The sequence below is a fragment of the Eurosta solidaginis genome, chromosome 4 (genome assembly GCF_040869045.1).
Source record: "Eurosta solidaginis isolate ZX-2024a chromosome 4, ASM4086904v1, whole genome shotgun sequence".
NCBI classification, from domain to species: domain Eukaryota; kingdom Metazoa; phylum Arthropoda; class Insecta; order Diptera; family Tephritidae; genus Eurosta; species Eurosta solidaginis.
This window is the reverse complement of record NC_090322.1, coordinates 223,675,603-224,252,318: the sequence shown is the minus strand read 5'-3', so window position 1 is coordinate 224,252,318 and position 576,716 is coordinate 223,675,603. Positions and strand designations below refer to the sequence as shown.

The 576,716-nt window shown below is 38.9% G+C and overlaps 4 protein-coding genes across 5 annotated transcripts in view; 3 read left to right on the top strand and 1 right to left on the bottom strand.

The window, feature by feature from the left end:
- Zdhhc8 (zinc finger DHHC-type containing 8) overlaps positions 1–182,421 on the top strand; it is a 218,518-nt gene extending 36,097 nt beyond the window's left edge. The window contains exons 2-10 of the mRNA XM_067784855.1: positions 106,768–106,886; positions 106,973–107,130; positions 108,688–108,860; positions 110,142–110,336; positions 110,572–110,833; positions 132,946–133,226; positions 135,279–135,461; positions 172,918–173,132; positions 175,395–182,421. Coding sequence (XP_067640956.1) covers positions 106,768–106,886; positions 106,973–107,130; positions 108,688–108,860; positions 110,142–110,336; positions 110,572–110,833; positions 132,946–133,226; positions 135,279–135,461; positions 172,918–173,132; positions 175,395–176,401 — 2,593 coding nt within the window. The 3' untranslated portion in view covers positions 176,402–182,421. The remainder of the gene's footprint in view (positions 1–106,767; positions 106,887–106,972; positions 107,131–108,687; positions 108,861–110,141; positions 110,337–110,571; positions 110,834–132,945; positions 133,227–135,278; positions 135,462–172,917; positions 173,133–175,394) is intronic.
- Positions 182,422–186,149: 3,728 nt separating this feature from the next.
- Positions 186,150–189,162, top strand: LOC137251019 (uncharacterized). The gene is made up of 3 exons (XM_067784865.1): positions 186,150–186,861; positions 188,341–188,722; positions 188,808–189,162. Exons 2-3 carry the CDS (start codon positions 188,560–188,562, stop codon positions 189,098–189,100), a joined length of 456 nt encoding a protein of 151 aa, XP_067640966.1. The 5' UTR covers positions 186,150–186,861; positions 188,341–188,559; the 3' UTR covers positions 189,101–189,162.
- Positions 189,163–203,194: 14,032 nt separating this feature from the next.
- Positions 203,195–213,100, top strand: Cyp318a1 (Cytochrome P450 318a1). Of its 2 annotated transcripts, none has more exons than XM_067784863.1 (8): positions 203,195–204,272; positions 207,353–207,544; positions 207,612–207,806; positions 207,869–207,938; positions 208,026–208,158; positions 212,104–212,322; positions 212,395–212,854; positions 212,926–213,100. In XM_067784863.1, exons 1-8 carry the CDS (start codon positions 204,113–204,115, stop codon positions 213,096–213,098), a joined length of 1,602 nt encoding a protein of 533 aa, XP_067640964.1. In that variant the 5' UTR covers positions 203,195–204,112; the 3' UTR covers positions 213,099–213,100. The 2 variants fall into 2 exon arrangements, with proteins under 2 accessions (XP_067640964.1, XP_067640965.1); XM_067784864.1 differs by having other exon boundaries at positions 203,248–203,998.
- Positions 213,101–215,569: 2,469 nt separating this feature from the next.
- Positions 215,570–554,347, bottom strand: Npc1b (Niemann-Pick type C-1b). Its single transcript, XM_067784866.1, has 10 exons — positions 554,195–554,347; positions 478,648–478,896; positions 477,620–478,578; positions 474,522–474,823; positions 224,956–225,638; positions 224,620–224,872; positions 224,254–224,553; positions 220,221–220,330; positions 219,994–220,148; positions 215,570–219,572 (listed from the first exon to the last, which is right to left on the bottom strand). The coding sequence occupies exons 1-10, from the start codon at positions 554,232–554,234 to the stop codon at positions 218,835–218,837; spliced, it is 3,789 nt and encodes a 1,262-aa protein (XP_067640967.1). The 5' UTR covers positions 554,235–554,347; the 3' UTR covers positions 215,570–218,834.
- Positions 554,348–576,716: the final 22,369 nt, after the last annotated feature.

Genomic DNA, 576,716 nt, shown 5'->3' with positions numbered 1-576,716 from the left:
ATTGGCAATTTAGTACCGCAAAAAAAATTTAAAGCTGCGTCCGGTTCCGCGAAACGGGAGTGTCTGCTAGCTTAAGACTCAAGCCAGCAGACACTTCGTGAAAACACGACCTACGACTTCCGAACGACTTGGATAATTGATATTACATTTATTGGCAATTTAGTACCGCAAAAAAAATTTAAAGCTGCGTCCGGTTCCGCGAAACGGGAGTGTCTGCTAGCTTAAGACTCAAGCCAGCAGACACTTCGTGAAAACACGACCTACGACTTCCGAACGACTTGGATAATTGATATTACATTTATTGGCAATTTAGTACCGCAAAAAAAAATTTAAAGCTGCGTCCGGTTCCGAGAAACGGGAGTGTCTGCTAGCTTAAGACTCAAGCCAGCAGACACTTCGTGAAAACACGACCTACGACTTCCGAACGACTTGGATAATTGATATTACATTTATTGGCAATTTAGTACCGCAAAAAAAATTTAAAGCTGCGTCCGGTTCCGAGAAACGGGAGTGTCTGCTAGCTTAAGACTCAAGCCAGCAGACACTTCGTGAAAACACGACCTACGACTTCCGAACGACTTGGATAATTGATATTACATTTATTGGCAATTTAGTACCGCAAAAAAAATTTAAATCTGCGTCCGGTTCCGAGAAACGGGAGTGTCTGCTAGCTTAAGACTCAAGCCAGCAGACACTTCGTGAAAACACGACCTACGACTTCCGAACGACTTGGATAATTGATATTACATTTATTGGCAATTTAGTACCGCAAAAAAAAATTTAAAGCTGCATCCGGTTCCGAGAAACGGGAGTGTCTGCTAGCTTAAGACTCAAGCCAGCAGACACTTCGTGAAAACACGACCTACGACTTCCGAACGACTTGGATAATTGATATTACATTTATTGGCAATTTAGTACCGCAAAAAAAATTTAAAGCTGCGTCCGGTTCCGCGAAACGGGAGTGTCTGCTAGCTTAAGACTCAAGCCAGCAGACACTTCGTGAAAACACGACCTACGACTTCCGAACGACTTGGATAATTGATATTACATTTATTGGCAATTTAGTACCGCAAAAAAAAATTTAAAGCTGCGTCCGGTTCCGAGAAACGGGAGTGTCTGCTAGCTTAAGACTCAAGCCAGCAGACACTTCGTGAAAACACGACCTACGACTTCCGAACGACTTGGATAATTGATATTACATTTATTGGCAATTTAGTACCGCAAAAAAAATTTAAATCTGCGTCCGGTTCCGAGAAACGGGAGTGTCTGCTAGCTTAAGACTCAAGCCAGCAGACACTTCGTGAAAACACGACCTACGACTTCCGAACGACTTGGATAATTGATATTACATTTATTGGCAATTTAGTACCGCAAAAAAAATTTAAAGCTGCGTCCGGTTCCGCGAAACGGGAGTGTCTGCTAGCTTAAGACTCAAGCCAGCAGACACTTCGTGAAAACACGACCTACGACTTCCGAACGACTTGGATAATTGATATTACATTTATTGGCAATTTAGTACTGCAAAAAAAATTTAAAGCTGCGTCCGGTTCCGCGAAACGGGAGTGTCTGCTAGCTTAAGACTCAAGCCAGCAGACACTTCGTGAAAACACGACCTACGACTTCCGAACGACTTGGATAATTGATATTACATTTATTGGCAATTTAGTACCGCAAAAAAAAAAATTTAAAGCTGCGTCCGGTTCCGAGAAACGGGAGTGTCTGCTAGCTTAAGACTCAAGCCAGCAGACACTTCGTGAAAACACGACCTACGACTTCCGAACGACTTGGATAATTGATATTACATTTATTGGCAATTTAGTACCGTAAAAAAAATTTAAAGCTGCGTCCGGTTCCGAGAAACGGGAGTGTCTGCTAGCTTAAGACTCAAGCCAGCAGACACTTCGTGAAAACACGACCTACGACTTCCGAACGACTTGGATAATTGATATTACATTTATTGGCAATTTAGTACCGCAAAAAAAAAAATTTAAAGCTGCGTCCGGTTCCGAGAAACGGGAGTGTCTGCTAGCTTAAGACTCAAGCCAGCAGACACTTCGTGAAAACACGACCTACGACTTCCGAACGACTTGGATAATTGATATTACATTTATTGGCAATTTAGTACCGTAAAAAAAATTTAAAGCTGCGTCCGGTTCCGAGAAACGGGAGTGTCTGCTAGCTTAAGACTCAAGCCAGCAGACACTTCTTGACAACACGACGTACAGCCCCCTAACGACTACAATAATTTATACCTTATTGATTGCCTAAATGTTTCGTTGAAAAATTTTTCACTATACCAAAAGGAAAAATTAAATTTTATATTTTGCCGACCCTAATAAATATAAATTATAACTTTCGAAAATCAGTGAGTTGCATGTTACTGATTACTGAAAACTTAGCAACACTTAACTTGACTTAGAAGTCTGTTGAATTTTGATTTTCTATGTAAGTTCTAAGTGACGTTTACATTTTGAGATGCCATTTATTTGTTTCCATTTCATTTTGACATACAGATTGACACTTATTGATTATGATGCCAGAGTGTATGCGCTAAGTGGAGTATAATCGGTGCTAAATTGCCAAGTTTACGCCAAGTCAAGTCTATGCTAAGTATCAGTAATGGGCCCTTAAGTCTGAAGCCAGCAGACGCTTCGCGAAAACACGTATGAACATACATGCATACATACATATGTACACATGTACAATATACATGTTACCGCGCATACAATGATTTAAGTAATGCGTAAATTTAGTTGCATCAATATGTTGATTGTTTTTGTGTTGGTGATGGTCGCAACTATAACGGTTTATGAAATACATGTCGGTCTTCTTTCTTTCGAAAATCAGAGAAAAGTTTGTGCATATTTCGTATTTGTATTTTCCCGCTTGCGCGCAGGATTTCTGATAACATATGTATGTATATATGTGCTTTAGGGTGTGCCGAGAAAAACAACTTTTCAATTTCCATCCTCTCAAATATTTCTGTTTTATTAAAAAAAAAACCCTCACCAAAGATGGGTCCTATAACTCCACTCTACAGGGTACGATATTTTTATTTTATTTTCCCATTTCGTTAACATGGTAACAACTATTTTTTGTCCAAACTTGAATTTACTCAACTTTTTACGAAAATCTTTTATGTGCCGTTTTGCCTAGTTTTGAGGTCTTGTACAGGTTACAAAAAGTTTTTATGATTTTTTTCTAATCATATCATTTGAAAACACTCTTAATGTATTGCGACCTTAATTACGAATTTATGTTATTATTATATTGTTTTAGTTATGGCTATGTGAATTTATGCTTTATCATTTCAATACACTTTTTAAGTGTGAAATAACTGTTTACACAATTTCGTCAAAGAACACAACTTCAAATGGCCACGACTTTTGGACAAAAATCGTAATTAAGATCTCAATATATTAAAGAGTGTTTATAAATGATATGATTAGAGAAAAAAATCATACAAATTGTTTGAAGCCTGTACAAGACCTTAAAACCCGGCGGGAAATCCGTTTTTCGGGTACCACTTAGGGTGGAGTAATAGGACCAAACTTTGGTGAGGGTTTTATTTTTACATCAAATTGAAACATTTCAGAGGATAGAATTTGGACAAAATTTTTTTTCGAACCACCCTAATATGAACTTTTTCATATGTACCCATTAGCGCAGAAATCCTGCGCGCATGCCATTTGAAACATATCGAAATACAAACTTTTCTCTGATTTTCGAAAAATAGTAGAGCGAGATGTATTTTAGAAACCGTTATAGTAGCAAACATATTAGTTTGTGCTAACACATACACAATCAACATATTCATGCAACTAAATTTACTCATTACTCAAATCATTTGTAGTAAGTATGCTCGCTACCTTGAATGTATGTTCCAGCGTTACCACTCGCGCAATTTTTTTTGTTCCTAAAGTGTATCATTCCTGAAAAAATGTATCAATTCGTTTTAATAGATTGATACATAGTTTTTGAGTCATTTCGTCTGAATTTTATATAATGTGTGAAACAAAATTCTGAAATTAATAATATTTAAAACAAAACATCACCGCACTATTTTGGCTAAACGGATCACACAACTGAATTTTATAAAATTTTACCAACGCTCAGTTTTAAATAAATGTCGCTGTTATAAAGGTTTTTCTATTTAACATATCGAAACGCGTTTATTTAAACGGAATTATTGTTTATACGTTTTTTAACAAACACTACTTATTTTAAACAAAACTAATACCAACAAAATAATTATGTAGAAGAAATACGGTTTATCTATATATATAATATAGATATAAAGGAAAAAATAAATATCATTCTAAAATTTGATTTACTCTAAAACTGCATATTCAAACATTTTTTAGAAATCTTACTGATAATTTGTAGTTCCCATGACAGGGACAGAGCTTCAATCTTCCAAAATAAAATGTATTCATTTTAGATTTTATGTATATTTGTATCCACTCATTAAAAATGTATTCAAATGTATGCAATTGTATCCAAATGGCAACCCTGGCATGCACATTGTACATATCTGTTTTCATATGTACGCACTAGGGTAGATCTCCTGCGATCTCATGCTATTAGAAAATATTGTTTAGGACAACGAAAAATTTAGCCTGTCAAAATTGCAGGTTTTAATTTTAATGTTAAGAGGTGCATCATGCGAATCTAGTTTTCTCTTACAAATTACATGGGGAATTTTTATTCTATGTGTACCTACGCTTTAATGACGTTTACTTAATGATCCGGTCTTATAGCGTTTTCTTTTCTGGCAAAAGTGTTATGATTTTTGTACGCGGCGCAAGAGTTGTAAATATATTTTGTTCTATTCTAAAAAGCAGGTAACGCCTTCACGGGGTATTTCGTTCTTTTGTGTAATTGTTGCAGGCTCACAACGCAAAAGCGTTACACTTTTACCCTGCAAAAAATGGCGGTGTGGCAGAACAACCCTGCTAAACCACCTGATCGTGTCAATTTATTTTCATAACTTCACAAATTTTTAGCGACGAAAATTTAAATGAAGGAAATAATTCTGTGTGCGTTTTTGAAAATCGGCTAATACACGGGGTAGCCATTTATGTTCTTTGCATGCACTATAAATGTTGCAAATTTTCTGGGGTAGGAGTAACTCTATTAAGGCTTTACCATTTACTTAGGAAAACTTTTATTTCAGAAAAGAAAACTCTATTATTCTCCTGGAATATATAGCAAAAGTGCGTAAGTTAGTCTTAACATTTTTTTTTTTTAAATCAACACGGCTTCTCAGCTGCTTGAAACTCACACTTTTTTATACGAATGGGTATTGCTCATCATTAAAGACCCAGCGCAGGTACACTTCAAATAAAAAATCAAAACCTTCCCATATAATTTTGTATGGAGAAACTAAAATCGCGATGAGGCACTTCTTAACATAAAAATTAAAAGCTGCAATTTTTAAGGACCATCTTTTTCGTTGTTCTCAACAACATTTTTACTATACCAAAAGAAAAAATTTTACTTTTTATATCTGGCCCATCCTAAAGAACATAAATTATGAAATACATCTTGCTCTTCTTTACTCTTCATATACATCTACATTTGTGGTTAAAAAAACGCTTAGATAATGTTTAGGAGGTCTATCTAGCGGCAATTATTGAAGACTCGCAGCAGTGGTAAATAACTTGCTACCAAACGGGTTGTTCTGAATAGCGGAGGCACGCACCTCTGTTGGTCATAGAGTATAACCTATAGCTGAATCGGTTACAATTAATAGTGGACATACACCCTTTTTCGGTCATAGAAGTGGAGAATGACGCAGAGATAAAACGGAGAGACATATTTCAGTTGCCAATGAATATAATGCATACCGCAATTTAGCAGGACTAATTTTAGGCGCAAAAATTTCATAATAGATAAAATTACACCTAAAGCAGTCCATATAATGTTTGAGTGCATATGTATGTATAAAAACACAGCTATAATGTGAAAATCATACCATTTAGAATTTCACTGCTATTTTCGTGTTCACAACTGTACATACATACATGTTAGCGCGCATAGATGCTAGACTACTGTTGCCAATTTGGTCCGTTGGTTCCTTTTTTAAATTTTGGTCCTTTTTAGAAAGTAGCCACGATTTTGGTACTTTCCTTTCCTTTTCACTGAGGGAAAAATTCAAAATACTGCTCACAAAATTTGCCACACACTCGTTAACTCACATATAATTTTCAATTTACTTCAATGTAATTCTTAATATAAAAATTGCTCAGTCAACAAAATGTAACAGAACAATGACATTTCACCAACGAGATAATTTAGGCGAGGCATTAAAAAGAGATGTGTTGGATCCTTGGGCAAGCACATTGTCATTAAATTTGGTGAAAGACATAGGCTTATCCTAGAAATGTGGAAATGTTATACCTAAATAATTAACGTAGTATTTGTATACTTTTAATATTTCTTTTCTATTTATTAATTTAAACTCAGCTGATGGTATCTATTTTTTGTAGGAAACCAAGGAAAAATCTTAAATTTTTTATATTTCACAACGAAACGACACTCTAGTAAATTGACGAATTGTTTGTATAACAATAAACTAAAAGAAAAATTTGACCCTTTTTTGAGATTTGGTCCTTTTTCGATGAATTTTGAAACATGATGTGGCAACCGTGCTTACTACAAATGATTTAAGTAATGCGTAAATTTAGTTGCATAAATATGTTGATTGTATATACCTATGTTAACAAAAAAGGAAACGTTTGCTACTATAACGGTTTATAAAATGCATCTCGCTCTTCTTTCTTTCGAAAATCAGAGGACTCCTGCGCTAACGGGTACACGTGGGGTATGCATATTTTTGTATGTAATTATCATTTAGTAAAATTTTTTGATGGTTTCAACTTCTTTGTTACCGAATTCGATGTTTTATTGTTTCGCGATTTGTTAACTAAAGAGGTTGCTCTGAGGAATTTCTTCAGTTGCAAATAAGAAATAGATTCAAAAAGTTGTGCGTCCTAAATAAATGTGATAAAATATTCAGCCCAATTCTAAACGAAAATTCCGTGCGAGTTTTTTCCCTTCTCCCATTCCTCGTATTCTAAATAAAAATTCCTTGAGAGTTTTTTCACTTCTCCCTTTCCTCCTATTCTGACCAATGTTCGAAAAAGAGGAAACCGGTTATGGGAGAAAAGTAGGTATTATGAATGTGAGGGAGAGGGAGATTTCTTTGCCATTTCATAGGAGTTTTTTCACTAGTTAAATTGAAGGGAATGCATCAAAATAGTTAAAGGAAATTGGTTCTTTTAAGAAAGAACACTTATTTGTACAAATTTGCGCTAAAATATGTATTTACATTCTACCACAATATTCTCACTGTTAATACAACAACAACAGCAACAATATTCTTTGTTTTAAGTCGAAAAGTATATCATAAGCAACGGAAGAGCTCTTTGTATATTTGATGCATCCATCCAGAAATTGCGCAAGGATTTTTAAAGAATGCTTAATTAGATTTTGGCATATGGCGAAAGGCGAACTCAACTCGACGTGGCCGCCAGAAAATTGCTTTGCAGAATGAAAGCAGGTAACTCCGGCGGATTTGTGTTAACCCACCGTCTTCTTCTTATGCTCCTCTGTTGATGTCGCTGTGGCACCAATTCATTACTCATTTCAGTGAATACCACATGAAATGCAATAATGTGCATTGTTTATTCCTTATTTCTTAATTTCAAACAAATTCGCAACAATAATTAAGCTTTTCAATTTTTTAAACAAAATAAGAAATGCGCAACGAAATTTCAATTGACAAAACAGCTGACTTCGAAAATTCGAAATTCCTATTCCCCAATTTTTCTTCTCCCTAGGAGAAAAGAATTGGAGGAATTTTTCCGCGGGAATAAAAAAATCCGCGAGAACAAAATTCCGCGAGAATATTTAGAATTGGTCTGATTATTTATTAATAGAGTGAATTTTGTGTTATTTTTATACGAATTTAGTCGACATTTCTTTAAATCGCGAGCGTGAAAAAGTGTATCAAGAAGTAAGTATTTTTTTAATTCATATCGCAACATTTAATTAGAGCACAATGCACTAAACTTTTGTTTTCATCAACATTTTAAGTTGGGTGGTAGTGGTAATAATTTCCAATTTTACAAAAATTTATTGAAAACTATGAAAAAGATTATTATCTTCCTTCCGCTTACACACATGTTCCTTGCTTGATGTATAACTAGGAATTTTTCACACGCTGCATGTTGTCGTAGGCAGGAACAATGCAAATGCATTTACTTTAAATTCAATCATTACCTTACCATTTAATAATGTATGTACATAACTGTCGCATTGACATTTCAATATTAGAGCATGAACTCATAATACAAACAGACATGTGTGTACCCACATAATTAATAGCTGTGTTTTTTTTAGTTCTATATATGTATGTACGTTTACGCGAAATTGCTGCGCATAAAATTTGTCCTATTAAATTTCAATACGCATTATACTCAGATGTAACTGAAATATGTGTTTTTGTTTCACCCTCTAGACTAATTCTATGTAACCCTCTAGACTAATTCTAACAAACGCATGTATGTATACCTACATATGCAGCTACACTGAAACAATAGCCGTGTTTTTTTATACTCGCGTATACGTTTCGTTTGCGCGTGAAAAAACGCCTATCTTTTCTTAGATAATGCTTAGGAGACCCATCTAGCGGCAGTGGTTAAATAACTAACATAACATCACAGGGTGTACCGAAAAGCGGAGACACAACCCTCTGATGGCCATAGGGTATATATAGCTGAATCGGTTGCGATGAATTGTGGACACATATAGAATACATAGAATTAGTGTAGAGGGTGAAACAAAGACACATATTTCAGTTACATTTGAGTATAATGCGTATTGCAATTTAGTAGGACAAATTTTATGCGCATCAATTTCAGAGGTGTATTTAAAGTTTGTCGCTTAGCAGTCCATATAAAGTTTAAGCGTAAACGTATATAGAAGTAAAAAAAACACAGCTATTGTTATATAACTAGAACTAAACTACATTTCTCTTTATATTGAATAAACTAGTCTACAATGAACCACCAAGAGGCGTAGTTTTATCGTGCTATTTTTCTTTTAATTTAGAGCACAGCTCAGACCCTGTTTCGAATTTTTTCCGCGGTAAGAAAAAAGCTTCTTCACCCTACAGTAACAGTTAGAACATACTATAATAGCATGTTCCAAACAAATCTTCAACCTGGCTGTCATTTTCATCCTTATATTCAGAACTCGAAATTTCTTCCTCCAAAAGTAGTTTGATTTGCTCTTGATTCATTTTGATAATTACAGGTACCTTCAAAATAATAAAAAAAGGACGTGTGGCACTCGGGGACTGCCACGGTAAAGCTATTGCATATTATCACTTATGCAATTATAATATTTATGCAACATTTTGTTTTCTTTGATATTAATTCAAGTTTTGTCTTTGATATTAATTCAAGTTACACTTTTTAAGCGTGGTGACCGATAAGAAAACAAATTTTTTACTTTTATTGATTAAATCTAGCGTGCAGGTCATCTGGCATCTGGCGGTTACCAGTGCCATCTACGGCGCAGTATTGAAGATAGATGTACACCAAAGACAACAACCAATATTCGCATAAATAGATCCAATTTTATGTAATCATCTTGTTGCTAACACCGAAACTTTTTCGAAACTTTTCGAACCTTTTTTGACAAATATCCGTTACGGTTTTTTTTTGATTTAGTCGCCAAGCCCACGATAAAATCTAGGCAATAGCTTAAAATTCACAGCAATGAAGAAAAAACATAAAAAAATTTTACCTGCACAAAAAGTTACACATATACCCGTGCCGGTCTCACAGACCAATTATTATCAAATACACCAGTATGCCCGTCTCGCACAAACACTAAAACAAAGCCTGTAAAAAAGCGGCAGCTAACAGAAAATTCAAATTTCTAGGGTTGCTGGAAAAAAGAGTATTTACGTAAAAGCGTTTTGTTGGTCTCACAGACCAACGCGCGGGTATAGGCAGGTTAAAAGATACCAGATTTCCTGGAATCTTTTCACAATTTAAGTCAATACCTAAATACATATGTATGTATATCAAGACTTCCTTCAAAAAAAGTTTATTTCAAAGATCTGCATGTGTTCAGATTCCATGGTTAAGCAAACTTGCCCACATTCAAAATTCTATATATTTGGTTCCACTCGTCGTTTTTGTTTTATTTTGAAGGTAATGACATTTACTTTATAACTGCGTTAAAGAAAGTTTTATTTTATAAAATCGAAATAGTAAATAAATAATAAAATTATTATTTTATAAAATCGAAATAGTACATAAAAGTTATACTTTTTAAACAAATATTACATACTTTATTCCCCTTTTTATTTTATTTTGTTAGTTCAAAAAATATTAACTAATTTCTCACGTTACTACGACCAACTTGCCTACATTTACTTACAGCAAGCAATAGGTGGCATTAATTGTATACAGCTAACGCGTGCCTACATATGTATGTATATACATATGTACGTATGTATGCATGGTCAACTTAACAACAACAACATACACACACACACACACACACATATATATATATATATATGCAATCATTAGCCGTGTTTTTTAACACGCGTATATCCGTTTACGCTTAAACTTTATATTGACTGCTAAGAGACAAACTATAAATACACCTCTGAAATTGCTGCGCATAAATTTTGTCCTACTAAATTTCAATACGCATTATACTCAGATGTAACTGAAATATGTGTCTTTGTTTCACCCTGTACACTAATTCTATGTATTATATGTGTGTCCACAATTCATCGCAACTGATTCAGCTATATGTTATGCCCTATGGCCATCAGAGCGTTGCGTCTCCGCTTTTCGCTACACCCTGTTGCTGTAGCTAGTTGTTTTACCACAGCCGCTAGATGGGTCTCCTAAGCATTATCTAAGCGAAGATAGGCGTTTTTTAACACGCGCAAACGAAACGTATACGCGCGTGTTAAAAAACACGGCTATTATTGTAGTACAAAGGACAATAGGATACAAATAAAAAAATAATTTCTACTCCTTTAGTTATTTTATAAATTTTATTTTCATCCACAACGCACATTTCAAAACCTTCGTAAGAAAATATATGTGTACACTAGGGTGGGTCGAGTTGTATGGACGAAAGTTAACCGATATCGGGCCATCGATTTTTCGATAGTATTTGGGCTCAGGAAAAAAAGTTCCACTACGCATACCCAAAGAAATAATTTTCGAGCCCGTGAAATGTCATTTTTTTGACTTTTTTCGATTTTGATTTTTAAGGTTTTTTTTCATGACCTACTAAAAAAATTTTCATATGTATACCCTGTCCTACCCAAAAATATCCGCTAAACGTTGTCGATAACAGTTTTTGAAAAAAAAAGAATATTTTTTTTTAGCGGACATTTTTTGGTCGGACAGGGTATACATGAAAATTTTACAATCAGATGAAGATTTTTTAGTAGGTCATGAAAAAAAACTTAAAAATCAAAGTCGAAAAAAAGTAAAAAAAAATTATAATTTTCACAGGCTCGAAAATTATTTTTTTTGGGCATGTGTAGTGGAACTTTGTTTTCCTGAGCCCAAATCCTATCGAAAAACGATGTCTCGCTATCGGTTAATAAATCGACCCAGTATAGTGTACACGTTTAGATACCTCATGTAATAATATAAAAAATTTCCTTTTCGAAAATAGAATTTAATAATTTCTAATAATAAATTATAATTTATATTAATTATTTTTGTAAAATTAATATTTTACAAGTTATTATTAAATTTTGTTATTTTATTGTGTTTTTGGTATGGTTGTATATTTGATACTTTGTTCCGCCCTTTGAACTCATTGAGCTGGGTTAGAAATATTTAAATATCGATGTTCCAAACAATAACTATTGCTTTCAAAATTTTTGCATAGAATTTTTTTGTCAAAAATTTTTAAGGTGTTACTTTTGTTTGGCACGTTGTCCTTTTCAAACTCTCAATATCTCTCGGTATGCTTGGCCATGAATTAGGTAAGTGGCAATAATATAAAATAACCTAGTTTCCCCATGCAATTTTAACAGGCTAAATTTTTCGTTGTCCTAAACAATATTTTCTAATATATGAGATCGCAGGAGATCTACCCTAGTGCGTACATATGAAAACAGATATGTACAATGTGCATGCCAGGGTTGACATTTGGATACAATTGTATACATTTGAATACATTTTTAATGAGTGGATACAAATATACAAAAAATCTAAAATGAATACATTTTATTTTGGAAGATTGAAGCTCTGTCCCTGTCATGGGAACTACAAATTATCAGTAAGATTTCTAAAAAATGTTTGAATATGCAGTTTTAGAGTAAATCAAATTTTAGAATGATATTTATTTTTTCCTTTATATCTATATTATATATATAGATAAACCGTATTTCTTCTACATAATTATTTTGTTGGTATTAGTTTTGTTTAAAATAAGTAGTGTTTGTTAAAAAACGTATAAACAATAATTCCGTTTAAATAAACGCGTTTCGATATGTTAAATAGAAAAACCTTTATAACAGCGACATTTATTTAAAACTGAGCGTTGGTAAAATTTTATAAAATTCAGTTGTGTGATCCGTTTAGCCAAAATAGTGCGGTGATGTTTTGTTTTAAATATTATTAATTTCAGAATTTTGTTTCACACATTACTACATACTACAAATGATTTGAGTAATGAGTAAATTTAGTTGCATGAATATGTTGATTGTGTATGTGTTAGCACAAACTAATATGTTTGCTACTATAACGGTTTCTAAAATACATCTCGCTCTACTATTTTTCGAAAATCAGAGAAAAGTTTGTATTTCGATATGTTTCAAATGGCATGCGCGCAGGATTTCTGCGCTAATGGGTACATATGAAAAAGTTCATATTAGGGTGGTTCGAAAAAAAATTTTGTCCAAATTCTATCCTCTGAAATGTTTCAATTTGATGTAAAAATAAAACCCTCACCAAAGTTTGGTCCTATTACTCCACCCTAAGTGGTACCCGAAAAACGGATTTCCCGCCGGGTTTTAAGGTCTTGTACAGGCTTCAAACAATTTGTATGATTTTTTTCTCTAATCATATCATTTATAAACACTCTTTAATATATTGAGATCTTAATTACGATTTTTGTCCAAAAGTCGTGGCCATTTGAAGTTGTGTTCTTTGACGAAATTGTGTAAACAGTTATTTCACACTTAAAAAGTGTATTGAAATGATAAAGCATAAATTCACATAGCCATAACTAAAACAATATAATAATAACATAAATTCGTAATTAAGGTCGCAATACATTAAGAGTGTTTTCAAATGATATGATTAGAAAAAAATCATAAAAACTTTTTGTAACCTGTACAAGACCTCAAAACTAGGCAAAACGGCACATAAAAGATTTTCGTAAAAAGTTGAGTAAATTCAAGTTTGGACAAAAAATAGTTGTCACCATGTTAACGAAATGGGAAAATAAAATAAAAATATCGTACCCTGTAGAGTGGAGTTATAGGACCCATCTTTGGTGAGGGTTTTTTTTTAATAAAATAGAAATATTTGAGAGGATGGAAATTGAAAAGTTGTTTTTCTCGGCACACCCTAAAGCACATATATACATACATATGTACCCGTTATCAGAAATCCTGCGCGCAAGCGGGAAAATACAAATACGAAATATGCACAAACTTTTCTCTGATTTTCGAAAGAAAGAAGACCGACATGTATTTCATAAACCGTTATAGTTGCGACCATCACCAACACAAAAACAATCAACATATTGATGCAACTAAATTTACGCATTACTTAAATCATTGTATGCGCGGTAACATGTATATTGTACATGTGTACATATGTATGTATGCATGTATGTTCATACGTGTTTTCGCGAAGCGTCTGCTGGCTTCAGACTTAAGGGCCCATTACTGATACTTAGCATAGACTTGACTTGGCGTAAACTAGGCAATTTAGCACCGATTATACTCCACTTAGCGCATACACTCTGGCATCATAATCAATAAGTGTCAATCTGTATGTCAAAATGAAATGGAAACAAATAAATGGCATCTCAAAATGTAAACGTCACTTAGAACTTACATAGAAAATCAAAATTCAACAGACTTCTAAGTCAAGTGTTGCTAAGTTTTCAGTAATCAGTAACATGCAACTCACTGATTTTCGAAAGTTATAATTTATATTTATTAGGGTCGGCAAAATATAAAATTTAATTTTTCCTTTTGGTATAGTGAAAATATTTTTCAGGACAACGAAACATTTAGGCAATCAATAAGGTATAAATTATTGTAGTCGTTAGGGAGCTGTACGTCGTGTTGTCAAGAAGTGTCTGCTGGCTTGAGTCTTAAGCTAGCAGACACTCCCGTTTCTCGGAACCGGACGCAGCTTTAAATTTTTTTTACGGTACTAAATTGCCAATAAATGTAATATCAATTATCCAAGTCGTTCGGAAGTCGTAGGTCGTGTTGTCAAGAAGTGTCTGCTGGCTTGAGTCTTAAGCTAGCAGACACTCCCGTTTCTCGGAACCGGACGCAGCTTTAAATTTTTTTTGCGGTATTAAATTGCCAATAAATGTAATATAAATTATGCAAGTCGTTCGGAAGTCGTAGGTCGTGTTTTCACGAAGTGTCTGCTGGCTTGAGTCTTAAGCTAGCAGACACTCCCGTTTCTCGGAACCGGACGCAGCTTTAAATTTTTTTTGCGGTACTAAATTGCCAATAAATGTAATATCAATTATCCAAGTCGTTCGGAAGTCGTAGGTCGTGTTGTCAAGAAGTGTCTGCTGGCTTGAGTCTTAAGCTAGCAGACACTCCCGTTTCTCGGAACCGGACGCAGCTTTAAATTTTTTTTGCGGTATTAAATTGCCAATAAATGTAATATAAATTATGCAAGTCGTTCGGAAGTCGTAGGTCGTGTTTTCACGAAGTGTCTGCTGGCTTGAGTCTTAAGCTAGCAGACACTCCCGTTTCTCGGAACCGGACGCAGCTTTAAATTTTTTTTTGCGGTACTAAATTGCCAAAAAATGTAATATAAATTATGCAAGTCGTTCGGAAGTCGTAGGTCGTGTTTTCACGAAGTGTCTGCTGGCTTGAGTCTTAAGCTAGCAGACACTCCCGTTTCTCGGAACCGGACGCAGCTTTAAATTTTTTTTTGCGGTACTAAATTGCCAATAAATGTAATATCAATTATCCAAGTCGTTCGGAAGTGGTAGGTCGTGTTTTCACGAAGTGTCTGCTGGCTTGAGTCTTAAGCTAGCAGACACTCCCGTTTCTCGGAACCGGACGCAGCTTTAAATTTTTTTTGCGGTACTAAATTGCCAATAAATGTAATATCAATTATCCAAGTCGTTCGGAAGTCGTAGGTCGTGTTTTCACGAAATGTCTGCTGGCTTGAGTCTTAAGCTAGCAGACACTCCCGCTTCGCGGAACCGGACGCAGTTTTAATTTTTTTTTTTGCGGTACTAAATTGCCAATAAATGTAATATCAATTATCCAAGTCGTTCGGAAGTCGTAGGTCGTGTTTTCACGAAGTGTCTGCTGGCTTGAGTCTTAAGCTAGCAGACACTCCCGTTTCTGGGAACCGGACGCAGCTTTAAATTTTTTTTTGCGGTACTAAATTGCCAATAAATGTAATATCAATTATCCAAGTCGTTCGGAAGTGGTAGGTCGTGTTTTCACGAAGTGTCTGCTGGCTTGAGTCTTAAGCTACCAGACACTCCCGTTTCTCGGAACCGGACGCAGCTTTAAATTTTTTTTTGCGGTACTAAATTGCCAATAAATGTAATATCAATTATCCAGGTCGTTCGGAAGTCGTAGGTCGTGTTTTCACGAAGTGTCTGCTGGCTTGAGTCTTAAGCTAGCAAACACTCCCGTTTCTCAGAACCGGACGCAGCTTTAAATTTTTTTTTGCGGTACTAAATTGCCAATAAATGTAATATCAATTATCCAAGTCGTTCGGAAGTCGTAGGTCGTGTTTTCACGAAGTGTCTGCTGGCTTGAGTCTTAAGTTAACAGACACTCCCGTTTCTCGGAACCGGACGCAGCTTTAAATTTTTTTTACGGTACTAAATTGCCAATAAATGTAATATCAATTATCCAAGTCGTTCGGAAGTCGTAGGTCGTGTTTTCACGAAGTGTCTGCTGGCTTGAGTCTTAAGCTAGCAGACACTCCCGTTTCTCGGAACCGGACGCAGCTTTAAATTTTTTTTTGCGGTACTAAATTGCCAATAAATGTAATATCAATTATCCAAGTCGTTCGGAAGTCGTAGGTCGTGTTTTCACGAAGTGTCTGCTGGCTTGAGTCTTAAGCTAGCAGACACTCCCGTTTCTCGGAACCGGACGCAGCTTTAAATTTTTTTTTGCGGTACTAAATTGCCAATAAATGTAATATCAATTATCCAAGTCGTTCGGAAGTCGTAGGTCGTGTTTTCACGAAATGTCTGCTGGCTTGAGTCTTAAGCTAGCAGACACTCCCGTTTCGCTGCTGCTGGCTTGAGTCTTAACACTCCCGTTTCTCGGAACCGGACGCAGCTTTAAATTTTTTTTTGCGGTACTAAATTGCCAAAAAATGTAATATAAATTATGCAAGTCGTTCGGAAGTCGTAGGTCGTGTTTTCACGAAGTGTCTGCTGGCTTGAGTCTTAAGCTAGCAGACACTCCCGTTTCTCGGAACCGGACGCAGCTTTAAATTTTTTTTTGCGGTACTAAATTGCCAATAAATGTAATATCAATTATCCAAGTCGTTCGGAAGTGGTAGGTCGTGTTTTCACGAAGTGTCTGCTGGCTTGAGTCTTAAGCTAGCAGACACTCCCGTTTCTCGGAACCGGACGCAGCTTTAAATTTTTTTTGCGGTACTAAATTGCCAATAAATGTAATATCAATTATCCAAGTCGTTCGGAAGTCGTAGGTCGTGTTTTCACGAAATGTCTGCTGGCTTGAGTCTTAAGCTAGCAGACACTCCCGTTTCGCGGAACCGGACGCAGTTTTAATTTTTTTTTTGCGGTACTAAATTGCCAATAAATGTAATATCAATTATCCAAGTCGTTCGGAAGTCGTAGGTCGTGTTTTCACGAAGTGTCTGCTGGCTTGAGTCTTAAGCTAGCAGACACTCCCGTTTCTGGGAACCGGACGCAGCTTTAAATTTTTTTTTGCGGTACTAAATTGCCAATAAATGTAATATCAATTATCCAAGTCGTTCGGAAGTGGTAGGTCGTGTTTTCACGAAGTGTCTGCTGGCTTGAGTCTTAAGCTACCAGACACTCCCGTTTCTCGGAACCGGACGCAGCTTTAAATTTTTTTTTGCGGTACTAAATTGCCAATAAATGTAATATCAATTATCCAAGTCGTTCGGAAGTCGTAGGTCGTGTTTTCACGAAGTGTCTGCTGGCTTGAGTCTTAAGCTAGCAAACACTGCCGTTTCTCAGAACCGGACGCAGCTTTAAATTTTTTTTTGCGGTACTAAATTGCCAATAAATGTAATATCAATTATCCAAGTCGTTCGGAAGTCGTAGGTCGTGTTTTCACGAAGTGTCTGCTGGCTTGAGTCTTAAGCTAGCAGACACTCCCGTTTCTCGGAACCGGACGCAGCTTTAAATTTTTTTTACGGTACTAAATTGCCAATAAATGTAATATCAATTATCCAAGTCGTTCGGAAGTCGTAGGTCGTGTTTTCACGAAGTGTCTGCTGGCTTGAGTCTTAAGCTAGCAGACACTCCCGTTTCTCGGAACCGGACGCAGCTTTAAATTTTTTTTTGCCGTACTAAATTGCCAATAAATGTAATATCAATTATCCAAGTCGTTCGGAAGTCGTAGGTCGTGTTTTCACGAAGTGTCTGCTGGCTTGAGTCTTAAGCTAGCAGACACTCCCGTTTCTGGGAACCGGACGCAGCTTTAAATTTTTTTTGCGGTACTAAATTGCCAATAAATGTAATATCAATTATCCAAGTCGTTCGGAAGTCGTAGGTCGTGTTTTCACGAAAAGTCTGCTGGCTTGAGTCTTAAGCTAGCAGACACTCCCGTTTCGCGGAACCGGACGCAGTTTTAAATTTTTTTTTTGCGGTACTAAATTGCCAATAAATGTAATATCAATTATCCAAGTCGTTCGGAAGTCGTAGGTCGTGTTTTCACGAAGTGTCTGCTGGCTTGAGTCTTAAGCTAGCAGACACTCCCGTTTCTCGGAACCGGACGCAGCTTTAAATTTTTTTTTGCGGTACTAAATTGCCAATAAATGTAATATCAATTATCCAAGTCGTTCGGAAGTCCTAGGTCGTGTTTTCACGAAGTGTCTGCTGGCTTGAGTCTTAAGCTAGCAGACACTCCCGTTTCTCGGAACCGGACGCAGCTTTAAATTTTTTTTTGCGGTACTAAATTGCCAATAAATGCAATATCGATTATCCAAGTCGTTCGGAAGTCGTAGGTCGTGTTTTCACGAAGTGTCTGCTGGCTTGAGTCTTAAGCTAGCAGACACTCCCGTTTCTCGGAACCGGACGCAGCTTTAAATTTTTTTTTGCGGTACTAAATTGCCAATAAATGTAATATCAATTATCCAAGTCGTTCGGAAGTCGTAGGTCGTGTTTTCACGAAGTGTCTGCTGGCTTGAGTCTTAAGCTAGCAGACACTCCCGTTTCTCGGAACCGGACGCAGCTTTAAATTTTTTTTGCGGTACTAAATTGCCAATAAATGTAATATCAATTATCCAAGTCGTTCGGAAGTCGTAGGTCGTGTTTTCACGAAGTGTCTGCTGGCTTGAGTCTTAAGCTAGCAGACACTCCCGTTTCTCGGAACCGGACGCAGCTTTAAATTTTTTTTTGCGGTATTAAATTGCCAATAAATGAGGTATAAATTATTTAATATATAATATTGTTGTTTGCTATAGTGTGTCTGCCACCTTAATAGGACCATTGAAGTTCAGCTAGAGTGACGCGCGTTTCCCCAGGGAGAATGCGTTCCTCTTCTGCTAGTTCTCGGTATTTTTCTTTAAGTACTGGATTCGCAGGGAAATTCCTGGCATAGAGGGCCGACGCCTGTTTGTGGATATCACTGAGGATCTGCTTGTGCTTTTTTGCTTCATACGGCTGTGTTCTCAGGTGCCGTATTTTCTCCTAATGCTTACGGAGATGACCCCTTAAGCCCCTGGGAGGTGTAGCCTCATCAATCAGATGTCTGTTGGGATGCCCAGGTTTCTGGGTATTCAACAGAAACTGTTTGTTTAGCATTTCGTTTCTCTCCCTAATGGGGAGTACTCTCGCCTCATTGTGTAGGTGGTGTTCTGGGGACATAAGAAGGCATCCCGTAGCGGTTCTGAGGACAGTATTTTGGCAGGTCTGCATTTTCTTCCAGTATATGACTACGTCGCACCTTCCAGTTCATCTCACCCTCTGCCCTTTTTCTTCCCTATGGCACTTGTTTGGATCGCCTCATCGCCGCCTGCTAAATATGCCAGTATTAATATTTGTAGCATGATTCGCGTCATGTAGTTGACATTTACATTTGGATTGGAGAAGTTTTTTCAGTTAACTTGGGCCGAAACTCCAAATTTAGGAGGTTGCAAAAAAAGGTCATCTGACGAAGCAACGGACAATCAAATGCACCAAATTTAGCGAGTTTTCGAATTAATTTAATTATTAATTAACTCGTTCAGTGTCCAAACAATTGCAGCTAAAACAGCAACAGCAACAGGGAATTCTCATAAGTCCGGGTAGAACAAAGTAAATGAAGCAAAATTCATTTGGATTAGTCATGAAAATTGTTGCCGCTGCCCGAGAGTTGCTGTGTTCATCGAAATAATTTCTTGCAGGCAACAGTACATAAAGAGTAATGTAATATAAGTAATATTGCGTATACAAGAGCTTGTGCAGAAGGATTGGAGACACGTCCTTTCCGATAGGAAGGCTGGGTAGAATATAACCCAATTTTGGCTGCCAGTCCGAAAGCGCCTTATCTCGTAATATTTTTCAAAAATGCCCTGTCACAGTATTTGTTTCAAAACATTCTATCTCAGAATCCGGTTAAAGAACACCCTATCTCTGTAACTTTTTCATTTTCTGAGATACGGCGTTTTGGAAACCGCAGCCGAGATAGAGCGATATTCCACTCAGCAGTCGATATATAGTATATCAATAAGGAAGTCTAAGTTCGGGTGAAATTGAACCCCAGCAGTACACTTGAAATGCTGTTGTTGTTTTTTTGTGTACTTAATAGTGTTACAAGGCTGCGCTATAATACCTAAACATATTCTATTCTAAACTAATTTTTCTTCGAGTTATGGCTCCCGAAACATAGAAAATTGCTTAGTCAAAAAAGGGGCGGTGCCACTCCCCTTTTTTTAAATTTGAAGTTCCTATTTATTGTTATAAATCCACTTGGAAAATGAAATACCATTTATATAAAGCTCTTTTTTGCAAAGATATATGTAGCTTATTTTATTCGTCCACGACCCTTTTAAAAATCTTTTATATAAAAGTGGGCGTGGTCCTTAGGCGATTTCGTTGATTTTTCTTCAAAGCATTCCCTATAGTAAAGGCAACCTGTGTGCCGAATATTGTTATGATAGGTTTAACGATTTTTGATATATGATTAATAATATTTGAAAAATTGATTTTATCACAAGTGGGCGGTGCCAGGCCCATTTAAATTTTTTTTTTTAATTTTTATCAAGAGTCTGAATGTCAGTCCACACGTCAAATTTCAACATTCTAGGTATATTATTTCCTAAATAATCCGGTTTTTTTGTGTTTTCCAAAATGTTATATTGTGACGAATATTATGATCACTAAGCGATACTACGATCACTAAGCCGATATTAAGCAGCCTGTACGTAAACAAATCAATCCTCATGTACACACATACCTACAAGGTAGCAGAGAGATACTCACAAACGCATGTCATCATCAGCCGAAGTAGTACTCACATATACACACGCATATGGATACAAACTACAAATATACATGTATATAGATGGTAAACAAGCATAAAGTTCATGAAATTACTAGACCTTAGGAGAAATTGGTGAACGAGGCAACAGAGAGTATAAAAGCAGGGAAAGCTGAGTAGTCAGTAATCAGTTTGATGTAAGCACACTATTGGTTGCGAAGTATAAGTGTTATTGTGAAGTACTTTCAAAGTAGTCTAATAAAGACCATTTTGCATTATTGAATATTGGAGTTATTTATTCAACAATTTAGCGATACGAACGTTAGTAGAAGGTGTAAAATAAGTGGAGTTTCCCAAAATTCGTTCCAATAAATATAAAAAGTGGGCGTGGTTATCATCCGATTTCGCTCATTTTCAATACCAATATCATGGACCACTCTGGCTCCAGATAAGCTCGTCTACCAAATTTGGCGAAGATATCTCAATATTTACTCAAGTTATCGTGTTAACAGACAGGCGGACGGACGGAACGGTGGACGGACATGGCTCAATCAAATTTTTTTTCGATACCGATGATTTTAATATATGTGTATATATATCTATCTCGATTCCTTTCTGCCTGTACAACCAACCGTTATCCAATAAAAGTTATAATACCCTGTGTACAAGTACAGCTGGGTATAAAAATTTAAACTTGTAATGGATTGGAGTTAAATACCCTCTTGATATTATTCTATTATATGACATCTGAAAACAGTTTCTATTTTGTGAATAATCCTAACAATAAAATTCTATACTTAGAAAACGTAAATTCAGATTTTCTTCATTGATCGCCGGGTTTGGCAGTTTTTAAAGTTGGCAGCCCTATGTTTAAATATGGAAATGCTTTTGCTGCATTATAGGTGTATGTGAGTAGTTGCAACGGTTTTGGCAGCTGTTGAAGTTGCGGTCGTTGTAATGGTGGACTGTAAGTAGTAATCAGAATGCCGCCATATCCACTGCAACAATTTTAACATTGAACTGCATGCAAATGGATTCATCAGACTATTTTTGTGCGCACAAATATCAAAAAAAAAAATAAATAAAAATAATAAATAAAAATAATAAATAAATCTTTAGTTAATTTTATTGTGTCTCCTGTGTGTGCAAACGCAGCTAAACTCACCTATAGATTCCCAAACATTAACCCATAAAATAACAAATCTATATATGGTTTTGGTACAATATTTGCTTGAGCGTGACTTCCAATTAAAGGCTAATGCGTAAGAAATATATAAATTTAATAACTTACGGCGGCCTCCGTGGTGTGATGGTAACGTGCTCCGCCTATCACACCGTATGCCCTGGGTTCAACTCCCGGGCAAAGCAACATCAAAATTTTAGAAATAAGATTTTTCAATTAGAAGAAAATTTTTCTAAGCGGGGTCGCCCCTCGGCAGTGTCTGGCAAGCGCTCCGATTGTATTTCTGCCATGAAAAGCTCTCAGTGAAAACTCATCTGCCTTGCAGATGCCGTTCGGAGTCGGCATAAAACATGTAGGTCCCGTCCGGCCAATTTGTAGGGAAAAATCAAGAGGAGCACGACGCAAATTGGAAGAGAAGCTCGGCCTTAGATCTCTTCGGAGGTTATCGCGCCTTACATTTATTTTTTATTTTTTTATAGAGTATTTTGTACTTTTTGTACATTTCGCGTAGTATAGCTTTCTCTATTGAAATACAGCAGCGAACAGAAAAATAGCAGTGAAATTTTTTTTATCAATAATCCTCAATTAAATTCTTTTTTCTTTATTTTCGATATTTTAAGAAAACAGTTGTATGAATATTGTTAATGTAACTAAGCAAACCATACTCAAAAATGTTTTCCAAAAAATTTCGAAAGTTGGAGAACACTTTAAAAAACATGAAACGTTTTATTTGGAGATCTCCGAATTTTTTTGAGCATGTAGTTTTGTAGCCAAATAAATTTTAGTCTAGCAAAATACAAGTTATAGGTCCCTCAAAATTCGCATTGCTTTTTGACAACTTTTTTTCCGAATATGTTATAAAGGCATCTCACAAAGTCTACCATACGCCGTATGTATGCTTTAAATCAAATTATATATTGGAAACCACGGAAAAAACTCAAATCCTAAAATTTTACATGAATATGACACTTGTGAATTGTCCAATAGATTTTCCTCCATACAAAGTGTGAACTATTTATTTTTTATTAGGAAAGAATCTGAAACACCCTTCGAAAATAAAATTTTCAAAAATCAATGCGAGTTTTAATAGGCCTATAACTTGTACTTGTCAGACTTAAATTGATTGCGCTACAAAACTGCATACTAAAAAATTCAGAGAACTTGGAATAAAAATTTTGACATTTTCGTAAAATTTTCACAATTTTTCGAACTTTTTCGAAAACGATTTTGAGATTTGTTTGCATAGTTTTAGTTAAAAAAGTCATAGAAGTTTTTTCTTAAAATATGGAAAATAAAAAAAATTAATGGACGAAATTTGAAAAAAAAAAAATGTCCACTGCTATTTTTCTGTTCGCTGCTGTATTAAAAAATAAAATTTTATAATGAGGTAAAAAATGGCAAACACACGCCTCCGGTTGTATATTTTCTTTTCCTTTACGAGCCTAGCTAGATATATTTAATATTCACTTGCGTTTCGCTTGTATGAGGTATGCTAGATAAATCCTGCCAAACTTCAATATCGATTTGAAGATGTCAAATCTAACTTTGTTTGAAGATTTTTTGTGTGTTACTTATAAATACTGTAAGCTTCAATTTTAATAAAAATATGTCTAACTAAATCCCTTAACAGTATAGTTTTGATATTGCTACTCAACTCTATAATTTTGAGTTTGAAGCTGTCAGGATATTCCATGTTTTCACAGCAGGAGACAAATATGTTGCGCTATGTACTATGAAAGAAGCTATTATTAAATACATACATCGACATTTGAGTGGAAGCTCACTTTACTTCGGCCCCTCGTTGAAAACATCATATCTCATATTATTTTTGAAGAACTCTCTAACTCAGAATTTGGTTTAAAATGCCCTAATCTCAACATAGTTTAAGTTTTTTGAAATTACTAGATATATTTTTATTAACGATTATCTCAATCAGAGTGAAGAAAGTGGAGGAAGTTATAAGGTCAGCGGTATAATGTTAATTGACCCTATGACCACTGCAAAACGGCCACAAAGTCAATTGAAGTTATGACCATTTGAAATAGGCACCATGTTAAATTTCAAATGGTTACAATGTTAACTATATTGACTTGATAACCATTCTATTTTTCCAAAACGCTCATAAAGTCAACTCTTTCTTTCTCAAAAAGCTACAAGTTCGGTTATTTTGTTTCTCTCCTCCATGTATCCAAATGCTAACAAGTATTTTTACAGTCATAAGGCGAATTGATCTTATGGCCATTTGAAGTATTCACAATGTCAATTGACCTTGTGTCCTTTGACCATATGTCACCCCACCGGAAAAGCACCATTACAAATATTTGTTGATACTGGAGTATGCCAAAGCTTAATTGGCAACCCTCGTAGTAGCAGTTTTCATTCCAATTTTGTCCCCGTTAGCCACTGGGCAATGAATACGGAAGAGTTGTGTTATTCATGGCACACGTGCAGGCCACTTTGTTACCTTTACCATACAAGCATATACCTAGTATGTACACATGTGCGTACGGTGATTACTGTAAATAAAAAACTTGATGGGCGTATGTGTAATTTAAAACACTGTTGGATCTTCCATTAAATATTTCCCAAATTGGATGTAGTATGTATGTATATATGTATGTACATATATATACACTTGCCAAATAACGAATTTCTCTTGTGGCATAAAATATGAACTTGCTGCTCTTGAATAGCGCTCTGTTCCTCAATCGGCGCCTCCCAACACCCACACCTCCACTGTCCTCGTGTACATTTTTCTTTTTTTTCAATGGTCAGTGACGCGTATATACTGCTAGTCTGTGTCGAAATAAAAAAATTCAATTTCTGGAAATATTCCAAAATCAAGAGAACCATTAAATTGCGAAAATGTAAAAATAAAAAGCATAAATTGTTAGCAAGAAAATAGAACGCCAGTGAAATAGTAAACAAATGTACATTCGTACATCTGTGAGTGAAAAAACAGAGAAAATAATTGTATAACGTATAGTAACTGAAAGAAAGAAAACACGCTTTGGTGGAGACTGCAAAGTTAAAATTCCAAATAAAGCTTAAGAACTCTGTAAATTTTTTCAAAATCGTTTTCCTTCTTTTTTTTACATTGCATTATTACATCTGCTCATTTGAAAATCACCCTATCCCGGCTGCCGCTCCGAAAACGTCGTATCTGAGGAAACTTTTGAATAACACATTATTTCGAAATTGGTTTCAAAAACACCCTATCTAAGAGTTCCGTTGAAGAATACCATATCTTTCAAAAGGTTCTATCTGAGCTTGAATTCAAAACATTTGGCCATTAGCTGGGGAGTTTATGAAAGAATTCGGAGATAGTGCGTTTTTAAACGGTTTTATTTTAGGTTGACTTGACAGGCTGGCTGGTTGGATGGCTGGCACGAATTTTGTAATTGAAATTTAAGTAATTTCCCGATAAGCTACAAGTTTGAAACTTGGAATATAGTTCAGAACCCGATGACAATGCAATAATAAGAAAAAAATGCCGCTAGGTGGCGCAAGGATCGAGATATTCACAAAAATCGTATTTGTGGTCCGATTTGGCTCATATTTGGAACACATAATACATACAAGAATAGAAAGCGACCTATGGAAAAAATCACCGATAGGTGGTGCAAGGATCGAGATATTCACAAAAATCGTATTTGTGGCCCGATTTGGCTCATATTTGGAACACATAATACATACGAGAATAGAAAGCGACCTATGAAAAAAAATTAAATTGTAACAAATTGTCAGGAAAGTCCTTGCAGTAATGAGTCACTAAATGAACTAAATAGATTGAGAAATAATAGGCATTATTTAAATGTTTTTAAAAACTTGAAAATAAAATAATTAAAAAAAATTTTTAGTTGAACGGTTTTTTGATAACAATACTTACATGAAGTAGTAATAATACTAGAAGCTAGAAAATAATTAGGTAGGTCCTAGGTACTAGTCATCACACTCCTCATCAATCTAGGGCGTTGATCAGACAATTAAATAAAAGCGTTTGACGCGTCAAATTTCTATTGATAGTCATATATAAGACCAAGTGAACCTTAATCAGGTTATGCTACGCCTCACAATTTTAGAAATTTCACGTACCCAACGCTTTTATTTAATTGTGTGTTCAACGCCCTATATTGACGAGGAGTGTGATGACTAGTACCTAGGACCTACCTAATTATTTTCTAGCTCTAAGTATTATTACTACTTCATGTAAGTATTGTTTTCAATAAAACCGTTTAACTTAAAAATTGTTTTTAAATTATTTTATTTAAACAAAAGTTGAAAACGGGCGTCATTCAAAAGTTTTCTGAGATAGGGTGTTTTCGAAGCGGCAGCCGCGATAGGGTGATGTTTTTCACTCTGCCGTCGATAAACAATTCATTATAATTTTATTTTAATTAACGAAAAGTTAATAAAGCTAGCAAATAATTTCTACTACTATTTTTTGACTCGTAGGTGTTTGTTTGTATGTAATAAACCCAACTGCGTGCGTTAGCTATTTTTATTTATAGTTCACAATAGAGTCAGCCGATAAAAGTAAAACCAGACAACAAGACAACAATTCTCGAACAACCAAATAAGCTAACCGACCAAGAGCAAGAGCGAAATAGCATCGTTTATGTAACCGCTCTATAAGCAGTTCAGTGACAGACGTTGCCAGACTGTTGGTTTTTTTTTCAAAATTTTGCCGAATAATATAAAAATTTGTAGAAGTAATAATTAGCTTTTGCTCGAACTCCAAAATTCAGTTCACAGTTACATCATGTGCACAAACGAAGGGCGGTTACGCTCGCTTTAAAGTTGGTTTTTAACTAGTCATGCTCTAGAGCCTTTATTATTGCAAACATTTACATTAGGAAAAGTGCCCTTAATTTTAGGCACATTTTAGTTACAAAAAAACACACCTACTTCGACATTAATTGGCGCTTAAGTGATGTGGACGTTTCGTAACAAGTCACGCCAGCTATCCCTGTTTCGCCAGTTAGGAGCCCCGAAGGAGGCCAAGTATTCTTCCACCTGCTTGTCCCAACGCAGTGGAGGTCTTCCTCTTCCTCGGCTTCCAAACTGCAGCGTAGCCGTGCTGCATCTTCGTACGGCAGATGTCCATAGAATACATATTCATCTAAAAAATCACATATATCGGACAACTAGATTGAAGTTAAGATAATAAAAAGTTGTTTGTTGTTGTTGCTGTTTGGCCTAAAAAAATTAAAATTTAAAACTCTGGTTCGAAATGTTTTGGAATTCTTGCGTTTTGATTTGGAAGTGATTAGAATTTGTGCACTTTGGGGTGCAAAATATTAGCTATTTGTAGAATAGAGGAATTGGTACCTTTATTTTAGCGACGCTAAACCCACTTGTGGATCATGTATACCATTTTTGACATATTAGTACTTTAATGTGAAGTACGTGGCCCAGCTCCAATTTTGTTTAGGAGTGGTCCATTAAGCACTTTTTTGGGATTGTTTGGAAAGTTCTCGCCCTTAGGCGTTCTGTGTAGGTGATACTGACCTAGGACATCGCAATGTAAATTGGACCACATATTTTCTACGTAGGAGGGCTCCTTAAATACTACTATAGTACTTCTAAATCATCCGTAAAAATTATATGAATGACTGTATTTTGCCATGAAATGTATTTTTGGAATGCTATAGAATGGCCAAATTTCCTGCTTTTCTCTCCTGTTAAAAATTATTATATAGATTTTAGAAAGTGAAGTTAAATCTTATTCATATCTCAAAAAAAAAAAAAAATGATGGGTGCACTTATTGCGTTTTAGTTTGGAACTCATAAATTATTCGTTTACACCTTCACACGTCCTTCGGCTTAGTTACACAATATGTTTTCATGTTGGGTGTTAAAGACCGAGGCTTATTTTGCGCACATCTTCCCCCTGGCGGGTGCAAGACGTTGAATGTGCTCAACCGCTTAAACAGCCTCGACCAATCCACGCCTTCTTCACATTTATTTATACTTTGTACAGTACATAGTTTGTTTCCTTTTACCAAAGCTACGTTTTTTCGTTTTTGGCAATAATTAACCCATGAATGGGGACTGTCCGTCTTGGCTTACGTATAAATACATTTTTAAATGATTTAAAAAAAATGAAAATTACATTCTTATAATATTCTGTTCGGAAGGAAACGATAGCATAAGGATTGGGTCTGAGTCTTCGAATGTTGACGAACATTTTTCATCTCCTTTAATATCTAATACATTATACTCTCCGTGTACCATCAATCAAACTTTAAACCTGTTTAAGCCGATAGCCCTGGTAGCTAGTGCAGCTAATTAGGTTAATTGGTAATTTTAACTATATTTTTACAATAAATAATAATAATAATAAATGATTTTTTCCCAAAATTTAGAGACTTCTTACTATTGAAGAAAATTTGCTTATTTTTGAATAAATTTTAGGTCACTTTTGAGGTAAACAGGTTTCGAAAGGAAAAACCTATAGTTTTTTGCCGCAATCCAACATAATATATGTGACCCGGTCTATGAAAAGGCGGCTTATGACTCAAAAAAGAAATTGCGAGAAACAGCTGTTAACAGCTGTTTTTTTTTAGTCATAAGCCACCTTTTCATAGACCGGGTCACATATATTTTCAAATTTAGATGTTTTTCCTCGGTTCTGGAAGGCGCTCTTTACGAAAAAGATAGTTGAAAAAGTTTAATTGTGTAAATATGTTTTAAAAAATTTTCTATACCAAGAGAAAAGAAAAGGCGGCCAAAAAAATTATGAAATAGTCATTAAAGTTAAACAAAATTAATAAGTTCTTCTTAACAAATGGGGTCATTTAAACTGCTACAAAAGGTGTAAGATTTCTCATGTGGCAGAACTAGAGGGCTTTTGCAGTCAATTTCTGCATTTTCTGAGTGATAGTAAACTCAGTTGAGAGAAAAAAAAAAATTTGTTTATTGGAAGTTTTCTATACTCCACTCGAATGAGTGAAACAAATTTTTGTCTACAAGCTGAAGCTGAAAATATATTCACTACCAGGACCCGAATTATGTTTTACGATCAGTGACTGAAAACCAGTTGCAACCATACGATAACTAAGCAACTGTCAAACTATTTCTAAAAACTATAAAAAGACTAGCAGACCCGGCAGACGTTGTTCTGCCCTAAATTTGGCCTATCTGCATACATTTTAATAAGCTTTTTCGGTCTAACTCTGCCCTTCCCCTCTACACTTTTCCCTAATCTTTTTATTCACTCCTCCCTCCGTCTTTTTCGCTTCATCTCCATCTTCGTCTCATTCTATCTCTTTCTCAGTCTCCTTCGCTCTTTTCTCTTCTCTCAAGTTTTTCTCCTTCTTCTTCTCTTATTGCTAGTCCCAGAGGGTGGTATGTATTTTGTTCCGGTCCCATCCCGAGTCTCAGTCCCAGTCCCACTCCGAGTCTCAGTCTCAGTACCAGTCCTAGTCCTAATCCCAGTCCCAGTCCGTATCTGATATACTTCCCGGAAAAAAGCATCGTAAATACTAATATAGGCAAATTTATATACGAAATTTCAGGCAAATCGAATAGGACGTATGTAAATAGGTATTTGGGTATTATTAATTCTTGCCTTTATTTCGGCTTCGCATGCATATTTATCAGTTTTCCAGGTTGCGGCGACTAAATCGAATATCACAATGAACTTTAGAGCTCTCAGCAACAGCTTTCATTCGATATCCATAATACACACACATTTTGGGGTATCCGGGTCCATGTTTTGGCCTATATCTCGAGACCCTAGTCACTCAGCGGTGTAAAACTTACTCTGTTTTATAGCACACATCGAAAGCTTCAATGTGATACCCATAATGTAAAAACACATTCTAGGTGTATCCGGGTCCACGTTTCGGGCTATATCTCGAAACCCTAGCCTCCCAGTTGTATGAAAATTATCCTGTACTATAGCACTCATCAACAGCTTTCATTTGATATCCATATTGTATAAACACATTCTAGGGGTACCCGGGTCCACGTTTTGATCTCAAGACCCTAGGCACGTTGCAAAAAAAAGGTAGACGTTGGCCGATTCTCAGACCTACCCAATATGCTCACAAAATTTCATTAGAATCGGTTCAGCCGATTCGGAGGAGTTAAACCTCTAAAACCGTCACAGAAGAATTTTATATATTAGATATAGATATAAGAATTCCTATTTGTCACTAGTTTACGTATGTCATTGATCCGATCTACCATTTCAGAGCTATTCTGATTTAAAAAATGAGTTTCAATAACGTATCCTAATACGGGCCCTGCTTTTGAATTTTAGTGAAACATTGTTCAGCCTCACTACCGTTATAGCACTGATTGAGGCTGCTATACTCTGAATGAAGGCTGGTGCATTAATGCACTACCCCTAGCTCTGGCTTCTAGCAAACACATTTTTTATTCGCTTGACATTTCATCCTTCATACTAATCGAGCAGTTACATCTGTGTGAAAGCAAAAAATGTATGATTTCATTAGAAGGTGAAATGAGATCATTAAGTTTCTGTGTGAAAACAGTATAAGTTTCTTACGAATCCCAAAAATGTAAGTCCTTAAATGAGAAGAGAGCGACCCACCAATAAGTATACCGAAATGATCAGGAAGACGAGATCAGTTGATTTAGCCATGTCCGTCCGTCCGTCTGTCTGTCTATTTGAATGCTTTTTTGAGATATCTTGATGAAATTTGGTGAGGTGGTATATTTAGATATCCGATTAATCACTTGTCGTCGGAACCGGCCGAATTGGACCACTTTAGCATATATCCCTATACAACCGTTTTTTCGAAAAAGATATTTTTTGTCATTTAACTCCTAGAAGCTTGAAATTTCACAGGATGTTTACATATAAGGATACATTTTTGGCTGAAAAACTTATTCAACTGATTGTTCAGATTTTATGTGTTTTTGAAAATCCAACACATTATTTTTCAGCTTCATCCATGAAATGTATGAGGTCTTTGGCAAAGTCGAAGATAGTCCCGTCCATACTTGTTTTAAGTAAGCATTTTTATTTTCAGTGTAACAATAACACAAAAGGCTTTGTACAAACCGCAAAAATTAACTACAAAGTAAACATCAAACAAGAAAAGAAAAATGATTCTTCATTATTTGCTTTGTTCCATTATTTGTAAGTACTTCTTATTTGTCGCATTCACACGAGATTAACACATTTTGAGTGCTTTTAATTTCAACATAAAATGCACGTTGATCCCTCACCACTTGCATGAAAGGGAATTTAGATAAGCTGCTGCCACCAAAAACCTAACCGAACTACGCGTTCCAGCCAAACGTTAGCTGTCAAAGGGTTTTGCAACGTTTGTTTTTGTTGTTTATTTACTTTTTACCTTTCAACTGCTTACATACATACATACGTTACTCATTATTTATTTTGTGCATTTTTTCTTTACTTTATTTGCCAGACGTATATATTTCGTAGTATTTGCGACCCCTCTGAAAGTTTTCAAGCAGACGCCACTGGCAACAAAGATACCTTTCGTCGCGTATCCAACGGTACTTCTAATGCTCTTGGAAAAGATTACATAAATACCTTTTAGCGTAAAGCAAATGCGGTAACCGACTGTGCCGCCAATAAGGAAAACAACAGCAACGAAAAAAACCGCCAATGCCAGCAGACATGGAAACGAATGAGACGGCGCCCCACCTCCGTTTTTATACTCAGCTGAGCAGAGCTCACAGAGTATATTAACTTTGTTCGCATAACGGTACCCCGTAATGGCATAAACTAATCGAGATAGATATAGACTTCTATATATCAAAATGATCTGTGCGAAAAAAGGAATTCATTTAGCCGTGTCCGTCCGTCCTTCCGCCCGTCCGTCTGTCTCCATGAACACGATAACTTGAGTAAATTTTGAGGTATCTTAATGAAATTTGGTATGTAGATTCCTAGGCACGCATCACAGATCGCTATTTAAAATCAACGAAATCGGACTATAACCACGCCCACTTTTTCGATATCGAAAATTTCGAAAAACCGAAAAAGTGCGATAATTCATTGCCAAAGACGGATAAAGCGATGCAACTTGGTAGGTGGGCTTACCTTATGACGCAGAATAGAAAATTGGTAAAATTTTGGACAGTGGGCGTGGCACCGCCCACTTTTAAAAGAAGGAAATTTAAAAGTTTTGCAAGCTGTAATTTGGCAGTCGTTGAGGCTATCATGATGAAATTTGGCAGGAACGTTACTCCTATTACTATATGCGTGCTAAATAAAAATTTGCAAAATCGGATGACGAACGCCCACTTAAAAAAAAATTTAAAAGTCAAATTTTAACAAAAAATTTTATATCTTTACAGTAAATTATGTCAACATTCATCTCCAGTAAATATATGGTGCAACAAAATAGAAAAATAAAAGGAAATTTCAAAATGGGCGTGGCTCCGCCCTTTTGCATTTAATTTGTCTAGAATACTTTGAATGCCAAAAGTCGAACAAAAATTTATCAATCGTTGTGAAATTTGGTAGGAGCTTAGATTATAGGACGATAACTGTTTTCTGTGAAAATGGGCGAGACCAGTTGAAGCCACACCCAGTTTTTATACACAGTCGACCGTCTGTCCTTCCGCTCGGCCGTTAACACGATAACTTGAGCAAAAATCGATATATCTTTACTAAACTTAGTTCACGTACTTATCTGAACTCACTCTATCTTGGTAATTAAAATGGGCGAAATCCGACTATGACCACGCCCACTTTTTCGATATCGAAAATTTCGAAAAATGAAAAAATGCCATAATTCTATACCAAATACGAAAAAAAGGATGAAACATGGTGATCGGATTGGTTTTTTGACGCAAAATATAACTTTAGAAAAAATTTTGTAAAATGGGTGTGACTACCATATTAAGTAGAAGAAAATGAAAAAGTTCTGCAGGGCGAAATCAGAAGCCCTTGGAATCATGGCTGGAATACTGTTCGTAAATAAATTAGCGGTACCCGACAGATTATGTTCTGGGTCACCCTGGTCCACATTTTGGTCTATATCTCGGAAACGCCTTCACATATACAATTAAGGGCTACTCCCTTTTAAAATATTCATTAACACCTTTCATTTGATACCCATATCGTACAAGCACATTATAGAGTCACCCCTGGTCCACCTTTATGGCGATTTCTCGAAAAAGCGTCCACCAATAGAACTATGTCCCACTCCCTTTAAAAATACTCATTAATACCTTTCATTTGATACCCATATCGTACAAACACATTCCAGGGTTACCCTAAGTTCGTTTTCCTACATGGTTATTTTGCCTTCAAAGCTTTCAGCTGAGTATGCAATGTTCGGTTACACCCGAACTTAGCCTTCCTTACTTGTCTTGTTTGTTATTTAAACTCAGGGCACTTGGATTTAGTGTATACGGACGTTAGAACTTAATGCATTATTTGGTGTTGCTATTTTTAAGGGCTCAGGACATGTTATAACTTGAAATTAATTCAGTTGTGACTTTGACTGATATTGATTACGATACTCAGATTGGGGACAATAAACCAAAATTTTCTTTACTTATTTTCTTTATTTATTTTTCATAAGCCGGTTGCTAATTTCAGTGAAATAAACGAAAGAAGAGCTTTCATGGCTAAAGTCGGAGGAGTGACATAATATCTAAGACCATAATATCAATTAACTTTATGATCACTTTAAATCACCATATGGAACGGTCAAAACATCAAATTTCAAATGAGCAATAATACTTTGCGACAAAATCAACTTTTTTTCTGGGTATTGGACCAAACCAACTTTTTGGAGGAGATTGAGGCTTAAGTATAAAGTACTATCTCCGTTTTTCGAAGTTAGCCTCCAAAAAATAGATATCGGCTTTCGAAATTCTAAATCCTACATTTCGAAATTTAATTTTTTTGTTAACGCGTTCAGCAAATGAAAAAAGTAAAAATGTGGTCTGCTCTTTTCCCTTATTTGAAGGGTTGAATTCTTAAGTTGAGAAATTTTGTATAACAGCTGTTGTTTAAGTAACTTAAACTATGAGCATTTTTCTTTCGATTGTTTCATTAGCCATTGAGTGCGCTTGTAATTCTCAACTGTTTAGTGAAATATTCTAAAGATATAGTTTAAAATTTATATCCTAAAGGGGGGTTTTTCAATGCAAAACAAGGTGGCTCAACCCGCAGCCAATACCTTGGAGCCCCCTGTGCTCGCCCCCAATAAAACATACAAGGAGCAACAGGCGCATAGCGACCTCTCGCTAAACAATAAAATAATATACAGTCCACTTAAATAACAAATAATATAATAACAAAAAAACTATTTGCCCGTCGAATCACCAAAGCTTAATCAGCTGTTATACGAGGTGAAAAGTCAGATAGTCCCATGATAGTGGCTACTACTTTCATGGCTGCACATACTCTGCACTGGAATTGCTCGTACTATAATTTTCCAAAAAAAGAGCTCAGCAATTCAAATAAACTAAACAGGCGGCCTACGACCACATTTTTACATTTTTAATTTGCTGAAGGCGTTAAAAAAAATAAAATTTCGAAGTGTATAATTTCGAACTTCGAAAGCCGATATCTATTTTCTGGAGGCTAACTTCGAAAAACGGAGATAGTACTTTGTCTACATAAGCCTCAATCTCTACAAAAAGGTGGGTTTGGTCCAATACCCAGCCGGCTGTTGCACAGTGTAATCGAAGGGGTGACAAAAGACCAAAAGCCATTATGTCATTTAACCTTACAAACACTTATATTTGATGGGCAGTTGAAGTAATGGTGATCAAGTAAAATGGTGACAGCATCAAACTCGAAACGGTAAGTGTCGTAGGGGTGACATAAGTGCAACGGCCATAACGTCAATTGACCGTATGACCACTTTATCTGATTGCAAAGTCAAAGTATGACAATATGAAATGGTCAATACGTCAAATTTAAAACGGTTACAGTGCCCACAATATAGACATTATGGCCGAACTGCCTTTTCGGAATGGTCACAACGGCAACTCATATATAGTCAAGTTTCGGACCTACGTATTCAATATTAAAAACTTGTGAACTTACTATGCTGCATCTTATTAATTGTTTTGTGTTTTATTGTGTGTAATTTTGCTCAATAATGAAAATACCAATCAGTTCAGTCCGGCAAAAGTGGTCACCCCACCGATTGTGCTAACAATGTTGAGATTATGTCCATTCATTTTTTTGAAATTGTCATAAAATCAACTCATATTTTATCAAGGGGACACAAGGTCAATTATTTTCCTTTGCATCTCCATACTAACTAGCTTTCGATTTATTTTTGTTCAGTCGAATTCAACTAGCAACTCTTGCGGACCGTTAAAATTGTTCGGAAATATTCAGGAAAATTTGGAATTCAAAACTGGAATTTGAAATACAATTTTGTATTCCAAATTTTCGCCAGAGCGCTTCTTTTCCTTTATTGTGGTTTTCGAACTAGCAGCCTTGTTAGGGAGATATTCCATCTATCTGCCGATATGGCAGGGACCATGGATTTACTAAATCATTTTCAAAAATTGCTCAAATAATTTCAAGCACAGGAGGGTTGCAGATTATGACTCCAGATTTTTCCAAGAGGCTCCCTTGCACTCTTTTTCTGTAAAATTGGATGGGCTCCTTCTCAGAAAAAATATATAAAAAATGGGTTAGAGTATGGGACATTTTAGGACTTTCTTTTTCCGAAGATTCCGATTCTGCTCCTACACCGTTGAGTTTAGTTCCCATACTGCCGAAGCTTAAAGGCTCCCATATCCGATATTTAAGTAAATTTTTGGCCTCGAATAATAATAAACTTGGTGCGAACGTACGGACATGGCTGAGTTGACTAAACATAGTATTTGCAGAAAAAATAACCGTCGTTTTTTTCAAAAACTCCAGTTTGACCAATTGCTCGCTTTTTATACATGACGCTCAGTAGCTCCACTGTACATCTCGGTCATTCTTCCAACGAGCAGCCAATATATGGTAATTTTCCAAACACGCTCGATGGTCAGTTTCAAGGCGGCCTAATAAACATGTCTGTATATATGTAGATATGTATTGTCTATTTTGTAACTCACCATCTTAAAATTTCTTTTCGTAAATTGGCGTCAATGTTGTGCAAATGTCTGAGAAAATGTCTACCTTGTCTGTTTGTCCATATACATAATTTTGGCAACTGCCATTATATTTTCTTAATATTAAGACTTAAATAACAATATCAATAGAAATCCTAATTTATTCAGCCCTATTCTGCATTTCGACTTGGATTGAATTTTTTCGATTTGGCAATTTTGGTATTCTGTGTTCCAATCTCTTTCGATCCAACTTCGAATTTGTGTATTCTGCATTTCGATCGTAGTTCCGTTTTTCTAAGTTGCAAATTAGTTGGCGGAAAAATATTTTCTTTTTATTTTTTTTATTAATTTATAACAGAATTTTAACAAAAACGTAAGTAAAACTCGTTAATAAACGTAGAAGGCATGATGATGATTGTTTTTTATATGTTTCCAGGTCAAAAACAACATGTCGATGTCGAAGTCCTTGAACGTATTTGCCCCGCAAAAGTATCTTACACATACTTGAAAGCATCCTTATTAAGTGGAAAGTTTTTTTTGAACCTAAATAGGAAAATAAGTCATTAAACTTTACCACTTTTAACTTCAATTTCTTACAATTCGTCACTCATCTCAAATGGATTACACAAATCTCGCAATATTTACCTTTCCATTCTCGCCTGGCCATTTTCGTATGCGTTGCTTTCCAACTCCACAAATAATGCTACGGCTATTGATTCCATTATAATAGACAGCTATAATTTGTGTCTGTTCGTTGGGTCCAGTTATATGCCAAAGTAAGCTGCCGGAGTAGAGGAAGGTGAAGCGAAAACGTAAACAATCCTTGCGGAAAGAATAAATAAATATTTATAAAGTATTTTAGGCCAGTGCAATGAAATTAGCATCCATAAAATTCAGAAAATGTCAACTATATTCGTGTAGGAATCCGTTTAACAAAACTTGGTGGCCACGGCAGGGAATTGGCCAAAAGAACGACAAAAACACACAAAAAGCACTTCACTCAAAAAAATATAACACTGCTGCAATATATTCTATTGCTACATAAACGTTTTTCAGTGTTTTTTACAAATTTTCTTTAATTTATTTTTCCAATGTTCACACATTCCGTACAAACAGCTGATTTCTAAAAATCATTTGCTCTTCCTCTTCTCGTTACGATTCCGTCGTAATGCAGAATACCCAACTTCGATTAAAGCGGAGCGTAGAACGGGAACGTAATCGAAATGCAAATAGGGGTGATTGTTTAAGTTATTTTTATCGATCGGTGGGGGACGACATAATGGTAGCTATTGGGCGTTATGCACAATAAAAAATGAACATTTTCTCGAACTCCGTTTTCTTAGGAAAATGTGGATAATTTTTTTTCTGGAGCAAAACTGAACAAGAAACCGTTTGCTTATAAAATTTAGTCTAAAGAAGTGCTCGGTTTACATATGTATGTAAGTAAAAAATAAATAAATACATAGCGTGATAACCTCCGAAGATATTTAGGCCGAGGTTCTCCTCCAATTCGCGTCATTCTCCTTTAAATTTTTTCTACAACTACTTTTTAAATTTTTGGTGTTGCTTTAACCGGTAATTGAACCCATGATATGCGGTGTGGTAGGCAGAGCACGATACCATCACACCACGACGGCTGCCATATGTACATATATAATATAATATTGGATAATTAAGATTTTTTCTCAAAACATAGACAAATTTCCGAACAACCAATGAAATCCTTCGAAACGGCCCTACCGATTGTCATAAAATTTTGTGAGCATATTGAGTGGGTTTGAGAATCGGATTCTATCTATTTTTCATACCCCTAAAGGGTAAGTGTGTATAGATACAAGTTTTTGTTTTAATTTTGTTATGAAACAACATTCAAAAGCACATACAATCCTCGGAAACTGGGACTGGGACTGGAAGGAAGCAAGGGAGAAGAATAACAAGAACTAGAAAGAAGAAAAACCAGCGAAGGAGAAAGAGACTGAGAAAGAGATAGAGTTAGACGTAGATAGAGATATAGGGATAGATGGAGCGCGGAAGAGCGCAGGAGAGGGTAAAGGGATGGAGAGAAACGAAGGGAAGACGGAGAGGGTGAAAGAGACGTAGAGAGAGGTGTGAATAAAAGGCTGAGAGAGGGGGAGGGAGAGTAAGACGTAAAATCTTCATAAAATTTATGCAGATGAACCTAAGTTAGGGCAGAACAATGTCTGCCGGGTCTGCTGGTAATACAATAAAAAACTCATACATGGATTTTTTATTATTTCCTGATATTAATAAGTATTTGAAGAAGTTTTCACTGCAAAAGCTTGTTATGTCGGTTTGCGTTATCGCATAACATTTGTATAATGAATAGTTAATCAGTAATTTACTTTGTTAATTTCAATAAACCTTGTATCGCAATGCTGATTTTACCAGCACACGATGTTTACATAGTCTGGCATTATCACACGAGCTCACCTTACCGCTAAACTAATTAGTCCAGTTAAAAGTGACAGTAAATACGAGGGTGTTCGATAATTCGACTTTATTCAAAATCCGGTTTTCCGATTATTCGAAAAATGTTAATTAGAAAAAAACCGGTTTTAAGTTCTCAAACTTGGGGAAATCCGGATTTACCGGGTTTTTAGTACTTGCCCAAAATAATAAAATTTCCGTTCAGCTAAAAATAAAAGGTTAACATACCAATAGGTAAATCGATTATTAAACACAAAACATATTCAATGCGTATTTAATACAGTTAGAAACAAAAGAAAATGAATATTACTTTAGAAAATCTACCATTATTATTTTTTATTTTCATTACTTTTTCTCTTAGTTTCGATAGCTTGGAAATATAAAACCTATCGATATGCTTCCATATTGTCGACTGTGGTGGTAGTGTAGTTTTTTTATTGCAAATATGCCAATACCGCTCGTGATTTTCTCAACGCTTTTACGGATATAGGTTCTTTTTTTACCCAGAAACTTTACAAGAGGACCGGTGGAGATGTTTCCTGAGGTGGCTGGTACTCATTCAATGTCTTTCTGCTGAGCATCATCTTTTCCTACATCAATTTTGTGAATACACTTTATAAGGTTGAGCAGCGTTGAAGTTGAGGAACCTTTGAAGCTTAAAATTTTGTGGCAATTCAGGCATTTGGCCTTCTCCTTTTCTTTGCGCCTAAAACATCGCCACACTCTTGAAGACATCTGCTAAAAATTAATATTACGTATTTCAAATGTTTAAAGCAGCTGTTCTTGGTACTACCATACAAACACATAAGCTCATACATATGTGTATTGTGGTTGCCGGTTCAATAAAACCAATATGATAATACAATTACCCGCGTTCCAATGGACAGTGATCCAGATCTCGATAAAAACTTAACATGTTGCCGTACTTCGATTAACTTTCAAAGGCCTTTATAGTCCTTCTGAAAACCGGTTAACCGAGGAAAAAACCGGGTTATTCGATATTCGAAATTTTAGGATAAAAAACAACCGACCAAAAAATTAAGAAAAAACCGGTTCGAATAAACCGGGTCGATCACCCTAGTAAATACCGACAAGTGGTATCTTTAAAAATGTATGCAACCAACCGCCTGCTACAACTGAATGAACTGTGCTTCAATTTGTCAACGTTATCTATCTCTAGGGTTAGGTAATTGTGGTGTAACCAAATTCATACCGTGATATTGCCAACTATATCAAATTGGTCCAAATGTCTGTCATCTGTTTATACTGCTTACATGCCTGCAAGAGGCATTTGCATTCATATTTTATAGAATGTATAGAATATTTTTAAAAAAAGTAGCCATTCTGAGTCAAGAAAACTAAAAAAAACATATTTCACACCTTTTGCGTGCGATTTCGTCACAACGATAGCTTCGAGTAAGCCTCTGTGACTGACTGACGGTGAAGGCATCTACTTGTCCGTCTTGTTTGCTCCTGCATTACCAATAATGAAAGTTACAGATCCAGTCACAGCTCACGTCATAGGAGCAATTAGCTGTTATGTTATGTGTTAAAATATGAATAAATTAATCCGTGATTTGGGCTGCAAAGGAGAGCTATGGCATAGCTGCCTACCTATTCTCAGCAAAATCTCGTATTAATTGATTAGTTTTGTCGCAGATAATCGTTGTGGCGAATGCTGTGATTGGGCCTGGATTGCGATTATTAGTGAGCGTGCGCTTTATATTACATTGCTCTTATATTACTGTTCAGTCACAGTCGCGTATAATTATCACTGCGACTGAGAAAACATAGTCACAGATCAAGTTGTGAAGATTCCTAGCAAATTATGTCAATTATTTTCCTCCTTTGCTGATTCGTTATTTTAGAAAAACTTCAATGCATTGTGTAACTGACACTATTCAAACTAATCTCAAAAAAAGTCTTCGAAAAAATTCTATAGTTCGAAATTTTTTAAAAAATCTGGATGCAAAGTACAAGCTATAAATATCTAGAAATTCGCATTGATTTTTGGAAATAATTTTTTCGAAGTGTTTTGTGCTTGTAATTTTATTTATTAGATGTGTCTATTCGTTCGAAAAAAATATTTTTTATTGTCCCGAAATGAAGAAAACCAGCAAAAACAGAAATTAAAAAAAAAAAAATAAACAAAATTAAAAACTTTTGAAATTTGGGACGGAATCTGAATCACATTTTGGAAAAAATGTGTAAAAAGCGGATTTTCCCAGTTTTTCGAGCTTTTTCGAAAATGTTTTTAAAGTGGTTTTTCTTAGTTTCAGTTACACAACCCATTGACCTTTTTCTATAATTAGCGAAAGTAAAGAAAATAATAAAATTAATTATAGAATTTGTTAAACATATTCACTGCTATTTTCGCATTTGCAACTTTACATACATATAAATGTAAATAAACCCACCTACGAGCAAATTTATCTACCATTTAATTATGTTAATAGATGTACATTAGACTGATACTTAAAAATTGTTTTCAGAACACAAGTCCAACAATTACACTATGTGACACCAATAAAGCATCTGGGAAGTGATACCATTTTTCTAGTAGGTCGTGAAGATCTAAGAATGACTGAATACAAAATTTTCCCCGGACACCTCCAAAATAGTGGTAAAAAACCGGGTTTTCGCACCTTTGCATACTTACGAGCCTATAATTTTGTTGATTATAAACCTATTCTCAACGATATATACGTACACTCGGAAAATTTAACATAACAGTAAAACTTTTCGCAATGAACAAAATTTGTTTCACCTTTTTTAGGGTTGTGTCAACTTTGGACCTGGCACCAACCCTAACTTGCATAGAAAAAAAAAATAATTAAAAAACATTTTTTAAGTTAAACGGTTTTATTGAAAACCATACTTACATGAAATAATAATAATACTAAAAGCTAGAAAATAATTAGGTAGGTCCTAGGTACTAGTCATCACACTCCTCATCAATCTAGGGCGTTGATCAGACAATTAAATAAAAGCGTTGTATGTAATATTTGTTCCAAATATGAGCCAAATCCGACATCATAGGTCGCTTTCTATTCATGTATATATTATGTGTTCCAAATATGGACCATATCGGACCATAAATACGTTTTTGTGAATATCTCGATCCTTGCGCCACCTAGCGGCGATTTTTTTCATAGGTCGCCTTCTATTCTTGTATGTACTGTGTGTTCCAAATATTAGCCAAATCGGATCACAAATACGATTTTTGTGAATATCTCGCACCTTGCGCCCCCTAGCGGCGATTTTTTTCATAGGTCGCTTTCTATTTTTGTATGTAATATTTGTTCCAAATATGAGCCAAATCCGACATCATAGGTCGCTTTCTATTCATGTATGTATTATGTGTTCCAAATATGGACCATATCGGACCACAAATACGATTTTTGTGAATATCTCGATCCTTGCGCCACCTAGCGACGATTTTTTTCTTATTGTTACATTGTCATCTGGTTCTGAACTATATTCCAAGTTTCAAGCTTGTAGCTTATCGGGAAGTTACTTAAATTTTAATTACAACATTCGTTCACAACGGCCGTGCAGCCTGTCAAGTCAACCCAACTAAAACCGTTTAAAAAATAGGTTCGTTGGAAAAATTTTAACAGTTGTGTTATGCTTTCCTATTTAATATATATCGTTAGAAAGGTCTAAATCTCTTCTAATAAGATCCTGAGAATCGAATTATAGACATCAAAGTTATATGCTCATAAGGATCCGAAGATACGAAAAACCAGTTTTTTAACCATAACTCGCAATTTTGGAAGTGTCACGGGAAAATCGTATATGCAATCATCCTAAGATTTTCAAGTTCTACAAGAAAAAGAGCATCAATTCCCAGGTATTTTAACTTTTTTTGCAACACTGTTTTATTGTTGGAATAAATATATCTAATTTGGAATTGGGCACGATTTAATAATATTTCGTTGGTGCACCTTACCAAATATCAGTGAAAATACTTGAAATAAAAAAATCAAATAGTTAGCTGTTCAAAATACTACTTTGGGGGTTTATAGGAATATAAGTAGCAGTCTAATGTATACATACTTATGTACTTACATAATTTTACAAATATAGATATTAGATATTTAACGAAATCCACATCATCAACTGCACATTCAAACGCCCCTGCAAAAATACACAGCGTATGTAAACGTGTATGTTCAGAAGTTTTTTTCATACCATTTTCCATATGATTTTCAACAGTTTTGACATAAAAGGGTGCACAGTGGGAAATTTTGAAGATATTTGCCTTAAAATCAAATGAATGGGCAGCAAGTAAAAGTTTAATAGTATATATGTATGTATGCGAAAAATTTAATATTATGGTCCTTTCTTGAAATCATGTGGAACCTTTATAAGATAATTAAATTACCCTGCAGCAAGTCGCACTCTTTTCGAAGTAGCGCAGAACTATCGATTTAGGGCCCCCAGTGTGTTAGGGGATCAGAATATGTCCTTATCGCTACAACAGCAACAACATCGCATTGACGGGGCGGGACTTGTTCTAATCAACGGATATTGCACCTGTTTGTAGACCTTTTGAACGCCCTTGATTCAGTCGTAAGTATGTCGCTATCACCGGATAGAACCAGTTCAGATGTGGTCATTACACATGCAGTGCGAAACTGTCGCTTTGCGTTACTTTCTTCCATTTTTTCTGCGGGGTACTTATACAACGAATGATGTGACGTTAACTGTAGATGCGATGTGACATCACAATATCAATAATCCATCAAGTGGTGATGGCGGAAAGAACATGTACACTTGTCTGGGCATTTAAGGATTAAAATATTGTTGGAAAAAGAAATTCTATAAGTAAAATATCCAAAGAGTTGACAGTCTTGTTTCACTATACATACTCCCATAATATGCTTCAAAGCTTTCCATAATTTGTAGAAAATTGTCCAGTTTGCTAGGCTCGTGCGATTATAGAAGTGCAAGTAAAATTTACATTATTATTGGTCTCCTAACCAAATTTGACAAGGTGGGCGGAAAGTCATGCCAATAAACATAATTCAGTTAGCGAGTAAATGCTGGTTACTTTTTCAATTTGTCTTAGATAACAAAAATTGTAATTTAATAACAATTATTACAAAATGTCTTTACTTAATAAAAATTTAACTATCGTGATTCAGTTATGAGGACTCATAAAATTATTCAAAAAATAACCAAAATTTATTAAAAAAGTGAGTTTCGACTTTTAACAATAGGGGTATTTTCGCTGTCTAGAATCCATAGAAAACGTAGAAAGATGGAAATTATCTGCGCGCGGCAGTTTTTTAAATATTTTGAATGCATAAAATTATAAATTTTATAATTATCTTTTGGCGCTAAATGAAATGCAGGATAAGAGCGATAGAAAACGCGGAATATTTTCTACGTTTACTACGTTTCCTAGACTGATAGAATTGCCCTAATAAGTTAAAAATTTATTATGTTTCTTCTTATTATTTATTATATTTTTGCTGTTTATGTACTAAGGTTCGGTTTTTCTTATATGCACTATACATAAAGCAATATTTGATTTGATTTATATACTTTCTTGCAGAAGGACTTCATTTTGTTAAAAATTTGTTTACAATGCCTCACTTTAAGGCGTATGAGTGCAAGTGTATTGGTTTATATTATTATAATATTTTTGGTTTTTTTTTATGCATTAGCAATGAATCTATCGTAATCTACTTAAGCACATGTTTCCATTATATGTTGATTTTGTTGTTTTTTACTGCTATGTTTCAGGTTAGTTTGTTTGTGCACGTTTCTGTCGCATTATGCCATATAGCACTCATGAGTAGTGTGTTGCTCCGATACAACTAACTATGAGTACATACTCGAATACCTTGCTCAAGTAGCGAGTATATTTTGTAGTTGATTACCATGTACAAACAAGTAAGGCCTTGGCTATCGAGTAGGTGGACACGGCTTTTACTAGGGTGCTTCGCTAACTTATATGCAATAAGGGGTGGAAGCTGGATTTTATACAATGATTTACATGATAAGGACCAAAAGTTAAAATAAACAACAATCATTAAATTAAATTGTTATTTAATGTGAAAGCAAACTAAAATCATGAAATATACCGCTTAGCAACACGGCGGCCACCTTGGTGTGATGGTAGCATGCTCCGCCTACCACACCAAAGATACTGGGTTCACGGTCCGGGCAAGGCAACATCAAAATTGTAGAAACAAATAACAAAATTCATAGGTTTCTCTTAAAATAATGAAAATGAAAAATTGAGGAAAATTTATAAAAACTGCAACTGTTCGCTGGTGGTTAATAACTAATTAATTTGCATAAGTTTTACTGATTTTTGTTAGTTGTACTCACTAGGAGCAGGTATCGAAATCCCTCGATACTTATTTTAATTTCGATTACTTTCCATTATCCATTTTAATTACTGCAGTTATCGAGTACATGGTTTTATCGGAACTACTCTACTCATATCCATGTTGCTTGTATGCTGTATGTAGGTATGTATATACACATTAGGGCGGGTCAAATCGTATGGGGAAAAATGGAGGAAGAAAACTTCAGGTACGCATCCAGTTTCTGAATCTATGGGTTATACTGAGTAATATTGTCCATGGGACCATAGGTCTGAAATTAATTTCGAGCCTCCCTAATTTTGTTAGAAAATTTTATATTTTATATCCCTTTCCGAATCCGAATTTGACATTTATTTTCATGTATTCTATATGTGAGAGCCGCTATTCGGATTGGGATATAAAATTTTCTAACAAAATTAGAGAGGCTCGAAATTCATTTCAGACCTTTGGTCCCATGGACAATATTACTCAGTATAACTCATAGATTCAGAAACTGGATTTGCCTTTTCAACAATAAATTTGACCCACCCTAGTACACATGCATATTTTACATATTTATCTACTTAATGTTCACAACATTTCATTATAACCTTGTTCGACGGCAAGCGACCTTTAGTTAGCCACTTCTCAACCATCCATCAAAACCGCAACAACCGATAACATCAAAAGACTGCTGAATTATTATAGATTGGCAAACATTTACACATACATACATACGAAAACGATTTGTGAATTAAATTTAGTTTGTTGTCATCTAAACAAAGCCTAAAGAGAGTTTCTGTGACTGCGTCTATGCACATCCTATGTTTATACGATTCCAATAAGTGCATCTTTCTATACTCGTTTTAGAATGCTGAATATGCCCACACAACTTTTTCAGGCAAGAACCTCATACAGACAAAAAGCACTGACAGCCATCTGATAAAGCCAAAGTGGTTGCTTTAGATAATCAACCCCAGCGTTTCCTTAAGCCTTCGCCGATTGACTATTTTACCACTTTGATAAAAACCTTTTACGAAATCTTTAATAGATTAACTGTCTATGTCTCATTCACAGGTTAGAATTGACTTGAAAACAAGTAAGGAAGGCTAAGTTCGGGTGTAACCGAACATTACATACTCAGCTGAGAGCTATGGAGACAAAGGGAAAATCACCATGTAGGAAAATGAACCTAGGGTAACCCTGGAATGTGTTTGTATGACATGTGTATCAAATGGAAGGTATTAAAGAGTATTTTAAGAGGGAGTGGGCGATAGTTCTATACGTGCACGCCATTTATGGATATCGCCATAAAGGTGGACCAGGGCTGACTCTAGAATTTGTTTGTACGATATGGGTATCAAATGAAATATGTTAATGAGTATTTTAAAAGGGAGTGGGCCTTAGTTCTATAGGTGGAAACCTTCTCGAGATATCGCCATAAAGGTGGACCAGGGGTGATTCTATAATTTGTTTGTACGCTATGGGTATCAAATTAAAAGTATTAATGAGGGTTTTAAAAGGGAGTGGTTGTAGTTGTATATGTGAAGGCGTTTTCGAGATATCGACCAAAATGTGGACCAGGGTGACCCAGAACATCATCTGTCGGATACCGCTAATTTATTTATATATATAATAGCACGAACAGTATTCCTGCCATGATTCCAAGGTCTTTTGATTTCGCCCTGCAGAACTTTTTCATTTTCTTCTACTTAATATGGTAGGTGTCACACCCATTTTACAAAGTTTTTTTCTAAAGTTATATTTTGCGTCAATAAACCAATCCAATTACCAGCTTTCACCCATTTTTTCGTATTTGGTATAGAATTATGGCATTTTTTCATTTTTCGTAATTTTCGATATCGAAAAAGTGGGCGTGGTCGTAGTCGGATTTCGGCTCTTTTTTATACCAATACAAAGTGAGTTCAGGTAAGTACGTGAACTGAGTTTAGTAAAGATATAACGATTTTTGCTCAAGTTATCGTGTTAACGGCCGAGCGGAAGGACAGACGGTCGACTGTGTATAAAAACTGGGCGTGGCTTCAACCGATTTCACAGATAACAGGTATCGTCCTAGAATTTAAGCCCCTACCAAATTTCACAACGATTGGTAAATTTAGGTTCGACTTATGGCATTAAAAGTATCCTAGACAAATTAAATGAAAAAGGGCGGAGCCACGCCAATTTTGAAATTTTCATTTATTTTTGTATTTTGTTGCACAATATCATCACTGGAGTTGAATGTTGACATAATTTACTTATATACTGTAAAGATATTAAATTTTTTGTTAAAATTTGACTTTAAAATTTTTTTTTTTAAGTGGGCGTGGTTGTTCTCCGATTTTGATAATTTTTATTAAGCATACATATAGTAATAGAAGTAACGTTCCTGCCAAATTTCATCATGATATCTTCAACGACTGCCAAATAACAGCTTGCAAAACTTTTAAATTACTTTCTTTTAAAAGTGAGCGCTGCCACGCCCATTGTCCACAATTTTACTAATTTTCTATTCTGCGTCATAAGGTCAACCCACCTACCAAGTTTCATCGCTTTATCCGTCTTTGGCAATGAATTATCGCATTTTTTCGGTTTTTCGAAATTTTCGATATCGAAAAAGTGGGCGTGGTTATAGTCCGATATCGTTCATTTTAAATAGCGATCTGAGATGAGTGCCCAGGACCTACATACCAAATTTCATCATGATACCTCAAAATTTACTCTCAAGTTATCGTGTTAACGGACGGACATGGCTCAATCAAATTTTTTTTCGATACTGATGATTTTGATATATGAAGGTCTATATCTATCTAAATTCCTTTATACCTATACAACCAACCGTTATTCAATCAAAGTTAATATACTCTATGAGCCCTGCTCAACTGAGTATAAAAACCACTTCGGTTTTGCCCGCTTCGGTCAAGATTTGCAAACAGAGTTTACGACAGTAGAATATTTTTATAATATTACAACAGCTGTAATATCTTCCTTGCAAGCACATCTTAGTTTGAGAATGGAATTTTATTCTAACAATAATTCAAAACTTATATTTTTGATTGAAATATTTCTGCTTTTACTCGAAATACTGGCGAATTGATTTCATTAGCATCAAAATAGTTATTCATACGCAGCGTTGTACCTGCTTTCTGAACGACTTTCATTAGTAGGCGCTGTTTTCTTAGACGCCTTAATCTCATTTCAAATTGAAAACTTTAGACCATAGTACAGGTCTACAAGTAGGATATGTAGCAGAACGCACATACACAGCCACGCTCACCTGATAAAATGCTTGTTCTCGTTCGTTTTTTTGTGGAAGCTATTTAGTACTGTTGTACTTCTTAGGTCGAAGAAAAGTGTAGTATCAGCTAACGAAAACTGCGTAAAATTTTTATTGTAAAATTACAAAGAAATATCCTTATTTACTTTCAAACGAGCACTTAATTACATCTCTCTTTAAAATCCATATGTTTTGGACAATTTTAATTAACAAATTGTGATACTTTATTACCGGGGACCATTGTTAAAACATGACTAAAACCGTTGGGGAAAGTATTAATAGACGCGTTTTTGCCTCGCTTCCAATAATTCGAATACTTGTTCGCCTTTGAACTATTGATAACAGGACAAAACGCGTCTTTTCATTTCTCTTTCTACATTTTTTGACGGGTTATTGCAGTCGACCTCGGTTTCAAACTGTTTTGCGCGGAGAACTTTTGAACGGGCAGAAAAACTTAGCATCCGTGTTTGTATTCTTAATACTTGAATAACTACCCGTCCTCAGATATCCCAATTCAAGACTTTTGTTTAATTTTCTGTAGGACCCATATAGGCGCACTAGATTTTCATACTAAATATTTTCCAAAAAATTTACCATCACAGGAACCCATATCTGATATTCTGCTCCCTTTTTTGTTTCCCTTCGTCGCTTTCCACGACAGCAACCCCGGTAATTTTGACACTTCGTTCAGTGTCAAACGCAGGTTCCACTGAGCTCCACAATAGTTTGACACTGACCGAAGTGTCAAACGGCAGTGTGTTAGAAAGAGAAAGGAATTGTTTCCCTCTCATACATATCATACTTGTAAACCTGTACTATGCTTTAGACGTTTTACAAACTTTGGCATTTATGTAGTGCTGGACGTGGTTTGACGTAAGAATAATAGTAACGCAGACTGGATAATACGTGTGTATCCTAACCTTTACACTTAACGAATACAAATGACAAAACACAACGAATAACAGGCGTCGACAATTTCAAACGAGAGACGAACGGACAGTATGACTCGGACTTCAAATAAGATAAGATCGCTCTAAAAGGTGTAAACTAAGTTCATATCTATATGTACAAAAATTAACCTAAACCTAAAATTATCTACTTATTACTATCAATTAAATACATTAAAGCTAAAAGAAGAGTGTTTAATTAACTGTGGAAAAGTAAAGGTGAGAATTCCTACAAAATTGGGGACTCAACCAAAATTGTTACTTATTGAGCCAAATGAATAAGCAACGCTGGCAGTGAAAAGAAAAAGTTGCATATCGTCTAAGACAAAGAAAAGGCAGCAGAAGTGCAAAAGAATATTCGAGTGACTTGAAAGCAGGCAAAAAAATTAAGAAAATTGGGTGCAATTAGTTAAAATACACCCAAGTTTGGATTGCATAAAAGAAGTTAGTACTTCGTTTCCGCGAAATTGAAATAGACGCCAAAAAGCAGCGCAGTCAACGCCTTAGAGCAGAGAAATCCGAGAAAAGGTAGCAACAAGTCAGCGATTCAAACTTGGAAACAGCTTTAAAGCAAAGTACCAAGCCGAAAAGCATATTGCAAGCTAACAAGCAGAACGTCATACAGAGCATTACCGAGTTGTAGCAGCAGAAGCAGAGAACTTTTGATTTGAATACCAACCGACCGTTCGCATCGGCAATATACGAAAGCAAGCGTCGGTAAAAAAGGCGAGACCAGAAAGAAAGAATCCGAAGAGAACAAGAAGTGAGAGGGAGAGGAAAATAGTTCGTGTGCTAAGAAGAGAGGCAAGAAGTGTTTAATAAGGTGTCGAAAGAAATTGAGTATGAAGTTGTTTAGAAAAAAGAAGAAGATTTAAAGAAGTTTAATAAAGTTGTATGAAATAAAGAAGGAAGTTGTTTAACACAGAAAATTTTAAGAAGTGTACTACTTAAACAAAGGTTTAGTAGGAAATGGAAAATATGTTGTAAATCAAAAATAAAAGAAGTTATAGCTTTTGCATTGGCAAGATAAGTTGTTACAAGAAATATCTAATATGATCGCCATGTCAAAACATATGGAAACAAAACCACAATTTATGTGTATGTAAGAAGAAAAATGTGAGAAAGTGAAATAAGAAGAAGCAATAATTATAGAGCGTCGAAGTACAGTGAAAAATAATAGAATAGAGATTAAGAAGGAAAAGATATCAAAGTGTCTGTTAAAATATGAAATTAAAATATATTGATGGTTGTGAAATTTCAAAACCAAAAGGAATGAAGTAAGTAAATTAAAAATAGAAGAAGGTAACATAAATAAAATCTCAAATGTGCAACAAATATGTATGCATGTTTGTGAGCAAAAAGAAGTAAAAGGTATTGTAAAGTACAAGATTTAGAGAAAAACTATGCATTAATTTGAGAAAGCTGCCAGAATTTGAGAGAATTATAAGAATAAAGAGTTCCAATGATAATAATTTTATATTGTAAGAGAAATCTAATTAGAAAATATTTATAAGAATCTAAGAGGTAACATTTAATACGTATATATGCATAGAACTTAAACCAGAAAAACAAACAGTATCTCTGACGAAAAGTAAATTTATAAATAAGTTGACATATACTAAAAGTCTAGTAATATACTGTCGTGAACAAGTGCACATTAAATATTTTAAAATGAACGTTGACGAAGCAGTTTCCTTGACAGTTAACGGCTTAAAAGATAAGTTACGGACTTTGGGACTACAGACTACAGGACAAAAGAAAGAGCTCCAGGATAGATTACTCCAGCACTACGGTTTGTCGCGCAACGTGTCCAGTGACAACGAGTCGGTGTATGGCGATGTTGAAAACAACAATATGCTTCCCCGGTCCTTCGTAGTAAACCAACAACAATTCACTTTAAAAGACTTAGGCGATTGTATAGCTCCCTTCTCCGGAGAGGGGTCAGTAGACATTCGATTTTGGATAAATGAGTTTGAAATGAACTCGGATATCGTTAAATGGAATGAGTTACAAAAATTTGTGTATGGCAAGCAACTTCTGCGTGGGGCTGCTAAGTTATTTGTTAGGAGTCAGACCGATATAAAAAATTGGGAAGATGTAAAAAAGGCCTTGATCAGTGAATTTGGTCAAACCCTATCGTCATCTGAGGTCCATAATATGCTTAAAAATCGGCGTAAATATACCAGTGAAACACTTCGTGAATACCTGTATAATCTGATGGAAATTGGTAAACAAATTCACTTAGACGAAGCTAGTATTATATATTATTTTATCGAAGGCATCCCAGATTCGAAATTTAATAAAAGTGTGTTATATCATGCACGTAACATTGCCAGTTTAAAAGAACAGATTAAGGTTTACGAAAAGATAAGCAAACCTAACACGAATTATGGTAGAGCTCTGACAAATAATGCAGCGAAAGATAACAAATCGGGTGAAGGTAAATCCAAAGAAGAGATAGGTAAAAGATGCTTCAAATGTGGCGATAAAGCTCATTTAGCTGCACAATGTACAAAAAAGGAGTTTAAATGCTTCAAGTGCAATGAATCAGGCCACCGTTCGTTTGAGTGTAAGGGTAAGGGATCCAAACCGATCAAGAAAGAGCCTAGTTCAGTCAATACACTAGGTGACGAGATTTTTCAACCCTTCGTGAGTAGTGTTAGGGACGAGTTGCATTTCAAAACCATACAAGTGGATGAATTTAAATTTGAAGCATTGATTGATTCTGGGTGTTCGCTTAATTTGATGCGCTACGATACCTTATTAATGAGTGGATGCAAAACAAAGTTGAACAATGACAAGAGAAGGCTTTACACTGCCTGTGCTAATGTAATAGAGACAATTGGTAGCTTTGATACATTTATTAAAGTAGACGATTTAGTGATTGATGTCACGTTTCACGTAGTAAGAGAGCAAGATATTCAGTTCGCAGGCATGATAGGCAAGGCTATTTTAAAAAGGGTAGACATTGTCTTAACTGAAAATGAAGTGGTCTTTAAAAACAAGGATACGGCCGGTAAGCCGGTACCAGAGGAAAAGCAGGGAGAAAGAAGGGAGGGAAACGTAGAATCCGACATCAATGACACATCAAATAAATGGATCAAAGAGTTTGATGTCATGAATTTGACAGAAATAAAAAGAACACGCAAGTTGGATTTGGAACATTTAAACAAGAGTATGGCAGGAAAAGTAGAGAGTTTAGCTAGTGATTATAACCCAGTAGGGAAATGCATAGCACCTGTTAAAATGGATATTATCCTTTCAGACGAAATACCAGTGTATCAACGACCTCGTCGATTGACTTTCGAAGATAGAGCGTTCGTTGAGAAGCAAGTCGAAGATTGGTTGCGCGAAGGAATTATTCAACCAAGCAATTCCAACTATGCTTCACCAGTCGTAGTAGTTCCAAAAAAAGACGGTAAAAAACGGCTATGCTGTGATTACCGAAAATTAAACCAAAAGATTGTTAGGGATAATTTTCCCATGGTGTTAATGGATGACGTACTTGATAGACTTCAAGAAGGTAAAGTTTTCACTACCTTAGATCTCTCCAATGGATTCTTCCATGTTCCAGTGGACCCGCAGTCCAGGAAGTTTACTGCATTTGTAACCAGCAACGGGCAATATGAGTTCTGTTTCGTACCATTCGGTATCTCGAACTCGCCTGCAGTATTTTGCAGATATGTAAATGCTATCTTTCGAACATTAATTCAAAAGGGCACAGTTATAACATATATGGACGATTTGATAATACCGGCGAAAGATGAAAACGAGGGCTTAGAGAAGCTAAAAGAAGTTTTAAAGAAGTGTTTTGAATACGGACTAAAAATCAAATGGTCTAAATGTCAATTCCTTAAGAAAAAGGTGGAGTTCTTAGGCTATATAATTGAGAATGGGACCATGAAAATATCAGAAGAAAAAACTTCTGCAGTACAGAACTTCCCCTTACCTTCAGATAGGAAAGGCGTACAGAGATTTCTAGGGCTGACGTCCTATTTCAGACGCTTTATTGCTAATTTTGCATTAATAGCCAGACCTTTGTCGAATTTATTGCGGAAAGACGTCGTTTTTAAGTTAGGTGAGGAACAGTTAGCAGCATTTATGCAGTTGAAGGCGCAATTACAAAAAGCCCCTGTATTGCGTCTATTTTCACAAAACGCAGTTACAGAGATCCATACCGATGCCAGCAAGTACGGCTATGGGGCCATGTTATTGCAAAAGGACCCAGACGATCAACAACTACACCCAGTTCAATATATGAGCCGTAAAACAAAACCAGCTGAAGAAAACTACCCATCATATGAGCTGGAAGTTTTAGCCATAATCGAGGCTTTGAAAAAATGGAGAATATATTTGTTAGGCATTAAATTTAAAATTGTGACGGACTGCAATGCCTTTACGATGACACTTAAGAGAGATGATGTGCCACCCAAGATTGCGAGATGGGCGTTGTTCTTGCAGGAATTCAATTATGAAATTGAGCACCGAGCTGGATCTAAAATGGCCCATGTGGACGCGTTGAGTAGGGTGTATTGTTTAATGCTCGAGGACTCGTTAAAGTATCGACTTAAACAAGCACAGCTTAACGATGATTGGACAAAGGCAATACGTACAATTTTGGAAAAAGGCAGCTACGAAGATTTCTTCATAAAATATGATATCCTTTTCAAAGATCCGGAGAAAGAATTGATAGTAGTACCAGTAGTTATGGAGGATGAAATTATAAAGATGGCACATAGGCAGGGTCATTTTTCAGTAAAGAAAACTCAGGATGTGCTAGATAAATCTTTTTATATCCCTCAAATCAATTCTAAAGTTACTCAAGTAGTCCGAAGTTGCATAGAATGCATTGTTACTGAAGCAAAAGCAGGTAAGAAGGAAGGATTCCTTAAGTCCATTGATAAAGAAGACGTGCCGTTAAGTACGTACCACATCGACCACGTTGGGCCACTAGAAGCCACCAGTAAGGCATATAACTATATTTTAGTAGTAGTGGATGCATTCAGTAAATTTGTGTGGCTATATCCCACAAAAAACACGGGTGCAGAAGCGGTGGTGGAAAGGCTAAAGAAGCAAGCTGCAGTATTTGGTAACCCGAAGCGCATTATCACGGACAGGGGGACTGCCTTTATATCGAATCTGTTTACACAGTACTGCGAGGGGGAACGAATTCAACACTTGACTATAACTACAGGTGTCCCGAGGGGAAATGGCCAGGTAGAAAGGATGCATAGGATCATTATACCCATGTTATCTAAACTATGTGCTGAAACACCCACGAACTGGTATAAGCATACAGATCGAGTTCAACAATTCATTAATAACTCACCACCAAGAAGCACGAAAGTGTCACCCTTTAAGGTATTAACGGGACTCGAAATGCGTCTAGCAAATGAGCCTGAACTTAAGGACATTTTGGAAGGTGAAGCTATTGAGGAGTTGAACACGAATCGAGACATAATACGCGAAAGGGCTAAGGAAAGTATTGGGGAAATTCAGCAGGAAAATCGCAAATCGCATAACCTCCGTCGTAAAAAAGAAAGCAACTATAAAGTTAATGATTTAATCGCTATTAAAAGAACACAATTTGGGTCTGGTTTGAAGTTGAAACCGAAATTCCTAGGTCCTTATAAAATCGTTAAAAAGCTTAACCACGGTCGATACGAAGTTGAAAAGGTTGGGGATCACGAGGGACCGCAGAAAACTTCCACAGTTGCGGAGTACATCAAAAAATGGGCCGACTCGTTCGAGGGCGAACGAGTGCAGGACGGCCGAATGTAGTGCTGGACGTGGTTTGACGTAAGAATAATAGTAACGCAGACTGGATAATACGTGTGTATCCTAACCTTTACACTTAACGAATACAAATGACAAAACACAACGAATAACAGGCGTCGACAATTTCAAACGAGAGACGAACGGACAGTATGACTCGGACTTCAAATAAGATAAGATCGCTCTAAAAGGTGTAAACTAAGTTCATATCTATATGTACAAAAATTAACCTAAACCTAAAATTATCTACTTATTACTATCAATTAAATACATTAAAGCTAAAAGAAGAGTGTTTAATTAACTGTGGAAAAGTAAAGGTGAGAATTCCCACATTTATGTATGTACGTACGCCGCATATGTGTACATTTGCCTGTCTAGAAATATGGTTCAAGTGTCTAACAATTGGAGTGTTCGAAACACCACATTGAACAAGAAACCTAAAAAAATATTTATTCGTATAATCTGATAGAAATGTGAATACGTCAATTTTCGTGCTTAAATTAAGTATGCAAACATCTGTATGTGCGTCGATATATAAATGCAATTGGAAGTGAATATTAAGAGCATTGATGTTCAGCGAAATAGCTTTATAATGCCTTTTTGTACAATGGGGTGACAAAAAAATGCACCTTAATTTGAAGTGTTATTGGTTGAAAATAAAAATTTATTTGTTTTTAATCATTTTCATTCAAAAAATTGTTCGATCTATAACTAAAAGCACGTATAGTATCTCGATGGATGATACACGGATATCACATCTTTAACCGCCCTCTATCAATATCCTGTTTTTTTCCGCCTTTCCGTTAAGTGACACTGTTAACTTCAAACAACGGTACGACGGTATCACAGAAATAGTCCCCTCTGTTGTCGAAGTATATATCCAGAAAGGCCTACAAAAACTCCAGCACCCTTCGGGATGAGTAATCATATAGATTAATATTCGACTCAGCTGTCGCTATTATTTGTATGAACAAAATACTCACTCTACACTAATATATATCCCAGTGTCTACTGTGAACAGAACTCTTTGAGAAACAGAGAACCTTATACTGAATCTCACTTAGAGATTTGGTTCACGGATGGATCAAAACTTGATAATAATGGGATGCTATTTTTCCGGTAGAATCCGTGAAATATAAGTATTCGGTAGATAATGTCTACGGAGAGACCTAACCTCGAAGAGTAGCTTTATTATGTCACACAATCAGGCAGCCTTGCTTTATTTGCAGTCTTATACAACGAATTTAAAGCTAGTGGATGAATGCATTGGAGTCCTAAGCACGGTTTTTTTAGCATGGGTTTCTGGGCAATACGAAAATTAAGGTATTGAATAGGAAGACCACCCAGCCAAGCGGGTGCTACAGCAGCATTCATATGGTCAAGAGGTGGACTCGCTAAGACGCAAACTAGGGAAACTATAAGTAACTGGGTAGTAAAGCAGCTCAGGCAACACAAAATTGAATGCTCAGGCCAAAGAGAGCTCAAATTTTTATTCTCCCAGCAACGAGAGTATTAATTAAACTCATTAATCTAGGCAGAGAGGACCTACGAAGTCTCACTAGGCTCAATATGGGGCGCTACAGTATACGATATCACCTAAGTAAGTAAAATCTATCGAATACACAAATATGTCGCTTTTGTGCGTTGGAGGATTCCCTGCAGATACTCCCATCCAGGTCACTTCGTGATATGGACTAAAAAGCCTGTAGACGGCTGAAAGGTCAAGCACAATAGATTTAAATAAAGACAGCAGCGTATTTAGGCAAAAAAATGTATATATCTATTTTGATATATGGGAGATTTCGATCAAAATTTTAAACAGGCTAACCACAATACGATGTGGGTATCAACTGAAAAAATTGCACAGTACAATTTTGCACCAAAGTGCTTTCTGAAAAGTTGCATCGGACATATTAGCATTTAAAGGTTCAGCCGGACCATGGTTACAGAAGCCTAAAGTGATGTAGCTTTGGTCCCCATGAAGGTATATTAAACGACTAACATTTCATACTCACACCTTTAATCTTGTACCACTTTTTATAGTTTTTCCAAAGGCATATAAAGTTACTACATGTTTCAAGGGTTTGCTTAGCATTTTTACTTCTCGGATAAACACATTTCTTCCTCCACGCTATGAATGTGAGGGTGAGGGTGAGGATTAGGGTTAGGGTGTGGGTGAGGGCGACAGTGATGGTGCAGCTGAGGTTGATGGTGAGCGTGTACAGAATTTATCAACTATTTTATCACTAAGAGGAGCTGTTTACCGCTTATTATTTTCGCGATGTAACTCAGAAACGGTTAGGGTAAGTTTGGTTGGGTTTAATGAGGACCTCACCTCACGTCCATAGTGTTATCACACTCAAAAAAAAGTTATCATCAAGGCGATGCCATCTAGGCATCAATGTGCAATTTTTGCTAATGATCTTATGTTATTGACATTTTCGAAATATTAGTTTGATACTTGTATTTGTCAAGTTAATAGACTACATACAAATGTAATGCGTTTTATAATCAATCTAGTATTAAATGTTATCATAATGAAACTATCATTATCATTTTGATACTTTTTAAGGGCGAAACAAATATTTTCCATGGGCAAATCAATAGTCAAGATACAAAATTGATACTTTTAATTATACTTTTTATAATATTTATCGTTGCATTGATACCAAAAAAAAATGATACCGTTTATAGTTTCATTTTTGCAAATCGTGTTTTAAATTAATAGTGATACTTTATTTTTTGAGTGCAGCACATGACGACCAAACTGGAAAAAGCCAACAAAATCAGTGCCTGCGTTATAATATAACTCCGTCATCTCAGCAAATACTAAAAGTTTTCTAGGACCTAAACTCAGATACGGTGTATCACTAAAATTTACTTTGGATAGGCATTATGTTTTATCTAAAAGGAATAAAAAATAAAAGTATGCTATTTGTGTGAGCGACATTGTATGTATGTAAGTATATATGTATGTACGCATGTACGCTTATCGGATTACATAAATGCTTTCAAAGATTTTAAATGACACTTTAATGCCTTTAATTCCAATATGTTCTAATAACAAATCAATGAAATATTGTGTCAGCAACAACAATTCATTAAATTAATTTTCTTTATGTTATCTATTTATGTATTATTCGATTTCTTTTATTATTATTGCATCAATAGAACTTTTCTGATAATTATACTCAGTTGAGCAGAGCTCACAGAGTATATTAAGTTTGATTGGATAACGGTTGGTTGTACATATATAAAGGAATCGAGATAGATATAGGCTTCCATATATCAAAATAATCAGGATCGAAAAAAAATTTGATTGAGCCATGTCCGTCCGTCCGTCCGTTAACACGATAACTTGAGTAACTTTTGAGGTATCTTGATGAAATTTGGTATGTAGGTTCCTGAGCACTCATCTCAGATTGCTATTTAAAATGAACGATATCGGACTATAACCACGCCCACTTTTTCGATATCGAAAATTTCAAAAAAACCGAAAAAGTTCGATAATTCATTACAAAAGACAGATAAAGCGACGAAACTTGGTAGATGAGTTGAACTTATGACGCAGAATAGAAAATTAGTAAAATTTTGGACAATGGGCGTGGCACCGCCCACTTTTAAAAGAAGGTAATTTAAAACTTTTGCAAGCTGTAATTTGGCAGTCGTTGAAGATATCATGATGAAATTTGGCAGGAACGTTACTCCTATTACTATATGTACGCTTAATAAAAATTAGCAAAATCGGAGAAGGACCACGCCCACTTTAAAAAAATTTTTTTTTTAAAGTAAAATTTTAACAAAAAATTTAATATCTTTACAGTATATAAGTAAATTATGTCAACATTCAACTCCAGTAATGATGTGGTGCAACAAAATACAAAAATAAAAGAAAATTTCAAAATGGGCGTGGCTCCACCCTTTTTCATTTAATTTGTCTAGGATACTTTTAACGCCATAAGTCGAACAAAATTAACCAATCCTTTTGAAATTTGGTAGGGGCATAGATTTTATGACGTTAACTGTTTTCTATGAAAATGGGCGGAATCGGTTGATGCCACGCCCAGTTTTTATACACAGTCGTCCGTCTGTCCTTCCGTATGGCCGTTAACACGATAACTTGAGCAAAAATCGACATATCTTTAATGAACTTAGTTCACGTGCTTACTTGAACTGACTTTATCTTGGTATGAAAAATGAACGAAATCCGACTATGACCACGCCCACTTTTTCGATATCGAAAATTACGAAAAATGAAAAAAATGCCATAATTCTATATCAAATACGAAAAAAGGGATGAAACATGGTAAGGTAATTGGATTGTTTTATTGACGCGAAATATAACTTTAGAAAAAACTTTATAAAATGGTTGTGACACCTACCATATTATGTAGAAGAAAATGAAAAAGTTCTGCAGGGCGAAATAAAAAACCCTTAAAATCTTGGCAGGTATTACATATATAAATAAATTAGCGGTATCCAACAGATAATGTTCTGGGTCACCCTGGTCCACATTTTGGTCGATATCTGGAAAACGCCTTCACATATACAACTACCACCACTCCCTTTTAAAACTCTCATTTATGCCTTTAATTTGATACCCATATCATACAAACTCATTCTAGAGTCACCCCTGGCCCACTTTTATGGCGATATCTCGAAAAGGCGTCCACCTATTGAACTAAGCCCCACGCCCTTTTAAAATACTCATTAACACCTTTCATTTGATACCCATATCGTACAAACATATTCTAAAGTCACTCCTTACTTACTTACTTAATTGGCGCTTAACCGTCTAAACGGTTATGGCCGTCCAACAAGGCGCGCCAGTCGCTCCTTCGCTCCGCCAACCGGCGCCAATTGGTCACACCAAGGGAGTTTAAATCGTTTTCCACCTGGCCCTTCCAACGGAGTGGGGGCCGCCCTCTACCTCTGCTTCCATAGGCGGGTTCCGATAGAAACACTTTCTTGGCCGGAGCATCATCTTTCATTCGCATAACATCGCCTAGCCAGCGCAGCCGCTGCGTTTTAATTCGCTGGACTATGTTGATGTCTGCGTATAGCTCGTACAGCTCATCATTAAATCTTCTTCGGTACTCGCCATCGCCAACGCGTAGAGGTCCATAAATCTTTCGAAGAACTTTTCTCTCGAACACTCCCAAAGCCGCTTCATCTGCTGTTGTCATGGTCCATGCTTCTGCCCCATATAGCAGGACGGGTACGATAAGTGACTTGTAGAGTATGATTTTCGTTCGCCGAGAGAGGACTTTACTTTTCAATTGCCTACCTAGTCCAAAGTAGCATTTATTGGCAAGATTGATTCTTCGCTGGATTTCAGTGCTGATGTTGTTGCTAGTGTTGATGCTGGTTCCCAAATAAACGAAGTCTTTTACTATTTCGAAATTATGGCTGCCAACTGTAGCGTGGTTGCCAAGGCGCATATGCGCTGACTCTTTGCTCGATGACAGCAGGTACTTCGTTTTGTCCTCATTCACCATCAAACCCATATTTACCGCTTCTTTTTCCAGCTTGGAGTAAGCAGAACTAACAGCGCGGGTGTTTAGGCCGATGATATCAATGTCATCAGCATATGCCAGTAATTGCACGCTTTTATAGTATATTGTTCCAGTGCGGTTAAGTTCTGCAGCTAGTATAATTTTCTCCAGCATCAAATTAAAGAAATCGCACGATAGGGGGTCACCCTGTCTGAAACCTCGTTTAGTTTCGAACGGCTCGGAGAGGTCCTTCTCAATTCTGACTGAGCTGATGGTGTTGCTCAACGTCATTTTGCACAGCCGTATAAGTTTTGCGGGGAAACCAAATTCAGACATAGCGGCATATAGGCAGCTCCTTTTCGTGCTGTCAAAGACGGCTTTAAAGTCGACGAAGAGGTGATGTGTGTCGATTCTCTTTTCACGGGTTTTTTCCAAGATTTGGCGCATTGTGAAAATCTGGTCGATGGTAGATTTACCAGGTCTGAAGCCGCACTGATAAGGTCCAATCAGCCGGTTCACGGTGGGCTTCAATCTTTCGCACAATACACTTGAAAGGACCTTATATGGACTCCTGGTCCACCTTTATGGCGATATTTCGAAAAGGCGAACACCTACAGAACGAAGGCCCACTCCCTTTTAAAAATACTCATTAACACCTTTCATTTGATACCCATATCGCACAAACAAAGTCTAGAGTCACCCCTGGTCCACCTTTATTGCGATACCTCGAAAAGGCGTCCACCTATAGAACTAAGGCCCACTTCCTTTTAAAATACTCATTAACTCCTTTCGTTTGATACCCATATTGCACAAACGAATTCTACAGTCATCCCTGGCCCACCTTTATGGCGATATTTCGAAACGGCGTCCACCTATGGAACTAAGGATTACTCCCTTTTAAAAAACTCATTAACATCTTTCTTTTGATAACCATATTGTACAAACAAATTCTAGGGTCACCCCTGCTCCACCTTTATGGCGACATCTCGAAACGGCGTCCACCTATGGAACTAAGGATTACTCCCTTTTAAAATACTCATTAACACTTTTCTTTTGATACCCATATTGTACAAACAAATTCTAAGGTCACCCCTGGTCCACCTTTATGGCGATATCTCGAAAATGCGACCACCTATACAACAACCACCACTCCCTTTTAAAACTCTCATTAATACCTTTAATTTGTTACCCATATCGTACAAACACATTCTAGAGTCACCCCTGGTCCACCTTTGTGGCGATATTTCGAAACGGCGTCCACCTATAGAACTAAGGCCCACTCCCTTTTAAAATACTCATTAACACCTTTCGTTTGATGCCCATATTGTACAAACAAATTCTAGGGTCACCCCTGGTCCACCTTTATGGCGATATCTCGAAACGGCGTCCACCTATGGAACTAAGGATTACTCCCTTTTAAAATACTCATTAACACCTTTTAATACCCATATTGTACAAACAAATTCTAGGGTCACCCCTGGTCCACCTTTATGGCGATATCTCGAAACGGCGTCCACCTATGGAACTAAGGATTACTCCCTTTTAAAATACTCATTAACACCTTTCATTTGATACCCATATCGTACAAACGCATTCTAGAGTCAACCCTGATCCACCTTTATGGCTATATCCCTAAATGGCGTCCACCTATAGAAATATGGTCCACTCCCTCATAAAATACTCTTTAATGCCTTTCATTTGATACGCATGTCATACAAACACATTCCAGGGTTTCCCTCGGTTCATTTTCCTACATGGTTATTTTCCCTTATGTTGTCACCATAGCTCTCAACTGAGTATGTAATGTTCGGTTACACCCGAACTTAACCTTCCTTACTTGTTTTTGTTTACATTTTTTGTGCCATATGTCTGTATCCATGTATGTTTTTGTATACACATGAATATAATCGCTGAAAATAACAGCAACATTAGTCATCAAGCGCCACCAACACTGACAATGGATTGGGTATTGACTAGTGGAGCAAACATTTCGTAGTAAAATATTGGTGCTTCGATGTATCGATGCTTTTGAAAACGTGGTTTATGCAGGACTGAAATTGATAAGATGACTCAAGCTAATAATTGGCGTTAACGAGCAATATGATGAAGAATGACTTGCCATCAGTTGCAACTTTGGACTGAGTGGGAATTTTAATAGTAAAGTCCACTCTGGCGGGAGAAAAATCACGTTCTCTATAAGTCGCTCATCATGCTATTCCTTATGCATGGCTTGTAATTATAGACGGTGTCGAAAAAATATTTCTACTGGAACCAATTGCTGCTGTTTCTATTAAGTCTAGTCGTTGCTCCGTTCAATCCATTTGGTTCAATCAATGAACGTTCTGACATCTTGTAAGGAACATTTTGGAACTTTCTTTGCAACCCTGCTCGCCGTAGATCCCGTAAATGCTGTAAAAGGAATCAGTCTTATGTCAGCATGCAGGACAAGCCGCCAGTTTCCCCATGATTATGGCAGTTATTCTAAATATTAATATTTTGTTAACCTATTTAGCAGACCATTGTTCGTCTATTATCGTAAGTTAGCCAAGTTTGTTTGTCAATCAATCCTTCGTTTGGTTTAATTTATAGTTTCAGTAAAAATGTTGGCTGTATTTTTTCCGAGAGGGTTTTCAGCAAAACGCTTTTGATCTGGATGCTGTGAAAAGACGTACAAACCATATTATTTCTCGTTCATGATAGAGCTTTCGAACAACAAAAAAAAATATGCTTAGTTCTTGACACACCGTTGGAATCCGCGTAGCAGAGAGTTCACTGATAACTTTTTTTCTTTCAGAAAATTGGACAGGCCCCTTACTTTGCTTAAATGGAACTTTCTAACCAGGCAGCATCTAAAATAATCTATTATGGCCACTGGGAAAATTTAGACAGGACCCATACGATACTAAAACAAAATTTTTTATAACACATTGACGTGTATTTATCTTCTCAGCAGTTTCTTTAAAAATTCTATAACAGCTATGGATTAAAGACGGTTCTATGTAATCTGTTTGCCCCAAAATGGATAACTAAAGAACTTGGAGCCGAATCTGCTCATCTCAGCTGAAATTAATACAGAAAATGCTATATAATGCATATAAAAACACTTCATTAAAAATTTATATTGACTATAATGCCAATGTATAGCCACATATTAATTTACGAGCAGATCGCGTATGCGCCATAAACATAAGCTTTGCTAAGCCACACCGCATTTTAATACCTAACAGCCATCAAATAATAATTGCACGTCATTTAACGTACAACCAAATAAACGTTATTCAAGCACAAACTCGCAGATCTTGCATTTATTGAATATGGATAGGCATTAGAGCTCGTGATATTCGATTAATCAAATATCCGAATTTTTCGAATGCTCTAATATTCGATTTTCAGAATTCGATTAGCTAAAATCGAATAGTCGCATAGTGGCGATTGTTGAATAATCGCTCGTTGTAGATTAATCGAATAATCGTTACTTAAAACCAATGTTCGTGATTTCTCTACAGATCATCAATAGTTAGCAGAAAAAAGATTATATATCGTAATTTGGGCTATTCCGAGATCATTTAAAGACTACTTCCTGGCTTTGTTGGGCATTTCGACGACATTTCCTGATGATCTTGGAACCTGGAAAACTCTTCTGGGGTCATTAATTAAAGGAATACTTCGGGGTAATATCAGGATGCTTTTGCAGACTATTTTGGGGCCTCCCTTAGTGATTTCGGCATCAATTTGCTGTTATTTCGTGATAATATTGTGGACTATTTCAGGTTACTTTCAGCTCATTTCAAGATCATTCGGGCGTAATTTGGAAATCACTTCGTAGCCTGTTTTTGGCACCCCTTCGAATGATCTATTGGTTTAATTTAATTTTAGGTAATTTAACGATGACTGTGGCGACTATTTTGGACCCTCAAATTATTAACTACCCCCCAAAAATCACCACGAAATTTCCACGCAATAGACCACAATATAGATCATAGTAGAGTTATTTGGGGCTTCTTTGATCAAAATATATATGAGGTTGCAATTGTGTTGTCTCCTACAAAACACTGTCGCTATAATGTTGTATAAATGGCTTATGCACTCAAGTGCCCGACTTATCTTATCACTAATATGTTATACCGAAAACCCCCAAAAATGTTTCGTAATATTCCCCAAATTATCGACATACACTTTGAAAGTAAAACTGGCGTATGACATATCTCTTCTAGATTTCTCCCCATGTTTATATTCTTGTCACTCAAGTAAGTATTCGTAAAAACCGTCTGCATTTTTGCGATTAATATGGCGTATTTAAATGTAATCCTTTGTTCTACATACAAAGTGGTCCAAAATTGCATTTAAATATTTTACTCACGTATTCCTGGAGCCAAGATGAACAAAAATATGAGATACATATTTTTGAGTTTCATACAATTATTTCGAGAAATCGGTGTTCAAAGCTCTCATGCCAGCCGATTGTCGCTCCTGACAACTCGGTCGATTTCGAGCGTATTTTTCATGGTATAAAGATCAGGAAGACACGATGAAAAAGTGGGAACGTCCACTTGATTTTTGAAGCAAAATATATTTGCGGTGAATTCAAATAGGTTTCCAAATACTGGTAACAACGTATATATTTGATCACGTTTTGAAATTTTTACCAAAAGATTGATTTTCCGACAAGTTTTGTAGGCTTACTTACGTTTTTCTCACCAGAATCGGAAAGTTCGGAAAATTTTACTTCGGGACACCATATTTGAGATATACCATTCTTAGAGTTCAATATCTACTAATCGATCAAATTAATAAAGATAAAACAAAGAAATATGTGGTAGATACATGGCGTATACGTGATTTTTTTTAACACCATACAAAATCGAACTTTGATTTTAAAACTCGAATAATCGTAGAGTTGCGATTATTCGAATAATCGAAAAATATTGAAACATTTGAATACTGAAGTTCGAATAATAATCGTACAAAAAAATAAAATGAGTAATCGAATACTCGATTAGTCGAAGTATTCGAATATATTTAGGAGCCCTAATAGGCATTTTCATTACCCACTTAACAACGCACTTTTAATTGATTTAATTTGATGTTAACCAAAAGTGAATTAGTCAACTGATAAATTTTCACGTTCAATTTACACATTAACTGAAGCAAACAGTAGGGTTGTGGGAGACTAACAACATAATAATTCTCTGGATTATTTGAGCAACTCAGCGTTGATTTGGTCGCGCTATATATTTTGACTAATCGCCGTTTTAGGCACGGTGTGCTTGACCCAATTTTAACTCAAAGTTTGAAGGTTGAATTACCCGACATTTTTTGTTGTGTTTCTAAAATTTGGGATAAACACATAAAAAGTAATAAACTTTTGTTTGTGCTGGGTAGATACTCACACATATAAAAACTTTCCTTACTGTTATATATAACATTGGAAAGGCCTATATTTCTTCTTTATAAAACTGTAAACGAATTTCAAACCAATTTATAGCCAACTGAGTTATGGGCCTATGAGAGAGCGCTTAGGTATGAAAACCGATTTTTACAGAGACAGTCATCTGCTTGCCTGAGCAACGAATCATATTCGGCATTTTTTCATTGGATTGTAATAAAAGTTTGTTTGGAGAATAGGGTTAGTAAATTTATGTTTACATATGGGGCTTAATACATCCTATTCAAAAGACATTTTTAATTTACCTTATTTTAGGAATCATTTTTGACTACTCCGAAAGCAGTAAATCGTTTTGCTTGAAAGTTGCAACAAATGTCCTCTTTACAGGAAAGCGACCCGGGACTGATTTCAAAAACAATGTATTTAAGCTGTGATTTGCTTAAAATTTGTTACAAAAGTGGGAAAAGCGGGACAGAGAACAGAGAAAAGGAGAGATAAATAGAAATGGGAATAAACAGGAGTGAGAGAGAGACAAGAGGCGCGAAAATGGAAAGCGACAAAGCGACAATAGAGGAAGTAGGATAGCGACAAAGCGGGGAAGAGGGATAGGGAAAGGCGGCGTGAAATATGGACAGGGATAGGTAGGGAAAGAGAAATATGGATAGCTTGGAGGAGGTGGATATGAATAGGTAGGAAAAACTAGTATGAATAGGATTAAGGATAGGGTCGGGGATAGAGATAGGGATAGGAATAGGGCCACGGATATGGATAGCGATAGTGATAGAAGGGAAAGCTATAGGGATAGAGGCAGAGCTGGATAGGGAGATATACGGGATAATCGAGAGGTAGAGAGAGTCCGCAAGTTATAAGTATACAAAAGTGGGTTTCCAAATGCGCCGGATAATAGATATAATAAATACGTCAGGATTCGACTAAGGATTTCCTCATTATGTGACCCTAATACAGCAGCGAACAGAAAAATAGAAATATAAATTTTTCTAAACTTTCGCCACTTGAATTCTTAGTCGATATTTCAAAAATAAAAACGTCTATGAAACTATGTAAATCAATCTCAAAAACGTGTTCTAGAAAATTCGGTAAAATTTTACGAAAAGTTGGAACTTTTTTTGGGGTTCTCTGCATTTTTCTGAGTATACAGTTTTGTAGCTCAATGAATTTTAGTCTAACAAAGTACAAGTCGTAGATCTCCCGAAATTCGCTCTGTGTTTTGTAATTTTTTTTTCCGAAGGGTACTATACCGTATGAATTATGGTTATAAAATCTAGATATTTACATTCGCTTTTCTAAAGTGAAAGGAGGGAAGGTGCGGAGAAAACTTTGAACTAGATATGTAATATTAAGTATAGTGCAGAGGTGGAAAACATTCGTGTAGCTGTGATTTTGTCGTAGCAACTGAAAAAAGAAGAAATCCTTTCGACTATGGCAACATCTGAGTCTCATTCACCGTCATAGACTCAATAACTGCTCTGGTCACAGGAACAATTAGCGGTGTCAGGGGGAATCAATAAATCTGTGATTTATGCTGCGATTATGTAGTGGAGGATGGCGCAGTCGCACTTTAAAAATTGCGATTTAGATATGTGATAAATCATTTTGCAGTTTAACTTCTTCACACTGTATAACCACAGTTGTTTGCTTGTTGTTGAAATCAGTTTTGCTGTTTAGATGTTTTTTGTGGCATTGCTCCCACATATCCCTTAAACAAGTCAACATCATGACATAACAACCCAACAACACGTGGATATATGTTTATATTTTTTTTTCTTGAATAATTTAATTATTCCATTGTTCATTTACTGGCTGCAGCATGATCTTGCTTCCGTTTATTGCTATGGTTCTGTCTTAGTTGGGAGTGTGGTGGTGCAATTGATTTGTCTTTTTAGGGTGATGTGGATATTCCTTTTACATACACACTTACATGATTTATGATGTACGACTGGGTGTTAATGTGTTAATTAGTAAGCGTTCTCTGACGCATGATGGCTTTACTTCGGCGTATGGATGTAAAATGTAATCGTCGTATGGGAAATTTTAGGGAAACTTTTCAGGTTTGGTGATTTTTCTTGAAATTTAAGGTCAGAAGAGCTAACCTGTTTGAAAAATATTGTGTAAATTAGTTGGAAGTTACTTACATATTTCGAGACTGTGATCTTTCTATATGGTAGGCCAGCTCACCATTTTGAAAAATATTGTGTAAATTAGTTGGAAGTTACTTACATATTTCGAGACTGTGATCTTTCTGTATGATAGGCCAGCTCACCATTTTCACATCACGGGCACTTATGGAACATATTAGCTAAAGATCACTTTATTTTCTTACAGGGCATTTTAATTTATCTATATGCTCTTCATTGTACATCGCTCTATGTCGCTTTTTATGGGGCATTGCTCTTGAAAGCTTTACGCTCCATATCGCTCGAGAACGTGATGTATGAAGATGCAATGACATTTTATTTGGCTCACAATAAGCAAGCAAATGTTACTAAAGTGCTAGTTTTGTTAATCTGTAGTTTGCAAAATTAACTTAAGAGAAATAGTAACTAAGTAGTTAATTTTAATCTATTTCTTGTACTCTATGAATGAATTTTAAATATCAAAGTCAACATATTTCATGATTGATTTTTTTATTTTGCGTTGAAGTGCGTACTGTAGGTGAAAAGCATAAATTGCAAGAAATTATGAATTGTTTTATTAAATAAGACTTGAATCGATTTATATATGTAATATTTTTCGCGTATCGGCGGGTTCCAAAAAAATAATTTCTTAGCCGGAGCGCCTTCTTTCATTCGTATAACATCGCGTATCCGCTGTGTTTTAATTCGCTGGACTATGTTGATGTATGCGTAAAGCTCGTACAGCTCATCATTAAATCTCCTTCGGTACTCGCCATAGCCAACGCGTAGAGGTTCGTAAATCTTTCGAAGAACTTTTCTCTCGAACACTCACAGAGCCGTTTCATCTGATGTTGTCATGGTCCATGCTTCTGCACCATATAGCAGGACGGGAAAGATAAGTGACTTGTAGAGTATGATTTTCGTTTGCCGGGAGAGGACTTTACTTTTCAATTAACTAGCATATATTGTCAAGAATGGCTCTTACCTGGGTTTCAGAGCTGATGTTGTTGTTTGTGTTAATGCTGGTTCCCAAATAAACGAAGTCTTTTACTATTTCGAAATTATGGCTGCCAAGGCGCAAATGCACTGACTCTTTGTTCATTGACAACAGGTACTTCATTTTATCCTCATTCACCCAATCAAACCCATCTTCCGCTACTTCTTCCAGTTTGGAGAAGGCAGAACTTACGGCGCGGGTTTTCAGGCCGATATATTGTAATTCAGCGCTTTTACAGAACATTGTTCCAGAGTAGTTTGGTTCCGCAGCTAGTATAATTTTCACCAGCATCAAATTAAAGAAATCGCACGATAGGTGGTCACCCTGCCTGAGACTTCTTATATTTGAAGCTCTTCTGGTTTTGTGCATCATTGTTCTAATGACTTTGGTATCTTATTTATGTGTATTTTAGTACTTACAATATTCGGGTGAGGAAAGAAACTAAATATACCATCTCATGTTCATGAAAGCTATAACAAACTCTGCGAACCCTTCTAAGACTTGCTACTAAATAAATGTTTATTAATAAAAACTGCTGAACATAGCTGATGTAATAAAGATTTTTATCCTTCTCCAACTTACTTCGCAACCAAAACACAAGTTTTAGTAAGTCATCCAGCTGTTTTATGACTGATAATGCTTAAAAAGTTAAAGGCCAAACTGGCTCATATATGTATATAATGTTGTTTTTGCTTTATTTCTCATAGCTATGTAGTGTACATAGCATAAATGTTTAAATTGAGTTTATTGTTCATTATAACATCATAATGTGATATTATGGCAGAAACTATAGTAGTTCTTTCAATATCAAGTTTTTGAGCACATCATAAAAGTGTCGAAATGTTTAGTTCAAGCGACAAATGGCTCCAGGGATTTCGTAGATACTTTCGCTGGTGGATGGCTGCGTACATGAGTATATACGCAAGTGTTTGAAATAATTTAATGGGGTGGAAAACTATCGTTTTGCCCAAAATACTCAAAAAGGCTTTTCGAACAAAAATGATACTTAAAATTCTACTGTTCTGAATTTAACTATCAAAATTTGTATTTCGTCGACGACGCGATTAAAGCAGCTAACTCCCCTTTTGAGTCAAAACGACTTTTTGATACTAATAGAATAAGGAGATGTGCATTGTACATCGTGGGGAAAGAAGAGTGCTTGTTTAATAAAACTTACTAAAAACAAGTAAGGAAGGCTAAGTTCGGGTCTAACCGAATATTACATACTCAGCTGAGACCTTTGGAGACAAAATAAGGGAAAATCACCATGTAGGAAAATGAACCTAGGGTAACCCTGGAATGTGTTTGTATGACATGTGTATGAAAGGTGTTAATGACTATTTTAAAAGGGAGTGGGACGCCTTTTCGAGATATCGCTATAAAGGTGGACCAGGGGTTACTCTAGAATTTGAATGTACGATATGGGTATCAAATGAAAGGTGTTAACGAGTATTTTAAAAGGGAGTGGCTCTTAGTTTTATATGTGAAGGCGTTTTCGAGATATCGACCAAAATGTGGACCAGGGTGACCCAGAACATCATCTGTCGGGTACCGCTAATCTATTTATATATGTAATACCACCAACAGTATTCCTGCCATGATTCCAAGGACTTTTGATTTCGCCTTGATTACCTTCTTTTAAAAGTAGGCGGTACCACGCCCATTGTCCAAGATTTTACTAATTTTCTATTCTGCGTCATAAAGTCAACCCACCTACCAAGTTTCATCGCTTTATCCGTCCTTGGTAATGAATTATAGCAGTTTTTCGGTTTTTCGAAATTTTCGATATCGAAAAAGTGGGCTTGGTTATAGTCCGATTTCTTTCATTTTAAATAGCGATCTGAGATGAGTGCCCAAGAACATACATACCAAATTTCATCAAGATACCTCAAAATTTACTCAAGTTATCGTGTTTACGGACCGACGGACATGGCTTATTGAATTTCTTTTTTCGCCCAGACCATTTTGATATATAGAAGTCTATATCCATCTCGATTAGTTGATGCCGTTACGGATTACCGTTATGCGAACAAAATTAATATGCTCTGCTCAGCTGAGTATAATAAAACCTGCTTACTCGAACAAAATGTTCAATGAATTTTGAAAAGTATAATGTTTTCATTCAATTGAGTTTTTTCCAGAGGACGCAATGACCAATCTCTAATCAATAGAAAAACTATCGATTTGTTATTGATCACAATAACACATCGATTACAAATAGATAACAAATCGAGACTTTTTGGCAGTAAGTCGATAAATGTTGAATAAAAACTCGAAAGCTGTTCGATAAAATATCAATATTTTTTTGATAACTTTTCGATAATAAAATGATAGTACGTCGATTTCTCGCCGAAAATAAATCGATAAAAAACTAAAAACAACAACATGCCCATAACAACTTTTCGTATTCATAAACTAATTTTGAAAAATCCCTCCAAAATGATTCCAGAATAGTCCCGAAAGAATCCTGAAAGGGTCTCAAAATAGTTCCGATATAATCCCGTAATAGTTCCTAAGTAGTCATGCAAGTATCTCCGAAATTTTCCCTAACACATTCTAAAATGATTACGTAATAGTGTCTAGGCTAGGTTAGGTTGAACTGGCCTGTCAATAGAGGCGTTTTAATTTGACGACCAAATTAAAAACTCTCGATGAGGTACCACGACTTATGCTATAAAATTATTCCGTCCTCTTGGCAAATAAAATAGGTTTTCTCGGACCTAGCTTAATTTCTGCCTCGAGATCTGGCCACGCTGCCGTCCCTAATAGATGTAGCCGTGACCTAGCAAGCGTAGGACGTGAACACAGAACTGCATCTGCCGTTACTGACGAAGCTTAATTTATACGCACGTCACGCCAAAAGGCAGTTTCCAGTTAGTGTGCAAATCGTGACTTACTTAATTGGCACTTAGCTGTTTAAACGGTTGTGTCCGGCCAACAAGTCGCGCGAGTCGCTTTTTTTCTAAGCGGGGTCGCACCTCGGCAGGGATTTGGCAAATACACCGAGTGAATTTCTGCCATGAAAAGCTTTTCAGTGAAAACTCATCTGCCTTCCAGATGCCGAAACAAGCACGACGAAAATTGGAAGAGAAGCTCGGTTTAAATCTCTTCGGATGTATATCGCGCTTTATGTTTTTTTATTATGTTGATGTCTGTGTAAAGCTCGTACATCTCATCATTAAATCTTCTCCGTCACCAACGCGTTGAGGTCCGCAAATCTTTCGAAGAACTTTTCTCTCGAACAGAGCCGCTGCAGCAGATGTTGTCAGTGCCCAATAGAATTTGTGTCAGTGGAGGATTTACATGATCTTCGAAATTTTACAAACCCTCTCTTGTTTCTACGCCTTTTCTGCTTGCATAATTCTTAATGCTGCGCGGTATAATTAGAGGGTTCTCTCGAACTCCTTGCCCTTTCCTTCTCATCGTTTCTAAGTTTTGAAGCTTTTGACTTCATCTTGGTCGTACGACTACCTGCCCGAAAAGGCAGGCTCAGCGGTCTAAAGTTTAATGCTGTGGTAAGGCTATCACTACTTCCCGAGGTGGCCCGGTATGGGAGGCCAATAGGAACAGTCCGCATAACACCCTCGAGTAAGAGGTTGGTAGTTCTTGGCCACCTTGCACAAACTAGTTGCTCGCACTTCCTTGTACTTGCACTTCTCACTCCTTTAATTCCAAATTGCAAACTATGTTATCTGTTAGGGACACAATCACTAATCAACGGAGTTTAGGTGAGAATTTGCTGCTATCTTTTAATTTCATGCTGAGCACTGAAAGGAAGACAAAAGCACATTCCACTTAGTATATTCCTGCAAGATATATTTGCGGATTGCTTAATAATCTCTCCGTGCAGAGTATTACCTCTTGATGACAATGTCTGAAGTACAACGAGTAATCATATACAAGTTGGAACTCAATGCCAATACTAATATCAGAAACTTCATACGACAATAACAACAGTGAAAGCGGAACTGGAAACCACTAGCAATAAGTGTAATGTTAACTGCGTATTACCTTTGAAAATGCCCGGCAGGAAAAAAATCAAATTTAGCGAAGTACAAGTCTCTCAAAATTCTCATTGAGTTTTTACACATTTTTTCCGAAGGGTGTTTCAGTGTTTCTGCCATTTAAAAAAATGTTCATACCTTGAGTGGAGGACAATCTAATACAAGCTTCGTACAAAATTATTTTTTCAAAAATCATACTTTAAAAATTTAGAGTACTCAAAAAATTTTTCTCGAATTTTTCCGAAAACATTTTAAAATATTTAAGAAATTTATTGACAAAATTTAATAAAAATTGCAACTTATCTATATTTTTCTGTTCGCTGTTGTATGTTCTCCGAACCATAATAAAGCGTCTCTTATCTTAATGAAATTACAAAAACCAGACCAAAAGTGGTTTATCGTAATTTTTATTTTCCATTTATCATTGCTATTCCTGTTTTCCCATTACCTCCTGCTCCCCTCCGTCTTACTCTCCAGATCCCACGCTGACTTGCTCTTCCACCGCCACTCCCAATCTCAATTCCACTTAATCTAACTCTCGAATCCGCTTCAACGCCTGCTCTCACTCCCACACCTCCTTCCACTCGCACACAATCCCAGTCCTGTTCTCAAACACACGCTTACTGCTTCCCACACAGCTGAGTAGAAAATGTTTGACTGCACCCGAACTTTTACTCACTCCCGTACTTGTTATTTAAATCTATATATATTGATGTCGAAAAGTAAATCGCTGTGCGTTAGTCTCGCTAAAACTCAGAAACGCCTTGACCGATTTCGATTTTTTCGTTCGTTATGGTTCAAGGATGACTTTGCAAAGTTTTTGTTAGAAAAGTGGGCGGCGTTAAGCCCCGAATAAAAAATGTATTATAGAGATTCCATTTATGAATGGGAGTGGAAGTGAGATTTGACGTGAGAGGGGGAGTGAGAGTAGGAGGTCGAGTTGGAGGGAGTGGAGCGAGAGTTAGAGTAGGAGTGGAAGTGGTAGTAAAAGCGGAGGTGGGGGTGAGGGTTGCAGTGGGACTGACAGTGGAAATGGTGGAGGGGTGCTAGTGGGACTGGGAGTGAAAAATGGAGTGCGAGGGAGATAACTAATTCACATACATATATAAAAGTGAAAATTCGATTATTTTTCACAAAGTCTCTGTTTTCTTAATTCTTTTACGAAACTTGTGAATTTTTCATTTTGTACTCTTACGTATTATAGCGCGCAACTAAACAACGACATCGTATTGCATGAAATGATTTTCCCTAGCCGCCGTTCAATCCAAACGTTTATTGTGTAAAAAGTAGGTCGCCGCGAAATAGGATAACAACATAAAGCAGCTGAGTACCAAAGTAAACTCGCTGAATCAGTGTACACACCATTGAAGCAATAGTGCTTGCAGCTTCAATAAATTGTCTTTTTGTATATAGCGCTCTGCAAGTTTCCCCATTTGGTGCAGTGGAATCTTATGGCTGTTTTTGCAAAAGCGTCAGCACCACCCGGAGCTATCTGTCTTCTCATGCATTTTCAGGCGAATAGCTTAGTACGTTGCCTGGCAGTGTACGTTTTGTAAAAGTTAATAAATGTGTGTGGGTGTGTTTAAATTTATTTGATCATATACTATATGTGCATATGTATGTACTTATTTTCAGACATTCCATAAGTGGTACTTTTGATTCCTCCTCCTCTGGGCTAAACAACGAGTTATTTGAAATTCCCGAGTTAATACATTTACAACATTATTTGAGTACATGTGCAGTTGGTTTTTCTTAGAGACTCCACCTACGAAGTTGGGCGACAGACAACCTACATGCTTAGCACTCAAGTGTATTTAAAAGCTTACAATGAAGCTTAAAAGAAATTGTTTCGTTTTAATTTATAATCTTTCTTTCTTTTTTTTTTTTTTTTTTTTGTTTTGTTTTGTTTTTTTTTTAGGTGAAATTTCTTAGATAGTTTTATGTACTAACAATATTTATACTTTAAAACTGTTAATATAAATTGTTTGTTACTGTATATTCACGCTCTTACAGCCAACAATTATGTTTATTTTAGGAATTATAGTATTACTATCGTACCCTCGTCCGCTTCGCTAGCGGATAAATTCAATGATTTGCTGAAAGAGAATTAAATTAATACGAAACAAACCAAATTATTTGATACAATTTCAATCGAACTTTATTGTAAGACTTTTTGGTAGGCAACGTTTTTGGTTTTTCCATCTTTCGCATAAATGAATAATCACGATGGTTTGCCTATTCGTGAGCAAGCTACATACAATTGTCCATGAGAAAAAATTGGGTATTCTAAATTAATACCGCACATTTGTAGAGACTTTCCTTGCGCCTTGTTAATTGTCATAGCGAATTCAAAGCGAATAGGGAACTGCAAACGTTTGAAATCGAATGGTAAATCCGTCGTAATCAGTGGAATTCTGGGTATCAAAACATCTTCTTCTTTGTACTTCCCTTTCAAAATTGTTACTTCGATAACGTTACCCATTAGCTTCTTCACAGCGAGTCTGGTACCGTTGCAAAGTCGTGGCACATTAATGTTGCGCAGCATAATAATCTGTGCTCCAATTTTTAATCGTAAATTATGAGGTGGTAGGCCTGGCAAATCGAGTGAGTTTAAGAATTCAGTTGGATAATTTACGACATCATGTTGATCAGTAATAGTGACCATTGACTTATATGCAACTATGCCACCAGGTATTTGATCCAGAATAGCTGCATTTATATCATTAATGTCCTAATTTTTCCCAGCTAAAATTGCTCTTTCGCAGAGCCAACCATAGTTTTTGTAATGTTGAACTATGTTTGGAAATACACTCTGTATCAATGCCTCTTTAGACTGTGCAAAAGTGCAGAAATTGTTAGGCAATGTAATCATTCCTGTTGGATCGACAGACATTTGGCCATTTCCGATATTCAGTAATTGCTGTGAAAATTCAGCTGCTGACGGATCGTTTTGTAGTTGAACACGTACGTTTTGTAGTAAGTGTAAGCGTGTTTACATGTCTCCATAAATACGATGATTTTAAACATGCATTGATTTCATCTGCAGCCGTGGATTTTGGGATCACAGGTAATGTTTGCCTGAAATCTCCAGCCAATAAAATTATGGCACCTCCAAAAACTGTTTGGCTTCCTCGTAGATCTCTCAAAGTTCTATCAAGTGCTTCCAATGATTTCTTGTGTGCCATAGTACACTCGTCCCATACGATGAGCTTACATACTTTAAGAACTTTTGCTATTCCAGATGTTTTCCAAATGGGTATCGTTATCAGTGTCCGGACTTGAAAATTTTGATTAGTGGTAGATTTTCCAAAAAATAGTGGTAGATTTGAGAAAAAAGTGATAGATTTCGGTTATATTTTAAATATCTTGATATAATGAATAATAACCACTCTTTTTCATATATATAGATAGGTTTACGTTGCAGTTTTGTACTAAAAATCTAAATGAAAAGAGGTAATATGGTGATCGGAGCTGAGCTAGACGTTATTTTAAGTTTTATAAAACCGTTCAACTGCATTGATTTTCTTCCCGAATAATTGTGGAAAAAATAAAGTTTTTTCAGAAAACTTCTATAAAAATCTACCACCTATTTTTTAGCTTGCGTGGTAGAAGTGGTAGAACTTATATTTCAGGGAAAAGGTGGTAGATCTACCACTTTAGTGATAGAAGTCCGAACACTGCTCACAGTTGAACTGCATACTAATTAACGGAACATAAGCGTCGTTTGTATAACAAATACAAAGCAGTAGAAATGTTCAGCCAGCAACGAAATGTGACATACGTTTGTGTATATGTGCTGAAGCATCTCTCATAAACAGAGTGTACAAACCTCGGTGTTTATGTTTACACGCTCGTTACCCAGGGAAAAATTACCACTCATCAGCACAGCTTCCAATTGTTACGCGTAATGTAAAAACACATCCTAAGGTTATTCTGATCCACGTTATGGGCAATATCTCGAGACCCTAGTCACCCATATGTATGAAAATCACCCTCTGCTAAAGAATTCATCAACAGCTTTCATTTGATATCCATATTGTATAAACACATTCTTGGGGTACCCGGGTCCACACTTTGGCCTATATCTCGAAACTTTAGCCACCTAGGAGTACGAAAAGTACCCTATATTAAAATACTCACCAGAAGTTTCCATTTGATACCCATATTATACAAACACATCGTAGGGTTATCCGGGTCCACGTTTTGACCTATATCTCAAGACCTTAGAAATTACAAAAAATTGTTTTTTGCTAAAAACCTTCCCCAATTTGATCCCTATAATATGAAAAAAGAACGAATAAAATTGGCCTCGTATCGGCACCAAAACATGGACAGGAACGAACATCATTTCATTTTGATATATATAGATAAGTAGAACAGCAACGTTATAGCCGACCTTTTTCCCACCGAAATTCGTTTTTAATCAGGATTTATTATATATATTAGAGCATTTCCTGTATTGATGTATATTGGAACGATTTTCCGTAATCCCCTGTCAAATTTGGTTTGGAGACAACCCGGTTTCTGGGTTATGCCACCTTCAGTTTAATTTTTCGCTCTCGAAATGAACACATTAAATTTCAGTAGTCACTGAAATTGTACAGTTAAAATTGCGTTAGAAATCAATACACGTGGAAGGCATGAATGTGATCGGGCCTGACGAAGTCCTCCTCAGTGAATATAAAAAGAAGTAATCTTTCATTACTCAGTTATAACTTATGATTAATAATTACTCACTCTCATTTCTTCAACTCTCTTTCTAGCTTTTCCTTTCTGTTACGTTCATATAAACTTACGTTCTCTTTACAACCTCTACTCTCCGCTTTCCCAATGTACAAAGTTTCAAGCAAATCACAAAACAAATATGTCTTCAGTACAGGTGCGTCAATGATCCACTTCCCGGAAAATGGTTATACAAATATAAGCCTGTTCGAAAAGTAATTGCCAGGTTTCAAGTGAATCGCTGCCAGATTCAGATTTATCTCCTTTTGGCAAATTATTAAGCTTTAAAACCTGCTCTTGATATAACCGTTTCGATGATATATGATTTTAAGGCAAGTTTTTTCAAAATACGCCATAGTGCGAACTAAAACATCATCAAGAAATTGAACCGATTCAAACTCACGCACCGGTTTTGTGCTTAAATTTATTTCGGTTTCGATCTCGTTCACGCAATAAAAATTATTATATTGGTGAAAATATTATAACACTTCCGTTTTACTTATCAAACCTTCCCATTATTTAGAAAATTTTCTCAGAGTAAAAAAAAATCTTTATTGTTAAAAAGCAACCAATTTAAATTTATTCATAAATTATGCACCTTCTAAATATGTGACCTGTCCCAAGCATCACAGCTAAAACGAACTTATGTTTTTATACTCAGCGTGCTTTGCACACAGAGTAGTTATATTAACTTTGATTGGATAACGGTTGGTTGTACAGGTATAAAGGAATCGAGATAGATATAGACTTCCATATATCAAAATCATCAGTATCGAAAAAAAATTTGATTGAGCCATGTCCGTCCGTCCGTCCGCTCGTCTGTCCGTTAACACGATAACTTGAGTAAATATTGAGAGATCTTCACCAAATTTGGTACACGTGCTACACGTGAACCCAGAATAGATTGGTATAGAAAATGAGCGAAATCGGATGATAACAACGCCCACTTTTTATATATATGTATAACATTTTGGAAAACACAAAAACCCTGATTATTTAGTAAATAATACACCTAGAATGTTGAAATTTGACGTGTGGACTGATATTGAGAGGCGTGGCATCGCCCAATTGGGATAAACTCAATTTTACAAATATTATTAATCATAAATCAAAAATCGTTAAACCTACCGTAACAAAATTCGGCAGAGAGGTTGCCTTTACTATAAGGAATGCTTCGAAGAAAAATTAACGAAATCGGTTAAGGACCACGCCCACTTTTATATAAAGATTTTTTAAAGGACGAATAAAATAAGCTATATCTTTACAAAAAAGAGCTTTATATCAATGGTATTTCATTTCCCCAAATTGATTTATAACAATAAATAGGAAAAACTTCAAATTTTAAAAAATGGGCGTGGCCCCGCCCCTTTTATGACTAAGCAATTTTCTATTTTTCTGGAGCCATAACTTGAAGAAAAATTAACGGATCATAATAAAATTGGTTACACATATTTTCCTTATAGCAGGAAAAATTTCTAGAAAAAATGGACGAGATCGGTTAAAGATCACGCCCACTTTTATATAAAAAATTTTTAAAATGGTCGTGGACGAAAATAATAAGCTATATCTTAGCAAAAAAGAGCTTTGTATCAATAGAATTTTACTTTCTAAATTGAATTATAACATTAAATTGGAAAACACTAAAATTTTTGAAAATGGGGTGGCACCGCCCCTTTTATGACTAAGCAATTTTCTATGTTTCGGGAACCATAGCTCGAAGAAAAATTAACATATCGTAACGAAATTGTGTACACATATTTTCTTTATAGCAAAATATATTTCTAGTAAAAATGGACGGGATCGGTTAAAGACCACTGCAACTTAGATATAAAACAAGTTTAAAAGGGACGTAGACTAGAAAATAGTTTTGAATCAATGATATTTCACTTATCAAGTTTTATTGTAAGAGGAAATGGGGAGACATTTTTTTAAACAGACGGTGCCACGTGTTATGTAGAAAAGTAATTTATCTGAAATGAAATGTACAATTGAAGCTCACGCTGAGTATATAATGTTCGGTTACACTCGAACTTAGACAACTTTACTTGTTTGTTGTAAAATGCATTAGTTAGTTGTAAATACACTTCAACACTTCTTAAATCACTGCCTAAATAAAATTTAGTTTAAATTTAAAGTAATAACTACACAAAATGTCCACCCGTCACATTAGATTTCCCGTATTCTAAATCATCTCTGTGTAAGTAGTTTTGGTCATATTTGTTTTTTTTTATAAATCCATTACATTCCCCTATTCATTATCAAGTATCGGCATATTTTTCCATACTCGGCAAGAGATTTCTTGTCACTCATCCAGCCTGCAAGCTAAAATAAGAAGTTGATGACCCACTTTTATTTTTAAGGCTATATTATGAATGTACAGGTTTTTGTAGTGAGCGTACTTCCAACGTCTGATGGTTAGCCTGTTCTTAACGCTGCCAGTCAGTTTGTCAACCCATCAATTGACTCTTAACATCAGCAAAAGCAATTAGATGCATACCTATGTATATGGTTATGTTTTTTTCTAACAGATGTGCATGTACAGTGCAATAAAATAAATATGCACAAAAATGTTACATAATGGCTATAATAAATTTTTTTTCATATTCAGTTTTACCTGATTTCTAATATGAAAATATCCTTCTCATTGTGTTTATGTAATCTCACCTGTCTTTTTGTCTATTGCTTTCATGTATACATCTAACATCTAAGATAATTTTCATATTTCATATTCAACAATACTGAGTTGGTGCTTTACGGGCGGTAGTTATAAGAAAAAATTTTAATTTTCCTTAACTAGACTCCCTGAAGAAGAAGATGCGAAACCACCGAAACACGTAGGAGGCAAAAGGAAAATCAAAATTTCCTAACTTCATTATAATGCTGAACTAACTCGATATTATTGAAGATATTTCCTTGCACAACTTCTATTTTTGACGACATTCCCAATATGCCTTTTGCTATTGCTCCGTAGTTTTCTAATTTGTTCAAATTTTGAAAACACTTGTGAAGGGATATCTCTTTCCAGTTGTGAAAAAGTCCAGAGTATTCAAAATTGTTTGAACAGTGTCCACCGTTGAGTTGATATGAGCGCAATCAGACACCAAATTAAGGAGAAAGGAACAAGTAGAAAGAAAATTAGTATAAAGAAAATGAGAGGAGGGGAGGGGAAAAGAGAGGAGAGGTCAGGAGAGGAGAGCAGAGGAGAAGAGAGCAGAGGAGAGGAGAAGAGTGGTGAGCAGAGGAGAGGAGAGGAGAGGAGAGGAGAGGAGAGGAGCGGAGAGGAGAGGAGAGGAAGCGGAACTGAAAGTGAACAAAACCCGAAACCGTAACAAAAAGTGGAACCGAAAACGTGGTACTGAACCGGAACCGAGTCCGGACTGAAACCGGAACCAAACGTAAGCAGAAACCGGCACTCAGAACCAAAATCGGAACGAGCACCGACGTTGGAACCGAACGCGGGCCTGCAACGGGTACCGAAACTGCAGCCTGAACTGTAGCCGGAGTCTAAACGTACGCGGAAGGGCCGATGAATTTTCACTGAGAAGCTTACAATGGAAGAAATACACCCTGAGTGTTTGCAAAACTTTTTTCCGCGACGTTACCGGAAACTAAAATCAGACTGAAACAGGCACCAAAACTAAATCCAATACCGAAACCGATTTGAACTGAAGAAAGGAATATCATTTAATCATAAATACAATTTTCAAAATTTGTATGAAGATTTTTAAATACTTCTCCAATTTTCGAATTTTTTCGAGAGGGTGTTTGCTTGACGTAGGTTTCGTTTTACAATTCAATTCAAGTTGTTTCTTTAATCAATGTAACTAAGAAGAAAAAAAAAATTGTTATAGAATTTGTAAATAAATTTTACTACTATTTTCTTACTCGCAAGTGTATAATGTCATTCACAGTATACACATGTTTTGTGGCATTTTGCTGCTACGTCTGATGTCAGTAATTTTTTAACGCTATTGTTTTTGCTATGTTAATTTTACTTGCAGTGACTGCTACTGCGTCTGCTACAATTTCTGTGTGGCATTTTGTCTTTAATTGACGATGTTTTTGCCAGCAAAATGAAATTGTTTGCCCGAACAAACTGCTAGACATGGTGTCAACAATCTTTAAAGCGCATGCTACGCCCACCCAACAATCAGACAAACTTGCAAGCATCTGAGCTAAGAAGAAGGTGATGTAGTTTGTGCTTGTGCCACTTCTCAGCTTATTGCTAACGGCATTGTTAAGGCGAACTTTCTGAAGAGCTGTAATAAAAAGCAGCTCTGCCACTCACTTTCGTTATATAGGCACTGTGTTCGTCGAAGGGGGTGGTGCATTGGAATTGATATTTTATTTGACCTGCCTTTTTTGATCACTCCATGCTATGTAGTGCGATATGATAAAAAATTGTATCTTGCAAACTCTTTATTTAACCCTTGCATTCATGAAACATCACTACTCGATATATACCAATAGGGGAACTTGACTGTCCACCCAGGGTTGAAATATTTTGCTATTACTACCCGAAAGCCATGGATACATAATAACTCAATCTGGTTATAATGATGTCTAGTAAGTAATATGGGCCGTTAAAGTTTAGGAGAAAGTTAAGTTAAGTTTTTAGGTATCTCCAGTGAGCTAAATCTAAATCATTTTCTTTCGCAAATTTTCAGGAAATGTTATTTTGGTCACTCCTATAGAAAATAACTGTAATAAGTATATTAGTTTTATTAATCTTAGCATAGATCGATACCCATCAGTGCATTTCTGCCTTAGCATATCGATGACTGAGTGGAATATCATCCTATCTCGGCTGTCCGTTCGAAAACGCCCTATTTGAGAATATTTTTCATAAACACCCTAAGGGAGTTTAGGATTTTGTGCAAATGGTCTAGTATCATTGCATTGCAAACTTGAGTGGCATATCTTTTACAACATACGTCTATGCATGTGCTACGTAATGGCAAATACGCAACAACAAAAACCATAATTTTATTGTTTAACCTTGAATAGCAAATCAACAACTGTCACAACAAAACAAAATAAACGAAAAAAGTGGTTCACGGTACGTAGCTTTTATTTGCTATAGCAATGTTTCCAACGGCTACCCCTGTGGTGTAATGGTAGCGTGCTCCACCATTAAATCCGAATATCCTGGATTCCGCCCCGAAAAAAGCTACCTCCAAAACTTTAGAAAAAAACTTGTTCAATTGGAGAAAAATTCTTCTAATCGGGGTCGCAGTGTTTGGCAAGCAGTCCGAGTGTATTTCTATCATGAAAAGACCTCTCTGAAGTTGGCAAGACAACTTTTACATTGAAAACAAGTACCTATTGGGGAAATTGCCGTAATTTATCCGTGAAACAAAAAAATTTGCCGCGGTCAAATTTTAGAAAATATCGGGTGACGTTACGGTTAAAAAAATGTGCTTATCTTTGGATGGTAAAATTGAACTTCCGCCAATAAAAACATACCGATATACTTCCGAAGAGATTTAGCCGAGCTTCTCTTCCAATTTGCGTCGTGTTTCTTTGTAATTTTTTCTACAAATTTTCGGCCAAACCACTGCCGAGCAGCTACCCCGCTTATAAAATCTTTGTTCTGATTGAAAAATTGTCTTCTAAAGATTTTGTTGTTGCTTTTATCGGGCCTAAAACCCAGGATCTTTGCTGTGGTAAATATCTAAATCCATGCGCTCCTTGCGAATCTTTTTGTGATTGGAATTACAGCCCCTTTGGCCTTTGAGTTCAGTTTGAAATTTCAATCCCCTAGCTTTCCTGGAAGTTATAAAAAATCGATGGAAAGATTCCAAATGTCATATCAATATACTCAGTTGAGCAGAGCTCACATAGTATATTAACTTTGATTGGATAACGGTTGGTTGTACAGGTATAAAGGAATCGAGATAGATATATATATCAAAATCATCAGTATCGAAAAAAAATTTGATTGAGTCATGTCCGTCCGTCCGCCCGTTAACACGATAACTTGAGTCAATTTTGAGGTATCTTGACGAAATTTGGTATGTTGGTTCTTGGGCACTCATCTCAGATCGCTATTTAAAATGAACGATATCGGATTATAACCACGCCCACTTTTTCGATATCGAAAATTTCGAAAAATCGAAAATCGATAATTCATTACCAAAGACGGATAAAGCGATGAAACTTGGTAGGTGAGTTGAACTTGTGACGCAGAATAGAAAATAAGTAAAATTTTGGACAATGGGCGTGGCACCGTCCAATTTTAAAAGAAGGTAATTTCGAAGTTTTGCAAGCTGTAATTTGGCAGTCGTTGAAGATATCATGATGAAATTTGGCAGGAACGTTACTCCTATAACTATATGTATGCTTAATAAAAATTAGCAAAATAGGAGAAAGACCACACCCAATTTAAAAAATTTTTTTTTTAAGTGAAATTTTTACAAAAAATTTAATATCTTTACAGTATATAAGTAAATTATGTCAACATTCAACTCCAGTAATGATATGGTGCAACAAAATACAAAAATAAAAGAAAATTTCAAAATGGGTGTGGCTCCGCCCTTTTTCATTTGATTTGTCTAGGATACATTTAATGCCATAAGTCGAACAAAAATTTACCAATCCTTGTGAAATTTGGTAGGGGCTTACATCCTAGGACGATAACTGTTTTCTGTAAAAAAGGGCGAAATCGGTTAAAGCCACGCCCAGTTTTTATACAGGGTCGACCGTCTGTCCTTCCGCTCGGCCGTTAACACGATAACTTGAGCAAAAATCGATATATCTTTACTAAACTCAGTTCACATAATTATCTGAACGCACTTTGTTTTGGTATAAAAAATGGCCGAAATCCGACTATGACCACGCCCAATTTTTCGATATCGAAAATTATGAAAAATGAAAAGAATGCCATAATTCTATACCAAATACGAAAAAAGGGATGAAACATGGTAATTGGATTGGTTTATTGACGCAAAATATAACTTTAGAAAAAAACTTTGTAAAATGGGTGTGACAACTACCATATTAAGTAGAATAAAATGAAAAAGTTCTGCAGGGCGAAATCAAAAGCCCTTGGAATCATGGCAGGAATACTGTTCGTGGTATTACATATATAAATAAATTAGCGGTACCCGACAGATAATGTTCTGGGTCACCCTGGTTCACATTTTGGTCGATATCTCGAAAACGCCTTCACATATACAACTCCCACCACTCCCTTTTAAAATTCGTATTAATATCTTTAATTTGACACCCATATTGTACAAACACATTATAGGGTCACCCCTGGTCCACCTTTATGGCGATATCTCGAAAAGGCGTCCACCTATAGAACTAAGGCCCACTCCCTTTTAAAATGCTCATTATCACCTTTCGTTTGATACCCATATCGTACAAACAAATTCTAGAGTCACCTCTGGTCCACCTTTATATCGATATCTCGAAAAGGCGTCCACCCATGGAACTAAGGCCCACTCCCTTTTAAAATGCTCATTAACACCTTTCATTTGATACTCATATCGTACAAACAAATTCTAGAGTCACCCCTGGTCCACCTTTATGGCGATATCTCGAAAAGGTGTCCACCTATAGATCTATGGCCACTCCCTCTTAAAATACTCTTTAATACCTTCCATTTGATACACATGTCATACAAACACATTCCAGGGTTACCCTAGGTTCATTTTCCTACATGGTGATTTTCCCTTATTTTGTCTCCATAGCTCTCAACTGAGTATGTAATATTCGGTTACACCCGAACTTAGTCTTCCTTACTTGTTTTCTTATTATCTTGGCCCATGAGCTACGTAGGAGAATTTCTCATCTTGTGTTACAATGTCAGAGTTCTCAGAATCCGATCCGTACGATTTTCCGCAATATTTAGATACATGCGACTCCTAACTAAACTGTACGAACTGACAACTTCAATGATTTTTGTAATTGAAACAATGCAAACCAATCTCAAAAACATTTGAAAAAATATCAAAAATTCGGGAAAATTTGGAACTTTTTATTTGAAGCTCTCTGAATTTTTTTGAGTATGCAGTTTTGTAGCCCAATCAATTTTAGGCTAACAAAATATAACTTATTTTTTTCCAAAGGGCGTTTCACATTTTTTTCCATACAAAGTGGAATATCTTTTGTTTTTTTTTATATGGAACAAAATCTGAAACACCCTTCGGAAATTTTTTTTTTTTAAATCTATTCGAATTTTGAGAGACCTATAACTTAGATAATTTAGAGAACTACAAATAAAATCTTCGAAGTTTTCATTAAAACTTCTCGACTTTTCCAATTTCTTCGAAAAAGTTTTTAAAATTGTTTTGCATTGTTTCAGTCAAGATAAAAACACTTACAAGGTATAGCCTTGTCGGTCATAATTATTTTTTTTTTTAAGTTTTTGGGCAATATAAAAGCAAACTTAGGACAAATGGAAATCAAAAATAAAAATAAAGTAAAATATTCAAATTCGTTTTTGTTTTAAAAAAAAATAAATGTGTATGCAATTGTGAAATTGAGAAACTTGAATAAAATTTTCATTGAAATTTTTTCTTAAAGTATCGAAAAAAGAGTTATTTGGCGAAATATTATCACTGCTACTTTTCTGCTCGCTGCTGCACATGGATTTAGGGTATAGTCCATATATCTCTTAATTTGGGCTACAAAACGTTTGGTGCCAAAGTGCTAAGCGTGCGCGAATTATCTTTAAAATTTACGAGCGCCCAAACGTTGCTTGTTTTTTTTGAACTTGAACTCAAGAATGTGTTTGTAGTTGGCATAAAATTTGAATAATTCACTTTTCATCTGATTTTTGTTGTGTGTGAATTGGTGGTAATATATTTGCATATGTACATAATAACTTTTGCTAGTAATTGTTATTGTATTGTCACCTTTTCAATTAGCAGCTGATAATGAAATTTGTTAGCATATTTTCTGCGCTGTTAGAATAGCGGTGAAAAGCTACATGTTTCCTTTAAAACTTAAATAAATAAATGTAAGGCGCGATAACCTCCGAAGAGGTCTAAGGCCGAGCTTTTGTTCCAATTTGCGTCGTGCTCCTCTTGATTTTCCCTACAAATTGGCCGGACTGGACCTACATGTTTTATGCCGACTCCAAACGGCATCTGCGGAGCAGATGAGTTTCCACTGAGAGCTTTTCATGGCAGAAATACACCCGGAGCGCTTGCCAAACACTGTCGAGGGGCGACCCCGCTTAGACAAATTTTCTTCTAATTGAAAAACCTTATTCCTAAAATGTTGATGTTGCTTTGCCCGGGGTGTGAACCCAGGGCATACGGTGTGGTAGGCGGAGCACGCTACCATCACACCACGAAGGCCGCCTTTAAAACTTAATTAACACAAATTCAAGTTGATTTTCATATATTTATATTCGTTTTAGGAATTTTTAAATAATTTTATGTGACAATAGCTCATCAAATTGACGCTGTCAATATTTATCATGTATTCCTTCCGTTTGATGATTTCGTTTATGTGCGTGTGTAGTTATTTAAAATTCCAAAAGCATTCAAAAACGATGCAAGAATTTATAGTAAATACAAAACAAGTAAGGACGGGACTGTCTTCGGCAGTGCCGAAGTTTTCATACCTTTCATGAATGGGGCTGAGCAATAATTTTATCCCATTCGTAATATCCAAATAATCGGCTGTATAAGATAAGAAATATATAGTGAACAGATGTACCAAAGCGATTTTTAAGATAAATATAAAACAAAAAATGGGTAGGTACTTTATGAGAGGATACAAAGTTTCATGTTTTTTGTGGTCTGCATGAAAAAACTATAACCATGAATCACTTATTTCAACAATATATGACGTAACCGTAAGTATTTGATGAAATTTTAAGCTTCTAGCCGTTAAAAAGGGGCTAGAAATGACAGTTGATTTGGGGAATATAATATATATACCACCCATCTCTATGATTCTTTCAGACAACAATATATGTTATATACGTAAGCATTTAGTGAAACTGGAAGCTCATACCTGTTAAAATGGTGTAGAAATTGCGAAAAGTTTCTTATCTGAACGATCGGCTGTAGGGGGCATATCCTATATATACAACCGATCTCTTCGAATTTTTCATACAACAATATTTGCTATATACGAAAGCATTTAGTGAAATTTGAAGCTTCTAGCTGTTAAAATGGGGCAGAAGTTACGAAAATTTTCTTATCTGAACAATCGGTTGTATTGGATATAAGCTATATATAAGACTGGTCTTATTTATTTTTTCAGACAACAATATGTACAATATACGAAAGCATATGGTGAAGTTTGAAGCTTCAATTTGATAAATTGAGGAATATATGTTACAAAACGCCTATTTTCTGAAAAATCGGTTGTATGGAGGACTCAGCATTACATTAGAATTCTAATGTAGTTCTCTAATGCATTTCGAATCGAAAACTAGGTGAGAGAACTAGGTTAGACTTCGACGGTGAAACGATTCGAATAACACTAGAAATGCGATGTTATGATTATTGTCACAGTTATCGATTATTTGCACGACATGATCACTCATCCTTAGTGTTATACAAACAAAATAAAAATAGTGAAAAGTTGTGTGGAAATATTATAAGTTGCGAAATAAGCCTTTTTATTTATAACAATAAATACTAGTAAGTGAAAATGAATCAAAAAAAAAGTTAAAAAAGGAAAGCGAGCAGATTACTGAAGTGCTATTTGAATGGCATGAAGAAAGCGCTTTCTTATTCATACCTAAAACCAACGCTGAGCTCAATCTTTAAGTACGTTTTAATTTATTATAACAGAAAAAGCCTTTGAAATATGTTCATTCTTAATACATAAGCTTATAATCAAATAAAAGTATTCGGTATAATGAAACAATGAACATTTCGCTGATTTGAAATAATTGAACTTAATTACGCATCCCTTCACAATTCTGATTAGAAACTCATTAGAAATTCGATAAGAATTCTAACCCTTTTCTCGATATCGAGAACGAAGTCCCCTATTTGTCAAGAACGCTATAATTCGCGACAGTTTCGCAAATCGTCCTCTAACCTTCTACCTTAGAGAAATACATTAGAATTCGATAAGTCTTCTAATCGTTTTCTAACCTAAATGTTTGTTGGGATATATCATATCATATAGAGGTCCGATCCGGCCGCTTCCGACAAATGTATAATCGGACACCTAAATATACCCACTCACCAAATTTTATTAAGATATCTGAAAAATTAAGGGACTAGTTTGCATAAAATAGACAGACGGACAGCCAGATCATTTCGGTATACTTATTGGTGGGTCTATCTCATTTCCTTCAAGGGCTTACAATTTTGAGATTCGTGATAAAATTAATATACCATTTCATTTTCATGAAAGGTATAAATGTGTTGAAATTTTACGTGAAATGATTTTGCTCTAATTTGACCTGCGTTCTATGCGTTCCCAAATGGTGAAGTATTCGAATGCGGTTAAAGTATAGCAGATATAAGTACCAATGAATTTAGTCGAACTTGCCTCCCATGTATAAGACACATTTTTGTCTAGCTCCGCTTTATTATTAATTTAATTCCATCAATTCATCTGAAGCCTTTGTCGTATTTAATTACACTATGCTAATTAAATACGGGCTAGTTAAATTTATTACACTTGTTATACTCAGTTGAGCAGAGCTCACAGAGTATATTAACTTTGATTGGATAACGGTTGGTTGTACAGGTATAAAGGAATCGAGATAGATATAGACTTCCATATATCAAAATCATCAGTATCGAAAAAAAATTTGATTGAGCCATGACCGTCCGTCCGTCCGTTAACACGATAACTTGAGTAAATTTTGAGGTATCTTGATGAAATTTGGTATGTAGATTCCTGGGCACTCATCTCAGATCGTTATTTAAAATGAACGATATCGGACTATAACCACGCCCATTTTTTCGATATCGAAAATTTCGAAAAACCGAAAAAATGCGATAATTCATTGCCAAAGGCGGATAAAGCGATGAAACTTGGTAGATGGGTTGACGTTATGACGCAGAATAGGAAATTAGTAAGATTTTGGACAATGGGCGTGGCACCGCCCATTGTTACAAGAAGGTAATTTAAAAGTTTTGCAAGCTGTAATTTGGCAGTCGTTGAAGATATCTTGATGAAATTTGGCAGGAACGTTACTACTATTACTATATATGTGCTAAATAAAAATTAGCAAAATTGGATGAAGAACACGCCCACTTTTTAAAATTTTTTTTTTTAAATTCAAATTTTAACAAAAAATGTAACATCTTTACTGTATATAAGTAAATTAAGTCAAAATTCAACTCCAGTAATGATATGATGCAACAAAATACAAAAATAAAAGAAAATTTCAAAGTGGGCGTGGCTCCGCCCATTTTCATTTAGTTTGTCTAGAATACTTTTAATGCCATAAGTCGACCAAAAATTTACCAATCCTTCTTAAATTTGGTAGGGGCATAGATTCTATGACGGTAACTGTTTTCTGTGAAAATGGGCGAAATCGGTGGAAGCCACGCCCAGTTTTTATACACAGTCCACCGTCTGGCCTTCCTCTCGGCCGTTAACACAATAACTCGAGCAAAAACCGATATATCTTTACTAAACTTAGTCCACGTACTTATCTGAACTCACTTTATCTTGGTATAAAAAATGGCCGAAATCCGACCATAACCACGCCCACTTTATCGATATCGAAAATTACGAAAAATGAAAAAAATGCCATAATTCTATACCAAATACGAAAAAAGGGATGAAACATGGTAATTGGATTAGTTTATTGACGCAAAATATAACTTTGGAAAAAACTTTGTAAAATGGGTGTGACACCTACCATATTAAGTAGAAGAAAATGAAAAAGTTCTACAAGGCGAAATCAACAGCGTTTGGAATCTTGGCAGGAATACTGTTAGTGGTATTGCATATATAAATAAATTAGCAGTACCCGACAGATGATTTTCTGGATCACCTGGTCCACATTTTGGTCGATATCGCGAAAACGCCTTCACATATACATCTAAGGGCCACTCGCTTTTAAAACCCTCATTAATACCTTTAATTTGATATCCATATCGTACAAACACATTCTAGAGTCACCCCTGGCCCACCCTAATGGCGATATCTCGAAAAGGCGTCCACCTATAGACCTAATGCCCACTCCCTCTTAAAATGCTCAGTAACACCTTTCGTTATTTACCCATATCGTACAAACATTCTAGAGTCACCCCTGGCCCACCCTAATGGCGATATCTCAAAAAGGCGTCCACCTATAGACCTAATGCCCACTCCCTCTTAAAATGCTCAGTAACACCTTTCGTTTGATACCCATATCGTACAAACATTCTAGAGTCACCCCTGGCCCACCCTAATGGCGATATCTCGAAAAGGCGTCCACCTATAGACCTAATGCCCACTCCCTCCTAAAATGCTCAGTAACACCTTTCGTTTGATACCCATATCGTACAAACATTCTAGAGTCACCCCTGGCCCACCCTAATGGCGATATCTCGAAAAGGTGTCCACCTATAGACCTAATGCCTACTCCCACTTAAAATGCTCAGTAACACCTTTCGTTTGATACCCATATCGTACAAACATTCTAGAGTCACCCCTGGCCCACCCTAATGGCGATATCTCGAAAAGGCGTCCACCTATAGACCTAATGCCCACTCCCTCTTAGAATGCTCAGTAACACCTTTCGTTTGATACCCATATCGTACAAACATTCTAGAGTCACCCCTGGCCCACCCTAATGGCGATATCTCGAAAAGGCGTCCACCAATAGACCTAATGCCCACTCCATCTTAAAATGCTCAGTAACACCTTTCGTTTGATACCCATATCGTACAAACACATTCTAGAGTCACCCCTGGCCCACCCTAATGGCGATATCTCGAACAGGCGTCCACCCATAGACCTAATGCCCACTCCCTCTTAAAATGCTCAGTAACACCTTTCGTTTGATACCCATATTGTACAAACATTCTAGAGTCACCCCTGGTCCACCTTTATGGCGATATCTCGAAAAGGCTTCCACCTATAGAACTAAGGATTACTCCCTTTTAAAATACTCATTACCACCTTTCATTTGATACCCATATCGTAAAAACACATTCTAGAGTCACCCCTGGCCCACCCTAATGGCGATATTTCGAAAAGGCGTCCACCTATAGACCTAATGCCCACTCCCTTTTAAAATGCTCAGTAACACCTTTCGTTTGATACTCATAACGTACAAACATTCTAGAGTCACCCCTGGCCCACCCTAATGGCGACATCTCGAAAAGGCGTCCACCTATAGACCTAATGCCCACTCCCTCTTAAAATGCTAAGTAACACCTTTCATTTGATTCCCATATCGTACAAACACACTCTGGAGTCACCCCTGGTCCACCTTTATGGCGATATCTCGAAACGGCGTCCACCTATGGAACTAAGGACCACTCCCTTTGAAAATACTTATTAACACCTTTCATTTGATACCCATATCGTACAAACATATTCTAGAGTCACCCCTGGTCCACTTTTATGGCGATTTCTCGAAAAGGCGTTCACCTATAGAACTAAAGCCCATTCCCTTTTAAAATACTCATTACCACCTTTCATTTGATACCCATATCGTACAAACACATTCTAGAGTCACCCCTGGCCCACCTTAATGGCGATATCTCGAAAAGGCGTCCACCGATAGACCTAAGGCCCGCTCCCTCTTAAAATGCCCAGTAACACCTTTCATTTGATACCCATATCTTACAAACAAATTCTAGAGTCAGCCCTGGTCCACCTTTATGGCGATATCCCTAAATGGCGTCCATCCATAGAACTATGGCCTACTCTCTCTTAAAATACTCTTTAATACCTTCCATTTGATACACATGTCATACAACCACATTCCAGGGTTACCCTAGGTTCATTTTCGTACATGGTGATTTTCCTTATTTTGTCTCCATAGCTCTCAACTGAGTATGTAATGTTCGGTTACACCCGAACTTAGCCTTCCTTACTTGTTTTTACTTAATTTAGCCCAACTCTCTCTATGTAAAAAAAAAACAAGTGTAATGTAAGTGTAAAATTTGACTAATCCATATTAAATTAGCATTAAATTAGGCCATCTAAAGATACCTAAATGAAAGCACCCTACCACTACATGCTTTTATACGTGAATACCTGCAATATACAAAAAATGTTAGACTGAAATCCAGCCTTTTCTTTCGAAACTTTAGTCTGAACAAGAAAAAATATTCTATATGTAGTTTGTATTGATATAAAAACAAGTAAAGGTGTCTAAGCTCGGGTGTAACCAAACATTATATACTCAGCGTGAGCTTCAATTGCACATTTCATTTCAGAATCAGGTTTATCGTCGCTATTCAGTCACACCTTACGCATTCACTGATTTATATTGCGCGCTGTTTAAACTTGGCAGCAAATAGACTGCCCCGAGTTGTAGCAGAGGAGACAGTGAGACAGGGGTCGTACTGTGTCAAAAAGTGGAGAAACGTTTATGAAAGTGTCGACATGGTGCCTCTGTCTGACTTTTCTTCCGCATCGCTTAATATGAGCATACCAATTTTACTAGAGAAATTAATTCAAAAAGATTTTGCAGACTATGCCGATAGTTCTTTTCAGTCCTCACATGATCTTTACTCCGACTTGCTTCCTATGTACTCTACCTATTTTAACGATGAGTATTCTGCGTACGCCATAAGTCTGATTTTCCGAACAAAGGGTGGCTTGCTAAATCTTAATGCTCGATGTTTTTAAAACGTTTTTTTCCAAAAACTGTTCTATGTGCAATTTATGTGTAGCTGAAGACACCCATCACTTCATTGGGATATGCCCTATATATAAAGACATATGGTTTAATTGTTTTGGTGAGAAAGTTTTAGATCTGCAGAAGGTGGTAAATATCCTTAAGGGTTATAACTATAACTCACTCTTTGTTTATATAAGAAATTACCTTAAGTGTAGAAACTTATTGTCAACGAATTTTCCTAAATGAGTTGTTTAGTTATAAGTGATACGAAGACACACAACATTTATTGTTATTGTTTGGAATCTTTATTTATTTTTATATATTTATAGTTTTAATTCATTTTGCTTTACTTTTGTAATTACTAGTTGAGAGAAAATGAATAAATCACTACTACTACTACTACTACTTTCAGATAAATTACTTTTCTACATAACACGTGGCACCGCCCGTTAAAAAAAAAATGTCTCCCCATTTCCTCTCACAATAAAACTTGATAAGTGAAATATCATTGATTCAAAACTATTTTTTGCTAAGTTATAGCTTATTATTCTAGTTTACGACCCTTTTAACTTGTTTTATACCTAAGTTGCCGTGGTCTTTAACCGATCCCGTCCATTTTTACTAGAAATGTTTTGTATTTATATAAAATAATTAAATTTCAACAACCTAGATATCTTTATGAGAAACTAAAATTTGTACAATCTTCGCAAACTCACAACATCGTAGTCCCCAGGCATAACACAGTAGAGGCTTCTAGATTATTCTTTGTTAGTGCTGTGAAATTGTGGAATTCTCTACATATTCCAATAAAATGCATTAAGTCATATGGATGCTTCAAAACGGCAGTAACAGATCTCTTCAAACACTACCTACCTACCACGCCTGTGTCGTATTGTCTAAAACAAATGTTAGCTTAAGCTTAAATTTAAGAAGAAAAATTGTAATTACCCTGCAAAAATTGTTGGATCATGTGGTCCATTGGAGTACTTACCATTATACTCCACTGTAATGCAGCAATGGACCAACTCATGTTTCTACACGAACATATTGTAAGCCGATCATTGCTCGTTTTTAACGATTGTAATCACTACACGATGTTTATTGGACTGTGGGTACTCCATGGATTACGTAATGCGGAGCTGGAGTATATGGTCCATTCCTAGGACATCGCAATGTTAATTGCATGCATGAAGTACTCGCAATTTTTGCAGGGTAACATCGTGAATATGTGCAATGGAAAGACTCCAAGTCTTAATGTACTTTTAGATAAATAAATAATAATAATAATAATATTTTCTACTGTAGGGAAAATCTGTGTACCCAATTTTATTACGGTCCGTTAATTTTTCTTCGAGTTATGGCTCTCGAAACATAGAAAATTGCTTAGTCATAAAAGGGGCGGTGCCACGCCCATTTTCAAAAATTTGAGTGTTTTCCAATTTAATGTTATAATTCAATTTAGAAAGTAAAATTCTATTGATACAAATCTCTCTTTAACCGATCTCGTCCATTTTTTCTAGAAATATTTCCAGCTATAGGGAAAATCTGTGTACCCAATTTTATTATGATCCGTTAATTTTTCCCGAAACATAGAAAATTGCTTAGTCATAAAAGGGGCGGTGCCACGCCCATTTTATAAATTTGGAGTTTTTCCTATTTATTGTTAAAAATCCACTTGTGAAATGAAATACCATTGATATAAAGCTCTTTTTTGCAACGATATAGCTTATTTGATTCGTCCGCGACCCTTTTAAAAATCTTTTATATTAAAGTGGGGGTGGTCCTTAACCGATTTCGTTAATTTTTCTTCAAATCATTCCTTATAGCAAGTGCAACCTCTGCCGAATTTTGTTACAATAGGTTTAACGGTTTTTGGTTTATGATTAATAATATTTGTAAAATTGATTTTATCACAAGTGGGCGGTGCAACGCCCATTTAAAAATTTTTTTTCAATTTTTATCAAGAGTCTCAATATCAGTCCACACGTCAAATTTCAACATTCTAGGTGTATTATGTACTAAATAATAATTTTTTGTGTTTCCAAAATGTTATATATATATAAAGTGGGAGTGGTTATCATCCGATTTCGCTCATTTTCAATACCAATCTATTCTGGGTCCAGATAAGCTCGTGTACCAAATTTGGTGAACATATCTCAATATTTACTCAAATTATCATGCTAATGAACAGGCGGACGGATGCAAAGCACACTGAGTATAATTATCAAACCTAACCGTCTTGTATGCGCTATGTATTAATGCAACATAAAGGCCCTTATGCCGATATGTTGTAAAGTGAACCTACTATCACCTAGTTATATAAAATGCACTTGCGTGAACTTAATTATAAACAAGGTAGCACATAATTGTATCTTTCATGAAAATGAAATAGCATATTAAGTTTGTCACGAAGCTCAAAATTGTAAGTCCTTATAAAGACGAGATAGATCCACCAATAAGTACACCAAAATGTTCGGGATGACGAGCTGAAATGATTTATCCATGCCGGTCTGTTTGAACGCAAACAATCCCTAAATTTTTGAGATGCGTTGTCCTGCCCTAAATTTCTCCTTTCTGCATACATTTTAATAAGCTTTTTCCGTCTGACTCTGCCCTCCCCCCCTCTTCACTTTTTCCTAATTATTTTATTCACTCCTCCCTCCGTCTTTTTCGCTTCATCTATCTCCATCTTCGTCTCATTCTATCTCTTTCTTTAGAAAGCCTTCTCGGCGGGCCTGGTGATGTGCTATACTTGATATTTTTTATTGATAAGCAGGGTGTTTAATTAAACACCAAGCAATTACACGGAAGTATATCCGCACCACATGAAAATATGAGTGCCTCTGCGTATACGTAAGATTTTATTATTACGTATAAACAAATAAAAAAAATTGCAATAAAATAATATTGCGACTATAAACTTAGATATAACCTATCCTATCTCTCAAGTTAGATCAAACTACACACGGGGTGCAAAACAAATTCAAAATCGGTTCAGTAGTTTAGGAGTCCATCGCGGCCAAAAATGTTGTGACACTTGTTTTTTTATATATTAAGATTAGAAAAATATATTGTATGTACTCACTTTTGTCGGTATTCGGTGCTAAGAGATATCTAAATTTTGCTAGCAAACCTGTCATATCAATTAAAACTGCAAGTAAACGCAAGTTGCTCACTGGTATGGTAAATTTGACATCAAAACTTTATTTGCCAACATTTGTTGGCATTCTTCGATATCTCTATTTTTGTACTACATAACTACATATATGACCAAACCAAATTTGATTTGAAATATAGATTATACCGGTCCTCCTTCCGAGCCGCGACTCGAGCACCTCCATACCACGATTGTTGTTTATATTGATTTATTAAATGTAGAAAATTTCGTTTCTCATTAACTTTACACAACTGTACATACGAGTAGGCACTTTTCATCCATTATCGACTAAAATTATATGGGACAATTTTCCTTTCGAATGTTTTGGCTTGTATTTCTATAAGGAAATAGAAATCAAAAGCACATACACGATACGCTTGATGTATGTATGTATGTATGGCTATGCCTGAGTTCATATTCATTTAAAATAAAGTACAATTTTGCCCCTTTTTGTACATTTGACAGTCGATAGTGAGTTCACCTACCGAGCGTTTGTAACTATGAACGGATGACGAGCAGTATGAACAGTCGCTTGGCGAAGTTCAAATACTAAACAAGGAAGTACGTTATGTTGACAAGTTTTCAATGTTCACTTTCTAAACTTTTTTTTGTATTTCTATTACCTGCATTTGCTCAGAAAAATGTCTTCAAAATTTAATGACCTGTAAGATTAAATAAGGTCAGTTGAATTGGACCAGAAACAGAAACCTCTAACCATTCGACTGGAAATGGGGGTTTCTCAAGTAGAACCCAAAAATCTGTTAATAAATTAGATATATTTGCAAATTCTGGAGGACATGATTTATCCATACGAATTTGATTGGAATCACTTCAAGATTGTTGGGTTCCGAAAACTTTCAAAATTACATGCAAAACAACGAATTCCTTTTCGAACAAAATAATTTATTTAGTAAGAGAATATAGTGTGAGTTCAACCACTTATTGCTTCGATAAGCTTATTTTCTTACTAGAGTGCTCGTCAGACTTTGTTCTGCCAGAAAAATGGTTGGCCTACATTTAACAAGTGAGACTAATTTCCCCTTGATACTCTCAATTCCATTCTCTTTTACGCTATCTTCCATTTTTCGTCTTATTCTTATCCATCCCTTTTTAAATTTAGCTCTATCTCACTACCAAACCCATTCCCACTCCCACTGCCACAACCTCTCCCAGTCCTACTTTTCAACTTTCACTCGTATTCACACTCACTCATCCCACTCCCACTTCGACTCCCTCTATATCTCTTACCCCACCTTTTCTATACTTTTAATCTGTCCTTAAAGATAAGATACCAGATTTAACTTTTATTTTCGGACTTACGAATTTTATTATAATAGGAAAAGCTGCTTGGGTCCCTGATTGAAAGGAATTTTTTTTCTAACCTGCTTTGATGTTCGCATTGTTGAAGCCCCGGAAAAATCTCGACTTAATATGCACATTCAATAGTCTCTCAAGTGCGGATATATGGCAGGCTAATGACCCTGGATTCTTCAGGGTACCCTTTGGTAGGAACGCGACATTAGCCGTCCTAAAGTGAAGCACATGATACAGTCTTGTCTTCAGTCATTCTACGTTTTTTCTCCGCGACATTTGTAGCATGACAGGAAATATATTTTTTAGACCCGGCGGGAAGAAATGTTTTTACTGCTAACTCGGACCTGACAATATGCCTTCCGAATTAGCGTATTATACGCCGAAACGATGCGCGATTGATCCAGAAACCTCCGCCCGAATAGAGCCATGGCTCTTAGATTAGGGTCTCATCAAATGAACCGTGCTCATTGCTTAAGTTCGCTCGGCGACACTTTAACGGTTTACAAATTTATTTTTAGAACCCGCAACCCTCCAACACCTTCAGCGTAAAATCTACGTCGCCCTGTACAATTGATTTAAGGCCCGCGAGGTGTGTTTACTACTTTCATAATGTGACATATGTATTTCTATGCACGTTGACGCGCTCAATCCGCTCAAGATTCTGCTATCATAATTGGCCGAACGGGTCGGTATTCGGCCCTAACCTCAAAAAAGCAGAAAAAATTACTTGCAATCGAGCGTTTTTGATGCTAGAATCAATCCGGTACCTGTTAGGCCAACTCTATTAGCGGTGCATTGGAATACCCGGCCCTGGCAGTATGCCTTCCGAATTCGCGTATTAGACGGAATACATTCCAATCCGCTCTCAGAATTAGACTGACAGTCGCGCTTCGGCCCTGACTTCAAAAAACGAAAAAAATTGCTTTATATCGAGCTTTTGTTTGAGGTTAGGTCCTTAAATTGTGGATTTTAGTAAAGCGAATCTAAATGAAATTTCTTAAACGGTTCTATTTAGTTGACGCTGTTTAGCGAACAGAATTTTTCAATTGAAATTGAAGTAACTTCGTGATGAGCTACAAGCTTGAAACTGGGAATGTAGTTCAGAACCCGATGACAATGCAATAATGAAAAAAAAACTCCGATAGGTGGCGCATCAATCGAAATATTTCAAAAAATCGTATTTGTGGTCCGATTTGGCTCATATTTGAAACACATAATACTGTTACGAATATTAGCAAAACTAAGGAGTGCTGCCATCTCCAGGCCGATGCTAAGCAGTGACGTGAATTCACATCAATAATTCAATCATTATGTATCTACATAAACGAATCAATAATTGCGTCTACACATATGTACACATTCCGACGAGCTACATTTACATACAAGGCAGCGAGAGATGAGATGTCACACACAGATGAATTTACTTATACGCTTATGTGTGTGCGGGAGACTGTAAACTACAAACTCACATATGTACATCTGAGAAGCGCTAAAAAATAGACAATTGTAAACAAGTAGGAACTATATGAGAACTATACACGCACGAATATAGTTGGTAAGTTCTGGAAATGGAAGAGCCTAGAAGTATGCAGCGTAAACTATAAAAGCGGGGCAGGCGAGTAAGAAGGGATTCAGTTTGAGTTGAGCAATCAATGAGTTATTGATTAAGCACGCGATCTGGCGGCCAATAGTAGAGTTTAATTTGAGTTATCAATCAGTTCGGTTATTAAGCCAGCGAGTAGCAAAGTATAAGTGTTATTGTGAAGTACTTTAATAAAGGCCATTTTTCCAGTATTCAATATTGGAGTTATTTATTCAACAGTTTAGCGATACGAACTTAGCAGAAGGTTGCAAATAACAGGATTTGCAGCAAATTCGTTACAATACATACATGAATAGAAACCGACCTATGAAAAAAATCGCCGCTAGGTGACGCAAGGATAGATATATTCAAAAAAATCGATATTTTCATATAGGTATAAGTAAGACTGAACAACTGAACCTTCCCACCAGCGGGTTAGGGCGTCAGAATATACCCGCGTTAGGTATGCCTGTCGTAAGAGGCGACTAAAATACCAGATTCAAGGGGTTGTGTAGCACAACCCTTTCAGGTTGCCAGCGCAATATATAGCTTCTCTAAACCCAATTGTCAACCTCACCTATCCGTGGCGAATCCTGTTCCAATAACAGTCGAGGCTCTGGCGACCCGAACTCCTCATGGATATAGGGGGTGTGAGGGCGTTACGGCCAAGAAGGTCTCATGTGGTCATAACAAATCGTTCCCGAGATGGTCGAGCTTGGTACCGGAACTTACCGGATCTGCATCCGGTCATCAACATCGATAACACTCCCCAAGACCTTCGGGGAGTGTCCTTATCGCTACAACAACAACCAACTGAACCTTGATCAGGCTATGCTACGCCTCACGTTTTTAGAAATTTCACGCGCCCAACGCTTTTATTTATTTTTCTGATCAACGCCCTAGATTGATGAGGAGTGTGATGATTAGCACCTAGAACCTACCTAGCTTTTAGTAATATTATTACCTAATGTAAGTATTATTTTCAATAAAACCGTTTAACTTGAAAATTTTTTTTAAATTATTTTATAATATATATAGCTCCGATCAAAGTGTTTTTTTCAGGAATTCTCATTGATATCTTCTTCTTCTTAATATATAAAAAACACGTGTCACACAATTGAGGCCAATGGACTCCTAAACTACTGAACCGATTTTGAATTTGTTTTGCACCCCGTGTGTAGTTTGATCTAACTTGAAATATAGGATAGGTGACTAGGGTCTCGAGATACAGGCCAAAACGTGGACCCCGGTACCCCTAGAGTGTGATTATAGAATATGGATATCAAATGAAAGCTTTTGATAAGTGCTTTAGTAGAGGGTAATTTTCATACCCCTGGGTGACTAGGGTCTCGAGATATAGGCCAAAACGTGGACCCGGGTACCCCTAGAGTGTGTTTATAGAATATGGATATCAAATGAAAGCTGTTGATGAGTGCTTTAGTAGAGGGTAATTTTCATACCCCTGGGTGACTAGGGTCTCGAGATATAAGCCAAAACGTGGTCCCGGGTACCCCTAGAATGTGTGTATAGAATATGGATATCAAATGAAAGCTGTTGATGAGTGCTTTAGTAGAGGGTAATTTTCATACCCCTGGGTGACTAGGGTCTCGAGATATAGGCCAAAACGTGGACCCGGGTACCCCTAGAATGTGTTTATAGAATGTGGATATCAAATGAAAGCTGTTGATGAGTGCATTATTAGAGGGTAATTTTCATACCCCTGGGTGACTAGGGTCTCGAGATATAGGCCAAAACGTGGACTCGGGTACCCCTAGAATGTGTTTATACAATATGGATATCAAATGAAAGCTGTTGATGAGTGCTTTAGTACAGAGTAATATATTATCCAGAGACGGACTGGGACTGGGATTAGGACTATGACTGGGACTGAGACTCGGAATGGGACTGGGACTGGAATAAAATACATACCACCTTCTGGGACACGCAATAAGGGATGCAGAAGAATGAGAAGAAATTGAGTGAAGAGAAAAGAGAGAAGGATATTGAGAAAGAGATAGAATGAGACGAAGATGGAGATAGATGAAGCGAAAAAGACGGAGGGAGTAGTGAATAAAAGGATTAGGAAGAAGTGAAGAGGGGGGGGGGGCAGATTTAGACGGAAAAAGCTTATTAAAATGTATGCAGATTGGCCAAATTTAGGGCAGGACAACGTCTGCCGGGTCTTCTAGTATTAGAATAAATATCACCAAGTTTAACGTTTTTATATTGGAAATTAAGGGAGAAATTGCCAAAAATCTTTCTATCTGAACTATCTGTGGTATGGGATATATACTATGTATACCACCGATCTCAATGATTTTTTCAGACAACAATATATGCTATACACGTAAGCATTTGGTGAAATTTGAAGCTTCTAGCTATTAAAATATATATCACCGAGTTTCACGTTTATACTTTCCAAGTTAAGGGAGAAATTGCCAAAAATCTTTCTATCTGAACGATCGGTTGTATGGGATATATGCTATATATACCTCCGATCCAAGTGATTTTTTCAGGATATCTTCTATGATATATTAAAATATATATCACCGAGTTTCACGTTTATACTTTCTAAATTGCGGCAGGAATGACCAAAATCGTCTTATCTGAACGATCGGTTGTATGGGAGATATATGTTATAGTGGTCTGATCCTATCGGATCCGACAAATGTCTAATATAATACAAAAATACATCCTTGTGCCAAATTTCATTGAGATATCTCAAAATTTGAGGGACTAGTTCGCGTTCAAACAGACAGACGGACAGACGAACAGACGGACATGGCTATATCAACCCAGTTCGTCGCCCTGATCAATTCGGTATACTTAACGGTGAGTCTATCTTCTATATTTCTCAACGTTACAAACATCGGGCCAAAGTTAATATACCGTTTCATGTTCATGAAAGGTATAATAAAGAAAATATATTATGAAGGGCCCATTTTTTGAACTTTGAAAGCCAATATCTACTATGTTTTGGAGGTTAGCTCCGAAAAATGAGGAAACTCCTTTTATGCTTGTACGATATCTCTGAAATCGAAATTATTAAAATTGAATTCCAGTGCTATTTTCCAAATCGGTACTGTATATACAAATATACATGGATAATAAATTTTAGTTATGTACTATATCATACTTTAAATTTTCTTCAACAAAATTTATGCGCCACATAAAGTGTATCATTGAAAGGATTTCCTTATTCTGCCTTTTACTTCTTCCCCATCACATTTCCTTTTTATACTCAGTTGAGCAGAGCTCACAGAGTATATTAAGTTTGATTGGATAACGGTTGGTTGTACATATATAAAGGAATCGAGATAGATATAGACTTCCATATATCAAAATAATCAGGATCGAAAAAAAATTTGATTGAGCCATGTCCGTCCGTCCGTCCGTCCGTCCGTCCGTTAACACGATAACTTGAGTAAATTTTGAGGTATCTTGATGAAATTTGGTATGTAGGTTCCTGAGCACTCATCTCAGATCGCTATTTAAAATGAACGATATCGGACTATAACCACGCCCACTTTTTCGATATCGAAAATTTCGAAAAACCGAAAAAATGCGATAATTCATTGCCAAAGGCGGTTAAAGCGATGAAACTTGGTAGATGGGTTGACGTTATGACGCAGAATAGAAAATTAGTAAGATTTTGGACAATGGGCGTGGCACCGCCTACTACTATTACTATATATGTGCTAAATAAAAATTAGCAAAATTGGATGAAGAACACGCCCACTTTTTAAAAAAAATTTTTTTTAATTCAAATTTTAACAAAAAATTTAATATCTTTACTGTATATAAGTAAATTAAGTCAAAATTCAACTCCAGTAATGATATGGTGAGACAAAATACAAAAATAAAAGAAAATTTCAAAATGGGCGTGGCTCCGCCCATTTTCATTTAGTTTGTCTAGAATACTTTTAATGCCATAAGTCGAACAGAAATTTACCAATCCTTCTCAAATTCGGTAGGGGCATAGACTCTATGACGGTAACTGTTCTCTGTAAAAATGCGGGAAATCGGTGGAAGCCACGCCCAGTTTTTATACACAATCCACCGTCTGTCCTTCCGCTCGGCCGTTAACACAATAACTTGAGCAAAAACCGATATATCTTTACTAAACTTAGCCCACGTACTTATCTGAACTCACTTTATCTTGGTATAAAAAATGACCTAAATCCGACCATAACCACGCCCACTTTATCGATATCGAAAATTATGAAAAATGAAAAAAATGCCATAATTCTATACCAAATACGAAAAAAGGGATGAAACATGGTAACTGGATTGGTTTTTTGACGCAAAATATAACTTTGGAAAAAACTTTGTAAAATGGGTGTGACACCTACCACATTAAGTAGAAGAAAATGAAAAAGTTCTACAAGGCGAAATCAACAGCCCTTGGAATCTTGGCAGGAATATTGTTAGTGGTATTGCATATATAAATAAATTAGCAGTACCCGACAGATGATTTTCTGGATCACCTGGTCCACATTTTGGTCGATATCGCGAGAACGCCTTCACATATACATCTAAGGGCCACTCGCTTTTAAAACCCTCGTTAATACCTTTAATTTGATATCCATATCGTACAAACACATTCTAGAGTCACCCCTGGGCCACCCTAATGGCGATATCTCGAAAAGGCGTGCACCTATAGACCTAATGCCCACTCCCTCTTAAAATGCTCAGTAACACCTTTCGTTTGATACCCATATCGTACAAACATTCTAGAGTCACCCCTGGCCCACCCTAATGGCGATATCTCGAAAAGGCGTTCACCTATAGACCTAATGTCCACTCCCTCTTAAAATGCTCAGTAACACCTTTCGTTTGATACCCATATCGTACAAAGATTCTAGAGTCACCCCTGGCCCACCCTAATGGCGATATCTCGAAAAGGCGTCCACCTATAGACCTAATGGCCACTCCCTCTTAAAATGCTCAGTAACACCTTTGGTTTGATACCCATATCGTACAAACATTCTAGAGTCACCCCTGGCCCACCCTAATGGCGATATCTCGAAAAGGCGTCCACCTATAGACCTAATGCCCACTCCCTCTTAAAATGCTCAGTAACACCTTTCGTTTGATACCCATATCGTACAAACATTCTAGAGTCACCCTTGGTCGACCTTTATGGCGATATCTCGAAAAGGCGTCCACCTGTAGAACTAAGGATTACTCCCTTTTAAAATAATCATTACCACCTTTCATTTGATACCCATATCCTACAAACACATTCTAGACTCACCCTGGCCCACCCTAATGGCGATATCTCGAAAAGGCGTCCACCTATAGACCTAATGCACACTCCCTCTTAAAATGCTCAGTAACACCTTTCGTTTGATACCCATATCGTACAAACACTCTAGAGTCATCCCTGGCCCACCCTAATGGCGATATCTCGAAAAGGCGTCCACCTATAGACCTAATACCCACTCCCTCTTAAAATGCTCAGTAACACCTTTCGTTTGATACCCATATCGTACAAACATTCTAGAGTCACCCTTGGTCCACCTTTATGGCGATATCTCGAAAAGGCGTCAACCTATAAAACTAAGGATTACTCCCTATTAAAATACTCATTACCACCTTTCATTTGATACCCATATCGTACAAACACTTTCCAGAGTCACCCCTGGCCCCCCCTAATGGCGATATCTCGAAAAGGCGTCCACCTATAGACCTAATGCCCACTCCCTCTTAAAATGCTCAGTAACACCTTTCGTTTGATACCCATATCGTATAAATATTCTAGAGTCACCCCTGGCCCACCCTAATGGCGATATCTCGAAAAGGCGTCCACCTATAGACCTAATAACCACTCCCTCTTAAAATGCTCAGTAACACCTTTCGTTTGATACCCATATCGTACAAACACATTCTAGAGTCACCCCTGGCCTACCCTAATGACGATATTTCGAAAAGGCGTCCACCTATTAACCTCATGCCCACTCCCTCTTAAAATGCTCAGTAACACCTTTCGTTTGATACCCATATCGTACAAACATTATAGAGTCACCCTTGGTCCACCTTTATGGCGAGATCTCGAAAAGGAGTCCACCTATAGAACTAAGGATCACTCCTTTTCAAAATACTCATTAACAGCTTTCATTTGATACCCATATCGTACAACTAGAGACACCCCTGGTCCACCTTTATGGCGATATCTCGAAACGGCGTCCACCTAGGGAACTAAGGATCACTCCTTTTCAAAATACTCATTAACAGCTTTCATTTGATACCCATATCGTACAAACACATTCTAGAGTCACCCCTGGCCCACCCTAATGGCGACATTTCGAAAAGGCGTCCACCTATAGACCTAATGCCCACTCCCTCTTAAAATGCTCAGTAACACCTTTCATTTGATTCCCATATCGTACAACTAGAGACACCCCTGGTCCACCTTTATGGCGATATCTCGAAACGGCGTCCACCTAGGGAACTAAGGATCACTCCTTTTCAAAATACTCATTAACAGCTTTCATTTGATACCCATATCGTACAAACATATTCTAGAGTCACCCCTGGTCCACCTTTATGGCGATTTCTCGAAAAGGCGTTCACCTATAGAACTAAAGCCCATTCCCTTTTAAAATACTCATTAAATAAAAATAAAAAATAAATGTAAGGCGCGATAACCTCCGAAGAGATCTAAGGCCGAGCTTCTCTTCCAATTTGCGTCGTGCTCCTCTTGATTTTTCCCTACAAATTGGCCGGACGGGACCTACATGTTTTATGCCGACTCCGAACGGCATCTGCAAGGCAGATGAGTTTTCACTGAGAGCTTTTCATGGCAGAAATACAATCGGAGCGCTTGCCAGACACTGCCGAGGGGCGACCCCGCTTAGAAAAATTTTCTTCTAATTGAAAAATCTTATTTCTAAAATTTTGATGTTGCTTTGCCCGGGAGTTGAACCCAGGGCATACGGTGTGATAGGCGGAGCACGTTACCATCACACCACGGAGGCCACTCCTTTTCAAAATACTCATTATCACCTTTCATTTGATACCCAGATTCTAGAGTCAGCCCTGGTCCACCTTTATGGCGATATCCCTAAACGGCGTCCATCCATAGAACTATGGCCTACTCTCTCTTAAAATACTCTTTAATACCTTCCATTTGATACACATGTCATACAACCACATTCCAGGGTTACAGGTTCATTTTCCTACATGGTGATTTTCCTTATTTTGTCTCCATAGCTCTCAACTGAGTATGTAATGTTCGGTTACACCCGAACTTAGCCTTCCTTACTTGTTATTTAGATAATTTGATGTGATAGTATTTATTGGTTAAATTTAAACTAATGTCTGTTTATCTTTCTTGCTTCATTTCAGCTGCCAATACTATTTGAAAAGCCATCCATGGGTACCGGCATATCAGGGTGTTATCACATTTTTCGTTTTGGCCAATTTCTCGTTAGCGACATTTATGGATCCCGGTGTCATACCAAAAGGTTTTTTATAGCTCCTAATAACATTAAAATTCCATTAACTCGTCAGTCCTTTATTTGATAACATTTTTTTATTTATTACAAAACAGCTTCACCAGATGAAGACCGCGAGGAAGAGTTTCGTGCGCCACTTTATAAAAATGCCGAAATCAATGGTATTACCGTTAAAATGAAATGGTGTGTAACTTGTAAATTTTATCGACCGCCACGTTGTTCACATTGTTCTGTATGCAATCATTGCATAGAAGTGAGTATACAATTTTCTACTTCATTTTGTAAATAAATCTATAATAAATGTTTGTGAAAATTTCGTTCGCAGTAAATTTTCGCAGCGCTTGATTTGTGTTGTGATTTGTTTGCAGCACACATTTTTTTGCAGGGACCCGTTTCAATAGTTTTCTTTTTTAAGTTGACAAATACCGGATCAAAAAATTTTCCCAGGTGAAAGTTTATGGTATCCTCGTGATACTCATAGCATTTTCATGACTAATCATGCATCCTGTTTAAAGGTAAAATGCGGACTTTTATTTTATAAGTCCGAAAATAAAAGTTAAATCCGGTGTTTTATTTTTAAAGACAAATAAAAGTCCGGTCTTATAACTATGGAACTGCTCATCCAACTGAAGTGAATTTTCCACCAATAGATTTTTCTCAATGTCTAGATTTGAAACCTTTATGTTCATTTGCAAGTTCTTGCTAGTAATACCCGAAAAACTACATACCTACATATAGATACCTTTCCATAGTAAACTCGCACCTATTTTTTCGCCATAAAGCTTGATCCCATTGAGATATGCCCTTTATACACCGGTTTCTGTTGAAACAAGAGAAGTTCTGTATGAAACTCGTCTCATTTGGATGAGCCGTTGCATAGTTATAGGGCCGGACTTTTATTCTGTCCTTAAAAAATATATGTCCGGATTTAACTTTTATTTTTAGATTCATGAAACAAAAGTCCGTATTTTCGGATATAAAAATTAAAAGTCCAAAAATAATTTATTCTGAAGGACAGTTATTATAAAAGAAATAACAGTTTGGGTCCCTGTTTTTTTTTTTTTTTTGTTGGTTTCTACTATACAGTCAATAGCAAATTGTGAAATCAGACAATAAAGTGCAAATATGCATTTCTGTAGCAATTTGACAAAACAACCTATTTCGTGTTAGGATAAATGTGATATTTTGCCTGCTTAACAGAAATCCGTTACAGATCTGCCAATCATTATATATATTATTTCTAATTGCTGTTTTTATGTACGGGTCCCTTTTTCGCTCTTATATGGAATCCAAATCTATAAATAAAGTTTTGGTTGTAAAGATGGAGATTTCGGGCTATTAGCGAGCTTTCGGCAATTTTGGTCGTAGTGCTTTTGTTTAGGTATATTTTATTAAAATAGTTTGTTAAAAATAAACGATTGTGAGCACACAAAGAAATCTATTTGTACTATGGCACTATTGTGAATATTTGCACTGCATTACCGACAGTTGCTACCATACGCCAGATGGCAGCAATTGATTGAGGGAACAGTTGATTTCTGTTGATATTTGAGAAGAGACTTTTATATTGGTTGCGCAAGATGCGCATGGGTCCGGCTCGTATTATTTATTCAAAACGCTAGCGCGTAATGGCTGCTACAAAATATAGGACGTCACAATGATGAATTTCGTATAGCTTGTAGTTCTAGCTCAATATATTCCCATTACCTTAACTCAAAGAGGCTGTTTTGTCAAATTGCTACAAATTTGTATTGAAAGTTGTACATTTCATTTCTTTTTTATTTCGAATATATTTATTTTTTTCTTTCAGACATTCGATCATCATTGTCCGTGGGTGAACAATTGCATAGGTCGGCGAAACTATCGCTTCTTCTTCTTCTTCCTGGTTTCATTGTCCATACACATGTTGAGCATATTTTCATTATGCTTATTTTATATATTAAAGATGACACCACACATAAGGCAGACGTCACCTATCGTAGCGTATCCTTTTTAATTGAAAAAAAAAAAATATTTACTTATGTGTATAATTAATTTCTATGAAGTAGTGTGCGTATGTAGCAAAATTAGAGGTGCGGCGAATGACGGAACTTTCACAGGTATGCCTGTCGTAAGAGGCGACTAAAATAACCAAATGATTCAAGGGGTTGTGTAGCGCAACCTCTACATGGGGTAGCCAGCGCAATGCATATGTAGTTCCTCCAATCCAATTGTCACCCTCACCTACTCGTGGCGAATCCTGTTTCCTTAGCAGCAGAGGCTCTGGCGATCCCAAGTTCCTCATGGAACTAGGTGTGCGGGCACGATGGTCTAGAAGGTTCAATGTGGTTATATTAAATCTATCTCGAGATGGTCGGGCTTATATCTTAGTGGTGCTTTTTACCAGATCTATATCCGGCAAAGGACAATCAACATCACTCCCCAAAATCTTCGGGGAGTGTTTTATCGCAAAAACAACAAGAACAACGGAATCTTCATTGAGGGGTTGTCCTAGCTTTTATTTACATTAATATTTTGTTAGAATAGTTTGACGAATAATGAAATGTCGGCATACCGCATCACTGACCATTCGAACATGCCCTATCTTAAAATTTGTCTGGTGAAAACCCAACCTCAATTTTTTTTTTCAAACAAGCCTTATCTGAAAATCGAAGTATGCCATATCTCAGAATATGCTTCTCTCAGAGAGGGCGCTTCTCAACCCAATTTTTATAAAGCGCGTTTTCGAAATCAGCAATCCATATACATATATATAATGCAGACACTGGCTAAAGGGCGAATTAAACTTCCTTAACCGTAACTGAATAGTCGTTACCATACCCATATCCATAACCATCTCCAATATGATCGATTAATGGTGCCTTAACCTAAAAATCGTGAAAATTTCATAAGAATGAAGAAAACGCAAAAAATGACAAACATATTCCACAAAAAAAAAGTCTCTAAGTCATAACGTATCCAAAACAATGAATAAAATCTACAAAAAGTTATTAAATTCACCAACTCAAAAATTTTAAGGTTATGGATATGGAGAGAAACCAAAAACCAATTGGTTGGCTATGGTATGGTTATAGCGTTAGCGTTATGGTATGGCACCAGTAATCGATTACATTGATTTCCATAAGGTAGGTTCTATCAGCTGTTTTATCTGGTTATGGTTTTACGGTTATTAGTCACCATTAATTGGCCCTTAATAACCGTTTTTGTGCAAAGTATTTTCGGGTGTACTGGTTTTCCTTAAATAAAACTTGTTTACTACCACAGTATGGTGCTTATGGCCATTGTTATAATCCTAGCTATTCCGATTTTCGGTTTAACCGGATTTCATATGGTGCTTGTATCACGGGGCCGCACAACAAACGAACAAGTCACTGGCAAATTCAAAGGTGGCTACAATCCATTCTCGCGTGGCTGTTGGCACAATTGTTGTTATACACAATGTGGTCCGCAATATCCGAGGTAAATGATAAATAAATACACATACATACATTATTATAAGATATATATATATATTAACTGACTTTTTATTAATTGAATTAAATTTTATTGCCTCTCTACACGCCTACAACACAATGATGTTGTTTTTGTTATTGCTGTCGCATTGATGCTAATGTTAATGCCGTTACTTGACACCGTGATGCTGATGATGATGATGATGATGTTTGTTTGACACTTGTCTTTTAACAACAAATAGTCTTCTTAAGCCAGAGAAATATGCAGCTCGTCGTTCACACAAGGATGGTCAGGGTATTAGTGTCATCACCACTGAACGTCGCACCAATCAACATGGCAGCAGTATGCGAGGCAACAATACACCTGGCAATGCGTCACGTTCACCACGTGAAACGCTGAAAAACTATTACGATAGGGACAATCGACATACTCAGGTAAAGACTTATACGGACCAGGGCAATGGTTATAATCAACGGTCGGGCAGCACAACGCTTTATAGTAAGGTGGGTAAATTGATTATTGCCCGTTATTGTTGCAAAAATTGTTGAGAGCAAAACTACCTATTATATTAAACTTGCTTCTTCTTCTTCTATTTCTATGTATTTTTAAATATTGTATGGTACGAGTATTTGTTGTATTGTTGCTTGTTTGTACAAAATACTTCTGTAGACAAATCCAAATATTTTCCATTATTTTGTTTAGTTAGTTATTTCGGTATCATATTTGGGTGTTTGTATTTGTACTTTTCTATAAACACACATTTGCATATACAATTTAACAACCCATGTAAACACATTGGTGGTCAGTTCTTGTAAACATTTACATATAGTACATACAAACATATATCTATATATATTCATATACACAAAAATTAACACTTGTAAATGCACATCAGTTTTTTTCTTTCATTGTTTGCATTTTGCAATTGAATGACGTGACTCCCATTTACGTTCGATTGACTTAGGACGCTGTTACGCGGACGATCAGATGACACCTGGCAAAGCAAATGGACATTTTTGTTGAATTTCGACTTTTTGAATTATGACTGGCGAACGTTCAGCGAATTCAGTAAATATAGCCGACAAGTGTCGAAAATCAGCATATTCGTTTTAGTATCATACAAGGCGAATTCAGTACAAGGTGGTATTATCCCATCAGCTGATTGCTTCTTGATACTTTCCAAGCAACACCTTAGCTCGGCGAGACTTCAGTTATCCCTGTTTCTCGATAACTGATGCCAAATGAAAGCACCAACGGAGGTCAAGTCTTCCTCCATCTGCTTCTCCCAAGTCAGTGGAGTTTTCCCCCCTCCTCTGCTTCCAAACTGCGGTGCCAACGCGAATACTTTCTTGGCCGAAGTGTTTTTCAGTTCAAAATAGTACTTGTAGGCATTTATGTCTAAGCTGACATTGTTTTCGCTGTTAATGCTGGTTCCCAGATAGATAAAGTCCCTCAGGGCTTCGAATTTATATCCGTCGACATTAACATGGCTGCCAAATGACGTTGAGCTAAAGAAAACACTAAGAAGAATATGAAGACGAAAGGCAAAAGAAGAGGGCAAAGGCTAAGGAAACAAGGAAGGGAAACGAAAGACGAAGACAAATACAAAGACTATGATGAAGGCGAAAGGAAGAAAGATAAATACGATGAAAATCCCCCGACCACCTCATGGATCTAGGTGGTGGGAGGGCGGGATGGCCTAGAAGGTCGCATGTTGTCATAACAAATGGTTCCCGAGATGGTCGGACTTGTTATCGAAACGTACCGGATCTGCATCCGGCAAAGAACCATCAACATCGATAACATTCCCCAAGGCTTTCGGGAAGTATCCTTATCGCTACAACAACAACGGACACAACAAGAACAACAACAACAACAACAACAACGATGAAAAATCAAAAGATGATGATGAAAACGAAGGCTAAGGGTGAAGGCAAATATAAAGACAATGATGAAAAAGAAGGAAGAACAAAGGCAAGTAGGATGATGAATTCGAAGGCCAAGAAGTATAAATATAAAGATAAATGCATATAAGCATGAAAATAAAGGCGCGAAGACTAAGACGAAAAGTAAGGTAAAAATAAATACGACGCATAAGGGAAATGTAGATGCAAATGTGGCGACAAAGGATAAGAAAACGAAGACGAAAATAAGAAGGGGTGTACGAGACGAAGAAGACAAATATTAAGACTAGGTTAAATTAATCTATGTTGAGTGGTAGCCAACCCGGCACGGGAAGCTGACTTGGACAACATAAAGGTCCCTAGTGATACCATATAAGATAACAGTAACGTAAGCTATAGCTACTTAGACAATCGTAGATAATCGTTGCGTAGTTACGATTCAGTTTCGAATAAGATCGATTCTGATCAAGGATACGTCTTTTTAAGATCCTAGTGAGCCGAGAGCGAAATACTTTCGCCTGGTACTGGCAAAAGCTGGACAGTCAAACACCGAGAAAAGTATCGGTGATTCCGCCACAGCTGCAGCAAGATAGGTTTTGATGTACTTTGAGACGTATCGCATTGGCTCGCATTGGACCCAAAGCTCAAACATTATTGTTAGATGAGTCTTGATCAACCCAATAATTTTAGCAGCGAAAATGAAATCAAAGAAAAAAAGAGGGAAACAAAGAATACCACTACTACAAATTGGTACAGGGTGGCTCACCTGAGAAAAAAGGAATCATGTCGATGCGGTGCAGGTCAGAAACCGCCAGGTCGAAAGCTTTCCTACACAGGTAGGCTGGTAGAGCGCCTTCTACAAAGAACAAAGCTGGAATAAAGTTATCGCAGTATCACGAGGACTCCAAGAATTTACTCGAGCCTTTTTGCACGAAAGGCCTACAAGCGACGATAGAGCAATGGCTCCCGATGAAACGTGGACAAGTAACATTGAAACATATTTAACATCCAAAGAGTCAAAGGACTCACTACATACCTTTCACATTAACAGTGTCTAAGGATAAGTAGTCAGAAAAACGCTTTTCGGCCACGAATAGTAAAAAAAACTACCCGTATGCTCTCACTGACGGAGGCCTGAATCAGAATCAAATGATGTGGCTGCAAGACGTCATCATAGCCAATTTCGCTAACGTTTGGGAATACTTAATATTTTCCTCACCGGGAGTGGGATTCAAGCCCGCACTCCATACAAGTTGAGATACATTGAAATCCTAAAATGGATTGACTCATGAATATATTCTGTTAAGTATTTGCTTCTTTTATTACAGACTCGTAGATTAATGCATTCTATTTCCTCCTCGTAGCTGCTTAATGCCAGACTTTTGCTTTAGCTGTAGTGTTTTGCGGAATAAACTAATTGCTAACAACCCATTTGTGATGCCAGATAAACTGTGTGAAATTACCCACAGATATTAAACAAAGTTCTCTAAGTTTCCACCCTGTAAATAAAAAAATTCCCACAGGGTTAAAAGCATGATACAAAAAATGCCGGTAGTTCCATTTAGTGTGACGTTAGCCACTTGAATTTTGCGGGGACAATGACAATTTCACCAAAAACGAGCTACCAGGTTGAAAAATGTTACGAATTTTTCTAATTTTGATGGATTTCATATTAACGGAAACGACCAAATTACCTTCATAGTTATTAAAAAAAAAAAAAAAAAAAAAATGACCCGCGTAACTCCCGAAAATTGCTTTGGTGGAAGAAACATTGATCGAAGTATAAAAAGCAAGGGAATATAGCCTTATTAAGTGTCCGTACATATGCTCAGAACAGGTTGACAAAATATTATGACGAATATAAGCAACGCTAAGGGATACTATCATCTCTAAGCCAATACTAAGCAGTGACTTGTATGCACATAACCAATAATAATAAACCCAACGGATTAATACCCTCCAAAGCCCGCCCAACCGACACGAGGGGCGCATCCGCATGACGCACGGATTTGTTTTTGTTTTTGCCGAGTTGTTGATAGGCGGAGGTTTGTTAAGCGTCGAGATCTAAAACTGCTCAGCTACAGAATAAAAATCATCAGCTGAGTATTATATACATAACAGTAGAAAATTATACATATAGTAAATTGTTAAATAAGTTAAGGATTTAGCATATAAAGATTTTTATTTTTATTTTTATTTTGTTACGAGTTAAGATAGGATAGGACAGTTTTCCTTATAGTAAAAAGTGAATCCGTTATATCAAATGAATTCGAGTGAGAGTTAAAATCATAACACAAACACCGGAAAGGTTCATTTAATTCGAAGTTAGTTCTACACTGCCTCAAAAGAAGAGGTTTGTAATGTCTTGACGCTCGTGATGGGATATTGAAGTTTACTTCGTTCAAAAGAAAGGGGCTAGAAATTAGTCCATTCAGTAGTTTAGCCATAAATAATACTCCTAGCATTTCTCTACGGCTAGCGAGAGTTGGAAGATTGATAAGCCTTAACCGACTAGTATAAGGTGGAAGATTATATGCAGAGTCCCAATGAAAATTCCTTAAAGAAAAAAGTAAAAATTGCTTCTGTATTGACTCAAGCCTATCTGCATGAACTTGATATCGCGGATTCCAGACTACTGATCCGTATTCTAGTATCGGCCTAACCAATGTGGTAAAAAGGGCTTTGGTTACATAAGGGTCACTAAATTCTTTAGACCATCTCTTCACGAATGATAGAACACCTCTAGCCTTATTGGCAGTAGTCATAATATGAAGGTTGAAACTAAGTTTAGCATCCATCGTAACTCCCAAGTCAACAAAATAATTTACTGATGCAAGACAAAAATTATCAATTACGTAAGAGGCTGCTGGCAAAGATCTCCGAGAGAAGCACATGAACTTACATTTATTGATGTTCAGCGGCATTGAATTCGCGTTGCACCAAGCAACTAAGCAGTTTAAATCCGCTTGAAGCAATGGACGTTCTTCAATAGACTCATAAGACCTAAAAAGTTTTACATCATCAGCATACATTAAAATTTTGGAATATTTTATTATGGTACAAATATCATTAATAAATAGCAAGAACAGAATTGGACCGAGATGACTGCCCTGTGGGACGCCAGAAGGAACTTTAATGACCTCTGAAAGAGTATTTTTAAAAATTACTTGTTGCGTTCTACCGCAGAGATAAGAAGATATCCACTGAGTGAGACCTGGTTGGAAACCAAGTCGATCTAGCTTGTGGATAAGCAATGAATGGGAAACTTTGTCAAATGCTTTACTGAAATCAGTGTAAATAACATCGGTGTGAAGATTTTCTCTAAATCCATTAGAAACATGCGTTGTGAATTCAAGTAGGTTGGTAATGGTAGATTTGCCTCTACAGAATCCATGTTGAGAGTTTGCAATCAATGCAGAAATGGAAAATGTTAGCTGATTAGTAACAATGGCTTCAAACACCTTTGGGATGGCAGACAATTTTGCAATTCCTCGATAATTTTCTACACATGACCTACTGCCGTTTTTGTGGAGGGGTATTAGAAAAGATTCCTTCCAAGCAAAAGGAAAAACTCCATGTTTTAGGGACATGTTGAATAAATCAGTTAGGGGCAGATAAATGTGTTCAGCACATCTTTTGAGAAAACATGTGGGAATTAGATCAGGACCGTATTTATAAGATTCCTTCAAAGAAGTTAAATATGTAAGAACCTCTTCTGGATATATTGATGGAATATTAATTGCGTTAAGTGAGTCAAGTTCATACGGGTATTCACTAGACAAAGAAATTAATTCAGCGGAATAGTTAGATTTGAAAAATTGTGCAAATAAATTAGCAATAACTTGATCGTCGCTAGAGAAATCATCACGGTATTTCATACCAGAAGGAAAGCCTTTAACCCTACGTTTAGAGTTCACGAAATTATAGAAAGCTTTCGGATTGCAAGTTATTTTCTTTTTCATGGCACAGAGATAGGTATTGTAACACTTTTTATTTAATTCAAAATATTTATGACGCAATATAGAGTACTTCAAGTAGTCGGAGTGTGACCCCGTCTTCTTGTACAGCTTGAAGGAACGCGTTTTTTTGTTTTTTAAAGATTTCAGTTCTTTGGTGTACCATATTTGGACTAGTTCAGTGAAAACACGTTTACGCTTAGGTACATGTCTGTCCAGAATAGCGTGAATGACGGCGTTGAAGTCAGAAACGTTTTTGTCAATATCTGCACCGTATTTAGGCCAAACTATTGTAGATAAAATTTGGTTGAGTTTATTAAAATTAGCCTTCGCGAATTCGAATCTAAAACTAGAGTCGGTTTCTGTGGTAGTGCAACTCCGAGAACTTTCTTCCAATTCGTAAACTATTTCCAGCGAAGGATGGTAAGGATCCTCAGGTACAGTAAGAGGTTCACCCCTCCTAAGAATGGATTTTGAAGTATCATCAACAAATACCAGATCAAGTACCCTCCCGTACATGTTTGGAACTATATTTATCTGTCTTAGGCAAAGTTCAGTTATTTCTGCTAAAAAGTCGATGCTGGAGAATTTTGAAGAAACCGGTACAATACCATGGTCGGATGTGGTCCATGATACGTGCGGAAGATTAAAATCACCCAAGACAATTATCGAGTCAATAGGCTTCAACAATGAACTGATATCTTTCAGTAACGAAATATGGTTCATATACACCGAGGGATCTGAAGATGGTGGGATATAGCAAATGGCAATATAGGTAAAACCTATTCCCAGCTGGGTTCTAATGCACTTAAATTCCGTAGCTTCAATAACAGGTAAATCTACCTCAGCGGAAGGTATAGAAGAATGTACCGCGAGCAAAACTCCACCTCCAACTCTGTTCAAGCGGTCATTTCTATATATTTGGTAATCATTGCAAAGAATCTCCGAATTAAAAATATGAGGCTTTAACCAAGTTTCAGTAAAAGCGATGATATTGTAATTACAGTTAAATGATCTCAAGTATAGATCAGTTAGTTTTGTGTTTAGGCCTCTTACATTTTGATAAAATATATTAAGGACAGGTTTAATATTTAGTTTTTTGCAGCATTATTGGTTTGAGGAACGGTAGCAAGATTACGAATATTAACGTTGCGTCTATGCTCGAATTCACGTACAAAGGCTCCGGGTGGCCAAAATGAATTATTCAAAATTGTTTCAAAATGTTGCGCTGATACGTCAATCCTAAATGACGAAATGTCTCTAGGATAATTAAAATTAAATTTACGAATAGACACATTTTCAGATTTAAGTTTACTTATGATGTACGACTTCAGGTCCTCTTCTGTAGTGTCTCTCTCGAATCTGGAGACGAAAATCGACTTTTTAATCGGGACAGTAATCAATCTACCAGCCGGCGGTTCAGATTCCGCAGAGGGGTTTTGGGGAACCTGGTTCCTTTTTGTGGAGGGTACAGTAGATACAGCTGAATGAGCATTCGATGTCGATGGTTGAACTGCCAAGGGACTCGGAGAGGACAGATTTATCAATTCAATAGTTGGGGGTGGAAGATCTGGAGGTGAAGGAACTTTGGGATCAGCAAATTAATCATTATGTCTACACATATGTCCATACAAGCAGCGGAGAGCAACGCACATACACATGCATATATCTGAGATACTCCCAAATGTGGGCAATTATTTGTGCAAGTATCACTCACATATACACGCACATATGAGAAGCTATACACGTGTATCTGTAGCTATAATTTTATAACTGGTAACTAAGTAAATTCTGGAAACACCTAGAAGTATGGAACGAGGAAATCGAAAAGTATAAAAGAGCGCAATCTGAGCAATCATGGATTCAGTTTGATTTAAGCACGCTATTTGTCGAGAAGTAGTAGTGTTATTGTGAAGTACTTGAATAAAGGCCATTTTGCATTATTGAATAGTGGAGTTATTTATTCAACAGTTTAGTGATTCGAACGTTAGTAGAAGGTTGCAAATAAGAGGAATTTCAGTAAATTCGTTACAATATACACGTTTGTCAATTGATTGTCCAAAGGAGGTCCTTATAAACTGAAACCGCAATTTCTAAAGAGTTTAGCATACGTAAACGCAATTTTTATGAAATTGAAATTGAATAAATTGGCTACAAGTCCACATGCCCTGTAGCTCTGCAGGTTACCACTAGTTATGAGAGTTCTTTTGCCCGTTGTACCAGGGGTCACCTTGGGGCAAGCCCCGCCTATACACACTATGTGCCCTTTTATCATTGACATGGATGTGGAGTCCAACGAACGTAACAAATTAAACACCTACCACTCCCTGCAGACTTTGGAGGTACACTTTTTCTCAACATGCCTTACGAAATATCTACTGTAGAGGTATGATAATAGAGCCATGCTAGAACAACAGGATTTTTCGTGTATTTTTTTCTGTCTAGCGGTCAAGCAGCCATAAAGATATGAGTCATTATCCACAATTTTTCAATAAAATTGCATATTTTACTGATTCTCAATAGATATGTATGCACATAAATCGTGCTAAAGCATATTATTATTATCTTAGATGACCATTGCGTTTTCATCCTGAAGGAAATTTCTATCCCGAAAAACCACAATTTCGCCCTAAACAGTAACGGTATGGCTACCCTTCTAGCAAAACAACAAACATTATGAAACTTCAAAAATCACCAAATACGCCAAAAAATTTTGAGTGGAACTACCTTCTTTTTGATACCATGGTTAAAAGTATTAATTTCTTCTCTGGGACGTTGAAGTAGTACACTACGCTCAAGTGTCCCATTAAAATTAGGCAAAACTTGTAATTTTTTTTTTTGCCGAGTTGTTCATGGGCAGCGGTTTGCAAAGCGTGAAGATCTAAAGCTGTGTAATACTTAAATTAATAGAAATAAATGAAATAAAAACACCCATATATTACATTAAATATAAAGAGAGGTGGGCACAGTCTTTTTTTTTAAATATATAACAAGTAAAGGGGTCTAAGTTCGGGCGTAACCGAACATTATATACCCAGCGTGAGCTTCAATTGTACATTTCATTTCAGATAAATTACTTTTCTACATAAAAGGTGGCACCGCCCGTTTAAAAAAAAAATGTCTCCCCATTTCCTCTTACAGTAAAACTTGATAAGTGAAATATCATTGATTGAAAACTATTTTTTGCTAAGTTATAAGCTTATTATTCTAGAATACGACCCTTTTAAACTTGTTTTATATCTAAGTTGCCGTGGTCTTTAACCGATCCCATCCATTTTTACTAGAAATATTTTCAGCTATAAGGAAAATATGTGTACACAATTTCATTACGATCCGTTAATTTGGCTCCCGAAATATAGAAAATAGCTTAGTCATAGAAGGGGCGGTGCCACGGCCATCTTTAAAATTTGAAGTTTTTCCTATTTATTGTTATAAAATCCACTTGGGAAATGATATACCATTGATATAAAGCTCTTTTTTTTGCATAGATTTAGCTTATGTTATTCGTCCACGACCCTTTTAAAAATCTTTTATATACGATTTCATTAATTTTTCTTCAAAGCATTCCTTGTAGTCAAGGCAACCTCTCTGCCGAATTTTGTTACAATAGGTTTAACGATTTTTGATTAATGATTAATAATATTTGTAAAATTTTTTTCAAATTTTTATCAAGAGTCTCAATATCAGTCCACATGTCAAATTTCAACATTCCAGGTGTATTATTTACTAAATAATCAGGTTTTTTGTGTTTTCCAAAATGTTATATATGTATATAAAAAGTGGGCGTGGTTATCATCCGATTTCGCTCAATAACAATCTATTCTGGGTCCAGATAAGCACGTGTACCAAATTTGGTGAAGATATCTCAATATTTACTCAAGTGTTAACGGACGGACGGACCGACATGGCTCAATCAAGTTCTTTTTCGATACTGATGATTTTGATATATGGAAGTCTATATCTATCTCGATTCCTTTATACTTGTACAACCAACCGTTATCCAATCAAAGTTAATATACTCTGTGTGCAAAGCATGCTGAGTATAAAAAGGCATCGTAGCTATCAAATGTGTTTCGAGTAGCTTTGCTACAAGAATTTCCTTTTTATGCATGGAAGACAAAAAAATGCCCCTCATTCCCCTTTTATCAAATTTTATAGTGAAATATTCCTCAAAGAGGGTAATTTCACAAAATCTGGCGTCACTGGATGTTTGTAGTGTTGAAAATTGTTTGCGTGAGTATATCATGACTAGTTAATGCTTCATAGTCCGCATAACATCGCCCTTACTTTACCTCCAATCAATTTCAATTCTAATAGTTTAAAATTATATTGTTATACATATCTATATATTCCGTTAATTGAATATTTGCGCTTGTATTTTTTTTTTATTATTTTTTCTACATTCGCTTTACACTAATTGGTGATTGCATTTAATTCAGTTTAATAGTGTATAGTGTTGTCACTGCCTGCCCGCCTGACTACGAAACAAAAAGTGTTTTTTTTTTTTAATATTAATTTAAATATTTTTATATATGTAAATATATATGTATGCTAAATATTAAATCAGTTTGGTTTAAGTTCTTATTTAAGTCAGCACTAACTTAAATAATTTCAACATTGTTTTAGTTATTTTCCACAAACGGGAAATACTTAATTTCTAGGTAATTTGGGTTCACTGAATTCCAAATTTTTTAAATACAAATTATGAATGAAAAATATACATCTACTCATACGTAAGTCGTGCAATTTTAGCATAGGGTAAAAGAGAAAGATATTAGGAGTAATTACATATGTACATGATACATTCTTATTTAAAGCGGTTATTGGTCGTACTTCTTGTAGGGGTTGTGAGCCCCATTAGCTTACCCCAATTATCTGGTGGTTGTTTTGAAGCATAACAGTGTAACTGCTTACACATATATGTACATAGTTTGAACAGCATTTGAAAACCAATTCTCTTTTTAAAACCTTTTATCGGTTCATGAACACCACCAGTGACCCAATTATTAAAAAGCGAATGATGCTAGTAAAAAAAATAGGGACACAAATTGTTTGTAATTTTTATCACTTATTTTCTCTGTTTTATTTTCTTTAATGTAAAGACCAAAATACATGTGCAGCAGTTTTGCATGCAGCGCTGCTGGTTTTGCTGCTGTTGGGACATTTTGTAAACATATATGCAGTTAGTTATATTTACCTGGCAGCTCCATACAGCCACTTATGTCAAATTTTGAACGTTTTTTTTTTCAAACTAACTTAGTATTGATTCTTTTAATCCAAAATCAAATTTAAAATCCAATAACATTGTTATGAATATACATTTTCGATTTTATATTAATAAAGAAATTGATATGATGGAAAAATAGGCCTGATTACATTCACCACGGCGGCTACAAAGCGACATCTGTCAAATTACTTTTACCCATGTTCTGATGAGGGTCGTTATTTGCGGCGCGATAGCGCAGCACGGCAATCAATTACTTTTTTGTCAGATTAAATCTAATTATATTTCTGGCAAGCGACAGAGAGTGGCGCCCTTTTTTATTTTTTTCAATAAAAACTAAAATAGAAATAAATAACAGAACATATGGAGTTGTTCTTTGGCACCTTTTTTCAACATATCTAACTTTTTTTTAATTTTTGCTACCGTTTGCTATAATTCATATGTTTATGTGAGTGCCGCGTTGTTGTTGTTGTAGTGATAACGTTACTCCCCAAAGGCTTTGGGGAGCGTTATCGGTGTGATGGTCCTTTGCCGGATACGGATCCGGTACGCTCCGGTAACACAGCACCATTAAGGTACTCGCCCGACCATCTCGGGAACGATTTATATGGCCACATTAAACCGCCAGGCCTTCCCTCCCTCTCCACCTCCAAGTTCCATGTTATGAAACAGGATTCTCCACGGATGAGGTGAGGTTGACAATTGGGTTTAGAGAAGCTATATAGTGCGCTGGCACCCTGAAAGGGTTGCGCTACACAACCCCTTGAATCTGGTATTTTAGTCGCCTCTTACGACAGGCTTACCTACCGCGGGTATATTCTGACCCCCTAACCCGCTGGGCACTGCCGCGTTCAAATTGATGATGCAGCCATTTCTTGGCTACTATAGTCACCAAGCTTTGCATTTTTGTGGTTGTCGCCTGTAGATGCCGCGCTCAATGTAATTAGACCTAGTGTGTTTAAAACCTAGCTGTGCAGCGATTCTGCACTTGTATTGGACATAAAACCAAAACGTGTAAAATTATGCAGCAAAAACAATGCTAATCAACTTTGAAACCTTTTCGAAAAACCCGATATTTTTGTTTTCAAATACGGTTTTATATATTTTTCCGTATAAAAAAATTCAAACTTTTTGAAACTTCAAACATGTACTTTGTCATATTAAAATTAATGTAACTACAAGACTGCATACTAAAAAAAGTTATACAATTTAGGAATTATTCCTGAAACTTTTTAAAACCTAATTTTCCAATTTTATTCGAAAACGGCTTCGAAATTGGTTGGGTTTCGTTATACAATTACTTAAAGATCAAGAGCCGTTTTCGCGTGTGAATTTTAAAATCAGTCTGCCCTTTAAACACAAATTCTGTTCAGAAAAAAGTCCTAATACTGATAAAATTTCCTAATATAATTTCTTCGCAAGTGTATATATTTTGTTACTAGCTTGTTTTTACGTACACTTACTTGTTTTTATGTACGATTTTCAACCTCCGTCGAAAGCATTACTCTTTGAAACTGGTTCATTATTGTGCTTTTTATAAGATGTTTTTGAAAGTGATATAAGTTCCTATTTGTTAATCTTTTTCAAGTTGTGTTTTAATTGTAACTATAGAGCCAACCAGCTTACTAAACTAAGCATTAACCAATATATTTCGTAAAATTTTTTATCTATACCTCTTTCAAAAATTATCCACCATTGTTTTTTTATATACTAATTTAAAGAATTGTTGCAGATATTAGCTTAAGTTAGATGTTTAAGTGTATTCATTTTATGGTGGACAGAAAAATTTCTCACAATAAAAAAAGTTGTGCCGCATAAATGAAAGCGTGGCAGTGAAACGCAGGCATATATTTGAGCTGAGAAAAGAACTGAATCGGAATAAGGCGTACCTAAAAACATAATAATAATAATAATAGACCGAACGGATTACCCACCAAAGTCCGACAAACCGAAATGTGGAGCGCAACTGCACGTCGCACGGATTTTGTTATTGTCGAGTCGTTGATGGGCGGAGGTTTGTTAAACGTAGAGATCTAAAACTGCTCAGCTACAGAATAAAAATCATCACCTGTGTTTTATATATGTAGACAGTTAGAAATTATACATATATATATGTATCTAGTTCACTGTTAAATAAGTGAACAATCTTATTAGTTTTTTTTTTTAAATCTTTATTTTTATTTTGTTAGGAGTTAAGATAGGATCGAACAGTTTTCTTTATAGTAAAAACTTAAGCCGTTATATGAATGAGAGTTAAAGTCATGACACAAACACCGAAAAAGTTCATTAAATTCCAAATTACATAGTTTACACTGCCTTAAAAGAAAAGGTTTGTAATGCCTTGACGCTCGTGATGCAACGTTAAATTTTACTTTAGGATTCAAGTATAATAGTAATGGTAGATTTTACAAGATCCTTGTTGGGAATCAAAGTAGAAATGGAAAATGTTAGCTCATTGGTTAGAATAGCTTCAAATGAGATGGCCATTAACTTTGCGCAATTCATCGATAGTTTTCTACCCACTTGTTAAGGGGTATGAGAATAGACTCGTTCAATGTTTTAGGGACAGATTGAATAAAACAGTTAGAGGCTGATAAATATGTTCAGCGCATTTTTTAAGAAAACCCGGAAATTACGCCAGAATTGTATTTGTAAGATTTCTTCAAAATGCGTTAAATGTGAATAAACTTAATATGAATTTGGAGCTTTTGGGCCGATTTAATTAAATAAAACGGGTTTATTTTTTTATTTCCGACGCGTTTCGACACATTTTCGGGAATCTATTTATTAAATACGAAAAACATATATGTTACAAATACAATAATTGGTATTAATGTTCAATAAACATTTACATATATGTTTTTCGTATTTAATAAATAGATTCCTGAGGAAGACACGAAAATGTGTCGAAACGCGTCGGAAATAAAAATGTAAACTTTTTTTATTTAATTAATTCGGCCTAAAACTGCAAATTCATATTATATAACTAAGCAAATATTTGGCCCAACTCAATCATATAGTGAATAAACTTAATCTGGCGATATGCTGGAATATTAGTCGTGTTGAGAGACTTAAGTTGAAACAAATATTCATTAGACATTGAATTGAGTCCAGCGGAATAGTAAGATATGAAAAATTTTGCAAAGAAGTTGGCAGTATCTTAATATCTATCGATTTCCAGGAAAGTGTGGTAAGGGTCTTCAGGTACAGTAAGATGTTCAACCCGTCTAAGAATAACTTTGATGTATCATTAACAAATACCAAATAAAGAACCCTCCCGAAAATATTAGAAATTATATTTACCTCTTTAAGACAAAGTTCAGTTATTTCGGTTAAAAAGGCTTTGCTGCACAATTTGGAAGAAACACGTACAATATTGTGGTTAGATTTGCCCATGATATACATATGTATGTGGAAGATTAAAGTCGTCCAAGACCAAAATGGAATCAATGGATTTCAACATTGATCTGACATTTTTCAATATGATCCATATATACCGAAGGATCAGAAGATGGTGGAATGTAGATTTAACCCATTTCCAGCTTGATTCTAATGCACTCGTATTCCGTAGTACAAAGCAGACAATTTACGATTCAGTTCATTGCTCACGACTCAAAAAAAATGTACATTAGAGTAAAGCGCCAAAATATGTTGAAAATGTTCCCCCCAGGGGTATACATTTTCGGTGGGTGTTTTGTTCGTTTTGTACTACTTTAGTCAGGTAATAAAATAAGTTTAATTAAAATGAAATAAAAAATAAAATAAAGTTAAACTAATTTCAATATAATACATACAATAAAATAAAAACAAATACAATACAATACATACAATAAAATAAAAAAAAAAAATACAATACAATACATACAATAAAATAAAAAAAAATATACAATACAATACATACAATAAAATAAAAAATAAAAAATAAGAATAAAATAAATAAAAATAAAAGAATAAATAAAAATGAAGTAAATAAGAAAATGTAAATAAGCTCAAATAAACTCAAATAAAATAAAATAAAATAGAGTAAAATAAAATATAATAAAATGAAATAGAGTAAAATAAAATAAAATAAAACAAAATAAAGTAAAGTAAAGTAAAATAAAATATAATAACATGAAATAAATATAAATAAAATAAATGAAAATAAAATTCAATTCAATTCAATTCAATTCAATTTTATTTCTAAAATATTAGTACAGTAAGATTTACATCTCTTTTTGCACAACAGAAAAATAACACTCAGATCCAAAAATAAGTTAAAAATAGTTTACGATAAATTAACGATAAATTAAATTAAATCAATCAATAAGTATATTTATTCAATTTGTGAAAAAGTATTTATATAGGACATCCGTGAAGTTACTTCCGTTCAATTTGCTTTTTATGCCAGCATGTATTGAATTCAAAATTCTAACAGCATTGATGAAAAACATTCTAGTAGAGTTCTTAAGGTTAAAATATGGCAACATGAGGTTAAGACAGCGCTCTGACTGTGGAAGGATAAGTTTTTCATAAAGATAATTTGGAGTCTTCGTACACATTAAACGAAATAGAAATATACAGTTTCTGGCTTTTAAATAGGCAGCGATGTCACATCCCAGTAGCGATGTTCTCCATGCAGACATGTGGTCAAACCTACGTATTCCATATACATAACGCGTAATTTCATTAAATACAATATCAACTTTATGCGCCGACTGAGAGTCAAGCTTGCTATATACTAGTTCAGAGTAGGTTAGGGTAGGCAAAGCCTCTTTCGAATATGAATTGGAGTAAATGGTGCTGACTGCCTCAGGTTACGTAGAGTACTATACACTTTGCCTACAGCTGAACTTATGTTGTTTACACAACTTAAATTTGTGTTAATAATGAAGCCCAAGTTGGTGATTTTTTCAACTATTTCAAGAGAGCTGTTGTTTAAATTAATATTACGAATACTAGTAAGATTTATTTTATTTTTGAAAACTGGTAAGACATACGACTTATTTGAGTTAAGTTGAAGGCCATTTCGTGTAGAACATTGTGATATAGCTAGTAAATCCTCATTCAGCTTTACCGCTATTGCATTAATATTATCAAAACGACCAGATAGGTACAGCTGAACGTCATCAGCATATGCATGCATACTTACATGCCGACCTAGAATGGACCCTTGAGGAACGCCACAAGTTATGGTTTTGATCGTTGATGACACTTCGCCAATCTTGACTCTTTGACACCTATCCGTTAAGTAACTCCTCATTAGACAAATAGCAACCTTACCAAATCCATAATAATACGTGAGCTTAGAGCAAAGTAATAAATGATCAACAGAGTCGAACGCTTTAGAGAAGTCAAGTAAACATAGGAGGGATATTTCACCTTTGTCATAAGCCATACGCAAGACGTCCATAATTTTAACCATAACTGTTGAACAACCATGACCCGCCCTAAACCCAGATTGATAAGGGGAAAGTAGACTTTTTGCTGTAATGTGAAACGTAATTTGTTCAGCCATTGTTGACTCAAAAACTTTCGACAAGACGGGAAGAACACTAATTGGACGAAAGTCATCCGGAGAACAGGCGCGCTTATTTTTTGCAATGGGGCGTACGTAGGCAATTTTCCACGAATTAGGGAAGCAAGATGTCGTAATACAATGATTAATAATGTGCGTCAGCGTGCTGACGATAAAGGGCATAATCAACTTCAAAAATCTAATAGGTAAGCCATCTTCGTCAACAGCGTTAGATTTTATATTATTGAGGCATTTAGCGACATGGAGCTCCGATACAGTTGAGAATTCGAAAGGGACGTCAGAGTATTTGCTAGAAGGATATGGAACAAACTGCGGTGTGGAACTATTATTCGAAGCACTAGATAGAAAGACCTCATTCAAACTATCAGCATTTAACGTACATTCTTTTGTATCCTTACATCTTATTCGAATACTCTTAATATAAATAAATAAATAAATAAAAATAAAATAAGTATAAATAAATAAAATAAACTAAAATAAAATAACGTAAAATAAAATAAAGGAAGATGGAATAAAATAAAATTAAGTTAAATAAAAATAAATAAATAAAACAGACGAAATGATATGACACGAAAAATTTAATGAATGAAATAAAATAAAATAGTAAGGACCGAAAGAAAACTTTGGAAAGAAAATAAAATGAATGGCTGATTTGCAATCACTGGGCATCCGCCTTCTTCAATTTAAGTTCAGAAAGTAGCCATTGAAGTTCATAAAGTTACAACTGAAGTTCAGAAAATTAAAATAGAAGTTCAGCATTTCTATTTGTAGTTCAGAAAATTACAATGAAATCTAAAGTTAGCGTTGAACAAAGTCTGCTAGATACACAAGTAATTTTTAATTACTACACCTTTTCTCTCCTCCCACTATTCATCGGCCATTCCGTGTCACACCTTACAGATTTCTAAAATGTATGCTGAAATAAAAGTTGAATCTACAAAGAGGATGAAAGCCACTCGCTTATTCTGATTAAATTTCTTTTCGCATGTACGGTTTAGTGCTATTTGTTATCTCTCCTCGGCAACTGTGTTTTGTATTATTATATTACGATTTACAAAAATTATAAATTATGATTTTTTGAATGAATTTTTGCACTATATTGTAATGGTAGTTAGAAAAGCTCTGAATTAAAATTGGTCAAAAGCAAAACAAAACTCTACACTAAATGCAAGCACCGAAAAAGGTAAACAAAAAATTCTATTCTAATCATTTTTTTTTTTAATACATTTTGCGAAAAAACATTCTATTACCGTTCATATACATAATACTTATTTTTTATACGTATTTGTATTTAATAAATAACTTTTTCGAAACGTTTTCGTTTTTGTTAAAATTATTATAATCTACTCTTCATGTCATTCGTTTCTAATTAATTAAAGAAAATTTCAATTGCAGTTTTGCAAACTATAGTGCATACTATTTGTTTTGTTGGTAATTTTGAGTGATTTGTAATCGTATTTTATACGTAAAAATTTACAATTTCAATATTTCACTTAATTCAATTACTACTTATTAACTACTTATTACAAATGTTTGAAAACTGCAGTTATTTAGGCATCACAAAGCGTTTAATCATCATCATTGTATTGATTTGTTTTTGTAGCACAGCATTTTTATCGTCATTCATTCATACATGTACTGATTTGACAATATGATTTTTACACTATATTCCCGCGGTTGTGCAAGGCTTCGTCACTCATCCGAATCAAAAGGACACATATATTAAAAATGAAATATTTTGCTGCGTTCAAAATTTATGCTATACTTTATATATTTATTCATTAATTGCGAAGGTCTCCCCCTTACTCTTCTTCCAAATTGCGGTGTCGACTGAAATACTTTCTTGATCAGAGCGTCTTGGTCCATTCGCATAACATAACATAGCCAGCGAAGCCTTTGGGGTTATATTCACTGCATGATCTTCATATCTGCGTAAAGCTCATACAGCTCATCATTATACCTGCTTCGATACTCGCCGTGGGCATCACGCACAGGCCCATAAATCTTCTGGAGACCTTTTCTGACGAACACTCCAAGAACCATCTCAGCTTCTCTCGACACTGTCCATAACTCCGAGCCATACAACACGACAGGTATGATGAACGACTTGTGGAGCGTGATTGTGGTTCGTCGAGAGAGTAAAGTAGTGCTTTGTTGGCAAGAGTTATTCACCGTTGTACGTGCAAGATGACATTGTTTTTGCTGTTAATTCTGGAAATAGAAGAAATTCCTCAGATTCTCGCATTTATATTCGTAAACAGTGACGTGGCTGCCAAGGCGCGAATGTGTCGATTATTTATTGGATGACAGCAGGTATTTTGTCTTGTCCTCGTTAACCGTAAAACCCACTTGTTTGTCGCTTTATGTAATCCAGAGAAAACAGAACTTACGGCGCCATTGTTCCGGCCAATAATATTAATATCATAGCATATGCCAGTAACTGTACGCTATTGTATCATCACGGTTTAGTTCTGCTGATAGAATTATCTTCTCTAGCACTATTTTAAGGAAATCGCAATTCTGCTTGGCCATCAGCTACTGCTTACTCGTTTAAGAGTCTCGCCTTGACTTCCTTATATTAAAGAACCTACCATACCCAAGCAGCGCATGTGCTCATGCTTTCGGACGATCATCGCCACTCTAGACAAAGATATCGCGCCTTCTGTAAAAAGTGAAAGTGTGAGCCTCTTGCAAGTACAATTAACGCTTTCACAGTATTCAATACATACTTTCTCGTCAACACCAGATTATTCTCATTTATATATGATGAATTCGCATTATCATTTGTTGATTTTTCATATACAATTGACTGTTTTCATATTAAAGAAACGCTTTCTCATATCCAAGTGAATACTCTCAAATGTAGACAGGCAGCTCTTTCCCGTTTTCATTTGACGATCTCTAATTTACAGATGACTCTTCTCCTATTATTCTTATTTACCATTGACTATTCTCTTTTCCATATGACGCTTTCGAATTTACATTTGACGCTTTCTAATTAACAAGGTACTATTCTCATTTCCATATTACGGTTTCTCATACACGATTTCCTCTTCTTATATTCAACTGACGCTTTCTCATTTACAAGTGGAAATGGCGTAGATCTCTGCCAAGACATCGGTTATGTCGGTATTAAATTTTCTGCAGTAGTTTATGAGAGATGTGGGTGCAAACATTCAGACCCAAATAAGCCCTCATACACATTTTTATTAAATATATATTTGTATTTTGTACATATTGGAATTGAGTCTGTCGAGTTCCATACCCAGTTCACTCGAGCATTCTTACCGCTTCCGATATATAACCTTGTCTTAATCTAACGGCGGCCGCCGTGGTATAGTAGGCAGCTCGCTTGCCAACATACGGAATCTCCCTGATTATGTCCCCTGGTAGATACAATCATTATGCTTCTGAAAAAAATTATGTACCCTTGGTAGCCATCGGCTGGCCGTCCTAATGTCCATCACCCGTTTGGAGTTAGTATAAAAAAGGTCTTCTCATCTGTTATCGTTATCGTTGTAACACTTCTTTAAAAAGGCAGCCATTTGTCATCGCAATGATCTAACGGTAACACAAGAAGCAGCATCATCAGGGATGTATCGTAAAAAAATTGCTGATATACATATATGATTTGCTTTTATATCTCAATTAAATAATGGCTTGTGTCAAGTGGGAGCACAAGCGTCAAGCAGAACATACATCGTGAAAGTCAGGCTTGAATCTGAATAAGTAAGATTTTAGACTTTAACACCAGGTAGATTTTCCAAATTCTCTAGTATTTTGGATAGCATAGCCGCTTTTGGATCGACACAAGGTTATTATTATTATTAACGAAAAGTTCAAGAGTTGCTTTACAAATGTACTAATTTGGTCCCTAAAGACTCTTGACAGAACTGGTGATGTTTCTCAACGCTTCCTGCCATAGCTAAATGAGTTCCTATAGCCACCAAAAAACCGAAGGTTTGGGGAGTGCATCGTCCTATGTAGAACATGAATCCGGCTCGCAGGGGTTCTAGCACGTTTGGGTACCAGCCCTATTCTCTTCTGAACAATGCCATTTGATTACTTTGACGATGTTATCATTGCGGCTCCGGCAACCGGGTTAATCTTGATATTGAAATTATCCGATAGGAGAAGCTATTGCTCTGGGAAATTTTGTTACGCGGCTGATTGTTTGAATGTGAGTTATAATCTCAGAGTAATTTTTTCAAGCCCAACGTTGGGCGCCATTCATAGGTGACTGATTTTTGGATAGCGTGAAGCGGGAACGAGCTGGTATTAGAACGGGTTAGTTCTTAAGAATCGATGGTTTTAGAAACTAAATTTCTCTTTAAAGAATGTTGGCTCGAAGTCGATTTCAAACTCATAGTGCCTTAAAAAATATCCTCAGAATGGTCACTAGAGCATTTTCCCCTTATGGGACTGTGTCCGTCGTACAACCATCCATATTCATGAAAGCAAAATACCCAATTTCAATCATTGTGAGTAACAGTGATTTGCCAATCTTTGTGAAAAAGTCGCTGATAGCAATTTTTTGCTCAACACTAGTTCTTACCTGCATGTCAGTTGAAAAAAGAAAGAAATGATGACGTCGCGCATCCTCAGCCAATGTTTGAAACATTCCCATGCAAATGAAATTTCCTTTCTTGATACCTCACCAGTTCACAGTTCGGATGGCCCGTTTAGTGATTTATAGTTTGGGCTTCACTGGCTAGGGGCCGTCATATCATAACCAAATTTATAAACAGAGAATTGGCGCATTTACTTACTTACTTACTTACTTACTTACTTAATTGGCGCTTAACCGTCTAAACGGTTATGGCCGTCCAACAAGGCGCGCCAGTCGCTCCTTCGCTCCGCCAACCGGCGCCAATTGGTCACACCAAGGGAGTTTAAATCGTTTTCCACCTGGTCCTTCCAACGGAGTGGGGGCCGCCCTCTACCTCTGCTTCCATAGGCGGGTTCCGATAGAAACACTTTCTTGGCCGGAGCATCATCTTTCATTCGCATATCATGGCCTAGCCAGCGCAGCCGCTGCGTTTTAATTCGCTGGACTATGTTGATGTCTGCGTATAGCTCGTACAGCTCATCATTAAATCTTCTTCGGTACTCGCCATCGCCAACGCGTAGAGGTCCATAAATCTTTCGAAGAACTTTTCTGTCGAACACTCCCAAAGCCGCTTCATCTGCTGTTGTCATGGTCCATGCTTCTGCCTCATATAAGGACGGGTACGATAAGTGACTTGTAGAGTATGATTTTCGTTCGCCGAGAGAGGACTTTACTTTTCAATTGTCTACCTAGTCCAAAGTAGCATTTATTGGCAAGACTGATTCTTCGCTGGATTTCAGTGCTGATGTTGTTGCTAGTGTTGATGCTGGTTCCCAAATAAACGAAGTCTTTTACTATTTCGAAATTATGGCTGCCAGCAGTAGCCTGGTTGCCAAGGCGCATATGCGCTGACTCTTTGCTCGATGACAGCAGGTACTTCGTTTTGTCCTCATTCACCATCAAACCCATCTTTACCGCTTCTTTTTCCAGTTTGGAGTAAGCAGAGCTAACAGCGCGGGTGTTTAGGCCGATGATATCAATGTCATCAGCATATGCCAGTAATTGCACGCTTTTATAGTATATTGTTCCAGTGCGGTTAAGTTCTGCAGCTAGTATAATTTTCTCCAGCATCAAATTAAAGAAATCGCACGATAGGGGGTCACCCTGTCTGAAACCTCGTTTAGTTTCGAACGGCTCGGAGAGGTCCTCCCCAATTCTGACCGAGCTGATGGTGTTGCTCAACGTCATTTGGCGCATTTACACTTTCAGCTAATGCATACTGCATAAACATCATATTTTATGTTAAATATTTAACCTCAACATGGCGCTTTCATATATTATGGTTTTCATGCAATTTCGATTTACATAAATTAGTGTTATTTATTATAAACCTTTGATGTATTTTACTAAATTTTCGAACTTTAACTAACAACATTTTTTTTTACGTTTCCTCCTATCATTTAGTTGTCACCTGGACGTGAATGCTCCGACACTGATATGGAGCCCCAAGCATCGCAAAGTCAGGATTGTGAACCAACTCCACCACTGCAACGACACAATTCAACAAACTTCTATCTGCCTCAAGTGGAGGCAGGCATGAGCAATTTAAATAATGGTGGCATAGCAACTGGTGCCGGCATGATGCCCAACTCAGGTGGTGGTGGGGGAGCAGGTGGTGGTGGTGGAGATTCACCACGTCATATGCGAATGTATCACCCGCGACATAGTCCATTGGCACGCCAACGGTGAGTTTATTAGAAATATGTACAGCTGCGAACAGGAAAACAGCAGTGGTATTTTCTATCAAGTTTTGACAGTTACATTCTTCTATTTTTAGTTTCGATAATTTAAGAAAAAAATATGCATTTTTAAAAGAAACTATGCAAACCAAACTCGAAAACGTTTTCGAAAAGGTTCGAAAACTCCAGAAAATTTTACGAAAACTTTATAATTTTAAATTTTCTGAATTTAGGCGTTTTTTAACCTAACGCTTTTGGTGCCCAATCAATTTTAGTGCTAGTTAAAAGAAAAAAAATTCAAAAATGAATGCCAATTCAAAACTGCACACTGAAAAGAATCAAGAAAACTCGAAATAAAAAGTTCGATATTTTCGTAAATTTTTTCCCAACTTTTTCGAAAACGTTTTCGAGATCAGTTGAAACCTTCATAGAAAGTTAAACTATCCATAATAAAATTAGACAAATTTAATGGTCCAAATTTGATGAAAATTGCCTCTGCTACGCAGGAAAAAATTTAGTTTGTTGTGTTGCTCTATATAAAAAGTATGTACACCAAAATTTGTTTTGATATTATCCGAAAAACGGAAAAACCTCAATTAGGTACCATGATTTACGTTATAAAATAACTCTGTCCTCTTGGCACATACTAGACGTTTTCTAGGACCTAGCTTAATAGTTGCCTCTGTCAACTCTAGTAGCTGGTGCCCTGACCTAGCGAGCGTAGGACGCAAACACAGGACATGGTCAATCGTTTCTTCCTGCAGCGCGCATTTCCTACATCAGTTGTTACTGACGAGGCGTAACTTATAAGAATGTGACGCCAGAAGGCAATGTCCAGTTAGCCAGCCAATCGTGAGCCTTAAGTCTTCTCTCTTTAGAGATATGAGCAACTTTGTGAGTATAGTGTCATAGGATTTCAATATTATCTTAGAAATTTTGCAGTACATGTTTTTGTCCATACATTTCCTGCTTGATGGATTAAATGCAATTCGTGCCTCCTTTTGATATAACAAAAGGGGAATTCGCGTATATCGTTGATATCCGTCCCCTCCATATACGCTGTGATGGACGCTCGCATCCGCACCTATCACAAGTCGTCTGCACCTTTCTTGATCCACCAGCCTTTTGAACTCAACTGGTGGGACCTTCACGCTATGGGCCATGTAACACGATGGTAGGATAAAGAACCTTTATTTTTTCCATTATATTACGGTCACCGCTAAGTTTTATGGGTGTTTTCTCACCATGACTGCAGCTCTAATTCTGCTTTCCGTAATAAACGTTCAGAAACCTTTTCTCTATATGGAAGCCATGGCTCCTGTATTAGCGCCACATTAAACGAACCCTCCTCAAGAGCCAGGAGGAGCTCGCTTGACGCCACTTTACAGTGTTGGAGGTTTATCTGTAAGACCCGCAGCGCCGTTGAGCTTGTATATCGTCTAGTGCGTGGATCGGTTGACAGTTCGAAAATGCGTTCTATCTGTAAACAGTTAAGAAACGGAAATTTTAAAATTTATTTATGAGCTGTATACCTCAAAGCTTGGTTCAAATGGCCTGTGTTTGAATGTATGGAACGTAGGAATTAAGGCGTTTTTTAACCTAACGCTGCGATTGGACGCGAATGGTGCCACATAGAGTGGTACCGTGGAACTAAATTGCTGATTCTACCCGACCAGGGCGAACCGGATTGAGGTAGCGCGTTTTTCCAACAAATTCAAAAATACAAATTATTTCCTCTCAACATATGATATCTAAATATATATATACATACATATTCCACACATAGGTCTAAAAGGAGTTAAGTCAATAACATAAAATGCTGAGCGTTACCCAACTCAATCCGCACCGACCTATATGTAAGGTTAAATCAGGTTTTTTTTTATTAATTTGCATTCCACTGGCGCATATGGGAAGGAAGTTTGTTTCCATTTTTTTTTTTAAATAGGATTTTTTGAGTTGATCTGTGTTTAGATCGAGGTATGCGATATGTGCTAAATAAAAAGAACAGTCTTCATTATTCTTGTATTTATACATATTTTTTTACAATTCTATTTAAAGCGGCTTGGAGCCACAGCGCGGCTACAATCCTAACGATCCACTTTCGCCCGATCATCCAGCTCATCCGAGCAATCAAGTCGCACAGCAGCAGCGTAGTGGGACAACAGCAACGCCCACACTGCAGCAACGAATAAAACCATTGGGTGTGGCAACACCGTTAGTGATGGCAAGCCCCGTTAGAAGGTGAGTATTTAGCCAATGAATTCGTCCAATGCATGATTGCGCGCGCTACAAATGTGGTGGAAATTAGGGAAAAAGTTGTAAATGCAAATATGCAAATATTAGGGCTTACGATTTCTTTTTGCATCTTCTGAGTAATTCGATATTTCAACCTTCACATAACGTATAACCCCAACTCAATGCGGTCGAGTTGAGACGGAATATGTAAGGCAGCAAAAAAAGTTGTTCGCAGCTAGGAAGCGTACGCAAACAGAGTGTTATGTCTATATTTTATGCAAATCTTTATGACCAAAAAATAAGATCTAGTTTATTCATTGAGTCACGATTGCGATGTTAACAGTTTTTCGTTGTTGTATTTACAAAAATCAAACTCTAGATCACTAAAAGTAAGACCATCTCTATACGCTATACGCTACCGTGCGTGTTAAAAAACTTTAAGATACCTATGAAAAAAATTGCAATATTCTTACCAGGTGAGACCTAAACTCAGTAAGAGCAGTTTGCACCATCTTGAATTAGTCACTTTTCTTTTCCATGCTAACTGAATCATTCATCATCAGTGTGCAAGCCAAAAGTGTGGAAAAAGTCAGCTGTTTTGCTAGCTTTCCTGTATTCTGAGTGAGTTTTTGCGAATCGTTCTACAAAATATTCACAACTATCGATTTTACCAGCAATGTTAGTTAAATCGAAAATGTTAAAGGAAGCTATCTGAAGAAATTGCTCCTCGTATCAAACTTAAGCAGAGATGATGAAAACGTCCCTTAGTGGGATATTTCAATGCACTGCCTATCTCTTCCCTTAACAGCACCACTTCGCTGTCAGCCTACCAGCTCGCTTACAAAGAACGGCCTGTCGTAGAATATTTTAACTTTTTCAACGACATTCGCCATCGCTATATAAGCGAATAGATAACTTTTCAGCAATAATTTTTTATCGATACTCGTTAATCTGTGATCCGCTATTGTCGGTAAATAATAAAACTATACTTTAAAAGCCGTTTCCTCAAGTAAACTTTAAGGTTTAACTGTTCGATAAAAACATTTTTGTGAACCAAATTTGTGTTTCTTTCTTTGTTTCTTCTTAGACGATCGGTTCAAAAGTTATTATAATTTGTCTGATCAAATTTTTTTCTCAAATTTTACACTCTACGTTTCGCTAATGTTCATTAGCATCTTCAGGGGTTTTGGCAAATTACAAATTAATAAACTTATTTTGAACAAACAATATTTTTAACTGCGTTAGTGGATAGCACAATCAGTTTGACAAGCGAAAAATCGTTTGTAAAATCTCGGCGAATCGCGTCTTTGAAAGTTAGTGAATTCCACTATCGATGTCAGATCAGAGTCGGGTTGAGCCACTTCAAAGGATTTCGGTTTTGTAAGATCATAATGCATGCCGTAGCAAATCAGGTGGGTACTAAAGTACTACTGAGTCGTGGCCAAAATGGAATTCTCCACAAAATGTTTGCGAATGGATTTTTAAGTAATTAAGTCATATTTTTATACTCAGCGTGCTTTGCACACAGAAATCATCAGTGTCGAAAAAAAATTTGATTGAGGCATGTCCGTCCGTCCGTCCGTCTGTGTGTCCGTTAACACGATAACTTGAGTAAATATTGAGATATGTTCACCAAATTTGGTACACGAGCTTATCTGGACCCAGAATAGATCGGTATTGAAAATGAGCGAAATCAGATGATAACCACGCCCACTTTTTATATATTGATACGAATGTTAGCAACACTAAGGGTACTGCCATCTCTATGCCAATGCTAAGCAGTGACGTGAATGCACATCAATAATTTAATCATTTTGTCTACACCTATGTACGTACACGCAGCGGAGAAGAGATGCACAAACACATGCAGATATCTTATCTGAGATGCTCCTAAAGGTATGCAATTGTGATTGTGGAAGTGTCGCTCACACATACAAGCGCATGGGGTATGAGAGTAGCTATAAAATTTATACATCTGTAGTTGTAGCTGAGAAATTTATAACTAACTAGTAAGTTCTGGAATTAGAAAAGCCTAGAAATATGCAACGAGGAGGTCGGACAGTATAAAAGGGCGACAACAGTGGAGGCGAGAGATCAGTTTCATTTGAGCTATCAATCAATTTGGTTTAAGCAAGCTACAGTTGCGAATTGTAAGTGCTATTGTGAAGTATTTTAATAAAGGCCATTTTTCCATTATTCAATAGTGGAGCTATTTATTCAACAGTTTAGTGATTCGAACCTTGGTAGAGGATTGCAAATAAGGGAAATTGCAAGTAAATTCGTTACAATATATAACATTTTGTAAAACACAAACCTGATTATTTAGTAAATAATACACCTAGAATGTTGAAATTTGACATGTGGCCTGATATTGAGACTCTGGACAAAAATTTGACAAAAAAAAAATTTTAAATGGGCGTGGCACCGCCCACTTGTGATAAAATCAATTTTACAAATATTAATCATAAATCAAAAATCGTTAAACCTATCGTACCAAAATTCGGCCTTTACTATAAGGAATGCTTTGAAGAAAAATTTACGAAATCGGTTAAGGACCACGCCCCCTTTTATATAAAAGATTTTTTAAAGGGTCGTGTACGAATAAAATGAGCTACAAGTTTGCAAAAAAGAGCTTTATATCAATGGTATTTCATTTCCTAAGTGGATTTAAAACAATTAATAGGAAAAACTTCAAATTTTAAAAAATGAGCGTGGCGCGGCCCCTTTTATGACTAAGCAATTTTCTATGTTTTGGGATCCATAACTCGAAGAAAAATTAACGGATAGTAAAAAATTGGGTCCAGAGATTTTCCCTATAGCAGGAAATATTTCTAGAAAAAATGGACGAAATTGGTTAAAGACCACGCCCACTTTTATATAAAAGATTTTTAAAAGAGTCGTAGACGAAAATAATAAGCTATATCTTAGCAAAAAAGAGCTTTGTATCAATAGAATTTTACTTTTTAAATTGAATTATAACATTAAATTGTAAAACACTAAAATTTTTGAAAATGGGTGTGGCACCGCCCCTTTTATGGCTAAGCAATTTTCTATGTTTCGGGAGCCATAACTCGAAGAAAAATTAACGGATCGTTATCAAATTGGGTCCACAGATTTTCCCTATAGCAAGAAATATTTCTAGTAGAAACTTAGATATAAAACAAGTTTAAAAGGGTCGTAGACTAGAATAATAAGCTATAACTTAGCAAAAAATAGTTTTAAATCAATGATATTTCACTTATCAAGTTTTATTGTGAGAGGAAATGGGGAGACATTTTTTTTAAACGGGCGGTGCCACGTGTTATGCAGAAAAGTAATTTATCTGAAATGAAATGTGCAATTGAAGCTCACGCTGAGTATATAATGTTCGGTTACACCCGAACTTAGACACCTTTACTTGTTTTATTACTGTTCAATACAGTATTCTTGATTGAAAAAATTTAAGGAATTTCATTCAAATTAATGAGAAGTTGTATACAAAAATTAGAGGGTCTTACTCATTCGAGATAGGGCATTTTTGAAACGAGTCCCAAAGTAGCTCCTTTTCGAAGAGCTTTTTGAGATAGGACGTTTTAGAAACCGCATCCGAAATAGGGTGATATTCCACTCTGCAGTCGGGTTTTAAGAATATTTTTGCCCTGCTCTGAATTATTTTGCCGAACGCAAATCGAAAATATTCGGGATTTTAGAAATACGGTTTTATAGTCCAAAAGCTATCTCCGGCTAGATAGCATTGTGTATTCACTGCTGAAACCACCTAATATAGTTTGTTCTGCAATAACCCTGCAAAAATCGCGAGTACTCCATGCATGCATGTACGGAGTACTCGCTATGGACCAAGCGACTGCTACAAAATTAACCAGAATTCATACAAAAAATATCGTCCAATTAAAATTGCGATGTTCTAGGACTGGGTCATATACTCCAGCTCAGCATTACATCAGAGTAATCCATGGAGTACCCACAGTCCAATAAACATCGTGCAGTGATTACAACCGTTAAAAACTATCAATGATCGGCTAACAATATGCTCGTGTAGAAACATGAGTTGGTCGTTGCTGCATTACAGTGGAGTAGAATGGTAGGTAAGTACTCCAGTATGACATAAGTGGACCACATGATCCAACAATTTTTGCGGGGAAAAGGAGTACCCTTCAGTTTAGTTACAACTTATTTAAAACGCTTACTTGATCTTACTGAAGGCGGAATAGTCTCCGTTGTCGAAAGGTCTGTTACGTACAACATTTCTTTGCCAACTACGCGGTAAATCATAGCCTCACCAGTTCTTTAATACACGACTATGTCTTTAGCAAGCCACTGCCGCAAGGAGCTTCTACTCGATCAAGTCTTAAAAAATCGAAAGCCCTAGTAAAAATAACTCAGAACTATAGTTTAGAAAAGAATTTGCATTGCAACTATTTCGAAACGTCGCCACTGCTGGCTATAGTTTTTTTTCAAGTATGTGTTATAGTTGCAAAAAGTAAAAAAAGCAAAACAGGCGCAATTTTTTTAAATTTACATAATGGCCATATGCATAGAACAAATGAACACTTTCTTCAATGTCAGACGCTTAAAATTTTTAAGTAATTTTGAGGTTTCTTGTTTTGCCTCTAGTAATAAATGCTGAACAACACCAACAGCAAAGCAAGCAGATTAAATAGAAAACAACAACATATACATCTAAACAGAAACTAAGAGCGCAGGCGGCGTTACACGCACATGCACACCTCAATAAAGTGGGGTTGTTATCTTTCATAAACTACAGATATACAGGTATACAACAAATGTGAATTGCAGCATGTGAGAGAAGTAAATAAAAAACTAGTCATAAAGGCTATTGTGAAAAGTCTAGACCCTGCGAGGAATATGTGAACTTGGCAACTGCGAGTATAAAAGCGGCGCAGTCCAAGTGATAGTGAATCAGTTTGATTTAAAAACGCTATAAGTGAAGTACGCGAATGTATTAAAATGTGAAGATCTACTACAATAGTAGTGCTGTTAGTAAAGTGTATCGAACGATAATAGCAGGCGCAGATTATCGATAATTCATAGGACTCGCAAACCTTATTGACATTAGCTGAAGCGTTTGGGAAAAAATGCTGATGTAAGGCGTCCTTCAACCGAATTTTGAGATAGTGCGTTTTTGAAACAAATTCGAAAGTAGGGTCTTATCAAAAAATATTCTCAAATAGGGCGTTTTCGAACTGGCAGCTAAGATTGAGTTATATTCCATATTTGATATTGGACGATTTTCGTCATTCCATGTCAAATTCGGTTTGACGTTGAGTAATTTCTCGCCTCCCTTCGAATACACGTTAGTTTTGAAATAACTTTAATAAAAAATATTGTTCGAAATTTTTATGCATATGGCTCATTACATACATATTTATGTTTCTGTCTTTTATAATTTTGATTTGAGAAATGCTGTTTCTGTTTTATACCGCAAAAGACACCACACAATTATTTGCGCCAAAATAATATAAAACCTACCCTGTCCCCTTTTACTAAGTTTACCCTCATATGTATGCTTCTTTATTTTCTGTGTCAAAATTGTTATAATATGTTTCGAAAATAGCTTGCTTTCGATTTTGTGTATTTATTTTTTTATTTTTTCCTTTATGCATTGAAGATGGACATAGCTGGATTTAGCAACTGTTAATTTATGCATATGCGAATTACAAAATCGGTAAATAACAAAATGTTGCTTAGAAAAAATTGTAATTCCAATGTTAAACACATACGCTTGATAACCGTTTTAATATGCTTACATTTTGGGAAATTGCATTTAATTAAAACAAAAATATGGAATATATACTAGACGTATGTGAGGAATATCGACTTGTTCGCTTTATCTCAGAAAACATTCGAAGAATGACATATTTTTGAATTGGTATGAAGAACGCTCTATCACAGATTTTTTGTTTGAAAACAATCTCAATTATTTTTTTTCTGCCAGACAATAAAAGGCAGCGTACAAGCAATGTATGACAATGAGTTTGATTTAAAGAGCCATAGAGTGAACTTATGCCCCTATTACCATTTACAACTCAACTCTCTATCAGTTGAAATTTAGCAATTTGGTATTACAGATTACAACTCAGCCTGTCAAACAAATGTCGGTTGAAGTTGCCTAGTCGAACTACTTTTTGAGGCATTACCGTATACAACCTTGTGTTCGTGTATTTGTCAAAGACGAGTACTAGCAGTTTTCCCAGAAAATTTTAGAGTTGTTTTGAAAAAGGCAACGTTTCGCGTTTCGACCTCCGTTTTTAGAATCCGAAAGCGAATCAAGATGTCTCAAAAATTGAGGGAGTAGTATGCATACAAACAGACAGACGGACATGGCTAAATCAACTCAGCTTTTCATGCTGATCATTTCGGTATAATTATTAGTTGGTCTATCTATTTTCCTAGCGGCCACCGTGGTGTGATGGTAGCGTGCTCCGCCTACCACACCGGATGCCCTGGGTTCAAACCCCGGGCAAAGCAACATCAAAAATTTTAGAAATAAGGTTTTTCAATTAGAAGAAAATTTTTCTAAGCGGGGTCGCCCCTCGGCAGTGTTTGGCAAGCGCTCCGGGTATATTTCTGCCATGAAAAGCTCTCAGTGAAAACTCATCTGCCTTGCAGATGCCGTTCGGAGTCGGCATAAAATCATGTAGGTCCTGTCCAGCCAATTTGTAGGGAAAATCAAGAGGAGCACGACGCAAATTGGAAGAGAAGCTCGGCCTTAGATCTCTTCGGAGGTTATCGCGCCTTACATTTTTTTTTATTTATATCTATTTTCCTTTAAGGACTTACAATTTTGAGATTCGTGAAAAAGTTAATATACCATTTCATTTTCATGAAAAGTATAACAATTTTGGATGTTGCTTCGCCCGGGACTTGGACCGAAGACTTTCGGTTTGAAAAGCAGATGACGCCACTACCATACCATCGCGGCTTGCTGTTCACATCTGTTTTTATATCGCTTCGAAAAGTGTAATACTGTACAATTAAACCAAACTTTTTTCCATTACACTATTTTTGGTGCTAAATTTTAATGTACACCAAAATTAGTTTGATATTACTCCGCAAAGTGTTAACACTGCACTTATTATTTTTTCATGTGGAGAAATCAATTCATATTTTGGAACTTAAAACTTCCAGTTTGGTAGGTTGAAATAAATTGAACTACAAACTGCCTATTCAATGCATTTTCTTAAATTCTAAACAAAAGTTTGGAAATTTTCTTGAATACTTTTAAAGATTTCCTTGAATATTTTTCGAATACATTTTCGTAATTGGTGCACTTAGTTCTTAATGAAAGATGCATTGCAGTGTTTTTTTTAAATTACCTAACAAAAAAAAAAAAAAAAACAACAGATAAACTTTGCTATGCATTCTTGCTGCAATATTTTGCACGCAGGTGTATATATTGTCTATTTATATATTTTTCTTTACATAACTTTTTACCGAGGAATTTGTTTTCTTTTAAGAAAATGTTGAGAAAAAAATCCAAATTTAAACAAAATATTAATTTCCACTTTTTTGTTGTTTTTGTAGAAAACCGTTTATTTAATTAAATGCAATTTCCCACAATTAGGTCGGCTTTTATATGATCGCAATTTTAAATATTTTAGTCCATCATGCAGCTTTAAAGTAAACAAAAATGTAAAAAAGAAAGACAGCATAGCAGGGGCGGGCCCAGGCTGCTTTTTGAGGGGGGGGGGGGGGGGGGGGCGATTTCAGTCAGTAATTGTCTCTCCCAATAATGTGTTTTGAACAAAGTTCACATCAAGATACTTTATACGTGAAAATGCAAGACAAAACAACAAGGGAAACGTATAACAGACCGTTATTTTTTAGCGGTAAATTTATTAGTATTTTTTACATAGTTCATATTCACACAGTAAATTTAATTCTATGCTTCCCTTTTTTTACATATCTTTCAATTATATGATCAATATCAATCTCAATATCGAAATGGGTATTTAAAAGTACAAGACCAGTGAGTCTGTTCTGGGACATTGTGGACCGTAACCAGGTTTTCAACCGGCGAAGTGTCGAAAAACTCCTTTCAGCACAAGCATTGCTAGCTGGAGGCGTGGCCAGAATTTTGATAAGAGCATTTATTGATGGAAACGCATATTCATTGCAATCATTTAAAACTTTTTCAGCTGATAGTGGAATTGATTTTTTGTGTTGCTTATCAGACCAGTGTTCTGACCACACTTCATGCTCTGCATCTAGATTAATTTTATTTCCTCCAATAAGAGATGCGTATCGTTTACCAAGATCATGGACAGGCTCTTTAGACAAATTCTTTTTTTGCAGTGTATTATCTTTGATGATTCTTGATGGAAGTAGCAAATTAAGATTAAAAGCTTGCAATGTATCTTCAGGTAATCTACCTTGTAAATCAAGAATAATATGATCAAGAAGAGGTATATAAATTGCTTTTCGATAATACTCTTCAGCGTCTGATGAAGTGTAATTCGCTTGATGTATTTGCTTTTTAGCAATTCGTGGGTGGACAATATCAAACTTCAACTCATCTGCTAAAGCGACTATTTTTTTGTAAAGTCCCGAGAAACGACTTCCTGCTTCAAGTCTATGGTTTTTTAATGTTCGCAAAGTGTCACTCAATGCTTCAGAAGCTTGATTCAAATCTACTGACGGTGTTTACAAAAGTAAGCTTAGTGGTCATGTAACAGAAATTACATTGCTCAAACAAATCATTGAAATCACGAACTCTGTCTCGCAAATAGATTTCAACATAGAACGGGCCTCACAACTTGTTGTTGAATCTTGCCAAGTAGAAATTCCTTGAAACAAAGCAACAATTTTTGTGACGTTTTCTTCAAACTGCATTATACCATCATGTTTTTTAGACCAGCGCGTTTCACATAGTCCACTTAATGATTCCTGCAGATGGTACGTTTCGGATACTGATTTGGAAAACTGATAATTTTTTTCATGAACGCAATACAATACTTTGTTTGAAGAACTTTCGACGTTTTCGCAAGCGAGTTATTAAGACAATGGTTGAAACACGGACACTGATTAGCATTGGTACATATTTTAAGAACTTCCTGCACAGCTCCCTTAACTTCTGATGTCATTACAGAACATCCTTCCGTTCCAATTCCAACGCAATCTTCGAAGGGTAGTCCTATATTATTAAAAATATCGATCACTATGTGTGCCAAGTCAATGTTTTTTCTCCATTTATAACATCTTCTTCTCGGATCGAATCGTACGCATCAAGGAAAGTTACAAAATCTTCTCTTATAATGCCATCATATAAATACCGCAAGCAAAGGCTGAGTTGCTCAGTATGACTACAATCAGTAGTTTCATCGAAAATAATTGCAAAAATTCAAGCTTTTTTAACCCTCTCTATCAAAATAGATTGAATTTCATCTTTGCAGCATTGAATAAGATCGTTTTCAGTCGTGTTGCTTATATAAGTAGCTCTTGGATGTGTAGAATTTAAAAGTTCTTCAAGCTCTTTATGACATGCAGCGACTAAAAATTTCAAAATTGCCCTAAAATTACCCTCGTTTGTTGCTGATTCAGAAAACTTTAGTTTACCGTCATCTCTGTGGCCTCTTAATGCTAAACTCTGTCGCCCACAAAGAATAATAGTTTTTATAATAATCTCCAACAATCTTCTATTTTTCTCAACTTGTTCTATATGCGATGAGAAGAAAGCAAATTAGTGATTTCCTTTCCTGAATTTTTATAAGTATTTATGAAATCTTGACTAAAATATAGTGATATTTGTTAATAGTGATATTTGTTAATAGCATGGTTATTTAGTACACCTTCTTTACCGGGCAATCGCCCCTTTTCTTTTGACTTGACTTTCTTCTACATGGCGAATTGGTTGAATTCGCTTTGCCACCAACTGGTATGGATTCGCCTTGCAAGGTGCCCTATTCGCCGTATGTGATATGCCCTAAACAAATGTTATATTAGAAACCATGGAAACAACTCAAATTTAAATGTTTACATAATGTGAAAACCTCTGAATTGCACAATTATTATTCAAAAAACAAGTAAGGAAGGCTAAGTTCGGGTGTAACCGAACATTACATACTCAGTTGAGAGCTGTGGAGACAAAGTAAGGGAAAATCACCATGTTGTAAAAAGAACATAGGGTAACCCTGAAATGTGTTTGTATGACATGTGTATCAAATAGAAGGTATTAAAGAGTATTTTAAGAGGAAGTGGGCCATAGTTCTATAGTTGGACGCCATTTAGGGATATCGCCATAAAGGTGGACCAGGTCTGAATCTAGAATTTGTTTGTACGATATGGATATCAAATGTTAATGAGTATTTTAAAAGGGAGTGCCTTAGTTCTATAGGTGGACGCCTTTTCGGAATATCGTTATAAAAGTGGACAAGGGTTGACTCTAGAATGCGTTTGTACAATATGGGTATCAACCGAAAGGTGTTAATAAGTGTTTTAAAAGGGAGTGGACCTTAGTTCTATGGGTGGACGCCTTTTCGGGATATCGCCATAAAGGTGGACCAGGGGTGACTCTAGAATTTGTTTGTACGATATGGGTGTCAAATGAAAGGTGTTAATGAGTATTTTAAAAGGGCGTGGGCCTTAGTTCTATAGGTGTACGCCTTTTCAAGATATCGCCATAAATGTGGACCAGGGGTGACTCTAGAATTTGTTTGTACTGTCACGGATATTAGCATCACTAAATTATCCCATCACTAAGGCGATGCTAAGGCCATGCCAAGCAGTATTTACGTTAATAATTAAATCAAGTATACACATATATAAGGCAGCCCAGAGAGATGTCACACCACAGATGCATTTACTTATATGCCTATGTGCGTGCGAGAGACTGTAAACTACAAACATTCACATCAATAATTCAATCTTTATGTATCTACATAAACGAATAAATAATTGCGTCTACACATATGTACGTATACGAGCAGCGGAGCGGCAATGCACAAACACATGCATATATCTTATCTGAGTTGTCACAAGAGAGAGCAATAATTTGTGCACGTAGTTGTGGCTGGCGATTATGTAGCCGAAACAACTAGTAAGTTCTGGAAATCGAAGAGCCTAGAAGTATGCAGCGTAAACTATAAAAGCGGGGCAAGCGAGTAAGAAGTAATTCAGTTTGATTTAAGTTGTCAAGCAGTTTGATTAAGACGATATCTAGCGAGCAATAGCAGTGTTATTTTGAATAGTAGAGTTTCGTTGAGCTATCAATCAGTGTGGTTATTAAGCAAGCTATTCGTTGCACAGTTTGTTATTGTGAAGTACTTTAATAAAGGCCATTTTGCATTATTACAAATTGGAGTTATTTATTCAACAGTTTAGTGATTCGAACTTGGCAGAGGATTGCAAATAAGAGGATTTGCAAGCAAATTCGTGACAATTGGTGTCAGAAGAGGAATTGTTGAATAAATTCTAGAGGACAACAAGGACATGGCAAAGTTAAGTGAATTGAAGATCCCGCAACTGAAGAAGGAGTTGGAGAGCCGTGGATTGAATACAAGCGGCGTTAAACTCGAACTTCAGGCACGGCTACGAGAAGCAATGGAAGCAGAAGGAATTGATGTGGAAGAGCATGTCTTTCATCTTGATGGCGAGGAGACAACAAAAATTGAAGAGAAAAATGAAACACCGCAGACAATGGCGAACACAGACCTGAACATGATATTGGCTGCAATATCGGCACAAATGTCCGAAATGTCATCACAAATATCCACAAATATGTCATCACAGCTGGAAGAACAAAAGACATATATGGCAACCCAACTGAAAGAACAAGAGACACGCATAACAGTACAACTAGAAGCACAAGAGGCGCGTATATCATCAAAAATCGAAGCGCGCATGGACGAAAAAATAATGCAGTTTGAAGAAAAATTTGAGGCAGAGGTGGATGCGTTGAGAGGTCGTATACAGGAATTGCAACTTAATCGGCCGGCTGCTTCAGCGAGTAATACAAAGGTAAAAACTCCATCTTTTGACGGTTCTGTTCCTTTCCAGGTCTTCAAGCTTCAGTTTGAGAAGACCGCAGCAGTGAACAACTGGAATGCGGAAGATAAAGTTGCTGCATTGTTCGTGGCATTGAAGGGGCCAGCAGCGGAAATCCTACAGACGATTCCCGAAGGAGAGCGGAACAATTATGAAGCATTGATGGCTGCTGTAGAACGACGTTATGGAAGCGAGCATAGAAAACAGATATTCCAAATTGAGTTGCAAAACCGCTACCAAAAAGCAAATGAGCAGATGTTGAAAGGTTGGCTCATCTCGCAAATGCGGACGCACCCGTGAAATACACCGAGAGGGTAAAAATCCAGAGTTTTATAAATGGCATACGAGACGTGGAAACGAAGCGAGCTACATACGCGAACCCAAAACTGACATTTGCTGAAACGGTATCACATGCATTGACCCAGGAAACTGCCTCCCTATTAAGTAAACCAGCATATAAGGCTCATCGTGTAGAAGTAGAAAGGCCAGAATGGGTAGACACAATTTTGGAAGCACTGAAGGGATCACAACAGAAAAATGCCGGAGTTATTAAATGTTTCAAGTGCGGCAACCCAGGTCATATTGCACGACATTGCAGCACCGGTCCCAATAGCTCCAACAATGTGGGTGGCCGTAAACGCAGAGCTGAAGGAGATGAGCAAATCTCCAAGTCCACTCAATCGTTAAACTAAAGCGAGTCAGCCGCAAGGGGCGACAGCTGGCTCCCTCAATTGAATGCCCCATAATCTCTATCTCACAAATTGGAAGAAGGTCAAACAATCTTACTGTCGGAGGACATGTGGATGGAAAGGAACGTTTACTGACTGTAGATACGGGTGCATCTCATTCCATCATTCGAGCGGATTTAGTCAACAAGAAGATAACACCATTGCATGGAGCAAGATTGCGTACAGCCACTGGAGAAGACAGCACGGTTCTAGGAGAAGTATCATGTGAAGTCGCAATTGGGAACGTCACGGTAGTACACAATTTTATTGTGGCAGAGATTGTTGATGAAATCATAATTGGAGTGGACTTCTTAATCGACCAGGGCATCAAGATCGACATGCAAAGCAAGACGATGCGATATAAGAACATGGATGTACCACTTAATTTCGGCTACGAGAGAGGCTACAGCAGTAAACGAGTGCTGGTGGAAGAGAGTCAGCGAATACCACCAAAATCCGAAGCAGTCATCTGGGCAAAGGTTGATGGAGATTGTGGGACAAACAAATTGTGGGTTGTCGAAGCAGCAAACAAATCAGCACTGAACATACTTGTAGGAAAAACCCTGGCTATGACAAAACAAGATGGACGTGTTCCGGTAAGAGTACTCAATGAGTTCAATTCACCACTTAAACTGACTAAAGGAGCTATTTTGGGAAGATGCCAAGAGGCTGAAGTAGTTATTAACTGTGAACAGCTCCAGGAACACGTTTCAGCTAGTAATACTAATATTTCAAATGACATCACGGCATGGACGCAGGGGCTAGAGGAAGCATATCAGAGTAAGGCAAAACAACTGCTCCTAAAGTACGCGAACATATTTGACCAGGATGGTTCTAAACCAGGCCGCACCAACGTTGTGAAACATCAAATTGACACTGGAGATGCGAGGCCGATCCGTCAAGCTCCACGTAGTGTTCCACTGGCGAAGCGGCAAGTTGTGAGTCAAATTATACAAGAAATGAGCGACAGCGGCGTCATAGAACCATCAGCTAGTCCCTGGAGCTCACCGGTAGTACTTGTAAAGAAGAAGGATGGAAAAATGAGGTTTTGCGTGGACTACCGGAAGTTGAATGACGTTACGAAAAAGGATAGCTACCCATTGCCAAGAATTGACGACACTCTGGACTCGCTCTCTGGTACGAAATGGTTTTCCACACTGGACTTGAAAAGCGGCTACTGGCAAGTGGAGGTAAAGGAGGAAGACAAAGAGAAAACAGCCTTCAGCGTCGGATATGGTCTTTGGCAATTTACAGTAATGCCCTTTGGACTATGTAATGCACCAGCTACTTTCGAGAGACTCATGGATCAGGTATTGAAAGGACTACATTGGAAAACATGCTTGGTGTACCTGGACGACATCATCGTATTGGGCAAGAATTTCGATGAACATCTTAAGAACTTGGAGGAAGTTTTCCAAAGAATAGCTGGCGCTGGTCTGAAGTTAAGTCCCAAAAAGTGTGCGCTGTTTAAAAAGGAAGTAAATTATTTGGGTCACAAGGTAACGACAGAGGGCATCTGCACTGCGAACGAAAAGATAGAGGCTGTAAAGGGTTGGCCAAGACCACAGAACCTACATGAATTAAGAAGTTTCCTTGGGCTGTGCACATATTACCGCCGATTTGTACAAAATTTTTCCAGCGTAGCCCATAGCCTCCATGAGCTTACAAGAAAAAATAAAGCTTTTGAATGGAAGAAGGAGCAAGGAGTGGCTTTCCAAACATTGAAGGAGCGTTTGTGCACTGCCCCAATGTTAGCATATCCGATTCCAGGAGCAACATTTATTCTAGATACAGATGCGAGTGGATATGCTATAGGAGGCGTTTTATCACAACTGGTCGATGGACAGGAGAAGGTAGTTGCATATTACAGCCGTTCGATTGGCAAACCAGAGAGGAACTACTGCGTTACGCGGAGAGAGCTGTTGGCATTGGTAGAGTGCGTTAAACATTTTCACAAATACCTCTACGGCCAGCGATTCCGTGTCAGGACAGATCACGCAGCTTTAAAATGGCTACTGCAGTTCCGTAATCCGGAAGGACAATTGGCACGGTGGATCGAGCGGCTACAAAGCTATGACTTTTCCATTGAGCATCGAAAAGGTAGTACCCATGGAAATGCCGATGCAATGTCACGAAGACCATGTAGTTTGGAATGCAAGCACTGTTCAAAAGCCGAGGCTAAAGAAGACATTATAGATGTCCGGCTAATGACTATAACATGTACAGATGAATGGGACAAGGAACAGCTAAGAAAGTGCCAGCTAGAAGATGCAGATCTGTCACGTGTTATGCAAGGGCTCGAACGAAATGAAAGACCAAACAGAGAAGAGATGTCAGCAGAGAGTCCCATTGCGAAGTCATATTGGGCACAGTGGAACAGTTTAGAATTGATATCCGGTTGCCTTCATCGAGTATGGGAGAGTGAGGATGGTAAATACAAGAATAAACTGATAGTTGTTCCCAGAAAGAGGATTCCTGATGTGCTCAGCGAGCTCCATAATGGTCCAAGCGGAGGTCATCTTGGAATCACGAAGACGCTCGAGAAGATTAAACAGAGATTCTATTGGCTTGGTTGCCGTCAGTCGGTCACTGAGTGGATTGCGAACTGCGAGGTTTGCAGCAGAGCGAAAGGGCCCAGAACACGAAGTCATGGCCAGATGAAGCAATATAACTCAGGTGCGCCATTTGAAAGGATCGCTATGGATGTCGCCGGTCCATTTCCTACTAGCAACGGCGGAAACAAATATGTACTGGTAGTTATGGATTATTTCAGCAAATGGCCAGAGGTATACCCAATCCCAAATCAAGAAGCGGAAACGGTAGCAGAAGTGTTTATAAACAATTGGGTTGCAAGGTATGGTGTACCAATGGAGTTACATTCTGACCAAGGCAGGAATTTCGAATCAGCTGTGTTCCAGGAAATGTGTAAGTCATTGGGCATTCGAAAAACACGGACAACTGCATTGCATCCTCAATCCGATGGTATGGTAGAACGATTCAATAGAACATTGGAGGAGCACTTAAGGAAAGTAGTGGACAAGTACCATAAAGAATGGGATACCCGCATACCATTATTCTTGATAGCTTACCGATCAGCAGTGCATGAGACAACGGGCCAAACCCCTGCAAAAGTAATTTTTGGCAATGACCTTAGACTGCCAGCTGATTTGAAGTTTGGGATAGATGCCAATGCGGAGAGAAATGTCAGGAAATCCACTAGTGATTTGGAAGAAGAGCTAAGAGAAATACATGATCTGATAAGGCAACGAACAAAGATTATGAGTGACAAGATGAAAGCCAGATATGATAAAGCAATTAATTCAGAAGGTTTTCAGGAAGGAGATTTGGTGCTGTTATACAACCCACAACGTAAAAAAGGTTTGTCCCCGAAATTGCAGTGTAATTGGGAAGGCCCATACAAAGTTGTAAAACGGATCAACGATGTAGTGTACCGCATACAGACCATCGGTAAACCACGAACCAAAATGAAGGTGGTCCATTTGGAAAGGCTAGCAACGTTTAGATCGAGAGATTTGTCTGATCGGGACGATCAGACTTAGGTGGAGGGCAGTGTCACGGATATTAGCATCACTAAATTATCCCATCACTAAGGCGATGCTAAGGCCATGCCAAGCAGTATTTACGTTAATAACTAAATCAAGTATACACATATATAAGGCAGCCCAGAGAGATGTCACACCACAGATGCATTTACTTATATGCCTATGTGCGCGCGAGAGACTGTAAACTACAAACATTCACATCAATAATTCAATCTTTATGTATCTACATAAACGAATAAATAATTGCGTCTACACATATGTACGTATACGAGCAGCGGAGCGGCAATGCACAAACACATGCATATATCTTATCTGAGTTGTCACAAGAGAGAGCAATAATTTGTGCACGTAGTTGTGGCTGGCGATTTTGTAGCCGAAACAACTAGTAAGTTCTGGAAATCGAAGAGCCTAGAAGTATGCAGCGTAAACTATAAAAGCGGGGCAAGCGAGTAAGAAGTAATTCAGTTTGATTTGAGTTGTCAAGCAGTTTGATTAAGACGATATCTAGCGAGCAATAGCAGTGTTATTTTGAATAGTAGAGTTTCATTGAGCTATCAATCAGTGTGGTTATTAAGCAAGCTATTCGTTGCACAGTTTGTTATTGTGAAGTACTTTAATAAAGGCCATTTTGCATTATTACAAATTGGAGTTATTTATTCAACAGTTTAGTGATTCGAACTTAGCAGAGGATTGCAAATAAGAGGATTTGCAAGCAAATTCGTTACAGTACTATATGGGTATCAAATGAAAGGTGTTAATGAATATTTTAAAAGGGAGTGGGCCTTAGTTGTATAGGTGGATGCCTTTTCGAGATATCGCCATAAAGGTGGGCCAGGGGTGACTCTAGAATTTTTTTGTACGATATGGGTATCAAATTAAAGGTGTTAATGAGTGTTTTAAAAAGGAGTGGGCCTTAGTTCTATATGTGGACGCCTTTTCGAGATATTGCCATAAACGTGGACCAGGGGTGACTCTTGAATTTGTTTGTACGATATAGGTATCAAATTAAAGGTATTAATGAGGGTTTTAAAAGGGAGTGGTTGTAGTTGTATATGTGAAGGCGTTTTCGAGATATCGACCAAAATGTGGACCAGGGTGATCCAGAACGTCATCTGTCGGGTACCGCTAATTTATTTATATATGTAATACCACGAACAGTATTCCTTCCAAGATTCCAAGGGCTTTTGATTTCGCCCTGCAAAACTTTTTCATTTTCTTCTACTTAATATGTTAGGTGTCACACCCATTTTACCAAGTTTTTTTCTAAAGTAATATTTTGCGTCAATAGACCAATACAATTAGCATGTTTCATCCCTTTTTTCGTATTTGGTATATAATTATGGCATTTTTTTCATGACGTGGTCATAGTCGGATTTCGGCCATTTTTTACACCAATACAAAGTGAGTTCAGATAAGTACGTGAACTGAGTTTAGTAAAGATATATCGATTTTTGCCAAGTTATCGTGTTAACGGCCGAGCGGAAGGACAGACGGTCGACTGTGTATAAAAACTGGGCGTGGCTTCAACCGATTTCGCCCTTTTTCACAGAAAACAGTTATCGTCCTCTACCAAATTTCACAAGGATTGGTAAATTTTTGTTCGACTTATGGCATTAAAAGTATCCTAGACAAATTAAATGAAAAAGGGCGGAGCCACGCCCATTTTGAAATTTTCTTTTATTTTGTATTTTGTTGCAACATATCGTTACTGGAGTTGAATGTTGACATAATTTACTTATATACTGTAAAGATATTAACTTTTCCTTTAAAATTTGAATTAAAAAAAAAATTTTTTTAAAAAGTGGGCGTGGTCGTTCTCTGATTTTGCTAATTTTTATTAAGCAGACATATAGTAATAAGGGTAACGTTCCTGCCAAATTTCATCATGATATCTTCAACGACTGCCAAATTACAGCTTGCAAAACTACTAAATTACATTCTTTTAAAAGTGGGCGGTGCCACGCCCATTGTCACAAAATTGTACTAATTTTCTATTCTGCGTCATAACTTCAACTCACCTACCAAGTTTCATCGCTTAATCCGTATTTGGTAATGAATTATCGTACTTTTTCGATTTTTCGAAATTTTCGATATCGAAAAAGTGGGCGTGGTTATTGTCCGATATCGTTCATTTTAAATAGCGATCTGAGGTGAGTGCCCAGGAACCTACATACCAAATTTTATCAAGATACCTCAAAATTTACTCAAGTTATCGTGTTAACGGACAGACGGACGGACTGACGGACATGCCTCAATCGAATTTTTTTTCGATACTGATGATTTTGATATATGGAAGTCTATATCTATCTCGATTCCTTTATACCTGTACAACCAACCGTTATCCAATCAAAGTTAATATACTCTGTGAGCTCTGCTCAACTGAGTATAAAAAAATAATAATAATAGTGATAATTTATAAAACAATTCAAAATCAGCAGCTTTAGTAGTAATATAAATTTCATTATAATTGCTTTAGCTTTAAGTAAAAAATATGATTTTTATTATTATTTAATTCAAGTTTTATCAAACTTTTCAAACATATATTCTTTTCTCTCTAATTTTTTTCGTCAGCCAATACTCAAAAATTGATACAAATTTTAATTGCTAAGCTTATGCCTCAGTACTGCTACTCTGCTAAATGCATACTACTACCAAATGAAATGAATTTTAGTACTGAAATTTTAACAAATGAATCAATCTGTTAACAGTGAAAATATGACAGTTTTGTAGAATCAAATTTTAATGTACATATGTATGCATGAACTATTTATGAATTTCTCATTCGTAATATATACACGTGTACTTCGACTACTAATACAACTACAACGGCCACAACCACCACCAACATCTCCAAATTCAATAAATCTTCGATTTGAACTTCAACTACAATTTTAATTTCTTCTTTCTAACTGTGACACGTCTGTACCTACATGCCTTCATTACAACAAGCTCCAATTTAGCTAAAAGTCCAAACTGTGCTTAAACGACAATTTTAGGACTTCGCCAAAGCTCAATTGAAGATTTGACCGTTTGTACATACAGTTTTCGTCCAATTTTTCTATCGTCGCCACTAGCTCCACAACAACAACTACTACATACTTCTACTACTACCTTATTATTTGTGGGAGGTGAGTCTTAAGTTTAATTATTTTCGTTTTGTCACGAATTGCATTCTTTTTTTTTTTTTTCAAATAATTCTAATGTATACTCCGTGGCTCTAATAACTGTCGCACTTACTTGGGACTCCGTTAGTAAGAGTATTAACATCGTAGTGTTAGGGGTTAAGTCATTCATTAACGAGCAACGAAGCAAGACAAATACACGCATTGTTTGCTCTAAAATTAAGAAAAAACAATATTTGGTTAATGTGCTAAGAAAGCAATATTTTATTACATGGGAGTACCATAGAATTTAAATAGAATATAATGCTAACATTAAAAAAGCTGAGAATTGTTTGCAAAATATGTTATTTTGAAATGCGTAAAACAAGCAAAAATCTCCTGCGATTCAATAAAGGAAATAGCAATCTGTGTGAAACGAGTCTGCACAGTTGTGCTATGAAATGACGACCAATTTCTCACCGAAAGCTTATGAAATAATTAGTTAAGTTTTATATATGAAAGAGCTTATTGAACTCATTACTTCATACAAAATAAAAGTTCTTCATTATATAATTTTTTTTTTGATATATTTAATGGCTGATGAATACTACGGCTTTTTATCGGCACACATTTGGTTGGGTGCAACGTCTGCGATATCGTCTCAAAAGATAGGGAGGAAACTGCTGCTGATCATTTTAAAGTTTCTTTGAAAAACCGCCGTACTAAGCATAGCTTTAACACATAATTGCATACGAAGTATGCAGTGCGTAAAAGATTAAAATATGCAAAAAGAAGGCAATTGGGAAAAACTTTACAACAACTAAGGCATGACGTAGCTGAATACGTTTATAACCATTTCAACTATCGTAGGGGTGCGAGTTCGACTCCCACTCCCGGGAGAAAAGGCTTTGAAGAGATTTACAAGGTATAATCAAAACAGCTGTCGCCTTGTCCGTCCTGATGTCACGTTGTTTAAATTTTTCCCAAATTATTAAATAAATTATAAAATTAAAAAAATTGCTTCAAATAAATGTTTTCATACATTTAAAAAAGCAATCCCCGATTAAATCATAAAAACATTTTAAATATCTTTTACAAAAAGCGTAACATTTCTTTGGGACTGCTGACGGATGTTCGTTAATGAGGCAAGTGGCTCTGTGTGAAAAGGAAAAAATAATTATTTCATCGAACAAAATTGGGATTTAATTCAATTTCGTGTGAAGCTACTATTATGTTTCCTTCAATAAGTTCCTGTCCCGATTCATAAAGTACGAATAAGTCAGCAATTGTCCAAAGACAATTTTTCTTATTTTATCTCTATAGATAAATGCTATGTCTCTTCTACCAATCTCAACCTTTTGGATTTTTGTATATAGAAATACATATATGGTGGGCAAATTATCAAATGTTATAAACTTAAAAGTGGATTAGTTTCTGAAAAAGTCTGTGCGAGTTTCAAAACCGGATTAGTTAAGGCGAATTTACAGCAACAAACAATATTTTTTAAATTTCGAATTAAATTATTATTATTATTTTCGATATTTCAAGGAAAAACTTCTGAATTTTCTAACTGGAACTATGCAAACCCATCTCAAAAACGTTTTCGAAAAAGCTTGAGAAAATATTTCGAAAATTTCGAAATACATATTTAAAGTTTCCTGAATTTTTTTTGTAGCCCAATCAAATATAGTCTAGGAAAGTACAAGTCAAGGCGAATTCAATATCAGGTCAGTACCAGGTCCCATGAGCGGATTACTTCTTCTTGATATTTTCCATATAACGCTTTCGTACAACAATATGTCAGTTAATCGAAATCAATACAAATTTTCTTTTGCATTAGCATTCTTCTGAACAGCGAATTGGATTAATTCGTTTTGCCATTACCTTGTATTGACTCGCCTTGGTACAAGTTGTAGGTCCTTCGAATTTCGCCTTGATTTTTGAAAATTTTTTCCCGATTTTTTTCTTCAGACTTTCTTCCATATAAAAAAATGTTTTGCAGTTTGTATTGAGGAAAATCTGAAAAATTATTGAAAAATTATCGAAAGTCTATGCGAATTTAGAGCGACCTATAACGTGTACTTTATTGGACTAAAATTGATTGGGCTACAAAACTGCATACCCAAAAGAATTCAGAGAACTCCAAATAAAAAGTTCGGAATTTTCATAAAATTTTCCCCAATATTAGAAAACATTTTTAAAGTTGGTTTAACTTCTTTCAGTTACAAAATTCATAGACATTTTTTCTTCAAACATCAAATATAAAAAACAAGAATTTAAGTGACGAAATTCGATCAAACTTTTCTTTGCTATTTTTCTGTTCGCTGCTGTACAGGTTTATGCCGACTCCGAACAAAGGCAAAGGAATTTTTCGAAGAATCTTTTCAATGCAGAAATGCAGGGGCGTATTCGAGGGGCAATTCGGTTTTAGAAAAAATGCCTGACGTATTTTTGATGTGAATTGTCAACAACAATTTTTTCGACGATTTTTGGTTAGTTCGCCCAGCACGCTACCAAATCAATAATAAAGTTTTTAAATAAAATCACTGTCTACATTGTTTTTTTTTTGTTCTTTGCGGTGAATTAAGTGCGACTGTTAGTAGGGCCCAATCGAGTGTCATAATAATTTCGTTAAAATATTTTATGTTTGCTCTATTTTCATATTATCATTAGCTTGCTAAAATCGTCTTCAGTATTCGTCCGTTCCTCATTTAGTTATATTTTATAATTTCTAATATTGCTCATAATATTTTGACCGACATTAAATTGTTTGAATCATACATTTTCTGTATGGTAGTCATTTAGTAATAATGCGACCCTTTTCAGCCATTCAGATCTCAGGATATTGATTAAAAAGAACAAGTCACGCCAATTATTTCTGTTCCGGGATAGCTGACGCTAAGTGGAAGCACCAAGGGTGATCAAGTTTACCTCCACCTGTTTCGCCCAACTCATTGGAGGTCGCCCCTTCCTCTGCTGCTAAATCCCGGACACGTTTGGAATTCATCCTGTGTCAGAGCTTCTGTACTCATAACCATAACGTGAACTAAACAGCGATGATTTTGGACGTACAGTTTATTTTTAAATTTCTTTCGATACACGCCGTTGCCATCACGGGAAGGACCATAAATCTTCCATAGAACTTTTCTATATAGGCCATTGCATCAGGGCAGGTATTATGAGAGACTTTGATTTTTACTCGTCCTTTTACTTTTCAAACCAAACTAGCACTTGTGAGCAATAGTTCACTGGTCTTCTAAGCTGGCATTAGTTTTGGTTTCTGGATAGATGAAGTTCTTCACAGTCTCGAATTTATACCAAACAACACTGACATGGTTGCCGATTCTTTCTTGGATGTTACAAGTACTTCGTGTTTTCCTAATTTAGCGCAAGATGCAATATTTTTGCCTTCCAACAATCAGCTTTTGAAGGATCGTGCGCTTTGGTATATATATACATGACATATAACGTCGGGTTGAAGACCAACGCGGAGAAAGCGGATATGGCATTGTTTACTTAAGCTGTCGTGGAAGTTGAGCGTGGAGAAGATAGGGAAGAAAAATGGGGGTGTACGTGGGGTCTATCACACTCTCTCTCATTGGATACTTACAGCGATTGTGAAGCTTACACTACACTGCCCAGCCCTTGTTTGGTGGACGGCCACTCAAAAAAGAACGTACCTCAAAAAAATGAAAAGTATAACTGGAGCCCCGATAACGACCCCGCCGGCTCCACGGTATACTATTCTACACATGCCACCTATAGACCTGGTGCGAAGAACATAGCGACAGCAACGAGAATCAATGCCTCGGGGCACTTTAGCGCAGACCATACGGCCATAGTCGTTTAGCGTCATCAAGTATAGGACGGACATACTACCAAGTTTCCTACCTGCGCTTCGATGGATCGCTTAGAGCTACGATAGAGGTGGAAGGTTGGCGCAAGGGCGCTCAAATTGCAGACGAGGCGATACACGTGTATACCGCTGGTTATAAAGTTATAGAAGGAATAGGGTCTGCTGTATACTGCGCAGATTTGGTAATAAAAAAAATCCTTCAAGCTGCAAGATCACTTTGGTTTTGTTCAGCGAAAGTATTCGCCGTGACTATAGCAATAGAAATACTGGAAGAAAATTAGATTGCAGTCGCGTAAATTTTTACATTGAGAGCCAAACAGCAATAAAGTCAATAATCCCTTCATAGCACAACATCTAAAAGTGTGTTCGGAGTGTAAGCAATCCATGAAAAAAATCGGGATAGGAAGAAATATACATTTACATATAATGGGTCCCCGAGCCAATGAGAAAAGATGGAAAAGAAAAAGCGGATGAGATAACTAAACAGATCGCAGCGCTCGAAGCTCGTAACATAGACTGTTGCAATCAGACAAGCAAGGCGTGGATCTAGGAAGTGCACGCGCAGATCTAGGAAGTGCACGCGCTAGGCTAAGCCTCCAGCTATTAGGAGTGGCACAACTATAAGATCTAGAAGCAGCAAGTAGCATAAGTCCTACAGAGCTTTCAGTATTTTCGAGAAGGACGGAGTTATTTTATAAAATAGGCCCTCGTTTCTGTTAGGTGTTTCCAGTTCGGTCGTTGAGCAAACTTCTGGTAACACTATGCACTCATTCAGTCTATATGAGGTCCGCACGGACCAGGTACTTCAACCTTACCTAACCTGTGCCTTTTACATGACTTTATTTTGTATGTCGGCTGATTTCTACTTTGCTTTGAAAATTCTATAAAAAAAAATCTTTTGCAATGTTTACTTTTGGATAAATTTCATAATTTTTGATAAAACAAAAAAAAAAAATTGCCGAAAAGTTTCTAAAAACAAGTTAAAAATTTCAAGCTTGCATATTTGTTAATTATGCATCGCTCAAATGATGTTTATCGCCATAATATCAACACTGATGCATACGATGAGCGAACATTAAAAACTTGTGATGAAATTGAATTGCAACAGCAACCAAAACATTTCAGTTCGGACAGTCTAAATTTAAAATTAAAATATGGCAAATTACATTTAAATAATGCCAATCGTGAAACCACTGGAGATGTTCACCAGCTTTATCAATCAGTATATGGGGAGAAATTTAAAAATCGTATGCAATCGGATAATCGAAATGACAAACCCGATTTAAATGCATTAATGAACGGCGTCATGAATATGGCTGCAAAAAAGAACAACAACTCCATTATTAGCAATAGCACAAATGGAGTAAGCCCAATTGGTGGAACTGCCGATACAACAAATGTTGGTAGTAAGCATTGGAAAAATCTCAGCAAACGAATGTCGCTGCACGCAACGCGTCCAGCAATAATAACACCGGATGAAAGTGATAGCAACGATACTGACGCACTCAATTCGGAACGCAACCAGACCGTGCATTATAAGGCTTCACCACGCACCGATTCTACATCGAAAGCTTCATCACGTTCATTTAATGATGATATATACAATGAATCAATGTCATCAGCATTTGGCCAGCTGGCTAAGAGGAGTTCTACCATGCTATTGGATAGTAAGGCGAGCAATCAAACTCAACAAACTGTGAAGGAAACACGTTTTCGAAGTAGTGGAAATTCGGCTAACAGCTGGCCTCAAGGAATCAATTTGATCATGATGCTAGGACTTCTGCTTGGCCTATTTATCTCCAAGATGTTGCAATATCTGCTAACATATTTTGGTTGGTTCCAAAGTCAGGTGTTACATTTGCGAAATCTATTTTTGGGACATAATGGCAGTTTATGGGAATTTTGTAACTTCGAGGATAAGTCACGTTATGGCGTTCGTACTAAAATTTTGCTGCTGCCTTTGGTGGGTACCTGTTCGTTGCTGTATGGTTTGAGTTCGGTACTGCACGTCACCATACGTTGTTTGCTTACACAAGCCCCGAGCAGCATGATTATATTTCTACAAAAGCTTTATTTGGAGAGTTAAGCTGAGTAGATAATACAACTAAAACAAATTAGCATGGGCACATTTTTTTACTTTCAAATAAATTTTTTTTTATTTAACATACATTTCACATAATGAATAAACGGATACTTGCTCTTAAAACACTAGACTGACCTGTTCATTTTGCATCGTTGAGGATTTCTTGGGTACGCTTTTGAACTATACTAGAGGTTGGGTGAAATTGAACTGGTACGTCACTACATTGAATGTTATAAATTTAATGTGTCCATAGAGGTTACGAGAATAATTATATAACAGGTTCCATGAGAAAGCTGATATGGAATTATTCAACAATGAAGCTTTATGCCCCACCAGTGACAAATACGCAGAAACAGTGGTTCGAAATGAGCAGGTATTGCTATTGTGACGAATATTAGCAGCACTAAGGGATACTATCATCTCTAAGCCAACACTAAGCAGTGACTTGTATACACATCAATAAATCAATCATTATGTCTATACATATGTCCATACAAGCAGTGGTGAGCAACGCACAAACACATGCATATATCACATATACACGCGCATATGAGAGGCTATAGGTGTGCATCTGTAGTTATAGCTGATCAGTTTATAGCTAATAAATAAGTAGTAGATTCCAGAAATAGAAACGCCTAGAAGTATGCGAGCGACACAGCATAGAGTATAAAAGCAGCAACAGTTGAGGCACGAATATCACTTTAATTTAAGCAAGCTATAAGTTGCGAAGTATAAGTGTTATTTATTGTGAATTACTTTAATAAAGGCTATTTTGCATTATTAAATAGAAGAGTTATCTATTTAACAGTTTAGTGATTCGAACGTTAGTAGAAGGTTGCAAATAAGAGGAATTGCACACAAATTCGTTACAATTGGTGTCAGAAGAGAAATTGTTGAATAAATTCCGAAGATTTTGAATACAACTTGGACATGGCAAAGTTGAGTGAATTAAAGATCCAGCAACCGACAATAAGATCGAACTTCAAGCACGGCTACGAGAGGTAATGGTGTCGCAAGGAATTGATGTAGACGAGTATGTCTTTTATCCTGATGTGGAAGAGCCAGCGACTAAAATGGAGGAGAAGATAGAGACTCCGAATCCGTTGGCAATTGTTGACAATAACGCGAACTAGCAGTGTTGAACCAAATGTCACAAATGTCATCACAATTGGAATCCCAGGAGAACCGTATAACATCCAAGATTGAAGCCCAGGAAAGACAAATGTGATCCCAACTGGAAGAACAGAATACATACATGGCATCCCAGATGGAAACACAGGAGACACGTATATCCGAAATGTCGGCGCAAATTTCAGCACAGATATCATCGCAGATCTCTGCTCAACTGGAAGAGCAAGAAGGACGTATTTCCTCGAAGTTAGAGGCGCAAGCTACAAAAATTTTACGGTTTGAAGAAAAAATCGAGGCCGAGGTGGATGCTTTGAGAGGACGTATCGAGTAGTTGTAACTAAGTCGCCCAGCAGTTTCAACGAGCAATCCAAAGGTAAAAACACCATCCTTTGACGGTTCTGTTCCTTTCCAGGTCTTTAAGCTACAATCTGAGAAGACCGCAACAGTGAATAACTGGAATGCTGAAGATAAGGTTGCTGCACTCTTCGTAGCATTGAAAGGACCATGTGCCGAAATCTTACAGACTATTCCAGAGTACAAACAGAACAATTATGACGCATTGATGGCTGCTGTAGAACGGAGGTACGGAAGCGAACACAGGAAACAGATATATCAAATAGAATTGCAAAACCGTTCCCAAAAAGCTAATGAGACTTTGCAAGAGTTTGCTTCGGATGTTGAAATGTTGGCATATTTGGCAAATGCGGACGCACCCGTGGAGTACACTGAGAGGGTAAAAATTCAGAGTTTTATAAATGGCATACGGGACGTAGAAACGAAGCGAGCGACATATACAAACCCAAAACCCGCATTCGCAGAAACGGTATCCCATGCACTGACTCAAGAAACAGCGTCGCTTTTGAGTAAGCATACAAAGCTCATCGCTTGGCAGTGGAAAGGCCAGACTGGGTAGACACAATTTTGGAAACATTAAAAGAAACGCAGCAGAAAAATGATGGTGCCGTCAAATGCTTTAAATGTGGAAACCAGGGCACATTGCACGTTATTGCAGTACAAATCCTAACAGTTCCAGCAATGTGGTTGGCGGTAAACGCAGAGCTGAAGGAGATGAGCAAATCTCCAAATACACTCAATCGTTAAACTAAAGCGAGTCAGCCACAAGGGGCGACAGCTGGCTCCCTCAATTGAATGCCCCATAATGTCTATGACACAAATTGGAAGAAGGTCAAGCTTACTGTCGGAGGACATGTAGATGGAAAGGAACGTTTACTGACTGTAGATACGGGTGCATCCTATTCCATCATTCGATCAGATTTAGTCAACAAGAATATAAGACCATTGCTTGGAGCAAGATTACGTACAGCCACGGGAGAGGACACCCAGGTAATTGGAGAAGTAGCATGTGAAATAGCAATTGGGAACGTCACGGTACTACACAATTTTATAGTGACAGAGATTGTTGATGAAATTATAATTGGAGTGGACTTCTTAATCGACCAAGGCATCAAGATCGATATGCAAAGCAAGACGATGCGATATAAGAACATGGATGTGCCACTTAATTTCGGCTACGAGAGAGGCTATAGCAGTAAACGAGTGCTGGTGGAAGAGAGTCAGCAAATACCACCAGAATCTGAAGCCGTCATCTGGGCAAAGGTTGATGGAGATTGTGACAAACAAATTGTGGGTTGTCGAATCAGCAAACAAAACACCGAACGAACTTGTAGGAAAAACCCTGGCTATAACAAAACAAGATGGACGTATCCCGGTAAGAGTACTCAATGAGTTCAAGTCACCAATCAAACTAACCAGAGGAGCTATTTTGGGAAGAAGCCAAGAGGCTGAAGTAATAATCAATTGTGAACAGCTCCAGGAGGAGGTTTCAACTTTTCTTTCAGATGACATCATGGCATGAACGGAGGGACTAGAGGAAGACTATCAGAGTAAGGCAAAACAACTGCTCCTAAAATATGCGAACATATTTAGCCAAGATGGCTCCAAACCAGGGCGCACCAACGTTGTGAAACATCAAATTGACACTCGATATGCGAGGCCGATCAAGCTCCACGTAGTGTTCCACTGGAGAAGCGGGAAGTTGTGAGTCAATTCATACAAGAAATGAGCGACAGCGGCGTCATCGAACCAGTACTTGTAAAGAATAAGGATGGAAAAATGAGGTTTTGCTTGGACTACCGGAAGTTGAATGACGTTACGAAAAAGGATAGCTAACCATTGTCAAGAATTGACACTCTGGACTCGGTCTCTGGTACGAAATGGTTTTCCACACTGGACTTGAAAAGCGGCTACTGGAGAGTGGAAGTGAAGGAGGAAGACAAAGAGAAAACAGTCTTCAGTGTCGGTGATGATCTTTAGCAATTTACAGTGATGCCTTTTGGACTATGTAATGCACCAGCTACTTTTGAAAGACTCATGGATCAGTTACTGAAAGGACTACATTGGAAAACATGCTTAGTGTACCTAGACGACATCTTCGTATTGGGAAAGAACTTCGAAGAACATCTGAAGAACGTGGAGGAGGTTTTCCAAAGAATGGTGCTGGTCTGAAACTAAGTCCCAAAAAGTGTTCGCTGTTTAAAAAGGAAGTAAATTATTTGGGTCACAAGGTAACGACAGAAGGCATCTGTACAGCGAATGAAAAGATTGAGGGAGTATAGGATTGGCCAAGACCACAGAACTTGCATGAGTTAAGAAGTTTCCTTGGGCTGTGCACATATTACCGCCGATTTGTACCAAACTTCTCCAGCGTGGCCCATACCCTCCATAAAGCTTTTGAATGGGAGAAGGAGCAAGAAGTGGCTTTCCAAACATTGAAGGAGCGTTTGTGCACTGCCCCAATGTTGGCATATCCGATTCCAGGAGCAACATTTATTCTAGATACAGATGCGAGTGGATATGATATAGGAGGCGTTTTATCACAACTGGTCGATGGACAGGAGAAGGTAGTTGCATATTACAGTCGTTCGATTGGAAAACCAGAGAGGAACTATTGCGTTACACGGAGAGAGCTGTTGGCATTGGTAGAATGCATTAAACATTTTCACAAATACTTCTACGGCCAGCGATTCCGCGTCAGGACAGATCACGCAGCGTTGAAATGGCTTCTGCAGTTCCGTAATCCGGAAGGACAATTGGCACGGCGGATCGAGCGACTACAAAGCTATGACTTTTCCATTGAGCATCGAAGAGGTGGTACCCATGGAAATGGTGATGCAATGTCACGAAGACCATGTAGTTTGGAATGCAAGCACTGTTCAAAGGCCGAGGCTAAAGAAGACATTATATATGTCCGGCTAATGACTATAACGTGTACGGATGAATGGGACAAGGAACAACTAAGAAAGTGTCAGCTAGAGGACACAGATCTGTCACATGTTATGCAAGGGCTCGAACGAAACGAAATACCAAACAGAGAGATGTCAGCAGAGAGTCCCACTGCGAAGTCATATTGGGCACAGTGGAACAGTTTAGAATTCATATCCGGTTGCTTGCATCGAGTATGGGAGAGTGAGGATGGTCAATGCAAGAACAAACTGATAGTTGTTCCCAGAAAGAGGATTCCTGACGTGCTCAGCGAGTTGCATAATGGTCCAAGTGGAGGTCATCTTGGAATAACGAAGACGCTCGAGAAAATACAGCAGAGATTCTATTGGGTTGGTTGCTGTCAGTCGTTCACCGAGTGGATTGCCAACTGCGAGGTTTGCAACAGAGCGAAAGGGCCCAAAACACAAAGTCATGGCCAGATGAAGCAGTATATTTCAGGTGCACCATTTGAAAGGATCGCCATGGATGTCGCAGGTCCATTTCCTACTAGCAACCGCGGAAACAAATACGTACTGGTGGTTATGGATTATTTCAGTAAATGGCCAGAGGTATACCCAATCCCAAGTCAAGAAACCGAAACAGTAGCAGAAGTGGTTACAAACGATTGGGTTGCAAGGTATGGTGTACCAGTGGAGTTACATTCTGACCAAGGCAGGAATTTTGAATCAGCTGTGTTCCAAGAAATGTGTAAGAAGTTAGGCATACGGAAAACAGGGACAACTGCATTGCATTCTCAGTCCGAAGGTATGGTGGAACTTTTTAATAGAACATTGGACGAGCATTTAAGGAAAGTAGTAGACAAGTACCATAAGGAGTGGGATACACACACATATCATTATTTTTGATGGCTTACCGATCGGCAGTGCATGAGATAAAGGGCCAAACTCCCGCAAAGGTATTTTTTGGCAATGTCCTTCGACTTCCAGCTGATTTGAAGTTTGGGATAGATGCCGATGTGGAGAGAAATGTCAAGAAATCCACTGGTGTCTTGGAAGAAGAGCTGAGAGATACACGATCTGGTAAGGCAACGAGCAAAGATTATGAGTGACAAGATTAAAGCCATATACGATAAAGCAATTAATTCGGAAGGGTTTCAGGTAGGAGATTTGGTGCTGTTACACAACCCACAACGAAAAAAAGCTTTGTCCCCGAAATTGTAGTGTAATTGGGAAGGCCCATACAAAGTTGTAAAACGGATCAACGATGTGGTGTACCGCATACAAACCTTTGGCTAACCACGAAACAAAATGTAAGTGATTCATTTGGAAAGGCTGGCAGCGTTTAGACCGAGAGATTTGGTGGAGGGCAGTGTGACGAATATTAGCAACACTAAGGGATACTATCATCTCTAAGCCAACACTAAGCAGTGACTTGTATGCGCATCAATAAATCAATCATTATGTCTATACATATGTCTATACAAGCAGCGGTGAGCAACGCACAAACACATGCATATATCTGAGATACTCCCAAAAGTAGGCAATAATTTGTGCAAGTATCACTCACATATACACGCGCATATGAGAGGCTATATGCATGCATCTGTAGTTATAGCTGATAAGTTTATAGCTGATAAATAAGTAGTAGATTCTAGAAATAGAAACGCCTAGAAGTATGCGAACGACACAGCACAGAGTATAAAAGCAGCAACAGTTGAGGCACGAAGATCAGTTTCATTTAAGCAAGCTATCAGTTGCGAATTATAAGTGTTATTTATTGTGAAGTACTTTAATAAAGGCCATTTTGCATTATTAAATAGGGGAGTTGTTTATTCAACAGTTTAGTGATTCGAACGTTAGTAGAAGGTTGCAAATAAGAGGAATTGCACAAAAATTCGTTACACTATAATAGAGATATCAACTAAATACGTCCAGTAAAATTTTTTATCAAAATACGACATCTATGAAGTAGGGCTTTTACATGACCCTTGAATATGAGTCAACGGCTTGAGAGAGTGAACATTTTTATAACTTTCCGTAACTAAAATTTATTTTGCCCATGAAGTGATTCTATGACGTGAACCATATTTTGAACAGTTGGAAAATTTTATTTATTATTAATGAGTTCATCAAAGGCTTTTAATTTTAACATGTCCCATACCATGATTCAATTACTAGAGGTTTGTTCTTCAATGATGACAGAGCTTTGACACTCCCAAATTTTAAAATCTGGAGGGGTTGCATTTACGAAGTAAGGAAAGCCGGGACTAATTCAATCCTCTTAAGCGAAAATTGTAATTGAAAAGTACCTTTAGTAGTATATTAGGAGTGATAATAAATTTGTAAATGTGAACAGATTTTGGGGGAAATAACTCATTTTCTACTAAATACTTCGAGAATTGATAAAGGGCGGTCATTCTTTAAGAATTTGTTTGAAGAAACCTATCGAAAAATCGATCATTCTGAGATAATGCGTTTTTGTGACGAATCCTGAAATGGAAGTTTTTGAAAAATATTTTGAGATAGGAATTTCAAACTGGCAGTCGCAATGAACCAACAAAAAACAAATGAAAGAAAATGGCTTATTATATTGGAACTTTATATTCCGGCCTTGCCAGAAGAGTTAAGCTTTTGTGCGGCCTTGCTACACAGGGAGTATTTACCTTTTTATTCGGAAATTTCGGAAAGCTCTTTTTCGTTTAAGTATTAATGGAAGTGTTCCGAACAAACCGCGAATTTAGAATATTCGGAACACGTTCTGGGAGTGTTCAAGAGAAAAGTTCTTCGACAGATTTTTGGACCTCTTTGCGTCGGCGATGGCAAATACCGAAGAAGATTTAATGATAAGCTGAATGAGCATTACGCAGACATCAACATAGTCCAACGATTTAAAACGCAGCGGTTACGCTGCCTAGGCCATATTATGCGAATGAAAGATAACGCTTCGGCCAAGAAAGTTTTTTTTTATCGGAACCCGTCTGTGAAAGCAGAGGAAGAAGGCGTCCCCGAATCTACTTTAAGGAGTAGGTGGAAACCGATTTAAACTCCCTTGATGTGACCAATTGGCGCCAGTTGGTAGAGCGAACCGTTTAAACGGTTAAGCGCCAAATAAATGAAATAAAATATACATTATATTCCAAATAAATAAAACATAATATTCCAAATATAAAACGATTCCACGAATTCCTAAATGGAGACGAATGTTCCGAACATACGGAATGAATAAGTTAACATGCTCAATGAGTAATTTCGTTATGGCATCTCCAGTATTTACTAATGACATTATTACGTCAATCCAGTTACTAGTCAATTTTTTGACGTTGAACGATGAATTTTAAATTGGTTTAGGTTTCGTATGTTCATAGATTTACGAAAGAGCACGATTCCTTGGTGGTGTCCGTACTTTTCATAAAATAACTTATCTTCAGCCACACTAACAGATCATGGCATAGTTAATAAATTCATCATAAAATTAAAAAAAAAAAAAAACTTTTCTAACGAATTATGCAGTTCGGTACATAAGGATATTTGTAAACTGATTGCTTCCTATTTCTATTATTTGAAGCAATTTTTTAATTTTATAATTTATTTAATAATTTGGGAAAAATTTAAACAACGTGACATCAGGACGGACAAGGCGACAGCTGTTTGGATTATACGAAGTTGAAATGGTTATAAACGCATTCAGCTACGTCATGCCTTAGTTGTTGGTGTTTTAATTTCTGTAAAGAATTTTTCCCGCATGTCGTACTCTTGAATTCTACACGGTTGAAAATTTTGGTTTAACTTTTAAACCATTCGGTCTACATATATGAGCCAACATTTTTTTGTCTTAAATGTAGACCTTGCAAAGTTTAAAACGAAACGAGGTCATATGACTGGTTTTGAATTGAAACATTTTGGTTTAAATTTTAGTCCAGAAAATTTCTATTTTTAAGCTTCTAGACTAAAATTTAAATCCCAACAACATTGAAAATTGGGTTTATTCCCTCATTCCCACTCTAGTGGGCGGTGGCCTGGTTTCGAACCTTCGTGCCATGGATTACTGAGCTATCACATCACATATATAACAAAATAAGGGAGTTGAGAACTTTGTGTATTTGGTGTTGGAAACGTTACTATAGCAAATAAAAGCTACGGATCGTGGACAATTTTTTTCGCTTTTAATTTTTTCTTTGCATATTTCGTTTTGTTTTGACGGTTGTTAATTTGCTATTCAGAATTGAAAAAATAAACTACGGTTTTGGTGTTGCGTTTTTGCAATGACGTAGCAAATGCATAGCCGTATAATTTTTCGCGTTTTGTGTAAAAGCCAGCCTAAACCAGTTTGCAAATACAATGATGCTAGACCATTTGCACATAATCCTGAACTCCCCTAATGTTTTAAAAAAGAATCTATGACTTGCAGGACTTTCCAAAAATGAAATTTTTTATTTTTAAATTTTCAGTACCAAGTTTGGGGTTTGTTCTTAAACCAGACGTGTATACAAGTTTCTATTTATAGATTTTTTAAACCTTTTGGGTTTGTTTTAAAACCATCTTAAAATTTTAGACTTACCTTCTTATTCAGTAAAGTAAAATATGTTTAAACAACGCTTATCATTCGAAATTGTATTGAAAAGACATTTTAAATAGCTTAACAGGTTAGTTTTAACTGGCCGGTCAAACAAAGATCTCACATAGACTGAGTGCGTCCGTAGTGCTACCAGAATTTGTTTGACGATCAAACACAAGAACCCCAATCAGGTACCAGGACTTATGTGATCCTATGTTATCCTACACCTGCTGTTACCAAAGAGGATAAATATAATAAGAGCCACCAGTCTGCTACGAGTTGGGAGTAACTCGCTGGAAATCAAAAAATTATTCGGCATATTCTTAGTTTTGAATTGTCTCGCATTTATCCATGCGGTGTAGGCATGTTGTGTAACTGTGATTTTGGAAAGAGTATTAATTAATTAAATACAGTCGGAAAAATAAACACAAATACCCCACGAAAATCTATAGAAGACATTTTATGCACATCTTAGAAAACATCGAGCAATGGCTGCGAGTAACGAGTGACGTCTCTTATAATAATTTATCCCCTTTGCTGTTTTAGACGAGACCTACATAACTTATAAGCATGTTCCCATCGTGAGCTTTAAGTCTTCTCTCTTCAGAGATATGTGCCACTTTGTGAGTCTTATATCGTAGGCTTGACTGAGTTATAAAAAAAATATTTTTTCCTTTGGTTTAGCATCCCCACAAAAGCTTACATGACTTAAGACTTTCCAACGAATACGAAACTCGTGGGAATTTCCTAATCGTACTTAGTACCTAGTTTACATATAACGAGATTACGTTCATTTTCGTACTGAACTCCTAATCGTTAATTTCACCTCGGTAATCGGTAATTATGAATGAATTTTATAGAGTGTAATCTCTAATTGGAAGCAAAAAATAAATGACAAACGTGAAAATTTTACAGAAAATAATCTAGTTTCCAAGGATGGAACATATGTAAATTAGTAGATTATCTTTTGACGATTTATTGTAGATTAAGGTACGTGTAAACGTGGTCTAAGCTACAGACGATAGGAATTTTGATATTTTTCTTAATAATTTTTGTTTTTTGGGAGTTGGAAGTCATGGCTCAATTATATGGGTGGCTTATCTCATCAGTTGATTTAATTTTTTTCATTGCATGGTCGATGGGATTGTCAAAAGGAGATTGCAAACTCAAAATGAAACCAACACATTGACAACATTATCTTACTACACACAAAAGCTGCTAAGTTTTATGTTTTCATTCCATTCCATTCGCATAACACCAACACGCAGATTTTGACAATCTGAACTAACATATTTTGTTGTTGTACAGATGAGCCATCCATATAGTTGAACCATGGTTTGAAGTACAGTACAATCGCGAAAAAGTTAACCAAAATGTCCCAAGGGTAGTTTATTTTTCCCAAATATTAACTCTTCCAAGCGGTTTTCAAATTAAAAAAAATTCAGTAATAAACATAGTTTTTGGGGTATAATACATTGAATTTATTTAAATGACTAAGTTTTAATCATTACAGAGCATAAACTTAGATTTAATTTGTACTGGCTGATTTCAAGTTCACACATATTAATTTATTCACATTGTAAATATCGACGTGCCATACGAAAAGTAACACTTTCAAATTTTTTTACAAAGAAATCCTGTGAAAAAAATTTTGTAAGTGTTACTTTTCGTATGGCACGTCGATATGTATGTACTTATTAATTTGTATGAGCTGGTTTAAAGACACAGTCGAGACTTGTTTGTTTTTTTTTTCTTTTGTGTAATAGATTTTGACAATTTTTGACCGCATATTAATAAGATCTGATACCTGATTGGTATCATTATTGTACTCATACCACTATATCATTGATGCATTTAACTGCTGCTTCCGAAAAACTCACTTTATGTTGTTGCATATCTTGCTCGAAAGCTGATTCTTCGTTATCATTATCGGACACTTTGCAATATTCGTCATCTTCCGTAATTTGAACGTAGTTTCAATTTTCAATATCGTCAATGCTGACGTCAACACTACCCATCTTTGACAATAACATAGGGGAATACCCGCACTTGTTTTTATTGCCAAGCAAACGGTTGAATTCGAAAAAAGCTCAGAAAAGTCAACCAATAGTTATACAAAGTAATAACTTTTTTTTTTTTCTGAAATTGAGTATAATTAAGTTCCTAAACTAATGCTTACTACCCAGGTCTATTAAAGCGCCAAATACACGACACGAACATTTCCGCGAACATTCCGCAATCTTGTTCGCAGCTTTGGCCATACACCATACGAACTTTTGGCCGAACATTAGTTCTCTTTCACACAGCGATGAATACGGAAAACAACTGTGCTGCAGCAATATTGCTCGCTGTGGCAATTAAGCGTAAAAAAAAAGAGAGACGATCGCAAAAAATTTTTTGATTCACGCCGGTATTGCGCCCGCAAACTACTTATTTTTTTTATAACTGTATCCTTTGAGGCATCAGGATCTACTTCTTTTAATTTTTCGATTAAAGTCGCATAATCATTATTCTTTTTAATTCTATTACAATAATCTTTGCTTTTTACTTGCCACAATTATGGCAACGATTTATACATTTCAATAAATTCACTCAGAAATTTTTTATTGTCCATTTTACTTTTCCGCGCACGTCTGTTCCGTTCAGAAATTACTACGATTATGAGCTATTTCGCCATACACGCACGAACAGTTCGCGCAAATGTTCGCCAAAAATTAAAATATTTTGATTTTTGGCGAACATTTGCGCGAACTGGCAAACACCACCATACACGACAGAAAAGGTCGCAGAAACATGACATAACGGGAATGTTCGCGGAAATGTTGTATAAATATAATATATTTTCTTATCCATTATAACATTATATGCTTTATACATAATCTATATTTAACTGTGCTGCAAGATTAATATTCATTTAATTAATTTGGTAAAAACATAAATTCGAGCTTTCTATGTTTTATAAAAGAGTGCGTGTTTCAACCGACTTTAACTAAACAAATACATAAGTAAATACATTTCATTCAAACTGTAAAGTTTGTGTATTAATTTCAATCAAAACTAATTATTCATTAACTCATTTCGAACTACATGAAATTTAATGCTTGTTGTTGTTGTAAATCATCGCTACAAAAAAGTATATGCAATTAACTTTTATATTAAGCCGCAAAAATAATTTGAATTTCTTCTCTATTTTGATTAAGATCCAATCCTGGTACGCCCACCCAACCGAGACGACCCGATTTTATTGGTATAAATACGCAACAACAACAACCATCACAAACATATTACGAGTATACATCAGGCTTGCCACCACAACATCCACAACCGCCAACTATACAACAACAGCAACAGATTATGTTGCAACAACAACAACGTGCCATGATGCAACAGCAGCATCAACAACAACAACAACAAGGTGAGAAACATAATGAACGCAAATTTAGTAAGCGTCCACTTCATGAAAGTCGTAAGAAACGCAAAAAATTGCTAGCCATGATCAGTGCATTTAAAACTTCAAAATCGAAATCTAAGCCATCCAAGAGTCAGAAAAGGCAAAGCCACAAACGAACGGATTAAATTTTCTAACTCAAAATCAATGTTCAAGACAAATTTAACTACTAAGTAATTATTAAATCGTATGTAATGTTAATTGTAGTTATTGATGTTTTACCAGTTTTTGTTTTTAGAAAAAAAAAAAATTTGCCAAGCCAACATTCTGGGGATCATTCCCGCAAACTTTCTTCAGCTTTACATGGAGTCGATCAAAATTTTTTAAGGCCGAATGTACTTTAATCGAGTTGAGACTGTCGATTTTAATCGCTACTTTTAATCGGTCCCTGGGCTGTATCTTCCTTATATAGGAAACTTGTCCCACGTAAAAATTTGTGAAATTCAACCAGTTCGTTACCCTAGATTTCTTAAATGCTTGCCTGATGTATCATGTTCAGAGTTCAATGTGGTATGAGATTTCTCAGAAAATTTGTTACTCTGTTTACGTATAGCAGCTGCCGCGCCATTGTAGCGTCTTTCAGGTCAAACTGACACCCATAGAGCAGGTCGCTCGATAGCTGCTATCTAAGAATCCGAAATTCGTGGCAAATTTACTCTTAACAGTGATCAAGGCTATTTAGGACAGTAAGGTAGTAATATGCTGTGGACCGTCCTTAAATCAACGGGCCTTTGGAGTGTTAGAACGATAATATGGGCCCCAAGTTCAGTAGTGTACCTGGGAGCTGTGCTGGCGACGAACAAGCAAATGAAGGTCACTAAACATGCCTAGTTAAGCTAGCTAAGTGACATTACTCCATTTCAAATACTGACTTGTGTCTATTTTAACCATAAAATCCAATGAAATATGGTCACTGTAGCACAGACAATCTAGGGGGGCATAAATGAGAACCCACCTAGGTTCCTTGTTAATCTTAATCGTCTCTCCTTAGGTCCACTAACTGCGGTATTAACATTAACGGGCCACCACGCTTGATGGGAAAACACGCCGAAATCATCAAACAAATGATTTTTGTCGTAGCTGTAGGAAGAAAGGAAGATGCACGGTGTGGATTACGTATAGAATTTCTGAACAGGCATTTCATTAAATGTTTCTCGGAGCTTAAAACAAATACAAGGCTCGACAACCTCCGACAAATTTTAGGTCAAGCTTCTCTTCCAATTTGCCTCGTGTTCTTTTCAATATTTCCTACAAATTGGAGGGACGGGACTTACATGTTTTACGCCGACTCCAAACGGCATCTACAAGGCAGATGAGCTTTCACTGAGAAGCTTTTCATGGCAGAAATACACTGCCAAATCACTTCCTAGGGGCGACGCCACTTAGAAAACTTTCTACTTGAGAAAATTTCTTTATAAATTTTTGATGTTGCTTTGCCGGGGCTCGAACCCAGGATCTTCGGTGATAAGCGGAGCACATACCACCCAGTCTGCCTGTTCATTACCTTCATGTCCCTGATGTCCGTGAACTCTTGCCAACACAACCTTGGTTTTGCCTCCCGGATAATTTAGGACTCCAATGCATTTATCTACTAGCTTGGAATTAATGGTGTAAGACTTCAAGGCATGTAAGGCTGTCTGACATAATGAGGATACTCCTCGAGGAAAAGCCTCTTCGTAGATATTCTTTACCGCATACATCTATAGCATGGATTTCTGCCTGAAAAATTGTGGGGTAGCATACCATTGGTATCGATTTCTTGAAGTTGGGCCATGCCAGCTACTGTTCTTTCATAACGAAATTTTGATTCAGAACCAGAATTCTAACTCAGGGGCAGTATATGGATTCCTTGTGACCCAAAGAGCACTGTCCACAATGGACGCCTCAAAGTTCCATGAGATTCTGGGCGTAGGGGCCATTGCATTACGTAGTTGCCATGTCATGTTTTCGCTCGATAGCTCAGAGCTATTTGGAAATCTTAGTGTAGCAAATCATGACTCGCTCTCTAAGATGAGGAAATACCTCGCCACTAAGGTACTAAGTGCTTCAGCAGGGGTGAGTGTGTGTAACTCTACATATCATGCTTTTAAATAGTTCCTAGTAAAATTTCGCATTTTCGTCTTTCACGTTAAAGTAGCTCGATTTATGTAAATAACTTGTATATACAAATATCTTATACATTTTTATATTTTAACATAAGTTATCTAATCTCCTATTTTTAATTCACAGCTCCGCTAACACATCATCAACAACAAGTGTTGGCTTCACAGGCCTATGGCGGTAGCCCTCAACGGCGTTTTCTCTCCGAAGGTGAGCTGGTACGTCAGGGCGGCAATGAGCTCACGTATGCACGCTCCAACAACACTGTGGATAATATACGCGAATTAGCGGGTAGTCCACAGCGCGGTGTTTACATGTGGAAGGATACCTCACCAGGTTTTAGTAGCAGCAGTGGCAGTGCCAGCGGTGGTGGCGGCGGTGGTTTACCACCATCTTCATTGGGTATTTGCAGTAGTGGTGGTGGTGGTACAATGGGTAATAGCATACATCACGCGCAATACATCACAGTGGGCGGTGGCAGTGGACAATCACATCCATTGATAATGACACATTCACGCATGCATCAACCAGGTGAATATATTCCGGCGTCACAACATCAGCAGCAACAACAACAGCAATATCGTTCCAATCCGACCAGCCCAACCACGATGCCACCTACCTCGTCGACATCAGCGCCAACATATATGATGCGCGCATATGGTGTTGGTAATCCAAATGCCTCACAATCAAACAGTTATGTACATACGTCACAAAGTGGTATGATAAATTCGAATTCTGGTGGTGGTGGTGGCTATCAACCGCAATTACGTGGTGGTGTGCCTGTTTTTCCACCAAATCCATGTGGGCCTGGTGGTGGCGGTGGCATAGGTGGCAGTGGCGCTGGCATCGTCACTCAAATGCAAACACAACCGTCACCTCAGGTGAAGCGAAAGCAAACTCCAACACGTCCCATGTCATTTGTGCGTGCACTCGAAATGACAGACTCCATGGAAATGCAAACTTTGGAACAGCAACAATTGCAACAGCAACAACAAGGACGTGGTGGTGGTGGCAATATGACATCATCAGCCATTGGCGGTCCAGGCGCACAACATTTGGTTGGTGGTGCACGCACCACAACACCCACACCAGAACGTGCAAGCGTTTACGATATGAATTATGAAATTTCTGTATAACCCGTGGTTGTGCCGGTTGTTGTACCACCCGCCTCTGTGACCATTTCGGCAACAGCTACAGCATATGCGCGTAGCAAAAAAGGTGTCGCAAATGCTGCAGCTGCAGCAGCAAATAAAACTGAACCATCGGCATATGCATCAGTGCCAGTTATGACGGCAAATACGCCAAATAGGCGCAAATTCTCTACTTTCTTCTAGATAGAGAGTGAGAGAGAGGAAGGATAAAGAAAGCCGTGCCAGTCGAAGAATATAAAATATATAGGTATACATTTGTATATATTATTGAATGTATATATGTATTTATGTGAATACATATGTATGTATATAAAAGCAGCAGTGAAGTCTTCTTAATCATGTTTTTTTTATTTGCCTATATATGATATTTATATTAACGACTCATCTATTAATGTATGTACATTTGTGTATTATATAGCTACTCACTCTCCCTTACCAAAATGCAACTAAACGCTAACACAGCTCCATATCGCCAAATGTAAATATGTAATTACACAACCTAAGATACACCTCCTATGCATATTGTATACATTTACACATACTTACCTTCTATACTTTATGCTAATAAGTAAACAAAATATAGATTTTAATGTTTATTTATGCGATATTAACAAAATTTGAATGTAAAAAAAGAAACAATTAATATACATATTTAAAAAAAATTGCTATGTAAGTTAGCACTCTACGTTTAATGTAAAAGTTTTATAACTATGTATATGTATGAATGTATGAATTGTTAAAATGGTTTTATTAATATGCATCTGTACACACATATGCATATACAGCTGATACAGCGTCAAATAGACTTCAGAACAGTCAATTGCATTTCAGTTGACGATCTTGTACACGTCGTCCGTGGATTTTGAGTATGAACAATTGTATACGCTCAATGTATCCTAGGAATCCTGGCCAACTTTTGTTATCATTTTTTTTTCCTCTTTTATGGCTGATTTGCATAGAACTTCAAAAGCGGGGGTCAATTAAGTGGTTACTACGTTTTTTATTTATAACTTTTTCTAAAATATGTAACGTATATTCTCAGCATGCCATAATACGTCACATTGTGATCTCACAAATTTTTAACGGTATGAACTGTATGACACTGACAATACAACGTGTTATAATATTTTGTGAATTATATCGAGTTCAATTGAGTACTCTTAAATAAATTTTACGCCTTTCCAATTACAGTTGGTTATTTTTTGAAGTACTTTTAATGGATTCTTAAGTAAATTGGACGTTTTCAGAAATACTTAAATTCTTGAAAAAGGTATAGTCCGTGTTTTTGGGGGAATTAACAAATCTAGCAAGCTAACTTACTTTTTGTTACTTTACTAAAAACTTTTTAGTAAAAACGTGTTACATACCGACTGCTGAGTGGAATATCATTCGTTTCGAAAACGTCTTATCTCAGAAAAGTTTTGAATAACGCCATATTTCAGAATTCGCTCTATCTCAGAATTCGTTTGAAGAACGCCGCATTTCTAAATCGGTTTCAAAAACGCCCTATCAGAGCTTAAATTCAATACATTCTGACATTACCTGTGATGTTTATGCTAATAATGTTGAGAAAGGGCGTTCTTCAATCGAAACAAATTCCGAAAACATTCTCAAAGTGGCAGCTGAAATAGGGTGATATTCTAGTCAGTTGTCGATGCATCGATTTTTAAACGTCTCCAAAACAGTAATTTCGTATTTTAATGGGATTCCGCTCTTAGTTTGTCAAAAGTGCATGCAACACTGTGCAACATAATTTTATTAATTTATATAAAAACGCGAATTCTATAATAGTGCTTAGAGTTTTAAAATGTTCAACAAAAAAAAAAAAAAAAAAAAAAAAAAAAAAAACCCCGAGAGAGAAAGCTTAGTCATTTTATAATACATTCATCCTAAAGCTCTAATTTATTTTTAAATTTTTCAAATATACTTAACAGTTCTGTATTTGTCATGGAACTCATGTTTTCTCATAGTGAGTCAGAGTCAGGAGTCAGTTTCGATGTGTTAGTGCAAATAAATTAGTATTGGTCAGCTACATACGTATTTTATAAATTTTTTCACAGTGTATTTGAGCGAAAAACTTTCATATTTTCACATGGTTCAACTATATGGTTGGCTCATCTGTACAATAACAAAATATGTCTGTTCAAATTGTCAAAATCTGTGTATTGATGTTGGTGCGAATGGTATGGAATGGAAACATAAAACTTAGCAGTTTTTGTATGTGTAAGAAAATGTTGCCAATATGTTGGTTTCATTTTGAGTTTGCCATATCCTTTTGACAATCCCATCGAAAAAAATTTTTTTTTTATAATTGGATACGTGATTTTTTAAATATTTTATTTCAACTGCACATAAAACTGCGATCCGAATCAATTACAAAAAAAAAAATAAAAAATGCCGCTCAAATACAGCAGCGAATAGAAAAATAACAGCGGTAATATTTATAAAATTTCCTCAGTTAAATAATTTTTTTTTATTTTCGATATTTAAAAAAATACTCCTCTCAATTTTCTAATCGCAAATAAGCAAACCAATCTCAGCAACATTTTCGGAAAAATTCTTTAGCTCGATTTTTGCTAAATTTAAATTTTTTTAATTAAACAGGTCAAAGAAGTTTAGACACAAGAAACACACGATTTTGGGTGTTGTTTGAAAAAAAAAAAAAACAATTTGCGTAACATTTATTAAATATGGATTTTAATGATCGAATACAAAGAAATCAAATCTGAAACTTATTGATTACTAGTACTTCTGGATTTTTTCCACTTTGAAATTTATCATAAGCATCTTAAAACAATCACATTAGCTTTGCTGGAACACTTAACTCCACTGCGGATCTTTATGTTAACCCTTGGCAAGATATTGACGATTGTTTCACTCTCTGCATCACAGATGGCGTCTTTGGTTTTTGTCTACTTCTTTCGAAAGATTTTTTCACATATGTATGTATGAATCTTCTTTGTGTTACTTTCTCAATACAAAAATTTTATCTTCCTCAACACTTCTCGCCATATCGCTTTAGTAACTTCCAGTGATATCGAAATAGTTCCTAGATCCTGAATCGCTTTGATATCTAAATGACGTTACGCTTTAGAGGAGAAATGTTTCCCGAAAGCTGATATGAATTAAGAATAACGGTGATTTCTTCAGAAATGCCGTATCGAATTAGTAACTCGCGTGATAAACATTCTGCCAGGGTTTATATAAAAAAAAATCGCATGGTACTCGCTCGCTTCCTATTCTGTCACAATAAATAGGCAAAATGGATCGGTGATTTTGAAGTGGAAACGCATTTTCGTTTTCTCTCCTTGTTTTGTTGGCTGTTGCACCTTCATCACAGACTGCTTATTTGTTTGTTGTTTCCAAAAAAATAAAGGTTTCCTTTCAGCGGAAGGTGCAAGAGCACCGTAAGGAATTTGCATTTTTGCTTTTAAGTCACCAACGAAGAAGCTCTATAAAAAATACGAATATACCATTTTTGTGTGTCCCCACCAGCTGTGTTGGGGTTTCTGGTCTTACCTCCTATAAATACATAAATCAATTGCAGTGCAAAATATTTTTCATTGGCCTTTTAAGCAGTTCATATGAAGAGATCTCAAACATCATTTTAAGATCCTGTATATTCAAATCTTCCCAGTGAGCTTCAAATTGGCGGTAAGGGATTTCGGTCACTCTAGCAAGGTATAGCAGTCAAGTTTTGCTAAATCGGATCCATTTTCTAAAATTATTGGTACAGGTTTCACACTACTTTAGATGCTTTGGTGTGGTGGGCCCTTTCACGATTCGTTTAACAATTTTAGACGTTTTTTAACAGGCGCTGACTTCGCACATCTACTCTACGGCAATGGTCCACCAGACGCTGTTGATTTTTTGCAACCGCAAAAGCTTGAGCCGACTTATAGGGTAGCGTTACGGATATGGACCGTACTTTACGCTTTTGAGATTGGTTTGCTACATGGCGGAACGATACAAAATGGCAGCATGGGACAGCTGATTATAAACTTTTTTTATTTGATTTGACACATCAACTTCCGGCGCAGTGCGATTTTGACATTGGTTCATCGAATTTACAAAAACAAAGTACATGGAATTTTTATTTATGTTTGTAGGTATGTCATAATGCTGCCACCTTGTATCGTTCCACCATGGTTTGCTATATTTCCGCTACAAAATTCATAGAAGTTTTATTTTTAAATATCGAAAATTAAAAAAATTAAAAAAGCAGTATTTCATGCTACTTTTCTGTTCGCTGCTATATATGAAAACTACATTTGGTTGGTAATGTGTATGGTTCAACTATATGGTTGGCTCATCTCTACAGCAACAAATTACCTTTGTTCAGATTGTCTAAATCTGCGTGTTGGTAATAGGCGAATGGAATGGAGAGAAAACATAAAACTTTGCAAATTCTTGTGTGTTGTGGGAAAATAATATGCTAAATTAGATGCATCATCAAAATTTTAGAAATAAGGGTTTTCAATTAGAAGAAAATTTTTCTAAGCGGGGTCGCCCCTCGGCAGTGTTTGGCAATGTGTTGGATATATTTTGCGTTTGTCATCTCCTTTTGGCAATCCCTATGCCAGTTAAAAGATAAAAATAAAATCAAGCGATGACATGAGCCAATCATACCATTGAGACATGGTAATGTGTTATCGAAAATATTTTAGTATTAGCTATACCTGCATGGCTCTGGCTGCCTCATGAAAATCAAAACGAGTTTGATTTTGACCGTAAAGCAACACAGATGATTCGCGAGCCAGACTAGCCGTGCGGATAAAAATTAACTAAGATGTGCTGGACTAAAAGTTTTTAAGCACGATGTCCGCATTTGTAAAGTTTGTATCCAAATATATTTTCTTTAATATTCATAAATTTCAATTTAAATACAATTTTTATGAAAAACATTTGATTATAACCAATAGTTCGAGTCTAATAAAACACAACATGAGGAGTTGCATATCAAAACGCAACAAGTATACATAAATTTTTTTTTTCGAATTTTTATACATATAACCACATTTTATTTTACATTATCTTCCAGACTGTTCATAAAAGTTATAGGAATAATTGGTCTTACTTAAAAGTCGGATTAAAAATTTCGATTTGTGGATTGAGACCTTCCTTACATTTTTTGATTACGTTTTCTCTATTTTCTCGAAAGTATTCGATTGTATGTAATTTTTGCGTTCTGATTTGGAGCTCCTCATATGTGAAACTGTTTTTTCGAAAAATTCACGAATTAAACTACTTGATGATCGAAATCAAGTTTTTAAGTCCAAATAGTTTTAAAATGGTGAAATGGTGTTAGACCCACAGTTTATTGTCATTGTTATAAATAGTTGGGCAGTTCAATATTTAACGTTTGAGTGAAAATGGTTTTCAATACTTAACCGTATAATACGGAACGTGCCCAGTTACATTAAAAGGAGTTTATGCTGCTGTGTCAAAATAATTTGATTGTGAAAAACGGAAAAATCAAATACAAATTGAGCTTTTTGCCATTTATCGTTAGTATTACGAATTTCATTACTAAAAATATTGAATGTAAAAAAAGTGAATGAACTAAAAATACAAAAAAAAAGAAGTTGCAATAAAATTTGTAAAAAAACGTACTTTTTAACATTCTTTATCTTCACATCTTAAAAATTAGTCGTATTTAAATTATAGGAAAACAAGTAAATTTTAGCAAAGTAAACGAAAGAAAAACTTGAAGCACCTTAAAGGTAAAGTTATCATAATAAATTGAAACTAGAATATATTATAGTTAAAATAAAAATAAAATAAAAACATAGCAAAGTACTGTAAGAACTAATAGAATTGTAATTATGAAGTGTAAGGAATTATATTCTTGTATGTATAATTATAAAATTCCAAAAAACAAAAAAAATTGAAATCAAAAAATATATTGTACGCCCATATGCATAATTAGCGAAAAAAACAAAACAAAATAATGTGAAAATAAATATGCGAAAAAATGTTTGAAGTGAAATTTTAAAAGAAAACAATTGGTGTTTATCATGATGAAATTTATATTCAGGTGTTACCATCTCGTTGACGTTTCTCTGCATCAGAAATGATAAATTCCATACAAAAACAAGTAAAGAGGGCTAAGTTCGGATATTACATAATCACCTGAGAGCTTTGGAGACAAAATTGTCTTTTTCATGGATACATACAAATGGTAATACTAAAAAGTGGAGCAACTTGCCTTTGCTATCTTTCTTCAGCTATCAATTCGTTTTATTTGAGTATTTTTTTTTTAATATGAAAATTTTCTTAAATTTGAACGCATTTCTTTATAATTTCTTTTTAAAAATCACCCCTGAAATATTTTCGAAACGCTCTTAATCATGAACCCGATAAGAGTCAGAAAGTGTAGACCAAGGGTGGCGTTTTTGGAACGATTTTCCTTCATCCTTTGTCAAATAAGAGAAAATCACCATGCTGGAAAATGAACCTAGGGTAACCCTGGAATGTGTTTGTATGACATGGGTATCAAACGAAATGTATTAAAGAGTATTTTAAAAGGGAGTGGGCCTTAGTTTTAAAGGTGGACCAGGGGTAAGTATAGAATGTGTTTGTACGATATGAGTATCAAATGAAAGGTGTTAATGAGTATTTTAAAGGGGAGTGGTCCTTAGTTCTAAAGGTGGACGCCTTTTCGAGATATTGCCATAAAGGTGGACCAGGGGTGACTCTATAATGTGTTTATAAGATATGGGTATCAAATGAAAGGTATTAATGAGGGTTTGAAAAGGGAGTGGCCCATAGTTGTATATGTGAAGGCGTTTTCGAGAATATCATCTGACGGGTACCGCTAATTTATTTATATATGTAATACCACGAACAGTATTCCTGCCATGATTCCAAGGGCTTTTGATTTCGCCCTGCAGAACTTTTTCATTTTATTCTACTTAATAATGGCAGGTGTCACACCCATTTACAAAAAGTAATATTTTGCGTCAAAAAGCGAATCAAATCACCATGTTTCATCCCTTTTTTCGTATTTGCTATAGAATTATGAAAATTTTTTAGTTTATCGAAGTTTTCGATATCGAGTCGGATTTCGCCCATTTTGTATACCAAGATAAAGTGAGTTCAGATAAGTACGTGAACTAAATTTAGTAAAGATATATCGATTTTTGCTCAAGTTATCGTGTTAACGGTCGAGCGAAAGGACAGACGGTCGACTGTGTACAAAAACTGTGCGTGGCTTCAACCGATTTCGCCCTTTTTCACAGGAAACAGTTATCGTCCGAGAATTTAAGCCCCTACCAAATTTCACAAGGATTGGCAGATTTTTGTTTACCTTATGCCATTAAAAGTAACCTAGAGACATTAAATGAAAAAGGGCGGAGCCACGCCCGTTTTGAAATTTTCTTTTATTTTTGTATTTTATTGCACCATATCATTACTGGAGTCGAATGTTGACATAATTTACTTATATACTGTAAAGATATTAAATTTTTTGTTAAAATTTGACTTAAAAAAAAATATAGTAATAAGAGTAACGTTCCTGCCAAATTTCATCATGATATCTTCAACGACTGCCAAAATACAGCTTGCAAAACTTTTAAATTACCTTCTTTTAAAAGTGGGCGGTGCCACGCCCATTATCCAACATTTTACTCATTTTCTATTCTGCGTCATAAGTTCAACTCACCTACCAAGTTTCATCGCTTTATTCGTCTTTGGTAATGAATTATCGCACTTTTTCGGTTTTTCGAAATTTTCGATATCGAAAAAGTGGGCGTGGTTATGGTCCGATATCGTTCATTTTAAACAGTGATCTGAGATGAGTACTCAGGAACCTACATACCAAATTTCATCAAGATACCTCAAAATTTACTCAAGTTATCGTGTTAACGGACGGACGGACGGACATGGCTCAATCAAATTTTTTTTCGATCCTAATGATTTTGATATATGGAAGTCTATATCTATCTCGATTCCTTTATACCTGTACAACTAACTGTTATCCAATCAAAGTTAATATACTCTGTGAGCTCTGCTCAACTGAGTATAAAAAGGGGCGGGTCTTGTGGTAAATGAGGACAAGAGGAAGTACTTGATGGTATTCAAGAAAGAGTCGGCGCATTCGCACTTTGACAGCCACGTCACTGTTGTTAGATATAAATTCGAGGCTGGGAAAGACTTCGCTTAGCGGTGAAAACAACGTCAGTTTATAAATCAAGCAGAGAATAAAATCTAGTCAACTCCAACTGGATTTCAAACTCGCACTGAAAAACCGGACCTTAATAAATGCTTTGAGATCATCATCCACTGGCACCAGCCAAACACCTTCGTTTGGCCATGCTCCATATCCGATTTAAAAGGGCTAAAGGATGCGAAAAAAAAAAATTGGGTCCACTTAATCTTATATATCTCAAGAACGAATTGAGCAATTCCAAAGCGGTTTGAAGCTTTTAAAAGGTAATAAAATTTACTATAAACTGTGCATACAACACTTTTTGCTAGGCCCTGCAGATTCAAAGATAACGAACAATCATTACGGTAAAAATATAAAAAAATTGTACTTTGCGAGGAAGGAAGGATCTCGAAAACTTTTTAGTTTTTTGCAGATTTGTTTTTTTCTCCCTAAGCTTTGTTTTATTACAAAAAAAAAAAAGCTTTCATTCAACAAAATCGATGGACTAATACAAAAGTAATAAGCATTCAGGTAAATATATACATTTAATACTTAAGTACCCTACTCATACATATGTGTTTATACCTTTTAAAAGCTTCAAACCGCTTTGGAATTGCTCAATTCGTTCTTGAGATATATAAGATTAAGTGGGCCCAATTTTTTTTTTTTTGGAAAAAACCGTTATTCGTAAATATCTCAAAAACGTTACCATAGAATTAAAAATAACCTTGATTTTCGAAATCAGGGGGTGATTTTACATCGGAATTTCATAATATCGCCTCTGGTTCATTTTGGCTGTAAACCAGTGTTATTACTTATTATTGTCAGTGGTAAGTTATGTATCGATACATTGATGCCAAATCGCATCCTTTAGCCCTTTTAAATCGGATATGGAGCATGGCCAAACGAAGGTGTTTGGCTGGTGCCAGTGGACGATGATCTCAAAGCATTTATTAAGGTCCCGTTTTTCAGTGCGAGTTTGAAATCCAGTTGGAGTTGACTAGATTTTATTCTCTGCTTGATTTATAAACTGACGTTTTCACCGCTAAGCGAACTCTTTCACAGCCTCGAATTTATATCTAACAACAGTGACGTGCCTGCCAAAGTGCGAATGCGCCGACTCTTTCTTGAATGCCATCATGTACTTCCTCTTGTCCTCATTTACCACAAGACCCGCCCCTTTTGTCTCTTTATCTTATATTCTTTCTTTATTTTTCTTATTGTTAATTTTTTTCTCTTAATTGCTGCTTTCATTTTCTTTTAATTTTTTCTTTTCTTTTAATATTATTATTATCTTTTTCCCTCTCTACTTTCTTTATTCTTCTGTTTCATAAAATTTTTCAGTTTCTATTTCTCTTTTCAATTTTCAGTCGGGTAGATCGGGTAGCTAAAACGGATTATTCGTTAGATGGACGACGCAGTGAAGCGCATTTTTCCGTGACTTTAAAGAAGCAGTGTATGGAGTCTATCTCCTGATGTTCAAACTAAACCGCCTTTCAAGGAATTTCCATCGAAGTTACACTAGTCTAAATAAGTCGTAAGTTTTTATGGTAAAGATCTATATAGCAGAGATCGTTCACCCAGCAGCTGCTATACAAATATGATAGGTCAAGCCAGCAAGTGATACTTTTATCTGAGTATGATATTGAAAAGTAAAGTTGTTCCTCGACGAACGGGGATCTATATCTACACGTCCTAGCATACATGTTTGGTGTAAGGCTCGGAATAATTGCCGATATTAATGTTCAATAATTATTGGATTAATAAGATCCGGTCCATAAAGAAGTTAAGGGATGACTACTCTCACTTGGAACAAGTAAGGAAGGCGAAGTTCGGGTGTAACCGAACATTACATACTCAGCTGAGAGCTTTTGAGACAAAATAAGGGAAAATCACCATGTAGCAAAATGAACCTAGGGCAACCCTGGATTGTGTTTGTATGACATGGGTATCAAATGGAAGGTATTAAAGAGTATCTTAAAATGGAGTGGGCCATAGTTCTATAGGTGGACGCCTTTTCGAGATATCGCCATAAAGGTGGACCAGTGGCGACTCTACAATGTGTTTGTATGATATGGGTATCAAATGAAAGGTGTTGATGAGTATTTTAAAAGGGAGTGGGCCCTAGTCGTATATATGAAGGCGTTTTCGAGATATCGACCAAAATGTGGACCAGGGTGTGCCAGAACATCATCTGTCGGGTACCGCTAATTTATTTATATATGTAATAACACGAACAGCATTGCTGCAATGATTCCGCCCTGCAGAACTTTTTTATTTTCTTCTACTTAATATGGTAGGTGTCACACCAATTTTACAAATTATTTTCTAAAGTTATGTATATTTTGCGTCAAAAAACCAATCCAATCACCATTTTTCATCCCTTTTTTCGTATTTGGTATAGAATTATGGCATTTTATTAATTTTACGAAATTTTCGATATCGACAAAGTGGGCGTGGTCAGAGTCGGACTTCACCCATTTTTAATACCAAGATAAAGTGAGTTCAGATAAGTACGTGAACTAAGTTTAGTAAAGATATATCGATTTTTGCTCAAGTTATCGTGTTAACGGCCGAGCGGAAGGATAGAAGGCCGACTGTGTATAAAAACTGGGCGTGGCTTCAACCGATTTCGCCCATTTTCACAGAAAACAGTTATCATCATAGAAGCTATGTTCTTACCAAATTTGACATGGGTTGGTAAATTTTTGTTCGACTTATGGCATTAAAAGTATTCTATACAAATTAAATGACAAAGGGCGTACCCACGCCCATTTTGAAATTTTTTTTATTTTTGTATTTTGTTACACCATATCATTACTGGAGTTGAATGTTGACATAATTTACTTATGTATATACTGTAAAGATATTACATTTTTTATATAAAAGTGACTTAAATTTTTTTATTTAAAGTGGGCGTGTTCGTGATCCGATTTTGCTAATTTTTATCTAGAACATATATAGTAAAAGGAGTAACGTTCGTGCCAAATTTCATCATGATATCTTCAACGACTGCCAAATTACAGCTTGCCAAAAATTTTAAATTAGCTTCTTTTAAAAGTGGGCGGTGCCACGCTGTCCAAAATTTTACAAATTTTTTTTTTCCGCGTCATAAGGTCAACAAACCTACCAAATTTCATCGCTTTATCCGTCTTTGCTAATGAATTATCGTATTTCTCGGTTTTTCGAAATTTTCGATATCGAAAAAGTGGGCGTCGTTATAGTCCAATTTCGTTCATTTTAAATAGCGATCTGGGATGAGTGCCCAGGAGCTTACATTCCAAATTTCATCAAGATATCTCAAAAGTTACTCAAGTTATCGTGTTAACGGACAGACGGACAGAAGGACGGACGGACGGACATGGCTGAATGAATTTCTTTTTTCGCCCAGATCATTTTGATATACAGAAGTCTACATCTCTCTATATTAGTTTATGCCCTTACGGGGTACCGTTATGCGAACAAAATTAATATACTCTGTGAGCTCTGCTCAGCTGAGTATAAAAAGCACGTGAAGAAAGACTTTTTAATCTCTAGTTGACCCTCATTTGGTATCAATTATCACTAAGAAGAAAATAATGGCTTGCTTTACTACAAAACGACCAAAATTTGCCGAATTGGAGATTAGGCGCCCATTAATTCTGATGACATATCTTATGTCAGAGCATTACTTAGCAAGTTGAATGTATGCCGCATTAAGCCACACATCACTAACCCGCCCAAAAATCCATTAAATATGTTACCTGTATACAAATGCATTCTTTGCCTTTTACAGTTAGTGTCATTTGCAAGTTCCCGAGTTTTGTGGCATGTGAAAAGTTTGAAAACAACAAAAGAAAATACGAACAAAAGATACTAGCATTTCCAATATTAACAAAACACGAAATCCCCATAGCACAAGACCAAGCATAGTGTGTTAGCGAACGCCTTCGAGGGCACAACATAGAGCTCGCACAGCAACATTAACCGCGCGTGGCATGCCACCAGAACCACCATGAGCGAACCCACAACTCTACCAATTTTAATAAAAAAAGCTGACAATGTAGAGGAGGAGCAACCGCAAAGGAAGGAATTGCCTTATAATTTTGAAAAGGAGCTCATCGAAAATCAAAATCGTCATTATCGCGGTCATCACACATTTGTACCATCTGGAAGAGGTATGACTTCATTCAGTGATGAAGGGGAAAATTTCAAATTTCGACAGTATAAAGATTTATTTGAACTCATTTTGAAATTTTCTAGTTCATCCACTTGCCGCTAAATTGCATGCCAAACATGAGCAAAATAAATTGGATTATGATAAGTTTTTAGAGTTCGTGATGCAGCGCGGCAAAAGACGTAGCAGAGGCGCTTTACCACACCTTTCCAGTGAGTTTTACGGTTGGATGCCAATAGATTTGAGTGAAAGCGTCAAGGAATTGAATTTCATTTGTGCACCAAAAATACGCACCGACATGACAATACACGCTGAAAAAATGGCTAATGAACGTGTGACTGAACGGCCGCCATTTAATGGTTTACGCTTTGTTTTGTAAATATTAATTAGTCGAAATCTTTTGACACTGAGTTGTAAACATAATTGGAGTGAATAAAACGTTTTGAGCCATCTCGATTACAAAGCATTTTTAGCTGAATTCATGAGACTTGTTGCTCATTTCGAACAGTAAGGGTAGCAACATCAACCAAGTTGTTTGAGGACTACATTATACCCCCAGCGGGTTAGGGGGTCAGAATATACCCGCGGTAGGTATGCCTGTCGTAAGAGGCGACTAAAATGCCAGATTCAAGGGGCTGTGTAGCGCAACCCTTCAGGTTGCCAGCGCAATATATAGCTTCTCCAAACCCAATTGTCAACCTCACCTATCCGCGGCGAATCCTGTTTCACTAACAGACGAGGCTCTGGCGACCCCAAGCTCCTCAAGGAACATGGGGTGGGGAGGGAGGGATGGCCTGAAGGTTTAACGTGGCCACATAAATCGTTCCCAAGATGGTCGGGCTAGCACTTTAATGATGCTGTGTTACCGGAGCGTACCGGATCTCTATCCGGCAAAGGACCATCACATCGATAACACTCCCCAAAGCCTTCGGGGAGCAACCTTATCGCTACAACAACAACAACAACAACAGGACTACATTATTCTGCTGAAAATTCCTCCCCATATTTTATAGGTACCCAAACGAAATATGTTGCCGCCCTTCTAGATTCATGTGCAATAAATTCCCCGCCTATTGGTTTATTTGGCAGATTAAATACTGTCCCTAGCATGGCTGAGAAACGTCAAGTACGCGAAATCCTTGGTCGAAATATTTGGGTTCAGACACTCAAGAAAATTACGGCATTATCCGAATTCACAAAGTATGGCACACATTCCTTCAAGGTATTACATTTGGTATCGCAGAAATCTGCAATCTATCAATCACTAAACCGTGTGCTTGGTCTTGCCTTTGCAGGTTTGGAACCACCGATCTCAAGGTTTTAAGCCCGTTGTACCACCTCGAGGAATCGAAGTATGCCAGCGGCATACTCGGTTTGTCTCGGAACATCCTGATCATGGAGGTAAGGAACTTCCTTTTTACAAATTTGCTCCTTTCTGTCCTACGGTTACCTTTCATTTGGCCTATCACCTACTTCAGCAGTCCTCTCCTTTGTTGGCATATCACCCCTATTATTGTCTTCATTCAGACTTGCACGTTTCGACATAGTTGCTTCTGCTGTTGGGCCTTGGGACATGTCCTTTACCGCGTCAAGTTTCTATCTCAAATCGGTTGCAGTATCAAAGATTTTTCGTGGCAAAATTTTACGAACGAGCTACCTCGGGAATTCATACCAAGCGCTTGCTACGCTAGTCGGTTTCGTCGGCCACGGCTCCCCAGCAGCAGCTTCGTTATTCGCTTTTGACTTATCACTTGTAGCGATATCATCTTCCACTTTTTATTGATTTACACTGGTCGTACGACTATGTGCCCTACATGGCGCAATGAGCTATCCATTGCTAAATATGTAGAAGTAAGTCCGCTCACTGCAAATAATTTGCTTTGGTAAGGTTGCCGTTACTTTTCAAGACACACTGAAATCGAGAATGCACTGCTCAAATGCAGCCGAATATTCTTTTAAGTTTAAAGGCACGATTCGCTCGACGATTGGCAGTACTTGGCCACCAATCTACCACCACCTTTGTATGTAACGGAAAAGTGTATTGAGTACGATCACTAAGACTTCGGGCGCCCTCTGTTGGTTGGAGATATTACAACAAGCTCCTCAACAATAAGTACTTTCCTCTGTTGAAGTAATTTGTTTACGAGTCACGTTATTGTTTGGCGACCTAATTACAAAAGATAACAACTATTGCGTGTGTATGAAAATCTATATCAAATAAAATTGATTGAAATGTTAAATAAAACATTTTTGTAAATAATCAACTTAGCTGGATTACTTTTAGCAAGTTATTAATACACTAAATATAAATCATAAATATAAAGAATACCCATCAAAACACTCCTCCAATTTTTTAGCTATAAGTCGTGCGAACGATTCAACCCTACGTCATCTCACTTTGCGCATTTGCGCCACCTAATATTAGGGAAAAGCCAGAAATTGGTAATGAGAGGTGAAAAGCGTCATATCCGTGGATCAGCCGCTTACTTGCGCTTGTGTTCCGTTTGGGGCATCCCATTTTTGATTGCTTTAGACACGCAATCATAAGACGAAACGCTGGCTATATGAATTCTTAGTCAAAGGATATCCTTTGAATATATGTACACATCTACATACATATATGCATCTATATACATATTTACATATACAAAGATATATTTAGCAAAGAAAGTTTTATTTAGTTTGCGTTTTTTTACAATCATATCTATAGGCGCGCAAACATACAAAATTGTGAGCTCGCATCAAAGTTATGCAGGTCAGTAATAAATTTAATATATTTTATATATGTATTTAAATTGAATATAGGAATTATATATACCTTTATATTAGGGTGGCTCTTAAAAAATAAAATAAAATTTTATCCGGTAAATTGAATACAAGAATTATATATACCTTTATATTAGGGTGGCTCTTAAAAAATAAAATCAAAATTTTTTTCGGTCTCATCCTCTGAAACGATACTACTAGTCAAAAATAAACTTTTGGTATCACGCCACACAAGCGGCAAAGCTCAGATTATACAGGTCAACGAAATTTGATATAGTACAGATGAGGGTGATTCATTTCCGTAATTTGTTTTCTTATTTTCGAAGCTTACATAGAGAAAAAATTCTCACCAATTTTGAGCTCTGAATAATAATTTAAACTAAAAGTTCTACCCATGATTAATTGTATATTCAGGTGTTCTCATCCCGTTGACGTTTTCCCTTATTATGACAATTTCGGCATGCATATTTTAGATGGTTGTCTATCATACAGAACTGCCTTTGAGTTCTACTACGATCTGAGTAGATTTCACTATATGTTTAGAAATATTATAACTATATAAGCCGCTACTAAAATTGTTAAGCCAAAAATATTAACGTAACTTTGTGTTTCGCTAGAGAATATAGAAAAAAAAATTTGCAGAAAACAAATTTATTGGAGAAAACGAAAAATTAAGCAATCAAAATTTAATACTTTTGTAATACAAGTAAATACTGGAAAATAGAGCTACCGAAAAAGTGAGGTTATGTTGTTGACATGGCCTTTATTATTACATCATGAGTTCTACCATTCAAAATGGATGTAAGCAAAAAACATTTTTTTTTTTTCAAATTACTAATGCTTAGTCACCTTCTAAGAAAATCAGCTTGATGGATCTTGTGGGGAATTTCACGCTATTCAAAATTGCCTCAGATTTTGTTTGTATAACTCGTGCTGGTTCACCAGTAGGAGTTCTTTCAAAATGCGAAAAGAAGAAATCTAAGAGGACTGACTCATAAAAACAAAGTTTTCCGACCAATATTTCATAAATTTACAGCCATTTTTATACCTTAAAATGTAAGCATAACTTACAAAGGGAGTTCAGAATTGTATGTATGTGGGTTTGGAAACGTTGCTGTGACAAATGGAAGAAAGGATCGTGAACAATTTTTTTTTCGTTTTAAATTTTTTCTTTGCATATTTCCTTTTGTCTTAACAGTTGTTAATTTGCTATTCAAAATCGAAAAAATAAACTAGGGGTTTTTATGTTGTCTATTTGCCGTGACGTAGCAAATGCAGGGCCGTGTATTTTGTTAGTGTATTGTAAAAATATGCTACACAAGTTTGCAATGCAATGATGCTAGACCATTTGCACAAAATCCTAAACTCCCTTCATAATGTTATTTAGATTCATTTTTTCTATGGGTTAATTTTGCTGAAATGAATCAACATATATTCATGGTCGACTTTTTGTTTTTTTAATAATTTTTTGGTTGTCATAAATAAAAAAAATGCCATATTTGAAAGTTTTTTGAAACTCGAGTTTTTTCCGAAGCTATAGCTCTTTTGGTTTTGTTGAATGAGTTAACCTTTTCTTTATAACTTGTAAATAGCCTCGACCAAATGTTCTCAATTTCTAATTCAGTTGATCAACATTAATTTTAGTTATTTATTTATTTATCACGGCTTAAAGCCTAATAATTTCATTTCACCAATATTGTCCCCGAAGAAGTATTGCTTTTTGCATTTTGCAGCAGTAATTTTAGTATTTTTTTCACATTAGCTATTTGGTGAATATCAATGGACCTTTAATGGATTAAATTACAGAAATTCATCAAATTGGTATCTTTGGTGTTGCCTAAACTAATACGTCCAGATTGTAGATATCATATCTTATTTGGAATCCAAATCTATAAATAAAGTTTTGGTTGTAAAGATGCAAATTCGGGCTATTAGCAAGCTTTGGCAATTTTGGTCGTAGATCTTTTGCCTAGCTATATTTTATTAAAATAATTTGTTAAAAATAAACGATTGTGAGCATACAAAGAAATCTATTTGTACTATGGCACTATTGTGAATATTTGCACTGCATTACTGGCAGTTGCTATTATACGCTAGGTGGCAGCGCAAGCTGTTTTCATTTATTGATAGAACAGCTGATTTTAGTTGATATTTGATGAGAGAATTTTATATTGGTTACGCAAGATGCACACGGGTCCGGCTCGTTTCCATTGTTATCTATTTCAAAAAAAATGTAAACAGGTCTTTGTTAAAATAAACAATTTGCATTCAAGTCACATTCAACCAAGGATCTTCCACTGAACAGTGCCAATGAAGACTTTTGAAGAATGTTTTTCTCATTCCTACAAGAACACCAAAATTGTCGTGTTAAACCTTATTTATAAAAATACTCCGCGAATACAATGGTATTCTAAATATAAAAAACATTGTAACTCACTGTTGCTATTTTCCCCTAAAAATCGATCACTAAGATGAGAGGAATGTTAAAATTAAGGATTGTAGTTTAGAATATATGAATGCGGCTCGCTTCAGATCAGCATCTTCTGGTTCTTCTATTCCCTATCTGGCTAGTCTATCCACTGACATATTTTGGTATATAATATACATAATGAATTCAACTGCCAAGAGTTTTTGGGGGATCCTATGATAAATTTGTATTTTATACTAGAAGACCCGGCAGACGTTGTCCTGCCCTAAATTTGGCCTATCTGCATACATTTTAATAAGCTTTTTCCGTCTGACTCTGCCCTCCCTACTCTTCACTTTTTCCTAATCCTTTTATTCACTCCTCCCTCCGTTTTTCGCTTCATCTATCTCCATCCCTGTCTCATTCTATCTCTTTCTCAATCTCCTTCTCTCTTTTCTCTTTTCTTTTCTCTCAATTCCTTTTCATTCTTCTGCATCCCTTATTGCCTGTCCCAGAGGGTGGTATGTATTTTATTTCAGTCCCAGTCCCAGTCCCACTCCGAGTCAGTTTAATATATATAGATTTTTATTTTTCACACTTCACTATAATATTAAAACGAAATGCAGATATTCGTTGCTTTTGAAATTCGGCTTAAAAATTGCACATAGAACAACTAAAGACTCTCCTGAATTAAAAAAATGTCTTACTACCTCAAATAGCGGGCCCCCTCAGAAACCCCGCGCCCCGTCTCGCCGGCCCTGGTGATGTGCTATATATATATATATTATATGTATGTAAAGTTAAATAAGCACGTGCACAAATATATCCATACCAACTGAAAAGAGGTGTACCACTGCGTATACGTAACATTTTATTATTACGTATAAACAAATAAAAAATTTGCAATAAAATAATATTGCGACTATAAACTGAGATATAACCTATCCTATATCTCAAGTTAGATCAAACTACACACGGGGAACAAAACAAATTCAAAATCGGTTCAGTAGTTTAGGAGTCCATTGGCCTCAAAGGTGTGACACGTGTTTTTTATATATTAAGATTAGAAGGGCAGATATTATATTATTATTATTATTATATATTTAGGAAATATTAGTTCAATAAGACCTGACTGTAGTCTTTTTTAGTAAAACTTTTATCACATAACTCTTACTCTCTCTAACTCAATAATATTTATGTTAACAAATTCAATTTAGTTTAAATTTTAAAATTATATCAAAACTAAACATCCAGTTAGTAGTGTATAACATTATACTATTCATAGAAATCATTATACATAAAACGGATACAGAAAAGTAAATTAATAAAAGATAATACAATCTAAGATAAGTAAGTAATTAATAGTTTTCTAGGTGGCCAATTTAAGCAAATTATGTTGAAAAATATTGATAGATAATTTGTCTATAGTTCCTTTGGTTTATACGGTTCTTTGTGGCAGCCGGTATGGAATTCCAAGTGCGTATAGTATTTACAAAAAAGAGTCTTGTTGAAGCCACAAAGTTGAAACTCGGCACGATTAAATCATTCATACGACTAGACCTAGGAAATCAAGCTTTTCATATAGATAAGAGGGCGTTTTTGTGGCAATCAGTTGAACGAGAAAAATACAACTTCTCGCTTTCAAATAAGCATGGATTTCACAACCAAGAAGCTTAGTTCTCCAAGCAGAAATATGGTCAAACTTACATAGGCCATACACATATCGCGTTATGTGGTTGAGCGCAACATCAATTTTATGAGCGGAACGGGAATCTAATTTATTGTGTACCAACTCTGAATAGGTTATTATCGGCAACAATAGTTGATCTGCAAGTTTTTTACGTATGGAAACTGGCGTAAATATTGGCGACTGTCTTAGATTTCGGAGTGTGCAGTATACCCTCCCTACCATGAAATTAATATGATCAACGCAAATAAGACTAGAGTTTACAACAAATCCCAGGTTTTTAACCTTGTTAACAATTTTAATCAAGTTGTTATCAATATGTGTGATAGGTAGATTACCAATAACGATCTTTTTCCTTGATATCGGTAATACAGAAGACTTACTTGCGTTGAGGCAGAGACCATTCAACAAGAGGACACTTTCAACAAATCTCCATTTAATTTAGCGCAAAGCTCATTGGTGTTAATAATACTATCAGATATGTACATTTGGACATCATCAGCATAGGCATGCATTCTAACGTGACTGCACTCTAGGAAAATGTCATTTAGAAACAGGCTAAATAATAAGGGTCCAAGGATGGAGCCTTGTGGAACTGCCAGAGTTAAAAATTTTGACTGCGATATTTCGTAGCCCTTGCTTACTTGCTGGCATCTACCGGTCAGATAGCTATCCATAATATTCACTGCATTTCCACTGAATCCAAAATATTTTCTGAGTTTGTTACAAAGCAACTGTAGGAAGTGCGGGTTGGAGGAGGAAACGATCGAGCACGTTCTGTGCTCGTGCCCTGCACTTGCCAGGCTAAGACTCCAGCTATTAGGAGTGATACAGCTGTCATATCTAGAAGCAGCAAGTGGCTTAAGTCCTAGGAAGCTTCTAGTATTTGCCAAGAGGACGGAGTTATTTTATAACATAGGTCCTGGTTTTTGATAGGGTTTTTCAGTTTGGTCGTTAAAACAAACTTCTGGCAACACTACGGACTCAATCAGTCTATGTGAGGTCCTCATGGACCGGCCAGTTCAACCTACCTACCTACAAAGCAACTGGTGATTGACAGAGTCAAAAGCTTTCTAAAAATCTAATAGACAGAGCAACGTGAGCTGATTTTTATCAAAAGGCACCCCGTTATCGTCCAATATTTTCAACAACGCAGTTGAGCAGATGTGCTTGGCTCTAAAACCCGATTGAAAGGGTGAAAGTAGTTTATTATTTTGGATATGAAGGGTAATTTGCTCCGCCAGAAGTCTTTCAAAAACTTTCGATAACGCAGGTAAAATACTGATAGGGCGAAAATCATTTGGTGAGCTTGCAAGTCTATTTTTGGGCACAGGCTTAACTATGGCATCTTTCTACAGATCAGGGAAGCATGATGTTGTGATACAATGATTAATAACATGGGTAAGGCAACTCAATATATATGGTAATATATATACATAATAATAATAATAATAATAATAATAATAATAATAATAATAATAATAATAATAATAATAAATTATCACGAATTTTAGCGAAATCCCATCTCCACCCATTGCGTTGGATTTTATTTTGAAAACGCATTTCGCGACATTAGTTTCAGACACAGCTGAAAATTCAAACGATGTGCGCGAGTAGTACGCGTTTGAACAAGCTGGAAAATGGTCAATGGGTACACTGACTTGTGGACTTCTGACGAAAGCATCATTAAGGTCATCAGCACTTAGTTTGCAATCGACATTTTCCTTGCCATATACACGTAAATTCTTCAAGTTACACCACAATGTATTGCATGGAAGTGATCGATCAAGCTTACACCTAAAATATTCACGCTTTTGAGCTCGAATAATTTTTGTCGCCGTATTTCTGGCAACTTTAAATAAGTTCTAACAAGGTTCAGTCCGATGTTTTTTCCATTCCCGGTATGCCTTGTTGCGTTTCATTATTGCCACAATAATTGCACTGTTTTACCATGCACAGGATAAGGACTTTGACTTGGACTTTACCACACGTTCAGGAACATGATTATTAAAAGCTTCTTGTATTTCGCTATTCAGGAAACTAAGATTTTCATTAGCTGTAATAAGATTCCAACATTGACCCCAATTTACATTAGACATATCAGAAAATAATGCGTAATGATCCAAGATCCGACTCTCAACGACAACTCAACAAAGCAGATGAACATTTCAATGAATTTTTAGGGATGGAAACACATTTAAGAGTATAACGATCACTCACAAGTGTGACTGTAAAACTTTTCATCGAACCCGAAACCCATTCAAGTTCCACAAAAGGCATATCGGTTCAACTAAATAATTGACGTACATACGCAATATATATGAATAATTTTTCTTTTATGTCCGAAACTACAGTTGAAGTTGAGATTAGTTTACTTTGGCCGCATCCATTGAATTTTACTGCTCGTTACAGTTTAAGAGGCAAAATTGAATATTTTTTTATTATTCGATCCTATAAGTAATGTAAGCTCGAACTGGTCCTTTATATTCCCTTTCGCATTGGCTTTAGGTGGCACTGATATGTTGAAAGAACAATTTTCTGTAATGGCTTTCGTAGCAGGGTATTTATTTTTCTACTCCAATTCCCAGACGACCGATTACGGTCTCTGGAAAGAAGTTTTCAGGTAGCATATAGGGTTGCCTGTCCAATTTCCAGGAGCAAGAAGACCTCCCCTCCTTGGTGGAACAAGAACCTTAGCGATCTTAGGTCGAATCTCAGGAAGGTATTCAATGTATGCCATTCAACAGGTGACTTTCAGCAGTATAGGACCTCCATGAGGGAATGCAAGAAAGCCATGCGCATTGCAAGAGCAAAATCCTGGCGGGAACATTGCCAGCCCATCGAGTCCATGAAGGACTCAGCAAGACTAGGAAAGATACTTGCCAGGTGTTATTCAAATAAGACCTTTGTCAAGCGCGCTGATGTGGCATGGGCAGGATCAGCGGCTGAGACACTAGACATTCTCATAGATGCTCACTTTCCGGATGGCCCCGGAGAGGTAGGTCAAGTAGAAGTAGTGGAAGAGCAGGAGTCTACTGACCAACTTATAGCTAAGCTCAGCAGAAGATAAAATAGCCTGAGCGATAAACAGCTTTTCGTCATACAAATCACCAAGGGGTTGAAGGTATTCTCCCCATCATGCTGCAGAAGACACAAAAATATTTGGTTAAGGAGCTAAAAGATATTTTCTCTGCATGTCTACGCTATAGCCACGTTCCTTTCCCGTGGAGGAAAACTGGGGTGGTATTCATACCTAAGGCAGGAAGAAGGGAACACGAAATGGCCAAGGATTTTAGGCCTATAAGTCTTACATCTTTTGTGCTAAAAACTCTGGAGAGATTGCTTGATGTTCATATAAGAGAACTTGTGGTTAAGAGTCCTCTTTCCATGGAACAACACGCTTACCTGAGGGGAAAATCTACAGAGACTCCGCTACACGAGGTGGTGCGGACGGTGGAGAAATCCCTCATGCATAAACAATTCACTTTAGCCGCGCCGATATTTTTGACATTCCGCGGCGGTGTGCAAAAAAGGACGAAAATCGGCGGCGGCGTATATCTCTAGTAAGGACATAGATGAAAAAGAGACTGTCGAGCATTTTCTGTGTAAATGCCCGGCTATGGCTAGAACCACTTTGAGTGTGGATTTCGTTGCGAACGGTCGTGTTTTGAAGTAGCGGACAGTGGTGTAAAGAAATTAGTTAAGTGCGTTGAGTGAGTTTTAGTAGCATAAACAAAGGGGCGGAAAAAACCTTTGTTTGTGTAATTTAGTGCAAAGTGTTAGACATTTGAAGCCCCAATTTAGCGGTCAGTCGAAGGTCAATCTCCGGCGGATCCCTAATTTTATGCGCGTGATTTTGGTTGCTACCAATTTTCGTCCTAACCTCAAAGTGCTTGCACGTGGAGGTAGACTTGTGTGTGCGCGCATTCAATCGGCTGTGAGTGAGTACCCAGTTGAAAACTTGTGTGTGACTACACACTGTTCCGCTTGGGAACAGTGTTGGACTACTTGCTCAGTGAGCAATTGTGGACTGCCTGCGTGAGGGGGCATAACCCCGTACTTGAATTAGTGGCAGTATCAGCTGTAGTGTTTATAGTCTGCCCGTTCAGCTCGGCGTAGCTTTCGTGCCGGTCGTCTCGTCCCCGATACGGGGAACAGTGTTCCGTCCGTCGGGGCGGTGGTAGTGACCACGTCAGCACTTTGCTAACAAACAGCGTACGAGCTACGTCACCGCGCTATTGCTATAGCTGACGCGTTGGGTTTCTACTGCTCCTGACCACTGGTTCTGAGTGGTTATAGCCCTCTTACTTAGGGCAGCCTACATTCGCCCAGTGGGCATCGGTTTTCTCCTGGTGTATACCTCCACAGCCGTGTCGTATAAGTGTGACCAAGTTTGTCTCTGGCGACAGGCGCTTTGTGGAAATGGTGGGCGGTGCAAAGAAGCGCCCGGGGCTGCGTTCTGTCGGAGGTCGTTCTTCGACGGCCGCTGATGGGCCTACCTCGGGAGAGGATAAAGGGGTAAGTGCGCGACAGTTCTTAAAGGTGAACACCGGGAAGGCTACCGCTGTGCAAACCGGAGGACGCAAAGCAGATAAAAAAGCGGGTAAGTCGGGGATACCGGTGGCGTCGGGGAAGGCGACCACCTCGAAAAGTGCAGAGCAGGAGGGTAAGGGTGGGCCGAGTAAGTCCGCGAAGTCAGAGGATGAGGAGAGTATTCTCCCGAAATCCGACGACGACGCGGAGTTACGCAGTCTGCCGGAATCCGGGCTATCCGGGGTAAGTCCCTTTTGTTGGGACAAATTTGATGTTGCTGGGGGGTACCGGTTTCGCTGCTGAGTCCGTGGTGCCAACTGTCGCCGTTGGCTCCTCAACCGACGGTAAAGCAGCCGATAGCGTGCCAGAGACTGCTGCTGACGGTGAGGATAATTGACGGCAGTATAACTGCGGGCAAGGACGCAAACGAGCCGGTGAAGTCTTTAGAGTGGAGGAAATTGGGAGAAAACTGTGGAGGAATCGGGGGAGAAGGGCGCTGGCGCTGTTGACAGCTGTGGTCCCCCTGTGGACTGCGAGTGGGGGATCCCCTGCAGCTGGCGGGAGCACTAGTGCTTCTAGGGCTACCTCTGGAGTGGATGGCTCCTGGGTTGTTGCCCTAAAGAGGCGCAGGATGTACCTGTACCTCCACTAGAAGTTGAAGAGCTGGAATATGCATTTGGCCTGGTTAGGTCTAAACGGTCTCCGGGTTTGAATGGGATAAACGGAGAAATGTGCAAGTGTTTGTGGAAGTTTATTCCGGAATACTTGGAAGCCGTTTATGATAAATGCATATGGGAGGGTTACTTCCCACGTGAGTGGAAAGCTGCTAGGGTTGTTGTTCTCTTGAAGTAGCCCGACAAAATAAGGTCTGATCCTCGGTCATACCGAGGTGTCGGCCTTCTCCCAGTGCTTGGCAAAGTGCTGGAGAGGATTATGGTTGAGCGTCTTCAGGAGCTAGTTGGGGGTAATCAGTCGGATAGACAGTTTGGGTTCAGGAAAGCACGCAGCATTGAAGACGCCTGGATGCGTGTCCAAGACTGTGTTGAGAGAAGCACCAATAAATATGTCATTGGCATATTTATTGACTTCAAGGGGGGTTTGACTACCTGCGCTGGGACAGGGTTATCGAGCGGTTAGTGGAGATCGGCTGCCCAGAAATTGCTTTGTGGCAGAGCTATTTCTCGGGCAGACGAGCTAGTATCGTTGGTGCCTGTGAAAGTGTGGAAAGGGAGGTGGCTCGAGGTTGTCCGCAGGGATCCATCTGTGGTCCATATATATGGAACATGATGATGGACTCCTTGTTAAGGCAACTCGAGCATCTTTGCAAACTCTGCGCCTATGCGGATGACCTCCTCTTATTAGTGGAGGGGGATTCTCGCGCCAGCATTGAACGTACCAGCGAGTCCCTATGCTAAATAGTGGCTGGCTGGGGCGCCCATGTTGGCGTAGAGATTTCGGTGGACAAAACGGTGATGATGCTGCTTAAGGGCGGATTGTCACAGAATCGCCCACCGGTTGTCCGCATCGGCGGGGTCAGCATCAGATATGCGATGAAAGTCAAATACCTGGGGCTGACAATGGGTGAGCGAATGAACTTCCTGCCACACTTAGATGCTGTCAAGGACAAGATGCAGAATATTTCGGGGCAGTTACGACGTATCATTCGGAGTGAATGGGCCTGAGTCGCCGTGCCGTTCGTACAATATATCGTGGCCTATTCGTAGCATGCGCTACCTTTGGTGCCGCCATATGGTACCGAACGGTCATGACTGCTCATGGTCAGAGGCGCGTGCTGAGCATACAGAGGTGCATGATGCTCCCATGTTTGCCCTTGTGTCGTACCGTATCTACGGATGCGATGCAGGTGCTTCTTGGTTCACCCCCTCTCGACCTTGTTATACAGCTCGCTGTTTCCTTCAGGCTGAGAAGGAGGGCAAGTTTGCCGCTGTTGGAGGATGAATGGGCCGCCGACGATAATGTGGAGAGTGGATGGTTAGAAAATAGGCGTCGATTAGAAGGGGTGGTTAGAGGGGAGTGGCAGGAGCGCTGGGACAATAGTCCTAACGGCAGGGTAACGTACGGGTACATCCGGGACGTTTCATTTGTGGCGGAAAATCCAGACTTCAGATTTAATCTGAGCCTGGGTTTTCTGCTTACGGGTCATGGTCCTCTTAATGCATTCTTGCATAAGAGGAGCTTGAGCGAAATGGAGGGGTGTGTATGTGGGGCTGTATGTGAGGATTGGGTGCATGTGTTGTGCGAGTGCCCGGAGTACTTGGACATAAGGGATTTGGGTAGTTGTGGAGTTAATGTTGAAGAAGGGAGGGTTGATGTGAGTGGAGCGCTCTCCACTAGTCGGACTATTGATTTGCTCAATAGGTATGCTTTGGTGGTGTTTAGACGGAGGAGACGTGGTGGTGATCGTGGTGGTTAATTCGTGTGTGTGTGCGTGGATGTGGGGGGGGGGGGTGGTTCTAACCCCACCTCACCCCTAGGCGGCCGGTCCGGAGTAGGTGGATACTCAACCGGAAGTGGCTTCGGCTGCGAAAGTCATACCAAGACTTTAAAGTGGTACCACGGGGAACAGATAGCCCGCGGAGCTGGCTCCGTTTCTGTTCGGTTGCGGTTGGCCCCTTTGGGAGCATCGTGGTGGCTGTGGTTGATATCCGAATGCGGTAAAAGTTGGTCAGTTCGAATGTGGAGTTGCATTGCAACCGGGTGCCATGACCCATAGAATGGAAGAGGTGTTAGATAGGCCTCCAACCCCACCAAGGTGATGATGTGTCCACTCACATTATCGATTGGTACCAAGGTAAGCGAGCCTTGGGGGCTGGTCAGACCTGCTTTGACCCGTGTACTTGGTGCATACGTGAGGTTAGGTCTTCGAAGACAGGTACTCACGGTAAACCTACACTCGCTGGGTAGAACCCGTTTAAGATCATTCGGGAGCCCTTTTTGGAAGATCTAGGAAGATTAGCGGAAATAGGGCTGGCAAACATTCTTGATTCTATAAACAACTCAGGTTGGTTGTAAAACATATCCATGTAGTACTCTGTAGGTTAAGATGAGTTTTATGGCATCAAAACGGCTTTTCATTAGCTAATTGGGCGACCATGGTCGCAGCCATTATACCTACTTACCTACCTACTCCAATTTTTAAAAGAGGGTAAAAATTTTACCTTCTTCTGATCATCGAAAATACATCCCTACCATTTCAGAGAGCGTGCATCTTCTGTCTTTTTTCATTTACTTCACCAGGTTATTCCATTGTGGATAAAACAAGTGGGATATCTCATCTATCAACTGCCTGACATGATGTTCAAGATGGCTACTTTTTAGCGTTTTGGCAGCGTTTTGACAGGATGTTCGATATGGCGGCGCATAGGGCCGGCTATCTTCAGCAGGGGGATAGAAAAATATACAGAATGAGACCACGTTAGTGAACTAAAAATCAGGTGATCGGTTCTATTTGTAATTTTGACGTCTATGCAAAAGTTATCACACTTGTCTTATCCAGAATGGGTGATTCCACCGTGCTCGCAACTAAATAGGACGAAATTTGATTTGTTAACACTTAAATTTTCAATTATTAAACTTAAGCTGTTTATGCATAGGTAATATTTAATGAATATTAAACATCGGAAAACTCAGACACAAAAGCTGCACTCTCCACATTCATATAAAAGGTTTTTAATAACATTATTTAATTTCAGTTTACGCGGAATGCTCACCCAAACAACTTACCTTTAATCGATAGCTTCGATATTAAATTTACTATTTACAATTAATTTTGAGCGCAAATATTTCAAATGGGCTTTCTAAATTAAAATTGTAATAAAAATATGCGCACGCCCGCCCAAATGCCATAAACGTGTCCAAAAACGGTTGAGTGCTCGTTCATACGACAGCGTTGTTTGCCTACAAAGTGTTGTTAATTAATTCAACAAAATCTAAATTAATACCAAACATTTTTTATTTTATTTAAATTGTGTTACACGATGTTACAATTGGTGGCTATAATATCCTTATTAACGTTGTGCTTAATAGTTTGGTGCCAGAGAAATGCATGGTTGCTGGTCTGGCATCTGAATGGTTGGCGTGGTTTGCTACAGCAACCTTATTTATGGTTTCTTTTGGTTTTCTACCTGGAGCCAAAAAGTTAAGTTGTAAAATATAAATAAAATCGCAGTCAGGGTTAAACAAGTTTTAAGTTTTAAGTTAAAAAAGTGTTGTTTTAATCTTGTCACTTCTTAATTGGAGTTTAGCGCAGTGGGGGTTTCTTCCTTTCTCTGCTGCCAGCGACGTAATACGGTTCATTTAAAAAAACTTGCCTTCAAATAAAATATTTAGGCTGAGGCACGACGAAATAAAACCAGACAGGTGAAGTCGGTAGTACAACAACAAAAATTTGACGGCCCTCATAAACGGTCATTAATTTTTAAATAGTAGGGAGAGAACATTTTTGGTGCAATTTTGTTACTTTTTGTACTGCCTTAGTAAGGTAATGTGCGGAAGAGAGCCAAACTCGAAGTCGGAAAAGTTAAGAGCGCGAAGATTAAAAGGAAAAGCGGGGAGAGGAAATAAGAAAAGAAAAGGTTAAGCCAGAGGATAGGCAGGTCGAAAGATAGAGAAAGTCAGAACAATGTCTGTCTGATTTGATCATACGGATGAGTTAACAATAAAGCATACTTAACGAAGCTATGCAGACTATTCTGCGCTGAAGTTGGCAATAAAGCATTTTCTTCGGAGTAATGCGTTATTCTTCGTTGGGAAATTGGCAATACAGTTTTTCATTGTTCCGCCCACAAGGGTAAACTGCCTCTTTACTTATTCTAACCAAAGCATAAATATTTCAAAGATTCTTTTGCGATGTATCCTGGATGGTGATAGCAGATGCTTATCGTTTGTGGATAACAGTTGACAACAGTTGATAATTGTAAAAGTGGATTTGTGGTGCTATCACTCTTCTTTGAAATATTTTGAAGCTGTATTAGGCTATGTCTGTATGGTTGCTATAGGGCCAATTAATGGTGACTTATAACCATAAAACCATAACCAGATAAAACAGCTAATCAATGTAATCGATTAATGGTGCCATACCATAACGCTAACGCTATAACTATATTATAGTCAACCAATTGGTGTTTGGTTTCTCGCCATATCCATAACCTAAAAATATTTGAGTTGGTGAATTTAATAACTTTTTGTAGATTTTAATTATTGTTTGGATACGTTAAGACTAAAAGACTTATTTTTTGTTGAAAATGTCTGTAATTTTTTGCGTTTTCTTCATTTTTATGAAATTTTCACGATTTTTAGGTTAAGGCCCCACTAATCGATCACATTGGAGATGGTCATCGATATGGGTATGGTTACGACTATGGCGTTAGGGTTAAGGAAGTTTAATTGGCCCTTATATCCGATATGGATTAAATGTGATTAGTTTCTTGGAAGCCCCTCAATCTACAGCGAGCGGACATTTTAATCTGATTCGAAAGGTTATAACCACTCCCCTTAATTGTAATGCAGGATATTCTGGTGCTCAGAAAAGGTTGTTCACATTCCTTAATACGTTAAAATTGTGGAATTGTATCATGTATCTGGCGGTGTCCCAAGTGCCTAAACTGATGCAGCGTATTATTTATGCTTGGAATATAATTGTAAGGAAACTCAAGGTGCAGTTTCCTTGCAAACGGATGCCACTACTCTTAAAATGGTAAGGAGATTTGATAAGCTCCGTATCTTATCAAGGTAAGACCTTGTGATTTTACACCCGAATTCAAGCTACTTTAGTACCAATGATTCGGCTTCAAAATGTTTGGGCATTTAACATGGAGATGATAGGGCGACCACTGATCATGCAATTAGATCCATTGAGTTTTGACTCCGTGATGTTGAGACATAAGGCAGGTACTCACGTTAAAAGTATGTTACTAGTTGCTCAAGGTCATAGTATAAGTAGACTCATGGATTTTAATTTTTTAATTAATGAAAAACTCCAAAAGCGGTACGAACCGTTTACTTGAAATGGCCCGGATTTTTATCAGATTACACAGAATAGAAAACAGCCTAGAAATATGGATTAAGCAACGTAAAGCTAGGACCCATGAGTCTGAGTAGACGCACTGGACACCGTTTGCATTCGTAGCAAGTTGTCTCGGCTTCGGGGTTAGGGATATACATTTGCGAACTCCTTTAGGATCTTTACAACGTTTTTATCCATTCCAGTCTGATCGCTGGGAAGTTCCTGCAACGAAGCGAACTATTAAGTTCCAAACCAGCTCAGAACTATCGCCATAAAGGACGGCCCAAGTTCTAATTCGGTCCTCAGGCAGTGCCGCCAATTTACTTTTTTAACGTTGTGATGTCCTACGGAATTGCCATTTGACTATTTTGCAAACCTCTTGGACACGTTCCTAATTGGTTCAGTTGTAGGTGCATTTGACTGATTAATTTAAATATATATGGCTCAGACTTCAGCGCTGATGATAAAAATGTGGATGTCAACTGTCCCGCTTTGCATCCGATTTGCATCAGCTCGAAGATAGTCATTAAACCTGTAGCACGGAACTGTTACTATGCGTGAATGTCTGTCATATTTGCTGCAGGGTCTTAAACACGGAGACTTGTGTGAATGTGATACCATCCAGTAGTCTCACAAATAGAGACATCATTGTTCAAAGCGACAATGACTGAGGACAATCGAAACTCTATATATTTCTCCGAGTCAAAGTGTGGGATATTCTTATGGAAGCCCTTTCAATTCAATCTAACCTAAAGCTCTGGGCTAAGTAAAGTGCAGTAAGAGGTGGCCTGCGAATGCCTTATATGGTATATACAAAACGGCCGAACGGTAGTGTTTTCTTGTACAGATCTCTGCATTGACATCACCACTTGCAACTAAGCGAGATCTATGCAACCAGATAGTATAGCAATATAGCACCAGCTGTATGAAGGATGGAGTTGGAGGGGGACAAGCAGCCACTTCTTTTTTTCCTAGTGCATTCAAGGATAAAGGATAGAAGTACCATAAACATAACCGGAACTACTTACATTGTTGCAACGCAGCTATTCCTTAGGAACTTAATTGGCGCAGGAGTCATTCTTAAAAAATGAGCTCCACAACGGCGTTTTTCGGTGTTCAAATGAACCGTTTCTTATCAGGGGCCGCTATAAGCCAACCTAAACGAATCTGGCATTTGTAGACTAAACTATTTTTTTAATTTTTTATTTTTTAGAGCTGCTACAAGCCATTTCGCGCATACGACACTTTTTTCAAAGCCCACTGGGCATCGTATTCGGCAATAAAACCGTAATTTACGTTGACGATCCGGAAACGATGGAACAGCTGTTTAATGCACCTGAGTGTATAAATAAATCCTTCTTCCAAGACGGATTTTGCTTGAAGCGTGGTATATTACATGCAAAGGGTAGATATTGAATAACTTGAGACTGCAGTAATGGTAAAAATTCATATAAGTATTTACAACTCTCAAGGCTCAGCATGGAAATCGCGCCGACGTCAATTGGATCCAGCTTTCAGGTCAAAAGTATTATTGAGTTTCATTGATACTTTTAATTGTGTCGGAAATCAATTGATGCATAAGTTCGAAACGGAGTTACTGGGTGATGATATAAAATTCGATACGCTTGATGAAATGTTCTGTAGAGCAGTGCTTGAGGTTTCATGTCGTAAGTAGGCTTAGTAGTCAAAATATATATGGTATCTTATTTACGTGATTTATGTCCAACAGAAACAACCATGGGCACTGAGACCAATTTCACAGCTGCAGATACACAGGGCATTGCTAAAACTTATAGCGAGTAAGTATATATTTTAGTTTCGTAAATGCTTAAGTATTCATCTAAGTGTTTTTTTCTCAATAATTTGATTATTTCAATTCTTAATAGACTTATGCATATATCAGCATTGAGAGGCACTAAGCCTTGGTTGCAAGTAGATTTGCTATTTCGTTTATTGGATGCCAAGAACTACAAAAGAAGCCAGGAACTTATGAAACATTTAGAGGAGTTTGTTATGATTGTAAGTCTGTTTGTTCTAATTTGGTTAATTATCCACTTAAGCTAGAGGTGTACAAAGGCAAATACAAACGCAATTTTTTTTTAGTAGTTGTGTGTACAAGGAGTACATGTGCTTGCTTTGCTGAGCCCTCATAGCTGCACTCACACGATATCACATATGACTTAGTATAAGTTGAACTGGTAGGGCAATAAAGACCTTACATAGACTGAATTTGTTGAGAAAAACCCAATTTAGTATCAGCATCACTATCACTACATAGTATAAATCAAAGTCGCTTTTTCTGTCCCTATGTCCTTTTGAATGCTTAAACCTTTAAAACTACGCAACGGATTTTGATGCGGTTTTTTTTAAATAGATAGAGTGATTGAAGAGGGAGGTTCATAAGTATAATAACATCTATTAAATGGTATAGAAATACTGTTATTTTTGAAGTTTCTAATGTGATGTATATATATAAAAGAAAGTTGTGTTAGTTACACTATTTATAACTCAAGAACGGATGAACCAATTTGGCTGAAAATTGGTGGAAACGTAGCTTAGAACTAGGAGGCGTATATAGGATACTTCTTATCCCGTTCTGGCTAGGGTCTTGGGATCAAAAGGTGCACCTGAGTAACCCTGGTATGTGTTTGTACAATATGGGTATCAAAAGGAAGCTGTTTATAAGTACTTTGATACGGTGTACTTTTCGTACCCCTGGGTGACTAGGGTTTCGAGATAAAGCCGAACATGGACCCGGGTACCCCTAGAATGTGGTTATAGAATATGGATAACAAATGAAAGCTGTTGATGAGTGCTTTAGTACAGGGTAATTTTCATACCTATTTGTGACTATGGTCTCGAGACATAGGCCAAATCGTGGATCAGGGTAACATTAGGATGTGGTTTTACATTGTGGGTATGAAATTGAAGGTATTGATGTGTGCTTTTGTACAGATTTTTATACCGCTGTGTGACTAGAGTCTCGAGATATAGGCTAAAACGTGGACCCGGACACCCCTAGAATGTGTGTGTAAGATGGATATCAAATGAAAGCTGTTGCTGAGAGCTTTAAAGTAATTTTCATTGTGCTATTCCATTTAGTCGCATTAACCTGGCGAAACTGATAAATATGCATGCAAAGCCGAAATAAAGACATGAATTAATAATACCCACATAGGTACCTATTTACATACGTCCTATTCGATTTGCCTGAAATTTGATATATAAATTTGCCTATATAAGTACTTACGATCCTTTTTTCCGGGAAGTAGACCAGAGACTTATTGGGACTGGGATTAGGACTAGGTCTGGGACTGAGACTTGGAGTGGCACGGGGACTCGGAATGCGACTGGAACAAAATACATACCACTCTCTGGGACTGGCAATAAGGGATGAAGAAGAATGAGAATAACTTGAGAGAAGAGAAAAGAGGAAAGGAGAAAGATATTGAGAAAGATATGGAGTGAGACGAAGATAGAGATAGATTAAGCGGAAAAGACGGAGGGGGGGGGGGGGGGGGGGAGTGAATAACAGGATTGAGAAAAACTGAAGAAGGGAGGGCAGAGTTAGACGGAAAAAGCTTATTAAAATGTATGCAGATAGACCAAATTTGGGGCAGAGCAACGCTGGCAGGTCTGTTAGTTATTAAATAAAACAAATCCGCCATCTTAGCAAACACTATGCAGAAGTTTTCTAATTATCAGGGATATGGATACACCGCCGTCCTTCGGAGACTGAGCCTTTAACTTTTGAGTGCACGATACAAACGTAGAACTCAATCGTTTCTCCCGGCATTCTGCATGGGCCTCAAGTTTTCTCTCTTTAGAAATATGAGCAATATTGGTAGTGTTCCGCTCCATTTCAGGTTTAGGCTACAGATTCCGCTCGACCCTTTCTGTTGATTTTTCCGAGAGGATAAAAGTTTGCATTATTTTTTTTATGATTTTGTTAATTTTGGTTTGATTTCGATTTTTTTCCATCTTCAGTGTTCAATTTTGTTGCCTAACTTCATTTTCTCATAGCAGTCGTAACTGTTATCTTTGTGCCACTAAGCTGAAGTTTCGCCAACTGGTATTTTGTCAACATAGAGTTTGTATAAGTCTAGTGTAACTGGCACTTCTGGGGGCACTTCTGTGCCATCGTATTACGAAATATTATATCAGCACCGGTGGCACCAGCCTCGGTATCAACGCAAAAGCTTATACAAGTGGTGAAATGGAAAGGAAAAAGAAAGGAGGAGGGAGTAAAACGAAGAGAAATTCGAAGACGAATACAAAAATGGAAGTCATCTTCCGGCAAAACTGACATAACGTCCGAAAACTTTTGACCTTAGCTGTCAGCTATATTGGGCGGAAGCCTGAACGCTTAGATATCCACTTAAGCGATTTTGAGAATATTCGAGAGAAATCTTTTTCCATTTATGTTACTTTGAGCGCCGGCCACATGCCCTTATATAAGAATACTTACGAAGATTTAACGGGGAGCTTAACCGCCTAAGCGATTTTGGCCGTTTCGCAACAAGTCACGCCAACTATCCTCTTTCATTCGCAGAACATGAACTACAAGCAAAGCCTTTAGGTTTTTATTCGTTGCACTATCGTAATATCTGTATAAAGCTCATACAGCTAATTATTATACCTACTTCGATACTCGCCATCGGCATCGGGGACAGCACCATGAATCTTCCGGAGAACAACTATTCTACTATAGAAATAAAAAATAAAAAAAATAAATAAATATCTCAAATTCCCTCAAGACCGTCCATGATCCCGAGCCATACATCAGGACAGAATGTGAATAGCCTAATCAGTCTAAATTAGTACTTATTGGCAAAACTTATTCTCCGTTTGATATCTAGGCTGTTCCCAAATAGACGAAATCCTTCACAGTCTCAAATTTATGTCTGTCAACAGTACTTGGTCGCCAAGGCACTAATGTGCTGATTCTTCCTTGGAAGACAGCAAGTACTTCGCTGGGCATCAAACAACGCATTTCAGCGAGGTATGATCCAGTGTGTACACTGGCTAGACCAAGTTTTGTTTATAAGTCTAGTTGGTATTCTTTTCGGCACCCACCAGTGGAAGCAGAGCAAGGGCCCAAGTGAAGCGCTACATAAGTAAATAAGTAAGCCAAGCCGGAAAGCGGCCTGTCTTTGTTTGCTGAATCCATTTGAAGTGTATTGCAATACTACTAGTTGCTAGTGTTAGTATGGTAAACGCAAAAACACTCACCGAAGTTTTTGGAGTGTGTTGCGGATATTGAAAATTCGCCGAAAAATTCCGATGGTATCACGTTCTGGTACAAGTCTAACTGTCGCGGAAACAATTTCTCTGACAACTTAACCTTCCAGTCTGCGCGTTTTTGCTTAATCAGTTTTCTAAAACATGTTTATAGTTCATAGTGCCACCCAATATGAAGCACTGCAGGTCATTGATACTGAGAAGATAGAAGCGACTTTTTCGTAGACTTTCGCTTCCGTACCCTTTCCGACTCCCACGCATTTGCGGCACTCAATAGCTTTGTATAAACGGCAGGCGTAAAATTTTGCATGCTAAATAAATTGAGAATTGGTAGAGTATTAAGTTCAAAGGCTTTGAAGCCGACGTTGTCGCTACAGTAATTTTTGATTATTTGATGAACTTTATTTTTAAGGCGAAAAAAGTGGTGGGTTGCTACCATCGCCTTTATTCCTTAGTTAACTTCCAATTCTTTCTACAAGTCACATTAGAAGCTGCATTTCCGCGTATTTGGACCCCAAGTCTTTCCAGTCATTACAGATAGATAGAGTAAATGCTCTTCTGTATACTTTCTTAGCCTGTTAGGTCTAGTTTAGTGCAGTTTGGACAGATGGGCAGGTTAATATTTTACCCCATGACTCTTTTCTTCAGACTGAGCTAGTCGTGTTATACTTCGACTACATTAGAACGAAGCCTCTTTGTATATACATATATATTGAAATTTAGATGGTACAAAAAAAGCACGCTGAGTGGAGGAAGAAGTATCAGAACACTCCTGCCGAAGCGCAGGAAAATACCGAAGCGTACAACAATAATGATATAAAAATGCCAGAAGACAATAAAAATGGTAGAAGAATTTTTATTGAGCAAATATTTCACATGGTGGACACTGGAGAACTGCGCATGGAGGATGTTATAGATGAGGCACTATCCATGCTTATGGTGGTAAGTAGCACTCTTTGTTGTATGCAATTTTTTTGAAGTTTTTAACTTACTTACTCTTACCCCCTATACAAGTCCTTCGAGACGATTTCCACAAGCGTTTTAGTTACTGTGCTCCTATTAGGTATGCACAAGGACATTCAGCGCAAATTACGTGAGGAAATTATGGTTACATTTCCCTTAAAATCTCAAATAATCAATATTGAACCAACAAAGTTGCTGCAAATGAAATATCTGGATGCCATCATTCTTGAAGCGCTCCGCCTACTCACCACTGTACCGTTTAATATGCGCTCCGTTAGTAAAGACTTCTATTTGCAACTAAAAACATCTTGCAACATCAAGCGGCGTGTTAAAGTACCAAAGGATACCGCAATTGTACTCGATGTTTTCAATATGCAACGTGATCCAAAGATTTGGGGTGAGCATGCGCAAGAATTTCATCCTGAACATTTTGCAGCTGGAACCACCGGTTCGTTTGAACGGCATCCATATGCATTTGTGCCATTTGCAAAGGGATTGCGTTATTGTATTGGTAAGTATAATACGCTTGCTTGCTGGGTTGCACCAATTTTTTTCTTCTAACTTTTTCATTTTATATTATAGGAAGCCGCTATTCAATGTATTTGGCAAAAATATTTTTAGTAAAACTTATTTATAACTTTGAATTTTCTACACCCACCAAACTTAGTGATTTGATTTTTGTGAATGGTATATCATTGAAATTTGATAATAGCGAAAATATTGTCTTGGAAATAAAGAAAAACAATAACGCTTAAATTATTATTATAGAATCGTTTTATTAGTTAAGGAATATTTGTTCATTGTTAGATAGGAGGATATTGAGACGAACCGTATGGACTTCTATTAGGCAATGGCCTTTCAGTACCCACATAACAAAGGATAACTGAGCCGTTGTGATTCTAACGATTTCACCAGACTGCCTAACAGACTAACTCCTCACCACAAGGGTCTCACTAACCTGCAAGATGTAAAAGAGCAGACTACAAGTGGCCAACGGTACTACGGATTTTGTGCAGCTCTCGACGTCTGGCTCAAGTGAACCTATTCTGACGAAGACTTCCGCATGACTATGCCCCAGCACGCAAATTATTCTAATTTGAAATTAGAGTAATTGTAACCGAGATAAAGTACTTTCACACCAGCTGTTATTGCACCACAGACGAACTCAAGGCATTAATTGCCGCTTGGTTATCCGATGGAAGTTAGATTTTTAACCGTACTAACACTGCATCCTTAATCGCAGTGACCCCCACTTGGAAGAAGCTACAGTTATCGGGTAGCTTGAATCTGCAGCTTAAATTTCTGGGGAAATTCTTGATTTGACTTCTAAAGTCAGGAACTTGTGCGTTAATTTTGATGAGGAACAGAGTTTTCAATTTATACCAACAGCATTATTTCGAAATCTTATGATATGTTAGAATATATTGCTCTTTTTCGATTACGTATATTCTAATATGACTCTAACTTTCTCTGGTAAGAGCCAGGCTCGACTTTGCCTCTTTCATTTCGATACCATTCTATTAAAAAGTAGTAGTAGCTCTACAACCGATCTTCGTTACCAAATTCGAACCGTCTGCAAACCAGTTAACTGGTCCCCTGCCCCATTTGATTCCCACCCCTCAATTGCTTCTCTCGAAGGAATGAAGGCGTCGAAGCCCACATTTGGGGCAGTTGTCGGCTGTTGTCCTTCTTGAGAAAAATTCGAGATTTTTATATATGGCCCAACTCAGAAGACCCATATTCCATATGAAGAAGCCTGATCAACGCCTTGCCGCATATGACTTGTCAGAGGTAAGTATCGGCTTGACTACCATATCTTTTCTCCCTTACAATACTGTAAATCCAAATTTCTGTCATATGGATAGCACTATCACCATCCTTCATATTTAGACGCGGTGAAACTCACACGAGGAAGATGTTCGGGACACTCGTACTGTCGACATCCTTTGGCACGGTCACCAAGCAATGCTAAAAACATCGGCGTCATTTATTAAGAAGGACTTCAACTTAAAATACTATATCAAAACTCAGCTGGACCATTTGGAATTCTGAACTGCACCGCGCTTTCTGATTTGGCTACAATTGTGATGTTACTGTCCCGAGTTCCAGTCGTCTATTTTCTTGCCCAACAGGTATGAGTATAGGAAGATGCAATTGATGTACACGTCAACAGAAACGATCTTATGGCGTTCCCTTTTCTAAGAATATTACTCTCATGCTGCACCCTTATATTCTAACTTTTGAACTAAATCACCTGGTGATCGCGCCCCTTTCCTTATTCAGCGGAAAATATTTTGTCAAAGGAGTAAACAATCTCACGTGAGAGCTGAGAAGAACCAATAGGGCGACATTATTTTCAGAAAAGAAAACGCCATTAGTGATTCTGTCACCTATTCGAATATTGCTCGCTGTACCTTCTCTATTTCCATTTCGGGATTATCTTTGACTTATTTTCAGGATAGTTTCACGATAGTATTTGCGGAATCATTGCTGATATATTTCGAAATAATTATCGGAACTCCCTCGAGAATATGTTGGTATCATTTCGAGTCTACTGCGGAACAGTTGGGGCATAATTTTGGCATTAATTCGTGACTACTTTGGGAAAATTTGGAAACCGGATCGAGATTATTTTAAAGATCATTTCGAAGACGTTTCACAATGCGTTTGCCTTAACTGTCGGACTATCTCTTGGCTGCTTTCAGGACTCTTTCTAGTCTATTTCGCAAACATTTTGAAATAACTTCGTGATTATTTCGGAATTGTTTTAAAGATAATTTCGGGTTAACACGGCGATAACATCACCTTAATGCTGGGATCATTTCTGGACTATCCTCGGATCATTAACGTTTGTTTTTAGAAAAATTTGTAACAGTTTCGCGATCATTTAGTAACTATCAAGTGATCATTGTAGTATAATTTTTGCGATAATTTCAGGGTTGTGTTCGGCTTAATTTTGGGACTATTTCGTTCTTTCAGGACTATTTCGCAGATGTCTCGAAATAACTTTGGGACTATTTCAATATTTGTTTAAAGATCATTTCGGGGCAACATCAGGACAATATCGGTAAAGTGTTTGGCTCATCTCGCGTTTTTTGTGGAAAATTTTGTTACTGTTTCGGGGTCTTTTCGGAACTATCACAGGATCATTGAAGCACTATTTTCGAGATAATTTTTTCGGTTTTTTCCAGCATTATTTTTAGATCTCTCAAGGACAACTTCGGGATTGTGTTTTTTTTTTAAATAAACTACGTAATTTTTTGTGAATTATATTTGTTGTACTAAGAAAACCCCTACAAGCTAAAACTTAAATCTGAGTTTAAAACATAAACGTTTAAAATATTAAAAATCATAAAAATAATAAATACGTACATAAGGGTGGTCTTTATAAATCAAATTAAATACTTGTGTATGTCTTATCCATACAAATGGTAACACCAAGAACAAAAATATCACGTAAAAATGTTGGTAACGATTGGAGGCAGTTAAGGGGTGTCACATAGGGGTCGAAATTGTAGTGCCTCTATAATATATTTCTCTGATAATACCATTTCTTGTTTTCTAATACCCAAAGTAAGTGTTGTTATTATATTATAGTAGATGATATCTAATATATAAAATTCTTCTGTCACGGTTTTAGAGGCTGAACTCCTCCGAAACGGCTGAACCGATTCTCATGAAATTTCGTGAGCATATTGGGTAGGTCTGGGAATCGGCTAACGTCTACCTTTTTTTTCGCTAAGTGTCTAGGGTCTTGAGATCAAAACGTGGACCCGGGTACCCCTAGAATATGCTTATACAATATGGATATCAAATGAAATCTGTTGATGAGTGCTATAGTACAGGATAATTTTCATACCCCTGGGTGACTAAAAAAAAAAATAAATGTAAGGCGCGATAACCTCCGAAGAGATCTAAGGCCGAGCTTCTCTTCCAATTTGCGTCGTGCTCCTCTTGATTTTTCCCTACAAATTGGCCGGACGGGACCTACATGTTTTATGCCGACTCCGAACGGCATCTGCAAGGCAGATGAGTTTTCACTGAGAGCTTTTCATGGCAGAAATACAATCAGAGCGCTTGCCAGACACTGCCGAGGGGCGACCCCGCTTAGAAAAATTTTCTTCTAATTGAAAAATCTTATTTCTAAAATTTTGATGTTGCTTTGCCCGGGAGTTGAACGCAGGGCATACGATGTGATAGGCGGAGCACGCTACCATCACACCACGGTGGCCGCCCCTGGGTGACTAGGGTCCCGAGATATAGGCCAAAACGTGGACCCGGATACCTCTAGAATGTGTTTATACAATATGGATATCAAATCAAATCTGTTGATGAGTGCTATAGTACAGGATAATTTTCATACAACTGGGAGGCTAGGGTCTCGAGATATAGCCCAAAACGTGAACCCGGGTACCCCTAGAATGTGTTTGCATAATATGGATTTCAAATGAAAGCTGTTGATGGGTGCTATAGTACAGGATAATTTTCATACAACTGGAGGCTAGGGTCTCGAGATATAGCCCAAAACGTGGACCCCGCTACCCCTAGAATGTGTTATACAATATGGATATCAAATGAAATCTGTTGATGAGTGCTATAGTACAGGATAATTTTCATACAACTGGGAGGCTAGGGTCTCGATATATAGCCCAAAACGTAGACCCGGGTACCCCTAGAATGTGTTTATACAATATGGATATCAAATGAAATCTGTTGATGAGTGTTATAGTACAGGATAATTTTCATATAACGTGGACCCGGGTACCCCTAGAATGTGTTTGCATAATATGGATTTCAAATGAAAGCTGTTGATGAGTGCTATAGTACAGGATAATTTTCATACAACTGGGAGGCAAGGGTCTCGAGATATAGCCCAAAACGTGGACCCGGGTATCCCTAGAATGTGTTTGCATAATATGGATTTCAAATGAAAGCTGTTGATGAGTGCTATAGTACAGGATGATTGCCATACAACTGGGAGGCTAGGGTCTCGACATATAGCCCAAAACGTGGACCCGGGTACCCATAGAATGTGTTTGCATAATATGGATTTCAAATGAAAGCTGTTGATGAGTGCTATAGTACAGGATGATTTTCATACAACTGGGTGGCTAGGGTCTCGAGAAATAGCCCAAAACATGGACCCGGATACACGTAGAATGTGTTTTTACATTATGGGTATCAAATTGAAGCTGTTGGTGTATGGTTGAGTACAGAGTAAGTTTTACACCGCTGGGTGACTACGGTCTGGGCCAAAAAATGGACCCGGATACACCTAGAATGTGTTTTTACATTATGGGTATCAAATTGAAGCTGTTGATGTGTGCTATAATACAGAGTAAGTTTTACACCGCTGAGTGACTAGGGCCTCGAGATATAGGCCAAAACATGGACCCGGATACTCCTAAAATGTGTGTGTATTATGGATATCAAATGAAAGCTGTTGCTGAGAGCTCTAAAGTTCATTGTGATATTCGATTTAGTCGCATCAACCTGGCAAAACTGATAAATATGCATGCCAAGCCGAAATAAAGACAAGAATTAATGATACCCACATACCTATTTATATACGTCCTATTCGATTTGCCTGAAATTTCGTATATAAATTTGCCTATATTAGTATTTACGATGCTTTTTTCCGGGAAGTATACCAGAGACGGACTGGGACTGGGATTAGGACTGGGACTGAGACTGAGACTCGGAGTGGGACTGGGACTGAGACTCGGAATGGGACTGGAACAAAATACATACCACCCTCTGGGACTGGCAATAAGAGATGAAGAAGAAGGAGACAAACTTGAGAGAAGAGAAAATAGAGAAGGAGACTGAGAAAGAGATAGAATGAGACGAAGATGCAGATGAAGCGAAAAAGACGGAGGGAGGAGTGAATAAAAAGATTAGGAAAAAGTGTAGAGGGGTAGGGCAGAGTTAGACGAAAAAAGCTTATTAAAATGTATGCAGATAGGCCAAATTTAGGGCCGAACAACGTCTGCCTGGTCTGCTAGTATTTTATAAAATTTAATCTTCAAAACGTAACTTGAGCTTGAACCCTGTGCAACACGTCTTAGCTAAAACCATTCGAAACTAAATTTTATGGGACTCACTCTCTATTAGGAAACGAACGTTCGTTTCTCCTCAGAGACGAATTGTTCGTGTATTTGCATTATGCGTAACCGCCGAACAAAAATTATAGAGAATAACAGACTAAATTGTTAAGATACGATTCGTTCGTTTGGGATAATGTCCGCAATGCAGATGTGATATTGCCAACTATAATTTGACCAATTTTTAATTTAATATCTTTTGGATCTCCGTATAGAATTCTTGACTTTGATCCATGTTTGACAACATTTTATTGTCTTGAATCGGGATACAATTTTTTAGGTGATATATTTGACCTCGTTATTACTGTGAGGTGAACTGGAAACAATTGTTTATTTAATGTATAAGGACGACCATTATGTTCATACTTGCAACTCCAAACTTCCAATCTAAATTATACCCAAATTATTGTAATACTTCTCATTCGATGGCCCAAAATAGCTAAGCAAAATGGGCAACAAAATAAGACCATGTGCAGCTCCTATCAGTACAATACCGAGATACATTCGAAAATAGAACACTTGAAATATTTGTGATTTTGAAAAGGCCAAAACAATGATGCCAGCAAATTTAGTTAGCGTTATACCTGATAAAACGCTACTACCCGTAACTATGAGCGCTTCCCTTGCACGCTCTTCCTTATTACCTACACCTTCCTTATATGAACGAATAATGTGAGCAACAAACTCAACACCGATGCCAATGCACACCACCAAATTTACCAATGAAATTGCATTCAATGTTATATTCCACGCCCACATCATGCCGAGCATATTGATTAGAATTATTATAACCATAAATGTGACCATAAATGCAGACATAATATCCAAACCGCTTATCAGTAAGGTAACCAGAAAAATGGTCAATATTGTTATGGCTAGCGATAATAGAGCATCGTCCCATATGGTAAGATATTGCTCATAGAAAATATAGAAAACCGAATATGGAAAAATAGTAATATCGAGTTCGTGTTCGGAAAACATTGAATTAATATCGTCAGCTATACGACGCGCCTGATAGAGAGCAGAATAAAATTGCTTCGAGGTAGTCGATGTTGTTGCGAATTGCATAAAATATGTATCCCAAATGTCAGCATCACCTTGTGTGTCCAATGTGTAAACGACGCCCTGAAAAAAAGTGATACAGAAAAAAAGAAAGAAAGAGATATAGAAAATGTTAGACAGATCTACGTTCGCATTGGAAGTTTTCTTGTCGGCAACATATTTGTGTGTGACTCAGTGACGCCGAGAGAGTGTCGGGTTTGAAACGTTTAAGGGACCCGAATTTAATTGGCTTACAGAAAGGTGATTATTGTCAAAGCTAAATCCTGTCATATCACAGCCCGTTACTGATACCCGCTTCTATGTACCGGAGCGACTCGGGATTTTCCCTGTCATTTCAGTAGCCCCATTTGTTTTGTTGATGAGTAGTATCGACGACTTTCTTTCCGATACAAAGCTGTTGCACGTCCACTAAGACCACATACATATATGAACAGTGTATTTCTAGCAGCCGATTGAAGCAAACTTCGTTAATTCCAAAACTTACATCAGCATATGAAGCTCGTCCTGCTTTTGCACACTCACTATTCGGCAGATCAAATAAAAAGTATTTAATATATTTCTTAAAAGTTTCCGACGTTGGACGCAAGCCGTCTTCATTAAACTCACGATGGCATGGTAGGCATTCTTCAGCTTTTGAATCTGTTGAAGAAACAGTAAGCAACAAAGTTCTTATCTAGGAATCGTATACTCAGGGTTTGGTCAAAAACTTACTGCTGGGACAGAAGGTATTATCTGTAGAGTTAATCTTACAACAGTCACTTATAGCTAGCCATTCAATATAATCGTCGATCCAAGATGATGCTGAGCGCGCCAGGTAGGTTCTGTATAAAAAATATTGAATTTAATACTATGGAATCAAAAAAGAGTGACTTTGCAGAAGTTCGCCGGAGCAAGATTAAATATTCTTCTAACACAACAAGCTACACGCGACTGTCTTTATATTTCAGTTAATTTTTCGGGCTCGCTGAAAACCTATTGTGTCCGTACCGCGTTATGTACTGAATGAGAAATGTGATTACAAGCACGGGTTTATCGTCAGGTCGAAGATTTCTGTCAGTGATAAAGGAGCTGAGTGTGGTAATCATAAGCTAATTTGCGAGCAACAGCTCGACAGTAACTCTATCTTGGGCAACTGCGTGTATCTTCCAGGGTTGTAAACCGCCTCGAACATCGAAGCGGTTCGGTTCAGTGGTTCGAACCACTCAGGTAAAACATGAACCGGTTCGTGAACCGGTTCGCGGCTAACACCGAACCGCCGAACCGGTTCGGTTCAAGTGGTTCAAACGTTTAATACTAAGATTTGATAGTCTACAAAATTTGAAATTCGTCACTTGGGATCTGTGTGCAACCAACCATCGATATGTACCTACTAAGCATACAAATAAAATACAGTTATTGAGATCAAATCGATGTATGTATTTATTTATAAAATTTATCAAAACGGTTTGTTGATTATTATAAAATGTAAGCAACGAAAATGGTAGAATGCATGACTGTACCTATATGGAGTATTTACAACGCTTATATTCTGCACATAAGAAAGTAGTCGTAGTTTTAAGAGAAGAAAAACTATTCAATTAGCTGCTTTCAATATACATATAAAACATACCGACTAAATTTAAGATGCGAGATTACTGCACAAACTAAAAGATATTCTTGGAAATGTAAATGTCTTCTTAGCTTTTCTTAGGCATTAAGCTTATAAATGTTGATATACGGTTATGTGAAAAATAATATGGTCTCCCTTTAAAACGGTATTGTTCCCAAATTATGTTTATTTATTATTTTTGAATAATTCCAATTTAAAATATCGTTTCAAATATAACATAAACTATATATATACATTTCAAAGCTTACACAAAGCTCCCAACAATTAATCAAATTTTCATCAGAGGGTGTCGCATTTTTTCCATACACCGCATGAACAAAATTTGTTTTTATATGGAAGATATGGGCAAAACCCTCGGGGAAAAAAATTAAAAAAAAATTAACGGTAATTTTCATCTACTTGAAACTTGCACACTATTACACTACAATTGAATGAGCTTCAAGACTGCACATTAGGGCGGGTCGATTTAAAAATCGCTCATTGCTCTGTGAAAATAAGTAACTTTGCCGAACGAACCGTACCTCCAAAACGAATTCTGATGTCCCCCTTTGGGTCAAACTTTTGGGTAGGGGAAATTTCAATTCTACCTGCTGTGTCTTATGGTGGCTTAAAAAAAACAACACAAGCAATTTTACGATCTGCAATTGTGTCACAGTGATACCTTCATTTTTTAAAACGGTTGAATAAAAAACCCACACAACTACGTTTACGACATGCAAATGCATCACAGTGATGCCTTGGTTTTAAAAGGGGGTTGTAAAAACGCTAATTTCTAATAATTTTTTTTAATTTCTTTTCTATTACTAAGATAAATTCATTTTTTCATTTACATATGTTCTGACTAAATAAATTTCTAAAGAGAAAAATAAACTCCAAAAAGAAAAAAACATAGGCATTTCAAAGTGGGATTTTTCAAAATTTGCCCCTGCGACTCAAAGGGGGGGGGGACATCAGAATTCGTTTTAGAGGTATGGTTCCTTCGGCAAAGTTTGTTATTTTGATCCCTAGAATATGATTTTCAAAGAGCAATGGGCGATTTTTTTGCCTCCCCACAAATCGACCCGGCCTACTGCACATTCAGAAAATTTCTAAAAACTGTTAATAAAAAGTTTCGAAAATTGATACAAATTTGATTAATTTAACTTAAAATTTTTTATAATTATACATATGGGGAATTCTTTATTAAATCAGCAAAACCCTGCCCATTTCAATATTGGGAAACAAATTTTTTTGAGCACACGAAAAAATTCGTCAAGAAGTGTAGTTTTTTATGCCGTTTGGTGTTTTGTAAAAATAAAGTTTTCTGAAAAAAAAAAAAACTGTCTAAAGTGGGGCGTCTCGCAAAAAAGTGCCATTTTTTAGTCAAAAATGATCGAAAAAAATATAATTCCCCAATAATAATGACCACATTACATATTAGAAATATTATGGGGGTCGTTAAACAAGAATCCGATGTCAAATTTCAAATTCGCTATTTTTTTTTTTGGGCGAATGTCTTCTATACATTTACATGGTGTATTTGTGTTTATTTTTCCGACTGTCTTTAATTAATTATTTAATTCTCTTTCCAAAAATCACGTTTGCATAAAGTGTCAACCCCGCATGGATAAATGGAAGGCTATCCAAAAATGTCTCTCATAGAAAATATTCGGCATGATTTTTTTGATTTCCAGCGAGTTACTCGCCACAAAATAACGAGTGACGGCTCTTATTATCAAAGAGGATAGATATAATAAGAGCCGTCATTCGTTATTTTTTTTAGGTATTTACTCGATATAAACTGTGAGGTAGTTGCTACTTTTATTTTGTGAGTGACATTTTTGAATTGCCTCCCATTTATCCATGCGGGGTTGACACTTTATGCAAACGTGATTTTTGGAAAGAGAATTAAATAATTAATTAAATACAGTCGGAAAAATAAACACAAATACACCATGAAAATGTATAGAAGACATTTATAAACATCTCGCTAAAAAAAAGTAGCGACTATCTCACAGTTTACATTGAGCAAATGCCTAAATATAACGAGTGACGGCTCTTATTATATCTATCCTCTTTGCTTATTATATCTATCCTCTTTTGTATTTTCAAGCAATGTGGTGAATTAAATAAGTAAAGTGATTTTTGTTGAATCTTTATTTTGAACAGAACCGAACCATTTTTGTGGGGTGGTTTTCGGTTCGGTTTATGGAGTTAGGAAAAAAAAGACAGTTCGGTTCGTGGTTCGGTTCAAAACCCCAAAAAGCGGGTGGTTCGGTTCATGAACTGGTTCGGTTCGAACCGGTTTTCAGCCCTGGTACTTTCTTCGAGGCCAGAGACTTATGCGTATCTTGGCTGCGATAAAATAATGATCAATATTTGAAGTGGAGTGGAGTGCGCACTCAGCCCAATTCTGTTGATCATGACGTGATCGAATTGGTTTCATGATTTTTGATTAGGTGACCGCTAAGTAGCTTAATGTGTCTTTTTATGCTATGGTCCTGCTCACAATCATATTCTGATCCGCGGCAAATTAAGTCAACCTCAACTCTTTGAGAGATGTTACATCGGTCAGGTTTGTCGGTCAATTTGTCGACTGCAAGAGCAAATACCCTTCCTTTCCTTATAAATTATAGCTTTTCACATAAAGAACTGTTATCCACATTGGTCACATCATCTATATTGAAAAACCTACATTTGATGCGAATCGCAGCGAGAATGTCATTCACAGCCGTGATCGACATGCGACGGAGTATTTTGCCCAACCGTGGCATCGTTTTGCGCTTACCTTATCCTATGCCTACTATGATTGGTCGCACAAGGCCCTATTGTCCTTCCACCTTGCTTCATCTTTCACGTTCGCCTTTCGAAAGACATCAACAAGTCTGAAATCTGTACCTCCTCTTAAAATCATATTTTTAAGTTTTGGAACTAGGCTCTTAGAGTCGTAATAAATAAATAAATAAAAACGTCCGTATATTCCAGGTATATACACTGAAATCATAGTGTTTAAAAAGTGTGACGTGCTCGTTATCAGGGGCCTACTATTTCGCAAGCCCAGCCCACAGCTTGGGTACGAGATAAGCACTACTCAGGTACAACCTTATAGTATACACCTAAAAATTGAAACAGGTCTGGTACAAACGATGTACTTACATATCTGGATAGCGTGACTGCTGATAGAGCTTAACCGCCAAAGAATCATTATTGCACTCAACACCACCGCAAATAACATTTTGATGCTCTCGTAATGTAAAATTCAAACCAGGCTTGAGAACCCAATATACTGGCGCGCCCATCGAAAGAAGTTCAGTCATATAACGAAAATATTTAACGACATGAGAATCGGTGGGCATAGATAATTCTTGATCCAAGCCAATCTCTATGGAAGGTGCCACCATTAGCGATAAACAGGTGATTATCGTGAATGCAATCAGAACAACAACTTTGACTGGTCTGTAAAGAGTTTTAACGGCAAAACAACGTTTTTATTTGGCTGAGCAAAGTTATATTCAAACTTACTTGTGGAGTAAAAATGGTGCATAAACGCCTTTGAATACTTTTTCCAATAAACTCAAATCTTGGCCATCATTTAATTCAATTTTTTGCGATGTTTTAAAGCAAACAAAAAGATCGTAACGTCCAGACTCTGCACGACGTTCGTCCAAAGCCATTAAAGCGACAAAAGCTGTGAGTTGGAAGAAGAAGTTAAAAAGAATTGCTGCAGCAGCATACATAGCGAATGTCTTCACAGCTGGCATATCCGAGATGGAACCTGTACACAAATGGAATATTGACATAAAAAATAAGAAAGACGTTTGTTCAGCAACCCAAATGACCTAAATATGATAATCTTACCAATAGCAAAGCAGGCGAATTCTGAACTTGCAGTTTGTAAAATCGACGGTCCAACACGTCCCAATGCCACACCAATTGCCTCAGCTACATTTTTATGCTTTTTACGATCTAAACGATTGTAGGCATGTACGGTGATAAAAATATTATCTACACCAACTGCCAATATTAGAAAAGGAATCACTTCAACAGCTAACATTGTGGTCGTCACTCTCAAGTAACTCCAAAAGCCTAAACTACAAACAACCGATGCCATTACAATAATAATGCCAGCAATGCCAAGCACAATCTTTGATTGACGCAAGAAACCAGCACAGCTGCGTATTTTTCCTAACGCTATAGTGACATAGACAAACATGACGGCATAACTGACTATAACGGTAACTGCTTCACCTTCTGAAAGTTCAACAATTGCATCTTGTATGGATCTCTCAGCCGAATATGCGATTTCCATTTTATCGCTCGTATAATTTTTTAGCAAATTTATGAAGACTTTTTCCCATTCCATATTAGGTTTGAGTAGCTCTTGAGTACGCTGATTTTTGCCCAGAAATGTTAATACTAAACCAGTGGCAAGTAGATAGTCAGGTTCTTCACCTGCTGATACTTTTGGCATACCGCCTACAGCTATGCCTGGTTCAATGGGACCAGCAAACGGTGCTAAACATGATTCCGATAATGGTACTCTGTGGAGAAAAAGAGTGGTAATGGGCATATAAATAGCTGAATATCGCGACTTTAATGAAAGTGATTATTTGTCTTTACGGCTTTATTATTAATCATAACAATTTAGCGCTGAATCCAAGCTAAAGGGATTTGAGGATGCTTTAGATTAAGGGGCTGACCTATTCTAAACAAAATTATTATGGTGAGAATCTTTTCTTTTCTGAACAAAAACTAGGGACAGACCTATTACAAAAGATCTCATTTATGGCTCGATTTGCTTTAGATTTGGTACAGGCGTTCCTCTTAGAAAAGTTTAATATATGGGACACTTTCTTTCCACAAAGTGGTCCAGAATGGTGACATTTGTTTAAAATTGATTACTAAGGCGATATTTTGGTAACTTTATCACTCAAAATGGGACGAACTAATTTGAAAATTCATAGCTGCGTTAGTTTCGTTAGGTTTCGTAAATGGTTAATAAGTGGCTTTATTTCCAAACGTTGACCCATTTCTGAGATATAGACCAAATGTGCATGAAATGTGTTAATCGGGGTTAAACATCGGGAGGTGGTTAAGATGAAGAGCGAAAGGGAAAAGGCGATGGGCTGAAAAAAAAGGAAAGAGAGAGTTTGGAGATGCAATTGTAGACCGAGAGAAAAAATTTTCGAAAATTGGAAGGGGGAGGTCCCATTACCCCTTCGAACAATTACTTTTTAACAATTTTTAAGCCTTATATCTTTAAGTATACTAACCTTCACCAATATTACAAACTCAATAGGTCAAATAAATCGAGGGCTTACAAAGTGAATAGCGACTCCCTTCGGAAAATCAGAAGATCAGCATACTTTTTCTTATTTTTGTGTAGGTCAATTATGATTTACATTTTGAAAACTTTTCTGCAAGCAACCAATTTCAAAACCGGTAGTTCAACACACATGTCTTTTTAAATTATATATTTTTATACAAGGAACCAATTTCGAAACCGGTAATTCGCCGCTTTTTCGTACAAATTTTCACGTTTTTTACTATGCCCCGAAGGCTTTGGGGAGTGTTATCGATGTGATGGTCCTTTGCCGGATACAGATCTGGTACGCTCGGGTAACACAGCACCATTAAGGTGCTAGCCCGATAATCTCGGGAACGATTTATATGGCCACATTAAACTTTCAGGCCATCCCTCCATGTGGAGCTTGGGTCGCCGTAGCCTCGTCTGTTAGTGAAACAGGGTTCGCCACGGATAGGTGAGGTTGACAATTGGGTTTGGAGAAGCTATATATTGCGCTGGCAACCACTTGAGAGAGTTGCGCTACACAAAAAACCACGCATCAGTAAACATCAATTAAATGGATGCAACGTTGATACTGAGAGCGTCGAAGATTATTATAAAATAAATAAATGTAAGGCGTGGTAACCTCCGGAGAGATCTAAGGCCGAGCTTCTCTTCCAATTTGCATCGTGCTCCTCTTGATTTTCCCTACAAATTGGCCGGACGGGACCTACATGTTGTATGCCGACTCCGAACGGCATCTGCAAGGCAGATGAGTTTTCACTGAGAGCTTTTAATGGAAGAAATACACCCGGAGCGCTTACCAAACACTGCCGAGGGGCGACCCACCTTAGACAAAATTTCTTCTTATTGAAAAACCCTATTTCTAAAATTTTTGATGTTGCTTTGCCCGAGGTGTGAACCCAGGGCATACGGTGTGGTAGGCGGAGCACTACGGTGGCCGCCATTATTATAGAATCGCATTCCTTGATGCATTCATAACTCATATCCAGAGCCGTTACATGAAACACCAATCAATTTTTCAAAATTTCCGTGTTTTGTTTCCCGAAAGTGAATACAACGCTGAAAAGTGCAATAAACTGCATGAATTTTATGAAAGTGTTATGAATTGTTCCAAAACTGAGTTTGCAATGGAAGTCAAAATTTGGAGGATCGAGACGATGGTCAGAATTTTAAAAGCGTGTTGATGCACTTGAAGTGGGTAAAATTTTGTTGATTACCTACAAAATTTTTATGCTATATTTCTTATTTATTTTATTTTTTCAGATGAGGAATCCAAATGCTTTCGAACATGTAAATAAGATATTGCGCATATTAGCCGTTCTACCAGTTTCGACAGCAAAACCAGAACGCATATTTTCTGCCTTCAAAAGGTTTAAATCATATTTGCGGAGTACAATCAGTCAAGAACGTTTGAATGGACTCGCTTCATTGAATATCCATATTGATATACCACTCTCTGTAAACGAAGTACTAGAAGAGTTTTTCAAAAAAACCTAGGCGATTGTTGGGAAATAGTTATGGGAAAAGTTAGTTTCTTAATGCTGTATGTGTTTAAATCTTGAATATACAGCCATATTTTACTGACCGTTTTTGGCTACGACCCAATTTTCATGTCGTAAAAAAGGTACGAAAAATACCTCACATCTACACCATCTTCTTCAATTTTGTAATTATCAACCTTGAGATGCCCATTTTACAAGCTGAAGCAAATTTAAAGTATTTTTCGTACCTTTTTTACGACATGAAAATTGGTTAGTACCCAAAATCGGCCAGTGCTGATATTCTTAATAAAAGTGCATATGTTAATTTATTTAAGTTTTACCGGTAACACCGTCATTTTAACTTTGAAACTTTCTATCAACATCTTCCGTAAATACGCCACTGCTTCGGAGGTTATCGCGCCTTACATTTATTTATATACTTAATTCCCGTATTTTCTTCACCCCTGAGATATCTCTTAATTTAACTTAAAAATTTAATGATTTTTTCTTTAAATTCGAAAAGAACTATTATACTATTCTCGCAAGCGTGCTTATCAGGTTACCAGTTCATTTAGTTCAGAAATTATTTATGTAACTTGATAGGCAGGCTAACGTGAATAGCCCATATATTATATTTTCTTCCAGCGGACGGGGACGGATAAGTAATAATATAAATAACATAATTAAATAACCAAAACCTTGTAACGTAGGAAGATTGAGTGCACATATTTTCCATAGCAGGAAATATTTCTATTTATAATCTTAATCGTATCAATAAATAGTTATAACTCAATATAAATTTTCTCCTAAATCAATAATTTTTGGTATCTGGCTCATACCGATCGAGATCTAAACAATTTTGGAAAAACGAGCAGTGGTGCTCTCCTTCTCCTCCCGCCATCTGCACTCCTTCACGTTTTTATTAGCACGCTTTGATTAGCTTTACCTGTATGATTGTGTGTAACTCTTCATTCGCTTCAAAGTGCTTATTAACTTGCTTTTATAATTAACTTCAACTTATTTGTGATCCCGTCAGTGTCATATCTAGATCCTTCCGGGATCATTTCTGGATGGTTTTTGGGATCCGTCCGGGATCGCGTCGGGGTCATTTCGTGACTTTTTCGGGCATATTTCGGGATCATTTCTGCATAGTTTTCGGGATCCTTCCGGGATTATTCCGGGATAATTTCTGAATGTTTTTCGGAATCCCGTGTGGGTCATTCCGGGACTATCTCGGGATCATTTCGAGATCCGTCCGTCATCCCGCCGATGTAATTTCGGGAATTTTTCTGGATTATTTCGGGATAATTTGCGTACCCTTCAGATCACTGGATGGTTTTCGCGATCCGTCCGGCATCCCATTGAGATCATTTCGGGACTATTTCGATTCCTGGATCATTTGGGGATCCTTCCGGTATCATTTCTGTATGACTTCCGGGATCTCGTCAGGGTCATTTCGGGATTATTTGTGGTTCCTTCTGGGATCATTTCTGGATGGGTTTTGGGAGTTTGTTAGGGTCATTTCGGTACTTTTTCGATACTATTTCGGGATGATTTTGGGACCCTTCCGGCATATTTTCTGGATGATTTTCGCGATCCGTCCAGGATCCCGCCAGGGCCATTTCGTGACTTTTTCTGGACTATTTCAAGATCATATAAGGACCCTTCTGATATCATTTCCGGATCCGTCCGAAATCCCATCAGGGTCATTCCAAATAATTTTTGGAACTATTCCGGGATCATTTGGAGATCCTTCCGGTGGCATTTCTGAATGGCTTTAGGGATCGCGTCGGGATTATTTCGGCACTTTTTCGGGATGATTTGGGGTTCTTCCGCCATCATTTCTGGATGGTTTTCGGAATCCGGCATGGATCCCGTCGGGGTTATTTAGTGACTTTTTCAAAATTTTAGAAACAAGTTTTTCAATTAGAAGAAAATTTTTCTAAGCGGGGTTGCCCCTCGGTAGTGTTTGGCAAGCACTCCGAGTGTATTTCTGCCATGAAAAGCTGTCAGTGAAAACTCATCTGCCTTGCAGATGCCTTTCGGAGTCGGCATAAAACAAGTAGGTCCTCTCCGCCAATTTGTAGGAAAAATTAAAAGAAGCACTACGCAAATCGCAAGAGAAGCTCGGCTCAAAATATCTTCTGACGTTATCACGCCTTACATTTATTTATTTAATTCTCGTATTTTCATTTAAAATTTTTTAGCTAATTGATGTTTTGCTCCTTTTTTTTCTATGAATAGTAATTTCTTCACCCCTATGATATCACTTAATCTAATATATAAAATTCTTATGTCACGGTGTTAGAGGCTTAACTCCTCCGAAACGGCTGAACCGATTCTCATGAAATTTTGTGAGCATATTGGGTATGTCTGAGAATCGGCCAACGTCTACCCTTTTTTCGCTACGTGCCTAGGGTCTTGAGACCAAAACGTGGACCCGAGTACCCTTACAATGTGTTTATATAATATGGATATCAACTGAAAGCTGTTGATGAGTGCTATAGTACAGGATAATTTTCATACAACTGCGAGGCTAGGGTCTCGAGATATAGCCCAAAACGTCGAACCGGGTACCCCTAAAATATGTTTATACAATATGGATGTCAAATGAAAGCTGTTGATGAGTCCTATAGTACAGGATAATTTTAATACCCCTGGGTGACTAGGGTCTCGAGATATAGCCCAAAACGTGGACCTGGGTACCCCTAGAATGTGTTTGTACAATAGGATATCAAATGAAAGATGTTGATGAGTGCTATAGTACAGGATAATTTTCATACAACTGGGAGGCTATGGTCTCGAGATATAGCCCAAAACGTCGACCCGGGTACCCCTAGAATTTGTTTATACAATATGGATATCAAATGAAAGCTGTTGGTGAGTGCTATAGTGCAGGATAATTTTAATAGCCCTGGGTGACTAGGGTCTCGATATATAGGCCAAAACGTGGACCTGGGTACCCCTAGAATGTGTTTATACAATATGGATATCAAATGAAAGCTGTTGATGGGTGCTATAGTACAGGATAATTTTCATACAACTGGGAGGCTAGGGTCTCGAGATATAGCCGAAAACGTCTACCCGGGTACCCCTAGAATGTGTTTATACAATATGGACATCAAATGAAAGCTGTTAATGAGTGCTATATTACAGGATACTTTTCATACAACTGGGAGGCTAGGGCCTCGAGATATAGCCCAAAACGTGGGCCCAGGCACCCCTAGAATGTGTTTATACAATATGGATATCAACTGAAAGCTGTTGATGAGTGCTATAGTACAGGATAATTTTCATACAACTGGGAGGCAAGGGTCTCGAGATATAGCTAAAACGTGGACCCGGGTACCCCTAGACTGTGTTTATACAATATGGATGTCAAATGACAGCTGTTGATGAGTGCTATAGTACAGGATAATTTTCATGCAACTGGGAGGCTAGGGCCCGAGATATAGCCCCAAACGTGGACCCGGGTACCCCTAGAATGTGTTCATACAATACGGATATCAAATGAAAGCTGTTGATGAGGGCTATAGTACAGGATAATTTTCATACAACTGGGAGGCTAGGGTCTCGAGATATAGCCCAAAACGTGTACCCGGGTACCCCTAGAATGTGTTTATACAATATGGATATCAAATGAAAGCTGTTGATGAGTGCTTTAGTGCAGAGTAAGTTTTACACTGCTTGGTGACTACGGTCTCGAGTTATAGACCAAAACATGGACCCGGATATCCTTAGAATGTGTGTGTATTATGGATATCAAATAAAAGCTGTTGATGAGAGCTCTAAAGTTCATTGTGATATTCGATTTAGTCGCATCAACCTGGCATGCGAAGCCGAAATAAAGACAAGAATTAATAATACCCACATACCTATTTACATACGTCCTCATCGATTTGCTTAAATTTCGTATATAAATTTGCCTATATTAGTATTTACGATGCTTTTTTCCGGGAAGTATACCAGAGACGGACTGAGACTGGGATTAGGACTAGAACTGGGACTGAGACTGAGACTCGGAATGGGACTGGAACAAAATACTTACCACCGTGTGGGGCTGGCAATAAGAGATGAAGAAGGAAGAGAAAAACTTGAGAGAAGAGAAAAGAGAGAAGGAGACTGAGAAAGAGATAGAATGAAACGAATACGAATGTATGTAGGTATAGATCGAGTTGCGCCCTAATATAAAAAGAGTTGGGTTTGGCGGTTATTCCTTTAGTATTATTTTATGTTATCGTTAGGGTTTGTATTTTTGGATACGTCTGGGGGAACCGGAAAAAGCTTATTAAAATGTATGCAGATAAGCCAAATTTAGGGCAGAACAACATCTGCCGGGTCTGCTAGTCTATATATATAAAATTCAAATTATGTATGTACATATGTAGGTAGGTGTAGATCGAGTTGCGTCCTAAACGGATCGACCGATCACAACCAAATTTGCGCAACCCACTAGAAACTTTCCAAAGACGGTCATAGGCCATAAATAATATCGATATATAGAAGGGCCGTGGCACCTCCCATGCAAAATGAATATTTGGTACTACATAGCTCTGAAGGTATTCATACTAGCACATTGAAATTCAGTAAGGAGGTATATGAGGTCAATCCCTAACGCCCGCAAGAAAATGTGGGGTGGGGGATAAGGGGGCGTGACACCTCCCATATAAATGAAATTTATCATACTGCATATCTCTAGATGTAGTGATAATAGGATAATGAAAATTGGTAAGGAGCTATACGAGGTTAAGTCCTAACACCTCCAGTAAAATGTGGAATTGGGAAAAGGGGGCGTGACACCTTCCCTATAAATGGGATTTTTCAGAACTATGGCTGCCGTACAAACTTGGTTCATTATAACAGCTAAAGTTTGACTACAGAGTTCTTTGGCTGTTATTCCTTTTGGATGTTTAGTAATCTTCCGCCGTTAAAATTTTTTTGTTAACTTCAGCCTATCCGAGTCTTCTATCTTCTATATATATAAAATTCAAATTATGTATGTAGGTATAGATCGAGTTGCGCCCTAATATAAAAAGAGTTGGGTTTGGCGGTTATTCCTTTAGTATTATTTTGTGTTATCGTTAGGGTTGGTATTTTTGGATACGTCTGGGGGAACCGGAAAATAATCATTTCTGTTTAATTTGATATTAATTGATGTAAGACCAAAAATAGAAATCACTATGGCAGTTGCTTTCTCAGATACCGCGGATACCCTTTTTGTGGTGGACGTACAAATCCGCATTTAAATGACCACTGTCTGCAAATATATGATACACCGATGTGCAACATAGGCAAACGGTCAGGCCAAAGTGAGGGTGTGCGATGTGTGCACCATGACTCATAAACAGTCGCTGCAAGTTTTAGACCGAACCCTTAAGAATTTAAGGTACAATGATCATCCCAAAGGTGGTGCTTTCCTGTTACTTGCTGGAACAGCCGCAGTTGAAGTAAATGCGTGCTTTTTCGTCTATAGACAGCTTCACGTACAAAAATTTACTCTTTTTAGAAATATGAGAGGGCATTTTGGCGAAAACACTTCAGCGGCAGCTTTTGCTAAACAACTTATTGAAATTAATTATGGCAAAATTCCCATTTCTTCACTAACAGATTTGATTTCTTTTCCCGCAAGTTTTTGAGAAATTAGGACATCACCTGAAGCCTGAAGCTTTAATAGCTAATTTTTCTTCCAAATATTGAATATCTTTACAAACTATAAATGGTTTTGAGAAAAGGCATTTTAGGCACGCTAAAATGAGGAAGATAACTTATCACTCTATTAACACATTCGTGGAAGAGTCCCAAGCTGTGCATATCCGATTGAGTTTATTTGCTCTTTTGAGCCATCAGAAATTTCTCCTCATCGATTGATCCTTAAAAAATGGCCCATAATATCATAATATTTATGCTTCGTTATTTCGATTCTCAGCGCTTCACAAAACTTTTACGAATGTCATTGAAGCAATCCATTTTATCGGAAAAAAGCAAAAAAGTTTAACCAAGGATTCTATTGATACCGATAGATTTGTCTTTTCAATTTTAAATGCCTCAAATTTCCTATTAGGTTAGCTTTCGCATTGTCTATGAATAAAGCTCAAGGACAGTCGTTAGCTATAGTAGGAGTCAATCTTGCCAATTCATGTTTCACCCATGGCCAATTATACGTAGCCTACTCCAGAGTTGGCTCATCGAAAAATCTTTTTATTTATACTCCAAAAAATATTGTATATCCTATGGTTTTCAGCAGTACCTAAATTCACCTTAAAATTTGTGTTATTTATTTTACATATTTTTATAGAAACGTGGGGTTAAACCCACGGGGATAAGCTAGTTTAACTTAAAAGTTAAATGTTTTTTTCTTTAAATTCGAAAAAAACTGTATTGTACTATTCATGTAATCGTTCTTATCAGATTATCAGCTCATTTAGTTCAGGAATTATTTTTAAACATATAACTTGATAATCAGGCCAACGTGAATAGCCTATATATCATATTTTATCCTAGCGGACGGGTACGGGTAAAGGTTAGTATTTAATAATATAAATAACATAACTGAATATCGAAAACCTTGTAAAAAAAAAAATAAGAAACTCAGCGTTCGTATTAGTTTTCGTCAGCCATAAATAAAAACTGCTACTTTTTGTCAGACCTTAAAAATTCAGTGCTAGTTTTCGTATAGCACGTCAGTGTGACTACACAGTAGCAAAAAAACAAATTTTTTCGCTGAAAAGGTTTTATTTTCCTTTAGACAAAAGATAACTAGAAGAATGAAATTCTCTTGAAATTTTTTCTTTTAACTACAAACAAGGAGAAGTTGAATTGGCAAACAACACCTTAAATCAACTTAAAACACCAATACTTTCTTCTAATTAGAACTTTTTATTGCTAACAATGATAACAATGATATTTTAATTGAAGTACGAAAAAGCAGCTCATTAAATTTAAGCATATTTACACGTAAGAATAACACCTTTATAAAAATGATTTTGTATCCTTGCTGTGTTTCTATACTCTAATTAAAATATCATTGTCAACAATAATACGTTCTAATTCGAAGAACATAATGATTTCTTCAGTTGGTTTAAGATATTGGTTGCCAATTCAACTTCCATGTTTGTAGATATAAAAAAAATTTTTAACAAAATTTATTTCTTTTAGTTATCTTTTGTCTACAGAAAAACCTATTCCGTGAAAAGTAGGGTTGTTTTCCTAAGGCTCTCGCTATTAGGAGTGACATATCTCCCAGATATAGAAGCAGCAAATGGCAGGGGTTTTAGTAAACTTCCATTATTTGCCAAGAAGATGGATTTATTTTATAACGTAGGTCTTAGTTGTTGATAGAGGGTTTTTATTTTGGTCGTTAAACAATCTTCTGGTACCAATACGGACTTATTCAATCTATTTGAGGTTTTCAAGGACCGGCCAGTTCAACCTAACCTAGCTAAACTTTCCTATACCCCGCCTCTTAACTTTCTTTTTTAGACCCCTGCTGTATATAGGAGCTAATTCACTGAAACCGATTATTAGTCAGCTGAATCCATCTGTGCGTCCATCTGGTTGAAACATATTTCCAATTTCCTGCATATATCTTGGCATAATAATTTAAATCATCAGTATCGAAAAACAAAAATTAAGCAAATATTGCGATATCTTCAACAAATAATCCCGGTACACGGGATCATCTGGACCCAGAATTTATAAGGTATTTAAAATGAGCGACATCGGACGATTATCACGCCAGCTTTAACGGTTTTTCATTTCCTAAATGGAATTATAACAAGAAAAAGCAAAAAATTAAAATTTTTGCATATGGCCTTGGCACCGCCCCTTTTTAAACAAGCAATTTTCTATTTTTTGGGAGCCATAACTCGGAAGAAAAATTAATGAATCGTAGTAAGATTGAGTGCACATATTTTCCATAACAGGAAATATTTCTATTTATAATCTTAATCTTATCTAAAAATTGTTATAACTCAATATAAATTTTCTCCTAAATCAATAATTTTTGGTATCTGGCTCATACCGATCGAGATCTAAACAATTTTGGAAAAACGAGCAGTAGTGCTCTCCTTCTCCTCCCGCCATCTGCACTCCTTCAATTGTTTCTATTAGCTTCACCTCTATGTTTGTAACCCTTCATTCGCTTCAACGTGCCTGCTGCCTTATTAACATGATTTGATAATTAACTTCAACTTACTTGTTATCCCGTCACGGTCATATCGAGTTCCTCCGGGATCATTTGTGGATGGTTTTTGGGACCCGTCCGGGATCCAGTCGGGGTCATTTCGCGGCTTTTTATGGATTATTTCGGGATCATTTTAGGATCCTTCCGAGATCATTTCTGGATGGTTTCCGGGATTTTTCCGGGATCCCGGCGGGGTATTTTCGGAACTATTTTGGTATCATTTTGGGACCCTTCCGGGATCTTTTAAGCACCCTTCGAATCCGGTAGTTCAGCAAACATGCCTTTTTAAATTATGTGCTTTTATGGCCATAGATTTGCTACAAATTGTTTGTAATTAAAATTCGGTATGTTTTATCTTTAATATCCAACACAGCTTTTTCATTCTATTTTTTGATTTTTTTAAATGAATCCTGTAACGAACTATTATAAGTATAATTACACTTTTTGAAATATTTTAACCAACTAAATACCCAAAAAAATCTGCAATAGTTTCATATAAAAAATTTGCTTTGGTTTTAGCTAATTGTAATTTCCCACTCCTTTGTTCACCTCTCTGAAGTTGGCAAGACAACTTTTACGTGGAAAAAAAATTACCTATTGGGAAAATTGCCGTGAGTTAGCGTGCTACCCTCAGAAAACCACTTTAGAGACCAGTTAGGAAAATAGTCCTTGCACGTGAATTTGCCGTAAATTTTCCGTAGATAAGTGGCCAAAGTGAATCCATACTAGGTGGTGGCAAAGCGATTTCAACCAATTCGCCGTGCAGAAGAATGTCAAGTCAAAAGAAAATTTTCATTGATTTCGATTAACTGACATGTTGTAGTACAAGGCGTTGTATAGAAAATAATCAGGAAAAAGCTATCAGCTGTTGGGATAACAACACCTGGTACTAAATTCGCCTTGTAAGTGGCATATATCTTTATACTCAGTTGAGCAGAGCTCACAGAGTATATTAAGTTTGATTGGATAACGGTTGGTTGTACAGGTGTAAAGGAATCGAGATAGATATAGACTTCCATATATAAAAATCATCAGGATCGAAAAAAAATTTGATTGAGCCATGTCCGTCCGTCCCTTAACACGATAACTTGAGTAAATTTTGAGGTATCTTGCTAAAATTTGGTACGTAGGTTCCTGAGCACTCATCTCAGATCGCTATTTAAAATGAACGATATCGGACTATAACCACGCCCACTTTTTCGATATCGAAAATTTCGAAAAACCGAAAAAGTGCAATAATTCATTACCAAAGACAGATAAAGCGATGAAACTTGGTAGGTTTGTTGACACTTTTAAAAGAAGGTAATTTAAAATTTTTGGCAAGCTGTAATTTGGCAGTCGTTGAAGATATCATGATGAAATTTGGCAGGAACGATACTCCTATTACTATATGTACGCTCAATAAAAATTAGCAAAACGGAGAAGGACCACGCTTACTTTAAAAAAATTTTTTTTTAATGTAAAATTTTAACAAAAAATTTAATATCTTTACAGCATATAAGTAAATTATATCAACATTCGACTCCAGTAATGATATAGTGCAACAAAATACAAAAATAAAAGAAAATTTCAAAATGGGCGTGGCTCCGCCCTTTTTCATTTAATTTGTCTAGGATACTTTTAATGCCATAAGTCGAACAAAAATTTACCAATCCTTTTGAAATTTGGTAGGGGCATAGATTTTATGACGTTTTCGGTTGAAGCCACGCCCAGTTTTTATACACAGTCGTCCGTCTGTCCTTCCGCATGGCCGTTAACACGGTAACTAGAGCAAAAATCGACATATCTTTACTGAACTTAGTTCACGTACTTATCTGAACGCACTTTATCTTGGTATAAAAAATGAACGAAATCCGACTATGACCACGCCCACTTTTTCGATATCGAAAATTACGAAAAATTAAAAAATGCCATAATTCTATACCAAATACGAAAAAAAGGGATGAAACATGGTAATTGGATTGGTTTATTGACGCGAAATATAACTTTAGAAAAAACTTTGTAAAATGGTTGTGACACCTACCAAATTAAGTAGAAGAAAATGAAAAAGTTCTGTAGGGCGAAATAAAAAACCCTTGAAATCTTGGCAGAAATCCAACAGGTGATGTTCTGGGTCACCCTGGCCCACATTATGGTCGATATCTGGAAAACGCCTTCACATATACAACTACCACCACTCCCTTTTAAAACTCTCATTAATACCTTTAATTTGATACCAATATCGTACAAACACATTCTAGAGTCACCCCTGGTCCACCTTTATGGCGATATCTCGAAAAGGCGACCACCTATAGAACGAAGGCCCACTCCCTTTTAAAAATACTCATTAACATCTTTCATTTGATACCCATATCGTACAAACAAAGTCTAGAGTCACCCCTGGTCCACCTTTATTGCGATACCTCGAAAAGGCGTCCACCTATAGAACTAAGGCCCACTCCCTTTTAAAATACTCACTAACACCTTCCGTTTGATACCCATATTGTACAAACGTATTCTAGAGTCACCCCTGGTCCACCTTTATGGCGATATCTCGAAAAGGCGACCACGTATAGAACGAAGGCCCACTCCTTTTTAAAAATACTCATTAACACCTTTCATTTGATACCCATATCGTACAAAGTCTAGAGTTACCCCTGGTCCATCTTTATTGCGATACCTCGAAAAGGCGTCCACCTATAGAACTAAGGCCCACTCCCTTTTAAAATACTCACTAGCACCTTTCGTTTGATACCCATATTGTACAAACGTATTCTAGAGTCACCCCTGGTCCACCTTTATGGCGAAATTTCGAAACGGCGTCCACCTATAGAACTAAGGCCCACTCCCTTTTAAAATACTCATTAACACCTTTCGTTTGATGCCCATATTGTACAAACGCATTCTAGAGTCACCCCTGGTCCACCTTTATGGCGATATCTCGAAAAAGCGACCACTTATACAACTACCACCACTCTCTTTTAAAACCCTCATTAATACCTTTAATTTGATACCTATATCGTACAATCAAATTCTAGGGTCACCCCTGGTCCACCTTTATGGCGATATCTCGAAACGGCGTCCACCTAATGGAACTAAGGATTACTCCCTTTAAAAATACTCATTAACACCTCTCATTTGATACGCATATCGTACAAACATATTCTAGAGTCACCCCTGGTCCACCTTTATAGCTATATCTCGAGAAGGCGTCGACCTATAGAACTAAGGCCCACTCCCTTTTAAAATACTCACTAGCACCTTTCGTTTGATACCCATATTGTACAAACGTATTCTAGAGTCACCCCTGGTCCACCTTTATGGCGATATTTCGAAACGGCGTCCACCTATAGAACTAAGGCCCACTCCCTTTTAAAATACTCATTAACACCTTTCGTTTGATGCCCATATTGTACAAACGCATTCTAGAGTCACCCCTGGTCCACCTTTATGGCGATATCTCGAAAAAGCGACCACTTATACAACTACCACCACTCCCTTTTAAAACCCTCATTAATACCTTTAATTTGATACCTATATCGTACAATCAAATTCTAGGGTCACCCCTGGTCCACCTTTATGGCGATATCTCGAAACGGCGTCCACCTAATGGAACTAAGGATTACTCCCTTTTAAAATACTCATTAACACCTTTCATTTGATACGCATATCGTACAAACGCATTCTAGAGTCACCCCTGGTCCACCTTTATGGCGATATCTCGAAAAAGCGACCACTTATACAACTACCACCACTCCCTTTTAAAACCCTCATTAATACCTTTAATTTGATACCTATATCGTACAATCAAATTCTAGGGTCACCCCTGGTCCACCTTTATGGCGATATCTCGAAACGGCGTCCACCTAATGGAACTAAGGATTACTCCCTTTTAAAATACTCATTAATACCTTTCGTTTGATACCCATATCGTACAAACAAATTCTAGATTCCGCCCTGGTCCACCTTTAAGGCGATATCCCTAAATGGCGTCCGCCCATAGAACTATGGCCTACTCCCTCTTAAAATACTCTTTGATACCTTCCATTTGATACACATGTCATACAAACACATTCCAGGGTTACCCTAGGTTCATTTTCCTACATGGTGATTTTCCCTTATTTTGTGTCCATAGCTCTCAACTGAGTATGTAATGTTCGGTTACACCCGAACTTAGCCTTCCTTACTTGTTTTATACTCAGTTGAGCAGAGCTCACAGAGTATATTAACTTTGATTGGATAACGGTTGGTTGTACAGGTATAAAGGAATCGAGATAGATATAGACTTCCATATATCAAAATCATCAGTATCCAAAAAAAATTCGATTGAGCCATGTCCGTCCGTCCGTCTGACCGTTAACACGATAACTTGAGTTAATTTTGAGGTATCTTGATGAAATTTTGTATATAGGTTCCTGGGCACACATTTCAGATCGCTATTTAAAATGAACGATATCGGACAATAACCACGCCCACTTTTTCGATATCGAAAATTTCGAAAAATCGAAAAAGTGCGATAATTCATTACCAAATACAGATTAAGCGACAAAACTTGGTAGGTGATTTGAACTTATGACGCAGAATAGAAAACTAGTAAAATTTTGGACAATGGGCGTAGCACCGCCCACTTTTAAAAGAAGGTAATTTAGAAGTTTTGCAAGCTGTAATTTGGCAGTCGTTGAAGACATCATGATGAAATTTGGCAGGAACGTTACTCTTATTACTATATGTCTGCTTAATAAAAATTAGCAAAATCGGAGAACGACCACGCCCACTTTTTAAAAAAAATTTTTTTAAATTCAAATTTTAAAAGAAAAGTTAATATCTTTACAGTATATAAGTAAATTATGTCAACATTCAACTCCAGTAATGATATGTTGCAACAAAATACAAAAATAAAAGGAAATTTCAAAATGGGCGCGTCTCCGCCCTTTTTCATTTAATTTGTCTAGGATACTTTTAATGCCATAAGTCGAACAAAAATTGACCAATCATTGTGAAATTTGGTAGAGGCTTAGATTCTAGGACGGTAACTGTTTTCTGTGAAATGTGGCGAAACCGGTTGAAGCCACGCACAGTTTTTATACACAGTCGACCGTCTGTCCTTCCGCTCGGCCGTTAACACGATAACTTGAGCAAAAATCGATATATCTTTACTAAACTCAGTTCACGTACTTATCTGAACTCACTTTGTATTGGTGTAAGAAATGGCCGAAATCCGACTATGACCACGCCCACTTTTTCGATATCGAAAATTACGAAAAATGAAAAAAATGCCATAATTATATACCAAATACGAAAAAAGGGATGAAACATGGTAATTGTATTGGTCTATTGACGCAAAATATAACTTTAGAAAAAAACATGGTAAAATGGGTGTAACACCTACCATATTAAGTAGAAGAAAATGAAAAAGTTTTGCAGGACGAAATCAAAAGCCCTTGGAATTTTGGAAGGAATACTGTTCGTGGTATTACATATATAAATAAATTAGCCGTACCCGACAGATGATGTTCTGGATCACCCTGGTCCATATTTTGGTCGATATCTCGAAAACGCCTTCACATATACAACTAAGGGCCACTCCCTTTTAAAATCATCATTAATACTTTTAATTTGATACCCATATCGTACAAACAAATTCTAGAGTCACCCCTGGCCCACCTTTATGGCGAAATTTTGAAAAGGCGTCCACCTATAGAACTAAGGCCCACGCCCTTTTAGAATAATCATTAACACCTTTCATTTGATACCCATATTGTACAAACGCATTCTAGAGTCACCCCTGGTCCATCTTTATGGCAATATCTCGAAAAGGCATCCATCTATAGAACTTAGGCCCACGCCCTTTTAAAATACTCATTAATACCTTTCATTTGATACCCATATCGTACAAAATAAATTCTGGAGTCACCCCTGGTCCACCTTTATGGCGATATCTCGAAAAGGCGTCCACCTATAGAACTTAGGCCCACTCCCTTTTAAAATTATCATTAACATATTTCATTTGATACCCATATCGTACAAACAAATTCTAGAGTCAGGCCTGGTCCACCTTTATGGCGATATCCCTAAATGGCGTCCAGCTATAGAACTATGGCTCATTTCCTCTTAAAATACTCTTTAATACCTTCCATTTGACACACATGTCATACAAACACATTCCATGGTTACCCTAGGTCCTTTTTACAACATGGTGATTTTCCCTTACTTTGTTTCCACAGCTCTCAACTGAGTATTTAATGTTCGGTTACACCCGGACTTAGCCTTCCTTACTTGTTATTTATAATTTCGATGCCATATGAAAATGAATTATGAAAATTTTTTTTTCGAATTTAATAAAATATACCACTTAAAAAAAAATAAATGTAAGGCGCGATAACCTCCGAAAAGATCTAAGGCCGAGCTTCTCTTCCAATTTGCGTCGTGCTCCTCTTGATTTTTCCCTACAAATTGGCCGGACGGGACCTACATGTTTTATGCCGACTCCGAACGGCATCTGCAAGGCAGATGAGTTTCCACTGAGAGCTTTTCATGGCAGAAATACAATCGGAGCGCTTGCCAGACACTGCCGAGGGGCGACCCCGCTTAGAAAAATTTTCTTCTAATTGAAAAATCTTATTTCTAAAATTTTGATGTTGCTTTGCCCGGGAGTTGAACCCAGGGCATACGGAGTGATAGGCGGAGCACGCTACCATCACACCACGGTGGCCGCCAGTATACCCACTTATCTACGGTAAATTTACAGCAAATTCACGTGCAATAATTATTTTCCTAACTGGTCTCTAAGGTGGTTTTCTGATATTTTGGCCGCGGCAAATTTTTTCGCTTCACGGATAAAATACGGCAAAATCACGGCAATTAAGTATTTTTTTTTTTTCACGCAAAAGTTGTCTTGCCAGCTTGAGGGAGATCTTTTGTTCCATGAATATTAATTCCTTCACCCCTGTCATATCAATTAATTTAACTTAAAAACAAAATCAAATCAATTTAGTTATTTAGTTATTTTTTTCCTCTATTACAAAAATAAAATACATTAGACAAAAATAATTTTTAAACAGATAAGCAAGCTAATGTGCATAGCCCATATATTTTATTTTCTCCTTGCGTAGGGGCCGCGGGTAAAGGCTAGTATAAATATAGTTTGAAAACACAAGAACGAACACAAATATGGTGCCGTTTTAGTATCCACTTATATATTTGATATTGATAGCAGCGCAGCACAGATTTTCGTGTCTTCGCTATTAAGCACAACTCTTTTTGTACCGAGTTATTTAGCCACTTGAATAATTGCCGCTAGATGGGTCTAACTCTCCTTTGCGCGCCTAGCTAGACAGTTACAAACAAGCATACATACATATGTACAAGTGAATCTAATATAGGCGTGTTAAAATTTATTTATATATAAAGGATCTCTACGACTTTAAGACTAGAATAATAAACTATATCTTAGCAAAAAATAGTTTTGTGTCAACAATGATATTTCACTTAGCAAGTTTTATTGTAACAGGAAAATGGGAGACATTTTATTTTAATGGGCGGTGCCACACCCCTATTCCGATCATGCATTACACAGCATTTCTCAAAAAAAAATAAAATAAATCCTTCGCAACAAAATTCGAAAAAGTAACTTATCTTATAACTTTAAACGAGCAATTCTTGTATATTTGTATAGCCGAACGATCTCGGGAACGGCTCAACCGATTTAAATGAAATTTGGCACAGAGATAATGTATCACCTTCTGAGACTTTCTACCTGGGTGTTGCCACTCAGAATGTTTCACAAGGTTGTCACCTATCCGAAATTAAAAAAAAATTACATTAGATATTCCGATATGGGTATCAAACGAAAGATATTTGACTCCGCATTACAATAAGAATATTTTTGACTAGGGTTGCCATTTAGGGTTGCCACATATTCGAAATAAAAAAAAACACAAGCTACCAGATTGAAAAATGTTAAAAATTTTTCTAATTTTGATGGATTTCACATTAACGAATACGACTAAATTACTTTCATAGTTATTTTATATAAAAAAGAAAAAAAAAATGCCTTGGAAATATGTTAATACGAAATATCAGCCTAGAAATGACGTTTTTCGAGCTCCCGAAAATTGTTTTGGTGGAAGAAACATGGATCGAAGTATGCAAAGCAAGGGAATATAGCCTTCTTAAGTGTCCGTACGTTTGCTCAGAACATTTTGACAAAACATACACGTTTGTCAATTGCTTGCTCCAAGGCGGTCCTTAGAAACCGACACCGCAATTTCTTGATAGATAAAATTTTAAAATTTTTTTATTTATTGTATAAGTCAAGCGTTGCGCTTTAGGAGGGAATTGTTAAACCATTTTTTAGGGAGAACAATACCCTGTAGCTCTGTAGGTTATCCACTAGTTATGAGAGTATTTTTGCCCGTTGTACCAGCGGTCACATTGGGGCAGCCCCGCCTATACACATTCTGTGCCCTTTTAGCATTGAAATAGATGTGCAGTCTGTGGAGGTACACTTTTTATCAACATGCTTTGAGAAATATCTACTGCAGGGACCTGATAATAGGGCCATGCTATAATAACAGGATTTTTCGTGTATTTTTTTCTGTCTAGGGGTCAAGCTGCCATAAATTTATGCGTCATTAACCAATGTATAAGTCATTATCCACTATTTTTCAAAAAAATTGCATGTTTTACTGTATTCTCAATCGATATGTATGCACATAAATCGTGCTAAAGAATATCATTATTGTCTCAGATGACCATTGCGTTTTCATCCTAAAGAAAATTTTCATCCTAAAAAACCACAATTTCGCCTTAAATAGTAACGGTATGCCAACGCTTCTGGCAAAACAACAAACATTATGAAACTTCAAAAATCCCCAAATACGTCAAAAAATTTTGAGTGGAATTACCTTCTTGTTTGTATCATGATCGCATGTACCTAAATTAAAATTTTTTTGTCACACTTATGCTGCTACAATCAGAAAAATTGTATAGGCTGTCTTGTTTTGATTCAATATAGGAATACTACATATATGCTTATACTGTAGGCTGGAACTACCCATTTCAAATTTTTCTTTCCAGTTCATTTTGCGGTTAGGGTTTGATATGTTTTTGAAATCTATTTTTAAAGAAATCAAATATTGGTAAGTAAAAATTTATAATATACGTACATATAAAAAAAGTAGAGTTTGATTACAGATGACATGTAGAACAGAGAATGTATGTCACTCGAAGATTGCCGAGCAAAGCTTGGTCGCCCAGGTACTCTGAAATAAACTGTACAATTGAAACTTACGCTGAGTATATAATGTTCGATTACACCCGACTTAGACACCCTTACTTGGTCTAGATTTATATATTATATATGGAATAACAGTTGTATTAATTTCGAAGCTACCGAAAATTTCACTCTTTCAGATATATTGCAACTGGACCAAAGGCAACTAAACATACGTTTGTTGATGAGGCCATTTGAGGTATCTGGAGGATTTCATCAGCAGCACCTGATCACCACAAGGTGCGACTGCAAACGAGCGTCTATCTTGGATCTTGGAACCGCCACGTAAAACCATATTCGTGAAAAGCCAACATCACTGCCATCCAAGAAATGCGATGGACGAAGAAAAGGCGGAAGAATATCAAAAGTTGTGACATTTGCCCCTTGATACTAGTTGGAAGGGTATATCTTTCCAAGTCTTGTAGTAGCGCGACGTGATTGACCATGTCAACGGCTTTGATAGGTCTAGCGCCACAATGGTCACAACGAAATCTTGGCAGGGTAGGTACTAAATAGCATATATCAGGAAAGTTGTAAAAAACCTGCACCTAAGCAAGAAATCCGCTAAACAATACAAAGTTCTTTATAAAAAACATTCTTTTTGAAATGACTTCAAAACAAAAGGTGGGAAAACTGAAATATTTTCCTGGAAAAACATGGACAAGCGAACGGGATATAAAAAAAAAAAAAATAAATGTAAGGCGCGATAACCTCCGAAGAGATCTAAGGCCGAGCTTCTCTTCCAATTTGCGTCGTGCTCCTCTTGATTTTTCCATACAAATTGGCCGGACGGGACCTACATGTTTTATGCCGACTCCGAACGGCATCTGCAAGGCAGATGAGTTTTCACTGAGAGCTTTTCATGGCAGAAATACAATCGGAGCGCTTGCCAGACACTGCCGAGGGGCGACCCCGCTTAGAAAAATTTTCTTCTAATTGAAAAATCTTATTTCTAAAATTTTGATGTTGCTTTGCCCGGGAGTTGAACCCAGGGCATACGGTGTGATAGGCGGAGCACGCTACCATCACACCACGGTGGCCGCCACGGGATATAGTTTTTTAAATTATTCGTATATGTAGGTGTCAACTACACAAAGCTAGCGTATGGGAAGAGGACTATGCATATATCTCCTGCATCCCCCAAATAGATGTAGCAGGAAAACTAGGGAAACCTTAGGAGGTTACCACCGTAGAGGAGTTGGAGCAGTGCAACAACTTCTTACGAAAAGCACTGAAAACTGCGTACAGCTGACTTTGTATTCGAAGAATATTCAAGGGTAAAGAAAATCCACCATGTTGGAAAAAAGAGTTGGGCCTTCATAGGGCGCCTGTAAAGGACATCTTTACTTTTCAAAAGTTGCGGAAAGTGCGGAGTGCTGGGAGGCATATAGGGAGTTGTTGAGTCTCGAGTGCTCGTCATACCGAAAGCGGGAAAAACAAATCATCTGCACCAAAAACGACTACAGCCCTACTGGTTTGACATCTTTTCTATACATGAAGTCCTATATGAGTGAAGCATTATTTTCTTAAGCACACCATGCCTACGCCAAAGGCAAGGCAAAGAAAGGTCATGATTATAGCGAAAGCTCTAGAACACCAGCACTATGCTTTAGGTATTTTTGCTGACATTGCCGGGGTTTTCAACATTGTCCAAAGACGAGCATTCATCGTTAATCTCCACTCGATGGTAGCACATATGGTCTTAACAAATTGGATCGCCCCTATGTTAAGCTGCAGACTGATCACTTCCCATTGGGGCCTATGCGGAGCTACAAAAGCGATAAACAGATGAACGCCACAAAGTGGTTTATCTTCATCAGCGCTGTGGACCAACCAATTGCGCAGGCGTTTCGATGGAGAATCAGCCAAACTCACAGCGCATCTCCCTAAATGTTCAGGCGCTTCGGGATGACCACGCTTGGGAATCTGGAGTCAGGTAAGCCGTAAACGAGGGAAAACCCGATTTAGTATTATTTGCTAAGCAAAATGACATCCCTATTTGTAGGGAGACTCTACAGAAAAAAATACAGCACAAAATATATAAGAAATGACTACCTATCTTTAATAACTGCTATCTAGTTGCCGTCGAAGCTTTATGTGGGAGATCGAGCGAAGTAATCCTTTGTGGCACTATATGGCATGGGGACGCAAGGATGTACGTAGGGTGTATCGCCCAAAGTCTCCCAATGGGTATTTACGGCGATTGTCAAGTCCATACTATAAGGGCCTTGTTTGTGGGACAACCACACAAAAAAGTACGTTTACCAAAAAACTTGGGGGGGGGGGGGGTATGCAAATTATCAATCAATAGGAAAACGAGAGCCCTGAAAACTACTACCCGACAGCATAGTCAAACAATAAAAGTAATAATCCCAAAACAGTACTTCATCACACCAGCCAAAACCTTAAGTTTCTTGCTACAATATCTTATGGAAATAATAAAAAGTTTATTCGCATCCTCTCGAACCGACACCTTCATTAGTATGTACATTTAATGGGGGGCAGAAAGGAATATCGGAACCAAATAATCAAACCGAATAAAGTGAGATACAAATTAATAATTTAAAACACAAAATACAAATTTTATATTCATTGCTCATTTATTACTATGTATATGAAATCTAGTTTAAGTTTATTAAGCGTCGCCGTCAGCGCCGGCATCGGGGCCACCGGCGTTATCGCCGGCATCAGCGCCATCGGCGCCACCAGCGTCATCGGCGCCACCAGCGTCATCGGCGCCACCGGCAGCATCGGGGCCATCGCCGGCATCGGCGCCAGCCCCGGCATCGCCACTATCGCCGGCATCAGGGCCATCTGCCTTACCTCCCATATCTTCGCTGTTTCCATCCGATCCGCCGCTGCCACCTGATCCGTTATCTTTGCCTTTTTTGTTCATATACTTCTGCTTATACTTCTTCTTCAACTTCTTCTTCATCTTCTTCTTCATCTTCTTCTTCATCTTCTTCTTCATCATCTTCTTCTTTATCTTCTTCTTCATCTTCTTCTTCTCCTTATTCGATTCAAGGAGACTCCTGCCGGTTATGGTTGCTATCTTATCTGAAGGTGATTCTAAGCCAGAGTCAACTTGTATGTTGATCTCCTTGACTTTGTTTGAAGTATCATCAACAAGCTGTTCGAGTCCTGAGGAAGTTTTTTCATCATCTACTGCGCGCAGCTCTGATAAAGATACAACCTCGGCATTTGTCTGGTAGGCCACCAGGCAAACGATGAGTAAGCCGAAAACGGCTAAATTTTTCATTTTCTTGGATTTTAAATTCCAGTTGAAAACGAAAACTGTTGCAGTAACGGAAATGTTGAGGCTTTATATAGTGAGGTTCTCTATAGCGACATATGCGGACAATGCTTCGACTCGCCATATGAAAACTAATATTAACAAAATTTCTTACGAAAACTAATACTCTGAAAATCTCGTACGAAGTCTACCACTTTAGGCTAATGGCTGGCGGGAACTAGCAACCCCTGACGAAAAGTAGCAATTTCGTTTTCTGATGGACGAAAAATAACAATTTATTTTTGTTTTCCTGATTAAGTACATGGTCTAGATGGTTGAGGATGTTTTAGATTAAGTTAATTTTTCCGGAAAGTGCTCCAGCTGGCGCCTTATTCTACAAAATTATTATGGTGAGAATCTTTTCTTTTCTGGACAAGAACTAGGGACAGACTTATTACAAAAAACCTCATTTATGACTCGATTTGCTTTAGATTTGGTGCAGGCGTTCCTCTTAGAAAAGTTTAATATATGGGACTCTCTTTCCACAAAGGGGCCCAGGATGGTGCCATTTGTTTAAAATTGATAACTAAGACGATATTTTGGTAACTTTATCGCTCAAAATCTGGCGAAATCATTTGAAAATTCATAGCTGCGGTCGTTTCGTTAGGTTTCGTAAATGGTTAATAAGTGGTTTTATTTCCAAACGTTGATCCATTTCTGAGATATAGACCAAATGTTTATCAACTGGTTTAATGAGAGTTAAACAGCGGGTGTTGGTTATGAAGAAGGGCGAAAGGGAAAAGGAGATGAGAAAGAAAAAGGAAAGCGAGAGATAGGAGTTGTAATTGTAGACCGAGAGGAAAATTGTTTGAAAAAGGAAAGGAGGAGGTCCCATGACCCCTTCGAACAATTAGTTTTTAAAAATTTTTACCCATTGTAACTTTAAGTCTACTGAGCTTCGCCAATATTACCCTATCAAAGTGTCAAGTAAGTCGAGGGCTAAGAACGTGAGCAGTGACACCCTTCGTCCCGATCATTTCTAGACTTTTCGGGATCATTTTGGATCAGATCAGCATACTTTTTATATCTTTCATGAAAATGAAATGGTATATTAACTTTGGCACGAATCTCAAAATTTTTAGTCCTTAAAGGAAAATAGATAGACCCACCACTAAGTATACGAAATAATCTGGATGAAGAGCTGAGTTGATATAGCCATGTCCGTCTGCCCGTCTGTCCGTCTGTCTGTTTGTATGCAAACTAGTCCTTAAATTTTTGAGATATCTGAATGTTTTTAGCGACCTTTTTATATGTAAATATGTTGATAAAATTTGGTGAGCGGGTGTATTTAGGTGACCGATTTTTCAGAAAAATCGGATTTTTGTCATATCTTCCTCAATTTATCAGATTGGAGCTTTAAACATCACCATATGCTTTCGTATATTGCACATATTGTTGTCTGAAAAAATGGATGAGATCGGTCTATATATAGTACTAGCAGACCCGGCCTAAATTTGGTCTATCTGCATATATTTTGATAAGCTTTTTCCGCCTAACTCTGCCCTCCCCCTCTACACTTTTTCCTAATCTTTGTATTCACTCCTACCCCCGTATTTTTCGCTTCATCTATCTCCATCATCGTCTCATTCTATCTCTTTCTCAGTATCTTTCTCTTACTCTCTTTCTCTTCTCTCAAGTTTTTCTCTTCTCTCAAGTTTTTCTCATTCTTCATCTCTTATTGTCATTCCCGGAGGGTGGTATGTATTTTGTGCGAGTCCCATTCAGAGTCTTAGTCTCAGTGTCAGTCCCAGTCCCAGCTCGTCTCTGGTCGACTTCCCGGAAAAAAAAAACATCGTAAATACTAATACAGGCAAATTTATATACCAAATTTGGATTGGATTAGATTGGATCATATCTTTCCAATAGAATCTCGTTTGTAGAAATTGAGAGTGTTAAGTCATATTCATTTGTAGCCATGTCCGGAGTACCTCAGGGAAGTATACTTGGACCAATTTTATTTCTTCTCTTTATCAATGATATAGGAAACTGCTTTAAAAATGAATAATATTTGCGCTATGCAGATGACTTAAAGTTTTAAGAACGATCGCGAGCATGTCAGATGTATCTCTCTTATAGGATGATTTAAACAGTTTAACTAATTGGAGCGCTATAAACAACTTACGCCTTAATATCAAAAAATGCTTTCATATAACGCCTTCGAAAAACGTCAACACGTTTAATTCTACGTATACCCTTTTTGACCATAACCTTTCTACTGTCAGTGAATTTGTTGATCTTGGGGAAATGTTTGACTCTAGTTTCTCTTTCACAAATCATATCAGCTTCTTTATTCCCAAGGCCTATTCCAATCTCGCTTTTTTGCGGCGATCTGGCAGAGACTTCAAAGATCCATACACAAGAAAAGGCGTAAATAATTCCTTAGTACGTTCAAATTGGATTAAAATAAAAAAATAAATAAAAATGTAAGGCGCGATAACCTCCGAAGAGATCTAAGGCCGAGCTTCTCTTCCAATTGGATTATGCATCTATAATTTGGAATCCGATTTACTCTGTCCACTCTCATAGACTGGAAAGAGTACAAAAGAGTTTCATTCGATTTGCTCTCCAACCGCTTCACTTCGCTGAAACGCTGCCATCATATGGTGCAGGGTGTGCCCTCATAAGCATTAAGACGCTTTCGTCTAGACGTTGGATTCAATCTTTGATGTTTGTATATGATTTAATATGTGGCTTAGTTGACTGCCCGGAACTGCTGACACAAGTAGATTTCTGTGTACCAATTAGAACTCTCCGTGCGCAATATCCGTTTCACGTTAATCTACTTAGAGCTAATTACCATAATTATGATCCTATTTCTAGGGCCCTCGGTGAATTTAACACAATTTTTCGTAGTCTTGATCTTGATTTGGTGCTCCCGAGATCGTGTTTTAGTGCTAAGTTAGATTCATATTATGTATAATTTCAATTTTAATATGTATCTACACTTAAGATTCTGATTTGTCCTTGCTAGTCTGGAAGATTATTGCAATCATAGACTTAATAAACTGTTTTGAATTCAATTGAATTGAACTGAATTGAAATTTCAGGCAAATCGAATAGGACGTATGTAAATATGTATTTGTTTATTATTAATTCATGTCTTTATTTCGGCTTCGCATGTATATTTATCAGTTTTGCCAGGTTGATGCGACTAAATCGAACATCACAATGGAAATTACTTTAAAGCTCTCAGCAACAGCCTTCATTTGATATCCATAATACACACACATTCTAAGGGTATTCGGGTCCATGTCTTGGCCTATATCTCGGGACCCTAGTCACCCAGCGGTGTAAAACTTACTCTGTACTAAAGCACACATCAACAGCTTCAGTTTGATACCCATAATGTAAAAAACACATTCTAGGTGTATCCGGGTCCATGTTTTGGCCTATATCTCGAGACCCTAGTCACCCAGCGGTGCAAAACTTACTCTGTACTAAAGCTTACAGCAACAGCTTCAATTTGGTACCCATAATGTAAAAAACAGATTCTAGGAGTACCAGGGTCCACGTTTTGGCCTATATCTCGAGAACCTTTGCGTCGATCGCAACCAAACCTATTTGGAAACCACCGCGTGAGGTATACGCGACTTATGTGAAAGTTTGAACAAAATCGACCGGATAGTTTTTGATTCTATAAGCCTCACACAAACGGACATTCATTTTTATATATATAGATATATCCCCCACAACCAATTGTTCATATAAGAAACTTTTCGTAATTACTGTCCCATTTTAACAGCTAGAAGCTTCAAATTTCAACAAATGAATACGTATATAGCATATATTGTTGTCGGAAAAAAGCACAGAGATCGGTGGTATATATATTATATTCCCATTTTTTACGGCTAGAAGCTTCAAATTTCATCAATGACTTACGTTTCGTCATATATTATTGAGATACGTGATTCGTATTCATAGTTTTTACGTGCAGACCACAAAAAACGTGAAACTTTGCATCCTCACACAAAGTACATACCTATTTTTATACTCAGTTGAGCAGCCTCACAGAGTATATTAACTTTGATTGGATAACGATTGGTTGTACAGGTATAAAGGAATCGAGATAGATATAGATTTCCATATATCAAAATCATAAGTATCGAAAAAAAAACTTTATTGAGCCATGTCCGTCCGTCCGCCCGTAAACACGATAACTTGACTAAATTTTGAGGTATATTTATGAAATTTGGTACGTAGGTTCCTGGGCACTCATCTCAGATTGCTATTTAAAATGAACGATATCGGACTATAACCACGCCCACTTTTTCGATATTGAAAATTTAGAAAAACCGAAAAAGTGCGATAATTCATTACCAAAGACGGATAAAGCGATGAAACTTGGTAGGTGAGATGAACTTATGACGCAGAATAGAAAATTGGTAAAATTTTGGGCAATGGCCGTGACACCGCCCACTTTTAAAAGAAGTTAATTTAAAACTTTTGCAAACGGTAATTTGGCAGTCGTTGAAGATATCATGATGAAATTTGGCAGGGACGTTACTCCTATTACTATTGTATGCTTAATAAAAATTATCAAAATAGGAGAACAACACAGCCCACTTAAAAAATTTTTTATAAGTCAAATTTTAACAAAAAATTAAATATCTTTACAGAATATAAGTAAGTTATGTCAACATTCAACACCAGTAATGATATGGTGCAACAAAATACAAAAGTAATAAAAATAAGAAACTCAGTGTGCGTATTAGTTTTCGTCAGCCATAACGTAGAACTACTAGTTTTTGTCAGACCTTAAAATTCCAGTGCTAGTTTTCGTACAGCACGTCAATTTGAATACGCAGTAGCAAAAAAGGGTTTTTTCTGTAGACAAAAGATAACTGAAAGAATGAAAGTCTATTGAAATTTTTTCTTTTAAATACAAATAAGGAGAAGTTGAATTGGCAAACAACACCTTAAATCAGCTTAAAAAACCAATACTTTCTTCTATATAGAACTTTTTATTGCTAACAATGATAACAATGATATTTCAATTGAAGTACGAAACAGCAGCTCATTAAATTTAAGCATATTTACACGTAAGAATAACACTTTTATAAAAATGATTTTGTATCCATGCAGTGTTTCTATACTCTAATTAAAATATCATTGTCAACAATAATAGGTTCTAATTCGAAGAACATAATGATTTGTTCAGTTGGTTTAAGATATTGTTTGCCAATTCAACTTCCATGTTTGTAGATATAAACAAAATTTAACAGAATTTATTTCTTTTAGTTATCTTTTGTCTATAGAAAAACCTATTCCGTGAAAAGTAGGGTTGTTTTCCTAAGGCTCCTGCTATTAGGAGTGATATAGCTGCCAGATCTAGAAGCAGCAAATGGCAGGGGTCCTAGCAAACTTCAATTATTTGCCAAGAAGGGGGATATATTTTAAAACGTAGGTCTTGGTTCGTGGTAGTGGTTTTTGGTTTGTCGTTAAAAAATCTTCTGGTATCAATACGGACTTAGTCAGTCTATGTGAGGTTTTCAAGGGTCGGCCAGCTCAACCTAACCTAGCTAAACTTTCCTATACCCCGACTCTTAACTTTCTTTTTTAGACCCCTGCCGTGTATAGGAGCTAATTCACTGAATCTGATTATTAGTCAGTTGAATCCTTCTGTGCGTCCATATGGTTGAAATATATTTGTGTATCGTCAACAGTTTCTGCGATTCTTTACACAGCTACTTTCCAATTTCCTGCATACATCTTGGCATAATAATTTAAATCATTAGTATCGAAAAAAAATGTTACTAAGCCATTACTAAGATATTGATATATCTTCAAAAAATATATCCCGGTACACGGGCTTATCTGGACCCAGAATAAATTGGTATTTAAAATTAGCGACACCGGACGATTATCACGCCCACTTGTTCAATATCGAAACTTTAGGAAAATGGAAAAATGAGATAATTCAAGAATGAATACCGCTAAGCTAATGAAATTTGGTAAGTGAATTGGTTTTATGACGCAAAACATAAAGTCCAAAAAATTTCGGGCGCACCCACATTTAAAAGAAGAAAATTTGAAAGTTTAACAAGCCGTAAATCAAAAGCCGTTAAAGATATTACATTAAAATTTGGCAGAGACGACTATTGCCAAATTGTAATAAGGACGCTGATAAGAGGAGGACTGAGTCGTAAGCCAAGGACGACAAATACGTATTAAGCGATGCGTCGGACTCGGGTAGCGGGAGTAGTGCTGATTCAATGAACTCCGTGTTGGAAAAGCACACAAATGAAAACGGAGTAGAAGAGTGGAGAAGGATACGGAGCAGAGGAAGTAATGGTGTGAAGATGATAGCGTGCAACAACATCGCGCGCTTGCGGTGGCTGGAGGTAGTGGTTCCAAACCTGCAAAATCAAGGCGCGCATGCGCGTTTGATGTGGTTAATAAAGCGCAAATCCCCACGGTATCAAAAGTTAAGGTATGAATACCATACGTGATGAAGTCGGAGGATACACTGCGACTTCTGCAAATTCAGAATCCGAACATACCGACACAGGATTGGAAGGTACTTACTGTATCTCGGTCTACGGAGGAAGGTCAGTTATAGTCGAAAAGGGCCTCAAAATCCCAAGAGAGGTAGCCGACGTAGTCGACGTCACGATGAAGGTGTTAGAAGAGGACGAACAGCCAAATGGTGCTGCGAGTCACACAGAGGTACACCCGGCAAAATATTTATGAGAGGTTGAAGGGGGCCTCGAATACTGTAAACCAAAAGGGCAAGGGAGGACGACGGCGTTACGACGAAGATGCTGGAAGGGGACAAACAGCTCAAAGGTGCTGCGGGTCCTACCGATAAACCTCCAACACAGTAAAGTGGCGTCGAGCTAACTCCTCCTAGCCCTTGAGGAGGGTTCGTTTGATGTGGTGCTGATATAGGAGCCGTGACCCTCATCGGGAGGAAAGGTTTCTGGATTTAGCGGGCGCGGATTTGGTGTTTACTACGCGCTAACGGAAGGGTGGGTGCGAGTTGTAGGAATGGCAAGGAAACAGCGCATTCATACATGCTGCCTAATTACACTACTGAGGACCTCGTAGTGGTGGCCGTTGAGCAAAGGATCAAGCAGGCATTTATCCTGGCATCCTGCTACATGGCCCATGCTGCGGAGGTTCCACCGATGGAGTGCAAGAGGCTAGAACAGGCCGAAGTGCCCAAAGGGCGGTTGGTCATAGGCGCGGATGCAAATGCGCACCACAATGTGTGGGGAGGAGCAGATACGAACGAGAGAGGCGAATCTCTATTTTGTTAGATCCTGCAAACCAATTTGCAGATAGCCCACAGGGGAAATGTCCCTACATACATTGGTCCGACATCGAGCAATGTTTTGGATATTAAATTGAGCTCCGAACGTGATATATCAACGTGATATATCCTCCAGCTCTTGACAGACCATCCTTCTCCGACCATGCGTATCTATATTAGTTTCAGCATCCCCCTAAAGAGGGTAGAGAAGGGAAGAACCTTTAGAATCCCTAGGTCAACGAACTGGACTAAATTCCAGAAGCAGGTAGAAACAAAACTGGTACAACCCAAAGTGCTTGCCAATGTGGAGGAACTGGAGGAATCTAATGAATTCCTAACAAGGACGCATATGACGGTGTGTAACAAAGCTTGCCCTCTAAAAAGATTCAGAGGAAAAGCAAATCCGCCATGGTGGAGCAATGAGCTAAGGCTCCTAGGAAGACAGGTAAAAAAATGTTTAAGTTAGCAAAGACCGCGGAAATCGAAGCATCTCGGGACGAGTACAGGGATCTACTGAGGATCTATAAGCGTGAAATTTCCAGGGCGAAGAAAATCTCATGGAAAAGTTTCTGTACGGACATAGAGTGCTCCGGCGTAACAGCACGGTTGAGAAAAGTCCCAGCAAGGGGAAACATAGTCCAGGGAATAACAAAGAAAGAGGACGGGGAATGGTCATGTAATAGTGAGGAATCCCTTGAGGTGCTTCTCGATACACACTTCCCATCGGGAGATGGCTTAGAAGAGCAGACAGCACTCAAACCTCGATCACAGAGCGGGTAGTGCCGGGCTTGGTGACCGATACTAAGATCGAATGGGCAGTGAAGACGTTTTCTAAGTTTAAATCACCGGGCCCAGATGGTATATTCCCGGCCATGCTACAAGTTTCAAGTAGAGCGGTCGTGCAATGGCTTAAAATAATATTCGATGGGTGCATAAGGCTGAATCATGTACCGCACTCTTAGAGAAGTGCTCGTGTAGCTTTCCTACCAAAGGCGGGGAAGATCGGTCACGTGCATCCCAATGACTATATACCCATTAGCTTAACATCTTTTCTGCACCAAACCTTTGAGAGGCTGGTAGATGTGTACATAAATTGCAACTTCGATAAAAAGCTGCTCTCTACAACACAACATGCGTACACCAAAGGCAGGTCGGTAGACACCGCATTGCATGGGGTGGTAATAAGCATAGAGAAAGCGCTGGAATAAAAGGAATATGCTCTAGGGATCTTCTTAGACATTGCCGGGGCTTTCAATAATGTTTCTAAGTGGGCGATTATGGATGGTCTTAATTACATTAAAGTACATCCAGCCTTAAAGAGATGGATCGGCTTCATGTTAAATTGCAGGAAGATTACATCACAATGGGGACTGTACGAGGCCACAAAATTAGTGGACAGGGGAAAGTCGCAGGGAGGGATGTTATCACTTCTGCTGTGGACGCTGGTCATCAACCAACTGCTCAGGCGATTCGATGAGGGACCCGTAAAACTTAGGGCTTACACAGATGACGTTGCAATTATCATAAGTGGAAAGTGCCTTTCAACGATTAGCTCTTTGATGGATCGGGCACTTCGGGATATTCATACCTGGGAATCAAATGTCCGGTTTAAAGCCAACGAGGAGCAGACGGATATGGTCTTGTTTACAAAGGGGTACAAGGTCCCAAATTGGATCAGACCTAAGTGAGAGGGGTGACCCTACAGGAGAAACTTTGCATAAAATATCTAGAAATCATCCTAGACAGTAAGCTGTCATAGAAGCTCAACATGGAGGAGAGGGTGAATACGGCTTCAACGGCACTTTATGCATGTAGAAGAATGCTGGGGTGTACGTGGCGCTTATGGCCCTCTCTTTCCCATTGGCCTTTTACAACGATTGTAAGCCCTATTCTATACTGTGGAGTTCTTGTTTGGTGGAAAGCCACACAAAAAACAACCTACCTCAAAATATTAGAGGGGGTATGCAGACTATCAATGCTTAGAATTACGGCATCCTTGAAAACAACCCCGACGGCTGCACTGTATACCATTCTACACATTTCACCTGTAGACCTGGTAGCAAAGAACATAGCGTTAACAACTGCAACCAAGCTCGGTGCTTCGAGGCAGCTTGAGGCCGATCATACGGCCATAGTAGTATAGTGTAATCAATCCCAACACGAACATACTACCTGATTCCCTATTTGTTCTTCGAGAGCGATCTTAAGGCCACAATAGAGGTGGACGGTTGGAGCAAGGCTGCTCAAATGGCGGACGAGGCGATAGATGTGTACACTGATGGTGCAAAAGTAATGGAAGGAGTAAGGCCTGCGGTATATTGTAGCGTTTTCCAAGCGGGAATATTAGCCGTAACCAAAGCAGTAGAATCCCTGGAAGAGAATATCTTAAGCTGCAACTATGTTAACTTTTATATTGACAGTCAAGCAGAAATTAAGGCAATAATCTCGCATGGCACAGCATCTAAATGCGTGCTAGAGTGTAAGCAGTCCGTGGGGAGAATCGGGACAGGGCATATGGCAATAGATGGGAATGAAAAAGCGGATGAACTAGTTAAAAAGGGCGCATCCCTTGAAGCTTGCTCCGTAGACGTCCCAATTAGACTGGGCGAGATTAAGCGAAGGCGACCAAGCAGGAAAGGCGTTGGCTCAAGCGCGGGGCTGAAAAGATTAGGTGTAGGTATTACAACCTTAGACTAAAAAAGTTGTTTCTATCATTAAAGAAAGAGGACTGTAGACTCATGACTGGTATTCTGACTGGGCACTGCCTTCAGGTGTCACATGCCTTTAAATTAGGCTTGACCAGTGATAGCAGGTGGAGGAAGTGCGGGCTGGAGGAGGAAACGATCGAGCACGTTCTGTGCTCGTGCCCTGCGCTTGCCAGGCTAATACTCCAGCTATTAGGAGTGATACAGCTGTCAGAGCTAGAAGCAGCAAGGGGCTTAAGTCCTAGGAAGCTTTTAGTATTTGCCAAAAGGACGGAGTTATTTTATAACATAGGTCCTGATTTTTCATAGGGATTTTCAGTTTGGTCGTTAAAACAAACTTCTGGTAACACTAATGACTCATTCAGTCTATGTGAGATCGTCATGGACCGGCCAGTTCAACCTAACCTAACCTGGTAGAGACACTAATTTGCCAAATTATATAGACTGAGTGAAGATAATCCAAATCGGTTATATAAAATATTTTTAAAAGGGTCGTGAATAAAAAATATGCTATATCTTTGCAAAAAGGAGCTTTAAGAGTTTTTTATTTCCTAAGTGGAATTACAAGAAAAGGCAAAAATTCATATTTTTGAAAATAGTCTTGGCACTGCCCCTTTTTGACCAAGGAATTTTCTATTTTTTGGGAGCCATAACTCGGAAGAAAAATTAACGAATCGTAATAAGATTGGGTGCACACATTTTCCATAGCAGGAAATATTTCTATTTATAATCTTAATCTTATTTATAAATTGTTATAACTCAATATAAATGTTCTCCTAAATCAATAATTTTTGGTATCTGGTTCATACAGATCGAGATCTAAACAATTTTGAAAAAAACGATCAGTGGCGCTCTCCTTCTCGTCCCGCCATCAGCACTCCTTCAATTTTTTGTATTAGCACGCTTTTATTAGCTTTACCTCTATGTAACTCCTCATTCGCTTCAACACGACTGCTGCCTCATTAACTTGCTTTTATAATTAGCTTCACCTTATTTGTAATCCCGTCAGGGTCATATCGATACCCTTCCGGTATCATTTCTGAATGGTTTTCGGGATCCCGTTAGGGTCATTCCGGGACTATATCTCGGGATCATTTGGGGACCCTTCCGGCATCATTTCTGGATGAGTTTCGGGATCCGTCCGGCATTCCGCCGGGGCAATTTCGGGAATTTTTCTGGATTATTTCGGGATCATTTGCGTACACTTCAGAGATCAATTCTGGATGGTTTTCGGCATCCGTCCGGCAGCCCGTCGGGATCATTTCGGGACTATTTCGGGATCATTTTGGAGCCTTCCGGGATAATTTCTGAATGATTTTCGTGATACGTACTCGATCACGTCGGAGTTATTTCGGAAATTTTCCGGGATGATTTGGGATCCTTCCGGTATCATTTTTGGATGACTTTCGGAATCCCGTCAGGGCAATTTCGGGTTCATTTGTGGATGGGTTTAGGGATCCCGTTAGGGTAATTTCGGAACCTTTTCGGGATGATTTTGGGACTCTTCCGGGCTCATTTCTGGATAATTTTCGCGATCCATCCGGATTCCCGCCATGGTCATTTCGTGACTTTTTTTGGACTCTTTCAAGACTATATGGGGACCCTTCTGAGATCATTTCAGGATCCGTCCGAAATACCATCAGAGTCATTCCGAATCATTTTTGGGACTATTCCGCCATAATTTCTGGTTGGCTTTGGGGATCGCGTCAGGGTCATTTCTGGACAGTTTTCGGGATCATTGGGGGTTCTTCCGGCATCATTTCTGTATGGTTTTCGGGATCAGTCCGGGATTCCGTCAGGGTAATGTCTGGATCTTTTCGGGACCCACCTGGGATCATTACTGTATGGTTTCTGGGACGCAGCCAGGGTAATTACGGGACTTTTTCGGGATCATTTGGGGCACTTCCGGCATCATTTCTGGATGGTTTTCGGGATTTGTCCGGGATCCCGTCAGGATAATTTCGGAACTATTTTGGTATAATGTTAGAACCCTTCTGGAATCTTTTAAGGACCCTTCGAATCCGCACACATGCCTTTTTATACTCAGCGTGGTTTGCACACAGAGTGTGTTAAGTTTGATTGGATAACGGTTGGTTGTACATGTGTAAAGGAATAGTGATAGATGTAGACTTCCATATATCAAAATATCAGTATAGAAAAAAAATTTGATGAGTCATGCCCGTCCGTCCTTCCGTCCGTCTGTCCGTTAACATGATAATTTGAATACATTTTGAGGTATCTTGATGAAATTAGGTATGTAGGTTCCTGGGCACTCATCTCAGATCGCTATTTAAAATAGACGATATCGGACTATAACCACGCCCACTTTTTCGATATCGAAAATTTCGAAAAACCGAAAAAGTGCGATAACTCATTACAAAAGACAGATAAAGCGACGAAACTTGGTAGATGGGTTGACGTTATGACGCAGAATAGAAAATTAGTAAGATTTTGGACAATGGGCGTGGCACCGCCCACTTTTACAAGAAGGTAATTTAAAAGTTTTGCAATCTGTAATTTGGAAGTCGTTGAAGATATCATTATGAAATTTGGCAGGAACGTTACTACTATTACTCTATATGTGCTAAATAAAAATTAGCAAAATTGGATGAAGAACACGCCCACTTTTTAAAAAAAAAATTTTTTAAATTCAAATTTTATCAAAAAATTTAATATCTTTACTGTATATAAGTAAATTAAGTCAAAATTCAACTCCAGTAATGATATGATGCAACAAAATACAAAAATAAAAGAAAATTTCAAAATGGGCGTGGCTCCGCCCATTTTCATTTAGTTTGTCTAGAATACTTTTATTGCCATAAGTCGAACAAAAATTTACCAATCCTTCTCAAATTTGGTAGGAGCATAGATTCTATGACGGTAACTGTTCTCTGTGAAAATGGGCGAAATCGGTGGAAGCCACGCCCAGTTTTTATACACAGTCCACCGTCTGTCCTTCCGCTCGGCCATTAACACAATAACTTGAGCAAAATCCGATATATCTTTACTAAACTTAGCCCACGTACTTACCTGAGCTCACTTTTTCTTGGTATAAAAAATGGGCGAAATCTGACCATAACCACGCCCACTTTATCGATATCAAAAATTACGAAAAATGAAAAAAATGCCATAATTCTATACCAAATACGAAAAAAGTGATGAAACATGGTAACTGGATTGGTTTATTGACGCAAAATATAACTTTGGAAAAAACTTTGTAAAATGGGTGTGACACCTACCATATTAAGTAGAAGAAAATGAAAAAGTTCTACAAGGCGAAATCAACAGCCCTTGGAATCTTGGCAGGAATACTGTTAGTGGTATTGCATATATAAATAAATTAGCAGTACCCGACAGATGATTTTCTGGATCACCTGGTCCACATTTTGGTCGATATCGCGAGAACGACTTCACATATACATCTAAGGGCCACTCGCTTTTAAAACCCTCATTAATACCTTTAATTTGATATCCATATCGTACAAAAACATACCAGAGTCACCCCTGTCCCACCCTAATGGCGATATCTCGAAAAGGCGTTCACCTATAGACCTAATGCCCCCTCCCTCTTAAAATGCTCAGTAACACCTTTCGTTTGATACCCATATCGTACAAACATTCTAGAGTCACCCCTGGCCCACCCTAATGGCGATATCTCGAAAAGGCGTCCACCTATAGACCTAGTGTCCACTCCCTCTTAAAATGCTCAGTAACACCTTTCGTTTGATACCCATATCGTACAAACATTCTAGAGTCACCCCTGGCCCACCCTAATGGCGATATCTCGAAAAGGCGTCCACCTATAGACCTAACGCCCACTCCCTCTTAAAATGCTCAGTAACAGCTTTCGTTTGATACCCATATCGTACAAACATTCTAGAGTCACACCTGGCCCACCCTAATGGCGATATTTCGAAAAGGCGTCCACCTATAGAACTAAGGATTACTCCCTTTTAAAATACTCATTACCACCTTTCATTTGATACCCATATCGTACAAACACATTCTAGAGTCACCCTGGCCCACCCTAATGGCGATATCTCGAAAAGGCGTCCACCTATAGACCTAATGTCCACTCCCTCTTAAAATGCTCAGTAACACCTTTCGTTTGATACCCATATCGTACAAACATTCTAGAGTCACCCCTGGCCCACCCTAATGGCGATATCTCGAAAAGGCGTCCACCTATAGACCTAATGTCCACTCCCTCTTAAAATGCTCAGTAACACCTTTCGTTTGATACCCATATCGTACAAACATTCTAGAGTCACCCCTGTCCCACCCTAATGGCGATATCTCGAAAAGGCGTCCACCTATAGACCTAATGCCCACTTCCTCTTAAAATGCTCAGCAACACCTTTCGTTTGATACCCATATCGTACAAACATTCTAGAGTCACCCCTGGCCCACCATAATGGCGATATCTCGAAAAGGCGTCCACCTATAGACCTAATGCCCACTCCCTCTTAAAATGCTCAGTAACACCTTTCGTTTGATACCCATATCGTACAAACATTCTAGAGTCACCCCTGGCCCACCCTAATGGCGATATCTCGAAAAGGCGTCCACCTATAGACCTAATGCCCACTCCCTCTTAAAATGCTCAGTAACACCTTTCGTTTGATATCCATATCGTACAAACATGCTAGAGTCACCCTTGGTCCACCTTTATGGCGATATCTCGAAAAGGCGTCCACCTATAGACCTAATGCCTACACCCTCTTAAAATGCTCAGTAACACCTTTCGTTTGATACCCATATCGTACAAACACATTCTAGAGTCACCCCTGGCTCACCCTAATGACGATATCTCGAAAAGGCGTCCACCTATAGACCTCATGCCCACTCCCTCTTAAAATGCTCAGTAACACCTTTCGTTTGATACCCATATCGTACAAACATTCTAGAGTCACCCTTGGTCCACCTTTATGGCGATATCTCGAAAAGGCGTCCACCTATAGAACTAAGGTTTACTCCCTTTTGAAATACTCATTACCATCTTTCATTTGATACCCATATCGTACAAACACATTCTAGAGTCACCCTTGGTCCACCTTAATGGCGATATCTCGAAAAGGCGTCCACCGATAGACCTAAGGCCCACTCCCTCTTAAAATGCTCAGTAACACCTTTCATTTGATACCCATATCGTACAAACAAATTCTAGAGTCAGCCCTGGTCCACCTTTATGGCGATATCCCTAAATGGCGTCCATCCATAGAACTATGACCTACTCTCTCTTAAAATACTCTTTAATACCTTCCATTTGATACACATGTCGTACAACCACATTCCAGGGTTACCCTAGGTTCATTTTCCTACGAGGTGATTTTCCTTATTTTGTCTCCATAGCTCTCAACTGAGTATGTAATGTTCGGTTACACCCGAACTTAGCCTTCCTTACTTGTTTTTATATATTAAGGATATCTACGACTTTAAGACTAGAATAATAAACTATATCTTAGTAAAACATAGTTTTGTATCAACAGTGATATTTCACTTACCAAGTTTTATTGTAACAGGAAAATGCGAGACATTTTATTTTAATGGGCGGTGCCAGGCCCCTATTACGATCAAGCATTACTCAAAAAAAAAATAATAAATAAATAAATAAATAAATCTCTTGCACCAAAATTCGAAAAAGTAACTTATCTGAAATAAACTGTACAATTGAAACTTACGCTGAGTATATAATGTTCGGTTACACCCGACTTAGACACCCTTCTGTTATATATATTATATATGATGTATATATTACACTACTCAACAAATTTTGATCAACTTTAGTCTTCATGAATAAAATAGGCCTTTCTCCTGACTCCGAATATGATTTCCATTTTCCTGTGGCAGATCTAGTTTCCGAGATATCGGCGAAAATATGAAAATTCCCATTTTTGCATAACACTACTTCATATAGGTACGGCAAAAATTTGTATTTTTCATTGTTTCCCTTTAAACTGTTCAATTATACATTATAATAATTCCCGTGAACATTTCTTGCCTTTACCTCCTTTCAGTATCTTCAGTAGTTTGGCCACTTTGCCAAAAAACGTTGAACAAATTTTGAGAAAAAAAGGAAATTTTTTACAAAATTTCAGATTTAACCACTTTAAAATCGGTAAAATTCTATGGAAGAAAAAAATCTAGCCCTCCTATGTTGTAGCTAATTTAACTGCGAAAATTTTAAGCATACCAGCACAACAATCGGACATGCCGTTGAGACTATAGCCCCGTTAACTTGCAAGCGTCTATCCTACAATTTTAGTATTACTTTATTAAATTGGCGACACATTTCATTTGGTCACTCTACCTTAGAGTCTAATAAATATAAAAAGACATCAAGTATTTAATAGTCACTACTGTTTGTTGTAAATTTTGTTTTGCAAATTGTAGTGTAAATTTATGCATACTATATCGGTAGATGTGTTTACGAAATTGCTTGTTGCAAAGGAGATTTTAAATGTAAAAAATAATCCGGATCATTTTTGCTTTACTTGCGGACGTTATATTTTCGGAAACTCAGCTCGGAAAATAACTAATTCTGTCAAAAATGCTTCCTTTCATTATTTCCGTTTCCATGTAAAAAACCTCGATAAATCTTGGAAACCTCATTTTATTTGCGCCTCCTGTAGATTAACTTTAATGAGATTGGTATCGGGTAAGGGTCATAACATGAAGTTTGGTTTTCCAATGATGTGGACTGAACCCTTTAACCACGGCCAGTGCTATTTTTGCGTGATAGACCTTAAAGGTAAAACGAGAAAAAAGAGGAAATTAATAAGTTATCCAAATGTGGCATGAGCTAAAAAACCAAAACAACATGACCATACTTTACCCATACCTAGGCCGCCTATAAGTTTTGAAGCCTCAAGCGAAAGTGACTCCGAAGCAGATAATTTAGACAGTGAACAAGAAGGAAAGGTCCCACATCGAGTCTCACAAGCCGAACTTAATGACTTGGCCAGAGATTTGAAATTATCGAAATTTAATAGCGAAGTTCTTGGATCTCGTTTGCAGCAATGGGGTAGCCTGGGCCATTCGACAAGTACTTCCAAATTTCGAAATAGACACAAGACTTTCTCTTCTTTTTTTACTAAAAGTGAAAATATTTGCTACTGCAATGATGTTCAAGGTTTATTTGAAGCACTAAAATTAAAAAATAAAGTGGATGATTGGCGCTTGTTTATAGACAGTTCAAAGCATAGTTTAAAAGCAGCATTACTCCATAAAGGAAATTCGTTACCGTCAATACCAGTGGCACATTCTGAGAATACTAAAGAAACTTATTTAAGCATATCCAATTTAATTGAGCTCATTCAATATAAACAATTTAATTGGAAGGTTTGTGCGGACTTAAAGGTAAGCAGTTTCAGTGGTACAATTTAAAATAAATATTATATGAAATACATCCAAGGTTGTAGCTATAATTCTCGGACTTCAAGGAGGTTTCACTAAATATTGCTGTTTTCTCTGTCTTTGGGACAGCAGTGCTAGAGAAACCCATTATATTCAGGAAAACTGGCCACCAAGAGCTGAGTACGAACCAGGTGCCTTCAATATCGCAAACCCTTACTTACTTACTTAAATTGGCGCTTAACCGTCTAAACGGTTATGGCCGTCCAACAAGGAGCGCCAGTCGCTCCTTCGCTCCGCCAACAGGCGCCAATTGGTCACACCAAGGGAGTTTAAATCGTTTTCCACCTGGTCCTTCCAACGGAGTGGGGGCCGCCCTCTACCTCTGCTTCCATAGGCTGTTTCCGATAGAAACACGTTATTGGCCGGAGCATCATCATTCATTCACATATCATGGCCTAGCCAGCGCAGCCGCTGCGTTTTAATTCGCTGGACTATGTTGATGTCTGCGTATAGCTCGTACAGCTCATCATTAAATCTTCTTCGGTACTCGCCATCGCCAACGCGTAGAGGTTCATAAATCTTTCGAAGAATTTTTCTCTCGAACACTCCCAAAGCCGCTTCATCTGCTGTTGTCATGGTCCATGCTTCTGCCCCATATAGCAGGACGGGTACAATAAGTGACTTGTAGAGTATGATTTTCGTTCGCCGAGAGAGGACTTTACTTTTAATTGCCTAGGTAAGTCCAAAGTAGCATTTATTGGCAAGATTGCTTCTTTGCTGGATTTCAGTGCTGATGTTGTTGCTAGTGGTGATGCTGGTTCCCAAATAAACGAAGTCTTTTACTATTTCGAAATTATGGCTGCCAACAGTAGCGTGGTTGCCAAGGCGCGTATGCTCTGACTCTTTGCTGGATGACAGCAGGTACTTCGTTTTGTCCTCATTTACCATCAAACCCATCTTTATCGCTTCTTTTTCCAGTTTGGAGTAAGCAGAACTAACAGCGCGGATGTTTAGGCCGATGATATCAATGTCATCAGCATATTCCAGTAATTGCACGCTTTTATAGTATATTGTTCCAGTGCTGTTAAGTTCTGCAGCTAGTATAATTTTCTCCAGCATCAAATTAAAGAAATCGCACGATAGGGGTCACCCTGTCTGAACGGCTCGGAGAGGTCCTTCCCAATTCTGACTGAGCTGATGGTGTTGCTCAACGTAATTTTGCACAGCCGTATAAGTTTTGCGGGGAAACCAAATTCAGACATAGCGGCATATAGGCAGCTCCTTTTCGTGCTGTCGAAGGCGGCTTTAAAGTCGACGAAGAGGTGATGTGTGTCGATTCTCTTCTCACGGGCTTTTTCCAAGATTTGGCGCATTGTGAAAATCTGGTCGATGGTAGATTTACCAGGTCTGAAGCCGCACTGATAAGGTCCAATCAGCCGGTTCACGGTGGGCTTCAATCTTTCGCACAATACACTTGAAAGGACCTTATATGCGATATAAGGAAGGCTGATTCCACGATGGTTGGTGCATTTTGCATTATCCCCCTTCTTGAGGACTGGGCAAAGAACAATTAGATTCCAACCGTCGGGCATGCACTCGTCCGCCCATATTTTGCTAAGAAGTTGCTGCATGCGCCTTACCAACTCCTCGCCGCCGTACTTGAATAGCTCCGCAGACAATCCATCAGCGCCCACGGCCTTGTTGTTTTTCAATCTGGTTATTGCTATTCTAACTTCGTCATAATCGGGCGGGGGACATATATTCCATCATCATCGATTGCGGGATCGGGTTCTTCATCTCTGCGCGGTCAATTGCTGCTTCCATTTAGGAGAGCACAGAAGTATTCCCTCCATAATCTAAGCACTCTCTGGACATCAGTTACAAGGTCGCCGTTTTCGTTCCTACAGGAGTTTGCCCCGGTCTTAAAGCCTTCCGTCTGTCGCCGTATTTTTTGGTAAAATTTTCTGGCGTTATTCCTGGTGGCTAGCAGTTCAAGCTCCTCGCACTCACGCCTTTCTGCTTCTGCTTTTTTCTTCCTGAAAAGGCGTCCTGCTTCCCTTTTCAACTCACGATAGCGTTCACACACTCCTCTTGTCGTGCTCGCTTTTAACGTAGCCCTGTAGGCAGCGTCTATTCTTTCGGTTGCAACGCGGCATTCTTCATCATACCAGTTGTTTTTTCGTGGCCGCCTGTAACCAATTTTCTCCTCGGCGGCAGTACGAAGTGCTTTGGAAATATGCTCCCACTGCTCCTGTATTCCTTCAGGATGAGTTGTGCTTTCAGAGAGCAGGTGTGAGAGTCGAGTTGCGAAATCATTGGCAGTCTTTTGTGATTGAAGCTTTCCGACGTCTAGCTTTCCTTGTGTTTTTTGTTCCTTGGTTTTAGTCGCGTTGAGGCGGGTGCGTATTTTGGCTGCAACGAGATAATGGTCCGAGTCGATGTTAGGTCCTCGGATCGTGCGCACATCTAAAACACTGGAGGCATGCCGTTCGTCTATCACAACGTGGTCGATCTGATTGCGAGTATTTCGATCAGGAGACAGCCATGTAGCTTGATGTATCTTTTATGCATGAACCTAGTGCTGGATACGACCATGTTTCGAGCACCGGCAAAGTCAATCAGCCTCAGTCCGTTAGGAGAAGTTTCATTGTGTAGGCTGAACTTTCCGACCGTAGGGCCAAAAACACCTTCTTTGCCCACCCTGGCGTTAAGGTCGCCAAGCACGACTTTTATATCATGACGGGGACAGAGCTCGTATGTGCGTTCTAATTGTTCATAAAACGTGTCTTTCACCTCAACGTCTTTCTCTCTGTCGGCGCATGGGCGCAGATGAATGATACATTAAAAAATTTTGCTTTTATTCGGATAGCGGCGAGACGCTCGTCCACAGGCGTGAACGCCAGCACTTGGCGACAAAGTCTCTCTCCCACCACGAACCCGACGCCGAAACTGCGCTTATTCGTATGGCCACAATAGATGTCACAATTTTTGATCTTCTTTCTTCCTTGCTTCGTCCAACGCATTTCTTGGATGGCGGTGATGTCAGATTTTGCTTTGACGAGGACATCAACCAGCCGGGCATCTGCTCCAATCCCATTCAGAGAGCGGACGTTCCAGGTGCATGCCCTCAATTCATTTTCCTTCAAACGTTTGCCATGGTCGTCATTAATAGAGATTGTATTTATCCAAGGCTTGTTGTGGCCACCGTGGTGTGATGGTAGCGTGCTCCGCCTACCGCACCGTATGCAAAAAAACTCATCTACCTTGCAGATGCCGTTCGGAGTCGGCATAAAACATGTAGGTCCCGTCCGGCCAATTTGTAGGGAAGCCTCAGCCTTAGATCTCTTCGGAGGTTATCGCGCCTTACATTTTATTTATTTATTTTTTTTTTTTGTTGTTATATTTCATTGGAGTATGGTTTTACGTGGCGGGTCCCAAGCCCAGCGCACAACCCGCTCAGCGGGGGTGAAAATATTACTTGCACGTTTATATAGCGAGCCGCTTGCTCCAAGACAGACGCCCGCTTGCAGCCGCAGGTGGTGTACAGACGCTGCCGATGAGATCTCCCCCGCCTAGCCCTTAAACCGATTATGCCAGAGTGGCCTAGCCAGGTTGTCGCCTTCTCACATTAGCTCACCGCTAAATGGATGTTTAGCGGCTACCCAGAGGATACTTGGCCGCAAGCGACCGGCAGTAGTGAGCTGTTTGAACCGCTTGCAAAAGAATCGCTCTGGCCATTCCCAGGTGAATGGCGGTCAGAAGCTTTCCCCACTTTCGTGGACTTCTACACACGGCTCCAGCCTCCTATATCGCAAACCCGCCTTTAGTAAATCCCGAACGAGTTATTTTGCCAGCACCTCACATCAAATTAGGACTAATGAAAAAATTTGTAAAGGCTTTAGATAAGGACCCGCCATCCTTCCAGTACCTAACGAAAATTTTCCCTAAAATAACTCAAGCCAAATTAAAAGAAGGTATATTTTTTGGTCCGCAAATTAGAAAGTTGCTGAAAGACGAAAATTTTGCGAATCATTTATCATCAGTAGAAGCAGCGGCTTAGGACAGCTTTAAGCAAGTCGTTAGTGGATTTCTTGGCAACAACAAAGATCCCAACTATAGAGAGATGGCCAAAGCCTTGTTGAAGAACTACAGTGCTATGAAATGCAACATGCCCCTCAAAATGAATTTTTTGCATTCACATTTGGATAATTTTCCCGCAAACCTAGGTGCTGAAAGTGATGAACAGGGTGAAAGGTTTCACCAAGACGTCATGACTTTTGAAAAGCGTTACCAAGGTTTTTGGAATGAAGAAATGATGGGAGATTATTGTTGGACAATAATACGGGAGACAAACCAAGAAAACTATAAACGGGTAGTTAAAAGTACCCACATCCCTCACTATTGACCACCACCGTAAAATCGCTCAATTTGAGTTTTTTTAGATCTCGATATGTATGTATTTAATGTTGTTGTCATTGTTTTTTTTTACCGAATTATTGATTTATACTCATATTATTCAATTGAATACAGTTTAACGAGCAAACATATGTCTATAATAAAACGTTATAAAAAAATAAAAACGTAGTTTGAATAGAAACTGTCTCTATAAAATATTGTAGGATAGACGCTTGCAAGTTAACGGGGCTATAGTCTCAACGGCACGTCCGATTGTTGTACTGGTATGCTTAAAATTTTCGTATTTAAATTACCTACAACACAGGAGGGCTAACTTTTTTTCGTTCATAGAATTTTCCGATTTTAAAGTGGTTAAATCTGAAATTTTAAAAAAAAATTCTTTTTTTGTCTCAAAATTTTTTCAACGTTTTTTGGCATAGTGGCCAAACTACTGAAGATACTGAAAGGAGGTGAAGGTAAGAAATGTTTATGCGAATTAGCATAATGTATAATTCAACAGTTTAAAACGAAAAAAAGGACGTGTGGCACTCGGGGACTGTCGCGGTAAAGCTATTGCATATTATCAGCTTATGCAATTATAATATTTATGCAACATTTTGTTTTCTTTGATATTAATTCAAGTTTTGTCTCTGATATTAACTCAAGTTAACCTTTTTAAGCGTGGTGACCGATAAGAAAACAATTTTTTTACTTTTATTGAATAAATGACAAGTTAATATTTAACTTTCACTTTAACTTTAACTTTATTTTTAACTTTAACTTTCACTTTAACTTTAACATTGACTTTAACTTTAACTTTATTTTTAACATTCACTTTAACTTTAACTTTATTTTTAACTTTAACTTTAACATTCACTTTAAGTTTAACTTTAATTTTAACTTTAACTTTAACTTTAACTTTAAATTTAACTTTAACTCTAACTTTAACTTTAACTTTAATTTTAACTTTAACTTTAACTTCAACTTTAGCTTTAACCTTAACTTTAACTTTGACTTTAACTTTAACTTTAACTTTAACCTTAACTTTAACTTTAACTTTCACTTTAACTTTAATTTTAACTTTAACTTTAACTTTAACTTTAACTTTAACTTTAACTATATTTTTAACTTTAACTTTAACTTTCACTTTAACTTTAACATTCACTTTAACTTTAACTTTAACCTTAACTTTAACTTTAACTTTGACTTTAACTTTAACTTTAACTTTAACTTTAACTTTAACTTTAACTTTAAATTTAACTTTAACTTTAACTTTAACTTTAACTTTAACTCTAACTTTAACTTTAACTTTGACTTTAACTTTAACTTTAACTTTCACTTTAACTTTAACTTTAACTTTAACTTTAACTTTAACTTTAACTTTGACTTTAACTTTAACTTTAACTTTAACTTTAACTTTGACTTTAACTTTAACTTTAATTTTAACCTTAACTTTAACTTTAACTCTAACTTTAACTTTGACTTTATCTTTAACTTTAACTCTAACTTTAACTTTAATTTTAACTTTAACTTTCACTTTAACTTTAACTTTAACTTTATTTTTAACTTTAACTTTAACTTTCTCTTTAACTTTAACATTCACTTTAACTATAATTTTAACTTTAACTTTAACTTTAACCTTAACCTTAACTTTAACTTTAACTTTAACTTTAACTTTAACTTTATCTTTAACTTTAACTTTAACTTTAATCTTAACTTTAACTTTAACTTTAACTTCAACTTTAACTTTAACTTTAATTTTAACTTTAACTTTCACTTTAACTTTAACTTTAACTTTATTTTTAACTTTAACTTTAACTTTCTCTTTAACTTTAACATTCACTTTAACTTTAATTTTAACTTTAACTTTAACCTTAACCTTAACTTTACCCGCGGGGGTATCGGTCCCCTACCGGGCGCCTCCTCAGGTGGTGGATAGAGGAACGCTTCCCACAAGACGGGAGGTACTGAGTGAATTAAGTACTCAGGGCGAACCAAAACGAGCAATCCAGTGGAAAAATGGGAATGTGTTGCTCTAAGGGCAACACATCCCAAAGTTCCGGTGGAAGGGCGATAGGATGCCGCCCTAAAATACCCCATCAAGCATCCACAGGATCGAGACCAGTAAGATCCTGTTGACCAAAACTGGAAATATGATTATGAACTGATTGCTACGGGCTGGCGATGACGATAGGCTACTACCTTAGTAAGCAAGGGTGACACCTTGCCGAAACGGCTGGTAGGTTAATATCGGCATCGTCTCCGTCTCGTTAAAACCTTGGCAGGTCTTCAAGTACGTTCGAAGCACGTCGCCATTAAGTTGGTGGTGCAGGCTCAGTTGAGACGACTCCTGACTAACGCTGTATTCTGGCTCTGAACACAGACTCCCATAAGGACCTGTGTCAACCCACGCGTGGCCTCCCTGCTTCTGCAAAGATAACCACGGGAATTGAAGACGGCGACTGCACATCGTGCGGAGATAGCGGCTTGAAGCGGAGACCCAATAGAACAAATGAGCAACAAAATAAAAACAACAAAGGAAGATAAAAGTAGAGAAAGCGAGAAAGAAAGGGGCGATGAAGCGGTGTTCAAGAAGAGCACTAAAGTGCTGAGATCGCCGGTTTTAACAACCCCCGCTAAAGCGACCTTGTCGGTAATGCCCACACAAGGCACCGAATCGGCGGAAAAGACAAAGGCAGCGAAAGCACAGCTGCGCAATAACCCCAGCCAGTCAACACCTGCTACTGCAAGGGAAAAAGCGTCGGTCAGCTCACCCAATGTCGTTGCACAGCGCGCTGTTGGGAAGGAGAAACGTGCGACTCCGCCAAGAGGCTCACTCTCATACACAAGCCTCGAAGGGAAGAGCCAAGACGAACTGCTGGAGTACGCGGTATCAGTGCTGCGCGAGATGCAGGAAACCGCTCTCAAGCAGAAGACCGTGTCCAAGGACATAAAAACCGGTATGGCTCTTCTCGAGGAAGCGTTAAGCTGCATGGGATCGTTAAGGGCCCAAAAGGTAGATGAGAGCAGAGAATCGGGCCGAAAAAGCAAGAGGGCACGAACGAGCTCAGATTCCCACTCGGAGGACTTGGAAGCCAAAAAGAAACGAAATGAAAGAACAAATACGCTTTCACAAGGTGAGTCTTGGTCCAATGTAGCGCGCCGGAGGCTGAAACAGCGGGCCCAGCCAGCCAAGCAGGCAACCCCCGTCCAAGCTCCTAAAGCTCAAAAACGGGCGAGAAAGAGGAGACAAGCAGCAACTTTTGTGGTAAAACCTGTGGAAGGCAAAAGCTATGCCCAGGTACTAGGGGCCATACGCGGCCAGCTCCGCCCTAATGACACAGGTACGGTGGTACGGTCAGTACGAAAAACCAAATCTGGTAACGTACTGATTGAAACGGCGCGCTGCAGTGACCAGACGGCCTTCAGAGCAGCTATAGGTAGTGCAGTAGGAGAGGTCGGTGAAGCACAACAGCTCTCCAAGCGGATGAAGTTGGAAGTACTTGGCATGGACTGTCTCACAACTGAAACAGAAATCCAAGACGCAATAAGGAGGGAGGTCGGAAAAGAAGAAATGACTAGACCTCTCCGTGTCTCTGTGTTCGCAGCAAACCAAAGAAAACAGAAAATGGCGGTCGTCGAAGTGGACGAGAATATTGGCAACGCCCTACTCAAAAAAGGTAAAATTCCGATCGGATGGATACAGTGCCGAATCAGACAGCGAGCAGAAGTACAACGCTGCTTTAGGTGTCTCGGCTACGGACACCGGAAGGCAGAATGCAAGGGTCCAGACAGGAGTAACGCCTGCTGGAAGTGTGGGCAAAGCGGCCACAAAGCTTCGGCCTGTACCGCAGCTCCAAAATGTTACCTGTGTAATACACAGAAGCTCGATCATGTCCCTGGATCTGGAGCATGCAGCATTTTCAGAGCGGCACTCGCTGTTGCAAAGGCCAAAGTCTCAATTCAGTAGTGATTAGTTTTATCCAAGGCAACCTAAACCGGAGCAGACTTGCTGATGAGCTACTACAACAGTTGGTCTTAGACCATAAAGCTAACAGCGTTATCATCAGCGAACCCTATAGAGCCCGAAATGATTGGCATATAGACAACACCGGCACCGCCGCAATCTGGATGACAGATGCAAACGCCAATATTGTGAACCGTGTTGCCGGACAAGGCTACGTCCGCCTAACTACGAATAATACCACAATAGTAAGCTGCTACTTGTCCCCGAATGATCCCATTCAAACGTTCAGGGAGAAGCTTGAACTTATTGAAGACGACCTGAGGGACTTAACTAGTAACCTGGTTGTGGCGGGAGACTTTAACGCAAGAGCCGTCGAATGGGGAATGCCGCAGACTAACACCCGTGGAAGGTTAGTCCTTGAGATGGCAGCCAGGCTCGGTTTGAACGTGCTTAACACTGGTACGACCCCTACATACCGACGGCCAGGCCTTGGATACTCGATCCCCGATGTAACACTAGTGTCAGAAAGCCTGCTGCTGACCGCTGCTGGATGGAGAGTCATAGAGGATCTGACTGGCAGCGATCACAACTACATCACTTTCCACCTAAACGATCCCGGTCAGAGGCAGATTCCGAACGGGCCACGCAGAACAAAAGCATGGGACGCATCCAAGGTCGACTCTGCCACGTTCTCCGCATCAGTACTGGGGGATGCCCGACGGATAATCAACAACTCCAGTCCGACGGAAGAGACGGTTGAAAAGACAATGAGCTGTCTTCGCCACGCTTGCAACCTCTCTATGCCACGGAGGGGAGTGTGGAGGGGTAAAAAGCAGGTATACTGGTGGAATAGCGAAATCGCGGAGCTGCGGAAAATATGCCACAGGATGCGAAGGCTAGCAACTCGCGCGCGCGGCAGGCCTGAGGCTCTAGAAAAGTCGGAAGCGTACAAAGGAGCGAAGAAAGCTCTTAGTGCTGCCATTAAGCAAAGCAAGCTTAAGTGCTGGAAAGCGCTTTGCGAGGAAGTGGATCGAGACCCATGGGGGCAGGGATATAAGATAGTAATGAAGAAGTTCCGTCCGCCAAACCAGCTGATGGACGAGAACCAAATAAGGAACATTGTGGATGGCCTGTTTCCCACCCAACTGCCTAGGGAGGGCGGGTACGTTACCCATGAAGATCGCAACGTGGAACCATTCCAAGAAGAAGAGCTTAAAACTGCCGTGCGAACTATGAAACCTAGGAAAGCATCTGGGCCCGACGGAATACCCGCGGAGGCAATAAGACTAGCTGCAAACGACTGCCCAGAACTTATGTTGCACATGTACAACAAATGTCTCGAAGAAAGAATTTTCCCCACCATATGGAAGACAGCACGACTGGTTCTCATTCCAAAAGGGAAAGGAGATCCCAACTCTCCATCATCCTACCGTCCCCTATGTATGTTGGACACAGCAGGGAAATTGATGGAGAGTCTCCTGAAGCAACGCCTCACCAGAGCGTTACAGGACGCCGGAGGACTGTCGCCCAGACAGCATGGTTTTCGGAGGGGGCACTCTACAATGGATGCCATAGCAGAAGTTATAGACGCAGTCAAGAAAGCCGAGACAGCGTGCCACAGAGCAAGACCTATAGTGTTGCTGGTCACGCTGGACGTCAAAAACGCTTTTAACTCAGCTAGGTGGGAGGACATGCTTGAGGCACTAGAAAGCACTTTCAAAGTACCGCAATATTTGTTAGAAATTTTAAGGGACTACCTAAGAGAGAGGTATCTAATATATGAAAGTACTCACGGTCAAAAAAAGGTAAAAATAACAGGTGGAGCAGCCCAGGGTTCGGTACTAGGTCCCGATCTCTGGAATATAACTTACGACAGTCTTCTTCGGTTAGACATGCCAGAAAGCACCTTCCTCGTTGCATTTGCAGACGACGTGGCAGCTGTGATAACAGCACCAAGCTGCGAGCTGGCACAGCTAAAATTAAACCAGGTCATGCGTAATGTAAATAGGTGGATGGCTGAGCACGGTCTCCAGTTAGCAACAGCCAAAACGGAGATCGTCATCCTCACAAAGAGACGTATTCCCACTACCAGGAACATGATGGTTGGGGACCAGCGAATAGAAACACTCGCTTCAGCGAAATATCTGGGAGTGAGGTTAGACAGCAAACTCAACTTCTCGGATCACATACGAGGGACCTGCGAAAGAGCTGCGCGCATAATAGCGCAGTTGAGTAGATTAATGGCAAACACAGGTGGCCCAAAACCATGCACAAGGAAGTTGCTTGCATCAGCCTCGGATTCTATACTCTTATATGGTGCAGAAATCTGGGCGGACGCAATGAAATACCGGAAGAACCGAGTCGCCCTCACCTCGGTCCAACGCAGAGGGGCGCTGCGAATATCTTCGGCTTACCGCACGGTCTCAGCTGAAGCTGTCCTGGTCGTTGCGGGAACCATACCGATATATCTTCTCGTTGAGGAAAGAAAAACAATATATGACAACGGATCGCAAGCAAGTAGAGCTGCTGTTGCCATGCAGGCGCGAGAAGAATCGATCCGACGTTGGCAAGATCAGTGGAGCAACAGCATCGTAGGAAAGTGGACTAGGGAACTAATCCCTGAACTTGATCCATGGTTGAAGCGACCGCACGGAGAGGTAGACTTTTACCTGACCCAGTTTCTAACGGGACATGGTTACTTCCGCAAATACCTACACAGAATGGGTAAGGTTGATAGCCCGAGCTGTCTGTACTGTGGGGAAATAGACGATGTACGCCACACCTTCTTCGAATGCAGGCACTTCTCCCATCAGCGAAGGAGGGTAGAAGAGGTACTTGGCGACCTATCCCCGGGCAGTGTCATTAATAACATGACCTGTCGAAGAGACAGATGGGATACGGTCAGCACATATGTGAGGCATATACTTACCAGTAAACGAGAAGACGGATGCCTAGCCCATTAGCGTGAGAGTAGCCATAGAGCTCACGTAGCGCGCACCCGTACCCGAAGTAATGCTAAACGCGGTCCCAGGTACGGGGATTTGCGCGGGCCGTGGGAGGTTAGGTTTTAGTGGGTAGGCCTTCATGGCAGAAGGGAGTCCTACACTCGGAGAGTCTCGCAGTGAGGCTTAAATATCCCGGTCAGTGCATAAAGCATTTCCTCCTTCCACGAAACACAAAAAAAAAAAAAAAAAAAAAAAAAAAAAAAAATCTTAACTTTAACTTTAACTTTAACTTTAACTTTAACTTTAACTTTATCTTTAACTTTAACTTTAACTTTAATCTTAACTTTAACTTTAACTTTAACTTCAACTTTAACTTTAACTTTATTTTTAACTTCAACTTTAACTTTAACTTTGACTTTAACTTTAACTTTAACTTTAACTTTAACTTTAACCTTAACTTTAACTTTAACTTTGACTTTAACTTTAACTTTAACTTTAACTTTAACTTTAACTTTAACTTTAACTTTAACTTTAACTTTAACTTTAACCTTAACTTTAACTTTAACTCTAACTTTAACTTTAATTTTAACTTTAACTTTCACTTTAATTTTAACTTTATTTTTAACTTTAACTTTAACTTTCTCTTTAACTTTAACATTCACTTTAACTTTAATTTTAACTTTAACTTTAACTTTAACTTTAACTTTAACCTTAACTTTAACTTTAACTTTAACGTTAACTTTAACTTTAACTTTAACTTTAACTTTGACTTTAACTTTAACTCTAACTTTAACTTTAACTTTAACCTTAACTTTAACTTTAACTTTAACTTTGACTTTAACTTTAACTTTAACTCTAACTTTAACTTTAACTTTGACTTTGACTTTAACTTTAACTTTCACTTTAACTTTAACTTTAACTTTGACTTTAACTTTAACTTTAACTTTAACTTTAACTTTAACTTTAACCTTAACTTTAACTTTAACTTTGACTTTAACTTTAACTTTAACTTTAATCTTAACTTTAACTTTAACTTTGACTTTAACTTTAACTTTAACTTTAACTCTAACTTTAATTTTAATTTTAACTTTAACTTTAACTTTCACTTTAACTTTAACTTTAACTTTATTTTTAACTTTAACTTTAACTTTCTCTTTAACTTTAACATTCACTTTAACTTTAATTTTAACTTTAACTTTAACTTTAACTTTAACTTTAACTTTAACTTTACCTTTAACTTTAACTTTAACTTCAACTTCAACTTTAACTTTAACTTTATCTTTAACTTCAACTTTAACTTTAACTTTAACTTTAACTTTGACTTTAACTTTAACTTTATCTTTAACCTTAACTTTAACTTTGACTTTAACTTTAACTTTAACTTTAACTTTAACCTTAACTTTAACTTTGACTTTAACTTTAACTTTAACTCTAACTTTAACTTTAATTTTAACTCTAATTTTAACTTTAATTTTAACTTTAACTTCAACTTTCACTTTAACTTTAACTTTATTTTTAACTTTAACTTTATCTTTAACTTCAACTTTAACTTTAACTTTAACTTTAACTTTGACTTTAGCTTTAACTTTAACTTTAATTTTAACTTTAACTTTAACTTTAACTTTGACTTTAACTTTAACTTTAACTTTAACCTTAACTTTAACTTTATCTTTATCTTTAACTTTAACTTTAACTTTAACTTTAACTTTAACTTTAACTTTAACCTTAACTTTACCTTTAACTTTAACTTCAACTTTAACTTTAACTTTATCTTTAACTTCAACTTTAACTTTAACTTTAACTTTAACTTTAACTTTGACTTTAACTTTAACTTTAACTTTAACTTTAACTTTAACCTTAACTTTAACTTTAAATTTGACTTTAACTTTAACTTTAACCTTAACTTTAACTTTAACTTTGACTTTAACTTTAACTTTAACTCTAACTTTAATTTTAACTTTAACTTTAACTTTCACTTTAACTTTAACTTTATTTTTAACTTTAACTTTCTCTTTAACTTTAACATTCACTTTAACTTTAATTTTAACTTTAACTTTAACTTTAACTTTAACCTTAACTTTAAATTTAACTTTAAATTTAACTTTAACTTTAAATTTAACTTTAACTCTAACTTTAATTTTAACTTTAATTTTAACTTTAACTTCAACTTTAACTTTAACTTTCACTTTAACTTTAACTTTATTTTTAACTTTAACTTTCGCTTTAACTTTAACTTTGACTTTAACTTTAATTTTAACTTTAACCTTAACTTTAGCTTTAACTTTCACTTTAACTTTAACTTTAACTTTAAATTTAACTTTAACTTTAACTTTAGCCTTAACCTTAACTTTAAATTTAACTTTAACTTTAAATTTAACTTTAACTCTAACTTTAACTTTAACTTTAATTTTAACTCTAATTTTAACTTTAACTTTAACTTTAACTTTATTTTTAACTTTAACTTTCGCTTTAACTTTAACTTTGACTTTAACTTTAATTTTAACTTTAACCTTAACTTTAACTTTAACTTTCACTTTAACTTTAACTTTAAATTTAACTTTAACTTTAACTTTAGCCTTAACTTTAACTTTAGCTTTGACTTTAACTTTAACTTTAACCTTAACTTTAACTTTAACTTTATGATCCGGGGTGGGCGTGAGCTTAGCACCTGCTAACAAGCCAACCTAATATAAACGCATGCAAGCCATTTTCTGTCAAAAATGTCTCATGCACATACAACTTGTATGAGAGCAACTCAAATTGAATTTGCTGCGTGAAAACCTAACTCGATTACCAATTTTTGTTCTGCGTGACATTTAAATTTGATGTTTGCACACATGCTTTACATTGTCGCAACGCATGCTTATTTGGGTTAGGGCAAGAAACGCCGGTTGTTTGCGTGCGCTAAAGAAACGCAGTGCGGTTTTATTGGTTGGCTTTTAAGCGACCATATATGTATACGATAAGCGATAGCACAATGGCTACTTCGTGAAAATCAACGACAGCTCTTTTAGTTTGATTTCGATGGTCGTACGGTAAGTAAGTGTCGCACGCGCGCTTAAAAGAGTGTACCAAAGAGTGCGTGTGACACATGTTCACCGTTCAAGCATTGAAATCATAGATGAATGAAATCAAACTAAATAAATAATTGATTTTGCTTTCCTGCTCGCTACGCGTTCATGTTTACTAACACATTCTCAATTTGGTAACCGTGTAAATGTAGTGGTGCCCACCGCTGTTTATGATAGAGATCCAATTTTATGTATTTTTCCTGTTGCTAACACCGAACCTTTACGAACCTTTTCGAAACTACCGAAGTTACCGAAAGTTCCACTCTTCCAGATATATTGCAACTGGATAAAGGGCAACTAAACATAAGTTTGGTGATGAGGCCATTCGAGGTATCTGGAGGATTTTATCTGCAGCACCTGATCAAAACAAGGTGCTGCTGCAAACGAGCATCTATCTTGGATCAAGAGGCACGCTATATAAACGTGCAGTTAATATTTTTATCCCTGCTGAGCGGGCTGCGCGCTGCGTACAGCTGACTTTGTATTCGGATAATATTCAAGGGTAAAGAAAATTAACCATGGTGGAAAAAAAGAGTTGGGTCTTCATAGAGCGCCGGTAAAGGACATCTTTACGTTTTCAAAAGTTGCGGAAAGTGAGGAGTGCTGGAAGGCGTATAGAGAGCTGTTGAGTCTCGAGTGGTCGTCATACCGAAAGCGGGAAAAACAAGTCATCTGCACCAAAAACGACTACAGCCCTATTGGTTTGACATCTTTTTTAAACGGTTTTATTTAGCTTGAGTTGACAGGCCGCATGGCCGCATGCACGGCTGCACGGCCGATGTGAACGAATCTTGTAATTGAAATTTAAGTATCTTCCCGATAAGCTACAAGCATGACACTTGGAGTATAGTTCAGAACCCGATGACAATGCAATAATAACAAAAAAATCGCCGCTAGGTGGCGCATGGATCGAGATATTCGCAAAACTCGTATTTGTGGACCGATTTGGCTCATATTTGGAACACTTAATACATACAAGAATATAAATCGACCTGTGAAAGATAATCGCCGCTAGGTGGCGCATGGATCGAGATATTCGCAAAAATCTTATTTGTGGACCGATTTGGCTCATATTTGGAACACTTAATACATACCAGAATTGAAAGCGACCTATCAAAAAAAAAATCGCCGCTAGGTGGCGGAAGGATCGAGATATTCACAAAAATCATACTTGTGGTCCGATTTTGCCCATATTTGGAACACATAATACATAGATACATGAATAGAAAGCGACCTATGATGCCCGATTTGGCTCATATTTGGAACAAATATTGCATAAAGTCCGGTAGAAGTGACATCAAAATATTTTGGAGTTAGAGGAGGGACAAGCATACGTGGCGCAGAGTCGAGTAAAGTCTTTCGAAGGATTATGTATTGAGAACTTAGGTTGTAACAAATTGTTAGGAAAGAGTCCTTGTAATAATGAGTCACTAAATGAACTAAATAGAATGAGAAATAATAGGCAATTAAATAAAGACTAAAAACTTGAAAATAAAATAATTAAAAAAATTTGTTTAAGTTAAACGGTTTTATTGAAAACAATACTTACATGAAGTAATAATAATACGAAAAGCTAGAAAACAATTAGGTAGGTCCTAGGTACTAGTCATCACACTTCTTATCAATCTATGGCGTTGATCAGACAATTAAATAGAAGCGTTGGACGCGTCATATTTCTACTGATAGTCATAAGTAAAACTAACTGAACCTTAATCAGTCACATTTTTAGAAATTTCACGCGCCCAACGCTTTTATTTAATTGTCTGATCAACGCCATAGATTGATAAGGAGTGTGATGACTAGTACCTAGGACCTACCTAATTATTTTCTAGCTTTTCGTATTATTATTACTTCATGTAAGTATTGTTTTCAATAAAACCGTTTAACTTAAAAAATTTTTTTTAATTATTTTATTATACATGAAGTCCTATATGAATGAAGCATTATTTTCTTAAGCGCAACATGCCTATGCCATGGGCAAGGCAAAGAATGGCCCTGATTATAGCGAAAGCTCTAGAACACCAGAACTATGCTTTAGATATTTTTGCTGACATTGCCAGGGTTTTCAACATTGTCCCAAGACGAGCAGTCATCGTTAATCTCCACTCGATGGTAGCAATTATGGTCTTAACAAATTGGATCGTCCCTATGTTAAGCTGCAGACTGATCACTTCCCATTGGGGCTTATGCGGAGGTACAAAAACGGTAAACAGAGGAACGCCACAAAGTGGTTTATCTTCGTCAGCGCTGTGGACCCTGGCCACCATCCAATTGCGTAAGCGTTTCGACGGAGAATCAGCCAAACTCACAGCGCATCTCTCTAAAGGTTCAGGCGCTTCGGGATGAACACGCCTGGGAATCTGGAGTCAGGTGAGCCGTAAACGAGGGAAATCCCGATTTAGTATTATTTGCTAGGCAAAATAACATCCCTATTTGTAGGCAGACTATAAAAAAAAAAATAATAAATACAGCACTAAATATATAAGAAATAACTACCTATCTTTAATAACTGCTATCTAGTTGCCGTCGAAGCTTTATGTGGGAGATCGAGCGAAGGAATCCTTTGTGGCACTATATGCCGGCATGGGGACGCAAGGATGTACGTAGGGTTTATCGCCCAAAGTCTCCCAATGGGTATTTACGGCGATCGTCAAGTCCATACTATAAGGTCCTTGTTTGTGGGACAGCCACACAAAAAAATAAATTATCAATCAATAGAAAAACGAGAGCCCTGAAAACTACTACCCGAGCATAGTCAAGCAATAAAAGTAATAATCCCAAACAGTACTTCATCACGAAGTGTCCTGAAATGCAAAGGGGCTAACCTAGAGGTATGCACTCGTAGACTATATTACGCAACCAACCAACGGTACGTCTTCAGATACTGGCACTCTCACTTCATCATAGTCGGGTGGTGCAACCTACTGCATAACCACAATTACTAGGGTATCGAATTCGCTGACTCTTTCGCTATTTTGTAATAAGGGGAAGCGATCACTTCCAACGCCATTACCGTTCCTGCGAAAGTAGGTGCGATTTCGAAATTTTTTTATATCTAATCTTTTATTCTCACCAGCCAAAACCTTAAGTTCCTTGCTACAATATCTTATGGAAATAATAAAAAGTTTATTCGCATCCTCTCGAACCGACACCTTCATTAGTATGTACATTTAATGGCGGGCAGAAAGGAATATCGGAACCAATTAATCAAACCGAATAAAGTGAGATACAAATTAATAATTTAAAACACAAAATACAAATTTTATATTCATTGCTCATTTATTACTATGTATATGAAATCTAGTTTAAGTTTATTAAGCATCGCCGTCAGCGCCGGCATCGGGGCCACCGGCGTTATCGCCGGCATCAGCGCCACCAGCGTCATCGGCACCACCAGCGTCATCGGCGCCACCGGCAGCATCGGGGCCATCGCCGGCATCGGCGCCAGCCCCGGCATCGCCACTATCGCCGGCATCAGGGCCATCTGCCTTACCTCCCATATCTTCGCTGTTTCCATCCGATCCGCCGCTGCCACCTGATCCGTTATCTTTGCCTTTTTTGTTCATATACTTCTGCTTATACTTCTTCTTCAACTTCTTCTTCATCTTCTTCTTCATCTTCTTCTTCATCTTCTTCTTCATCATCTTCTTCTTTATCTTCTTCTTCATATTCTTCTTCTCCTTCGATTCAAAGAGACTCCTGCCGGTTATGGTTGCTATCTTATCTGAAGGTGATTCTAAACCAGAGTCAACTTGTATGTTGATCTCCTTGACTTTGCTTGGAGTATCATCAACAAACTGTTCGAGTCCTGAGGAAGTTTTTTCATCATCTACTGCGCGCAGCTCTGATAAAGATACAACCTCGGCATTTGTCTGGTAGGCCACCAGGCAAACGATGAGTAAGCCGAAAACGGCTAAATTTTTCATTTTCTTGGATTTTAAATTCCAGTTGAAAACGAAAACTGTTGCAGTAACGGAAATGTTGAGGCTTTTTATAGTGAGGTTCTCTATAGCGACATATGCGGACAATGCTTCGACTCGCCATATGAAAACTAATATTAACAAAATTTCTTACGAAAACTAATACTCTGAAAATCTCGTACGAAGTCTACCACTTTAGGCTAATGGCTGGCGGGAACTAGCAACCCCTGACGAAAAGTAGCAATTTCGTTTTCTGATCGACGAAAACTAACAATTTATTTTTGTTTTCCTGATTAACTACATGGTCTAGATGGTTAAGGATGTTTTAGATTAAGTTAATTTTTCCGGGAAGTGCTCCAGCTGGCGCCTTATTCTACAAAATTATTATGGTGAGAATATTTTCTTTTCTGGACAAGAACTAGGGACAGACTTATTACAAAAAATCTCATTTATGGATCGATTTGCTTTAGGTTTGGTACAGGCGTTCCTCTTAGAAAAGTTTAATATATGGGACAATCTTTCCACAAAGTGGCCCAGGATGGTGCCGTTTATTTAAAATTGATAACTAGGGCGATATTTTGGTAACTTTATCACTCAAAATCGGACGAACTTATTTCAAAATTCATAGCTGCGTTAGTTTCGTTAGGTTTCTTAAATGGTTAATAAGTGGCTTTATTTCCAAACGTTGACCCATTTCTGAGATATAGACCAAATGTGTATGAAATGGTTTAATGAGAGTTAAACAGCGGGTGGGGGTTAAGAAGAAGGGCGAAAGGGAACGGGCGATGGGCTGAAAAAAAGAAAAAGGAAAGTGAGAGATAGGAGTTGTGATTGTAGAACAAGAGGAAAATTTTATGAAAATGGAAAGGAGGAGGTCCCACTACCCCTTCGAACAATTAGTTTTTAAAAATTTTTACCCATTGTAACTTTAAGTCTACTGAGCCTCACCAATATTACCCTCTCAAAGGGTAAAATTAGTCGAGGGCTAAGAACGTGAGCAGTGACACCCTTCGTCCCGATCATTTCTAGACTTTTCGGGATCATTTTGGATCAGATCAGCATACTTTTTATATCTTTCATGAAAATGAAATGGTATATTAACTTTGGCACGAATCTCAAAATTTTTAGTCCTTAAAGGAAAATAGATAGACCCACCACTAAGTATACGAAATAATCTGGATGAAGAGCTGAGTTGATATAGCCATGTCCGTCTGCCCGTCTGTCCGTCTGTCTGTTTGTATGCAAACTAGTCCTTAAATTTTTGAGATATCTGAATGTTTTTAGCGACCTTTTTATATGTAAATATGTTGATAAAATTTGGTGAGCGGGTGTATTTAGGTGACTGATTTTTCAGAAAAATCGGATTTTTGTCATATCTTCCTCAATTTATCAGATTGGAGCTTTAAACATCACCATATGCTTTCGTATATTGCACATATTGTTGTCTGAAAAAATGGATGAGATCGGTCTATATATAGTACTAGCAGACCCGGCCTAAATTTGGTCTATCTGCATATATTTTGATAAGCTTTTTCCGCCTAACTCTGCCCTCCCCCTCTACACTTTTTCCTAATCTTTGTATTCACTCCTACCCCCGTATTTTTCGCTTCATCTATCTCCATCTTCGTCTCATTCTATCTCTTTCTCAGTATCTTTCTCTTACTCTCTTTTCTCTTCTCTCAAGTTTTTCTCATTCTTCATCTCTTATTGTCAGTCCCGGAGGGTGGTATGTATTTTGTGCGAGTCCCATTCGGAGTCTTAGTCTCAGTGTCAGTCCCAGTCCCAGCTCGTCTCTGGTCGACTTCCCGGAAAAAAAAACATCGTAAATACTAATACAGGCAAATTTATATACCAAATTTGGATTGGATTGGATTGGATCATATCTTTCCAATAGAATCTCGTTTGTAGAAATTGAGAGTGTTAAGTCATATTCATTTGTAGCCATGTCCGGAGTACCTCAGGGAAGTATACTTGGACCAATTTTATTTCTTCTCTTTATCAATGATATAGGAAACTGCTTTAAAAATGCATAATATTTGCGCTATGCAGATGACTTAAAGTTTTAAGAACGATCGCGAGCATGTCAGATGTATCTCTCTTATAGGATGATTTAAACAGTTTAACTAATTGGAGCGCTATAAACAACTTACGCCTTAATATCAAAAAATGCTTTCATATGGCGCTTTCGAAAAACGTCAACACGCTTAGTTCTACGTATACCCTTTTTGACCATAACCTTTCTACTGTCAGTGAATTTGTTGATCTTGGGGTAATGTTTGACTCTAGTTTCTCTTTCACAAATCATATCAGCTTCATTATTCCGAAGGCCTATTCCAATCTCGCTTTTTTGCGGCGATATGGCAGAGACTTCAATGATCCATACACAAGGAAAAGCTTATATAATTCCTTAGTACGTTTAAAATTGGATTATGCATCTATAATTTTGAATCCGATTTACTCTGTCCACTCTCATAGACTGGAAAGAGTACAAAAGAGTTTCATTCGATTTGCTCTCCAACCGCTTCACTTCGCTGAACCGCTGCCATCATATGGTGCACGGTGCGCCCTCATAAACATTAAGACGCTTTCGTCTAGACGTTGCATTCAATCTTTGATGTTTGTATATGATTTAATATGTGGCTTAGTTGACTGCCCGGAACTGCTGACACAAGTAGATTTCTATGTACCAATTAGAACTCTCCGTGCGCAATATCCGTTTCACGTTAATCTACTTAGAGCTAATTACCATAATTATGATCCTATTTCTAGGGCTCTCGGTGAATTTAACAAAATTTTTGTAGTCTTGATCTTGATTTCGCACTCCCGAAATCGTGTTTTAGTGCTAAATTAGATTCATATTATGTATAATTTCAATTTTAATATGTATCAACACTTAAGATTCTGATTTGTACATGCTAGTCTGTAAGATTATTGCAATCATATACTTAATAAACTGAATTTAATTCAATTGAATTGAATTGAAATTTTGCTTATTATTAATTCATGTCTTTATTCCAGCTTCGCATGCATATTAATCAGTTTTGCCAGGTTGATGCGACTAAATCGAATATCACAATGAAAATTACTTTAAAGCTCTCAGCAACAGCCTTCATTTGATATCCATAATGCACACACATTCTAGGTGTATCCGGGTCCACGTTTTGGCCTATATCTCGAGAACCTGTGCGTCGATCGCAACCAAACTTATGTGGAAACCACCGCTTGAGGTATACGCAACTTATGTGAAAGTTTGAACAAAATCGACCGGATAGTTTTTGATTCTATATGCCTCACACAAACGGACATTCATTTTTATATATATAGATATATCCCCCACAACCGATTGTTCAGATAAGAAACTTTTCGTAATTATTGCCCCATTTTAACATCTAGAAGCTTCAAATTTCACCAAATGCATACGTATATAGCATATATTGTTGTCGGAAAAAAGCATAGAGATCGGTGGTATATATATTATATTCCCATTTTTTACGGCTAGAAGCTTCAAATTTCATCAAATAATTACGTGTACGTCATATATTGTTGAAATACGTGATTCGTATTCATAGTTTTTACATGCAGACCACAAAAAACGTGAAACTTTGCATCCTTACACAAAGTACATACCTATTTTTATACTCAGTTGAGCAGCCTCACAGAGTATATTAACTTTGATTGGATAACGGTTGGTTGTACAGGTATAAAGGAATCGAGATATATATAGACTTCCATATATCAAAATCATAAGTATCGAAAAAAATTTGATTGAGCCATTCCGTCCGATCGTCCGTCTGTTAACACGATAACTTGAGTAAATTTTGAGTTATCTTTATGAAATTTGGTACGTAGGTTCCTGGGCACTCATCTCAGATTGCTATTTAAAATGAACGATATCGGACTATAACCACGCCCACTTTTTCGATATTGAAAATTTAGAAAAACCGAAAAAGTGCGATAATTCATTACCAAAGACGGATAAAGCGATGAAACTTGGTAGGTGAGATGAACTTATGACGCAGAATAGAAAATTGGTAAAATTTTGGGCAATGGCCGTGACACCGCCCACTTTTAAAAGAAGTTAATTTAAAACTTTTGCAAACGGTAATTTGGCAGTCGTTGAAGATATCATGATGAAATTTGGCAGGGACGTTACTCCTATTACTATATGTATGCTTAATAAACATTATCAAAATAGGAGAACAAAAACGCCCACTTAAAAAAATTAAATATCTTTACAGTATATAAGTAAATTATGTCAACTTTCAACTCCAGTAATGATATGGTGCAAACAAAATACAAAAATAATAAAAATATGAAACTCAGTGTGCGTATTAGTTTTCGTCAGCATAAAGTAGAACTACTAGTTTTTGTCAGAGCTTAAAATTCCAGTGCTAGTTTTCGTACAGCACGTCAATTTGAATACGCAGTAGCAAAAAAATAAATTTTTTTCACGGGAAAGGGTTTTTTTTTATTTAGACAAAAGATAACTAGAAGAATGAAATTCTCTTGAAATTTTTTCTTTTAAATACAAATAAGGAGAAGTTGAATTGGCAAACAACACCTTAAATCAGCTTAAAAAATCAATACTTTCTTCTAATTAGAACTTTTTATTGCTAACAATGATAACAATGATATTTTAATTAAAGTACGAAACAGCAGCTTATTAAATTTAAGCATATTTACACGTAAGAATATCACCTATATAAAAATGATTTTGTATCCATGCAGTGTTTCTATACTCTAATTAAAATATCATTGTCAACAATAATAGGTTCTAATTCGAAGAACATAATGATTTGTTCAGTTGGTTTAAGATATTGTTTGCCAATTCAACTTCCATGTTTGTAGATAGAAACAAAATTTAACAGGATTTTTTTCCTTTAGTTATCTTTTGTCTACACAAAAACACCTATTCCGTGAAAATTAATGTTGTTTTCCTAAGGCTCCTGTTATTAGGAGTGATATAGCTGCCAGATCTAGAAGCAGCAAATGGCAGGGGTCTTAGTAAACTTCCATTATTTGCCAAGAAGAAGGATTTATTTTAAAACGTAGGTCTTGGTTCGTGGTAGTGGTTTTTGGTTTGGTCGTTAAACAATCTTCTGGTACCAATACGGACTTATTCAGTCTATGCGAGGTTTTCAAGGACCGGCCAGCTCAACCTAACCTAGCTAAACTTTCCTATACCCCGCCTCTTAACTTTCTTTTTTAGACCCCTGCTGTGTATAGAAGCTAATTCACTGAATCTGATTATTAGTCAGTTGAATCCTTCTGTGCGTCCCTCTGGTTGAAATATATTTGTGTATCGTCAACAGTTTCTGCGATTCTTTACACAGCTACTTTCAAATTTCCTGCATACATCTTGGCATAATAATTTAAATCATCAGTATCGAAAAAAAAAATTTTTACTAAGCCATCTCCGTCCGTCCGTCCATCTGTCTGGAACAAATATTGATATATCTTCAATAAATATATTCCGGTACACGGGCTTATCTGGACCCAGAATAAATTGGTATTTAAAATGAGCGACACCGGACGATTATCACGCCCACTTGTTCATATCGAAAATTTAGAAAAATGGCAAAAATGAGACAATTCAAGAAAGAATACCGCTAAGCTAATGAAATTTGGTAAGTGAATTGGTTTTATGGCGCAAAACATAAAATCCAAAAAATTTCGGAATATGGGCGCACCCACATTTAAAAGAAGAAAATTTGGAAGTTTAACAAGCCGTAAATCAAAAGCATATTACATTGAAATATGGCAGAGACGACCATTACCAAATTGTAATAAGGACGCTGATAAGAGGATGATTGAGTCGCAAGCCAAGGACGACAAATACGCATTAAGCGATGCGTCGGACTCGGGGAGCGAGAGTAGTGCTGATTCAATGAACTCCGTGTTGGAAAAGCACACAAATGGAAATTGAGTAGAAGATTGGAGAAGGGTACGGAGCATAGGAAGTAGAAGAGCACTCTCGCAGTACCGTGCAGCACTAAGAATTGTCCAATACCTGGGAGCAATGGTCGACCCAACAGAAGTGGAGATCGAGCGCTTGGAATGGGCTCATGAGGTGGTAGAAATAGGTCGAAGGCAGTTCAAACGGCTTACTGCGAGAAACCCGCGGTTCTGCAACCGGTACAAGGAGGAAGAAGTGTTGAATGGCAGAATGAAAAGGCAACGTACGGCGGAGGGCGACAAGGCTGCTTTCAAGAGGCAGAAAGGACGCAGTCCCAGAGCAGCGAGGCATGGCTGTCGCATAGACAAGACAAGTAGGCCAAAGCGAAAGAGAGATGGGCCCCAATAGCGAGGTAGCTACTACCTCGAAAGCTGCTAGGCAGAGGGAAGTTCCAACTACGGAAGTAGGAGATAAGCCGAAGGGAGATAACGCTAAGACTCCGGCTTTCTCGGAGGTGCTAAAGGGAGTTAAAGCTAAGACTCCGGCTTTCTCGGCTTTTCCCGAGAGGATGAGTGATGTGGCAAGGCAGTAGCGCTTGTTGATCGTAGCAGTCCTTTCGGACAGATGACTACTCAAAAGTGGAGATCTGTAGAAATGGAACTTATTAGCTTAATGCTTAAGATGATACGGGAACAACCAAGTAAGCCCCTTCCAACCTTTGATTCGGGGAGGGGTGGTATAATGGTGTGAAGATGATAGCGTGCGACAACATCGCGAGCTTGCGGTGGCTGGAGGAAGTGGTTCCAAACCTGAAAAGGCAAGGCACACACGCGCGATTTGAGGTGGTTGATAAAGCGCAAATCCCCACGGTACCAAAAGTTAAGGTATGGATACCATGCGTGATGAAGTCGGAGGATACACTGCGACTTCTGCAGAATCAGAATCCGAACATACCGACAGAGGATTGGTAGGTACTTACTGTATCTCGCGATACAGAGACGGCACATCAGGAAGTACCTGTTGGCCTCATAGACAACCTTTTAACGGAGAAGAAAATTGCCTGGGCAATAGATAGCTTCTCTCCATATAAATCACGGGGCGTGGAAGACTCAGAAATCTTTGGTTAAGGAACTAAAGGAGATCTTCAAGGCATGCATTCGTCTCAACCACATTTCGGTCTCGTGGGCGGAAACAAGGGTGGTTTTCATCCCTAAGGCCGGCAGAAGGGGGTATGAAGTAGCCAAAGACTTTCGGCCAATAAGTCTCACGTCCTTTGTTCTGAAAACGTTCGAAAGACTACTAGATATACATATACGGGAGCTTCTAGGCGAGTCTCCACTTTCCACGGCACAGCACGCGTACCTGAGAGGGAAATCCACAGAAACCGCGCTACATGAGGTAGTTCCAACGGTGGAGAATTCCCTTCAGTTCGCTCTGGCTGCGTTTGTTGATGTGGAAGGCGCGTTTAAAAGTGTAAGAGCCGAAGCGATTGAGGCTGCCCTCGGTAGGGAAGGGGTTGAAGAGCCACTACGGCTTTGGATTTCAACCCTGCTTCGGAACCGCGAAATAACAGCAGAGCTAGGCGGAGCTAGTATTGGCAAGCAGGTATGCAGAGGCGGACCACAGGGGGGGGGGCTTTCGTGCTGTCACCTCTGCTTTGGTTGATCACCATAAATGAAATCCTGGGAAAACTTAACGCAGGGGCGTTCAGATCGCGGCGTAAGCCGACGACGTGGCGATCTTGGTTTCTGGTCCCCTCCATAATGGGCGAAATCATGGAAATGGCCTTGGCTAAACTCAGCAGGTGGACACGGGGATGTGGCCTTAGGTTAAATCCCGACAAGACGGACCTGCTTCTCTTCACGAGGAAGTACAAGCCATCTGCCTTCAAACTACCATTCTTAAACGGCCAGCAACTAAACCTGTCATCGAGTATCAAGTATCTGGGACTAACAATTGACTGCAAGTTGAATTGGAAAGTATGCATTGAAGAGCGGATACGGAAGGCCTGCATCGCCTTCTATGCCTGCAAATCAATGGTTGGTAAGAAATGGGGACTCAAGCCAAGCATGGTACTTTGGATGTACGAGGCGGTAGTGCTACCGGTGCTTACCTATGGTTCCATAGTCTGGTGGGAAGCTCTAAGTAAGAGCTACAATCTCACCAGCCTGCAAAAAGTCCAGCGCTGCCGCCCTAAGAAGACAGGTAAAAGAAATGTTTAAGCTAGCAAAGAGGGCGGAAATCGGAGCGTGTCGGGATGAGTAAAGGGGTCTACTGAGGATCTACTGAGAATCTGCAAGCGTGAAATTTCCAGGGCGAAGAGAATCTCATGGAAAAGTTTCTTTACGGACATAGAGTGCTCCAGCGAAAAAGCACGGTTGAGAAAAGTCCCAGCAAGGGGAAACATAATCCAGGGACTAATAAAGAAAGAGAACGGGGAATGATCACTTAATAGTGAGGAATCCCTTGAGGTGCCGATACACATTTCCCATCGAGAGATGGTTTAGAAGAGCAGACAGCACTCAAACCTCGATCACAGAGCGGGTAGTGCCGGGCTTGGTGACCATTTAAATCGCCGGGCCCAGATGGTATATTCCCGGCCATGCTACAAGTTTCAAGTAGAGCGTTCGTGGAATGGCTTAAATAATATTCGATGGGTGCATAATACTGAATCATGTACGTCACTCTTGGAGAACTGCTCGTGTAGCTTTCCTACCAAAGGCGGGGAAGATCGGTCATGTGTATCCCAAAGACTATAGACCCACTAGCTTAACATCATTTCTGCTCAAAACCTTTGAGAGGCGGATAGATGTGTACATAAAGTGCAACGTCGATGAAAAGCTGATCACCACAACACAACGTGCATACAACAAAAGTAGGTCGGTAGACACCACATTGCATAGGGTGGTAATAAGCATAGAGAAATCGCTGGAATGTAAGGAATACGCTCTAGGAGTGTTCTTAGATATTGCCGGGGCTTTCAATAATGTTTCTAAATGGGCGATTATGGATGGCCCTAATTACATTAAAGTACATCCAGACTTAACGAGATGGATTGGCTGCATGTTAAATTGCAGGAAGATGTCATCACAATCGGTACTGTACGAGGCCTCGAAATTAGTGGACAGGGGGAAGCCGCAGGGAGGGGTGCTATCACCTCTGCTGTGGACGCTAGTCATCAACCAACTGCTCAGGCGATTCGATGAGGGACCCGCAAAACTTACGGCTTACGCAGATGACGTTGCAATTATCATAAGTTGAAAGTGCCTTTCAACGATTAGCTCTTTGATGGATCGGGCGCTTCGTGATATTCATACCTGGCCATCAAATGTCCGGTTGAAAACCAACAAGGAGAAGACGGATATGGTCTTGTTTACAAAGGGGTACAAGGTCCCAAATTGGATCAGGCCTAGGTTAGGAGGGGTGACCCTACAGGAGAAAGCTTGCACAAAATATCTAGAAATCATCCTTGACAGTAAGCTCAACGTGGAGGAGAGGGTGTAGAAGGCTTCAACGGCACTTTATGCTTGTAGAAGAATGCTGGGATGCATGTGGCGCTTATCGCCTCCCTCTTTCTCATTGCCTTTTTACAGCGATTGTGAGCCCTATTCTATATTATGGAGTTATTTTTTGGTGGAAAGGCACACAAAAAACAACATACCTCAAAAAATTAGAGGGGTATGCAGACTATCAATGCTTAGAATTACGGCAGCCCTGAAAACTGTATACCATTCTGCACATTTCACCTGTAGACCTGGTAGCAAAGAACATAGCGTTAACAACTGCAACCAAGCTCGGCGCTTCGAGGCAGCTTGACGCCGACCATACGGCCATAGTAGTATAGTGTAATCAATCCCAACACGAACATACTACCTGATTCCCTATTTGTGCTTCGAGAGCGACCTTAAGGCCACAATAGAGATGAACGGTTGGAGCAAGGGTGCTCAAATGGCGGACGAGGCGATAGATGTGTACACTGATGGTGCCAAAGTAGTGGAAGGAGTAAGGCCTGCGGTATACTGTAGCGTTTTCCAAGCGGGAATATTAGCCGTAACCAAAGCAGTAGAATCTCTGGAAGAGAATAGCTTAAGCTGCAACAATTTTAAACTTTATATTGACAGTCAAGCAGAAATTAAGGCAATAATCTCTCATGGCACAGCATCTAAATGCGTGCTAGAGTGTAAGCAGTCCGTGGGGAGAATCGGGACAGGGAGAAGCATACATTTATATTGGGTCCCAGGGCATATGGCATATGGGGATGGAAAAGCGGATGAACTAACTAAATAGGGCGCATCCCTTGAAGCTTGCTCCGTATACGTCCAAATTAGACTGGGCGAGATTAAGCGAAGGCGAGAAGGGCACTTTCTCGACCAAGCAGGAAAGACGTTGGCTCAAGCGCGGGGCTGTAAAGTGTCGAAGATTATGTGTAGGTCTTACAACCTTAGACTAAAAAAGTTGCTTCTATCATTAAAGAAAGAGGACTGAAGACTCGTGACGGGTATTCTGACTGGACACTGCCTTCTGGCGTCACAAGCCTTTGAACTAGGCTTGGCCAGTGATAGCAGATGGAGGAAGTGCGAGCTGGAGGAGGAAACGATCGAGCACGTTCTGTGCTCGTGCCCTGCGCTTGCCAGGCTAAGACAGCTATTAGAAGTTATACAGCTGTAAGATTTAGAAGTAGCAAATGGCTTAAGTCCTAGGAAGCTTTTAGTATTTGCCAAGGGGACGGAGTTATTTTATAACATAGGTCCTGGTTTTCATAGGGTTTTTTAGTTTGGTCGTTAAAACAAACTTCTGGTAACATTACGGACTCATTCAGTCTATGTGAGATCCTCATGGACCGGCCAGTTCAGCCTAACCTAACCTGGCAGAGACACTAATTTGCCAAATTATATAGACTGAGTGAAGATAATCAAAATCGGATATATAAAATATTTTTAAAAGGGTCGTGGATAATAAATATGCTATATCCTTGCAAAAAGAGCTTTAATGGTTTTTCATTTCCTAAGTGGAATTATAACAAGAAAAAGCAAAAAATCCAAATTTTTGAAAATGGCCTTGGCACGGCCCCTGTTTGACCAAGAAATGTTCAATTTTTTGGGAGCCATAACTAGAAGAAAAATTAACGGATCGTAATAAGATTGGGTGCACATATTTTCCTTAGCCGGAAATATTTCTATTTAATCTTATCTATAAATTGTTATAACTCAATATAAATTTTCTCCTAAATCAATAATTTTTGGTATCTGGTTCATACAGATCGAGATCTAAACAATTTTGAAAAAACGATCAGTCGTGCTCTCCTTCTCCTCCCGCCATCAGCACTCCTTCAATTGTTTTTATTAGCACGCTTTTATTAGCTTTACCTCTATGTTTGTAACTCTTCATTCGCTTCAACGCGACTGCTGCCTCATTAACTTGCTTTAGCTTCACCTTATTTGTAATCCCGTCAGGGTCATATCGATACCCTTCCGGTATCATATCTGAATGGTTTTCGGGATCCCGTTAGGGTAATTCCGGGACTATCTCGGGATGATTTGGGACCCTTCCGACATCATTTCTGGATGGGTTTCGGGATCCGTCCGGCATTCCTCCGGGGTAATTTTGGGAATTTTTCTGGATTATTTCGGAATTATTTGCGTACCCTTCTGAGATCAATTCTGGATGGTTTTCGGCATCCGTCCGGTATCCCGTCGGGATCATTTCGGGACTAATTCGGGATCATTTTGGGTGCCTTCCGGGATAATTTCTGAATGATTTCGGGATACGTAAATTGAAAAAACGATCAGTCGTGCTCTCCTTCTCCTCCCGCCATCAGCACTCCTTCAATTGTTTTTATTAGCACGCTTTTATTAGCTTTACCTCTATGTTTGTAACTCTTCATTCGCTTCAACGCGACTGCTGCCTCATTAACTTGATTTAGCTTCACCTTATTGGTAATCCCGTCAGGGTCATATCGATACCCTTCCGGTATCATATCTGAATGGTTTCGGGATCCCGTCAGGGTAATTCCGGAATTATCTCGGGATGATTTGGGACCCTTCCGACATCATTTCTGGATGGGTTTTGGGATCCGTCCGGCATTCCTCCGGGCTAATTTTGGGAATTTTTCTGGATTATTTTGGAATTATTTGCGTACCCTTCTGAGATCAATTCTGGATGGTTTTCGGCATCCGTCCGGTATCCCGTCGGGATCATTTCGGGACTAATTCGGTATCATTTTGGGTGCCTTCCGGGATAATTTCTGAATGGGGATCCTTCTGGGATCATGTCTGGATGGGTTTCGGAATCCCGTTAGGGTAATTACGGGACTTTTCGGGACTATTTCGGGATGATTTTCGAACTCTTCTGGCATCATTTCTGGATAATTTTCGCGATCCTTCCGGGGTCCCCTCAGGGCCATTTCGTGACTTTTTCTGGACTCTTTCAAGACTATATGGGGACCCTTCTGAGATCATTTCAGGATCCGTCCGAAATCCCATCAGGGTCATTTCGAATCATTTTTGGGACTCTTCCGGGATCATTTGGGGATCCTTTCGGTATAATTTCTGGATGGCTTTGGGGATCGCGTCAGGGTTATTTCTGCACCTTTTCGGGATGTTTTGGGGTTCTTCTGGCATCATTTCTGTATTGTTTTCGGGATCGTGTCAGGATCATTTCTGAATAATTTTGGGGATCCATCTTGGATCCCGTCTGGATTATTTCGGTATCTTTCCGGGATCATTTCTGGATCCCGTCAAGGCCATTTCGGGATTATTTCTGGATAATTTGGGGATCCTTTCGGGGATCACTTCTGGATGGATTTCGGAGTCCGTCCTGGACCACTTCAGGGTCATTTCGCGACTTTTTCTGGACTATTTCTAGATCATACAGGGACCCTTCTAAGATCATTTCAGGATCCTTCCGAAATCCCGTCAGGATCATTCCGAAACATTTTTAGGACTATTCCCGGGTCATTTGGGGATCCTTCCGGTATCATTTCTGGATGGCTTTAGGGACAGCGTCAGGGTCATTTCTGAATAGTTTTCGGGATCATTGGGGGTTCTTCAGGCATCATTTCTGTATGGTTTTCGGGATCAGTCCGGGATCCCGTCAGGGTCATTTCGAGACTATTGCGGGATATTTTGGGGACCCTTCCGGGATCATTACTGTATGGTTTTCCAGAAGCCGTCAGGGTAATTTCGGGATTTTTTCGGGGTCATTTGGGGACCTTTCGGGCATCATTTCTGGATGGTTTTCGGGATCCGCCAGGGTTATTTCGGGATCACTCGGAGACCTTTCGGAGATCAATTGTGGATGGTTTTTGGCGTCCGTCCGGGACCCAGTCGGGGTTTTTCGGCACTTTTTCGGCATCATTCGGGGTTCTTCCGGCATCATTTCTCGTTGGCTTTCTTGATCCATCCGGGATTATTTCCGGGAGTAATTTCGGGAATTTTTCGAGACTATTTCCGGATCATTTGGGATCTGGGATCCCGTCGGGGTTATTTTGTGACTATTTCTGAACTATATCGGGATCATTCGGAGACCGTTCCGAGACCATTTGTGTATGGTTTTTAGGACCCATCCGCGATCCAGCCGGGGTAAATTCGTGACTTTTAATGGATTATTTCGGGATCATATGAGGACCCTTCCCTAAGTGTATGATTTCAATTCTGGAAACTTTTCTACAAGCAACCAATTTCAAAACCAGTAGTCCAACACACATGTCTTTATACTCAGCGTGCTTTGCACACAGAGTATATTAACTTTGTTTGGATAATGGTTGGTTGTACAGGTATAAAGGAATCGTGATAGATAAAGACTTCCATATATCAAAATCATCAGTATCGAAAAAAAAATTTATTGAGTTTGGAAAACACGAAAAACCTGATAATTTAGTAAATAATACACCTAGAATGTTGAAATTTGACAGGTGGGCTGATATTGAGACTCTTGATAAAAATTTGGGAACATTTTTTAAAACGGGCGTGGCACCGCTCACTTCTGATAAAATCAATTTTACAAATATTATTAATCAAAAATCGTTAAACCTATCGTAACAAAATTCGGCAGAGAGGTTGGTTTTACTATAGGGAATGCTTTGAAGAAAAATTAACGAAATCTGTTAAGGACCATGCCCACTTTTATATAAAAGATTTTTAAAAGGGTCGTGGACAAAAAAAATAAGGTATAACTAAGCGAAAAAGAGCTTTGTGTCAATAGCCTTTTACTTTCTAAATTAAATTATAACACTAAATTGGAAAACACTAAAATTTTTGAAAATGGGTGTGACTAAGCAATTTTCTGTTTCGTTTTATGACTAAGCAATTTTCTATGTTTCGGTAGCCATAACTCGAAGAAAAATTAACATATCGTAATGAAATTGTATACACGTATTTTCCTTATAGCATATAATATTTCTAGTAAAAATGGACGGGATGAGTTGAAGATCAGGGCAACTTTTATATAAAAGATTTTTAAAAGGGATCGTAGACTAGAATAATAAGCTATAAATTAGCAAAAAATAGTTTTGAATCAATGATATTTCACTTATCAAGCTTTTTTGTAAGAGGAAATGGGGAGACATTGTTTTTTTGTACAAATTTTCACGTTTTTTACTATGTTTTGGTGAATATTTCTCTTCCATGACTTATTGCCGAGGGCTGTGATTCAACATACAATAAAATGAATCCTGTTATGAACTAGTACAACTACAACTACACAATTTGTATTATTTTAACCAATTACATTCCTGTATGGCGGCCACCGTGGTGTGTTGGTAGTGTGCTCCGCCTACCATTCCGAAATTCCTGGGCTCATGCCCCGGGCAAAGCAACATCAAAATTTTAGGAACAAGTTTTTCAATTAGAAGACAATTTTTCTAAGCGGGGTCGCCCCTCGGTAGTGTTTGGCAAGCACTCAGAGTGTATTTTTGAAATGAAAAGCTTTCAGTGGAAACGCATCTGCCTAGCAGGTGTCGTTCGGAGTCGGCATAAAATATGTAGTCCCGTCCCGCCAATTTGTAGGAAAAATTAAAATAGGCACGACTCAAATTGGAAGAGAAGCTCGTCCTAAAATCTCATCGGAGGTTATCGAGCCTTACATTTATTTATATACTTAATTCCCGTATTTTCTTCACTCCTGTGAAATCTCTTAATTTAACTTAAAAATTAAATGCTTTTTTTTTAAATTCGAAAAGAACTGTATTATACTATTCACGCAAGCGTGCTTATCAGGTTACCAGTACATTTAGTTCAGAAATTATTTATGTACATAGCAAGGCGAATCTATACTAGGTGGTGGCAAAGCGAATTCAACCAATTCGCTGTGCGGAAGAATGTCAAGTCAAAAGAAAATTTTCATTGATTTCGATTAACTGACATGTTGCAGTACAAGGCGTTGTATGGAAAATTATCAAGAAGAAGCAATCAGCTGATGGGATAACACCACCTGTAATGAATTCGCCTTGGTACATAGATTGATAAGCAGGCTAACGTGAATAGCCCATATATTATATTTTCTCCTAGCGGACGGGGACGGGTAAAGGCTAGTAATAATATAAGTAACATAATTGAATATCGAAAACCTTGTAAAAAAATCAAGAAACTCTGTGTGCGTATTAGTTTTCGTCAGCCATAAAGTAGAACTGCTAGTTTTTGTCAGACCCTAGAATTCAGTGCTAGTTTTCGCATACCACGTCAATTTTACTACGCAGTAGCAACAAAATACATTTTTTTCACGGGAAAGTTTTTTTCTGTAGACAAAAGATAGAGAAAAAAATGAAATTCTATTGAAATTTTTTCTTTTAAAATACAAATAAGGAGAAGTTAAATTGGCAAACCATACCTTAAATGAACTTAAAAAACCAATACTTTCTTGTAATTAGAACTTTTTATTGCTAACATTGGCAACAATGATATTTTAATTGAAGTACGAAAAAGCAGCTCATTAAATTTAGACATATTTACACATAAGAATAACACTTTTATAAAAATGATTTTGTATCCATGCTGTGTTTCTATACTCTAATTAAAATGTCATTGTTAACAATAATACGTTCTAAGTCGAAGAACATAATGATTTGTTCAGTTGGTTTAAGATATTGTTTGCCAATTCTACTTCCTTGTTTGTAAATAGAAAAAAAAATTTAACAGAATTTATTTCTTTTAGTTATCTTTTGTCTTTAGAAAAAAACCTATTCCGTGAAAAGTAGGGTTGTTTTCGTAAGGCTCCTGCTATTAGGAGTGATACAGCTGTCAGATCTAGAAGCAGCAAGTAGCAGGGGTCCTAGTAAACTTCCATTATTTGCCAAGAACACGGATTTATTTTATAACGTAGTTCGTGGTTCGTGATAGGGGTTTTAATTTGCTCGTTAAAAAATCTTCTGGTACCAATACGGACTTATTCAGTCTATGTGAGGTTTTCAAGGACCGGCCAGTTCAACCTAACCTAGCTAAGCTTTCTTATACCCCGCCTCTTAACTTTCTTTTTTAGACCCCTGCTGTATATAGGAGCGAATTCACTGAATCTGATTATTAGTCAGCTGAATCCTTCTGTGCGTCCATCTGGTTGAAAAGTAATTACCGGGGTAACTTCCGAAGAAGCTACCAAAATAATAATTATCGAGGTAATCAAAGCCGAAGATATTATAATAACTCAAACCGGTATAATAATAATAACAATAGACAAAATAATAATTTCCCAAGACGCAATTTTGGAGGTCAGTCAAGATAATCTAGTCAAAGTAACACGCGAAATCTCCGTAATATAAACCAACAGGAAAACCAGCAAATTCCATTCCAACAGTAAACTCCAAGGGTAATAAAAGATGTACATTCAACTTGCAGCTGAACAACTACATATCTTCCAATAGCACTCTAAATAAGTCAACATCAACGTTTCTGATAGATACAGGAGCGGATATCTCAATTATAAAGAAGGGTCAAATTGAGAGTAATGTCACAATAAATAACTCACAGATCACAGATTTAAAAGGTATTGGTCGAGGCATAACAAGCACACTTTGAACAGTAAAAGCAGATCTAACAGATGATAGTCTTTTAATACGGCACAAATTTCACTTGTAGAAAATGATTTCCCAATCCCATATGATGGCATTTTGGGACTCGATTTCATTAAAAAATATAATTGCATTTTCGATTATAATAAAAATGGGGACAACCTAATACTACGACCATATGATTACCCAGAAGATATAGTTATACAAATGACGAATAAACCAACAATCAATAGCATTACAATACCCCCAAGACCTGGGGTAAAGTCGACTTACCGCCTGTGTGCACTACGCGTCTGTAGCGCCTTTAAAACTGTCTCTGACGACGCAGCACTAATCATCGCAGGAATATGTCCTATAGACATATTAGCAAAAGAAGCAGCGACGATTTATCGGGATCAAAGCTCACGTGACGGAGCACAAGAGCTAAGCGTGCAGAACTGGCAGCTCAGGTGGAATGCCTCAACAAATGAACGCTGGACACACCGATGTATCCCAGATATTAATATATGGATACCTAGAAAGCACGGCGAAGTAGATTTCTACCTCACACAGTTTCTGAGTGGTCACGGATGCTTTAAGGAATACTTGCACCGATTCAATCACGAGCCTGACAACATATGCGATCAATGTGGCGGCGATACCGTAGAAGATGTTTACCATGTATTTTTCGAGTGTCCTAGGTTCTACAGCTCGAGATGCAAAGTGTGCAGAATATTTGGAGAGGATTACACTCCTGAAACAATTGTTGGATGCATGCTACAAAGCAAGGTAAAATGGTTGGCGGCATGCGATGTAATAGCGGAAATAATGAAGTGTCTACGAAGTCTTGAAAGGCTACGGCGCAGCAGCGAACATTGAACAGTCGAGTTGTGTTGGTGGAGAACAAACTGCAAAGATGGAGGGGGTCGAGCTGAGCACGTATTGGATGCAAGGCCTCCGTACAATTATCGGCGTGAGAATGATAAAATAAGAAAAGACCGTAATATATGTAGGTAATGTAATAGTAAACCAGGTGACGGATTGGGGAGAAGGCCTCTTCAACCGTTCGAATACTGCCTCAGGTGAAGGAATAAAGCACGGATTGGAAACACGGCCTCTTCAACCGTGCGACTAAAAGCAGTCAACATACACGCAACGACAAACCTACGGATTGGAGACAAGGCCTCTCCAACTGTAGAAACAACGAGTATGAGTGTAAACGTCTCACATGTAATCAGGGTTTATACACGGATTGGAGACAAGGCCTCTCCAACCGGTGGAATTACGAGACAAGCCCCGTAACGTATTGTGGGAAAAAAAAAACAAAAAAAAAAAAAACCTATCAAAATTAAATGAAAACAGAAAAAACCTATTGAAATTAATAACACAAAAAAAAAAATTTTTATTTACATAAAAAAAAAAACCCTACAATACAAGTAGTCGAACGCATAAGCATGCCATTAGCACTATATGCACAGTGTTTAAGGTACGCTTGGAAATCTTCGTAGAAGTGGTATGTGTCAAGCACATTCAGGTAGTAAACAGGGCGTGCCAGTCCCAGCGTTAACTATACCGCGGGACTATCTAAGTACAGCAACGTGCCCTGACAGACGTAGAACTTAGTGCTCAACCTACCTCCCGACGGAATACTTGACGGTAGTACCGTCCGGGGGGTAAATGGTACTCAGACGGTAGGAGTTTTAGTGCGGTTAAAGTCCCACACTGACTATGAGGCTTTCGAAAAAACCCCAAGATCTGAAGTAATTAGACAAGTTCATATCAACAGTAACAATAATGAACTATTAGTACTTCATCAAGAATTGGCTGATGGCATTTTTGTAGCCAACACGATAGTAAATTCAAGCTTTAATAAGAATAGTAAATACAACAGATAAATATGCAATCATTCAAGATTATGACATCAAAACAGAAAATTTTGAGGACTATGTAATGATTTAAAATACATCTCACAATAAAGCTAATAATAAAGACAAATTAGAAAGATTGAATAAAAATTCCCCGCAATTCGCTAGTATGCTCAGAATTCGTTGATATATTTTCATTAGAAACAGAACCAATCACGACCAACAATTTTTACAAACAAAAGTTGCATATGAAAGATAATACTCCTGTCTATATTAAAAATTATAGACTACCTCAAGCACATAAGAGTGAGATAAACAAACAAGTAAACAAATTAATTCAAGATGATATTGTGGAGCCATCAACTTCAGAATATAACAGCCCTATTTTATTGGTACCTAAAAAATTCCATCTCGGTAAACAAGAAAAAAGGTGGAGATCAGTTGTTGATTTCAGACAAATAAATAAAACATTAACAGCTGATAAATTCCCTTTGCCTAGAGTAGATGATATTCTGGATCAATTAGGAAGAGCGAAATATTTCTCATGCCAGGATTTCACCAAATAGAACTCAGCCCAGAGTCAAGGGATATCACATCCTTTACAGCGGATAACGGTATCCCGATTTTGATAGAGAGTTCTGTATTACAACTGGCGCAATTGGTTATGCTTGCGGTGCTGTGCTAAGCCAAGAGTATGAAGGAAAACAACTACCAATTGTCTATGCCTCGACATCATTTACAAAAGGCGAAATAAATAAAGCTTAACATATTTATTTTCAATGAAAACCCTTCACCAAAATTAACTAGAATCAGGTTAGATTTGGAAGAGTATGACGCTCTGTCACGAATAGATATCAATGATTAGAAAGAAATGTCAGTACAGGCATGTAAAATAATGAAAGTTACGACAAGATCGGAAACTAAAAAAATTCCAGTAATAACAGTAATAAAAATGAAGAGAAAAAAGAAAACACAAAGAGAACTCTGTAGTATATGAAGCGCTTAATAAATGTGAAGTAAAAAGACTAGTCCAGCTCATTTTCGATTCTCCGAAATTATATTTCAAAAAAGGAAAGAAAATTTGTAATGAAATAAATATAAATAATCAAATTGTTGATGCTAAGATTGACCTAGATGAATTCTTTACCAGGCTTATGAAAGAAGTCGGCAATTTAAAAATAAATAAAATGCAGTTGACCTTAGGACACAAATTGTTTAAGTATACTCCAGTAAACACATTTAAAGAGATTGGTATCAAAGTTCTCAGAAATTTAATTACTGCATTAACTCCGGAGGTTGTGCATGTGACGGAAAATGATAAAATTACAAAAATTCTTCAAAAATATCACGACGATCCTGTTAATGGTGGCCACCCAGGAGTCAATCGTACAACTAATAAAAATAGAACAAATACTACTGGAAAAATATGAAAAATGATAAGAATGATAAGAAAATATATAAAGAAATGCGTAAATTGTAATAAGAATAAGATTAATAAAATTTTAAAAGAACCAATGATTTTGACTGAAACACCACCGAAGGCGTTCGATATAGTACAAATAGATACAATTGGACCTTTACCGAGATCATTAAATGGAAATGAATACGCTGTTACTCTGATATGTAGTTTGACTAAATACCTATTTGCAATTGCTATAGAGAGCAAATATGCAAAAACAGTGGCCAGAGCCATATTCGAAAATTTCATCTTAATTTATGGAAGTATGAAAACAATAATAACGGATATGGGATCTGAATATAAAAATAGCTTGTTTGAGGAACTATGTAAGCTTGTCAATATTGAGCAAAAAACATCTACGCCGTATCACCACCAAACTTTAGGGACTGTTGAACGTAGCCATAGAACTTTCAATGAATATGTGCGTTCTTACATATCCATTAACAAAGATGATTGGGACGAGTATCTTAAATATTTTGCATATTGTTACAATAAAACCCCATATACAATTCATTGTTATTGCCCCTTCGAACTAGGTTTTGGTAAAAAACCCCAGAATTACAAATTTCTACAAGAAAATGCGGTAAGCCTATTATACAATTATGAGAAGAATATTAAATATAGGTTACAAATAGCACAGGATAGAGTGCTATTTGTAACCTATATTTAATATTCTTCTCACAGGATAGAGTGCTATTTTTAACCTATATTTAATATTCTTCTCATTCCTTTAAATTAGTAAAAGAAGCTAAAGAAAAATAAAATTATTAGTTATGATAAAAGTATTCATTATAAGGAAATAAATATAGGAGATTCAGTGTTAGTTAAAACTGAAACAGGCCATAAGTTAGAGAGCAGATATAAGGAACACTATACCCTATAAGGTAGAAATCATAGATAGGAATAATAATAATTAAGTTTTAAGAAATGAAAATAAGAAAATTGTAATATACAACAAGTAAGGAAGGTTAAGTTCGGGTGTAACCGAACATTACATACTCAGTTGAGAGCTATGGTAACAACATAAGGGAAAATAACCATGTAGGAAAATGAACCGAGGGAAACCCTGGAATGTGTTTATATGACATGTGTATCAAATGAAAGGCATTAAAGAGTATTTTATGAGAGAGTGGGCCATAGTTCTATAGGTGGACGCCATTTAGGGATATAGCCATAAAGGTGGATCAGGGTTGACTCTAGAATGCGTTTGTATGATATGGGTATCAAATGAAAGGTGTTAATGAGTATTTTAAAAGGGAGTAATCCTTAGTTCCATAGGTGGACGCCGTTTCGAGATATTGCCACAAAGGTGGACCAGGGGTGACCCTAGAATTTGTTTGTACAATATGGGCATCAAACGAATGGTGTTAATGAGTATTTTAAAAGGGAGTGGGCCTTAGTTCTATAGGTAGATGCCGTTTCGAAATATCGCCATAAAGGTGGACCAGGGGTGACTCTAGAATGTGTTTGTACCATATGGGTATCAAATTAAAGGTATTAATGAGGGTTTTAAAAGGGAGTGGTGGTTGTTGTATAGGTGGTCGCCTTTTCGAGATATCGCCTTAAAGGTGGACCAGGGGTGACTCTAGAATGCGTTTGTACGATATGGGTTTCAAATGAAAGGTGTTAATGAGTATTCTAAAAGGGAGTAATCACTAGTTCCATAGGTGGACGCCGTTTCGAGATATCGCCATAAAGGTGGACCAGGGGTGACCCTAGAATTCGTTTGTGCAATATGGGTATCAAACGAAAGGAGTTAATGAGTATTTTAAAATGGAGTGGGCCTTAGTTCTATAGGTGGACGCCTTTTCGAGGTATCGCAATAAAGGTGGAGCAGGGGTGACTCTAGATTTTGTTTGTACGATATGGGTATCAAATGAAAGGTGCTAATGAGTATTTTTAAAAGGGAATGGGCCTTCATTATATAGGTGTTCGCCTTTTCGAGATATCGGCATAAAGGTGGACCAGGGGTGACTTTAGAATATGTTTGTACGATATGGGTATCAAATGAAAGGTGTTAATGAGTATTTTAAAAGGGCGTGGGGCTTAGTTCTATAGGTGGACGCCTTTTCGAGATATCGCCATAAATGTGGATCAGGGGTGACTCTAGAATGTGTTTGTACGATATGGGTATAAAATTTAAGGTATTAATGAGAGTTTTAAAAGGGAGTGGTGGTAGTTGTATATGTGAAGGCGTTTTCCAGATATCGACCAAAATGTGGACCAGGGTGACCCAGAACATCATCTGTTGGATACTGCTAATTTATTTATATATGTAATATCTGCCAAGATTTTAAGGGTTTTTTATTTCGTCCTGCAGAACTTTTTCATTTTCTTCTGCTTAATATGGTAGGTGTTGCAACCATTTTATAAAGTTTTTTCTAAAGTTATATTTCGCGTCAATAAAACAATCCAGTTACCTTACCATGTTTCATCCTTTTTTTCGTATTTGGTATAGAATTATGGCATTTTTTTCATTTTTCGTAATTTTCGATATCGAAAAATGGGCGTGGTCATAGTCGGATTTCGTTCGTTTTTCATACCAAGATAAAGTGAGTTCAAGTAAGCACGTGAACTTAGTTCATTAAAGATATGTCCATTTTTGCTCAAGTTATCGTGTTAACGGCCATGCGGAAGGACAGACGGAAAACTGTGTATAAAAAATGGGCGTGGCATCAACCGATTTCGCCCATTTTCACAGAAAACAGTTATAGTCATAAAATCTATGCCCCCACCAAATTTCAAAAGAATTGGTTAATTTTTGTCCGACTTATGGCGTTAAAAGTTTCCTAGACAAATTAAATGAAAAAGGGCGGAGCCACGCCCATTTTGAAATTTTCTTTTACTTTTGTATTTTGTTGCACCATATCATTACTGGAGTTGAATGTTGACACAATTTACTTATATACTGTAAAGATATTAAATTTTTTGTAAAAATTTTACTTAAAAAAAATTTTTTTTTTTTAAGTGGCCGTGGCCCTTCTCCGATTTTGCTAATTTTTATTATGCGTACATATAGTAATAGGAGTAACGTTCCTGCCAAATTTCATCATGATATCTTCAACGACTGCCAAATTACAGCTTGCAAAAGTTTTAAATTACCTTCTTTTAAAAGTGGGCGGTGCCACGCCCATTGTCCAAATTTTTACTAATTTTCTATTCTGCGTCATAAGTCCATCCAAGTCCATCTACCAAGTTTCGTCGCTTTATCTGTCTTTTGTAATGAATTATCGCACTTTTTCGGTTTTTCGAAATTTTCGATATCGAAAAAGTGGGCGTGGTTATAGTCCGATATCGTTCATTTTAAATAGCGATCTGAGATGGGTGCTCAGGGACCTACATACCAAATTTCATCAAGATACCTCAAAATTTACTCAAGTTATCGTGTTAACGGACGGACGGACGGACGGACGGACATGGCTCAATCAAATTTTTTTTCGATCCTGATTATTTTGATATATGGAAGTCTATATCTATCTCGATTCCTTTATATATGTACAACCAACCGTTATCCAATCAAACTTAATATACTCTGTGAGCTCTGCTCAACTGAGTATAAAAATAGACTTAAATTACTTAAATAAAAACATCTTATCTCGACTGAAATGTTCACTTTACTCACTCATAAATTTCTACTAAACATGTACAAACAAATATATAAATCAAGAAAATTATTGTACGCAAGATAGGCACAAATCATTAAAAATACAATCATTTCATTATACTCAGTTGAGCAGAGCTCACAGAGTATATTAAGTTTGATTGGATAACGGTTGGTTGTACATATATAAAGGAATCGAGATAGATATAGACTTCCATATATCAAAATAATCAGGATCGAAAAAAATTTGATTGAGCCATGTCCGTCCGTCCGTCCGTCCGTCCGCCCGTTAACACGATAACTTGAGTAAATTTTGAGGTATCTTCATGAAATTTGGTATGTTGGTTCCTGAGCACTCATCTCAGATCGCTAGTTAAAATGAACGATATCGGGCTATAACCACGCCCACTTTTTCGATATCGAAAATTTCGAAAAACCGAAAAAGTGCGATAATTCATTACAAAAGACAGATAAAGCGACGAAACTTGGTAGATGGGTTGAACTTATGACGCAGAATAGAAAATTAGTAAAATTTTGGACAATGGGCGTGGCACCGCCCACTTTTAAAAGAAGGTTATTTGAAATTTTGCAAGCTGTAATTTGCCAGTCGTTGAAGATATCATGATGAAATTTGGCAGGAACGTTACTCCTATTACTATATATACGCATAATAAAAATTAGCAAAATCGGAGAAGGACCACGCCCACTTTAAAAAAAAAAAATTTTTAAGTAAAATTTTAACAAAAAATTTAATATCTTTACAGTATATAAGTAAATTATGTCAACATTCAACTCCAGTAATGATATGGTGCAACAAAATACAAAAATAAAAGAAAATTTCAAAATGGGCGTGGCTCCGCCCTTTTTCATTTAATTTGTCTAGGAAACTTTTAACGCCATAAGTCGAACAAAAATTAACCAATCCTTTTGAAATTTGGTGGGGGCATAGATTTTATGACGCTAACTGTTTTCTGTGAAAATGGGCGAAATCGGTTGATGCCAGGCCCAGTTTTTATACACAGTCGTCCGACTGTCCTTCCGCATGGCCGTTAACACGATAACTTGAGCAAAAATCGACATATCTTTAATGAACTAAGTTCACGTGCTTACTTGAACTCACTTTATCTTGGTATGAAAAACGAACGAAATCCGACTATGACCACGCCCACTTTTTCGATATCGAAAATTACGAAAAATGAAAAAAAATGCCATAATTCTATACCAAATACGAAAAAAAGGATGAAACATGGTAAGGTAGTTGGATTGTTTTATTGACGCGAAATATAACTTTAGAAAAAACTTTATAAAATGGTTGTAACACCTACCATATTAAGTAGAAGAAAATGAAAAAGTTCTGCAGGGCGAAATAAAAAACCCGTAAAATCTTGGCAGATGTTACATATATAAATAAATTAGCAGTATCCAACAGATGATGTTCTGGGTCCCCCTGGTCCACATTTTGGTCGATATTTGGAAAACGCCTTCACATATACAACTACCACCACTCCCTTTTAAAACTCTCATTAATACCTTTAATTTTTTACCCATATCGTACAAACTCATTCTAGAGTCACCCCTGATCCACCTTTATGGCGATATCTCGAAAAGGCGTCCACCTATAGAACTAAGCCCCATGCCCTTTTAAAATACTCATTAACACCTTTCATTTGATACCCATATCGTACAAACATATTCTAAAGTCACCCCTGGTCCACCTCTATGCCGATATCTCGAAAAGGCGAACACCTATAGAACGAAGGCCCACTCCCTTTTAAAAATACGCATTAGCACCTTTAATTTGATACCCATATCGTGCAAACAAAGTCTAGTCACCCCTGGTCCACCTTTATTGCGATACCTCGAAAAGGCGTCCACCTATAGAACTAATGATTACTCCCTTTTAGAATACTCATTAACACCTTTCATTTGATGTCCATATCGTACAAACGCATTCTAGAGTCACCCCTGCTCCACCTTTAAGGCGATATCTCGAAAAGGCGACCACCTATACAACAACCACCACTCCCTTTTAAAACCCTCATTAATACCTTTAATTTGATACCCATATCGTACAAACACATTCTAGAGTCACCCCTGGTCCACCTTTATGGCGATATTTCGAAACGGCATCCACCTATAGAACTAAGGCCCACTCCCTTTTAAAATACTCATTAACACCATTCCTTTGATGCCCATATTGTACAAACAAATTCTAGGGTCACCCCTGGTCCACCTTTGTGGCAATATCTCGAAACGGCGTCCACCTATGGAACTAAGGATTACTCCCTTTTAAAATACCCATTAACACCTTTCATTTGATACCCATATCGTACAAACGCATTCTAGAGTGAACCCTGATCCACCTTTATGGCTATATCCCTAAATGGCGTCCACCTATAGAACTATGGCCCACTCCCTCATAAAATACTCTTTAATGCCTTTCATTTGATACACATGTCATATAAACACATTCCAGGGTTTCCCTCGGTTCATTTTCCTACATGGTTATTTTCCCTTATGTTGTCACCATAGCTCTCAACTGAGTATTTAATGTTCGGTTACACCCGAACTTAACCTTCCTTACTTGTTTTTTACTATCATAAACATAACCCTATGCTTAAGCAAAATGTTCAAAAGAAAAAAAAGCAAACATACAAAGTAACAACAACAAAGTAAGAAAAATGTACCGCATGAATATATATATAAACAAATAAAAATCTGAAATAAATAAAAATTATCAAAAGCCATTAAATGAAATAGAATCGCCATCTATTTTTGAAAAGGGAGGTCTAATGTATCTAAAGTGAATGCATACATATCTACACATAACACGCGCGGTGTTTAAGTACTTTAGTTTGTAACTAAAAATTTTTCTGACACCGCGTATTCCTCTACTCCAACATTTTCACACGCTTTCATCAAGTGCATTGAAGCAACTTATGAATGTGTGTACGAATGTGTATGCATACGTTTAGCTACTTGACTTTTGTTATTTTGTTAGACTTAGTATGTATGTAAGAATTAGAGTAAATATGTATATGTTTATGTAGTAACTAATTGGCGCATAACAATTACGTATAAATACGCTGAAGTTTTTGTGAATAAAGAATGTGAATAAAGATTCGGTATTCGCCACTCAAGGGTGCCACCTCCTTAAATAATCTTGTTTCAATATTTAGGGGTATTCGGCACTTACTTAATAGTGTCCCCGCCCAAATAAATAAATTAATTTATTTTATATTGGTTCGTGATAGGGGTTTGTTAGTTTAGTCGTTAACCAATCTTCTGGTACCAGTACGGACTTATTCAGTCTATGTGAGGTTTTCAAGGACCGATCGGTTCAACCTAACCTAGCTAAACTTTCCTATACCCCGCCTCTTAATTTTCTTTTTTAGAACCCCTGCTGTATATAGGAGCTAATTCACTGAGCCTGATTATGAGTCAAATGCATACCTTCTGTGCAAATATATTTGTGTATCATCAACAGTTTCTGCGATTATTTCCGCACCTACTTTCCAATTTCCTGCATACATCTTGTCATAATAATTTAAATCATCAGTATCGAAAAAAGAAATTAAGCAAATATTGCGATATCTTCAACAAATATATCCCGGTATACGGGCTCATCTGGACCCAGAATAAATTGGTATTTAAAATGAGCGACATCGGACGATTATCACGCCCACTTGTTCAATATCGAAGATTTAGAAAAATGGAAAAAATGAGATAATTCAAGGACGAATACCGCTAAGCTAATGAAATTTGGTAAGTGAATTGGAAGTTTAACAAGCCGTAAATCAAAATTCCGTTAAAGATATTCCATTGCAATTTGGCAGAGACACTAATTTGCCAAATTATATAGACTGAGTGAAGATAATCAAAGTCGATTAAGAACGACACCCACTTTTATATAAAATATTTTTAAAAGGGTCGTGGATAAAAAGATATGCTATATCTTTGCAAAAAGAGCCTTAATGTTTTTTCATTTCCTAAGTGGAATTATAACAAGAAAAAGCAAAAAATCCAACTTTTTGAAAATGGCCTTGGCACCGCCCCTTTTGACCAAGCAATTTTCAATTTTTTGGGAGCCATAACTAGAAGAAAAATTAACGGATCGTAATAAGATTGGGTGTACATATTTTCCTTAGCCGGAAATATTTCTATTTATAATCTTAATCTTATCTATAAATTGTTATAACTCAATATAAATTTTCTCCTAAATCAATAATTTTTGGTATCTGGTTCATACAGATCGAGATCTAAACAATTTTGAAAAAACGATCAGTGGCGCTCTCCTTCTCGTCCCGCCATCAGCACTCCTTCAATTGTTTTTATTAGCACGCTTTTATTAGCTTTACCTCTATGTAACTCTTCATTCGCTTCAACGCGACTGCTGCCTCATTAACTTGCTTTATAATTAGCTTCACCTTATTTGTAATCCCGTCAGGGTCATATCGATACCCTTCCGGTATCATTTCTGAATGATTTTCGCTATCCCGTTAGGGTCATTCCGCGACTATCTCGGCATCATTTGGACCCTTCCGGCATCATTTCTGGATGGGTTTCGGGATCCGTCCGGCATTCCGCCGGGGTAATTTCGGGAATTTTTCTGGATTATTCCGGAATCATTTGCGTACCCTTCTGAGATCAATTCTGAATGGTTTTTGGCATCCGTCCGGCATCCCGTCGGGATCATTTCGGGACTATTTCGGGATCACTTTGGGTGCCTTCCGGGATACGTACTCGATCACGTCGGAGTTATTTCGACAATATTCCGGGATCATTTGGGGAACCTTCCGGTATCATTTCTGGAAGGCCTTACGGATCGCGTCAGGGTCATTTCTGGATAGTCCTCGGGACTTTTTCGGGATCATCTGGGGATCTCTCCGCTGCATTTCTGTAAGGTTTTCGGGATCAGTTCGGGATCCCGTCAGGGTAATTTCGGGACTTTTTCAAGATCGTTTGGGGACCCTTCCGGCATCATTTCTGGATGGTTTTCGGGATCCGTCTGAGAACCCGCCAGGGTCATTTCGAGATTTTTTCGGGACCATTTCGGGATAACTCGGAGACCTTTCGGTGATCATTTGTAAATGGTTTTTGGCGTCCGTCCGGGATCCAGTCGGGGCAACATCAAAATTTTAGAAACAAGTTTTTCAATTAGAAGAAAATTTTTCTAAGCGGGGTTGCCCCTCGGTAGTGTTTGGCAAGCACTCCGATGTTTCTGCCATGTAAAGCTGTCAGTGAAAACTCAAAAAAATCTCTTCTGACGTTATCGCGCCTTACATTTATTTATTTAATTCTCGTATTTTCATTTAAAATTTTTTAGCTAATTGATGTTTTGCCCTTTTTTTCTATGAATAGTAATTTCTTCACCCCTATGATATCACTTAATCTAATATAAAAAATTCTTCTGTCACGGTGTTAGAGGCTTACGTTGATGAGTGCTATAGTACAGGATAATTGTCATACAACTGGGAGGCTAGGGTCTCGAGATATAGCCCAAAACGTGGACCCGGATACACCTAGAATGTGTTTTTACATTATGGGTATCAAATTGAAGCTGTTGATATATGCTTTAGTACAGAGTAAGTCTTACACCACTGAGTGACTAGGGTCTCGAGATATAGGCCAAAACATGGACCCGGATACCCCTAGAATGTGCGTGTATTATGTATATCAAATGAAGGCTGTTGCTGAGAGCTCTAAATTTCATTGTGATATTCGATTTAGTCGCATAAACCTGGCATGCGAAGCCGAAATAAAGACAAGAATTAATAATACCCACATACTTATTTACATACGTTCTATTCGATTTGCCTGAAATTTGGTATATAAATTTGCCTATATTAGTATTTACGATGCTTTTTTCCGGGAAGTATACCAGAGACGGACTGAGACTGGGATTAGGACTAGAACTGGGACTGAGACTGAGACTCGGAATGGGACTGGAACAAAATACATACCACCCTCTGGGACTGGCAATAAGAGATGAAGAAGGAGGAGAAAAACTTGAGAGAAGAGAAAAGGGAAAAGGAGACTGAAAAAGAGATAGAATGAGACGAAGATGGAGATGAAGCGGAAAAGACGGAGGGAGGAGTGAATAAAAAGATTAGGAAAAAGTGTAGAGGGGTAGGGCAGAGTTAGACCGAAAAAGCTTATTAAAATGTATGCAGATAGGCCAAATTTAGGCCAGAACAAAGTCTGCCGGGTCTGCTAGTCTATATATATAAAATTCAAAAAATATATGTATGTATGTAGGTAGGTGTAGATGTTGTTGTTGTTGTTGTTGTAGCAATGCTCGCCCCACCTAATAGCCGCGACCGATCACAAATTGTCATCAATATCCTCTAACGGGAGTCCAAGGAAACTTGCCGTTTCAACAGGGGTGGACCATAAGGAAAGGGGTGTTAGAGGCGTTGGTTCCACATTACAATTAAAGAGATGGTTGGTGTCATGTGGGGACACATTGCAAGCGGGGCATACATTTTGTATGTCGGGGTTGATTCTGGATAGGTAAGAGTTTAACCTGTTACAGTATCCAGAACGAAGTTGAGCAAGAGTGACACGCCTTTCCCTGTGGAGTATGCGTTCCTCTTCCGCGAGTTTTGGATACTTTTCTTTAAGTACTGGATTCACCGGGCGATTCCCGGCATAAAGGTCCGACGCCTGTTTATGGAGTTCACCAAGAACCTGCTTGTGTTTTTTCACTTCATACGGCTGGGTTCTCAGGTGCCTTATTTCCTCAAAATGCTTACGGAGATGACTCCTTAAGCCCCTAGGCGGTGCTGGTTCATCAATCAGATGCCTGTTGGGATGCCCAGGTTTCTGGGTATTCAACAGGAACTGTTTGGTCAGCATCTCATTTCTCTCCCTGATGGGGAGTATTCTCGCCTCATTATGCAGATGGTGTTCTGGGGACATAAGAAGACAGCCCGTGGCGATTCTGAGAGCAGTATTTTGGCAGGCCTGTAGTTTCTTCCAGTGGGTAATTTTTAGGCTTGGCGACCATATGGGTGACGCGTAGCACGTAATCGGCTGGCTAATTGCTTTGTATGTAGTCATGAACATTTCTTTATCTTTTCCCCAAGTACTGCCAGCGAGGGATTTGAGGATTTAGTTACGGCTCTGAATTTTCGGAACAATTGCGGCTGCGTGCTCACCAAAATGTAGATCCTGATAAACGTCACACCCAAGATTTTGGGGTGTAGGACAGTCGGTGGCGTAGTGCCATCGACGTGGATGTTTAAAATGGTCGACATTTGGGACGTCCATGTTGTAAATAAGGTCGCGGAAGATTTAGTTGGTAATAATGCCAGGTTTCGCGAGGCGAAAAAACTGGAGAGATCAGGGAGGTAGTCGTTTATTTTATTGCATAGCGCATCGATCTTTGGGCCTGGGCCTGTTGCCATTATTGTGCAGTCATCGGCGTAGGAAACGATTGTGACTCCTTCCGGCGGTGAAGGTAGCTTAGATATGTAGAAGTTAAACAAAAGTGGGGATAGGACACCACCCTGTGGCACCCCTTGTTTAATTCTCCTTGGTTCTGATGTTTCTATTTTCTAAATTGCACCGTTGCCTGCCGACCACCCAGATAATTTGCGGTCCACCTTTTAAGACACGGGGGAAGGGTAGATCCTTCCAGGTCTTGTAGTAACGAGCCATGGTTGACCGTATCAAAAGCTTTTGATAGGTCTAGCGCTACGAGTACTGTTCTATGGTGGGGGTATTGATTTAAACCGTAATTTATCTGGGTCCTAATGGCATTTAGCACGGTGGAAGTGCTATGGAGTTTTCTGAAGCCATGCTGATGAGGGGCTAGCGGCAAATTTGCTTGGAAATAAGGGAGCAAAATGGCTTCAAGCGTCTTTGCCACTGGCGATAGGAGAGATTTCGGACGATACGACTCACCTCTGTTAGCTGGTTTCCCAGGCTTTAGTATCGGGACCACCTTGGCCATTTTCCCTTTCTCAGGTATGACAAAGGTGGAAAGAGACAGGTTGAAGACATGTGCTAAATATTTCAAACCCTCTTTCCCTAGGCTTTTAAGCATCGGCATGGCTATGCCGTCTGGGCCCACTGCCCACTGGATGGGTTAGCACGACCAATGGCGTCCTCAACCTCTTTAGCGGTGATGGTGATTGGTGACGCGCTGAATTTGTGTTTATGTGCGTGTCTATTGGCTTTCCGTCTATCTTTGTCGACCGTAGGATGCACTATATATTGTCGGCAGAAAGCGCTCGCGCATTTTTCGCCTCCGACAGCACTTTGTGGCCAAAGGCGATGGAAACTTTTTCTTTGTGCTTAGTCGGATTCGATGGGGACTTTACGGTGGACCAAAGTTTACCCACACCGGTAGAGAGGTTACAACCTCTTAGGTGCTCCTCCCATTTCGCCCGCTTGTGTTCATCCACAAGCAATCTGATGCGTTGATTTATATCCCTTATTTGGGGGTCGCCTGGATCAAGTTGTCTTATAAGGTCACGTTCTCTCGCTAAGTTTGCGGCCTCCGCCGGGAAGTGGGGCCGGATTTCGGGAATTCTGCCGGCGGGAATGAAACGTGCCGAGGCGGATTCAATGACCTTACGGAAGGCACGCTCCCCTTGGCGGGCATCAGTCGGGATAGGGAGGGCAGCAAAGCGGTTGTCTGTAAAGGATTTATATTCTTCCCACTTTCCTTTTTTGAAGTTTATGAAAGTGCGTTTTTCAGTGACGATGAAGTCGGCGGTACGCTCGAGCGAAATAAGTATGGGCAGGTAGTCGGATGCCAATGTTACCATCGGCTGCCAGTTGACGCAGTTTACGAGTTCTGCGCTCACGATTGAGATATCTGGCGAGCTGTGACAGCTTCCTACCATACGTGTGGGGGCGTCTGCGTTTATTGTGCAGAACGTCGTTTCTTCTATTTGATCCGCCAACATCTAACCCCTACTGTCCACCCGTAAGTTTGAATGCCATAGATCATGATGGGCATTGAAATCGCCTAAGATAATGCGATTGTTGCCAGTGAGTAAGGCCCTGATATTAGGGTGGTATCCACTGGGGCAACAGGTGGCAGGAGGGATGTAGATGTTGATGATTTCTAGGTTTGCATCGCCTGACCGGACAGATAGGCCTTGACGTTCTAAGACATTGTCCCTGCGGTCGATGCCAGGATCAAATATATAATATTGCACAGAGTGGTGTATGATAAACGCGAGGCCGCCTCCATTTCCGCTCTCACGATCTTTTCTATGGACATTATACCCAGAGCAGGTCTACAGTGCAGATCTTGCTGTGAGTTTAGTCTCTTGAATCGTAGCAATGCGGATGTTTTGCCGCTTCATGAAATCGACTATCTCCGTAATCTTCCCAGTTAGTCCATTACAGTTTAACTGCAGAATTCCGAAGTACATAGGGAGAGACGTCACCACTCTGGGGGTAAGTGACGGGTGACTACGCCTGGGTTGAGGAAGGCCAGGAGGCAATTGCTGTTGTGGCCCTGGGACTGGGCGTCCTAGGGCAAGCATTGGGTTACCGGGATGATTTGGGTTTGCGACCTGGCAACATGGCGCGATGAAAACCGTAGGGGGGTTGCCGTCGCGGAGACCAGAACATCTAGGAAAGTGGCACCACCCAAGGCAGGAGCTGCATTGGGTGGATGTCGCAAACCTATATATTCTGTGCTGGCAGACGGTGCAAACGGAGGCAGTGACTAAGAGTCTGTTTCCCTGACCTGCACTATTGCTGCCGGAAAAGAGGGGGGAGAAGACGGGGGCAGGGGCTGATGCTCAGCATTGCTACCAACTCTACTACGAAGGTAGTAGTTATGAGTGGTATCAGCTGTTTGAGTTGTTGGCGCCGTGGGGCGCGAGCAGCAGCGGGTACTTGTTGTGGCTTGCTGAGCAACGGGGCTGCTGGAAGGAGTGGGGGCGCTTAGGCGTAGACTACGGGACGCCCTTGGGCGTGAACAGCAAGGAGCCACAAAAGATTTAAAAAAGTTACGTGGACGTCGGGTTTTGGGATCAAGCCCAGAACAACCTCTCCGATGCAACCATCCCTTGCACGAGACACACTGAACAGAGTATGACCGTCCTAAAAAGATTCTTTTCCGGCAGATGGAGCAAAACCATTTCTCAGGACCGGGGTCAGGAGGCGAACCCGGATTGGATTCGATGCCTTCCCGGAGTAAGAGGGTATGGAGCAGTCCTGCTGCAAGGAGCTGCTGGGAGGATGACAATTTGTGGGAGGGACGAAACAAATTAAATGGGGTCACACTGAAATGACAGTCCCTGGTCGGGAAAAATCCTGAGTCGCTCCGGTACATAGAACCGACTGCCTTGGGAAGCGTGTAGGTGTAGATCGAGTTGCGTGCTAAATGCAAAATGAATATTTGGTACTACATAGCTCTGAAGGTATTCATACTAGAACATTGAAATTCAGCAAGGAGGTATATGAGGTCAATCCCTAACACCCCCAGGAAAATGGGGGGTGGGGGATAAGGGGGCGTGGCACCTCCCATATAAATGGAATTTATCATACTGCATATCTCTGGATGTAGTAATAGTAGGATAATGAAAATTGGTAAGGAGCTATATGGGGTTAAGTCCTAACACCTCCAGTAAAATGTGGAATTGGGGAAAAGGGGCGTGGCACCTTCCCTACAAATGGCATTTTTCAGAACTATGGCTGCCGTACAAACTTGGTTCATTATAACAGCTAAAGTTTGACTACAGGGTTGTTTGGCTGTTATTCCTTTTGGATGTTTAGTAATCTTCCGCCATTAAAATTTTTTGTTAACTTCAGCCTATCCGAGTCTTCTATCTTCTATATATATAAAATTCAAATTACGTATGTATGTATGTAGGTATAGATCAAGTTGCGCCCTAAATGGATCGACCGATCACAACCAAATTTGCACAACCCACTAGAAACCTTCCAAGGATGGTCATAGGCTAAACATAATTTCAATACAAAAAGTGGGTGGCACCTCCATACAAATGGAATGTTTGAAACAGCATAACTCTCTAAGTATTCATGCAAGAACATTGAAATCCTGTAAAGAGTTAAATTGGATCCTTCCTTAAGAAAATAAGGGGTGAGTAAGAAGGGGCGTGGCACCTCCCATACAAATGTAATAATGAAAATTGGTAAGGAGCTATAGGACCTTACTCCGAACAGCACCAGTAATATATGGAATTGCAGAAAAAAAAAAAAGACAAGTGGGACTTTCAGAACTATGGCTGCCTTAAAAACTTAGGTTATTCCAACTCGTAAAGTTTGATTACAGAGTTGGGTTTGGCTGTTATTCCTATAGTATTATTTTATGTTATCGTTAGGGTTGGTATATTTGGATACGTCTGGGGGAACCGGAAAAAAAACATTTCTGTTTAATTTGATATTAATGGATGTTAAAGCAAAAAGAGAAATCACTATGGCAGTTGCTTTCTCAGATACCTTTTTGTGGTGGACGTACAACTCCGCATTTAAATGACCACTGTCTGCAAATATCTGATACACCGATGTGCAACATAGGCAAACGCTCAGGCCAAAGTGAGGTGTGCGATGTATGCACCATGACTCATAAGCAGTCGCTGCAAATTTTAGACCGAACCCTTAAGAATTTAGGGTATAATGATCATCCCAAAGGTGGTGAATTCCTGTTACTTGCTGGAACAGCCGCAGTTGAAGTAAATGCGTGCTTTTTCGTCTATAGACAGCTTCACGTACAAAAATTTACTCTTTTTAGAAATATGAGAAGGCATTTTGGCGAAAACACTTCAGCAGCTTTTGCTAAACAACTTCTTGAAATTAATTATGGCAAAATTCCCATTTCTTCACTAACAGATTTGATTTCTTTTCCTGCAAGTTTTTGAGAAATTATGACATCACCTGAAGCTTTAATAGCTAAAGGTTCTTTAAAATCTTTACAAACTATAAATGGCTTTGAGAAAAAGGCATTTTAGGCACGCTAAAATGAGGAAGATAACTTATCACTCTATTAACACGGTCGTGGAAGAGTCCCAAGCTGTGCATATTCGATTGAGTTTATTTGCTCTTTCGAGCCATCAGAAATTTCTCCTCATCGATTGGTCCTTAAAAAATGGCCCACAATATCATAATATTTATGCTTCGTTATTTCGGTTCTCCACGCTTATGTAGTGGGACAAGGCTTTTCATCACAAAACTTTTACGAATGTCATTGAAGCAATTAATTTTATCTGACAATTTCGAAAGCAAAAAAGTTTAACTAAGGATTCCATTGATACCGATAGATTTGTCTTTTCAATTTTAAATGCCTCAAATTTCCTATTAGGTTAGCTTTCGCATTGTCTATGAATAAAGCTCAAGGACAGTCGTTAGCTATAGTATTTACTTATTTATTTATTTCTTACAGCTTATGCTAAGCCTAGCTTATACTATATATAGTAATTAATATATAATCTAATCAAATTAATTTATCTGCACCTATTGACTGCACAAATGGAGTGAGAGATGGGTAGCAGACGAATGACACAAATGCAAGGATTTTGCCAGTTGTATCTGACGCTGTTAACGTATTTAAAGTGCGAAGGCAACGTCTGAACGGCGATGCACTTACTAGGATGAGTGATGCGTTACAGTATGAACTTCGGCTGCTTTTTCATACGTGGGAAAGCTTCCTAGTGCCAGCGTAGAGTAATCGGGATGTATGCAATGCTATTGATGATACGAAAGTTTGCCCATCTTGCACTAGAATGGCAGTATTCTACAGTAATTTTACAATTTGTGTTTAAATTTCCTTATGTTACTAGATTTAACATCATTTGGTAATTCATTGTAGAATTTTAATCTTTATAGTACAAAATAAATTTGTCTGCTTCTGTCCTATAAACAGGTAGAGTAAAATCATTTCTTCTTCTTGTATTTATGGAATGAACATTTCTTACATATTTTATGTTACTTTTCAAATATTCAGGCAAGTTGCCTTCTATTATGTTTCTAATAAAATTCGTCGTATGATAAAACAGTACCTGTTTAATGCTTAGCCAATTTAGAGTGGCGAGCATTTCTCTGATTGGTGTGTCATAGCGTTTCCTAAGAATAAATCGCATAGCTCGGTTTTGTTGCTTTTGCAATTTGTAAATTTGGTTATCCCTCATAATGAAGAATAATGTTGGGCAATATATTAAGTGAGGTTCGGTTATCGATCTGCAAACCATTACCTTGTACCGTCTACTTAAGTACTTGCAGGTTCTTTGCATGAAATATATCTTTTTGGCTATTTTCCCAACCGTGTAATCGATGTGCTCAATAAAGTTGAGTTTATCATCGATTTTGATTCCTAAGTACTTGATAGTACTGACTTTGTCAATAGCTTCGTTGTTTATATTTAGAAGTGGTAACTCATTGTTTTGAAAATTCCTTCGTGAAATAACCATAAATTTTGTTTTGCTTATATTGAGTCTCAATCTATTCGAGCATAACCAATCATATACTCTATTTAAGTCTTCTTGTAATTTTTATATATATTTCAGTGATATTATCCCACTTAGCATCAACAATGTATCGTCAGCAAAAAGTTTAATATCACTGTACTTTAGAGAATTGGGTATATCATTAATATAGATATTAAACAATATAGATGCCAGGACAGACCCTTGCGGAAGTCCAACAGGCACCTCTCTTTTTTCAGACAGGAATGATCCAATTACAGTTCTTTGACTTCTCTTCATGATAAAGTCTTTGAACCATTTTAGCTCCGTTTCAGTAATCAATAGTCTCAAAAGCACGTTCTAAGTCTAGGAATACAGCTATTATATGTTTATTTCTGCTCAGATCTTCTTTACAGTTAGCTAAAAAAAGGTTCAAGGCACTTTCACAAGAATGCTTTTTCCGAAAGCCTGATTGCTGCGGTATAATAACTTTATTATCATCTAGGTACTTCACTAGCTGGTTTTTAACTACAGTTTCCAGTATCTTTTCCTCACACGCTAACGTGTTAATAGGTCTTATCTCATCAGCTCTTATAGTATTCTTAACTTTCTCTATTGGTACCACAATTGAAGTTTTCCATAGGTTAGGAACTACCCCTTTGTCTAGACTTTCAGGAGTCAATCTTACCAACTCATGTTTCACCCATGGCCAATTATACGTAGCCTACTCCAAAGTTGACTCATCGAAAAATCTTTTTATTTATACTCCAAAAAATATTGTATATCCTATGGTTTTCAGCAGTACCTAAATTCACCTTAAAATCTGTGTTATTTATTTTGCATATTTTTATAGAAACGTGGGGTGAAACCCACGGGGATAAGCTAGTTTAACTTAGAAGTTAAATGTTTTTAAATTCGAAAAAAACTGTATTGTACTATTCATGTAATCGTGCTTATCATTTAGTTGAGGAATTATTTTTAAACATATAACTTGATAATCAGGCCAACGTGAATATCCCATATATCACATTTTCTCCTAGCGGACGGGGACGGGTAAAGGCTAGTAGTAATATATGTAAGTAACTTAATTGAATATCGAAAACCTTGTAAAAAAAATAAGAAACTCAGTGTGCGTATTAGTTTTCGTTAGCCATAAAGTAGAGCTACTAGTTTTTGTCAGACCTTAAAATTCCAGTGCTAGTTTTCATACAGCACGTCAATTTGAATACGCAGTAGCAAAAAAATAATTTTTTTTCGCGGAAAAGGTTTTATTTTCCTTTAGACAAAAGATAACTAGAAGAATGAAATTCTCTTGAAATTTTTTCTTTTAACTGCAAATAAGGAGAATTTGAATTGGCAAACAACACCTTAAATCAACTTAAAAAACCAATACTTTATTCTAATTAGAACTTTTTATTGCTAACAATGATAACAATGATATTTTAATTGAAGTACGAAAAAGCAGCTCATTAAATTTAAGCATATTTACACATAAGAATAACACCTTTATAAAAATGATTTTGTATTCATACTGTGTTTCTATACTTTAATTAAAATATCATTGTCAACAATAATACTGTAACGAATTTATAGCAAATCCTCTTATTTGCCCTTTTGCTAAGTTCGTATCGCTAAACTGTTGAATAAATAACTCCAATTTTGAATAATGGAAAAATGGCCTTTATTAAAGTACTTCACAATAACACTTATACTTTGCAACTAGCTGGCTTAATAACCAAACTGACTGATAGCTTAAATGAAACTGATCTATTGCCCGACAGATAGCGTGCTTAACTGAAACTGCCCGTATCGCCTCAACCGCTGATACTTTTATACTCTGTGATTTCCTCGTGGCATCTTCTAGGCGCTTCCAGAATTTACTTAGTTATAAATTTCTCAGATACAACTACAGATGTATAATTTGTATAGCTTCTCTCATACCCCATGCGCTTGTATGTGTAAGCGACACTTCCACAATCACAATTGCATACCTTTAGGAGCATTTCAGATAAGAACCTACCTACATATGTGTAGATATAAAAGCCTTCCGCGATTTACAACCAGATTGACTGAATTTTGTGTGTTTTAGTTCAGTCGGGTGGCTTCGTGACACACGTATTTGTTGTCCGCACACGTTGATGAAAATCAAAAATTTTTGATTTTTTCATTTGACGCTAGCTTATTTGATAGTCGCGGGGTGTGATTGACAAAACGCAGTGTTGTATTTAGTTTGTGTCGACATTCAAAATGAACAAGTGCGCGGAAGCACAGAAATTCATATTAAAATTTATTGAAAATTATCAATGTTTAGCAGCTTTATGGAATGTAAAGCTTTTATTATTATTTAATAAAATTTTTATTAATTTTTTTATTATTTAATAAAACTGCTGTAGTTGCAAGTACAAAAAAGTCATCATCCGATGACGGCATATTCACGTCCGAACGCTACGGTTTCTCAATGCAAATGTTGATTGATGGCTTTTTATTTGATAGTCGCGGGGCAAGCGTCAAATACCCGACACGCACAAAATTCAGTCAATCTGGTTGTAAATCGCGGAAGGCTTTAATGATTGATTCCTTTATGTATATACATAATGATTGATCTATGGATGTGCATGCAAGGCGCTGCTTAGCATCGGCTTAGAGATGGAAGCACCCCTTAGTTTTGATAATATTCGTAACACCGCTCTCCACCTAAGTCTGATCGTCCCGATCAGACAAATCTCTCAATCTAAACGCTGCTAGCTTTTCCAAATGTACCACTCTTCTACTCCGTGGTTTCCCAGTGGTTTGTATGCGGTAGATGGTATCACTGATCTTCTTCACAACTTTGTACGGGCCTTCCCAACTGCACCGAATCTTGGATGGAACACCTTTCCGCCGGTGAGGGTGGTAAAGCAGTACCAAATCTCCCTCCCGGAAACCTTCCGAATTATTTTCCTTGTCGTACCTGTGTTTTATTTTACTACTCATTATCCTTTCCCTCGCACTCTGTTGTTTGGCCAATGAACTACTTCGTAGAGCTTGCGCTTGGCGGATTGGCTTCGCATAATCAGTATCGTTCCCACGTTTCACAAGAGTAGTGCGCCCGGCTTGAAACTACCCTCGCATTCTTTCTGGGAAATTTTTTCCTTCGTTTTTGTGCGTCCATTAAAGTTTGTCAATACCAGTGTTTCTCTCGCAGGTAATTTTGATTTCGCTTTATTTGGCCTATTCTATTCATTAACCTTTACCTTTGACTTTCGTGGCCTTCCTCGAGTCTTCTCCACCAGTACCCTATTACTGCTGAACCCTTTCTCCAAACTATAGTTAAGTGGTATATCCTGGTTCTTAAAGCGCATAGTCTTTCTCCGCATATCGATCCTGATGTCATGTTCAACTAAGAAGTCCACTCCCAATATGACTTCATCAACAATCTCCTGTTGACCAAGTCAGATCGACTTAAGGAATGAGATGCGCCCGTATCTACAGTCAGTACACGCTCCTTGCCATCCAGCTTTCCTTCGACGGCAAGACTGCTCGATTTTCTTCCAATTTGCGACACAGATATCACAGGACATTCAGTAGCTGGGGCAAGTTTTCGTTCTTTATATCTGACACGCTCTTGCTCATCTCCTCCAGCTTTGCGTTTACGGCCACCCACATTGTTGGAACTACTAGGATCAAGATCGCAATGACGTGCAATGTGACCGGACTTCCCGCATTTGAAGCATTTGATAACTTTTTCACTCCGCTTTTGCGATCCATTCAGCGCCTCCAATATTGCGTCTACCCACTCTGGCCTTTCTACTTTCACACGGCGCGCTTTGAAAACTGGCTTACACAGAAGCGACGCTGTTCCCTGAATCAGAGCTTGCGACACCGTTTCTGCGAATGTTGGCTTTGGGTTTGCGTGTATAGTTCGCTTTGTTTCGACGTCCCGTATGCCATTTATAAAGCTCTGAATCTTTACCCTTTCAGTGTATTCCACGGGTGCGTCCGAATTCGCTAAATGTGCTAGCCTTTCAATATCCGACGCAAACTATTGCAATGTTTCACCAGGCCTCTGGAAGCGGTTCAGCAACTCTATTTGGTATATTTGCCTCCTATGCTCAGTTCCGTATCGTCTCTCTAGAGCGCCCATCAATGCTTCATAAGAGTTCCGTTTGCCCTCTGGAATGGTTTGTTAAAATCTCAGCTGCGTGCCCTTTCAACGCCATGAACAGTGCAGCAACTTTACCTTCAGCATTCCAGTTGTTCACAGCTGCGGTCTTCTCAAACTGTAGCTTAAAGACCTGGAAAGGAACAGGACCGTTAAAGGATGGTGTTTTTAGCTTTGGATTACTCGTTGAAACTGCTGTGCGATTTAGTTGCAACTGCTCGATACGTCCTCTCAAAGCATCCACCTCGGCCGCGATTTTTTCCTCAAACTGTAAAATTTTTGTATCTTGCGCCTCCAACTTCGAGGAAATACGTTCTTCTTGCTCTTCCAGTCCAGCAGAGAGCTGCGATGATATCTGTGCTGAAATTTGCGCCGACGTTTCGGATATTCGTGCCTCTTGTGCTTCAATCTTCGCTGTTATTTCAGATGACATTTCTGCAATACGTGTCTCCTGTGATTCCATCTTGGATACCATATATGCCTTCTGCTCTTCCATCTTGGATGTTAAACGTGTCTCCTGCGATTCCAGTTGGGATGCCATATTTGTGGATATTTGTGATGACATTTCTGTTATGCGTGTTTCCTGGGTTTCCATTTTTGCCGATATCTGTGATAACAAAACCAATATCGCATTATTCTCGCCACTTGCGACTGGACTCGGACTTCCGTTCTTCTCTTCAATTTTTGTTGTTGTCTCGTCCCCATCAGGATAAAAGACATACTCGTCCACGTTAATTCCTTCTGCTTCCATTGCCTCTCGTAGTCTTGCCTGAAGTTCGAGTTTATTGCCGGTTGTATTCAATCCACGTGCTTCCAACTCCTTTTTTAGTTGCTGGATCCTTAATTCACTTAACTTCGTCATGTCCTTGTTGTGCTCTGCAATTCTGGAATTTATTCAACAATTCCTCTTCTGACACCAATTGTAACGAATCTAGTGCAAATCCTCTTATTTGCCCTTTTGCTAAGTTCGTATCGCTAAACTGTTGAATAAATAACTCCAATATTGAATAATGGAAAAATGGCCTTTATTAAAGTACTTCACAATAACACTTATACTTTGCAACTAGCTGGCTTAATAACCAAACTGACTGATAGCTTAAATGAAACTGGTCTATTGCCCGACAGATAGCGTGCTTAACTGAAACTGCCCATAGCGCCTCTACCGCTGATGATTTTATACTCTGTGATTTCCTCGTGGCATCTTCTAGGCGCTTCCAGAATTTACTTAGTTATAACTTTCTCATCTGCAACTACAGATGTATAATTTTTATAGCTTTTCTCGTACCCCATGCGCTTGTATGTGTGAGCGACACTTCCCCAATCACAATTGCATACCTTTAGGAGCATTTCAGATAAGAACCTACCTACATATGTGTACACATAATGATTGATTCGTTTATGTAGATACATAATGATTGATCTATGGATGTGCATGCAAGGCGCTGCTTAGCATCGGCTTAGAGATGGCAGCACCCCTTAGTTTTGCTAATATTCGTAACAATACGTTCTAATTCGAAGAACATAATAATTTGTTCAGGTGGTTTAAGATATTGTTTGCCAATTCAACTTCCTTGTTTTTATATATAAAAAAAATTTTAATAAAATTTATTTCTTTTAGTTATCTTTTGTCTACAGAAAGACCTATTCCGTGAAAAGTAGGGTTGTTTTCCTAAGGCTCTTGTTATTAGGAGTGACATATCTCCCAGATATAGAAGCAGAAAATGGCAGGGGTCTTAGTAAACTTCCATTATTTACCAAGAAGACGGATTTATTTTATAACGTAGGTGTATATTGGTTCGTGATAAGGGTTTGTTAGTTTAGTCGTTAACAAATGTTCTGGTACCAGTACGGACTTATTCAGTCTATGTGAGGTTTTCAAGGACCGATCGGTTCAACCTAACCTAGCTAAACTTTCCTATACCCCGCCTCTTAATTTTCTTTTTTAGAACCCCTGCTGTATATAGGAGCTAATTTACTGAACCTGATTATTAGTCAAATACATACCTTCTGTGCAAATATATTTGTGTATCATCAACAGTTTCTGCGATTCTTTCCGCCCCTACTTTCCAATTTCCTGCATATATCTTGGCATAATAATTTAAATCATCAGTATCGAAAAAAAAATAAGCAAATATTGCGATATCTTCAAGAAATATATCCCGGTATATGGGTTCATCTGGACCCAGAATAAATTGGTATTTAAAATGAGCGACATCGGACCTTTTTGACCAAGCAATTTTCAATTTTTTGAGAGCCATAACTAGAAGAAAAATTAACGGATCGTAATAGGATTGGGTGTACATATTTTCCTTAGCAGGAAATATTTCTATTTATAATCTTAATCTTATCTATAAATTGTTATAACTCAATATAAATTTTTTCCTAAATCAATAATTTTTGGTATCTGGTTCATACAGTTCGAGATCTAAACAATTTTGAAAAAACGATCAGTGGCGCTTTCCTTCTCGTCCCGCCATCAGCACTCCTTCAATAGTTTTTATTAGCACGCTTTTATTAGCTTTACCTCTATGTAACTCTTCATTCGCTTCAACGCGACTGCTGCCTCATTAACTTGCTTTTATAATTAGCTTCACCTTATTTGTAATCCCATCAGGGTCATATCGATACCCTTCCGGTATCATTTCTAAATGGCTTTCGGGATCCCGTTAGGATCATTCCGGGACTATCTCGGGATCATTTGGGGACCCTTCCGGCATCATTTCTAGATGGGTTTCGGGATCCGTCCGGCATTCCGCCGGGGTAATTTCCGGAATTTTTCTGGATTATTCCGGAATCATTTGCGTACCCTTCTGAGATCAATTCTGGATGGTTTTCGGCATCCGACCGGCATCCCGTCGGGATCATTTCGGGACTATGTCGGGATCATTTTGAGTGCCTTCCGGGATAATTTCTGAATGATTTTCGGGATACGTACTCGATCACGTCGGAGTTATTTCGGCAATATTCCGGGATCATTTGGGGATCCTTCCGGTATCATTTCTGGAAGGCCTTACGGATCGCGTCAGGGCCATTTCTGGATAGTCTTCGGGACTTTTTCGAGATCATCTGGGGATCTCCTCGCTGCATTTCTGTATGATTTTCGGAATCAGTTCGGGATCCCGTCAGGGTAATTTCGGGACTTTTTCGGGATCGTTTGGGGACCCTTCCGGCATCATTTCTGGATGGTTTTCGGGATCCGTCTGAGAATCCGCCAGGGTCATTTCGAGATTTTTTCGGGACTATTTCGGGATCACTCGGAGACCTCTCGGAGATCATTTGTGAATGGTTTTTGGCGTCCGTTCGGGATCCAGTCGGGGTAACATCAAAATTTTAGAAACAAGTTTTTCAATTAGAAGAAAATTTATCTAAGCGGGGTTGGCCCTCGGTAGTGTTTGGCAAGCATTCCGAGTGTATTTCTGCCATGTAAAGATATCAGTGAAAACTCATCTGCCTTGCAGATGCCGTTCGGAGTCGGCATAAAACAAGTAGGTCCCCTCCCGCCAATTTGTAGGAAAAATTAAAAGAATCACTACGCAAATAGGAAGAGCAGCTCGGCTCAAAATCTCTTCTGACGTTATCGCGTCTTACATTTATTTATTTAATTCACGTATTTTCATTTAAAATTTTTTTAGCTAATTGATGTTTTGCTCTTTTTTTCTATGAATAGTAATTTCTTCACCCCTATGATATCACTTAATCTAATATAAAAAATTCTTCTGTCACGGTGTTAGAGGCTTATGTTGATGAGTGCTATAGTACAGGATAATTTTCATACAACTAGGAGGCTAGGGTCTCGAGATATAGCCCAAAACGTGGACCCGGATACACCTAGAATATGTTTTTACATTATGGGTATCAAATTTAAGCTGTTGATGTATGCTTTAGTACAGAGTAAGTTGTACACCACTGAATGACTAGGGTCTCGAGATATAGGCCAAAACATGGACCCGGATACTCCTAGAATGTGTGTGTATTATGGATATCAAATGAAAGCTGTTACTGAGAGGTCTAAAGTTCATTGTGATATTCGATTTAGTCGCATCAACCTGGCATGCGAAGCCGAAATAAAGACATGAATTAATAATACCCACACACCTATTTACATACGTCCTATTCGACTTGCTTGAAATTTGGTATATAAATTTGACTATATTAGTATTTACGATGCTTTTTTCCGGGAAGTATACCAGAGACGGACTGAGACTGGGATTAGGACTAGAACTGGGACTGAGACTGAGACTCGGAATGGGAATGGAACAAAATACATACCACCCTCTGGGACTGGCAATAAGAGAGGAAGAAGGAGGAGAAAAACTTGAGAGAAGACAAAAGAGAGAAGGAGACTGAAAAGGAGATAGAATGAGACGAAGATGGAGATGAAGCGAAAAAGGCGGAGGGAGGAGTGAATAAAAAGATAAGGAAAAAGTGTAGAGGGGTTGGGCAGAGTTAGACCGAAAAAGCTTACCAAAATGTATGCAGATAGGCCAAATTTAGGGCAGAACAACGTCTGCCGGGTCTGCTAGTCTATATATATAAAATTCAAAATATGTATGTATGTATGTAGGTAGGTGTAGATCGAGTTGCGTCCTAAATGCAAAATTAATATTTGGTACTACATAGCTTTGAAGGTATTCATACTAGAACATTGAAATACAGTAAGGAGGTATATGAGGTTAATCCCTAACACCCACAAGAAAATGTGGGGTGGGGGATAAGGGGGCGTGGCACCTGCCATATAAATGGAATTTATCATATTGCATATCTCTGGATGTAGTAATACAAATGGGATTTTTCAAAACTATGGCTGCCGTACAAACTTGTTTCATTATAACAGCTAAAGTTTGACTACAGAGTTGTTTGGCTGTTATTCCTTTTGGATGTTTAGTAATATTTCGCCATTAAAATTTTGTGTTAACTTCATCCTATCCGAGTCTTCTATCTTCTATATATATAAAATTCAAATTATGTATGTATGTATGTAGGTATAGATCGAGATGTGCCCTAAACGGATCGACCAATCACAACCAAATATGCACAACCCACTAGAAACCTTCCAAGGATGGTCAAAGGTTAAACATAACTTCAATATCCATACAAATGGAATATTTGAAACAGCATAGCTCTCGAAGTATTCATGCAAGAACATTGAAATCCTCTAAAGAGTTAAATTGGATCCTTCCTTAAGAGAATAAGGAGTGAGTAAGAAGGGGCGTGGCACCTCCCATACAAATGGAATAATGAAAATTGGTAAGGAGCTATAGGACCTTACTCCGAACAGCACCAGTAATATATGGAATTGCAGAAAAAAAAAAAAGACAAGTGGGACTTTCAGAACTATGGCTGCCTTAAAAACTTAGGTTATTCCAACTCGTAAAGTTTGATTACAGAGTTGGGTTTGGCTGTTATTCCTATAGTATTATTTTATGTTATCGTTAGGGTTGGTATATTTGGATACGTCTGGGGGAACCGGAAAAAAAACATTTCTGTTTAATTTGATATTAATTGATGTAAGACCAAAAATAGAAATCACTATAGCAGTTGCTTTCTCAGATACCGCGGATACCCTTTTTGTGGTGGATGTACAACTCCGCATTTAAATGACCACTGTCTGCAAATATCTGATACACCGATGTGCAACATAGGCAAACGCTCAGGCCAAAGTGAGGTGTGCGATGTATGCACCATGACTCATAAGCAGTCGCTGCAAGTTTTAGACCGAACCCTTAGGAATTTAAGGTATAATGATCATCCCAAAGGTGGTGCTTTCCTGTTACTTGCTGTAACAGCCGCAGTTGGAGTAAATGCGTGGTTTTTCGTCTATAGACAGCTTTACGTACAAAAATTTACTCTTTTTAGAAACATGAGAGGGCATTTTGGCGAAAACACTTCAGCAGCTTTTGCTAAACAACTTCTTGAAATTAATTATGGCAAAATTCCCATTTCTTCACTAACAGATTTGATTTCTTTTCCTGCAAGTTTTTGAGAAATTATGACATCACCTGAAGATTTAATATCTAATGTTTCTTCCAGATATTTAATCTATCTTTACAAACTATAAATGGCTTTGAGAAAGGGCATTTTAGGCACGCTAAAATGAGGAAGATAACTTATCACTCTATTGTGGAAGAGTCTGTGCATATTCGATTGAGTTTATTTGCTCTTTTGAGCCATCAGAAATTTCTCCTCATCGATTGGTCCTTAAAAAATGGCCCACAATATCATAATATTTATGCTTCGTTATTTCGATTCTCCACGCTAATGTAGTGGGACAAGGCTTTTCATCACAAAACTTTTACGAATGTCATTGAAGCAATTCATTTTATCGGAAAATTTTGAAAGCAAAAAAGTTTAACCAAGGATTCCATTGATACCGATAGATTTGTCTTTTCAATTTTAACTGATTCAAATTTCCTATTAGGTTAGCTTTCGCATTGTCTATGAATAAAGCTCAAGGACAGTCGTTAGCTATAGTATTTACTTATTTATTTATTTCTTACAGCTTATGCTAAGCTTAGCTTATACCTATATATAGTAATTAAAATATAATCTAATTAAATTAATTTATCTGCATCTATTGACTGCACAAATGGAGTGAGAGATGGGTAGCAGACGAATGACACAAATGCAAGGATTTTGCCAGTTGTATCTGACGCTGTTAACGTATTTAAAGTGCGAAGGCAACATCTGAACGGCGATGCACTTACTAGGATGAGTGATGCGTTACAGTATGAACTTCGGCTGCTTTTTCATACGTGGGAAAGCTTCCTAGTGCCAGCGTAGAGTAATCGGGATGTATGCAATGCTATTGATGATACGAAAGTTTGCCCATCTTGCACTAGAATGGCAGTATTCTACAGTAATTTTACAATTTGTGTTTAAATTTCCTTATGTTACTAGATTTAACATCATTTGGTAATTCATTGTAGAATTTTAATCTTTATAGTACAAAATAAATTTGTCTGCTTCTGTCCTATAAACAGGTAGAGTAAAATCATTTCTTCTTCTTGTATTTATGGAATGAACATTTCTTACATATTTTATGTTACTTTTCAAATATTCAGGCAAGTTGCCTTCTATTATGTTTCTAATAAAATTCGTCGTATGATAAAACAGTACCTGTTTAATGCTTAGCCAATTTAGAGTGGCGAGCATTTCTCTGATTGGTGTGTCATAGCGTTTCCTAAGAATAAATCGCATAGCTCGGTTTTGTTGCTTTTGCAATTTGTAAATTTGGTTATCCCTCATAATGAAGAATAATGTTGGGCAATATATTAAGTGAGGTTCGGTTATCGATCTGCAAACCATTACCTTGTACCGTCTACTTAAGTACTTGCAGGTTCTTTGCATGAAATATATCTTTTTGGCTATTTTCCCAACCGTGTAATCGATGTGCTCAATAAAGTTGAGTTTATCATCGATTTTGATTCCTAAGTACTTGATAGTACTGACTTTGTCAATAGCTTCGTTGTTTATATTTAGAAGTGGTAACTCATTGTTTTGAAAATTCCTTCGTGAAATAACCATAAATTTTGTTTTGCTTATATTGAGTCTCAATCTATTCGAGCATAACCAATCATATACTCTATTTAAGTCTTCTTGTAATTTTTATATATATTTCAGTGATATTATCCCACTTAGCATCAACAATGTATCGTCAGCAAAAAGTTTAATATCACTGTACTTTAGAGAATTGGGTATATCATTAATATAGATATTAAACAATATAGATGCCAGGACAGACCCTTGCGGAAGTCCAACAGGCACCTCTCTTTTTTCAGACAGGAATGATCCAATTACAGTTCTTTGACTTCTCTTCATGATAAAGTCTTTGAACCATTTTAGCTCCGTTTCAGTAATCAATAGTCTCAAAAGCACGTTCTAAGTCTAGGAATACAGCTATTATATGTTTATTTCTGCTCAGATCTTCTTTACAGTTAGCTAAAAAAAGGTTCAAGGCACTTTCACAAGAATGCTTTTTCCGAAAGCCTGATTGCTGCGGTATAATAACTTTATTATCATCTAGGTACTTCACTAGCTGGTTTTTAACTACAGTTTCCAGTATCTTTTCCTCACACGCTAACGTGTTAATAGGTCTTATCTCATCAGCTCTTATAGTATTCTTAACTTTCTCTATTGGTACCACAATTGAAGTTTTCCATAGGTTAGGAACTACCCCTTTGTCTAGACTTTCAGGAGTCAATCTTACCAACTCATGTTTCACCCATGGCCAATTATACGTAGCCTACTCCAGAGTTGGCTCATCGAAAAATCTTTTTATTTATACTCCAAAAAATATTGTATATCCTATGGTTTTCAGCAGTACCTAAATTCATCTTAAAATCTGTGTTATTTATTTTGCATATTTTTATAGAAACGTGGGGTGAAACCCACGGGGATAAGCTAGTTTAACTTAGAAGTTAAATGTTTTTAAATTCGAAAAAAACTGTATTGTACTATTCATGTAATCGTGCTTATCATTTAGTTGAGGAATTATTTTTAAACATATAACTTGATAATCAGGCCAACGTGAATATCCCATATATCACATTTTCTCCTAGCGGACGGGGACGGGTAAAGGCTAGTAATAATATATGTAAGTAACTTAATTGAATATCGAAAACCTTGTAAAAAAAATAAGAAACTCAGTGTGCGTATTAGTTTTCGTTAGCCATAAAGTAGAACTACTAGTTTTTGTCAGACCTTAAAATTCCAGTGCTAGTTTTCATACAGCACGTCAATTTGAATACGCAGTAGCAAAAAAATAATTTTTTTTCGCGGAAAAGGTTTTATTTTCCTTTAGACAAAAGATAACTAGAAGAATGAAATTCTCTTGAAATTTTTTCTTTTAACTACAAATAAGGAGAATTTGAATTGGCAAACAACACCTTAAATCAACTTAAAAAACCAATACTTTATTCTAATTAGAACTTTTTATTGCTAACAATGATAACAATGATATTTTAATTGAAGTACGAAAAAGCAGCTCATTAAATTTAAGCATATTTACACATAAGAATAACACCTTTATAAAAATGATTTTGTATTCATACTGTGTTTCTATACTTTAATTAAAATATCATTGTCAACAATAATACTGTAACTAATTTATAGCAAATCCTCTTATTTGCCCTTTTGCTAAGTTCGTATCGCTAAACTGTTGAATAAATAACTCCAATTTCGAATAATAGAAAAATGGCCTTTATTAAAGTACTTCACAATAACACTTATACTTTGCAACTAGCTGGCTTAATAACCAAACTGACTGATAGCTTAAATGAAACTGATCTATTGCCCGACAGATAGCGTGCTTAACTGAAACTGCCCGTATCGCCTCAACCGCTGATACTTTTATACTCTGTGATTTCCTCGTGGCATCTTCTAGGCGCTTCCAGAATTTACTTAGTTATAAATTTCTCAGATACAACTACAGATGTATAATTTGTATAGCTTCTCTCATACCCCATGCGCTTGTATGTGTAAGCGACACTTCCACAATCACAATTGCATACCTTTAGGAGCATTTCAGATAAGAACCTACCTAAATATGTGTAGATATAAAAGCCTTCCGCGATTTACAACCAGATTGACTGAATTTTGTGTGTTTTAGTTCAGTCGGGTGGCTTCGTGACACACGTATTTGTTGTCCGCTACACGTTGATGAAAATCAAAAATTTTTGATTTTTTCATTTGACGCTAGCTTATTTGATAGTCGCGGGGTGTGATTGACAAAACGCAGTGTTGTATTTAGTTTGTGTCGACATTCAAAATGAACAAGTGCGCGGAAGAACAGAAATTCATATTAAAATTTATTGAAAATTATCAATGTTTAGCAGCTTTATGGAATGTAAAGCTTTTATTATTATTTAATAAAATTTTTATTAATTTTTTTATTATTTAATAAAACTGCTGTAGTTGCAAGTACAAAAAAGTCATCATCCGATGACGGCATATTCACGTCCGAACGCTACGGTTTCTCAATGCAAATGTTGATTGATGGCTTTTTATTTGATAGTCGCGGGGCAAGCGTCAAATACCCGACACGCACAAAATTCAGTCAATCTGGTTGTAAATCGCGGAAGGCTTTAATGATTGATTCGTTTATGTATATACATAATGATTGATCTATGGAGGTGCATGCAAGGCGCTGCTTAGCATCGGCTTAGAGAAGGAAGCACCCCTTAGTTTTGATAATATTCGTAACACCGCCCTCCACCTAAGTCTGATCGTCCCGATCAGACAAATCTCTCGATCTAAACGCTGCTAGCTTTTCCAAATGTACCACTGTTCTACTCCGTGGTTTCCCAGTGGTTTGTATGCGGTAGATGGTATCACTGATCTTCTTCACAACTTTGTACGGGCCTTCCCAACTGCACCGAATCTTGGATGGAACACCTTTCCGCCGGTGAGGGTGGTAAAGCAGTACCAAATCTCCCTCCCGGAAACCTTCCGAATTATTTTCCTTGTCGTACCTGTGTTTTATTTTACTACTCATTATCCTTTCCCTCGCACTCTGTTGTTTGGCCAATGAACTACTTCGTAGAGCTTGCGCTTGACGGATTGGCTTCGCATAATCAGTATCGTTCCCACGTTTCACAACAGTAGTGCGCCCGGCTTGAAACTACCCTCGCATTCTTTCTGGGAAATTTTTTCCTTCGTTTTTGTGCGTCCATTAAAGTTTGTCAATACCAGTGTTTCTCTCGCAGGTAATTTTGATTTCGCTTTATTTGGCCTATTCTATTCATTAACCTTTACCTTTGACTTTCGTGGTCTTCGTCGAGTCTTCTCCACCAGTACCCTATTACTGCTGAACCCTTTCTCCAAACTAAAGTTAAGTGGTATATCCTGGTTCTTATAGCGCATAGTCTTTCTCCGCATATCGATCCTGATGTCATGTTCAACTAAGAAGTCCACTCCCAATATGACTTCATCAACAATCTCCTGTTGACCAAGTCAGATCGCATTAAGGAATGAGATGCGCCCGTATCTACAGTCTGTACACGCTCCTTGCCATCCAGCTTTCCTTCGACGGCAATACTACTCGATTTTCTTCCAATTTGCGACATAGATATCACAGGACATTCAGTAGCTGGGGCAAGTTTTCGTTCTTTATATCTGACACGCTCTTGCTCATCTCCTCCAGCTTTGCGTTTACGGCCACCCACATTGTTGTAACTACTAGGATAAAGATCGCAATGACGTGCAATGTGACCGGACTTCCCGCATTTGAAGCATTTGATAACTTTTTCACTCCGCTTTTGCGATCCATTCAGCGCCTCCAATATTGCGTCTACCCACTCTGGCCTTTCTACTTTCACACGGCGTGCTTACACAGCTTGTGACACCGTTTCTGCGAATGTTGGCTTTGGGTTTGCGTGTGTAGTTCGCTTTGTTTCGACGTCCCGTATGCCATTTATAAAGCTCTGAATCTTTACCCTTTCAGTGTATTCCACGGGTGCGTCCGAATTCGCTAAATGTGCTAGCCTTTCAATATCCGACGCAAACTCTTGCAATGTTTCACCAGGCCTCTGGAAGCGGTTCAGCAACTCTATTTGGTATATCTGTCTCCTATGCTCAGTTCCGTATCGTCTCTCTAGAGCGCCCATCAATGCTTCATAACAGTTCCGTTCGCCCTCTGGAATGGTTTGTTAAAATCTCAGCTGCAGGCCCTTTCAACGCCGTGAACAGTGCAGCAACTTTACCTTCAGCATTCCAGTTGTTCACAGCTGCGGTCTTCTCAAACTGTAGCTTAAAGGCCTGGAAAGGAACAGAACCGTTAAAGGATGGTGTTTTTAGCTTTTGGTTACTCGTTGAAACTGCTGGCCGATTTAGTTGCAACTGCCCGATACGTAAACTGTAAAATTTTTGTATCTTGCGCCTCCAACTTCGAGGAAATACGTTCTTCTTGCTCTTCCAGTCCAGCAGAGATCTGCGATGATATCTGTGCTGAAATTTGCGCCGACGTTTCGGATATTCGTGCCTCTTGTGCTTCAATCTTCGCTGTTATTTCAGATGACATTTCTGCAATACGTGTCTCCTGTGATTCCATCTTGGATGCCATATATGTCTTCTGCTCTTCCATCTTGGATGTTAAACGTGTCTCCTGCGATTCCAGTTGGGATGCCATATTTGTGGATATTTGTGATGACATTTCTGTTATGCGTGTTTCCTGGGTTTCCATTTTTGCCGATATCTGTGATAACAAAACCAATATCGCATTATTCTCGCCACTTGCGACTGGACTCGGACTTCCGTTCTTCTCTTCAATTTTTGTTGTTGTCTCGTCCCCATCAGGATAAAAGACATACTCGGTTGTACTCAATCCACGGGCTTCCAACTCCTTTTTTAGTTGCTGGATCCTTAATTCACTTAACTTCGTCATGTCCTTGTTGTGCTCTGCAATTCTGGAATTTATTCAACAATTCCTCTTCTGACACCAATTGTAACGAATTTACTGCAAATCCTCTTATTTGCCCTTTTGCTAAGTTCGTATCGCTAAACTGTTGAATAAATAACTCCAATATTGAATAATGGAAAAATGGCCTTTATTAAAGTACTTCACAATAACACTTATACTTTGCAACTAGCTGGCTTAATAACCAAACTGACTGATAGCTTAAATGAAACTGGTCTATTGCCCGACAGATAGCGTGCTTAACTGAAGCTGCCCATAGCGCCTCTACCGCTGATGCTTTTATACACTGTGATTTCCTCGTGGCATCTTCTAGGCGCTTCCAGAATTTACTTAGTTATAACTTTCTCATCTGCAGCTACAGATGTATAATTTTTATAGCTTTCCTCGTACCCCATGCGCTTGTATGTGTGAGCGACACTTCCCCAATCACAATTGCATACCTTTAGGAGCATTTCAGATAAGAACCTACCTACATATGTGTACACATAATGATTGATTCGTTTATGTAGATACATAATGATTGATCTATGGATGTGCATGCAAGGCGCTGCTTAGCATCGGCTTAGAGATGGCAGCACCCCTTAGTTTTGCTAATATTCGTAACAATACGTTCTAATTCGAAGAACATAATAATTTGTTCAGGTGGTTTAAGATATTGTTTGCCAATTCAACTTCCTTGTTTTTATATATAAAAAAAATTTTAATAAAATTTATTTCTTTTAGTTATCTTTTGTCTACAGAAAAACTTATTCCGTGAAAAGTAGGGTTGTTTTCCTAAGGCTCTTGTTACTAGGAGTGACATATCTCCCAGATATAGAAGCAGAAAATAGCAGGGGTCTTAGTAAACTTCCATTATTTACCAAGAAGACGGAGTTATTTTATAACGTAGGTGTATATTGGTTCGTGATAAGGGTTTGTTAGTTTAGTCGTTAACAAATGTTCTGGTACCAGTACGGACTTATTCAGTCTATGTGAGGTTTTCAAGGACCGATCGGTTCAACCTAACCTAGCTAAACTTTCCTATACCCCGCCTCTTAATTTTCTTTTTTAGAACCCCTGCTGTATATAGGAGCTAATTTACTGAACCTGATTATTAGTCAAATACATACCTTCTGTGCAAATATATTTGTGTATCATCAACAGTTTCTGCGATTCTTTCCGCACCTACTTTCCAATTTCCTGCATACATCTTGGCATAATAATTTAAATCATCAGTATCGAAAAAAAAAAATAAGCAAATATTGCGATATCTTCAAGAAATATATCCCGGTATATGGGTTCATCTGGACCCAAAATAAATTGGTATTTAAAATGAGCGACATCGGACCTTTTTGACCAAGCAATTTTCAATTTTTTGGGAGCCATAACTAGAAGAAAAATTAACGGATCGTAATAAGATTGGGTGTACATATTTTCCTTAGCCGGAAATATTTCTATTTATAATCTTAATCTTATCTATAAATTGTTATAACTCAATATAAATTTTTTCCTAAATCAATAATTTTTGGTATCTGGTTCATACAGTTAGAGATCTAAACAATTTTGAAAAAACGATCAGTGGCGCTTTCCTTCTCGTCCCGCCATCAGCACTCCTTCAATTGTTTTTATTAGCACGCTTTTATTAGCTTTACCTCTATGTAACTCTTCATTCGCTTCAACGCGACTGCTGCCTCATTAACTTGCTTTTATAATTAGCTTCACCTTATTTGTAATCCCATCAGGGTCATATCGATACCCTTCCGGTATCATTTCTGAATGATTTTCGCGATCCCGTTAGGGTCAACCCGCGAATATCTCGGCATCATTTGGACCCTTCCGGCATAATTTCTGGATGGGTTTCGGGATCCGTCCGGCATTCCGCCGGGGTAATTTCGGGAATTTTTCTGGATTATTCCGGAATCATTTGCGTACCCTTCTGAGATCTATTCTGGATGGTTTTCGGCATCCGACCGGCATCCCGTCGGGATCATTTCGGGACTATGTCGGGATCATTTTGAGTGCCTTCCGGGATAATTTCTGAATGATTTTCGGGATACGTACTCGATCACGTCGGAGTTATTTCGGCAATATTCCGGGATCATTTGGGGATCCTTCCGGTATCATTTCTGGAAGGCCTTACGGATCGCGTCAGGGCCATTTCTGGATAGTCTTCGGGACTTTTTCGAGATCATCTGGGGATCTCCCCGCTGCATTTCTGTATGATTTTCGGGATCAGTTCGGGATCCCGTCAGGGTAATTTCGGGACTTTTTCGGGATCGTTTGGGGACCCTTCCCGCATCATTTCTGGATGGTTTTCGGGATCCGTCTGAGAACCCGCCAGGGTCATTTCGAGATTTTTTCGGGACTATTTCGGGATCACTCGGAGACCTTTCGGAGATCATTTGTGGATGATTTTTGGCGTCCGTTCGGGATCCAGTCGGGGCAACATCAAAATTTTAGAAACAAGTTTTTCAATTAGAAGAAAATTTATCTAAGCGGGGTTGCCCCTCGGTAGTGTTTGGCAAGCATTCCGAGTGTATTTCTGCCATGTAAAGCTATCAGTGAAAACTCATCTGCCTTGCAGATGCCGTTCGGAGTCGGCATAAAACAAGTAGGTCCCCTCCCGTCAATTTGTAGGAAAAATTAAAAGAAGCACTACGCAAATAGGAAGAGCAGCTCGGCTCAAAATCTCTTCTGACGTTATCGCGTCTTACACTTATTTATTTAATTCACGTATTTTCATTTAAAATTTTTTAGCTAATTGATGTTTTGCTCTTTTTTTCTATGAATAGTAATTTCTTCACCCCTATGATATCACTTAATCTAATATAAAAAATTCTTCTGTCACGGTGTTAGAGGCTTATGTTGATGAGTGCTATAGTACAGGATAATTTTCATACAACTAGGAGGCTAGGGTCTCGAGATATAGCCCAAAACGTGGACTTGGATACACCTAGAATGTGTTTTTACATTATGGGTATCAAATTGAAGCTGTTGATGTATGCTTTAGTACAGAGTAAGTTGTACACCACTGAATGACTAGGGTCTCGAGATATAGGCCAAAACATGGACCCGGATACCCCTAGAATGTGTGTGTATTATGGATATCAAATGAAAGCTGTTACTGAGAGCTCTAAAGTTCATTGTGATATTCGATTTAGTCGCATCAACCTGGCATGCGAAGCCGAAATAAAGACATGAATTAATAATACCCACACACCTATTTACATACGTCCTATTCGACTTGCTTGAAATTTGGTATATAAATTTGCCTATATTAGTATTTACGATGCTTTTTTCCGGGAAGTATACCAGAGACGGACTGAGACTGGGATTAGGACTAGAACTGGGACTGAGACTGAGACTCGGAATGGGAATGGAACAAAATACATACCACACTCTGGGACTGGCAATAAGAGAGGAAGAAGGAGGAGAAAAACTTGAGAGAAGAGAAAAGAGAGAAGGAGACTGAAAAGGAGATAGAATGAGACGAAGATGGAGATGAAGCGAAAAAGGCGGAGGGAGGAGTGAATAAAAAGATAAGGAAAAAGTGTAGAGGGGTTGGGCAGAGTTAGACCGAAAAAGCTTACTAAAATGTATGCAGATAGGCCAAATTTAGGGCAGAACAACGTCTGCCGGGTCTGCTAGTCTATATATATAAAATTCAAAATATGTATGTATGTATGTAGGTAGGTGTAGATCGAGTTGCGTCCTAAATGCAAAATTAATATTTGGTACTACATAGCTTTGAAGGTATTCATACTAGAACATTGAAATACAGTAAGGAGGTATATGAGGTTAATCCCTAACACCCACAAGAAAATGTGGGGTGGGGGATAAGGGGGCGTGGCACCTGCCATATAAATGGAATTTATCATATTGCATATCTCTGGATGTAGTAATACAAATGGGATTTTTCAAAACTATGGCTGCCGTACAAACTTGTTTCATTATAACAGCTAAAGTTTGACTACAGAGTTGTTTGGCTGTTATTCCTTTTGGATGTTTAGTAATCTTCCGCCATTAAAATTTTTTGTTAACTTCATCCTATCCGAGTCTTCTATCTTCTATATATATAAAATTCAAATTATGTATGTATGTATGTAGGTATAGATCGAGATGTGCCCTAAACGGATCGACCAATCACAACCAAATTTGCACAACCCACTAGAAACCTTCCAAGGATGGGCAAAGGATAAACATAACTTCAATATCCATACAAATGGAATATTTGAAACAGTATAGCTCTCGAAGTATTCACGCAAGAACATTGAAATCCTCTAAAGAGTTAAATTGGATCCTTCCTTAAGAAAATAAGTGGTGAGTAAGAAACGGCGTGGCACCTCCCATACAAATGGAATAATGAAAATTGGTAAGGAGCTATAGGACCTTACTCCGAACAGCACCAGTAATATATGGAATTGCAGAAAAAAAAAAAAAACAAGACAAATGGGACTTTCAGAACTATGGCTGCCTTAAAAACTTAGGTTATTCCAACTCGTAAAGATTGATTACAGAGTTGGGTTTGGCTGTTATTCCTTTAGTATTATTTTATGTTATCGTTAGGGTTGGTATATTTGGATACGTCTGGAAGAACCGGAAAAAAACATTTCTGTTTAATTTGATATTAATTGATGTAAGACCAAAAATAGAAATCACTATAGCAGTTGCTTTCTCAGATACCGCGGATACCCATTTTGTGGTGGATGTACAACTCCGCATTTAAATGACCACTGTCTGCAAATATCTGATACACCGATGTGCAACATAGGCAAACGCTCAGGCCAAAGTGAGGTGTGCGATGTATGCACCATGACTCATAAGCAGTCGCTGCAAGTTTTAGACCGAACCCTTAAGAATTTAAGGTATAATGATCATCCCAAAGGTGGTGCTTTCCTGTTACTTGCTGTAACAGCCGCAGTTGAAGTAAATGCGTGCTTTTTCGTCTATAGACAGCTTTACATACAAAAATTTACTCTTTTTAGAAACATGAGAGGGCATTTTGGCGAAAACACTTCAGCAGCTTTTGCTAAACAACTTCTTGAAATTAATTATGGCAAAATTCCCATTTCTTCACTAACAGATTTGATTTCTTTTCCTGCAAGTTTTTGAGAAATTATGACATCACCTGAAGCTTTAGTAGCTAATGTTTCTTCCAAATATTGAATCTATCTTTACAAACTATAAATGGCTTTGAGAAAAAGGCATTTTAGGCACGCTAAAATGAGGAAGATAACTTATCACTCTATTAGCACAGTCGTGGAAGAGTCCCAAGCTGTGCATATTCGATTGAGTTTATTTGCTCTTTTGAGCAATCAGAAATTTCTCCTCATCGATTGGTCCTTAAAAAATGGCCCTCAATATCATAATATTTATGCTTCGTTATTTCGGTTCTCCACGCTTATGTAGTGGGACAAGGATTTTCGTCACAAAACTTTTACGAATGTCATTGAAGCAATTAATTTTATCTGACAATTTCGAAAGCAAAAAAGTTTAACCAAGGATTCCATTGATACCGATAGATTTGTCTTTTCAATTTTAAATGCCTCAAATTTCCTATTAGGTTAGCTTTCGCATTGTCTATAAATAAAGCTCAAGGACAGTCGTTAGCTATAGTATTTATTTATTTATTTATTTCATACAGCTTATACTAAGCCTAGCTTATACTATATATAGTAATTAATATATAATCTAATTAAATTAATTTATCTGCATCTATTGACTGCACAAATGGAGTGAGAGATGGGTAGCAGACGAATAACACCAATGCAAGGATTTTGCCAGTTGTATCTGACGCTGTTAACGTATTTAAAGTGCGAAGGCAACATCTGAACGGCGATGCACTTACTAGGATGAGTGATGCGTTACAGTATGAACTTCGGCTGCTTTTTCATACGTGGGAAAGCTTCCTAGTGCCAGCGTAGAGTAATCGGGATGTATGCAATGCTATTGATGATTCGAAAGTTTGCCCATCTTGCACTGGAATGGCAGTGTTCTACAGTAATTTTACAATTTGTGTTTAAATTTCCTTATGTTACTAGATTTAACATCATTTGGTAATTCATTGTAGAATTTAATCTTTATAGTACAAATTAAATTTGTCTGCTTCTGTCCTATAAACAGGTAGAGTAAAATCATTTCTTCTTCTTGTATTTATGGAATGAACATTTCTTACATATTTTATGTTACTTTTCAAATATTCAGGCAAGTTGCCTTCTATTATGTTTCTAATAAAATTCATCGTACGATAAAACAGTACCTGTTTAATGCTTAGCTAATTTAGAGTGGCGAGCATTTCTCTGATAGGTGTGTCATAGCGTTTCCTAAGAATAAATCGCATAGCTCGGTTTTGTTGCTTTTGCAATTTGTAAATTTGGTTATCTCTCATAATGAAGAATAATGTTGGGCAATATATGAAGTGAGGTTCGGTTATCGATCTGTAAACCATTACCTCGTACCGTCTACTAAAGTACTTGCAGGTTCTTTGCATGAAATATATCTTTTTGGCTATTTTCCCAACCGTGTAATCGATGTGCTCAATAAAGTTGAGTTTATCATCGATTTTGATTCCTAAGTACTTGATAGTACTGACTTTGTCAATAGCTTCGTTGTTTATATTTAGATGTGGTAACTCATTGTTTTGAAAATTCCTTCTTGAAATAACCATAAATTTTGTTTTGCTTATATTGAGTCTCAATCTATTCGAGCATAACCAATCATATACTCTATTTAAGTCTTCTTGTAATTTTTATATATATTTCAGTGATATTATCCCACTAAGCATCAACAATGTATCGTCAGCAAAAAGTTTAATATCACAGTACTTTAGAGAATTGGGTATATCATTAATATAGATATTAAACAATATAGGTGCCAGGACAGACCCTTGCGGAAGTCCAACAAGCACCTCTCTTTTTTCAGACAGGAATGATCCAATTACAGTTCTTTGACTTCTCTTCATGATAAAGTCTTGGAACCATTTTAGCTCCGTTTCAGTAATCAATATTCTCAAAAGCACGTTCTAAGTCTAGGAATACAGCTATTATATGTTTATTTCTGCTCAGATCTTCTTTCCAGTTAGCTAAAACAAGGTTCGAGGCACTTTCACAAGAATGCTTTTTCCGAAAGCCTGATTGCTGCGGTATAATAACTTTATTATCATCTAGGTACTTCACTAGCTGGTTTTTAACTACAGTTTCCAGTATCTTTTCCTCACACGCTAACGTGTTAATAGGTCTTATCTCACCAGCTCTTATAGTATTCTTAACTTTCTCTATTGGTACCACAATTGAAGTTTTCCATAGGTTAGGAACTACCCCTTTGTCTAGACTTTCAGGAGTCAATCTTACCAACTCATGTTTCACCCATGGCCAATTATACGTAGCCTACTCCAGAGTTGGCTCATCGAAAAATCTTTTTATTTATACTCCAAAAAATATTGTATATCCTATGGTTTTCAGCAGTACCTAAATTCATCTTAAAATCTGTGTTATTTATTTTGCATATTTTTATAGAAACGTGGGGTGAAACCCACGGGGATATGCTAGTTTAACTTAAAATTTAAATGTTTTTAAATTCGAAAAAAACTGTATTGTACTATTCATGTAATCGTGCTTATCATTTAGTTGAGGAATTATTTTTAAACATATAACTTGTTAATCAGGCCAACGTGAATATCCCATATATCACATTTTCTCCTAGCGGACGGGGACGGGTAAAGGCTAGTAGTAATATATGTAAGTAACTTAATTGAATATCGAAAACCTTGTAAAAAAAATAAGAAACTCAGTGTGCGTATTAGTTTTCGTTAGCCATAAAGTAGAACTACTAGTTTTTGTCAGACCTTAAAATTCCAGTGCTAATTTTCGTACAGCACGTCAATTTGAATACGCAGTAGCAAAAAAATAAATTTTTTATTCGGAAAGGTTTTATTTTCCTTTAGACAAAAGATAACTAGAAGAATGAAATTCTCTTGAAATTTTTTCTTTTAACTACAAATAAGGAGAATTTGAATTGGCAAACAACACCTTAAATCAACTTAAAAAACCAATACTTTCTTCTAATTAGAACTTTTTATTGCTAACAATGGTAACAATGATATTTTAATTGAAGCACGAAAAAGCAGCTCATTAAATTTAAGCATATTTACACATAAGAATAACACCTTTATAAAAATGATTTTGTATCCATGCAGTGTTTCTATACTCTAATTAAAATATCATTGTCAACAAAAATACGTTCTAATTCGAAGAACATAATAACTTGTTCAGGTGGTTTAAGATATTGTTTGCCAATTCAACTTCCTTGTTTATATATATAAAAAAATTTTTTATAAAATGTATTTCTTTTAGTTATCTTTTGTCTACAGAAAAACCTATTCCGTGAAAAGTAGGGTTGTTTTCCTAAGGCTCTTGCTATTAGGAGTGACATATCTCCCAGATATAGAAGCAGCAAATGGCAGGGGTCTTAGTAAACTTCCATTATTTACCAAGAAGACGGATTTATTTTATAACGTAGGTCTTGGTTGTTGACAGAGGGTTTTTAGTTTGGTCGTTAAACAATCTTCTGGTACCAATACGGACTTATTCAGTCTATTTGAGGTTTTCAACGCCGGCCAGTTCAACCTAACCTAGCTAAACTTTCCTATACCCCGCCTCTTAACTTTCTTTTTTATACCCCTGCTGTATAAAGGAGCTAATTCACTGAATCTGATTATTAGTCAGCTGAATCCATCTGTGCGTCCATCTGGTTGAAATATATATGTGTATCATCAACAGTTTCTGCGATTCTTTCCTCAGCTGCTTTCCAATTTCCTGCATACATCTTGGCATAATAATTTAAATCACCAGTATCGAAAAAAAAATTTACTAAGCCACGTTCGTCCGTCCGTCCGTCTGCCTTGAGCAAATATTGAGATATCTTCAACAAATATATCCCGGTACACGGGCTTATCTGGATCCAGAATAAATTGGCACTTAAAATGAGCGACATCGGACGATTATCACGCCCACTTGTTCAATATCAAAAATTTAGAGAAATTGAAAAAATGAGATAATTCAAGAACGAATACCGCTAAGCTAATGAAATGTGGTAAGTGAATTGGTTTTATGACGCAAAACATGAAGTCCAAAAAATTTCGGAATATGGGCGCGGCACAACCCACATTTAAAGAAGAAAATTTGGAAGTTTAACAAGCCGTAAATGAAAAGCCGTTAAAGATATTACATTGAAATTTGGCAGAGACACTAATTTGCTAAATTATATAGACTGAGTGAAGATAATCAAAGTCGATTAAGAACGACAGCCACTTTTATATGAAATATTTTGAAAAGGGTTGTGGATAAAAAATATGCTATATCTTTGCAAAAAAGAGCTTTAATGGTTTTTCATTTCCTAAGTGGAATTATAACAAGAAAAAGTAAAAAATTCAAATTTTTGAAAATGGCCTTGGCACCGCCCCCTTTTGACCAAGAAATTTTCTATTTTTTGTGAGCCATAACTTGAAGAAAAATTAACCGATCGCAATAAGATTGGGTGCACATATTATCCTTAGCCGGAAATATTTCTATTTAATCTTATCTATAAGTTGTTATAACTCAATATAGATTTTCTCCCAAATCAATAATTTTTGGTATCTGGTTTATACAGATGGAGATCTAAACAATTTTGCAAAAACGATCAGTGGTGCTCTCCTTCTCCTCCCGCCATCTGCTCTCCTTCAATTGTTTTATTAGAACGCTTTTATTAGCATTACCTGTATGTTTGTGTGTAACTCTTCATTCGCTGCAACGCGCCTGCTGGCTTATTAACATGCTTTTATAATTAGCTTCACCTTATTTGTAATCCCGTCAGGGTCATATCGATACCCTTCCGGGATCATTTCTGGATGGTTTTCGGGATCCCGTCAGGGTCATTCCCGGACTATCTCGGTATCATCTGGGGACCCTTCCGGCATCATTTCTGAATGATTTTCGCGATCCGTCCGGGATCCCGTCAGGGACATTTCGTGACTTTTTCTGAACTATTTCAAGATCGTATGTGGACCCTTCTGCGATCATTTCGGGATCCGTCCGAAATCCTATCAGGGTCATTCCGAATCATTTTTGGGACTATTCCGGGATCATTTGGGGAGTCTTCCGTTATAATTTCGGGTTGGCTTTAGGGATCGCGTCAGGGCTATGTACGGGAGTACATACATAGCCAATTCCAAATGCCTTACGGCTTTCGTTTTTAAAAAGGCGTCAATTCTTGTTTGCCGGATTAACCCTGTGTTATGTGATTTTGGTGCGAAATTAACACAGCTAATAAATTTCCCTCTATACCTTGAAAATCAGCTGTTCACCAGAAGATGGGGAAAATTTTCCTGTCACCGGTTTGCTGGATGTCGACAAAGCTAGCTTCCTTCCTTTTTGAATTCAGCGACGTACCAGAACACATCGCAGTAAAGTAAAAATTTTAATTCGTGGTTTTCTTTTAGTAGAAGTAGTCTGTATGCAAAAAAATTAAGTGTATTAATTGACTCGACCGGCAGCTTATGGCTCCGGAACGCCTAATAAATCAATAGTCCATCAAAGAAAAATTGGAGTATATCCATAATCTCCCGGAAACTCCGTATGACCAGCAATATTTTTGTGAAACCGAGAACCAAATCCAGCACCCACATTCCACGAATATCGATGACTGCAAGTCATATACAGCGATCCATTCAGCGGTGTCTTGAGATTACAGCAGATGCTATTGGGAATATCAGCTATATTTCGTTCTATCGCCAGTTTTAACATGAAGAAGATCGTAAGATATTATATTCTATGCCCTATTAGAGGAATATCACGGTCACCTACATATAGCTTTAATTGATCTAAAACGTTGTTCGTCTAAAGTTAATACAAATTTATAATTTTCATATGTCAACCTCCAGCAAGGTTAGTTGGAAACAGAGCACATGGAAATAGGTACATACGTATATCTGATGATTGGGCATTTCCTCAGGTTCGATTTAGCAAAGAAAGAAACAAAGCTTTGTTAAGTAACCAAAAGTTGTTAATAAATTACAGAATTTACACTATAAATAACTTAATGAAGTACGAAATGTTTAATAGGTTAATACTAATTTCACACAGACGGCTTATTGAATAATAAAGGCAATTTTCTACATTAAGACGCTTATTGAGCTCAATCTTCCCTACAAAATTCGAATCTATTATTATTTCATTAGTAGCTAATCGAATGCCTAATGAAGTCAAAAGCACAATGCAACTCTGTTGGCAGCGTTCCGCTTCCGTTTCCGTTTCTTAGTTTTCAAAGCAAATGTCATTGTCTGCATGGCGGAACGATACAAGGTGGCCGCATCGAACAGCTGATTATAACCTTTTTTATTTGATTTGATACATCAACTACCGGCACAGTACGATTTTGACATTTGTCCATCGAATTTACAAGTACATGGAATTTTTTTTGTTTGTAGGTATGTCACCATGCTCCCACCTTGTATCGTTCCGCCATGATTGTCTGTCTCATCCTTCATACTAATTGAGCAGTTACTTCTGTGTGAAAGCAAAAAATTTACGATTTCATTAGCAGGTGAAATGAGATCATTAAGTGAAAACAGTATCAGGTTATCTTAATACAAAAGCAAGATCACGTGCAAGTTGACGCAAAACAAAAAAAAAAATTATTTGAGGTTTGACCTTATAAAAAAAAAAAAATAATAATAATAAAAAAAAAAAGAAGAAGAAGATTTTACTAAATTATGTTTGAAGGGAAATGCCCGCGCACATTTTTTTCTATAATTTAAGAAGGGGGTATACGCATATACTTATGTACATTTCTAATCTTCCTCAGTTGCGAATCGATTTTTTTTTCTAGTGGTAGGACCATGCTGTCAGCATACACATTTTAATGTACATACGTACATATGCCGTAGCACCAAAACTAAAGAGTAACATTTTCCGTTGTTTTCCCTTTCATTGATTTGCTCCATACATAATTTAGCTATAATTCCTGTTGAGCTTGCTAGTCTCAAATGACTCACTACCACCTAAAAGGGTGCCTTCTAAGATTTGTAGATTTGGTAGGTAACTAAGAAAAAAAAAACACGAGGTCTTCATTAGTTGAGATGTAGGTGATCGCTTATCCATAATAATTTAAACTTTAAATAATACCAAAAGGACACGAAATCATACGACCTGCGGAGGAGGCCTTCTACGCTGCGTGGGATCCTGAATTATCAAAAACAACATGTAAGTGACAAAATATACAACAATGAGTATGAATTATTATAAACGAAACTGGTACTCACGTTTGCTTCCTACCACTAATGGTAGTAGTTTTGGTTGTTTTTGGGTGATTTTTTTTTTTGATTTGCTATTTTTATTTTTGACCGTCTAAAGTCTGCGATTTACCTTTCGAGTTGCACATTTTGAAACTGGTTTTTTTTTTCCTTAATGTTACCTCTCTCTCAATGATTAAGGTTCTCTTTTAGTATACCAAACTCTCTCTCTTGTTATACTCAGTTGAGCAGAGCTCACAGAGTATATTAAGTTTGATTGGATAACGGTTGGTTGTACATATATAAAGGAATCGAGATAGATATAGACTTCCATATATCAAAATAATCAGGATCGAAAAAAAATTTGATTGAGCCATGTCCGTCCGTCCGTCCGCCCGTTAACACGATAACTTGAGTAAATTTTGAGGTATCTTGATGAAATTTGGTATGTAGGTTCCTGAGCACTCATCTCAGATCGCTATTTAAAATGAACGATATCGGACTATAACCACGTCCACTTTTTCGATATCGAAAATTTCGAAAAACGGAAAAAGTGCGATAATTCATTACAAAAGACCGATAAAGCGACGAAACTTGGTAGATGAGTTGAGCTTATGACGCAAAATAGAAAATTAGTAAAATTTTGGAAAATGGGCGTGGCACCGCCCACTTTTAAAAGAAGGTAATTTAAAATTTTTGCATGCTGTAATTTGGCAGTCGTTGAAGATATCATGATGAAATTTAGCAGCAACGTTACTCTTATTACTATATGTACGCTTAATAAAAATTAGCAAAATCGGAGAAGGACCACGCCCACTTTAAAAAAAAAAATTTTTTTTAATTGAAATTTTAACAAAAAATGTACTACCTTTACAGTATATAAGTAAATTATGTCAAGATTCAACTCCAGTAATGATATGGTGCAACAAAATACAAAAATAAAAGAAAATTTAAAAATGGGCGTGGCTCCGCCCTTTTTCATTTAATTTGTCTAGGATACTTTTAACGCCATAAGTCGAATAAAAATTAACCAATCCTTTTGAAATTTGGTAGGGGCATAGATTTTATGGCGTTAACTGTTTTCTGTGAAAATGGGCGAAATCGGTTGATGCCACGCCCAGTTTTTATACACAGTCGTCCGTCTGTCCTTCCGCATGGCCGTTAACACGATAACTTGAGCAAAAATCGATATATCTTTACTAAACTCAGTTCACGTACTTATCTGAACCCACTTTATCTTGGTATGAAAAATGGACGAAATCCGACTATAACCACGCCCACTTTTTCGATATCGAAAATTACGAAAAATGAAAAAAATGCCATAATTCTATACCGAATACGAAAAAAGGGATGAAACATGGTAAGGTAAGGATTGCTTTATTGACGCGAAATATAACTTTAGAAAAAACTTTATAAAATGTTTGTGATACCTACCATATTAAGTAAAAGAAAATGAAAAAGTTCTGCAGGGCGAAATAAAAAACCCTTAAAATCTTGGCAGGTATTACATATATAAATAAATTAGCGGTATCCAACAGATGATGTTCTGGGTCACCTTGGTCCACATTTTGGTCGATATCTGGAAAACGCCTTCACATATACAACTACCACCACTCCCTTTTAAAACTCTCATTAATACCTTTAATTTGATACCCATATCGTACAAACTCATTCTAGAGTCATCCCTGGTCCACCTTTATGGCGATATTTCGAAAAGGCGAACACCTATAGAACGAAGGCCCACTCCCTTTTAAAAATACTCATTAACACCTTTCATTTGATATCCATATCATACAAACAAATTCTAAAGTCACCCCTGGTCCACCTTTATGGCGATATCTCGAAAAGGCGAACACCTATAAAACGAAGGCCCACTCCCTTTTAAAAATACTCATTAACACCTTTCATTTGATACCCATATCGTACAAACAAAGTCTAGAGTCACCCCTGGTCCATCTTTATTGCGATACCTCGAAAATGCGTCCACCTATAGAACTAAGGCCCACTCCCTCTTAAAATACTCATTAGCTCCTTTCGTTTGATACCCATATTGCACAAACGAATTCTAGAGTCACCCCTGGCCCACCTTTATGGCGATATCTCGAAACGGCGTCCACCTATAGAACTAAGGCCCACTCCCTTTTAAAATACTCATTAACACCTTTCGTTTGATGCCCATATTGTGCAAACAAATTCTAGGGTCACCCCTGGGCCACCTTTATGGCGATATCTCGAAACGGCGTCCACCTATCGAACTAAGGATTACTCCCTTTTCATTAACACCTTTCATTTGATACCCATATCGTACAAACGCATTCTAGAGTCACCCCTGGTCTATCTTTGCGGCGATATCTCGAAAAGGCGTCCATCTATAGAACTTAGGTCCACGCCCTTTTAAAATACTCATTAATACCTTTCATTTGATACCCATATCGTACAAACGCATTCTGGAGTAAACCCTGATCCACCTTTATGGCTATATCCCTAAATGGCGTCCACCTATAGAACTATAGCCCACTCGCTCATAAAATACTCTTTAATGCCTTTCATTTGATACACATGTCATACAAGCACATTCCAGGGTTTCCCTCGGTTCATTTTCCTACATGGTTATTTTCCCTTATGTTGTCACCTTAGCTCTCAACTGAGTATGTAATGTTCGGTTACACTCGAACTTAAACTTCCTTACTTGTTTTTTTTTCTATTAGTGAGATGATTATGATATATATAAATAATAACAAGCTTAGTCGCATTGATCGCGAGAATTGACGCTTGTCCCGATTCTTGTTCATTCCAAATAATTGCTCAGATCTCCACCTACATTTATGTGCACGTACATATATACCTATGTATAAACAAAAATTATGTACAAACTAAAAGTCTATGACCAAATGATATTCGGAATTGAGGTAGGTCAGGAATAATAGTTTTGGCTACCCGCCAGGAAAAGTAGTTAGTAATAAACAAACTCTTTTTTTTGCTTATTTCTTTATAAGTACATTATATTCCGTACTTTAAAGAGCATATATTTTTGGAATTAATTAGTATTTTTAAGAACAATGTTTAGATTTAAAGTTTGAGAATTGTACTGAAATAAATAATATGGATCCTTAAATTATTTTTGAGTTGGTCTAATTTCGAAGGTCGTGTGGTGGTATAAAGGGGCTTCGGTACCATCAATGAAGCCAAGGTTGGGTGGGTTTAGGACAGCCCAAAAATATTTTCTAGGCGCTGCAGGGCAAGTGGTTTCGGTATTGTGTGGATGGATTGGTGCGCAAGATGGTGGTTGTTAATTTGTTTCTTTCCCTAGTGTGCAAAATTAAATTTATCTTGTTAGATGATGGACTGGGGAGAAGGTGACCTGTCTTGCATTTGTGTATTTTGAATCCACGCTGACTGAAGCTGCGGGATAGGCATACTAGTGCACACGCCGCAAATGCAGGACATAAACAGGCCCTTCTCACCGGCATGGTAGCCGGTCACAAAACTCAGTTCCACCGTTCCATAACAGTTATTTCTGCACTTTTTCGGTATGATTTGGGGTTCTTCCGGCATCATTTCTGTATGATTTTAGGGATCGTGTCAGGGTCATTTCTATATAGTTTTCGGGATCCCACTGCGATCATTTCAGGATCCGTCCGCAATCACGTCAGGGTCATTCCGAAATATTTTTGGGGCTATTCCGGAATCATTTGGGGATCCTTACGGTATCATTTCTGGATGGTTGTAGGGGTTGCGTCAGGGTCATTTCTGGATAGTTTTCGGGATCATTTGGGGTTCTTCCGGCATCATTTCTGTATGTTGTTCGGGATCAGTCCGGGATCCCCTCAGGGTCATTTCGAGACTATTGCGGGCCCTTCCGGGATCATTAATGTATGGATTTCGGGACGCCGTCAGGGCGGGGTCATTTGGGGACCTTTCCGGCATCATTTCTGGATGGATTTCAGGATCCGCCAGGGTTATTTCGGGATCGCTCGGAGACCTCTCGGCGATCAATTGTGGATGGTTTTTGGCGTCCGTCCGGGATCCAGTCGGGGTTATTTCGGCATCATTTGGGGTTCTTCCGGCTTCATTTCTCGTTGGTTTTCGGGATCCGTCCGGGATCATTTCCGGGATTAATTTCGGGAATTTTTCGAGACTATTTCGGGATCATTTGGGGACCCTTTCGGCATCATTTCAGTCCGGAATCCCGTCGGGGTTATTTTACTGTTTCTGAACTATGTCGTGATCATTCGGAGACCCTTCCGGCATCATTTCTGGACGGATTTCGGAATTTGTCCGGGATCCCGTCGGGATAGTTTCGGAACTATTTTGTTATCAACTTGGAACCCTTCCGGGATCTTTTAAGGACCCTGCGAATCCGGTAATTCAGCACACAGGCCTTTTTATACTCAGTTGAACAGAGCTCACAGAGTATAGTAACTTTGATTGGATAACGGTTGGTTGTTCAGGTATAAAGGAATCGAGATGGATATAGACTTCCATACATCAAAATCATCAGTATCGAAAAAAAATTTGATTGAGCCATGTCCGTCCGTCCCTTCGGGGGGAGCCTGAAATCCCTAGAGGCGCGTCCCCAGGTGGCGGATAGGGGAATGCCTCCCAGATATGGGTGGTAGGAGAGAAATCAAATATCTCCCGCGGACCACACAGGCCGAAGAAGGACACTTCGTTAATAAACCAAAGTACAAAAAAAAAAAAAAAAATCCTGTCGCCTCTTTGGGAGCCGAGTAGCCGGCAGGTGGGCGTCTGTTCTCCATGTAAGGAGCGGCCTGCTTCGAGCAATCTGTGAACTCATCACTCGCTGATTGAAATTTAAATAATATTCTAGCATGGATCAAAACGATAACGGAAACTATTCTCCACGGGGTAACCAGCATTTGCGACACAATCCCTCTGCTTCGGCAGCTGGCACATCGGATGTGGAGGTTCCAAATTCACGCTTTAATATTGGGATGAATGAAACTGAAACGGCCGACCAAGATCATATTCCTGAAAGTAACCAACATCACAGAATCGGCATGAAGCATAAAACACAAATATGTATATGGAATGTACGAACTCTCTATGAGAGTGGGAAGCTTGAACAGCTACGGAGGGAAATGCAGCGATACAAAATAAACATATTAGCCATACAAGAGTGCAGATGGGCAGGATATGGCCGAATAAATGACCAAGGAACAACGTTCCTATACTCGGGCCGAAATGAAGGAGAGAGTCACACCAGCGGCGTAGGTTTTTTAATAACATGTACAATAGCGAAAAGTATCATTGAATGGGTGCCGATAAGCCCCAGAATTATTATACTTAAACTCCGCACTAGAGCAAGGAAACTAGTCATCATCAATGTTTATGGACCAACAGAAAGCCAAAATGACGAAATCAAACACGAATTTTTCGATACGCTCAACAGCTGCGTAAATTCACACGTTAATCAAGGGGACATATGTGTTATTCTGGGCGACTTTAATGCTAAAGTTGGATCTGACAATGATGGTCTAGATATATACATCGGTAAACACAGCCCTGGTACCCGGAATGACAATGGTAGTAGGCTTATAGAATTTTGTTGTGAAAACGGTCTGGTGATCGGTGGAAGCTTATTCCCACATAAATTAGTCCACAAAACAACATGGACGTCTCCGGATCAACGCACTAATAACCAAATTGATCACGTACTAATAAACAGCAGATGGAGGTCATCCTTGCTAGATGTGCGCGTCAGAAGAGGAGCAGATATTGGTAGCGATCACTACCTTGTAGCTGGTAGTTTCAGATTTAAGGTAGCCGCAGTACAGAAAAACCTTCAAAAAATGAGCAAGAAAATTGATATTGAGAAACAAAAGCATGAAGAATATCAAAATGCCTTTAATGCCGCAGTACGCGAACGTGTTGAACAGGTAAACATGAGTGGTAGTACAGGTGACAGGCTAGACTCCGTTAATAATATCTACCAAGAACTTGGTAGCAGTATCCTTGGACACAAAAACAAAGCAAAGAAAGTATGGCTAACAAATAATACGTGGACACTTATTGAACAGCGGCGGAAAATTAAAGAATCGCTTCTCAGACGGACGAACAACAATGACACGGAGGAAGCAAGGCAGTTATCCGCAAGGTATAAAGAAAAATGCAAGCTAATTAAGAAGTCTGCTAGAAAAGACAAGAGGGAATGGGCTGACACATTAGCAAGTCGAGCTGAAACGGCAGCCAGATTAAATAATATGAGGGAACTCTATGAGATTAGTAGGGAACTCACCGGAAAATACAGGAGTGGTCAAAAACCAGTAAAAGACTTAAACGGAAATCTTATTATTGAAAGCGAACAACAAATGAATGTATGGGTGGAACACTTCAAGAAAGTATTAAATAATCCTGTAGGTGAAGCGACCTTAAATTCCAACACTATTGCTGCAAACTACAACAACCAACCCCACTTCAATGGGGTAAACAGCGCGCCCCCTACGAAAAATGAAATAATTTCAGCAATCAAGCCCCAGGAACTGACGACATATATGCTGAATACCTCATAGCAGATCCAGATACCGCAGCTAAAACCTTACTTCCAATCTTCCGTCAGGTATGGGAAGAAGAATCCTACCTTCGTCAGTGGAATGAAGGCATACTTGTAAAAGTCGCAAAAAAGGGAGATAACTCTGATTGTAACAACTACAGAGGTAGATTCCTAGCAAAGTGTTCTCCACGATCTTATTGTCCCGAATTCAAGAGGCGGTGCACGGGGCTCTAAGAGAAAATCAGCTTGGCTTTGGACAAAACCGATCCTGTGTTGATCTAATAAATACCGTCCGAATCATTGTTGAACAAGGCTGTGAATACAGAACATCAGCTTATTTACATTTTATCGACTTTAAAAATGCTTTTGATAGTCGCGACAGGAAATATATTTGGGAAATACTAAGAAAACGAGGGATGCCCAATAAAATAATCAACATTATAAAGGCAATGTATGCCGAATTTAAGTGCCGGGTCAGTCACGATGGGTGCCTCTCAGAACCCTTCGAAATTAAAAGCGGGGTGCGACAGGGATGCATACTCTCGCCGCTCTTATCTTGGCATTAGACGAGATTATGAGGAACACAGAAAATGGTGGACACGGTGTACAGTGGACGCCTTTCACTCAGCTAGAGGATTTAGAATATGCAGACGATGTCTGTCTGCTAAGCCACAGAAGTACTGACCTTCAACACAATTTAGAAGCTGTCAACACACATGCAAAGGAGGCCGGACTAAGCATCAATACAGCGAAAACCAAAGTCATAAGATGCGGCTATATTATTTCATCAAGGCCATTGATGCTTACGGTTGACGAAAATGAAATCGAAGGTGTAGAGTTCGTTGTTTATCTCGGTAGTATTGTCTCAAATAAGAGCGGTGCAGATGAGGACATTCAGTCTCGCATAAACAAAGCAAGAATGGTTTTTGGGCAACTGGCAAACGTGTGGAGGTCCAGCCAAATATCTTTAAAAACGAAGCTTCGACTGTTTAATTCGAATGTTAAATCAGTAGTGTTTTATGCTTGCGAGACGTGGAAAAGCTCAACTTCAATTCAAAAACGTCTACAAGTTTTTATTAATAAATGTCTGCGCCGAATCCTGAATATTCGATGGCCGGAAAGAATTTCAAATGACGATTTATGGTCTAGAACAAATCAACCTAAGGCTGCCACAGAAATAACCAAGCGTAAATGGTCGTGGATTGGTCACACTCTCAGAAGACCTCCATTAAATATAGCCAGACAAGCATTGCGATGGAATCCACAAGGAAGCCGACGACCTGGTGCACCTGCGAAAACTTGGCGCAGAACTGTGGATAAAGAACTCGAAGACGCAGGATATACGTGGAATGACATCAAAAGAACAGCACCTAATAGAATAAAAATTAAGTCGGTGGTCGAGGCCCTATGCTCCGTTAACACGATAACTTGAGTAAATTATGATGAAATTTGGTATGTAGGTTCCTGGGCACCCATCTCAGATCGCTATTTAAAATGAACGATATCGGACTATAACCACGCCCACTTTTTCGATATCGAAAATTTCGAAAAATCGAAAAAGTGCGATAATTCATTACCAAAGACAGATAAAGCGATGAAACTTGGTAGGTAAGTTGAACATATGACAAAGAATAGAAAATTAGTAAAATTTTGGACAATGGGTGGGGCACCACCTACTTTTTAAAGAAGGTAATTTAAAAGTTTTGCAAGCTGTAATTTGGCAGTCGTTGAAGATATCATGATGAAATGTGGCAGGAACGTTACCCCTATTACTATATGTATGCTTAATAAAAATTAGCAAAATCGGAGAACGACCACGCCTACTTTACAAAAACCCAATCTTTGTGAAATTTGGTAGGGGCTTAGATTCTAGGACAATAACTGTTTCCTGGGAAAAAGGGCGAAATCGGTTGAAGCCACGTCCAGTTTTTATACCTTTATCAAACCTTTACCAAACTTAGTTCACGTACTTATCTGAACTCACTTTATCATGGCATTAAAAATGGGCGAAATCCGACTATGACCAAGCCCACTTTTTCGATATCGAAAATTTTGAAAAATGAAAAAAATGCCATAATTCTATACCAAATACGAAAAGAGGGTTGAAACATGGTAATTGGATAGGTTTATTGACGCAAAATATAAATTAAGAAAAAAACTTTCTAAAACGGGTGTGACACCTATCATATTAAGTGGAAGAAAATGAAAAAGTTCTGCAGGGCGAAGTCAAAAGCCCTTGGAATCTTGGCATGAATACTGTTCGCGGTATTACATATAAAAATAAATTAGCGGTACCCGGCAGATGATGTTCTGGGTCACCCTGGTCCACATTTTGGTCAATATCTCGAAAACGCCTTCACATATACAACTAAGGGCCACTCCCTTTAAAAACACTCATTAATACCCTTAATTTGATACCCATATCGTAAAAACACATTCTAGAGTCACCCCTAGTCCCCCTTTATGGCGATATCTCGAAAAGGCGTTCACCTATAGAACTAAGGCCCACTCCCTTTTAAAATACTCGTTATCACCTTTCGTTTGATACCCATATTGTACAAACAAATTCGAGGGTCACCCTGGTCCACCTTTATGGCGATATCTCGAAAAGGCGTCCACCTATAGAACTAAGGCCCATTCCCTTTTAAAATACTCGTTATCGCATTTCGTTTGCTACCCTTATCGTACAAACAAATTCTAGAGTCACCCCTGGCCCACCTTTATGGCGGTATCTCCAAAAGGCGTCCACCTATAGAACTAAGGCCCACTCCCTTTTAAAGTACTCATTATCACCTTTCGTTTGATACCCATATCGAACAAAGAAATCCTAGAGTTACCCCTGGCCCACCTTTATGGCGATATCTCGAAAAGGCGTCCACCTATAGAACTAAGGCCCACTCCGTTTTAAAATACTTATTAACACCTTTCATTTGCTACCCATATCGTACAAACAAATTCTAGAGTCATCCCTGGCCCACCTTTATGGCGATATCTCGAAAAGGCGTCCACCCATAGAACTAAGGCCCACTCCCTTTTAAAATAATCGTTATCACCTTTCGTTTGATACCCATATCGTACAAACAAATTCTAGAGTCACCCCTGGCCCACCTTTATGGCGATATCTCGAAAAGGCGTCCACCTATAGAACTAAGGCCCACTCCGTTTTAAAATACTTATTAACACCTTTCATTTGCTACCCATATCGTACAAACAAATTCTAGAGTCATCCCTGGCCCACCTTTATGGCGATATCTCGAAAAGGCGTCAACCCATAGAATTAAGGCCCACTCCCTTTTAAAATAATCGTTATCACCTTTCGTTTGATACCCATATCGTACAAACAAATTCTAGAGTCACCCCTGGTCCACCTTTATGGCGATATTTCGAAAAGGCGTCCACCTATAGAACTAAGGCCCACTCCCTTTTAAAATACTCATTGACACCTTTCATTTGCTACCCATATCGTACAAACAAATTCTAGAGTCACCCCTGACCCACCTTAATGGCGATATCTCGAAAAGGCGTCCACCCATAGAACTAAGGCCCACTCCGTTTTAAAATGCTAATTAACACCTTTCTACCCATATCGTACAAACAAATTCTATAGTCACCCCTGGTCCACCTTTATGGTAATATCTCGAAAAGGCGTCCACCTATAGAACTAAGGCCCACTCCGTTTTAAAATACTCATTATCACCTTTCGTTTGATGCCCATATCGTACAAACAAATTCTAGAGTCACCCTGGCTCACCTTTATGGCGATATCTCAAAAGGCGTCCACCCATAGAACTAAGGCCCACTCCCTTTTAAAATACTCGTTATCACCTTTCGTTTGATGCCCATATCGTACAAACAAATTCTAGAGTCACCCCTGGCCCACCTTTATGGCGATATCTCGAAAAGGCGTCCACCTATAGAACTAAGGCCCACTCTCTTTTAAAATACTCATTAACACCTTTCATTTGCTACCCATATCGTACAAACAAATTCTAGAGTCACCCCTGGCCCACCTTTATGGCGATATCTCGAAAAGGCGTCCACCTATAGAACTAAGGCCCATTCCGTTTTAAAATACTCATTAACACCTTTCATTTGCTACCCAAATCGTACAAACAAATTCTAGAGTCATCCCTGGCCCACCTTTATGGCGATATCTCGAAAAGGCGTCCACCCATAGAACTAAGGCCCACTCCCTTTTTAAATACTCGTTATCACATTTCGTTTGATACCCATATCGTACAAACAAATTCTAGAGTCACCCCTGGCCCACCTTTATGGCAATATCTCGAAAAGGCGTCCACCTATAGAACTAAGGCCCACTCTCTTTTAAAATACTCATTAACACCTTTCACTTGCTACCCATATCGTACAAACAAATTCTAGAGTCACCCCTGGCCCACCTTTATGGCGATATCTCGAAAAGGCGTCCACCTATAGAACTAAGGCCCATTCCGTTTTAAAATACTCATTAACACCTTTCATTTGCTACCCAAATCGTACAAACAAATTCTAGAGTCACCCCTGGCCCACCTTTATGGCGATATCTCGAAAAGGCGTCCACCCATAGAACTAAGGCCCACTCCGTTTTAAAATACTCATTAACACCTTTCATTTGCTACCCAAATCGTACAAACAAATTCTAGAGTCACCCCTGGCCCACCTTTATGGCGATATCTCGAAAAGACGTCCACCTATAGAACTAAGGCCCACTCCCTTTTAAAATACTCATTGACACCTTTCATTTGCTACCCATATCGTACAAACAAATTCTAGAGTCACCCCTGGCCCACCTTCATGGCGATATCTCGAAAAGGCGTCCACCTATAGAACTAAGGCCCATTCCGTTTTAAAATACTCATTAACACCTTTCATTTGCTACCCAAATCGTACAAACAAATTCTAGAGTCACCCCTGGCCCACCTTTATGGCGATATCTCGAAAAGGCGTCCTCCCATAGAACTAAGGCCCACTCCCTTTTTAAATACTCGTTATCACCTTTCGTTTGATACCCATATCGTACAAACAATTTCTAGAGTCACCCTGGCCCACCTTTATGGCGATATCTCGAAAAGGCGTCCACCCATAGAACTAAGGCCCACTCCGTTTTAAAATACTCATTAACACCTTTCATTTGCTACCCAAATCGTACAAACAAATTCTAGAGTCACCCCTGGCCCACCTTTATGGCGATATCTCGAAAAGGCGTCCACCTATAGAACTAAGGCCCACTCCCTTTTAAAATACTCATTAACACCTTTCATTTGCTACCCATATCGTACAAACAAATTCTAGAGTCACCCCTGGCTCACCTTTATGGCGATATCTCGAAAAGGCGTCCACCCATAGAACTAAGGCCCACTCGGTTTTAAAATACTCATTAACACCTTTCATTTGCTACCCATATCGTACAAACAAATTCTAGAGTCACCCCTGGCCCACCTTTATGGCGATGTCTCGAAAAGGCCTCCACCCATAGAACTAAGGCCCGCTCCCTTTTAAAATACTCGTTATCACCTTTAATTTGATACCCATATCGTACAAACAAATTCTAGAGTCAGCCCTGGCCCACCTTTATGGCGGTATCTCGAAAAGGCGTCCACCTATAGAACTAAGGCCCACTCGTTTTAAAATACTCATTAACACCTTTCATTTGCTACCCATATCGTACAAACAAATTCTAGAGTCACCCCTGGCCCACCTTTATGGCGATATCTCGAAAAGGCCTCCGCCCATAGAACTAAGGCCCACTCCCTTTTAAAATACTCGTTATCACCTTTCATTTGATACCCATATCGTACAAACAAATTCTAGAGTCACCCCTGGCTCACCTTTATGGCGATATCTCGAAAAGGCGTCAACCCATAGAACTAAGGCCCACTCCCTTTTAAAATAATCGTTATCACCTTTCGTTTGATACCCATATCGTACAAACAAATTCTAGAGTCACCCCTGGTCCACCTTTATGGCGATATCTCGAAAAGGCGTCCACCTATAGAACTAAGGCCCACTCCCTTTTAAAATACTCATTAACACCTTTCATTTGCTACCCATATCGTACAAACAAATTCTAGAGTCACCCCTGGCTCACCTTTATGGCGATATCTCGAAAAGGCCTCCATCCATAGAACTAAGGCCCGCTCCCTTTTAAAATACTCGTTATCACCTTTCATTTGATACCCATATCGTACAAACAAATTCTAGAGTCACCCCTGGCTCACCTTTATGGCGATATCTCGAAAAGGCGTCAACCCATAGAACTAAGGCCCACTCCCTTTTAAAATAATCGTTATCACCTTTCGTTTGATACCCATATCGTACAAACAAATTCTAGAGTCACCCCTGGTCCACCTTTATGGCGATATCTCGAAAAGGCGTCCACCTATAGAACTAAGGCCCACTCCCTTTTAAAATACTCATTAACACCTTTCATTTGCTACCCATATCGTACAAACAAATTCTAGAGTCACCCCTGGCTCACCTTTATGGCGATATCTCGAAAAGGCGTCCACCCATAGAACTAAGGCCCACTCGGTTTTAAAATACTCATTAACACCTTTCATTTGCTACCCATATCGTACAAACAAATTTTAGAGTCACCCCTGGCGCACCTTTATGGCGATATCTCGAAAAGGCCTCCACCCAAAGAACTAAGGCCCGCTCCCTTTTAAAATACTCGTTATCACCTTTAATTTGATACCCATATCGTACAAACAAATTCTAGAGTCAGCCCTGGCCCACCTTTATGGCGGTATCTCGAAAAGGCGTCCACCTATAGAACTAAGGCCCACTCCCTTTTAAAATACTCATTAACACCTTTCATTTGCTACCCATATCGTACAAACAAATTCTAGAGTCACCCCTGGCTCACCTTTATGGCGATATCTCGAAAAGGCGTCCACCCATAGAACTAAGGCCCACTCGGTTTTAAAATACTCATTAGCACCTTTCATTTGCTACCCATATCGTACAAACAAATTTTAGAGTCACCCCTGGCGCACCTTTATGGCGATATCTCGAAAAGGCCTCCACCCATAGAACTAAGGCCCGCTCCCTTTTAAAATACTCGTTATCACCTTTAATTTGATACCCATATCGTACAAACAAATTCTAGAGTCAGCCCTGGCCCACCTTTATGGCGGTATCTCGAAAAGGCGTCCACCTATAGAACTAAGGCCCACTCCGTTTTAAAATACTCATTAACACCTTTCATTTGCTACCCATATCGTACAAACAAATTCTAGAGTCACCCCTGGCCCACCTTTATGGCGATATCTCGAAAAGGCCTCCGCCCATAGAACTAAGGCCCACTCCCTTTTAAAATACTCGTTATCACCTTTCATTTGATACCCATATCGTACAAACAAATTCTAGAGTCACCCCTGGCTCACCTTTATGGCGATATCTCGAAAAGGCCTCCACCCATAGAACTAAGGCCCGCTCCCTTTTAAAATACTCGTTATCACCTTTCATTTGATACCCATATCGTACAAACAAATTCTAGAGTCACCCCTGGCTCACCTTTATGGCGATATCTCGAAAAGGCGTCAACCCATAGAACTAAGGCCCACTCCCTTTTAAAATAATCGTTATCACCTTTCGTTTGATACCCATATCGTACAAACAAATTCTAGAGTCACCCCTGGCCCACCTTTATGGCGATATCTCGAAAAGGCGTCCACCTATAGAACTAAGGCCCACTCCCTTTTAAAATACTCATTAACACCTTTCATTTGCTACCCATATCGTACAAACAAATTCTAGAGTCACCCCTGGCTCACCTTTATGGCGATATCTCGAAAAGGCGTCCACCCATAGAACTAAGGCCCACTCGGTTTTAAAATACTCATTAACACCTTTCATTTGCTACCCATATCGTACAAACAAATTTTAGAGTCACCCCTGGCGCACCTTTATGGCGATATCTCGAAAAGGCCTCCACCCATAGAACTAAGGCCCGCTCCCTTTTAAAATACTCGTTATCACCTTTAATTTGATACCCATATCGTACAAACAAATTCTAGAGTCAGCCCTGGCCCACCTTTATGGCGGTATCTCGAAAAGGCGTCCACCTATAGAACTAAGGCCCACTCCGTTTTAAAATACTCATTAACACCTTTCATTTGCTACCCATATCGTACAAACAAATTCTAGAGTCAGCCCTGGCCCACCTTTATGGCGGTATCTCGAAAAGGCGTCCACCTATAGAACTAAGGCCCACTCCCTTTTAAAATACTCGTTATCACCTTTCATTTGATACCCATATCGTACAAACAAATTCTAGAGTCACCCCTGGCTCACCTTTATGGCGATATCTCGAAAAGGCCTCCACCCATAGAACTAAGGCCCGCTCCCTTTTAAAATACTCGTTATCACCTTTCATTTGATACCCATATCGTACAAACAAATTCTAGAGTCACCCCTGGCTCACCTTTATGGCGATATCTCGAAAAGGCGTCAACCCATAGAACTAAGGCCCACTCCCTTTTAAAATAATCGTTATCACCTTTCGTTTGATACCCATATCGTACAAACAAATTCTAGAGTCACCCCTGGTCCACCTTTATGGCGATATTTCGAAAAGGCGTCCACCTATAGAACTAAGGCCCACTCCCTTTTAAAATACTCATTGACACCTTTCATTTGCTACCCATATCGTACAAACAAATTCTAGAGTCACCCCTGACCCACCTTAATGGCGATATCTCGAAAAGGCGTCCACCCATAGAACTAAGGCCCACTCCGTTTTAAAATACTCATTAACACCTTTCTACCCATATCGTACAAACAAATTCTATAGTCACCCCTGGTCCACCTTTATGGTAATATCTCGAAAAGGCGTCCACCTATAGAACTAAGGCCCACTCCGTTTTAAAATACTCATTATCACCTTTCGTTTGATGCCCATATCGTACAAACAAATTCTAGAGTCACCCTGGCTCACCTTTATGGCGATATCTCAAAAAGGCGTCCACCCATAGAACTAAGGCCCACTCCCTTTTAAAATACTCGTTATCACCTTTCGTTTGATGCCCATATCGTACAAACAAATTCTAGAGTCACCCCTGGCCCACCTTTATGGCGATATCTCGAAAAGGCGTCCACCTATAGAACTAAGGCCCACTCTCTTTTAAAATACTCATTAACACCTTTCATTTGCTACCCATATCGTACAAACAAATTCTAGAGTCACCCCTGGCCCACCTTTATGGCGATATCTCGAAAAGGCGTCCACCCATAGAACTAAGGCCCACTCCCTTTTTAAATACTCGTTATCACCTTTCGTTTGATACCCATATCGTACAAACAAATTCTAGAGTCACCCCTGGCCCACCTTTATGGCGATATCTCGAAAAGGCGTCCACCTATAGAACTAAGGCCCACTCCCTTTTAAAATACTCATTGACACCTTTCATTTCCTACCCATATCGTACAAACAATTTCTAGAGTCACCCCTGGCCCACCTTTATGGCGATATCTCGAAAAGGCGTCCACCCATAGAACTAAGGCCCACTCCGTTTTAAAATACTCATTAACACCTATCATTTGCTACCCAAATCGTACAAACAAATTCTAAAGTCACCCCTGGCCCACCTTTATGGCGATATCTCGAAAAGGCGTCCACCTATAGAACTAAGGCCCACTCCCTTTTAAAATACTCATTAACACCTTTCATTTGCTACCCATATCGTACAAACAAATTCCAGAGTCACCCCTGGCTCACCTTTATGGCGATATCTCGAAAAGGCGTCCACCCATAGAACTAAGGCCCACTCGGTTTTAAAATACTCATTAACACCTTTCATTTGCTACCCATATCGTACAAACAAATTTTAGAGTCACCCCTGGCGCACCTTTATGGCGATATCTCGAAAAGACCTCCACCCATAGAACTAAGGCCCGCTCCCTTTTAAAATACTCGTTATCACCTTTAATTTGATACCCATATCGTACAAACAAATTCTAGAGTCAGCCTGGACCACCTTTATGGCGGTATCTCGAAAAGGCGTCCACCTATAGAACTAAGGCCCACTCCGTTTTAAAATACTCATTAACACCTTTCATTTGCTACCCATATCGTACAAACAAATTCTAGAGTCACCCCTGGCCCACCTTTATGGCGATATCTCGAAAAGGCCTCCACCCATAGAACTAAGGCCCGCTCCCTTTTAAAATACTCATTAACACCTTTCATTTGCTACCCATATCGTACAAACAAATTCTAGAGTCACCCCTGGCTCACCTTTATGGCGATATCTCGAAAAGGCGTCCACCCATAGAACTAAGGCCCACTCGGTTTTAAAATACTCATTAACACCTTTCATTTGCTACACATATCGTACAAACAAATTTTAGAGTCACCCCTGGCTCACCTTTATGGCGATATCTCGAAAAGGCGTCCACCCATAGAACTAAGGCCCACTCGGTTTTAAAATACTCGTTAACACCTTTCATTTGCTACCCATATCGTACAAACAAATTTTAGAGTCACCCCTGGCGCACCTTTATGGCGATATCTCGAAAAGGCCTCCACCCATAGAACTAAGGCCCGCTCCCTTTTAAAATACTCGTTATCACCTTTAATTTGATACCCATATCGTACAAACAAATTCTAGAGTCAGCCCTGGCCCACCTTTATGGCGGTATCTCGAAAAGGCGTCCACCTATAGAACTAAGGCCCACTCCGTTTTAAAATACTCATTAACACCTTTCATTTGCTACCCATATCGTACAAACAAATTCTAGAGTCACCCCTGGCCCACCTTTATGGCGATATCTCGAAAAGGCCTCCACCCATAGTACTAAGGCCCACTCCCTTTTAAAATACTCGTTATCACCTTTCTTTGATACCCATATCGTACAAACAAATTCTAGAGTCAGCCCTGGCCCACCTTTATGGCGGTATCTCGAAAAGGCGTCCACCTATAGAACTAAGGCCCATTCCGTTTTAAAATACTCATTAACACCTTTCATTTGCTACCCAAATCGTACAAACAAATTCTAGAGTCACCCCTGGCCCACCTTTATGGCGATATCTCGAAAAGGCGTCCTCCCATAGAACTAAGGCCCACTCCCTTTTTAAATACTCGTTATCACCTTTCGTTTGATACCCATATCGTACAAACAATTTCTAGAGTCACCCCTGGCCCACCTTTATGGCGATATCTCGAAAAGGCGTCCACCCATAGAACTAAGGCCCACTCCGTTTTAAAATACTCATTAACACCTTTCATTTGCTACCCAAATCGTACAAACAAATTCTAGAGTCACCCCTGGCCCACCTTTATGGCGATATCTCGAAAAGGCGTCCACCTATAGAACTAAGGCCCACTCCCTTTTAAAATACTCATTAACACCTTTCATTTGCTACCCATATCGTACAAACAAATTCTAGAGTCACCCCTGGCTCACCTTTATGGCGATATCTCGAAAAGGCGTCCACCCATAGAACTAAGGCCCACTCGGTTTTAAAATACTCATTAACACCTTTCATTTGCTACCCATATCGTACAAACAAATTTTAGAGTCACCCCTGGCGCACCTTTATGGCGATATCTCGAAAAGGCCTCCACCCATAGAACTAAGGCCCGCTCCCTTTTAAAATACTCGTTATCACCTTTAATTTGATACCCATATCGTACAAACAAATTCTAGAGTCAGCCCTGGCCCACCTTTATGGCGGTATCTCGAAAAGGCGTCCACCTATAGAACTAAGGCCCACTCCGTTTTAAAATACTCATTAACACCTTTCATTTGCTACCCATATCGTACAAACAAATTCTAGAGTCACCCCTGGCCCACCTTTATGGCGATATCTCGAAAAGGCCTCCACCCATAGAACTAAGGCCCGCTCCCTTTTAAAATACTCATTAACACCTTTCATTTGCTACCCATATCGTACAAACAAATTCTAGAGTCACCCCTGGCTCACCTTTATGGCGATATCTCGAAAAGGCGTCCACCCATAGAACTAAGGCCCACTCGGTTTTAAAATACTCATTAACACCTTTCATTTGCTACACATATCGTACAAACAAATTTTAGAGTCACCCCTGGCTCACCTTTATGGCGATATCTCGAAAAGGCGTCCACCCATAGAACTAAGGCCCACTCGGTTTTAAAATACTCATTAACACCTTTCATTTGCTACCCATATCGTACAAACAAATTTTAGAGTCACCCCTGGCGCACCTTTATGGCGATATCTCGGAAAGGCCTCCACCCATAGAACTAAGGCCCGCTCCCTTTTAAAATACTCGTTATCACCTTTAATTTGATACCCATATCGTACAAACAAATTCTAGAGTCAGCCCTGGCCCACCTTTATGGCGGTATCTCGAAAAGGCGTCCACCTATAGAACTACGGCCCACTCCATTTTAAAATACTCATTAACACCTTTCATTTGCTACCCATATCGTACAAACAAATTCTAGAGTCACCCCTGGCCCACCTTTATGGCGATATCTCGAAAAGGCCTCCACCCATAGTACTAAGGCCCACTCCCTTTTAAAATACTCGTTATCACCTTTCTTTGATACCCATATCGTACAAACAAATTCTAGAGTCAGCCCTGGCCCACCTTTATGGCGGTATCTCGAAAAGGCGTCCACCTATAGAACTAAGGCCCACTCCGGTTTAAAATACTCATTAACACCTTTCGTTTGATACCCATATCGTACAAACAAATTCTAGAATCACCCCTGGCCCACCTTTATGGCGATATCTCGAAAAGGCGTCCACCTATAGAACTAAGGCCCACTCCCTTTTAAAATACTCGTTATCACCTTTCTTTTCATACCCATATCGTACAAACAAATTCTAGAGTCACCCCTGGCCCACCTTTATGACGATATCTCGAAAAGGCCTCCGCCCATAGAACTAACGCCCACTCCCTTTTAAAATACTCGTTATCACCTTTCATTTGATACCCATATCGTACAAACAAATTCTAGAGTCAGCCCTGGCCCACCTTTATGGCGGTATCTCGAAAAGGCGTCCACCTATAGAACTAAGGCCCACTCCCTTTTAAAATACTCGTTATCACCTTTCATTTGCTACCCATATCGTACAAACAAATTCTAGAGTCACCCCTGGCCCACCTTTATGGCGATATCTCGAAAAGGCCTCCACCCATAGTACTAAGGCCCACTCCCTTTTAAAATACTCGTTATCACCTTTCTTTGATACCCATATCGTACAAACAAATTCTAGAGTCAGCCCTGGCCCACCTTTATGGCGGTATCTCGAAAAGGCGTCCACCTATAGAACTAAGGCCCACTCCGGTTTAAAATACTCATTAACACCTTTCGTTTGATACCCATATCGTACAAACAAATTCTAGAGTCACCCCTGGCCCACCTTTATGGCGATATCTCGAAAAGGCGTCCACCTATAGAACTAAGGCCCACTCCCTTTTAAAATACTCGTTATCACCTTTCTTTTCATACCCATATCGTACAAACAAATTCTAGAGTCACCCCTGGCCCACCTTTATGGCGATATCTCGAAAAGGCCTCCACCCATAGAACTAAGGCCCACTCCCTTTTAAAATACTCGTTATCACCTTTCTTTTGATACCCATATCGTACAAACAAATTCTAGAGTCACCCAGGCCCACCTTTATGGCGATATCTCGAAAAAGCCTCCGCCCATAGAACTAAGGCCCACTCCCTTTTAAAATACTCGTTATCACCTTTCGTTTGATACCCATATCGTACAAACAAATTCTAAAGTCACCCCTGGCCCTTCTTTATGGCGATATCTCGAAAAGGCGTCCACCTATAGAACTAAGGCCCACTCCCTTTTAAAATACTCGTTATCACCTTTCTTTTCATACCCATATCGTACAAACAAATTCTAGAGTCACCCCTGGCCCACCTTTATGGCGATATCTCGAAAAGGCGTCCACCTATAGAACTAAGGCCCACTCCCTTTTAAAATACTCGTTATCACCTTTCGTTTGATACCCATATCGTACAAACAAATTCTAGAGTCACCCCTGGCCCACCTTTATGGCGATATCTCGAAAAGGCGTCCACCTATAGAACTAAGGCCCACTCCCTTTTAAAATACTCGTTATCACCTTTCTTTTCATACCCATATCGTACAAACAAATTCTAGAGTCACCCCTGGCCCACCTTTATGGCGATATCTCGAAAAGGCGTCCACCTATAGAACTAAGGCCCACTCCCTTTTAAAATACTCGTTATCACCTTTCGTTTGATACCCATATCGTACAAACAAATTCTAGAGTCACCTCTGGCCCACCTTTATGGCGATATCTCGAAAAGGCGTCCACCTATAGAACTAAGGCCCACTCACTTTTAAAATACTCATTATCACCTTTCGTTTGATGCCCATATCGTACAAACAAATTCTAAAGTCACCCCTGGCCCTTCTTTATGGCGATATCTCGAAAAGGCGTCCACCTATAGAACTAAGGCCCACTCCGTTTTAAAATACTCATTAACACCTTTCATTTGCTACTCAAATCGTACAAACAAATTCTAGAGTCACCCCTGGCCCACCTTTATCGCGATATCTCGAAAAGGCGTCCACCCATAGAACTAAGGCCCACTCCCTTTTTAAAATACTCATTAACACCTTTCATTTGCTACCCATATCGTATAAACAAATTCTAGAGTCACCCCTGGCCCACCTTTATGGCGATTTCTCGAAAAGGCGTCCACCTATAGAACTAAGGCCCACTCCCTTTTAAAATACTCGTTATCACCTTTCTTTTCATACCCATATCGTACAAACAAATTCTAGAGTCACCCCTGGCCCACCTTTATGGCGATATCTCGAAAAGGCCTCCGCCCATAGAACTAAGGCCCACTCCCTTTTAAAATACTCGTTATCACCTTTCATTTGCTACCCATATCGTACAAACAAATTCTAGAGTCACCCCTGGCCCACCTTTATGGCGATATCTCGAAAAGGCCTCCACCCATAGAACTAAGGCCCACTCCCTTTTAAAATACTCGTTATCACTTTTCTTTTGATACCCATATCGTACAAACAAATTCTAGAGTCACCCCTGGCCCACCTTTATGGCGATATCTCGAAAAGGCCTCCACCCATAGAACTAAGGCCCACTCCCTTTTAAAATACTCGTTATCACCTTTCTTTTGATACCCATATCGTACAAACAAATTCTAGAGTCACCCCTGGCCCACCTTTATGGCGGTATCTCGAAAAGGCGTCCACCTATAGAACTAAGGCCCACTCCGTTTTAAAATACTCATTAACACCGTTCATTTGCTACCCATATCGTACAAACAAATTCTAGAGTCACCCCTGGCCCACCTTTATGGCGATATCTCGAAAAGGCCTCCACCCATAGAACTAAGGCCCACTCCCTTTTAAAATACTCGTTATCACCTTTCTTTTGATACCCATATCGTACAAACAAATTCTAGAGTCACCCCTGGCCCACCTTTATGGCGATATCTCGAAAAGGCCTCCGCCCATAGAACTAAGGCCCACTCCCTTTTAAAATACTCGTTATCACCTTTCATTTGATACCCATATCGTACAAACAAATTCTAGAGTCAGCCCTGGCCCACCTTTATGGCGGTATCTCGAAAAGGCGTCCACCTATAGAACTAAGGCCCACTCCGTTTTAAAATACTCATTAACACCTTTCATTTGCTAGCCAAATCGTACAAACAAATTCTAGAGTCACCCCTGGCCCACCTTTATGGCGATATCCCGAAAAGGCGTCCACCCATAGAACTAAGGCCCACTCCCTTTTCAAAATACTCATTAACACCTTTCATTTGCTACCCATATCGTACAAACAAATTCTAGAGTCACCCCTGGCCCACCTTTATGGCGATATCTCGAAAAGGCGTCCACCCATAGAACTAAGGCCCACTCCCTTTTAAAATACTCATTATGACCTTTCATTTGCTACCCATATCGTACAAACAAATTCTAGAGTCACCCCTGGCCCACCTTTATGGCGATATCTCGAAAAGGCCTCCACCCATAGAACTAAGGCCCACTCCCTTTTAAAATACTCGTTATCACCTTTCTTTTGATACCCATATCGTACAAACAAATTCTAGAGTCACCCCTGGCCCACCTTTATGGCGATATCTCGAAAAGGCGTCCACCCATAGAACTAAGGCCCACTCCCTTTTAAAATACTCGTTATCACCTTCCGTTTGATACCCATACCGTACAAACAAATTCTAGAGTCACCCCTGGTCCACCTTTATCGCGATATCTCGAAAAGGCGTCCACCTATAGAACTAAGGCCCACTCCGTTTTAAAATACTCATTATCACCTTTCATTTGCTACCCATACCGTACAAACAAATTCTAGAGTCACCCCTGGTCCACCTTTATCGCGATATCTCGAAAAGGCGTCCACCTATAGAACTAAGGCCCACTCCCTTTTAAAATACTCATTATCACCTTTCGTTTGATGCCCATATCGTACAAACAAATTCTAGAGTCACCCCTGGCCCATCTTTATGGCGATATCTCGAAAAGGCGTCCACCTATAGAACTACGGCCCACTCCGTTTTAAAATACTCATTAACACCTTTCATTTGCTACTCAAATCGTACAAACAAATTCTAGAGTCACCCCTGGCCCACCTTTATGGCGATATCTCGAAAAGGCGTCCACCCATAGAACTAAGGCCCACTCCCTTTTTAAAATACTCATTAACACCTTTCATTTGCTACCCATATCGTACAAACAAATTCTAGAGTCACCCCTGGCCCACCTTTATGGCGATATCTCGAAAAGGCGTCCACCCATAGAACTAAGGCCCACTCCCTTTTAAAATACTCGTTATCACCTTCCGTTTGATACCCATACCGTACAAACAAATTCTAGAGTCACCCCTGGTCCACCTTTATCGCGATATCTCGAAAAGGCGTCCACCTATAGAACTAAGGCCCACTCCGTTTTAAAATACTCATTATCACCTTTCATTTGCTACCCATATCGTACAAACAAATTCTAGAGTCACCCCTGGTCAACCTTTATGGCGATATCTCGAAAAGGCGTCCACCCATAGAACAAAGGCCCACTCCGTTTTAAAATACTCATTATCACCTTTCATTTGCTACCCATATCGTACAAACAAATTCTAGAGTCACCCCTGGCCCACCTTTATGGCGATATCTCGAAAAGGCGTCCACCCATAGAACTAAGGCCCACTCCCTTTTAAAATACTCGTTATTACCTTTCGTTTGATACACATATCGTACAAACAAATTCTAGAGTCACCCCTGGTCCACCTTTATGGCGATATCTCGAAAAGGCGTCCACCTATAGAACGAAGGCCCACTCCATTTTAAAATACTCATTATCACTTTTCATTTGCTACCCATATCGTACAAACAAATTCTAGAGTCACCCCTGGTCCACCTTTATGGCGATATCTCGAAAAGGCGTCCACCCATAGAACAAAGGCCCACTCCGTTTTAAAATACTCATTATGACCTTTCATTTGCTAGCCATATCGTACAAACAAATTCTAGAGTCACCCCTGGTCCACCTGTATGGCGATATCTCGAAAAGGCGTCCACCTATAGAACTAAGGCCCACTCCGATTTAAAATACTCATTATCACCTTTCGTTTGATGCCCATATCGTACAAACAAATTCTAGAGTCACCCCTGGCCCACTTTTATGGCGATATCTCGAAAAGGCGTCCACCTATAGAACTAAGGCCCACTCCGTTTTAAAATACTCATTAACACCTTTCATTTGCTACCCAAATCGTACAAACAAATTCTAGAGTCACCCCTGGCCCACCTTTATGGCGATATCTCGAAAAGGCGTAACACCTTTCATTTGCTACTCAAATCGTACAAACAAATTCTAGAGTCACCCCTGGCCCACCTTTATGGCGATATCTCGAAAAGGCGTCCACCCATAGAACTAAGGCCCACTCCCTTTTTAAAATACTCATTAACACCTTTCATTTGCTACCCATATCGTACAAACAAATTCTAGAGTCACCCCTGGCCCACCTTTATGGCGATATCTCGAAAAGGCGTCCACCCATAGAACTAAGGCCCACTCCCTTTTTAAACACTCGTTATCACCTTTCGTTTGATACCCATATCGTACAAACAAATTCTAGAGTCACCCCTGGCCCACCTTTATGGCGATATCTCGAAAAGGCGTCCACCTATAGAACTAAGGCCCACTCCCTTTTAAAATACTCCTTAACACCTTTCATTTGCTACCCATATCGTACAAACAAATTCTAGAGTCACCCCTGGCTCACCTTTATGGCGATATCTCGAAAAGGCGTCCACCCATAGAACTAAGGCCCACTCCCTTTTAAAATACTCGTTATCACCTTTCGTTTGATACCCATATCGTAAAAACAAATTCTAGAGTCACCTCTGGCCCACCTCTATGGCGATATCTCGAAAAGGCGTCCACCTATAGAACTAAGGCCCACTCCCTTTTAAAATACTCATTATCACCTTTCGTTTGATACCCATACCGTACAAACAAATTCTAGAGTCACCCCTGGCCCACCTTTATGGCGATATCTCGAAAAGACGTCCACCTATAGAACTAAGGCCCACTCCGTTTTAAAATACTCATTAACACCTTTCATTTGCTCCCCATATCGTACAAACAAATTTTAGAGTCACCCCTGGCCCACCTTTATGGCGATATCTCGAAAAGGCCTCCACCCATAGAACTAAGGCACGCTCCCTTTTAAAATACTCGTTATCACCTTTCATTTGATACCCATGTCGTACAAACAAATTCTAGAGTCAGCCCTGGTCCACCTTTATGGCGGTATCTCGAAAAGGCGTCCACCTATAGAACTAAGGCCCACTCCCTTTTAAAATACTCATTATCACCTTTCGTTTGATACCCATATCGTACAAACAAATTCTAGAGTCACCCCCCGTGCACCTTTATGGCGATATCTCGAAAAGGCGTCCACCTATAGAACTAAGGCCCACTCCGTTTTAAAATACTCATTAACACCTTTCGTTTGCTACCCAAATCGTACAAACAAATTCTAGAGTCACCCCTGGCCCACCTTTATGGCGATATCTCGAAAAGGCGTAACACCTTTCATTTGCTACTCAAATCGTACAAACAAATTCTAGAGTCACCCCTGGCCCACCTTTATGGCGATATCTCGAAAAGGCGTCCACCCATAGAACTAAGGCCCACTCCCTTTTTAAAATACTCATTATCACCTTTCGTTTGATACCCATATCGTACAAACAAATTCTAGAGTCACCCCTGGTCCACCTTTATGGCGATATCTCGAAAAGGCGTCCACCTATAGAACTAAGGCCCACTGCCTTTTAAAATACTCATTGACACCTTTGATTTGCTACCCATATCGTACAAACAAATTCTAGAGTCACCCCTGGTCCACCTTTATAGCGATATCTCGAAAAGGCGTCCACCCATAGAACAAAGGCCCACTCCGTTTTAAAATACTCACTATCACCTCTCATTTGCTACCCATATCGTACAAACAAATTCTAGAGTCACCCCTGGCCCACCTTTATGGCCATATCTCGAAAAGGCGTCCACCCATAGAACTGAGGCCCACTCCCTTTTAAAATACTCGTTATTACCTCTCGTTTGATACCCATATCGTACAAACAAATTCTAGAGTCACCCCTGGTCCACCTTTATGGCGATATCTCGAAAAGGCGTCCACCCATAGAACAAAGGCCCACTCCCTTTTAAAATACTCGTTATCACATTTCGTTTGATACCCATATCATACAAACAAATTCTAGAGTCACCGCTGGTCCACCTTTATGGCGATATCTCGAAAAGGCCTCCACCTATAGAGCTAAGGCCCACTCCGTTTTAAAATACTCATTAACACCTTGCATTTGCTACCCATATCGTACAAACAAATTCTAGAGTCACCCCTGGCCCACATTTATGGCGGTATCTCGAAAAGGCGTCCACCCATAGAACTAAGGCCCACTACCTTTTAAAATAATCGTTATCACCTTTCGTTTGATACCCATATCGTACAAACAAATTCTAGACTCACCCCTGGTCCACCTTTATGGCGATATCTCGAAAAGGCGTCCACCTATAGAACTAAGGCCCACTCCCTTTTAAAATACTCGTTATCACCTTTCGTTTGATATCCATATCGTACAAACAAATTCTAGAGCCACCCCTGGTCCACCTTTAAGGCGATATCTCGAAAAGGCGTCCACCTATAGAACTAAGGCCCACTCCCTTTTAAAATACTCATTATCACCTTTCGTTTGATACCCATATCGTACAAACAAATTCTAGAGTCACCCCTGGCCCACCTTTATGGCGGTATCTCGAAAAGGCGTCCACCCATAGAACTAAGGCCCAATCCCTTTTAAAATAATCGTTTTCACCTTTCGTTTGATACCCATATCGTACAAACAAATTCTAGAGTCAGCCCTGGCCCACCTTTATGGCGGTATCTCGAAAAGGCGTCCACCTATAGAACTAAGGCCCACTCCGTTTTAAAATACTCATTAACACCTTGCATTTGCTACCCATATCGTACAAACAAATTCTAGAGTCACCCCTGGCCCACATTTATGGCGGTATCTCGAAAAGGCGTCCACCCATAGAACTAAGGCCCACTCCCTTTTAAAATAATCGTTATCACCTTTCGTTTGATACCCATATCGTACAAACAAATTCTAGACTCACCCCTGGTCCACCTTTATGGCGATATCTCGAAAAGGCGTCCACCTATAGAACTAAGGCCCACTCCCTTTTAAAATACTCGTTATCACCTTTCGTTTGATATCCATATCGTACAAACAAATTCTAGAGCCACCCCTGGCCCACCTTTATGGCGGTATCTCGAAAAGGCGTCCACCCATAGAACTAAGGCCCACTCCCTTTTAAAATAATCGTTATCACCTTTCATTTGCTAGCCAAATCGTACAAACAAATTCTAGAGTCACCCCTGGCCCACCTTTATGGCGGTATCTCGAAAAGGCGTCCACCTATAGAACTAAGGCCCACTCCGTTTTAAAATACTCATTAACACCTTGCATTTGCTACCCATATCGTACAAACAAATTCTAGAGTCACCCCTGGCCCACCTTTATGGCGGTATCTCGAAAAGGCGTCCACCTATAGAACTAAGGCCCACTCCGTTTTAAAATACTCATTAACACCTTTCATTTGCTAGCCAAATCGTACAAACAAATTCTAGAGTTACCCCTGGCCCACCTTTATGGCGGTATCTCGAAAAGGCGTCCACCCATAGAACTTAGGCCCACTCCCTTTTAAAATAATCGTTATCACCTTTCATTTGATACCCATATCGTACAAACAAATTCTAGAGTCAGCCCTGGCCCACCTTTATGGCGGTATCTCGAAAAGGCGTCCACCTATAGAACTAAGGCCCACTCCGTTTTAAAATACTCATTAACACCTTTCATTTGCTAGCCAAATCGTACAAACAAATTCTAGAGTCACCCCTGGCCCACCTTTATGGCGATATCCCGAAAAGGCGTCCACTCATAGAACTAAGGCCCACTCCCTTTTAAAATACTCGTTATCACCTTTCGTTTGATACCCATATCGTACAAACAAATTCTAGAGTCACCTCTGGCCCACCTTTATGGCGATATCTCGAAAAGGCGTCCACCTATAGAACTAAGGCCCACTCCCTTTTAAAATACTCATTATCACCTTTCGTTTGATGCCCATATCGTACAAACAAATTCTAGAGTCACCCCTGGCCCATCTTTATGGCGATATCTCGAAAAGGCGTCCACCTATAGAACTAAGGCCCACTCCGTTTTAAAATACCCATTAACACCTTTCATTTGCTACTCAAATCGTACAAACAAATTCTAGAGTCACCCCTGGCCCACCTTTATGGCGATATCTCGAAAAGGCGTCCACCTAAAGAACTAAGGCCCACTCCCTTTTTAAAATACTCATTAACACCTTTCATTTGCTACCCATATCGTACAAACAAATTCTAGAGTCACCCCTGGCCCACCTTTATGGCGATATCTCGAAAAGGCGTCCACCCATAGAACTAAGGCCCACTCCCTTTTAAAATACTCGTTATCACCTTCCGTTTGATACCCATACCGTACAAACAAATTCTAGAGTCACCCCTGGTCCACCTTTATGGCGATATCTCGAAAAGGCGTCCACCTATAGAACTAAGGCCCACTCCGTTTTAAAATACTCATTATCACCTTTCATTTGCTACCCATATCGTACAAACAAATTCTAGAGTCACCCCTGGCCCACCTTTATGGCGATATCTCGAAAAGGCGTCCACCTAAAGAACTAAGGCCCACTCCCTTTTTAAAATACTCATTAACACCTTTCATTTGCTACCCATATCGTACAAACAAATTCTAGAGTCACCCCTGGCCCACCTTTATGGCGATATCTCGAAAAGGCGTCCACCTAAAGAACTAAGGCCCACTCCCTTTTTAAAATACTCATTAACACCTTTCATTTGCTACCCATATCGTACAAACAAATTCTAGAGTCACCCCTGGCCCACCTTTATGGCGATATCTCGAAAAGGCGTCCACCCATAGAACTAAGGCCCACTCCCTTTTAAAATACTCGTTATCACCTTCCGTTTGATACCCATACCGTACAAACAAATTCTAGAGTCACCTCTGGCCCACCTTTATGGCGATATCTCGAAAAGGCGTCCACCTAAAGAACTAAGGTCCACTCCCTTTTTAAAATACTCATTAACACCTTTCATTTGCTACCCATATCGTACAAACAAATTCTAGAGTCACCCCTGGCCCACCTTTATGGCGATATCTCGAAAAGGCGTCCACCTATAGAACTAAGGCCCACTGCCTTTTAAAATACTCATTGACACCTTTGATTTGCTACCCATATCGTACAAACAAATTCTAGAGTCACCCCTGGTCCACCTTTATAGCGATATCTCGAAAAGGCGTCCACCCATAGAACAAAGGCCCACTCCGTTTTAAAATACTCACTATCACCTCTCATTTGCTACCCATATCGTACAAACAAATTCTAGAGTCACCCCTGGCCCACCTTTATGGCCATATCTCGAAAAGGCGTCCACCCATAGAACTGAGGCCCACTCCCTTTTAAAATACTCGTTATTACCTTTCGTTTGATACCCATATCGTACAAACAAATTCTAGAGTCACCCCTGGTCCACCTTTATGGCGATATCTCGAAAAGGCGTCCACCCATAGAACAAAGGCCCACTCCCTTTTAAAATACTCGTTATCACATTTCGTTTGATACCCATATCATACAAACAAATTCTAGAGTCACCGCTGGTCCACCTTTATGGCGATATCTCGAAAAGGCCTCCACCTATAGAGCTAAGGCCCACTCCGTTTTAAAATACTCATTAACACCTTGCATTTGCTACCCATATCGTACAAACAAATTCTAGAGTCACCCCTGGCCCACATTTATGGCGGTATCTCGAAAAGGCGTCCACCCATAGAACTAAGGCCCACTACCTTTTAAAATAATCGTTATCACCTTTCGTTTGATACCCATATCGTACAAACAAATTCTAGACTCACCCCTGGTCCACCTTTATGGCGATATCTCGAAAAGGCGTCCACCTATAGAACTAAGGCCCACTCCCTTTTAAAATACTCGTTATCACCTTTCGTTTGATATCCATATCGTACAAACAAATTCTAGAGCCACCCCTGGTCCACCTTTAAGGCGATATCTCGAAAAGGCGTCCACCTATAGAACTAAGGCCCACTCCCTTTTAAAATACTCATTATCACCTTTCGTTTGATACCCATATCGTACAAACAAATTCTAGAGTCACCCCTGGCCCACCTTTATGGCGGTATCTCGAAAAGGCGTCCACCCATAGAACTAAGGCCCAATCCCTTTTAAAATAATCGTTTTCACCTTTCGTTTGATACCCATATCGTACAAACAAATTCTAGAGTCAGCCCTGGCCCACCTTTATGGCGGTATCTCGAAAAGGCGTCCACCTATAGAACTAAGGCCCACTCCGTTTTAAAATACTCATTAACACCTTGCATTTGCTACCCATATCGTACAAACAAATTCTAGAGTCACCCCTGGCCCACATTTATGGCGGTATCTCGAAAAGGCGTCCACCCATAGAACTAAGGCCCACTCCCTTTTAAAATAATCGTTATCACCTTTCGTTTGATACCCATATCGTACAAACAAATTCTAGACTCACCCCTGGTCCACCTTTATGGCGATATCTCGAAAAGGCGTCCACCTATAGAACTAAGGCCCACTCCCTTTTAAAATACTCGTTATCACCTTTCGTTTGATATCCATATCGTACAAACAAATTCTAGAGCCACCCCTGGCCCACCTTTATGGCGGTATCTCGAAAAGGCGTCCACCCATAGAACTAAGGCCCACTCCCTTTTAAAATAATCGTTATCACCTTTCATTTGCTAGCCAAATCGTACAAACAAATTCTAGAGTCACCCCTGGCCCACCTTTATGGCGGTATCTCGAAAAGGCGTCCACCTATAGAACTAAGGCCCACTCCGTTTTAAAATACTCATTAACACCTTGCATTTGCTACCCATATCGTACAAACAAATTCTAGAGTCACCCCTGGCCCACCTTTATGGCGGTATCTCGAAAAGGCGTCCACCCATAGAACTAAGGCCCACTCCCTTTTAAAATAATCGTTATCACCTTTCATTTGATACCCATATCGTACAAACAAATTCTAGAGTCAGCCCTGGCCCACCTTTATGGGGGTATCTCGAAAAGGCGTCCACCTATAGAACTAAGGCCCACTCCGTTTTAAAATACTCATTAACACCTTTCATTTGCTAGCCAAATCGTACAAACAAATTCTAGAGTCACCCCTGGCCCATCTTTATGGCGGTATCTCGAAAAGGCGTCCACCCATAGAACTAAGGCCCACTCCCTTTTAAAATAATCGTTATCACCTTTCATTTGATACCCATATCGTACAAACAAATTCTAGAGTCTGCCCTGGCCCACCTTTATGGCGGTATCTCGAAAAGGCGTCCACCTATAGAACTAAGGCCCACTCCGTTTTAAAATACTCATTAACACCTTTCATTTGCTAGCCAAATCGTACAAACAAATTCTAGAGTTACCCCTGGCCCACCTTTATGGCGGTATCTCGAAAAGGCGTCCACCCATAGAACTTAGGCCCACTCCCTTTTAAAATAATCGTTATCACCTTTCATTTGATACCCATATCGTACAAACAAATTCTAGAGTCAGCCCTGGCCCACCTTTATGGCGGTATCTCGAAAAGGCGTCCACCTATAGAACTAAGGCCCACTCCGTTTTAAAATACTCATTAACACCTTTCATTTGCTAGCCAAATCGTACAAACAAATTCTAGAGTCACCCCTGGCCCACCTTTATGGCGATATCCCGAAAAGGCGTCCACTCATAGAACTAAGGCCCACTCCCTTTTAAAATACTCATTATCACCTTTCGTTTGATGCCCATATCGTACAAACAAATTCTAGAGTCACCCCTGGCCCATCTTTATGGCGATATCTCGAAAAGGCGTCCACCTATAGAACTAAGGCCCACTCCGTTTTAAAATACCCATTAACACCTTTCATTTGCTACTCAAATCGTACAAACAAATTCTAGAGTCACCCCTGGCCCACCTTTATGGCGATATCTCGAAAAGGCGTCCACCTATAGAACTAAGGCCCACTCCCTTTTTAAAATACTCATTAACACCTTTCATTTGCTACCCATATCGTACAAACAAATTCTAGAGTCACCCCTGGCCCACCTTTATGGCGATATCTCGAAAAGGCGTCCACCCATAGAACTAAGGCCCACTCCCTTTTAAAATACTCGTTATCACCTTCCGTTTGATACCCATACCGTACAAACAAATTCTAGAGTCACCCCTGGTCCACCTTTATGGCGATATCTCGAAAAGGCGTCCACCTATAGAACTAAGGCCCACTCCGTTTTAAAATACTCATTATCACCTTTCATTTGCTACCCATATCGTACAAACAAATTCTAGAGTCACCCCTGGTCAACCTTTATGGCGATATCTCCAAAAGGCGTCCACCCATAGAACAAAGGCCCACTCCGTTTTAAAATACTCATTATCACCTTTCATTTGCTACCCATATCGTACAAACAAATTCTAGAGTCACCCCTGGCCCACCTTTATGGCGATATCTCGAAAAGGCGTCCACCCATAGAACTAAGGCCCACTCCCTTTTAAAATACTCGTTATTACCTTTCGTTTGATACACATATCGTACAAACAAATTCTAGAGTCACCCCTGGTCCACCTTTATGGCGATATCTCGAAAAGGCTTCCACCTATAGAACGAAGGCCCACTCCATTTTAAAATACTCATTATCACTTTTCATTTGCTACCCATATCGTACAAACAAATTCTAGAGTCACCCCTGGTCCACCTTTATGGCGATATCTCGAAAAGGCGTCCACCCATAGAACAAAGGCCCACTCCGTTTTAAAATACTCATTATGACCTTTCATTTGCTACCCATATCGTACAAACAAATTCTAGAGTCACCCCTGGTCCACCTGTATGGCGATATCTCGAAAAGGCGTCCACCTATAGAACTAAGGCCCACTCCGATTTAAAATACTCATTATCACCTTTCGTTTGATGCCCATATCGTACAAACAAATTCTAGAGTCACCCCTGGCCCACCTTTATGGCGATATCTCGAAAAGGCGTCCACCTATAGAACTAAGGCCCACTCCGTTTTAAAATACTCATTAACACCTTTCATTTGCTACCCAAATCGTACAAACAAATTCTAGAGTCACCCCTGGCCCACCTTTATGGCGATATCTCGAAAAGGCGTAACACCTTTCATTTGCTACTCAAATCGTACAAACAAATTCTAGAGTCACCCCTGGCCCACCTTTATGGCGATATCTCGAAAAGGCGTCCACCCATAGAACTAAGGCCCACTCCCTTTTTAAAATACTCATTAACACCTTTCATTTGCTACCCATATCGTACAAACAAATTCTAGAGTCACCCCTGGCCCACCTTTATGGCGATATCTCGAAAAGGCGTCCACCCATAGAACTAAGGCCCACTCCCTTTTTAAATACTCGTTATCACCTTTCGTTTGATACCCATATCGTACAAACAAATTCTAGAGTCACTCCTGGCCCACCTTTATGGCGATATCTCGAAAAGGCGTCCACCTATAGAACTAAGGCCCACTCCCTTTTAAAATACTCCTTAACATCTTTCATTTGCTACCCATATCGTACAAACAAATTCTAGAGTCACCCCTGGCTCACCTTTATGGCGATATCTCGAAAAGGCGTCCACCCATAGAACTAAGGCCCACTCCCTTTTAAAATACTCGTTATCACCTTTCGTTTGATACCCATATCGTAAAAACAAATTCTAGAGTCACCTCTGGCCCACCTTTATGGCGATATCTCGAAAAGGCGTCCACCTATAGAACTAAGGCCCACTCCCTTTTAAAATACTCATTATCACCTTTCGTTTGATACCCATATCGTACAAACAAATTCTAGAGTCACCCGTGGCCCACCTTTATGGCGATATCTCGAAAAGACGTCCACCTATAGAACTAAGGCCCACTCCGTTTTAAAATACTCATTAACACCTTTCATTTGCTACCCATATCGTACAAACAAATTTTAGAGTCACCCCTGGCCCACCTTTATGGCGATATCTCGAAAAGGCCTCCACCCATAGAACTAAGGCACACTCCCTTTTAAAATACTCGTTATCACCTTTCATTTGATACCCATATCGTACAAACAAATTCTAGAGTCAGCCCTGGTCCACCTTTATGGCGGTATCTCGAAAAGGCGTCCACCTATAGAACTAAGGCCCACTCCCTTTTAAAATACTCATTATCACCTTTCGTTTGATACCCATATCGTACAAACAAATTCTAGAGTCACCCCCCGTGCACCTTTATGGCGATATCTCGAAAAGGCGTCCACCTATAGAACTAAGGCCCACTCCGTTTTAAAATACTCATTAACACCTTTCGTTTGCTACCCATATCGTACAAACAAATTCTAGAGTCACCCCTGGCCCACCTTTATGGCGATATCTCGAAAAGGCGTCCACCCATAGAACTAAGGCCCATTCCCTTTTAAAATACTCGTTATCACCTTTCGTTTGATACCCATATCGTACAAACAAATTCTAGAGTCACCCCTGGTCCACCTTTATGGCGATATCTCGAAAAGGCGTCCACCTATAGAACTAAGGCCCACTCCCTTTTAAAATACTCATTGATACCTTTGATTTGCTACCCATATCGTACAAACAAATTCTAGAGTCACCCCTGGTCCACCTTTATAGCGATATCTCGAAAAGGCGTCCACCCATAGAACAAAGGCCCACTCCGTTTTAAAATACTCATTATCACCTCTCATTTGCTACCCATATCGTACAAACAAATTCTAGAGTCACCCCTGGCCCACCTTTATGGCCATATCTCGAAAAGGCGTCCACCCATAGAACTGAGGCCCACTCCCTTTTAAAATACTCGTTATTACCTTTCGTTTGATACCCATATCGTACAAACAAATTCTAGAGTCACCCCTGGTCCACCTTTATGGCGATATCTCGAAAAGGCGTCCACCCATAGAACAAAGGCCCACTCCCTTTTAAAATACTCGTTATCACATTTCGTTTGATACCCATATCATACAAACAAATTCTAGAGTCACCGCTGGTCCACCTTTATGGCGATATCTCGAAAAGGCCTCCACCTATAGAGCTAAGGCCCACTCCGTTTTAAAATACTCATTAACACCTTGCATTTGCTACCCATATCGTACAAACAAATTCTAGAGTCACCCCTGGCCCACATTTATGGCGGTATCTCGAAAAGGCGTCCACCCATAGAACTAAGGCCCACTCCCTTTTAAAATAATCGTTATCACCTTTCGTTTGATACCCATATCGTACAAACAAATTCTAGACTCACCCCTGGTCCACCTTTATGGCGATATCTCGAAAAGGCGTCCACCTATAGAACAGGCCCACTCCCTTTTAAAATACTCGTTATCACCTTTCGTTTGATATCCATATCGTACAAACAAATTCTAGAGCCACCCCTGGTCCACCTTTAAGGCGATATCTCGAAAAGGCGTCCACCTATAGAACTAAGGCCCACTCCCTTTTAAAATACTCATTATCACCTTTCGTTTGATACCCATATCGTACAAACAAATTCTAGTTCACCCCTGGTCAACCTTTATGGCGATATCTCAAAAAGGCGTCCACCTATAGAACTAAGGCCCACTCCGTTTTAAAATACTCATTAACACCTTGCATTTGCTACCCATATCGTACAAACAAATTCTAGAGTCACCCCTGGCCCACCTTTATGGCGGTATCTCGAAAAGGCGTCCACCCATAGAACTAAGGCCCACTCCCTTTTAAAATAATCGTTATCACCTTTCGTTTGATACCCATATCGTACAAACAAATTCTAGAGCCACCCCTGGTCCACCTTTGTGGCGATATCTCGAAAAGGCGTCCACCTATAGAACTAAGGCCCACTCCCTTTTAAAATACTCGTTATCACCTTTCGTTTGATACCCATATCGAACAAACAAATTCTAGTTCACCCCTGGTCCACCTTTATGGCGATATCTCGAAAAGGCATCCACATATAGAACTAAGGCCCACTCCCTTTTAAAATACTCGTTATCACCTTTCGTTTGATACCCATATCGTACAAACAAATTCTAGTTCACCCCTGGTCCACCTTTATGGCGATATCTCGAAAAGGCATCCACATATAGAACTAAGGCCCACTCCCTTTTAAAATACTCGTTATCACCTTTCGTTTGATACCCATATCGTACAAACAAATTCTAGTTCACCCCTGGCCCACCTTTATGGCGATATCTCAAAAAGGCGTCCACCTATAGAACTAAGGCCCACTCCGTTTTAAAATACTCATTAACACCTTGTATTTGCTACCCATATCGTACAAACAAATTCCAGAGTCACCCCTGGTCCACCTTTATGGCGATATCTCGAAAAGGCGTCCACCTATAGAACTAAGGCCCACTCCCTTTTAAAATACTCATTAAAACTTTTCATTTGATACCCAGATCGTACAAACAAATTCTAGAGTCACCCCTGGTCCACCTTTATGGCGATATATCGAAAAGGCGTCCACCTATAGAACTAAGGCCCAATCGCTTTTAACTCATTAAAACTTTTCATTTGATACCCATATCGTACAAACAATTTCTGGAGTCAGCCCTGGTCCACCTGTATGGCGATATCCCTAAATGGCGTCCACCTATAGAACTATGGCCCACTCCCTCTTAAAATACTCTTTAATACCTTCCATTTGATACATTTGTCATACAAACACATTCCAGGGTTAGCCTAGGTTCAATATCCTACATGGTGATTTTCCCTTATTTTGTCTGTATGTAATTTCGGTTACACCCGAATTTAGCCTTACTTACTTGTTTTTAAATAACTTTTGAATTGGTGGAAAGAGTTTACTTTCGCAATGTGATTCTTATAATAAATGGCCTAGGTAGTGTTTAATGAGTGCAAATATAGTAACGCGCCGAACGCCGCCGGCGCGTCGATATTTTTGATATTCGGCGGCGGCGTGCGAAAAATAACGAAAATCGACGCCCTCGGCGGCGTCTATCTCTAGTGGACAGCCACACAAAATGTACGTTTACCAAAAATTTTGACGCGGTATGCAAATTATCAATGATTCGAATAACGGGAGCCCTGGAAACTACTACCCGACAGCATAGTCAAGCGGCGATAAAGGTAATAATCTCAAACAGTACTTCATCATGAAGTGTCCTGAAATGCTGATCGCGGCGGCATGCGGTCGTATGTTTATATTACGCAAAATGGTTTATGTACGATTTAACCAATAGTTCGTCATCTGATATTGAGATTCTCACTTCGTCATAGTCGGGTGGTGGAACCAACTACATAGCCACAGGTACTAGGGTATCGAATTCGCCGCCTATTTCGCTATTTTGTAATAAGGGGAAGCGATTACTTCCAACGCCATTACCGTTCCTGCGAAATTTTATATATCTACTCTTTTGCTCACACCAGCCAAAACCTTAAGTTGCTTGCTCCAATATCTTATGGAAATAATACAAAGTTTGTTCGCATCCTCTCGAACCGACACACAGTGTAACTTTTTTCACTTTTAGGATGACAAAAGTCCAAAAAACAATGTTCTCCAATCTCAAAAATGTTTTGACATGCAACAGACTAATAACCAACTGTTAAGAAAATGTATACACGGCAAAGTAAAAAGCCCACGATCACCATGATAAGTATTATGAAACTTGGATAATTGAAACAAGTACAAAAATCATTTCACAGTCAAAAATTTTTGACCAACTTTGCGGCCACGTGGTGGATTTTTCGATAATTGTTTTGATTTCAAATTATTTTATTTAACATACTTGGGTAGTGTTTGTAACACCATTTATAAGTTCCAGCCACGTAGGCATTTAAAAAATTTTTTGTTTGTTTTAGACAGCCAATAAAAGTTTGGTAAGCTTAGAAAATTTTCCGTTTTAAATAGAATAAAACTTGCCTGATTCCGCCCAATTCCATTGAACGAATACATATACATTAAAGGGAATTTCAACCGCACTGGAACAATATTCTATAAAAGCGGGCAATTACTGGCATATTCTGATGGCATTGATATCATCGGCCTAAACACCCGCGCTGTTAGTTCTGCTTACCCAAAACTGGAAAAAGAAGCGGTAAAGATGGGTTTGATGGTGAATGAGGACAAAACGAAATACCTGCTGTCATCGAGTAAAGAGTCAGCGCATACGCGCCTTGGCAACCACGCTACTGTTGGCAGCCATAATTTGGAAATAGTAAAAGACTTCGTTAATTTGGGAACCACCATCAACACTAGCAACAACATCAGCACTGAAATCCAGCGAAGAATCAATCTTGTCAATAAATGCTACTCTTGACTAGGTAGGCAATTGAAAAGCAAAGTCCTCGCTCGGCGAACGAAAATCATACTCTACAAGTTACTTATCGTACCCGTCCTGCTATATGGGGTAGAAGCATGGACCATGAAAACAGCAGATGAAGCGGCTTTCGGAGTGTCCGAGAGAAAAGTTCTTCGAAAGATTTATGGACCTCTACGCGTTGGTGATGGCGAGTACCGAAGAAGATTTAATGATGAGCTGGACGAGCTATACGCTGACATCAACATAGTCCAGCGAATTAAAACGCAGCGGCTGCGCTGGCTAGACCATGTTATGCGAATGAAAGATGATGCTCCGGCCAAGAAAGTGTTTCTATCGGAACCCGCCTATGGAAGCAGAAGTAGAGGGCGGCCCCCACCCCGTTGGAAGGACCAGGTGGAAAACGATTTATACTCCCTTGGTGTGACCAATTGGCGCCGGTTGGCGGAGCGACTGACGTGCCTTGTTGGACGGCAATAACCGTTTAGACGGTCAAGCGCCTATTAAGTAAGTAAGTAAGTAAAGGGAATTTCATATACATAGTTTCAGATAAAAAAAACGCATCGCAAAATTTTGCGTTTTTCTTTGTAATCGCCAACTTAAGGTCTCTATGCCCTCGCTCCCGTTTGAAGCGCAGTGACCTAACAATGGAATGTCCCCAATTCAAGTCTACAATACTAGATCCCAAAAAAAAAAACAGTTATACCTGAAATGGTAAAAACCCAGAAAAAGGAAACTTGTGCACTGAATAGCCTTCAGTGTTTGTCATATGAGTTTTCTCATTGTTAATGAGTTGTGCACTTATCCCATCAACTTATGTTATGTATGCACGCCTACCTCCGGGTCGTCTATTATGGGTGATACTTCTAAGCAATTGAGTGCTTCGGGAATATACATATGTATGCATCACATAAATCTACCTAAATCTCGCTCGGAGTTTGAGATCTTAGGTAGATCTTTAAAACAAAGAAATGGGTAAGTATATTTTTGCTAAGCATTAGCAGGTATTATTTTCCCGTAAACACCCAGTTTCTTATTCTATGACAAGTGATATAATAAAACGCTTGGGCTAAGGCAATATAAATAGAGAACAAAGCTAAAAATAAAGCATATCAAAGACGGACTGCATTGAAGTAAAACCAGCTGCACTGTACCAAATTTTCCTATATCATAAACTAGTTATGGCTATTTCACGAAACGCACTCTTTGAAGTTTGGCTAAAAAGCAAAGATGGAGAAACGGACAAAGCCACACTAAACCATATTTTGATTATAATTGGAAGAGATGTGTATAATTCAAAACTAAAACAATACATCATCAAGCTAACTTACAATATTCGTAAGAGATGGGCATGTTGTTTTCGATCTGCAAGTAGATTTATTGAGCAAAAATCTGAACGGTTATCAGAAAATCTGGGTTTTACAGATTATATGCTTGATGTTGAGCCATGCACTTCTCGTGATATTCCTAAGCCTGGGGTTAGGTTAGCCGGGGAGGCCAACAAAAAACTTCTCTGAGTCATCTATGCGCACAAAAAAACGAAAAGCTAAGGAACTAATGAACAATGTCGACAATGATCAAATGATAATGGCAGCGGAATTGAAATTACGATCATCAGGGAAAAGAAATTCTGCAAAAATAATTGAGAAGTTGTCCACGGCATTACCATCAAGAGGCACTGCAATCAAAAAGTTCCGACTATCGGCAGAAAATAAGTGTGTCACCAGACCAAGCAATTGTGATGATAGTTGACTCAAATCTTCCAACATATGAATACTCCCTGATCCGGCAGCACACTTCAGAAGTTAACAGAAAAATATATCCTTCATATAACTGTTTAAAAGAATCAAAGAATTTATGCTATCCTGAAAAAATAACCGTAACGGAAACCTATGCTGAAATTGAATTGCAATCCCTAATTGATCACAGCTTACGAAGACTGTGCCTTGTACAAGAAGAGGTATTGCTTTCTATTCCTGAGGTTAAAGAACTAAATGCAATTATAAAAAGGGGATGTGATGGAGCTGAGCATAGCTGTTACAAACAACAATTTTCGGAAGAAAACAAATCGGACACTAGTATGTTTGTCATTTCACTAGTACTCCTTCAAATGTATAGAATGGTTGACAAACGAAAAGTTATAGTTTGGAGTAATCCTGCTCCATCTTCCACGAGATACTGCCGCCCGATAAAATTTGTTTTTACAAAAGAAACAAGATATGTTATTTCAAAAGAGGTGCAATCTGTCAAAGACCAAATTTCCAGTCTTCGTCCTACAACAATTCAAACAGATAACCTAAACTTACTGGTGAAATCAACGTTTGTGTTGTGCATGATTGATGGCAAAGTTTGCAACACTCTGTCGGCATATACATCATCGCAAAAGTGCTATATATGTGGGGCTTCTCCAAAACATATGAACAATATGCGAGCGCTGTCAGAGCGAAATGTTGACAAAAGCATGATTGCTTTCAGAATTTCCCCTTAACATTCTTGGATACGATGCATGGAATGTATGCTACACATCGCTTATCGAATGGAAATGAAGACCTGGTCTGTGCGGGGCGAAGAAAATAAGGAAAAGATGAAAAAGAAGAAAGAACATATCCAAAATAGATTCAGGAAAGAAGTTGGTCTTTTGATTGATATGCCACTAAAAAGTCAAGAATTTGTAGTAACTTGGATTTGCTGCACAGATTGCTGATATCGTCAGACCCGTTCATAAACAGTTTGCGGAAAACTCCTAGGTCAAAGTAGCGAGCATTAGCGAGTGCAGTTATTGGCTTATTATCTGAACCAGAGCATGTCGACGATATTGACTAAGACTAACTTTATACCAGTTAAAATATCACTTTTTATTTAAGTATGTATTTCGATTCAGTTTTTACAAATATATGTACTTATGTTGTGTTTGACTTTGAAAATAAAATTTTTTAAATATTAATCAAAAGCCTCTAAGCTAAAGTTAAGAAATCTAAACCATTTTTTTTATATTCGCACTGGAAAATGCTTTTAAAGTAGAAAATATGATTATGTGAAATTTCATCTTATATGAGGGCAAGGAGAAAAAGTGGGCGGATCACGCCCATTTTGATTCTCAAATCAGTTATAGGTATCTGCAACCACACTGCAAAATTTCAAATGAATTGCTCCATTGGTTGGCTGTTATTAATTTTGGCATCCTAAAAGTGAAAAAGTTACACTGTTCGGCGTCATCGGCGCCACCAGCGTCACCGGCGCCACTCGCAACATCGGAGCCATAGGTGTTACCTCCCATATCTTCGCTGTTTCCGTCCGATCCGCGGCTTCCACCTAATCCGTTATTTTTGCCTAGTTGTTCTTATACTTCTTCTTCAACTTCTTCCTCATCTTCTTCTTCATCTTCTTCTTCATCATCTTCTTCTTCTCGGCCTTATCCGAAGTAAAGAGAGTCCTGCCGCTTATGGCTTCTATCTCATCTGAAGGTGATTCGAAGCCAGAGTCAACTTGTATGTTGATCTGCTTGACCTTGGTAGGAGTATCATCAACAAATTGTTCGAGTCCTGAGGAAGTTTTTTCATAATCTACTGCGCGCAGCTCTGATACAGATAGAACCTCGACATTTGCCTGGTAGGCCACCAGCAAACGATAAGTAAGCCAAAAACGGCTAAATTTTTCATTTTCTTATTTTCAATTACGGTTGAAAACGAAAACTGTTGCATTAACGGAAATTTTAAGGCTTTTTATAGTGAAGTTGTCTATAGCGACATATGGCGGACAATATTTCGACTCGCCATATGAAAACTAACACATTTTTTGAAAATTTTGATCAAAACATATTTAAATACACTGTTTTACAGCCAAAATGCGCAAGAGACGCCATTATGAAATTCCTATGTAAAATCACCCCCTGACCCTGAAAATCAAAGTTATTTTTAATTCTAGGTAACATTTTTGAGTTATTTACGAATAACCGTTTTATATTAAAAAAAAAAAAAAACAAAAAAAAAAAATTGGGTCCACTTAATCATATATATCTCAAGATTGAGCAATTCCCAAACGGTTTGAAGCTTTTAAAAGGTAATAAAGTTTGCTATAAACTGTGCATTCAACACTTTACAAAAGTTATAAACATTTAAGTAAATATATCCATATAGTAAAACTTAAGTACCCTATAAATAATAGCATATGTATATATTATTCTGTCTTAGCTCTATGATCTTATTTTATAATTGAAAAATTATGTGTCTTGTTTTGACGCTTAGTTTGATTAGGATCGGTTTCTCTTATGAGAAACCAACAGTATTCACCCATCATAGCGACATCCCAGAATCCTTGATACCGACTTTCAATCATTTTCATTTGCTGGTGAAACCCTTCGCCCTGTTCGTCACTTTCGTCGCCAAGATTTTGCGGGAAAAAATTTAAATGTGAGTGTAGAAAATGAATTTTTAAAGGCATATTTACTCCTGAAAGAAAATAAAAAAGTCTATTAGATAAATACATAAGTGACACATTAGTATATAATTTTCTTAGGCTGGATTTATCTTTCAATTCAGAACAAATTTTTTGTTTACATTTTTCTCGTTCTTGTTTGTTCGGAACAGGACGATGAATTCAGATTTAGGGCTATATATTCTCTAGTAAATTTAAAAATGTTCATACAAATTTTTTGTTTATCGGGCAGATAGGTTTTAAAGCTAACTGAGAAAACGGTCTTAAATATGTTTCTTTATTTACCTAATAGCCTTTACCCGCGGCCCCGTCCGCAAGGAGAAATTTAAATATATGGGCTATTCGCGTTAGCCTGCTTATCAAGTTATCTGTTTAAAATTTTTTAATTTTGTTTTCTGTCTAATGCATTTTATTTTTGTAATTGAGTAAAAAAAAGAACTAAATGAGCTGATAACCTGATAGGATCCCAAATGATCCCGAAATTATCCAGAAAAAGCTACGAAATGACCCCACGCTATCGCGGACGGATCCCGAAAACCATCCAGAAATGCCCCGGAAGGGTCTCCAAAATTTCCCGGAATAGTCCCAAAAAAACCCGAAATGACAACGACACGATTCTAGACGTATCCAGAGAACCACACAGAAATGATCCCTGAAGGTGTTCCAAAATGATCCCGAAAAGGTTCCGAAATGACCCTGACGGGCTCCCGGGCGGATCTCAAAAACCATCCAGAAAAAATCCAGGAAGGGTCCCCAAATTATCCCGACATACTCCAGAAAAAGTTCCGAAATGGCTCCGAGGGGATCCACGACGGATCGCGAAAACCATACAGAAATTACTCCGGAAAAGTAACAAAAAATCCCGAAATGGCTCCTACGGCATCCCGGATGGATCCAGAAATGATCTCGGAAGGGTCCCCAAATGATCCCAAAATGGTCCCGAAATGACCCTGATGGATCAGGCAAACCAGCAAGAAATTATGCCGGAAGGGTCTCCAAATGATCCCGAAATAATACAGAAAAAGTCACGAAACGACCCCTAGAGGATCCCCAAATGATCCCGCATTAGCCCCGAAAAGGTCCCGAAATAACCCCGACGGGATCCCAGACAAATCCCGAAAACAATCCAGAAATGATGCCGGAAGGGATCCCAAATGATTCCGAAAGAGTCCCGCAATGATTCCGACGGGATCCCGAACGGATACCGAAAATCTTCCACAAGTGATGCCGGAAAGGTCCTCAAATGATCACCTAATAGTCCCGAAATGACACTTAAAGAGTCCTGGACGGATCCCGTAAACCATCCAGAAATGATCCCGATATAGTCCCGAAGAAGTCCCGAAATGACGCTGACGGGATCTTGAACGCATCCCTAAATGACCCTGACGGGATCCCGGACAGATCCCGAAATCCATCCAGAAATGATCTTGATTGGGACCCCAAATGATCCCGAAAAAGTCCCACAATGATTCCGACGGGATCCTGAACGGATACAGAAAACAATGCAGAAGTGATGCCTGAAAGGTGCTCAAATGATCACCTAATACCAAAATAACCCTAACGGCATCCCGGACTGATCCCGAAATCCATCCAGAAATGATCTTGGGAAGGTCCCAAAATGATCCCGAAATAGTCTCGGAAAAGTCCAGAAATTACCCTGACGGGTTCCCGGACGAATGCTGAAAGCCATCCTTAAATGATCCCGAAAAAGTCCCGAAATGACCCTGACGGGACACCGAAAAGATCCCGAAAACTATGACCCCCTAATAGTCCCGAAATTACCCTGATGGTATCCCGGACGTATCCCGAAAACCATCCAGAAATGATGCCGAAAGGGTTTCCAAATGATCCCGTATTAGTCGCGAAAAAGTCCCGAAATGACCCCGACGGGATTACGGGCGGATCCCGAAAACCATTCAGAAATGATGCCGGAAGAGCCCCAAATGATTCCGAAAAGGCCCCCAATTGACCCCGACGATATCCCGTGTGGATACCGAAAACCATCCAGAAATGATGCCGGTAGGTACCCCAAATGATCCCGAAATAGTCCCGAAATGACCCCGTCCGGATCCCGGACGGATTCCGAAAACTATACAGAAATGATACCGAAAGGGTCCCCAAATGATCCCGTATTAGTCGAGATAAAGTCCCGAAATGACCCCGACGGGATCCCGGACGGATCCCGAAAACCATCCAGAAATGATGCCGGAAGAGCCCCCAAATGATCCCGAAAAAGTTCCCAAATGGCCCCGACATACTCCATAAAAAGTTCCGAAATGGCTCCGAGGGGATCCACGACGGATCGCGAAAACCATACAGAAATGATTCCGGAAGGATCCCAAATGATTCCGAAAAAGTCCCACAATGATTCCGACGGGATCCCGAACGGATACCGAAAATCATCCAGTAGTGATGCCGGAAAGGTCCTCAAATGATCACCTAATAGTTCCGAAATGACCCTTAAGGGGTCATGGACGGATCCCATAAACCATCCAGAAATGATCCCGATATAGTCCCGAAGAAGCCCCGAAATGACCCTGACGGGATCTCGAACGCACCCCTAAATGACCCTGACGGGATCCCGGACAGATCCCGAAATCCATCCAGAAATGATCTTGGGAGGGACCCCAAATGATCCCGAAAAAGTCCCGCAATGATTCCGAGGGGATCCTGATCGGATACCGAAAACCATCCAGAAGTGATGCCGGAAAAGTCCTCAAATGATCACCTAATACCAAAATGACCCTGACGGCATCCCGGACTGATCCCAAAATCCATCCAGAAATGTTCTTGGGAAGGTCCCAAAATTATCCCGAAATAGTCTCGGAAAAGTCCAGAAATTACCCTGACGGATCCCGGACGAATCCTGAAAACCAATCTTAAATGATGCCGAAAAAGTCCCGAAATGACCCTAATGGGACCCGGAAAGGATCCCGAAAACTAACCAGAAATGATGCCGGAAAGGTCCTCAAATGATCTCCCAATAGTTCCGAAAAGATCCTGACGGGATCCCGAACGGATCCCGATAACTATCCAGAAATGATACCGAAAGGGCCCGTAAATGATCCCGTATTAGTCGAGAAAAAGTCCGAAATGACCCCGACGGGATGCCGGACGAATCCCAAAAACCATCCAGAAATGATGTCGGAAGGGACCCCAATGATCCCGAAAAAGTCCCGCAATTATTCCGACGGGAATCTGAACGGATACCGAAAACCATCCAGAAGTGATGCCGGAACGGTCCTCAAATGCTCACCTAATAGTCCCAAAATGACCCTGAGGGCATCCCGGATAAAACCCGAAATCGATCCAGAAATGATCTTGGGAAGGTCCCAAAATGATCCCGAAATAGTCTCGGAAAAGTCCAGAAATTACCCTGACGGGTTCCCGGACGAATCCTGAAAGCCATCCTTAAATGATCCCGAAGAATCCCCGAAATGACCCTGACGGGATCCCGAAAGGATTCCAAAAACTATCCAGAAATGATGCCGGAAAGGTCCTCAAATGATCCCCTAATAGTTCCGAAATGACCGTGACGGGATCCCGAACGGATCCCGACAACTATCCAGAAATTATGCCGAAAGGGTCCGCAAATGATCCCGTATTAGTCGAGAAAAAGTCCCGAACGAATCCCAAAAACCATCCAGAAATGAAGCCGGTAGGTATCCCAAATGATCCCGAAATAATCCCGAAATGACCTCGTCGGCATCCCGGACGGATACCGAAAATTAGCCAGAAATGATGCCGGAAAGGCCCACAAATGATCCCGTAATAGTCTCGAAATTACCCTGATGGGATCCCGGACGGATCCCGAAAACCATCCAGAAATGATGCCGGAAGAGCCCCCAAATGATCCCGAAAAAGTTCCCAAATGACCCCGACGATATCCCGGACGGATCCCGAAAACCATCCAGAAATGATGTCGGAAGAGCCCCCAAATGATCCAGAAAAAGTCCCCAAATGACCCCGACGAGATCCCGCACGGATCCCGAAAACCATCCAGAAATGATGCCGGAAAAGCCCCAAATGATCCCGAAAAAGTCCCCAAATGACCCCGACATACTCCAGAAAAGGTTCCGAAATGGCTCCGAGGGAATCAACGACGGATCGCGAAAACCATACAGAAATGATTCCGGAAGCATCCCAAAATGATCCCGAAATAGTCCGGAAATGACCCAGATGGGATCCCGCACAGATCCAGAAATGATCCCGGAAGGGTCCAAAAACTATCCCGGAAAAGTAACAAAAAATCCCGAAATGGCTCCTATGGCATCCCGGACGGATCCAGAAATGATCTCGGAAGGGTCCCCAAATGATCCCAAAATGGTCCCGAAATGACCCTGATGGATCCGACAAACCATCAAGAAATTATGCCGGAAGGGTCCCCAAATGATCGCGAAATAAAACAGAAAAAGTCACGAAACGACCCCCAGAGGATCCCCAAATGATCCCGTATTAGCCCCGAAAAAGTCCCAAAATGACCCTGACGGGATCCCGACAACTATCCAGAAATGATGCCGAAAGGGTCCGAAAATGATCCCGTATTAGTCGAAAAAAAGTCCCGAAAGGACCACGACGGGATCCCGGACGAATCCCAAAAACCATCCAGAAATGATGCCGGTAGGTATCCCAAATGATCCCGAAATAGTCCCGAAATTACCTCGTCGGCATCCCGGACAGATCCCGAAAATTATCCAGAAATGATGCCGGAAAGGTTCCCAAATGATCCCCTAATAGTCCCGAAATGACCCCGACGGGATCCCGGACGGATCCCGAAAACCATCCAGAAATGATGCCGAAAGGGTTCCCAAATGATCCCGTATTAGTCGCGAAAAAGTACCGAAATGACCCCGACGGGATCCCGGACGGATCCCGAAAACCATCCAGAAATGATGCCGGATGAGCCCCAAAATGATCCCGAAAAAGTCCTCAAATGACCCCGACGAGATCCCGGACGGATCCCGAAAACCATCCAGAAATGATGCCGGAAGAGCCCCCAAATGATCCCGAAAAAGTCCCCAAATGACCCCGACGTTATCCCGGACGGATCCCGAAAACCATCCAGAAATGATGCCGGAAGAGCCCCCAAATGATCCCGAAAAAGTCCCCATATGACCCCGACGAGATCCCGCACGGGTCCCGAAAACCATCCAGAAATGATGCCGGAAGGGTCCCCAAATGATCGCGAAATAGTCCCGAAATGATTCCGGAATAGTCCCGAAAATGTTCCAAAATAACCCCGACGGGATCCCGGACGGATCCCGTAAACTATACAGAAATGATCCCGGAAGGGTCCCAAAATGATCCCGAAATAGTCCCGAAAAAGTCCCGAAATTACCCCGGCGTAATCCCGGACCGATCCCGAAAACCATCCAGAAATGATCCCGGAAGGGCCTCGATATGACCCAAACGGGATTACAAATAGGGTGAAGATAATTATAAAACCATGTTAATAAGGCAACAGGCGCGTTGGAGCGAATGAAGAGTTACAAAGAAACATACAGGTAAAGCTAATAAAAGCGGGCTAATAAAAACAATTGAAGGATGGCGAATGGCGGGAGGAGGAGAGTACCACTGATCGTTTTTCCAAAAATGTTTAGATCTCGATCTGTATGAGCCAGATACCAAAAATTATTGATTTTAGGACAAAATTTACATTGAGTTATAACAATTTATAGATTTTGCACGAGAGGGGAAAGTAGGGGGGGGGGGATGTATCACTGCTCACTTTGTAAGCCCTCGACTTATTTCACCCATTGAGTTTGTAATATTGGTGAAGGTCAGTATACGTAAAGTTATAATGTGTAAAAATTGTTAAAAAGTAATTATTCGAAGGGGTCGTGGGACCCCCTTCCCCCTCTCCATGTTCGAAAAAAATTTCGCCAGTAGCCTATTATCTCTGTCCCAAATTTCATCAAAATCCGTGAAGCCGTTCTGGCGTGATTCAGTCGCAAAGACAAAAAAATATAATAATTAAATTATAACTGTTCCTAGGGGGCGGAGACCACGCCCCTTTTGAAAAATATATAGCTAGTAGATCCTTCTAGACTTTTGGCTATATGCATGCCAAATTTCATACAAATCCGTCCAGCCGTTCTTGCGTGATTGAGTCACAAAGACAAACGTCTGGACAAACATCCAAACATCCAAACATCTTCACATCCAAACTTTGCTATTTATAATATACTAGCCTTTACCCGCGGCCCAGTCCGCAAGGAGAAATTTAAATATATGGGCTATTCGCGTTAGCCTGCTTATTATCTGTTTAAAATTTTGTTTTCTGTCTAATGCATTTTATTTTTGTAATTGAGTAAAAAAAGAACTAAATGTGCTGATAACCTGATAGGATCCCAAATGATCCCGAAATTATCCAGAAAAAGCTATGAAATTACCCCCACGCTATCGCGGACGGATCCCGAAAACCATCCAGAAATGCCCCGAAAGGGTCTCCAAAAGTTCCCCGAATAGTCCCAAAAAAACCCGAAATGACAACGACACGATTCTAGACGTATCCAGAGAACCACACAGAAATGATCCCTGAAGGTGTTCCAAAATGATCCCGAAAAGGTTCCGAAATGACCCTGACGGGCTCCCGGGCGGATCTCAAAAACCATCCACAAAATATTCAGGAAGGGTCCCTAAATTATCCCGACATACTCCAGAAAAAGTTCCGAAATGGCTCCCAGGGGATCCACGACGGATCGCGAAAACCATACAGAAATGATTCCGCAAGGATCCCAAAATGGTCCCGAAATAGTCCGGAAATGACCCAGATGGGATCCCGCACAGATCCAGAAATGATCCCGGAAGGGTGCAGAAACTATCCCGGAAAAGTAACAAAAAATCCGGAAATGGCTCCTACGGCATCCCGGACGGATCCAGAAATGATCTCGAAAGTTCCCCAAATGTTCCCAAAATGGTCCCGAAATGACCCTGATGGATCCGTCAAACCATCAAGAAATTATGCCGAAAGGGTCCCAAAATGATCCCGAAATAATACAGAAAAAGTCACGAAACGACCCCTACAGGATCACCAAATGATCCCGTATTAGCCCCGAAAAGGTCCCGAAATAACCCCGACGGGATCCCGGACAAATCCCGAAAACCATCCAGAAATGATGCCGGAAGAAATCCCAAATGATTCCGAAAAAGTCCCGCATTGATTCCGACGGGATCCCGAACGGATTCCGAAAATCATCCAGAAGTGATGCCAGAAAGGTCCTCAAATGATCACCTAATAGTCCCGAAAAACCCTTAAGGGGTCATGGACGGATCCCATAAACCATCCAGAAATGATCCCGATATAGTCCCGAAGAAGTCCCGAAATGACCCTGACGGGATCTCGATCGCACCCCTAAATGACCCCGACCGGATCCTGAAAGCCATCTCTAAATTATCCCGAAAAAGTCCCGAAATGACCCTGACTGGACCCCGAAAGGATCTCGAGAACTTTCCAGAAATGATGCCGGAAAGGTCCTCAAATGATCTCCTAATAGTTCCGAAAAGACCCTGACGGGATCCCGAACGGATCCCGACAACTATCTAGAAATGATGTCGAAAGGGCCCGCAAATGATCCCGTATTAGTCGAGAAAAAGTCCCGAAATGACCCCGACGGGATGCCGAACGAATCCCAAAAACCATCCAGAAATGATGCCGGAAGGGACACCAAATGATCCCGAAAAAGTCCCGCAATTACTCCGACGGGATCCTGAACGGATACCGAAAACCATCCAGAAGTGATGCCGGAATGGTCCTCAAATGATCACCTAATAGTCCCAAAATGACCCTGACGGCATCCCGGACGAATCCTGAAAACCAATCTTAAATGATGCCGAAAAAGTCCCGAAATGACCCTGATGGGACACGGAAAGGATCCCGAAAACTAACCAGAAATGATGCCGGAAAGGTCCTCAAATGATCTCCCAATAATTCCGAAAAGACCCTGACGGGATCCCGAACAGATCCCGACAACTATCCAGAAATTATACCGAAAGGGCCCGCAAATGATCCCGTATTAGTCGAGAAAAAGTCCCGAAATGACCCCGACGGGATGCCGGACGAATCCCAAAAACCATCCTGAAATGATGTTGGAAGGGACCCCAATGATCCCGAAAAAGTCCCGCAATTATTCCGACGGGATCCTGAACGGATACCGAAAACCATCCAGAAGTGATGCCGGAAAGGTCCTCAAATGCAAACCTAATATCCCCAAAATTACCCTGACGGCATCCCGGACAAATCCCGAAATCCATCCAGAAATGATCTTGGGAAGGTCCCAAAATGATCCCGAAATAGTCTCGGAAAAGTCCAGAAATTACCCTGACGGGTTCCCGGACGAATCCTGAAAGACATCCTTAAATGATCCCGAAAAAACCCCGAAATGACCCTGACGGGATCCCGAAAGGATTCCGAAAACTATCCAGAAATGATGCCGGAAAGGTTCTCAAATGACCCCCTAATAGTCCCGAAATGATCGTGACGGGATCCCGAACGGATGCCGGCAACTATCCAGAAATGATGCCGAAAGGGTCCGCAAATGATCCCGTATTAGTCGAGAAAAAGTCCCGAAATAACCCCGACGGGATCCCGGACGAATCCCAAAAACCATCCAGAAATGATGCCGGTAAGTATCCCAAATGATCCCGAAATAATCCCGAAACGACCTCGTCGGCATCCCGGACGGATACCGAAAGTTATCCAGAAATGATGCCGGAAAGGTCCACAAATGAGCCCTAATATATCCGAAATTACCCTGATGGGATCCCGGACGGATCCCGAAAACCATCCAGAAATGAGGCCGAAGGGGTTCCCAAATGATCCCGTTTTAGTCGCGAAAAAGTCCCGAAATGACCCCGACGGCATCCCGGACGGATCCCGAAAACCATCCAGAAATGATGCCGGAAGAGCCCCAAATGATCCCGAAAAGGTCCCCAAATGACCCCGACGAGATCCCGGACGGATACCGAAAACCATCCAGAAATGATGCCGGTAGGTATCCCAAATGATCCCGAAATAGTCCCGAAATGACCCCGTCCGGATCCCGGACGGATCCCGAAAACTATCCAGAAATGATATCGAAAAGGTCCCCAAATGATCCCGCATTAGTCGAGAAAAAGTCCCGAAATTACCCCGACGGGATCCCGGACGGATCCCGAAAACCATACAGAAATGATGCCGGAAGAGCCCCCAAATGATCCCGAAAAAGTCCCCAAATGACCCCGACATACTCCAGAAAAAGTTCCGAAATGGCTCCGAGGGAATCAACGACGGATCGCGAAAACCATACAGAAATGATTCCGGAAGGATTCCAAAATGATCCCGAAATAGTCGGGAAATGACCCAGATGGGATCCCGCACAGATCCAGAAATGATCCCGGAAGGATCCCCAAATGATCCCAAAATGGTCCCGAAATGACCCTGATGGATCCGGCAAACCATCAAGAAATTATGCCGGAAGGGTCCCCAAATGATCCCGAAATAAAACAGAAAAAGGCACGAAACGGCCCCTAGAGGATCCCCAAATGATCCCGTATTAGCCCCGAAATAGTCCCAAAATGACCCTGACGGGATCCCGAAAGGATTCCGAAAACAATCCAGAAATGATGCCGGAAAGGTCCTCAAATGATCCCCTAATAGTCCCGAAATGACCGTGACGGGATCCCGACAACTATCCAGAAATGATGCCGAAAGGGTTCGCATATGATCCCGTATTAGTCGAGAAAAAGTCCCGAAATGACCACGACGAGATCCCGGACGAATCCCAAAAACCATCCAGAAATGATGCCGGTAGGTATCCCAAATGATCCCGAAATGGTCCCAAATGACCTCGTCGGCATCCCGGACGGATCCCGAAAATTATCCAGAAATGATGAAGGAAAGGTTACCAAATGATCCCCTAATAGTCCCGAAATTACCCTGATGGGATACCGGACGGATCCCGAAAACCATCCAGAAATGATGCCGAAAGGGTTCCAAAATGATCCCGTATTAGTCGCGAAAAAGTCCCGAAATGACCACGACGGGATCCCGGACGGATCCCGAAAACTATCCAGAAATGATGCCGGAAGAGCCCCAAAATGATCCCGAAAAAGTCCCGAAATTACCCCGACGGGATCCCAGACGGATCCCGAAAACCATCCAGAAATGATGCCGGAAGAGCCCCAAATGATCCCGAAAAAGTCCCCAAATGACCCCGACGAGATCCCGGACGGATCCCGAAAACCATCCAGAAATGATGCCGAATGATCCCGAAAAAGTCCCCAAATGACCCCGACGAGATCCCGGACGGATCCCGAAAACCATCCAGAAATGATGCCGGAAGAGCCCCAAAATGACCCCGAAAAAGTCCCCAAATGACCCCGACGAGATCCCGGACGGATCCCGAAAACCATCCAGAAATGATGCTGGAAGAGCCCCCAAATGATCCTGAAAAAGTCCCCAAATGACCCCGACGAGATCCCGGACGGATCCCGCAAACCATCCAGAAATGATGCCGGAAGAGCCCCTAAATGATCCCGAAAAAGTCCCGAAATGACCCCGACGGGATGCCGGACGAATCCCGAGGACCATCCAGAAATGATGTCTAAAGGGACCCAAAATAACCCCGAAAAAGTCCCGTAATGATCCCGGAAACCATCAAGAATTTATCTCTCGAAGTTACGCAAATGATCCCGAAAGTACCCCGACGGGATCCCGGACGGATCCCGAAAACCATCCAGAAATGATGCCGGAAGGGTCCCCAAATGATCGCGAAATAGTCCCGAAATGATTTCGGAATAGTCCCGAAAATGTCCCAAAATAACCCCGACGGGATCCCGGACGGATCCCGAAAACTATACAGAAATGATCCCGGAAGGGTCCCAAAATGATCCCGAAATAGTCCTGAAAAATTCCCGAAATTACCCCGGCGTAATCCCGGACCGATTCCGAAAACCATCCAGAAATGATCCCGGAAGGGTCTCGATATGACCCTTACGGGATTACAAATAAGGTGAAGCTAATTATAAAACCATGTTAATAAGGCAGCAGGCGCATTGAAGCGAATAAAAAGTTACATAGAAACATACAGGTAAAGCTAATAAAAGCGTGCTAATAAAAATAAATTGATGGAGGGCGGATGGCGGGAATAGAGGAGAGGACCCCTGATCGTTCCTCCAAAATTGTCTAGATCTCGTTCTGTATGTACCAGATACCAAAAACTATTGATTTAGAAGAAAATTTATGTTGAGTTATAACAATTTATAGATTTTACACCAGAGGGGGTGATAAAGGGGGCGGGCGGAGGGTGTCACTGCTTACTTTGTAAGCCCTCGGCTTATTTGACCCCTTAAGTCTGTGATATTGGTGAAGGCCAGTATATGTAAAGTTATAATGTGTAAAAATTATTGAAAAATTATTTCTCGAAGGGGTCGTGGGACCCCCACCCCTCTTTCCATGTTCGAAAAAAATTTCGCTAGTAGAACACTGTCTGTGTCCCAAATTTCATCAAAATCCGTGTAGCCATTCTGGCGTGATTCAGTCGCAAAGACGAAAAAATATAATAATTAAATTATAACTGTTCCTAGGGGGCGGAGACCACGCCCCTTTTGAAAAATATATAGCTAGTATATCCTTCTAGAATGTTGGCTATATGCGTGCAAAATTTCATCCAAATCGGTCCAGCCGTTCTTGCGTTATTGAGTCTCAAAGACAAACGTCTGGACAAACATCCAAACATCCAAACATCTTCACATCCAAACTTTGCCATTTATAATATATATTAGACTAGCCTTTACCCGCGGCCCCGTCCGCAAGGAGAAAATAAAATATATGTGCTATTCACGTTAGCCTGCTTATCAACTTATCTGTTTAAAAATTATTTTTGTCTAATGTATTTTATTTTTGTAATTTAGTAAAAAAAAGAACAAAGTGAGAAGATAAGCTGAAAGGCACGCTTTCATCAGTAGTACAATAAAGTTTTTTTCGAATTAAAGAAAAAATACATTTTGTTTTTAAATTAAATTAACTGATATGGGAGGGGTGAAAGAATTACTACTCATAGAACAAAGGAGTGAACCTACAATTAGCTAAAACCAAAGAGAATTTTTTAGATGAAAATAGTGTTGCTTTTTCGGGTATTTAGTTGGTTAAAATATTACAAAAAGTGTAATTATAGTTATAACAGTTCGTTACACGATTCATTTAAAAAACTCAAAAATAGAACGAAAAAGCTGTATTAGATTGAAGATAAAACATACGGAATTTTAATTACGAATAATTAGCAGCAAATCTACGGCCATAACTGCTCATAATTTAAAAAAGCATGTGTGCTGAACTACCGGTTGCGAAGAGACCTAAAATGATCCCGGAAGGGTCCCAAGATGATACTAAAATTCCCGGACAGATCCCGAAAATCATCCAGATATTAACCAAGTAGGGTCCCAAAATGATTCCGAAATAGTCCCGAAAAGTCGTGAAATAACCCTGATGGGATCCCGAACTGATCCCAAAACCCATCCCGAAATGATGCCCATATGATCCCGTAATAATACAGAAAAAGTCACGAAGTGACCCCTGAAAGGTCCCCAAATGGTCGCTAAACGATACCGTATTAGTACCGAAACGACCCCAACGGGTTCCCAAACGGATCCCGGAAACCATCCAGAAATGATACCGAAAGGCTCCCCAAATGATCCCGTATAAGTCCCGAAAAAGTACAGGAATAGCCCCGACGGGATTCCTGACGGATCCCGAAACCCATCCAGAAATGATGGCGAAAGGGTCTCCAAATGATCCCGTATTAGTCCCGAAAAAGTCCCGAAAAGACCACGACGGGATCCCGGACGGGTCCCCAAATCCATCTTGAAATGATGCCGGAAGGTACCCCAAATGATACCGAAAAAGTCCTGAAATGACCCCGACGGGATCCCGGACGGATCCCGAAAACCAACCAGAAATGATGCCGGAAGGGACACCAAATGATCCCGAAAAAGTCACGAAATGATCCCGACGGGATCCCGGATGGATCCCCGAAAACCACACAGAAATGATGCCGAAAGGGTCTCCAAATGATCCTGAAAAAGTCCCGAAATGACCCCGACGGTATCCCGAAAACAAACCAGAAATGATGCCGGTAACCCCAAATGATCCCGAAATAGTCCCGAAATGACCCATGATGGTGAAAGTGTCCCCAAATGATCCCGTATTAGTCGGGGAAAAGTCTCGAAATGACCCCGACGGGATCCCGGACGGATCCCGAAAACCAACCAGAAATGATGCCGAAAGGGTCTCCAAATGATCCCGTATTAGTCGCGAAAAGTCCCGAAATGACCCGGACGGCTCCCCAAAACCATCTTGAAATGATGCCGGAGGGTACCACAAATGATCCCGAAAAAGTCCTGAAATTACCCCGACGGCATCCCGGACGGATCCCGAAAACCATCCAGAAATGATGCCAGAAGGGACCCCAAATGATCCCGAAAAATTCCCGAAATGACCCCGACGGGATCCCGAAAGGATCGCGAAAACTATCCAGAAATGATGGCGAAAGGGTCTCCAAATGATCCCGTATTAGTCCCGAAAAAGTCCCGAAATGACTACGACGGGATCCCGAAAGGATCGCGAAAACTATCCAGAAATGAAGCCGGAAAGGTCCCCAAATGATCCCCTAATAGTCCCGAAATTACCCTGCTGGGATCCCAAACGGATCCCGGAAACCATCCAGAAATGATACCGAAAGGCTCCCCAAATGATCCCGTATTAGTCCCGAAAAAGTACAGGAATAGCCCCGACGGGATTCCTGACGGATCCCGGAAACCATCCAGAAATGATGGCGAAAGGGTCTCCAAATGATCCCGTATTAGTCCCGAAAAAGTCCCGAAATGACCACGACGGGATCCCGGACGGGTCCCCAAAACCATCTTGAAATGATACCGGAAGGGACCCCAAAGGATCCCAAAAAATTCCCGAAATGACCCCGATGGGATCCCGGACGGATCCCGAAAACCATCCAGAAATGATGCCAGAAGGGACCCCAAATGATCCCGAAAAATTCCCGAAATGACCCCGATGGGATCCCGGACGGATCCCGAAAACCATCCAGAAATGATGGCGAAAGGGTCTCCAAATTATCCCGTATTAGTCCCGAAAAAGTCCCGAAATGACCCCGACGGGATCCCGAAAGGATCGCGAAAACTATCCAGAAATGAAGCCGGAAAGGTCCCCAAATGATCCCCTAATAGTCCCGAAATTACCCTGCTGGGATCCCGAACGGATCCCGAAAACCATCCAGAAATGATGCCGAAAAGCTCCCCAAATGATCCCGTATTAGTCCCGAAAAAGTACAGGAATGTCCCCGAAGGGTTCCCAAACGAATACCGGAAACCATCCAGAAATGATACCGAAAGGCTCCCCAAATGATCCCTTATTAATCCCGAAAAAGTACAGGAATAACCCCGACGGGATTGCTGACAGATCCGGAAAACCATCCAGAAATTATGCCGGAATGGACACCAAATGATCTCGAAAAAGTCTTGAAATGGCCCCGATGGGATCCCGAACGGATCCCGAAAACCATCCAGAAATGATGCCGAAAGGCTCCCCAAATGATCCCGTGTTAGTCCCGAAAAAGTGCAGGAATAGCCCCGACGGGATTCCTGACGGATCCGGAAAACCATCCAGAAATAATGCCCGAAGGGACACCAAAAGATCCCGAAAAAGTCCCGGAATTACCCCGACGGGATCCCAGACGGATCCCAAAAACCATCCAGAAATGATGGCGAAAGGCTCCCCAAATGATCCCGTATTAGTCCCGAAAAAGTGCAGGAATGGCCCCGACGGGTTCCCAAACGGACACCGGAAACCATCCAGAAATGATGGCGAAAGGGTCTCCAAATGATCCCGTATTAGTCCCGAAATGACCCCGATGGGATCCCGAACGGATCCCGAAAACTATCCAGAAATGATGCCGGAAAGTTCATCAAAGGATCCCTTAATAGTCCCGAAATTACCCTGACGGGATCCCGGACGAATCCCGAAAACCATCCAGAAATGATGCCGAAAGGGCACCCAAATGATCCAGTATTAGACGAGAAAAATTCCCGAAATGACCCCGGCGGGATCCCGGACGGATCTCGAAAACCACACAGAAATTATGGCGGAAGATACCCCAAATGATCCCTAAATAGCCCCGAAATGGCCGTGACGGGATACCGGACGTATCTCGAAAACCATCCAGAAATGATGCCGCAAGGGACCAACAATAACCCCGAAAAAGTCCCGTAATGATCCCGGAAACCATCAAGAATTTATCTCTCAAAGTTACGCAAATGATCCCGAAAATACCCCGACGGGATGCCGGACGGATTCCGAAACCCATCCAGAAATGATGAGGGAAGGGTCCCCTAATGATCGCAAAATAGTCCCCAAATGACCTCGACGGGATCCCGGACTGATCCCGAAAACCACCCAGAAATGATCCCGGAAGGGCTCGATATGACCCTAATGGGATTACAAATAAGGTGAAGGTAATTATAAAACCATGTTAAAAAGGCAGCAGGCGCGTTGGAGCGAATGAAAAGTTACAAAGAAACATACAGGTAAAGCTAATAAAAGCGTGCTAATGAAAACAATTGAAGGAGGGCGGATGGCGGGAGAAGACGGAGAGCACCACCGGTCGTTTTTCCAAATTGTTTAGATCTCGATCTGTATGAGCCAGATACCAAAAATTATACATTTAGAAGAACATTTATATTGAGTTATAACAATTTATAGACTTTACACCAGAGTGGGTGATAAAGGGTGGGGGGGGGGGGGGGGGCGGCGGAGGGTGTCACTGCCCTCGACTTATTTGACCCCTTGAGTCGGTGATATTGGTGAAGGCCAGTATACGTAAAGTTATAATGTGTAAAAATTATTAAAAAGTAATTGCTCGAAGAGGTCGTGGGACCCCCACCCCTCTTTCCATGTGCGAATAAAATTTCACTAGTAGACTACTGCCTGTGTCCCATATTTCATCAAAATCCGTGTAGCCATTCTGGCGTGATTCAGTCGCAAAGACGAAAAAATATAATAATTAAATTATAACTGTTCCTAGGGGGCGGCGACCACGCCCCTTTTCAAAAATATATAGCTAGTAGATCCTTCTAGACTATTGGCTATATGTGTGCAAAATTTCATCCAAATCGGTCCAGCCGTTCTTGCGTGATTGAGTCACAAAGACAAACGTCTGGGCAAACATCCAAACATCCAAACATCTTCACATCCAAACTTTCCCATTTATAATATACTAGCCTTTACCCGCGGCCCCGTCCGCAAGGAGAAAATAAAATATATGTGCTATTCACGTTAGCCTGCTTATCAAGTTGTCTGTTTAAAAATTTTTTCTGTCAATGTATTTTATTTTTTAATACAGTAAAAAAAAAGAACTAACTGAGCTGATGGGCACGCTTACATGAATAGTACAATACACTTTTTTCGAATTAAAAAAAATACATTTTGTTTCTAAGTTAAATTAATTGATATGACAGGGGTGAAAGAATTACTACTCATAGAACAAAGGAGTGAAACTACAATTAGCTAAAACCAAAAATAAGTTTTTAAATGAAAGCAGTGTTGCTTTTTCGGGTATTTAGTTGGTTAAAATATTACAAAAATTTTAATTATAGTTGTAATAGTTCGTTACAGGATTCATTTAAAAATAGAACGAAAAAGCTGTGATATATTAAAGATAAAACATACCGAATTTTAATTACGAATAATTTGCCGTAAATCCACGGCCATGTGTGCTGAATTACCGGTTTCGAAGAGACCTAAAATGATCCCGGAAGTGTCCCTAAATGACACCAAATAGTCACGAAATGATGCCGACGGGATCCTGGACAAATCTCGAAAACTATCCAGAAATGATGCAGGAAGGGTCCCAAAATAATCCCGAAGTAGTCACGAAAAGTCCCGAAATGACCCTGACGGGATCCCGGACGGATCCCGAAAACCATACAGATTTGATTCCTGAACGGTCCGCAAATGATCCCGATATAGTCCGAAAAAACTCTGACGGGATCCCGGACAAATCCCGAAAATCGCCCAGAAATTATCCCGGAGGAGTCCCAAAATGATTCCGAAATAGTAGTCACGAAAAAGGCCCGAAATAACCCTGACGGGATCCCGAAAACCATCCAGAAATGACTCTGGAGGGATCCCAAATGATCCCGGAAAAGTCCACAAACCATCCAGAATTGATCTCTGAAGGTTCCGCAAATGATCCCGAAATAGTCACGAAAAACTCAGACCCATCCCGAAAATCATGAAGAAATTATCCTGGAAGGGTCCCAAAATTACCTCGAAATAACTCCGACGGGATCCCGGACAGATCCCGAAAATCATCCAGAACTGAGCTCTGAAACATCCGCAAATAATCCAGAAATAGTCCGGAAAAAGTCCCGAAAAAACTCCGTCGGGATCCCGGACAGATCCCGAAAATCACCCAGAAATTATGCCGGAGGGGTCCCAAAATGATTCCGAAATAGTCCCGAAAAAGTCCCGAAATGACCTTGAGGGGATCCCAGACCGATACCGAAAACCATCCAGAATTGATCTCTAAAGGGTCCGCAATTTATCCCAGATAAAGTCGCGAAAAAACTACGAAGGGATCCCGAACAGATCCCGAAAATCATAGAGAAATTATCCCGGAAGGGTCCCAAAATAGTCCCGAAAAGGCGCGAAATAACCCTGACGGGATCCCGGACGGACCCCGAAAACCACCCAGAAATGATCTTTAAGGGCAACTGACCCCGAAATAGTCGTGAAAAAGTCCCGAAATTATCCCTGAAGGATCCCCAAATGATCCAAGAACAGTCTCGAAATTCCCTGACATTTTCCCGAAAAAGTAAAAAAATAAACCCGACGGGATCTCGGACGGATCCCGAAAACGATCCAGAAATGATGCCGGAAGGGACCCCAAATGATCCCGAAAAATTCCCGAAATTCCCCCGATGGGATCCCGGACGGATCCCGGACCATCCAGAAATGATGCCGGTTGGTACCCCACATTGATCCCGAAATAGGCCAGAAATGACCCCGTCGGGATCCCGGGCGGATCCAAAAAGTATACAGAAATGATGCTGGAAGGTGAAATGATCACCTTAAAGAAAGATGAAAAATGAAATGACCCCCTTATAGTTCCGAAATGATCCTGACGGGATTCCCGACGGATCCCGGAAACTATCCAGAAATGATGCCGGAAAGGTTCCCAAGTTATCCCCAAATAGTCCCGAAATTACCCTGACGGTATCCCGGACGGATCACGAAAACCATCCGGAAATGATGGCGAAAGGGTCCAGAAATGATCCCGCATTAGTCGCGGGTTCCGAAATGACCCTGACGGGATCCCCGAAGGATCCCGGAAGCTATCCAGAAATTATGCCGGAAAGGTTCCCAAGTTATCCCCAAATAGTCCCGAAATTACCCTGACGGTATCCCGGACGGATACCGAAAACCATCTAGAAAAGTGGCCGGAAGATACCCCAAATGATCCCGAAAAAGTCCTGAAATGATCCAGACGGGATCCCGGACGAATCCCGAAAACTATCCATCTAGGTAACCCAAATGATCCCGAAATAGTCCCGAAATAACCCCGCCGGGATCACGAGCGGATCCCGAAAAAGTCCTGAAATGACCCCGACGGGATCCCGTACGGATCCCGAAAATCATCCAGAAATGATGAAGGTAGGTACCCAAATGATCCCGAAATAGTCCCGAAATGATCCCGACGGGATCCCGGACGGATCCCGAAAACCAACCAGAAATGATGCCGGTAGGTACCCCAAATGGTCCCGATATGACCCCGTCGGGATCCCGCACGGATCCCTAAAACTATCCAGAAATGATGGCGAAAGGGTCTCCAAATTATCCCGTATTAGTCCCGAAAAAGTCCCGAAATGACTACGACGGGATCCCGAAAGGATCGCGAAAACTATCCAGAAATGAAGCCGGAAAGGTCCCCAAATGATCCCCTAATAGTCCCGAAATTACCCTGCTGGGATCCCAAACGGATCCCGGAAACCATCCAGAAATGATACCGAAAGGCTCCCCAAATGATCCCGTATTAGTCCCGAAAAAGTACAGGAATAGCCCCGACGGGATTCCTGACGGATCCCGGAAACCATCCAGAAATGATGGCGAAAGGGTCTCCAAATGATCCCGTATTAGTCCCGAAAAAGTCCCGAAATGACCACGACGGGATCCCGGACGGGTCCCCAAAACCATCTTGAAATGATACCGGAAGGGACCCCAAAGGATCCCAAAAAATTCCCGAAATGACCCCGATGGGATCCCGGACGGATCCCGAAAACCATCCAGAAATGATGCCAGAAGGGACCCCAAATGATCCCGAAAAATTCCCGAAATGACCCCGATGGGATCCCGGACGGATCCCGAAAACCATCCAGAAATGATGGCGAAAGGGTCTCCAAATTATCCCGTATTAGTCCCGAAAAAGTCCCGAAATGACCCCGACGGGATCCCGAAAGGATCGCGAAAACTATACAGAAATGAAGCCGGAAAGGTCCCCAAATGATCCCCTAATAGTCCCGAAATTACCCTGCTGGGATCCCGAACGGATCCCGAAAACCATCCAGAAATGATGCCGAAAAGCTCCCCAAATGATCCCGTATTAGTCCCGAAAAAGTACAGGAATGTCCCCGAAGAGTTCCCAAACGAATACCGGAAACCATCCAGAAATGATACCGAAAGGCTCCCCAAATGATCCCTTATTAATCCCGAAAAAGTACAGGAATAGCCCCGACGGGATTGCTGACAGATCCGGAAAACCATCCAGAAATTATGCCGGAATGGACACCAAATGATCCCGAAAAAGTCTTGAAATGGCCCCGATGGGATCCCGAACGGATCCCGAAAACCATCCAGAAATGATGCCGAAAGGCTCCCCAAATGATCCCGTGTTAGTCCCGAAAAAGTGCAGGAATAGCCCCGACGGGATTCCTGACGGATCCGGAAAACCATCCAGAAATAATGCCCGAAGGGACACCAAAAGATCCCGAAAAAGTCCCGGAATTACCCCGACGGGATCCCAGACGGATCCCAAAAACCATCCAGAAATGATGGCGAAAGGCTCCCCAAATGATCCCGTATTAGTCCCGAAAAAGTGCAGGAATGGCCCCGACGGGTTCCCAAACGGACACCGGAAACCATCCAGAAATGATGGCGAAAGGGTCTCCAAATGATCCCGTATTAGTCCCGAAATGACCCCGATGGGATCCCTAACGGATCCCGAAAACTATCCAGAAATGATGCCGGAAAGTTCATCAAAGGATCCCCTAATAGTCCCGAAATGACCCTGACGGGATCCCGGACGGATCCCGAAAACCATCCAGAAATGATGCCGAAAGGGCACCCAAATGATCCAGTATTAGACGAGAAAAATTCCCGAAATGACCCCGGCGGGATCCCGGACGGATCTCGAAAACCACACAGAAATTATGGCGGAAGATACCCCAAATGATCCCTAAATAGCCCCGAAATGGCCGTGACGGGATCCCGGACGTATCCCGAAAACCATCCAGAAATGATGCCGCAAGGGACCAACAATAACCCCGAAAAAGTCCCGTAATGATCCCGGAAACCATCAAGAATTTATCTCTCAAAGTTACGCAAATGATCCCGAAAATACCCCGACGGGATGCCGGACGGACTCCGAAACCCATCCAGAAATGATGAGGGAAGGGTCCCCTAATGATCGCAAAATAGTCGCGAAAATATCCCGGAATAGTCCCGAAAATGTCCCAAAATAACCCCGACGGGATCCCGGACGGAGCCTGAAAAGTATACAGAAATTATCCCGGAAGGGTCCCAAAATGATCCTGAAATAGTCCCCAAATGACCTCGACGGGATCCCGGACTGATCCCGAAAACCACCCAGAAATGATCCCGGAAGGGCTCGATATGACCCTAATGGGATTACAAATAAGGTGAAGGTAATTATAAAACCATGTTAAAAAGGCAGCAGGCGCGTTGGAGCGAATGAAAAGTTACAAAGAAACATACAGGTAAAGCTAATAAAAGCGTGCTAATGAAAACAATTGAAGGAGGGCGGATGGCGGGAGGAGACGGAGAGCACCACCGGTCGTTTTTCCAAATTGTTTAGATCTCGATCTGTATGAGCCAGATACCAAAAATTATACATTTAGAAGAACATTTATATTGAGTTATAACAATTTATAGACTTTACACCAGAGTGGGTGATAAAGGGTGGAGGGGGGGCGGCGGAGGGTGTCACTGCTTACTTTGTAAGCCCTCGACTTATTTGACCCCTTGAGTCGGTGATATTGGTGAAGGTCAGTATACGTAAAGTTATAATGTGTAAAAATTATTAAAAAGTAATTGCTCGAAGAGGTCGTGGGACCCCCACCCCTCTTTCCATGTGCGAATAAAATTTCGCTAGTAGACTACTGCCTGTGTCCCATATTTCATCAAAATCCGTGTAGCCATTCTGGCGTGATTCAGTCGCAAAGACGAAAAAATATAATAATTAAATTATAACTGTTCCTAGGGGGCGGCGACCACACCCCTTTTCAAAAATATATAGCTAGTAGATCCTTCTAGACTATTGGCTATATGTGTGCAAAATTTCATCCAAATCGGTCCAGCCGTTCTTGCGTGATTGAGTCACAAAGACAAACGTCTGGGCAAACATCCAAACATCCAAACATCTTCACATCCAAACTTTCCCATTTATAATATATATTAGATTAGATTAGATATTAGATTAGATATTAGATTTCCGCATAGTTTTTAATTAAGTCGTTCACTATCATCTCGTAGTTAGGACTTTTGTGTTTGCCTAAAAAAGAAGTAACGACCTTTTCAAAAGAATCCCACTGCCTCCACTGGGGACAATAGTTCTTTGAAATGGTTATTGGCCATCATTTTCCTTATTTGCGGTCGCACACAAATTCCTTCCTTTATTTGTGCTTCTGAAATCTCTGGAAAGATTATCTTCAAATGATGAAAAGCTACGCCTTTTTTGTCCAAAGCCTTGACAAAGTTTTTGATAAGGCCGAGCTTGATGTGGAGCGGAGGTAGAATTATGTTTTCCTTCTTTACAAGTGGGGAGTATTTTATGTTATCCACCCCAACTTGAAACTCGATTCGTTCTGGCCAATCCTTTATGATGTAGTGGTATTGACGAGCTCGGCTATCCCATTTGCATAGAAAGCAACAGTATTTTGTGTATCCACTTTGTAGACCTCATACTATTCCAACGGCTTTAAGATCGGCACATATTTTTAAGTAAATGACGGTTTATAAACTGCAATTATAAACTGAATAGTATCCGGCGAGCTTTGCAGATATTATGAAGGAACAAAGCGCATGTACTCTTATTTATACTTAAAAATAAAAAAAAAAATAAATGTAAGGCGCGATAACCTCCGAAGAGATCTAAGGCCGAGCTTCTCTTCCAATTTGCGTCGTGCTCCTCTTGATTTTTCCCTACAAATTGGCCGGACGGGACCTACATGTTTTATGCCGACTCCGAACGGCATCTGCAAGGCAGATGAGTTTTCACTGAGAGCTTTTCATGGCAGAAATACAATCGGAGCGCTTGCCAGACACTGCCGAGGGGCGACCCCGCTTAGAAAAATTTTCTTCTAATTGAAAAATCTTATTTCTAAAATTTTGATGTTGTTTTGCCCGGGAGTTGAACCCAGGGCATACGGTGTGATGGGCGGAGCACGCTACCATCACACCACGGTGGCCGCCAAGTAAAAATTCAATATTTTTACAAAAAAAAATTAAAAAATCCGTAATGATTGTTCGTTGTCTTTGAACCTGCAGGGCCTAGCAAAAAGTGTTGTATGCACAGTTTATAGCAAATTTTATCACCGTTTAAAGCTTCAAACCGTTTTGGGATTTCTCAATTCGTTCTTCAGATAAATATGATTAAGTGGACCCAATTTTTATACTCAGTTGAGCAGAGCTCACAGAGTATATTAAGTTTGATTGGATAACGGTTGGTTGTACATATATAAAGGAATCGAGATAGATATAGACTTCCATATATCAAAATAATCAGGATCGAAAAAAAATTTGATTGAGCCATGTCCGTCCGTCCGTCCGTCCGTTAACACGATAACTTGAGTAAATTTTGAGGTATCTTGATGAAATTTGGTATGTAGGTTGCTGAGCACTCATATCAGATCGCTATTTAAAATGAACGAAATCGGACTATAACCACGCCCACTTTTTCGATATCGAATATTTCGAAAAACGGAAAAAGTGCGATAATTCATTACAAAAGACAGATAAAGCGACGAAACTTGGTAGATGAGTTGAACCTATGACGCAAAATAGAAAATTAGTAAAATTTTGGACAATGGGCGTGGCACCGCCCACTTTTAAAATAAGGTAATTTAAAATTTTGCAAGCTGTAATTTGGCAGTCGTTGAAGATATCATAATGAAATTTGGCAGGAACGTTATTCCTATTACTATATGTACGCTTAATAAAAATTAGCAAAATCGGAGAAGGACCACGCCCACTTTTAAAAAAAAATTTTTTTAAAGTAAAATTTTAACAAAAAATTTAATATCTTTACAGTATATAAGTAAATTATGTCAAAATTCAACTCCAGTAATGATGTGGTGCAACAAAATACAAAAATAAAAGAAAATTTCAAAATGGGCGTGGCTCCGCCCTTTTTCATTTAATTTGTCTAGGACACTTTTAACGCCATAAGTCTAACAAAAATTAACCAATCCTTTTGAAATTTGGTAGGGGCATATATTTTATGACGTTATTTTCTGTGAAAACGGGCGGAATCGGTTGATGCCACGCCCAGTTTTTATAAACAGTCGTCCGTCTGTACTTCCGCATGGCCGTTAACACGATAACTTCAGCGAAAATCGACATATCTTTAATGAACTTAGTTCACGTGCTTACTTGAACTCACTTTATCTTGGTATGAAAAATGAACGACTATGACCACGCCCACTTTTTCGATATCGAAAATTACGAAAAATGAAAAAAATTCCATAATTCTATACCAAATACGAAAAAAGGGATGAAACATGGTAAGGTAATTGGATTGTTTTATTGACGCGAAATATAACTTTAGAAAAAACTTTATAAAATGGTTGTGACACCTACCATATTAAGTAGAAGAAAATGAAAAAGTTCTGCAGGGCGAAATAAAAAACCCTTAAAATCTTGGCAGGTATTACATATATAAATAAATTAGCGGTATCCAACAGATAATGTTCTGGGTCACCCTGGTCCACATTTTGGTCGATATCTGGAAAACGCCTTCACATATACAACTACCACCACCCCTTTTAAAACTCTCATTAATACCTTTAATTTGATACCCATATCGTACAAACTCATTCTAGAGTCACCCCTGGTCCACCTTTATGGCGATATCTCGAAAAGGCGTCCACCTATAGAACTAAGCCCCACGCCCTTTTAAAATACTCATTAACACCTTTCATTTGATACCCATATCGCACAAACAAAGTCTAGAGTCACCCCTGGTCCACCTTTATTGCGATACCTCGAAAAGGCATCCACCTATAGAACTAAGGCCCACTCCCTTTTAAAATTCTCATTAACTCCTTTCGTTTGATACCCATATTGCACAAGCGAATTCTAGAGTCACCCCTGGCCCACCTTTATGGCGATATCTCGAAACGACGTCCACCTATGGAACTAAGGATTACTCCCTTTTAAAAAACTCATTAACACCTTTCTTTTGATACCCATATTGTACAAACAAATTCTAAGGTCACCCCTGGTCCACCTTTATGGCTATATCTCGAAACGGCGTCCACCTATGGAACTAAGGATTACTCCCTCTTAAAATACTCATTAACACCTTTCATTTGATACCCATATCGTACAAATGCATTCTATAGTCACCCCTGGTCCACTTTTATGGCGATATTTCGAAACGGCATCCACCTATAGAACTAAGGCCCACTCCCTTTTAATACTCATTAACACCACTCGTTTGATGCCCATATTGTACAAACAAATTCTAGGGTCACCCCTGGCCCACCTTTATGGCGATATCTCGAAACGGCGTCCACCTATGGAACTAAGAATTACTCCCTTTTAAAATACTCATTAACATCTTTCATTTGATACCCATATCGTACAAACGCATTCTAGAGTCAACCCTGATCCACCTTTATGGTTATATCCCTAAATGGCGTCCACCTGTAGAACTATGGCCCACTCCCTCATAAAATACTCTTTAATGCCTTTCATTTGATACGCATGTCATACAAACACATTCCAGGGTTTCCCTCGGTTCATTTTCCTAAATGGTTATTTTCCCTTATGTTGTCACCATAGCTCTCAACTGAGTATTTAATGTTCGGTTACACCCGAACTTAACCTTCCTTACTTGTTTTTTTTTTGTTTGTTTTGAAAAAACAGTAATTTGTAAATATCTCAAAAACGTTACCATAGAATTAAAAATAACCTTGATTTTACATAGGAATTTCGTAATGGCGTACGTAAATGTGATTATTCTTGAACAATCATTTATGATTCTTATTTCGAAACGCTTTTTATTCATATTTGATATCATTGTATAATTGAGCTTTAATTGTTTTAGAGAAATATTTGACTGCTTTTCACAGTCATTTTCTGATCATATTCGTGAACATATTTCAATCGTTTTGGTTGAGATTTTTGAATCATTTTTGAATGCGATTATGATGCATTTATTCTTCATATCTCATTCAAAATAGGATACTACATAATAATCTTATTTCAACAAGGGAAGAAAGCATGCGGAAGTGAGCTACAAACTTGACCGATCTACATCTGTGACTACAACATCCAACATCAGCTATTATCGTCAATATCTTAAAATACGATACGGTACGGGATGTTGAAGACATATCCAGGTACATACAAGGGAGTTTCACTTACCTGGGGTTCAAATAGCTCACAACCTTTGTACTTCCAACGCCATTACCGTTCCTGCGAAATTTTATATATCTACTCTTTTGCTCACACCAGCCAAAACCTTAAGTTGCTTGCTCCAATATCTTATGGAAATAATACAAAGTTTGTTCGCATCCTCTCGAACCGACACACAGTGTAACTTTTTTCACTTTTAGGATGGCAAAAGTCCAAAAAACAATGTTCTCCAATCTCAAAAATGTTTTGACATGCAACAGACTAATAACCAACTGTTAAGAAAATGTATACACGGCAAAGTAAAAAGCCCGCGATCACCATGATAAGTATTATGAAACTTGGATAATTGAAACAAGTACAAAAATCATTTCACAGTCAAAAATGTTTGACCAACTTTGCGGCCACGTGGTGGATTTTTCGATAATTGTTTTGATTTCAAATTATTTTATTTAACATACTTGGGTAGTGTTTTGTAACACCATTTATAAGTTCCAGCCACGTAGGCATTTAAAAAATTTTTTGTTTGTTTTAGACAGCCAATAAAAGTTTGGTAAGCTTAGAAAATTTTCCGTTTTAAATAGAATAAAACTTGCCTGATTCCGCCCAATTCCATTGAACGAATACACACACATTAAAGGGAATTTCAACCGCACTGGAACAATATTCTATAAAAGCGGGCAATTACTGGCATATGCTGATGGCATTGATATCATCGGCCTAAACACCCGCGCTGTTAGTTCTGCTTACCCAAAACTGGAAAAAGAAGCGGTAAAGATGGGTTTGATGGTGAATGAGGACAAAACGAAATACCTTCTGTCATCGAGTAAAGAGTCAGCGCATACGCGCCTTGGCAACCACGCTACTGTTGGCAGCCATAATTTGGAAATAGTAAAAGACTTTGTTAATTTGGGAACCACCATCAACACTAGCAACAACATCAGCACTGAAATCCAGCGAAGAATCAATCTTGTCAATAAATGCTACTTTTGACTAGGTAGGCAATTGAAAAGTAAAGAGTCCTCTCTCGGCGAACGAAAATCATACTCTACAAGTTACTTATCGTACCCGTCCTGCTATATGGGGTAGAAGCATGGACCATGAAAACAGCAGATGAAGCGGCTTTCGGAGTGTCCGAGAGAAAAGTTCTTCGAAAGATTTATGGACCTCTACGCGTTGGTGATGGCGAGTACCGAAGAAGATTTAATGATGAGCTGGACGAGCTATACGCTGACATCAACATAGTCCAGCGAATTAAAACGCAGCGGCTGCGCTGGCTAGGCCATGTTATGCGAATGAAAGATGATGCTCCGGCCAAGAAAGTGTTTCTATCGGAACCCGCCTATGGAAGCAGAAGTAGAGGGCGGCCCCCACCCCGTTGGAAGGACCAGGTGGAAAACGATTTAAACTCCCTTGGTGTGACCAATTGGCGCCGGTTGGCGGAGCGACTGACGTGCCTTGTTGGACGGCAATAACCGTTTAGACGGTCAAGCGCCTATTAAGTAAGTAAGTAAGTAAAGGGAATTTCATATACATAGTTTCAGATAAAAAAACGCATCGCAAAATTTTGCATTTTTCTTTGTAATCGCCAACTTAAGGTCTCTATGCCCTCGCTCCCGTTTGAAGCGCAGTGACCTAACAATGGAATGTCCCCAATTCAACTCTACAATACTAGATCCCAAAAAAAAAACAGTTATACCTGAAATGGTAAAAACCCAGAAAAAGGAAACTTGTGCACTGAATAGCCTTCAGTGTTTGTCATATGAGTTTTCTCATTGTTAACGAGTTGTGCACTTATCCCATCAACTTATGTTATGTATGCACGCCTACCTCTGGGTCGTCTATTATGGGTGATACTTCTAAGCAATTGAGTGCTTCGGGAATATACATATGTATGCATCACATAAATCTACCTAAATCTCGCTCGGAGTTTGAGATCTTAGGTAGATCTTTAAAACAAAGAAATGGGTAAGTATATTTTTGGTAAGCATTAGCAGGTATTATTTTCCCGTAAACACCCAGTTTCTTATTCTATGACAAGTGATATAATAAAACGCTTGGGCTAAGACAATATAAATAGAGAACAAAGCTAAAAATAAAGCATATCAAAGACGGACTGCATTGAAGTAAAACCAGCTGCACTGTACCAAATTTTCCTATATCATAAACTAGTTATGGCTATTTCACGAAACGCACTCTTTGAAGTTTGGCTAAAAAGCAAAGATGGAGAAACGGACAAAGCCACACTAAACCATATTTTGATTATAATTGGAAGAGATGTGTATAATTCAAAACTAAAACAATACATCATCAAGCTAACTTACAATATTCGTAAGAGATGGGCATGTTGTTTTCGATCTGCAAGTAGATTTATTGAGCAAAAATCTGAACGGTTATCAGAAAATCTGGGTTTTACAGATTATATGCTTGATGTTGAGCCATGCACTTCTCGTGATATTCCTAAGCCTGGGGTTAGGTTAGCCGGGGAGGCCAACAAAAAACTTCTCTGAGTCATCTATGCGCACAAAAAAACGAAAAGCTAAGGAACTAATGAACAATGTCGACAATGATCAAATGATAATGGCAGCGGAATTGAAATTACGATCATCAGGGAAAAGAAATTCTGCAAAAATAATTGAGAAGTTGTCCACGGCATTACCATCAAGAGGCACTGCAATCAAAAAGTTCCGACTATCGGCAGAAAATAAGTGTGTCACCAGACCAAGCAATTGTGATGATAGTTGACTCAAATCTTCCAACATATGAATACTCCCTGATCCGGCAGCACACTTCAGAAGTTAACAGAAAAATATATCCTTCATATAACTGTTTAAAAGAATCAAAGAATTTATGCTATCCTGAAAAAATAACCGTAACGGAAACCTATGCTGAAATTGAATTGCAATCCCTAATTGATCACAGCTTACGAAGACTGTGCCTTGTACAAGAAGAGGTATTGCTTTCTATTCCTGAGGTTAAAGAACTAAATGCAATTATAAAAAGGGGATGTGATGGAGCTGAGCATAGCTGTTACAAACAACAATTTTCGGAAGAAAACAAATCGGACACTAGTATGTTTGTCATTTCACTAGTACTCCTTCAAATGTATAGAATGGTTGACAAACGAAAAGTTATAGTTTGGAGTAATCCTGCTCCATCTTCCACGAGATACTGCCGCCCGATAAAATTTGTTTTTACAAAAGAAACAAGATATGTTATTTCAAAAGAGGTGCAATCTGTCAAAGACCAAATTTCCAGTCTTCGTCCTACAACAATTCAAACAGATAACCTAAACTTACTGGTGAAATCAACGTTTGTGTTGTGCATGATTGATGGCAAAGTTTGCAACACTCTGTCGGCATATACATCATCGCAAAAGTGCTATATATGTGGGGCTTCTCCAAAACATATGAACAATATGCGAGCGCTGTCAGAGCGAAATGTTGACAAAAGCATGATTGCTTTCAGAATTTCCCCTTAACATTCTTGGATACGATGCATGGAATGTATGCTACACATCGCTTATCGAATGGAAATGAAGACCTGGTCTGTGCGGGGCGAAGAAAATAAGGAAAAGATGAAAAAGAAGAAAGAACATATCCAAAATAGATTCAGGAAAGAAGTTGGTCTTTTGATTGATATGCCACTAAAAAGTCAAGAATTTGTAGTAACTTGGATTTGCTGCACAGATTGCTGATATCGTCAGACCCGTTCATAAACAGTTTGCGGAAAACTCCTAGGTCAAAGTAGCGAGCATTAGCGAGTGCAGTTATTGGCTTATTATCTGAACCAGAGCATGTCGACGATATTGACTAAGACTAACTTTATACCAGTTAAAATATCACTTTTTATTTAAGTATGTATTTCGATTCAGTTTTTACAAATATATGTACTTATGTTGTGTTTGACTTTGAAAATAAAATTTTTTAAATATTAATCAAAAGCCTCTAAGCTAAAGTTAAGAAATCTAAACCATTTTTTTTATATTCGCACTGGAAATGCTTTTAAAGTAGAAAATATGATTATGTGAAATTTCATCTTATATGAGGGCAAGGAGAAAAAGTGGGCGGATCACGCCCATTTTGATTCTCAAATCAGTTATAGGTATCTGCAACCACACTGCAAAATTTCAAATGAATTGCTCCATTGGTTGGCTGTTATTAATTTTGGCATCCTAAAAGTGAAAAAGTTACACTGTTCGGCGTCATCGGCGCCACCAGCGTCACCGGCGCCACTCGCAACATCGGAGCCATAGGTGTTACCTCCCATATCTTCGCTGTTTCCATCCGATCCGCGGCTTCCACCTAATCCGTTATTTTTGCCTAGTTGTTCTTATACTTCTTCTTCAACTTCTTCCTCATCTTCTTCTTCATCTTCTTCTTCATCATCTTCTTCTTCTCGGCCTTATCCGAAGTAAAGAGAGTCCTGCCGCTTATGGCTTCTATCTCATCTGAAGGTGATTCGAAGCCAGAGTCAACTTGTATGTTGATCTGCTTGACCTTGGTAGGAGTATCATCAACAAATTGTTCGAGTCCTGAGGAAGTTTTTTCATAATCTACTGCGCGCAGCTCTGATACAGACAGAACCTCGACATTTGCCTGGTAGGCCACCAGCAAACGATGAGTAAGCCAAAAACGGCTAAATTTTTCATTTTCTTATTTTCAATTACGGTTGAAAACGAAAACTGTTGCATTAACGGAAATTTTAAGGCTTTTTATAGTGAAGTTGTCTATAGCGACATATGGCGGACAATATTTCGACTCGCCATATGAAAACTAACACATTTTTTGAAAATTTTGATCAAAACATATTTAAATACACTGTTTTACAGCCAAAATGCGCAAGAGACGCCATTATGAAATTCCTATGTAAAATCACCCCCTGACCCTGAAAATCAAAGTTATTTTTAATTCTAGGTAACATTTTTGAGTTATTTACGAATAACCGTTTTATATTAAAAAAAAAAAAAAACAAAAAAAAAAAAATTGGGTCCACTTAATCATATATATCTCAAGATTGAGCAATTCCCAAACGATTTGAAGCTTTTAAAAGGTAATAAAGTTTGCTATAAACTGTGCATTCAACACTTTACAAAAGATATAAACATTTAAGTAAATATATCCATATAGTAAAACTTAAGTACCCTACAAATAATAGCATATGTATATATTATTCTGTCTTAGCTCTATGATCTTATTTTATAATTGAAAAATTATGTGTCTTGTTTTGACGCTTAGTTTGATTAGGATCGGTTTCTCTTATGAGAAACCAACAGTATTCACCCATCATAGCGACATCCCAGAATCCTTGATACCGACTTTCAATCATTTTCATTTGCTGGTGAAACCCTTCGCCCTGTTCGTCACTTTCGTCGCCAAGATTTTGCGGGAAAAAATTTAAATGTGAGTGTAGAAAATGAATTTTTAAAGGCATATTTACTCCTGAAAGAAAATAAAAAAGTATATTAGATAAATACATAAGTGACACATTAGTATATAATTTTCTTAGGCTGGATTTATCTTTCAATTCAGAACAAATTTTTTGTTTACATTTTTCTCGTTCTTGTTTGTTCGGAACAGGACGATGAATTCAGATTTAGGGCTATATATTCTCTAGTAAATTTAAAAATGTTCATACAAATTTTTTGTTTATCGGGCAGATAGGTTTTAAAGCTAACTGAGAAAACGGTCTTAAATATGTTTCTTTATTTACCTAATAGCCTTTACCCGCGGCCCCGTCCGTAAGGAGAAATTTAAATATATGGGCTATTCGCGTTAGCCTGCTTATCAAGTTATCTGTTTAAAATTTTTTAATTTTGTTTTCTGTCTAATGCATTTTATTTTTGTAATTGAGTAAAAAAAAGAACTAAATGAGCTGATAACCTGATAGGATCCCAAATGATCCCGAAATTATCCAGAAAAAGCTACGAAATGACCCCACGCTATCGCGGACGGATCCCGAAAACCATCCAGAAATGCCCCGGAAGGGTCTCCAAAATTTCCCGGAATAGTCCCAAAAAAACCCGAAATGACAACGACACGATTCTAGACGTATCCAGAGAACCACACAGAAATGATCCCTGAAGGTGTTCCAAAATGATCCCGAAAAGGTTCCGAAATGACCCTGACGGGCTCCCGGGCGGATCTCAAAAACCATCCAGAAAAAATCCAGGAAGGGTCCCTAAATTATCCCGACATACTCCAGAAAAAGTTCCGAAATGGCTCCGAGGGGATCCACGACGGATCGCGAAAACCATACAGAAATGACTCCGGAAAAGTAACAAAAAATCCCGAAATGGCTCCTACGGCATCCCGGATGGATCCAGAAATGATCTCGGAAGGGTCCCCAAATGATCCCAAAATGGTCCCGAAATGACCCTGATGGATCAGGCAAACCAGCAAGAAATTATGCCGGAAGGGTCTCCAAATGATCCCGAAATAATACAGAAAAAGTCACGAAACGACCCCTAGAGGATCCCCAAATGATCCCGCATTAGCCCCGAAAAGGTCCCGAAATAACCCCGACGGGATCCCAGACAAATCCCGAAAACAATCCAGAAATGATGCCGGAAGGGATCCCAAATGATTCCGAAAGAGTCCCGCAATGATTCCGACGGGATCCCGAACGGATACCGAAAATCTTCCACAAGTGATGCCGGAAAGGTCCTCAAATGATCACCTAATAGTCCCGAAATGACACTTAAAGAGTCCTGGACGGATCCCGTAAACCATCCAGAAATGATCCCGATATAGTCCCGAAGAAGTCCCGAAATGACGCTGACGGGATCTTGAACGCATCCCTAAATGACCCTGACGGGATCCCGAACAGATCCCGAAATCCATCCAGAAATGATCTTGATTGGGACCCCAAATGATCCCGAAAAAGTCCCACAATGATTCCGACGGGATCCTGAACGGATACAGAAAACAATGCAGAAGTGATGCCTGAAAGGTGCTCAAATGATCACCTAATACCAAAATAACCCTAACGGCATCCCAGACTGATCCCGAAATCCATCCAGAAATGATCTTGGGAAGGTCCCAAAATGATCCCGAAATAGTCTCGGAAAAGTCCAGAAATTACCCTGACGCGTTCCCGGATGAATGCTGAAAGCCATCCTTAAATGATCCCGAAAAAGTCCCGAAATGACCCTGACGGGACACCGAAAAGATCCCGAAAACTATGACCCCCTAATAGTCCCGAAATTACCCTGATGGTATCCCGGACGTATCCCGAAAACCATCCAGAAATGATGCCGAAAGGGTTTCCAAATGATCCCGTATTAGTCGCGAAAAAGTCCCGAAATGACCCCGACGGGATTACGGGCGGGCCCCAAATGCCGGAAGAGCCCCAAATGATTCCGAAAAGGCCCCCAATTGACCCCGACGAGATCCCGTGTGGATACCGAAAACCATCCAGAAATGATGCCGGTAGGTACCCCAAATGATCCCGAAATAGTCCCGAAATGACCCCGTCCGGATCCCGGACGGATTCCGAAAACTATACAGAAATGATACCGAAAGGGTCCCCAAATGATCCCGTATTAGTCGAGATAAAGTCCCGAAATGACCCCGACGGGATCCCGGACGGATCCCGAAAACCATCCAGAAATGATGCCGGAAGAGCCCCCAAATGATCCCGAAAAAGTTCCCAAATGGCCCCGACATACTCCATAAAAAGTTCCGAAATGGCTCCGAGGGGATCCACGACGGATCGCGAAAACCATACAGAAATGATTCCGGAAGGATCCCAAATGATTCCGAAAAAGTCCCACAATGATTCCGACGGGATCCCGAACGGATACCGAAAATCATCCAGAAGTGATGCCGTAAAGGTCCGCAAATGATCACCTAATAGTCCCGAAATGAGCCTTAAGGGATCCTGGACGGATCCCGTAAACCATCAAGAAATGATCACGATATAGTCCCGAAGAAGTCCCGAAATGCCCCTGACGGGATTTTGAAAGCATCCCTAAATGACCCTGACGGGATCCCGGACTGATCCCGAAATCCATCCAGAAATGATCTTGGGAAGGTCCCAAAATGATCCCGAACGGATCCCGACAACTATCTAGAAATGATGCCGAAAGGGCCCGCAAATGATCCCGTATTAGTCGAGAAAAAGTTCCGAAATGACCCCGACGGGATGCCGGACGAATCCCAAAAACCATCCAGAAATGATGCCGGAAGGGAACCCAAATCATCCCGAAAAAGTCCCGCAATTATTCCGACGGGATCCTGAACGGATACCGAAAACCATGCAGAAGTGATGCCGGAAAGGTCCTCAAATGATCACCTAATAGTCCCAAAATGAGCCTGACGTCATCCCGGACAGATCCCGAAATCCATCCAGAAATGATGTTGGGAGGGTCCCAAAATGATCCCGAAATAGTCTCGGAAATGTCCAGAAATTACCCTGACGGGATCCCGAACGGATCCCGACAACTATCTAGAAATGATGCCAAAAGGGCCCGCAAATTATCCCGTATTAGTCGAGAAAAAGTCCCGAAATGACCCCGACGGGATACCGGACGGATCCCGAAAACCATCCAGAAATGGTGCCGGAAGGGTAACCAAATGATCGCGAAATAGTCCCGAAAAAGTCCCGAAATTACCCCGGCGGGATCCCGGACCGATCTCGAAAACCATCCTGAAATGATCCCAGAAGGGTCTCGATATGACCCTTACGGGATTACAAATAAGGTGAAGCTAATTATAAAACCATGTTAATAAGGCAGCAGGCGCATTGGAGCGAATGAAAAGTTACATAGAAACATACAGGTAAAGCTAATAAAAGCGTGCTAATAAAAACAATTGAAGGAGGGCGGATGGCGGGAGGAGGAGAGTACCACTGATCGTTTTTCCAAAATTCTTTAGATCTCGATCTGTATGAGCCAGATACCAAAAATTATTGATTTAGGAGAAAATTTACATTGAGTTATAACAATTTATAGATTTTGCACCAGAGAGGGTGAGGAGCGGGAGGAGGTGGGTGTATCACTGCTCACTTTGTAAGCCCTCGACTTATTTCACGAATTGAGTCTGTAATATTGGTGAAGGCCAGTATACGTAAAGTTTAATGTGTACAAATTGTTGAAAAGTAATTATTCGAAAGGGTCGTGGGACCTCCTCCCCCCTTTCCATGTTCGAAAAAAATTTCACCAATAGACTATTATCTCTGTCCCAAATTTCATCAACATCCGTGTAGCCGTTCTGGCGTGATTCAGTCACAAAGACGAAAATATACAATAACTAATTATAACTGTTCCTAGGGGGCGGGGACTTCCCCCCTTTTCAAAAAAACATAGCTAGTAGATCCTTCTGGACTATTGGCTATATGTGTGCCAAATTTCATCCAAATCCGTCCAGCCATTCTTGCGTGATTGAGTCACAAAGACAAACGTCTGGACAAACATCCAAACATCTAAACATCCAAACATCCAAACTTTCCCATTTATAATATACTAGCCTTTACCCGCGGCCCCGTCCGCAAGGAGAAAATGAAATATGTGGGCTATTCACGTTAGCCTGCTTATAAAGTTATCTGTTTAAAATTTTTTTTCTGTCTAATTCATTTTATTTTTGTAATTGAGTAAAAAAAAGAACTTTATGAGCTGATAACCTGATAGGATCCCAAAATGATAACGAAATTATCCAAAAAAAGCCACGAAATGACCCCGACGCTATCGCGGACGGATCCCGAAAACCATCCAGAAACGCCCCGGAAGTGTCCCAAAAAAACCCGAAATGACAACGACACGATTCTAGACTTATCCAGATAACCACACAGAAATGATGCCTGAAGGGTACCAAATTGATCCCGAAATAGTCCCGAAAAAGTTCCGAAATTACCCTGACGGGCTCCCGGACGGATCTCAGAAACCATCCAGAAAATATCCAGGAAGGGTCCCTAAATTATCCCGACTAACTCCAGAAAAAGTTTCGAAATGGCTCCGAGGGGATCCACGATGGATCGCGAAAACCATACAGAAATGATTCCGGAAGGATTCCAAAATGATCCCGAAATAGTCCGGAATTGACCCAGATGGGATCCCGCACAGATCCAGAAATGATCCCGGAAGGGTGCAAAAACTATCCCGGAAAAGTAACAAAAAATCCCGAAATGGCTCCTACGGCATCCCGGACGGATCCAGAAATGATCTCGGAAGGGTCCCCAAATGATCCCAAAATGGTCCCGAAATGACCCTGATGGATCCGGCAAACCATCAAGAAATTATGCCGAAAGGGTCCCAAAATGATCCCGAAATAATACAGAAAAAGTCACGAAACGACCCCTAGAGGATCCCCAAATGATCCCGTATTAGCCCCGAAAAGGTCCCGAAATAACCCCGACGGGATCCCGGACAAATCCCGAAAACCATCCAGAAATGATGCCGGAAGGAATCCCAAATGATTCCGTAAAAGTCCCGCATTGATTCCGACGGGATCCCGAACGGATACCGAAAATCATCCAGAAGTGACGCCGGAAAGGTCCTCAAATGATCACACAATAGTCCCGAAATGACCCTTAAGGGGTCCTGGACGGATCACATAACCCATCCAGAAATGATCCCGATATATTCCCGAAGAAGTCCCGAAATGACCCTGACGGGATCTCGAACGCACCCCTAAATGACCCTGACGGAATCCCGGACAGATCCCGAAATCCATCCAGAAATGATCTTGGGAGGGATCCCAAATGATCCCGAAAAAGTCCCGCAATGATTCCGAGGGGATGCTGATCGGATACCGATAACCATCCAGAAGTGATGCCGGAAAGGTCCTCAAATGATCACCTAATACCAAAATGACCCTGACGGCATCCCGGACTGATCCCAAAATCCATCCAGAAATGATCTTGGGAAGGTCCCAAAATTATCCCGAAATAGTCTCGGAAAAGTTCAGAAATTACCCTGACGGGTTCCCGGACGAATCCTGAAAGCCATCTCTAAATGATCCCGAAAAAGTCTCGAAATGACCCTGACTGGACCCCGAAAGGATCCCGCAAACTATCCAGAAATGATGCCGGAAATGTCCTCAAATGATCACCTAATAGTTCCGAAAAGACCCTGACGGGATCCCGAACGGATCCCGACAACTATCTAGAAATGATGCCGAAAGGGCCCGCAAATGATCCCGTATTAGGCGAGAAAAAGTCCCGAAATGAACCCGACGGGATGCCGGACGAATCCCAAAAACCAGCCAGAAATGATGCCGGAAGGGACACCAAATGATCCCGAAAAAGTCCCGCAATAATTCCGACGGGATCCTGAGCGGATACCGAAAACCATCCAGAAGTGATGCCGAAAAGGTCCTCAAATGATCACCTAATAGTCCCAGAATGACCCTGACGGCATCCCGGACAGATCCCGAAATCCATCCAGAAATGATCTTGGGAGGGTCCCAAAATTATCCCGAAATAGTCTGGGAAAAGTCCAGAAATTACCCTGACGGATACCGGACGAATCCTGAAAACCAATCTTAAATGATGCCGAAAAAGTCCCGAAATGACCCTGATGGGACCCGGAAAGTATCCCGAAAACTAACCAGAAATGATGCCGGAAAGGTCCTCAAATGATCTCCCAATAGTTCCGAAAAGACCCTGACGGGATCCCGAACGGATCCCGACAACTATCCAGAAATGATACCGAAAGGGCCCGCAAATGATCCCGTATTAGTCGAGAAAAAGTCCCGAAATGACCCCGACGGGATGCCGGACGAATCCCAAAAACCATCCAGAAATGATTTTGGAAGGGACCCCAATGATCCCGAAAAAGTCCCGCAATTATTCCGACGGGAATCTGAACGGATACCGAAAACCATCCAGAAGTGATGCCGGAATGGTCCTCAAATGCTCACCTAATAGTCCCAAAATGACCCTGAGGGCATCCCGGACAAATCCCGAAATCCATCCAGAAATGATCTTGGGAAGGTCCCAAAATGATCCCGAAATAGTCTCGGAAAAGTCCAGAAATTACCCTGACGGGTTCCCGGACGAATCCTGAAAGCCATCCTTAAATGATCCCGAAAAAGCCCCGAAATGACCCTGACGGGATCCCGAAAGGATTCCAAAAACTATCCAGAAATGATGCCGGAAAGGTCCACAAATGATCCCCTAATAGTTCCGAAATGACCGTGACGGGATCTCGAACGGATCCCGACAACTATCCAGAAATTATGCCGAAAGGGTCCGCAAATGATCCCGTATTAGTCGAGAAAAAGTGCCGAAATGACCCCGACGGGATCCCGGACGAATCCCAAAAACCATCCAGAAATGATGCCGGTAGGTATCCCAAATGATCCCGAAATAATCCCGAAATGACCTCGTCGGCATCCCGGAGGGATACCGAAAATTATCCAGAAATGATGCCGGAAAGGTCCACAAATGATCCCCTAATAGTCCCGAAATTACCCTGATGGGATCCCGGACGGATCCCGAAAACCATCCAGAAATGATGCCGGAAGAGCCCCCAAATGATCCCGAAAAAGTCCCCAAATGACCCCGACGATATCCCGGACGGATCCCGAAAACCATCCAGAAATGATGCCGGAAGAGCCCCAAATGATCCCGAAAAAGTCCCCAAATGACCCCGACATACTCCAGAAAAGGTTCCGAAATGGCTCCGAGGGAATCAAAGACGGATCGGCAAAACCATACAGAAATGATTCCGGAAGGATCCCAAAATGATCCCAAAATAGTCCGGAAATGACCCAGATGGGATCCCGCACCGATCCAGAAATGATCCCGGAAGGGTCCAAAAACTATCCCGGAAAAGTAACAAAAGATCCCGAAATGGCTCCTACGGCATCCCGGACGGATCCAGAAATGATCTCGGAAGGGTCCCCAAATGATCCCAAAATGGTCCCGAAATGACCCTGATGGATCCGGCAAACCATCAAGAAATTATGCCGGAAGGGTCTTCAAATGATCCCGAAATAAAACAGAAAAAGTCACGAAACGACCCCTAGAGGATCCCCAAATGATCCCGTATTAGCCCCAAAAAAGTCCCAAAATGACCCTGACGGGATCCCGAAAGGATTCCGAAAACAATACAGAAATGATGCCGGAAAGGTCCTCAAATGATCCCCTAATAGTCCCGAAATGACCGTGACGGGATGCCGACAACTATCCAGAAATGATGCCGAAAGGGTCCGCAAATGATCCCGTATTAGTCGAAAAAAAGTCCCGAAAGGACCACGACGGGATCCCGGACGAATCCCAAAAACCATCCAGAAATGATGCCGGTAGGTATCCCAAATGATCCCGAAATAGTCCCGAAATGACCTCGTCGGCATCCCGGACGGATCCCGAAAATTATCCAGAAATGATGCCGGAAAGGTTCCCAAATGATCCCCTAATAGTCCCGAAATTACCCTAATGGGATCCCGGACGGATCCCGAAAACCATCCAGAAATGATGCAGAAAGGGTTCCCAAATGATCCCGTATTAGTCGCGAAAAAGTCCCGAAATGACCCCGACGGGATCCCGGACGGATCCCGAAAACCATCCAGAAATGATGCCGAAAGGTTTCCCAAATGATCCCGTATTAGTTGCGAAAAAGTCCCGAAATGACCCAGACGGGATCCCGGACGGATCCCGAAAACTATCCAGAAATGATGCCGGATGAGCCCCAAAACGATCCCGAAAAAGTCCCCAAATGACCCCGACGAGATCCCGGACGTTTCCCGAAAACCATCCAGAAATGATGCCGGAAAAGCCCCCAAATGATCCCGAAAAAGTCCCCAAATGACCCCGACGATATCCCGGACGGATCCCGAAAACCATCCAGAAATGATGCCGGAAGAGCCCTCAAATGATCCCGAAAAAGTCCCCATATGACCCCGACGAGATCCCGCACGGATCCCGAAAACCATCCACAAATGATGCCGGAAGGGTCCCCAAATGATCGCGAAATAGTCCCGAAATGTTTCCGGAATAGTCCCGAAAATGTTCCAAAATAACCCCGACGGGATGCCGGACGGATCCCGTAAACTATACAGAAATGATCCCGGAAGGGTCCCAAAATGATCCCGAAATAGTCCCGAAAAAGTCCCGAAATTACCCCGGCGTAATCCCGGACCGATCCCGAAAACCATCCAGAAATGATCCCGGAAGGGTCTCGATATGACCCTTACGGGATTACAAATAAGGTGAAGCTAATTATAAAACCATGTTAATAAGGCAGCAGGCGCATTGGTGCGAATAAAAAGTTAGATAGAAACATACAGGTAAAGCTAATAAAAGCGCGCTAATAAAAACAATTGATGGAGGGCGGATGGCGGGAGTAGAGGAGAGGACCACTGATCGTTCCTCCAAAATTGTCTAGATCTCGTTCTGTATGTACCAGATACCAAAAACTATTGATTTAGGAGAAAATTTAGATTGAGTTATAACAATTTATGGATTTTACACCAGAGGGGGAGATAAAGGGGGGCGGGCGGATGGTGTCACTGCTTACTTTGTAAGCCCTCGACTTATTTGACCCCTTGAGTCTGTGATATTGGTGAAGGCCAGTATACGTAAAGTTATAATGTGTAAAAATTATGAAAAATAATGTCTCGAAGGGTCGTGGGACCCCCACCCCTCTTTCCATGTTCGAAAAAAATTACGCTAGTAGACTACTGTCTGTGTCCCAAATTTCATCAAAATCCGTGTAGCCATTCTGGCGTGATTCAGTCGCAAAGACGAAAAAATGTAATAATTAAATTATAACTGTTCCTAGGAGGCGGGGACCACGCCCCTTTTGAAAAATATATAGCTAGTAGATCCTTCTAGACTATTGGCTATATGTGTGCAAAATTTCATCCAAATCGGTCCAGCCGTTCTTGCGTTATTGAGTCACAAAGACAAACGTCTGGACAAACATCCAAACATCCAAACATCCAAACATCCAAACATCCAAACATCCAAACATCCAAACATCCAAACATCTAAACATCCAAACATCTTAACATCCAAACTTTCCCATTTATAATATATATTAGACTAGCCTTTACCCGCGGCCCCGTCCGCAAGGAAAATTTTAAATATATGGGCTATTCGCGTTAGCCTGCTTATTATCTGTTTAAAATTTTGTTTTCTGTCTAATGCATTTTATTTTTGTAATTGAGTAAAAAAAAGAACTAAATGAGCTGATAACCTGATAGGATCCTAAATGATCCCGAAATTATCCAGAAAAAGCTACGAAATGACCCCAACGCTATCGCGGACGGATCCCGAAAACCATCCAGAAATGCCCCGAAAGGGTCTCCAAAAGTTCCCCGAATAGTCCCAAAAAACCAGAAATGAGAGCGACACGATTCTAGACGTATCCAGAGAACCACACAGAAATGATCCCTGAAGGTGTTCCAAAATGATCCCGAAAAGGTTCCGAAATGACCCTGACAGGCTCCCGGGCGGATCTCAAAAAACACCCAGAAAATATCCAGGAAGGGTCCCTAAATTATCCCGTCTAACTCCAGAAAAAGTTCCGAAATGGCTCCGAGGGGATCCACGATGGATCGCGAAAACCATACAGAAATGATTCCGGAAGGATTCCAAAATGATCCCGAAATAGTCCGGAATTGACCCAGATGGGATCCCGCACAGATCCAGAAATGATCCCGGAAGGGTGCAAAAACTATCCCGGAAAAGTAACAAAAAATCCCGAAATGGCTCCTACGGCATCCCGGACGGATCCAGAAATGATCTCGGAAGGGTCCCCAAATGATCCCAAAATGGTCCCGAAATGACCCTGATGGATCCGGCAAACCATCAAGAAATTATGCCGAAAGGGTCCCAAAATGATCCCGAAATAATACAGAAAAAGTCACGAAACGACCCCTAGAGGATCCCCAAATGATCCCGTATTAGCCCCGAAAAGGTCCCGAAATAACCCCGACGGGATCCCGGACAAATCCCGAAAACCATCGAGAAATGATGCCGGAAGGAATCCCAAATGATTCCGTAAAAGTCCCGCATTGATTCCGATGGGATCCCGAACGGATACCGAAAATCATCCAGAAGTGATGCCGGGAAGGTCCTAAAATGATCACCTAATAGTCCCGAAATGACCCTTAAGGGGTCATGGACGGATCCCATAAACCATCCAGAAATTATCCAGATATAGTCCCGAAGAAGTCCCGAAATGACCCTGACGGGATCTCGAACGCACCCCTAAATGACCCTGACGGGATACCGGACAGATCCCGAAATCCATCCAGAAATGATCTTGGGAGGGACCCCAAATGATCCCGAAAAGTCCCGCACTGATTCCGAGGGGATCCTGATCGGATACCGAAAACCATCCAGAAGTGATGCCGGAAAGGTCCTCAAATGATCACCTAATACCAAAATGACCCTGACGGCATCCCGGACTGATCCCAAAATCCATCCAGAAATGATCTTGGGAAGGTCCCAAAATTATCCCGAAATAGTCTCGGAAAAGTTCAGAAATTACCCTGACGGGTTCCCGGACGAATCCTGAAAGCCATCTCTAAATGATCCCGAAAGGATCCCGAAAACTATCCAGAAATGATGCCGGAAGAGCCCTCAAATGATCCCGAAAAAGTCCCCATATGACCCCGACGAGATCCCGCACGGATCCCGAAAACCATCCAGAAATGATGCCGGAAGGGTCCCCAAATGATCGCGAAATAGTCCCGAAATGATTCCGGAATAGTCCCGAAAATGTTCCAAAATAACCACGACGGGATCCCATACGGATCCCGTAAACTATACAGAAATGATCCCGGAAGGGTCCCAAAATGATACCGAAATAGTCCCGAAAAAGTCCCGAAATTACCCCGGCGTAATCCCGGACCGATCCCGAAAACCATCCAGAAATGATCCCGGAAGGGTCTCGATATGACCCTTACGGGATTACAAATAAGGTGAAGCTAATTATAAAACCATGTTAATAAGGCAGCATGCGCAGTGGAGCGAATAAAAAGTTACATAGAAACATACAGGTAAAGCTAATAAAAGCGTGCTAAGAAAAACAATTTATGGAGGGCGGATGGCGGGAGTAGAGGAGAGGACCACTGATCGTTCCTCCAAAATTGTCTAGATCTCGATCTGTATGTACCAGATACCAAAAACTATTGATTTATGAGAAAATTTATATTGAGTTATAACAATTTATAGATTTTACACCAGAGGGGGAGATAAAGGGGGCGGGCGGAGGGTGTCACTGCTTACTTTGTAAGCCCTCGACTTTTTTGACCCCTTGAGTCTGTGATATTGGTGAAGGCCAGTATACGTAAAGTTATAATGTGTAAAAATTATTAAAAAATAATTGATCGAAGGGGTCGTGGGACCCCCACCCCTCTTTCCATGTTCGAAAAAAATGTCGCTAGTAGACTACTGTCTGTGTCCCAAATTTCAGCAAAATCCGTGTAGCCATTCTGGCGTGATTCAGTCGCAAAGACGAAAAAATATAATAGTTAAATTATAACTGTTCCTAGGGGGCGGAGACCACGCCCCTTTTGAAAAATATATAGCTAGTAGATCCTTCTAGACTATTGGCTATATGTGTGCAAAATTTCATCCAAATCGGTCCAGCCGTTCTTGCGTGATTGAGTCACAAAGACAAACGTCTGGACAAACATCCAAACATCCAAACATCCAAACATCCAAACATCTTCACATCCAAACTTTGCCATTTATAATATATATTAGACTAGCCTTTACCCGCGGCCCCGTCCGCAAGGAAAATTTTAAATATATGGGCTATTCGCGTTAGCCTGCTTATTATCTGTTTAAAATTTTGTTTTCTGTCTAATGCATTTTAAAAAGCTACGAAATGACCCCAACGCTATCGCGGACGGATCCCGAAAACCATCCAGAAATGCCCCGAAAGGGTCTCCAAAAGTTCCCCGAATAGTCCCAAAAAAACCCGAAATGAGAGCGACACAATTCTAGACGTATCCTGAGAACCACACAGAAATGATCCCTGAAGGTGTTCCAAAATGATCCCGAAAAGGTTCCGAAATGACCCTGACGGGCTCCCGGGCGGATCTCAAAAACCATCCAGAAAATATCCAGGAAGGGTCCCTAAATTATCCCGACTAACTCCAGAAAAAGTTCCGAAATGGCTCCGAGGGGATCCACGATGGATCGCGAAAACCATACAGAAATGATTCCGGAAGGATTCCAAAATGATCCCGAAATAGTTCGGAATTGACCCAGATGGGATCCCGCACAGATCCAGAAATGATCCCCGAAGGGTGCAAAAACTATCCCGGAAAAGTAACAAAAAATCCCGAAATGGCTCCTACGGCATCTCGGACGGATCCAGAAATGATCTCGGAAGGGTCCCCAAATGATCCCAAAATGTTCCCGAAATGACCCTGATGGATCCGGCAAACCATCAAGAAATTATGCCGAAAGGGTCCCAAAATGATCCCGAAATAATACAGAAAAAGTCACGAAACGACCCCTAGAGGATCCCCAAATGATCCCGTATTAGCCCCGAAAAGGTCCCGAAATAACCCCGACGGGATCCCGGACAAATTCCGAAAACCATCCAGAAATGATGCCGGAAGTAATCCCAAATGATTTCGTAATAGTCCCGCATTGATTCCGACGGGATCCCGAACGGATACCGAAAATCATCCAGTAGTGATGCCGGAAAGGTCCTCAAATGATCACCTAATAGTTCCGAAATGACCCTTAAGGGGTCATGGACGGATCCCATAAACCATCCAGAAATGATCCCGATATAGTCCCGAAGAAGTCCCGAAATGACCCTGACGGGATCTCGAACGCACCCCTAAATGACCCTGACGGGATCCCGGACAGATCCCGAAATCCATCCAGAAATGATCTTGGAAGGGACCCCAAATGATCCCGAAAAAGTCCCGCAATGATTCCGAGGGGATCCTGATCGGATACCGAAAACCATCCAGAAGTGATGCCGGAAAGGTCCTCAAATGATCACCTAATACCAAAATGACCCTGACGGCATCCCGGACTGATCCCAAAATCCATCCAGAAATGTTCTTGGGAAGGTCCCAAAATTATCCCGAAATAGTCTCGGAAAAGTCCAGAAATTACCCTGACGGATCCCGGACGAATCCTGAAAACCAATCTTAAATGATGCCGAAAAAGTCCCGAAATGACCCTGATGGGACCCGGAAAGGATCCCGAAAACTAACCAGAAATGATGCCGGAAAGGTCCTCAAATGATCTCCCAATAGTTCCGAAAAGATCCTGACGGGATCCCGAACGGATCCCGACAACTATCCAGAAATGATACCGAAAGGGCCCGTAAATGATCCCGTATTAGTCGAGAAAAAGTCCCGAAATGACCCCGACGGGATGCCGGACGAATCCCAAAAACCATCCAGAAATGATGTCGGAAGGGACCCCAATGATCCCGAAAAAGTCCCGCAATTATTCCGACGGGAATCTGAACGGATACCGAAAACCATCCAGAAGTGATGCCGGAACGGTCCTCAAATGCTCACCTAATAGTCCCAAAATGACCCTGAGGGCATCCCGGACAAAACCCGAAATCGATCCAGAAATGATCTTGGGAAGGTCCCAAAATGATCCCGAAATAGTCTCGGAAAAGTCCAGAAATTACCCTGACGGGTTCCCGGACGAATCCTGAAAGCCATCCTTAAATGATCCCGAAAAATCCCCGAAATGACCCTGACGGGATCCCGAAAGGATTCCAAAAACTATCCAGAAATGATGCCGGAAAGGTCCTCAAATGATCCCCTAATAGTTCCGAAATGACCGTGACGGGATCCCGAACGGATCCCGACAACTATCCAGAAATTATGCCGAAAGGGTCCGCAAATGATCCCGTATTAGTCGAGAAAAAGTCCCGAACGAATCCCAAAAACCATCCAGAAATGAAGCCGGTAGGTATCCCAAATGATCCCGAAATAATCCCGAAATGACCTCGTCGGCATCCCGGACGGATACCGAAAATTAGCCAGAAATGATGCCGGAAAGGCCCACAAATGATCCCGTAATAGTCTCGAAATTACCCTGATGGGATCCCGGACGGATCCCGAAAACCATCCAGAAATGATGCCGGAAGAGCCCCCAAATGATCCCGAAAAAGTTCCCAAATGACCCCGACGATATCCCGGACGGATCCCGAAAACCATCCAGAAATGATGTCGGAAGAGCCCCCAAATGATCCCGAAAAAGTCCCCAAATGACCCCGACGAGATCCCGCACGGATCCCGAAAACCATCCAGAAATGATGCCGGAAAAGCCCCAAATGATCCCGAAAAAGTCCCCAAATGACCCCGACATACTCCAGAAAAGGTTCCGAAATGGCTCCGAGGGAATCAACGACGGATCGCGAAAACCATACAGAAATGATTCCGGAAGCATCCCAAAATGATCCCGAAATAGTCCGGAAATGACCCAGATGGGATCCCGCACAGATCCAGAAATGATCCCGGAAGGGTCCAAAAACTATCCCGGAAAAGTAACAAAAAATCCCGAAATGGCTCCTATGGCATCCCGGACGGATCCAGAAATGATCTCGGAAGGGTCCCCAAATGATCCCAAAATGGTCCCGAAATGACCCTGATGGATCCGGCAAACCATCAAGAAATTATGCCGGAAGGGTCCCCAAATGATCGCGAAATAAAACAGAAAAAGTCACGAAACGACCCCCAGAGGATCCCCAAATGATCCCGTATTAGCCCCGAAAAAGTCCCAAAATGACCCTGACGGGATCCCGACAACTATCCAGAAATGATGCCGAAAGGGTCCGAAAATGATCCCGTATTAGTCGAAAAAAAGTCCCGAAAGGACCACGACGGGATCCCGGATGAATCCCAAAAACCATCCAGAAATGATGCCGGTAGGTATCCCAAATGATCCCGAAATAGTCCCGAAATGACCTCGTCGGCATCCCGGACAGATCCCGAAAATTATCCAGAAATGATGCCGGAAAGGTTCCCAAATGATCCCCTAATAGTCCCGAAATTACCCTAATGGGATCCCGGACGGATCCCGAAAACCATCCAGAAATGATGCCGAAAGGGTTCCCAAATGAACCCGTATTAGTCGCGAAAAAGTCCCGAAATGACCCCGACGGGATCCCGGACGGATCCCGAAAACCATCCAGAAATGATGCCGAAAGGGTTCCCAAATGATCCCGTATTAGTCGCGAAAAAGTACCGAAATGACCCCGACGGGATCCCGGACGGATCCCGAAAACCATCCAGAAATGATGCCGGATGAGCCCCAAAATGATCCCGAAAAAGTCCCCAAATGACCCCGACGAGATCCCGGACGGATCCCGAAAACCATCCAGAAATGATGCCGGAAGAGCCCCCAAATGATCCCGAAAAAGTCCCCAAATGACCCCGACGTTATCCCGGACGGATCCCGAAAACCATCCAGAAATGATGCCGGAAGAGCCCCCAAATGATCCCGAAAAAGTCCCCATATGACCCCGACGAGATCCCGCACGGGTCCCGAAAACCATCCAGAAATGATGCCGGAAGGGTCCCCAAATGATCGCGAAATAGTCCCGAAAATGTTCCAAAATAACCCCGACGGGATCCCGGACGGATCCCGTAAACTATACAGATATGATCCCGGAAGGGTCCCAAAATGATCCCAAAATAGTCCCGAAAAAGTCCCGAAATTACCCCGGCGTAATCCCGGACCGATCCCGAAAACCATCCAGAAATGATCCCGGAAGGGCCTCGATATGACCCAAACGGGATTACAAATAGGGTGAAGATAATTATAAAACCACGTTAATAAGGCAACAGGCGCGTTGGAGCGAATGAAGAGTTACAAAGAAACATACAGGTAAAGCTAATAAAAGCGGGCTAATAAAAACAATTGAAGGATGGCGAATGGCGGGAGGAGGAGAGTACCACTGATCGTTTTTCCAAAAATGTTTAGATCTCGATCTGTATGAGCCAGATACCAAAAATTATTGATTTTAGGACAAAATTTACATTGAGTTATAACAATTTATAGATTTTGCACGAGAGGGGAAAGTAGGGGGGGGGGGGATGTATCACTGCTCACTTTGTAAGCCCTCGACTTATTTCACCCATTGAGTTTGTAATATTGGTGAGGGTCAGTATACGTAAAGTTATAATGTGTAAAAATTGTTAAAAAGTAATTATTCGAAGGGGTCGTGGGACCCCCTTCCCCCTCTCCATGTTCGAAAAAAATTTCGCCAGTAGCCTATTATCTCTGTCCCAAATTTCATCAAAATCCGTGAAGCCGTTCTGGCGTGATTCAGTCGCAAAGACAAAAAAATATAATAATTAAATTATAACTGTTCCTATGGGGCGGAGACCACGCCCCTTTTGAAAAATATATAGCTAGTAGATCCTTCTAGACTTTTGGCTATATGCATGCCAAATTTCATACAAATCCGTCCAGCCGTTCTTGCGTGATTGAGTCACAAAGACAAACGTCTGGACAAACATCCAAACATCCAAACATCTTCACATCCAAACTTTGCTATTTATAATATACTAGCCTTTACCCGCGGCCCAGTCCGCAAGGAGAAATTTAAATATATGGGCTATTCGCGTTAGCCTGCTTATTATCTGTTTAAAATTTTGTTTTCTGTCTAATGCATTTTATTTTTGTAATTGAGTAAAAAAAGAACTAAATGTGCTGATAACCTGATAGGATCCCAAATGATCCCGAAATTATCCAGAAAAAGCTATGAAATTACCCCCACGCTATCGCGGACGGATCCCGAAAACCATCCAGAAATGCCCCGAAAGGGTCTCCAAAAGTTCCCCGAATAGTCCCAAAAAAACCCGAAATGACAACGACACGATTCTAGACGTATCCAGAGAACCACACAGAAATGATCCCTGAAGTTGTTCCAAAATGATCCCGAAAAGGTTCCGAAATGACCCTGACGGGCTCCCGGGCGGATCTCAAAAACCATCCAGAAAATATTCAGGAAGGGTCCCTAAATTATCCCGACATACTCCAGAAAAAGTTCCGAAATGGTTCCCAGGGGATCCACGACGGATCGCGAAAACCATACAGAAATGATTCCGCAAGGATCCCAAAATGGTCCCGAAATAGTCCGGAAATGACCCAGATGGGATCCCGCACAGATCCAGAAATGATCCCGGAAGGGTGCAAAAACTATCCCGGAAAAGTAACAAAAAATCCGGAAATGGCTCCTACGGCATCCCGGACGGATCCAGAAATGATCTCGAAAGTTCCCCAAATGTTCCCCAAATGGTCCCGAAATGACCCTGATGGAACCGTCAAACCATCAAGAAATTATGCCGAAAGGGTCCCAAAATGATCCCGAAATAATACAGAAAAAGTCACGAAACGACCCCTACAGGATCACCAAATGATCCCGTATTAGCCCCGAAAAGGTCCCGAAATAACCCCGACGGGATCCCGGACAAATCCCGAAAACCATCCAGAAATGATGCCGGAAGAAATCCCAAATGATTCCGAAAAAGTCCCGCATTGATTCCGACGGGATCCCGAACGGATTCCGAAAATCATCCAGAAGTGATGCCAGAAAGGTCCTCAAATGATCACCTAATAGTCCCGAAAAACCCTTAAGGGGTCATGGACGGATCCCATAAACCATCCAGAAATGATCCCGATATAGTCCCGAAGAAGTCCCGAAATGACCCTGACGGGATCTCGATCGCACCCCTAAATGACCCCGACCGGATCCTGAAAGCCATCTCTAAATTATCCCGAAAAAGTCCCGAAATGACCCTGACTGGACCCCGAAAGGATCTCGAGAACTTTCCAGAAATGATGCCGGAAAGGTCCTCAAATGATCTCCTAATAGTTCCGAAAAGACCCTGACGGGATCCCGAACGGATCCCGGCAACTATCTAGAAATGATGTCGAAAGGGCCCGCAAATGATCCCGTATTAGTCGAGAAAAAGTCCCGAAATGACCCCGACGGGATGCCGAACGAATCCCAAAAACCATCCAGAAATGATGCCGGAAGGGACACCAAATGATCCCGAAAAAGTTCCGCAATTACTCCGACGGGATCCTGAACGGATACCGAAAACCATCCAGAAGTGATGCCGGAAAGGTCCTCAAATGCAAACCTAATATCCCCAAAATTACCCTGACGGCATCCCGGACAAATCCCGAAATCCATCCAGAAATGATCTTGGGAAGGTCCCAAAATGATCCCGAAATAGTCTCGGAAAAGTCCAGAAATTACCCTGACGGGTTCCCGGACGAATCCTGAAAGACATCCTTAAATGATCCCGAAAAAACCCCGAAATGACCCTGACGGGATCCCGAAAGGATTCCGAAAACTATCCAGAAATGATGCCGGAAAGGTTCTCAAATGACCCCCTAATAGTCCCGAAATGATCGTGACGGGATCCCGAACGGATGCCGGCAACTATCCAGAAATGATGCCGAAAGGGTCCGCAAATGATCCCGTATTAGTCGAGAAAAAGTCCCGAAATAACCCCGACGGGATCCCGGACGAATCCCAAAAACCATCCAGAAATGATGCCGGCAAGTATCCCAAATGATCCCGAAATAATCCCGAAACGACCTCGTCGGCATCCCGGACGGATACCGAAAATTATCCAGAAATGATGCCGGAAAGGTCCACAAATGAGCCCTAATATATCCGAAATTACCCTGATGGGATCCCGGACGGATCCCGAAAACCATCCAGAAATGATGCCGAAGGGGTTCCCAAATGATCCCGTTTTAGTCGCGAAAAAGTCCCGAAATGACCCCGACGGCATCCCGGACGGATCCCGAAAACCATCCAGAAATGATGCCGGAAGAGCCCCAAATGATCCCGAAAAGGTCCCCAAATGACCCCGACGAGATCCCGGACGTATACCGAAAACCATCCAGAAATGATGCCGGTAGGTATCCCAAATGATCCCGAAATAGTCCCGAAATGACCCCGTCCGGATCCCGGACGGGTCCCGAAAACTATCCAGAAATGATATCGAAAAGGTCCCCAAATGATCCCGCATTAGTCGAGAAAAAGTCCCGAAATTACCCCGACGGGATCCCGGACGGATCCCGAAAACCATACAGAAATGATGCCGGAAGAGCCCCCAAATGATCCCGAAAAAGTCCCCAAATGACCCCGACATACTCCAGAAAAAGTTCCGAAATGGCTCCGAGGGAATCAACGACGGATCGCGAAAACCATACAGAAATGATTCCGGAAGGATCCCAAAATGATCCCGAAATAGTCGGGAAATGACCCAGATGGGATCCCGCACAGATCCAGAAATGATCCCGGAAGGATCCCCAAATGATCCCAAAATGGTCCCGGAATGACCCTGATGGATCCGGCAAACCATCAAGAAATTATGCCGGAAGGGTCCCCAAATGATCCCGAAATAAAACAGAAAAAGACACGAAACGACCCCTAGAGGATCCCCAAATGATCCCGTATTAGCCCCGAAATAGTCCCAAAATGACCCTGACGGGATCCCGAAAGGATTCCGAAAACAATCCAGAAATGATGCCGGAAAGGTCCTCAAATGATCCCCTAATAGTCCCGAAATGACCGTGACGGGATCCCGACAACTATCCAGAAATGATGCCGAAAGGGTTCGCATATGATCCCGTATTAGTCGAGAAAAAGTCCCGAAATGACCACGACGAGATCCCGGACGAATCCCAAAAACCATCCAGAAATGATGCCGGTAGGTATCCCAAATGATCCCGAAATGGTCCCAAATGACCTCGTCGGCATCCCGGACGGATCCCGAAAATTATCCAGAAATGATGAAGGAAAGGTTACCAAATGATCCCCTAATAGTCCCGAAATTACCCTGATGGGATACCGGACGGATCCCGAAAACCATCCAGAAATGATGCCGAAAGGGTTCCAAAATGATCCCGTATTAGTCGCGAAAAAGTCCCGAAATGACCACGACGGGATCCCGGACGGATCCCGAAAACTATCCAGAAATGATGCCGGAAGAGCCCCAAAATGATCCCGAAAAAGTCCCGAAATGACCCCGACGGGATCCCGGACGGATCCCGAAAACCATCCAGAAATGATGCCGGAAGAGCCCCAAAATGACCCCGAAAAAGTCCCCAAATGACCCCGACGAGATCCCGGACGGATCCCGAAAACCATCCAGAAATGATGCCGGAAGAGCCCCCAAATGATCCTGAAAAAGTCCCCAAATGACCCCGACGAGATCCCGGACGGATCCCGCAAACCATCCAGAAATGATGCCGGAAGAGCCCCAAATGATCCCGAAAAAGTCCCCAAATGACCCCGACGAGATCCCGGACGGATCCCGAAAACCATCCAGAAATGATGCCGAATGATCCCGAAAAAGTCCCCAAATGACCCCGACGAGATCCCGGACGGATCCCGAAAACCATCCAGAAATGATGCCGGAAGAGCCCCAAAATGACCCCGAAAAAGTCCCCCAAATGACCCCGACGAGATCCCGGACGGATCCCGAAAACCATCCAGAAATGATGCCGGAAGAGCCCCCAAATGATCCTGAAAAAGTCCCCAAATGACCCCGACGAGATCCCGGACGGATCCCGCAAACCATCCAGAAATGATGCCGGAAGAGCCCCCAAATGATCCCGAAAAAGTCCCGAAATGACCCCGACGGGATGCCGGACGAATCCCGAGGACCATCCAGAAATGATGTCTAAAGGGACCCAAAATAACCCCGAAAAAGTCCCGTAATGATCCCGGAAACCATCAAGAATTTATCTCTCGAAGGTACGCAAATGATCCCGAAAGTACCCCGACGGGATTCCGGACGGATCCCGAAAACCATCCAGAAATGATGCCGGAAAGGTCCCCAAATGATCGCGAAATAGTCCCGAAATGATTCCGGAATAGTCCCGAAAATGTCCCAAAATAACCCCGACGGGATCCCGGACGGATCCCGAAAACTATACAGAAATGATCCCGGAAGGCTCCCAAAATGATCCCGAAATAGTCCTGAAAAATTCCCGAAATTACCCCGGCGTAATCCCGGACCGATTCCGAAAACCATCCAGAAATGATCCCGGAAGGGTCTCGATATGACCCTTACGGGATTACAAATAAGGTGAAGCTAATTATAAAACCATGTTAATAAGGCAGCAGGCGCATTGAAGCGAATAAAAAGTTACATAGAAACATACAGGTAAAGCTAATAAAAGCGTGCTAATAAAAATAAATTGATGGAGGGCGGATGGCGGGAATAGAGGAGAGGACCCCTGATCGTTCCTCCAAAATTGTCTAGATCTCGTTCTGTATGTACCAGATACCAAAAACTATTGATTTAGAAGAAAATTTATGTTGAGTTATAACAATTTATAGATTTTACACCAGAGGGGTGATAAAGGGGGGCGGGCGGAGGGTGTCACTGCTTACTTTGTAAGCCCTCGACTTATTTGACCCCTTGAGTCTGTGATATTGGTGAAGGCCAGTATACGTAAAGTTATAATGTGTAAAAATTATTAAAAAATAATTGATCGAAGGGGTCGTGGGACCCCCACCCCTCTTTCCATGTTCGAAAAAAATGTCACTAGTAGACTACTGTCTGTGTCCCAAATTTCAGCAAAATCCGTGTAGCCATTCTGGCGTGATTCAGTCGCAAAGACGAAAAAATATAATAGTTAAATTATAACTGTTCCTAGGGGGCGGAGACCACGCCCCTTTTGAAAAATATATAGCTAGTAGATCCTTCTAGACTATTGGCTATATGTGTGCAAAATTTCATCCAAATCGGTCCAGCCGTTCTTGCGTGATTGAGTCACAAAGACAAACGTCTGGACAAACATCCAAACATCCAAACATCCAAACATCTTCACATCCAATCTTTGCCATTTATAATATATATTAGACTAGCCTTTACCCGCGGCCCCGTCCGCAAGGAAAATTTTAAATATATGGGCTATTCGCGTTAGCCTGCTTATTATCTGTTTAAAATTTTGTTTTCTGTCTAATGCATTTTAAAAAGCTACGAAATGACCCCAACGCTATCGCGGACGGATCCCGAAAACCATCCAGAAATGCCCCGAAAGGGTCTCCAAAAGTTCCCCGAATAGTCCCAAAAAAACCCGAAATGAGAGCGACACAATTCTAGACGTATCCTGAGAACCACACAGAAATGATCCCTGAAGGTGTTCCAAAATGATCCCGAAAAGGTTCCGAAATGACCCTGACGGGCTCCCGGGCGGATCTCAAAAACCATCCAGAAAATATCCAGGAAGGGTCCCTAAATTATCCCGACTAACTCCAGAAAAAGTTCCGAAATGGCTCCGAGGGGATCCACGATGGATCGCGAAAACCATACAGAAATGATTCCGGAAGGATTCCAAAATGATCCCGAAATAGTTCGGAATTGACCCAGATGGGATCCCGCACAGATCCAGAAATGATCCCCGAAGGGTGCAAAAACTATCCCGGAAAAGTAACAAAAAATCCCGAAATGGCTCCTACGGCATCTCGGACGGATCCAGAAATGATCTCGGAAGGGTCCCCAAATGATCCCAAAATATTCCCGAAATGACCCTGATGGATCCGGCAAACCATCAAGAAATTATGCCGAAAGGGTCCCAAAATGATCCCGAAATAATACAGAAAAAGTCACGAAACGACCCCTAGAGGATCCCCAAATGATCCCGTATTAGCCCCGAAAAGGTCCCGAAATAACCCCGACGGGATCCCGGACAAATTCCGAAAACCATCCAGAAATGATGCCGGAAGTAATCCCAAATGATTTCGTAATAGTCCCGCATTGATTCCGACGGGATCCCGAACGGATACCGAAAATCATCCAGTAGTGATGCCGGAAAGGTCCTCAAATGATCACCTAATAGTTCCGAAATGAACCTTAAGGGGTCATGGACGGATCCCATAAACCATCCAGAAATGATCCCGATATAGTCCCGAAGAAGTCCCGAAATGACCCTGACGGGATCTCGAACGCACCCCTAAATGACCCTGACGGGATCCCGGACAGATCCCGAAATCCATCCAGAAATGATCTTGGGAGGGACCCCAAATGATCCCGAAAAAGTCCCGCAATGATTCCGAGGGGATCCTGATCGGATACCGAAAACCATCCAGAAGTGATGCCGGAAAGGTCCTCAAATGATCACCTAATACCAAAATGACCCTGACGGCATCCCGGACTGATCCCAAAATCCATCCAGAAATGTTCTTGGGAAGGTCCCAAAATTATCCCGAAATAGTCTCGGAAAAGTCCAGAAATTACCCTGACGGATCCCGGACGAATCCTGAAAACCAATCTTAAATGATGCCGAAAAAGTCCCGAAATGACCCTGATGGGACCCGGAAAGGATCCCGAAAACTAACCAGAAATGATGCCGGAAAGGTCCTCAAATGATCTCCCAATAGTTCCGAAAAGATCCTGACGGGATCCCGAACGGATCCCGACAACTATCCAGAAATGATACCGAAAGGGCCCGTAAATGATCCCGTATTAGTCGAGAAAAAGTCCCGAAATGACCCCGACGGGATGCCGGACGAATCCCAAAAACCATCCAGAAATGATGTCGGAAGGGACCCCAATGGTCCCGAAAAAGTCCCGCAATTATTCCGACGGGAATCTGAACGGATACCGAAAACCATCCAGAAGTGATGCCGGAACGGTCCTCAAATGCTCACCTAATAGTCCCAAAATGACCCTGAGGGCATCCCGGACAAAACCCGAAATCGATCCAGAAATGATCTTGGGAAGGTCCCAAAATGATCCCGAAATAGTCTCGGAAAAGTCCAGAAATTACCCTGACGGGTTCCCGGACGAATCCTGAAAGCCATCCTTAAATGATCCCGAAAAATCCCCGAAATGACCCTGACGGGATCCCGAAAGGATTCCAAAAACTATCCAGAAATGATGCCGGAAAGGTCCTCAAATGATCCCCTAATAGTTCCGAAATGACCGTGACGGGATCCCGAACGGATCCCGACAACTATCCAGAAATTATGCCGAAAGGGTCCGCAAATGATCCCGTATTAGTCGAGAAAAAGTCCCGAACGAATCCCAAAAACCATCCAGAAATGAAGCCGGTAGGTATCTCAAATGATCCCGAAATAATCCCGAAATGACCTCGTCGGCATCTCGGACGGATACCGAAAACTAGCCAGAAATGATGCCGGAAAGGCCCACAAATGATCCCGCAATAGTCTCGAAATTACCCTGATGGGATCCCGGACGGATCCCGAAAACCCTCCAGAAATGATGCCGGAAGAGCCCCCAAATGATCCCGAAAAAGTTCCCAAATGACCCCGACGATATCCCGGACGGATCCCGAAAACCATCCAGAAATGATGTCGGAAGAGCCCCCAAATGATCCCGAAAAAGTCCCCAAATGACCCCGACGAGATCCCGCACGGATCCCGAAAACCATCCAGAAATGATGCCGGAAAAGCCCCAAATGATCCCGAAAAAGTCCCCAAATGACCCCGACATACTCCAGAAAAGGTTCCGAAATGGCTCCGAGGGAATCAACGACGGATCGCGAAAACCATACAGAAATGATTCCGGAAGCATCCCAAAATGATCCCGAAATAGTCCGGAAATGACCCAGATGGGATCCCGCACAGATCCAGAAATGATCCCGGAAGGGTCCAAAAACTATCCCGGAAAAGTAACAAAAAATCCCGAAATGGCTCCTATGGCATCCCGGACGGATCCAGAAATGATCTCGGAAGGGTCCCCAAATGATCCCAAAATGGTCCCGAAATGACCCTGATGGATCCGGCAAACCATCAAGAAATTATGCCGGAAGGGTCCCCAAATGATCGCGAAATAAAACAGAAAAAGTCACGAAACGACCCCCAGAGGATCCCCAAATGATCCCGTATTAGCCCCGAAAAAGTCCCAAAATGACCCTGACGGGATCCCGACAACTATCCAGAAATGATGCCGAAAGGGTCCGAAAATGATCCCGTATTAGTCGAAAAAAAGTCCCGAAAGGACCACGACGGGATCCCGGATGAATCCCAAAAACCATCCAGAAATGATGCCGGTAGGTATCCCAAATGATCCCGAAATAGTCCCGAAATGACCTCGTCGGCATCCCGGACAGATCCCGAAAATTATCCAGAAATGATGCCGGAAAGGTTCCCAAATGATCCCCTAATAGTCCCGAAATTACCCTAATGGGATCCCGGACGTATCCCGAAAACCATCCAGAAATGATGCCGAAAGGGTTCCCAAATGAACCCTTATTAGTCGCGAAAAAGTCCCGAAATGACCCCGACGGGATCCCGGACGGATCCCGAAAACCATCCAGAAATGATGCCGAAAGGGTTCCCAAATGATCCCGTATTAGTCGCGAAAAAGTACCGAAATGACCCCGACGGGATCCCGGACGGATCCCGAAAACCATCCAGAAATGATGCCGGATGAGCCCCAAAATGATCCCGAAAAAGTCCCCAAATGACCCCGACGAGATCCCGGACGGATCCCGAAAACCATCCAGAAATGATGCCGGAAGAGCCCCCAAATGATCCCGAAAAAGTCCCCAAATGACCCCGACGTTATCCCGGACGGATCCCGAAAACCATCCAGAAATGATGCCGGAAGAGCCCCCAAATGATCCCGAAAAAGTCCCCATATGACCCCGACGAGATCCCGCACGGGTCCCGAAAACCATCCAGAAATGATGCCGGAAGGGTCCCCAAATGATCGCGAAATAGTCCCGAAAATGTTCCAAAATAACCCCGACGGGTTCCCGGACGAATCCCGTAAACTATACAGAAATGATCCCGGAAGGGTCCCAAAATGATCCCAAAATAGTCCCGAAAAAGTCCCGAAATTACCCCGGCGTAATCCCGGACCGATCCCGAAAACCATCCAGAAATGATCCCGGAAGGGCCTCGATATGACCCAAACGGGATTACAAATAGGGTGAAGATAATTATAAAACCACGTTAATAAGGCAACAGGCGCGTTGGAGCGAATGAAGAGTTACAAAGAAACATACAGGTAAAGCTAATAAAAGCGGGCTAATAAAAACAATTGAAGGATGGCGAATGGCGGGAGGAGGAGAGTACCACTGATCGTTTTTCCAAAAATGTTTAGATCTCGATCTGTATGAGCCAGATACCAAAAATTATTGATTTTAGGACAAAATTTACATTGAGTTATAACAATTTATAGATTTTACACGAGAGGGGAAAGTAGGGGGGGGGGGGGGATGTATCACTGCTCACTTTGTAAGCCCTCGACTTATTTCACCCATTGAGTTTGTAATATTGGTGAAGGTCAGTATACGTAAAGTTATAATGTGTAAAAATTGTTAAAAAGTAATTATTCGAAGGGGTCGTGGGACCCCCTTCCCCCTCTCCATGTTCGAAAAAAATTTCGCCAGTAGCCTATTATCTCTGTCCCAAATTTCATCAAAATCCGTGAAGCCGTTCTGGCGTGATTCAGTCGCAAAGACAAAAAAATATAATAATTAAATTATAACTGTTCCTAGGGGGCGGAGACCACGCCCCTTTTGAAAAATATATAGCTAGTAGATCCTTCTAGACTTTTGGCTATATGCATGCCAAATTTCATACAAATCCGTCCAGCCGTTCTTGCGTGATTGAGTCACAAAGACAAACGTCTGGACAAACATCCAAACATCCAAACATCTTCACATCCAAACTTTGCTATTTATAATATACTAGCCTTTACCCGCGGCCCAGTCCGCAAGGAGAAATTTAAATATATGGGCTATTCGCGTTAGCCTGCTTATTATCTGTTTAAAATTTTGTTTTCTGTCTAATGCATTTTATTTTTGTAATTGAGTAAAAAAAGAACTAAATGTGCTGATAACCTGATAGGATCCCAAATGATCCCGAAATTATCCAGAAAAAGCTATGAAATTACCCCCACGCTATCGCGGACGGATCCCGAAAACCATCCAGAAATGCCCCGAAAGGGTCTCCAAAAGTTCCCCGAATAGTCCCAAAAAAACCCGAAATGACAACGACACTATTCTAGACGTATCCAGAGAATCACACAGAAATGATCCCTGAAGGTGTTCCAAAATGATCCCGAAAAGGTTCCGAAATGACCCTGACGGGCTCCCGGGCGGATCTCAAAAACCATCCAGAAAATATTCAGGAAGGGTCCCTAAATTATCCCGACATACTCCAGAAAAAGTTCCGAAATGGCTCCCAGGGGATCCACGACGGATCGCGAAAACCATACAGAAATGATTCCGCAAGGATCCCAAAATGGTCCCGAAATAGTCCGGAAATGACCCAGATGGGATCCCGCACAGATCCAGAAATGATCCCGGAAGGGTGCAAAAACTATCCCGGAAAAGTAACAAAAAATCCGGAAATGGCTCCTACGGCATCCCGGACGGATCCAGAAATGATCTCGAAAGTTCCCCAAATGTTCCCCAAATGGTCCCGAAATGACCCTGATGGATCCGTCAAACCATCAAGAAATTATGCCGAAAGGGTCCCAAAATGATCCCGAAATAATACAGAAAAAGTCACGAAACGACCCCTACAGGATCACCAAATGATCCCGTATTAGCCCCGAAAAGGTCCCGAAATAACCCCGACGGGATCCCGGACAAATCCCGAAAACCATCCAGAATTGATGCCGGAAGAAATCCCAAATGATTCCGAAAAAGTCCCGCATTGATTCCGACGGGATCCCGAACGGATTCCGAAAATCATCCAGAAGTGATGCCAGAAAGGTCCTCAAATGATCACCTAATAGTCCCGAAAAACCCTTAAGGGGTCATAGACGGATCCCATAAACCATCCAGAAATGATCCCGATATAGTCCCGAAGAAGTCCCGAAATGACCCTGACGGGATCTCGATCGCACCCCTAAATGACCCCGACCGGATCCTGAAAGCCATCTCTAAATTATCCCGAAAAAGTCCCGAAATGACCCTGACTGGACCCCGAAAGGATCTCGAGAACTTTCCAGAAATGATGCCGGAAAGGTCCTCAAATGATCTCCTAATAGTTCCGAAAAGACCCTGACGGGATCCCGAACGGATCCCGGCAACTATCTAGAAATGATGTCGAAAGGGCCCGCAAATGATCCCGTATTAGTCGAGAAAAAGTCCCGAAATGACCCCGACGGGATGCCGAACGAATCCCAAAAACCATCCAGAAATGATGCCGGAAGGGACACCAAATGATCCCGAAAAAGTCCCGCAATTACTCCGACGGGATCCTGAACGGATACCGAAAACCATCCAGAAGTGATGCCGGAAAGGTCCTCAAATGATCACCTAATAGTCCCAAAATGACCCTGACGGCATCCCGGACGAATCCTGAAAACCAATCTTAAATGATGCCGAAAAAGTCCCGAAATGACCCTGATGGGACACGGAAAGGATCCCGAAAAGTAACCAGAAATGATGCCGGAAAGGTCCTCAAATGATCTCCCAATAATTCCGAAAAGACCCTGACGGGATCCCGAACAGATCCCGACAACTATCCAGAAATTATACCGAAAGGGCCCGCAAATGATCCCGTATTAGTCGAGAAAAAGTCCCGAAATGACCCCGACGGGATGCCGGACGAATCCCAAAAACCATCCTGAAATGATGTTGGAAGGGACCCCAATGATCCCGAAAAAGTCCCGCAATTATTCCGACGGGATCCTGAACGGATACCGAAAACCATCCAGAAGTGATGCCGGAAAGGTCCTCAAATGCAAACCTAATATCCCCAAAATTACCCTGACGGCATCCCGGACAAATCCCGAAATCCATCCAGAAATGATCTTGGGAAGGTCCCAAAATGATCCCGAAATAGTCTCGGAAAAGTCCAGAAATTACCCTGACGGGTTCCCGGACGAATCCTGAAAGACATCCTTAAATGATCCCGAAAAAACCCCGAAATGACCCTGACGGGATCCCGAAAGGATTCCGAAAACTATCCAGAAATGATGCCGGAAAGGTTCTCAAATGACCCCCTAATAGTCCCGAAATGATCGTGACGGGATCCCGAACGGATGCCGGCAACTATCCAGAAATGATGCCGAAAGGGTCCGCAAATGATCCCGTATTAGTCGAGAAAAAGTCCCGAAATAACCCCGACGGGATCCCGGACGAATCCCAAAAACCATCCAGAAATGATGCCGGCAAGTATCCCAAATGATCCCGAAATAATCCCGAAACGACCTCGTCGGCATCCCGGACGGATACCGAAAATTATCCAGAAATGATGCCGGAAAGGTCCACAAATGAGCCCTAATATATCCGAAATTACCCTGATGGGATCCCGGACGGATCCCGAAAACCATCCAGAAATGATGCCGAAGGGGTTCCCAAATGATCCCGTTTTAGTCGCGAAAAAGTCCCGAAATGACCCCGACGGCATCCCGGACGGATCCCGAAAACCATCCAGAAATGATGCCGGAAGAGCCCCAAATGATCCCGAAAAGGTCCCCAAATGACCCCGACGAGATCCCGGACGGATACCGAAAACCATCCAGAAATGATGCCGGTAGGTATCCCAAATGATCCCGAAATAGTCCCGAAATGACCCCGTCCGGATCCCGGACGGATCCCGAAAACTATCCAGAAATGATATCGAAAAGGTCCCCAAATGATCCCGCATTAGTCGAGAAAAAGTCCCGAAATTACCCCGACGGGATCCCGGACGGATCCCGAAAACCATACAGAAATGATGCCGGAAGAGCCCCCAAATGATCCCGAAAAAGTCCCCAAATGACCCCGACATACTCCAGAAAAAGTTCCGAAATGGCTCCGAGGGAATCAACGACGGATCGCGAAAACCATACAGAAATGATTCCGGAAGGATCCCAAAATGATCCCGAAATAGTCGGGAAATGACCCAGATGGGATCCCGCACAGATCCAGAAATGATCCCGGAAGGATCCCCAAATGATCCCAAAATGGTCCCGAAATGACCCTGATGGATCCGGCAAACCATCAAGAAATTATGCCGGAAGGGTCCCCAAATGATCCCGAAATAAAACAGAAAAAGGCACGAAACGACCCCTAGAGGATCCCCAAATGATCCCGTATTAGCCCCGAAATAGTCCCAAAATGACCCTGACGGGATCCCGAAAGGATTCCGAAAACAATCCAGAAATGATGCCGGAAAGGTCCTCAAATGATCCCCTAATAGTCCCGAAATGACCGTGACGGGATCCCGACAACTATCCAGAAATGATGCCGAAAGGGTTCGCATATGATCCCGTATTAGTCGAGAAAAAGTCCCGAAATGACCACGACGAGATCCCGGACGAATCCCAAAAACCATCCAGAAATGATGCCGGTAGGTATCCCAAATGATCCCGAAATGGTCCCAAATGACCTCGTCGGCATCCCGGACGGATCCCGAAAATTATCCAGAAATGATGAAGGAAAGGTTACCAAATGATCCCCTAATAGTCCCGAAATTACCCTGATGGGATACCGGACGGATCCCGAAAACCATCCAGAAATGATGCCGAAAGGGTTCCAAAATGATCCCTTATTAGTCGCGAAATGACCACGACGGGATCCCGGACGGATCCCGAAAACTATCCAGAAATGATGCCGGAAGAGCCCCAAAATGATCCCGAAAAAATCCCGAAATGACCCCGACGGGATCCCGGACGGATCCCGAAAACCATCCAGAAATGATGCCGGAAGAGCCCCAAAATGACCCCGAAAAAGTCCCCAAATGACCCCGGCGAGATCCCGGACGGATCCCGAAAACCATCCAGAAATGATGCCGGAAGAGCCCCCAAATGATCCTGAAAAAGTCCCCAAATGACCCCGACGAGATCCCGGACGGATCCCGCAAACCATCCAGAAATGATGCCGGAAGAGCCCCAAATGATCCCGAAAAAGTCCCCAAATGACCCCGACGAGATCCCGGACGGATCCCGAAAACCATCCAGAAATGATGCCGAATGATCCCGAAAAAGTCCCCAAATGACCCCGACGAGATCCCCGGACGGATCCCGAAAACCATCCAGAAATGATGCCGGAAGAGCCCCAAAATGACCCCGAAAAAAGTCCCCAAATGACCCCGACGAGATCCCGGACGGATCCCCGAAAACCATCCAGAAATGATGCCGGAAGAGCCCCCAAATGATCTTGAAAAAGTCCCCAAATGACCCCGACGAGATCCCGGACGGATCCCGCAAACCATCCAGAAATGATGCCGGAAGAGCCCCCAAATGATCCCGAAAAAGTCCCGAAATGACCCCGACGGGATGCCGGACGAATCCCGAGGACCATCCAGAAATGATGTCTAAAGGGACCCAAAATAACCCCGAAAAAGTCCCGTAATGATCCCGGAAACCATCAAGAATTTATCTCTCGAAGGTACGCAAATGATCCCGAAAGTACCCCCGACGGGATCCCGGACGGATCCCGAAAACCATCCAGAAATGATGCCGGAAGTGGTCCCCAAATGATCGCGAAATAGTCCCGAAATGATTCCGGAATAGTCCCGAAAATGTCCCAAAATAACCCCGACGGGATCCGGACGGATCCCGAAAACTATACAGAAATGATCCCGGGAAGGGTCCCAAAATGATCCCGAAATAGTCCTGAAAAATTCCCGAAATTACCCCGGCGTAATCCGGACCGATTCCGAAACCAGAAATGATCCGGAAGGGTCTCGATATGACCCTTACGGGATTACAAATAAGGTGAAGCTAATTATAAAACCATGTTAATAAGGCAGCAGGCGCATTGAAGCGAATAAAAAGATTACATAGAAACATACAGGTAAAGCTAATAAAAGCGTGCTAATAAAAATAAATTGATGGAGGGCGGATGGCGGGAATAGAGGAGAGGACCCCTGATCGTTCCTCCAAAATTGTCCTAGATCTCGTTCTGTATGTACCAGATACCAAAAACTATTGATTTAGAAGAAAATTTATGTTGAGTTATAACAATTTATAGATTTTACACCAGAGGGGTGATAAAGGGGGGTGGGCGGAGGGGTGTCACTGCTTACTTTGTAAGCCCTCGACTTATTTGACCCCTTAAGTCTGTGATATTGGTGAAGGCCAGTATACGTAAAGTTATGTGTAAAAATTATTGAAAAATTATTTCTCGAAGGGGTCGTGGGACCCCCACCCCTCTTTCCATGTTCGAAAAAAATTTCGCTAGTAGACCCACTGTCTGTGTCCCAAATTTCATCAAAATCCGTGTAGCCATTCTGGCGTGATTCAGTCGCAAAAACGAAAAAATATAATAATTAAATTATAACTGTTCCTAGGGGGCGGAGACCACGCCCCTTTTGAAAAATATATAGCTATATCCTTCTAGAATATTGGCTATATGCGTGCAAAATTTCATCCAAATCGGTCCCCAGCCGTTCTTGCGTTATTGAGTCTCAAAGACAAACGTCTGGACAAACATCCAAACATCCAAACATCCAAACATCTTCACATCCAAACTTTGCCATTTATAATATATATTAGACTAGCCCTTTACCCGCGGCCCCGTCCGCAAGGAGAAAATAAAATATATGTGCTATTCACGTTAGCCTGCTTATCAACTTATCTGTTTAAAAATTATTTTTGTCTAATGTATTTTATTTTTGTAATTTAGTAAAAAAAAAGAACAAAGTGAGAAGATAAGCTGAAAGGCACGCTTTCATCAGTAGTACAATAAAGTTTTTTTCGAATTAAAGAAAAAATACATTTGTTTTTAAATTAAATTAACTGATGTGGGAGGGGTGAAAGAATTTAGCAGCAAATCTACGGCCATAAATGCTCATAATTTAAAAAGGCATGTGTGCTGAACTACCGTTGCGAAGAGACCTAAAATGATCCCGGAAGGGTCTCAAGATGATACTAAAATTCCCGGACAGATCCCGAACATCATCCAGATATTAACCAGGTAGGGTCCCAAAATGATTCCGAAATAGTCCGAAAAGTCGTGAAATAACCTGATGGGATCCCGAACTGATCCCAAAACCCATCCCGAAATGATGCCCATATGATCCCGTAATAATACAGAAAAAGTCACGAAGTGACCCCTGAAAGGTCCCCAAATGGTCGCTAAACGATACCGTATTAGTACCGAAACGACCCCAACGGGTTCCCAAACGGATCCCGGAAACCATCCAGAAATGATACCGAAAGGCTCCCCAAATGATCCCGTATTAGTCCCGAAAAAGTACAGGAATAGCCCCGACGGGATTCCTGACGGATCCCGAAAACCATCCAGAAATGATGGCGAAAGGGTCTCCAAATGATCCCGTATTAGTCCCGAAAAGTCCCAAAATGACCACGACGGGATCCCGGACGGGTTCCCCAAAACATCTTGAAATGATGCCGGAAGGTACCCCAAATGATACCGAAAAAGTCCTGAAATGACCCCGACGGGATCCGGACGGATCCCGAAAACCAACCAGAAATGATGCCGGAAGGGACACCAAATGATCCCGAAAAAGTCACGAAATGATCCCGACGTGATCCCGGATGGATCCCCGAAAACCACACAGAAATGATGCCGAAAGGGTCTCCAAATGATCCTGAAAAAGTCCCGAAATGACCCCGACGGTATCCCGAAAACAAACCCAGAAATGATGCCGGTAACCCCAAATGATCCCGAAATAGTCCCGAAATGACCCATGATGGCGAAAGTGTCCCCAAATGATCCCGTATTAGTCGGGGAAAAGTCTCGAAATGACCCCGACGGGATCCCGGACGGATCCCGAAAACCAACCAGAAATGATGCCGAAAGGGTCTCCAAATGATCCGTATTAGTCGCGAAAAGTCCCGAAATGACCCGGACGGCTCCCCAAAACCATCTTGAAATGATGCCGGAGGGGTACCACAAATGATCCCGAAAAAGTCCTGAAATTACCCCGACGGCATCCCGGACGGATCCCGAAAACCATCCAGAAATGATGGCGAAAGGGTCTCCAAATGATCCCGTATTAGTCCCGAAAAAGTCCCGAAATGACCACGACGGGATCCCGGACGGGTCCCCAAAACCATCTTGAAATGATGCCGGAGGTACCCCCAAATGATACCGAAAAAGTCCTGAAATGACCCCGACGGGATCCCGGACGGATCCCGAAAACCATCCAGAAATGATGGCGAAAGGGTCTCCAAATGATCCCGTATTAGTCCGAAAAAGTCCCGAAATGACCACGACGGGATCCCGGACGGGTCCCCAAAACCATCTTGAAATGATAGCGGAAGGGACCCCAAAGGATCCCAAAAAAATTCCCGAAATGACCCCGATGGGATCCCGGACGGATCCCGAAAACCATCCAGAAATGATGCCAGAAGGGACCCCAAATGATCCCGAAAAATTCCCGAAATGACCCCGATGGGATCCCGGACGGATCCCGAAAACCATCCAGAAATGATGGCGAAAGGGTCTCCAAATTATCCCGTATTAGTCCCGAAAAAGTCCCGAAATGACCCCCGACGGGATCCCGAAAGGATCGCGAAAACTATACAGAAATGAAGCCGGAAAGGTCCCCAAATGATCCCCTAATAGTCCCGAAATTACCCTGCTGGGATCCCGAACGGATCCCGAAAACCATCCAGAAATGATGCCGAAAAGCTCCCCAAATGATCCGTATTAGTCCCGAAAAAGTACAGGAATGTCCCCGAAGAGTTCCCAAACGAATACCGGAAACCATCCAGAAATGATACCGAAAGGCTCCCCAAATGATCCCTTATTAATCCCGAAAAAGTACAGGAATAGCCCCGACGGGATTGCTGACAGATCCGGAAAACCATCCCAGAAATTATGCCGGAATGGACACCAAATGATCCCGAAAAAGTCTTGAAATGGCCCCGATGGGATCCCGAACGGATCCCGAAAACCATCCAGAAATGATGCCGAAAGGCTCCCCAAATGATCCCGTGTTAGTCCCGAAAAAGTGCAGGAATAGCCCCGACGGGATTCCTGACGGATCCGGAAAACCATCCAGAAATAATGCCCGAAGGGACACCAAAAGATCCCGAAAAAGTCCCGGAATTACCCCGACGGGATCCCAGACGGATCCAAAAACCATCCAGAAATGATGGCGAAAGGCTCCCCAAATGATCCCGTATTAGTCCCGAAAAAGTGCAGGAATGGCCCCGACGGGTTCCCAAACGGACACCGGAAACCATCCAGAAATGATGGCGAAAGGTCTCCAAATGATCCCGTATTAGTCCCGAAATGACCCCGATGGATCCCTAACGGATCCCGAAAACTATCCAGAAATGATGCCGGAAAGTTCATCAAAGGATCCCCTAATAGTCCCGAAATGACCCTGACGGGATCCCGGACGGATCCCGAAAACCATCCAGAAATGATGCCGAAAGGGCACCCAAATGATCCAGTATTAGACGAGAAAAATTCCCGAAATGACCCCGGCGGGATCCCGGACGGATCTCGAAAACCACACAGAAATTATGGCGGAAGATACCCCAAATGATCCCTAAATAGCCCCGAAATGGCCGTGACGGGATCCCGGACGTATCCCGAAAACCATCCAGAAATGATGCCGCAAGGGACCAACAATAACCCCGAAAAAGTCCCGTAATGATCCCGGAAACCATCAAGAATTTATCTCTCAAAGTTACGCAAATGATCCCGAAAATACCCCGACGGGATGCCGGACGGACTCCGAAACCCATCCAGAAATGATGAGGGAAGGGTCCCCTAATGATCGCAAAATAGTCGCGAAAATATCCCGGAATAGTCCCGAAAATGTCCCAAAATAACCCCGACGGGATCCCGGACGGAGCCTGAAAAGTATACAGAAATTATCCCGGAAGGGTCCCAAAATGATCCTGAAATAGTCCCCAAATGACCTCGACGGGATCCCGGACTGATTCCGAAAACCACCCAGAAATGATCCCGGAAGGGCTCGATATGACCCTAATGGGATTACAAATAAGGTGAAGGTAATTATAAAACCATGTTAAAAAGGCAGCAGGCGCGTTGGAGCGAATGAAAAGTTACAAAGAAACATACAGGTAAAGCTAATAAAAGCGTGCTAATGAAAACAATTGAAGGAGGGCGGATGGCGGGAGGAGACGGAGAGCACCACCGGTCGTTTTTCCAAATTGTTTAGATCTCGATCTGTATGAGCCAGATACCAAAAATTATACATTTAGAAGAACATTTATATTGAGTTATAACAATTTATAGACTTTACACCAGAGTGGGTGATAAAGGGTGGAGGGGGGGCGGCGGAGGGTGTCACTGCTTACTTTGTAAGCCCTCGACTTATTTGACCCCTTGAGTCGGTGATATTGGTGAAGGCCAGTATACGTAAAGTTATAATGTGTAAAAATTATTAAAAAGTAATTGCTCGAAGAGGTCGTGGGACCCCCACCCCTCTTTCCATGTGCGAATAAAATTTCGCTAGTAGACTACTGCCTGTGTCCCATATTTCATCAAAATCCGTGTAGCCATTCTGGCGTGATTCAGTCGCAAAGACGAAAAAATATAATAATTAAATTATAACTGTTCCTAGGGGGCGGCGACCACACCCCTTTTCAAAAATATATAGCTAGTAGATCCTTCTAGACTATTGGCTATATGTGTGCAAAATTTCATCCAAATCGGTCCAGCCGTTCTTGCGTGATTGAGTCACAAAGACAAACGTCTGGGCAAACATCCAAACATCCAAACATCTTCACATCCAAACTTTCCCATTTATAATATATACTAGCCTTTACCCGCGGCCCCGTCCGCAAGGAGAAAATGAAATATGTGGGCTATTCACGTTAGCCTGCTTATAAAGTTATCTGTTTAAAATTTTTTTTCTGTCTAATGCATTTTATTTTTGTAATTGAGTAAAAAAAAGAACTTTATGAGCTGATAACCTGATAGGATCCCAAAATGATAACGAAATTATCCAGAAAAAGCCACGAAATGACCCCGACGCTATCGCGGACGGATCCCGAAAACCATCCAGAAACGCCCCGGAAGTGTTTCCAAAAGTTCCCGAAGTAGTCCCAAAAAAACCCGAAATGACAACGACACGATTCTAGACTTATCCAGATAACCACACAGAAATGAAGGGTACCAAATTGATCCCGAAATAGTCCCGAAAAAGTTCCGAAATTACCCTGACGGGCTCCCGGACGGATCTCAGAAACCATCCAGAAAATATCCAGGAAGGGTCCCTAAATTATCCCGACTAACTCCAGAAAAAGTTCCGAAATGGCTCCGAGGGGATCCACGATGGATCGCGAAAACCATACAGAAATGATTCCGGAAGGATTCCAAAATGATCCCGAAATAGTCCGGAATTGACCCAGATGGGATCCCGCACAGATCCAGAAATGATCCCGGAAGGGTGCAAAAACTATCCCGGAAAAGTAACAAAAAATCCCGAAATGGCTCCTACGGCATCCCGGACGGATCCAGAAATGATCTCGGAAGGGTCCCCAAATGATCCCAAAATGGTCCCGAAATGACCCTGATGGATCCGGCAAACCATCAAGAAATTATGCCGAAAGGGTCCCAAAATGATCCCGAAATAATACAGAAAAAGTCACGAAGCGACCCCTAGAGGATCCCCAAATGATCCCGTATTAGCCCCGAAAAGGTCCCGAAATAACCCCGACGGGATCCCGGACAAATCCCGAAAACCATCCAGAAATGATGCCGGAAGGAATCCCAAATGATTCCGTAAAAGTCCCGCATTGATTCCGACGGGATCCCGAACGGATACCGAAAATCATCCAGAAGTGACGCCGGAAAGGTCCTCAAATGATCACCTAATAGTCCCGAAATGACCCTTAAGGGGTCATGGACGGATCCCATAAACCATCCAGAAATGATCCCGATATATTCCCGAAGAAGTCCCGAAATGACCCTGACGGGATCTCGAACGCACCCCTAAATGACCCTGACGGGATCCCGGACAGATCCCGAAATCCATCCAGAAATGATCTTGGGAAGGTCCCAAAATTATCCCGAAATAGTCTCGGAAAAGTTCAGAAATTACCCTGACGGGTTCCCGGACGAATCCTGAAAGCCATCTCTAAATGATCCCGAAATGACCCTGACTGGACCCCGAAAGGATCCCGAAAACTATCCAGAAATGATGCCGGAAATGTCCTCAAATGATCACCTAATAGTTCCGAAAAGACCCTGACGGGATCCCGAACGTATCCCGACAACTATCTAGAAATGATGCCGAAAGGGCCCGCAAATGATCCCGTATTAGTCGAGAAAAAGTCCCGAAATGAACCCGACGGGATGCCGGACGAATCCCAAAAACCAGCCAGAAATGATGCCGGAAGGGACACCAAATGATCCCGAAAAAGTCCCGCAATAATTCCGACGGGATCCTGAGCGGATACCGAAAAACCATCCAGAAGTGATGCCGAAAAGGTCCTCAAATGATCACGTAATAGTCCCAAAATGACCCTGACGGCATCCCGGACAGATCCCGAAATCCATCCAGAAATGATCTTGGGAGGGTCCCAAAATTATCCCGAAATAGTCTGGGAAAAGTCCAGAAATTACCCTGACGGATACCGGACGAATCCTGAAAACCAATCTTAAATGATGCCGAAAAAGTCCCGAAATGACCCTGAAGGGACCCGGAAAGGATCCCGAAAACTAACCAGAAATGATGCCGGAAAGGTCCTCAAATGATCTCCCAATAGTTCCGAAAAGACCCTGACGGGATCCCGAACGGATCCCGACAACTATCCAGAAATGATACCGAAAGGGCTCGCAAATGATCCCGTATTAGTCGAGAAAAAGTCCCGAAATGACCCCGACGGGATCCCGGACGAATCCCAAAAACCATCCAGAAATGATTTTGGAAGGGACCCCAATGATCCCGAAAAAGTCCCGCAATTATTCCGACGGGAATCTGAACGGATACCGAAAACCATCCAGAAGTGATGCCGGAACGGTCCTCAAATGCTCACCTAATAGTCCCAAAATGACCCTGAGGGCATCCCGGACAAATCCCGAAATCCATCCAGAAATGATATTGGGAAGGTCCCAAAATGATCCCGAAATAGTCTCGGAAAAGTCCAGAAATTACCCTGACGGGTTCCCGGACGAATCCTGAAAGCCATCCTTAAACGATCCCGAAAAAACCCCGAAATGACCCTGACTGGATCCCGAAAGGATTCCAAAAACTATCCAGAAATGATGCCGGAAAGGTCCTCAAATGATCCCCTAATAGTTCCGAAATGACCGTGACGGGATCCCGAACGGATCCCGACAACTATCCAGAAATTATGCCGAAAGGGTCCGCAAATGATCCCGTATTAGTCGAGAAAAAGTCCCGAAATGACCCCGACGGGATCCCGGACGAATCCCAAAAACCATCCAGAAATGATGCCGGTAGGTATCCCAAATGATCCCGAAATAATCCCGAAATGACCTCGTCGGCATCCCGGACGGATACCGAAAATTATCAAGAAATGATGCCGGAAAGGTCCACAAATGATGCCCTAATAGTCCCGAAATTACCCTGATAGGATCCCGGACGGATCCCGAAAACCATCCAGAAATGATGCCGGAAGAGCCCCCAAATGATCCCGAAAAAGTCCCCAAATGACCCCGACGATATTCCGGACGGATCCCGAAAACCATCCAGAAATGATGCCGGAAGAGCCCCAAATGATCCCGAAAAAGTCCCCAACTGACCCCGACGAGATCCCGCATGGATCCCGAAAACCATCCAGAAATGATGCCGGAAGAGCCCCAAATGATCCCGAAAAAGTCCCCAAATGACCCCGACATACTCCAGAAAAGGTTCCGAAATGGCTCCGAGGGAATCAACGACGGATCGCAAAAACCATACAGAAATGATTCCGGAAGGATCCCAAAATGATCCCGAAATAGTCCGGAAATGACCCAGATGGCATCCCGCACAGATCCAGAAATGATCCCGGAAGGGTCCAAAAACTATCCCGGAAAAGTAACAAAAAATCCCGAAATGGCTCCTACGGCATCCCGGACGGATCCAGAAATGATCTCGGAAGGGTCCCCAAATGATCCCAAAATGGTCCCGAAATGACCCTGATGGATCCGGCAAACCATCAAGAAATTATGCCGGAAGGGTCCCCAAATGATCCCGAAATAAAACGAAACGACCCCTAGAGGATCCCCAAATGATCCCGTATTAGCCCCAAAAAAGTCCCAAAATGACCCTGACGGGATCCCGACAACTATCCAGAAATGATGCCGAAAGGGTCCGCAAATGATCCCGTATTAGTCGAAAAAAGTCCCGAAACGACCACGACGGGATCCCGGACGAATCCCAAAAACCATCCAGAAATGATGCCGGTAGGTATCCCAAATGATCCCGAAATAGTCCCGAAATGACCTCGTCGGCATCCCGGACGGATCCCGAAAATTATCCAGAAATCATGCCGGAAAGGTTCCCAAATGATCCCCTAATAGTCCCGAGATTACCCTAATGGGATCCCGGACGGATCCCGAAAACCATCTAGAAATGATGCCGGAAGAGCCCTCAAATGATCCCGAAAAAGTCCCCATATGACCCCGACGAGATCCCGCACGGATCCCGAAAACCATCCAGAAATGATGCCGGAAGGGTCCCCAAATGATCGCGAAATAGTCCCGAAATGATTCCGGAATAGTCCCGAAAATGTTCCAAAATAACCCCGACGGGATCCCGGACGGATCCCGTAAACTATACAGAAATGATCCCGGAAGGGTCCCAAAATGATCCCGAAATAGTCCCGAAAAAGTCCCGAAATTACCCCGGCGTAATCCCGGACCGATCCCGAAAACCATCCAGAAATGATCCCGGAAGGGTCTCGATATGACCCTTACGGGATTACAAATAAGGTGAAGCTAATTATAAAACCATGTTAATAAGGCAGCAGGCGCATTGGAGCGAATAAAAAGTTAGATAGAAACATACAGGTAAAGCTAATAAAAGCGTGCTAATAAAAACAATTGATGGAGGGCGGATGGCGGGAGTAGAGGAGAGGACCACTGATCGTTCCTCCAAAATTGTCTAGATCTCGTTCTGTATGTACCAGATACCAAAAACTATTGATTTAGGAGAAAATTTAGATTGAGTTATAACAATTTATGGATTTTACACCAGAGGGGGAGATAAAGGGGGGCGGGCGGTGGGTGTCACTGCTTACTTTGTAAGCCCTCGACTTATTTGACCCCTTGAGTCTGTGATATTGGTGAAGGCCAGTATACGTAAAGTTATAATGTGTAAAAATTATGAAAAATAATTTCTCGAAGGGTCGTGGGACCCCCACCCCTCTTTCCATCTTCGAAAAAAATTTTGCTAGTAGACTACTGTCTGTGTCCCAAATTTCATCAAAATCCGTGTAGCCAATCTGGCGTGATTCAGTCGCAAAGACGAAAAAATATAATAATTAAATTATAACTGTTCCTAGGGGGCGGGGACCACGCCCCTTTTGAAAAATATATAGCTCGTAGATCCTTCTAGACTATTGGCTATATGTGTGCAAAATTTCATCCAAATCGGTCCAACCGTTCTTGCGTTATTGAGTCACAAAGACAAACGTCTGGACAAACATCCAAACATCCAAACATCCAAACATCCAAATATCTAAACATCCAAACATCCAAACATCTTAACATCCAAACTTTCCCATTTATAATATATATTAGATTAGATTAGATTAGATATTAGATTAGATATTAGATTTCCGCATAGTTTTTAATTAAGTCGTTCACTATCATCTCGTAGTTAGGACTTTTGTGTTTGCCTAAAAAAGAAGTAACGACCTTTTCAAAAGAATCCCACTGCCTCCACTGGGGACAATAGTTCTTTGAAATGGTTATTGGCCATCATTTTCCTTATTTGCGGTCGCACACAAATTCCTTCCTTTATTTGTGCTTCTGAAATCTCTGGAAAGATTATCTTCAAATGATGAAAAGCTACGCCTTTTTTGTCCAAAGCCTTGACAAAGTTTTTGATAAGGCCGAGCTTGATGTGGAGCGGAGGTAGAATTATGTTTTCCTTCTTTACAAGTGGGGAGTATTTTATGTTATCCACCCCAACTTGAAACTCGATTCGTTCTGGCCAATCCTTTATGATGTAGTGGTATTGACGAGCTCGGCTATCCCATTTGCATAGAAAGCAACAGTATTTTGTGTATCCACTTTGTAGACCTCATACTATTCCAACGGCTTTAAGATCGGCACATATTTTTAAGTAAATGACGGGTTATAAACTGCAATTATAAACTGAATAGTATCCGGCGAGCTTTGCAGATATTATGAAGGAACAAAGCGCATGTACTCTTATTTATACTTAGATCAAGTAAAAATTCAATATTTTTACAAAAAAAAATGAAAAAATCCGTAATGATTGTTCGTTGTCTTTGAACCTGCAGGGCCTAGCAAAAAGTGTTGTATGCACAGTTTATAGCAAATTTTATCACCGTTTAAAGCTTCAAACCGTTTTGGGATTTCTCAATTCGTTCTTCAGATAAATATGATTAAGTGGACCCAATTTTTATACTCAGTTGAGCAGAGCTCACAGAGTATATTAAGTTTGATTGGATAACGGTTGGTTGTACATATATAAAGGAATCGAGATAGATATAGACTTCCATATATCAAAATAATCAGGATCGAAAAAAAATTTGATTGAGCCATGTCCGTCCGTCCGTCCGTCCGTTAACACGATAACTTGAGTAAATTTTGAGGTATCTTGATGAAATTTGGTATGTAGGTTGCTGAGCACTCATATCAGATCGCTATTTAAAATGAACGAAATCGGACTATAACCACGCCCACTTTTTCGATATCGAAAATTTCGAAAAACGGAAAAAGTGCGATAATTCATTACAAAAGACAGATAAAGCGACGTAACTTGGTAGAGTTGAAGCTATGACGCAAAATAGAAAATTAGTAAAATTTTGGACAATGGGCGTGGCACCGCCCACTTTTAAAATAAGGTAATTTAAAATTTTGCAAGCTGTAATTTGGCAGTCGTTGAAGATATCATAATGAAATTTGGCAGGAACGTTACTCCTATTACTATATGTACGCTTAATAAAAATTAGCAAAATCGGAGAAGGACCACGCCCACTTTTAAAAAAAAATTTTTTTAAAGTAAAATTTTAACAAAAAATTTTATATCTTTACAGTATATAAGTAAATTATGTCAAAATTCAACTCCAGTAATGATGTGGTGCAACAAAATACAAAAATAAAAGAAAATTTCAAAATGGGCGTGGCTCCGCCCTTTTTCATTTAATTTGTCTAGGATACTTTTAACGCCATAAGTCTAACAAAAATTAACCAATCCTTTTGAAATTTGGTAGGGGCATATATTTTATGACATTAACTGTTTTCTGTGAAAATGGGCGGAATCGGTTGATGCCACGCCCAGTTTTTATACACAGTCGTCCGTCTGTACTTCCGCATGGCCGTTAACACGATAACTTCAGCGAAAATCGACATATCTTTAATGAACTTAGTTCACGTGCTTACTTGAACTCACTTTATCTTGGTATGAAAAATGAACGAAATCCGACTATGACCACGCCCACTTTTTCGATATCGAAAATTACGAAAAATGAAAAAAATTCCATAATTCTATACCAAATACGAAAAAAGGGATGAAACATGGTAAGGTAATTGGATTGTTTTATTGACGCGAAATATAACTTTAGAAAAAACTTTATAAAATGGTTGTGACACCTACCATATTAAGTAGAAGAAAATAAAAAAGTTCTGCAGGGCGAAATAAAAAACCCTTAAAATCTTGGCAGGTATTACATATATAAATAAATTATCGGTATCCAACAGGTAATGTTCTGGGTCACCCTGGTCCACATTTTGGTCGATATCTGGAAAACGCCTTCCATATACAACTACCACCACCCCTTTTAAAACTCTCATTAATACCTTTAATTTGATACCCATATCGTACAAACTCATTCTAGAGTCACCCCTGGTCCACCTTTATGGCGATATCTCGAAAAGGCGTCCACCTATAGAACTAAGCCCCACGCCCTTTTAAAATACTCATTAACACCTTTCATTTGATACCCATATCACACAAACAAAGTCTAGAGTCACCCCTGGTCCACCTTTATTGCGATACCTCGAAAAGGCATCCACCTATAGAACTAAGGCCCACTCCCTTTTAAAATTTTCATTAACTCCTTTCGTTTGATACCCATATTGCACAAGCGAATTCTAGAGTCACCCCTGGCCCACCTTTATTGCGATATCTCGAAACGACGTCCACCTATGGAACTAAGGATTACTCCCTTTTAAAAAACTCATTAACACCTTTCTTTTGATACCCATATTGTACAAACAAATTCTAAGGTCACCCCTGGTCCACCTTTATGGCTATATCTCGAAACGGCGTCCACCTATGGAACTAAGGATTACTCCCTCTTAAAATACTCATTAACACCTTTCATTTGATACCCATATCGTACAAATGCATTCTATAGTCACCCCTGGTCCACTTTTATGGCGATATTTCGAAACGGCATCCACCTATAGAACTAAGGCCCACTCCCTTTTAATACTCATTAACACCACTCGTTTGATGCCCATATTGTACAAACAAATTCTAGGGTCACCCCTGGCCCACCTTTATGGCGATATCTCGAAACGGCGTCCACCTATGGAACTAAGAATTACTCCCTTTTAAAATACTCATTAACATCTTTCATTTGATACCCATATCGTACAAACGCATTCTAGAGTCAACCCTGATCCACCTTTATGGTTATATCCCTAAATGGCGTCCACCTGTAGAACTATGGCCCACTCCCTCATAAAATACTCTTTAATGCCTTTCATTTGATACGCATGTCATACAAACACATTCCAGGGTTTCCGGTTCATTTTCCCTTATGTTGTCACCATAGCTCTCAACTGAGTATGTAATGTTCGGTTACACCCGAACTTAACCTTCCTTACTTGTTTTTTTTTTTTTGTTTGTTTTGAAAAAACAGTAATTTGTAAATATCTCAAAAACGTTACCATAGAATTAAAAATAACCTTGATTTTACATAGGAATTTCGTAATGGCGTACGTAAATGTGATTATTCTTGAACAATCATTTATGATTCTTATTTCGAAACGCTTTTTATTCATATTTGATATCATTGTATAATTGAGCTTTAATTGTTTTAGAGAAATATTTGACTGCTTTTCACAGTCATTTTCTGATCATATTCGTGAACATATTTCAATCGTTTTGGTTGAGATTTTTGAATCATTTTTGAATGCGATTATGATGCATTTATTCTTCATATCTCATTCAAAATAGGATACTACATAATAATCTTATTTCAACAAGGGAAGAAAGCATGCGGAAGTGAGCTACAAACTTGACCGATCTACATCTGTGACTACAACATCCAACATCAGCTATTATCGTCAATATCTTAAAATACGATACGGTACGGGATGTTGAAGACATATCCAGGTACATACAAGGGAGTTTCACTTACCTGGGGTTCAAATAGCTCACAACCTTTGTATTGTCTAACTATTATATATTTTCTGGGAAGCCGAAGGTGGAGAAATGGTTGGGGAAATCTTCGGTCACGAGCAGCATTTGCATTATATTGTCTTGAAGAATATCCCACTCAGTATTTAGGTGATTCAGTTTTGAATTTCCCCACATATCAATACAATTTGATTACTCTTTCTGACTAAATAATGAGTTATCATACAATTGAACAAAAGAAATAATCAAATATAAATACTTTTGATGATGAAAAACTAAAAAGCATTTTTCGATCACTTTTTGGAATCATTTTTGAGGTCCTTTAATGACTAATTTTTAATATTTCATAAAAACCAACAAAAAGAATAATCAAATATGCTTACCTTTGATCATCGAGAACTGAATATAGTTTTTCAATCACATTTTTGAATCATATTTGAATCAAATGTGTTTACTTTAGGTGATCACAAATTTATAATCATTTTTCATTCACCTTTCTGAATCTTTTATGAATATATTTGTTGACTGAATAATGAATTTTATACTTGTTGAAATTTTACTTTTCATTAAAAATTTTATTTTTAATACATACACATATTTTTTCAATCATGAAGCTAAGAAAAAATATATAAAAGTTTTATTATTTATGCAAAAGATATTCTTTAAGACAAAAATGATGTAATGCTGCTCGTGAACGAAGATTTCCCCAACCTTTTCTCCCCTTCAGCTTCCCAGAAAGTAATACATAATGATTGGATAATACATAGGTTGTGAGCTATTTGAACCCCAGGTAAGTGAAACTATCTTGACATACCTGGATACGGCTTCAACATCCCGTATCGTATCCGTATTTTAAGATGCAGATGATAATGCTGAGGTTAGATGTTGTAGTTGCAGGTGTATATTGGTCAAGTTTGTTTGCGAGTTAGCTGTGGTTCGAATAGCTCACTTTCGCATGCTTTCTTCCCCTGATGAAATACAATTATTATGTAGTATCCTATTTTGAATGAGATATAAAGAATAAATGCATTATAATGACATTCAAAAATCATACAAAAATCTCAACCAAAACGTTTGAAATATATTCACGAATATGATCAGAAAATGACTGTGAAAAGCAGTCAAATATTACTCTAAAACTATTAAAGCTCAATTTTACAATGATATCAAATATGAATAAAAAGCGTTTCGAAATAAGAATTATAAATGATTATTCAAGAATAATCACATTTATGTTACATTTTTCTCCCGACGATACGTTAATTTTCGAACAGAAAATTCTTTTAAATTTGAACGTTTTTAATCATCTTGGGGTATGATATTTAAATACTTTTTGAAAAAAATTTTCAAAAAATGTTGGCTGGGATCTTAATAATAAAATTTTTATATATGTAGTACATATTTTTTCTGGATTTCATGATTGAAAAAATGTGTGTATGTGAATAAAAATTAAAATTTAAATTTTAACAAGTATAGAATTCATTATTCAGTCAACAAATATAGTCAGAAAAGATTCAGAAAGCTGAATTAAAAATGATTATAATTTTTTGATCACCTAAAGTAAACACATTTGATTCAAATATGATTCCAAAATATGGTTGAAAAACTATATTCAGTTATTGATCATCAAAAGCATTCATATTTGATTATTTCTCTTGCTGGTTTTTATGAAATATTAATTAAAGGACTTCAAATATGATACCAAAAAAGTGATCGAAAAATGCTTTTCAGTTTTTGATCGTCAAAAGTATTCATATTTGATTATTTCTTTTGTTCAATTGTATGATAACTCAATATTTAGTCAGAAAGAGTAATTAAATTGTATTGATATGTAGGGAAATTCAAAATTTAATCGCCTAAATGCTGAGTGAGACCACGTTTGGCTTATGGCTGGTGGGAACTAGCAACCTCTGACGAAAAGTAGCAATTTCGTTTTCTGATCGACGCAAACTAGCACTTTATTTTTATTTTCCTAATTATTTCCATGTTCTAGAGTTCTAAAGGAACTTTGGGTAATGAAATTCATTGCAATACTTAGATAAATTAGAATAACGTTTCACTCGTGTGTAGGTTTCGTGGCATTAACGCAACAAATAGCTGGTGCTATTTCTCAAATACATTTACCCATTTCTCAAATACACTTGCCTTTTTCTGAAACTCATTTGCCGGTTTCTGCAAATTCCAATATCTCAAGGATATTTTACCGTTTCTGAAATTCATTTGCCCTTTCTCAAATACAGTTGAAAAATGCATAGATTATGGTTAATAATTGAAGTAGGAGTACACTGCGACCAAAATCAAAGTCACGCACTCGAGTTGCGTGCTGGGCCACATTAAGCCCCCTTACTTACTTACTTAATTGGCGCTTAACCGTCTAAACGGTTATGGCCGTCCAACAAGGCGCGCCAGTCGCTCCTTCGCTCCGCCAACCGGCGCCAATTGGTCACACCAAGGGAGTTTAAATCGTTTTCGACCTAGTCCTTCCAACGGAGTGGGGGCCGCCCTCTACCTCTGCTTCCATAGGCGGGTTCCGATAGAATCACTTTCTTGGCCGGAGCATCATCTTTCATTCGCATAACATGGCCTAGCCAGCGCAGCCGCTGCGTTTTAATTCGCTGGACTATGTTGATGTCTGCGTATAGCTCGTACAGCTCATCATTAAATATTCTTCGGTACTCGCCATCGCCAACGCGTAGAGGTCCATAAATCTTTCGAAAGATTTATGGACCTCACTAAGCCCCCTAGCAATGAATAAATGTTACAAAAGGCCTCGTATGAGATCTTTTAACTAAAGGCATGTGCCCGGAGTATGATCCACAGGGAAAGGTATTATTGCTTGCTGTTTGACGTACTCGCGAAGACAATGGTTTATATCCCCCACATACAAGTAAAAGTCAACAATGTAACATGCGTTTGCTCATATGCATCAATTGATGATGCAACAGGCGTGTATACGGACTCTTGCTTTGAGTACCTAGAAAAGATTTACGATAATTTCTATAACATTAATATAAAAACTATGCTTGGCGACTTCAATGGTTAGATGGGCAAGCAAGGAATATCTTGGGTACCTATCGCCTTGGTTCGAAATATGATCATGTGCTGTACCAGGTATCAGCATAAAGAGGAACACCAAGCTACTAAGAATATGTAACCAAATCTATCACGTTGTTGTTGTTGTAGCGATTAGGTTACTCCCCGAAGGCTTTGGGGAGTGTTATCGATGTGATGGTCCTTTGTCGGATACAGATCCGATACGCTCCGGTAACGCAGCACCATTAAGGTGCTGGCCCGACCCTCTCGGGAACGATTTATATGGCCACATTGAACCTTCAGGCCATCCCTCCCTCCCCACCCCCAAGTTCCATGAGGAGCTTGGGGTCGCCAGAGCCTCGTCTGTTAGTGAGACGGGATTCGCCGCTCGAAGGTGAGGTTGACAATTGGGTTGGAGAAGCTATATATTGCGCTACACACCCCCTTGAATCCCAAATCTATCACGTCGAATTGGGCAGTAGGCATCGAGCCGGGGTCCTGGAGGTGCGCAGTTATCCAGATGAATTCTGCTCTGAAGAGAGAGAGCCAACTGATTTTTAACCCACTCGGCACTCGAACATCCTAAAGATGTAGTCGAGTAGTGGGAGCACATTTCTCATTTACTACGTACCGCAGCTGCTGATACTAGAGCCCACAGAAGAAACTCTTACGATGAAGAAATGTGAACTGCATCGGAAAAAACACAGAAAGACGGAAGACTGATAGTCCTGTCCGTAATGCCAACCGCGAACATCAAAAGAGGTATGATGGTGGGCTTTACGAAGATATGTCGATAGTGCAGCAAATAAAAACCCAAAGCCTTCGCTGGCTAGGTCATATTATGCGAATGGACGAAGACGGAGGGGGAAGGCGGAGATCCCCGCTAAGTTGAGAGGAAGGTGGGGAAAGACTTGAATTTTCTCGGTACTCCCAAATGGCGTCAGCTATCACGAAACAGGGATAGCTTTGTTGTTGTTGAACTTCAACCCATGGGCGAGCTCTTGTTTATTAAAAAACAGTTTTCTAGACGCACGCCTGTATGCTTACACATCTGACTTCAGAAGTACTTGCTACTCACGCCTTTTTTGTTGAGCGTGACCAACCGAAATTACATTTTATACTCACCTTATGCATTCCGCTAATGTATTAAGATACGTATTAGTATAGCCGTTATCAGCTTCGTACTCAACATCTAATGTAGCCAAATCATTTTGAAGATAGCCATAAATAGATTGTACCACACAATTTTTAACCGTTGCTTTTTCCCCGGCATACAATAATGGAGCATAACAAACATCAGCTAAAGTGACGCTATTCTCTGTGGTTAATGCTTCGATTTGACTTTGTAATTTGAAGACTTCTTTTAGAAACGATTTTTCGTATGCAGGACCAAATATCAGCATGCCATTAGAGGTGTTGTGTGTGAACTATGAAAAAAGGGAGGTTAGTAACTGCAGGTACAGTTATTCAAAGTTTGCCATAAGTACGAGAAATTTGGAGCTCGGACGTAAAGATAAATCTTATAGTTGATTTTATTCATCTTGTCTGAGACACACGTTAAGTGCTGATAAACTATTTAGGACCTAGTTTACTTAAAACGAGATTATCTTAATTTTCGTATTTAACTTCTTACATAACTAGATTTCCCATATAAATTTTTCCCTTCGATTATCGGTACCCTGCAGTCAAACCAATTAACTGTATACTAGAAGAATACTAGTTTGCCGAAAATCCCAACTAGTAAGAGTTCTGTCTGATATTTTTAACACGGCAATGTCCTAGGAAATATCAATTGCCAGTCTCAGCATCAGCATCCTACCTGTTGACAAACTAGTCATTATATACATCAGAATCATACCAGATACCATACTACTCAGTACATGCATCAGAGTCATACCAATTAACACACTAGTCAGCCTCTGCGCCATCATTGTACCAGATGGCATACACTGAAAGAAATGGTGCTAGTAAAACCAACAAATCGGTTCTGTTGTTCTTGACTTAAGGGAGATTCGGTGAAATTGATCGAATTATGGTTAATTCGACCGAGTTCTTTGTCAAGCGAACAAATTAGTTTAGTCATTTCAACAGAAGAAAAATTTTCGCTCTTAAGTTAACAAAATTCTGTAAAATTGACAGATTCTTAATCAATCTAACTGATTTTTTTGTTAACACAACTGATCTCACTGGTCATTTCAACAGCGATCAACAGTCAATACATGAGCAAATTTCAAAGAGAATTTTACGCTCACTGCGCTCTCTACATTGTACTTACATACATATGTATGCTGTGTACTATATGTATGCACATATTTACGTATGTATATGGCGGCCGCCGTGGTGTGATGGTAGCGTGCTCCGCCTACCACACTGAAACCCTGGGTTTACACCCCGGGCAAAGCAACATACAAATTTTAGAAATAAGGTTTTTCAATTAGAAGAAAATTTTCCTAAGCGGGGTCGCCCCTCGGCACGCACTCCGCGTATATTTCTGCCATGAAGAGATCTCAGTGAAAACTCACCTGCCTTGCAAATGCCGCAACATAGGTACTTTCGTACAAAGCCGTCGCAACAACTTTTTTTTTGTTCATTTCACTAATAAAACGGTTAATTACGAATCAACGATTTGTGCGCAATTGATTCAACATCTTGTTACGATGGATAAAAATTTACAGAAATTTCGGTTGAATTGATCCGTATTTCGTTTGATTTGACCAGTATTTTTCTTTCATTGTACACATTATTGTATACAACAATAGTATACCGATTAACATGCTAGTTAGCTTATGCGAAAGGATATTGATAATGGCGTTCACCGTCCGCTACTTAGCGAAGGTATTAACCGACTTAGTGTGGATTAGGGTTAAAGTCTCTTTATGTTTATCTAGATCAACCAGCTGAGTTCGTATGTGCCGATTCTCATCATAGTGCTTATTTATATATATTTATTCCTCTGGAAGGCGGGGCTAGATCAAGGAGTTATTGATAACAGCGTTCACCAGACGCGGCATACTCAATGTAGATTAAGGGGCTGAGTTGGTAGGTCGCATATATAATCGCCGTCCTTATCCCTCTGGAAGTCGGGGCTAGATAAGGTAGTTGTAGCAATTCCGCATGATCGTATCGCATGAGAGGAAACAAAAGAAGACCGGGTAGATAAATTTTTATTTTGGCAAATTATTCGTCTATTAAGAGGCCAGGGTCAAAGTAGCTTTGATATGTATAAATTAAACAGAATCGGGGATAAGACACCCCTGTTTAATTCTCTTGAGTTTTGAGGTTCCGTTTTTAAATTGAACCGTTGCTTGCTGATCACGCACACAAGGTGGAAGAGGTGAACCTTCTATATCTGGGAGTAGTGCGCGGTGGTTGACTGTGTTAAAAGCTTTTGACAGGTCAAGTGCCAGTAGCACCGTACTATGATAGATATTGAGGTGGTTCAGTTCGCAATTTATGTGGGTGTTAAAGGTATGGAGGTAGTGGTATGCATATTACGGAAGCCATGCTGATGGTAGATATGACATCTAACCTTACTAATGGATTGCCAATTGCCGGCAGAAACCGTTGGCGCATTTCATCGCGGTCGACAGAAAAAATTCTAGTCAATGAAGTGTGCAAAAACTGACTGGATGAATAACCCCACAAAGTTCTAGTTAATGAACTATTCAAACAGTAGCTAGTATAAATAGCCCCACAAAATTGTAGTCAATGAACTAACGAATGTTTGCTGACTACTTTAGGTTTGGACTGAAGGGTAATTATGAACAAATTTTAGAGATGTCGATTTTTTTTCGTAGATTCTAGAGTGTAATCTCTATTTATAAGTAAACAAATACAAGGCGCGATAGCCTCCATGGAGATTTTAGGCCGAGTTTCTCTTCCAATTTACATCGTACTCCTTATAATTTTTCCTACAAAGAAGCCTTTCATGGCAGAAATATTTTCGAAGAGTTTGCCGAATCATGTGCCGAGCACGACCCTGCTAAGAAAAACTTGTTTCTAAATTTTTGATGCTGCTTTGCCTGGAGATTGAGCCGAGATTGAGCTCCCTACAACCATACCATGGCGGCCACCTTCTCTAAAGAGGAACCTAAAAAATTTAATAATCTATCTCCTAGGGATGGGACATGTGTAAACGAGTAGACTATATATATATTGAGGTTTTCATGTAGATAAGATATGTGTAAACGTGGTTTAAGAACAAAAATCAAAAATAAACTTACAATGTTTTGATTTAAGGGTTTCAGGAACATTTGATTAGTACGATAGAAAGGACCAAAATGCTCATCAAAGTAATCTTTTTCCAAGCGTGAACGACTATCCTCTCCTGCCCATAACTCAATGGGATCTGTCGTCACATTCAAATATTTTATACCATAACCAAGTCCGAATATCACCCATGAACATATAGCCAAAACCAATACTGGATTTTTAGCACAAAAATAACCCCAAGCGCGAAAAATCTGCGAAAGTATTGCACTCATGCCACTAAAACCCTTACAACAATTTGGAATTTTTAATTGTGGCTTGCAGCTATTCAATGATCCACAGAGTACGAGCACCATTAAGAGCGCACCAACAACTAGCGAAATTATAAAAGTTATGCCATAAAGTCCAGCAATCATATAGCTGTCATGCCCCCATTCTGTTGGAGCATCGATTACAGGACAAGTGTCACTACAATCAACACACGCGCAGGCATATCGACCTTCATAAGCTTCCGAACAACTTTTTGCTTGTACAATCAGACGTGCTAGAACACTTGTTTCATTCAAGAACTGATAGTTTATGGGAAATGGTACATAAACGTTTATAGAAGGATCACCCATGAAGTTAAACCATTTACGATGATCACATGACTTTGCATTATAAGCACCACAAGCTAAATCCATAGCAGGACGGCCGGTTTGTGAATGTTTTATACCTGCACAACTATTATAGACAAGTTCAATTGAGCTATCATCGACTCGATAATCGACAGAGGCAACATATTCATGATCATGGTACGGTTCATTGTAGGGCACTAAGAAATTACTATGATTTTGTGCACAAGTCATGCCACAAATTGTATAGCCCATATTAAGTGCACATGTGGGACAGCTTGAATAGATGCCATCGGCTTGTGTCATGCCGGATTCCATTGTAAGTATTTGATCACGATCACAACATAGTTTGAGTATTCCTGGTGGTGAGAAAAGTGAGTTATATATTTATAATAAATAGGTTTGTTAAAAATTTAGCTATTACTTGCCATCTGGATCTGCTGTCTTATATTCATTATACCAAAGCGGACAACGTCGCTTGAAGATCGCCTCCGCGTTTTCATCTTTCAGGGGTTGTGCTGTAGTTTGGACAGCGTTGTTAAACCAATTTGTACCATTCAAATGACTTTGCCCATACCAAATACAATGTGGTTCATAAGCAGCTTGGGCAAAGATCACTTTTATTTGGAAAATTATACCGACTAGCAGAGTTAGAGTTGTAATTACCACAGTTTTGGCTAGAAATAAAAAAGAGGAAATGTAATTATTTTCTTGTTGGGCCAAATTTATACTGATACGAGAAATAAGAAGGCAAAGTTAAATTTCCCTTTTTACCTTCTACGCGTTTCGACGCTTTCACGTCTACCTCATGGAGTCTGATAATTCTATTTTAAAACAAACCATTAACAACAAACATGGAAACAATTAATTTCTTGGCCGTACAGCTCCATTAAAGCAAAATAAAAATTGTCAAAAATAATATGTAAAGTGTCGCTGTAATTCTATAGGTCTGCCATTAGGTATGAGAATTCTCATACCCGTTGTAGCAGAGGAAAACCCCCGCTATACACATTATGGCCTGTATTTAAGCTGACCAGATATCCTCCTTTTAGGAGGACTGTCCTCCGAAAATGCAGCTTGTCCTCCGAAAAATTCTTGTCCACCTTTGTCCTCCTTTTTAACAAAATTGTCCTCCTTGTCCTCCTTTTCTAGTGTGTCAGCTAAAATTTTATTCGACGAACTTTTATCTCCTATGTACACTAAATTATTATATGCAAGCTTCGAAGATGCTCACAATACCACTTCGCTTTGAGAAGTTGACTAAAAACTACCGATTTTGTTTGTGATGTTTCCAGGCTATTATACTGAAATACTATGTGTCTAGGCTATTATGCTGAATACTATCTTAACATATGTACGTAGTTATCGATGTATCGATACTTGGCTTAAATCACTATTGCTGTCATTGTTTTCGGATTACCTGTTGCTGTCGATATAGTATAGTTAATTAGTAATAAATATCAATAATAAATCCAATCTTTTCCCTAGAACTAACATGTCCGCGAAATAAGAAAATGTCATTTAACCGAAAATTTAAAGGCAGAATTCGCTTTCATACATTTATGCGAGAAGAAGGACGATTCTTTTGTGAGATGCGACATTTGCTCAGCTGAATTCATCATTGCAGTTGGCGGTAGATCGAGCATAACAAAACATCTTTCTTCAAAAAACACCAAAGCAGTTTAAATTTGGCAACTACCTCCCACAAGGTAACCAGCTTTGTAAGAGGTGAACAATTTGGAGATTCTGAAAATAAATTGGCAACTGCGGAAGGTTTAACAGCATATCACGCTGTAATGCATAACCAAAGTTTTAGAAGCTTAGACTGTGTATCCAAAATTAACCGATGTTTGTATAATCAAAAATTTGACTGCGCTAGAACTAAAGGTGAGGCAATAGTTCGTAATGTTTTTCATCAATATGCAATAGATGTGCTAAAAGATGACTTCGAGAAAGTTGCTTTTGTGACTATGTTGTCAGATGCCTTAAACCACAAAGATATAAAATTGTATCCTATTTTAGTTCGCTATATGGATTTTGAAAAAGGTATTCAAACAAAAATTTTGTCTTTTAAATCAATACAATGTAAGACGTCTGAAATATTGTCCAACCACTTACATAATGTGATCGAAACCAATAATTTACAAATTAAAGTAATTGCAATATGCGCTGATAACACCAATACAAACTTTGAAGGCGTCAATCGTAATGGTATTAACAATGTCCATAAAAAATTAATGTTTTTGTGTAAAAAAAACACTACTTGGAATAGGGTGCAATGCACATATTTTTTCAAATGCTTTAAATAATGCTTCTAGTTTAATGAGTATTGATGTTGAAATCATCATAGGACAAATTTATTTACATTTTGAACGGTTTACGGTTAGGGTCACTTCGTTGAAGGGTTTTTGTGAGGACGCCTCAGTAGAATACAAAAAGTTGTTAGGTTATTCAAAAACCAGGTGGCTGGCGCTTACCCCAGCAATTGAAAGAGTGCTGAAATTATTTGAACCGTTGAAATCATATTTTCTAAGTTTGGAAAAATGTCCTCTTAATCTAAAAAACTTCTTCTTTAATGAATGTGCTGAAACAATTTTGTTATTTATCCATAGTCAGGCCACCATGTTTCACTCATTAATAAAAAAGATTGAAAGGGAAAACATAACAGCAACTGATGTAAGTTTTCACTGTAACACTTTGAAAGATCAGCTAAAACGACGATGTGAATGTAATTTTTTGCCATTAATTGTTCAGTCAAATTTAAACAAATTGTCTAGAAACGATTCGGAAATTAGAAAGAAGTTTTACTTGGATGTAAACAATTTTTATAAAGCCGCTATTGAATATTTAGAAAATTGGACAAAACACGACGATTAATCATTTTTGTTTGAATGGGTTTTGTTAAAAAATGAAATCGAATGGGAGCATGAATTGAAATCTTTGCTCTTTTGTAGAAACAAACTAGGTATTGTTATTGATGATAACTTGCAGTTTGATGAGGTATGCAGAATTAATAATGTGTTGAGCAATAATATATTAAATGAAATAAAAGATGTAGAGATTGATAAAAAATGGATCCATGTATTCAACTTTTTTACAAAACACCACAATCCTTTTAATAACGTAAAAATATTAATAGAAATCGCTCTATGTTTACCGGGCACAAACGCAAATGTTGAAAGAGTATTTTCAATATCTAATGATATATGGACTAGTGAAAAGTCAAGACTTGATGTGAAGACTTTAGCAGCAATGATTATTGTTAAATATAATATTGATTTAGATTGTATGTCGTTTTATAACTTATTAAAAAATAAGATGGTTTATTGAAGAAAATTCATTCAAATTCCAAATTTTTATCTCATTTTTTATTTGTACTAGCCATTAAAAGCAAAAATATGGAAAAATCTATATTCAGCATTGACTAACTTAGAATTTTTTAAAATTCGTTTGTCGCTATTTACCTGTTTTTAGTTATATAAACTGTGAATTGTTTTTGTTTTTGTTTAAAACAGTGTTCATTTTCGTACTTTATATATTTCTAAATAAATAAATGAAAAAATAATTTGTGTTTTTTATGCGGAAAATTTGTCCTCCTTTTTTGCAAAAAATTTTGCTAGCAATTTTTATTTTTTTAGTACATTTGTCCTCCTTTTTCTCCAAAAAGTTCTGGTCAGCTTACCTGTATTATGTATGTCACCGTGAGTGTTTGCGTCGCAGTCACCCACATTCACATTCACCCAGAAGTTCGTATTTTATAATTTCCTACGTATTCGCGTTTGTCCTCTTACGTAGTCACTACCTATTCACTGCGACTGTCAAACCCATTAAGTAGCCAGTATAGCCACTTATTACTTTTGTTATTTCGGAAAACTTCGAAGTGCCATTTTTTCGGAATAACATCGTTTCAACGAGCTGGCAATATTGCAGCGAAACACCTGACAATTGTAGATTAATGAAAACAGTGCTAAACGATTTCAATAATATTGATTGTTAATGTTTTTAAGTGCCGAATATTCAGTTGCTTGCTAGGGTTTTGGTTTCCGGCAAATCAGCAAAACTGTTTACCTTTCTATATGCTCCTTTATATTGAGCTCTTTTGCATAACTATTTAATATGGAACATTCCGTTGCAATTCCGAGGGCAATGTTTTGGCAGGCTTGCAGCCTTTTCGAGTGTGTGTTTGATTTAAACTGACGATGCTTAGCATATAAGCGGTTATCTTTTTCCCAAGTGCTGCCGGCAAGCGATTTGAGGATTTTGTGGCGGCCTTGTACTGCAGCTGCAATTTTGGTACCTTGCGCCTTGAAGCTCATACTACTATGGCCGTATGGGCTGCGCTCAAGCTTCCCTAGGCACAGCCTCGTTGCAGTTGTTAACGCTACACTGTTTGTAACGATAAACTGTTATTTTTCATAATGTAAAAGCTGACATTTTTTACGACAACTAAAATTTCAAATTTTTCAATATTTTGTGTTTGAAGTTTGTTATAAAATTTCTTCAATCTTCTTTCAAGTTTAGAAGGATTACTACCGTTTTCACACAGAAACTTAATCGAATCACAATTTTATTTAATGAAATAATTAAATTTTCCAATTCATATAGGAGCTTTTGCCTTATTAAGCGAACATCTGTCACAGCCCCAAAAAAATACTGTGGCGAATTTTAATATCACTAAGCTGTTATTAAATAAATGCACAACAAAAACATTAAAGTAAGCTACATAAACATATTAATCACCATTTACACACATATATAGAAGGCGACGAAGAGATTACTCACACACGCACATGTAGTCATCAGCAGAAGTAGTTACTCACCCATACACACGCATATGACTATAAGAGGAACATAAACTACAAATAGGTATACATGTATATAGCTAGTAACCAAGCAAGGGATACAATTGTTCTGGAAGACAGTTTCGCGAAATGACTATACCTTAGGGGAAATGGATGAACGAGAAAACGGAGAGTATAAAAGCAGCACAAGCTGAGTAATCAGTAATCAGTTTGATTTAAACACGCTATCAGTTGTGAAGTGAAGTATAATTGTACTACTCCCAAAGCAGTCTAATAAATAAATAAAATAAATTCGTTACAATTGGTGTCAGAAGAGGAATTGTTGAGTAAATTCCAGAATTGCGGAGTACAATAAGGACATGGAAAAGTGGAGTGAATTGAAGATCCAGCAACTGAAGAAGGAGTTGGAGAGCCGTGGATTGAATACAACCGGCATTACCCTCAAACTTCGGGCACGACTACGGGAGGCAATGGAATCAGAAGGAATTAACGTGGAAGAGTATGTTTTTCATCTTGATGGGGATGAGAAAACAAAATTGGAAGAGAAAGAGAAACACCGCAGACATCCAAGATGGAAACACAACTAGAATCCCAGGAGAGGCATGAATATCCGAAATGTTGTCGAAAATTTCAGCACAGATATCATCGCAGATCTCTGCTCAACTGGAAGAGCAAGAAGGACTTATTTCCTCGAATTTGGAGGCGCAAGATACAAAAATTTTACAACTCGAAGACAAAATTGATGCCGAGATTGAAACATTGAGAGGTCGTATACAGGAGTTGCAACTAAATCGCCCAGCAGTTCCAGCGAGTAATCCAAAGGTAAAAACACCATCCTCTGACGGTTCTACTTCTTTCCACGTGTTTAAGCTTCAGTTTGAGAAGACCCCAACAGTGAAAAACTGGAATGCTGAAGATGAAGTTGCACCTCTAGTCGTAGCATTGAAGGGAACAGCAGCCGAAATCCTACGTACGATTCCCGAAGGAGAGCGGAACAACTATGAAGCACTGATGGCTGCTGTAGAACAACGTTACGGAAGCGAACACAGGAAACACATCTACCTAATAGAATTGCAAAACCGTTACCAAAAACCTAACGAGACTTTGCAGGAGTTTGCTTCAGACATTGCAAGATTCGCTCATCTTACAAATGCGGACGCACCCGTGGAATTCACTGAAAGGGTAAAGATTCAGAGTTTTATAAATAGCATTCGGGACGTCGAAACAAAGCGAGCTACATACGCAAACCCTAAGCAAACATTGGCTGAAACAATATCCTATGCACTAACCCAGCAAACTGTCTCACTTTTGAGTAAGCCCGTATACAAAGCTCATCGCGTGGAAGTGGAAAGGCCAGACTGGGTAGACACAATTTTGGAAGCATTAAAAGGAACGCAGCAGAAAAACGATGGTGCCATCAAATGCTTTAAGTGTGGAGAGCCAGGGCACATTGCACGTTATTTCAGTACCATCCCTAATAGTTCTAACAATGTGGGTGGCCGTAAACGCAGAGCTGAAGGAGATGAGAAAATCTCCAAATCTACTCAATCGTTAAACTAAAGCGAGTCAGCCGCAAGGGGCGACAGCTGGCTCCCGCAATTGAGTACCCAATAATCTCTATCTCGCAAGTTGGAAGAGGGTCAAGCAATATTACTGTCGGAGGACATGTGGATGGAAAGGAACGTTTACTGACTGTAGATACGGGTGCATCTCATTCCATCTTTCGATCAGATTTAGTCAACAAGAAGATAAGGCCATTGCTTTGAGCAAGATTACGTACAGCCACGGTAATTTCGGCTACGAGAGAGGCTACAGCAGTAAACGAGTGCTGATGGAAGAGAGTTAGCAAATACCACCAAAATGAGAATCAGTCATCTGGACAAAGGTTAATGGAGATTGTGGGACAAACAAATTGTGGGTTTTCGAAGCAGCAAACAAATCAACACCGAACGTACTTGTAGGAAAAACCCTGGCTATGATGATATATTGAAAGAGCGTTTGTGCACTGCACCAATGTTGGCATATCGGATTCCAGGAGCAACATTTATTCCAGATACAGATGCGAGTGGATATGCTATAGGAGGCGTTTAGTTGCATATTATAGCCGTTCAATTGGAAAACCAGAGGGGAACTATTGCGTTACACGGAGAAAGCTGTTTGCATTAGTAGAGTGCATTAAACATTTTAACAAGTACCTCTACGAGCAGCGATTCTGCGTCAGGACAAATCACGCAGCGTTGAAATGGCTCCTGCAGTTCCGTAATCCAGAAGGTCAATTGGCACGGTGGATCGAGCGACTACAAAGCTATGACTTTTCCAGTGAGCATCGGAAAGGTAGTACCCATGGGAATGCGGATGCAATGTCAGGAAGACCATGTAATTTGGAATGCAAACACTGTTCGAAAGCTGAGGCTAAGGAAGACATCATAGATGTCCGGCTTATGACTATAATGTGTTCGGATGAATGGGATATGGAACAACTAAGGAAGTGTCAGTTAAAACATACATATCTGTCACATGTTGGTCGAGGGCTCGAACGAAACGAAAAACCAAATAAAGAAGAGATGTCAGCACAGTGGAACAATTTAGAATTGATATCCCGTTGCCTGAATCGAGTATGGGAGAGTGACGATTGTAAAAGTTAGAGAAAACTGATAGTTGTTCCCAGGAAAAGGATTCCTGACGTTCTCAACGAGCTACATATTGGTCCAAGTGGAGGTCATCTGGGAATCACGAAGACGCTCGAGAAAATTAAGCAGAGATTCTATTGGGTTGGTTGCCGTCAGCCGGTCACTAGGTGGATTGCCAACTGTGAGGTTTGCAGCAGAGCGAAGGGCCCAAAACCCGGAGTCATGGCCAGATAAAGCAATATAACTCAGGTGCGCCTTTTGAAAGAATCGCTATGGATGTCGCAGGTCCATTTTCTACTAGCAACTGCGGAAAAAATAGGGCAACGAACAAAGATTATGAGTGACAAGATCAGAGCCAGATACGATAAAGCAATTAATTCGGAAAGTTTTCAGGAAGGAGATTTGGTGCTGCTATACAAAGGAAATTTGGTATTGATATACAACCCACAACGAAAAATAGGTTTGTCCCCGATATAGCAGTGTAAATGGGAATGCCCATACAAAGTTGTAAAACGGATCAATGATGTAGTATACCGCATACAAACCATTGGCAAACCACGAACCAAAATGAAGGTGGTTCATTTGGAAAGGCTGGAAGCGACGATCTGACTTAGGTGGAGGGCAGTGTGGCGAATTTTCACATCACTAAGCTGTTATTAAATAAATGCACAACAAAAACATTAAAGCAAGCTACATAAATACATTAATTATCATACATATATGGAGGACGACGAAGGGTTTACTCACGCACACACATGTAGTCATCAGCAGAAGTAGTTACTCACCCATACACAGGCATATGGCTATAAGAGAAACATAAACTACAAAGAGGTATATATGTATATAGCTAATAACCAAGCAAGGGATACAACTGTACTGGAATACAGTTTCGCGAAATGACTATGCCTTAGAAGAAATGGATGAAAGGAAAACTGAGAGTATAAAAGCAGCGCAAGCTGAGGAATCAGTAATCAGTTTGATTTAAATACGCTATTAGTTGCGAAGTGAAGTATAATTGGGAAGTATAATTTTACTACTCCCAAATTAGTATAATAAAGACCATTTTGCAATACAGAATATTGGAGTGATTTATTCAACAGCTTAGCAATTCGAACGTTAGCAGAGGGTTTCAAATAATCGGAATTTCCCGAAATTCGTTACAATCTAATCTAATGGACGAATTTGAATGAAATTTGGCACAAATAGATATAGCCAGTAGTCTAGAAGGATACACTAGCTATATTTTTTTGAAAAGGGGGGAGGTCCCCGCCGCCTAGGAGCAGTTAAAATTTAATTATTGTATTTTTTAGTCTTTGTGACTGAACTACGCCAGAACGACTACACGGATTTTGATGAAATTTGGGGCACAGATAGACAATAGTCTACTGGCGAAATTTTTATACTCAGTTGAGCAGAGCTCACAGAGTATATTAACTTTGATTGGATAACGGTTGGTTGTACAGGTATAAAGGAATCGAGATAGATATAGAATTCCATATATCAAAATCATCAGTATCGAAAAAAAATTTGATTGAGCCATATCCGTCCGTCCGTTAACACGATAACTTGAGTAAATTTTGAGGTATCTTGATGAAATTTGGTATGTAGGTTCGTGGGCACTCATCTCAGATCGCTATTCAAAATGATATCGGACTATAACCACGCCCACTTTTTCGATATCGAAAATTTCGAAAAATCGAAAAAGTGCGATAATTCATTACCAAAGACGGATAAAGCAATGAAACTTGGTAGGTGAGTTGAACTTATGACACAGAATAGAAAATTAGTAAAATTTTGGACAATGGGCGTGGCACCGCCCACTTTTAAAAGAATGTAATTTAGAAGTTTTGCAAGCTGTAATTTGGCAGTCGTTGAAGATATCATGATGAAATTTGGCAGGAACGTTACTCTTATTACTATATGTATGCTTAATAAAAATTAGCAAAATAGGAGAACGACCACGCGCACTTTAAAAAAAAATTTTTTTTTAGTCAAATTTAAAAATAAAAGTTTATATCTTTACAGTATATAAATTATGTCACATTCAACTCCAGTAATGATATGGTGCAACAAAATACAAAAATAAAAGAAATTTTCAAAATGGGCGTGGATTCGCTCTTTTTCATTTAATTTGTCTAGAATACTTATAATGCCATATGTCGAACAAAACATTACCAATCCTTGTGAAATTTGGTAGGTGTTTAGATTCTAGGACGATAACTGTTTTCTGTGAAAAAGTGCGAAATCGGTTGAAGCCACGCCCAGTTTTTATAAACAGTCGACCGTCTGTCCTTCCGCTCGGCCGTTAACACGATAACTTGAGCAAAAATCGAAAAAGGGGATGAAACATGGTAATTGGATTGGTTTATGACGCAAAATATAACTATTAGGGCGGGTCGATTTAAAAATCGTTCATTGCTCTGTGAAAATCGTATTCTAGGGATCAAAATAAGAAACTTTGCCGAAGGAACCATACCTCTAAAACGAATTCTGATTTCCCCCCTTTGGTTCGAACTTTTGGGTAGGGGCTATATCAACATTCAAGTTGATATTTTAAAAAAAATCTTTTATTTTCCGTTTGAAATATATAAAAATTTATTTTTGTTTATTTTTGAGTTTAAATATTTTCAAACTAATTAGAATTTTCTTTTTTTGAAGTTATTCAAAAATTTTAAGTTAACATGAAAATTCAATTACAAATTATTTTAAAAATTAAAGTAAAGAATACAAAGTTGTTAACACTATATTTACTCCCCCTCCAAGAAAATTTGAAACAAACAAATTATTAATTAATATTAAATGTAACCTTTTTTGTTTTTTGTTGTTTAATGTATTTGTATTTAAATTAGTGTTAATAAGTATGTTTGCTGGTTTAAGTAAATCAATTGAAATATTTTTAATAGTATTTTTGTATTGAATTGTAAATGTTTTATGTTTCTTAGAGATAACTTTAAAAGGTCCTTCATAAGGTGATTCTAAATTAGATTTACGAAGAACTTTAACAAAAACATACTCACAATTTTCTAATTGTTTAAGAACGTAAAAATTTTCTTTATTATGATGAAAAACTTTAGAACGAACAAGTGAAAATATTCTCTTATTTTATGAAGAGCGTCATTAGAAAAATCATGTTCGTTATTACTATTTGAAATAATTAATTCACCAGGTATTCTAAGTGTTTGGCCATAAACAAGTTCAGCAGATGAACATTTTAAATCTTCTTTAATAGAAGTTCGTAAACCAAGTAGAATGAATGGTAAAATATCAGACCAATGAACCGAGTCGTTTGATGCTATAATTGCTGCTTTTAAAGTTCGATGAAATCTCTCTATCATGCCATTTGCTTGGGGATGGTAAGGAGATGTATGGATTTTATGAGAACCCAAAAGTTTAGTTAATTCCGTAAAAAATTTTGAGGTGAATTGTGAACCTTGATCTACTGTAATATTCAATGGTATACCAAATCGTGGTATATAATTTTGAATAAAAGAGTTTACTATAGCATTTGTTGAAATATCTTTAAGTGGATAAGCTTCAGGCCAACGTGAAAATCTATCAATAATTGTTAAAATATAAGAATTTTCATTTGAAACTGGAAGAGGTCCAACAATATCCATATGAATATGTTCAAAACGGCCTGATGGTATTTGAATTTTTTGGATAGGAGATTTAGTATGTCTTGAAATTTTGGATTTTTGACAATTGATGCAACATGAAGTCCAATCGTTAATTTCTTTACGCATGTTAGGCCAATAATATTTATTTTGAATTAATTTTCTAGTTGTTCTTATACTTGGATGAGATAATGAGTGAATTTTTTTAAATATAATTCTTCTCATAGAATGTGGAACATAAGGTCGAAAAGGTTGTAGAGAAACATCACACCATATGTTTAAATTAATAATTGGAATATGAATTTCTTTTAAATTATTTTTAGAATTTGGATCAGAAATGTTTTTTTGTAAAAATGTATCAGTTTGCTGTTCTTTATATAAAGTTTCTAAATTTATATCTTGAGTTGAAATTGCATTTATTTCTGGAATACGGGAAAGTGTGTCGGCAACTATGTTGTCTTTTCCACGTATATATTGAATATCATTTGTAAATTGAGCAATATATTCTAGATGATGTAGTTGACGAGGAGATCTATCTACTTTAGAATTTAGAGCATGAATTAAAGGTTTATGATCAGTATAAATAGTAAAAGTTCTACCTTCAAGAAAATGTTTAAAATGTTTAATTGAATTATAAATAGCCAAAAGTTCACGATCAAATGTTGAATATTTAGTTTCTGTTGTAGTTAATTTTCTTGAAAAATAAGCTAAGGGTTCTAGTATATTATTGCTAGTTTGTTGAAGAACTGCTCCAATAGCAACATTTGATGCATCTAATGCTAATGATAAAGTACCATTTTTGTCGAAATGTGTAAGTAAAGTATTTTTAGCAAAAAGTTTTTTAACATTTTCGAAAGCTGTTGTGGTTTCATTTGTCCAATTTAATTGTTTGAGTTTGTTTTTAATTGCATGTGTTAACATTTCATGCATATGACTAAGTTCTGTTGCTAACATTTTAATATATCTGTGATAGTAATTTATCATACCTAAAAATTTTTGTAATTTATTTATAGAAATTGGTTTTTCAAAATTTGTTATGATTTCAATTCTATCTAAAGATGGTTTAATACCTTCGCCTGAAATTTCGTAACTTAAAAAATTTAATTTATTTACACCGATAGTACATTTTGAAGGTTTGATATTTAAATTATATTTTTCAAGTCTTTTGAAAACTGATTTTAAATGATTTATATGTTGATCTTCATTATCACTGGCAATAAGAATGTCATCAACGTATGTAAATACAAAATCGAAATCAGAAAATACTTCATTAATAAAGCGTTGGAAAGTTTGAGCACTGTTTCGTAAACCGAAAGGCATTCTTACGAATTCAAACATTCCAAAAGGGGTAGTTATTGCAGTTTTATGAATGTCTTCTTCTGCCATTAGAATTTGGTGGTAAGCACGCACAAGATCAATTTTGGAAACAAATTTTTTGTTTTTTAAATCAATTGTTAAATCGTGAATATGTGGTAAAGGATACCGATCTGGTGTAGTAATAAAATTAAGTCTTCGATAGTCTCCGAAAGGTCTCCAATCATTTGGTTCTTTTTTAGGAACGAGATGAAGTGGAGATGCAATAGGAGAATTTGATGGTCTGCATATACCCGTTTTAACTAAAAATTCAAATTCAGCTTTAGCAATTTTAAGTTTGATTGGATCAAGACGTCTGGGTTTCGAAAATGGTAAAATACCTTTTGTTTCTATCCTGTGAACCGTATGGTGTTTAACTTTTTTAGTATAATCTGGTTCACAGGTAATAGACGGAAATTCATTAAGTAATTTTGAAAACTTATTTTCGACAATAGGAATTTTGAGTGATAAAATATCAGAAAATCCAGAAGATCCAGCAAGTTTAATTTTTGTAGTAGAATCCATTATTTCTTTATTTTTAATATTGACAATAATTCCGAATTTTTATAAAGAGTTTGCTCCTAAAATTGGTGTATCAATGTTCGCAATAATGAATGGAAATTCAAAATCTCTTCTTAAACCTAAATCAATTTTAAGTAGTTTTGTACCGAAAGTTTCAATTGAAGAACCGTTTGCTGCGGTCAAAGTAAGATCCGAATTTCTTTTGTAAATTTTAAATTTAGAAAAAGGAATAACTGATACAACTGCGCCGGTATCGATAAGAAAATTAAGTTTAATGAATTTATCAAATATGAATAGGCGACGAGTAGGTTTAATAATAGTTCCATTATCCGTCACCGTCATAATGGATCGTTTCAGTTTAAATTTTGTTCGTAATTTGAATTATGATTTTGATTGAAATTGCATGGGGGTATACATTTAAGAGCGTTATTCTTAAATTTTTTGTGATACCAACAAATAGTTGTTTGTGAATTAAATTTACGATTGTTTGAAAAATTTCTTGATCTTGAAAAATTTCGAGATTTAGATCTATTTATATCTTTAGATCTTGAACGGATTTGTAATTGATTAATATCATTAGAAATTTTATTTAAATTTTGATAAATAGCCGTAGTTAATTCAGTTAAATTTTTAACGCATTGTTCTAAAATATTATTATTTATACTTGAGACTACAGGAGATTTGGAAGAATGAGGTTTATTGATTAAATCAAAAAGTTTGTCAGCTGTAATAATAATTTCATCTCTGTTTTGATTATTATTGGAAGTCAAATGAATTTGTATTTTTTGTGGTAATTTACGAATCCACAATTTAAAGAGTAATTCTTGGCTAACTATGGAGTCAGAACCTATAAGTGATTCCATAAATCTGAATAATTCAGATGGTGAACGATCACCAAGTTTAGTTTTTGAAAATAATTGTTCTAATCGTTTTTCTTCGCTAAGAGAAAATCTTTCACATAGAATTTTTTTGATTGTATCATATTTATTAAAAAGAGGAGGAGGGTTAATAACATCTAAAATTTTATATGTAGTATCTCGTTGAAGAGTAATTAGAACATTTTGAAATTTTAAATTATCATCATTGATATTGTTAATTTCAAATTGTCCTTCAACAAGCAAAAACCAGGCATCAGGACAATCTTGCCAAAATTGTGGTAATTTAATAGATTTAGTAGAAGGAAAATTTGTAAAGTTATCTTGTGTTGAAGTATTTTGTGTTGTATTAGAGATGTTGTTTTGTGTTGTATTAATGTTAGAATTTTGAGTTGTATTGTGAGTCATGATGTTATTTGTATGATTGATATTTTGATTTTCTGAATTTGTAAAATTACGAGTTCGTATTGGTGAACGTAGAACCATATGAAAAGAAATTTAAATGAAAAATTTGAAAATAAGAAAATATTTAAGAATTTTTTGGAAAGGGAGTTAACAATTTAAATACAATATTTAATTTTATATAAAAAATAAGTAAATTAAAATAACTTATATTAAAAATTTTTAAGATATAAAAATAATCTTAAAATAAATTTGAAATTTTAATTTAATATTAAAATAAAAATTGTATTTAGAAAAAGTTATAATTATTTAAAATTTATATTTACGATTTATTGCTATGGAAGAGTTGATTGATAAATTTAAATATGCAATGGCTTTAAAATATAATGATGCTCTTATTTGTGTAGAGGACGTAAAAGATCATGAATGGTTCCAATAAACGGTACACTATATGACGATGTTGCTTGTTGAATGTTAAAATACTTGGATATACGAATGAAATGTAGGGAGAGGTTAGTGACACTATTTTGTAGATGAAACTTCCTGAGTAATGCTGGATCAATTTTCCACAGCTGTGGTAGTATTTTAACAGTGGCAGTATTGTTTTGATCTGGCATTTATTTTTAAAAATGAGTTTTAGCGTATTTACACTTCTCGTTTTAAGTGTTTTATATTGCGTAACTTAAAGATATATTGCATAAAATTTATAGCATGTCTACTAGTAAATTTCTGCTATAAGTACTTTATGTTTTTATTTGATTGTCCGCACTTATTTTTTGTTTTTGTTTCGTATATAGAATTTACAGCGACTGTTATATGCAATTTGCACAAAATATTGTTTATTAATTGAAGTATATTTAAGTTTAATTTTTTTTTTTATCGATGTGCGATTTACAATTATGGTACTATGATTTTACTTTTTAATTTTTTTATTGTTTCTTTAAAAGTTTTAACAATTGGTTAAACTATTTTGTTCATCAAATCTGCTAAAATTTGGTTTTCGTTTTCGGGTGTTTCCACACAGTCACATCTACGAATGTCTATGGACTTTCACTTATTTTCGCAATAGTAAATGTTTAAGGCACTTTCAAAACGAAATACTTTTAAAGTTAATTATAGCTTCGTATTATAATCACTAAATTCATAATTTTTTGTTTCTGTTTTCAAGTGTTGATTCTCAAATAATTTTTGTTTTTTGATAGCTGTTCGTTTAGTCTGTTTCGCACAACTATTTAAGTCGTTGTAAATATGACGGAGTAGTTACTTTAAAATTGCGAAATTTTTTGTTCAAAAATCATTTATCACAAGCACGAGGTATTATATATACAAGCACGGACAGATATAGATTCAGATAATAAATGCATTTTAATTAAAAATTAGCGAATGGAAATTTTCGTAATCATTACAGTCATTAATGAAATAAAATATTTGCGCAGGATCGTTGGTAGGATCGCCAATATATCAACATTCAAGTTAATATTTAAAAAAAAATCTTTTATTTTCCGTTTGAAATATATAAAAATTTATTTTTGTTTATTTTTGAGTTTAAATATTTTCAAACTAATTAGAATTTTCTTTTTTTGAAGTTATTCAAAAATTTTAAGTTAACATGAAAACTCAATTAAAAATTATTTTAAAAATTAAAGTAAAGAATACAAAGTTGTTAACACTATAGGGGCAATTTCAATTCTACCTGCTTTGTCTTGTGGTGGCTTAAAAAACAACACAAGCAATTTTACGATCTGCAAGTGTGTCACAGTGATACCTTCATTTTTTAAAACGGTTGAATAAAAAACCTACACAACTATGTTTACGACATGCAAATGCATCACAGTGATGCCTTGGTTTTAAAAGGGGGTTGTAAAAACGCTAATTTCTAATATTTTTTTAATTTCTTTTCTATTACTAAGTTAAATTCATTTTTTCATTTACATATGTTCTGACTAAATAAATTTCTAAAGAGAAAAATAAACTCCAAACAGAAAAAACATAGGCATTTCAAAGTGGGATTTTTCAAAATTTGCCCCTACGACCCAAAGGGGGGACATCAGAATTCGTTTTAGAGGTATGGTTCCTTCGGCAAAGTTTCTTATTTTGATATCTAGAATATGATTTTCACAGAGCAATGGGCGATTTTTTTGCCTCCCTACAAATCGACCCGGCCTAATAACTATAGAAAAAAACTTTGTAAAATGGGTGTGACATCTGCCATATTAAGTAGAAGAAAATGAAAAAGTTCTGCAGGGCGAAATCAAAAGCCCTTGGAATCATGGCAGGAATACTCTTCATGGTATTACATATATAAATAAATAAGCGGTGCCCGACATATGATGTTCTGGGTCGCCCTGGTCCACATTTTGATCGATATCGAAAACGCCTTCACATATGCAACTACCACTACTCCATTTTTAAACCCTCATTAATACCTTTAATTTGATACCCATATCGTACAAACACATTATAGAGTCACCCGTGGTCCACCTTTATGGCGATATCTCGAAAAGGCGTCAACCCATAGAACTAAGGCCCACTCCGTTTTAAAATATTCATTAACACCTTTCATTTGATACCCATATTGTACAAGCGCATTCTAGAGTCACCCCTGGTCCACCTTTATGGCGATATCTCGAAAAGGCGTCCACCTATAGAACTAAGGCCCACTCCCTCTTAAAATAATCGTTAACACCTTTCATTTGATATCCATATCGTACAAACAAATTCTAGAGTCACCCCTGGTCCACCTTTATGGCGATATCGTGAAAAGGCGTCCACCTATAGAACTAAGGCCCACTCCCTTTTAAAATACTCATTAACACCTTTCATTTGATGCCCATATCTTACAAACAAATTCTAGAGTCAGCCCTGGTCCACCTTTATAGCGATATCCCTAAATGGCGTCCACCTATAAAACTATGGCCCTCTTAAATACTTTAATACCTTCCATTTGATACACATGTTATACAAACACATTCCATGGTTACCCTAGGTTCATTTTCCTACATGGTGCTTTTCGCTTAATTTGTCTCCATAGCTCTCAACTGAGTATGTAATGTTCGGTTACACCCAAACTTAGCCTTCCTTACTTGTTTTCGAACATGTTTAGGGGGGGAGAAGGTCGCAGGACCCCTTCGAATAATTACTTTTTAATAATTTTTACACATTATAACTTTACGTCTATTGACCTTCAAAAATATTACAAACTCAATGGGGCAAATAAGTCTAGGGCTTACAATTTGTAGGAAAAATTAAAAAGGAGCACGACGCACATTGGAAGAGAAGCTCGGCCCAAAATCTCTTTGGAGGTTATCGCGCCTTACATTTATTTATTTTATTTTTATTACAAAGTGAGCATTCATTTTGGGACACTATCGGGATCATTTCTCGATAGTTTCCGGGATCCGTCCGGGATCCGGTCGGGGTATTATCGGGACTTTTTCTGGACTATGTCAGAGTAATTTCGGGACTCTTACGGGATCATTTCTAGAAGGTTTTCGGGGTCTCGTTAGGGTCATTTCGAGATTTCATCGGCACTATTTCGGGATCATTTGGGTACGCTTCCGACATAATTTCTGAATGGTTTTCGGGATCCCGTTAGGGACATTTCGGGATCATTTGAAGCCCTTGCGAATCATATCTGGATGGTTTCCTGGATCCGTCCGGGATCCCGTCAGGGTCATTTGTGGACTTATTCGGGATCATTTGGGAACCCTTCTGGCGTTAATTCTGGATGGTTGACGGGATCCCGTCAGGATCATTTCGGAACAATTTCCGGATCATTATGGGACCCTTCCCGGATCATTTCTGGATGGTTTTCGGGAACTGTCCGGGGTACCGCCTCGGTGATTTCGGTACTTTTTCGGGACTATTTCGGGATCATTTTGGGATACCTCCGGGATCATTTCTGCATAGTTTTCGGGATTCATCCGGTATCCCATCAGGGTCAATTCGGGACTATTTCGGAATTATTTGGGGATCCTTCCGACATCACTTCTAGATGGTTTTCGGGGATCTCGTCAAGGTCATTTCGGGACTTTACCGGAATCATTTGGTGGCCCTTCCAGAACCATTTCTAGATGGATTCCGGGATCTGTGCGGGATCCCGTCAGGGTAATTTCTGAACTTTTTCGGGATCATTTGGGGACCCTTCCGGAATCATTTCTGTATGGTTTTCGGGATCCGTCCGGGATCCTGCCTGGGTAATATCGGGGCTTTCAATATCATTTGGGGACCCTTCCGGAAACATTTATGGATTGTTTCCGAGATCCGTCCGGGATCCCGTCAGAGTCATTTATGGACTTTTTCTAGATAATTTGGGGATCCTTCCGTATCATTTATGGATGGTTTTCGGGATCCATCCGTCTGGGATCCACACCCGTCAGGGTAATTTCGGGACTTGTTCGGGGACCTTTGCGGCATCAATAGTTTTCCGGATCCCGTCAGGGTCCTTTCGAGAATTTTTCGGGATCATTTGGCGACCCTCACAGAATCAATTCTGAATGGTTTCCGGGATCCATCCGGGATCCCGTCGCGATCAATACGGGACTTTTTTGGGACTATTTTGGTATCATTTTGGGAACCTTCCAGGATCATTTAATCTACAAAATTCTCTTTGGTTTTAGCTAATTGTAGTTTCACTCCTTTGGTCTATGAATAGTAATTCTTTCACCCCTGTCATATGAATTAGTTAATTTAACTTAAAAACAAAATGTACTTTTTTAATTCCAAAAAATTGTATTGTAGTATTCATGTAAGCGTGCCTTTCATGTTATCAGCCCATTTAATTATTTTTTACTCTATTATAAAAATAAAATACAATGACAAAAATAATTTTTTAACAGATAACTTGATAAGCAGGCTAACGTGAATAGCCCATATATTTTATTTTCTCCTTGCGGACGGGCCGCGGGTAAAGGCTAGTTAATAAATAAATAACATTAATATACATGGAACTATTTCAAGATCTTTCAAAAAAAAGTATTTCAGGGGAGTATTGGGGCCTACATTTTTAAGAAATCCAGCATATCATTCCTTCTATTTATCACTGTGTGGTCATCTCCGGGACTGCGAATATTTCGCGATTTGTTGGTGTATAAAACTGCACTATTGTGGGTAGGTGCACTGAGGGATTTAGGGAGAAACACTTCACTGCAAAATAAATCAAACGCGACAACTTTCGTTTTTAAATATATAACAATAGATTTTATTATTATTTAAGTATTAAGAATTTTCCCATTTACGAAGATAAATTTATTTAGGTTTAGAGGCGTTTGTATAGTTAAGCGTATGACGAACAACTAACTTAAAAGCGGTCCAATGCATTCAGTTGGACCGCTTACTTTTTAACTTAAGGAGAGAGAAAAACGGTAAGTGTATAAATAGGTAAATAGGAAAATATGTATGCATTTCTTAAATCTGCATATTTTAGGCAAACGGTAGCTTACTAAATCGATACAGGGTGAATGTAAAATATGAGTATGAGTATGAGTATGTGATTTTATACAATGTAAATATTTCTGAATGGTAAGTATTTCAAATAAGGGTAAGTATTTCTGAAATGTCTATATATAATTAAAAAGGGTAGGTATATATTACAAATTTAAGGTAAGTATTAAGATGTAAGGATTATATATATTAATATTGTACGTGTATGCATATGTATATTTGACTCATGTCTTCAACATGGCGGCCGGCCTGCGGAGCTGAGGGATGTAGACGCTCTTCGAGATCCTCTGAGGTTCCGTCGACTTTGTTGAAGATTCTACGCTGATGTAGAGAGTTGCTATGGCGGCAGTTCCTGAGATGGGAGGAGGCAGAGTTTAGTAATGTTTCGCGTGACTATACCTGCTTGGGTGCGGACATCTACCACACGAACCCGTTGATCGGCGCCCGCATGGAGTTTGATAACTCGGCCCAAACGCCATTCATTGGGGGGGTGAAGGTCGTCTTTAATAACGACCATATCTCCTTCGCGAATATTTTGTTGGGGATGTTTCCATTTATATCTTTTATGCAAGGTTTGTAGGTACTCGCTCTTCCAACGTGAGCTGAACTGGTGATGCAGAACCTTTAATCTTTGCCATTTCGTAGTAGGGGATACGTTTTCGGCATTCGGTTCGGGTGAGGAAGTTAAGGGGGCTCCTCGAAGAAAATGTCCAGGAGTTAGGGCTAATAAGTCGCTTGGATCCTGTGACATGGGAGAGAGAGGGCGAGAATTGAGCACTGCTTCGATTCGAATGAGGAGAGTGGTGAATTCCTCAAATGTAAACTTTTGATTTCCAGCTACTTTTGTAAAATGGCTTTTGAAGCTTTTTACTGCGGCTTCCCATAGGCCGCCCATGTGTGGGGCATACGGCGGTATGAATTGCCAAGAGAGGCCCTGTACCGCATACCTTTGTGCAATATCAACAGCTGCTTCTTTGAGGAATAGGGCTATCTCCCTCTGGATCGCTCGTTGTGCGCCAACAAACGTCTTTCCGTTGTCAGACATTATTTTGTGGGGTAATCCGCGTCGCCCTACGAAGCGAGTGAAGGCGGCTCTGAAGGCTTCAGTTGTCAAACTTGTGCATGATTCGAGGTGGACTGCTTTAGTGGAGAAGCAGACGAATACGCAAACGTACGCTTTCGTGTGAGAAGCTCGTCGTAAGAGGGACGTTTTCACCATAAATGGACCAGCGAAGTCAACTCCTGTTACGTGAAATGGCACGGAGTAAGTGACACGTTCGGGGGGTAGAGGGGCCATTATTTGTGAACGCATTTGTTGTTTGTATATCGTGCACGTCTTGCATTGGAATATGCATTTCTTTACTTTCTGCTTGATGCGGGGAATATAGTATTCCGCTTGAATCATGCGAATCATCAGTTGCACCTCAGCATGAAGCAATACTTTGTGGAGAAAGTCTAGTAGCAGTGAGCAGAACTTGGAGTTATCTGGTATAATTATCGGATACCGTTCATTCTCGCTGATGTCGGCATTAGCTAAACGACCCTTAACTCGCAGGAGGCCAGCTTCATCTAGCACGGGATTGAGGGTCAACAATGAACTTTTCTTGCTGATAGGCTTTGCTGCTTCTAATTGGGTGATTTCGGCCGGAAAATGATGGCGTTGCGTGACCATTATAAGTTTAATTTTTGCGAAATATAGTTCTTCTTGCGTGAGAACTAGGGAACTGGAAATTGGTTCTTTCTGGGTTTGGCGGATAAACCGGTACATGAAGGCCACAACTTTTAACGCGCGCGGATATGATGAGAATCGTTCCAGTATATCGGCGTGATCGACAGCATGCCAGGCTTCGACGAGTTTCTTCTCCGGAAGGGTTGAGGTAGAAGGGACATATCTTGGCCAGAACAAGCTCGGTTTAGAGAGCCATTGGGGTCCATTCCACCATAACGAAGAGTCAGCTAAGTCTTGCGGCTTGCATCCTCGGGTTCCTAAATCGGCGGGGTTGTCAGCACTGGGTACGTGGCGCCAAGATGCGTTACTAACGTTCTGTAGAATCACGGTGATTCTGTTTGCCACGTAGGTTTTCCATGTATGTGGGGGTTTTTCTAGCCAAGCCAACACGATGGCGGAGTCTGACCAGAGTGTCAGTTCATGTGGTGGCAGATTTAATTGGGATTGAGTGTTTGCTACTAATTTTGATAACAGTACTGCGCCACAGAGTTCTAATCGTGGTAAGCTAATCGTCTGTAGAGGAGCGACTTTGGTTTTAGCCACGAAAAGCTGAGATGAGAAGGAGTTTTCATCATGTTGTACTCTGATATAGACGCATGCTGCATATGCTTTTTCTGAGGCATCTGAGAAACCGTGTATTTGGATGCATTTATTTGGGGCGAATTGCACCCATCGTGGAATACGTATATTGCTTATGGCTGGGAGACTTTCCCGGAAAGTGTTCCACTTATGAACAGATGCGGGTTTGATCTGTTCATCCCAGTCGGTACCTTCTAACCATAGCTGTTGGAGGAGAATTTTGGCTTGGATCATTATTGGCGAAAGCCATCCTGCGGGATCGAACAGCTTAGCTACGGCCGAGAGTATTTGCCGTTTTGTGTGTGACGTAGAGTCCGGTATTGGGTCGTAAGAGTACGAAAACGAGTCAGTTAGAGCATTCCATCTTATGCCCAGAGTTTTAGTGGAGCTGGTGTCATGGAATTTAAGAAATTCCACATCTAAGACATCAGAGGCTGGAATCGAATCGAGAATGTCTGCTCTGTTTGCAGTGATTTTTTTGAGTGGAAAGCCAGCCGATTTTAGAGCTTCGATAGTTTGATTCATGGAAGCGAGAGTGGACTGTATATTATGCCCGCCTGAGAGGACGTCATCTACGTAAGTCTCTCGAAGAATGATGTCTTTAGCGAGCGGGTGAGTTTCTTCGCAATCCTGAGCGAGTTGGTGGAGTGTACGGATTGCGAGATATGGAGCGCAGTTTACACCGAAAGTGACGGTTTTCAACTTAAAGTCTTGGAGTGGCTGGTGAGGAGCTTTCCGAAAGAGAATTCTCTGAAAGTCTTGATCCTCTTCCTTGACGAGAATTTGGCGATACATTTTTTCGATATCGCCATTGAACACGAACTTGTAGAGGCGCCAATTGAGAATTATTGACGTCAAGTCGTTTTGGAGAATCGGGCCTGGGTATAAAACATCATTCAGAGAGTTTCCTGAGTGCGATGTCTTTGATGCATTAAATACCACGCGAACCTTTGTGGTTTTGCTGTCGGGTTTGAGAACAGCGTGATGAGGGAGGTAAAATGAGAAATATTTACCATTTCTGATTACCTCTGTGTTTGGAGCGGGCTGCATGTGGTCCATTTGGAGGTACTCTGTGAGTACTTCTGAGTACTTTTCACATAATTCGGGCTTTTTTCCAGACTCCTTTCTACACTGATGTATTGCTGCTGCGCTGATGGGCGGGAGTGCCCTAGTGCCAATGAGTGGGGGAAATTGGGTTTAAAGGGAAGTTTTACGACGTAACGTCCATCTTCTCTTCTTGTAGTTGTAGATGTGTAGAGGGCCTCACAAAATTGGTCCTCCGGTGATCTGGACAGAGTTGTATGGATCTCTTCCTGTTCCCAGAACCGTTTGAGTAGAGTGCTGATGTCCGGTTCTGTTGATTCACTGGCTTGTGTAGAGTAGGTGGAGACTAGTTCCTTTACTAGTCCGCTGAGAACCCATCCAAATATTGTGTTTTGAGCTATAAGGGTTTCTTGCGGATTTCGTTGCAGACCATCGAGCAGTATTTGGGGAATTATATCGCTTCCTATAACCATGTCTATTTTTGAGGGATGGAGACAGTTAGGATCTGCGAGCTGGAGAGATTGGAATGCCTCTAAGCTGACTTTTGAGATTTTCTTATTGGGAAGAAAATGAGTGAGTTGTGGGAGCAAAATTGCGTTGGTGCTAATCTCTTTGCTTAAGTCTGAGGAGCAAAGAGTTACCTCGCAGATTTTGTTTGCTTTTTGCACCACTGTGCCTCCCATTCCTGAGATTTCATATCTTGCATTTTTTGTTGGGAGGCCTAACATTTTTTGGATTCGGGTTGCCAAAAATGTTTTCTGAGAGCCTTGGTCAATAAGTGCGCGAATTTTATGGTACTCCCCGGCGTGGTGAATGGGGACTAGTGCCGTTGGGAGTAGTGTTGTTTCACAGCTACTGGAGAAATGTGACGAGACCGTGTGGGTTGTTGAGTCCTGGTGTTTCTGCGCCGCTGCTTGCCTTGATGTCGATGCTTGTTCATCATTTATTTGATATGGGATTGTGCTTTGGGCTAGTGTATTTTGGGGTCGGAAGCCTGTTGCCCGAGATGCGTTCTGATGTTGTTGACAATGGAGGAGAGAGTGATGTCGTTTTTGGCAATAAACGCATGAAAACTTGCTCTGACAATCACGCTTGAGATGTGAGTATGACAAGCAATTCTCGCAATAATTGTTTTCTTTTACAAATTTGAGGCGGTCTGCTACCGTAAGCTCTTTGAATTTCACGCAAAACATCATTGAGTGGTTTGAGTTACACAGCTTGCAAGAGACTTGCTGTGGTGGTTTTGAGTGATGATTATTAGAGTGAAAATTATTTGTTCTGTTTTTATTTGAGAACGTGGAGTTGTGGATTGAGTTTTGGTTTGTGGACCTGGGTGTGAAGTTTGGTAGAGGATTTCTAGGCTTACCTGGTCGGTAATTGTGGAGTCTCTCTACTACTTCGTATCTGGAAGTCAAAAATTTGTCCATATCTGACCACAGTGGCAACTCTTTCCGAGAAGTAAGAGATTGCTCCCATAGGGACAGGGTTTCACTGGGCAGCTTTGAGGAGCAAATATACACAAGAATGGGGTCCCAATTAGAGGTTGGGATACCTTGTGCTTCCAGGGTACACAAACAATTATTTATGGTGGTTTGCAGCTTTTGAATTTGCTCACCATTTTCTGAGAAAATTTGCTGAAGACTAAAGAGGGTCTTCAGTTGGTTGTCAACCAATATTCTTCGGTTTTCGTACCGAGCTTTGAGGGCGTCCCATGCTAACTGAAAACTGTTGTCTGTGAGAGGGTATTGCTTCACTAACTGACCTGCTTGGCCTCTCGTTTTCTGCCGTAGGTGATATAGTTTTTGAGCTTGAGTGAGTTTGGGGTGATTGCCGTACACTGCCGTAAACATATCCCTGAATGCAGGCCAGTCTTCTTATCCGCCGTGGAATATTTCAGTATCGCAGGGTGGTACTTTGAGGTATACTTGTGATGAGTTAGAAGTATTTGGGGGATTTAAGGGCTGAGATATTTGAGGTGAGGGTCGCAGTAGTTGTATGGCGTCCATAATTTGTGACATGCAAATTTCATAGCTTTCAGAGCACTTTTGGTATTTTTGCTCTATCGAATCGGTGGACTCCTGATGGGATGGAGAAAGAGATACATTTCTGTAGGAATCTAGGAGTGATTCCCACAATCTTTCGAGCTGTTGTGTTTTTACCTTGAGAAGTGACTCAGTTTGGTCAGCTATCAGGGTTGCTGACCACTTTGAGTAAAAGGCCTCTAGTCTATTGCTTTCGAAAATGAAAGTATCAAGACTTGTGTCGGGTTGACCTACATCAAGAGTGTCATTTGCTTTTTTGCTCATATTGGTTTTGTTCAGGGTAAACAGGTGTTAATTATAATATTATAATATGGGATACCAAATGAGAAGGGTTCTAAATGTATTGCTTGGTTAAATTTTAAGCAGTGCTGAGTGAGGTAGTAGTATATTAATTGATAGGACACTTTAATTCTACTATGTTTGAAATATAATTTTGGTCTTAACTATTTTCCGGCTTATAAATTCTTGTGACACAGTCTAATGCTTGTACACAGGAACGGGAATTTACAGCGAGATGAGAAAATGAGCAAATAGCTGGATCTTATTTATATGTATTTAATTGTGTGCCAGTATTTTGTTTATATTAGGGTGGGTCGTTGTTGTTTTTTTTTTTTTTGTGTGGAATAATTAAGTAGGCGAAATATTTTGCGGTTGTGCAAATATTTTTAAATATTATTTACTTAATTACAATTATGCTCGTTGCTGGGGTTTTGTTAATACACCCTAGTGAAGGTGTTTTGTTTTACTTGTTTCTGTACTGCCTTAGCGCGTCTAAGTGCAGTTAGCGGATTGGGGTTAGATTTTTTTTTTTTTTTTTTTTTTTTTTTTTTTTTTATATATATATATGTATAATATATACACTGGCACAAGTGGGAGACTCCAATTTGGGAATTTTGCGGCTATATTTTGTTCTTTTGTTGGGATTGAGAATGAGAGACTCAATACAGTGCTCTTATGCCTGTGAGACAGCAATTGATAACGGGAATGTGCCAGTGGGTATGGAGAGTTAATACGCCGTGGGGTATATACGTGATGGGATTTGAGAATATTGTGTTATAAGTATATTACGTATGTATGTTTGAGTGTAGCGGACTAATTTCCAAGTCTCTCGAGATTTATATTTGAGAAATAAGAGATTATATATTTCGAATTTACCGTAAATTGGAACCGCTATGAGACTTACATACGTAATATATGCGCACTTACCGCTGGTTTCAATTCTAATATGTTTTGAATGTACTGTACCGTGATATCCTCTTAGCCGATGAACCCGTTACCTTTCTGTAGCTTCTGTTGCTGAGACTCACGTTGCTGTTGTTGGCTTTTTTTGGATTTCCTTTGTACCACTATTACAGGTCTACTGCTCGTGTTTTTGTGCGATTTTTATTTATTTTTTTTTTGGTTTTCAGGTCTTTTTTTTTCAAGCTCGGTACCCCACTCTTTCTATATTTTCACCTCTTTTTTAATCAAATTTTGTTTTCAGGGTTTCACCTCTTTTATAACTTTTGATTTTCAGCAATTTATTCTTTTCTTTTACAGGTTTTTGTATTCTTGCACAATTTTATATAAACTCATAGGTGTTTCCCTTTCCTTTTAGCTCTTATTTTCGCTTTTCACCAAATTTCTTATATTTTATATCCTTTTTATAACAGATGATTTATTTGAGAAAAAAAAATCATATATGTTGGGACTGCCTAATGTGCACTTTTTGTGTTGTACTATGTGTACGTATGTATGTTCTTCACTTTGCACTTCTCTTTTTTCTTTATTTTATGATGTATCACAGGCGCAGGTATAATTAATTTTTGTGTTACATTTATATATATTTTAAATTTTCAATCGTATTTTCACTTTATATTTAAGCTTTTATCAAATTGGTATTAATAGGTAAGTATTTATTTTCCAATTGGTCGCTAAATTCACTATGGTTCCAAAGGAAGGGGTGCACCAGGGAAATGGTAGAGGGGCTGAGCACTTCACTTTATTAAATACAAAACGCGACAATTATGCAAAATATACTTTCTGTTTACAGCTTTATCTTTTTGCTTTTTAAGGTACACCCTAACACACTGTTTATCTGTATATATGTATGTTTAAATCAACCTTTGTTCGTATGATTTGGTATTTTAGCACTGCACTTTTTAAGTTTATATAGTTTTAAATTATTTTGCATGATTTTTTGTTAATAGCGCGTCGCGAAAACCGATTTAATTATGATTAATTTTTTATTTAAATTTTGAGTATTTCTTAGGTCACTGTTTCACTTTTATGGCTCCAAAATGACCATGTATAAAACTGCACTATTGTGGGTAGGTGCACTGAGGGATTTAGGGAGAAACACTTCACTGCAAAATAAATCAAACGCGACAACTTTCGTTTTTAAATATATAACAATAGATTTTATTATTATTTAAGTATTAAGAATTTTCCCATTTACGAAGATAAATTTATTTAGGTTTAGAGGCGTTTGTATAGTTAAGCGTATGACGAACAACTAACTTAAAAGCGGTCCAATGCATTCAGTTGGACCGCTTACTTTTTAACTTAAGGAGAGAGAAAAACGGTAAGTGTATAAATAGGTAAATAGGAAAATATGTATGCATTTCTTAAATCTGCATATTTTAGGCAAACGGTAGCTTACTAAATCGATACAGGGTGAATGTAAAATATGAGTATGAGTATGAGTATGTGATTTTATACAATGTAAATATTTCTGAATGGTAAGTATTTCAAATAAGGGTAAGTATTTCTGAAATGTCTATATATAATTAAAAAGGGTAGGTATATATTACAAATTTAAGGTAAGTATTAAGATGTAAGGATTATATATATTAATATTGTACGTGTATGCATATGTATATTTGACTCATGTCTTCAACAGTTGGGGCTATTGAAAGATTATTTTCTGGATGGTTTAGCTACTGTTTTTAAGATCATGTCTTAGTATATGGCAATAGTTTTTTGTTGTATTTTATTCTTGCGGACGTCTCATTAACACTTAACATAAGATTTTGATTATATCAGCCCACTTAAGTTCGAGCAGTGATCTTGCTCAAAATTTAGTGCACTGCTCCCAACTCTGGTTTTGAAGCAGTGTACGATGGAATATTAGCAGCTTGGAAACAGATAAAACTAATTACGTGTACTTCTCATTAAAAATACTCGTACAATATTGCAAACATATATGGGCAAGTCCTGGGTAACGGACGTGCTTTCGCACGCATTTCAACCTGCATAAAAGAGAATATGAACAGCGGACTGAGCGGATTTTACAATATTTGAAGTAACAATTGTGGGTATATGACTATATAGTTATAATGCGGTTCGGATGCGACAATAAATGTATGTAATTTTTTAATGCTTGCGAAAGTATGCAAAATTTAACGAAGCTAAGTTGAAATTTTACATTCCATAAATGAGAAACAGAAGGTGAAATAAAGACCCAATGCCCGTAGATTTTCGAAATCTGAAATATCTTTTTAAAACGCTGGATATAAACCTGAGTACGGTTACGGACGCTACAATTTTTTTCTCAATGAATAACACTATGTGACATTGAAAATATATTCTTTGCGAGACATAAAGTTTTAGGTCTAGTAGAGTAAACAAAATCTAAATTCCTGTAATTTCGAATACGCGCTCAAATTCCGTGTTAAGGGGCCAAAAACCTACTTTTCATAAGCGGAGACGTGTACTCGTATATAACTTTCCCTCTGTTTAATCTTCGATACATTTTTAGATCATTCAATAGAGTACGTTCTTGTGCTTCTAACGATGTACAAATATTACTTTTATAGAAGAAATAGAACAAAAGTACAAAATAAATCTAAACTTTAAAGAGGCCATATATAATTTTGTGTTCAAAAACTCACGAATATAATTGAAATTGGGATAAGATATTCCCATTTAACCATTCGACGAATAAGTATATAGCAGATAAGATTACCAAGAAAAATTCAAGCTAGTTTGTACTGCTTTCTTTTGTGTCTTCATATGAAATTGTTGAAATCACCAATAAAACCTACATTAATCTCTAAAATTCATATCTTGTTGAAATCAGAACTGATTTTAGATTTTCCCCTGACAATCCTTTGTATACATATATAAGTTAACAAAGAGATACAGCAATTTAAATTTTCGTCATATTTTGTAAGATTTGTCCAACATCTCCAAGAATCAATTAACAGTTTATACACTGCTGAAAGCGCAAAATGCCCTCTTTCTGACAACATATATGTAAGTTATGTTTCGTTGGCTAAACAGAAATAAAGTTATAGGCGAATATATGGATCAACTAATGGAAGAGAAGTAATGGACTTGACAAATTTTAGACACCAATAAAAATGTTATCCGAACTTTCCGGAAAAATTTTCGTAAACAGACCCATTTAACATCTGAAAGCTTTTTTATAAAACCTCCGTTTTCCAAAATTTTTAATCCCAAGGGATACAAATAAAGTCTGACCATTGATTTTCAGTTCGTGATCGACCTTATTTGTGATTCGTCCACATATAAACAAACAATTGCAAGGAAATTTTCTTTTATTTATTTATTTATTTGGATTAAAGTCGACACAGACACAATGCGGTCGACTACTAAGATATATATAAAACATAAAATTAATGTTACAATTAAAAATAATTAAATTCAACCATATATGAAAGAAATTACAAAATATCAGGCCAGACATGAAAGTATTGAATTATGCAACGCAGAAAACGAACATTCAAAACTGATGCAGTTATACAAGTTGTTGTAGTGCGAACACTAGCTTCGCAGTGGATTATTTTTGGCAAAATTTTGCCGGCAAAGTGGTATATAAAATGGCACAAAGTGCCTAGACGTTCTACCAGAAACAGCAACATTTAGTTGACTAAGAAGATGAGATGAGTCGATCTCGCCCATAATGAGCTTGTAAATGAACATTACCCCGAGTAAAGTTCTTCGATTTTCTAAAGTTGACAGATTTATAAGGAGAAGCCTATTTCTATATGGTGGCAAATGCACGCTAGAATCCCAGTTAAGACCACGTAGTGCAAATATAATGAATTGCTTCTGTACTGACTCAATACGCTTTATAAAGTTTTGATACCCTGGGCACCAGACACACGAACAATACTCTAAGATTGGTCGTACCAACGATGTGTAGAGGGTCTTAGTCAGATACGGATTATTAAACTCCTTAGCCCATCGCTTCACAAAACCAAGTATAGCCGTGGCTTTGCTTACCATTGATGAAACATGCATATTAAAAGTCAGTTTAGGATCAAAAAGAACGCCTAGATCACTTACGACAGATATACGCTCCAAAGGCGTGCTGTTTAACGTATACGATGTCAAACTTGGCTTCACTCGTTGAAATGTCATCAGTTTGTATTTCGAGCAATTCAAAACTAGTAAATTTGCAGCACACCAGCATTGAAATGAGTCCAAATCTGCCTGAAGAAACTCCACACGGGAAGACTCCGAAGGCAAGTATGAGTAACAAAGTTTAACATCATCCGCATACATAAGAGTTCGGGAATGTGGTAAGTCATTTATAAACAAGGTGAAAAGTAACGGACCCAAATGACTACCCTGAGGTACACCAGACGTTACATCAAACAACCTAGAAATACTGTTTTAAAAAAAACTTGTTAAATCAGATTCGCCAGATAGCTTTCGATCCACACAAGTAAATGCTTCGGAAATCCAAGTAAATCATGTTTGTAAACTAAAAGCTCATGATTGACAGAGTCAAACGCTTTACTGAAGTCGGTATAGATCACATCCGTTTGCCTATTGTTTAAAAATCCATCCACTACAAAAGAAGTAAACTCTAGCAAGTTGGTAGTAGTTGATCTACGCGGCACAAAACCATGCTGGCAGGGCGATAATATGGAGCTACACATGTGTTGAAGTTGACATGTAATTATTCGCTCAAATGTTTTGGGAATAGCTGAAAGCTTAGCTATACCTCTATATTTCTCGATACTAGATCTGCTACCTTTTTTGTGCAAACGTATAATAAATGATTTCTCCCAAATCTATGGAAAAGTGACAGATTCCATAGATAATTGGAATAATTTATGTATTGGCTCAGATAAGTTAACTGCACAGTATTTGAGTACACAACTAGGAACACCATCTGGACTCGGAGAAAAAATCGGCTTCAAACCGAGAAGGCTCTGAAGAACAGTATTCTTATCAATTATGGGATTAGGAATGCAATTAAAACTTTCCAAGTTGTAGGAGTATTGACCGGGTTGAAAACGTTTAGATGAGTAGGTCGACTTTAAGAATTCTGCAAATAATATCGCAATATCATTATCAGAAATAGCATTCTTGCAACCAAAAGAAACGGTAGTTGGAAAACCAGATGTTTTCCTCTTGGAATTAACAAAACTGTGAAATCTTTTCGGATTGTTGAAAAATTGAAATTTACAACTGCTTAAGTACAACTTATAACATTGTTGGTTTAGACAGTGAAAGTTGCAACGAGCAACCGAATACTTAGAAAAATTGGCAGAAGTTCCTGATCTCTTGAAACGTTTATAAAGCCTACATTTAATATTATTGAGTCTTATAAGTTGTCTTGTGAACTAAGGTGGTTTACTTGTTCCAGCACTACCACATCGAAGGGGAACACAGCTTTTTTCAAAGAAGCCATCAAGAACACCGTAAAATAATGAAGTCGCTGAGTCGACATCATTACTCGAATAAATATCTGACCGGTCATGAGTAGCAATCAATTCGTTGAGCTTTATGTAGTCTGCTTTATAAAAACATCTTGAGCGGGATCGAGATTTTAATTTTGTAAAGCACAGCTCCTTAGAAGACTGAACAATATCAATTGCTATTTCCAGCGTAGGATGTAAGGGATCTTCTGGAAAAGATAAAGGAGAAATACGATTGAGAGCACGCACTAATTCGTCCACAAATACCAGGCCAAGAATCTTGTTTTTACAATTTAAAACATTGTTGATCTGTACGAGTGATGTATCTAAAATATTATTAAAGAAATCATGCTGACAGGTGAGAGTCAAAGTGTTTGAGTCGCTCAAGCTAATCCAATTTACCGAAGGCAAATTGAAATCACCAAGAACAACTAAGCGATCTTTGTCTCGCAACTGAGAGTACAAGTTGTAAATAGCTAAATTATCCCAATTGTAAACATACATATCAGACCCTGGTGAAATATATGAGCAACAAATATATAAGCTAAAACATCGCAGTGAAATCTTTACTGCTATAAACTCAATATCAAATGGGTTGTCCGACAACAACAACTCGGATGAAAGGCTTGAGTCCACAGCAATAAGAACACCGCCTGCTCTAGATATACGACCACGCCGGTAAAAGACGTAGTTGCTTGAAAAAAGCTCAGCGTTAAAATTGTCAGGTTTTAACCAGGTCTCGGTGAAAGCAAGAACCTGCGCTGTAAAAGCAAAACTGTTAAGAAAAAAGGTATTTAATTTAGATCGTAAACCACGAACCTTTTGGTAATGAACGACTATAGAGAGTGAGTCGGTGACTACTGTTTTGCTGTACCCGCGGTGAAGGTCATAGAGTTTTTTGGCACTATATTGGTTATTTTCTTGTACAAATGCACCACAGAATGCTCCGTCCAAAAAGAAAAGTCAAGAACACTATCAACATAAAGGTGTGGCATAATTATTTTAAAAGATGAAATTTCCCTTTCATATGTAAAGTTAAATTTGAAAACTTCTACACTAGAATTATTAATATTAAGTTTAGAGCATATATAATTTGAAATATCGTCGACAGTCAATGAAGCCTGCAACCGAGCAACAAAAATTGCTCTGCGAGGCGGAACGGCAGTCACCTCCCTAGGACCAACAGGCTGCACCACGGAAACTGTCGAAGCAGAAATAGATGTTGATGTAGATGCAGAAGTTGACGTAGATGCAGCTGACGAACCCACTGTGCCCGACTTCTTACGACGTTTGCTAACACCTGTACGTTTGCCTTTATTACCCTCATCAACAGACTGTGACTCAACATTATACTTTGTGTTATTGGTTTGAAAAAGTATAGCAAAATATTTTGTAAAGGCGGTGCTCATTTCATTTCGCTAGAATATAAATAAATACATTTCATTTGCTATTTTGATGGAGCAAAATTTGTTTGTTCAGCTAACTAAAATAAACAAAAAACAAGTAAGGGTATCTAAGTTTCGGTGTAACTGAATATTATATACTCATCGTGAGGTTGAATTGTACAGTTCACTTCAGATAAATTTCTTTTTCGAATTTTGTTACGAGAGATTTATTTGTAGGCTCTAGAAATGTTTTGTAATGCTTGATCAAAATATGGGCGTGGCACCGCCTGTTAAAAAAATTTCTCCTAATTTCCTCTTGCAATAAAGCTTGGTAAGTGAAATATCATTGATACGAAACAATTTTTCGCTAATAAGGAGCTTATTATTCTAGTCTACGGCCCTTTTAAATATCTTTTATATAGATTCGTTAACCGATCCCGTCCATTTTTACTAGAAATATTTCCTGCTCTGAGGATAATATGTATGTGTACCCACTCTTATTACGATCCGTTAACTTTTCTTCGAGTTATGGTTCCCGAAACATGGTAAATTCCTTGGTCGTAAAAGGGGCGGTACCACGCCCATTTTACAAAATTTTTATTCTTCCTCTTTCTTGTTATAATTCCACTTTGGAAATGAAACAACATTGATATAAATATCTGTTTTGCAAAGTTATAACTTATTTTATTCGTCCACGACCCTTTTAAAAATCTTTTATATAAAAGTGGGCGTGGTCCTGAACCGATTTCGTAAATTTTTCTTCAAAGCATTCTTTATAGTAACAACCTCTCTGTCGAATTTTGTTATGATAGGTTTAACGATTTTTGATTTATGATTAATAATATTTGTAAAATTTAAATTTTTTATAATTTTTATCAAGCGTCTTAATATCAGTCCACACATCAAATTTCAACAATTTAGATGAATTATTTAATAAATAGTCAGGTTTTATGTGTTTTCCAAAATGTTATATATATAAAAAGTGGGCGTGGTTACCATCCAATTTCCCTCATTTTTAAAAGCGATGGGAGATGAGCGCCAAGGGACCCATATACCAAATTTCAATATTTTATGCTCAATATCTACTCAAGTCTAAATCAATTCCTTTTTTCATACTGAGCGTTTTAATATATGGAAATCTATATTTATCTCAATGCTTTTATGCCGTTACGTTCAACGGTTATGTTACCAAAGTTAATATACTCTGTGTGCAAAGCACGCTGAGTATAACAAGATTGGCCTTGTATAGCTTTAACTTAAATTTAGATGTACTTCTGTTATATCAAATTCCTGAAATAATGAATAAAAAGTTTTTTGTTTATTTTTTATTTGCACGATTCAATTAGGTATAAAAAGCGCCCACAAAATTAGTCTCCGTGTACTTTATTCTTACAAAGTGGTAGAAAAAGTTTAAACTAACATGAATCTACGCAATAAATTCGCGCTGCTGTTTGTCCTGCTTAGCTGCTTTTTGACATATACGAATGCGCAATTTCGCATTATAAATGGTCGAAATATACCAATAGAGAGCAGCCCCCATTCCGTAGCAATATTCCATAATAATTACTATATTTGCGTTGGTTCCATAGTCAATATGAAGTCTGTGGTTACAGCTGCGCATTGCGTAATAAATTTAGAACGGGAGTATCTCGTCATTGTAGCTGGTCTAACCGATATACGTCAAAGAAACACAAAAAGAGCGCAGCGTCGCTATGTGGAGTATGTACATCGTGATTGTGATTATGATCGACAAACAAAATTTATGGATGTAGCTGTGGTTAAAGTGGATAGATCCTTTTATGAGAATAATGCAGTAAAATCAATATTACTTTGCAATGATCGATTAGTACCGGGCACGGTGATGCAAGTTAGTGGATGGGGTTCGAAAACTCAAGCTACTAAAGTTTCTTCTCATATTCTCCAAACTAAGTATTTGGATGTAGTAGGCACGCAAGCATGTAAAGCCTCATATGCGGATTTAGAGGATCCGATATATTTAGCAGAAACAATTATTTGTGCTGGACGTGGTGGAGAAGATGTGTGTTTTGGAGATTCTGGAGCAGGAGGCGTTCTAAATAGACGACTTTGTGCGGTGGTACATGGTGGTTGTGGTGATCGCGATTTGCCGGATGTATATACAGATGTAACAAATACAAGAGTTCGAAACTTTATAACATTAAGGATGCGCAACTGAAGGATGTTGTTATAAATTGACTGTTGAGTGGAATATCACCCAAACTCGACTGAGCGCCGCATTTCGAAACATTTGGTGATATTCCGCCCAGTATTCGAAATGGCGATATTTATTTCTTGTATCATGTACAAATAAATTGTTATAATTGTGAGTAAATAAATATTTTTTATTGTGTGCAATGAAAGTGTGATGGATGCAAATAACTTATGTTGTGAGACCAAACTTTGATCACAGCTTTAAAGTTCCCTCGTGTGTGAATAGACCATGAGATGAAAAGAAAATTGCGAAATAACTAATTTATGGCCCTGGCAAACTCCGTGTACAGCTGATACGACGAATTCTAATAGGTTGTTGAAGCCATTGAATAACGCCTTAGTCATAACGATACCATAGCCAACCATTTAGCTTTTGGTTTTCCGCCATATCCATAATCTATACATTTTGCGTTGGGACTTTATTCACATTTTGGAGATTGTATTTTTCGTTTTGATATTTTTAGCATTTTGTATCATAAGGAGTTATTACATTTTTATTACTACCTTTATATTAAGTCCCTTTCATGTTTGTCCCCTCATTTCCATACGAACGGAAAAGTCTTTTTCGGTAACTTTCCGTTGAGCTAGACACTTGATACTTAGAACATAGTTAAGATCTGGGGGACATTTCAATGCAAGTGAAAAAAAATTCCGCTAGGTAGCGTACGGATCGAGATATACAGAAAATTAAATTTAAAATGGAAATTTTGCTATCGACTTTTAACTAACTTCTCAGTGTTCCAGAGACTTAAAACTTAGCATACAGTTTGCGAATCCATGGCACTACAATTCGTAGAAAACCAAATGTCGCCAGGTGGTAGACGAATCGAGATAAACGAAAATCCCTGAAAAGCCCCGAAAAAACGCAGGGATCTTGCGATCGATTTTTAAATAACTTCCCGGTGAGCTAGAGACTTGAAACTTGGGCCTTGAGTCAGAACCCGGTGACAATGCAATATTTGATCAAAAAAATTTCGCTATTTGGCGCATGGATCGAGATATTAAGATTTGGGAATCTTTCAATCCATTTTTAACTAACTTCCCGGTGACCTAGAGACTTGAAACTTGGCACACAGTTCGAGGCTTGGTGACAAATACAATTTACAGAAAACAAAATTCCGCTAGGTGGCGCACTAAGTGAGATAGCCAGTGCACGGGCTTTTAAAAAGAGAATGTTGGTAGACGAAAAATTAAAATAGTGGTAGAAGTTGGTAGATTTTTTTTCCCAAGAAAAAAATAGCTACAGTTTATATTTGTACAAAACAATTCATATTTTATTGTAAAACAAATAAAGCACACGTCATGGAAATAACACTTTTAAAAAAACATATAAGCAAAACTAAAAAATACGTGTAAATTTGTATATACATAGCTTATGCCTATATGATACTTGCTTGCTGTGTTTCGAGCTTGCAATACTGCCGAAAATTTACCGAAACGTCTAATTACAAAAACATTTTTCCAATGTACCAAGAATACTGCCGCAAAATAAAGGACTTTGGTATTTACTTAAACCTTTTTTAAAATTATTCACAAACAAGTAAGGAAGGCTAAGTTCGGGTGTAACCGAACATTACTTACTCAGTTGAGAGCTGTGGAGACAAAATAAGGGAAAATCACCATGTTGTAAAAAGAACCTAGGGTAACCCTGGAATGTGTTTGTATAACATGTGTATCAAATGGAAGGTATTAAAAAGTATTTTAAGAGGGCCATAGTTTTATAGGTGGACGCCATTTAGGGATATCGCTATAAAGGTGGACCAGGGCTGACTCTAGAATTTGTTTGTAAGATATGGGCATCAAATGAAAGGCGTTAATGAGTATTTTAAAAGGGAGTGGGCCTTAGTTCTATAGGTGGACGCCTTTTTGAGATATTACCATAAAGGTCGACCAGGGGTGACTCTAGAATATATTTTGTACGATATGGGTATCAAATGAAAGGTATTAATGAGTATTTTAAAAGGGAGTGAGCGTAAGTTCTATAGATGGACGCCTTTTCGAGATATCGCCATAAAGATGGACTAGGGGTGACTCTAGAATTTGTTTGTACGATATGAGTATCAAATGAAAGGTGTTAATGAGTATTTTAAGAGGGCGTGGGCCTTAGTTCTATATGTGGACGCCTTTTAGATATAGCCATAAAGGTGGACCAGGGGTGACTCTAGAATTTGTTTGTACTATATGGGTATCAAACGAAAGGTGATAATGAGTATTTTAAAAGGGAGTGGGCCTTAGTTCTATAGGTGGACGCCTTTTCGGAATATCGCTATAAAAGTGGACCAGGGTTGACTCTAGAATGCGTTTGTACAATATGGGTATCAAACGAAAGGTGTTAATGAGTATTTTAAAAGGGCGTGGGCCTTAGTTCTATAGGTGGACGCCTTTTCGATATATCGCCATAAAGGTGGACCAGGGGTGACTCTAGAATTTGTTTGTACGATATGGGTATCAAACGAAAGGTGTTAATGAGTATTTTAAAAGGGAGTGGGCCTTAGTTCTATAGGTGGACGCCTTTTCAAGATATCGCCATAAAGGTGAACCAGGTGGACCAGGCGTGACTCTAGAATTTGTTTGTACGATATGGGTATCAAATGAAAGGTGTTAATGAGTATTTTAAAAGGGAGTGGGCCTTAGTTCTATAGGTGGATGCCTTTTCGAGATATCGCCATAAAGGTGGGCCAGGGGTGACTCTATAATTTTTTTGTACGATATGGGTATCAAATGAAAGGTGTTAATGAGTGTTTTAAAAAGGAGTGGGCCTTAGTTCTATATGTGGACGCCTTTTCGAGATATCGCCATAAAAGTGGACCAGGGTTGACTCTAGAATGCGTTTGTACAATATGGGTATCAAACGAAAGGTGTTAATAAGTGTTTTAAAAGGGAGTGGGCCTTAGTTCTATAGGTGGACGCCTTTTCGATATATCGTCATAAAGGTGGACCAGGGGTGACTCTAGAATTTGTTTGTACGATATGGGTATCAAATGAAAGGTGTTAATGAGTATTTTAAAAGGGAGTGGGCCTTAGTTCTATAGGTGGACGCCTTTTCAAGATATCGCCATAAAGGTGGACCAGGTGGACCAGGCGTGACTCTAGAATTTGTTTGTACGATATGGGTATCAAATGAAAGGTGTTAATGAGTGTTTTAAAAAGGAGTGGGCCTTAGTTCTATATGTGGACGCCTTTTCGAGATATCGCCATAAAAGTGGACCAGGGTTGACTCTAGAATGCGTTTGTACAATATGGGTATCAAAAGAAAGGTGTTAATAAGTGTTTTAAAAGGGCGTGGGCCTTAGTTCTATAGGTGGACGCCTTTTCGATATATCGCCATAAAGGTGGACCAGGGGTGACTCTAGAATTTGTTTGTACGATATGGGTATCAAATGAAAGGTGTTAATGAGTATTTTAAAAGGGAGTGGGCCTTAGTTCTATAGGTGGACGCCTTTTCAAGATATCGCCATAAAGGTGGACCAGGTGGACCAGGCGTGACTCTAGAATTTTTTTGTACGATATGGGTATCAAATGAAAGGTGTTAATGAGTATTTTAAAAGGGAGTGGGCCTTAGTTCTATAGGTGGATGCCTTTTCGAGATATCGCCATAAAGGTGGGCCAGGGGTGACTCTATAATTTTTTTGTACGATATGGGTATCAAATGAAAGGTGTTAATGAGTGTTTTAAAAAGGAGTGGGCCTTAGTTCTATATGTGGACGCCTTTTCGAGATATCGCCATAAAAGTGGACCAGGGTTGACTCTAGAATGCGTTTGTACAATATGGGTATCAAACGAAAGGTGTTAATAAGTGTTTTAAAAGGGAGTGGGCCTTAGTTCTATGGGTGGACGCCTTTTCGGGATATCGCCATAAACGTGAACCAGGGGTGACTCTAGAATGCGTTTGTACAATATGGGTATCAAATGAAAGGTGTTAATGAGTATTTTAAAAGGGAGTGGGCCTTAGTTCTATAGGTGGATGCCTTTTCGAGATATCGCCATAAACGTGGACCAGGGGTGACTCCATAATTTTTTTGTACGATATGGGTATCAAATGAAAGGTGTTAGTGAGTATTTTTAAAAGGAGTGGGCCTTAGTTCTATATGTGGACGCCTTTTCGAGATATCGACCAAAATGTGGACCAGGGTGATCCGGAACATCATCTGTCGGGTACCGCTAATATATTTATATATGTAATACCACGAACAGTATTCCTTCCTAGATTCCAAGGGCTTTTGATTTCGCCCTGCAAAATTTTTCATTTTCTTCTACTTAATATGGTAGGTGTCACACCCATTTTACCAAGTTTTTTTCTAAAGTTATATTTTGCGTCAACAGACCAATACAATTACCATGTTTCATCCCTTTTCTCGTATTTGGTATATAATTATGGCATTTTTTTCATTTTTCGTAATTTTCGATATCGAAAAAGTGGGCGTGGTCATAGTCGGATTTCGGCCATTTTTTACGCCAATACAAAGTGAGTTCAGAAAGTACGTGAACTGAGTTTAGTAAAGATATATCGATTTTTGCTCAAGTTATCGTGTTAACGGCCGAGCGGAAGACAGGCGGTCGACTGTGTATAAAAACTGGGCGTGGCTTCAACCGATTTCGCCCTTTTTCACAGAAAACAATTATCGTAATAGAATCTAAGCCTCTACCAAATTTCACAACGATTGGTAAATTTTTGTTCGACTTATGGCATTAAAAGTATCCTAGACCAATTAAATGAAAAAGGACGCCCATTTTGAAATTTTCTCTTATTTTTGTATTTTGTTGCAACATGTTATTACTGGAGTTGAATGTTGACATAATTTACTTATATACTGTAAAGATATTAACTTTTCTTTTAAAATTTGAATTTAAAAAATTTTTTTTTTAAAAAGTAGGCGTGGTCGTTCTCCGATTTTGCTAATTTTTAGTAAGCAGGCATATAGTAATAAGAGTGACGTTTCTGCCAAATTTCATCATGATATCTTCAACGTCTGGCAAATTACAGCTTGCAAAACTTCTAAATTACCTTCTTTTAAAAGTGGGCGGTGCCACGCCCATTGTCCAAAATTTTACTAGTTTTCTATTCTGCGTCATAAGTTCAACTCACCTACCAAGTTTCATCGCTTAATCCGTATTTGGTAATGAATTATCGCACTTTTTCGATTTTTCGTAATTTTCGATATCGAAAAAGTGGGCGTGGTTATTGTCCGATATCGTTCATTTTAAACAGAGATCTGAGATGAGTGCCCAGGAACCTACGTACCAAATTTCATCAAGATACCTCAAAATTTATTCAAGTTATCGTGTTAACGGGCAGACGGACGGACGGACGGACATGGCTCAATCGAATTTTTTTTTCGATACTGATGATTTTGATATATGGAAGTCTATATCTATCTCGATTCCTTTATACCTGTACAACCAATCGTTATCCAATCAAAGTTAATATACTCTGTGAGCTCTGCTCAACTGAGTATAAAAACTGATGAAAATAGCTCAGGGAAATATTTGCGTGCTCATTTATTTCACAAACAAATTTATTTCTTGTTTGAATTCGTACACAAACATTTCAAAATAAGAACCGAAATAAATGTAATCTTCGTTTGAAATAGCAATGGCAAAATTATTATATACCTAATAATCGCAGTATTTGGTTTCAATGCGAATATGTGTATTGAAATGTTGGTAGATTTTTGGGCTTTGGTGGTAGAAGTGGTAGAAATAGAAAATGGGCTAAAAAGTTGGTAGATCTACCAATAAAGTGGTAAAGTCCGTGCAATGGAGATAACTACAAATCCTTGAAAAACGAGGGGAATCCTGCAATCGATTTTTAAGTAATTTCCCGGTGAGCTGGAGATATGAAACTGGAGCCGTAAATCAGAACCCGGTGACATTGCATTAATTTATAAAAAAAATTCCGCTAGGTGGCACATGGATCGATATATTAGGAAAATTAGTTTTAATTTGGGAATCTTTCAATCCATTTTTAGCTAACTTCCCGGTTACCTAGAGACATGTAACTCACCACATAGTTCGAGACCCGGTGACAATACAATTTATAGAAAACAAAGTTCCACTAGGTGGCGTACTAATTGAGATAACTACAAATCCCTGAAAAACGAGAGGCTTGAAACTTAGGCCGTGGGTCAGATCCCGGTGACAATGCACCATTTGAACAAAAAAAATTCTCTAGGTGGCACGCGGGTCGAGATGGTAAGAAAACATATTTAAATTTGGGAATCTTTCAATTCCTTTTTAACTAACTTCCCGGTTACCTAGGACTTGAAACTTGGCACTTAGTTAGAGGCCTGGTGGCAATACAACTTATAGAAAACAAAGTTCCGCTAGGTAGCGTGCTAGGAAAGATAACTGCAAATACTTTAAAAACGGGGTGAATTTTGCGATCTATTTTCGATTAACTTCCCGATGAGATAGACCCATGGAACTTGGGCCGTAAGTCAGAACCTTTGCCATCTTGGAATCGATTTTTAACTAACTTCCTGAATATCTAGAGAGTTGAAACCTGAAATATAGTTTAAAACTAGGTGAAAGCGCAATGTTTGATCAAAAAATTTGAGCTATGTAATGCCCAAGTCGAACTGTTTAGAAGATTAGGCCATACCATCATGGCTAGCCTCCTGAGAGTTGCAGGCGTTGTAGAATGCCACCTCGTTGTAGACCCAACTCAGTACCCGTCGTTGCATACTTTTCGGCGTATGCGACTTTCACCACGATTTATTTGGACTTTCAGGCGTATTCACCACGATTTTCAGCTGTGCAAATTAAGTAGCTGACAAACGAAGTGGAATTCTCTTTTTATGATGCGAGGTGGAATTCTGTTGTTTTCGCCAGTGTTGGCCGCAAAAATTTCCACTAATTCTCTTAAATCTTGCTATTTTGAACAAATAAATAAAGACAAGAATTTTCACTTAGAAATTTTTTAAATTACTAATCAAAGTTGCAATTGCCTTTTTGTTGGCAGTACTAAAAAATTTTAAATAAAAAGATGATAAAAAAATTTTAAGGACTACCTTTATATAAATGACCAATTATTCCTTTAATACAGACATAGTCTTATTGAATTACGTCTAAAAAACTTTAACAATAGCTGTTCTAAAGGAATTTTGGAATTTAAAATTATAAAGGTAGAGCGGGTGTTTAAATTTTAGATAATCAGTTAGTTAATCCCAAGTACATGGTTTGCCTTAAATTGAAAAATTGCGCTCCGCCTTTATAGTTTTAAATCCAAAAACTCTTTTACAAGAGCTATTGTTAAAGTTTTTAAGTCATAATTGAAAAAGACTATGATTGTATTAAAGGAAAAATAGTCTTCTATTGTTTGGTCCATTTATATAAAGGTAGTCAGTCCTTCAAATTTTTTTTATCATCTTTATACTCAGTTGAGCAGAGCTCACAGAGTATATTAACTTTGATTGGATAACGGTTGGTTGTACAGGTATAAAGGAATCAAGATAGATATAGACTTCCATATATCAAAATCATCAGTATCGAAAAAAGTCGATTGAGCCATGTCCGTCCGTCCGTCCGTTAACAGGATAACTTGAGTAAATTTTGAGGTATTTATATATATATGTGGTATATATGAAATTTGGTATGTAGGTTCCTGCGCACTCATCTCAGATCGCTATTTAAGATGAACGATATCGGACAATAACCACGCCCACTTTTTCGATATCGAAAATTTCGAAAAATCGAAAAAGTGCGATAATTCATTACCAAATACGGATTAAGCGATGAAACTTGGTAGGTGAGTTGAACATATGACGCAGAATAGAAAACTAGTAAAATTTTGGACAATGGGCTTGGCACCGCCCACTTTTAAAAGAAAGTAATTTAAAAGTTTTACAAGCTGTAATTTGGCAGTCGTTGAAGATATCATGATGAAATTTGGCAGGAACGTTACTCCTATTACTATATGTATGCTTAATAAAAATTAGCAAAATCGGAGAACGACCACGCCCACTTTAAAAAAAAAAATTTTTTAATTCAAATTTTAAAAGAAAAGTTAATATCTTTACAGTATATAAGTAAATTATGTCAACATTCAACTCCGATAATAATATGTTGCAACAAAATACAAAAATAAAAGAAAATTTCAAAATGGGCGTGGCTCCGCCCTTTTTCATTTAATTGGTCTAGGATACTTTTAATGCCATAAGTCGAACAAAAATTTACCAATCGTTGTGAAATTTGGTAGAGGCTTAGATTCTAGGACGGTAACTGTTTTCTGTGAAAAAGGGCGAAATCGGTTGAAGCCACGCCCAGTTTTTATACACAGTCGACCGTCTGTCTTCCGCTCGGCCGTTAACACGATAACTTGAGCAAAAATCGATATATCTTTACTAAACTCAGTTCACGTACTTATCTGAACTCACTTTGTATTGGTGTAAAAAATGGCCGAAATCCGACTATGACCACGCCCACTTTTTCGATATCGAAAATTACGAAAAATGAAAAAAATGCCATAATTATATACCAAATACGAAAAAAGGGATGAAACATGGTAATTGCATTAGTCTATTGACGCAAAATATAACTTTAGAAAAAAACTTGGTAAAATGGGTGTGACACCTACCATATTAAGTAGAAGAAAATGAAAAAGTTTTGCAGGGCGAAATCAAAAGCTCTTGGAATCTTGGAAGGAATACTGTTCGTTGTATTACATATATAAATAAATTAGCGGTACCCGACAGATGATGTTCTGGATCACCCTGGTCCACATTTTGGTCGATATCTCGAAAACGCCTTCACATATACAACTAAGGGCCACTCCCTTTTAAAACCCTCATTAATACCTTTAATTTGATACCCATATCATACAAACACATTCTAGAGTCACCCCTGGTCCACGTTTATGGCGATATCTCGAAAAGACGTCCACATATAGATCTAAGGCCCACTCCTTTTGAAAATACTCATTAACACCTTTCATTTGATACCCATATCGTACAAAAAAATTCTAGGGTCACCCCTGACCCACCTTTATGGCGATATCTCGAAAAGGCATCCGCCTATAGAACTAAGGCCCACTCCCTTTTAAAATACTCATTAACACCTTTCATTTGATACCCATATCGTACAAACAAATTCTAGAGTCACCCCTGGTCCACCTTTATGGCGATATCTCGAAAAGGCATCCACTTATAGAACTAAGGCCCACGCCCTTTTAAAATACGCATTAACACCTTTCATTTGATACCCATATCGTACAAACAAATTCTAGAGTCACCCCTGACCCACCTTTATGGCGATATCTCGAAAAGGCATCCGCCTATAGAACTAAGGCCCACTCCCTTTTAAAATACTCATTAACACCTTTCATTTGATACCCATATCTCGAAAAGGCGTCCATCTATAGAACTTAGGCCCACGCCCTTTTAAAATACTCATTAATACCTTTCATTTGATACCCATATCGTACAAAATAAATTCTAGAGTCACCCCTGGTCCACCTTTATGGCGATATCTCGAAAAATCGTCCACCTATAGAACTTAGGCCCACTCCCTTTTAAAATTATCATTAACACATTTCATTTGATACCCATATCGTACAAACAAATTCTAGAGTCAGGCCCGGTCCACCTTTATGGCGATATTCCTAAATGGCGTCCATCTATAGAACTATGGCCCACTTCCTCTTAAAATACTCTTTAATAACTTCCATTTGATACACATGTTATACAAACACATTCCAGGGTTACCCTAGGTTCTTTTTACAACATGGTGATTTTCCCTTATTTTGTCTCCACAGCTCTCAACTGGGTATGTAATGTTCGGTTACACCCGAACTTAGCCTTCCTTACTTGTTTTATTTAGGTAAAGGCCACAATAAGTGATGCCAATATAAATTTATCTATAGTTAAGTGAAAATATTGTAAAGACTTGGGCGTTATGAATATGGCATGTTTTCCACCGGCGATATTTTACCAAAATAGGATTTTACTTTGGCAATGCGTGTCGGTGGATGTCGCACTAATTGAGCTATTTAGAAAACCTTGGGAAAGCGGTGCCGCTATTAAAAAAAAAACTTGAGGCCTTTTACCTCCAAGGAAATGTAAGGCTAAACTTCGCTTTCAATTTGCGTTATGCTTCTTTTTAGTTTCTCTCTTGGAGGGACGGGACCTAATGTATAATGCCAACAGAAATACAGTCGGAGTGTTTGAAAGCCACTACTTAGGGGCGATCCCGATAGAAGAACTTATTTTCCAATTAAAACAACATTTTTTCTAAGTTGTTGATGTTGCATTGCGAGGGACTTTAACTTAACACCTTCAATCTGTTTTGCGGAGCACGCTACCACCATCCCAGCACACACAATACACTCAGAGAAAAAATCGTTCTAAAACGAACGAAGCAAGTTCAAAATGAAGAACATTCTTTGACAAAAGTCTGTTTAGTACGTTTTTTTCCACTTTTGACCACGGTTGCCACTTTGGTTCATTTGGACCAAAAATGGTCCTTTCCAACCCGGTTTGGTCCGCTGGTCCCTTTTGGTCTGTTTTGATCCTTTTTAGCAAAAGGCCACAATTTTGGTATTTTTCTTTCTTCTTTGCGGAAAAATTGCAGAACGCGAACCTAAAATTTGTTTGGCTGAGCTTCCTCATTTTTGCTTACATAATCCAAAACAAATAAATGAATTCGAGGAATTTCAGGGCAATTGTGGATTTAAGATTGACATTTCTGTTATTCGTTGGCTCACGTTCCGAGAACCGTTGGAGGCAATTCGTCCATATTGTCTATCATCGTGCCTGTAAGTTAGTGGCTTTATTCGTACCATAGATAAAGAGTTCCAGTCAAAAAAGTTCGTGTGCCGTTTTAATATCATCTAACTTAGGTACACCTTAAGCCCATTTTAAGTAATATTAGCCGTGTTTTTTAACACGCGTATATCCGTTTACGCTTAAACTTTATATTGACTGCTAAGAGACAAACTATAAATACACCTCTGAAATTGCTGCGCATAAATTTTGTCCTACTAAATTTCAATACGCATTATACTCAGATGTAACTGAAATATGTGTCTTTGTTTCACCCTGTACACTAATTCTATGTATTATATGTGTGTCCACAATTCATCGCAACTGATTCAGCTATATGTTATACCCTATGGCCATCAGAGCGTTGCGTCTCCGCTTTTCGGTACACCCTGTTGCTGTAGCTAGTTGTTTTACCACAGCCGCTAGATGGGTCTCCTAAGCATTATCTAAGCGAAGATAGGCGTTTTTAACACGCGCAAACGAAACGTATACGCGCGTGTTAAAAAACACGGCTATTATTATTATTATTCCATACTCCATTAGGAGCTTAAGGATTCAACAAAAGTTTTCCAATTATCTCTATTTCGTGCTATTTGCCTTAATTCGTTAAACGATTTGCCAGTTTCCTGAAGAACCGTTCTCCTCCAAGTCATCTTTGGTCGGCCCCTGCATCGTGTCCCTTGAGGATTCCAGGTTAAGGCAGCATGTGCAACGTCATCTATGGCTTTCGTAATTTGTGGCCTATCCAGCCATATTTACGCTTCCGTATTTCAATTAGTACACTGGTTTGGTTGGTAAAACCAGTGTTATACATGCATAAATAAATAAAAACAACCGATGGTGTCTAAGTTCGGGTTTAACCGAACATTATATACTCAGCGTGAGCTACAATTGTACATTTCATTTTAGATAAATTACCTTTCTACATAACAGGTGGCACCGCCCGTTTAAAAAAAATGTCTCCCCATTTCCTCTTACAGTAAAACTTGATAAGTGAAATATCATTGATTCAAAACTATTTTTTGCTAAGTTATAGCTTATTATTCTAGTATACGACCCTTTTTATATCTAATTTTCCGTATTCTTTAACCGATCCCGTCCATTTTTTACTAGAAATATTTTCTGCTATAAGGAAAATATGTGTACACAATTTCATTACGATTTTGTCACGAATATTAGTAACACTAACGGCCCGATTCTTAGCGTTACCGGTAAAATAGTACCCAGAACATTATGTAACCGAAAATCGTTACCAGTTTATTTATTCGCGATTCTGGCCAAAGTTGTAACGCTGTCATCACCGAAAAACTTACCAGTGTCTGTGGTGAAATTTAAAAGTTGGTTTTCTTCGCTTTACCCATGGCGGAACGATACAAGGTGGCAGCGTGGGACAGCTGAATAAAAACTTTTTTATTTAATTTGATACATCAACTTCCGGCGCAGTACGATTTTGACATTTGTCCACCGAATTTACAAAAACGAAGTACATGGAATTTTTATTTATGTTTGTAGGTATGTCACCATGCTGCCACCGTGTATGGTTCCGCCATGGCTTTACCGACGATGTGTCACTCGTAGATACGATGTTAACGAATAAACGGGAAGATGTGTATATACATATGTGCATACATGCATACGTTCTTACATAGCTATATTGTAATATATACTGTGAAAGTACATGGAAACAAATATGTATAGCAAGATGCAACACTTTTTTACTATTATGTTTACTTATTTGCGCTCACAATTCTTTATTTTTCAGTATTGCCTTTTTCTAAACAACAGCTTTTGTGCGGTTACATCAATGTTACCACATATTTTAGTGGGTAAACAATTATCCGGCTACTTTCGTGGGCAGAATACCCAAAGGGTACAAAAGTTACCACATGAAGAAAACTGCCGTGGTGAAGAAAGTTGTTACATTAGAATCAGGATGTAAATGATACTCACATCACTAATCTGATATTAAGGGCTCCGGGGGTTAACAACGAGATTAACTGAATTTTTGTATGTGTGCGTGTCGGGTATTTGACGCTTGCCCCGCGACTATCAAATAAAAAGCCATCAATCAACATTTACATTGAGAAACCGTAGCGTTCGGACGTGAATATGTCGTCATCGAATGATGACTTTTTTTACTTGCAACTACGGCAGTTTTATTAAATAAAAAGAAAAGGAAAAAGAGTGATAAAAAGAAATTTTGGAAGAAAAGCTTGTACGCAAAACGTAATAGGTTTACACATGTACATCTTTTAAAGGAATTAAAAATGTCATGTTCATATGAATTGCTGTCCTTCCGCGCCATTGTACAGGTTTACAAGTATGATATGTATGAGAGGGAAACAATTTCTTTCCCTTTCTAACACACGGCAGTTTGACACTTCGGTCAGTGTCAAACTAGCGTGGAACCCAGTGGAACATGAGTTTTGACACTGAACGAAGTGTCAAAATTACCGGGGTTGCTTCGTCGAAAGCGACACAGGGAAGCAAAAAAGGGATCGGAATATCAGATATGGGTTGCTGTGATGGTAAATTTCTTTTAACGAATTTAGTAGGAAATTTTAAGTGCACCCATGTGGGTCCTTCAGAAAATTATAAAAAAGTCTTCAATTGGGGTATCTGAGGACGCGTAGTTATTTCAGTATTAAGAATACAAACACGGGAGTTAAGTTTTTCTACCCGTTCAAAAGTTCTCCGCGAAAAACAGTTTGAAACCGAGGTCGACTGCAATAACCCGTCCAAAAAAGCGGAAAGAAAAATGAATAGACGCGTTTTGTCCTGTTGTCAATAGTCCGAAGAGAAAAAGTATTCGAATTATTGGAAGCGAGGCAAAAACGCGTCTATTAGTACCTCCCCGACGGTTTTGGTCGTGTTTTAACAATCGTCCCCGTAAAAAAGTATCACAATTTGTTAATTAAAATTGTCCAAAATATATGGTTATTAAAGAGAGATGTAATTAAATGATCGTTTGAAAGTAAATAAGTATATTTCTTTGTAATATAAGAAAAAAAAATTTTAAGCAGTTTTCGATAGCAGCTACTAAACTTTGTTTGGTCCTAAGAAGTACAACAGTGCCAAATAGCATCCACAAAAAAAAAACGAACAAGAACAAGCATTTTATCAGGTGAGCGTGGCTGTGTATGTGCGTGCTGCTACATATCCTACTTGTAGACCTGTACAATGCTTCCGCGCACTTGTTCATTTTGAATGTCGACACCATTGTTTACTATATAGTTTGGCAGCTTAAGTAGTGGTTATGTTGCGAATAGAGTGGAAGGCAGTGGACTAGGCAGTCGAATGTCATATAATGAAGGAATGGTGTTCGGACATTTTTCAAAGTTAAAAAAAAAAAATGATAAAAGCTTCAATATAAATAAACCTATTATTTTAATAACAACAAAAACGCCATATATATTCTGTATACATAAATTTGTAAGGATTATCTCACTTTAAATTTTGAATTAAATAATCTGAAGTTTTTTTTTGAAACTGAGTCGAGAACTGTGCGTGTGAATGTGCGAATTTTCACCGATCAGCTGTTAGTTGCGCTACTTGGTAAAATTTACAATGGTCGACACAAACTAAATACAACACTGCTGTTTTGTCAATCAAACCCCGCGACCATAGTGTACCTATACAAGTGTGTCAACTAAGCGATAAACGTCAAAACTACAAACAGCCTCGCTCACCTGATGCAAATCTCAGGTCTAGAGTTCATATTTGGTACGTAAGAGTACTTCAAGCTGAGTTGCATTTGATAGTTTAATAAAACTTTGTAGTATTTACAAATGAAATAGTTGCATATATTTCCGCGGAAATAAGAATACTAGAAGATTTGTAGCCTGCAACAATGCGGAAACATACGGAAAGCAAAATTTATTTAAATTAGAGTCAAAATATAAAGCGCCACACGTGTAACATGGAAAAATTTCACTTCTAAGGCCTTTTACACAAATGCATAAGGGCAAAATTATATAAACGCTTTGGTCGCTTCAAAGCAAGGATAACGTACGGCGTTTCATTGTTTTTCGTGTGGCGTTGTCAAAGCGTAGGCACACAACCAAAGCATTTATGTAAATTTTTCGATACTTCGCCCGACAGATGAATTAATGAATGCAACACAAGCAAACGCGTCTGTGTAAATCCGCCTTAATTTTTGTAGCTGTGAAAGTCTCCTGCAAATAAAATGGTGCTATAAGTGCAAACAAATCAAACTCCTATATGGCACACCTTTATTTTCTATCTATTTTTCTTGTATCTTCTCTTAAATTTTTTGTCGAGGGAGCCAATAAAGTTTTAATACTAGTGTAAGTGTGTGAACTATATTTAAAAAAAAACTAACGAAATACAAGTAAAATGCAACGTAGTTCATTAAAAACAAACAAGCCAGTTTGTATTTCGATAGGATTTTTTGATATTAGGCCGTTTTTTCTTTATTTTTTTCTGACAAATGAAAATTTTGTTTTTAGTTTCAAAATTTTGTGCATAAAAACACAACTAAGTTCAAAGTGTGAATTGTTTGCAAATCAGTTTTCAATAACTGTACATTTGTCAGTTTTTCATAGTTAAGGAATTGACCTCCAGATTCTTTTGTTACACAAATATAGTGAACTTGGGTACAGAAATTCAAATTAAAAAGTTTTTCACAATAATTTGAAAAACTCTACGTTTTTTCTGCTTTTTACACTTAAAGGAGTAACCCTCCGTAATAAATTAAACTTTTAATGAAAATAAATAACCCTGAAATGAACACTTTTCGCCATGATATAAATTAAAATGCTGTGGAACAGGAGCAACACTTTTTTGACTACATAAACCCTGCTTTAATCTTTTACGTCTCTGCACAGAACCCTAATTGACCGTTTTCAACCGAAACAACAATGGCAACCCATATTTTCCCGTTATGCTCACGAGTGCGAGTGACTGTCAGAAAGAGTCAACACACTTGTACTTGTACACTATGCCCGCGACTATCAAATAAGCAAGCGTCAAATGAAAAAAACAAAAACTTTTGATTTTCATCAACGTTTAGCCGACAACAAATAAGTGTGTCACGAAGCCACCCGACTGCACTAGCATACACAAAATTCAGTCAATTTCGTTAATCGCCAGAGCCCTTAAGTAAATAAAGCCACAACAACAATAAAGCAAGCTGCCACACTTGTATGTACTGTGGGGACACACATAGCACACAGCATCTGGCAATACCATTCTATGTGGCAGTTCTTCGTTTCTGTTTCCTCTTGTCATTCGCTGGCGGTTGCAAGTTCGAATTTCAACCGGAGACAATTCATTGAATCGCTACCAACTGAACTAAGCTGACGCTTCTATACCTAATTAATAAGAATTCAATATTTAACAATTTCACAATTTGTAACTTAATATAAATTATCTACATAATAAATATACGTTCATTTGATACAAAATTAAATTGGCTAAGTGGTTAACAACCACAATTGCTGACCCCGACGTGATTTGTACAAGCGGCACTACATCACAAAAAGACAAAGCCATGGCAGAAGCAGGAAATTCTGCAACTAACGTCGGTGATAGCACTGAACCGGTGAATGGAAACCAACAAGACGAATTCTTCGAAGCAACGGGTGCTCAAACTTTGCACCAACTGGGTGCACACATCGATAAATACGAACGACTGGAACTTCCACCTTTTTGGAACCAAAAAGTCGAACTATGGTTTATTACGGTGGAGGTTCACTTCCAGCTGAGGAGGATTACGTCTGACGCAACGAAGTATTACGCTGTTATCGCCCGTCCCGATCAAGACGCACTTATTGTCATCGAGGGTGTTATTACAGACCCTCCAACAACTGATAAGTATTTAACACTCAAAGAAATTCTGATAAGCCATTACGGTATTTCACAGGAACGACGGTTCAAAATATTATTGTCTGGTTTGGCACTAGGTGATCGACGTCCTTCCGAACTCCTGGCCGAAATACATAGATTAGGCGGAAACAAACTCAACCCCATTTTCGTACGCACTATTTGGCTTGAACGACTTTCCACACAAGTACAGCTTGCGCTTGCTGGAATACACGAGACAGACAACGCCAAATTAGCTCAAATAGCAAACCAAATGATGGAAGTACAACCCGACGCTGCTAGCCGATGCGTTATGCCTATTTCCAAAGCTCCTGCTTCAAACAATGGCAATTTAACGGAACAAATCGACAAGCTGACAGCAAGTTAAAGACCTGACAACAAAGGTTACACAATTAGTACCGGAGGATGGTTTTCGGCGTCGGCAAAACCTAAACAATACCACAAGTACACGGCTCGGCTCAGAACCAAGCAGGCAACCAACATTGTGCTTCTATCATCGTAGGTTTGGAGTGCACGCACACATGTACATATGAAAAGGAACAGGGAAACGCAAGCAGCTACCAGTAGATTCGGCGACGTCTGGTGGTAAAAATCTACCCCGCCATTTATTTATATACGACCGCAACTCGGGAACGAAGTACCTCGTCGATACTGGCGCAGATATTTCTGTAACTCCACCCACTAACAAAGACAACCTTTCACCAAAAGCACTTCGACTTAAAGCTGCGAACGGCACCCAAATCGAAACGTTTGGCGAAAAACCAATTTTGCTCGACTTTGGCTTTCAACATCCGATACGGATGCCAATGCATTGCCAATGTCCCATACTCAATCATCGGCGCAGATTTGATCCATGAACATGGGCTAATGGTGGATCTGAAGCGCGCGTGTATCATCGATCGAGGCTCCGGTTCACGTAGCACAGGGTCGTTCGCTACAGCACCTATCACAAACATTACGGCGCTCAGCGGTACGAGCAGGTTTACAAGCATCCTCAAAAGCTTTCCTGAACTGTTAGGTAACCCGTCCAACCTCACGGCAACCAAACATTCAGTCAAACACTACATTACAACCACTGGCCCTCCATGCGTACAACGCGTACGGCAATTATGCCCTGAAAGACTTAAAGTTGCTAAGGACGAATTCCGGTTACTGGTCGAACTAGGTCATGCCAGACCGTCTAACAGCCCATGGGCCAGCCCTTTACACATGGCCAGGAAGAAATCAGGGGATTGGAGACCGTGCGGGGACTACCGCAGACTGAATAAGCAAACGGTTCCCGATCGGTATCCGATTTCACTACTTCGTGACTACTCCACAATTTTAGCAAACAAAAATATTTTTTCCACAATCGACCTCAAGCGCGCATTCCACCATATTCCGGTAGCAGAGGAGGACATCCCAAAAACAGCCATAATCACCCCGTTTGGACTGTAAGAGTTCGTAAGCATGCCGTTCGGACTCCGCAACGCAGCCCAAACGTTCCTACGCTCCATTAATGAGGCACTAGCAGGTCTCGACTTCGTATACGCATACATCGACGATCTGCTAGTGGCATCAACAGGAGAGCAGCAACACGAAAGACACCTTCGAGCAGTATTCCACCGGCTGAGCAAATACGGCCTATGTGTTAACGCCGACAAATGCGTATTGGGTGCAGCCACGGTGAATTTTTTGGGGTATCGTTTATCAGCGGCCGGGTCAACACCACTACTTACTTACTTACTTACTTAATTGGCGCTTAACCGTCTAAACGGTTATGGCCGTCCAACAAGGCGCGCCAGTCGCTCCTTCGCTCCGCCAACCGGCGCCAATTGGTCACACCAAGGGAGTTTAAATCGTTTTCCACCTGGTCCTTCCAACGGAGTGGGGGCCGCCCTCTACCTCTGCTTCCATAGGCGGGTTCCGATAGAAACACTTTCTTGGCCGGAGCATCATCTTTCATTCACATAACATGGCCTAGCCAGCGCAGCCGCTGCGTTTTAATTCGCTGGACTATGTTGATGTCTGCGTATAGCTCGTACAGCTCATCATTAAATCTTCTTCGGTACTCGCCATCGCCAACGCGTAGAGGTCCATAAATCTTTCGAAGAACTTTTCTCTCGAACACTCCCAAAGCCGCTTCATCTGCTGTTGTCATGGTCCATGCTTCTGCCCCATATAGCAGGACGGGTACGATAAGTGACTTGTAGAGTATGATTTTCGTTCGCCGAGAGAGGACTTTACTTTTCAATTGCCTACCTAGTCCAAAGTAGCATTTATTGGCAAGATTGATTCTTCGCTGGATTTCAGTGCTGATGTTGTTGCTAATGTTGATGCTGGTTCCCAAATAAACGAAGTCTTTTACTATTTCGAAATTATGGCTGCCAACAGTAGCGTGGTTGCCAAGGCGCATATGCGCTGACCCTTTGCTCGATGACAGCAGGTACTTCGTTTTGTCCTCATTCACCATCAAACCCATCTTTACCGCTTCTTTTTCCAGCTTGGAGTAAGCAGAACTAACAGCGCGGGTGTTGATATCAATGTCATCAGCATATGCCAGTAATTGCACGCTTTTATAGTATATTGTTCCAGTGCGGTTAAGTTCTGCAGCTAGTATAATTTTCTCCAGCACCAAATTAAAGAAATCGCACGATAGGGGGTCACCCTGTCTGAAACCTCGTTTAGTTTCGAACGGCTCGGAGAGGTCCTTCCCAATTCTGACTGAGCTGATGGTGTTGCTCAACGTCATTTTGCACAGCCGTATAAGTTTTGCGGGGAAACCAAATTCAGACATAGCGGCATATAGGCAGCTCCTTTTCGTGCTGTCGAAGGCGGCTTTAAAGTCGACGAAGAGGTGATGTGTGTCGATTCTCTTTTCACGGGTTTTTTCCAAGATTTGGCGCATTGTGAAAATCTGGTCGATGGTAGATTTACCAGGTCAACACCACTACCGGATAGAGTTAAAGACCTGCTTAATTTCCCGAAGCCAAATACCATTTTGGAGTTACGAAGGTTTATTGGAGCTGTGAATTTTTATAGACGCCACATGAAAAATGCCGCCGCGGTTCAAGCTCCACTCAACGAATTTCTAAAAGATTCAAAGAAAAACGATCGAAGGCCACTTTACTTGCACACCCCTGTCCATCAGCCGAAATTCGGATCACATGTGACGCCTCCAGCACAGCGCTCGGAGCAGTACTCGAGCAAAACAGCAACAGCACCTGGCAACCTTTAGGATTCTTTTCAAAGAAACTGTCACCGGCACAAAAGAATTATAGTACGTACGACAGGGAATTGACTGCGGTATACGAGGCAATAAAGAATTTTCGCCATTGGGTAGAAGGTCGCGAATTTGTTGTCAGGACCGACCACAAGCCCCTTATTTACGCTTTTAAACAATAATCTGACAAATCATCGCCTCGACAAATCAGGCAGCTCAGTTTTATCAGCCAATTCACCACCAATTTTCAATATATTTCCGGTACTAACAATAATGTAGCGGATACGTTCTCACGGATTGACACTATGCACCTCCCATTGGCAATTGACCATGACGAACTATCTCGAGCCCAAACAACAGATGAGGAGCTACAAAGACTGTTGGCTCACAACGACACATCGCTCAAGTTTCACCCACTGACATTCGGCCATAGTCAACAAGTAGTACATTGCGATATTTCTACCAATAACGTAAGACCATTCGTGCCATCAGAACTTCGTCGTAAGGTTTTCGACGCACTGCATAATCTAGCACACCCCAGTGGGAGAGCCACAGTCAAAATAGTCGGGCAGCGATACGTATGGCCGTCCATGAACAAAGACATCATCCGATGGGCTCGCCTCTGCCTCCCTTGCCAACGTTCAAAAGTCAATCGCCACGTACACGCTTCACCAACCTTTTTCGACAGTCCCGATGAAAGATTTGAAGATGTACATTTGGATTTAGTCGGGCCTTTGCCAGAGTCACAAGGATATAGGTACTGTCTCACGATGATTGACCGATTTACTAAATGGCCGGAAGCCGTCCCCATAAAGGGCATAACAGCAGATACAGTCGCAAGTGCTTTCTATTCTAATTGGATCGCACGCTTTGGATGCCCTAAGCTTATGACAACCGACCAGGGTACGCAGTTCGAAAGTGTATTATTCACGGCCCTGTCGAGATTAGTCGGAGGCAAACGAATTCGAACCACGGCGTATAATCCAGCCTCTAATGGATTGGTTGAAAGATGGCATCGTACCCTCAAGGCGTCCATTATGTGCCACCAAATTCCCCAGTGGACCCGAGCGTTGCCAACAGTCTTGCTGGGATTGAGAACGTGCTACAAGAACGATTTAAAAGCATCACCAGCCGAATATTTATACGGAACGACACTCAAGGTTCCTGGTGAATTCTTCACGAACGCAGAAGCCCCAGTAGACTCACAGAATTTCATCAACGATTTCCGCAAACATATGAGAACTATTCGGCCAGCTCCCAACACACACCATTGCCGACAGAAAACGTTCTGCTTTGAGGACTTATCTACATGCACCCACGTTTTTATAAGATTCGATGCAACCAAGCGTCCCCTGGATCAACCCTATACAAGCCCACATAAAATAATCAAAAGAGTGGACGAGCGAGTCTACACTGTCGACGTGAATGGCAAGCACTCCAACATTAGCATCGAACATCTCAAGCCAGCTCATGTATCAAGTGACGAATTTTTTGGAGAACTACCTCACCGACGTGTTCTCATCAATTCAAACATGCCTCAACAACCGTCGCTTTCAACAAGTTTACCACTACAACAAAATTCTACAGTAATACCATCACTTAGGGGGGAGTAGTGTGGGGACACACATAGCACACAGCATCTGGCAATACCATTCTATGTGGCAGTTCTTCTTCGTTTCTGTTTCCTCTTGTCATTCGCTGGCGGTTGCAAGTTCGAATTGCAACCGGAGACAATTCATTGAATCGCTACCAACTGAACTAAGTTGACGCTTCTATACGAAATTAATAAGAATTCAATATTTAACAATTTCACATTTTGTAACTTAATATAAATTATCTACATAATAAATATACGTTCATTTGATACAAAATTAAATTGGCTAAGTGGTTAAAAACCACAGTACGTAAACAAATTAATCATCATGTACACACATACATACAAGCAGTAGAGAGATACTCACAAACGCTTGTCATCATCAGCTACTACTTCGCTCACATATACACGCATATGCTTACACACTACAAATACACGCGCGTATGGCTGATGACCAGGTAGTGATTCTAGAAGAAGAAACGTCTAGACATTTGGGCAGAGAGTATAAAAGCAGCAGAGGCTGAGTAGTCCGTATTCAGTTTGATTTAAGCACGCTATTGTTTGCGAAGTATACGTGTTGTTGTACTTTTGAATATTGGAGTTATTTATTTAACAGTTTAGCGATACGAACATTAGTAGAAAGTTGCAAAAAAGCGGAATTTCTCTAAAATCGTTACAATATGTTAATTTTTCTTCGAGTAATGGCTCCCGAAACATAGAAAATTGCTTAGTCATAAAAGAGGCGGTGCTACACCCATTTTCAAAAATTTAATGTTTTCCAATTTAATGTTATAATTCAATTTAGAAAGTAAAATTCTATTAATACAAAGCTCTTTTTCGCTAAGATATATCTTACTATTTTCGTCTACTCCCTTTTAAAAAGCTTTTATATAAAAGTGGGCGTGGTCTTTAACCGATCCCGTCCATTTTTTCTAGAAATATTTCCTGCTATAGGGAAAATTTGTGTACCCAATTCCATTAGGATCCATTAATTTTTCTTCGAGTTATGGCTCCCGAAACAGAAAATTGCTTAGTCATAAAAGGGGCGGTGCCACGCCCATTTTTTAAAAATTTTAAGTTTTTCCTATTTATTGTTACAAATCCTCTTGGGAAATGAAATACCATTGATATAAAGCTCCTTTTAGCAAAGATATAGCTTATTTTATTCCTCCACGAACCTTTTAAAAACCTCTTATATAAAAGTAGGCCTGGTCCTTAACCGATTTACTTAATTTTTCTTCAAATCGTTCCTTATAGTAAAGGCTACCCCTCCGCCGAACTTTGTTACGATAGGTTTAAGGGTTTTTTATTTATGATTAATAATATTTGTAAAATTGATTTTGTCACAAGCGGGCGGTGCCACGCCCATTTTAAACAATTTTGTCAAACTTTTATCAAGAATCTCAATATCAGCCCACACGTAAAATTTCAAAATTCTAGGTCTATTATTTACTAAATAATCAGTTTTTTTGTGTTTTCCAAAATGTTTTATATATAAAAAGCGGGCGTGGTTATCATCCGATTTCGCTCATTTTCAATACCAATCTATTCTAGGTCCTGTTCTGGGTCGTGTATCAAATTTGGTGAAGATATCTCAATATTTACTCAAGTTATCGTGTTAACGAACGAACGGACGGACGGACGGACATGCCTCGATCAAAATTTTTTCGATACTGATGATTTTGATATACGGAAGTTTATATCTATCTCGATTCCTTTATACCTGTACAACAACCCGTTATCCAATCAAAGTTGATATACTCTGTGTGCGAAGCACGCTGAGTATAATAAATGCAAGGCGCGTTAACCTCCGAAGAGATTTTAGGCCGAGTTTCTCATCCAATTTGAGTTTTCGCTGGAAAGCTTTTCATGGCAGAAATACACTCGGAGTGTTTGCCATATCATATTTTGCAGTTGAAAAAAATTTGTTTCTAAATTTTTGCTAAGTCCGCTCATAACAGTTCAGCGGTGTAATACATTGAACAATTTAAAACTTTTTTTGATTTTTATGTTTTATGTTTTCGAATATACTCCTTCATGCAAAAAAAAAAAAAAAAAAAAAAAAATAATGCTTTATTTGGAGATTCGATACTTTTTTCAATGAATTTCGATTCCAAATGAAAACATGGTGTGGCAACCGTGCTCGTGACCGCTAGGCTTGTTTTAAGAACTGGGCCTGTATTACGTGTTACGATCCGTAATCGAAACTCATTTTTTAGATAACAATAGCTTTGAAATGGTGGATCGGATTAATGGCATATTTAAACTGGCGACAAATAGTACACGTTAGATCCATAACTTATTATAATTTTTAGGAAAAGTTTGACAGTTGCATAGGTATCGCTTGAGAGAAAATGGTTTTCAGTTACTGATCGTAGGAATCGATAGATATAGACTTCCATATATCAAAATTATCAGTATCGAAAAAAAATTTGATTGATCCATGTCCGTCCGTCCGTCTGTCCGTTAACACGATAACTTGAGTAAATATTGAGATATCTTCACCAAATTTGGTACACCAGCTTATCTGGACCCAGAGTAGATTGGTATTGAAAATGAGCGAAATCGGATGATAACCACGCCCACTTTTTATATATAAAACATTTTGGAAAACACAAAAAAACTGATTATTTAGTAAATAATACACCTACAATGTTGAAATTTGACGCGTGGACTGATTTTGAGACTCTTGAAAAAAATTTGAAAAAATATTTTTAAATGGGCGTGGCACCGCCCACTTCTGATAAAATTAATTTTACAAATATTATTAATCATACATCAAAAATTGTGAAACCTATCGTAACAAAATTCGGCAGAGAGGTTGCCTTTACTCTAAGGAATGCCTTAAAGAAAAATTAATGAAATCAGTTAAGGACCACGCCCACTTTTATATAAAAAAAGGGTCGTGCAAAAATAAAATAAGCTATATCTTTGCAAAAAAGAGCTTTTTATCAATGATGTTTCATTTCCCAAGTGGATTCATAACAATAAATGGGAAAAACTTCAAATTCTAAGAAATGGGCGTGGCACCGCTCCTTTTTTGACTGAGTAATTTTCTATGTTTCGGGAGCCATAATTCGAAGAAAAATTAGTTCAGAATAGAACCATATGTATATGTATTTTTGCGCAGCCTTGTAACACTCTTAAGCCCACAAAACAAACAACAAGACCATTTCAAGTGTACAGCTGGGTATGTAATGTTCGGTTTCACCAAGTTCAAGATTCCTTACTTGTTATACTCAGTTGAGCAGAGCTCAAAGAGTATATTATGTTTGATTGGATAACAGTTGATTGTACAGGTATAAAGGAATCGAGATAGATATAGACTTCCATATATCAAAATCATCAGGATCGAAAAAAAATTTGATTGAGCCATGTCCTTCCGTCCGTCCGTCCGTCCGTCCGTTAACACGATTACTTGAGTAAATTTTGAGGTATCTTTATGAAATTTGGTATGTAGGTTCCTGAGCACTCACCTCAGATCGCTATTTAAAATGAACGATATCGAACTATAACCACGCCCACTTTTTCGATATCGAAAATTTCGAAAAACCGAAAAAGTGCAACAATTCATTTCCAAAGACAGAAAAGCGAAGAAATTTGGTAGGTGAGTTGAACTTATGACGCAGAATAGAAAATTAGTAAAATTTTGGACAATGGGCGTGGCACCGCCCACTTTTAAAAGAAGGTAATTTAAAATTTTGCAAGCTGTAGTTTGGCAGTCGTTGAAGATATCATGATGAAATTTGGCAGGAACGTTACTCCTATTACTATATGTACGCTTAATAAAAATTAGCAAAATCGGAGAAGGACCTCGCCCACTTTTAAAAAAAATTTTTTTTTTAAGTAACATTTAAAATAACATTTTAACAAAAAATGTAATATCTTTACAGTATATAAGTAAATTATGTCAACATTCAACTCCAGTAATGATATGGTGCAACAAAATACAAAAATAAAAGAAAATTTTAAAATGGGCGTGGCTCCGCCCTTTTTCATTTAATTTGTCTAGGATACTTTTAATGCCATAAGTCGAACAAAAATTTACCAATCCTTTTGAAATTTGGTAGGGGCATAGATTTTATGACGTTAACTGTTTTTTGTGAAAATCGGCGAAATCGGTTGAAGCCATGCCCAGTTTTTATACACAGTCGTCAGTCTGTCCTTCCGCATGGCCGTTAACACGATAACTAAAGCAAAAATCGACATATCTTTACTGAACTTAGTTAACGTACTTATCTGAACGCACTTTATCTTGGTATAAAAAACGAACGAAATCCGACTATGACCACGCCCACTTTTTCGATATCGAAAATTACGAAAAATGAAAAAATGCCATAATTCTATACCAAATACAAAAAAAAAAGGGATGAAACCTGGTATTTGGATTGGTTTATTGACGCGAAATATAACTTTAGAAACAACTTTGTAAAATGGTTGTGATACCTACCATATTAAGTAGAAGAAAATGAAAAAGTTCTGCAGGGCGAAATAAAAAACCATTGAAATCTTGGCAGGTATTACATATATAAATAAATTAGCGGTATCCAACAGATTATGTTCTGGGTCACCCTGGTCCCCATTTTGATCGATATCTGGAAAACGCCTTCACATATACAACAACCACCACTCCCTTTTAAAACCCTCATTAATACTTTTAATTTAATACCAATATCGTACAAACATATTCTAGAGTCACCCCTGGTCCACCTTTATGGCGATATCTCGAAAAGGCGGCCACCTATACAACTACCACCACTCCCTTTTAAAACCCTCACTAATACTTTTAATTTGATACCCATATCGTACAAACGTATTCTAGAGCCACCCCTGGTCCACCTTTAAGGTAAGTGTACCTATTTACGTACTATTAAGACATGCCCACGTTTAAAGTGATATCTTGGCCCAGCAAAAAGCAGTTGAAATCCATTCTTTATTTCTGTGGGTTCAGAGATCTGTTGCGGGCTTTACGATGTTTATTAAAAAAAAAATTTTTTTTCAACTTTACGCTTTATACGCATATTTCGACAAACGTATTTTGTTCCCAAATCCGTGCGAAAATTTGGGCCGGTTCCTAACTGCGTGCAAAAGCGTTCCCATTTCCGTTATAAATTTAAAAAAATGGGTTTGCGGTTATATTTTAAATACTTTTGGAAAAAGACAATCCAATTGGGTACAAAGTACATTCCTATGTACTTTATTTATTTATTCAAAACATAAAAACAAATTTTATCGATACAGCAATAAAAAAAAAAAAAACAGAAAAATTCATTTGTTTCTAGTGTTGACTAGAGAAAATGTAATTTAAAAAGTAAAATCATTGCTAACTACGTATTATTTAGATTACGTACTTAAGATTTCATATATGTACGTAGTAAATTAACATATTTTGAATAATTTGAACATTTTTAGAAGTTGTGTGCCGTTAAAGTCATGAAAGAAAAAGTGATTACAACTTACTTTAAGTATTCAAATCGTTTTACTATAATTAAATAAAAAAATTAAAATTTGTATATTGAAATTACAAATTATATGATAAAACTGAACATTATACAAGCAAATAGCTTATAAAACAAAGAAAATTTTTTTTAAAATAAGTTATGTGAATTAATTTAAGTCGTTTATTGAAAATATTCCTCTTTTATTTATTGGCTGAGGCGGATTAATTTTTTTTAATATTTCGTCTGCTTCATAGTCAAGAATATCGTCTTTTTCTGGCCAACGCCAATTAAATCCCCTCATAGTTTTTATTTTAAATTTTAAAGGATCTCCACTGATAACTTTTAAAACTTTTCCGGGAAACTTTTCTCCTTCATACTGGATAACAACAAAGTCTCCTTCATTATAATATTTTTCAGGAAGTAAAGATTTTTCAAGATTTACTTTTTCACGTGGCTCCTTTTCTTTTGATGCTTTTTTTAGGGCTGTTTTCCGAAGTTTTTCCTTTGATTTCTTTTCTTTTGTTTCTCTCTTTAAAGCGATTTTCTGAAGTTTTTCCTGTTTTTCCTCAACCAAGCGTCGTTGATATTCCATATAGTCTGAAGCTATTACCACAGTTGGAGTGAGCTTCTTCTTCACTTGTTTCTTCTTCTGATCGGTTGAAGAAGGTTCAGGCCAGAAAAGAGCGTTTTTGAAGGGTGTTGGAAATTCCTCCTTTTTGGAGGTTAAGCTGTCCACAAGCAAATCGTTATTAAGTGGCACGAGGTTATCAATCAACCTGTTATTGTAATTTTGATTGTCCTTTAAAGCATCATTAGCACCATTTTCAACGGCTAAATTAGAAGCGTTTATTTCTTTGTGCACATAAGATTGAGTATCCATTACGTTGCAAGTTGGAGTTGAACATCTCATAGGGACATTTTGAGTAGAATCTAAGTCAATTACTTTCCCACATAAATCAAGGAAGTCAATGCTCATGTCAACTATATCGATTGAGCCACACCCGCCCGCCAATAGACTAGTAAACCCGCTTAAAGGCGCAATCCCATTGCCTTCGGACTCAGTTCCTTCTTCAAATTTTTCCAAAAGTAGTACAAATTTTCGTCTTTAATATCACCAGTCCATATTCCATCGCACTCGTTAAATAACTTTATTTTCTCATCTTCTAATCGCTCTTCAAATAATTTCATCAGGTCACATTGATGTGGTTGTTGTTCTTCACTATTAATCACATCTTCAACATTCTCGGCAATGATGGGATTTTGCATGCCCGTTTTTAAAATTTTATGGTAAGTAACTGCATCTGCATTGAATGGATACAAACCACAAGCTCTGAAAGCACTCTGTATCACATCAGTAGTAATCGACGATGTTATACATTTATCTATAGCTGGACCGAAATCTTCACGTTTCATTCGCTGTCCATTATTTGTAATTCTCCAATCTTGTACTTCCTTTTTCCAAACGCTTTTCAAACAGTGAAAAATTCCAACGTCCATGGGCTGTAACAAGTGCGTTGAATTTGGAAGAAGTGCAATTAGATAATGCCATGTTTCTTGCAAAATTCGCTGAGAGGTAGAGATATATGGGATACGTGCCCATCCAAAAATAAAACGACAGGAAGTTTTACCTTCATTTCCAACAGAAAATTATAAAATACGTTTGCGATATATTCAAAAAAGGTTTCTCCGGTCATCCAGCCTGAGTCAGATTTGCCAATGGCCCAGCTTTTAGGATATTTCGCCATAATATTTGGTGGGAAGCGTTTATAGGGGAAAAGGGCAAACGACGGCATCATTTTTCCATCTGCGGATGCTCCTATAGACAACGTTAGACATTCTTTTTCATCATTACCTGATCTGAAGTAAACGTGCTTAGCACCGCGTTTAGTTAACACGGCTTGACCTTTTGGGCACAGGAAAAATGCTGATTCATCACAGTTAAAGATCCTTGATGGATCTTCCAGTACATCTAGACAGTTATTGTTTTTCATATAAGTCTCGACTCTCTCGAACCAATTCCTTATGGAAGATTCTGTTACTGAAGCTCGGGAAGCTGTTAAGCATTGAGACATTCGTTGGCTCAAGGACGGGTTTCTTTTTAAAAAAACCTTTGAACCATTTTCTTCCTGGAATACCATTTGTAAAAGTGTTTGGCCGTTTGAGTTCCTTAACCAAATTTCCCATGGAGTTTGTAAGCTGATCTTTAGTTATAGGAAAGCCCAACTCCGCCAATTGATGAATCCATTTAACGATAATATTTTCTTCTTCTGTCGACAGAACTGGAAGGGGCCTGAGGTTGGCTTTTTGGTATACTTCTTCTTGATTTTGTCCAATAACGTCTGTCTGGGAATTCCATATATTTTTGATGCTCTGTAGCAGGCCATATGGCCCTTTTCCACAGCCTCAATAGCTAACTGTAAACAAGTAGGTGAATACTTCGGCATATTATGATACTAGTTGCGTCCTGTTCTATTATTATATCACTAAAAATATGCGGTGCTGTGAAAAAATGTTACGAAAGAACAACCCATTAATATTTCCTAATTACTGCCTATAGTATAACGTAATTAGGAACATGCACAAAATTTATGAGCCTAATTCCGGGCTATGCGTTTTCTCTTCAGCAGGTACCAAAAAGAAATTTTTTCTAAATTATTATATTGAGACAATATTTTATATGATTATAATCCGTATATATGCACAAAATATGTATATTTGGACAAAATTTTTAATATTTTCTTTATTAACTTTTTGTATAATTTTCCCAAATATTAGCTGTTCGACCATAACTTTCGGCTTTGTAAACTCCGTAGTTTTGAAAAAATAGTTACACGGAAATAAGCCATGATAATGTGTATGAAATTAGTTACTTATTATAATTTGCAAATCTTTTAAAAATATACATCTTATTATAAAAAATTAACAAAACCATAAGATCTAAATGTTCCTAATTCCGTTCTAAGCACGTAAATAGGTGCACCTCAAAAAAATAATGCTCCTAATTACGTGCTATTTTAAAATTAAAATTCTTAATAACTTTTTTATTATACACGGGCTCTAATACATGAGTTCATCTCGAAAACACTTAAAACTTTTAATTTCTGAAGGAAATTATATATTAATACTTACCAATTAAAGGTAAAACTCTTAAGAATTGTTCACAACACTCTTAGCAATTCCACTAACGATATACACTGACGCATGCCTTCTGAACAGAAGTTTATAGTCAACTGATAACTGAATGCAAATCTTATTTAAAAAATGTATCTTTGAGACTGACAAGTAGGAATTTTCAAATGTTAACAGTTTTGATCTATTCTTAAATTTATTTTATTAGAAAAATTGTTTCATTTCCTTATTTTTCTGCTTCAAACTTTTTTATCAAAAATAGCACGGAGTTTGGGGGCTAGCACGGGAATGGGTGCACTTACCTTATGGCCATATCTCGAAAAGGCGGCCACCTATACAACTACCACCACTCCCTTTTAAAACCCTCATTAATACTTTTAATTCGATACCCATATCGTACAAACAAATTCTAGGGTCACCCCTGGTCCACCTTTATGGAGATATCTCGACACGGCGTCCACCTATGGAACTAAGGATTACTCCCTTTTAAAATACTCATTAACACCTTTAATTTGATACCTATATCGTACAAACAAATTCTAGAGTCAACCCTGATCCACCTTTATGGCAATACCCCTAGATGGCGTCCACCTATAGAACTATGGCCCACTCCCTCATAAAATACTCTTTAATGCCTTTCATTTGATACACATGTCATACAAACACATTCCAGGGTTTCCCTCGGTTCATTTTCCTACATGGTTATTTTCCCTTATGTTGTCACCATAGCTCCCAACTGAGTATGTAATGTTCGGTTACACCCGAACTTAACCTTCCTTACTTGTTTTTCTTTAACTTATAGCGTTTTCTTTTCTAGCAAAAGTGTTACGCTTTTTGTACGCCGCGCAAGGGTTGTTAATATATTTTGTTCTATTCTAAAAGCCAGGTACCGCCTTTACGGAGTATTTCGTTTTTCTGTGCAAATTGTTGCCTGCTCGCAACGCAAAAGCATTACACTTTTACCCAGACAAATTTTTAGCTCAGAAAACTTAAATGAAGAAAATAATTCCTAATGAATTTTTATTATCATTGACAGCACGTTTGTGAAAATCAGCTAATACTCGGGGTAGCCATTTATGTTCTTTGCATGCACTGTAAATGTTGAAAATTTTCTGGGGTAGGAGTAACTCTATTAAGGCTTTATCATTTACTTAGGCAACAATTTATTTCAAAAAAGAAAACGCTATTAATTTAAGAACATTGTTCTCATTAATAAAAGATTTGTTCATATTTTAAGACCACACGTGGTGTCAGTTCAAGCACAAGGTTGTTGTTTTAAGAACAGGTTGTTCGTTTTTCAAGAACAAAAAGTAAGAACATGAAAAGCTTGAATTGAGTCCGTTGGTGCTGGATTTTATAACGGCGTTTTTCTTTGAGTGTATTTACCGTTTTTATATTAGAAATATTTCATCATATCAAAATTTTTGCCATTTGTAATAAATAATAGGCAGGTGAAGTCAATATTACAAAATGGAGTCGCATTTAACAATACTACCCGTCATAAATTAAAGTGTTGCTTTTTGATTTGTCTGCAATGTTGATTTTTTTATTACTATAGTGACGAATATTCACATCACTAAATAAATGCACAACAACAAAAACCTTACAGTAAGCTACATAAACACCTTAATCATCATGTACACACATACATACAAGCAGCAGAGAGATACTCAGAAACGCATGTCATCATCAGCGAAGTCGTACTCACATATACACAAGCATATTGTTACACACTACAAATGCACGCGCGTATGGCCGGTGACCAGGTAGATGATTCTAGAAGAAGAAACGTCTAGACATTTGGGAAGAGAGTATAAAAGCAGCACAAGCTGATTAATCAATAATCAGTTTGATTTAAGCACGCTATCAGTTGCGAAGTGAAGTTTAATTGCGAAGTACTTTCAAAGTAGTCTAATAAAGACCATTTTGTAATACAGAATATTGGAGTGTTTTATTTAACAGTTTAGCGATACGAACGTAAGCAGAAGGTTGCAAATAAGCAGAATTTCACTAAATTCGTTACACTATCATACAAAATACTACATTAACGCCCTTCTGAAACAAGAGGTAACGTGAGGGAAAACAACGCATGCGGTCTGTATGCCGTTATTATATTTTTGTACATAAAATAAGGCTCGCTGACATTACTTATACTTTATGGCGTTAATTCCGAGAGCATTACATCTGAATTAGAGGAAATGACAACGTTCTGGTCAACGGAACGGAATGGACCGTTGTCATCAATGATATGACTGACGATTCGGTCATAGAGATACAGATGACTATCTCCTTCACATTTCCGCTGTTTTCCATTCTCTTTTCTTCATCTCCTAGTTTCCAATGTGAAAATATATCGAATTTGGCTTTTTTCCGCACATTGCATTCCCACGGTAGTAAAAAAGTAGCAAAATAATACCAAACATTTTCCCTCCCTACTGCTTTGAAATTCATGGCCGGACTATAAAGGCCGTTACATTTTTGCTGTTGTACTAATGATTTCAATTTTAAAATTCCCATTAGAAAATAGAAAATAAATACCTAGTACGATTTAGCTTCGAATAGATGTAGGCCGGTTTTCTCTTCCAATTTGCGTCGTGCTCCTTAAGTAGCATTGAAAATTTGGGAAACGGGTTTTCAATTAGAAAAAAGGTTTTCTAAGCGGGGTCGCCCTCGGGAGTGATTTGGCAAACACTCCGAGTCTATTTCTGCATTGAAAGCTTCTCCGTTCGAAATCGACATAAAAAATGTAGGTCCCGTCCCGCCAATTTGTAGAAAAATTTACAAAAGAGCGCAAACTTGCAGAGAAGGAGGTTGTTGATGCTATTGCATGGTACAACTACATGGTTGGCTCATCTCTACAGCAACAACATACATTTGTTCAGCTTGTCAAAATCTGCGTGTTGGTGTTAGGCGAATGGATTGGAGAGAGAACAAAAAACTTTACAGTTCTTGTGTGTTGCGGAAAAATAATGCATTTGCTAAAAAAATAACTTAAAGTGATGTGAAACTTTTGTTTTATAAAAAATTTACCACCACGGCAGTAAATAATTGTCAATGTGTTGGGTACATTTTGCCTTTGCCATCTCCTTTTGACAATCCCTATACCATTGAAATGAAAAAAATAAAATCAGCTGATGAGATGAGCCAACCATATAATTGAGCCATGTGCTTTGTGACTTTCATTTCTTTTTTCTTTCCTCTTCTAATTACATATGTATATTAATACATAAATTTTAAATACAAGCAGCAATAAGTTACGTGGCTTCAGTTTTCATTGGAAACAAAAAATCAACGTTATTTAAGGGCGTCCCAATGAGCCATTCAGCTCTGGATCACGATCAAATCTCATTGGAACGATTCGGATCAGTACTATGAGAGTTGGCTGCACCCAACTAATGTGTACACATAATAGGGTGCCTGATAATTTCAAACTTATCTTCCAGAATTTTCCCATAAAATTTTTCTTAAAAACTATGCCAGAAATGCGATATATTTTCCACATACAATTTTATGGGGATTTGCACTTAAAGAAAAGCTAAAGTACTAGTGCTTAAGGAAAGGGCAGTTAAATGAACAAAAAAAAAATTGTAATACGCGATAACCACGGAAGTGATTTTAGAAGGAGCTTCTCTTCCAATTTGGGCCTTGCTTCTTTTAATTTTCCTACAAATTAGCGGGACAAGATCTACAATATTTTATTTGCCGATGTGCAACCCCACTAGAACAATTTTTTTCTAATTGGAAATTTGTTTCTAAAATTTTAATGTTGCTTTCCCCGGGGCGTGAACCAAGGATCTTCGGTGTGGTAGGCGGGACACGCTACCATTACACCACGGCGGCCGTCGGCAGTTAAAACACGTCCAAAAATGTCGGGAGAGCTACCAAAGGAAGCGTTTTTAATTAAATAATTATCGCCCCGAGACTGACAGTAAACACTTTACTTCTGCCAGGAGCTTTGTGCAAGAAGCGATTGCCCATTATATTGTTGTATATATCAATATTTAAAATGAATATAATGTAAATATTTCATGGCCTTAATAATTTGTTTCCGGAATTTAGGTAAAAATGTATGGGTTGTCGAGTGGAAAAACTTTGTTAAATATCGGATGCCCTAGTGCTATCAAGTACAGAGCATATGCTGTTAAAAATTTTACACAAAAAAAACCAAATCAACAGGCCACCCTGTTGATCCAAATAGATATCAAGGTCACAACGTTGTTATTGCATTTGCATGTTAAATTTTTATCGATATCTGAATCAGGTTTCATTGGCCACCCTGTTAATCCAAATAGATATCAAGGTCACAACGTTTTTATTGCATTTCCATGTTAAATTTTTATCGATATCTGGATCAGGTTTCATTGGAACGCAACTATTATTTTGTTACAAATGTTAGCAACACTAAGGGGTACTGCCTATGCCGATGCTGGGCAGTGACGTGAATGCACATTAATAATTTAATCATTTTGTCTACACCTATGTACGTACACGCAGCGGAGAAGAGATGCACAAACACATGCAGATATCTTATCTGAGATACTCCTAAAGGTATGCAATTGTGATTGTGGAAGTGTCGCTCACACATACAAGCGCATGGGGTATGAGAGAAGCTATACAAATTATACATCTGTAGTTGTAGCTGAGAAATTTATAACTAACTAGTAAGTTCTGGAATTAGAAAAGCTTAGAAATATGCAACGAGGAGGTCGGACAGTATAAAAGGGCGACAACAGTGGAGGCGAGAGATCAGTTTCATTTAAGCTATCAGTCAGTTTGGTTATTAAGCAAGCTAGTTGCAAAGTATAAGTGTTATTGTGAAGTACTTTCCTTGCTCGAGGTAACGGTTTTACTCTCCTGTTGACTAAATCAGACCGAATCAAGGAACGAGATGCGCCCGTGTCTCCAGCTAGTACACGCTCCTTGCCGTCCACATTCCCTCTGACGGTAAGACTGCTTGATTTCCTTCCAATTTGCGACACAGATATCACAGGACATTCAATAGCTGGAGCTAGCTCTCGATTTTTACATCTGGCACGCTCTTGCTCATCTCCTCCAGCTATGCGTTTACGGCCACCCAAGTTGGAATTCCTAGGACCAAGATCGCAATGACGTGCAATGTGACCGGGCTTCCCGCACTTGAAGCATTTGATAACTTTTTAACTCCGCTTTTGCGATCCTTTCAGCGCCTCCAATATTGCATCTACCCGCTCTGGCATTTCTACTTCCACACGGCGTGCTTTGAAAACTGGCTTACACAGAAGCGACGCTGTTTCCGGCGTACACGCAGCGGAGAAGAGATGCACAAACACATGCAGATATCTTATCTTAGATGCTCCTAAAGGTATGCAATTGTGATTGTGGAAGTGTCGCTCACACATACAAGCGCATGGGGTATGAGAGAAGCTATAAAAATTATACATATGTAGTTGTAGCTGAGAAATTTATAACTTACTAGTAAGTTCTGCAATTAGGAAAGCCTAGAAATATGCAACGAGGAGGTCGGACAGTATAAAAGGGCGACAACAGTGGAGGCGAGAGATAAGTTTCATTTAAGCTATCAGTCAGTTTGATTATTAAGTAAGCTAGTTGCAAAGTATAAGTGTTATTGTGAAGTACTTTAATAAAGGCCATTTTTCCATTGTTCAATATTGGAGTTATTTATTCAACAGTGCAGTGGTTCGAACTTAGCAGAAGGTTGCAAATAAGAGGATTTGCAGTAAATTCGTTACAATTGGTGTCAGAAGTGGGATTGTTGAATAAATTCCGAAGACTTCGAATACAACTTGGACATGCCAAAGTTAAGTGAATTGAAGATCCAGCAACTGAAGAAGGAGTTGGAGAGCCGTAGATTGAATACAACCGGCATTAAACTAGAGCTCCAGGAACGACTACGCCAGGCAATGGAATTAGAAGGAATTGACGTGGAAGAGTATGACTTTCATCTTGATGGCGAGGAAACAACAAAAATGGAAGAAACACCGCATACAGTTACGAGCACAGACTTGAACATCATTTTAGCTGCAATATCTGCTCAAACAACGACAGTGTCATCTCGATTCAATTCTATTCAATTGGAAGAACAGAAGACATATATGGCATCTCAGCTGGAATCACAAGAGACACGTTTAACATCCAAGATGGAAGCATAGAAGGCACGTATTTCAGAAATGTCATCACAAATGTCATCTCAACTGGAAGAGCAGAAGACATATATGGCATCCCAGCTGGAATCACATGAGACACGTATTTAAGAAATGTCGACACAGATTACATTAAAGAGGGAAACACAAATGAAAGAGCAAGAGGCGTGTATATCATCAAAACTCGAAGCGCGTATGTACGAGAAAATAACGCAGTTTGAAGAAAAATTCGAGGCAGAGGTGGATGCTTTGCGAGGTTGTATACAGGAATTGCAACTTAATCGGCCGGCTGCTTCAGCGAATAATACGAAGGTAAAAACTCCATCTTTTGACGGTTCTGTTTCTTTCCAAGCCTTCAAGCTACAGTTTGAGAAGACCGCAGCAGTGAACAACTCGAATGCGGAAGATAAAGTTGCTGCACTGTTCGTGGCATTGAAGGGACCAGCAGCCGAAACCCTACAGACGATTCCCGAAGGAGAGCGGAACAATTATGAAGCATTGATGGCTGCTGTAGAACAACGTTTTGGAAGCGAGCATAGAAAGCAGATATTCCAAATTGAGTTGCAAAACCGCTACCAAAAAGCAAATGAGGCATTGCAGGAGTTTGCCTCGGATGTTGAAAGGTTGGCTCATCTTGCAAATGCGGACGCACCCGTGGAATAAACGGAAAGGGTAAAAATCCAGAGTTTCATAAATGGCATACGAGATGTGGAAACGAAGCGGGCTACATATGCGAATCGAAAACTAACATTTGCTGAAACGGTATCACAAGCTCTGATTCAGGAAACAGCGTCGCTTCTGTGTAAGCCAGTTTTCAAAGCACGCCGTGTGGAAGTAGAAAGGTCAGAGTGGGTAGACGCAATATTGGAGGCGCTGAAAGGATCGCAAAAGCGGAGTGAAAAAGTTATCAAATGCTTCAAATGCGGGAAGCCCGGTCACATTGCACGTCATTGCGATCTTGGTCCTGGTAGTTCCAACTTGGCTGGCCGTAAACGCAAAGCTGGAGGAAATGAGCAAGAGCGTGCCAGATGTAAAAATCGAGAGCTAGCTCCAGCTACTGAATGTCCTGTGATATCTGTGTCGCAAATTGGAAGGAAATCGAGCAGTCTTACCGTCAGAGGGAATGTGGGAGGCAAGGAGCGTGTACTGACTGGAGATACGGGCGCATCTCATTCCTTGATTCGATCTGATTTAGTCAGCAGGAGAGTAAAACCGTTACCTGGAGCAAGGAAAGTACTTCACAATAACACTTATACTTTGCAACTAGCTTGCTTAATAACCAAACTGACTGATAGCTTAAATAAAACTGATCTCTCGCCTCCACTGTTGTCGCCCTTTTATACTGTCCGACCTCCTCGTTGCATATTTCTAGGCTTTTCTAATTCCAGAACTTACTAGTTAGTTATAAATTTCTCAGCTACAACTACAGATGTATAATTTTTATAGCTTCTCTCATACCCCATGTGCTTATATGTGTGAGCGACACTTCCACAATCACAATTGCATACTTTTAGGAGCATCTCAGATAAGATATCTGCATGTGTTTGTGCATCTCTTCTCCTCTGCGTGTACGTACATAGGTGTAGCCAAATGATTAAATTATTCATGTGTATTCAAGTCACTGCCCAGCATCGGCATAGAGATGGCAGTACCCCTTAGCGTTGCTAATATTCGCAACAATATTGTACTTCATGTTCATAATCAGTTTTTTTGTTAAATTTTCTACAAAGTTCTTGAAATGCCAAAGGTTGGTTTCCGTATGAACTTCTGCCATTTCAGTGAGCTCACTTCCACCCGGTTTCTTGGTGCCAGTGATGAATTCCTGAACACTTGTCCACACATATTCTTTGTTTCTCAGAAGTTTGTGATATTATATTCAGCAGATAAAAGCGAATAATAAGAAGGAATGGAAAAAACGTAAGACAACTACCCGCAGTCACCGATAGTCACTGAAGTGAAATAATGCTCTCATATAATACGAATTTGGTCTCACTTGGGTGAAAGTGACTCCTCGCGCCGCGTTGCGTTATATATAATAACGCCGTAAATGTCCTTTTAACATTGAATGTCATTGGGGGTGGCGTCCAGCCACACGTAGTAAACAAAAGGTCTTGAGAAATATCACACCCTTGCCCTTACAGCAAGGGCATCCTGCCACATAAGAGTACATTTTTGCTCAACATGCCACGTGCTGCAGATATTTGGTTATACTTTTTTCAACATTCCAACATAACCAATGAAGAGATTTGGAAATATCTTGCCATTGCTAGAACAACATGGGTATATATTTTTGAGAATAAATGTTATTTGTTACTTATTTCATAGGCGCTTAACCATGCAAACGGTTAGGGCCGGCCAACAAGGCGTGACAGTCGGTTCTTTGTTGGGTAAACTGACGACAATTGGTCACACCGAGGGAACTTAAATCGTTTTCCACCTGGTCCTTCCAGCGGAGTGGGGGCCGACCAGTTTCTCTGCTTCCATACGTGGGTTCCGATAAAAATACTTTCTTTCTTGTTGAAATAGGGCGTTTTTGAAAAGAATTCTTATATAGGGCGTTCTTCAACCAAATTCTTAAATAGAGCGTTATTCAAAAGTTTTCTGAGAAAGGGAGTTTTGAAAACGGCACCCGAAATAGGGTAATACTCCACTCAGCATGGTTGCACACGTGATGTGGCGGTAGCGTGCTCCTCCTATCACACCGAAAATCGTGGGTTCAAGCCTCCAACAAAGCAACATCAAAAATTTAGGAACACGTTTTTTCAATTAGAAAAACAGTTTTTTTTTGGCGGGGTCGCCCCTAGGCAATAGCTTGGCAAACACTCAGAGTGTATTTTTACCACGAACAACTTCTATGCCTTGCAGATGGCGTTTGGAGTCGACGTAAAACATGTAAGACCCGTCCCGCCAAGAGAAGTTTGGCCTAAAATCTGTTCGGATGTTATCGCGCCTGCATTTTTTTATTTACTTAGTCGATATATAGTACAATTTTAAAAACTTCCAATAGACAATGGAAAGCGCAATATATAAGTATGATATATAACTCATGCATATTCGATCTGCACATAAAATTTTGCAACTTTACCCTTAACCGTTCTGCAGATAAAGCTAGCGAAAGGGGATGAAAATATTATTTATTAATTAGGCGTTGCCACGATAATTTTTCTATTTTTTCTTTTCATTTTACATATAAAGCTCGTTGCAAAAAATGTGATATTTAGTTAGCTGTGACAGGGAATCAGAAATCCTATCGACTAGACTACGAGTTTGATTCGTTGGATATTTGAAGAGGTAGTTCATGTCATGTGGAACCATAGCGAATGCAGGAGATTAAGATGATAAGTTAAAGTTAAAATTGTTGTAATATCCAGATCGAGCTCGGTTGTCCGTTGGAATGTGTGTATGTTGCATTCGTCTTTGACTCTACCATTTCTTTCGGTAGAATCTTACAATTTTCGCGGTACTTTAAGCCGATTTTTCGTTACCTACACCGACTTAAGTCATCCGAAAAAATCGGAAGCCTTGACTGAAAGAAAATTGAAAGTTAGCAATGTACATTCCAACGTCCGTCCATCGCTTATCCGTCCGAAGGCTCATCCTAACCTATATTTTTTTCATTTGAATAAAGTTACTGTAATAAAATTAGACATACTACTTCTTCTGACTACGAGTAAGGTTTGTGCTAAGAATGGTCGTAATCGGTATATAACCGCGCCTTCTTTATATATATACAATTTTTCCTATAAAAAGATTTCACCTATTTAAGCTATTATCTAGGTTGACCACATGGAGCTAAGTAAATAAACATTAAAATTTTGAGAAATGGGTATGACAACATGGTAACAACAATATATTATCGGAGTGTTCTCGAAAAGTTATAGACTTGTTATCGATATCTTTTAAAAAATATTTCAGTTTGTTTTAGGAAACTGTTAGATTGGTGTTTTGGAGTGTTACCAATTTCTTATTGGCATGTAATGGAAAAGTTATCGATTTCCTTATCAAAATGAATCGACTTGCAATCGAAAAGGTATCGATTTTTTATGGTAGTGTTACCAGTTTGTCACTGATTTGTTAACGACGACTCATAGGCTTGTTTTGGTACAGTTACCTATAAAACTTTAATATACAATCGATGACAAATGTGCAATCCTTTCATGACATGCCGAAAAGAAACCAATAAGAAGCCGATGACTCGGCAATAACAAGCCGATTAAAAACCGATAACTAGACGATAATTATTAGTTATCGATAATAAAACCATATGGGTTGTTACCAATAATAAGCCGACGAAGCTGTTCTCAAAAAGCACGGAAATATTTGTTTCTGGCAGAGTTATCTCTTTTATGGTGTTACTTCAACTCCTGGGTCAGCTCTAGTTAACTTAAAAAAAATACTTTCCAGACGTACAACTGTATCTTTACACATCGAATATCTGAATTTCACGAGTACTTGAAACTCACGTCTATTTTCTGAGAATCTGGCGATAATATATAATAAAAGCACTATTTTACCCTTTATTCATCCATTTAAAGTATTGCATTTGTTTTTTTTTTTCACTTACACTTCATTTTTAAATTGTTATATGAAGTTGAAAAAATCATTAATATAAATAAAAGAGAGAGTGTGATATTGACTTGTGCCTTAAGTCTCAGCTCATTTAAGAAAACTTAAATCTACTTAATTAACAACATCACTCCTTTTATTTTTGCAAACACGTGTGGCTTAATATCTAACGAAGAACCAACTGAATTCTTTAGCCACCTTCTAAGGTCTTTATTAAAATACATATGTATATCTTTTGGAAACGCCAAAGCACTGATTAATAAGCCATGCGTTAGCAATCTATTTATCGATAAGATTTTATTAATTATAGATTCAACACCTGCAACTAAATTTTGTTTGTAATTGTTAGTAATCGACTCTTATCGGTCGATATAATTTGTAACAGCATACGTAATCCAGTGGTCGTTGGGCTGAAATATGTGTCAATTTCTAAGTGACTTAATAGTTAATTGAGTATTAGTTGTTTTACCTACATGAACTTTATTACAATTTAAAAGTATTTTAGACAATCGTACTCATTAATGAGAAGAACGTTTGGATTAATGTAAGTGGTGATTGATTTAATGCTTCGACTTATATGAGCATGTATTTGTTTTTTTTTTTTTAAATACTCAGTCGAAATAGGCCTATAAAAAGATTATTGTTAAAAATGTTTTAAATAATTTTCTACAGTCGCAATTTTTTTAAATATATTGTATGTACTAGTTCAATATAGCCCCTTATCAGAAAAAAAAACCAGGTGTTCGATTTGTCATAATACATATATGTATATACAATATATTAGTAAACGTATATAAGCTTACTTACTTACTTAATTGGCGTATAACCGTCTAAACGGTTACGGCCGTCCAACAAGGCGCGCTAGTCGCTCCTTCGCTCTGCCAACCGGCGCCAATTGGTCACACCAAGGGAGTTTAAATCGTTTTCCACCTGGTCCTTCCAACGGAGTGGGGGCCGCCCTCTACCTCTGCTTCCATAGGCGGGTTCCGATAGAAACACTTTCTTGGCCGGAGCATCATCTTTCATTCGCATAACATGGCCTAGCCAGCGCAGCCGCTGCGTTTTAATTCGCTGGACTATGTTGATGTCTGCGTATAGATCGTACAGCTCATCATTAAATCTTCTTCGGTACTCGTCATCGCCAACACGTAGAGGTCCATAAATCTTTCGAAGAACTTTTCTCTCGAACACTCCCAAGCCGCTTCATCTGCTGTTGTCATGGTCCATGCTTCTGCCCCATATAGCAGGTCGGGTACGATAAGTGACTTGTAGAGTATGATTTTCGTTCGCCGAGAGAGGACTTTACTTTTAAATTGCCTACCTAGTCCAAAGTAGCATTTATTGGCAAGATTGATTCTTCGCTGGATTTCAGTGCTGATGTTGTTGCTAGTGTTGATGCTGGTTCCCAAATAAACGAAGTCTTTTACTATTTCGAAATTATGGCTGCCACCAATAGTGTGGTATCCAAGGCGCGTATGCGCTGACTGTTTGCTCGATGACAGCAGGTACTTCGTTTTGTCCTCATTCACCATCAAACCCATCTTTACAGCTTCTTTTTCCAGTTTGGAGTAAGCAGAACTAACAGCGCGAGTGGTTAAGCCGATGATATCAATGTCATCAGCATATGCCAGTAATTGCACGCTTTTATATAATATTGTTCCAGTCCGGTAAAATTCTGCAGCTAGTATAATTTTCTCCAGCATCAAAGAAATTGCACGATAGGGGGTCACCTTGTCTGAAACCTCGTTTAGTTTCGAACGGCTCGGAGAGGTCCTTCCCAATTCTGACTGAGCTGTTGATGTTACTCAACGTCATTTTGCACAGCCGTATAAGTTTTGCGGGGAAACCAAATTCAGACATAGCGGCATATAGGCAGCTCCTTTTCGTGCTGTCGAAGGCGGCGTTAAAGTCGACGAAGAGGTGATGTGTGTCGATTCTCTTTTCACGGGTTTTTTCCAAGATTTGACGCATTGTGAAAATCTGGTCGATGGTAGATTCACCAGTTCTGAAGCCGCACTGATAAGGTGCAATCAGCCGGTTCACGGTGGGCTTCAATCTTTCGCACAATACACTTGAAAGGACCTTATATGCGATATTAGGAAGGCTGATTCCACGATAGTTGGTGCATTTTGCAGTATCCCCCTTCTTGTGGACTGGGAAAAGAGCACGTAGAGTCAAACCATCGGGCATGCACTCGTCCGCCCATATTTTTCTAAGAAGCTGATGCATGCGCCTTACCAACTCTTCGCCTCCGTACTTCAATAGCTCCGCAGGCAATCCATCAGCGCCCACGGCCTTGTGGTATTTCAATCTGGTTATTGCTATTCTAACTTCGTCATAATCGGGCGGGGGACATATATTCCATCATCATCGATTGCGGGATCGGGTTCTTCATCTCTGCGCGGTGAATTGCTGCCTCCATTTAGGAGAGCAGAGAAGTGTTCCCTCCATAATCTAAGCACTCTGTGTACATCAGTTACAAGGTCGCCGTTTTCGTTCCTACAGGAGTTTACCCCGGTCTTAAAACCTTCCGTCTGTCGCCGCATCTTTTGGTAAAATTTTCGGGCGTTATTCCTGGTGGCTAGCAGCTCCTCGCACTCACGTCTTTCTGATTCTGATTTTTTCTTCCTGAAAAGACGTCCCGCTTCCCTTTTCAACTCACGATAGCGTTCGCACACTCCCCTTGTAGCGCTCGCTTTTAACGTAGCCCTATAGGCAGCGTCTTTTCTTTCGGTTGCAAGCCGGCATTCTTCATCGTACCAGTTGTTTTTTCGTGGCCGCCGGTAACCAATTTTTTCCTCGGCGGCAGTACGAAGTGCTTTGGAGATATGCTCCCACTGCTCCTGCATTCTTTCAGGATGAGTTGTGCTCTCAGAGAGCAGGTGTGAGAGTCGAGTTGCGAAATCATTGGCAGTCTGCTGTGATTGAAGCTTTTCGGCGTCTAGCTTTCGTTGTGTTTTTTGTTCCTTGGTCTTAGCCGCGCTGAGGCGGGTGCGTATTTTGGCTGCAATGATATAATGGTCCGAGTCGATGTTAGGTCCTCGGATCGTGCGCACATCTAAAACACTGGTGGCATGCCGTCCGTCTACCACAACGTGATCGATCTGATTGCGAGTATTTCAATCAGGAGACAGCCATGTAGCTTGATGTATCTTTTTATGCATGAACCTCGTGCTGGATATCACCATGTTTCGAGCACCGGCAAAGTCAATCAGCCTCAGTCCGTTAAGAGAAGTTTCATTGTGTAGGCTGAACTTTCCGACTGTAGGGCCAAAAACACCTTCTTTGCCCACCCTGGCGTTAAAGTCACCAAGCACGACTTTTATATGGTGACGGGGGCAGCGCCCGTATGTGCGTTCTAATTGTTCATAAAAAGTGTCTTTCACCTCATCGTCTTTCTCCTCTGTCGGCGCATGGGCGCAGATGAATGATATATTAAAAAATTTTGCTTTTATTCGGATAGCGGCGAGACGTTCGTCCACAGGTGTGAACGCCAGCACTTGGCGACAAAGTCTCTCTCCCAGGTAGTCGCCTTCTCACATTAGCTCACCGCTAAATAGATTTTTAGCGGCTACCCAGAGGTCACTTGGCCGCAAGCGACCGGCAGTAGGGAGTTGCTTGAACCGCATGCAAAAGAATCGCTCTGGCCATTCCCAAGTGAATGGCGGTCAGAAGCTTTCCCCACTTTCGTGGACTTCTATACACGGCTACACCCTCCCACTTACCTCAAAGATATCATACATAAATTTTGGTACACTTTCTTGAATTCAAGTATGTATGTAATATAGTCAACGATTGTAGGTATTGCAAATCCAAAAATTCAGTTTTAGTTTTGGGAGAAATTTTTGTCTAGTCGATTTTCTGTTTTTCTTATAATTTCTCGGTTAGCATCAGAGTTGCTCAACCCCTATACACTTAGTCATTGCACTTTTGTTTTTGTTTTGCTCTGAATAATAGGCACAGATATAAATTGAATATAAAACAAGTAAGGAAGGCTAAGTTCGGGTGTAACCGAACATTACATACTCAGCTGAGAGCTTTGGAGATAAAATAAGGGAAAATCACCATTTAGCAAAATTAAGCTAGGGTAACCCTGGAATGTGTTTGTATGACATGTGTTTCAAATGGAAGGTATTAGAGAGTATTTTAAAAGGGAGTGCGCCATATTTCTATAGGTGGACACAATTTCAGGATATCGCCATAAAGGGGTGACTCTAGAATGTGTGTTGTACGATATGGGTATGAAATGAAAGGTGTTAATGATTATTTAAAACGTAGTGGGTCTTAGTTCAATATTTGGACGCCTTTTCGATATATCGCAATAAGGGTGGACCAGTGGTGACTCTAGAATGTGTTTGTACGATATGGGTATCAAATTAAAGGTATTAATGAGGGTTTTAAAAGGGAGTAGCCTTTAGTTGTATATGTGAAGGCGTTTTCGATATATCTACCAAAATGTGGACCAGGGTGACCCAGAACATCTTCTGTCGGGTACCACTAATTTATTTATATATTTCATACCACGAACAGTATTCCTGCCAAAATTCCAAGGACTTTTGATTTCGCCCTGCAGAACTTTTTCATTTTCTTCTACTTAATATGGTAGGTGTCACACCCATTTTACAAAGTTTTTTCTAAAGTTATATTTTGTGTCAATAAACCAATACAGTTTCCATGTTTCATCTCTTTTTTTCATATTTCGTACAGAATTATGGCATTTTTTTCATTTTTCGTAATTTTCGATATCGGAAAAGTGGGCGTGGCCATAGTCGGATTTTGGCCATATTTTATACCAAGATAAAGTGAGTTCAGATAAGTACGTGAACTAAGCTTAGTTAAGATATATCGGTTTTTGCTCAAGTTATCGTGTTAACGGCCGAGCGGGAGGACAGACGGTCGACTGTGTATACAAACTGGGCGTAGCTTCAACCGATTTCGCCCATTTTCACAGAAAACAGTTGTCGTCATAGAACATATGCACCTACTAAATTTCACAAGGATTGGTAAATTTTTGTTCGAATTATGGCCTTAAAAGTATTCTAGACGAATTAAATGAAAAAAGGCGGAGCCACTCCCATTTTGAAATTTTCTTTTATTTTTGTTTTGTGTTGCACCATATCATTACTGGAGTTGAATGTTGGCATAATTTACTTATATACTCCAAAGATTTAAAATTTTTTGTTAAAATTTGACTTTAAAAAAAATTTTTTTAAAGTGGGCGTGTTCGTCATCCGATTTTGCAAATTTTTATTTAGCACACATATAGTAATAGAGTAACGGGCACGCCAAATTTCACCATCATATCTTCAACGACTGGCAAATTAGAGCCTGCAAAACTTTTAAATCACCTTCTTTTAAAAGTGGGCGGTGCCCGTTGTCCAAATATTTATTAATTTTCTATTTTGCGTCATAAGGTCAACGCACCTACCAATTTTCATCGCTTTATCCGTCTTTGGTAATGAATTATCGCACTTTATCGGTTTTTCGAAATATTCGATATCGAAAAAGTGGTCGTGGTTGTAGGTCGATTTCGTTCATTTTAAATAGCGATGTGAGATGAGCGCCCAGGAACCTACATACAAAATTTCATCAAGATACCTCAAAATTTACTCAAGTTATTGTGTTTAGAGACGGACGGACATGGCTAAATGAATTTCTTTTTTCACCCAGATCATTTTGATATATAGAGGTCTATATCTGTCTCGATTAGTTTATGCCGTTACGGATTACCGTTATGCGAACAAAGTTAATATACTCTGTGAGCTCTGCTCAGCTGAGTATAAAAATTTTCATCACACATAAACTCGACTCATATGAAAGTGCCTGAATTGCATACGAAAGTTCAAAGAAAAAGCATTTCCATATAAAGCCAATGCCGTTCGGTATCAGAGCTGATAAAGAATGATATCATTTGCTTTTTGAAATTAGAGCTTTCCTACAATCAGTATTTCACAATTTTTTCTTCATACGAGAATTATGCTTTCATTTTTTTAATAATACAATCATGCAGAGAAATAAGGATATCATTCAGCACCGCATGCAATTGAAAAGAATGCTAAATCAGCCTGCAGAAATAAATGTACTGAAATCAATGAGTACAATCAGGTGATTTCACATTTTTGGTGTGTGAAGTCATGCATTCAATACCAATCACTTGCTACAAAAATGCGTAAATAGTACCTAAAATAGTACGAAAAAATGTTAAGTTCCATTTAAGACCCATTTGTTCTTCTGTCAATTCTCCGTCCTACAATTTATGTCAATTTGTTGTCTAAATTTAAAAAAAAAATTACTATATCATCGAAGTATAATGCTAAAGACGCGATAGAATTCAAGAATACAATAAAAGATACAAATGTTTATGACGATGAGAGTTTAGTGTCGTTTGATGTTGTTTCGTTATTCCCGAGTATCCCCTTAGATTTGGCTCTCGATATTATAGAGTCTAAGTGGAACAAGATTAAGGAACACACCTCCATGACCAAAGAACTTTTCATGACAGTGGTCAGGTTCTGCATAAAAGATAACAGGTACTTTAAGTACAATGAAAAAAAAAAATATATATATATATGAGCAACGTTCAGGTATGCCGATGGGGTCACCTGCGTCACCTGTCGTAGCGGACATTGTAATGGAGGATATGTTAACAAGGTTTGAGACGGGCTCGATAAACAAACCACGGTTACTCACGAAATATGTGGATGACATATTCGCTATTATCAAGACAGAACACGCAATCTTCTTAATAGCTATCACAAATCTATGAAGTTCACGATAGAGATAGAGAAAGATGGACAGATACTATTTCTAGATACACTAAAAATTAAGAGGAACGACAAGTTGAAGATACATTGGTACAGAAAGCCAACCGCATCTGGCAGGCTTATAAACTTCAACTCAAACCATGAAAAGAGCTTAATAATAAATACTGCCAATAATTTTGTAAAACGGGTTCTTTCCATAAGCGACAAAATTTTCCACCATGAGAATACGAATATTATCGAAAAAATACTCGAGGATAACGATTTTCCCGTGAAATTAATAAGGAAACTGATTTTTAATTAAAATATATAAATCGGCCACGTACGTCGCAGGATTGTCCGAAAGAATAAAATATTATAATATGTATGATAAAGAAAACGTGCGACTATCCTTTACATATGGCAATACTCTGCGGAATATTTTCAGTAACATGAAAGATAAGATACCCATACAGGATTAGTCCGATGAGGTATACAAGAATCCTTGTAATGTCGACGGGTCCCACGTATGCCAGAAGGTAAATGTGGCTACTACAAAATCAAAACTCAAAACAAGGATATCTGCACACAAATCAAATATAAAATTAAGGAATAATTTTTCGGAAACAAAACGGCGTTATCATCCCACTGAAAGGGTACCGGACACTACCCTAACTTCGATAATGTAATAATCTTAGAAAAAAAGAAAAACTATAACAAAAGATTTATATTAGAAATGCTACATATTTTGGACACCCCTAATGACAGGAAAATGAATTTCAAATCAGGCACAGCCGATTGTGCATATGCATACCGCAACCTGTTACTTACGCCACGATTCTGAGCGTTACCGGTAAAATAGTTCCCAGAACATTATGTAACCGAATATCGTTACCAGTTCTTTTATCCGCGATTCTGGCCCAAGTGGTAACGCTGTCATCACCGAAAAACTCACCAGTGTCTGTGGAGAAACTCGAAAGGTAGTTTTCTTCGCTTTCACGGTTGCAATTTTGGTCCATTTGGACCAAACCCATTTGGTCCGCTGGTCCCTTTTCTTCAATTTTGGTCCAGTTTTGTTTTATGAATTTTGTTAACGATTACTGTTCTTTTTGTTTGTTTACTTTTTCGGTCTATACCAATTGTATGCTTGTTACATATAACTATTGTAGAGCTTTTAATCTTCAAAGCGTAGCTTAAGATGTAAGTAATGAATGTTTGTTGATGCCTTTTTTGGTTTTAGTAATTATGTTTCACGTTATTTCTAGTCCTGAGGATGACTTCAGACTGAAGTCGAAATATTGAAAAATAAAAACAAAATAAAATACACATCAAAGTGTTTTATTTAAGAAAACCCGGCCTTGAGCTCAACCAAAAATTTCAGTTATTTTATTTTGTTTTATTTTATTTTATTTTATTTTGTTTTATTTTATTTTATTTTATTTTATTTTATTTGGCTCCGGACCTTGCTCAACCTACTGCGCCATTACACCAAAATGTTCCGGCAAAGAATCTATGACTTGCAGCACTTTTCACAAACGAAATTTTTATACTCAGTTGAGCAGAGCTCACAGAGTATATTAACTTTGATTGGATAACGGTTGGTTTTACAGGTATAAGGGAATCGAGATAGATATAGACTTCCATATATCAAAATTATCAGTATCGAAAAAAAATTTGATTAAGCCATATCCGTCCGTCCGTCTGTCCGTTAACACGATAACTTGAGTAAATTTTGAGATATCTTGACGAAATTTGGTATGTAGATTCCTGGGCGCTCATCTCATATCGCTATTTAAAATGAACGATATCGGACTCGAACCACGCCCACTTTTTCGATATCGAAAATTTCGAAAAATCGAAAAATTGCGATTATTGATTACCAAAGTGGGATAAAGCGATGAAACATGGTAGGTGCGTTGAACTTATGACGCAGAATAGAAAATAAGTAAAATTTTGGACAATGGGCGTGGCACCGCCCACTTTTAAAAGAAGGTAATTTAGAAGTTTTGCAAGCTGTAATTTGGCAGTCGTTGAAGATATCATGATGAAATTTGGCAGGAACGTTACTCCTATTACTATATGTATGCTTAATAAAAATTAGCAAAATCGGAGAACGACCAAGCCCACTTTTAAAAAAAAATTTTTTTTTAAAGTGAAATTTTTACAAAAAATTTGATATCTTTACAGTATATAAGTAAATTATGTCAACATTCAACTCCAGTAATGATATGGTGCAACAAAATACAAAAATAAAAGAAAATTTTAAAATGGGCGTGGCTCCGCCCTTTTTGATTCGATTTGTCTAGGATAAATTTAATGCCAAAAGTCGAACAAAAATTTACCAATCCCTGTGAAATTTGGTAGCAGCTCAGATTCTAGGACGATAACTGTTTTCTGTGAAAAAGGGCGAAATCGATTGAAGCCACGCCCAGTTTTTATACACAGTCCACCGTCTGTCCTTCCGCTCGGCCATTAACACGATAACTTGAGCAAAAATCGATATATCTTTACTAAACTCAGTTCACATAATTATCTGAACACACCTTCTATTGGTGTAAAAAATGGCCGAAATCTGACTATGACCACGCCCACTTTTTCGATATCGAAAATTACGAAAAATGAAAAAGTGCCATAATTCTATACCAAATACGAAAAGAGGGATGAAACATGGTAATTGGATTGGTTTATTGACGCGAAATATAACTTTAGAAAAAACTTTGTAAAATGAGTGTGACACTTACCATATTAAGTAGAAGAAAATGAAAAAGTTCTGCAGGACGAAATCAAAAGCCCTTGGAATCATGGCAGGAATACTGTTCGTGGTATTACATATATAAATAAATAAGCGGTTCCCGACAGATGATGTTTTGGGTCACCCTGGTCCACATTTTGGCCGATATCTCGAAAAGGCAACCACCTACACAACTAACACCACTCCCTTTTAAAATTCTTATTAATACCTTTAATTTGACACCCATATTGTACAAACAAATTATAGAGTCACCCCTGGTCCACCGTTATGGCGATATATCGAAAAGGCGTCCACCTATAGAACTAAGGCCCAATCCCTTTTAAAATACTCATTATCACCTTTCGTTTGATACCCATAATGTACAAACGCATTCTAGAGTCAACCCTGGTCCACCTTTATAACGATATCCCGAAAAGGCGTCCACCTATAGAATTAAGGCCGACTCCCTTTTAAAATACTCGTTAACACCTTTCATTTGATACCCATATCGTAAAAAAATTCTAAAGTCACCCCTGGTCCACCTTTATGGCAATATCTCGAAAAGGCGTCCACCTATAGAACTAAGGCCCACTTCCTTTTAAAATACTCATTAACACCTTTCATTTGATGCCCATATCGTACAAATAAATTCCAGAGTCACCCCTGGTCTACCTTTATGGCGATATCTCGAAAAGGCGTCCACCTATAGAACTAAGCCCCACTCCCTTTTAAAATACTCATTAGCACCTTTCGTTTGATGCCCATATCGTACAAATAAATTCCAGAGTCACCCCTGGTCCACCTTTATGTCGATATTTCGAAAAGGCGTCAACCCATAGAACTAAGGCCCACTTCCTTTTAAAACACTCATTAACACCTTTGGTTTGATACCCTTATTGTACAAACGCATTCTAGAGTCACACCTGGTCCACCTTTATGCCGATATCTCGAAAAGGCGTCAACCCATAGAACTAAGGCCCACTTCCTTTTAAAACACTCATTAACACCTTTCGTTTGATACCCTTATTGTACAAACGCATTCTAGAGTCACCCCTGGTCCACCTTTATAACGATATCCCGAAAAGGCGTCCACCTATAGAACTAAGGCCCACTCCCTTTTAAAATACTCATTAACACCTTTCATTTGATGCCCATATCGTACAAATAAATTCCAGAGTCACCGCTGGTCCACCTTTATAACGATATCCCGAAAAGGCGTCCACCTATGGAACTAAGGCCCACTCCCTTTTAAAATACTCATTAACACCTTTCGTTTGATACCCATATCGTACAAAAAAATTCTAGAGTCACCCCTGGTCCACCTTTATGGCAATATCTCGAAAAGGCGTCAACCCATAGAACTAAGGCCCACTTCCTTTTAAAAAACTGACTAACACCTTTCATTTGATACCCATATCGTAAAAAAATTCTAAAGTCACCCCTGGTCCACCTTTATGGCGATATCTCGAAAAGGCGTCCACCTATAGAACTAAGGCCCACCCCATTTAAAATACTCATTAACACCTTTCATTTGATACCCATATCTTACAAATAAATTCCAGAGTCACCCCTGGCCCACCTTTATGGCGATATCTCGAAAAGGCGTCCACCTATAGAACTAAGCCCCACTCCCTTTTAAAATACTCATTAACACATTTCATTTGATACCCATATCGTACAAACAAATTCTAGAGTCACCCCTGGTCCACCTTTATGGCTATATCGCGAAAAGGCGTCAACCCATAGAACTAAGGCCCACTTCCTTTTAAAACACTCATTAACACCTTTCGTTTGATACCCTTATTGTACAAACGCATTCTAGAGTCACCCCTGGTCCACCTTTATAACGATATCCCGAAAATGCGTCCACCTATAGAACTAAGGCCCACTCCCTTTTAAAATACTCATTAACGCCTTTCATTTGATACCCATATCGTACAAATAAATTCCAGAGTCACCCCTGGTGCACCTTTATGGCGATATCTCGAAAAGGCGTCCACCTATAGAACTAAGCCCCACTCCCTTTTAAAATACTCATTAACACCTTTCGTTTGATACCCATATCGTACAAACAAATTCTAGAGTCACCCCTGGTCCACCTTTATGGCAATATCTCGAAAAGGCGTCAACCCATAGAACTAAGGCCCACTTCCTTTTAAAACACTCATTAACACCTTTCGTTTGATACCCATATCGTACAAATAAATTCCAGAGTCACCCCTGGTCCACCATTATGGCGATATCTCGAAAAGGCGTCCACCTATAGAACTAAGCCTCACTCCCTTTTAAAATACTCATTAACACCTTTCATTTGATACCCATATCGTACAAATAAATTCCAGAGTCACCCCTGGTCCACCTTTATGGCGATATCTCGAAAAGGCGTCCACCTATAGAACTAAGCCCCACGCCCTTTTAAAATACTCTTTAACACCTTTCATTTGATACCCAGATCGTACAAACAAATTCTAGAGTCACCCCTGGTCCACCTTTATGGCAATATCTCGAAAAGGCGTCAACCCATAGAACTAAGGCCCACTTCCTTTTAAAACACTCACCTTTCGTTTGATACCCATATCGTACAAATAAATTCCAGAGTCACCCCTGGTCCACCTTTATGGCGATATCTCGAAAAGGCGTCCACCTATAGAACTAAGCCCCACTCCCTTTTCAAATACTCATTAACACCTTTCATTTGATACCCATATCGTAAAAAAATTCTAAAGTCACCCCTGGTCCACCTTTATGGCGATATCTCGAAAAGGCGTCAACTCATAGCACTAAGGCCCACTTCCTTTTAAAACACTCATTAACACCTTTCGTTTGATACCCTTATTGTACAAACGCATTCTAGAGTCACCCCTAGTCCACCTTTATAACGATATCCCGAAAAGGCGTCCACCTATAGAACTAAGGCCCACTCACTTTTAAAATACTCATTAACACCTTTCATTTGATACCCATATCGTACAAATAAATTCCAGAGTCACCCCTGGTCCACCTTTATGGCGATATCTCGAAAAGGCGTCCACCTATAGAACTAAGCCCCACTCCCTTTTAAAATACTCATTAACACCTTTCATTTGATACCCATATCGTACAAATAAATTCCAGAGTCACCCCTGGTCCACCTTTATGGCGATATCTCGAAAAGGCGTCCACCTATAGAACTAAGCTCCACTCCCTTTTAAAATACTCATTAACACCTTTCATTTGATACCCATATCGTAAAAAAAATCTAAAGTCACCCCTGGTCCACCTTTATGGCGATATCTCGAAAAGGCGTCAACCCATAGAACTAAGGCCCACTTCCTTTTAAAACACTCATTAACACCTTTCGTTTGATACCCTTATTGTACAAACGCATTCTAGAGTCATCCCTAGTCCACCTTTATAACGATATCCCGAAAAGGCGTCCACCTATAGAACTAAGGCCCACTCCCTTTTAAAATACTCATTAACACCTTTCATTTGATACCCATATCGTACAAATAAATTCCAGAGTCACCCCTGGTCCACCTTTATGGCGATATCTCGAAAAGGCGTCCACCTATAGAACTAAGCCCCACTCCCTTTTAAAATACTCATTAACACCTTTCATTTGATACCCATATCGTACAAATAAATTCCAGAGTCACCCCTGGTCCACCTTTATGGCGATATCTCGAAAAGGCGTCCACCTATAGAACTAAGCCCCACTCCCTTTTAAAATACTCATTAACACCTTTCATTTGATACCCATATCGTACAAACAAATTCTAGAGTCACCCCTGGTCCACCTTTATGGCAATATCTCGAAAAGGCGTCAACCCATAGAACTAAGGCCCACTTCCTTTTAAAACACTCACCTTTCGTTTGATACCCATATCGTACAAATAAATTCCAGAGTCACCCCTGGTCCACCTTTATGGCGATATCTCGAAAAGGCGTCCACCTATAGAACTAAGCCCCACTCCCTTTTAAAATACTCATTAACACCTTTCATTTGATACCCATATCGTAAAAAAATTCTAAAGCCACCCCTGGTCCACCTTTATGGCGATATCTCGAAAAGGCGTTCACCTATAGAACTAAGGCCCCCTCCCTTTTAAAATACTCATTAACACCTTTCATTTGATACCCATATTGTACAAACAAATTCTAGAGTCATCCCTGGTCCACTTTTATGGCGATATCTCGAAAAGGCGTCCACCCATAGAACGAAGGCCCACCCACTTTTAAAATACTCATTAACACCTTTCATTTGATACCCATATCGTACAAATTAATTCTAGAGTCACCCCTGGTCCACCTTTATGGCGATATCTCGAAAAGGCGTCCACCTATAGAACTAAGGCCCACTCCCTTTTAAAATACTCATTAACACCTTTCATTTGATACCCATATCGTACAAATAAATTCCAGAGTCACCCATGATCCACCTTTATGGCGATATCTCGAAAAGCCGTCCACCTATAGAACTATGTCCCACTCCCTCTTAAAATACTCTTTAATGCCTTTCATTTGATACACATGTCATACAAACACATTCCAAGGTTTCTCTCGGTTCATTTTCCTACATGGTTATTTTCCCTTATGTTGTCACCATATCTCTCAAATGAGTATGTAATGTTCGGTTACACCCGAACTTAGCCTTCCTTACTTGTTTATTTTAAGGTTTTCAGCAAAAAGTTTAAACTTTTGGGATTTGTTATGGAACCACAAATGTATGAGTTTTTATTTTTAGGTTTTTCAATCTTTTTGTTATTTTTTTTAACCAGAAGTGTTTACTAGTTTCTATTTTTAGATGACAGTTTTGAGTTTGAACCCAATAAAATTAGAAAACAGTGTAATACATTGAGAATAGAATTGTGGCAAATAGAGTTTGAAAAACTGCTTAAATATATGAATGGTTTAAAATTTAGGCTCAAACCTATAACCTCCCTCTGTTAAAAAGTACAAGCAGGTATTCCGTTTATCAAAATCATTATTAATTAGAGCTCAACCGCTTAGGCTATTTGGACGCTCGCTTAGTACGTCACACCAATTATCCCTGCTTCGTGTTGAACGTTGTCCCATTTCTCTGCTTTCAAATTTGAGTGTGGAAAAAATACTTTTTCGGCCTCAGCGTCTTAAAACATTCGCAAAATATTACCTAGCCACTGGCGCAAAGTTTAATATAAAATGCAAATAAGTCTTCTTTGTAAGTAATTTTTTTTTCAGGATTATTTACACTATTATATTGTTGAGCCTATAATTATGCAATGCGGCTTAAGTTGAGATAGCAATCGTTTGTTGTAACAAGCGAATACAGCCAAAATTGATATAGGGAGAAATCAGATTGACAGCAGTGTATCCCGTTCCCTTTATCGCTACTATTTCGACGATCAATCCGCACTAGTCTAAAAATTTACAGTTTATATCTAGTTCTTTTGTTTGCACGTTTTCGTTGGTTCCGAACCAGACTGAAATTTAAAAATTGTATCCCCTTTTTCGATAGCTCTGAACCACAACATAAATACCTGTATTGGACGATATCGAAAGAAAATGAGATGGCTCTTGAAGTGTCCGAGAAAAAAGTTCTCTGGACGATTTATGGTCCTGTCCGTGAGTCGACGGCGAATATCGAAGGAGGTATACTGTTGAAAACCACTGCAGAGCTCAAAAAGATAAACAAAATAATATAAAAATAAATACAAGGCGCGATATACCTCCGAGGAAATTAAGTTCCAATTGATTATTTTCAGCACCGGCTCGAAAACAGAATGGGGGTTATTTTTCTGCCATTATTACGGTTTTTTAAATGACTAAGAGTTTATTTTTCAAACTTTTTTTGCTATAAGTTTTCCAGACTCTTTGAGAGCAATTGGATATATTTTCGTCAAAAACTTCTGAACAATCATAACAATTTTTTCAAAGCTATTTTTAAAGTACCGAGGTCGTATATTTTGGGGACCAAGTAGGGATTATCTCCTTGACCACTTATATATATATATATATATGGGACTGTTTCGATTTTGTCTCGGGATAATTTCGTTATTCGCATTTACCATTGTAATTTACGATTGGAAATGGTGTAGTATTTCAATTCTCTTTGAGAGAAGACCAGTAATAAATTTGAAGTAACAACTCTCCCCATTCCCTGCCCTTATTAAGTCGTGAAAAGTCATAACGACCATCATTGTGTTATTTCCTGAGAAAAATTGAGGAATTTGAGATTAGCGGCATGATTGCGTGGTCTCAAAGTCCTTATGGCCATGTTTGGATGGGAAAGGAACTAGCCGCCTTACCAAGCTAAACAAAAATGCAATAATAGTACTTACCGTTGTCATCATTGCGCTATTGAATAATACTTCGATGATGACGCATCTCAACACGCTCCCACTACAGAAGCTGTCAGAAAGAGGAGGAAGAGTCCATTCATCATTTTCTCTGCCGATGTCCAGGACTCGCTAGTGGTCCGTAGACAATCAAGTTGGACAAATGTGACGCCACTCGGCACTCACTGAGGGCACTCTCAATTGAAAACAAATATCTCCAAGTGGAAGTGTGGGAAACTCCCACGCACGCCCTTTTAGCTTTACCTAACCTTAAATGGATTTCCGTCAGCATACCGGCCATTAAGCATGCTCGATACAGCAGGAAAGCTTTTTGAGAGGTTCCTAAAACCAGGTATCGCATACGCCGGAGAACAAGCAGGAAGACTATCATCCAAGCAGCATGGCTACAAGCCAGGAAAGTGCATTTTAGGTGCAATTGAAGACGTCTTTAAAAGCGTAGAAACTACACAGCTAGGTAATGGTAAGTAAATAAACTATTTTTGTTGTTATATCGGCCTACAGATTTGTAAGATCGCGGGTTCGCATCGAGCTCAAGGCCTAACAATAATTATTTTATCATTATTATTGTTATGATAAATTTTTTCTTAATTGAAAAAAATATTAAATTAGAATAGAAGAAAGAATAAATTTTTAGACAACTGCCAAAGCTCGTTGTATAAATCCATTTCGGGAACTGCTAAATTCCTTCATCGGCAACGTTTAGGCGCCGCTGCTATAACCATTCAGCCATCACAGCGGTTTTTTGTTTGTCTTCATTAATCCTACTTCTATTCTGGTTCTTGCCAATTGATATTCACAACACTGCGACATCTGTTACAGAATGAATGCCATAGTGTCATATTTTATTGACAATTTTTCCCCATGCTCTGGGATGTATTAACAATTTTTTTTGTTATATCGCCCTACTGATTTGTAAGATCGCGGGTTGGCAGTTGTCTAAAAATTTTTTCTTTCTTCTATTCTAATTTAATAATTTTTCAATTAAGAAAAATTGTATCATAACAATAATAATGATAAAATAATTATTATTAGATCTTAAATAAATAAACTTCCCTGCAACTTAAGTTGTAAGAAATGCTTTCAACAGCGCGAGATGGAAAGACATGCTATCATCAGAAGCTACCTCAGTATTCCCATCCTTAGATATCAAACCTCAGATGGTCCGCGTACCATGAACGTCACATGCGGAACAGCGCAGGAATCAATTCTTGGTCCTTATCTATGGAACGCCAGTTAGGATGAAATTTTCATTTTTGGAATGCCAGATCATTCATTCTTAGTTGGATACGCCGACGATAATGCTGTAGTAATTACGAGACTAGGAGTGGTGGGCTCCAGTTGGCAGCAATAGAGTTGATACTCCTAACCGCTTGTAGTTAGCTTTGAAACATTCTCCTTTAACATAACATCAAAGAAGGTCGTCAAATATTAGGAAGTAAGGTTAGACTCCTTACTTACATATTGCTGAGAAGGCATCAAACTTGCATCGTTGCTAAGCAAGCTGATGGCAGACATCGGAAGACCAACAGAAAGCAAAAGAAAACTGCCGGTGGACATCACCCCACCTATGTTACTGTACGTCTCCGAACTGTGGAAAAACATACTTCGTAAGAAAATCCGTTGTAAGCTTTTAACAGCGAACAGCTCTCAAAATAGTCTCCCCTTATCGCACTGCATCAGGAACAGCCGTGCAATGGACAATTCACAGCGATCTATTAGCGCTAAAAAGAGGAAGGTTATGGGAAACAAAAAAGCCAGACGGATTAAGAGCGCATGAAAGTCGTGAGTAAAGAAAGCAGGGGAGAAACGTTTAGGTTGTGGCAAGAACGGTGGGAAAATGAACAACGCGGCAGATGGACAGCGAAACTGATAACATATGTTAAAGCATGAAGCACCCGAAATTTTGCCGAGGTAAACTATTACGTTACCCAAATGCTCTGCGGGCACGGGTACTTCACAAAATATTTGGACAGTATAAAAAAGACCGCAGATTTTAAGTGCGTTTACGGCGATGCAGACGAAAACGATGTTTAACACACATTCTTCAAATGCTCGCAATGGAGCTAGAAGCGACAATTGCTCGAGGAAAGAGTCGACCAAATCACTGTCGATAATGTTGTCGCAAAAATGCTGAAGGGCCCAGAAGAGACGTTTTCTACCTTTGTCATCGCCGAAAAATGGAAAATGGTGGGGATGGTACCGCTACTAAAGTCTGGATAGCTGGTTTCCCTGGGTGAATAATATCATTCTATATCTCTCCTATCGCCAGTAGCCAAGACATGCGAAGCCATTCTGATTCCCTATTTCACCGTAAGCTTGCGTATTACCAATCATCAGCATGGCCTTTGAAAACTACATAGCAGTACCACCGCGTTAAACGCCATCAACACAGATAAATTTCAGCTTGAATCGGCAACCCCACCACAGAACAGGACTCGCAGCGCAGGACTTATCAAAAGCTTTTAATACAGTTAAACACGGCATGTTACTGCAAAATTTGGAAGGATCCCCTCTTTCTCCTAGTCTCAAATGGTGGACCGCAAATTAACTGTCTGGTCGGCAGGAATCGGTGCAATTCGAAGCTCCCCTCGTCACCAGAACATTATGTCATGCGCCGATGACTACACAATAATGACTACAGTTCCCTGAAGTTTCGGTTAAATACCCAGAAACCTGGGCATCCCATCAATCATCTGATTGGAGAGGCCCATCCTCCCCGGGGACTTAAGAAGTAATCTTCGCAAGCATAATAAGGAAATACGGCACCTGAGAACCAGTGACGTAGTGAGGAGGGGCAAGGGGGCATCTTGCCCCGGGCGCTACCCACAGAGGGGCGCCAAATGGTCCGCAAAGCATAACTTCCTGTATAATTTATATTTTTTATACCTTTCATGAAAATGAAATGGTATATTAATTTCGTCACCAAACCGAAAATTGTAAGTCCTTAAAGGAAAATAGATAGACCCACCATTAAATATACCGAAATAATCAGGTTGAAAAGCTGAGTTGATTTAGCCATGTCCGTCTGTCCGTCTGTCTGTTTGTATGCAAACTAGTCCCTCAATTTTTGAGATATCTTGATAAAATTTGGTGAGCGGGTGTATTTGGGTGTCCGATTAGACATTTGTCGGAACCGACCGGATCGGACCACTATAGCATATATCCTCCATACAACCGATTTTTCAGAAAAAGAGGATTTTTGTAATATCTTACCCAATTTAAAAGATTGAAGCTTCAAACTTCACCATATACTTTCGTATATTGCACGTATTGTTGCCTGAAAAAATTGATGAGATCGGTCGTATATATAGTATATATCCCCCACAACCGATTGTTCAGATAAGGAACTTTTCGTAATTACTGCCCTATTTTAAGAGCTAGAGGCTTCAAATTTCAACGAATGCTTACGTATATAGCATATATTGTTGTCTGAAAAAATCATAAAGATCGGTGGTATATATAGTATATATATGGTGGTATATATAGTATATATATATATATATTTTCGCAAATTTTAGCCCCATTTTAACAGCTAGAAGCTTCAAATTTCACAGAATACTTACGTATATAGCATATATTGTTGTCTGAAAAAATCATAGAGATCGGTTGTATATATAGCATATATCTCATACAACCGATTGTTCAGATAAGAAACTTTTCGCAATTTCTACCCCATTTTAACAGCTATAAGCTTCAAATTTCAGCCATTGCTTACGTATGTAGCATATATTGTTGTCTGAAGAAATCATATAGATCGGTTGTATATATAGTATATATCTCATACAACCGATTGTTCAGATAAGAAACTTTTCGCAATTTCTACCCCATTTTAACAGCTATAAGCTTCAAATTTCACCGATTGCTTACGTATATAGCATATATTGTTGTCTGAAAAAATCATAGAGATCGGTTGTATATATAGTATATATCTTATACAACCGATTGTTCAGATAAGAAACTTTTCGCAATTTCTACCCCATTTTAACAGCTATAAGCTTCAAATTTCACCGATTGCTTACGTATATAGTATGTATTGTTGTGTCAAAAAATCATAGAGATATATATGATGGTATATAGTATATATATATAGTATATATATATTTTTTTTGCGATTTCGGCCTCATTTTAACAGCTATAAGCTTCAAATTTCACCAAATGATTACGTATATAGCATATATTGTTGTCTGAAAAAATCATAGAGATCGGTGGTATATATATTATATACTTCATATAAACTGTCATTTTTGCCCCTTTCTTACGGCTAGAAGCATCAAAATTCATCAAATTTCATCAGTTACGTTTACGTCATATATTTTTGAAAGACGTGATTCGTAGTCATAGTTTTTACATGCAGACCACAAAAAACGTGAAGCTTTGCATCCTCACATAGATTACCTACCTATTTTTTATTTTATATTTATCTTAAAAATCGTTTAGATATGTTCAAATTTCACCAAATGCTTACGTGTATAGCACATATTTTGTTGTCTGAGAAAATCATTGATACCGGTGGTATATATAGTATATATCTCATACAACCGATTGTTCAGATAAGAAACTTTGTGCAATTTCTTCCCCATTTTAACAGCTAGAAGCTTCAAATTTCACCAAATGCTTACGTGTATAGCATATATTGTTGTCTGAAAAAATCATTGAGATCGGTGGTATATATAGTATATATCTCATACAACCGATTGTTCAGATAAGAAACTGTGCGCAATTTCTGCCCCATTTTAACAGCTAGAAGCTTCAAATTTCACCATATGCTTACGTATATAGCATATATTGTTGTCTGAAAAAATCATAGAGATCGGTGGTATATATATTATATACCCCATATAAACTCTAATTTTTGCCCCCTTTTTACGGCTAGAAGCTTCAAATTTCATCAAATTTTATCAAATAGTTACGTTTACGTCATATATTGTTGAAATACGTGATTCGTAATCATAGTTTTTACACGCAGACCACAAAAAACCTGAAACTTTGCATCCTCACACAAAGTACCTACCTGTTTTTTATTTTATATTTATCTTAAAAATTGTTAAGGTATGTAGATCTGTTCACTATATATTTCTTATCTTATACATCCGATTATTCGGAGATTACGAGCGGGATAAGATTATTGTTCAGCCCCATTCATGAAAGGTATGAAGTCTTCGGCACAGCCGAAGACAGTCCCGTTTTTACTTGTTTATAACTGATTTCTGGAAAAAAATTTCTATACTAAAAAATTCATGCATATATCCAGAACACTTGCGACAGATTGTGCAATAATTGAAAGCATATATCCTTTTTTCTCACGTTCAACGTTACGACGGAAATTATTAAAAAATGATTTAGCAAAAACTGTCAAATGTGAATCTGAAACACGATTGAGCGCTGGAATACAAGCGGTTAGTGGTATCGTCGATGGGCTAGAGAATGTAGTAGAACACTTAGAGCAATTAGCAGAGGACACAAACACCATAAGTTACACCAGAAGCGAAGCTAAAGGTCTATTGCAAAATATACAAAATTTTACTTTCATAACATTAGTTTATTTCTGCTATAAAATCTTAAGTAGGATTGATCGCGCGCAGCTCACATTAAAAGATCCGTGGATGAATTAGCGACTGAACTATCCGAAATTCGAGAGACTCTCTGTGAAGAAGCAATAGAAAAAGCGAAGTCTCTTTGTGAAAAATGGGATATTGATATAGTAAAATCTGCTAGATATATTGGTCTTTCCGCAGAATATGCAATTTCTCCCGTTACGAAAAGTGTTCTCGATCCTGTCCAACAAGAAATACCTACAAGATATACACGACTAAATGACCTTAATTATACTCAGCTGAACAGATCTTACAGAGTATATTAATTTTGTTCGCATAACGGTACCCCGTAACGGCATAAGCTAATCGAGATAGATATAGACTTCTATATATCAAAATGATCTGGACGAAACAGGAAATTCATTTAGCCATGTCCGTCCGTCCACTTTTAAAAGAAGGTAATTTAAAAGTTTGGCAAGCTGTAATTTGGCAGTCTTAGAAGATATCATGATGAAATTTGGCAGGAACATTACTTCTATCACTATATATATTCAGGATAAAAATTAGCAAAATCGGATGACGTACACGCCCACTTAAAAAAAAAATAATTTAAGTAAAATTTTTACAAGTAAATTATATCAGCATTCAACTCCAGTAATGATATGGTGCAACCAAATACAAAAATAAAAGAAAATTTTAAAATGGGCGTGGCTGAGCCCTTTTTCATTTAATTTGTCTAGAACACTTTTAATGCCATAAGTCGAACAAAAATTGACCAATCCTTGTGAAATTTGGTAAAGGCATAGCTTCTATGACTGTAACTGTTTTCTGTCAAAATGAGAGAAATCGGTTGAGGCCACGCCCAGTTTTTATACACAGCCGACCGTCTGTCCTTCCGCTCGGCCGTTAACACGATAACTTGAGCAAAAATCGATATATCTTTACTAAACTTAGTTCACGTACTTATCTGAACTCACTTTATTTTGGTATTAAAAATGGGCGAAATCCGACTATGACCATGCCCACTTTTTCGATATAAAAATTTTGAAAAATGAAAAATGTCAAAATTCTATACCAAATACGAAAAAGGGATGAAACATGGTGAGTGGATTGGTTTTTTGAAGCAAAATATAACTTTAGAAAAAACTTTGTAAAATGGGTGTGACACCTACCATATTAAGTAAAGTAAGAAAAA

Coding starts and splice junctions, on each gene's coding strand:
- LOC137251019 (XM_067784865.1), top strand. CDS start 188,560: ATGAGCGAACCCACAACTCTACCAATTTTAATAAAAAAAGCTGACAAT. Junction 188,723..188,807: donor ATTTGTACCATCTGGAAGAG/GTATGACTTCAT, acceptor GAAATTTTCTAG/TTCATCCACTTGCCGCTAAA.
- Cyp318a1 (XM_067784863.1), top strand. CDS start 204,113: ATGTTACAATTGGTGGCTATAATATCCTTATTAACGTTGTGCTTAATA. Junction 208,159..212,103: donor TAGAGGAGTTTGTTATGATT/GTAAGTCTGTTT, acceptor ATTGAAATTTAG/ATGGTACAAAAAAAGCACGC. Junction 212,323..212,394: donor CACTATCCATGCTTATGGTG/GTAAGTAGCACT, acceptor CCCCTATACAAG/TCCTTCGAGACGATTTCCAC.
- Npc1b (XM_067784866.1), bottom strand. CDS start 554,234: ATGATTTTTTCAACTTCATATAACAATTTAAAAATGAAGT. Junction 478,579..478,647: donor TAAGACAGCAGATCCAGATG/GCAAGTAATAGC, acceptor TCTCACCACCAG/GAATACTCAAACTATGTTGT. Junction 220,149..220,220: donor TAATACCTTCTGTCCCAGCA/GTAAGTTTTTGA, acceptor TTTCTTCAACAG/ATTCAAAAGCTGAAGAATGC.